At 37.8% G+C, this 576,716-nt stretch overlaps 1 protein-coding gene, 1 non-coding gene and 1 pseudogene across 4 annotated transcripts; 1 reads left to right on the top strand and 2 right to left on the bottom strand.

The window, feature by feature from the left end:
- Positions 1-98,111: 98,111 nt before the first annotated feature.
- LOC124093444 (U6 spliceosomal RNA) lies at positions 98,112-98,220 on the bottom strand. The gene has a single exon (XR_006851965.1). It is a non-coding gene; the product is annotated as a U6 spliceosomal RNA (small nuclear RNA).
- Positions 98,221-110,558: 12,338 nt separating this feature from the next.
- Kdm4c (lysine demethylase 4C) lies at positions 110,559-516,787 on the bottom strand. 3 transcript variants are annotated; one of them, XM_058579703.1, is made up of 21 exons: positions 516,227-516,787; positions 473,245-473,406; positions 460,824-460,999; positions 457,059-457,173; positions 438,466-438,659; positions 417,281-417,330; positions 406,406-406,509; positions 399,772-399,909; positions 297,004-297,197; positions 293,793-294,016; positions 291,340-291,546; positions 266,365-266,546; positions 264,584-264,797; positions 262,300-262,376; positions 245,506-245,561; positions 243,094-243,202; positions 186,307-186,492; positions 153,992-154,162; positions 119,579-119,698; positions 116,041-116,133; positions 110,559-111,818 (listed from the first exon to the last, which is right to left on the bottom strand). In XM_058579703.1, exons 2-21 carry the CDS (start codon positions 473,386-473,388, stop codon positions 111,642-111,644), a joined length of 2,931 nt encoding a protein of 976 aa, XP_058435686.1. In that variant the 5' UTR covers positions 473,389-473,406; positions 516,227-516,787; the 3' UTR covers positions 110,559-111,641. The 3 variants fall into 3 exon arrangements, with proteins under 3 accessions (XP_058435686.1, XP_058435685.1, XP_058435684.1); XM_058579702.1 differs by lacking the exons at positions 110,559-111,818; positions 116,041-116,133; positions 119,579-119,698; ... (11 more) ...; positions 406,406-406,509; positions 417,281-417,330 and adding an exon at positions 504,591-504,751 and having other exon boundaries at positions 432,030-438,659; XM_058579701.1 differs by lacking the exons at positions 110,559-111,818; positions 116,041-116,133; positions 119,579-119,698; ... (11 more) ...; positions 406,406-406,509; positions 417,281-417,330 and adding an exon at positions 490,410-490,475 and having other exon boundaries at positions 432,030-438,659.
- On the top strand, positions 151,290-151,868 carry LOC124093422 (NF-kappa-B inhibitor-interacting Ras-like protein 2; annotated as a pseudogene).
- Positions 516,788-576,716: the final 59,929 nt, after the last annotated feature.

Raw genomic sequence — 576,716 nt, 5'->3', positions numbered from 1 at the left:
GCTTATGTTAAGCTGTGTATTCAATTGTATATTAGACCCCTGCTGTCCACCTCGGCCAGCTACTTTGGAGTTCTCGCCGGGATTCCTCGAGAGTTCGCATTGGTTGGGGAAGTGCCAGAGGAGGGATATTTCCAGTTGGTGGTTCCTAGAAGGGTGGGTGGCATGTGGGGGGGGGGGTCAAATAATAAAGGAGTTCCTGTTTTGAACCTACCTATGTGTGCCTCGTGGCGGCTAGGTTATTTTGTGCCCAGCCAGACTGCGGCAACAAATGAGCAGAACAACCTGATATGCTCCGTGAACTATGAGTGTTTTTTTTTCTTTTTTCCTTTTATTTATATATGAAAGCAGAATGCATTACAATTCTTATTACACATATAAAGCACAATTTTTCGTATCTCTGGTTGTATACAGAGTATATTCACACCAATTCGTGTCTTCATACATGTACTTTAGATAATAATGATCTTCATATTCCACCATCATTTCTAACCCCATGACCCCTCCCTTCCTCTCCAACCCCTCTGCCCTATCTAGTGTGTTGTTTTGTTTTGTTTTGTTTAGCTGGAATATCTCTCTTCTAAGATAGGATTTGAGCTAAGAGCTGGCATCAAAGTAAACTAGACTAAAGAGTCCTAGGGTGCCATGCTAATGAGTTAGGACCTACTGGGAATCTACTGGGGAATTTTAATCTGGCTTTAAGATTAAGTAGCTGCTGAGGAGAGTGGAAGCCTGTGTCTGCAGCAAAAGGAATGCTGACTGCTCTCTACAGCAGGACAGAGCACTTCCGAGCTGTCTTTCTCTTTCGTTGTATCTGACATCTAAGACTCAGAAACAGTATCAAAAAAGTAAAATTGAGATATTCAACTGATTAGGTCGCCAAGTGCTGAAGGGATGGCTTTTAAAGTGCTACGTGTTCTGGAAACACAAAGATAAAGTCTCTTCCCAGCTGTTCCCTAATCCAGGAACTTCTCCTGGAAACTGACAAGAATTCAATGGAATCAATCAGAAGACCAACACAAAAGGCACTGCTGTGGAACTTGTATTGAGGACTCAGCCATCTCTTATATCTCTGAGGAAACTAGAGAGAATGGCAAGAGATTTTGAAGTTATCAGCTTCTTCTGTAAGAAAAGAGCAACGTGTAAAAACAGTTCTTAGCAATGAAGCATTTGCTCCTTTCAGGAGAATCTGTCACCAAAGCTCTCTAAAAAGGAAAGCTCTTTTAGAGTCCCAGCCCTCTTCTAGTTTCACAGCCAAAGTTCTAGTGCAAACACAGAGAGTGGGTACAAGCTCAGGCCAGGACTCAGTGTGACATTCTCTGCTAACTGATAGTAGGAATGGCAGGGAAATGGCTCATGTTAAGTGGAGCAGTGGAGCTTACTGCTTTGTAGCACATGGTGGCCTCTAGTAGAGGCTCCCTCCACCCAGTACAGTTCACATCCAAAGAGGAGAGCTAGGAAGGTTGATCAGGCTTAAGGACATTTATTAGAAGTTATATTGATAGGTATAATAGATGGGGTTCTTTATTTTGCCAATAAATTAGAAGACACTCATCGCACTCAAAGTAAGAGAGATAACCTATATTTCTTTCTATGCTTGTACAACAAGTATTAATTCTTTAGGCCACAAACTTTAGGCCACCTTTAACTTAGTAACAGAAGCTTCATCTTAGCTAATTTAGGACCAACTCAGGTAACTAGGTTTTTCTTCCTATGCCTTTGTCTACAAGTTTTGTTTTCTGATGAGGAGGTATCTCATCCTCAGTCACCATTACTGCTCCATAAAGGCATTTCCTGGGTCTATCTGCATCTACCCTGAAATGGCCAAGCTCCCTCTATGATCAGTGTCTCTGAGGCTGCTTTTGATCCATTTTTGTCTTTCAGATATGTGAGAGACCTTCTCTAATGCAGCGTAGAGGGTTGGGATGCTCTCCTTGTTACCCTAGGACTGAGGGCATGTCAGTGGGGTACCTGAGGTTCTCTTTGCTGACAGATATGCCATATGCCAAGCGGGATGGCACAAGAGACTGAAGCCCAGAACACCCACCTGGGCTTCACCTGAGAAGGCAGGTGGATCTACTAAGGACCCCACTGAGGTGTAAGGCTTCAGTCTTACCAAGCTCTCCCCGCAACCCTGACTTACTCTGGTCTCTACACATGCATAAAAGCCAGTTTGTTCCTTCCTGGCATGTTTGTAACACATATAGTGCCCAGATTCTTACAGCTCTAAAGATTTTCCCCACCTCCAACTCTCATGACTTGTGACTGCCAGTCACAAACTTCAAAAAGCCAAGTACTGTTTCTTTGTTCTTTGAAGTGCTCATCTATTACAGCCCTAAAGCAAGGTCAGCTGCTGATTGAATGGGGAAGGGCCAAAGGTTGCAAGAATTAAAGTAAAAACACAGCAACTGATTTATGCAATTTTTATCCTGCCACATTGGTTGATATCATAAAGCTGAAGAAATAGGATGGTCTGGAGCCTGTTCCCTCTCAGGAAAGGGCCTGGCACTGGCACTGTCATACATATGTGAGTATAAGTCTCTTTTAATGTGGGTCAGAGTCCCAGCCCTCTTCTGAGATGCACAACCACCACCTTTTATTCTTCTTGCCAAGCAGCCACGGTATGAGGGTGTGAACAACTGACCTAAAAATGCCGGGGGTAGAGGCTCGATTGGACCCATTCAGCTCTGGGTTCTAGAGTGGAAAAACAAAACCTCTCTCTAGAAAAGACAGATCTTTTCTAGGTCATTACAACTTTTCAGGTCAGTTAAGCCTCAAGAAGGTACTTCCTACCAAGATATCAGGGTATCCTTGGGCACGGAAGAACAGCTGATCCAAGTCTTAAGGGCTAGGAAGAATGGGACACAGGATTCCAGGGGGAGGAATCAGTAGAAATAAAGGCCAAGAATTAGGAAGACATACAAGGGGAAGTTAAAATAATCATTCTTATTCATCATTCATGTGTCTTCCTTGCAGCCTTAAAGAAAGCAATCAACATACTCTATAGTACTCAAAAAGGTACTTCAGAAAGTATCCTCAGCCAGCTCCCTAGCTTTACTCCATTAAACAGACTATTGCCAAAATTACAGATTGCTGTTTCTCTCAAACTGTTTTTTAAAAAGTTTCAGATAAGGGGGCTGGGGTTGTAGCTCAGTGGTAGAGCTCTTGCCTAGCATGTGAAGGCACTGGGTTTAGTCCTCAGCACCACATAAAAATAAATAAAATAAAGATGTTGTGTCCATCAACAACTAAAATTTAAAAAATAATAATAATAATGCTTAAAAAAACCTTTTCAGATTGGGGGGAAAAATCAATATATTTCTTCCCTATATATTTAAGCTCTAATTTGGGTAAAAATTAATATACCTTAAGTCATTATTATTAATGATGATTTAATCTTTAAAATACTATTTCTCAGGCTCCTTTGACTCATTTGCTATGTGCCTTGACAATAAGGTAGATTTTTGCTAATATGGAAAAAAAAGGGCAACTCTCCCTGTTGCAAATAAGTTCTAATAAATTATTTGAGTCTGGGTGGAAACATGGAAATGTCTAACTGCTAAAGCATTTACAGATTCCATTTTTTGATAGAGTCACAAGACATACAAGGAAAAAGCAAACAAAAATGCCTTTTCATTTAGTCTGAAACACATTACCCTCAGGTTCTTTAATCATACCAAGAAACTCCCCCTAGCCCAGCTGCCTGCATTTCAGCTCAGCAGGTTGCATAGAGCCAGGTTCCCTTCAGAAGCCGTGGCCTCCCACCTTCCCAGTGGTAGGATAAATACTCATCACCTGAGAGGCCTCACCTCATTTCTTACAGGAAGTTGCCCTTTCATCCTTCTGCTCCCGCCCCTCCATCGCACACACCATCAATCAAATCAAACCCCAGAGTACCAACTAGTGCATATTATGCACAACAGAGGAAGAATTTGGGTAAAGAGCCCAATGTTTCTGCATTTGGAATAGCTCTTCAAAATCCTAGGTGAAAGAAAGCTGAAAAAACTGTCTAGAAGCACAGTCCTGACTTAGCTTCCTTCTTTAAATATATCTTAAAATTTTTTAGTATCTTCAGGAAGTATGTTTTCAAAATCATGTATCCTTCCTATTAAAAAAAATTACCTGAAAAGAATTTTTAAATCTAATATTTAATTTTTCTGCAAGATATTTTTACTTTGCTCATTCTTCCTCCCCATTCTTCTTCCCCCAAGCCAGAAACATCACATGATTTTCATCCTCTTAAAAAACAGATGAATACAACTACTCTCTGGAAGTCTCCATAATCTTTTGGTTTGAACCAAACCTTTCAACTCCATTTGACAGAGAACTTTTTTCCTTGAATGCCCTAAAATCAATATTGTCCACTCCTATTCTGGAGTTAGTAAAGCTTTGAGTGCAACCCAAGTGTGTTAGTCAATTTTCAGCCTCTGTAACAAAATACCTGAGATAATCAACTTAAAAGGAGGAAAGATTTATTTTGGCTCACAGTTTCAGAGGTCTCAATTCATGGTCAGTTGGCTCTGTTGTTTCTGGGTCTATGGTGAGGCAGAACATCATGGCAGGGAGTGTGAAGTGGAAAAAGCGTCTTACCTCAGGGCGGTTGGCAAACAGAAGAAGAAACTTGGTTCCCAATATATCCTACAAGGGCATGTGTCTGGTGATCTAATTGCCTCCAATAAGGCCCCACCTCTTAAAGATTTCACCATCTTAAGCTGGCAACCAATTGAATGCTAACCTCTGGTCCCTGTACTATGAAAATGAAACCAAAGTTTTCTTGAGTTTCCTTTGGGTCAGGTATTATGATCCATGCATTAGACATATAGGTAGCATCATATTTTGAGGCTTCTATTGGTCATTCCTGATGATTCAGACATGTCTGGAAATGTTGGGCAGGTTATTGGGAGAGATGGCAGGGGTTGAAATATAAAATTCTAGTTGCCTACCCAAATGCATTCTGTTTTCCTAAGCAGAGAATGCCTATATTGTTGGACCCAACAATGTGTCCAGCTACAAGACTTTTTTCTTTTGCTAGCTTTTCTCTCAGCTAAGCATGCAAGAAAGTTCTGCCAATGAATATGAGACTCCTAACAAGCTTCCTTTACAAGATTCAATGTCTTTTTCTTCCTTCTTCCATGTATTGCCTGGAACTCAGTTTTGATGGCTGGGACAGTCATCCTAGATCCCCAAGGATGAGATCCCACCTACAGGCACAGTAGAGTTATAACCTAGAAGGAGCCTGATGCTTGATGACATCAGGAGTCACCAAACTGGACTTGCCCACCTCCAGACTTCTTTCAACTATAAGAGAAATTAAAGGTATTTATCTTCATCTTCTGTATTAAATTCAACAAACCTAGTCCCAGTTTAAAGAAAAAATAATAATAAAAATAAACTACACAATAAGGAATGCAATAGCAAAAGATCAAAAGGGCCCAAGTCTCTGGTACTATCACGAAATTGTCATGCCTGCCTGGTCTAAATTTACTTGAGAGAAAAATAAATCTTCTAAATTATCTAAGGCTCCATGGAGGAGATAGAGTGTGAGTTCAAGTTTCCATCAGTTTAGGGGAGTATTTCTCCCCTTGGGCTGCTCCTTGAGAGCTAGGAGTTTCATTTCTTTTTTTTTTAAGGGAAAACCCTTTTAACTCACTTTAATTTTTAAAGGAAGTTCACAAGATTCAATGTATTCAAATATTTTTAGAATTATTAATTAATTAATTTTAATTGGGTATATATGAGAGCAGAATGCATGTTGATGCATTGTACACAACTTCAGCACAACTTTTCATCTCTCTGCTTGTACACAATGTAGTGTTGCACCATATGTGCAGTCATACATGTAATATAGGATAATGATGTCCATCTCATTCCACCATCTTTCCCGCCCCCACCCTTCCCCATCATCCTTCCCCTTTGCCCAATCAAAGTTCCTCCATTTTTTCCACCCCTCCCCCCATTATGGATCAGCATCCACTTATCAGAACATTTAGCCTTTGGGTTTTTGGGACTGGCTTACTTTGCTTACTTTGCTTTACTTTGCTCCAACTCTATCCATTTACCTGCAAATGCCATAATTCTACTCTCTTTTAACAGTGAGTAATATTCCATGATGTGTATATACCACAGTTTCTTTATCCAGTCATCTATTGAAGGGCATCTAGGTTGGTTCCAGAGTTTAGCTATTGTGAATTGAGCTGCTATAAACATTGATGTGGCTGCGTCACATATTATGCTGATTTTCCCAAGCCTGTCTGTGACTCCAGGGCATTCCTGCTGCCACGTGTGGCCCAATTGCTTGAGCTGTTATCCATCACCTGGTTTCCTAAGAAACTTTCAAACATGCCTGCAACTCTCAAGCCCTAATCCAGTGTTTGATGCAGCAGTTTCTCCAAGTCCTCTCCATGAGAAAGGATGGGAAAGAACCCAGGGGAAAAGCAGACATCCCTACACTGAACCCGGTGATTTACTGTAACCAACCTGGAACTGTTAAAGTAAAACACAAACACAATTTAGGGCTCCATTCTCCCAACTTCTCCCGAGCTCTGGGCCTTTACAATGTTTACTGTGCAGCCATCTGTGAATATCTCTGTGAAACTAGTTAAAGCCTTTTATGAGACCCTAAACTTCTAGTTACACTAATTCCCCCTCCCCCACGTGAATTAGGACTTGAGTAAACAAAAGGCAGACTTGAGGATGGAGAGCGATTGTGCGATGTTAAATGGTGCATTTATAACAGGGGCTGCCTACAAATTTTTCCGTTCCCATCCCTGAGCATGCAGGCAGCGCTGGAGCCCGTATAATGGACTCTTTATGTGGTACTTGGTTAGAAAAACGTATTGACAAAGAATCACAGACAAATCATAGCCATGACCTTTAGTGCTCAAACAAGGTTTTCCTTGGGAGTGATTTAATTATCCATGCAGCTCACTGGCTGCACACATTAGCAGCCTCTCCGCCTTTCCAAAGGCCACAGCCAGGCCAGTCTGGTTTGCCTTTCCTGTGAATATTTGGCCAAGAGCTGCTCCCGGAATGAGGCCCTGTTGTGCCATCCAAGGATAAACAGCGCACGGCATCCAGCTGGACTCTGCCAGCTTGAACAATTGCTTCCCAAGCACCTGCTGCCCAAGCCGACCTTGCATCTAACAGTGCCCACGGACTCAGACTGATTGTTCAGATGAGTGATGCCCGTGCTAGTGCCAGGCCTGCAGCAACCCGGCTGGTCCTCCACTGCCCGGTGTGAGAGCAGGAGGCCTGGGGCTGGGCTGTGAGGTGAATGGTTTCTCCCTGCCCTTCTCAAGCCCTCAGGGCAACCTGCCTTTCTTTGGCCTGAGCTTACTTGGTCCCTTCAAGGCTCAGAAGTCAAGAACGACACAAAAGGCTACATATTGTGCATTCCATCTATATGAAACATCCAGAATAGGCAGATCCATAAAGACAGAGAGCAGATTGTTTGAGGCTGTGGACAGAGGGAATGGGGAGCGATTACTTAATGGGTAGAGGATATTCATTACCAGATACTGGTGAAGGTTGCACAGCATTGTGAATGTACTAAATGTCTCAAAATTGAATACTTTAAAATGGTTGGAATGACAAATTCAATGTTATTTGTATTTTATTACAATAAAAAATGGTAACTGAAAGATTATGTTGGGGTGGGTGGAGGAGTAGATGGGTGGAGGGGTGCATATACTTACTCCATCAGTACCAGAACACAGAACCAAGACCAATGAGAGAATTTACCGTAGGCAGTTCTCAGTGCATCACATAAACAAAGGGGAAAATACATTTAGAGCAGTCCTCCTGGATCCAGATGCCTTGAAACCCACAATATTGTGTCAGGAAGATTTTATTATCCTTAATTTTTTCCCCCCTTGGTACTGAGGATTGAACCCAGGGACGTTTTACCACTGAGTTGCCTCCCCAGGCTTATTTTATTTTATTTTAGGCAGTGTCTCACTAAGCTGCCCTGACTGGCCTCCAATTTGTGATCTAGCTGCCTCAGCTCACACACGTGGAATTACAGGTGTATGCCACTGTGCCCAGCTATCCTTATTCTATAGCTCAAAAAAAGATGATTCCTGAGCTAAAACTGTTTTCTGAGGATATAGAGCTAATGAGAGATGCAGCCAGATTTTGAACCCAGGTTTTTCTACCCCAGAAACTGTATGTTTTTTAATACACTGGTGCCTCTGCACATTTTCTGCTGAGTTACCCCTCAACGTCCCATAGGAAGAATGAAATTATACATCAAGATGAACCGGCAGAATCTAAAGGCGCTGCTTAGTGTAAGCCTCATGTTTTAGCTTTCAAATTCATGCTTGCTCTATTATCTTGTTTGTGGTTTTTTTTAATATTAAGATAAATGTTCATTAAAATCTTATAGTAAAAATATGTCATTCTGGGAAGATAATCCATATTTATCTTAGAACCTCTTATCTCCTTTTATATACCTTCAGGGTTCTATATACTCTAATTCGAGAAGTGGGCACTATACTGTCTTTTCCAATCAGGAAATAGGAAGGGCATGAGAGGGAAGAGTCAGGGAGTAAAGGAGAGAAGGAGACAGGGGTTCTCAGTACTGGAGTGTCCATGCTGTGGCTTCTGATACTATACAGATTCATACACAAGATGGGGTGAGGCTGGACCCCAATGACTTTAACTCCTTTTAGTTACAGATCCACTTTGAGAATCTACATTAACCCTTTTTAACCCAAAATTAATCAGCTTCCATGAAGTTCACATACTATTTTAGGTTGTTTATAAATCCCCTAAAGCATATACCCTAGATTAAACATCTCTAGATTACAAGGACATTAGACAGAAAATGAGATAAACTTGAAGACTCTTTAACCCCAAGAGTCTGTGATCTTAGCTTGGACTTCATTTCACTTAACCATCAGTCTTATAAAAATGTACTTAGTCTGTGGCCCATTTACATACCACTTTTAGAGACTCGTTTATCAGCTAATGTGAAAAACAAATTCAAGGAGCTGGGATTGTGGCTCAGAGGTAGAGCGCTTGCCTAGCACGGGCGGGACCGGGGTTCAATCCTCAGCACCACATAAAAATTTAAAAAAGCATTGTGTTGTGTCCATCTACACCTAAAAAAAATATTAATAAAAAGTTCCTGTGATAATGTAGCATTTGCCATGAGTGACTCCATTTAAAAAAAAAATTCAAGGTGGCATAATAATGAGTTGCTGTGTGTCCTTCCTCTGTTCCACTCAGATGACTGCTAGATTTTACATTAGGGATTTGGTAACTTCAGGTGCTTGTGAGATATGGAAAGCAAAAGAATCTTGTAATTTAGTCTCTAATTTAGTCGCCATTCACCTGGTCAGTGCATAAAGTCAGACCCAGTGTCCAGTGAAATGGCATTTCTGGTTGGAAGACTCATTCGTTAAAGGATTACACGAGAGTTAGTGCAAGAGTTAGATACAAGAAAGGTCATTGCCATTGCCTGCTTCTCTTGAACAATCAGCTTGAGATAACTTGGTGACAATGATCCAAATAAAGATTGAGGCTGGTAAGAAAAGAAAATTTCACAGGATTTAATAAAGTGGAAAGATTACTAAACTGAAATCAAAGAAAATTCTGCCTGTCTCAGTCCCTGAGTCAGCTGATTACTTAGATCAAGACAATCTTCCTTTTAAAGCTTTACTTCTCTATACTTATCTTCCTATCCCTATCTAGAATGCAATCTATAGAAGACAAGTATATTTAGTCAGGAACATTGGTAAGAAGTGTCAGAAATCAAACTCAGACAAACGTCAGTAAGAAATGACTTTTCAGGCTTTGTTAAGAACAATGAGATAGCTCATAGGATCAAAGTAGAAACCTGATTTTTGAAAGGAGTCTAGAACTTTTACCTGAGCGCTCCCTAAGCAATACCCTTCTTCTTACTAAATAGAAGATAAACCATGTGGTGACCAGGATCAGCCACAACAATGAAGGTAACGTAGGAGGACAGTACTTATGATGAAATTGTTGAGCCAGAACCTTGACCAGAGTAATTCAGAGCAAGGACAATCAGGAAAAACATCGTGCCAGGCTTTTTTTGGTTTTGTTTTTCAGGATAAGAAAATATATCTTAGTCACCAACATATAAAATTGAAGATGGATATGCTGATGAATAGCATTAGAAAGACAAAGAGGATGCAAAACACACCCAGAGGGTAATGATTTGAATCAATTTCATAGCAGCTGCAGAAAGACTAACTAAAAACAGCCACAATGTCACTTGGACTTTCCAGTTGCCATGTCTGGCCCATTCTACCAAAGATGACAAAAGAGGATTCCTTGGTGAAGAAGAGTTGTTAAAGGATAATTCAGGGAGATCCAATGGGAATCAGACTTCTGGATGTTTCCAGTTTTCACCAAAGTGTTATGGAGATACTTAAAATGGTTGCACAGTCTCTTCTTCTATCAAAGACAGAGTTTAACGTAGAGGAAGATTTGGGATAGAGAGGAATTTTAATTGTGATTTTTTTTTAAGTTATCTGGATTTTTCAGAATAATCAAATCAAGGATGGCAGACAGTATTAGTTGCCTCCAATTTCCTGGCTGGTAATCCTGCTACTGTTCAGGAGCTCACCCTTCCACGTGCACATGGAAGCAGGCTTTGGAAAGAGATTTTCCTGCTAACAAAGCGGATCACTGCTAGGGGATGGTCCCTTCATCTTCCAGACATTGGTTGTCTACCTGAGATGTTTGGAGCTGAGACAAACATCTTATAAGCAAAAGAATAGAGACATAAAATCCAAGTCAACATGCTGAGCATCTCCCACTGAAAGATGGCAAGAGCTCAGTCCTGAATGCTGTTTGTGAAACTGAAGAATCATTCTGGAATTGTGTGTTTAAAAAAAAATGATATCATTATTCTTATTAGTTTTGTTATAATTACAACCATCCTAATTAATACAAGAGCAGAATGCTGAACTGACTTCCTGGCTTTTACCCTTCCCTCCCTATAGTAGACAAAGTACTCATTTTAAATTCAAGTTGGATAATGCCATTTTCTTGTTTTTCAAAGCCTTCCTTCAGCTTCTAGTGTAAAGTCTCATCTCCTGCCTGAGGACTATCACCCTTACCTAGGCTCCAGCCTCCTCTTCCTCCATCCGCTTTCCCCTTCCTAATTGCCTCCTTCCCACATTTTATTTCCTTAACACCCTAAGCTTTTCCTCATGAGGGTTTTATTCTGGCTGTTCCTTCTTTTGGACTTCTTACCCTCCAGGTGTCCATGTGGTCAGTCCTTGTCCTTTAAGCTTCAGCTTACATATTACCTTCTCAAAGAAGCATTCCCTGACCTGGTCAGCTAAATTGTCTACTCTCCTCACAGCCCCCTCTATTTTATTTCCTTCACAGTGCTCATCACTATTTTCAGTTACAATGATTCTTTATTTTCTCACTAATTTATTGTCAAGTTCTCCTTCTTTGTACATAAGAACTAAGAACAGGACAATATCTGTCTTAACATAATTTTCCTCTGCCCCTATGAAATTATCTTAAATATCACAAGTCCTCAATAATAATGGAAGTAAAGAAGAAAGGAAAATGGGAGAATTGTATAAAACAGCCTCAGAGACTGAAATTAAGGTTCAACTACATCAAAATCATTTGTCTCACTCTTCTCAGCTTAGTACCTCTAAAGGTTGCAAGAAGGGTAGTAGCAGCAGTTCCAGCGTCATTTCCTTCCATCTTATCTTCTTCAATGAAAAGATACTCCTGCTGCAAATGTCTATATACCAATCCTAAAAATGAATCGGTGGGCCTTGCTTAGATCACAGACCTAACTATAGAATAACCATCATATCTAGAGAAATAGAATATTATGATTGTTAAATTAATATTATGATTAATTAATATTATGATTGTTAAAGTCTGAGTTACTCTCCATAACCAAAGTACATTGTGATTGACAGTTCCATGAGATCCACAGGGAATGGAAGATGGGGTGATACAGAGAGGGGAGTCGGGAGGAAGTGCAGGGGGGATGTAGATGGAAGAAAGGGGGAAGGGGAATTTTTAAAAAGAAAAAAAAAAGGACTGTTGGGCAGACAAAAATCCATGGATTATCTCTACACAGTACATTGCATCCTAGCCTTGCCAGGATGCTTTCCTAGTTCTCCAGATTTAAAACATACTGATCTCTAATAACACTACATCAACACAATCCTCATCTACAAAACCAGAGTAACAGAGAAGCAAATTGGAGTCTACATGTGCACAGCACATGTGTGTGTGCAGAATTACTTTAAGAATGCCCTGGCTTCACCATAGGGGAGGGGAACTGTAGAATTTAGCTGTCCATGTTGTTCTGAGGATATCTCGTGCTACTGAACCGATATTATGACTTCCTACTCCCCTTTGGTATGTTCACAATCTATTTAAAGTCTTTCCACCTAACCATCAGGAAAAGATGGCTGCTTCTAGCATGAAGGCAGCTCCTATATCCTTTATTCAGACAATGATTCAACTACAGGAGATGCCTTTGCAATCTCCACACAAACACCCACAATTGAACTACCGTCTCACTGGCAGTCCAGTGTGACAGCACAACAGAGGAAGACCCACTCAGTGAGGACAGGTCTGTCACCCATGATGACACACAAAAGGACAATAACTTCGAAGGAGAAAAACATGTTTTGGGCTCCAAATTCCTCCCGGGGAGAGCATTTTTACAGGATAATCATATTGGTGAGGTTCCTTTCCCATAAAACATTTGTTTATAAAAATATTGAGTATGCATTACACATCAACATAAATAATTCCCTCCTATCTTTGTCCTCCAAGTTTTGCAGTTAATTAAACTAATTTGTCTGTTTTTGTGGGGTGGAAACTCTTACTGTCATCCTTTCCAATCACTACTTATTTAAATTTCATCCTTGGCCAGTTTCATGATAATGTTTATCTGCTCCAGAGGATTTGAAATGAGAGTAACACACAGGGATGCCATTTAAATTCTTTCTTGAAGCTGAAAAAAGCCCAGAATCAACTGGCCAGTTAGATAACACAATTTCCCTTGTAGGATATTTGCTTAAGATGGCTGGGGGCTAATTTAATTCCAGAGTTTCTTATTTACGGGTTTCTGTGAGGGATTCCCTGCAGTTAGCATGAACCACGTACAGAGTTTCTAAAGAGGAGTTCTTTGAGACTGTTCTCAAAAGCAGGTTAAGTGTGTTATTTTTAAAGAAAATAAAAATCTGTTCAATTTGCTTTCAACATTCCACTCTGGCCAGTTCCCAAGTAGAAAGACATTCCAAGAGCACTTGGATTCATTGTTTGGCATTTTGCTAATTCATATGGAAAGAAATGACTTCTTAATCTTGGTTCCTTTCAAATGTTAGCCTCAGGCCTCAACCAGCTTTGTGTGTTTATCCTGCATAGTATCTCACAGCCCTGGATTGCCACAGGAAGCAAAGGGGAGCCACTTAGAAAATCTAAGAAAAGGAAGACAGGTTCTGTAAGTTTTTGTTCTATACTGTGAAATCCCTTGACATACCTCTATGGCATGATCCAGCCCCTGCCTACCTCACCTCTTTGGTTTCTATTGAGCTTCCCCTCTCAATGGCTCCCACCATCCAACTTGCACACCCGCCTCAGCCCTTACCCACCTACCCCATCCCTTTCCAGATATATTGGCACCTTTCAGTACCTCAAATATGTCTCCCCTCTTCTCCTCCCACTCTTCACCAAGCTAACTCCTGCTAGTCCTTCAGGTCTCTATCCAAAGCCACTTCTCTGGGATTCCCTTCCTTGACACCCAAGTTAATATCAAGTCCTCCATTATACGTGCTTAATGAGCTCCTCATTTCTCCTCCTTCCCACTCAGCCCTATTCCAGTAGTTATCTGTGGGATATTTTTCTTAAAGTCTCTTTCTCCCTATTAGGTTGTAAGCTCCACAAACATCAAGGACTGGGTCAATATTATTCACTGATTTATTCCAAAGCTTAGCACAGTGATAGGCATATAGAAAGTGTTTGATAAATACTTGCTGACTCAATAACAAAGAAAAAGGGTGGTCAAGTCCCTTAAATGCTATGATCCCTTTCACACCAAAGATCATATGAATTTAATTCTGTGTACCACATAGATGCTAGAACCATAACAACAAACATAATTGATATTTCAATTATGGGTAAAAGGAACGACTCTGATTGTACAGGAGGTAAGAACTAAAGGAGAGTAAGTAAATGGAGCCAGCATGAGGGCCTGCTATTACCAGGTACTGCATCAGGTACTTTGGGAGAGTTTATCTCACTCCATTGTCACAAGAATTCTTTGGTTTTGTTTTATCTCCCCATTACTCAGGTTAGAAAAAAGAGGCTACACACACAGAAAGTGGTAGCCAGCTCGACTCCAAACTTTGATTATTTGAAATATACTACAAGTTAAAACTGTGCTTTTAAGTTAAAAAAAAAAAGTAATAAGGGTATAGAGACTGAAAAGAACAAGTGGGAAGTGAGAAGTTTCCCAGTTTTTCCTTAATCTCTATGTTTAGCCTGTTCTCTCACACCATACCCATTCCCACACCCACTCTGCCTCTTAAACACCAGCGCCCCCATACACACACACTGAGCACTGCGGATCCCCCAGGGGAGAATAATTTCTTGAATTCTTGATGATGACCTCCACAGTGAATTAGGTAGGACTTTAATCAAAAACCCGAATCCTCCGTCAGCACCATTACTCCTTCTCCACTTTTATCTTGGGTTCCTTTTCAGCCGTGTATGACTCAACTCTCATTTATGTGCCCATTAAGCCATTATCCCCATCTCAGGTTCTGATCAGAATTGCACTCTTAATAAATGATAACAATAGGCTCCAGCTGACTTTAGAGGATAGGCCTCACTTTCTATTTCCCATGAAACCATCTCTGTTCCTAATAGCTGGACATAAGGGTCTATCCTCAGCAAAAACATTCTAAGCAAAATCAAGACATTACAGAGAATCAGACAGGATTCAGTGCTTCTTAAACAAGCTCGGTGCACCCTGGAGGGGTCAGGGATACAAAGGTAAATGGCCTCCTGGTGTAGACACCACCAACAAACATGGGGTCATTCCTTACTACCCCAGCCTTGCCAGCCTGTGGCTTTGAAGATCTCTTGCTGGAGGATAGTTTAACTTTTTTTTTTTCCCTTGAGTCTGAGAAGGCTTCACTTTTCTGTTTTTATTGTTGTTGTTTTTGCCTTTTTGTTTGTGAGGTTTATTGGACTTTATCTACTGTCCTAGAATTTTTCCCAGAGAGGAAAGGTAACTGTGCTAAGGTTTCCAATACTTGTTATCTGTGAGGGGTGCAAGGGCCCCGTGTGAACTCAGAGGCAGAGAAGCAGCAAGTTAAGCCCGGCTTCTCCTCAGTCTGGAAGCTGCTAGAAACCTGGGCTGAGAAGAACCTTAGGGCCTTCCTAAAGCCAGACTCCTGGTATATTTAGATATGAAAACATTCCTAAACAAGTTTACTAAAGTGGTGATAAATACTAAAGATTCTCATTAAACGGATGAACTCTCTGTGAATATAGTAGACATAATGATTTCATGAATTTAACATTTATATGCCAAGTTTCTCTTTTATTAAGGTAAAGGAGCTTCTATCAAACCAATGCACTCTCCAGTATGAGCCACCAAATCAGGTAGAAATGAGAGGAATGCTGATCCTTGCTTGCGTGAATTTTGGTCTTATGCAATCTTTTTCCAGAGAGAGGTCTTGGGAAGCACCACACGGGGTACTGAACTGGGAGCTACTGCAGCTTATGCAAAGTGAAGGGTGCAGTGACTTGAAGGTTGGAGATGGGCCAATGGCTGGGACTAGAATCATCCAAGCATTCGCTCATATGTCTGGCTCCTAACTAGAAGGACTCGAAAGCCAGGACTGCTGACTGGAACCCTGCACATGGCTTTCTACATTAACCTGGATTTCTGGCAGTGTTGTGGCCTCAGGGAAGCGGGGCTTCTTATATGCACATGTTGTTCCAACCATAAAACTTACACTTGCCAAGGTAGAAGCTGCACCTAACTTGAAAGTCAAACAGCATCCCTTCCCCTGCATTACATTGGTTACAAGTGAATCACTGGTTGCCCAAATCCAAGGGGAGCAAAATTAGGCTTCACCCTTGGTGGGTAAAATGTAATAAAGCTCAGAAGAGCTGGTGGGACTAGAGACATTACTATGACCATCTTTGAAATGCAATCTGTCAAAAAATCAGTGACCTAAGATTCTACCAGAAGAGGCTAAAAAAGAAACCTGAAATAAATCCATATTAAATAGACTGAAAAAAGTAATAAAGAGCAGAAGTAAATGAAAAGAAACACAGAGAAAAATTAAAATTAGAAAATAATAACAAAATCAATAAATAGCTCCACTGAGAAAAAGAAAGAAAGAACAGATTTCCGGCTTCAGGTTCTACACGGAAAGAGCTTTGGAGTCACTACTTCATCCTTTTAACAAGTCAAAAACAAAGCAGCTGGGTGCAGTGGCGCATGCATGTCTGTAATTCTACAACTCAGGGCACTGAGGCAGGAGAATTGCAAATTTGAGGCTAGCCTCAGCAACTTAGGAAGACCCTGTTTCAAAATAATAATTACAAAGGTCTTGGGATGTAGCCAGTGGTAGTGCTCTGGGTTCAATCACTAATACCAAAAACAAACAAAAATCAATAAACCAAAGCAGAGTGAAATAACAACTCCCCCTGGACCTGGAGAAGAGGGGAGAACACAGAGCAGACTACTGCCTTCAAGACTGGAGAGATGTCCAGACATGGTGGCACATATCAGTAACTCCAGATACTTATGGGGCAGAGGCAGGAGGATCCCAAGTCTGAAGCCAGCCTCACAACTTAGCAACACCCTGTCTCAAAATAAAAAGTAAAGGTCTGGAGATGTAGCTCAGTGTACAGCACCCCTGTGTTCAATCCCTAGTATGGCAAAACAAAACAAAACTGATTACAGAGAGAGAGAATCAGAGAGAGGGAGAGATGTGTGAACACAGAGTAAATAGAAACAGAGTTTAGTGGAGCAACAGAAAACACTGACAGAGGAGAACATCACTAGAAATCCCATCACATCTAAAGGATAATCCTCATATATTGTGAAAGGATGATATATGAATCTATGCCCACAAATTTGATAACTTAAATAAAATGAACCAATTCCTTGAAAGACATAAGCTGCCAAAACTCATGTAGGAACAAACAGACAATTTGAATAGGCCTGTATCTATTAAATAAATTGAATTAATAATTAATAAGCTTCAAAAAAGAAAGCACCCAGCCTTGATAGATTCACTAGTGAAGTCTACTAAACATTTAAAGAAGAAATTAGGAGAGGAAGATGGCGGTGAGGGGAGTGCATTGCCCCCGTGTGCTGCTTCACTGTGTGGTAGTATGACAAGTCAGGACGGCTAAAGGCTATCTTGTTAGGAATTTCCAGCAATAGTGGGGTGCTTCGGAACCTGGAGGAAGGATTTCCATCGCACAAGGATCGGCTACGGGGACTCAAACGCGAGAGGTTTGTCGCACGGAGGGTAACACTGCTTATTCAGCAAATCGCCCCGCGGCTAGAGTCTGCAGCGTGCGCTGGGAAACAAGGAGATAGCGACGCAGGGATACAGCGCTGCAGTTTCTGCCAGCCGTGCAAGCACCGTACTCAGGGCTGAATTCTGGGTTCGAGACGGGGGAAGGAAGCGGTCCATCTCGGTTCTCCACACCGGTCAGACCACAGAGGAGGCCAACAGCCACCATGTTGGAAAGCTGACGTCACCATCCCTGTTTTCGACTGACCGCAGCTCATTCAGCCATAGAACAGGTAATTTCAGGCTGCCATTCGCCTGCGGCTTGCAGACAGATTGCTAGGGTTCAGTGCCTGGGTGCTTCTTAGAACCTGATCTTATCGGAGTGAACACCGAGCGCGGGGCGGCCTAGTTCTGGCTCCCGGAACCGCCCTGGCCCAGGGCTGGGGAGCCTGCGGAGGCTGCTTCTTGGACCCTGCTCCTATCAGAGCATACACCAAGCACTAAGCGGCAGAGTACCGGCTCCCGGAACTGAGCCCGCGGGGACTGCTTCTTGGAGCCTTCTCTTATCGGAGCATACACCGAGCACGGAGCGGCCGAGTTCTGGCTCCCGGAACTGCCCTGGCCCAGGGCTAGGAGCCCGCGGAAACTGCTTCTTGGTCCGGGTCCTGCTGAGGGCCGGTCAGGACTCACCCATTGCTTTGGTTGCCCGGCAAGGGGAACGAAATGCTGCCATTCGCATAGGATACCAACATGGCAGAGATCTGATGTCATCAGAAAGTGGCGGAGGAGAGAACTTCATCAATACCAGTGGCGACAGAAACAATTGGTCTCCTGGTAGGGGGGGTGAGGCACAGACACCCGAGTCTCCTCGATTTTTCGTCGAGCCAGAGGGGGGAGCCGGGCCACTGCCAGCGCCTGGAGCAGGCCCAGCGGCTGGCCAGCGTGGTGACCGCGTGACCCCAATTGGAGAGGGGGCAGAGCGGAGCCGCCACCCACACCCGCAAGGTGGGCAGACCCGCGACCCAGTGGTACATGGGCGTGGTAGGAGGGGCAGGGCAGAGCCGCCGCCCGCGCTTGCAAGGTAAACAGACCTGTGACAGACTGGCGGATCAGGCCCAGGAGCCTGCCGGCGTGGTACACACACCACCCTAATTGGAGTAGGGGCAGAGCAGAGTCGCCGCCGTGCCAGGAACAGGCCCAGCGACCTGCAGGCGGGGTAGTCACAACACCCCAATTGGAGTAGGGGCAGAGCAGAGCCACCACCCATGCCCGAAAGGTGGGCAGATCTGCGACCGACCAGCGGGACAGGCCCAGTGGCCTGCCAGTATGACAGACACATCACCCCATTTGGAGTAGGGGCAGAGTAGAGACGCGCCTGGGCCTGCAGGGTAGGCAAACCTGCAACCGACCGGCGGATCAGGCCCAGTGGCCTGCCGGCGTGGTACACTCGTCACCCCAATTGGAGTAGGGGCAGAACAGAGCTGCCGCCAGCGCCCAGAACAGGCCCAGTGACCTGCCGGCGTGGTAGCCACGACACCCCAATTGGAATAAGGAGAGAGCAGAGCCGCCACCCGCACCTGCAGGAAAGATACGCAAGCAGTAGGAAAAGACAAGGAAAGAAAGGACCACAAGCAATGCAGGTCAACGCAACTTTAGAAGAGGTAACAGCGGCAGCAGATGGAATGTCAGATAAAGAATTCAGGATATACATGCTTCAGATGATCTGGAGTATCAAGGAAGACATTGGACAGCAAAATCAGACAATGAAAGATCACTTCAACAATGAATTACGCAAACAAATCCAGGAAGCAAAGGATCAACTATACAGGGAGATAGAGGTTATAAAAAACAAACAAACAGAAATCCTAGAAATGCAGGAAGCAATAAACCAACTTAAAAACTCAATGGAGAATACTACCAGCAGAGTAGAACACTTAGAAGATAGAACATCAGACAATGAAGACAAAGTATTTCAACTGGAAAAGAACATAGACAGCTCAGCAAGACTGTTAAGAAACCATGAGCAGAACATCCAAGAAATATGGGATAACATTAAGAGACCAAATTTAAGAGTCATTGGGATACAGGAAGGTACAGAGCTCCAAACCAAAGGAATGAGCAGTCTATTCAATGAAATAATACGAGAAAACTTCCCAGACTTGAAGAATGAGACAGAATCCCAAATCCTAGAAGCCTACAGGACGCCGAATGTGCAAAATCATAAGAGATCCACACCTAGACACATTATAATGAAGATGCCCAACATACAGAATAAGGAGAGAATTTTAAAAGCTACAAGAGAAAGGAAGCAGATCACATTTAGGGGTAAGCCAATCAGGATAACAGCTGATCTTTCAACACAGACTCTGAAAGCTAGAAGATCCTGGAATAACATATTTCAAACACTGAAAGAAAATGGGTTCCAACCAAGAATTGTGTATCCAGCGAAATTAAGCTTCAGGATGGAAGATGAAATTAAAACCTTCCACGATAAACAAAAGTTTAAAGAATTCGCAGCTAGAAAACCATCTCTTCAAAACATCCTCGCCAAAACATTACAGGAAGAGGAAATGGAAAATAACAATGAAAACCAACAGTGGGAGGTAGGACAGTAAAGGGGGGGAAAATAATCAAAGAGGAAAACAAACCATGTTTAGTAACATAAATAAACAAATATGGCTGGAACAACAACCCATATCTCAATAATAACCCTAAATGTTAATGGCTTAAACTCACCAATTAAGAGACACAGGCTAGTAGAATGGATCACAAAACAAGACCCAACAATATGCTGCCTACAGGAGATGCATTTGATAGGAAAAGACATACATAGGCTGAAGGTGAAAGGTTGGGAAAAATCATATCACTCATATGGACTTCGGAAACAAGCAGGCGTGTCCATACTCATATCAAATAAAATAGATTTCAAGCCAAAGTTAATCAAAAGGGATAAAGAGGGACACTACATACTGCTTAAGGGAACCATACACCAACAAGACATAACAATCATAAATATTTATGCCCCAAACAATGGTGCAGCTATGTTCATCAAACAAACTCTTCTCAAGTTCAAGAGTCTAATAGACCACCATACCATAATCATGGGAGACTTCAACACACCTCTCTCGCCACTGGACAGATCTTCCAAACAAAAGTTGAATAAGGAAACTATAGAACTCAATAACACAATTAATAACCTAGACTTAATTGACATATATAGAGTATACCACCCAACATCAAGCAGTTACACTTTTTTCTCAGCAGCACATGGATCCTTCTCAAAAATAGATCATATATTATGTCACAGGGCAACTCTTAGACAATATAAAGGAGTAGAGATAATACCATGCATCTTATCTGATCATAATGGAATGAAACTGAAAATCAATGATAAAAGAAGGAAGGAAAAAGCATACATCACTTGGAGAATGAACCATAGGTTACTGAATGATCAATGGGTTATAGAAGACATCAAGGAGGAAATTAAAAAATTCTTAGAGATAAATGAAAACACGGACACAACATATCGGAAACTATGGGACACATTGAAAGCAGTTCTAAGAGGAAAATTCATTGCTTGGAGTTCATTCCTTAAAAAAAGAAAAAACCAACAAATAAATGATCTCATACTTCATCTCAAAATCCTTGAAAAAGAAGAGCAAAACAACAGCAAAAGAAGTAGAAGGCAAGAAATAATTAAAATCAGAGCTGAAATTAATGAAATCGAAACAAAAGAAACAATTGAAAAAATTGACAAAACTAAAAGTTGGTTCTTTGAAAAAATAAACAAAATCGACAGACCCTTAGCCATGCTAGCGAAGAGAAGAAGAGAGAGAACTCAAATTACTAGCATACGGGATAAAAGAGGCAATATCACAACAGACACTTCAGAAATACAGAAGATAATCAAAAACTATTTTGAATCCTTATACTCCAATAAATTAGAAGATAGTGAAGGCATCGATAAATTTCTTAAGTCATATGATCTGCCCAGATTGAGTCAGGAGGATATAGACAACCTAAACAGACCAATATCAATTGAGGAAATAGAAGAAACCATAAAAAGACTACCAACTAAGAAAAGCCCAGGACCGGATGGGTATACAGCAGAATTTTACAAAACCTTTAAAGAAGAACTAATATCAATACTTTTCAAGCTACTTCAGGAAATAGAAAAAGAGGGAGAACTTCCAAATTCATTCTATGAGGCCAACATCACCCTGATACCTAAACCAGAGAAAGACACTTCAAAGAAAGAAAACTACAGACCAATATCTCTAATGAACCTAGATGCAAAAATCCTCAATAAAATTCTGGCGAATCGGATACAAAAACATATCAAAAAAATTGTGCACCATGATCAAGTAGGATTCATCCCTGGGATGCAAGGATGGTTCAATATACGGAAATCAATAAATGTTACTCACCACATCAATAGACTTAAAAATAAGAACCATATGATCATCTCGATAGATGCAGAAAAAGCATTCGACAAAGAACAGCATCCCTTTATGTTCAAAACTCTAGAAAAACTAGGGATAACAGGAACATACCCCAATATTGTAAAAGCAATCTATGCTAAGCCTCAGGCTAGCATCATTCTGAATGGAGAAAAACTGAAGGCATTCCCTCTAAAATCTGGAAAAAGACAGGGATGCCCTCTCTCTCCACTTCTCTTCAACATAGTTCTCGAAACACTGGCCAGAGCAAGTAGACAGACGAAAGAAATTAAAGGCATAAAAATAGGAAAAGAAGAACTTAAATTATCACTATTTGCAGATGACATGATTCTATACCTAGCAGACCCAAAAGGCTCTACAAAGAAACTATTAGAGCTAATAAATGAATTCAGCAAAGTGGCAGGATTTAAAATCAACACGCATAAATCAAAGGCATTCCTGTATATCAGCAACAAATCCTCTGAAATGGAAATGAGGACAACCACTCCATTCACAATATCTTCAAAAAAAATAAAATACTTGGGAATCAACCTAACAAAAGAGGTGAAAGACTTATACAATGAAAACTACAGAACCCTAAAGAGAGAAATAGAAGAAGATCTTAGAAGATGGAAAAATATACCCTGTTCATGGATAGGCAGAACTAACATCATCAAAATGGCGATATTACCAAAAGTTCTCTATAGGTTTAATGCAATGCCAATCAAAATCCCAATGGCATTTCTTGTAGAAATAGAGAAAGCAATCATGAAATTCATATGGAAAAATAAAAGACCCAGAATAGCAAAAACAATGCTAAGCAGGAAGTGTGAATCAGGCGGTATAGCGATACCAGACTTCAAACTATACTACAGAGCAATAGTAACAAAAACAGCATGGTACTGGTACCAAAACAGGCGGGTGGACCAATGGTACAGAATAGAGGACACAGAAACCAATCCACAAAACTACAACTATCTTATATTTGATAAAGGGGCTAAAAGCATGCAATGGAGGAAGGATAGCATCTTCAACAAATGGTGCTGGGAAAACTGGAAATCCATATGCAACAAAATGAAACTGAATCCCTTTCTCTCGCCATGCACAAAAGTTAATTCAAAATGGATCAAGGAGCTTGATATCAAATCAGAGACACGCCGTCTGATAGAAGAAAAAGTTGGCTACGATCTACATTCGGTGGGGTCGGGCTCCAAATTCCTCAATAGGACACCCATAGCACAAAAGTTAATAACTAGAATCAACAAATGGGACTTACTCAAACTAAAAAGTTTTTTCTCAGCAAAAGAAACAATAAGAGAGGTAAATAGGAGCCTACACCCTGGGAACAAATCTTTACTCCTCACACTTCAGATAGAGCCCTAATATCCAGAGTATACAAAGAACTCAAAAAATTAGACAATAAGAGAACAAACAACCCAATCAACAAATGGGCCAAGGACCTGAACAGACACTTCTCAGAGGAGGACATACAGTCAATCAACAAGTACATGAAAAAATGCTCACCATCTCTAGCTGTCAGACAAATGCAAATCAAAACCACCCTAAGATACCATCTCACTCCAGTAAGATTGGCAGCCATTATGAAGTCAAACAACAACAAGTGCTGGTGAGGATGTGGGGAAAAGGGTACACTTGTACATTGCTGGTGGGACTGAAGATTGGTGCAGCCAATTTGGAAAGCAGTATGGAGATTTCTTGGAAAGCTGGGAATGGAGCCACCATTTGACCCAGCTATTCCCCTTCTTGGTCTATTCCCTAAAGACCTTAAAAGAGCATGCTACAGGGACACTGCTACATCGATGTTCATAGCAGCACAATTCACAATAGCAAGACTGTGGAACCAACCTAGATGCCCTTCAATAGATGAATGGATAAAAAAAAATGTGGCATTTATACACAATGGAGTATTACTCTGCATTAAAAAATGACAAAATCATAGAATTTGCAGGGAAATGGATGGCTTTAGAGCAGATTATGCTAAGTGTAGCTAGCCAATCCCTAAAAAACAAATGCCAAATGTCTTCTTTGATATAAGGAGAGTAACTAAGATCAGAGTAGGGACGAAGAGCAGGAGAAGAAGATTAACATTTAACAGGGATGAGAGGTGGGAGGGAAAGGGAGAGAGAAGGGAAATTGCATGGAAATGGAAGGAGACCCTCAGGGTTATACAGTGGAGGTGGTAGAGAGAGAGGAGGGGAGGGGAGGGGATAGGTGGGGAGGGGGGAGGGGGGAGGATGGGAAAGGCAGTGGAGCACAACAGACACTAGTATGGCAATCTGTAAATCAATGGATGTGTAACTGATGTGATTCTGCAATCTGTGTATGGGGTGAAGGTGGGAGTTCATAACCCACTTGAATCAAAGTGTGGAATATGATATGTCAAGAAATTTGTAATGTTTTGAACAACCAACAATAAAAAGTTAAAAAAAAAAGATATAAGGAAGATCAGTGGAATACAAGAAGGGAATGAAAGGGAGGAAGGAAGGAGAAGGAAGACAAGCGGAATGAATTTAACAAAATCATATTATATTCACATATAAAGGTACCAAAGTGAATTCCACCTTTATGCATATGTAGAAGAAAGGAAGTTTAGTAGAGTAAAGGAGGGAGAATAGGGGAAGGGAGGAGGGGAGGAAAAGTAGAGGGAATGGGGCTTGAAATCGAATTCCTTGCATTTATGATTTTGTCAGAATTAACCCAATTACTATGTATGATTGTGATGTGCAAATAAAAATATATTTAAAATAAAAAAAATAATAAAAATAAAGAAGAAATTATACCGATACTTTACAACTTCTTTCAGAGGACAAAAGCAGGAGGAATCCTTCCTAACTAATTCTATGAAGTCAGCGTTACCCTCATATCAAAACGAAAACAGAAGAAAACCATAGCCTATAACTCTCAGAATCCAACAATGTATAAGAAGAATTATACACCATAACCACGTGGGATTTATCCAAGGAAAACAAGGCTGGTTCAGCATTCAAAAATCAACAAACTAAAAGAGAAATATTGCATGATCACATGGATGGAGAAAAGGCATTCAGCAAAATAAAACATTCATGACAAAACTCTCAGAAAACTAGGAATAGAGAACTTTCTCACATTCATGAAGAATGTCTACAACACTCTTACAGCTAACATCACACTTGATGAGGAACCAGAAGCTTTTCCACTAAGATCAGAAAAAGAAAAGGATGTCATCTCTTACCAGTGTTTTAGCATTGCAGTGAAAGTTGTAACTAATGCAATAAGACAACCAAATGAAATAAAAGGTATACAACTGGGAAAAACAAATGATGGCAGATGACATGAGCATGTATGTAGAAAATCTAAAAGAATCAACAAAAAAATGCTGGTACAAATAAGCAGTTATAGCAAGTTTTCACAATATAAACTTAAAATGCAAAGTCAATTGTCGTGTTTTTTGTTTTATTTTATTTTGGGTTTTGTTTTTGTTTTTTGTTGTGGTGTAGGGATTGAACCCAGGGCCCTGTATTTGTGCTCTACCACAGAGCTACACCCAGCCCTCAATTACTTGTCTAGATACCAGCAATGAGCAAGTAGAATTTAATTTATTTTTTTTATAGAGCCCTCTCTAATGACATTCTTTTTTTTTAATTGGTTGTTCAAAACATTACAAAGCACTTGACATATCATATTTCATACATTAGATTCAAGTTGGTTATGAATTCCCAATTTTACCCCAAATACAGATTGCAGAATCACATCGGTTACACATCCACCTTTTTACATAATTCCATATTAGTAACTGTTGTATTCTGCTACCTTTCCTATCCTCTACTATCCCCCCTCCCCTCCCCTCCCATCTTCTCTCTCTACCCCATCTACTGTAATTCATTTCTCTCCCCTCACAACCTCTTATATGTAATTTTGTATAACAATGAGGGTCTCCCTCCATTATCATGCAATTTCCCTTTTCTCTCCCTTTCCCTCCCACCTCATGTCTCTGTTTAATGTCAATCTTTTCTTCCTGCTCTTCCTCCCTGCTCTGTTCTTAGTTGCTCTCATTATATCAAAGAAGACATTTGGTATATGTTTTTTAGGGATTGGCTAGCTTCACTAAGCATAATCTGCTCTAGTGCCATCCATTTCCCTGAAAATTCCATGATTTTGTCATTTTTCAGTGCTGCGTAATACTCCATGGTGTATAAATGCCACATTATTTTTTATCCATTCATCTATTGAAGGGCATCTGGGTTGGTTCTACAGTCTAGCAATTGTGAATTGTGCTGCTATGAACATTGATGTGGCAGTATCCCTGTAGTACGCTCTTTTAAGGTCTTCAGGGAATAGTCCAAGAAGGGCAATAGCTGGGTCAAATGGTGGTTCCATTCTCAGCTTTCCCAGGAGTCTCCATACTGCTTTCCAAATTGGCCGCACAAGTTTGTAGTCCCACCAGCAATGTACCTGTGTACCCTTTTCCCCACATCCTCGCCAGCACTTGTTGTTGTTTGACTTCATAATGGCTGCCAATCTTACTGGAGTGAGATGGTATCTTAGGGTGGTTTTGATTTGCATTTCTCTGACAGCTAGAGATGGTGAGCATTTTTTCATGTACTTGTTGATTGATTGTATGTCCTCCTCTGAGAAGTGTCTGTTCAGGTCCTTGGCCCATTTGTTGATTGGGTTATTTGTTATCTTATTGTTTAATTTTTTGAGTTCTTTGTATACTCTGGATATTAGGGCTCTATCTGAAGTGTGAGGAGTAAAGATTTGTTCCCAGGATGTAGGCTCCCTATTTACCTCTCTAATTGTTTCTTTTGCGGAGAAAAAACTTTTTAGTTTGAGTAAGTCCCATTTGTTGATTCTAGTTATTAACTTTTGTGCTATGGGTGTCCTATTGAGGAATTTGGAGCCCGACCCCACCGAATGTAGATCGTAGCCAACTTTTTCTTCTATCAGACGGCGTGTCTCTGATTTGATATCAAGCTCCTTGATCCATTTTGAATTAACTTTTGTGCATGGCGAGAGAAAGGGATTCAGTTTCATTTTGTTGCATATGGATTTCCAGTTTTCCCAGCACCATTTGTTGAAGATGCTATCCTTCCTCCATTGCATGTTTTTAGCACCTTTATCAAATATAAGATAGTTGTAGTTTTGTGGATTGGTTTCTGTGTCCTCTATTCTGTACCATTGGTCCACCCGCCTGTTTTGGTACCAGTACCATGCTGTTTTTGTTACTATTGCTCTGTAGTATAGTTTGAAGTCTGGTATCGCTATACCGCCTGATTCACACTTCCTGCTTAGCATTGTTTTTGCTATTCTGGGTCTTTTATTTTTCCATATGAATTTCATGATTGCTTTCTCTATTTCTACAAGAAATGCCGTTGGGATTTTGATTGGCATTGCATTAAACCTATAGAGAACTTTTGGTAATATCGCCATTTTGATGTTAGTTCTGCCTATCCATGAACAGGGTATATTTTTCCATCTTCTAAGATCTTCTTCTGCTTCTCTTTTTAGGTTTCTGTAGTTTTCATTGTATAAATCTTTCACCTCTTTTGTTAGGTTGATTCCCAAGTATTTTTTTTTTTTTGAAGATATTGTGAATGGAGTGTTTTTCCTCATTTCCGTTTCAGAAGTTTTGTCACTGATATACAGAAATGCCTTTGATTTATACGTGTTGATTTTATATCTTTCCACTTTGCTGAATTCACATTTATTAGTTCTAGTAGTTTTTTTGTAGACCCTTTTGGGTCTTCTAGGTATAGAATCATGTCATCTGCAAATAGTGATAATTTAAGTTCTTCTTTTCCTATTTTTATGCCTTTAATTTCTTTCGTCTGTCTAATTGCTCTGGCCAGTGTTTCAAGAACAATATTGAATAGAAGTGGAGAGAGATGGCATCCCTGTCTTGTTCCAGATTTTAGAGGGAATGCCTTCAATTTTTCTCCATTCAGAATGATGCTAGCCTGAGGCTTAGCATAGATAGCTTTTACAATGTCAAGGTAAGTTCCTGTTATCCCTAATTTTTCTAATGTTTTGAACATAAAGGGATGCTGTACTTTGTCGAATGCTTTTTCTGCGTCTATAGAGATGATCATATTGTTCTTATCTTTAAGTCTATTGATGTGGTGAGTAACATTTATTGATTTCCGTATATTGAACCATCCTTGCATCCCAGGGATGAATCCTACTTGATCATGGTGCACAATTTTTTTGATGTGCCTTTGTATCCGATTCGCCAGAATTTTATTGAGGATTTTTGCATCTAGGTTCATCAGAGATATTGGTCTGTAGTTTTCTTTCATTGAGGTGTCTTTGTCTGGTTTTGGAATCAGGGTGATATTGGCCTCATAGAATGAATTTGGCAGAGCTCCCTCTTTTTCTATTTCCTGAAATAACTTTAAAAGTATTGGTATTAATTCTTCTTTAAAGGTTTTGTAAAACTCCGCTGTATACCCATCCGGTCCTGGGCTTTACTTGGTTGGTAGTCTTTTGATTGCTTCTTCTATTTCATCCATTGATATTGGTCTGTTTAAGTTGTGAGTATCCTCCTGACTCAGTCTGGGCAAATCATGTGACTTAAGAAATTTATCGATGTCTTCACTATCTTCTATTTTATTGGAATATAGGTTTTCAAAATAATTTCTAATTGTCTTCTGTATTTCTGTAGTGTCTGTTGTGATATTGCCTTTTTCATCCCATATGTTAGTAATTTGAGTTCTCTCTCTTCTTCTGTTCGTTAGCATGGCTAAGGGTCTATCGATCTTATTTATTTTTTCAAAGAACCAACTTTTAGTTTTGTTAATTTTTTCAATAGTTTCTTTTGTTTCAATTTCGTTGATTTCCGCTCTGATTTTAATTATTTCTTGCCTTCTGCTACATTTGCTGTTGTTTTGCTCTTCCTTTTCTAGGGCTTTGAGATGAAGTGTGAGCTCATTTATTTTTTGGTTTTTCCTTTTTTTGAGGAATGACCTCCAGGTGATGAATTTCCCTCTTAAAACTGCTTTCATTGTGTCCCATAGATTCCGATATGTTGTGTCTGTATTTTCATTTATCTCTAAGAATTTTTTGATTTCCTCCTTTATGTCTTCTGTAACCCATTGATCATTCAGTAACATATTGTTCATTTTCCATGTGATGTAGGATTTTTCCTTCATTCTTTTATAATTGATTTCCAGTTTCATTCCATTATGATCAGATAAAATGCATGGTATTATCTCCACCCCTTCATATTTACTGAGGGTTGCCCTATGGCATAATATATGGTCTATTTTTGAGAAGGATCCATGTGCTGCTGATAAAAAAGTATATCCACTTGATGATGGTTGATATATTCTATATATGTCAGTTAAGTCTAAGTTATTGATTTTGATATTGAGTTCTATAGTTTCTTTATTCAAGTTTTGTTTGGAGGATCTGTCCAATGGTGAGAGAGGTATGTTGAAGTCACCCATAATTATTGTGTTGTGGTCTATTTGATTCTTGAACTTGAGGAGAATTTGTTTTATGAACGTCGCAGCACCATTATTTGGTGCATAAATATTGATAATTGTTATGTCTTGTTGGTGAATGGTTCCTTTTAACAGTATATAATGTCCTTCCTTATCCCTTTTGATTAACTTAGTCTTGAAGTCTATTTTATTCGATATGAGGATGGCCACCCCTGCTTGCTTACGAGCACCGTGTGCGTGGTATATTTTTTCCAAACCTTTCACCTTCAGCCTGTGTATGTCTTTTCCAATCAGATGTGTCTCCTGGAGGCAGCATATTGTTGGATTTGTTTTTTTAATCCATGTTACCAGCCTATGTCGCTTTATTGGAGAGTTTAAGCCATTAACGTTTAGAGTTACTATTGATATATGGTTTGTACTTCCAGCCATGTTTGATTATTTATCTTCTTTTTTTTAATTTAGTTTGTTTCTCCATGATTAGCTTTCCCCCTGCCCTCTGTCTTTACAGAGGCACTTTCCACTGATGGTTTTGGTTATTGTTTTTCATTTCTTCCTCGTGTAGTGTTTTGCTCAAGATGCTTTGCAATGCTGGTTTTCTGGCTGCAAATTCTTTTAGCTTTTGTTTATCATGAAAGATTTTTATTTCGTTGTCGTACCTGAAGCTTAATTTTGCTGGATACAGAATTCTTGGTTGGCATCCATTGTCTTTCAGTTTTTGAAATACATTGTTCCAGGATCTTCTCGCTTTCAGCGTCTGTGATGAAAAATCCGTTGTTAACCTTATTGGTTTACCCCTGAATGTAATCTGCCTCCTTTCTCTTGTAGCTTTTAATATTTTCTCTTTGTTCTGTATATTGGATATCTTCATAACAATGTGTCTTGGCGTTGGTCTACTGTGATTTTGTGTGCTCGGTGTCCTGTATGCATCTACAATTTGTATATCCGTTTCCTTTTTTATTTCTGGAAAGTTTTCTGTAATTATTTCATTCAGCAGGTTACTCATTCCCTTGGTTTGAATCTCTGTACCTTCCTCTATCCCGATGACTCATAAGTTTGGTTTTTTTATGTTATCCCATATCTCTTGGATGTTTTTCTCGTGATTTTTTACCAGCCTTTCTGAGTTGGCTAGACTCTTTTCAAGATGATATATTTTGTCTTCATTATCTGACGTTCTGGCTTCTACTTGCTCCACTCTGTTAGTGATACTGTCAATTGAGTTTTTAATTTGGTTTATCATTTCCTTCATTTCTAGAATTATTGTTTGATTTTTTTAATAATCTCTATCTCCTGATAAAGATGCTTAACTTCTTCTTTTGTCTGTTTATGTAATTCATTTTCAATGTGTTCTTTCACTGTTTGGATTTGCTGTCTCGTATCCTCTTTAAGGTTCCATTCCATCTGTCTAAGGTATTCCTTGAGTTCTTTATATGATCATTTTTCTGCTGACTCTAGGTCCTCCTGAATATTTAGGCTGTCCTTCATTGTTTGTACTCCTTTTCTTCCTTGATTTTTTATTCTGCTCATGTTACTTCTTGTTCTGTTTGACTGCTGAGTTACTGTTTACTCTTATCAATTTATTTGATGCTTGGGAGGAAAGATATTAGAAGGGAAGGGAAGAAGTCACTAAAGAGAATGAGAGTAGGCAGGTAGAATTCAAGGAAGGGGGAATAAGAAAATTGAAAAGAAATGAAAAGACAAAAGAGAAAAAAATAGAAAATAAAGAAAGAAAAAAAAAATTTAAAATAATAATGATAATAAAAAAATGAAAATTAAAATTTTAAAAAATAATAAGAAAAATAATAAAATAAAAAAAATTTTTAAAAAATTAAAAACATTTAAAAAAGTTAAAGAACAACAAAAAAATGAAAATGAAAGAAAAAGAAAAAATAATAATAATAAATGCAGTCATAGAGTTCGATTAACTTCTCTTCCAGTAGGTGGAGCTGTGCCCACTGGGCCAAGCTTCTCCTCTCAATAGGTGGGAACCATTCACTGTGCAGCAGCTTTTCGTCCCAGACTGGGCGGGTCTCCAATCCTGAGTGCCTAGGGCCTTCTCTTGTGTTTCCTCAAGCCAGGCCCCGCTCACCTGTGACGCTCACCACAATACTGGCTACACGCCAGGTCTGCTGCTCTTGGGAGCCCTGTTTTCATGAACGCCTGGGCACACTCTCCCTGTTTGCCTCCCTCAGACCCTAAGTTTGTAGAGCTTGGGGCTGAGAACCCCCAGCGAATTTGCTTGCCCTCTGGTAGCCACGCCCCCGGTAGCTGGTGCAAGAGACCTCAGTTGTCAGCACTGGTGGGAGCGGTAGCCGGGAGTTCCGCGCCACGAGTCCTGCGCCACTCCTGATTCTCTCGGTCTGGCTATCGCGCTCACAGGAGAGCTGGGAGGGGCCCTTACGGGAGAGCTGGGAGGGGCCCTTAAGGTTTCCCCGCTGAGTGGAGAGAGATAGCTAGGGGATTACACACCTGTTGCACTGGTTTCAATGAAGTTATCTCCTCTGCCCGTGACGCCATTTCTCTGCCATGGTGGTATCCCATGCAAATGGTGACCGTTCGTTCCCTTTGCCGGGTGACCAATGCAATGGGTGGGTCCTGACTGTCTCTCCCAAGCCCCGTTTCAATCCTGTGGCCACTGCCTATGAAGGCTCGGTTGGCTTTTACCTCTGTAAGTTCATAAGGGCCGACCAGTTATTCCAGCGGGATCGTTAGTGCTGAGTCACGAGAAGCAGGCGAACCGGAGCTTGAATGCAGCCAATCCGGGCTCGGTGTGTGTGTTCTGAGGGGCTCAGACTGTTCACCCCAGATCAACGTCAGCTCAGCATTGCCTAGTGATCCTGAGCAAACAGCATTTAGACAATTTACGACTCCCTATGCCCGCGCAGCTGAAGAGGTCAGAGTCTTGATCTCTCCGCGCCCGCCGCCATGTTGGATCTCTAGAATTTAAATTTTAAAACACAATTCCATTTACATTGGCACCTCCAAAAAATTAAATACGTTGATATAAATTTTACAAAATGTGTACAAGTTCCATATAATGAAACTACGAAACTGATGAAAGAAATCAAAGAACTTAATAAATGAGACATGGACAGGAAGACTCTATTTTTTTTTCTTAAGATGTTGATGGACCTTTTATTTATTCAATTTTATTTATTTATTGCAGGGAAATGGATACCATTAGAGCAGATTATGCTAAGTGAAGTTAGCCAGTCGCTAAAAAACAAATGCCGAATGTCTTCTCTGATATAAGGGGGGTGACTCAAAATGGGGTAGGGAGGAAGAGCATGAGAAGAAGATTACCACTAAATAGGGAAGAGAGGTGGGAGGGAAAGGGAGGGAGAAGGGGAATTGCACGGAAGATAGAAGGAGACCCTCATCATTATACAGAATACATGTATGATAATGTGAGGGGGAAAAAAAAGGTGTATCACATTAGATTGGGTAGAGAGAAGTGATGGGAGGGAAGGGGAGGTGTGGTGAGCCGTGTTTATAGACCATTGCTGCCATTAGAAGATGGCCCCGGTCTCCGTTGTGGATCTTGGCAAACAACTCCTTATTAGGAAGAGTTGGCGCGCTGTCCCTCAGCACCCTATGAGAAAACCCTGCGTGGCAGCTTTGGATTGGACTTGAGTAAGCTTTATTAGGCTATGCTTGGGCGCTCGGCGGGGGGTCACTAGAAGATGATACATGAAACAAGGCCTGAATAAACTGCTGAAAGAAGAATCCTGTGTCGTGTTTTCCCTTGCCGGTGAGGGGTCGTGACAATTGGTGGCCCGGACGGGGAATTATATTCCTTGAACCCAGGATCCAGAACTTTCAGCAGTCAGGGTGGTGCACCGGTAAGTTCCCAGGTAAAGTGGGAATCCGCAAGCAAATAGCGGGGCGCTCTCTCTGTAAATAGAGAGAGAGCGGGAAAAAGGACGCTCCCCTGTAAAAGGAAGAGAGCGGGGAATTCATAGAACGGAACGCTCCCCTGTAAAAGGAAGAGAGCGGGGCTTTTGTACTTTCACTTTCTTTATAGCTCTAAAAACATTATGGGCGCTACCTCTTCAAGCCCAATTTTGTTGGCCCTAGATGGGTTGCTACGTTCAAAAGGACTTAAGGTGGCTCAGGGCTGCGGAGCCTGCGGAGGCTGCTTCTTGGACCCTGCTACTCTCAGAGCATACACCAAGCACTAAGCAGCCGAATTCCGGCTCCCGGAACTGAGCCCGCGGGGACTGCTTCTTGGAGCTTACACTTATAGGAGCTTACACCGAGCACGGAGCGGCCGAGTTCCGGCTCCCGGAACCGTCCCGGAACCGCCCTGTCTCAGGGCTGTGGAGCCTGCGGAGGCTGCTTCTTGGACCCTGCTACTATCAGAGCATACACCAAGCACTAAGCAGCCGAATTCCGGCTCCCGGAACTGAGCCCGCGGGGACTGCTTCTTGGAGCTAACACTTATAGGAGCTTACACCGAGCACGGAGCTGCCGAGTTCCGGCTCCCGGAACTTCCCTGGACCGGGGCTCCCCGCGGAAACTGCGTCTCGGTCCGGGTCCTGCTGAGGGACGGTCAGGACTCACCCGTTGCTTGGGTTGCCCGGCAAGGGGAACGAAATGCTGCCACTCGCATAGGATACCAACATGGCAGAGATCTGATGTCAGCAGAAAGCGGTGGAGGAGAGATCTTCATCAATACCAGCGGTGACATAAGCAGTTGGTCTCCTGGTAGGGGGGGGTGAGGCTCAGTCACCCGAGTCTCCTCAATTTGTCCTCGAGCCAGAGGGGAGGAGCCGGGCCGCCGCCAGCGCCCGGAGCAGGCCCAGCGGCTAGCCAGCGTGGTGACCGCGTGACCCCAATTGGAGAGGGGGCGAAGCGGAGCCGCCACCCACACCCGCCAGGTGGGCAGACCCGCGACCCAGTAGTACATGGGCGTGGTAGGAGGGGCAGGGCAGAGCCGCCCTTCGCGCTTGCAAGGTAAACAGACCTGTCACAGCCTGGCGGGTCAGGCCCAGTGGCCTGCCAGTGTGGTACACACGTCACCCCAAATGGAGTAGGGGCAGAGCAGATCCTTCTCCCACGCCCGGATCAGGCCCTGCCGGTGTGGTGGTCACGTGACCCCAATTGGAGTGGGGGCGGAGCGGAACCGCCACCCGTGCCCGCAGGGTGAACAGACCAGTGATCAACCTGCACATCAGGCCCAGGGGTCCGCAGGCGTGGTAGGAGGGGCAGGGAAGATCCGCCGCCTGCGCCTTCAAGGTAGGCAGACCTACAACAGACCGGCGGATCAGGCCCAGGAGCCTGCCGGCGTGGTACAAACACCACCCTAATTGGAGTAGTGACAGAGCAGAGTCGCCTACCGTGCCAGGAACAGGCCCAGCGTCCTGCAGGCGGGGTAGTCACGACACCCCAATTGGAGTAGGGGCAGAGCAGAGCCTCCACCCGTGCCCGAAAGGTGGGCAGATCTGCGACCGACCAGCGGGACAGGCCCAGTGGCCTGCCGGTATGACAGACACGTCACCCCATTTGGAGTAGGGGCAGAGTAGAGCTGCCGCCCGCGCCTGCAGGGTAGGCAAACCTGCAACCAACCGGCGGATCAGGCCAGGTGGCCTGCCGGCGTGGTACACTCGTCACCCCAATTGGAGTAGGGGCAGAACAGAGCCGCCGCCAGCTCCCAGAACAGGCCCAGTGACCTGCCGGCGTGGTAGCCACGACACCCCAATTGGAATAAGGAGAGAGCAGAGCCGCCGCCCGCACCTGCAGGAAAGATACGCAAGCAGTATGAAAAGACAAGGAAAGAAAGGACCACAAGCAATGCAGGTCAATGCAACTTTAGAAGAGGTAACAGCTGCAGCAGATGGAATGTCAGATAAAGAATTCAGGATATACATGCTTCAGATGATCTGGAGTATCAAGGAAGACATTAAAGAGCAAAATCAGACAATGAAAGATCACTTCGACAACGAATTACGCAAACAAATCCAGGAAGCAAAGGATCAACTATACAGGGAGATAGAGGTTATAAAAAACAAGCAATCAGAAATCCTAGAAATGCAGGAAGCAATAAACCAACTTAAAAACTCAATGGAGAATACTACCAGCAGAGTAGAACACTTAGAAGATAGAACATCAGACAATGAAGACAAAGTATTTCAACTGGAAAAGAACATAGACAGCTCAGCAAGACTGTTAAGAAACCATGAGCAGAACATCCAAGAAATATGGGATAACATTAAGAGACCAAATTTAAGAGTCATTGGGATACAGGAAGGTACAGAGCTCCAAACCAAAGGAATGAGCAGTCTATTCAATGAAATAATACGAGAAAACTTCCCAGACTTGAAGAATGAGACAGAATCCCAAATCCTAGAAGCCTACAGGACGCCGAATGTGCAAAATCATAAGAGATCCACACCTAGACACATTATAATGAAGATGCCCAACATACAGAATAAGGAGAGAATTTTAAAAGCTACAAGAGAAAGGAAGCAGATTACATTTAGGGGTAAGCCAATCAGGATAACAGCTGATCTTTCAACACAGACTCTGAGAGCTAGAAGATCCTGGAATAACATATTTCAAACACTGAAAGAAAATGGGTTCCAACCAAGAATTGTGTATCCAGCGAAATTAAGCTTCAGGATGGAAGATGAAATTAAAACCTTCCACAATAAACAAAAGTTTAAAGAATTCGCAGCTAGAAAACCATCTCTTCAAAACATCCTCGCCAAAACATTACAGGAAGAGGAAATGGAAAATAACAATGAAAACCAACAGTGGGAGGTAGGACAAAAGGGGGGGGGAAATAATCAAAGAGGAAAACAAACAATGTTTAGTAACAGAAATAAACAAATATGGCTGGAAGAACAACCCATATCTCAATAATAACCCTAAATGTTAATGGCTTAAACTCACAATTAAGAGACACAGGCTAGTAGAATGGATCACAAAACAAGACCCAACAATATGCTGCCTACAGGAGACGCATTTGATAGGAAAAGACATACATAGGCTGAAGGTGAAAGGTTGGGAAAAATCATATCACTCATATGGACTTCGGAAACAAGCAGGAGTGTCCATACTCATATCAAATAAAATAGATTTCAAGCCAAAGTTAATCAAAAGAGATAAAGAGGGACACTACATACTGCTTAAGGGAACCATACACCAACAAGACATAACAATCATAAATATTTATGCCCCAAACAATGGTGCAGCTATGTTCGTCAAACAAACTCTTCTCAAGTTCAAGAGTCTAATAGACCACCACACCATAATCATGGGAGACTTCAACACACCTCTCTCGCCACTGGACAGATCTTCCAAACAAAAGTTGAATAAGGAAACTATAGAACTCAATAACACTATTAACAACCTAGACCTAATTGACATATATAGAGTATACCACCCAACATCAAGCAGTTACACTTTTTTCTCAGCAGCACATGGATCCTTCTCAAAAATAGATCATATATTATGTCACAGGGCAACTCTTAGACAATATAAAGGAGTAGAGATAATACCATGCATCTTATCTGATCATAATGGAATGAAACTGAAAATCAACGATAAAAGAAGGAAAGAAAAAGCATACATCACTTGGAGAATGAACGATAGGTTACTGAATGATCAATGGGTTATAGAAGACATCAAGGAGGAAATTAAAAAATTCTTAGAGATAAATGAAAACACAGACACAACATATCGGAAACTATGGGACACATTGAAAGCAGTTCTAAGAGGAAAATTCATTGCTTGGAGTTCATTCCTTAAAAAAAGAAAAAACCAACAAATAAATGATCTCATACTTCATCTCAAAATCCTTGAAAAAGAAGAGCAAAACAACAGCAAAAGAAGTAGAAGGCAAGAAATAATTAAAATCAGAGCTGAAATTAATGAAATCGAAACAAAAGAAACAATTGAAAAAATTGACAAGACTAAAAGTTGGTTCTTTGAAAAAATAAACAAAATCGACAGACCCTTAGCCATGCTAGCGAAGAGAAGAAGAGAGAGAACTCAAATTACTAGCATACGGGATGAAAAAGGCAATATCACAACAGACACTTCAGAAATACAGAAGATAATCAAAAACTATTTTGAATCCTTATACTCCAATAAATTAGAAGATAGTGAAGGCATAGATAAATTTCTTAAGTCATATGATCTGCCCAGATTGAGTCAGGAGGATATAGACAACCTAAACAGACCAATATCAATTGAGGAAATAGAAGAAACCATAAAAAGACTACCAACTAAGAAAAGCCCAGGTCCGGATGGGTATACAGCAGAATTTTACAAAACCTTTAAAGAAGAACTAATACCAATACTTTTCAAGCTACTTCAGGAAATAGAAAAGGAGGGAGAACTTCCAAATTCATTCTATGAGGCCAACATCACCCTGATACCTAAACCAGACAAAGACACTTCAAAGAAAGAAAACTACAGACCAATATCTCTAATGAACCTAGATGCAAAAATCCTCAATAAAATTCTGGCGAATCGGATACAAAAACATATCAAAAAAATTGTACACCATGATCAAGTAGGATTCATCCCTGGGATGCAAGGATGGTTCAATATACGGAAATCAATAAATGTTATTCACCACATCAATAGACTTAAAAATAAGAACCATATGATCATCTCGATAGATGCGGAAAAAGCATTCAACAAAGTACAGCATCCCTTTATGTTCAAAACTCTAGAAAAACTAGGGATAACAGGAACATACCCCAATATTGTAAAAGCAATCTATGCTAAGCCTCAGGCTAGCATCATTCTGAATGGAGAAAAACTGAAGGCATTCCCTCTAAAATCTGGAAAAAGACAGGGATGCCCTCTCTCTCCACTTCTCTTCAACATAGTTCTCGAAACACTGGCCAGAGCAATTAGACAGACGAAAGAAATTAAAGGCATAAAAATAGGAAAAGAAGAACTTAAATTATCACTATTTGCAGATGATATGATTCTATACCTAGCAGACCCAAAAGGCTCTACAAAGAAACTATTAGAGCTAATAAATGAATTCAGCAAAGTGGCAGGATTTAAAATCAACACGCATAAATCAAAGGCATTCCTGTATATCAGCGACAAATCCTCTGAAATGGAAATGAGGACAACCACTCCATTCAAAATATCTTCAATAAAAATAAAATACTTGGGAATCAACCTAACAAAAGAGGTGAAAGACTTATACAATGAAAACTACAGAACCCTAAAGAGAGAAATAGAAGAAGATCTTAGAAGATGGAAAAATATACCCTGTTCATGGATAGGCAGAACTAACATCATCAAAATGGCGATATTACCAAAAGTTCTCTATAGGTTTAATGCAATGCCAATCAAAATCCCAACGGCATTTCTTGTAGAAATAGAGAAAGCAATCATGAAATTCATATGGAAAAATAAAAGACCCAGAATAGCAAAAACAATGCTAAGCAAGAAGTGTGAATCAGGCGGTATAGCGATACCAGACTTCAAACTATACTACAGAGCAATAGTAACAAAAACAGCATGGTACTGGTACCAAAACAGGCGGGTGGACCAATGGTACAGAATAGAGGACACAGAAACCAATCCACAAAACTACAACTATCTTATATTTGATAAAGGGGCTAAAAGCATGCAATGGAGGAAGGATAGCATCTTCAACAAATGGTGCTGGGAAAACTGGAAATCCATATGCAACAAAATGAAACTGAATCCCTTTCTCTCGCCATGCACAAAAGTTAATTCAAAATGGATCAAGGAGCTTGATATCAAATCAGAGACACGCCGTCTGATAGAAGAAAAAGTTGGCTACGATCTACATTCGGTGGGGTCGGGCTCCAAATTCCTCAATAGGACACCCATAGCACAAAAGTTAATAACTAGAATCAACAAATGGGACTTACTCAAACTAAAAAGTTTTTTCTCAGCAAAAGAAACAATAAGAGAGGTAAATAGGGAGCCTACACCCTGGGAACAAATCTTTACTCCTCACACTTCAGATAGAGCCCTAATATCCAGAGTATACAAAGAACTCAAAAAATTAGACAATAAGAGAACAAACAACCCAATCAACAAATGGGCCAAGGACCTGAACAGACACTTCTCAGAGGAGGACATACAGTCAATCAACAAGTACATGAAAAAATGCTCACCATCTCTAGCTGTCAGAGAAATGCAAATCAAAACCACCCTAAGATACCATCTCACTCCAGTAAGATTGGCAGCCATTAGGAAGTCAAACAACAACAAGTGCTGGCGAGGATGTGGGGAAAAGGGTACACAGGTACATTGCTGGTGGGACTGCAGATTGGTGCAGCCAATTTGGAAAGCAGTATGGAGATTTCTTGGAAAGCTGGGAATGGAGCCACCATTTGACCCAGCTATTCCCCTTCTTGGTCTATTCCCTAAAGACCTAAAAAGAGCATGCCACAGGGACACTGCTACATCGATGTTCATAGCAGCACAGTTCACAATAGCAAGACTGTGGAACCAACCTAGATGCCCTTCAATAGATGAATGGTTAAAAAAAATGTGGCATTTATACACAATGGAGTATTACTCTGCATTAAAAAATGACAAAATCATAGAATTTACAGGGAAATGGATGGCATTAGAGCAGATTATGCTAAGTGAAGCTAGCCAATCCCTAAAAAACAAATGCCAAATGTCTTCTTTGATATAAGGAGAGTAACTAAGAACAGAGTAGGGACGAAGAGCAGGAGAAGAAGATTAACATTTAACAGGGATGAGAGGTGGGAGGGAAAGGGAGAGAGAAGGGAAATTGCATGGTAATGGAAGGAGACCCTCAGGGTTATACAGTGGAGGGGGTAGAGAGAGAGGAGGGGAGGGGAGGGGAGAGGTGGGGAGGGGGGAGGGTGGAGGATGGGAAAGGCAGCGGAGCACAACAGACACTAGTATGGCAATTTGTAAATCAATGGATGTGTAACTGATGTGATTCTGCAATCTGTGTATGGGGTGAAGGTGGGAGTTCATAACCCACTTGAATCAAAGTGTGGAATATGATATGTCAAGAAATTTTGTAATGTTTTGAACAACCCACAATAAAAAATTAAAAAAAAAAAAAACAACAAAAACTAAAGGACTTAAGGTAAAGCAGAGCATTTTGCATAGGTTTTTGAGGGAAGCTGATATAGCGGCTCCTTGGTTTGCCTTTTCAGGGAGTCTTACGATTCCCAGCTGGGACAAATTAGGAAAGGATCTGGATTTCGCTCATGAGCAAGGTACCTTGCAGGGTGGCGGCGGCAGACAGCGCTCTGCACCGCAGTCCCAGCGCCCGCGAGCCGGAGCGCAAGCAGCCGCCGGCGTCGCTGCGGCCGCGGCTGAAGGACCTGCCTGCACTGCTGCGGAGCGGGCTCACGCTGTGGAGAAAGCGGAGCGCCGCCGGGGGCCGGGACCGGACGGAGCCGGTGTGGGTTCCAGAACGCCTGACAAGAAGAGTCCCGACAAATACATCTGAGTTAAATATAACCACTTTGGCATTTACTTCCCAGGTGTTAATTCCGTTGTCTCCTTCTAATGAGACTTCTAATGCCACTCATTTTAAGGCTTCTCCTTATTGCACCCCTGAGTATGGCTTCCCTCCTATATTTACACCTTGTCAAGATCACTCTTGGGAGAAACATCAGGTCGCTAAAGGTTTTTCCCTTTCCCCCTCTCTCAAAAGGTACTTGTATAATTCTTCCAACAATAATTCCTCTATAGGAGCGGGTTGGTCCTGGTTTCAATGGTTGATTTCCAATGAAAAGCGGGCCACAGCCGACATCTCCGCTTTGGCTCAATTACGAGGAGTCCAAAGTTGGCTGTTTTATGTTTCTGGCAGTACCCAAGACTCGGGGTGGGGTAGGAGACTCAAATCTATTTCACACAATGCACTATTAGGTAATGCAACGTTACCCTCTGCAGCAGTCTGTCTCCAATCTCCGTTTCTGTTCCTTTTGGCTAATGTTACATCACAGGGGATGCTTAATTGTTCTAATACTACCTGTTACTTGTCTGAGTGTTGGAATGGATCCTGGCCTATGGCAGTGGTTATGAAAATTCCAACTTTTGTCCCGATCCCGGTTACTGCGGATCCAGAGTCATTTCCTATTGTTGAACTGATTAGAGCCCGTAGAGATTTTGGAATTACAGCAGCTATAGTGACAGCTGTGGCAGTGTCTGCTGCTGCAGCAGTTACAGCTGGAGTGGCCATGGCTAGTCAAGTGCAGACTGCGGCCACGGTTAATCAGGTCATCCAACAAACTTCCAGCATTTTAGAGTCTCAAAGTAAAATCAATCAACATATTTTATCAGGAATTTTGGCCGTTAATCAAAGGGTGGATCTCCTCCAAGCTCAGATTGAGGAATTGTCAGACCTAGTACATTTGGGTTGTGTTGATCATCGTGCACATCTATGTATAACATCTCTCAGATTTAATGATTCCAGAAATACCTCTCAAATCATCAGACAGTACCTGGCCAGAAACTGGTCCATGGAAGCAGAGAAGTTGATCCAGACTCAACTGACACAAATTGCCATGTTGAACTACACTCGTGTGGACCCTGTGACATTGGGCCAATTTACGAATTGGCTGTCTTCTGCTTTTTCTTTCTTTAAGGAATGGGTGGGAGTAGGCATTTTTGGAGCAATGTGTTGTTTTGGGGTTGTCCTTTGTCTGTGGCTTTTCTGTCGCCTAAGAGCTCGTCATAGCCAAGAAAAGGCTATGATCGTCCAGGCTTTTGCAGCCCTAGAGAATGGTATCTCTCCACAAGTTTGGCTTGCACAACTTAAGCAATAATTTCCTGGGTTTTGGCCATTGCACCCCAAGTTATCTTTGACATTGCACTGGGATTGGCATGCCCTCCTCTTCCTGCTTCCCAGTTATGGAAGGCCCATGCACTCTGCAGGCCTTGTTGCCATTGCACGCAGGTGGGCTTCCATGCTGGCGCTGCACTTTATGCTTTGGACCCTTCGTTTTCTCAGGGGCTGAGAGATGGTGTTGCCACTTCCAACCTCATAGTCACTGACCGGCTACTTGTAAAATCCCCTTTCTTTTTCACCGTCAACACAATGCAGGATGCGAGGCAAGGCACTGCACTTGAGTGATCCAATCTCCGGACCTCAAGGGAAGCATGTCCTATTGCATACGGGTTTGGCGTCCACGCCCTGCCCCACGAAAAAAGGCGTCGGCTGATATGGTGTCAGATCTAGGGAAGGCGCCTCCTTAGGACCGAGCCATACATTGCAGCCATGTTTGCACAGTGGGATAGGACCTCTACTTTCGCCTGCATTGTTTTTTAGGAGATAAGGGGGAACTGTGGTGAGCCGTGTTTGTAGACCGTTGCCGCCATTAGAAGATGGCCCCGGTCTCCGTTGTGGATCTTGGTAAACAACTCCTTATTAGGAAGAGTTGGCGCGCTGTCCCTCAGCACCCTATGAGAAAACCCCGCGTGGCAGCTTTGGATTGGACTTGAGTAAGCTTTATTAGGCTATGCTTGGGCGCTCGGTGGGGGGTCACTAGAAGATGATACATGAAACAAGGCCTGAATAAACTGCTGAAAGAAGAATCCTGTGTCGTGTTTTCCCTTGCCGGCGAGGGGTCGCGACAGGGAGGGGAAGGGGGGAAGGGAAGGACAGCAGAATAAAATAGACATTATTATTGCTGTATGTATATACATGACTATATGACCAATGTGATTCTTCAACCTGTACACTCAGAAAAATGAGAAATTATATCCCATCTGATTCAAATGTATGATATGTCAAGATCATTGTACTGTCATATGTAACTAATTAAAACAAATTTTTAAAAAAATTTTTTAAAGATGTTGATGGACCATTTATTTATTTATTAATTTATGTATTTATTTATTTATTGTGGTGCTGAGAATGAAACCGGTGCCTCACACATGCTAGGCAAACACTGTACTACTGAGCAACAACCCCAGCCCCAGGAAGACTCTATTTTTAAGATGTCATTCCTTTTTAACTTGATCTGCAAACTAAATGCAATCCAAATAAAAATCCCAGCAAATTTCAACAAACTGATTCTAAAGTTTATATGAAGGAGAACCCTGAATACCCAACACAATACTAAAGAAAAATAACCAACTTTCTTTGTTGATTTTTTTAGATTTTCTACATAGATGACCATGTTATCTGCCATTGACACCACTTGAAGTCAAGACGTACTGTAAAGCTAGAGTAATTAACTCAGTGTGGTATAGGTGAAAGAATAGACAAATATCTCAATGAAACAGGGTAGAGACCAATGCAATGGAGCAAAGACAGTTGTAACAAATGGTCCTGGGACAATTGGACATTCACAAACACAAATCACCAGTATCAGAAATGAGGTGTAGGATGGCCATCTGACTGTGACATCTGTCACCCCCTTGATCACCAGGGTTGATTTGGCTGATCTGGGTGGCTAGGCAGGCTCTCCCTTCCTCCCTCGCTGCTCTATGTGCATCCCTCCCAAAGCTGTGGGCTTGGTGGAAGAGGATAACCTTTCTGGGTAGAGTATATTTGAGTAGCTGCACTCCCCTGCTAGAACCACCAAACAAGTTCTCAAGAATGAAGGTATAGCTGGGCACAATGGCACACACCTATCATCCTAGTTACTGACAAGGCTGAAGCAAGAGGATCACAAGTTGGAGGTTAGCCTCAACAATTTAGCAAAGACTTATCTCAAAATTTAAAAATAAATAAAAAGGGTTAGGGATGTATAGCACTTCTAGGTTCAGTCCCCAGTACTGAAAATAATGATAACAATAATAACAGTGTAGGAAGACATATCACCACTGATCCTATAACATTTAAAAGACAAAAAGGAAATTCTATGAACAACTTTGTGGGAAAAAATTTACAACTTAGATGCAAGTACAAATTCCTTAGAAAATAAAACTCACCAAAATGATGTAAAAGTAAATAAAGAAATGAATAATTTTGTATATATTAAAGAAATGAACAGCATCAAAAAAATGTTCCCACAAAGGAAACTTCAGACTAAGCCAATTTCACTGGTGTAAGATTCATAGAAGAACTAATGTGAGTATAAACACAAACTTCACAGAAAGTAGAAATGTTTCTTAGCTTATTTTATAAGGCTCCTGTAACCTTGTGATAAAGCTTTCCAGGAATTTAAAAAAAGAACACTATAGAATAATATCCTTCATGGACATTCAAAAAAAATCAGTGTAATAGTAAATCAAATATAGAAATATATAAAAAATGCTAATAATTATGATCAGTTTGAACTTACACCAGGGATAACAAAAGTGTCTTTCCCTGATCTTATGGAGAAAGGACAGATATTTTACCACTGAGTATTATGGAGTTTTTAAAGATGCTCTTTATCAGATTGAAGTAGTTCCCTTCTGTTTTTAATTTGCTGTGAGATTCTAGCATAATGGAAATTGCATTTTGTCAAATGCTTTTTTTGTGTCTATTGAAATGCTCAAATAGTTTTTCTCCCTTAATCTGTTAATATGATGAATTACATTGATTTTCACAATGTTAGGAAACAGAAAGGAAGTTCAGAAGGAAAAAAATAAAACTGTCTCTGTTCACAGGATTGTTGACTTAGACAGCCGTTTTATTCATAATGAATGGTTTTCCAAATCAGAAACATCCCAGGTGTCTATCAGCAAAAGAATAGCTTTAAAAAATGCATTATATTCATACAATGAAATACTGCTCGTCAACTGATAGTAATAGACCTACTAATACACTCAACAACGTTGGATACATCTCAAAGCTATTATGTGGAATGAAAGAAGTTTAACAAAAAAAAATGAATACTGTAACAATCCATTCATATAAAGCTTCAGAGCAAGCAAACCACATTGATAGTGGGGAAACTGTTCTAATGAACAGCAAATCACCTCCATGGGTTGTGGTAGTGACCATGGACTGGAAAGTAATATGGGTAAACTTTCTGGGTCATGATAACATTCTATGCATTGATGGGGTTTGGGCTACACAGTCATATGCATTTGTCAAAATCTATCATATGGCACACTTGAACTTTGTATATTTCACTGTTTGTGATTTTTTTTTGAGAGAGAGAGAATTTTTTAATATTTATTTTTTAGTTTTCGTGGACACAAAATCTTTATTTTATTTTTAGTAGTGCTAAGGATCGAACCCAGCGCCCCGTGCATGCCAGGCGAGTGCATTACCAGTTGAGCCACATCCCCAGCCCCTGTACGTGAATCTTACCTTAAAAAAGAAACACAAGTAAATACTGAACTCTAACAATATGCATGTTGTTGGCTAAGAGTGAAGCTGACTGACACCTTCAACCTACCTTGAAATGCATTTCAAAATGAAATCGATAAAAGGGCAAGTGACAGAGAAAATAGAGCAATCTGTTAAATTTAAAATCCAGGTTTGGGGCACCTAGATGTTCCATGTATCATTCTTACAATTTTTCTGAATGTTTGCGGTTTTGTACTATTTAAGAGAAAAGCAAATTTTTTAAATTAATTTTATTGGTGCTGGGGATTGAATCCAGGGCCTCATGCTTGCTGAGTGTACATTCTACTACTGAGACACCACCGCAGCCTCTAGAGTTATTATTTTTTAAATGTTAATTCACATTATATAGAAAACAGCGTGATATAGCAAGTCTGAGTTGCATGATAAATGACTATTTCTTGGTGTGCTAGTACTGAGTCAGCAGAACTTCATTCTTTAGGCACTTGGGGTGGGTTGTCTTTGTAATCTTCCCAGCAGTCATTCCCTCCACTATTTCATAAGGCAGTGTACTGCCAATTAGAGAAGGTACTCTCTCCTTGTGACACTTTACTGTTGTTCACGGGGAAATGGTCATTATAACCACACACATCTACAGTGGCCCAGGGCGAATCGTGCTCCGGGGACCAAGCTATGTACAGCTTACACAATAGCAACTGGAAGCCTGACAAGCGCCCTGTGAAATACAGTGACCATTCCTAGGTCTGCTATTTAGCTTGTCCCACAAATTTTGCTGTATCAGTTGCTTAAAATATTGAAATATTTATTGGTGGTAAACACTCAAAATTTGAGCCCCCACTGTGTCCTCAGTCACTTCAGTCACCCAGGTCCCTCCCTTAGGACCCTCTACATCCCCTCATCTTCGGCAGCCAAAGGCTTAGCTGAGAGTTCCCAGCTCTTTGCTCCAAGATTAGGGCCTATGTCTGCTGTGATTAGTCTAACTGGTTGGTGCCCATGAAGATGATTAAAGTTTAACTATACACCAGATTGTCCCCAACTTACTGATAAGAAAACTGAGGTACAAAAATAAGTAATGTATTGGTGCTCTCCAAGCTAATAAGCTACAGTAACTAGCTTACTAGTCCAACTTCTTCCTAAGATTTGAATAATCTATTCCAACTTCCTCCTTAGCCACTATACCTTACAGTATCAACATCAAAACTATCAATGAGAGGCTCATCCCAAATTGTCTTCCTGCCGTGGTCAGCCCTAGTGACCAGCCCCATGAGCTACTCTAAAGCAGACTGGCTTTCAGGTGACTCAAACTAAAGGGAAGGCCCATGAGGGATACTGAGAGTAAACAGTCTCCCTCCCCAGGGCACAAAGGCAAAAACGGAGGTGGGGGTGGGGTGGGTGATGATAACTACCATGGGTCTGCAGTTACTTGTGCCACACTCATAGCTCAGGCTGATCCAAAGGGTCAATTTCTGCTCTCCACCCAATTTGGCTGTGAAAGTCTGTATAACCTCTCTTGGGTTTAACTCAGGTTGAGTTGGGTTTCTGTCACTCAACTAGCTCTGATGACACAGTTGCATCATACTGCTGTATATATGCAGAATCAATCTGTGACTGGTGGAGAGGTAAAGGGATGAAACTAGATCTGGGCCTTGGAAAGTAAGAGAATTTAGCTAAATAAATGAAGAGCCAAGAGCAATCCACAGCAACTTGAGTAATGGCACCTTGACTGAAATATGAACATAAATTCAGCAGTTACTGTGAGGCCTGCTGAGCAAATTATTCTATTTATTAGAATAATTAACAAGTGGATGAATGAAGGAATGGGTATGGTATGGAAAGTTAAAGCACACATCTACCCAACTGCCAAGAAGAGGCACATGCACCCTACATCAGAAAGTTAATAGGAAATAAGTGACCTGAAAGACAGGACAGTAATTTATGCTGTTTATTTTGGAATAAATATTAAATATTAATCTTTATTTAAATAAACATGAAAATAATGCATAGGCATGCCATTTTACAGAGAAATTTAATACTCATATCTTAGTAGTTTATACCTTCACCCCCAAATTTTTACTGTTAGGCCTATTAATACATGGATAATTAGGGCTGGGGAATGTGGCTCAATGTAAGAATACTTACTTGCCTGGCATGTGTAAAGCCCTGGTTTGATCCCTGAGGTTGCAAAAAGTAAAAATAAATGGATAACTGCATATAAAGAGAGGAATTAGTTGAAGGGTTTTGAACAAGTAGAGAACAAAATGAAAAATATGGGGCTGGGTTTGTGGCTCAGTGGTAGAGTGCTCGCCAAACATGTGCAAGGCTCTGGGTTCAATCGTCAGCACCACATAAAAATAAAGAAATAAAATAAAGGTATTGTGTCCAACTACAACTAAAATATATATTTTTTAAATGAAAAATGTATTTGATGGAAAGCTGTCTGCTCTGCAGGATGAGTAGCTTAGGATGAGTAGATGAGTGGGAGGCTAGTTAGGGTTAGAGTAGTAATCCAGACTCATTAGCATTGTGACCAGAGAGGAGAGAAGGAAGGTAGAAGACATTTGAAAAAAAAAAAGTCACCAACATTATTAATTGGTCATGATGGATAAAGGAAAAGGAAGTAAAAAAAGATCTTGAGCCCTTAGAACTGAAAATTCCCACCTAACACATTACTATCTTGTCCCAGTTTCATCTTCTAGAAAAGAGAAATGGCAAATAACATTCTACTCTGAAATTCCCCACAAGTCAGCCACTCCGAACCCTGATGCTAAAACAACAGTCATTGTGAAGGACTTTCTGTGACCTTGTGTTCATAAAAGAGGAAGAAAAATGAGAATTACTGCTCACACCAACTTGGCGGTTACCCATAACCCAGCAGTAATTTATTGTGTGTGCCCAGCAGCCAGCCGCCTTGTTTGCTTTCCCTATAAACCTCCCATCTTCCACAGTGGACCAAACAGAGCCTTGAAAAACTCTCTTCTATAGGCAAAATATGTTCATGCTCAACTGACAGAATAAAAATCAAAACACCATGTTGCTACAGGAAAAATAACTCACCTCTTGAACAACTGCCCCCCCATCGACCTCTTGATGCTTTCTGTTCCCATCCAGGCCAGATGTTTGCCCATGGAACCCGCTGGTAAACTACCCAATCCCACCTTCCCCAATCCCTCTGTCCTTCCTTACTGACAGATGCCTGTTTTATTGGATTCCGCCATGGGCTAACTAAAAGATGACATTTCCCTGTCTTCCTTGAAGCTAACATACTTAAATTTGGCATATTAAATTATGCATATTGGCTACAGGGAGCTAATCCCTCTTTGGTGGGATGTGACCTTTTACTCCTCCCCTCTTCCTTTTTCCTCCCACTTTCCTTTCAGAGAAGAGGACTCGAGTTCCAGCAGTCATCCTAGACCATGAGATAACTGGAAATGGTAACCCCATGTTAGTAGGATGGAATATAACACTAGGGTGTGTAAGTCCCCAGGTGGCACTGCTATAACAACTTGGGGATGGATGCCTACCACATGTTTCAGCTTATTGCACCCACCCCTGTTAAGTGGGCCACTTTATGTGTTTTGAAACTGAATTGCAGAGAGCTTTACATGATTTGCTGAAAGTTTCTCAGCCTATTAGTAGTAACTTGAACCCAGAGCCCAACTCTCCAATATTTTTTCTATCAGAAGGACCTGACAGAAAGGTTCTAGATTTAGCTTTCAGCAACAGAACACCCTGGCTCAGTTTCAGTTTAGATTCCTTTCTCATCCTACCCCAAATTCCTCTAGAAGGGTCTTGCCACCACACCCAAGTGTTTCCTAGAAAATACCAAGTGTCTCTTCTACAATGTAAGAAAGAAACTTATAAGCCCTTCTCACTTATGATTTTCTTTCTCTTTGGAGAACTTCTTTTCATGTTTTTTTTTTAAAGTACGTCTGCTGGTTACAAATTATTTTAGTTTCCTTTCATCTGAGAAAGTTTTGATTTTCCCTTATTCCTGCAGGAATATTTTTGCCAGGTATAGAATTCTGATTTGACATTTCTTTTCTTTCAATACTTAAACAATATTGTGCCACTTCCACTGGCCTTCATGATTTTTTATAGGAAACAATCATTCAGATTGTTTTCCCTGTAAGTAAAGTTCTCACTACTTCCAAGAATTTTTTCTTTAGTTTTCAGAAGTGTGACTACACTATGTCTTGATATGGATTGCTTTGATTTACCCTACTTAGGGTTTGCTCATCTTGAATCTGTTAGTTCTATGTGTGTGTCAAATTTGGGAAATTTCTAGCCGTCATTTCTTTGAAGACTTTTCAGGCCACCCTCATTCTTCTCTCCTTCCAGGATTTTGATACATGAATGTTGGGTCTTTTGTTATACTTCCATAGATCATTTAGCACTGTTTTTTGTTTTCAGTCTCTTTTCTCTTTGTTCAGAATTTTTATCAGTGTATCTTCCAGTTCATTTATTCTTTCTTCCAGCCTTTAATTCTTCTGTTAGGTCTATATGTTGGGGATTTTTATTTATAATTCTATTTTTCAGTTCAAGAATTTTCATTTAAGTCTTCTTTAAGTCTTATAAAGATATAAACTATGGAGAATTCCCTCCAAACACTCATTCCTTTGCCACTCTCTTTTGAAACTACAGTAGTTTGCTTTCTGGTGCTCATTGCACTTTGGAAGTACACACTCACTGGCATGAATATTTACTTAATATTTGTCTATCCACAAAACTGTAAGATGATGAAAGCTAAGATACTTGCTATCTTTGTTCCACCTTGTCCCAGCTCCTAGTAATTGTCTCCCACATTTTAGGTGCTTAATAGATTGACAGGCTAGCTGGCAAAATACAAAGTGGTCACTTTGGTGTTAGCCTATAATATAATGCCAGAAAAGTTTAAAGCATGGATGCAAAATTTGCATCATCACATGGCAATGTCTGTATAATCCTGCTTTGCTTTGCTTTTTTTATTTTTTTTCAGTATACTCTCAGTCAAAGACAGTCTTTTTTAAGGTTATTTGGGAAACTTATTCATCTCTAATATGAGCAAATGATCACCTAATTAAACAATTTATATTGAATATGCTAATACAGAAGATCTTTTTTAAAAAAAAGAATAATTACAAAGGGACTTCAAGAGGATAATTACAAATGGGAAATGTTGAATCTGAATAAAATTCCTATTTTCTTTAATTACTGAAACCCTCTCCTAACAAGAGCTTGAAACCATTTATTGTATGTCATGAGAGTCCCTCCAGGCACTGGGGAAAAATATAATTAACTTATTGGTGAGGCATTGTCCCCAGTCCTTTTCCAGGCATGCAAATTCAGAGGTAACGGGCCTAACTGATTCATAAGACTTGGTCCTGAATTAGACAGACTTCTCTCATCACTGAAGCTAGTCCCTCAGGTGCTCTATATCTTGTATTTTTTCTTTCGTGTGTGTGTGTGTGTTAGCTGAGGAAATTCCTACAGACTTTTGGCTTTCTGAAGAATTGTCTTCACCCAATCCTGAGAGATCCACCAGAATGTGTACCAGAGGAAATTACCTGTCCACAATTCTGATTAGGTTCTATATGTCAGTATTTCTCAAGATTTCTCCAAGGGTTATCTGGAGTGCCTAAGACTTCCCCAATGGCTCAAAATACATAAAATGCAAGTCATTTGGATCCTCAAAAGGCTGCTTAGTTCCAGAGACTTTCAATATTTACATGACTGAAAGGACTCCTTAATAGTAACTCACTGAGTTACTAAGGGTAACTCAAGTTTGTATTCACTAATTTAAATTTGCAGATCTCTAGTATGTTAGTCAGCTTTTTGTTGCTGTGACCAAACAACTTGGAGGAGGAAAGGTTTATTTGGGCTCATGGTTGCCAAGGTTGTGGCCCTTGGTTGGCTGGCTCCAAGGCAGAAACCTCTTGAAGGAAGGGCAAGATAGTTCATTCAAATTATTAATCAATCAAATGATGAATTCACTGGTGAGGTTAGAGCCTTCATGATCAAATAGTTTACTAAAAGACCTATCGCTGAACATAGCTTGCTGAACAGACCAAGCCTTCAACACATGAGTTTTTGGGGCACATTCTAGACCTAAACCATAACTACTAGAGTTTATGAAATGTACTTAACAGCATTCTGAGAAGTCATGCAACGCTTAGAAAAATCACAAAGCTTCTACTGCTATATCTGTAAAGAGGATATTTTGTTATCTGGCATTTCCAATATTGTTTTGAGTTGTCAGCAGAATGTGTTGAGAGTGGGCTTTGGAATTAACCTCACCTGGATTTGGACTGTGTCTCCCTCCTATATTACACTTTAAGAAGTGACTTAATTGTGTGTCTTCATTTTTTTATGTTTATTTTTTATTTGTTTGCTTTTTTATGTGATGCTGAGAATTGAACCCAGTGCTTCACACATGCTAGGCAAGTGCTCTACCACTGAGCCACAGCCCCAGACCTGTGTTTTCATTTCTTATGTGTCAAGTGGAAATAATATTACCCACCTTGTGGCTTTGCTGAATTGACTAAAGGACATCTTCCATATGAAATTCTTAGCATAGTGAATAGTGTGTAAAAATCAATAAAATTATAAATCCATGGTTTTCCAGTTGCAGCTCTTCTTGTGTCAATCATTCTAGTAACATTACTAATCATTTCTCCTTTTGTTTCAGCTTTTTATTAGGATTGCTGCATTGCTATCATTTTGTTTTTAACTGATTGCTCCTATGCTTTTACATTGTGATCCTGCTTATTTGTTCTACCAAGTTCTCTTTCACTAGAAAAAGAGAAGCATGCAGTAGAGGGATTCTGGAGGTTGCTACTCCAAGGATTCTATCTCTTTCCTCTCTGTCCCAGACTGATAGGCAGCAGCAAACATCCTGTGGTACCCGGGTATGGCCCCAGAGGCCATCCTGGAAGGAAGAAGCAGGCTGAATACAGATTTGCCGGGCCAGCAAACACTCTCAGCAAGTCCATATGTGCTCTCTCCTTAGGACATGGAACGGGTGCTGACATGGTGCGGGGGAAGAGTGGGTGGGTGCCCAAGATAATTTTGTGATTTCCAAGAAGTTTGTGGTAGAGGCCAAAGGAACTACTGTGCCTTTGTGACATCTTCACAAAGATTCTGAAAAATTGCCCCTTTTCCTTTTAGTTCAGGAAGATTCTGTGACATAGCTGTTCTTTCATTTTTCTGTAATTCAAACCGCCAGCTTAAAACTTAGGCTCAGGAAAAAAAAAATGAAGACCCTATTGGTTTCCTTCCCTCTTTTGCTTCCTTCCAGTTCTTCTTCCCAGGTGGGCTTTTGTGCAAACTTATACATGATATGCTGGAGGCACCATAGTTTTAAAGTCTGAAGACCCTCCCTCTCTTCCATCTGGCTGTTATTAAGTTGTGTCCTTTAAAACAAACCAGTAAATGTAAGGGTTTTCCTGAGTTCTGTAAACTGCTCTAGAAAATTATTGAATTCAAAGAATCGCCAAATTATAGTCAGACATATGGGAAACTTGGACTTGGAATTGGCATTTGAAGTGGGGGCAGTCTTGTGGGACTGAGCCCTTTACCTATGAGGTCTGACTCTAACTCCAGGTAGACAGGATCACAAATGAATTCAATTGCTAGAAGGCAGTGAGTTGAAACACTATAAGATCCCGTAGAGCCTCATTCTGCTCAGTTACAAAGAGTCATACCACGGTCATGGGCTAAGGTAATGGGGCTGACAAATCACCTGGATGTATCAGGTCAGAGCTGCTTCATCCAGGTAATTTGTGTTTCTTCCCAAGAGTCCCTGGGGAGACTGTGCGCTGTCCTGTATTGCCATCCCTGCCACAGTCACTTTGAAACTCTCCTTATAGAGCATATACTTTGGAATACCTCCAGTGTGGTAAGTCTTTCTTATTTGGGGGTGAATAATACACTTTAAAAAACTTTTTATTTTGAGATAAGTGTAGATTCACATGCAGTTGTAAGAAACAATACTAAGAGATCCTGTCCACACTTTATCCAGTTTCCCTAATGGTTATGTCTTACAAATTATATTATCACAACCAGGATCTTTTTGATGTTTTTGAGGTGGGGGGGTCCCAAAACTGGAGATCTTCCTGCCTCAACCTCCCAAGTAGCTGGGATTACAGGCATGCACTACCACACCCAGCTCACATCCAGGAGCTTGGCAGTGATCCTATCAGCATACAGTCATATTTCCATCACCACAGATTGTCATGGTGTCCTTTACAGTCACACACACACCCTGCTTTAACTCTCCTGGCAGTCACTAATCTGTTCTCCATTTCTAAAGTTTTGTCATTTCAAGAATGTTTTGTACATGGAATCATACAGAATGTAACCTTTAAGATTGACTTTTCTCACTCAATGACTAAGTTCCTAAAGTTTCATGCAAGCCATTGTCTTAATCAATAGTTCATTTTTTAATTTATGAGTTATATATATTCCATAATATGGATGTATCAAGATTTGTTTAATCATTCCCCTATTGGGAGACATCTGGATTCCTTCTAGTTGGGAGCTATTATGATTAAAGCTGCTATTAACATTCAAGTACAGTTTTTTTGTATAAATGTAAGTTTTATTTCACTGTGATAAATGCACAAGAGGACATGAAATTGTTTGGTAATACAGTAGATGCATATTTAGTTGTATTTTTTAAAAGTTTTGAAAATGGCTACTAACCATAGAATGAATCGGACATAACTTTCCTATGTTCATAGTGAGATACAACCAGTTTAACTCCACACATCACGTACAACCAAAAAATGGGAAGTTATTTTCCATGTATATATGATATGTCAAAATACATTCTACTGTCATGTAAATACATTTTACATGTCATAACTAAAAAGAACAAATTTTTTAAAAAAGAAATGGCCATACCAGCTTACATTTCCCATTCCCCAATAAAGTATTTTTGACCAGTTTCCTCTTTATTCTCACCAGTTACTACTTTATGTTTCAGTCATTGTGATAAATGTATAGTGATATTTCATTGTGGTTTTAATTTGCATTTCCCTAATGGCTAATGATGCTGAATATCTTTTCATATGCTTATTGCCATCTGTATATCTTCTTCAGTGAAATGTCGGTTCATGGGTTTTACTTATTTTTTAATTAGATTGTTTTTCTACTGTATACGATTTTTTATTAAATAATTTGAGCTAAATGTTATGAATGCCTTGAATGGTTTCTCTGGGTAGTATCATTTTATACTCCGCCAAACACACCAATACACATACACACCTCCATTTGCATGCATACCCAAAAATAAAAACCTTTTTTTCTACTAATGTATCTGTCTATAATGAGCTTCTTTTACCTGTACAGCTCTAACATGGGCTCAGAGAAGTTGCCAAAACACAAATATTTAATCATAGATGTTTAATCACAATGTTTCTAATCATAATATTTTTAATCATAGATGTTTTTAATCATAATGTTTTAATCATAGATCTCTCTGTGAATCTGACTATTATGGACCCTCCCTCCACAAAAACATACATATATACAGAATTTTACCTTCAGTTTTACAGGATTCCCTTGGATATTGAAGCCAGCCACGAACCCTAGATTAAGAAAAACTAGTTAGCAGAATGGCCAAGTGATTGACTAGAAATGGCTTGAAGAAATCCACAATTTCACACCAACCTAAAGTTGGAAAAGGTTTAAAACTCCTAGAAGTGGACAGCAATATCAGTGAGCATCAAAGTCACAGAGACCTGGAATCACCTCTAGGTCTGACCCAGAAAGTCTGGGTTAGAGCACATGTGTTACATAACTCACAGCTAGGGCTGGGGACACCAGCTGGGTTACACAACCCTCAGCATCCACCCTCCTCCATTAATAGGCATTTTACTTTTTATTTAAAGGATTTTAGGAAAGGAGATCACATGATCTAGGGTAATTACCTTTGCATTGAAAAGCATATTTTCTGTCTTAACTCCACTGGGGTTATCCTTCATCTCCTCTTCTCAGGACAAATGCATCTCCAAAGTGCCACCAAGAAAATTTTCAAAACTTTCAGACCATGGTGGACATGCCTCTCTAGACTTCTATCCTAAACCAAATCCCTGCAGGATTCTCTCACCTTTGCCCATAATGCTTACTTTTCAAAGTGAGCATTATTGGTTTCTCTCTACTATCTCCTATCCTGTATAATCACATCCACCAGCTAGATCACCTACACGGATTGGCAGGTGTGCTGACTAATCAGCAGTGGGGGTGCTGGTTTACCTGCAAATACAGTTCATTAGGTTGCACTGGGTTAGCAACTGTAGTCAACTGTGAGCTTTAAAGGCAATCTAAACTGATCTTAAATCCTAGCTCTGCCCATCTAGCTGGGCATCTTTGGATGTTTCTTAACTTTTCATACAAAAGTTTCCTTTTGTGTGAAATGTGAACAACAAAATACCATTCTCACTTCCACGTTGAGAAGATTGTATGAGGTAATACATGCATGATTCCTAGCCTGAAAAGGAATCCAAGAAGCACTCATTTTAATTCCCTTCCTTCTTGTGGACAATGGCATGGTGGCATATTTCCACCCACAGCAAGATTGTCCTAAGCTCTGGCTTAGGTGAGCCTGTCCCTCTGTTCCTCTCTCCAGAGTATGTGCTTAATACACTTCTTTTTTCTCCCCTGGTGAATCAGGGAACTTGAATCGTGGGATGTGACACTGGGTCCTCCTCACCCTTGGAGGTAAGCTCATTGCCTCCGGCAGCATAGATCAAGGTGGGACTGGCCATTCAGCTTCACAGGTTTCTGTATGCTAATGTGTTGAGAGCCACAGCCAAGTCAGGATGGTGCCTGGCATTTTGCCAGAAGGAGTGGTTGAGAAGTAACGCCAGCGAGCCATTAAGATGATGATAATTAAGTTAAGCTGTGTATAATTATTAAGATAATGACTGATTGCTGTAACTGGATGATGCTAAATTGAAACAAGCTGTGTATTCAGTTGTGTATATAAACCTCTGCTGTCCGGCAATAAGGCAGCTCCTGCTACCTCGAGTGCCCGCTACTTTTGAGTTCTTGCAGAGTTCCCGTTGAGTTCCCGTTGGTTCTCTCAGAGTTTCCGTGGAGTTTTGGAGAGTTCCCGTTGGGTTCTGGCAATAAAGCAGTTCCTGTTTGAATCTACAAGTGGCTTGTGACCTCGGTTACTTGTGCCCAGCCAGACTGCGGCACTAATGAATTCCCCAGCAGGACAGAGGCCAGAGATTGGGTGGTGTATTTACAGGTCTATAAAAGCCACTGCTCCTTATTGGCAATACGGGCCACCCATTTGGCCCAAAGAAAGTTATTTCCTGTGATAGCCACCAGAGTAGAATCTTGAAAGAAGTGGATTAGACTATTATAGAAAGCAAAGACTACTCACACTTGAGAGTTCCCAGAGACCACAGAAAGCTCCACTGCAACCCTCCACACATCTGTCAAGCCTGCTGTAGCAATATTCTTCTTGTTGACCTAAATGCAGAACAACCGTTTCCTCTCCTTTACTCGTATGCATGGCTCTTCAGACAGATGCAAGGACTTTGCGTTCACCAGCATCCGTGACATCTCTCAGGAGGTAAGCTCCCGGAAGGTGACCTGTGGTACAGGTTTGGACTCCAGTACCAGACTTCCCTAGTCAAAACTTAGCTCTGCTTCTCTCTGTCTAGGTGGATTGGGTAAGTCTGGACCTCCCTGTGCCTCAGTTTCCTTGTCTAAAGAGGAATCCTAACAATGCCTGCCTCACAGGGCTACTATCTAGATGAAGCGGGTAACAATGGTGAAAGACTTAGACCAGTGTCCAGCGTCCAGGAATGCAGTACACTCCCAGCAGCTTTACCACCATTAAGGGATATGCCATAGGAACAGGACCCCTGTCAAAAAGGTCAATGATGACAATAACAGGAATTAGACCTGGCTCATCGCAGCCCCTACTGCTGCTCCCTGTCCTGCAGCTTCTGGTTCAATTCCATCTGCTTCCAGGCCAACCATTCTAAAGAGCTTGGAAAATTATCTTCTCTCCCCACCCACTAATCCAAATAATCTATCTTCAGAAAGCAGAGAGGAGAGCTTAGGGCAGAATCATTTTTGCAGAGCCAGCAAACCCTGATCTCCATCAGGCATCTGAGTCAAAGACCTAAAAGTAGTAGCAGTTCTCTTCATTCAGCTCCACTGCACTTTCTAGGTCTGCTTTAGCACTTGCCTCAAGCCCAGGACATGATTGTCCCCTGCCTGTTCGCAGTGGCTCGCCTTAGCACTCTTATTTCCTGTTCTCTGCCCTCCCCCTCTTTAGCCAAATAGCAGTGAAGAGGACAAGATCTGGAGTGAGGTTGCCAAGCTTCAAATACTGATAGTGTCTTCTCTATGCCTTGGTCTCCTCCTCTGCAAATGCATGTAAATTACAGTGCTTGCCACCTGGGGTTGTTAGGAAAACTGAATAAACTTCACATATAAACATTGTGGGGTACAGCAGGGCACCTGGCAAGTGAGCCTACTCAACAAGTGTGGGCTCTTTTTATTATTTCCTTTCTTCCATCTTTACTGAGAAACATCTACATTCTTTCAATATGCACATCTCCAGTAATTTTTACACTAACAAGAAACAAACGTACTAATATAAACACTCTGAAATCATTCCAGTGTGTGTGTGTGTGTGTGCGCGCACACACACACACACACACACACTGCCCAGGAGCACCTTCCCAGGCTGACTCCCTCCCTTGGAGACTTGCTGGAGGGATTGCTAAGGGAGCTCAGCAGTCCTCTGTCTTCCACTTGTGCTTGCTTGGAGCTAGTATTTCTGGGGCTATAGGGCTGGGGAGATGATCCCTCGCTGAATAAGAGAGTCTATATCTCACAGCCCCTTCACAGGAGTCCACAATGCACTGTGACTTAAATCAGCTGTTGTTTTCCAATTTCTTTACTGCCCACCTGCTGTCGAAACTAATTTAATAGCCTCCATAGCACTGGGGAGCCGGATGTTCAGATGTTCACAGGAGTGGGGAGGAGGCTGAGAGACAACCCAAGTGAGGAAAGTTAGCGCTGACACAGCCATACATCCAGGCATTAAATAAAATAAGCACATAGATTACAGATCCTGGAGACGCTTCCACTCAACATCCAATCAGGAAACACCCCCATCTCGGGGAAATCTGCCTTTCCATGCCTTCCTATAAAGTGTCTCTAACCTGAGGAAGGGAGTTTAGGTGCTCTCTGTGCTCTTGTGGCTGGAGCTCCGTGCAAGGGTTGCGGGGTGAGAGTGTGATTACCTGTACTGTACGTGTGTCTGCATTGTGCACATGTATATGTTGGTGAAGGACTGGTGATGGGATATAGGAATAAAAGATACATTAAAAATTATTAGTTCTCCTCTCTAAATCCTTTCTCATTCCTCAGCACTAGTACCCATTCTGCCACTGACCCCTGGAGCTATTTATCACTTGAGTATCCAGGAGTGTATATTTGGAGATGATATGGAGGAAATTTCAAATAACCAGTCTAGCCTGGAAAAAAATTGTCCTGCCTAATTTGCATGGGATTCGTGTTCCTTTCAAATTCTTCACTGGGGGAAATACACATCAGGCTTAGACTATTTTCTATTTGCCTGTGATTTGTCATTGAGCTTGGTTTTCCTGCTGGAGAACAGTGAGTCCCAGTGAGTGTCCTCGGCTTCACTCACCAGGGGAATCTTAAACCCAGCTCTTCCGCTCTGTGATTTCCTCCTCGCCGCATCCCACAGCAGCATCTCCCTCTCCTGATTATTTGATTCTTTCCTCTGGATGCGCCTCATCTCACCAATCCCACTGTGGGTTTCCAGGAGCAGACTGTCTTGACTCACTGTCACTCCTCTCACAGCACCAGCACAGGCCAGGACACTGAGTGGATGTCAATGAAAGCAAGGCAGCGACTATTTCTATTGCCCTGAATGCTATATATATATATATATATATATTTTTTTTTTGTACCAGGGATTAAACCCAGGGGTGCTTAACCACTAAGCCACATCCCCAGTCCTTGTTATTTTTATTTATTTATTTATTTATTTATTTATTTATTTATTTTTGAGACAGGGTCTCACTGAGTTGCTTAGGGCCTTGCTGAGACTGGCCTCAAACTTTTGATCCTCCTGCCTCAGCCTCTGGAGCCCCTGGGATTACAGGCATACACGCAACTTTGAATGCTTTTATTTCCAGGAAAGTCTAACAACTCTCTCCTTTAGTAACCTTAGGATACATCACTCTTGACTCAAGACCCTCCCACCCCACACGTTTCCTCAGTGTCCTAACTCATCCAACCAGTCCTCCCAATTAAAAATCAGCTACCATCCTGAGGCCTCCTGATTACTTAGAACAATCAGACTATGTTGTGATAAAAAATCAAAATGGCTCACCTGAAATGATTTTTCATTTACGTGTGTGTCCATTGTGGATCAGTGGAAGGCTGATAAGTACTTCACATATCACTTTTAACTCTAGCGTATGAGGCAGGATTACCTAACTGCTAGGAACTGGGAAACACAGAGACCTGAGGGAATTCTAAGTGACCAGCACTTGCTCAAAATGTGTGCTATATTTCTTTCTAACCCTAACAAATCTGTCACTAAGGCCTGTCTACTGTAACTTCCCCATTTCTATAAAATAAGCCCATTGCTCCCCATTCCCCAAGACATTGTTCAAGACCTCACCACTACTGCCTTCAGGATCAAACTCAAACCAAAGCTCCTCTACCCTCATCAGACAAAACAATCTTCTTAAAAACTCTTCCTCCCCTTACAACATTTTAACAGATCCCCATCACCTACAGGGTATTCTTTTAGCATGACCCACGAACCCCTCTCTCATCAGTTCAGCCTACTGACCAGTCTCTCTCCTCATACTACACAAAGGAACTCGTTCATGAGAAAGCTAAAATCCAACCCATCTCCACTTGCCAAGCCTGATTACAGTAATGGGCTACGTCTCCTGGAGGAAGGGGTGCCATTCCACCTTGGCACCTTTTTAAAATTCAGACAAATGTATGATTTGCTCACCAAGCTACATTCCCAGGAAGGGGCACATCTCTCTGTTCCATATGCAGGCTTTAGATTGGGTAGCAGTACAGACCACTAGCAGTTCTCTAAATTCTGCATCCCATTTCTCAATTCCAGACATGGACACATGTTGTACCTGTCTTGTAAATGCCCATCCCATTCACCCTACTAGTGTGGCAAATGCTTCCTAATCCAAGAGAACCCTCCTCACATTTGTCTACACACATTCCCATCAGAAGCAATCATTTCTTTCTTTCTTTTTTTTTTTTTTTTTGGCTTTTTTAAAACTTTATTTTCATTTTGTTCCTTGTGTAAAAATGCATTTTTATACTGATTTTTTTATTAGAGCTCTATAGTTATACACAGTAGTTGGTTGGGTTCATCCCAACAAACTCATATATGCACGGAAATCGATTTCAGTACATGATCCACCCTCCCTTTTTCCCCTCCCACTTCTCCTTCCTCTACTCTACTAGACTTAGGCTGGTCTATTTGTTTATATTTCAATGGTTCTTTTAATTTATGCACAAAGGTGAAGTTCCCTGTGGTGTATTTATATACAAACATAACATGATTTTTTTAAGAGAGAGAGAATTTTTTTAATATTTATTTTTTAGTTTTCGGCGGACACAACGTCTTTATTTTATTTGTATGTGGTGCTGAGGTTCAAACCCAGCACTGCGCGCATGCCAGTCGAGCGCGCTTCCGCTTGAGCCACATTCCCCAGCCCATAACATGATTTTTTAAGAATTCATTCTGCATTGACTCTCCTAACCCACCCCTCCACCCTGCCTCTCCATCTCCTTCTTCTACATTAATAAAAATTTCCTCTTGATCTTAATGTAAATTCCTCCAAAAGCAAGCCCTGAGACAGGCGTTGGGTGTAGGTGGTTTATTTGGGGGATCATCCTTAGAAAGCACAACTTTTTAAAAAAGGGTAAAAGAGAGTAAAATGAAGAAAGTCAGTAATGTCAATTAGGGGGGTACTACTATCACAACCATGATTCACGCCCACCAAATGAAGTCTTCTGGCAACCATGAAGCTCATGCTTACCAAGGACATGGAAACTGGTTGTCTCTCACTCCTGGTCCTCATTGTTTGAAGGTTGCCTTTAAGATTACTTAATATGCACTGCTTATTGTCTCTCCTGGATCATCCTAGAAAGCACCGTGTTGCTGGAAAAAGCCAGGATGTACATGCAGGTACGTTAGATCACTCTCGTGTCTGAACCTGGGCTCTGAGCTCCATACTCTCACCTTCCTTTTCCATCAGAAGTGGTTTGGGTCTACAGCTGAATAGCTTTCTCAGCCTACTTCCTGACTGTGGAAATTTAAAGACCCAGTTGACCTCTTTTCATCTTGCATCATCTCTGTGAATTTCAATTCAAGTAATTCAATTCTTTTTAAAAATGTTTTTTAAGTATATTCTAAGCTCTATACTATTTTGCTGGGCACATGCCACATCCATATTTCTTTCTGAGATAGTCCCCTTTCTATCTTCTGCCTGTGACCCACTGTTTTGAGACAAAGTGCCTTAGACTATCTGCTGTCCAATAAAAAATGTTTAAGGCACTCCACAAAGATTCTTAGAAGTACAATGGTTTACCTGGTATTCATAAAATGCACACCTAAATAATTCCAAGTTCTTAATATTGGGTTTACAATCACACCCTTTTATTTTTATCCTAACGCAATGTTTTAATGCCACAAATTTGATCTTTTCCCTAAGACTAGTTCTTCCCTTGAGATCCTGGTGAGGGGTTTTGCTGTTCCCTCTATATTTCTTCTAAATTGTGTTTGAGAACATAACAATCAGTTTCCTTTTAAACTCAGCTCTTTCTCTCTCTAAATTATCATATATTATTAAAAGAAAGCACTTTCAATTCTTCTGGAAATCTTACAAAAATCCACCTGTTTATTAGATACATTTTCTGTTTTTCACATTACTATAGAAAAGTGCTGCCAACCTTTTCACCACCACATACCATCAGTTGGTTGCCTTTTCTCCTATATCAACTCCCTGACTGTCCTTCAATCCCTCACAACTAGTCACCTTATGACCATCACACCTCTGCCAGTCCCAAATCCAATGCTATATAGGAATGATAAGGGATTTATTATATTGATTAATCCATATGCAACTTCAGGGAAATTAGTGAAGTAGAAATCCACAAGGGGAAAGCAGAATGATCTGGAGCAGCCGTTAACAGGCACCACAATGGAAGCTGGTAAAGAAGTTGGTGGAAGGCTGTTGGCTCTGTATCTGGCAATGGGCTTGGAATGGCTGTAGGTTACAGAATCAGAAGTCAGGGGAAAGGCTGGATATCATGTGGTGAGATAAAGAAAAACTTGGAATCCATAAGTAACAAGCATGAACCCACACCTGTCTCTCATCACCTCTACCTTAAAAACACAGGTTCCCTCACCCAAAATCATGTGTGCTTCTGGTTCAGGAGGCTGAAGGAAGAAGATTCTGCAGGATCTGAAAGATCTGCAGGCCCATCAGGTGAGCAGCAGATCCTTGGGGACACACATGAGCTGCAGCAGCAACCTGGTCCCCTGGCCTGACCTTTAGAGTGACTTGCTGCTACTTCCATGTTGCCTTGCCAATCCCGTGCAGATTTCTCTAGTAGTCAGTCCTAACCCCAAACCACACCAGGAAGGAATCTGGGAAACAGGTTCCAGCTTAGCTAAGTCAACAAAGTAGAACCCATCACAAAGGCTCTAAGCCCACAAATCCTGTCTGTAAGAAAAAGTTTAATAAATGTTCAATATTATTTGTATTCCTTCCACCCAGCCCAAAGCTCCACACAGAGCAGGTGCTCCAAATGATGTTTGTTCAACAGAAACTTAATTTTTATAACAAATTGATTGCTATGCTTTGCTCTCTAAAACATTTCCCACAACATAAATTATGTCTTTCCTTTTATAAAGAGATGAACCTTCTGCACCAACCTACTATTTGATTAATTTCCCTCCCCCTGGGACAGTTTAGTGCTGAGGACTACAGCACTCTAGATTCTACTCACCCCAGAAAATAGCATCATTAAAATCCATTTGAACTCAGCAGTAAGAAGAAAGATGAGCTCATGGTGTTACCATTTTCACTGGGGTCTGAGTGAGAGGGCAGGGTCCACGCTTGAACACTTTCTCCTCATTAGCACTTCAGTCCCTGCACTGGGCTCCCAGCCCCACCTGATGACCCGCTCAGACAAGGGGAACTGAGTGATGAGGTGATAATGAGGAGAAAATGTCCTGCCCTGTTCTGGGCCTGGCTGGTACAAAGCAGGACCACAGGAAGGAGACTGTTCCTTGGTGTTTAAAAGTATTTCTTCATTTGGGAAGCCGCATGATGAAAATTCATCACCAGGATGAGGAAGTGGAAAGAGAGGCTGCAGCATCAATGAACACAGGTACCAATGGAGATTGGAAATGTGCTGCCCTGGGCTCGCCTCGCAGGATGAACTCAGACCCTTCTAATGATCCTAGCCTCGATTTCTGCTCTGTAGCAATACTGACTCCATGACTATGAGAAGGAAGGAAGGAATAAGTGATGTGTCCCCCAAAAGCTCATGTGTGAGATAATAAAAGAATGTTCAGAGTTGGAATGATTGGGTTATGAGAGTCTTAACATAGCTCATTAATCCACTTGAATGGATTAATTGGGTGATAACTATAGACAGAGAGGGTGTGGCTGGGAGAAGTAGGTCACCGGAGTTGTGCCTTTAGGGTTTATATTTTGTTCTCTCCCCACCTCACCCTTCTTCCTGGCAGTTCTTCTCCACCGCACCCTTCTGCCTTGATGTTCTGCCTCACCTAAGATCCAGAGCTATGGAGTCTGGCCAAACATGGACTGAACCTCTAAAATCTGAGCCAAATAAACGATTCCTCCTCTAAGTTGTTCTTATCAGGTCTTTTGTCACAGTGACAAAAAGCTGACTACAGGAAGGAAGGAAGGAAGGAAGGAAGGAAGGAAGGAAGGAAGGAAGGAAGGAAGGAAGGAAAAAAAGGGTTAAAAGAAATCTATTCATTCCCAAGGCCAAAAAGAGACCTCAGTATCTTGCTATCCACCAAGCTCTGCTCCAAACTGTGATTTTTTTACAAGGGTTCACAATCACTCTTTCAACAGCAATTGTTCTGCCAAGATTTACAGAATGCCTACATCATGCAAGTGCTTCCCCCACCACCCCCGACCCCCCGAAACACAGAAAAGAAAGCACTTGGGCTTCCCAAGGTGGCTTTGCCTAACAATGTAGGATTTTGATAGTGAAGAAGAAGGGAGGATAGGAATTTGGCAAGTGAATTGTAGTCTCTGCTACAGCCCTGAGAAACATTTTGAGAATGGCTCCCAGATAGTCAGGCATGGTGCCGCACTCCTATAATTCCAGCGACTCAGGAGGCTGAGGCAGGAGGATTGCAAATTCGAGGACACCTCAGCAACTTAGACAGACCCTAGACAACCTAGTGAGAGCCTGTCTCTAAATAAAAATAAAAAAGGCTAGGAATGTGGCTCAGCAGTTAAGTAAGTGCCCCTGGCTTCTGTCCCCCATATCAAAAATATAAAATAAAATAAAAATTAAAAATAGCTTCCTGATATCTTTCAGGTGAAGGAGGGTTCCTCCACCCACAGTGCCTGTAGTCTAGTTTCTGGTTCCATTGTGCCATTTGTTATCCCACATTTCATTTTCTCTCTCCCTTTCCCTTTCTCTTTCACTCTCTCTTACACACACACACACACACACAACCTTTTGTCTTTCTTTTCCCCCACTAACCTCTATTCCTAATTTCCCCTCCTTCACTTCTAAGGTGTTCATAACTTCACTGGAGCTATCAGCAATCAATGAAACAAGAACATTATCATGGCCCAATTTATTGATTTATTTATTTTGGTACCAAGCATTGAACCCAGGACCCAGGGATGCTTTACCCTGGTCCTTTTTATTTTTTGAGAAAGGTTCTCACTAAGTTGCTTAGTGCCTCACTAAGTTACTCAAGTCTTGAATTTTCAATCCTCCTGCCTGAGATTATAGGCATGCATACCATACTCAGCTCATGGCCCTATTTTTAAACAAGGAAACAAAGGCCCGAGAGAAGATAAATGACTTATTCCAAAGTCACCCACATAGTGTGTGACAAAAATCAAGACTAGAAAAACCAGAACTTTGAACTCTTCTGACTTCTGTTCTTTCAACTTTTCTGAAGGTCCCCACACGCTACTCAGTCTACACGTGGAAGACTAGACACACCTCCTCTCTCCGCAAGTTACCACTAGACTTTGGCTCTTGCAGGATGTCTTACCCTAAGAATATAAATGTTCTGTCTCTAGATATACAAGTGTGCAGCTGAAGAGTTCATATCATTTGTGTGGATGGCTCTTTCAATCCAAACATACTCTAATCCTGAGGCACAATTGAAATTTCCAGATATCTATATTTAAAACAAAAAAACATTTTTTTTCTGTTTTGTATGTAGTAATCTATTGTGAGTAATTACTTACTAAGTTGGCATCTACTAGTCTTGGAGCCAAATGTCTATACAAGGCTCAATATTCAGTGATTCAAGAAGAAACACAATGAATGATAAGACATGGCCCTATCCTCCCAAAGTCCACAATGTTGTTGGAAAGATGTCTACATATACAAACATCCTTTTACAAGTCAGAACAAAATAGATATTCTCAATGGCAGAGATTTCAGAAGATGAAACAAATATTTCTGCAGAAGTCATTAGAAAAGGCTTTATTGAAGAAATGGAAACTGAATGATGGGTAAGATTTTGGACAGAGATGTAGTACAGAATCTTTTAAGTGGAGAAAATAACATGATCAATGGCCAGAGATATTCTTTAGTCAAATAGAAAAACAAACATTGCACTATGGTGGATATGTAAGAATTAGGAATACAGCTGAAAAGTACAGCCATGCTGTGGAAAGCTTTGATTTCTAGGGTTTGAGGTCTTAATTTTTACAATTGACAACAAGAAGGTATTAAGGGTTCTTGAGTGGGGTGATGAAGCTATCAAAGGCAGTATAAAAACCAAGAAGCTAGAAAGATGATTCCTACAAAAGTATGTCCTCTTTAAATCCTAACAACTGTGTAATGAAATTATAAATGAAAAATAAGTGGGAAGGACAGCAATACTGAGAATACCATCTGGAGAAAACCAGGTGATCACACAGACATGCCCTCAATGGCTTTGAAAAAATCTGCCACCTGGAAACTTTGGAAAATCCACCACTATCCAGGGCCTAATGATTTTTGCCCAACATGAGCATTTGAATCTCATCTGCGGCCCAAAGTATGCTAGAGTCAGGAAAAACAGAATGCCATTTTTTAATTCACAATAAGAAATAGAAAGAACAGAAATGTCCACCCACATGGGCCAACATTTTCATAATAGAACCTACTCCAGGTAGTTTAGGAAAAAAAAAAAAAAAGGAAGAAAAATCACAAAAGGTATTATGAAACTCAGCATTTCCAGACTCAGAACCAGTGAATCAGACTCAGAGACTCCTTAGCTAAGAAAACCCAAATGCTGGATCATTCACAGATCAGTTCTCCTGGCACTGCAGCACCACAGCTTACCCAATGGACACAAAGCCTGAGACAGGAATGTGGTGTGCTGTCAGGAGCTTAGCCATTGTTACCCCTGAAAGCTCAATCACTTTCTCCTGGAAGGATGGGTTCTGAATGTGACCTTCATCATGTGGCCCATTTCCCTAGTGGGGACCTGGTTCAATTATCTGGTGTTAGCATCAAAATTGAGTTTGAACGTATACATCTCAATAAGAAAAACCAGCAAAATGTACAGAACAGACAGGATGTCCATGATGGGGACAGAGGTCCACTGTACAGTGTGACTTGGAACAGGCTGACTCTGTCATGCCATCAGAAGATTCACATTCAACATGAAGACAGAGAAAGGGAAGCTATGTTCACGAGTTGAATTTTTCACAGCATGAGGCTCTAATACCCTGTTGAATTCAACGTCGCTATTCATTCAGTAAAGTACATTGGCATTCACTAGGTCCAAAAATCTGTGTTCTCTGATGGGTCAAGAGACAAAGATGAATCAATCCAGGTTAAACTAGGCTTCTGCCTGCAATGACTTCACAAAATAGCTGGTAAAATAAAATCAAAGCAGTTCAAAGCAGGGACAAGGTCTGGAAGGAGATCACCTGTGGAAATGGAAAGAGCAGAAAGGAGCGTCTCTGAAATTGGAGAACGTTAAGAAGGAAGAGGTTAGGAACTGGGTCAATCGGGTAGATAGTGAGGCACTAAGGACTGGTACTGAGAGAAGCCTAGACCAAGGGGCAGAACACGGGGGCTTGGAAAGCCGTGGGTAAAGCATGGGAGAGCAGGGTATGATAGGCAGCCAGCAGAGCTCTTAAGAAAAAGGGAGTGACTCAGTCAAGACAGCAGAACCAGAGTGTGAAAAAGAAAAAAAGAACCAAAATCTGGAAGCAGCAGAGCCCAGAGGAAGTGTGGACCCCAACCCAGGCCAAGGACAGCAGTCTTCCAGGTGAGAACAAGGGAAGCTGGACTGGATTGGAAAGAGGCACCTCATGTTCAGGTGAGATGAAGACTCATGGAAAGACTTATGCAAAGAGACAGATGCAAGGGGTTCACCCCACACAACACATGCTCCAAAGCACTGCATCGAGGGACACTATGCTTCCTTTGTCTGCCTTTTTCAGAGACATTACTTTCTCTTTTCTCTTTCTCTCCCAAATCTATCTCCCAGAACCATGCCTGTACTTTTAGTTTCCTTTTGCAATCCACGGAACTGGTATAATCTTTCAGAACTTGGCCTGAAGAGAAGAAAGAGCATTTTTCCTATTAGCATGTGTATCTCCGGGGCAAAGAACTCAAAATCACCTTCCACATGCCAGAGTGAGTCCAACTTTGACACCTGCTTTCCCAAAGCACCAGTAATAACCCCGACTCCCTGCAAAAGCTATAACTTTAATAAAGAACAGGTCACACATCAGACACCAGTATTGCCAGAACATGCAAACACACACGTACACTCTATCACCAAATAACTCATAAAAGAAAATGAAATCTTCAATAGTATCCTCCCACCAGTTTCTCTAAAAAATTCCCTGGAGAAAAAAAAGAAGGGCATGTCTAAATGTCTGCAATACTCCCAATGTAATGTGCAATGTTTTGTGGTTGTCATGGATAGAGTTCTGATCCACTGAGGTCAATGGCTTCATGCAATCCTTATCTCATTTCTAAAACTTACCTGGAGGATGGGTGATGTGGGTGGTGGTAAAATGGTGCACATTTGAAGTCAGGCCTGGCTCTTTCTTTTACTGGCTATATGACATCGAAGAGTTACCTCTTCTAGCTCAGTCTCAATATTCTCCTCTGTAAAATGGGCACAAGATTTCACCTCAGAGCTATTGTGAGACTTAGATTTAAAATTGCATGCAATGCACCTCAAGTCGTAGCAAACACATCATATAAGTATTACCAGCTCTGCTATTATTAAAATTATGATTATCAGCATCATCCTTATTATTGAACCAAAGGGACCACTTAGCTCAGAGTCGAAAACAGAAAGAGTTCCTCATGTTCATGCTGTGAGTTCATTTCTAATAGACGGCAAAGCCACCTTCTTGCCATTTGGATAATGGAAGCATTCAGATTCTGTTGAGCATAATGATCAGCCTGCAAGTAGCCAGCTGACAGCTCATAGAGGGAAAAGACCGAGCAGTCTCTTAGGAACCCTGTATGCAGCTTGCCCCCTTCTCACTCCTTATCATTCTTACTCTTTCCCACCCCTTTTCCTTATCCAGACGCTTTCTTCCTCATTATAGGCAGCTTGAAGGGTGGACCCTCCTCCTCTCTGCAGCAAACAATAACTGTACTGTGCATTGATCCCGTAGAAAGTGAAACTGCATGGCTTGGAGAATCCTATCATCCTTCTACCCTCTAATGATAGAGATTATTTGCAAATGGATGAAATTAAAGTGTGAGCTCTATTGAACTTCAACATCAGGTGCCATTTGGGCAATCCCAAATGAGGCCACTGAGTTGTCAAAAAGATTTAACTTTCTGATACCATGGCACCCAGTAATAACCTTCCATTATTTCTTCTGCCAGAGGCATCACCATTAGAGATCCACTCCACTAAATTCTTGACCGGAAATCCTTTTAAAAAGGGGACTTCTTTGGGAGTAGAAATAGAGAACTGGATCACGCTAGCATGCTGGTATAGAACCTAGGTCCCCATTGTGGCTGAGTTCCTTGGTCAAGTTTCCTCCACTGGAAAACAGAGGAATGCTGAGGTTTATAGTATCTCCTAAGGATCTGAGAAGACAAAGTGAGAACTTAAAGAGAAGGCACCTAGCCCAGGACATGGCACATGACGAGCGTCTCACAATCTACGCATCATTTAAGAAATCTTTATGAGCATTCTTTCTGACAAACGCTGGCTGGAAAAAAATACAGACCCCAACCTGGAAGGTCTCAGAGCAGCAGCCGTGAGCTAGGCCTGGGATATGCATGTTTTACAAACCCTCCAGGGAGTTAGCTGAGGTGGGTAAGACCATTATCCACAGAACTCACCTTTCTGCCCCTGTAGAGCCAATCCCTGTGTCCAACTGGTAAGGGTTCAATTTTTTCCCCCACAGGAAGGACTTGAGGTGGGAGAAGACTGCTGAACAGAAGGGGAGAGTGAATACCAAGAAAGGTCAGAAAAACAGCTGGGAGAAAAGTTCTGGGAGCTTTCCTCCAACAGGAGATGGCAGGAGAGCACTCGGGGTTACCTTGGGCGAGGCACTGAGAGAACAGATACCAGTCTTCACAGAAGAAAGTGCTTTCAAAAACAGCATTGTGCAAATCCCAGACACCAGCCATAGGCCCTGAAATTCTAGCTTTAAGCAATTCAGTGCCCATCCATTCAGCAGGCCGATGAATTGCAGACATTTGCACTTCTGTGGTACCTTTCAAGCCAGAGCCTCAAAGCCCTTTTCAAACACAAATCTGTTCAGCCTCATAACCTCCGTGAGATTCTGCCAAGGGATAGCTGGGATCAGTTCCCTGCCTACCTCAAGGGCAGCCTTTTGGGCGGTGGGAGCCAGGAAGTAGGAGGCAGAGGCTGTTTAACAGTCACTTAACCAGGCATCTTGACAGCTCAGAGGGAGAAGGAGCCACTTGGGATCAGACATTTCTGGGACACTTAGTCTGAGGCATGGCATTACAGAAATAACCTGGATATCCACCTCTGCCTTTTGGGCTTTAGCTTTTTCCTTGTTTAGCCTGAATGGTGTCTGCTGATTTGTCCAGCACTGAGAGTGGCCTACCCAATGTCTTCCTTACTTCTTCCTGGTAATAGGACATCGGTTTTTTTCTGGGGCACAACGGCCCCAAGGGGTAGAACACAATTTCATTAAGCCACGTCACAATCCTCTTCCATTTTTCCTAGCTGACCTTACAGTTCTGGGTGACTATATAACTTAAATTTGACCAATGAGACAGAAGGGAAAATCAGCTGGAGATGTATTTGTCAGAATTTGCTATGCTATGATAATAATTTGATATTTCAGGGGCATAACACAATAAACATTTCTTTTTCTTTCACATTGTAATTGTAATACATCGGTGGAGAAAATATTCTGTACTCATCTGGGAACCCAGGCTGGTGAAGACCCCATCCTCTTATGATGGAATCGTCTAGAAGCTGTGGTCTCCAAGGAAAAGCCAGAGAAGATATCCTTCTTCACTCCTTGAGGATGCTGTCCCTATAGGCTCCTGCCAGTCATCCCAATCACAAATAGTTCCTCCCTAATCTGAGTCTTAATTTGATATGTCAAGAGTGTGAAGAACAATTAACCACTTGCGTATTGCATAACTTCAAAAGTCTCTTGAGATGAAATGTATGCAAATGATAGTGTCTATTATTGGCCTGATAACAATTTTTTATGTTCTAACTTAAAAGAGGAGAGGTTTCTAGACATTGTGTTTCATTTGATCTAATGAAATATTCAAACTAACTTGATATCACTTGGGTGGTAATTTATCTTCTCTGCCTGGAGCAGAAAGAGGTTTCAGTGCAGTAATAATGGATTTGTGTCATTTGAGCATGGGCATTCAAAACCGTGCAGTCCTTTTTAGCACGCAGCTGCTCTGGGCGTGCAGCAGTTCAGAGGATCCTCGGAGATGAAGGTTGCCACCTGCCCCCTTGCTGCCAGGTCCAGGTTAGAAGCTATGGCTCACGAGAATGGAAGCCATTCCTTGATGTCAATTATAAGCAGTGAGAGAGGAGGAAAAAGATGGGAAACAAAGTAGGTGGAGTAACAGCCTAGAAGATGGGAGGCTACAGGAGGAAGGAGCAGAAAGGTGACATGTAGGCTTTCTGGAGATGCAGTGCTCCATCTAGGAGTTTTTATTCCTCCTCTCATTCCCCTCTCTATATTTTCCCAGATTTGCTTTTGGCCAGTCTGCCTCCCAGAGACTGAGACTCCGCCAAAAGCAGACAAAAAAAGGCAAAAGAGAGTCACGGACCTGGTGGGATAATGACTGTTTTATTCAGCTACGGAGGAAACTGTGTTAATAAACGCCTGTGACATTTAATGATGTGGCTTTCATTTTGAACACATCATTGCTTGATATTGAATCCATCCATTTTGATAATAAACACCAGGACCACAGAACTCTCGCTTTTCATCCATAAATAAATAAATAACAGGCACGCAGTGCGGGGACTTACTCTGCACGCTGGGAAAGAGGGAGGGTTGCGACTCCCCTGCATGCGTTTGCATCTTATGAACTCTATTCAGCCGCATGGCCTCCCATTCGTCTCTCTGGAAATCCAATTTCCCTCTTGCAGGTTCGTCTGCCAGTTTTCTAATTTTCACATCAAACTGCATATTATTCATTGTCAGTCTGGTTGTTCTGGAAGAGTCATTAGAGTCTTAAACCCTTTACCAATGCTTTCAGTTCAGCCACTGAGAGTTGCAAGGCTTCGTGTTTGCAAAAGATCACTGCCACTTTCCCCCACGACACCCCCCAAAAAAGCTCAAAATTTCAAACTGAGGTGCTCTTGGTCTAGATGAGGGCCAGTGAGAATTATACTTTCTGAAAGATACGTCCAAACTCTTTATTAATAGAACAAAATGGCCCTTCCAAGCTGAGAGGGGATTGTGAGATTCATTTTTCTATCCCCAGCACCTGGCACACAATCACTCTCAATAAATCACTGATGGAAAAAATGAATAACTGATTAAGTGAATGGCAGTTGTATAGATACACAATTACATGGACATATGTCACACATGCATGAACTCAAACTTTATTGCATCCAGTATAAATTTATTTAATCCATTTATGCTAACAAAAAGTATCTTTCTCTTTTAATTTTAAAAGGATCACTAATTGTGCTTTAAATAATCTCATGCATGTTTGGTCCTTATTAAGTCTCCAGGTTCTGATCCCTCCCAGATTTACAACTTCCAAATCTGTAGGGTTCTAGATTCCTTGTATATTCTCACATCTCCAGATTCTCAGAATAACAGGAGTCTAACATGTATTTTTTTCTGTGAATCTGGAGTTTATCATGAAAAGGGGTCTCTGACACTTGTTGCAGCCAGAGAATGGAATGTTTCCCCATGAAACCCAACTCCCTGGAGGCCGTTTGCATACTCACATGGTCTCCAAATGTGAGGCAATGCCTCCATGTTCAGAGAACCAAACTTGCTTCTATAGGAACCAGACTCTCTAGAAGTTGTGGGCTTGTATCTAGAAATTTTCCTGACTACTGGTATTCCCCAGACATAACATCTAAAGGACCGAAGAGAAGTTTTGACCTTTCCTTACAGTTTTCTGAGAGATTAGCTATAAAGGAGGTGCTTTATTCTTTAATAAACTTGAATCTCGAAAACCTAAAAAACTAAATGCGATTCCTATCCCTGAATCTTGAATGAGTAGGGACAAAATGTTACAAAGGGCATATACTGAAATTAGATGGTTGACTAGATAAAAATATTGTATCAATATTAACTTTACTAAAGTTGAAAACTGCTTCGTTATAAAAGAGAAAATCCCAAATCTTAGGAAGCCTATACAAATACAGGTTAGGTAATATGGGGATTTGATGTATGCAACTTAGCCTTAATGATTAAAAACATTATATATAATTAATTACACACACACACACACACACACACAGACATCTATATAGAAAGAATGAGTGCAAGGCTGGGGCTGGGGCTCAGTGGCAGAGCACTTGCCTCACATATGTGAGGCACTGGGTTTGATCCTCAGCACCACATAAAAATAAAAAAAATAAAGATATTGTGTCCATGTAAAACTAAAAAAAAAAATTTAAAAATGAATGCAAATTATAAAACAAAAGACATAAAATGTTAACAATAGGTGAATCTGACAAAGGGTGAATGACATTCTTTGTATCATCCTTATTCTCACAACTTTTGTATAAATTTGAAATTATTTCTATATGGAAATATTTTAAACTCACTAGCATTGATGAAATCAAGCTGGACCCTTTAAACATGACCACACTATGACCAGGGATGGGAGGGGAAAAAGGGAGAAATTAACATTCCATTAGAACAGAGCTACCGGATAGTGAATATCTTATGTTTTTCAGGTTTTGTGGACCATACATGATCTGTGACAACTACTTAACTCTGCCATTGTAGTGCTAAAGCAGCCAAGGAGAATGTGTAAATGAATAGGATGGCCATGTTCCTTTAAAACTTTATTTAGGCTGGGTGAGGTGGCGCAGGCCTATAATCCCAATGGCTCTGGAGGCTGAGGCAGGAAGATTGCAAGTTCAAAGCCAGCCTCAGCAATGGCGAGAAACTCTCTAAATAAAATACAAAACAGGATTTGGGATGTGGCTTAGTGGTTGAGTGTCCCTGAGTTCAACCCCCAGTAACACCCCCCCCCCCAAAAAAAAAAGCTTTGTTTATAAATACAAGTTCTCAGGCAATAGTTTGCAGACCCCTGGACTGGATGATGGGGCACATGAGATCTGGCTTACTCCCATTCACTTGGAGTCCATCAGAGGAAAGTTTTCTGCCTGGTTTCTGTGGCAGGTTGTCTTTAACCTCTGGCCACACTCTCCACACTGCCTGCTCACAGCCATTGATGACAGTGATATGGACTCCCTTCAGAAGAATTCAAACAGGGAGACCGTCCTTCCCCACAGGTTACCATGGGACACCTATGAACTTCACTGTTGAAAGCCACAGCTGAAGGGGCCCCAGCAAACTTCCAGCTGCCAGCAACTTCTAGCTGCCAACTGATTGGCTCCTCTGCGGTGATGCTCACTGGGCTGTTTCCCCGCCCTTTCAGACCACGGAGCTGCTCATTGGGGGACTTTTTGGCTCCGCCCACGCAATCCAGCCAATCGGCCTCAAGAGCAGGAGGAGTGGGGGAGGAGAGGCTTGTGGGAAGCTGGTGGTGGCAGTTGGGCTCTGAGGGTTTTCCTCAAGAGCTGTGTGGTTTGGCGTGTGTGGTTCTAAAAATAAAGTTCGTTTCTTTTGACAAGTGGCTCCTGAATTGTGCCCAGCCAGACTGTGGCACTTCACCTTTATGTGGGAGACAGAAAGGAATGGCATCACAGATACCCATCTGTGAATGAAGGAAGGGACAGGCCCCTTTATACACACACTGCTCCTCAGAAATGATAATCCAAAACTGTACAGTGAAATCTTACAGTAAAACAACAAGTTTCAACTTGGGTCTGTTGTCTTACCTGGAAACGAACACATAGAATGGGCACATCAGGACTCAGATATTAAAGAAACAATGAGAGAAGAGTAGGGATGGAGACAGAGAAGGGAAAGAACTCAGTCAACACAGTAGAAAGACCTGCTGCGGCTGCAACCCATCCATTGTCACTGGTTGTTCCTTTCCTTGTCCCTCTGCTAGTCCATAGTTCTCTCAATCATCTGGCTTCCACCCCAGCTTGTTATACTTCCTGGGCTGTTATAGGGTCCTGTGGAGAAAACAATGCACCTGCCCACCACAAACTGTCAGAAGCCTCCAGAGAGGGACGTACACTTGCAGGTACATCCCATGACTGACACAAAGCCCCCTCCCTGCCCTAGTTCTGTGCTAAGGATCTGCCCTGTTCCAGGGTGCATCTTCAAGCTAATGGTGCTGCCTAGGGCCCCAGGACTGCTGGCTTCTTCAGAGGTAATTTTATTTGGAAGGTAATGAATCCCTAGGAAATACAAAAGAGCAAAACAAACGAACAAAAATTGGAGCTTTAATGTGGCAGAATTTAGAGGTGAGTAGAAAAATGTAGAAGCAGGAAGGCAGAAATTTGACATTTGGCAGCTGTCTCTGACCATGACTCCTGGTCCTTTCTTCTTTGTTTTTGAATTCCACCACATAGAACTGATGAAGCACCTACTATGGGCTTGGAACAGACAGTGATGAACAGGATAGACACAGGCCTGGCCCCATGGAGCTAACCCTGATTTGGGATTCCAACAATAAACAGGAAATTACACTGGAGCAAGCGGTAGTTCCCAAACTAAATGAATATCAGACTCATCGATTTCTGGACCCCACCCAACAGCTTCCAGTGCAGACGGTGTGGGTGGAGCCCAAGAATATGCATTTCTAACAAATGTCAGGTGATTCTGATGCTGACCAAGAACCAGAATTTTTAAATGCTATGTTATAATGTGCTTAGCACTATGAATGTAAAAGTATGGGTCTAACACTCGGGTCAGGATTGGCTTCCCAGATAAAATGATGACTGAGTTTATACCTGAAAGAAACAAAAACCTAGACTGTAAGGATTGTTTCTCTTCTCTTCCTGAGAGTCCCTTTCCCTTAATAATGAACAGATTAGAGCCTTCTAACAAATAGAAAGTGGTAATGCTATGTGACTTTTGAGTTTAGATCATTGTGTTAATCCGTTTTTCAGTATTGCAAATGAAATACCAGAGGCTAGAAAACTTAAAAAAGAAAAGAGGTTTAGTTTGGCTCACAGTTCTGATCTAAGGTTTAGGGGCTGCATTTGGTGATGGCCTTCTTTGTGGTGGAGTCCTGAGTTGGCACAAGACATCACATGGCAAGAGACAAGGACCGTGTGTGTGTGTGTGTGTGTGTGCGCGCGCGCGCGTGTGGTCTCTCTCTCTCTCCTTGTAAAACCACCGGTGTTAAATCATGGGTTCTCTACTTTCATGATCTTATCTAATCATAATCAACTTTCAAAAGGCCCATTTCTTAACACCATAGTCAGATTTATGTTTCCATTATCTTAATACATCACTTTGGGGTCTAAATTTCAACACTTCAACACTTGAACTATTAGGGAACACACTCTATCTGTATTCAAATCCTAGCAATTATATAAAGGAGAGCTTCTTTCTGGTCTCGCTCCCTCTCTTGAATCCTTCTGGGGAGAGAGCTACTGTGTTGAGAGGACACCAGGCTCTGCCTGGCAAGATCCGGAGGCCTCCCACAACACCACGTGAATGGGCCACCTTGGACAAGGTGCCATGGCTCTCATCAAACCCTCAGTTGGTCACAGCTCTGACCAGCAGCTCGACTACATCTCAATGAGAGGGCCGAGTCAGAGCTGCCCGCCTAAGCTAGTCCAAAATTCCTGACCCATAGAAACTGTGAAGAGCAAAAATGCTCATTGCTGTTTTAAGTCAATAAGTTTTGGAATCATACATGGTAATCATTACTAGTGGTGAAAACATTCCCAGTCACATAAAAAAAATCAAAACTGTAGGAATAAATCTAAAAAAAAAAAGTTAAAGAACTCTACAGGAAGGATTATGAATCACTATTGAGAGCTGTTAGAGAAAACCTAAGTACGTGGAGAGTTTGTACCAAATTCATGAATAGGAAGATTTAATATTGTCAACTTGATCTATAGAATGAATACATTTCCAGTCAAAAGTCCAGCCAGGTTTTTCATGAGGTTCAATAAGCAGACTGCAATGTTTATATGAAAGAATAAGAGAGTGAAGTTAGGGGAATCAGAGCCTTCTTGAAGAAGAGCAGAGAAGATGTTCCACCAGATGTCGAGACTGAACAGGAACCCGACTTAAGTATAAGCTGAACATGTCTCAAATCTTTCACCAGGAATTCTGTGCTCTTTCTGCAAGATATGAATCTGGAAGGACACAGCCTTAGTAGCTGCTCACCACCATTTTACACCTTCAGAAGAGAAGCCAACTGAGGAAAACGTGAGTCCAAAGATGAGAAAAAAGAGACGTAATCAAGTTTCTGTATCCCGCTGCTCCTGAAGCCAGTCTACCCCTGGATTTTTCGGTTATATAAATGAGTTCCCCTTTGTCTTAGTCAATTTAGAAAAATCTTATAACTGCCACAGATTAAATTCTGACTGATATTTACCCCCTTGTCAAAGAGCCTGAATTTCTACCATTAGAAACTCATTACTTAGCATTTTCATCTCCTCGTATGTTCATCTATGTCAGGAGTCAGCAAACTACGTTCCTCAGGCCAACTATGGATCACTACCTGTTTTTATAAATAAAGTTTTATTGAAACACAACCATATTCATTCATTTACTTACTGTCTATGGCTACTTTGGAGTTAAAATGACATTGCTGAGCAGTTGTAACAATGCCTGTATGAACCACAATGTGTAAAATACTTATTATCTAGCCCTTCTAAGAAAGTGTTTGTAAAACTCTGATCTAAAGAGTCCACCTGACGTCCTCAACACAGTACTTTAGAATTACCCTGCCTATTTAAATTGAGCCTTTCTAGCCCACATTTGGAGCTGGAGGCCCTTTCGAGTTAGAGTTCTTGAGGCAAAAGTCTTTGAGGTGAGTCCCTAGTTCACCATTCAGCCTCTGCTGTCTTCCCACCCCCATCACTCTCTATTCCTAATTAGTAACCACTGCTCATTTCCCCAAGGCCCAATGACAGTGAGGCATAGAAGGTCACTAGGGTTGAGAAGGCAATTTATCAGCCTTACTATCTTTCCCACTGGGAATTACTGAGAACTGTGGAGAAGGCTACTCAGCACAATATCTGACTCAGAGTGACCAGACAGAGCTTCAAGAGCAAACTGCCACCCCGCCCCCATGGTTAGTGGATGCCTGACACAGACCAGCTCCAGGCCACCAGTTTCCTGGTGGGGTGAGCCTCTGTGGGGCAGCCTCAGTCCATGTCTGCAGTGTACAGAGGGTGAAAACCCCACAGCTGAAGACTCTGCTCTTTTCTCAAAGCAGAGGCACCTCTGGACATCGCCCCTCCCTCTCTAGCATTTAGCACAGGCTTTCCAATCTGACAGTATGAGGGAACTTCACATCTTCAAGAGCAGCTCTTAGGCACAGGAAAGGAGTTACTTTGATTTTTTTTTTTTTTTTTTTGCAGATCAGTAGGGCAGAGAGCACCTTTATTTATTTTTTCTGGGACTGCCTTGATCCACATTTTTCAAACACATTTAATGACCTGCCCACCTCCACCCTGTATCAGAACCATGCGGCAGAGGAGAAATTCATATGTTAACACAATGACACAATAGAGAAGACAAGTCAAGAAAGAACGCAAGAAAGAGAGTGAGAGAAAAGAGAGAGAAAGAAAGAATAGGTTAAGTATTTCACAAGTTAATAAGATGAAATTTAAGGCACCTAATTTATTACCTTCTAAAAAGTGACAGCAAAATATAACTTCTTGATAACCCAATAAATAAGTAAATAACCAAATATACAATTATCTTCCTTTATACTATAAAAATGATCATAGAATATGTAATTTTAGATCAAACACTCATAAAACAAATCATACTTTGCCATTAGTGAATTAAATAATGTGGAGATAACTTGTTTTCATTTTCATTTTTAACTGCAGTTTTTCTTTGCCTCAGAAGTGGTTAGTGACCTGAAAACGATGACCTTCTTTTTTTTTTTTTTATATTTTTAATTTTTTATTTTGGGTTGTTCAAAACATTACAAATTTCTTGACATATCATATTCCACACTTTGATTCAAGTGGGTTATGAACTCCCACCTTCACCCCATACACAGATTGCAGAATCACATCAGTTGCACATCCATTGATTTACATATTGCCATACTAGTGTCTGTTGTGCTCCGCTGCCTTTCCCATCCTCCACCCTCCACCCTCCCCACCTCTCCCCTCCCCTCCCCTCCTCTCTCTCTACCCCCTCCACTGTATAACCCTGAGGGTCTCCTTCCATTACCATGCAATTTCCCTTCTCTCTCCCTTTCCCTCCCACCTCTCATGCCTGTTAAATGTTAATCTTCTTCTCCTGCTCTTCGTCCCTACTCTGATCTTAGTTACTCTCCTTATATCAAAGAAGACATTTGGCATTTGTTTTTTAGGGATTGGCTAGCTTCACTTAGCATAATCTGCTCTAATGCCATCCATTTTTAAAACAAATATTCAACTTATTCAAGTTAATCGAAACTAATTCTTCCTTAAGCTTTTAAATTCAACTTATAAACTTCATTGTTTTATATATAAATTCTGGAAAATCTGACAAGGTCCCTTTTGGGGTCTTTGGTGGGACTTAGTCCCATTTACAAACATAGACATTTTGAATAGTATTTATAAATATAATATATTCCATTTTATTTTGTTAAATTGATTTGTATACTCGTTAAGGTAACATATGCATATATCATTGTCAATAGTATGAAAAGCCTTTGTCTTAGTCTCCTTTCTGTTGCTAATAACACAATACCACAGACTGGATTAAGTTATAAAGAAAAGATGTTTACTTTGGCTCCCAGTAAGGGTCCAAAGTGGAGGGACTGCATGTGGTAGTGGCTTTCTTGGTGACAGAGGGCTGAGATGGTGCAGGGAATCCTTGGCAAAAGATGAGAGTCTGAGAGAATGAGCCAAACTCAAGTTGTTAGCAGATCCACTCTAAAGATGACCCATGTGCTTACACATGAGTACACTAATCCATTCATGAAAGCAGAGCCCTAATCACCGCTTAAAGATCCTACCTGGTGCCGCCTCTTACTATCACATGATGAGGATTACCTTTCAACATGAGTTTCAGAAAGGACAAACCATATTCAAACCAGGTTTCATGCCCCACCTCTCAGACTACCTCTCTGCTTTTGCAAAAGCCCCTATTTTTGAGCCCTTCATTTCCTTCTTTTGAAATGTACACTTTCCCCTACTTCTACCTAATATGCACACACTGCTAACTTTGGGCAGCTCAATTAGAGTCATTGTCCCTGGTCAAAAACAATAGCAGATGAGGTTTAGCTCTCATTCCACCTTCCCTTTGCTTCTCCATCCCATTGCCTCACTAGAGTTGTATCAAGACCCTTGGTTAAAGCAATTCTCAGTGGTCATATTCTTTATCTATGTAAATATTTTTCTAAGCTAAGCATTATAGAGCACTATGGTTACATTTTGTTTCATTTATTTATTTTTGTTTTTCCTGAAGCAAATAACTATGTGCCTTTTTTCAGAATTTGATTTGGTTTGTTTGTTTGTCATTACATATTGCTAATTCTTCTCCAATTTCCACAAATCTCTCAGTGTTCTATTAATTTCCCACAGTATTCCATAAATTTTATCCTGTCAGGGTCTAATATGAAAAAAAAAAACTGACATTTTTTTTTTATTCCATTAGAGACCTTCTAAAGAGTCTCATTCTCCCTCTATGTAGCTGTTGAAGGTCAGCCAAACACCATCTACCTTGTGACTGCTCTTTGCTGGAATTTTCATGAGTAGGACTTCCTGCTTTCTGGATCACATGATTCCCCTGTTATTTTTGCTTTTTTTTTTAAAAAACTCCCCTATTTTGTTGAAGCACACTATCTGGTAACTTAGCTAGCTTAAAACAACAACAATAACAACAGAGTTTGTAAGTAAACATATAAAAAGATCAGTATGTCATCAGGGAAATGAAAATTAAAATGAGAATGAAACACCATGACACATTCAAATCCAGAACCCCAGCAACAACAAATGCTGGAGAAGATGTGAAGCAACAGGAACTCTCATTATTGGTGGGAATGCAAAACGATAGGGCTACTCTGAAAAACAGTTTTTAGTTTCTTACTAAAACTAAACATGCTCTTACCATGTGGCCTTGCAATCACACTCCTTGGAGTTGAGACTCCAAAGAGGTTGAAAATAATTCACACAAAAACTGCTCATAGATGTTTAGATGTTTGTGGCAGCTTCATTCATAATTGCCAAAATGTACAACCTACCAAGATGTTCTTTAGTAGATCAGTAGAGCAACAAACCGTGGTACATCCAGACAATATGCTACACTAAAAAGAAATATCAAGCCATGGAGTACTTTCATATATTGCCAAGTTAAATAAGCCAATCTGAAAAGGCTACATAGTGCATGTCTAACTCTACGGCATTCTGAAAAAGGCAAATCTATGGAGATCATGCAAAGATCAGTGGTTAGAGGGGAGGAAGGGATGAATTGGTGCTCTGAGCATTTATAGAGCAGTGATCCTACTTTGTATGATACAAAAATGATTGACATAAATCAATACATAGGCTGGGGATGTGGCTCAAGCGGTAGCACGCTCGCCTGGCATGCGTGCGGCCCGGGTTCGATCCTCAGCACCACATACAAACAAAGATGTTGTGTCCACCGAAAACTGAAAAATAAATATTAAAAATTCTCTCTCTCTCTTTCTCTCTCTCTCTCTCTCTCTCTCTCTCTCTCTCTTAAAAAAAAAAAAAACAAATCAATACATATTTGTCCAAACCCATAGAATTTGAGTGTCCCAAGTTCGAACTCTAACATGAGCTTTGGACTTTGGGTGATAATGATGTGTCAATGTAGGTTCATCAATTGTAACAAATGTACCACTCTGATGGGGAACCTTGATAATGAGGGAGGTTGTGCATCTGTAGGGGTGGGGGTTGTAAGGAAATCGGGGTCTTTGAATGAGGAATCCCTGTGCTGCTGTCTCTGGGTCTTTCATTTTCTCTAGGGATGGTCAGAGTCCCCAGAGGACAGCCTTCCACTCTGCCCAAGGGATAGAAGCTCGGCTCTGGGTGTTTGGGGCTCTGCACAGGGAAGAAAACCCCAGGCTGTGGCCTGGGAGTAGAGTGCCGTGGGCATGCTTGTGGCATTCTCACTTCCTCTCCTTCCTTCAGCCCCAAGCTTGCATTGCCATCTGTGGCTTAATGTCCCCTGTCCCCTATATTTTGTTTTGCCCAGAGAAGACATCTCCACATTTACTCTCCAGGGATAGGAGAGACACTCACCTGCAATCTTGCAGTGGGGGGTCAGCTATTTTTAACCAATCCTCCTTTTTAGGCCATTGCCCCACCTCCCTCCTCTGTTTGTGTTCTGAGTCTTTTGGGGGTTCTGTAGTTTAAATCAGGATATTCTAGGCTTCCTCCATTTCACACTGAAGATTCAGGTTTCTTATATCTGCTATAGTAAGTTAACAGCCACTCTGCTGTTCAGCTTCTGAATTCACTGTTTCCTCTCCTTTTTTCCCCATCCTATGGATTTCTGTCTTTTAAAAAATAATAATAACCACTTTGCTATAGTTTTAGTAGGGTTTCAAAAGGGAGGAAATTTATATAGATGCTAAATCCACCATTATTACCATTCTATATCCTTTTTAGGTATGTCGATTTTCTGATTTAACATATACAACTAAGTACTTTACCCTTGTAAGCTATCAATTAAATTCATAAGTTGAATCTTAAGTATTCTAATACTATTTATAAAGCAAGTTCAACTTAAAACCACAAATTAATAAATTACTGAAATATACATTTAAAATTGGAATTACCAGACAAGTCTTTATTCTAAAAGGCTAAATTATTTTAAGTTTTGCAAATGATAAAATACTAAATATGCTTAGATTTCTTAATGCAAAAATATTAATAATTTATATTTGGTTGTCTTTAAAAATTCTTTTAATGCTAAACCTGAGGTTGAAAGAGGCTAATTTATTTAATCCCACACAATTTAGGGATATCTTCTTAAGGATTTTTGTAGTTGCCACCCTTCTAGCTGTGGTTTTATTAACTACCAAAGGGCTCATTGTGGATCAGTGACTAAGTTTTTTCACAACAGTTGGGACACATGGATTCCCATGTGTCTCTTGCTGGTACCATGTCCCAATTCTTTTATCTCTTCAGACAAATTGACCCCAACTATCTATGCAAGCTGATAAATTAGTTGATTGAATTTTATAATTTTTTGGCTTTTAACAGATATAAAGTGTTTTCTGTGTATCCTTAAAAGCCTTTGAACTAAGGAGCACCTACAATCTTTTAATTTTCTCTCCATTAGCACAAAACATCTTCCAGGGAATAAAATGGCCTCCAATTACCCTCTCGATCTCCTTGGCTGCAACTTCTAGGGTTATTCTATGGACATAATTAAAAGAAGAAAAGAAAAAAGCAGAGGAGCTAAGGCTAAAACCAAGATGCAGTATACAGCAAAATGTCTGAGAAGATGTGATCTCTGTGGCCTCCTTTCACACATTATCCCTAGAGGCTCTATTACCAAATGTAAAATGTGCTGGGCCAGGCTGTGAGTTCACCCCAGAGGAATGTGGGAACACTCAAAGGCAGGAGAATATGCCTGTCTAATTGTGCAGACAGTGGCTCAAAACTATAGACTAAATATGTTCACGGAGCCAGGAGGGAAAATGGAAAGTACTTCTAACGTCATCTTCATGTGAGCCTCCAAGGAGCCGGATGGAAAATAGCTTTATGGATGGCCAAAGGTGGCTGGAGACCAGCAAGACTGCCAAGGCTGACCGTTGACACCAAGAATGTGCTGGTGATGTTTGCTGGGTGATTGAGGCCTGGGAGGGATGCTGACGCCGCCTCCTCTTTGTACTACAGGGGGGAGAAACTGGAAAAACCTAGCTTCAGTCTCTGTACTGAGCCACTTCATGGAGTTGCTCAAAGTCACGACTACTAAACTGTCAAACCCACAAATTGTTCCACGGGGGACAACTGATCCCTAGGAGTGATGTTTTTATCTATGTCCACCTCTCTTCCCACAGCCTAGCAACTGCCTCAACACCTTTCTCTTCTCTGTATCAAGCTTTAAACTTCTCTTAATTTTGCTTTATCCCAGTGTCAGCTGCTTAACGGTTAATGACACCTCTTAGCTTAGGAGAGGCTCAGCCTCAGATCTCTATTTCAAATTCCTGAGAGCAAAAATCTCCTATCTCTGCTCTTTCCTGTTGGAGCAGAGTTTCCTACACCACCCCTCTTCATGGTCAATATTTCAATTGACCTGGGGTCAGGTCCCCACTCCTACCTAGTTCGACTAGCTCTGGCTGGGGTGGGGACATTGCTGCTGGTTGAAACACAGTGCTGGGGAAGGGGGATTTCTTTCAGGAAAAGGTGTGGAGGTGATAGACACAATGACGGTCACTTTTTGTACCCTCTATTTGGAGGCCTGAGAAGGTTGTTGGTCTCCTGCCCTGTCTCCTTTTCCTTATAAAAAGAATCCAAAGGACTGAAGAGCAGGATCCCTGGAAGTGCCTATAGGTGAGCCAGGAACAAAGTCTTCTTTATCTGCCTTATTTATGTCTGGGGTTCAAGATTTGGGAAGAGGCATCTTTTGGTTTGAAGACACCTGGCTAATTAAAGACCTTTGGCCACTGACCATCTCTGTCATCCTTACTGCTGCTCTCAGAATTGAGTGCTTGGGACGTTTTCTGTTTCTAATGGTTCTGGAAGTCCTGTTGGAGTGAGTGTGGGCCAGAAGACAGGGAAGGGAGCAGCTGCCCGCTTAAGGCTCGTTCCAGTTTCAAAGGAGAGGGAGGAAGTGGGATCTTGAAAGAAATTACTATAGTCATGCTTCCCGTGGTGGGAAGGTGGCTGAATTCAGGCCAGAAGTGTTGCCAGGTTAACAACTGAGCCACAGGCAGCCACATTCCCTGGTCTGGAAAGCCAGCAGGTGAGCAGAAGAAGGGCATCGCTGTGATGGACGTGAACATGGCTTCTGACCACAGGGAACACTGCCACAAATCTCTGCCTGTCTATCCTCTGTGAGCCACAGGTGGCATGCTGAGATGGCCTGTTCCAGTGCCACCCAAGTCTCCAGCCCAGGTAAGGAGGGTCGCCTGGCTCTCGCTCTCGGCCCACCTGCACACTGGCTCTGCCTGGCTCCCTGCAGCTTTTCCTCCCCCAGCAGACCCCAGACACCCAGTTCTGTTTGCTCCCCGCTGCCTCAGCCATCCTTTTCCCTGGATTTCCTCTATTTCCAGGTACACAGAGAGAACACCATATCTCCCTCTTCCTGCCCATGCAGCCAATTGTTCTCCAGAATCTACAAAAAAAAAAAAAAAAAAAAGCATTTGGAAGTCTTAAAAGAGTTAAAATTAGCCAGCTACAGTGGGACACACCTGTAATCCCAGTGATCTGGGAGGCTGGGGCAAGAGGTCACAAGTTTGAAGCCAGCCTCAGCAACTTAGCAAGGCCCCAAGCAACTTACCAAGGCCCTGTCTTAAAATAAAAAATAAAAATGACTGGAGATGTGGCTCAGTGGTTAGGCACCCCAAGTTCAATGCTTGGTACAAAAAAAAATTTTTTTAAAGAGTTAACACTGAATTAGTGATGGATTTTCTCTGGGACATAAATGTCATGGGTCTGATTTTGGTTGGCCAAGTCACCTCATGGCATCATCTTGGGTGTGGGGAGGACAGGGAGGGCTAAACAGACACCAGGTTCTCCCTCAAGGTTCGGGGGCCTTTACTTACATCTCAGTGACCCTTGTGTACGTCATCATTTAGAGGGAAAATGGGGCACTGTGTGCTGAAAACTCATGCTCAAGCACATGCTGGGCTCAGCTTTGACACGTTTTATTTAACCTTCACAATAACCCAGTGAACCAGAGAGCATCTCCATTTTAAAGAGACCGAGATGGTAACAGGTGCACCCAAGGTTACCCAATAAGGAAAGAATAGAGCTGGAACTTAATTTCAGTTGTATCTGACTCAAAAATACATTCATCTTTGTAAAAATAATATATTCTTTTTTTTTAATAATATATTCTTAATATTAAAATATCCAAGCCCAGAGGAAAGGATAAAAAAAAGATAGTGAAAAAAATACGCATAATTCCTTTACTCAGATAATCACTACCATCAAAAGCTATATTTCATATATGTGTGGGGAGATGTGTGTATTTTTTGCAGTGCTGGGGAGTGTATTTCTTTTTAGATAGTTTTCCTCTATGCATCCACATGACACACACATACACCAAGCACGTATTCACTGATATATCAAATAATTTTTTGGACATAAACTATGTTTTAGGTAGTGTTCTACATGCTGGGGTATTTCAAGTCTCATCCTCAAAGAGTTTATATCTAGTGGAGGAGTCATAAAATAAACAAAATGCATGAATAAATTTGTTCTGTAATGAATATCAGGTCTGCTTATAAACAGGTATACAGGTTGTGCACTGAGGAACTCCAGGGGAATGAATCAATCATGCTGCAGTTAGTGTGACTGTCATCCCCAGGAGTTGGGCAATGCACAACCTATACCACACATGATGGGTAACAATAAGAGAAATAAATAAGCATAGGAAGACCATTATTTTATGAAGAGAAGGTCAGAAAATACCTCTTTGATTAAGAAATGTTTGGTAGTTATCTAAAGAGAGAGACAGTGAGTTCAGCAGGAAACTGAAAGAAGAAACTTTCAAGTAGGGACAATAGCAAATGAAACAATCCTAAAGCAGGAATGTTCTGGGCACGACTAAAGAACAGCATGACTAAAGGGGCTGGTGAGCAAGGGAAAAGGGTGGAAGACGAGGCCAGATGGATCACAGGGCTTTGAGGAAGTGGTAAGGACTCTGGATTTTATTTTGTGTGACGGATGTCATTGAAGGTTTGTAAGCAAGAATGAATATCTTATAACAAATCTGGCCGCAGTGTAGACAACACCTGGGAGGAGGCGGCAGGACTAGGCAGAGTGATGAGGAGAATAGTGAGCTTAGCCCAGGCTGAGAGCCATGCAGTGGTAAGTGGCAGTCAGATTCAGGAATCGGTTCAGGTTATTGATGGCACTTGGAGCAGAGCTCAGCTAGTACCAGCAGGATCTGCTGATGCATCTTTATGGAATGCGAGAGAAACAGAGGACTCCAAATGACCTGAGTAGATAGAGGGACCTGTAGAAGACATTGAGCACAGGAGGGGTGGTCCAGGGAAACTGAAAGTTCCATTTGGAGAACAAGTTGGAGATGCTGATTGAGCATCCAAGCACAGAGATATCATTCTGGAATTTGCAGCATATAGATGGTGTTATGGTTTGGATATGAGGTGTCCCCCCACAGTTCCTGTGCTAAGACAGAAATATTTAGAGGGCAAATGATTAGATTATGAGAGCTGTAACCTCAACAGTCCTTCCTAGTTTGAACAGACTAACTGGTGGCAACTGAAGGCAGGTGGACCGTGGCTGGAGTAGGGAGTCCCTGGGGCATGCCCTGGGAGGATTGTTCTTCCTGTGGCCCCTACTCTCCTTCCATCCCCCACCCCCATCCCACTTCTTACTGACTCCGCCAGGAACTGACCAGCTTTCCTCTTGTCGGGCCCTTCCTCCATGATGTTCTGCCTCACCTTGGGCCCAGAGCAGCGGAGTCGGCCATCTGTGGACTGAGACCTCTGAAACCTTGAGCCCCAGATAAACTTTCCCTCCTGTAAGTTGTTCCCGACAGGCATTTGGGTCACAGCGATGCAAAAGCTAACTAAAACAGATGGTGTTTAAAATCATGGGCCGGATAAAATTACTCAGAGAGAAAAGAGGTCTGAGGACTAAGCTCCGGAGCAAAGCAACATGAAAAAGTGGGAAAATGAGGAGAGTCCTGCAACGTTATTCACAAAGAGACAGCCAGAGAGGAAAGAGGAAAACCGGCAGCGTTGGATGTGCCAGAAGCTAAAGGAGGGAAAGATCAGCTATGACAAAGCCGCTGGAAGATGAAGTCCAAGGGGTGGAAATGGACCAGTTGACAGTGTCAAGCCAATTCTGGTCTTGATGACTTTGCAAGAGTAGTTTGGGTGGAGCAGTGGGAACAAGAACATGATTGATTGAAGTGGATGTAAGAAGAGAATTGGGGGAGAGGAGGAAGAGACAAAGATAAAGAACTGTTTCCAAAAAGGTTGCTGGTAAGGGAAGCAGAGGTGACATCGTAACTAGCAGGAGATAGAAGTCAAGGAAAGTTCTATATTTTATTTTAGCTTTTTTAATGAATCATATTATGGCATGTTTTTAAGGGGAGAGTAACAATCCAGAGGAGAAGGGGAAGCGGTGACGATGGAGGGAGGCAGAACTACTGGATCTATGCCCAGAGGAGGTGGAATGTATGGGATCCTGTGCACAGCTGAGTGATGGTCTTTGTTGGGATAATGGATATTTATGAATTGTAATAAAGGAAACACATAGATATTTGTAACGGGCTCAGATTATACGTAACTGCCTTAAAGGCTACTTGTTAGTTGACAATGTTAGTTCATAATAAATGAAAATTTATTAAATTTATTTTTAAATTGTTTCATAAGTAAACAGTAGTTTAAAGCATGTTTCCTGTGTGATTTATTCAATCAATCCCCTCTTACTGGACATTTCAGATGCCTCCAAGTTTTCATAGTTATGAAAAATGAAGAACCAGGTTCTTAAGCTCTGGTACCCTGACTGCGTGCTTCTTGTAGAAGACATCCTGAGTTGCTCAGTGTGGGGCTGCCCCTGTCCAGGCTTAATACCCTGCTGAGACTGAAATTGAGGTCCTCTGCTAATCACATCACCTCCTCCAATTTCAGCCTCTGGTAGCCAGAGGGATATGGTCTTTCTTTGCCATGCAGGGCACAGGAGAGTTGAAACAGATGTTGTTCCTGGAACTCCTAAGAGCTTTAAAAAAAAAAAAAAACAATTGGAGAGTGCCATAAGGACACAGCCTCTAGTTCCAGAATTTGAGAACCTTTTAGGTCTAATTATGCTAAAGGTTTTCCTCTAAGAAAATATTTTTAGAGATGCAAAACATAAAAACACAGAAAACCAAATAGTTTACTATAAATTTATTTTTATATATTTATTTATTCATTTATTTTATTTGTAGTTGAACACAATACTTTTATTTCATTTCTTTATTGCCTATCACATGTGATAGGCAAGCGCCCTACCACTGAGCCACAACCCCATCCCTACTATAAATTTCTTAACAAAATAAAAAGCTGGTAATTCTGCTCAGGTCTGCCCAAACTAAAATACCCTTCCCTCCTCTTACCTTTCCTTCGCAAGCCCTTCCCAAGCAGAACAGCCAAGCAACCTTCCTCCTGGGAACAGAGTCAGCCCTGAACAACCGCCCCCAAGGCTCCTTAGAGCCAGCCCAGGGCCTTTCCTTCTGTATCTCCAAATGCTTTCCTTCATAAGCTTCACGAAGCCACTCAGGCCACTTCCCAGTCCCTTAAGATTCCCTGAGATATCCTGTCTCCTTTCCTTTCCACACCCCCCGAGTCCAGATGCCTTTCCCTAGCTCCATGGGCTGGGGTCCTACCCATTCCTCAAGGCCTGGTTCAGAAGCCACCTCCTCCAGGAAGATTTGTCACTTGGTTTGCCTGCCCTGGAAGTCCTGTAGCACCACTGCTCCTGTCTTATGAGCCTTAACATTTACTGTCTTGCTCAGGGTCATCTGTGCATCTATCTTGGCTCTTCTCTCTTCATCCAACAAGACTAGAAACTCATGAGGGAAGGGATCCTAGCTAAACTGTCTAAGTATCTCCTCTAGCACCTGGCCCAATACCTAGCCCAGAGTTAGAAAGCAGGTCCTTGTTATAGGTTTAAAAACAGACAGATTGATTGTCTGACTCTCGAGACCTGGCTTAACAACTTTTTTGACGAATCTGTTTTATTCTGTTTAAACTGTGTAATCTTTCTAACTGACATGTTTATGTAGAGCTGTCTCAGGTTCTTTAAGATTCTCCAATCAATGTACCTCTTTCACTCCATTGCCACTAATTACACACAACTCCAACCTTCCTCTATTCTGTCCCCTTAACAATCTTACCCTAGGTTTCCCATAATTATCTCATGCAAATATTCCTGAGAAGTCAGGTAATAGTTATTTAAAATATAGTATTTGCTAGAATGATCTGCATCTTAATAGGATATTCCAAAGGCAAAAAGTATATAGGTTTCTACTAATAAAATTTTAGATACCATGATTGGAAGTGAAAGGAAAACTATCTAATTGTCTTCTCTCTGACTGTAAAATCTATTCCTGTGGTTGGGCTTCCTGAGGATTCCACATCATTGCCTCCCACCCCTACCCTGACCCAGGAACAGAGAGCAAAACATCTATCTCATGCTTAATATCTCCACCGAGAGATACCCTTGGCCATACCAGAAATCTCAGCAGGTATAAACTTAGTGGCAGAGGTCACAGCCTCCAAGATTCATCCTTTTCAGAAGTTAAAGATTATTAGCAAAGCTCTGCTCTAATTAGATGTCTAAAAGCCAAAAGCAGGGATAGGGGCTGTCTCATACACATAGTAAGTGGCACCTAGCCACCAATCTGTCCTTCTGGGCCTTCTCCTTAGGAGCAGGACATAAAAGGCACATGAGTGAGTTTCCTGAGCTTATGAGGATACAAATAATACAAGTTGGGACACAGGAGTTGCCACTACCCCTACAGCCGAGTCCCTGGCTGCCTCTAGGGCAGGAACCCCTCTACCGGAGCCAGGCTGATCTTCCTTACATCCTACTCTGGAGGTCAAGAGGAATCTTTTGAGCACCTGCTCTACACTGAGCCCTGGGTTCAGTGTGACTGTAATAGAGGCTGGTGCTTCAAGGAGGAAACCAAGGGCTGATGGGTAATAGAAAGGGCTGGGTCTTAAGCCCAGTTCCACCATTACTAGCTGGGTTGACTTGGAGCAAACTGCCCTTCACTTGGTATAAAATTAGAATATAATAGCACCCACCACAGTCTTGTCACATATATCACTTAATATGCCCTATAACAACCCCACACAATTTCAACTAATATTGTTAAGGAGATTCCAGTCTGGCTGCTCAGGGCATTAGAAGTGGTACCTGGATAGTGGACACAGGGAGAGAGGTTCGAGCACACGTTTATCATCACCACCACCTACTTCTGAATCTTTAGCCCTGGCATGGCCCACAAGAGCTGGCAGCAGCCCCCCAAATGCCGATGCTCTTCTGGCCTAGCATTCAGCCTCTGCCAGACCGTGTCCTGGTCTGGCTTTCAATCTTCATCTCTGTGCACTTCCTTCAAACAGCCGACGCTTCTGGCCACACCCAACCACTGCCCCTTCTGTTATCCTTCCGAGGCCCAAGGCCTCGTTGGTTGACTGTACTGCCACTGGTGTCAACCTCCTCCCATTCAAGGCTAAATCAACAAGCTGCCTCCTTCAGGAGTTTCTCCAGCCTCAAAATCAGAATAAAACTTATCTTCCATGGGTCTTTTAAGGTTAGTGAATCCAGAAGTCTCTCTGGTTTCTCACTTCCTTTGAAGTGCAAGCAAATCAAAGGCATAACGACTTTTCTGCCAAGTGGGAAAGCTCTGGATATAATAATAGGCTGAGAAGAGACACCGGGCACAATTAAGTCACCCTGCTGAGTCAGTAGACCCAGAAGCCTCAAGCTCCCAAGACACAGTGGCTATTTCCTAGGGACCTGTGGCTCTCCTTGTCCCTTCTCAGTCCTTGGGGAAGTAAGTTCTGTCGGAATCTTAGATCCTGTGCTGGCAGCCCTAAGACAGCCGGCTTGTTCTCACACCCACAGAATGCTCATCTCACTTTCCTGCTTTGCCTTCCTGGCTTTACAACCGCTCTCACTATCTGCTTCCTTTGGCTGTTCATACAAGTCCCCATGTGTCTTAGATTTTAAAAACACGTTCTCTATGTTTGATAATCTGTTAACCACATAGCCATAAGTCCTTGGGCCCTTCCCTGGTCATGCTCCACGTCCAAACACCCAGCTCTTACGTTCCCCCCTGCAAAGCTTTCTGGCTTGGGCTTCTGTCAAAAGAAGCAGAGGAAACATCCCCACTCACGCTGCAACAGTGACTGAGGGTCTTGTCCGCACATCACCTAATGTATCCTATGGCAGGCCCACATGAGATATTTCTTTGAAAATGTATTGCTAAGAAAAGCTCTTCCTCCTCCCCTGAGGAATGTTCTATAATTCTCTGTGATCATGACGATTATGTAACAGTTCATGCCCCAGTTTTGGTTTTTAACTGCAAGAGTTTGGCAGCAGATTTGCAGCCCCATAACAGAACTTAGCTCTCTGTGCAATTTCAGTGCTCCTTCCTCTAGGGTTATCCCTTGATGTTGAGAACAGCTCGGCCTGTTCTGCTTGTGTCCTTTGATTATTTCACTTCTGAGCTTCCCTGGGTGAGGTTCCACCCCACAGTCTTTAGCCTTCCTACCCTCCAGACAGCTTTTTCCTGGACCCTTTTGTCTTAGGTTCGATCTTCCTGAAAGGCAGCGTAGAAGTTTGCAAAGTTCTTAATGTATGAGGTAGAGTATTAGTAAATTAGTTGCTTTTTCTTATTAAGAAAAATGAGTTTTATTTTTTATCAAACATATGCTTGATAATAGTGTAGAGATAATAGTTGTGCATGCCTGGTTAAAAGCAAAATACCAGGTTTTCATTTCACAATTTTCCTAAAGAAAAATAGTTTTGGTTTACTTATATTATCTTCTTAAAGATTATTCCTGTTATTTATATGATATCCTACTATTTCCTTACTTTTAGTTTTACATATTGACTTCCCACAGAGAAAAATGAGGATGTAAATCTCTCTTACCACCACCATAATCACCAGCTCTCGCCAACTAACATCTCCCCTCTCACCTCCCGTTTCCAATGAGTTGGTTTAGGCCAGTATCCAGCGACATTATGAGACTATATCAGTGCTGTAGCTGAACCATGCAGTACACTACAATTTCTTTTCCAGCACAACTTTTTATCTTTCCTCAATTTAAAATTGTCATTGCTTTGTTTTTCATTTGATTACTTTTTATGTTCTTATGACTAAACCCCAAGTCGGCTCCCCCATTGTGTGTTTCGCCTCTCAGGACCTTTAAGAAGAGTAAGCATTCTGTGGTTTTCAGGTGAACTCTCTCCCAAAGCCTTATGTCCTGTTGGAATCAGGGCTGGTGGATCTCTAGTCCTGCTACTAGACAGCAGCAGTGAAAAGCCATAACCTTACAGAGAAGAGAGTGCTATCTGAATCCGGTAAGAGCCAGAGCTGTGGGCCAGAAGTCACCCAATGGAAGTCATGGTGTGAGGTAGAAACAGCCTCTGCCACACTGAGGCCCAGCAAGAAGGAAGGATGCAGATCTCCCATCAGTGTCTTTACTTCCAGATCCAACACTGAATTAGCCATCAAGGGAACCCAGTTAATGTTAAACATAGAGACCAGTCTCCTGGGTACAGGGAAGGATGGAGAATAGATCTGAATAGGCACATTTTAGAACAACTAGCAAAACATGGCTTTCTTTTTTAGCCTTGAACCTTTATTTCCATTGAGCATTTTCTCCAGCAACTTTCTGAGAAAGAGCACATGTGAAGTAAATTGCTTGTTTCTATATATCTGGAAAATATCTTCCTGTCTCAAACTAAATTCATAATTTAGTTGGACATAGAATTCAAGGTTAGAAATTATTTTTCCATTTACTTCTGTGCCTTCTAGATTCCATTAGTGCTCCTGGGAGGTTTCATGTCATTGTAATAGTTGATTCTTTGAATGAAACCTGAAAGCTCATAGGAGCTCTTAGTTCTTGGACCCATAATTCTGAAATTTCAAAATGATGACTCATAGCTCTCTTTTCATCACTGAATGTTGGAGACTCAAGGACTACTTATAATTTAATGTCTGTAAGTTTTGGGAAAATTTCTTGAATTGTTTCACTAGTGATTTCACCACCTGTTTTCTCTTTCTGGGACTCCAATTATTTGGATGTCTGATTTGTGTGGCTCATTTTGTTCTTTTTCATTCCTCTTTCCTTTTATCTTTATTATAGCTCTGTTTTTCAGAGATTTAGATAACTTTCTTATCTAGATTTTTTGAGTGTTCTTTTTAGTAGCATCTGGTCTGGTTTTATAGATAATATTTTCTCTTATTTCCTGAAGATACTAATTATAGGAGTTTTTGTTTTGTTTTGTTTTTTTAAATCTTTCTTTATTATTTTTTAGACATTGATGGACTTTTATTTTATTCATATATTTGTATGTGATGCTGAGAATTGAACCCAGTGCCTCACACATGCTAGGCAAGTGCTCTACCACTGAGCCACAACCCCAGCCCTTGTGTTTTAAATCTTTCTTGCTCTCCATTTGAATTTTCTGCATTTGGATTTTCTTGTTTGTTTTGTTTCTGTCACATTACATGCCCTCCTCAAATATCTGGTGGTCTGTCACTAAAAAAAAAAAAAAAAAAAAAAAAAAAAAAAAAAAGAAGAAGAAGAAGAGAAAAGTAAGAAAAAGAAAAAGCCATTTGGAAGCTCAATGACAAAGAAAAGGATTGGCAACTCTGAGCTGCCATGTCAGCTAAACTCTTTTGGGAAATTCTCCAGTGTTAGAAATGTCAGGGCTCGTCTCATGGGAGATCCACCCTCTTCTCTTTACAAGATAAACCTGGTTGCCAGCACTTAGAGAACAAAGTCAGAGTGAGGGCAGAGTCTCTGTCACTTTGTGAACCCTCATGTAACCCCCGTGTTTCCAATGTGGTGGATGGGCTCAGTTGTACCTGCCGGCCAAGTCCGGGTTTCTGTCCCATCCTTCCTAGCAGTCAGCTTCCAGTCTTCTCCTGAGGGAAAAGAGGCCACCTCCCCCAATGGAAGGAATTGGGAGTCTTCTGAAATAAACTTGGAACAATTCCCCTGCTTTCAGTTCTACCTTAATCTCTACTTCTAGACAAATATGAGACACGAATTCCTGAGTCTTTGAGGCAATTCTGGGTTTTCCATTGCACTGCTTCTTACTTTTTACTGGAACCGTCTTTCAACAGTTTGTCTATTGGGATCTCTACCCTCATCCTCACTTGTAGATGTACATGGGATTTTGACTCCCAAGACTTGGCTGGGGGAGAATCCCGTGTGGCTGGTTGCCTTCCCTCTTGGCTTTCCTCATTCCCAGCTCAGGACTCAATGTTCTCAAGTCTACCAAGCCTTTTGACCTCCCTCGGCTTTCTGGCTTCCATTAATCAAAATATTACCTCCCTTCCCATTTCTTTGTTTTTGTGTTTTTAATCCCATTAAAACCCGTTGTACTGTTATTTTACTTGGCTTTAGGGTGACAGAAGTCAATGCATGTGTTCATTTCCCCCATTTTTATCTGAGAGTTCAATGATTGCTTCTTGATGGTGGGATCAAAGAATTGTACAGTTTAAATAAACTTGTCTCCATTGTACCTGGGGCAGAATCCAAAGAGGCCGTCACACAGGACTTTCTGTTCTATTGGATTTGCTACAAATTCATCAACAGAACACCAATAGAATTACTCTCTGTTTTATTCACCTTTTCACTGCTGAGACAAAACATCTGACAAGAACAATGAGAGAAGGAAAAGTTTATTTTGGGGCTCATGGCTTCAGAGGTCTTAGTCCACATATGGCCACCTCCATTGCTCTGGGCCCTAGATAAAGCAGAACATCATGGCAGAGCATCATGGAGGAAAGCAGTTCGAGAATGGCCATCAAAAAGCAGAGGAAGACCTCTGCTCAAGAAGCACAGAATATATACCCCAAAGGCATGCCCCCAGGGACCTACCTCCTCCAGCCACACCCTCCCTGCCTAGAGTTACTCAATCAATCCCTACCAGGGGATTAATTCACTGATTGTGTTAAGGCTCTCCTAACCCGATCATTTCACCTCTAAACCTTCTATTGTCTCACACATGAGCTTTTGGGCGACACCAAATATCTAAATTGTAACCGTCTCAAGTGGGTTATGAACTCCCATTTTTACCCCGTATACAAATTGCAGAATCACATCAGTTACACATCCATTGATTTACATATTGAATCAAAGTGTGAAATATGATATATCAAGAACTATGTAATGTTTTGAACAACCAACAATAAAAAAATAAAAAATAAATAAATAAAATAAAATTTTAAAAATAAATAAATAAATTGTAACCGTCTCTATAGAGCTCTGTGTGTCATATCTTTGATTGCTATTTTTTAATTCTTTTAAAATTGTTCCTTATAGTTGTACATGACAGTAGAATCTATTTTGACACAATTATAAAAGCATGGAATATAACTTGTTCTAATTTGGTTTCTAGTACCTCTCCTTTCCCTTCCCTTTTTTAGCCTTGAAACTTTATTTCCATTGAGCATTTTCTCCAGCAATTTTCTGAGAAAGAGCACGTGTGAAGTAAATTGCTTGTTTTTTTATGTATCTGGAAAATATCTTCCTGTCTCTAACAAAATTCATAATTTAGTGGATGTAGAATTCAAGGTTAGAAATTGTTTTTCCATTTACTCCTGTGCCTTCTAGATTCTATTAGTGCTCCTGGGAGGTTTCATACCATTGTAATAGTTGATTCTTTGAATGAACCCCTCCCTACTCTCTTCCCTCTGTTGATCTTCATGCCATTTACCCATAGTTTTTATTTTTTAATTAATTTTTTGTAAATGTACATGATGGTGAGATTCACTAGTGATGTGTTCATATATGTACATAGGACAGTTATGCCAGATTCATCCCACTATCTTTTTTTTTTCCCATTCCAATTCCCTTCTCTTCATTCCCTTTTGTATACTCCACTGAACTTCTGTTCTTCCCCCCACCCCACCCATTATTGTAGGTTAGCTTCCACATATCAGAGAAAACATTCGCTCTTTGGTTTTTTTGGGATTGGCTTATTTCACCTTAGCAGGACAGTCTCCAGATCCATCCATTTACCAGCAAATGTCATAAAGTCATTCTTCTTCATGGTTGAGTAATACTGCATTGTCTATATACACCACCTTTTCTTTATCCATTCATCTGTTGAAGGGCACCTAGGATGGCTGCATAACTTAGCTATTATGAATTATGCTTTAAACATTGATGTGGCTGCATCACTGTAGTACGCCAATTTTATACTGAGGAGTGGGATTACTGGGTCAAATGGTACTTCCATTTCTAGTTTTTTTGTGGAATCTCCATACTGTTTTCCATAGTGGTTGTACCAATTTACAGTCCCACCCACAATGGAGTGTAACCTTTTCCCCACATCCTCACCAACATATTATTGTTACTTGTATTCCTGATAACTGCCATAGTAACTGGAGTGAGATGAAACCTCAGGGTAGTTTTAATTTGAATTTCTTTAATTGCTAGAGATGTTGAACATTTTTTCATGTATTTGTTGACTGTTCATATTTCTTCTTTTGAGAAGTGTCTGTTTAGTTCCTTTGCCCACTTATTAGTTGGGTTATTTATTTATTGGTGTTAAGTTTTTTGAGTTCTTTGTATATCCTGGATAATAATGCCCTACCCAAGGAGGAGGTAGCAAAGATTTTCTGCTATTCTGCAGGCTCTCTTTTCATGCTCTTGATTGTTTCCTTTGCTGTGAAGAAGCTTTTAAAAAAATATGGAATGCTTCATGAATTTACATGTCATCCTTGTGCAGAAGCCATGCTAATCTTCTCTGTATCATTCCCAATTTTTAGTATATTTGCTGCCAAAGTGAGCAGTGTTTTTCAATTTAAAAAAAAAGCACTTCGATGTATTTGTTCTCTTTGGTACTTGAATTGACTCTATAAACTAGAAAGGGTAAATGTCCCTATCCCATTTTACAGATAAAGAAAATGAGGCTCAAAGAGGTTGAATGATTTATTCAGAATAATCTGACTCAGTGGCAGAGATGAGACTCAAACTCAGGTCTTTGAATGTGAAAGTTGATGCTTTTTCTTTGACTCATGCCTTCTGCGTGTGGCAATGTTTTTGTCTTTGTAACTCAGAATGGCATTTAGCCCAAAGGAATTGGATTCATTTCCCTATAGTGTCCAGATTACCCAAGATAGCATTCAGACCTGTGGAAGATTAAAACATCATTAATTCCTAGGTCCCCAGCTCTAAGAGAGTCTAATTTATAAGGTCTGGAGTGAAGACCAAAGAGTTTTTATTTTTAAAATAACTCCTAAAGTCAATAACTGCTATGTAGCTTGATTGAGAACCACAGCCCTAAAAGGCCTGTAAGTGGGCTGGTGAGGTCCTTCTAGGCTGTACAACATGGATAATCAAATGAAAGTTATCGAAAATAGCCATCCAGACAGCAGCCATCTGATCTTGCCACAGTTGAAGCCAATGGCTTTATCTCCTGTGCTCCTCCATGACCCTCCTCAGACTTCACTTCTGCCCCCATTTACCTGGCCCTGCCCACTAACACAATGAAGAGTCTCTTGCCAGCTCCCTCCACTGCTCCATTTTAACTTGAGGGACCTCAGAGACTCAACTTCCTAAAAAAATTAAATTGAAAAACTTCCTGTCTGATAACTTAGGACCTCTGGTGGAACTTAGCTCTCTTAGGAGCCAGAAGGAAAGAATATTAAAGAGTTCTGCTCAATTTCTGATTGGTGGCCCTGGAAATGTTCTCCCCAGCTCTCAGGTGGCCTTCTAGCTTGGAAATAAAAAATCCAGATACCTTTAGGTCAGAGGAGGAGCAGCTTGGCATCCAAATGCAGCCGTGTGCCTGTGAATGCACAGTAGTACTCAGTGGAGGAGGCCTCTTTTCTGCAATCTGAGGTCCCTGAGCTTCAGGAAGAAGGTCAAAGAATGACAGGGAGAAAAAGAAGAGAGCTGCATAACAAAGAGTCTCAGCTTTTTATTTGCCACTGAGAGTTAGAGAAGACTGAGCCTATTTGGAGAATCAATGGGAGAGACTTCCATGGGTATCTGAACAAAGGAGACCAAGAACCCTCTGGGAAAGAATCTTCCTAAGGCAGGTATCAGTACATGCATTTCTCCCCGTATTTTGTTAACTGATAGTTGTATATAATGGTGAAATTTGTTGTTACATATTCATTTAGGCCCACAATATAAAAGGTACATGCGTTTTAAACAGTTGTTGGAAGAAAGGGATAGTTTTGAATATAGTGTGTTGTCTTTCAAGAGGTTCCTTATACATGAGTCATTTTGCTGGTCACAAGACCCCAGTGGCCTTCAGTGGGAAACTGACCCAAAGGAGAAGGTGAAGACACCTATAATAAGAGTTCTCAAATAGAGAAAAGGCCATTAAGTAAGCCAATCTGATTCCTCAATAAATTGATTTATTCTGAACTTATTTACTAAACATCAAGTATGAACAGACATTTTTAAACAGTCTTATTTAAGATATGCTTCAGTGTTGGGGATGTGGTTCAAAGGTAGAGTGCTCGCTTAGCGTGCGTAAGGTCCTGGGTTCAATCTCCAGTCCTGGGGAAAAAAAAGAAAGAAAGAAAACAACAACGTCAACAAAAGACATGCTTCTATGGCAGACTCTACTCCACATGCACTACAAATATTAATCCACTTAATTCTTACAAGAATCTTATAATTTAGTTGCTATTATTACCTCCATTTTGAAGGTAAAGAAAACTAAGTAACTTGCCCCCAAAAGTACTCATAAATTAATTAACTAAGTGGTACTGTAACTCTTTTAAATATTAGGCATAGGTCAATAAACAAAAAGAAAAACCCAGACTCACTTTCTACTGACGACTTTTGGGTTGGAAATTTGGAAATAAGTCTCTGGAGTGTTTGAAAGCAGAAGCTGAAAAAAATCAAAAAGTGAAGGCAGCAATAGAGACCTTACAAGGAAAGGTAGTTGCAGGTGATAGAAAATGTTGAAGGTCAGTGAGCTGAGGGCAAGGGCCCAACAGGATAAACAGGTCATGCAAAGAATCTTCCTGTTGTCAGCTATATTATTTCCATGAAGCCAAGATGCTTCCTAGAGCCCCATGAGATCCAGTTATGTGGCTGAGTTTTCCACCCTCTTTACACCACAAAGAAATTACCTTTACTCAAATAACTTGAGTAAATTTTTATCCTTCATATCTGTAAAAGCCTTCAATGTTCAGCCCTCTGGATCCCCAAACCTTCATGAAAACAAGGACTACAAGAAACAAAAACCCAAAAGGCAGCATGCGGAAGAGTCTCCTTGAGAGGTTAAGAAATGAAATTCTGCTACTTTGGATTAAGCACCACTATAGATAGAACAACAAAAGTGGGATGATAATTTTTCAGCCTCAGAGAAGTGCAGAGCTGGTACAGGGTAATATTGTGAGCATCATACTCAGTTTACACTAGTTCTAACAAGAACAGTAGTGGCAGTCCTGGCCCTACAATCCCCAACTTCATCCAGCAGAGGCCCAGAGCACATCATTGCATCTTAAACATCACAATAGTGGCAACATCCACTCTGGTTTCTTGGGGTTGGGTGGCCTCAGTATTATCAACAAGTCACAGAAGAAACTCCAGCTGCTCCCCAGTCCCGAGGGCAGTGATAGCTGCTATCACTCCTGAAGTTATGTTGGCAAAAAAGTCAGAACAAAATGGTGGTCACCTGGTAAAAACAAAGAAGATTTATTTATGAGCACATCAGAGATGCCCCTTAGAGACTCTCAGAAATAATTACTGAGCATTTGATAGGAGACTTGACATATTATAATAGCATTTTATAGTTAAAACAGGAAAAATATTGTTTGTTTTTTTCACTAAGAACTCATTTAAACCTTCAGGCTGGCATGACCAAGGGGAACATGAATAATTCTTTTCTTTGCTTTTCCAAAGAATCATCTTTGATTTTCCAAAATCACCTTTGTTGATTCTGTGCTACAGAAGGGAGGCTGTGTTTATTAAAGCTTAGCCAAATCTCATTGGACCTCATTCTCACCTCAGCTGAATATCCAGAAGCTACATTCCAGAGCACTGAGTCCACCCTGGTGCTGGTAGGAACACTCAGTAGGAAGCTTCTACCAGTTCTGCTACAAATCTGAAGGATTTCTTGGCAAAGGCTGTCTGGCTCACTGGAATGTGGTCCATTAGGCAGGAGAGTCAGCAATTGTCAGAATCACAAAGGCCTCAGAGCTGAAAAGGTCCACAGGGATCACCGGATTCCCTCACTGCGCAGAGGAAAGAACTGACAATTTTTTGGAGGGTCAGAAGGGAGTCCTCTGCAGAAATGTCATGGGACCATGCCTATCTGCCTCATCCAGCTTTACCAGTTCCTGTTTCTCCCCTTCAAGGAGAATGCCAACCTCCCAGCCACTGAAGCAAATTGCACCTCTCACCTCTTCCCTTTCCTCTAGTTGAGCATTTAGGACAATACTTGGGAAAGTTTATTGTTGACTAGAAACTCCAGCCTAATTTAGGTGGACTTGCAAGACTAAAGGTGACCATGATAATGATGACGAAGAACAGTAATAACAACAGCAGCAGCTCCCACTTTTGGACTTGGGCAATGTGCCTAATACTTCATAGACATTCTTTCACTGAATGTATGTCACTATTGTTAAGAAATAGATATGGGGCTGGGGTGGAACTCAGTGGTAAAGTGCTTACCTAGCATGCCCAAGGTTCTTGGTTTGATCCCTACCACGGTGGGGAAAAAGGGAGAAAGAGAAAGAAAGAAAATATATTATTATTCCCACTAACGAATGGAGACACTGAGGTTCAAAGTCAAGAGATAAATTCCAAGTCACAAAGTATTAAATGATAAAGAGAAGATCTGCACCCAGAGCTGCCTCTGAAGCCTTCCTTATTTTTTGTTAGCTGCTGTTCAGTAGCTACTTTCTCATCTCAGGTGTGCAAGAGGCTGGGTTCAAGGGACCAGAAGAGCACCTCTCCCTTAGTTCTAACTGTTCCCATTGATCAGTTCTATTTGCTCCTCACTTCCTTGGAGGTCCCATATGTTTTTTGTAGCCTGAAGGAATAAAACTGGCAAGCCAAGAAAAAACTTCTTAAATTTTAAAAAATATTAGTCATTTATGCAGTGGAGAAAGAAAAGCTAGGGCAGGAAGAGGCCGAGGGAGTCAGTCTTGAGGAAAATCAAGGCAACCACATTCACCATCCTATTCATTTTCTAACCCATTTAAATAGGATTCTAATTGCACAAAACAACTAATTTTGTTCATTAAGGTTCAATTAAATTCATCTGAAACTCAGCATAATGGCATTGTTGTTGAACAGCCATATTAAAGATGAAACATAATCTCTCTTGACTCCATTTCCTTTGACAAAATAAAGTTCAGCTACTAATGAGCTCACAATACGCAGCTTCTTTTATAAATGGCAACAAAGAGTTCAAATTTATGAACAGCAGTTTTTTATTATCAGTGTCAACAGCCATTTTCTTTGTTACCAAAATACCCAGACATGATTATGAAGCCCTTTTTCTCATTATGGCTTTGATTTTGGAGGGGAGTATGTGAAATAAATAATTTCATGATCATATCACAGTAAAGTCACAAACTGAGAGTCCACACGGGGTAGACTCAAAGCCTCAATGCCAGCCATTCTATAGACTGAACTGAATAGACATTTCACTTTCCATTCTTTCAGGTCTCAGACAATCCCTCTCCTAGCCTCCAAAACTCTGTTTCAGGGCAAATGAACACTGCTTCTTCCTGCCTAGGGGGCCCAATCCCCTGCTTGTTTGTAGTGTTGAGAAAGAACACACTTGCACCCTTGGGTTGAGGAATCAGGGAGCAAGCTATCTAGGGAGTGTGAGTCTGCCTTGCAGGTAAACCTCAGCCTCTGGCAACACTTGGTACTTTCTGTGAGCAGCTACCAGAATGGCACGATGCTGTTATTTCCCTCCTCAAGGTCCTGCTGTGTTCACAGTTAGCCTCAATTGGCACAGTCCCTGCCCCTGATCAACAATACTGATACTCAAGTCTTGTGAAGTCAATTTAGTGCTCAAAGCTAAGACCAATGTCGCTAACCCAGTATGTGAATTAAAGTTCTCCAGAGAAGAACCAGCAACATGGTTGGAAAGGAAGGAGGGAAGGAAGGGAGGGAGGGATAGAGGGAAGGAAGTTGGTTGGCTGGTTTACCAGGGAAATTGGTTCACATAATTTGAGGCTGAGAAGTCCCACTATATACCATTTGCAAGCTGGAGAACCAGGAAAATTAGAGAATGACTCAATTCAAGTTTGAAGGCCTAACAACGTGGAGGGCTACTAGTGTAAGTCCTGAAATCCAAGAGTCAGAGAACCTAGAGTTCTTATATCCAAGGAGAAGATGAGTGTCCAGAGAGACACATTATCTTTTTGTCTGTTTGGATCCTCAGCTGATTGAATGATGCCTGCCTACATTGGGAGAGAGCAAATCTTCCTTCTTCATTACACTGATCCAAATGCCAATCTCTGGCTAGGGGAGGAGCTCAGTGGCAGAGTGCTTGCCTAGCATGTGAGTGGCTCTGGGTTCAATCCCTGGTAATTTAAAAAAGAAAGCCAGTCTCTTATCTCTTCCAGAAATACCCTCACAGACCTATCCATAAATAATATATTATCAGCTATCTGGGTGACCCCTAATCCAGTCAAGTTGATGCCTAAATTTAACCATTGCACCCAATGAGAGCATAAGGCTTGTTGAGTGCCATTCAAACAAACAAGTGGCTGGCACTCAGTCAAGCTTATTGAGAGCATAATATATGTAGAGAATGATAGAGAACAAGGAGATGAATAAGGTCCTATGGAGCAGGGATGAATAGTGGGTGTAAAATAAGAATGCAAGTCCATAATCCCTTATCCAAAACTCCTGGGGCTAGATTTGTTTTGTTTGAATTCAAAATTTTTAGGATTTCAGAAAGTTAATTTCTTACCTAATATTATATATTGCTTAACACCTCACATGAATATTTTGTAGTAATGTTTGAATATTCATACTAAATGAATAAAGAATATAAACCGCTTCATGAAATTTCAGGTAGGTGAGTTTTTGCTTCTAAATGAGCTAAGAGTTATGAAAAATCTGAGAGCAAAAGAAGACCCACTCTAGAGGGAAAGGGAAGGGATTTCTGATTTGAAATATTATGGGTTACCGCATTAGTTCAACTTTGACCTCTGGGCTCACCTTGTACTCTAAAAGGGTCACCTTGTACAAGAGGCCCATTGCTGACTTTATTCAAACAGCTGCTGCAAGTGGGCTGAGCTCCAATGTTCCTGGGGGAAGCCAAGGACCAGGCTCCCCCAGTCTACCACGTTTGACTGTCAAGGGCAGCTCTGTGGTCAAGATGTGCCTTCTGCCTTGGTAATCAATCTATAATCCACTGAAATTATAATAATATAATAATATAATCCACCACAGCCACCACAATCACAAACCTGGCTGAATCAATAGAAGCCAAGTCTGTCTTTTGCCATCTATGTATTCTTCTCAAATAGATGAGTAGATTAAATAATATATTCAGAAGAGTTTTTCATATTTAAGAATATATTCTTATGAAAATATTCTCTTTATGCCTCCTAGTATCTAGGATCTGTAGCAGAAACATTTTAAATATTTTTAAAAGCTATAATATATGGAGAAAGAATGAAAACTAAGTAGTTAATTGTGGAGTTAGATACAGATGATCTATGCATGACACTGCAAATATAATGAAAAATACTGGGTTTCACATTTTAAAGGGTAGATTTTTTATATTCTATGGATTATCAATAAAAAACTAAATAGTTAAAAAGAAACAAATTCAGTGAAATGACTTTTAGTTTCTCTCCATTCCCATGACCACACTTTGAAACTTATCACCCTTCAAATTTTAAGTGTACAATCTTAAGCCTAAACTCCTCTCTCAGATCACTGCTCCTGATCTTGAAAGCCTTTCCACCTTTCTCCTGTTATATCTGCTCAGCAATCATCTTAGTTTTCTACTGATGCTATAAGGAATGAATTAGTGCAGATTTGGTAGCTTAAAATGACACACATGTAGTCTTTTACAGATCTAGAAGCCAGAGTTCTAAAATCCATTTCACTGGCTAAAGTGAAGGTGTCGCAGGGCCGGTTCCTTACAGACCTTTAGAGGAGAATCCATTTTCTTGCCTCTCCAGCTTTCAGAAGCCACCTGCTTTCCTTGGCTCTGGCCCCTTCTCCATCTTCAAAGCAGATTGCTTCCTTCAGTAGCCTTCTGTCTCTGGCCCTCCTGCCACCCACTCAGGAGGCCCCTTGTGATTATATCAAGCCCACTCAAATGATCCAGAATAACCTCATCATCTATCTCAAGATTTTTAATGTAGCAGCATCTACAGTCTCCTTTGGCATGTAAGGTGACATATTTACTAGTCCTGGGGAACAGGCTATGAACATCTTTGGAAGCCAATGTTTTAGTAAGTTTTTTTGCTCCTGTGACTAAAAGACCTGACAAGAACAATTTTTAGGGGAAGAAATATTTATTTATTTATTTTTATTTTTTAATTTTTTATTGTTGGCTGTTCAAAACATTACATAGTTCTTGATATACCATAGTTCACACTTTGATTCAAGTGGGTTATGAGCTCCCATTTTTACCCCATATACCGATTGCAGAATTACATCAGTTACACATCCATTGATTTACATATTGCCATACTAGTGTCTGTTGTGTTCTGCTGCCTTTCCTATCCTCTACTATCCCCCCTCCCCTCCCCTCCCCTCCCCTCCCCTCCCCTTTTCTCTCTCTGCCCCCTCTACTGACATTCATTTGTCCCCCTTGTATTATTTTCCCCTTTCCCCTCACTTCCTCTTGTATGTACTTTTGTATAACCCTGAGGGTCTCCTTCCATTTCCATGCAATTTCCCTTCTCTCTCCCTTTCCCTCCCACCTCTCATCCCTGTTTAATGTTAATCTTCTTCTCATGCTCTTCGACCCTACTCTGTTCTTAGTTACTCTCCTTATATCAAAGAAGACATTTGGCATTTGTTTTTTTAGGGACTCACTATTTCAGAGGTCTCAATCCATAGATGGCGGCTCCATTCCTTGGGGTTCAAGGTGAAGCTGAATATCATGACAGAAGAGTGTGGCAGAGGGAAGCAGTTCACAGGATGATCAGGAAGCAGAGAGACTCCACCTGCCAGATACAAAATATATACCCCAAAGGCACACCTTAATGACCCACCTCTCCTAACCACACTCTACCCACTTCAGTTTCAGGGGATTAATTCATTGATTGGGTTAAGGCTCTCAACCCAATCATTTAACCTCTAAATCTTCTTGCATTATCTTAGCCTTGAGCTTTTGGGGAACACCTCACATCCAAACCATAACAGCCATTACTTAGTCTTCCACAGCCATCTGCTTTCTAGAGATCCTTTTATATTCTCCCAGTCTCTTTGACATCAACTACCTTTAGTTTTAAACCCACAAAAATGGGTTGACAGAAACTATTCTCTAGCATTTTCAATTTTTTTTTTTTTTTACAATCTATTCCTTACTCCAAACCCACCTGGCAACCCTTTCCTGAAACAATTCTAAATAATCTGCCTTTGCTGCTCTTTAAATGAGGAGTTAAGTATTTATGGACAAAAAAAATCTCCTTTTTCCTGTGTAAGACCAACCACTTCACTTCTGCTCTTTAAAAAAATCTTTAACTGCCACATAATAATTATACATTTGTGGGGTACAGTGTGATATTTCAATACATATATACAATGCACACTGATCATAGCAGGGTAACTGTCATATCCATCAATCACCTCAACATTCTCCACTTCTGCTCTTCATGCCCTTTCCTCTCATCTGGATTCCTCCATCAATTATTCACTTTACATCTTCCATCTCTGACTTTCAATTAGACCCATGTCCTTTGCACTTAGTTATTTTTTCCCACCAAAAAGAAGTGAGGACTTATGTTCTGAATGAGATATGTTACAGTTTACTTTTGGAATATCTCTCCAAAGCTTGTATTGAAAGCTTGGTTCCCAGTGCACCTAGGTTCAGGGTGGGGGGCTCTTAGGCAATGATTGGGTCATGAGGATTCTGAATGGACTACTGGGAGGTGGGTCCTAGTTGGAGTAAGTAGGACACTGGGGCTATGCCCTGGAAGAATTTATCTACTCTCTGGCCTCTCTTCTTTCTCTCTGCTTTCCAGTTGCCATGAGCTGAACAGCTTTCCTCCACCATGGTATTTCTGCATTGAAAACAGCTGACCATGGACTGAACCTTCTGAAACCATAAGCCTAAATAAATCTTTCTTCCTCTAAGTCATTCTTATAAGATATTCTGGTCACAGAAGCAAAAATCTAACACAAGGTGGACTATTTCTCCTTAAGTTTAATTAAATATCCTGGGGGCAACAAGTGACCTGACCCAGAACAATGCTTTCCTCTCACTGTGTTGCTGGAGACCAAGTGGGAAACGTGGACTTTTAACCTCCTCTTCTTAATGTAATGGCTACTGGAGGTTCTAAGTAGCATTTCTCTCCCTGCCAGAATGGTATCAATGGAGTCTGAATGGGATTTCCCAGCAGAAGGCAGGGAGGACTCACTCCATCTATCAACTAAAGAATGGGAGAATGATCTTGGAGAGGGAGGAGCTAGAGGAAGTGACTCTGTAAACCTGCAGAGGAACTCCACACAAGCAGGTGACCTATATTAAAATTCATCAAAGGTTGGAGAAATGAACTAAAGAGTAGAACAGCATGCAAGTTTGCAGAGTGGCCTCCAGGTAGTGCACAATCAGATGAGAAGGGCACCATAAGGCTCTGAAGACTAACCTTGTCTCTCAGTAGTGACAATGTCTCCCACATCTATAACAGATGCTTTCATCTGAGCTTTACACACATCTATCCAATGTCTTTTATTTGGGTCAGATTGAGGATTCTTTTTTTCTTTTCTTCATGTGTTGAGAAGGATGAGTGATTCACGTTACATAACCTCTTTAAAGTCTTAGTTTCACTCCATAAAAGAGGGCAATCATACTTTGCTGATTTATTGGGGAGATTAAATATGATAAACACCACTAAGCAGCCTACGAGGCTAAGTATACACAACAGATGTTCTATATATCATTAATATCAGCTGGTTTTGATAAAGTTCCATTTCCTCATGAGGACCTGTACCTTCTGAAGACAAAGCACAGGATTTCTAAGTCATGAGCCCGCTTGCTAGCAAGTTCAGACCTCCTCAGAGGCCAGAAATCATTTTCCCCACTGGTCAATGCTATTATGTCCCTATAGCCTGCTGGGTGAGAGGATGTGTAACATTTTGGATGACTGCATGTCTGAATGCTCAAAGACTTTGTAGTCCATTGAATTTTGCAAGTAACCCATTACTTCATGTAATGAGAAAGCCTCAGGATCTCTGGTTAGCTTCAAGTTTAACAGGGCTGATTTATATCTGAAATGATTGTTTCATTTCAGATCCCTTTTACTTAAAGGCAAAAGTAAGGCACAATGTTATCTCCCAGCAGATACTACTCCTCTACTGATTATTCACAAGACCTCCAGGGCATTACAGTGACAAATGTATAAATGGCTTTGTTTCGCATTAGATGGGTACAGGGAGAAGGGGCAGAGCCATTCACTCCTACATAGGATCCTGAGTCTTCATATTTTCATTTACTATATTCCAGTAGCAATTTATAATATATTCTGAGAAGCCATGTGATACTTCAATGGATGTTTCTTTTCAATTTTTCTCTTGTTGAACTAAAAAAAAAGTCACTTAATAAAAGTAAACTGCCAAGGATCATATTTTCCTTATTTCAAACATAATAAAAGGATTAAAGTATTGTGAAATATGTCAACCAGCTTTTACTAATCCCTTAACCTCCAGAGAAAGGGCTTGCAATTAGTATTACATTAGAATTGTCAAAGCTAAAAAATTAAAAAAAAATACTGGAAGAACTTTAACTGATCATACACACTAAAAATGTAGTTAGTGTAACACTTGAAATTAAAATTACAATTGAGGTGTCATACATTAAAGTGAAAAAATTGTAATGGTCTATTTAGTCATAGTGCTAATAACCACTTTACGCAGAATATAGTGAAACAAAGGTGCCTTTCTCAATGGTCAGAGCGTATTTGTGGCCATGTCTATTTGGCTAAGGCCATATAGAGCTGTACTTGGCTATAGGAATGTTAGATAAGAGAGACCACAAAGAACAGCTGTATTTAAGTTCACATAGGGCTCTGCACATTTTCTCCCTGTGGCAGCCAATCAGAAATCTTGCTGACAGGCAAACTTGTACAGAATGAATGATCCTATTTAGATTAATTCCTCTTAATGCCTTAGACAGGCCTACTTTCACGGTCTATCGTGGAAAGAGCTCAGCTCCATTTAAAACCCAGAGATAGAAAATTCAAGCTTGATGACTTGATAAAATATATGACTCAACTACTAGAGAATGTGGGGTGTTCAGACCCTAGGAAAATAAGGCGAGTGGGCTCTACACCAGCTCTGAAGTCAGCCTGAGGCACTATGAAAAATGAGCACTCCACCAGGCATGGACTGAGGAAAATGTGGCTCTGTCATTGGTTTGGCACTTTACCCAGTAAAGGGATACCCTTTTGCCATGTAACGTGGAGATGCATTGCTAACCCCTGGCTTGGGGCTTTCACCCATGTTAACCAACACCCCACAATGAACTGGGCTGCTTACTTGGCTGGGTCTGCTTGCTCTCTCACCTCTACCATTGATATGAGAAGAACATACTGGGCTAGCCCATTGGGTCCACTAGGCTAATAAGAGGCACCCAGAGCACATGTGTGAGCTACCCAAGCCAAACTCAGCACAGCTGCCAGCTAGGCCTAAACTAGCTCTCCCATCTTGAAGACTTGTGAGCACAGTAAAGGCTTCTAACTGCAGGCTGTTAGGAACCTGCATATGTTTCTTACACAGCATAAGTGAATGAAACAGACTCCAAGGACTCTTGCCCTCAAGCCATCCCTTTTCCTGACTGTTCTCCACTTCTCATTTTGTATAATGAGGTGAAGGACTGGAGGGTCTCCATAGTCCCTTCTAAGGGTAACTGGAACCAGGAAACCTAGCTTGAAAAGCACTTCCAACTCAAGGGTCTCAGACCATCTAAAGCCCCAGAGGAGGAGGAAAAAAACCCTCAACTGCTCTTGTATAGGGAGGTGAGCCTCACTTTCCAGTGACTCAAATGTGCCCACAGCTATGTGAAAAGTCAGTGACAGAAAGAGCGCTACGAAAACCTGGTACATCTTGATAGCCAGGTCCCCAAGAAAACTAGTTTTTCTATTGGTTTAAACACAAACAAGTCAGAAGATGGACCGGATAGGAGAAAATGGAAATCTTTATTTTTAAACACGAGTACATTTTCAGGCTGTTTAAAAAGGAAAAATCATGTTACATTAGTTCAAAACTCTGCATCAAAGCATATTTATTTAAACTCTAATTTTATAAACACATAATGAAAGAAACATATACTTTATAAATATCTACTCAGAATAGGTATTATGAAAAAAAGTGTTTAAAAATAACAGCCCCAGATCTCCCTCTTTAAATATATAAAATTCCCACAGAATTCATAAGAATTCTTCCTCAAGAGCCAAATATTTCATTTCACAAAGGCCAACTCAGTTCTCATCAGACACAATCAAAAGTAATAGGAATATAAAAAAATGTAAAAGTTCTGTACAAGGGAATACAGATAGCACACGGGTAAATCTCATTACCATACATGCCATTTGTGTTTTAAAAATGTTTTATAAAAACTGCCATTTAAAACAAATAAGTGAGAGTCCTTCCCTGACTGTGGAAAATATATAAATTATCACCCTCCCACCTGGGGCATGCAGCTCCCACCTACTGGAGTTGGGGGACAGATGCCTCCATGTGTTTCCTGATGAAGGGTCTGGGACACATTTGGGGACCTGCCTCCTCTCTGGCAGTGGCTTTATCTAGCAGATCATTCACTATTATTTCCTTTCACTTAGAAAACATTCTTTGGGATCATAGAAAATAATTGCTCACAAGTGAAAGCAAGACCAGGGGATGACTTCTGATTGCTGAATTCAACTAATATGTGTATTCTGTATGCTTGGTGAGCAAATGCTGGAAGCCTGTTTTACCACTGTCAGAGACATAGCCAGTCACCTCCCCTAGCAAAACACATGGCACTGCCCCTAGGTGGTCCCTTCATCTTTTCTCTTCTGGTCCAAGCAGCTCTGTTGCCTGCAGCAGTGTATACTGACTACTGTCTCTTCTGACACTTCTTCTGGAAAGAGCTCTTCAAAAAAGTGCGATACACAGGATCATCCACATATTCGTTCTTAAACCGGGAGCTCAGCACTCTTTGTCGCTTCCTTTCCCCCTGGATTATGTCTGTTCCATAAAAGGTGTCTTCAAATCGCATATCAGACGCTGTGGACTAAAAGCAGCCAGTGTTACTCTGCAGAAGGGTAAAGCATTCAACCAGCACAGGACTGGATAAAAATCTGAAACCGTGTGGGCATGGAGGGGGTCTAGGGAAGAGCAGAAGACAACCACAAGTCTGCATTCCCATCTCTCCCCACCCAAGTCAGAGCAATGACTCTGTTAGCCTCACTTTCTCCAGGACCTCCAGCATATCCCCCCATCTCCACTCCCAGGGACTGTCCACAAATAAAACCAATATTAAACTCTTCTTGTTCTGAGTCTCCCTCACTCTCCATCTGTCATCTGGCTCCTGCCCAATCAGGTCTCTGGCAAATCTGTCAACAGCAATCTCTCATTCATTCTTATTCCTATTTATCTCTGGGTCTCTGCCCCCATCATTTCCCAAAAGAATTCTTGTTAAAATCCCAGATACAAATTCTTGACTATTTTGTCACCTAACTACTGCTTCAATCTTTCCTTTCTGCCCTTTTATGAGCTCTTGTCACTACCCTCCTCCTCCTCTGGTTACTCATTTCTGATGTCCCAGGGGTTCCCTTTCTTAAATATCTGCTCAATTCTGATGCTGCTGAGGTTCCGAATCTGGCCTTTTCCTCTTTAGACCTTCATGCCCACAGTTGTGGCTCCAAGATCTCCCATGCCCAGGCCTGCTAGTTTACCTGCCTACAGGTACCTCAGAGTCTATCTCAGAGGCACTTCAAATTAACCAGTGCTAAACTAAACTTAAAATCATCGTCTTCTGTTGCTGTCCTTTTTTTTTTTCTCCTGTAAATGGCACCCCCATTCTCATCTATCCAGTTACACTAGTCAGAAACCTAGATGCCTCTGTAGGCATTCTTTTATCTTCACCCTATACAGGATCCCTCCCTCTATACCCCCAAATCCTCCTGACCCCAAGGCACAGGCCTTCCCACTTCTTCTCCCAACCACCCTGACCAATGGTACAGCTCCATCTATTTCCCACATAACGACTGAAAGGAAGCTCTCTAGATACTCTCCGATTATATGACTAGCTATGACTCTATGTCACAACTTATGATTTTTCAGTAGCCCTACTGCTTCAAGATGACATGCACGCTTGGTTGGCTGAACTTATATAACCTGGTAAATCCCACCCTATTTTCTGGTAGACAGAACTGATCACATCCTTGGTCTACTTCACTGGCTCAGGGCCTCAAGCTTCTGTCTTGGACACACTGTTTCCCTTTGCTCTATCATGTCTACCACAGAGAAGCTCAAGATTCCTGTCACCTCCACATGTCAACACAGGAGAATGAGGGTGGTGGGACAGGTAAGCTTCTTCCCATCAAAGGTTTGCTGAAGGTAAAGTATATTAGGGACTGTGCACCAAATTTTGTATGTTCCCAATACCAAACACTGTGCCCAGCACTCAGTCACTGCTTGTTAAGTGCTGAGGGAAGGTGCTCAGGCTTTTTCTATGACACTTAGGCAAAGTCCAGAGACTACAGGAAAGCCCTATTTTTGCTTCCTAATTCCCTATTATTTTGCCACCTAAAATACATTCTCAACTGATTCTCAGTGAGGTGAATGACTTCTGATGACAACAACACACGGTGCACCTCACTAGGTCACTAAGACCATCTTCCTTGGTTGGTGACAAAATAGACTGGCTTTTCAGACTTGAAACATATGATCCATAGGGAAGAGAAAGACAAAGGGAATAGTACAAAGAAGGCTTAAAACTAAAATTGGTCCCAACTGTTGAGCTTTGCATGTTCTCTGCCAGTTCATGGAGCTGCTCATCCAGGACAACAGGCTACCTCCACGGGCTCCTCCACACTGCCTACTTTTACTCAGGAAGAAAACCACATGGCTCTAGGTTGGTTGGATACCCTCTGCCATTAGGAGAAAACATTTTGTTTCATTCATTCTTAGCAATGTACTTGCTCTGAGTAATTTTTCATTTTTATAAGTGCTAAAAAGTTATCAAAGGAGAAAATAAAATATCTCTGAAAGTGTTGCCACTGTGCAGAAATAGCAAAAGTCAGCCTCTCAAACACAATAATAAAGCCAATTTACCAGGGGCTCTAGTTAATTATGCACCGTTGCCATGGTTATTCTGCGAGACAATAAAAGGTAATGGGGCCATTTCTGAAGTAAGTAGAGAAGAACCCAGTACCATCACAAGGTGGACTGCTGATTCTTTTGAAAAATTTACCCCCTGCCAGTGTGAGTCTCAGTGAGCCTAAGTCATTAAAACACAAGGCCCCCCAATGAGGACTGCTAAGCTATCTCCTTAAAAAGCAAAAAAGATTCCTCTAACCATAAAATATCTTCCATCAATGAATTTTTCAATTAGATTTGTTTTATAAACTGGAAAAAAATAGCAAGCATGGGCGAACAACCTAAGAGTCAGAGGGTTATTCACCCACCTCAAGGAAAGGCACATCTGTCTTTGATCTAATAACCACAAAGGCTGGGTGGAGTGACCATGAGCCTTCTCCTAAAGGTATTTCCTGCTAGTCTCAGCTTTTTGGCATAATAGTCTGCTTTCCAGGTATATGTATGTGATCCACACATTTTTCACTGATTTTTTTTTTAAACTAAAAAAATCTGAGAAATAAAAACAACAGCAGCAGCAGCAAGTTGGGCTTGCTCAGAGAAATGGACTTTCAAAAATTCAGGATCTGTGTTCAGATAAAACCACCTGAGAAGGCATCCTGGTATCACAGCCAAATCTACTATGGAACAAAGAGATTGTGCTCAGAGTAGAAGGCAAAGAACTTTCTTCTAATGTGATTAAGAAATAGTACATGAAATCTACAAGAGTTGGCAGGCAAAGTACTTAGTCAGACATGGATTAGAAAACCAAAGGCTTTAGGATCTTCCATAGGGCTACCTACTCCAATACTGACCCTCTAAATCACTAGGGGCTAAGGAAAGAAAGGACAGACAGGGAGGACAGAGGACAGCCCACAGGAGGCAGGAAGAGAGTGAAGGCAGCTGTCTCTAACATTTTCGAAGTAAGAGATTTTAAGATCTTAGAACAATGATAAGGTATCTAGGTTTTTAAGGACTACATTAAGATTTAGCTGGTTTCTTTACAATAGGCTTAGTTTTTTCTCTCCTTCAGTTATTAATTTGGTGGTTAATCTGTTCACAGGTCCCCTGCATGCTGCATTTCTCATTGGAATGGGGGTAGCAGTCCAGTGGCTTTCACTCTTTTCCTGACTATTTCACTTTGAAGGACCTTTCTCCGGGGGATACAACTTGGAGGGAAAATCAGTTCACACCTGGTGCAGTTACCCTGTGGTCAGGATTCCAACTGACAGGAGAAGGAGTTGAATATACAAGTGAATATTAAGAATATCCTGGGTTTTTCCAAAATATCCAACAATAACACTACTGTTGCAAAAAAAGTATTCCAGAAGCATTACCGAAAAGTAAGACTGTCATTTACTCAGGAAAATACTTTTCACTTCAGTCAGGAAAAATACCATTCATTTACATTTCCCTGTTTAAGATTTATCACTTCAGAGATGCAATGGATATAATTTTAAATGAGCAGGATTTGACTTCATTTTAGGGTCCATTAAATATTTTATGGCACAATAATGTAAAACCTAAATTTTGGTTAATTATACTTTTTAACAATTTCAGTTTAGATTATTTATCCATATTTATTTATCTTTTAGTGGTTTGTAGTAGGCTTGAAACTAATGTTTTCTTTTTTAAAATTCCTTTAGCATTCCCACTATTAGTAAAGTGAGAGCTTCGTTTAATTATGAATGAACACAAACATTAGTGAACTTCAGATACAAAACTTAATCAATGCATGATAAGGCTACTGGAGAGCAGACATTTTTATGCTGAGTCTCCTTTAATCTACTACTGAATACTATCTTTTAATGTTGCTGTTGCTAACAAGATAGCAAATGCCTTGATGGTATCTACAATCCTGGCATTTCACATGGAGGACTTATTCAATGACTATTTTTGTGCATCAGTAAATGTCAATATGAAGAACTGTCATTTGACCTCATTAAAGAAAAATAAGCCGTGTGCACTAGTTTCCCTGTTTGTAGACAGATTTAAGCTTTCTATTTGGTAGGTTTTAATACGGGAAAAGTTTTTTGCATTGGCTTTCTTCAAAATTAATACAAAAGCCCAAGAATGTTTCCCGCTGGGCTTGGGAAGCAAGGGAGGGGATAAGGACTTCCCTGGTGGGTCTCCAAGTGTCATTTGCCAGCACTTACATAACGAGCCTTCACTCTCTTGGGTAATTCTTCATCTAAGGTATAGATGTCCTCTCTCTTCATTGCTATCTGGGATCCGTCTTCAAACTCAACCTAATGAAACATAAGACATTTTGATATATATTAAATTCAGACAAGCACTGATCATTTTTAAGATTTGTAATTAACTATCTGAAAAAGGGAAAAAAAGACTCAAGCAGAACAAACATGGAAACAGCCAACACCTAGGGAACTAAGAAGAGTTCTTTCTCTTATCATTTTAAAACAACCAAGATTATTGAACACGAATGTCATGGAATATGAGTTATCAAAATTGTATCCCCTAAAGCAAAAAAAAGAAAAGTAGGGGCTGATTAAATTTCTCAGAAAATGAGTCAGTGGAAAAATCAGCATTAAGACCACCTGGGCCTGTTATTGCTATGTGTCTTTAAGAGACTCTGCAACATAACAGGGAGAGCTGCTCCTCTTTGTAAAGTAAGATCACATATTTATTTTCATATCATAATCTTCCCAGATAAAACAACTGCTCAAGTTCCTATACAGTTTTAACTTTCAAAACTCTCTTTTGTCAAACTCAAATGGGTCAGAAAAATCCTAGTTTCTGACTTTACAGCATGCAAACCTCATCAATGTGTGAGAATACATCATCTAAAAGAAAAATGTTAAAAATTTGTTTCATGTTAACAAAGCAGCAGCAAATAATTTCATAATTTTCAGTACTCTGAAAGATTTTGACAGAGAAAGGTACATGACACTAGCCAAACAGAAACCTGGGATGTGGGCTCAGGTTTACTGCAGCATGAGCTCTACCCGGAGAAAACAAACCCATGGAAGTGGGAGGAACATCTGCTACATTCTAATCTAAACCACATAGGATATTTCAGAAATCCTTAACTTCTTTCTTTGTATGAATTCTTCACTTTTAAAAAATGAAGCTGGGTGTGCTGGTGCATACCTATAATCCCAGTTGCTCAGGAAGCTAAGGTAGGATGATAACAAATTCAAAGACAGCCTCAGCAACTTACTGAGGCCCTAAGCAAGTTAGCAAGACCCTGTTTCAAAATTAAAAAAAAAAAAAAAAAAAAATTAAAGACTGGGGATGTGGTTCAGTGGTTAAGCATCCCTGAGTTCAATCCCTGCTAACAAAACAAAACAAAGAAAGGAAAACATGCTGATACTGATAGTCAGATGCTGAGTTAAACAATGCAGCTGTGCTGTCAATAAAGAAAAACATCTGTTGGGAAAAAAACCAACTATAATGAAATAGAAAATTAAATATAATCCTTACTTAAACTTTTTTCTCTTTTCTAATTAAAATTCTTATTACCCACAAACTGCTAACATTTGACTAAGCTGGACAATAGGGTGGAATTAGGTCTCTGTCACAAGACAACTCTTGTTGTCATTTCCCATAAGCCTGAATAAAGGTGGGAAGGGTTTTCTTCCTGGATTTGTCTTAGCAGAAAGGTTTCTTTAATATTTAATTAGGCCAAGGTGTTGTCTCATTTATACTATTTGATAGCAGAACTAGAACAACCAGTGCGTACTTTCATTCATTATAGATCATTTGAAAATTCTAAGAGAAAAAGGCAATTACAAAACTGAAAGAGTATGGAATGCTAGCCTAAGGGGACCGGCCATTTAGTTTGCTTGGGACTTTAAAGTTTCGCAATGCAGGACTTGCAGTACTAAAATCAGGAAGGGTCTTTTACTCTAGCAGGAGAAAGCTGAGTGTAAATTCTGACCCTTCTCTTTACACACAGCTCTTGAACATACTATCAAAATTGTATTCTTTTTATTAAAAATAACTTAAAAATTTGTTCATGGCATCTTTTTTCTCTCATTTGTAAAACAATCAATAATATCTACTTCACAAAACTACTGTGAGGATAAAAAATGTACACACTTAGGATACTTAGCACTGTGAACAAGGTGTTTGAGTTATATCTATTTTTATAAATGTCTCTGCTTATTCAATGGTGAAGCTGAATAATTAGACACAGAACACAAAACGATCTCAAAAGGCCACTTGGTTTAATGAGAAATTTTAAACTACTTGTGCTTGAGAGACAATTTTAATATTAGTCTTAACTTTTTCATTAAGTCTATAAATATACCCATAGTTTTACGTTGACAGGCCATCATAAATTCAACTGAAGTTAACACACTGATTACTAATTAGCCTGAATTTCAACATGTCCTCATTATGTGATACTTTTCATGTAATTTGCTACATGGAAGAAGTTTCACTTTTGCACTTATTGTTTAATTAAATGTAATTCTTTTTCTTTTGAATGATGTAGTAACGCTTCTTTCCCAAGAATCTCCAATATTGTCAGCCCTTGTTACAGTTTTTGTTTAATTCTGAACAATTGATGCAAAGAAGCTATAGCACCTACCTTATCATATATAACCTGAATCTGCAACTTAACACTGTCACTGGTACTACATGCAAAGGGAGAGATGGTCTACACATACAAATGGAAAAACAGCCTGTACACATAACACAGGATGCAGGTTGTAAGTCCTGCCCTCACTACTCCATTTGGGATTTTCTAGACCACGAAAAATATTCTCTCCTAAATTTTTCATATTCCTTTGAACACCTTTAATTATACTACACTCCAGTTTCTGATGCTGTGTCTTAAAAAGTAATCTTCCATTTAAGCCCTTGCCCCTTTATCAGTCTTTGAACAATTTCTCTTCTGAACCTAGCAGTCTTATCATTCTTAAGCTGTTTTTCAACTTAGCAGGCCTGAACCTTCTTGCTTTTTCTCCTTTTACTTCAATCTCCCTATTTTCTCTCTACCACTTTACTTGGAATGTTGATTTTTGCCACAGAGTTACTGAAGATACTCCAAAGTGTTGGTTCTAATAAATGTGTCCCTTTTTGAAGCAACAGAAATACACATGTTGTTTGATCTTAACTCATCCTTATTTTTGGTAGGAACAAAATAATTTCATTTTTTAACTGCATATTCTTTAATACTATGCAGAGTTTATAATAGAGAATAGAAGAGCCACTAGATAGGTGCCCTTTTCCCTAAACACGCACTCCTTTATGTGCACAACCACCATCAGCTCCTTTGGACATTAACGGGCTGATCTGAGCCAATACACCACTGGTTTAGGTGTAGGTGATATGCTCACAGGGTTATGGGTCTCCAGCAAAAGTCATCATTTCAGGGGCAGCTAGCTGATGAACAGCCAACAATGTCCTGGCTCAAGGTGAGATGAACCAGCCAACTGGGCTCTCCTCATATAACAGGGACACGGAAAACAGCCTGTTTAGTTGTTTATCATTTTGGCTGAACCAAACCCTAACAAACTATTCATCACATGTTGTTGGAGTTTCCCAGTGTCCAGCCTTGTAACCAAACTCCAGAACTTCAACCTGGGTCAGCAGATATCGAATCTTTGTCTCCTTCATAAAGAGGTACCCCAAGTTCATATGACTTAGTGAGTCATAGCATACTCCAAATGCTCTCTCCCTCGGACACCTCATGTCCATCAGTGTCACAGATAGGGCAGCACCCACCTGGTACATATAGGCAACATTTGATCCAAGATATTTCGCCCCATAGAGTTTGCCATCGGGCCACTTGACTTGGACAACTTCTCCCTCTGCAGGAGGACCCAGCTTCAAGCAGTCTCGGCTCTGAGGAATAAACAGAGACAAGGCTTTTCAAGGAGAGTGCCTAAGTGACTCCATTTAGAACTGAGCAAATGATTGAACTCCTAGCAATTAAAAGGAGTTACTGCCTCTGTGTTTTATGGATTATGATCTTGCATGGGTGTTCAGAGGAAGAAAGATGAGCCAAAGGAGTACTTAAAGATTCAGCCTACATCATAAAGTTGCAAAGGAACCACCATAATCCAAGCAGGAAAAAAACAGCAGCATTTACATTTGCTATTTGACAAAGAATTGTTCAGGGGGTAACTAAAGTATGCATAGAAACTGCTTTAGCTGAGATATAGACCAGTAATGATTTAAACACCTGACATATATACAGCATTTTGTAGTTAACAAAATGCTTTAGCACACATCTCATTTGATCATTATAATCACTCTCTGAAGTAGACAGATTATTAATTATCCCCATTTTCCTGACAAGGAAGCTGAGCCTCCACGGATGTTCCCTTGAGGTGTCAGGATCTTTTGAGAAGTGAAATTGCATGTGAGAGAAGGAGCTGAAGACACCCAGGTGAGGTTAAGAGCTGTTTGACTTGCCAAGGTGGAAGGGGAAAGGCGAGAGGGGTACCTGTAGCACAGCTGCAGAAGTAGGAAGGTCAAGTCCTGCCTAGAATGCCTCTTAAGAACCCTGCTCCTTTCCAAAAAGGAATGCTTCTGCCAGCTTTGGCTTCTCCCATTAAGTAACCAATCCACTCCTTCCCACAGGAAATCATAGTGGCACTGTAATCAAGAGTCCAAAAACTTCTCATTTCAGTTCTTTAGGTTTATGGTGCTACTTCCTAAGGCAATTCAGAGAAAACTCCCCAGATGAGTGCTTTTTTAAGGGGAGGGGACAGAGGTAAAATATTTTCACAGTTTATAAACTCTCAAATTTGCATGTATAAGGACTGGGGATGTAGTTCAATGGCAGAGTGCTTAACTAGCATGTGTGAAACCCTGGGTTTGATCCCCAGCACCACCCTCCAAAATTGTATGTATTGAATAAGACATAATAAACTTTTAACACAAAGGAATTAAATACTTTGTAATTTTTTGCATACTTAGCTATTCATGATTTGCAAATACTGGCATTTTACTGATGAGGCCAATCTGACTGATTGAAATATACACTTGACCAATCAAGCTATAAATGCAGCCTGGGCATGATCTGAGGTTTAAATGAGAGGCACACAGAGGAAATATTTAGTTGTTTATGACTAGAAACCCCACCATGTGTTTCATTTTATTATTAATAGAAATTCTGCCTTACAAAAGAGTGGCCATTTTATTGTTGGATCAGGACTATACACAAAAGACCCAGCTATTCATTTTCCTAACTGCAGACCATGCTTTCCTTGAGAGCTACAGGCAAAACCAACCAACCAAACTGGTGTGCCCAGAGGCTCTACAGAACTGATAGTTTGCATTTAACTTAGTAAAATGAAAATAAGTCTATTCCCAGCCTTCATAATATTTGACCTCAGGGTGTGCAGAATTGAAAGAATAGACTGTAGAAACATACTCTACATATACCCAACATGGGTTTATCACCTCATCTCACACTTCCTTTTGAAAGAGTTATGTGGTACTAAGAACAATGGGGGCACAGCTTCTAAATACATAAAGAATGCATGTGTCCAATCTCCTAGGATAGGCGGTCACATCAGCTCTGGAATTACTCTGCAATGAAACCCAGATGCTTTGGTAATTATGTGGGGTGGGTAGGCTGAGTGCACATCTTCCCTCTGCTGAAGTTTTCTTGTACACGGAAGGAACTCCACTAGGGTAATGCTCCAGGAGGCTCTTCTTTGCTCCTCAGAACTGCTATTAAGAGGATGAGAAATGACTTACTTTTATTGTTGACTGTATTTCTCAAACTAGGTGTCATGGTATCCTGGGGGCACCATAGCAACTCACACTATCCATGTGGAATAGAGGGGAAACACAGTGATACTTGTGAGATTCCCAGCTTACTAGTACTATTAAATTGGTTGGACCAGACTTAACAAAACTGTCTGGTATTTCTTTTGACCTAAAGGCATTGTAAAAAATATTCTTGAGATATTAAGGATGTTGTAAAGCCAAGACAGTTTGGTGATCTCTGGTTTATCCCCTCCTTCTTTTGGAGCTACTCTGCAGTCAGTGAACATGTACTCTGCTCTGCTCCTTCAAAACAGAAAAGCCTGCGGTTTCCTGTACTACCTGTCATGAGGTAAGTCTAATTCCAAGGCCCAGGATTAGGAAACCTATGTGCCCACAACATGAGACATACTCCCCAGTATTTTGTTTTATTAATATTAAAGGTGATAGTTTTAATCCCCATATCTTGGCTCCTTCGTCTTTTTGTGTAACTTCCTCAAACAGGATGAAAAGTGTTATTTATTTTTGAATCCCAAAAGAAGGATGTCAAGGCCTCAGGAAATACAGGGGCCTATACTCCCCATGTATTTACTTAAAACAAACAAGCTCTAAAGTGAGAGTTAGGACGTTTCTTTAAAACTTAAATCTTTAATTTTATCCATGTGACCCTCAACAGAAAGTTTATTGAACTTTAAAATATAATGCCAAATAAATCCAGTCTCATAATTTAGGTATCATGTCACTAAGGTAAAGCAATAGAAATGTGAACTAGATAGACAAGTATAAAGTATATTTGAGCAATTAATTATAAAAATAACTTTATTAAAAATGTATGTAACTTTACTAATGACAAGAAATTCATTTTTAAAAGGGGTTTTCAAATACTAAATACAGTATATATACAATCTGATATCTTATTTACTAATTGTCAATCCTTTAACTCCCAACAAATCTTAACTTGACACTGAAAGTGCCTGACCCCGAATAACTCTGTATAGCACAGCTTCCATCTGTCGTTGCTCTCGATAAGCCACAAAGATCAAATTCATAAACCTTCATGTCAAACTCTAGGGGAGAATTTCAGTTTGCTTTCTCCATTTCCTTGATTTCAGAATTCTTTTTCTGTATTCATAATAAGTAAAAAATAATTAACCATCTCTAACAAGATCAATTGTTCTGCAACTCACCGCCCCCAACCAGAAGGCATTGCTCTTAGCCATGATGGCTACTTCTCACACTTTGCCAGGTTATTTAGCTGGAAGTGGACATATACAAAGTTAGTATGTATAATTCATTATATGCTCCCAAACTACTTTCCAAAAGATGTAAGGCAGTTCATAGCAAGACACAAAAGAACCTATTTCTGTAATATCCAGCTTCCACTGGAAAAAAACAGTACCAGTTCATCAGCTGTCTCCCATTTTGAGTTTGACAGAAACACTCAATTACTGCGTAGGATATAAAGCATTTAAATAGGAATCAAACTAGGAGTAAGTAGGATGATGAAAAGAAGTTGAAAGGCTTTGATATTAAGGTTTCCCTGATTCCTCATAAGCAGAAGCTGCTGGGTGTCCCCCAAATTGTCTCCATCACTAAATAAATACCAACTTTCTGACCACCTACTATGTGTGCAATACTAGGAGGCCATAATCCCCATCTGCCCACTCTAGAGACAGACAGAGGGCACGTTGCTCCCTCTTGGTGGCCTGTCACACTGAGCCCATAGCTTTGTAGCCCATGATCACAAAGCAGAACTTTATTTGATTTAGAAACTTGGTTTCTGGGTAAGATTTCATTGGAGGGTGGGGGAGAAGGAGAGGTATCTTTTAAAAGTAGAAGATCTCAAAAAATTAGAAAGGTCCAAAAGTGAAATAAATCCCTTCACAGTAATAGCTTGAAGGAACTGCCTTCTCAAAGAGCTGGCTCACACCTCCCTAGCTATGCACTGGGAACCAGGCACTAGGGTGCAGCTTCCAAAGTATGATCCTGCAATGAGGACACACATTAAAGAGTAAAGATTCCAGTATCTCCCAAAGCTCTCTGGGAGTCAATTGATTCTTTTTTAAGTATTCTAGAATTTAGGAGCAGTTATATAAAGAATATAGAATGTTAAAGAGATCTTTCCTAATACAATTCTTGGTGTGTTATTAGAGCAAATAAACACCTTTGCTGGAAAATTATATGCATTAAAATCTTGACAATGATATACCTTCTCAGCTGCTGTCCAAACTGCTGAAGCAGTTGCCTTCACCTGACATGAACAGCTGTTTACCACTTGTTGTGCTGCCTCCAGGGATGTGTGAATTCACCTAGAATCTACCAGAGCCTTGTTCACAGGGACATTAGTATCTGGAATTTCCAGTAAGCCTGTAGCTACAGTACTAAATGGATGTGAAAATTAAAGACAGAAATAATAATCCTAGTCATGAGTGGACTCTTGGTTATGATCAATTACTTAAAGAACTGATCTATCAATCCAGGCAAGAGAGCTTTCTCTTGTCATGTCACATTCTCACCAAAGTTAAAGAATGGGATTCTACTAAAGAGAAGAGCCCAAGGCAGTTTTGATCATTTGAATTCTGAAGTCACCATGTTCTTGGAACTCTTCCTGGGCCCTTTCAAAGGGACCCCAGAAGCTGCTGTCCTTGATTATTGCCTGTCTTAACCCTGTCCCACTCCCATCTCTACCACTGTTTCTAACACAAATCAACCAGAGGGCAGGCAGTCCCACCTATTAGCCCAGTTGCACCAGATGAAGACATGGCACATGAATCTCTGGTAGTTAATGGGCATATTAGTTTGGAACCTCTGACAGGCCCCCTTGGGGAAAATGCTTAAGTGACTTGGATCAAACTGATGCCAGCAGCTGCTAGCACACTGAAAAATAATCACAGCTCATTACTGGACTCTGGCAGGGATTAACAAGACTGACTGACAGCCATGCGATAATTGTTGTGGCTACCTGTCATGTGTTTGGCTGACCAGCATCTGAAGCCCCTTCTCCCCTTAGAGTCTCTTTCAGAGGGAGGCAGAGCTGGTCTGCTATGACAGATGCTGAGCAATGCCAGATACTCTTCCCTAGCTTCTCTGGCAGCAAAGATATCAACTGAGGCCCAGCCTAGGATTTAGAACCTGTGATAAGAGACACAGAAAAACAAGTAGAGGGCAGAAGGCTCTCAGAAGGCAGCAGTAGCAGAAGCATTGGGATGCCCGTGGCAGAGTTCAGGGCCAGTTTGATGACACCATCCTTACTGATCTGCCCACAGTCTTGGCTGAGTGGCCTTCCTTGGTTTTATGTTTCCTCGTCCTTGTTCTACATTATTGGAGAGCCTGAAACTCCCCAATAACCTTTCACTAAATTCCTGTAGAGCCTAAATCAGAAGCAGTTTCAGTTGTTTGTCAATAGTCCTGACAGGCAAATAACTGCTGTTTGGGTGATAGCAGGCCTCTTCTCTCACAAAGAGAAAAAGAAATCTTTTACTTAATGGTGGAATACAAAACTGGAGGCCTCCACACCACCCAATTCTAATTCAAAAAGCCCAGGAGTAGAATGATCCCCTGTAAAGGAAGTGAACATACTGAAAGAAATACTTTCCCTAAATTCCTGTAGAGCCTAAATCAGAGGTAGTTTCAGTTGTTTGCCAATAGTTCACAAGGTTTCAATAGGTTTGCCTACCTGTTCACAAGGCTTGGCCTAGATAACTTATATCATCTCCAAGTTTTCAACATGCACCATAATGTGAAGATGCACCAACTTTGAGGATCCCACAGAATGTATCCCAGACCATAAAGTCAGAAGCTTTTTGAACAATGGAAGGCTCTTAGGAATGGAAAGGGAGCTATACCACTTTGGACTGTTTGTTAAATATAAATCATAAGTATTCTTCATACAGAGATTAGTATGAAAAAAAGTGTTTTTCACTTTTCTATATTCATTAGGGAAGCTTGTAGAATTTTTCAAAAATGACTCATATCTTTATCACCTAGAAGTGATCACTGTCATCATTTGGATTTTTTTTTCCTCTATGTTTGTATGCATCTTTTAAGAGCTAGGACATCCTATACATATGTACACTTAACACATGGTTTATCCCCTCCCCCCCATAGATTGGACCTTTATTTTTCCAATAAGCTTTCACATAAAAGCTGAACTAGTTCTCAAGAAACAGACAGGTTGCTGCCTTTTGTCAAGTGCTCAGGATTGCAGCTCATACATGTTCCTTCATTTATTCAATAGCATTTGGGCATGAGGGTCTTTTCTTTTTTATTGAGGTAAAATATATATAACATAAAATTTATCATTTTAACCAAATTTAATTGTGCACTCCAAGGGTCCTAAGTACCTTCATAATGTACTGAAACTGTCACCATTGCTCCACCTGGAGAACTTTTACATTTTCCTAAATTGAAACTCTGTAGCTATTAAACAACTCTCCATTCCCCCTCCCTCCAGTCCCTGGTAGCCTCCATCCACTTTCTGTCTCTAGGAACTTGATTATTTTAAGAATTTCATTTTACATATATTTGTTGATTGACTATCATCTTCTGAGAAGTGTCTGTTCAGGTCCTTGGCCCATTTATTGATAGGGTTATTTGTTTGTTTGTTTTTTTGTGTGTGTGTGTTTAGCTTTTTGAGTTCTTTATGTATCCTAGAGATTAGTGCTCTATCTGATGTGTGAGGGGTAAAGATGTGCTCCCAAGATGTAGACTCTCCATTCACCTCACAGATTGTTTTGCTGAGAAGAAACTTTTTAGTTTGAATCCATTCCAGTTATTGATTCTTGTTTTCAATTCTTGCGCTATAGGAGTCTTATTAAAGAAGTTGGGACCCCATGCCACATGATGAAGATTAGGGCCTACTTTTTCTTCTATTAGACACAGAATCTCTGGTTTAATTCCTAGGTCCTTGTTCCACTTTGAGTTTTGTGCATGGTGAGAGATAGGGTTTAATTTCATTTTGTTGCATATGGGTTTCCAGCACCATTTGTTGAGGAGGCTATCTTTTCTCCAATGTATGTTTTGGGCACCTTTGTCTAATATAAGATAATTAAAATGTTCATCATCTCTAGCAATTAGAGAAATGCAAATCAAAACTACTCTAAGATTTCATCTCACTCCTGTCAGAATGGCAGCTATTATAAAGACAAATAACAATAAGTGTTGGTGAGGATGTGGGGAAAAAGATATACATTGCTGGTGGGATTCCAAATTGGTGCAGTCAATATGATAGCAAGCCGTATGGAGATTCCTTGGAAAACTGGGAATGGAACCACCATTTGATCCAGCTATCCCTCTCCTCAGTCTATACCCAAAGGACTTAAAAACAGCATACTACAGGGACACAGCCACATATTAATGTTTAAAGTAGCACAATTCACAAAAGCTAAACTGTGGAACCAAACTAGATGCCCTTTAGTAAATGAATGGATTAAAAAAAAGTCACATATATACATAAATGAATATTACTCAGCAATAAAAGAGAATAAAATCATGGCATTTGCAGGTAAATGGATGGCATTAGAGAAGATAATGCAATGTGAAGTTAGCCAATCCCCCCCCAAAACAAATGCTGAATGTTTTCTCTGATATAAGGTGACTGATTCATAGTGAGCTAGGGAGGGTGAGCATGGGAGAAATAGATGAACTCTAGATAGGGGAGAGGGGTGGAAGGAGAAGGGAGGGGGCAGGGTGTTGGCAATGATGGTGGAATGTGATGGACATCATTATCCAAAGTACATGTATGAAGACATAAATTGGGTGTGAATATACTTTATATACAACCAGAGGTATGAAAAATTGTGCTCCATATGTGTAATATGAATTGTAATGCATTCCATTGTCATTTATTTAAAAAATAATAACTAAAAAATGGGGAAAAAAGAATTTCATGTAAGTGGAATCATACAATTTTTCCCTTATGTACACTTACAATTTTATACCTTGCTATTGTCATTTAGGACTGCATCATGAGCCTTTTATTAGTTATTATCCTTTTAAAACTCCATTTTACTTTCTGAATATATGCAACATTATGGATATACCACAATTAATTTAGCCACTCTTCTAATGTTAGATATTTAGATCATGACAATTTTGTCCTATCAAGTATGATGCTATTGTGTATTTTTTCCATAAATTTGTCAAAATTACTAACTACATTCTTAGAAAATAGACTCTTATAATAGAAATTACTTGTAAAAAGGCACATAAACTATTTATAAAGCTAATTTCATCTGCTTTGAAAAATTCAACATCAGACTCATTTCTCTAGTGCAGTAAATCTAATCGTAACCACCACAGAAACTCCTCATTTGATTAGTCTGAGGTGGTTCCAAGCTGAATACCCTCCCAGGCAACCTGAGGCTCAGTTAGGCTAAGAATCACTGTTCTTGGAGGTTATTCCAGAGTGCACATTATTTCACAGCATAGACTATACGTTCCATGTACTTAAAAAGGATCAGTTTTATGCTCTTTCCTCTGACTGTATCTTCTTTACCATGAAAGCCTTCTAACATGCTTAAAAGAAAATCTGGAATTCTCTGATCCAGAACTATCTGTATCTACATATGCTTCAGGCTTAGGGTTAACAAATTCAAGTCATTCTGGGGAAACACTAAGTCTGATGTCCAGTTTTTCTTTTTTTTTTTAAAAAAAAAAAAAGAGAAAAAGTATCCCAAGATACTGTTTGGGTGTTCAGTTAAAGTGATACCCTCCTTGTTCCCTTAAGCAGCCAAATTATTTACCACCAGGCAATGCTCCAATACGTGATCATATTCATTTCCTAAAGGGTGTCATCTTCTCAAAGAGAACAGTACTAACACTTATTTGGTGAATTCCTGAAGGTCAATTGGTTGGCTGAAGCACACTCTACCTTCAGTCAGAAACCAGGAATGGATACAAAGGACCCAGAGAGATGGAGGTCATTTTATTACTCTGAAAATTATTACAGCATTAAGTCTCAGAAGGTGTATTTACTTTAAAAAGTACAATCTTTACAATATTAGAAATAGGTGAGATTCTGGCATGTAAAAGCTTTAAAAGGCATAAAAAGTTCAAAGTTAGGCAGTTTCTTCTGGGAATTACTTTCTGATTGCTTTGAAGTGAGGAAGCAGAAGGGAAGGAAGCCAAAAAGTAAAAACAGGAGTACACTGGGGAACCAATCTGCAAAGGGTCTGGGGCCTTTGGGAGGGAAAAGGCGTGGGACAAACATCAGGGTGTGTGTGGGCTGAAGGGGAGCCACTCTGAAGTGCTGGCAAGACATTTTCTGGATTTTTAGAACCGAAGTGTATGAAGGGAACTGAATGACTTGCTGGGAAAAAGACCTCCTCCCTCCTCTGGCAAAAAGCAAATGTGTTCTCTGGGCTTGGCGCTGAACTCAGCAATGGGAAAGCACAGACACCCAGCCCTTTCAGAGTCTTTTCTCTCCTAAAGGATTCAGATCCAGCTGGGACTCAGATATACACATGAGTATCTGCAATACAAACAAGGTGCTGTGTGTGGTTACAGGTAATAGACAGGGAAGCTGGAACTCTCAGTGTCCACAACTCACCCTTTGATGACATCATCTGTGTTAAAAACATTCTTCTCATGATTTACCAAAATTCTTTATGTCTGACATTCCACATAAACCCACCCTCTCTATTCAGGAAAAGTTGTGGTGAGAGTAATTATGGACACCTTAAAGGCAGATGTCACAGGTGAAACCAATTATCAGTCCCCACAGCACTGTGGGGAATCGGTGCCTGAGGTTCTGGCTTCATCAACTTGATTTGGTTCTCATAGTTGACCAGGTTACCCCACTGATGATGCTGATGCCATGAAAAAGGATAGAAATTAGCCCTGATCCCTTCGTCAGCCTCTCAAAAATGTTATAGAATGATCCCACCAATAATCCCAGGGCTGAGGCCCCATCACACCAAGAGCCCCAGTAGGAAATTCCCTAAGTGCCAGATATATGAACTATTAAGTGTCTAACTATTAAGAATTTACATGTTTACAGTTGTCTGGTACTTCCTCTTAGATTCCCCCTTTACTAACCTCTCCCATTTAGAAAGGTAGAGAAGATATAGACTTGAAAAGTATTGTTGGAAATCTCATCCTTAAAGAACCCTCTGGCCTTTGGAGAATATCATGCGATGAGAAGTAAGCCAATCCCAAAAAACCAAAGGCCGAATGTTCTCTCTGGTAAGTGAATTCTGATCCATAATGTGTGTGTGTGTGTGTGTGTGTGTGTGTGTGTGCGGGGGAAGAATGGAGGAACTTTGATTGGGCAAAGGTGGGGGAGGAAGGGGGCATGGGGGCAGGAACGATGGTGGAATGAGATGGACATCATTACCCTAGGTATATATGTGATTGCACATATGGTGCAACACTACATCATGTACAAGAAAAGAAATGAAAAAGTTGTGCTCCATTTGTGTACAATGAATCAAAGTGCATTCTGCTGTCATATATAGCTAATTAGAATAAATAATTTAATTTTAAAAAGAATCCAATAATGTTGCTAGCTTCTGTGTTGTTAAGATATTAATTAGATTAAATTTGCATTACTTTTTTTCTGATTACATGAAAACCCCTTGGATGTATATATTGTTTTTCCTTTGTTTCAAATAATTATTTTCTTTTATTAATAATGCTATTATTAAAACTTGGGGGGGGGGGGAAGAACCCTTTGGCCAAAAATTACTGGTGTCCACCACAAATAATCACCACTGCCAGAGCCACAAATAATACCTGCATATTCATTACATACTTGGTACCACTGCTTATACACTCTATTTTACAAATCCCAACAATAAGTCTACCATTTATATCTAATATTGGTACTTGTACTAATATACTAGTGTATTAGTAATAGTTATGTATTAATCTCACTTTGACTGAAGGAAATTGGAATTAAATCTCTTTCCCAGGGTCACATGGTTGCTCAATAGAGCAAAACTGTACAGCAGGTCTGTTGCCCTTACATGTGGCTCTTCCTACCTTGGACAGGAGACCCAAAACCAGTCCTAAAGTGTCATCCCAGGGGGCCTTGTATTCTCCTGGTATTTTTACTACAGATACTATTTCAAAAGCACCTCAGAACCAAAACTTCTCTAGCAATGTAAGGGAAAAATATTTCCACCTATACAGGATAGATGTCACCCCTTTTTTACAGTTGATGGCAGGGGCTAAAACGCATAAGGGGAATAAAATATTTTATTGTGTCGATAAAAATTTATGTTGTGAAACGGAGAAAGACAGGCTTGAGGTGACATTTCTCTATAGTGGTTTCTTAAAATAAATGTCAGTTCCAAAAGCTAAAAAAAGAATGATGAATGGAAACATAAGGATAAGCACTGAGGGGAGGGGAGGCTCTCTTTTCCATAATTTCAGGAGCACGTGGCCTGACTCACCTAGGACCATCACTTACCATTCTAGAGTCAGGCCACCTAGAATCAGTGAGGACCTGTTACCATGCACAGACTACTTGACCTCTTAAAGTCCTAGTATCCTCATCAATAAAATGGAGAAGCCAACACAACCATGAAGGGCTGATATAATTTAAAAGGAGAGGAAAGTAGACCAGAAAAGCAAGGCACATTGCTTGGCTGCTGGTGTATGCTGAGTGAGCTATGACTGTATTTAATCTCATCCACAGGGAACACCTGGTAGATGACAAAAGGGGATGACTCTCAGGACAACATGATCTGTGGGATTAAAAATAGGGAAGACTGAGAAGCCAAGAACCCAGATTATGAGAGGAGATATGCTAAAACTGAATTGAAACAGTACACAGGATTACTAGATGGTGCTCCATTTGAAACCTAAGACTGCCGAGTAGAGAAGGTGGGCATTTGCCAATATCCCTGGAACAGGCAAAAAGGAACAGTGACTTGCCTCAGGTCCATGGCTAATAATAGATAATTACTAGGCTAACAGGTAGATAACTTCTAGAAGACCTGAGTCACTGTGGCTCAGTTCAGGATTGCTGCACCAAATTATCTGAGCATTTTTTTGTGTTGTAGGAATAGTGGGATAAATGGTGAGGAAAAAAACAGTGCACTTTTTTTTTACTTCAACCCATTGGAGGGGCTGGGGATGTGGCTTGGGGCTGGGGATGTGGCTCAAGTGGTAGCGTGCTCGCCTGGCATGCATGCGGCCCGGGTTCGATCCTCAGCACCACATACAAACAAAGATGTTGTGTCCGCCGAAATCAACCCATTGGAGCAAAATGTAGGCAATAAATTTTTAAAAATAAATAAAGTATAAGACACCCACTTAGAGAACTGCAATGTATAGGAGAAGCACTTAACAGATTACTAGCATATCATATGGCTATTATATATCAGAGTTTCAAAATGCCTCAAGAGATGAAAGGTCTAAAATGAAAATTTGACAAAGCAAACTGAAAGTATCCAGATAAGAAAAATTGGGAGAAAATGTTAAGGATGCAAGGAGTTCTCAAAAGAGTTTGAATCTTTTTTGGGGGGGGGGGGGGAAGAAATCTTTTCCCCTGATTGTAAAAATAAAACATGCTCATATGGAAACTATAAGAAGGTGAAAAAGTTGAAAATCATAATCACCCATGATTATGCTTTCTAGAAATAATCAGTAACATTTTGATGTATTTCCTCAAAGGATTTTTCCTTTGCATATTTATATTTTTACACATAATTGAGATGATACTGTATATATAATTTTGAGCCCGATGTTTCCATTTATTACATTGTGTCATTACATACCCTTTGAAAACATAATTTTAATAGCTCCATAAATAATTCATTTAACCTTCTTCCTAGCTGCATTGGTAAGTGTTCAATGTCCAGATCAAAGAAACAAGGAACTGTCGTGCTTGCACAGCCAGATGGCATTGGAGTGCTGTGTTTTCACACTTGAGAGCAACATTTTGTGTGGGACATTGCCCAAGAAAATTTGGCCCTGAGAGTATACTGGAGGAAGAGCACTCTGAAATAATTTGTGTTCATTAAATGATTTATTCCTCAGGGCTGAGAAATGAAGACTATTTTATTTGGATTTCAGAAGACTTTGGAGGGACATGAAACCTCTCTACAAATATGTAAAGACTGAAAGTGGAAGGAAGAATAGGTTTATTCAGTTTTGCTCTAGAGGACAGGAAACAAGACTGGCGTTTCGGTGTTCTAAAGAGGAAGCCTTTAGATTCCACATAAAAAAGCCAGTGTTCCCTAATAATCACAGCAAAAGTTGACAGTGAGCTGCTTGTCACTTGCAGTGTTCCATAATGGATCTGAAAACCACTTGGCTGGGAGTATGACCTGGGAGATTTCCTGTAGTGGGTGGGAATGCAGAAGGCAGAGAGGAAGGTTGGGAGGAGGGAAGGAAGTAGTGTGAGGACTGTCTTACCTATGCAACAACCTTGAACTGAGCCACAGTGACTCAGGAGTTCTAGCTGAGATGCCTTGGCTGAGATTTTCTCATTCCTTGGCCTGTGCAAGCCTCACGGAAAGTATGGCCAGGGATGGGACTACGGCTGCTAAATTTCTCAAGTCCCAGCATAGGGTTCAACTTCACCAAGCATTGGGAACAGAGTATGCAAAAGAAGGGTAAGAAACATCAGACACAGAGACAGTTACCACTTCCCTTGTTAATCTAAATGGCTATCACTCTCTGGCTACACTCCTTTAGCTCTTTATAATGTCAGTTTCCTCTCTGGTAAAAGAAAGGGAATGTCCTTCTGGATCAACACCCCAAGGAGATCTGTTAATACAGTACCACCTTGCTCTCTAGGGACCCATGGAAGATCTGTTTGAACTTACTCCATTGGATGATGCACGAACAGGTGAAGCAAAAGGCATGAAAAATGTGTATAGGTCTCAGCCTACTGCTGTGGAAAAAGCTTTTACAAAGCTTTTGTGGTAAAATAAACAACTGCAACAAGACATCACAGTGTGTTACAATATGTCAAAGATTAATTACTCCTGGACTGAGACCTAAGAATAGCTTAGCTCCACTAGTTTCCAAATGATATTACAATATACAAATGACATGTCACATCTGGTAGTATGGGAGTATGTGCCCAAATAAACAGCCAACTTCCAATTCCCAGCTAACCCAAACTGACCCAATATATACCCCTCCTCACCCTGACCATATCAGTGTTACTTGGAATGTGTGTCCAAGTGAGTGAACAGTGGGGCTAGGCCATATTTCAATACTTATAGTCAAGACGACTATGCATTACTCATCTGTCAGGATGGGGAAAGGCTTGAGAGTTCCCCTAGGTCATTAAAAAAAAAAAAAAGAATTAACAATGAAGTGTCTTGAAGAGTAATAATTCACCAAGAACTGACTATAATATAATTCTGTATTTCACAGCGCACAGTGCAAGATTTTGAGCAAATGAATAACACCTGGAGAGGATTTCAAGTAAGGGATTAAAAAGAAAAGCTGGGAAGGAATGAAGATAAACAAAAAGATTTGTAAGAAAGTAATTTATCAGCTGGGCATGGTGGCACCCAACTGTAATTCCAATGACTTGGGAAAACAAGGCAGGAGATTTCCAAGTTTGAGGCTAGTTGCATCAACTTAATGAGACCCTGTTTTAAAATTAAAATTAAAAAAAAAGAAAAAAGAAAAAGGAACTGGGGACGTAGTTCAGCAATAAAGTGCCCCTTGGTTCAATCCCTCCCTAGTACAAAAAAAAAAAAGAAAGGAAGGAAGGAAGATGATTGGGCAAGAAAAGTCTACTTAAAACAATACAGAGGATCAATGCAACAAAGAGTTGGTTTATTCTGAGACAAGAGACTGATGAATATTTTATCAAATTAACCAAAAGAAAGAGATAGAAAACATAAATCAATAAAATTAGAGGTAAAAAAGAAGATATCATCACAGACATTGCTGAAATCCAGAGGATCATTAGGAACTATTTTGAACACTTATATTCCAATAAATTGGAAAATCTAGAAGTTACTGACAAGTTACACACATATAACCTACCCAAATTGAACAGGAAGACATGGAAAACCTAAATAGACCAACATCAACCAATGAGATTTAAGTAATTTAACTAAGAAACTTAGTTAGGTTTCTTCCCCAAAAAAGAAAAGCCCAGGAGCAGATGCATTCTCAACTAAGTTCTACCAGACCTTTAAAGAAGAAATAACACCAATTATTCTCAAATTACTTAGAAATAAGGATGGAACCCTCAAAAACTCATTCCATGAAACCAGTACAACCCTGATACAAACACACCAAAGAAAACTACAAACCAATAACCTTTATGAACACAGATGCAAAAATTCTTAATAAAATATTAGCAATTTGTGGGGCTGAGGTTGTGGCTCAGTGGTAGAGCATGCGCCTAGCACTTGCGAGGCCCTGGGTTAGATCCTCAGCAACACATAAAAATAAATAAACAAAATAAAGGTATTGCGTACAACGAAAAAAATAAATATTTTTAAAAATTAGCAATTTGTGTTAAAAATGTTATTAAGAAGATTGTACAACAAAATCAAGTTGGTTTCATATCAGGATCCAAATATAATCTACCATATGCAAATAAATAAATTTTATTCATCATATAAATAATGTTAAGAACAAAAATTATAGGATCATCTCAATAGATGCAGAAAAAGCTTTCAATAAAATCTAGTTCACGTTAAAAACACTGGATAAAGTAGGGATAAAAGGAACTTACCTCAACATCATAAAGGCAAAGTGACAACCCAAAGACAACATTATACTGAACAGAGAAACATTGAAAGCATTTTCTCTAAAATCAGATACAAGACAAGGATGCATATTTCTGTAATCCCAGTGACATGGGAGAATGAGGGAATCATCACTCCAATTGAATACAGTTCTTAAAACTCTAACCAGAGAATCGGGCAAGAGAAAAACATTAAAGGGATATAAATAGGAAAAGAAGAAGTCAAACTATCTCTGTCTGCTGGTGACATGATCCTATACTTTGAAGACACAAATAATTTTACCAAAAGACTTCTAGAGTTGATAAACAAATTAATTCAGCAATATAGCAAGCTATAAAACCAACATACAAAAATCAATATTATCCCTATACTCTAATAATGAATCTTGAGAAATAAATCAGGAAAATGATTCTATACATAAAAGCTTCAAGAACAAAACAAACAAACACTAAACCAACAACAACAAGAACAAAATTGGGAATAAACCTAACCAAGGAGGTAAAAGGCCTCTACACTGAAAATTATAGAATGCTATAGGAGGAAACTGAAGACCTTCAAAGATAGAAAGACACTGTTTTCCTGGATAGGCGAACTAATATTGTCAAAATGGCCATATTACCAAAAGCAATCTATAGATTCAATGAAATCCCCATCAGACTATCAATAACATTCTCACAAGAAATAGAAAAATAGTCCTAAAATTCAGAGGGAAGAATAAAAGACCCAGAATAGTCAAATAGCTAAACAAGAAGAGTAAGGCTGAAGACATCAAAATACCTGATCTCAAATTATACTACAGAGCTACAATAACAAAAATAGCATGGTATTGTCATAAAAACAAACATGAAGACCAATGGAATGGAAGACACAATGACAAGACCACATAGATAAAATCATTCTTTCCTTGACAAAAGTGCCAAAAACATACATTGGAGAAAAGATAGCCTTATTAACAAATTGTGCTGGGAAAACTGGATATCTGTATGTTGAACACTGAAACTAGATTCCTATCTCTTACCCTGCACAAAAATCAGCAAAGCGGATCTAAGACCTACAAATTAGACCAAAAGCACTACAAATTACAACTGTTAGAAGAAAACAGGGTCAACACTCCAACATATTGGCATAGGAAGCTACTTCTTAAATAAGTGGGATGGCATCAAATTAAAAAGGTTCTGCACAGCAAAGGAAACAATTAAGAGTATGATGAGAGAGCCTACAGAATGGGAGAAAATCTTTGCCAGTTACTCTTCTAACACAGGATTAACTTCAGAATGCATAAAGAAATACATATAATATATATAATATATATATATTCCAATTGATACATGGGAAAATGAAGCAAACAGGCATTTCACAGAAAAAGAAGTACAAATAGTCAACAAATAGATGAAAAAATATTCAACATCCTTAGCAATCAGGGAAATGAAAATCAAAACTACACTGAGATTTCATCTCATTCCAGTTTGAATGGCAATCATCAAGTATACAAATAATAATAATTGCTAGTGAGGATGTGGAGAAAAAGGTGGAATTCACACATTGTTGGTTGGACTGCATATTAGTACAACCACTTTGGAAAGTATTTATGGAAATTCCTCAAGGTTAGCAACAGAATATGATCTAGCTCTCATTCCAATTCTTGGTATTTACCCAAAAGAACGAAACTTAGTGTGCTGTAGTAATACACGCATAGCAATGCTTATAGCAGCACAACACACAATAGGCAAGTTATGGAACCAGCCCATGTGCCTATCAACAGATGAAAGGATGAAGAAAATGTGGCATATATACAATGGAGTTTTACTCAGCCATAAAGAAGAAAGAAATTATGTCATCTGCTGGTTGAATGGATGGAAATGGGAAACACCATGCTAAGCCAGACTCAGAAAGTCAAAGGCCAAATGTTTTCTCTCATTTGCGGAAGCTAGAGAGAAATAAGGAACAAAAAGTGGGTGGTGGCAGAGATATCATGAAAATACAAAGGAGAAGAGTAGAGTAGAGGAAGGGGATATTAAGGAGAAAGGAGAAGAAGTAGGTAAAGGGAGAAACTGCAGAATGAAATTGACCAACTTATGCAATATGCATTTGTGAATATATTACAATGAATTCTATATACGTGTATATATATATATATATATATATATACACACATATATATATAATATAACAATTAAAAAAACAACAAACAGAAGAATAAAAGTAGAGAAAGGGGATGGCTTAAGGAAGAAGGGGAGGAAAAAACAAAATACTAGGGATTGAGAATGAGTGAACTATGTTATATGCCTTTATGAGTGCGAGAATAAACCATTCTATATAACTATAATGCACTGATAAAAACATTAAAAAGTTAAAAAAGAAATGTCTGTTTATATTATATTAAATCCAGAAGCAGAGGAGTCCTGAGAATATATGTACACATAAGTAATCCAGGATTTCCTCAAAGTCACAGGTGCTCCTGATGTATAGAAAAAAAAAATAAGCAATTCATTCTACAAATACTTTCCATATAAGCTACTGCTACAATCTATTAGCTTAACTAAATGTCCCCTTTTCAGATTAAATGCAAATGCATAAATTTAACCAATCATGTTCATAATAGATTGTCTTAGGAAGACTAGGAAACTTGTAATTATTACTAGCATATTTCAACAGAGACTAGACTGCCACAAATGGCAGGCGATGGTTGAGGAGAGGATAATGAATCTATATACTCAACATTATTACCCTTAAAGAGAAGTCAGAAACTCCCCCAAATAATTCTTATACTGTCAAAAGACTGTCAAATCAAAATAATCTTAATGTGAAATTAAGGGGAAATTTTGCTGTTTACAGATTTCTAGACAATGAGAATGAAAATGATACGTAGATAACACTCACAGTCAGATTTATCTGAACAAGAGCTTTTAATCCACTACAGCTTAAAAACACATGAAAGAAGAGTGGTAAATTTAGCTTTACAGATGCACTCAGGCCTGGAATGCCTGCCTCAGAACTACACTGATGATTATGCCATGCCCTTTTTCTGACAGTTAGTGAACTTCTGAAGTAGAAACATCTCTGGTTTTTTTATTCTGAATATTAGTCTTTATTTGAAGCTTAATTCTTGCTAACATCTGACTTGCTTCATAAACACTGAGTAGTCAGTCAAGTAACAGTTCAATTATAATCTTATTGAATCTAGAAGAAAACTAACAAGGGTTTGTTAGCACCCTCAGTTAATTCTTTTGAAACAGACACTAGCAGTTCTAAACTTATGTAGATTATCATATACTGGCAACTAAAAACCAAAATATTCTAAAGGGAAGGGGACCCTCTGGTATTTGGGCATCTGAAAGTGGGGGTCAACTAAGAAGGCTTTTATAGGTTAAACTGAAAGGGGAGACAGGGAAACCAGGCTTTGCAAACCAAGGATCTTAGGACAGCCCAAAACAACAGTAATTGTGTTAGGTGGGAAAAGAAGAACAGAGGGGAAGCAATCCCAACACAGTCAAGTCAGAACTCACAATCTTGGCCTTGGAAACCTGGGCTTCCTCCAAAGTTCCTTACAATGGGTATTACCTTCCATTTCCTGCATAAGCCAGAATCCTGAGAGTAATATTTGATAATCTTTTTGTTCCTTAGCCCCCATTGTCAAACCATCACCAGGTCCTCCTGAATTTGCCTGCTGAATGTATTTCAGATCCCTCCGGTAAGCCAACTGAGTCCAAGCTACCATCATTTCTCCTCTGATCTATGGCAATGTTTCTATAACTGCCTTCCCAATATCCACTATGGTGCATACTCCAATTCTTCTTCTCAATATAGCCCAATAAAAATGTTTCATAACAAACCTCTCCATGTTGACTTCTGCTCAGGGTTGCAATTGGGGGCCCAACCCAAACACAGCCTCAGGGATCCCTTCCTATAGCCCTCTCCTTTTCATCCACTTTCTGCAACAGATGTGCTTGCCTAACTGGGACAGTTTCTCTCTGACCTAGGTTTAGCTAACCAGTCTTGCAGATCTCTACTCAAGTCTCCCTGATTACTTATCTAGATAAGGTGAGTTTTAGTTACATCCTGGTATAGAATCATATTCCTGTCACACCAGGACTACGTCAATTTTAAGCACATTTTTATTAGTGTGACTGTCACATGCATGAAAGAAAACACCATTTCAATATTGCGTCTAACCATTATATTACAAGCTCAGCACAATGCCTGGAATAAATTAGGCACTCATTTAAAAAAAATTTTTTTTATCACTTCAGTAAGACTATCACTTACTGAAGAGTAAGCTATCCCTTAACTAGGAAATCTATTCTTCACCATATATATGTGCTTTCTGAGATGTAGCTTATCAAAGGCCTGGCCTAGCAGGAATTCCCTATCTCCAAAAGGAAAGGCCTCCAGGGGAGCAGCATCCTTCCACATCTTTCTAAGCCCCTCTGCTCAAAGAAGGAAGAAAACCTGAGCAGCACACAGACTTTCTCAATCCTCAGAAGATTAAGATTTCTCCTGGAGAAAACCGACTCTGAGATGTTCATTAAATTTTTATCCTTTCAACTTCATGCAAACAAAGACAAAGGCAAAACACAATACAACATAAAACCTTACAGAAACTAACTAATGACACAGGACGGACGTCTACCATAAAAATATAAGAACAGGGTTTTATTAGTATTAAAATAAATTTTAAAACTAAGTAAAATAACTAAAATTTCACAGATAATACATATATATGATTCCATATATATTCCTTGACCAGGTAGGGAAGAAATACCTTGTAAAAAGTAACAGCAAAGTTGATGACCAAGTAGCCATCTGCAGCCTGGGATAAGGCTTGGTGTATGATGAGGATGGTCTCATTATATGATCTCAGTGTCAGTGGTGCTCTCAGTCACATTTGTTTAATAGATCCCTCATAACCCTATTTTAGCAGGGCTGTGGGTTACTTAGAATCCATAAACTAAAGCCTGACTTGCCTTGTGCCCCTCACTTTTTTTCATGATGCAAACCAGATAAACTGCTTCAGAAGATTCAATTTTATCTGATATTCCAAACGAAAAGGTGATATAAGTTGAGTGTGGTGGCACACCCTATTAATTCCAGCTATTCAGGAAGTGGAGGTGGGAGGATTGCCAAAATGGAAAAGTCCCAGTCTCAAAATAAATAAGAAAGGGTTCAACCCCCAGTACAATAACAAAAGAAAGAGGGAAGGAGAGAGAGGAAAGAAAGAGGAAAGAAAAAGAAAAAATGATCTAGGACCTTAAAGAAATCTGCACGTCAGATTATTGTTAATTAAAACTTAAAAGCAGCAAATGTTAGGCATGTTTTGGAAACAATAATCTATAAATATGATCTCATGTCTATACTACTGTAAATATGCATAATTTTAATCTCTCCCTCTGTTGCCACAAATCTAAAGGGCATCTTTTTTAGGCACAAATCACATTAGCTTTGATTATTAGTGAAAACCCATCCTTTGCCCTGAAAAAACCAAGTATATAACATTATTCAACATGCTGTTCTTTCTATTACATCACTTAGAAATTAAAACTATAAAATTATAAAGATGTTTTATAGTGATAAAACACTCAAAGCACAAAAGACTTCAGACACATCCTCTCTCTCTATAGTGTAGGGTGACCAATCTGCAGAAACAACGCTCACCAACCAAGAGTCTAGCAGGTTACAGCTTCCAAGCTTTGCACTCACTTCTTTGCATAGGACATACGCTCTAACTGTGAGAAAGATAAGAAATTAAAGGGAAAAACCCCATCACTCTGTTCTTTCTCCACATTTGTTTGTATCATTCTTCTTTTCCCTTCATCCATATACTCTGACTCCAAAATTGTTTTTATTATTATAATTTTCACAATTTACTTACAAAAGATGTGACTTAACAAATCATTTAAATTGTTATTATAATTAATATCATCATTAAAATTTAATATTTTTTATTATTATTTGTTCTTCTTTATTCATGAAAATCAGATAACTTCTTTCAAACACAGTACACAAAAGAAATAGTAAAATAAAGGCAGTATCATTCATCAATGAGTAGATGGTATTGACTTTCACTGGATATAACTATCAAATGATGACCTAAGCTTAGTCTGTTACCAAAATAATACACATGATCAAACAGAGGCATAAATTCTTCACTGATTTATGGGCCTCATGCCTTCTATGATGTGCCACCATTTATGTGTGATATTCTGGTGTGTTAGCACATGTGTTTAGATAGAGGTGAAAGTCAATGTAAAATGGCATGTAAACAGGCAGCTGCCTGCTTACTGTTCTCGCCCCAGGGAGCTCTGCTTTCAAACTATATGGAGAAAGTGGTGCTTACAAATGTGCAACAGAAAGGATCAGCTCTGGAAAATTTCAGGCATTTATGAAACATACGTATACAACCCTGACTATATCACACTCAAGGTCATATTATCCAGTTTTGAGATCTGAATCAAATTAGAAAGACTTAAAATTTTGAAAACTTGCATCATAGACAGCTAGGGTACCATTTTAGTCTATAGAAAAATGGAAGGGTCAGTAATGAATACACACACAGATATTATGTTACTATAAGGTACAGCAACAGTGACATCTGCCCATGTATTTATTAAGAGAAATAAGAAATTTTTCCTCATCTTTGTTCTATTAAATGGAAGTTGATTTGGCCCTACCCTAAGATTTAGAAATGATGTCACTGATATAAATAAATTAGTGTTAAACATTCATAGGGGATTACTGTTTAGATATGTCCCAACATCCCGCTCCTGGGCAGCCTCAGGAGCTAGTAGCTGTATCAACACTGTAGGTCCCTCAGCTCTACCAGGCAGATTTCTCACTCTCATGGCAATTCACTTCATCCAAACCAGTGGTTTTAAATCTCTTTAGGGATAGCAGCCCTTTTGTTGAAAAAAAAAAAAATTCTTGGACGCTCAAACACTGAAGGCTTGGGTTTTCCTGGTAACTACTTGGGGGAGGAGCTTAGCCCTACTTTAAAGAATATTCTTTAACCTGGAAAGGACATTAAACTTGGAATACAAAATTAAACACAATTTTAAACATGATTATTGATATTGATGATGAACTTTAAAAAAAACATGCTAATTGTCTAGAATAACCAATTTAATACCTGAATGTGGTGGTTATTAATTAGGCACTTAGTATAAATCAGGCCCTGTCCTGAAAACTAAGTATGTAGCAGTAACTCAAACAGACATAGCCCTTGTTTTGAGAAACGTGAGGTTTAATACATGTCACCTTCCAAACTAGGACATGTGCTATGAGGAAAGGTTTAAGTTAAAATGGAAATGGAAGTTTAATTCTTCTTTTCAGTAAGCACCTCTTCATTAAGTTCCACTACATAGCTAAAATATTTTTCTTTTCAATTTATTTCTCTCCCTTCTTTTCTGGGAAAAACCAAAATGTATCCCAGTTTGAAAAAATGATCTTGAAATTGATTTTGAAAAGTACTAAAATATGTCTACGTCTCATCCCATTTATAATATTTAAGGTCTCACTGCAGAGAGAACTACCGTTTCATCTGGTATTTTCTATACTTTTCTCTTTAAAAAAGTATAGAAATTACAACATCACAATCAAATTTTGAAGACCTATACAACAGACAGTGGGCTGTCCACAGGGGAATTCTAGAAGACTCCACCCCCACAATGCAATTTTGAGAAAGCTCAGAAGTCGAAAAGCAAAAAAGAATCACATCTTTTGAGCATCTGCTATGTAAAATGCTGCATTATGATGATACAGGTATTCATTTAACCCTTATAATAATTCAACATATGTGTTTTTCATTTTATAGAACTTAAGACTCTAACCTCACACCATACAAAAAAATTAACTCAAAACAGGTCACAGATCTAAGTGTTAAGCCATGAAACTATAAAATTTCTGGAAAAGAATATACAAGGAAATCTTTGTGATCTTAAGTTAGGCAGAGATTTCTTAAGATAGGACACTAAAGGTACTACTCATAAAGAACAAATCAATAAAATTGTGCTTCACCAAAATGTAAAACTTTTGCTAGTCAGACATTATTAAGAAAGGGAAAAGACAAGAAAAAAAGGGGGAGAAAATTTTTATAAATTGTATTTGATAAAGGATTCATAGGCAAACTAAAAAAAAAAAGTTTGTGACTCAATATAAGACAACTCAAAAATATCTTTAAAATTTTTTGAATAAGATTTTCAGGACTGGGGTTGTGGCTCAGCAATAGAGCGCTTGCCTAGCATGTGTGAGGGTCTGAGTTCAATCCTCAGCACCACATAAGAATAAATAAAATAAAGGTATTGTGTCCAACTACAACTAAAAAATAAATATTAAAAAAAATAAATATCAAAAATTAAATAATTAATTTGAAAGAGAATAAAATCATGGCATTTGCAGGTAAATGGATGGCATTGGAGAAGATAATGCTAAGTGTAGTTAGCCAATTCCAAAAAAAAAAAAAAAAATGCTGAATGTTTTCTCTGATATAAGGAGGCTGACTCATAGTGGGGTAGGGAGGTGGAGCATGGGAGGAATAGATGAATTCTAGATAGGGAAGAGGGGTGGGAGGGAAAGGAAGGGGGCAGGGGATTAGCAAGGATAGTGGAATATGATAGACATCATTATCTAAAGTATATGTATGAAGACATGAATTGGTGTGAACATACTTTATATACAAACAGAGGAATGAAAAATTGTTCTATATGTGAAATAAGAATTGTGATGCATTCCACTGTCATGTATTTAAAAAATAAAACCAATTTAAAAAAAGAAAAGTAAAATAAATTTCTTAGGTTTTATAAGTAAGCCAAAAAAAAAAAAAAAAAGATTTTCAGCAAAGAAGACATGAATGGCTAACAAGCACTTAAAAAGATATTTAATGGGCTGGGGATATGGCTCAAGCGGTAGCGCGCTCGCCTGGCATGCGTGTGGCCCGGGTTCGATCCTCAGCACCACATACAAACAAAGATGTTGTGTCTGCCGAAAACTAAAAATAAATATGAAAAAAAATTCTAAAAAAAAAAAAAAAAAAAGATATTTAATTAAAAAAAAAACCTGCAGCAGATAACAACATAGCATATAAAAATACACATATAAATATGTGATGCTAATGGTGTAAAAGTCAAAGAGATTCAAAAAGGAATTTAAATTAGACTATTCCTTAAAAAATATCAAAATCACTAGCAACTTAGGAAAATATAGATTTACTGAGATACCACTGCATACCCACTAGAAAGGATATTATCCACCAGACTAATAACACAGGTACTGACAAGAATGTGGAGAAACAATGCCTTCAAATGTTGCTGGTTGAAATGCAAAATGGTACAGCAACTTTGAAAATCACTTTGGTAGTTTTTTAATGAAGTTAAACATACACTTACTAAATAGTTCAGTAGTCTCTCTCCTAGGTACTTACTCAAGAGAAATAAAAACACAAATCTACCCTGAAGAATTGAAAGCAAATGTTCATAGCAGCATTATTTATAACAGCCCCAAACTGAAAATAATCCAGACATCAATCAACTGGTAAATATATAAACAAAATATATTATATTCATAAAATGGAAAAGTATTCAGTCTGGAAGAAAAAAACTGAAGACAAATGACAAAAGTCTTATACATGGAATGTATAAAGAATTATCAAAAGTCAGTAACTGAGCTCATATCTCACTTCCTAATTGTGATTTCCTTAAACATTTTGGTCCACGACAATTGCTTCTATATCAAATGTATTGTCAATAACCTTTACTGAGTATTTTTCTTGTAAAATCTTTAAGATCAGCTCCTGGTGAGGGTAAGGGAACTCATGGGGAATCAATATGGAATAGCATGATATAAATGGGACATGACTTCCTAAAGCTAAGTGGCTTCACTGATAAGAGGTGTCCTTTGGTCAATCTATTGTCTGCCACCATCATGTCTTCATGGCCTCTGTACTTAAAAAAATAGGGTATCTCAAAATCTAGTAGAAAATGGGAATCCAAATGCTTCCCCAGATTCCATGCATTTATTTTTGAAAACATATTTTTCTTAAGTCTTTCAACTCATTTGGTTATTTCATTTAGCTTCCAAAGTACCCAGATCATTTCTACACGCATGCCGACATATCTTTGAATCCCCCCCAGCAAACACAGAGTTTAAACAGAGTTTCAAAAGGAGGATAATGACAGGGTAGATATGCCTCCCAATGCCAGCCACTGTTGGATTTAAGCTTTGTACTAAGAAGAGATGATGAAGTCCAAGATTGCCCTCAAGTTCAAGGTAGTTATTTTCATTTTGTTAAGACTGAAGATAAGATGCTACACCTTTAGAAAAGAATAGGAAAGAAACACCAGAAACCTGTTTCCTAGGAATAAGTTTCCAGACCAATCATTTTAAGATAATTACCAAAAGAGAAATAAGAGAAATACTGTCAAGTGAGAAAGGCAAATATTTGAAGAAAAACGTAAATGATATTGTGCCTTCATTGCAACTAGTGAATCTTCTCCATGGGACATCAGGGCAATGAAATACTTCTCTTCAGAGAAGCACCAGTGCTAAGAAGAAACTGATAATATGACAGCTACAGATGCAGTCAGTGAAGATTCACAATTTATAAAAGAGAAAGAAAATGGAACTGTAAGTCAAATCATTAGTGTGGCCCAGGCTTGGAAAAAAAAAAAAAAAAACCAACCACACACACAAGAGTTATACAATAGGGAATAAATACCTAGCACCTGAAATGTACTAACTCCCACAAACTTAAGGGACAATTTAGGAAACTTGTGAGATTGTTCTGGGCTTCAGTGAAGGACAGAGAGTTTAGAATTGAAGAATCAGAAGAAATCCGACCTTAATTAGGATCCCCTGCTCAATAACTGTGGGTTTAGTCTTTAAAAGTATAACAAGATGCCGTTTCTAAATAGCATTCAGGTTCTCTAATTTTTCTCAGTCTAGCCAACATGGTAATATTGTTCCCTCTTAGATGGATAAAGTCTTTCTATTTACTTCCCATCACTCTTTTAAGTTGTGTTTATAATGGCACAGTAATGTGTTTTGTGAATAACACTACAAATGTGTTGGGAAATCACAAAAACAAATGTGTTATTTGTTTTTGATGATACTTGGAAGAATATGAACTACTTAACTACTGATTTATTAGTTATATGATATTTGTGAGAAATGTGTATATGAAATTTATAATTATTAAGATGTTAAAAGAAATTTGATCACTTAAATGTAAAATGGTTATGTTGGTCTATAAGATTCATGTATTATGTGAACATTAGGTAGAGAAAAATGAGTTCTTATTTTTATGCAAAATTAGATTTATAAATAAAGTTTTTCCAATAACTTTAAAGGCTTAAAAAAGTATATTTTAAATTGAATAGTGATAAAAATCAAAGTAATAATAGGTATTTTTCTATGAGTATAAAAGTCCTCCCAAGGAAGAAGAAAAATCATCTGGGATTTGGTGATGCTTTTTATCTCATGGGCTCCTAGCTCCACAGTAAGGATAGACAAAGATACTGCCCCAAGTAGTTAGGTGCCATGTGGGCCATGACCACAGAACCATAGCCCAAAACAAAAAACAAACAACAACAACAACAAAAAAAAACCTATTTAAAGCTTTTGCTACAATGTAGATGTTAAGAGTCCCACAAAGGTCCATATATGAAGGCTTGGTCCACAGTGTGGTGTTACTGGGATGTGTAAGAGGTGGGGTCTAGTTTCTCCTTTTCTCACTCTATTTAACCCAATTTTCTCTGGCAAAAATTCATGGATTCTAGAAGAATCACAATTGCCTAGGGGAGAGGGACATAAGCAGAGGGTGAAGGTAAAGAAGATCTATCTGGAGCAAACATAAAAGTAATTCAGGATGAGGCGGGACTTCCCAAGGCTGAGATGGCCTCGTTGATTACAGGAGTCTCTTGGTCAATCTAGTGTCTACCACTGTTATGTCTGCATGGCCAACTGACATGAAACTCCAGAGCACCTAAAAACCCAGAAGCCAATAAAAATCCAAAATGCTTCCCTGGATCCCACAGCACAGAATGCTTCTAGAAACAACTTTTCTCTTAGTTTCTCACACACACTTTTAATTATTTTCTTTGGCCTCTACAATAATCGGATCATATCTGCACCTATGATTGCAGGGGTGTTTGAGTGTGGAACACAGAGAAGCTTCCCACACCAAGTCCACTGAATGCTATACTTTACCTTTGAGGGACTCTCAAGGTCTTCCAACACAGATGCACAGAGTCATAAAGAGCAGACTTCATAAAATGGTGCTAAAAGGGGGGAGGACAAGCAATGGAATGCAGGGAGCTGATTTGTGATCCAGACCCAACCCCATACAGTCTATTCTGGGAAGCTTGGACAAACAAAAGGGTTTTTGTGTGTGTTTTTTTTAAGTGTGTGTGTGTGTGTGTGTGTGTGTCTTGATATCACACCTGTAAATTGAGCATTTATTTATTTTGGAGCAAGGTGTGTTATGAAAAGCTACTGAAATCACACTTTCAACTCTCAGAAAACTACAAGCATAAAGTAGGGAAGTAGACTTATAAAATCTAAAAGCTGCTAAGTCTTCTTTATAGCAGGTAGATAGTCTAAGCCCCTTTAACCTAACAAGTAGGAACAAAGTCCTGAGGGTATGTTTTCTAACTCTAAATTTCATCAAGACATAAACTAGATGAGGAAGAAAAAAAAGATTTTTTTAAAAATGTACAGAGGTAAATATACCCCCTCACCGCCAAAAAAACAAACAAACAAAAAAAAAAACTGACTTACCTTCTATGTATCTAGAAGGTCTTTAGTCCTTTCAATAATTTCTGAAGGTGAAGGTAGAAATTATTATTCTCTTTTTCAGTAGGGAAAAAAATGAGGCTGGAAAGTTTAACTAAATTACTATACCTGAGGAAAAAAAATTAATTCTAAGAACCTTTGCTCTTAGAAATTTTGGTAAGACTGAGAAATGCAGATGGCCCTCCCTCTTGTGTGCAGGTCACATTTGTTTCCATACTTGTTACAGAGGTAAACATAACATAGCTGGCTAAATTAATGTTTCTTCAAAGATTCTGAAAATTCAAAGGCTATGACTATTTATCCTCAGAATCTGAAAGAATAATCTCTTCATGTTTCTTTCACATTCCAACAAAGGCTCAAAAATTTAGCTAGTTCTCATGAAAATTTTAGTGATGGACTATTGCTGTCGAATTTCTAAATGGTCCTGTTTCTCTTCTCACCTCCAGTGGCGAATGTTACATGCTGGCCCTAGAACAATCTAGTGCCTATTGTAGCCCCTCCTCCCAAAATCAAAAGAAAGGAAACAGTCACCAATCCAGTGCCAACCAGGGCATGCTCAAGGATCTGGAGGCTAAGGGGGCCCTGGAATTTCTATGCTTGTTGAATTCTTCAGGTGAACAACTATCATTCCCATCAACATAGTAAAAGACAAAAAAATTCATGTCGCAATTGCATAGACTGACAGATGGAAGTGTGTAGCAATACATTTTATATTACTTCCTTTGACAGCTACAGATTGCATGCCGAGTTTACCTGGGCTGATACATACATTCTGCACGTGGAGTGCTGAGAGATAATTTCTTGGAAATATTTTTGGATATCACAGAAATAAAGTACCCAGGTAGAAAAAGAAACTTCCTTGTAGTCCAAAGAAAATTTCTTCCTACTGTTCCAAATATCCTCTATAGTCACATAATCCCAACATAAGCATTTTAATGACTGCCAAATTTACTCTCAAATATGGATAGATCAGCCTGCATTAAAAAGGGCTCTCATCTGTTGGGTTTATGAAATGATTTGTAATCACTGACTCTAAGGGAATGTTACTTTTTTTTTTTAACTAAAGCATGAGGCTTTATAAGGGACTATATTTATATCATACATAAATAAATAGCTTGGAATGATTAAACTTGATATCCTAAATTTGATTTTCATAGTTAAAAAACTGAAATTGCACTGTAGCCTTACAGCAGTCCTAGATAACAAGCACCAGAGGCATAGAGAAACTAGATCTTCAACAGCCAGAAACACTGTGTCCCACCACTGTGATGACTGTCTTCTCAGCAACATTCACACCTGATAAGCACATTGCATGGATTAGAATTTTCAGACAGAGGAAAATATTTTTTGCCACAAGTTTCTGATGCCATTGGTATATTTTCTAATGAAGAAAAGATTTCTTTGAGGAATGTGAAATATAGTTAGTGTTTCCAGGAAATAATTATTCTGCCTTGATCGTTAAGACACTGAGACAGAAGATAAACTGCATTACTAATGGTGGACTAGCACAATATGGCTGCTTTACAGAAAAGAAAACAACACTCTGCCACAGAGTCAGAGCTTATGGCAGAGTCATCTGAAATCTACAAATCCAGTGCTGTGGGACAATATATTTATGATTTATAATTTTACGTCAACTTGACTGTGACAGAAAGTACACAGATATTTGAGATATTATTTTGTAAACTTACCCAGAAACACCCAGAATAAAGTGTTTATCATTAAAAAGGTTAAGACTGAGAAAAGTAGACTGCCCTCCCTCTCATGTGCAGGTCACATTTGTTTCCATACTTGTTACAGAGGTAAAAGAATATAGCTGACCAAATTAGTGTTTCTTCAGCATCAGACATCAAAATCCTAGAAATATTTATGAGCAATCTCATAAGGTTATACTTAATTTACAACTGTAAACAATACATAATTATTATTATTAAAGAGTCATTAAGAAATGTCTCTCCAAGTACAAACAAAAAGCAAAGCATCTACAGAAACTCAGGAGAAGGCAGAAGTGACAAAAATATTACTTCAGATTGGCTCCCCAAGGAGAGGAGCTAACAGGATCACCTCCAGACTGACCACCTCTGATCTCTGCTATGGGAACTGATCTCTGTGTCAAAAGGCCCTCTGTGGAAAGTGCTTGTTTTGTGAAACACTACTGAAAAGCACGTCTGAAACAAAAGTGGTCATTAGCCCTGACATATTCACTAGTTCCTCTAAATGAGCCCAAGATGTTCTCTGAGGAGACAGAGGAAGGAGAAGACAGACAGATGGGAACACACACACACACACACACACACACACACACACTACAGACAAGGGCTACAGTTTAAAAAATCCAGAAAAGCCAGTCTTTTTTCTGTGTGGTGATTTTAGTTCCCAGTTGAAACATCCAAAAATCTAAATACATTGTCAAGTCAGATTAATAAATGCCATGTTTTCATACATTGCTGGTTGCAACCACTATGTAAAGCAGTATGGAGATTCCTCAGAAAACTTGGAATGGAATCACCATTTGACCCAGCTATCCCACTCCTTGGTTTATACCCAAAGGACTTAAAACCAGCATACTACAGTGACACAGCCACATCAATGTTTATAGCAGCTCCATTCACAATACCTAAGCTGTGGAGCTAAAGTATGTGCCCTTCAACAGATGGATGGATAAAGAAAATGTGGTATATATATATATATATATATATATATATATATAATTTTCAATGGAATATTATTCAGCTTTAAAGAAGAATGAAATTATGGCATTTGCTGGTAAATGGATGGAGTTGGAGAAAAATCGCACTAAGAGAAATAAGCCAATCCCAAAAAACCAAAGGCCGAATGTTTTCTATGATATGCGGATGCTAATTCACAATAAGATGGGTGAGGGCGGGGGCAATAATAGAGTTATCTTAGATTAGAGAGAGGGGAGTGAATGGAGGGGAGAGGAAGGGAAGGATATGGGGGTAGGAAGGATAGTAGAATGAAACAGATATTATTACCTTATGTACATAGATGACTGCAAGACCAATGTGATTCTACAACATGTACAATCAGAAAAATGAGAATTATATCCCACCTATGTATGATATACCAAAGTACATAAATGCATTCTACTATCATGTATAAGTTATTAAAATATGAAAAATAAATAAATAAATAAGCGGTGGAAGAGGGAAGTCTATGGCAGTGCAACTGCTCTGGTTTCTGCCCACTGGGAGGGGCCTGGTAAGGATTCTGTGGGAGCCCTGGGAGTTTGAAAGCTAAGCATGGGGAAGAGCTGCAAGGTGGAGAAGAGCTGCAAGGTGTCATGTGTGATCAGGTATCTGAGGGTAAAACTTCAATCCTAGAACAGCTCCTGTATGGGAATCATGTAGTGGGTTCTGAGATGACTGAAACCTACTGAGATAGACCGGGAAGTGCTGGAGCAGGTGCATTCCTATAATACCCAGGGGCTTCAAAATGGGGCCAAGCTGCCACAGCCCTGCTTCTCCTGCACTGATGGCCACATCCTGGTCTACAGCACAGATGGCTGAGAGTCCTTTCAACATGTGGAGCTAAGAAGGAGACTGACAAATCTAAGGATAAGATGGAGGTCACCACTATGGTCCTGGGCAACATGTGTGACTTACAGGAACAGCGGTGTGTAGACCCAGATATGGCTCAGCATTGAGCCAAGTCAGAATAGTTGGAGTTGTGGAAGGTAACAGTAGCTGACCACCACTCCCTTCTGGAGCCCTTTGTCTACCTGGCCAGCAAGATGACCCAGCTCCAGAGCAAGTATGCCTTCCCCCTCAGCTGCAAGAACAAAGGCAGTGGATCCTTGGATGGCTGAAGAGCTACCATTCCTTCTTCACTCTCCCAACTCTCTAGCTTCTGGAGCTCTAGAGGATGGGTTGAGGGCAAGGGGGGTACATAGGCAATCTGTCCTTGCTGGTCATCAGTTGGGAGCACACCACTAGGTCAGGCATCTGGGTTTTCTTAGGCCAATGCCACTTTTCTCTTTCAACTCTGAGAAATGCAGACAATTTTGATTAGTGCCCTCTTCCCATACTCTCCCTGCCTTACCTCCAAACTTACATCAAATTTTTTCCACTGTTGCCTAGATTTGTGGGTCAGCATCCCTTATATCTGCCCTGGACAGGAAGCAGAGCTATCATGCTGAAAGTGCCCAATTTAGGATTTGGGTTCTATTATAGGTGCCCCAACTTTCTGAGCTTCCTACCAGTCTCACACACTCACACACACACACTCTCTCTCTTTCTCTCTCTCTCTCTCTCTCTCTCTCTCTCTCTCTCTCTCTCTCTCTCGGCACTAGCCTGAACTTGAGAATGGGTATCCAGGTATTGTATGTGTGGCGCACATGTGCTCACTCGTGTTAGCATTAGGAGAAGACCCATCCCTCACTAGACCTTTTTCCTAGCCTATTCTTAGCTGGAAGGGGCTAGGCACCTAGGAGTATCATTTTCTATATGAACTCTTCCCCTGCTCCCAACTGTTTCACATCCTCTTCCCTAAGCAGATGGGTCTCGTTGGTTAGGGAATGGAGAGATGACTGGGCCAAGCAACAAGCTGACTGTGACCCAGCAAGGTCATTCCCCTTTAGGCATTGGTTTTCTCATCTCTAAGTTGACAGGAGCTGCTTAGATAATCTAGATCCTTTCCAATTGGATGACCTTCTAAAGCCAAGGGCTTGAGCCACCTGTGACTGGCCCCCTTGCTTCTCCCTTTTCAATGTGCTATACCTGCCAGCCTTGAGGCTAGACACATCTCTCCCTCCAACCACCAGAAGAAGGAAGTACACTTGCCACTCTGTCACTTGCCAGTGTGGCCACTCATGCCCAATCTACCCATGTGCCCTTCAGGGCTGGATTTTACTCCTTCCTCTGGATGTTTTCATCTAGTAGCTGGACTATTTGTATCACCTATATTTATATGCCTGCTGCCATAGTGAAGGCCGGACAAGGTGCTCCTCTAGCCCTTATTACCTGAGATGTCTGAACAGAATCAGGAACATCACTAAGCAGCTGATTAGGAGCCCCCAGGCCTTCCTTTGGGGCTCTGGAGCATGGTTAGTCATGCAGATGTGCTATCAAGTGAGCATAAAACCTCCAACCTTCCAGTGCACTCTTCGTGCTTCTGGTGTACACCCCTAACAGGTGAGACACTACGGCCAGGTGACCTCCAGTACGCCCTTTCTCCACAGAATGGGAGCAGTGAGCAGGGGCAGATGCCTAGGGCTGGGCAAGGAGCAGGCATCTAAAGGCTCAGGCTCAAAGTTCATTTATTGGTATGTTGGACACAATAAAACCACAACTGCTATTATCAAAAATAAATAAATAAATGCCATGTTCTCCAATTCAGCAATAAAGTAAAATATATCACAAAGGAATTCTGATGTGCAGACACTTTGTAACAGAATAGAGGTAGATTCAAATCTGCTATGGTTTGATTATGTCTCCAAAATTTAGGTGTCATCAATGTAAGAGTAGAGTATTAAAATAGAGGTGGGCCTTTCAGAAGTGACCAGGCCATGAGTGCTGCTCCCAGTTAATGAGATTAAGGCCCTTTAAAAGAGGCTCCACACAGCATAGCTAGTTTGTCCTCTGCCTTGAACTATGTAAGGACATAGCAAGGAGGTCAAAATGTCAGACCTTTAATCTAGGACTGTGATTGCCCAGACTTTAAAACAGTAAGAAATAAATTCCTGCTATTTACAAATTACCTGTCTCAGGTGTATTTTCTTGTAACAGCACAAACAGACTGAGGCATTTCCTGATCAAATACTACTTTTCAATTAAAAGAATTTGGGGAAATCAATCTAAATTCACCTGGCTCTATTTAGAACGATGAAAGCAACGACTATTAAGGGTATGTGCTACTCAAAAAGTCAAGGAAACTTCTCAAGGTTCAGCTTCTATGGGCTTACATGAGGTCCACTGGGAAGCAGACACCACAGAAGCCTACTCACCACGATGTCCTCAGGAAACGTGTCTCTGCTAAAGGAGCCATCATCAAACATGACCTCGTAGAAGGTTTGTGATGTTACAGCCATCACCCTGCAGCTATAATACCGTGTATTGCGGTGCTTCGTGATGACCGTCTGACCCACAGAGATGGCCTTCTCGCAAGCCTTGGACTTCTGAGAGATGGAAAGAAGGAAGAAAAGAAAGGACACAAATAAAAGAAACACTTATTAAGAAAACAATAACTGATTTGGCCAAGGTTTTTTAGATTTTTAAAATTTAGGATTAGAGAATCATTTCAAACTTAAAGCAAGATGCAATACTCTAAATAGTACAAACACCACTCACATTTGAACCTTTACCCAGACTCATCTAGTGTTGGTTATTTATTACTATCATTAATATCTTAACGTTTGATTTATTGCTTGTATATTCTTTCATGTGTTTGTGTGTGCGCACACGTATGTGCTTATTATATACAGGAAATAAGGGCCAGTTTTTTATGTATATGCCTAGCATGTTTCTCTTTTATCATTTGTAAGCTACCTATATTGTGGGACTTACCACCTAAACACTTGGTGTTTATTTTCTAAGAACAAGGATATTCTCTGACATAACCACAGCTCTAGTACAGTTATCAACTTCAGGAAATATGTATCTATCACCAGTGCTCCCATCAATCAACTGAGCCAATAATGACCCTTGTGGTATTCCTCTCCCTAACCCAAACTTCCAAATACAACATCTAGTCCAGTTACATATGGCATTAGTTGCCATATCTCTTCTTTGTGTGTGTCATGGGTGGGGTAGGGTACCACAGATTGAACCCAGGAATGCTTTACCACAGAGTTATATTTCTATCCCTTTTTGATTTTGAGACTTGGTCTTTTGAAACTGCTGAGGCTGGCCTCCAACTTGCAATTCTCTTGCCTCAGCCTCCCAAGTCTCAAAGATTATAGCATAATGAACCATTATGCAAAGCAATTACTACATTTCTTTAGCTCCATTTAACCTGGACTATTTTCATAGTCCTTTGTTTTTTTATACTAGTGATACTTTGGAAAGATATAATTCCTCCTTCCCCTGCTTATCAATTGAGTATTTGTCTGATGTTTCCCCATGATTAGACTCAGATTACAGATGGTGATATTTGTCTTTCTTGGGATATTTCATCTGGAAATCAAGTTCACAGGTCACTCAATGGTAATGTTAATTTTGATCCTGATCAAAGTGCAGTCAAACTTCTCTGCTTAATTACTATTTTTTTCCTCACACTAATAACAATCTGTGGAACACATTACCATGAAAATATCCTGTTCCTCATACATCTATGTACTTAGATGAGTCTCATTTACTTATTACTATGATGGTAGTGTGTGCTAACTGTTTTGCTGCAGCACTCCCTCCTCATTTACTAGTCTGGCATTTGTAAATGGAAGTCTCCCTCATCTACCCACATTCACCCACTCAGCATCCATCTATCCATCCAGTCAATCATAATCAGTAAGAGCTGATTAGTTCCTTCTCCCCAAATGCATAAAATTCCAACTGCATCTTATTAGTTTGGTGCTTGCTCAAATTGTCCCAGATGTAGACAATGAGAGTCCCTTCAAGCTGGTTCTTGTAACATATCTTTCTAAAGCAGTTCCTTCCTATCTGGCCTGAGAAGTTGTTCCAGAATCATCTTGCTGCATCCCTAAAATTAGCGATTCCAGGAGCATGGTTCATTTCAGAGGGGAATTCTGTGGTGCCCAGAATCACAGAGGGACTGGAGCTGCTCACTGCAATAGTCTGGGTAGGAGATGAAGGCCTGGAGTAAGAAAACCGAGGACAAAGATGCTCATGATTTGGATAAAAGGGCAGACTCCAAATTAAAAAAAAAAAAATGTTCCTAAGGGTCTCCTACTTGTAGAATTAGTTCAGCCATCTAGTTTCCCACAAGGACACTTTCTTCCTTGAAATCATTCCCCTATGACTGCTGGTCTAGTTGGGAAATTATTTTCTGCCATTAGGTGTGTGAACCCAGGGTTTCACACGTGCTAGGAAAGTGCTCTAACCACAAAGCTACAATCAATTCCATTTTATTATTTTTAGTTATTTATTTACTGCGGATTGAACTCAGAGCCTCATACACAGTAGGCAAGTGCTATACTATTGAGCTAAATCCCTAACCCTTTTTAACATTCTCTTTCTCTCTCTCTCTCTTTCTTGTAGTACTGGTGATTGAAGCTACCTCCCCAGCACTCCCCATTTTTTTATAGTTGTTGATGGACCTTTATTTATCTATCTATCTATCTATCTATCTATCTATCTATCTATCTATCTATCTATCTACTTATTTATTTATATATGGTGCTGAGAGTCAAACCCAGTGCTTCACATATGCTAGGCAAGCACTCTACCACTGAGCTACAACTCTGGCCCACCTCCCCAACCCTTTTTATTTTAAGACAAGGTTTGCTAAGTTTCCAAGAACTTATGATCCTCTTACCATAGCCTCCCAAGTAGCTGTGACCACAGATGTGTGCCACTGTACACAATTGAGGTGTATAATCATTTCGATGCAGCAAAAAATAGTAATTCAAATGCACTATACCTGAAGTAGAAATTTTTACTTAAATATTCAATGACAGTATAACATACATGCTAAAATAATTACCCAGTTTCCTACTTCATTTCCCTGCCCATTCCCTTTAAATGCATCTAACTTTTCAAGTAAGAGAATTACACAGATATAACAATTAATAAAAGTGGAGGCAAAGTCTACAGAGTTATATAACCCCCAAATTGGGTCCATGACAGCTGCTTAAGGTTGTACAGGTTATAACTAATTCTCGGAGGCCACATTTACAACCTGTGTGGCCACACACCCAGAAGCCCTCAGTGACTTGTATTAGGGCCAATCAGGGCTTCACCTTGGTAGAACATTTTTGCAGATGTTACCCTCTCTACCAAAGCTACAAAATTAAATGACTATATGTTACTATGATATTAGCTCTTCTGTGCATATTTTATTAAAACTGAAATGCTTAATCAAAACAAGATAATGTGGTTTGGATTTGAATTCTAAATTCTTAATTCTTACTAGTTGATGGATCTTAGGGATGTTACTTGACTATTGATACTTACATCAAAATTCTGCTTTAAAAAACAGGATAAACTACATAAAATACCTCAATTCAATGCAGAACATATCTGAAGTATTATTTTTAACCCTGGAGTAATAATCTACTCTTCCTACTGTACTGCAATAACTGGCATGTATGTGCTGCACCTTGACTTCACAATGACAAGGCTCCATCCAGCCCCAAGTCAATTCTGATGGAACAATCCCAGCCCCTGCTCTTTTTTTTTAAGTATTTATTTATTTTTTTAGGTGGACACAATATCTTTATTTCATTTCATGTGGTGCTGAGAATCTAACCCAGTGCCCCACGCATGCTAGGTGAGTGCACTAACATTTGAGCCGCATCCCCAGCCCCCCAGCCCCCTGGCTCTTTACCACATCTACTCCAAAAGCCTGTGGCTCTTGTCCAACTTGGGTACATGGCCATACTACCTAGAAAGGAAGCCTTTGTTGACAACTCTCCTAAGACCCTGGTCATAGTACCCTTCCATTTACTGTCCCTCTTACAACAAGATAAAATCCACAGGTGAGGATCAGACCTTGTCTTCTGACCAGCACATCCAGCACAGTGTCTATTATACTGCTGCTACCAGATGAACAATGGGTACATGAATGAGTGATGGAGGGAATGTATGAGTGAAATACATATCACGACAGAAGCATTTTCAAACTGGAAGAGAAAAGACTGCAGTTATTCACTTTCTAGAAAAGGCAAAGACAGAGAAGAGTTTTAGGAAAATATTCCTCTTTCTTGGCTTGAGCATGTATATAAATAGGGAAAGGGAGGAAAAAAGGTCTGTGATGAAATTCATAGAGTCTGAGAAGCGGAAGATGTCAGTCAAGGGAAAAGAAGGGTGAGACAAACTTTATAAGGAAAAGGCTAACTCCAGATCACAACCATTTTCTTCCTGTTTAGATCATGAAATTTATTCAGATTGGCTGGCTAGAAAGATGGCCAGCACACAAATTAAATATATAAACTTCACCTAAATAAAAATTCTCATAAGCTTCAAGCATGACCATTTCATGGAGTGTACTAAGGAAAATGGATTCTTTCTTAATGCTATTTTGATAGTATTTCTGATTTATTTTTGCAGGAAAATTTTATTGACAAGCATATCTCATAACTGATTATATACATCCTCAAAAATATTTCCTGTCAGAAAAGCCTAAAAGCTATTGATGTTAAGAATGTCATTTCTGATCAGAGAAGACAGACGCTATGCAAGGGGATCCATCAGATTAATGGAATGGCAGTGTTATATTGAGGATCACTGTGCAGGCTAAGGTTGTGAAAGTCAAATTTTCTTTAACATGGGATAAGCAGAAATGAACAAACAGTAGCTTGAGAAAAACATCAACAACAACAAAAAAACTTCACTTAAAAAATGCTAGAGCCAGTTAGGGATGCTAGGAATATGAAGAAAATGTTAAGAAAATGCTACAAAAATTCCATAAAGGCATAATGAGTTCCTGGGAAATGATACATCCAGAGTTTTCATATGTCATATATAATAGCTACTTAAATCCTTCTAGTAATGCTATGAAGTAGTTGCTATTTTGAATGGAAGATATAATGGGGCAATCAAGTGACTTTCCCAAGACCTGAGAGCCAGTGAGAGGCAGTTTGGGGTGTTGCTCTTCTGTGACATGAGAGCTGAGTATCATCAACCAGGAGAATGAATGTTGGAGGCTATCAAAGGAGAAATAAAGTCAACCATGAAGGAGGACTACTGGAATTTGCACAGTTGCCTAAAAAAGTTACATTTCCTTCTTCTTCCTTTTGTAACTTCCATTGACTAAATACCTCTTCTGTTCCTGATATCTGATGAGATACTTCACACATACAAAGTTATTTAACTTCCTCAATATATGCACAAGGTTGCATTATCAACTTGGATATGCAACATATCTGGTGATTAAAATGCAGAATGTATAATTATGTATGCTCTTAGTTTTCATATGTATACACACACACACACACACACACACACAGTGAAAACTTTACAAGTTTTCCCTCCTCCCTATTTCCACATCTTTGCAATGTGACTTTGCAGTTAGTTCCTCCCACCATGGGATGAAATCTATTTTCCATCTTTTGAACCTGTATTAGATTATGGCTTAGCTTGCTTTGGCCAAAAGAAAACTGCAGTAGGGTAGCAATTTAAACTAAACTCTTTGTTCAAGAGATTTTGTACATTTCTGCTTTCTCTCTACGAACAAACACAAATTATCTTGTAGGCAGGTGAGAAATTACATTGACCACAGCTATCTCTGGACACATGTGAGAACTCAGCCAAGATCAGGTAAGCCATTCTGCAGCTGACCATAGTCCATGAAGCAGCGCAGTATGGACAGAGAACCATACAGCAGAGCACAGCCCAAACTAATGACCTATAAATCATGAGTAAATAGTTATCATTGGTAAAAGCCACTTGTTTTGTAATGCTTTGTTAAACACACACAGAGACACACATACACACAGATACATAGAAAAAAGGAATCCTGAGGAGAAAATATACTATACATAGCAATCTTTCAACAACAGCTTGGTAAAAATAACAACATTGCTACCTATATAATGGTATTTGTATACTGAGTCAATAAAAGGGCACAATGGAACTTAATGAAGACACCTCATGAAGGGGTAAGTTATGGAGGCAAAAATGTGTAATTTTTAGTGACCATACCTGACATAGAAATCTTAATTTCAATATGAAGGGTGGACCATATATACACTACATTCTCAAACATTTCATCCTATTGGTTTTTGACAGAGAACAGAGAGAAGTTACCTCCAAAGCAAGATCTCAGAGGGAAAAAGCTCTGCAGTAGAATGAGGGAAGATTCCAGAATGGGCATTCTCTTATCAGACCTGGCAAGGCTAACTTAAGTTCACCTTGAAGGAGAGTAATCCAATATCTTAGGGGAGATGAGTACTGGGCAAAGAAATCCCTTTGGGAAAATCCCTCACTGGGTTCTGCATCTATATTACCGTCATAAAGGTATAAATCCAAATAGAGTAATATACAGAGACATTCATGGAGCCAGCAAATCTGAAAAGGTGAAGAAAACAAACTAAATCACTTATGACAATGAACAGGCTAAAAGAGCATGCTTCCACTTTATGTAATAGACCTTTCCCCTTCTCAACTTTGTTATTTATAATTTCTAAGAATTATTAACCTGTGAAGTATTATTATATTTTTTTCAAGGTATTATCTTGTCATATCTCCCACAAAGATTGAAATAAATAAATTAGTACAAACTACTCTTTCACCTAACTTATGCAGCTGAAGTCACTCATCTGAAATTTCCCTGTTATACTTAAAGCTTTTTTTGTAAAGTTAAGAGTTAGATAAAAATCCTCTACTCAGAAAAACCTAAGACCATAGGGCTTCATGAAGAAATAATTGCTCTTACTGCACAAATGCAGACTCATAAAAATGTCAGAAGTATTTAATTTTCTGTATGTATGTTTGTTCATATGTACTTTTATTTCTCATGAGTTTTTAACTACAAACATATAATATGATGGGAAATGGTGGTAAGTTTCCCAAAAGATTTAAGGTTTTATTCACTTTAATATCTGTAGAAGTATGATGTATTACATATTAAGGAGAAAAAACCCAAATATCTAAGTTCTTTTCCATCAGAATCATGAGCTCACCATGGAGGCGATAATCCTGCATGGTCAGTGAACAGGACTGGGAAGGGAGAACCATCTTCAGATGTAGCTGAATACTGATTCCACTGAAGTACTGCCAAACCCTGTCAACAGAAAGGCACTACTTGCTACCTATTCTGAATGGCAAGCAACTTACTTCACAAAGAGTGAAGATGGGAGTTCACATTAGATTGGTAGGGCTGGTAGGGACCCAGTGCTAAGCCAAAATCTGATGTGAGCTTCTCCCAGAGTCCTATCTGATTTCCTTAGATGCTAGAAAATATGTGAGCCTCAGGTACTAGCCTATGAAGGTCAGCCTGCAGAAACTCATGGGCTCTTTCCTTTCAGGAGTTCTTCAGGTTTCAAATTCTCTGCTAAAATTTGGGGATAATTATAGTTTTCACACAATTCCAATCATTTACAGAAAGATTTATGTGTATGTACATAGAAATTACCTAGCTCAATCTAACATTTATATGGAAATGCAAAGGACCTAATATACTAGGAGGAATTGAGGGGAGGGAAGAAGTTGGAGCATTTACAATTTGGAGGAAATAAAATGAGAAGTACTTATTCAACAATAAGATGATATAATTTAAATGACATCAGATGGGATATTTTCAACAGAGAAGCAAGGGACAGAGGAATCCTACATGTTCTCTTCCTGCCTATAAAATAATATCTACCACACAAATTACTGTGAGGAATATGTAATAATGTACTGTATATGAACATGCAGAGTACACTATAAAAGACAATATATACAAATGTTAGCTATTTCTATTACATTAAAAACCCTTATCTAGCTGGGCATGATGGCACATATCAATAATCCCAGGGGGGGTTGAGAGGCTAAAATAGTAGGGATCACAAGTTCAAAGCCAGTCTCAGCAACTTTGCAAGGCCCTGTCTCAAAATATTTAAAAAGCAGGGGTGGGGGTGTGGCTCAGTGGTAAAGGGTTCAATCCCTGTTGGCAAAACAAAACAAACTTATCTAAATTTATATACTGTACCCAACAAGGTCACTTGAGCAACAAAGTTGGGGGAAAAAGCAATTGTACTTCAAAGATACAATGCTTGACAGACACAGACACACATAAACTTCTAAGTTTTACTGGATTTCAGGAGAAACAGAGAAAGGAACAGGAAAAGGAAAAGTAGCTGAAAGCTTTCACTTCCACCAGAACTATCACAGGAGAAGCATGGATTTTGCCTATCTGTCATGTTAATCAAAAAAATCCAATCTTTAAAGACCATTATTAACCATGCAAACTCATATGCATCTGGCAGTCTGTCTCATGCTAAGTCAATCTATGTCTCCAGCACTGTGCTGACAGGTGTGTGGGGCATGAAAAAAAGGCAAAGAACTGACAGGTCTTACAGCAGTAAACTGGTCCTTCCCAGTCTCATGCCTGTGGACTCTATTGCACAGGGTTCATCTCTGTGGTCCTTATAACCTCAATTAAGCTATTTTTTCAGCACCCAATAAAAACACCACTCTGTTCCAAATAGGTAATAAAGGTGAAAATTGAGAGCAGACTTTAAGGTATAAATAAAACATTGTTGAATATATGGGTTTGAAAATTTTATACTTCTTTAAATTCCTGAGAAACATACAGAGTAAAAGGAGACATACTAAACCATAGACCTACCTGGGAATCAAGGAAGGACAAACAAAATGGGAAGTAACTCATGAGGGAAATAATTCATGAAGCAGAGGGTTTTACTTCTCTCTGCCTCCTGCCCCAAATAAAGGCTTCTGAGCATCAGATCAACCCTGCAATGGCTAAGAGAAAAATTAAATGATATTTTATTGAAAAAAGTTAGAGAAATTTCTGTTTCCTGCTGCTTTAAAACTTCACTGACCCTCTATACCCAGCATGGGACAAGATGAGAGGATACATGATACGTCACGATGGAAACAAGTAGACTTCAGATAAGGAATATCAGGAAACTGCCCATTTTACCTGGAAAGGGAGGAAGTACTGATTTCTATGTGAGAAATGTGCCACATTATTCACTGAGATGGTCCCAATATTCCAAGGAAGAGCAAGACAATAACATTGGGACTTCCCTAGGCTTCACTGTCTTCTGCACAAGAGGCTTCATGAGACACTTTGAATTAATCCAGAGATTTATGTATCATGCTGGATGACAGTACAGACTTAGAGAATACCCTTTTAATATAATTTTTTTGAAGTTATATTATTTAATTGCCTTTCCTATTGCTTGCAGTTAATAGTCTTAAAACTTATACTTTCATTATATTTTGTCAGTATCTATGGATTTAATTATAACTATATCATCTAATTACTGTTTCAACATGAAGGAACTGAAAACTCCACCTCTTGTGCTTTACAAATGTGGGAATGTTAAGTGCCCTTTTCTGTCATGTGTCTGCTCACACTACTGTATCCATGGTGCTAAACTCTAAAACCAAAGTTAAAATATGGGACTAGTGTCACTACTTAATTTTCTTAACAAGCTATCAGATGATACTGCATGCCTTAATTATTAAAAAAAATATAAGAGTACAAATTGCTGAGAAGATTTAAAATTTTCAAGGCTGAGACATATTAATTCTGTGAAAAACTAAGTGCTTTACATGAAAACATCCTTACCTATGCTAAAAGATGTACAAGATGAAGTGACTTTAAGTTGGCCCATGAAAGTGACTAAGTATCAAGTGCCCCATGTACACATTTCCTAATGCAGTTGGCCCTTACAGGAGAATTCTGTCTGCTGACTACTTCATGGTACAAATAACAGAACCAAGTACAGAAAGCAACACGGACAGTTTTCTCCTGATGATTCTGATGAGTCTATTTTGATGATTAAAAACCAAACCTGGGCCAAGAAGCTTTTTTTTTTTCCTTGAAATTCCCCACCCCTCCCAGCTTAGGTTAATATGGAATTTTAAAAGACCAGGAAAAAAAAAGTTCAGGCAAATATTCTGTCCTATTAAGCCATATTATTCCATAGAGAACTAAAATAACATTTTGAATGAGATGAAAACTTATAAAAGTTCTATTTTGTTACAAAAATAATCAAGTTAATGGTCTTCATTTTTTTCCCTTGGGGGGGGGGGTAGGGGGGTTACTGGGGATTGAACTCAGGAGCACTCAGCCACTAAGATACATCCCCAGCCCTATTTTATATTTTATTTAGAGACAGGGTCTCACTGAGTTGCTTAGCACCTTGCTTTTGCGGAGGCTAGCACTGAACTTGAGATCCTCGTGCCTCGGCCCCCAAGCCGCTGGGATTACAGGTGTGCATCACCGTGCCATGCAAGTTAATGGTTCTTAATTTTCTTTCTGAAATATAAAAGCACAACTATTTAACAAGTGTTTATTCTAGCGTATGAAAATTTTATTGATGAAAAATGCTTATACACTATGATTATCTTGAGGTTTTTGTTTCTGTTATTTCAATTAATTTTTAAAACTTTTATCAATTTTTACTAATTTCTCCATGTACCCTTATACATTTTCGAGCAGGTGAAAGTTTTTGAATATGATAAAACTCATGAATTTCCAGAATAAAGCAAAATAGTTCTGCTATAGGAAAATTTTCCAAGTTGTCTCCCAAACTAGATGTTTAGCACCATGAGCCAGACCATAAAAAAACGTTTCCTTCCAGAAATCTGAATTTAAAGAAAATTATGGCAGCAGACCCATCTTCTCTGAAACGTTTTTCACATTGAATAAAGTTGAATTCCTGTTGTTCATTCAATTTTAACCTGGAAAACCAGCACTTTCTAATAAGGTTCTGCATAGCAAGACACAACAGTGTGAGGAGAAAGCCTCCAGAATGGGAGAAAGTAGTCAGGTACTATTCTAACAAAAGATTAATATCCAGAATATACAAAGAACCTAAAAACCTCAACACAAAAAACAAACAATAACCCATCCAATAACTGGGCAAATGAACTAAACAGATACTTTTCAAAGTATAAATGGCCAACAAGTACATGAAAACAAAAATGTTCAACATCTTTAGCCATCAGAGAAAATGCAAATCAAAACTACATTGAGATTCCATCTAGCTCCAGTCAGAATGGCAATCATCAAGAATACAAAAAAATTCTGGCAATGATGAGGGGAGAAAAGGAACTCTTATACACTATCAGTGGGATAGATCAGTATGGAGGATCATCAAAAAACTAAAAGTAGAATCACCATACAACCGAGGTCAGCATACTTTAATGATACATGCATACTCATGTTCATTGCAGCACAATTCACAATAGCCAGGTAATAGAATCAGCCAAGGTATCCATCAAAAGAGGACTAGATAAAGAAAATTTGGAACATATACACAATGGAGTTTTATTCAGCTATAAAGAAAAATAAAATCATGTAATTTGCATGAAAATGGACCTGGAAAGTACTATGTTAAGTGAAATATGGCAGACACAGAAAGACAAACATTGAATGTTTTCTCTCATAAACCAGAATGAAGACCATTAGGATACAGGAAGGGGATTGGGAAGACATTGGGGAGTAAAACTGATCACATTATATGCACGTACAGATATGCCACAAGGAAACACATTATTTTGTACAATTATTATGCCCCAATAAAAAGATTTTTTAAAAAGTAATTTCATATATATCAACTGAACTCACATCAGTATAATATCAGAACTTGGAGGTCTGGATAATTCTCTCAATGAGGCCTCAGCATTGATTTACAGGGGTACACAATAAAAAGGTTGAGCAGGAATCTGAACACAAGAGTGCCTGAAGCCAAGATTATTCTGACCATACCCCTATCACAAAATGCTAACAAGTCTTGATCCTTTGTGGTGCAATGACAATTCAACTATCCAGAATTATCAGTAGTTATGGCCCTGTGAGTTGACTTCCCAGATTTCTGAGATTTAAATCTAATAAGACCTTATCAAATGTTTAACAAAATGATTATTTTTCATTTGTATAAAGAGTCTAGTGTTCAACCATTTTTATAGTGATCTTTCCAAAATCATTCTAAAATCTCGTTTCCCTTATTAGATTATGCTGGGGTATTTTGAACCTGAGTTCCCTCTTCAGGATTAGAAGATTCCTATTCCAGATTCTGAGTGTGCTATTTGGTGATGTCCTCAGCATCAGTCCTTTCTGGGAATTGTCCTTGGCTGAGAGAGAGATAACTCACAGAAGTTCATACCTTTTTCCAGGGGTAGCCTGTGTCCTCAATGTGTTGTTACAGACCCATAAATTCTACCTACCCTTCAAGGGCCATCTCAGCTTTACAGCTACTTCTGGGACCCCCTGAAGTATCTGTTGACATCTCACTGCACCTCAACTTCTCCCTTTGCCCAAGCTTACTTCCTTTGCCCTTCTTCTACTTTTCATTCCATACCTCAAGTGATGATCCCAAAGGTACTCCCTGATAAACTATCTGCCTTAGTTGCTGCTTCCCAGGAAATCTGCTACACCAAAACTACAAATAGGACCAACTGCTCTGCACCATTACAGTCCCTGATATGGTCCACTCTCTAAAGTGATTCAAGGTAGGGGTTGAGGACTTTCACTTCCCATCAAACTATTAATTGTTGATCTCAGTCAAGCTAACTTACATGCTATCCTTTACTTCTTGCTGATATGAAGCTCTAATCTCCCAGTTTTTAAAATTTCAAATATGCTAAATTAATTCACACATTTGAATCTCACCTACAAAAACATTAACAAGGCCCTGAGTTAAGACCTAGAAAGTACCTTTATGATAAAAGGCACATACCATCTTCCTTTGGTTCTTTACTGTTTAATTCTGGTTTATTAAGTTGTGTTTCTGATAGTGGAGGTTCATGAACAAGATATCTCCTAATAACTAAGGTTTTACCAAGGTTGCTTGTTAACACAATTAAAAATATTAAAAAACTGAAAAATAGTGTATGCCTCAGCCCCAAAGGCTTCAAGTTATCACAGGGGCTTCTCTGGGATTTTAGGCAAACAAGCATTGTCTATTTGCAAATCAAATAAGGTGTCTCAAATAACATGTATTAACAAGTTTTTTAAGTTCAGTTGGATGTTTTTGGGAAGTACACCTGAAGTTATGTTCTTTAATCTAACCAGATTAAAGGATAAGAAATCAGAGCCTGGGAAAAGGATGTACTCTAAAGAGACATTGTTCTCAGTGACCTAGGAAATGACCCCGATTTCTGCCCCCAAATAAGGAGGATGCGGGCTTGCTGATCCTAAAATGAAAAAGCCTTTTGTTAAGAGTAAAATCTTCTATTGAATGGAGATAGAAACTACCCATAAAGAGTAACTGGAGTAATACCAGCTGAGAAAGGAGGTCTGTGAATTCAAAGCCATCCTCAGCACAACAACACAAAACAGGGCTAGGAATGTGGCTCAGTGGTCAAGTGCCCCTGAGTTCAATCACTGGTACCCAAAACATGCCCCCCAAAAAGAGAAACTGGAGACTGTAATCCCAGTAGCTCAGGAGGCTGAAGCATGAGGATGACAAGTTCAAAGCCAGTCTCAGCAAAAGCAAGTTGCTAAACAACTCAGTGAGACCCTGTCTCTTAATAAAATACAAAAAAAAAAAAAAGGGCTGGGGATGTGACTCAGTGGTAGAGTGCCCCAAGTTCAATCCCCAGTATCCACACCACACCCCACCCCACACCTCACCCCCCCCCGGCCCCCTGCAAAAAAAAAAAAATAGTAACTGGAGGGCTGGGATTGTAGTTTAGCAGTGAAGCATGTGCCTACCATGCCCAAGGTCCTAGGTTCAACTGCCAGCAATGAAATTAAAAAAAAAAAGAAAAGCAACTGTATGGTACAAAATATGGTTTTCATTTGAATCAAAGTAATGATCAAACCAGTGTAGACTGTGTTGCAATGGATAGTTCTATGAAGGAATAGTGAGCAGAACAAAAGCCATATTGAGATATTCAGGGCTGGGGTTGTGGCTCAGTGGCAGAGCACTTGCCTAGCATGTGTGCAGCACTAGATTCAATTCTCAGCACCATGTATCAATAAATAAAATAAAGGTCCATTGACAACTATAAAGATTTTTTAAAAAAGATATTCAGCCTCTGCTCTATTCTGCACAGTCTCTCCATTCTGATTACCTTCTGTATCCTCAGCTGATTAGTATTAAAAACTGCAATGGAAACACCTACTGTCTCTTCCCACAAATTTAAAAATCTCTTGAAATACTTGATTTAGCTTCGAAAGTGGGACTGCAACCACTGCAACTGCTGCCAGAAGTGGGACTGGTACGAAGACCGTTACCAAATGATCAGATTTTGATAGAGATCTAGACATGGGGAGGTCAGAGGGTAGGCTAAGTGTGGCTCAACAGAGACAGAAGACCCTCTGGCTAGAGGCTGAGAGGTTGTTGTAAGGAGTGGGCTGGTGTCCATGAAACTTTCCCTCTACATCCCACACCAGGTCCTATGATTAATTGGCAGGCTCAGCAGAAGGTGGGTTAGCTTAAGGCTCTCCCTGCACTGGGATAAGAAAGAGAGAAAAAAATGGAATTACCAAGGGGAAATAAGCCCAGAACATGGGAATTTACTAAAGATCTCCTGAAGTACTGCTCTACTCACAGAAAGTATAGTGGAAAATGGCTTTATGTTCACCAACTTGGTCCTTCCCAAGTAAATTGCTAATGAAAATGCAGTAAGAAAGCAAATTGAGGGGTGCTGAAGACTTAAAAATTTGTAATGGGATATATTTAATACTGTTGGCAACATTTTAAAAAAATCTCTATTTTCGGAGATCCAACATGGCGGCGGGCAGAGAGGCAGCGTTTTCAATATCCCCCCAGTGATGGGGTCATAAAGACGCATAGATAACGCTTAGATTCTACCAACGGAGAATCTCCTAGCAAAATTCCACTGAAGAGAGACTGGCTGGGAGCTACTAGGATTTTTTGAAGCGACAGATTGCCTCACACGAGCGAATCCCTGCCAGGAGACGCAGAGGTCCAGATCCGCCAGCCACAGTCTGCGCTCCGCGGTGCAGCTGCCGGCCCGTCCGCCAGCAACAAACGTGACTGGGTCCCGCTAGCCTCCAAGAAGCAGCTTGGCAGGAAGAAGTCTTTAGCCAAGCCTTCATGAAATAGCGAGCTGGGAACTGAAGCCAACCGGGGACGGACCAGTCCCACCCCTCCCTTCGGATACTCCAGCAAGGAGCCTGGGGCCCGCCATAGCAGAGAGGTGACATCATGGGAGTTCGGCCAACGGAATTCCTTATTCCTTCCCAGCAGAATCCACTTTAACAGGTGTGTGACTCCTTTCCCATCCAGATACAAGCAGCCAGGAAACTTCATGGACCTCTCAGGGGCCGTGTCTGTAGGGAAGCAGAGGGGATCCCTGACCCCCAACCCCCCATATCACCAGCGGTGACTCCCAAGGTCTTAGCCACCAGTTTACCACAGCACTGGGGCTTAAATGGGACACGCGGTGGGGCTGCAAGTGTAACTAGATCTCTGGGGAACCGCTTCTGGTGAACAGGACTTGGCTGGCTGGCTGACAGGAGGAAGGGGGGTAAGGGCCGGAGAAGTGAAACGGCTCTGGACTGACAAGTCTGAGACTCTCCCAGGAGACGCCATACAGGGATTGCTATGGGCAGGTAGAGAGCAGAAGCTCCGCTTGGAGGGCACAGCTCCGCCTACTGGAATAGAAGAAAATGGATCTCTAAGACTTCAATATTTTTTTTCTTCTTCTCTCTCTGTTCCTTTCTCCCCTTTTCCTCTTTCTTTCTTTCCCATTTCAAGTTTTATTGTTCTTTTCATTCTCCTCTAATCTATCTCTCTCTCCTTCTTTCTTTTGAAGAGCAACTTCATTCCCCTACCCCCCAACTTTCATCCCAAGCATTACGTCTTCCATTACGTGTAATTGTCTAAATGCAAATAGGTGAATGTCTCGAGGCTGTCTATAGGGCTCCTAAATACCTAGCTACTACCAACACCATGATACAATTGCCTGTTAGTATCCACCTTCAGTAGAGCAATCTTCTAAAGTAGCCAAGACATACTAACCCTCGTACCATCATAGCACCTAACCTAAACATATAGTCCTAAGAACAAACAACAAATCACTATATGCATACAGAACCTGGAAGCCTTTTATGAACTGAATGAATCAGCTTTAAAGTACAATAAAGCCCAACATTTCTAGACATAATCTCCCACCACAAAGGAGAGACAACAGAGATATACAAAGCCAAAACAAATGTATAGGAGAAAGCAGTTACAAAGCAGTCAAACAGAGCTGGAAAGTAACGTGAACAACAGGAAAAAACAAGGGAAAAAAGGACTACAAACAATGCAGGACAACTTAAATCTACAGGAGGACCTAGAAGCATCAGAAACATGGACAGGGAAAGAAATCAAGGCATACCTAACTCAGATGGAACGGAATATTAGAGAAGACATGAGACAGCAAGTCCAAGCATTGAAAGTATATTTTGAAAACGAACTAAACAAACAAATTCAAACTGCAAAGAACGAGCTTTACCAGGAGATAGAGATTTAAAAAACAAACCAAAAAGTAATCCTAGAAATGCAAGAAACCATAAACCAGATTAAAAACTCTAACGAGAATATTACAAATAGACTAGATCAAGTAGAAGGCAGAACATCAGATAATGAAGACAAAGTTTATCAACTTGAAAAGAATATAGTCAACACAGAAAAGATGCTTAAATCTCACGAGCAATCTATCCAGGAGATATGGGATCTCATAAAAAAACAAAATTCTCAAATTTTTATGAGATGCCATATCTCTCAAGTCATTGGGATAGAAGAGGATCAAACCAAAGGAATGGACAACTTATTAAATGAAATAATCCTAGAAAACTTCCCAGAGATGAAAGATGGAATGTTTTGCCAAATCCTGGAAGCCTACAGGACCCCAAACATCCAAAACCATAATAGACCAACTCCAAGACATATAATAATGAAGATAGCTAACAAACAGAACAAGGAGAGATTATTAAAAGCTACGAGACAAAGGAGGCAGATTACATTCAGGGGTAAACCAATTAAGTTAACAACTGATTTTTCATCACAGACTTTAAAAGCAAGAAGATTCTGGAACAACGTATTTCAAATGCTGAAAAATAATGGATTCCAACCAAGAATACTGTATCCAGCAAAACTAAGCTTCAGATTTGACAATGAAATTAAAATCTTTCACGATAAACAAAAGCTAAAAGAACTCGCAGCCAGAAAACCAGCACTTCAAAGCATTTTGAGCAAAATACTACAAGAAGAGGAATTGAAAAATAGTGCCAAAAACTAACAGTGGGAGGTATCTCAGTAAAGGGGGAGAAAAATAACCAAAGAGGGAAAACTAGCCAAACTAAAATAAATAAATAAATAAACATGACTGGAAGTACAAACCATATTTCAATTGTAACCTTAAATGTTAATGGCTTAAATTCACCAATCAAGAGACATAGGCTGGTAACCTAGATTAAAAAACCAAATCCAACAATATGCTGCCTTCAGGAGACTCATATGACAGGAAAAGACATAAATAGGCTGAAGGTGAAAGGTTGGGAAAAATCATACCACTCACATGGCCCTCGGAAGCAAGCAGGAGTGGCCATACTCATATTGAATAAATCAACTTCAAACCTAAGTTAATCAAAAGGGATAAAGAAGGACACTATATACTATTAAAAGGAACCATCCACCATCAAGACATAACAATTATCAATTTGTATGCACGAAACAATGGTGCTGCAACGTTCATAAAACAAACTCTCCTCAAGTTCAAGAGTCAAATAGACCACAGAACAATAATTATGGGGGACTTCAACACACCGCTCTCACCATTGGACAGATCCTCTAGACAAAAGCTGAACAAAGAAACTATAAAACTCAATAACGCAATCAATAACCTAGACTTAACCGACATATATAGAAAATATCAAACATCATCAAGTGGATACACGTTCTTCTCAGCAGCACATGGATCCTACTCAAAGATAGACCATATATTATGCCATAGGGCGACTCTCAGTAAATATAAAGGTGTGGAGATAATACCATGCACCATATCTGATCATAATGGAATGAAACTGGAAATCAATGATAAAAGAAGGAAGGAAAAATCCTACATCACATGGAAAATGAACAATATGTTACTGAATGATCAATGGGTTACAGAAGACATAAAGGAGGAGATAAAAAAAATTCTTAGAGACAAATGACAATACAGACACAACATACTGGAATCTATGGGACACAATGAAAGCAGTTTTAAGAGGGAAATTCATTTCTTGGAGTTCTTTCCTCAAAAAAAGAAAAAAAACAACAAATAAATGAACTCACACTACACCTCAAAAAACCTAGAAAAGAGCAAAACAACAGCAAATGTAGTAGAAGACAAGAAATAATTAAAATTAGAGCAGAAATCAATGAAATTGAAACAAAAAAAAAAATTGAAAAAATTGAAAAAACTAAAAGTTGGTTCTTTGAAAAAATAAATAAGATCGACAGGCCCTTAGCCATGCTAATGAAGAGAAGAAGAGGGAGAACTCAAATTACTAACATACGGGATGAAAAAGGCAATATCACAACAGACACTACAGAAATACAGAAGATAATTAGAAAGTAATTTGAAACCCTATATTCCAATAAAATAGAAGATAATGAAGATATCGATAAATTTCTTAAGTCATACGATCTACCCAGATTGAGTCAGGAAGACACACACAATTTAAAAAGACCAATAACAAAAGAAAAAATAGAAGAAGCCATCAAAAGACTACCAACCAAAAAAACCCCTGGACCGGATGGGTATACAGCGGAGTTCTACAAAACCTTCAAAGAAGAATTAATACCAATACTTTTCAAGTTATTTCAAGAAACAGAAAAAGAAGGAGTTCTTCCAAATTCATTCTATGACGCCAACATCACCCTGATCCCGAAACCAGACAAAGACACTTCAAAGAAAGAAAACTACAGACCAATATCTCTAATGAAATTGGATGCAAAAATTCTCAATAAAATCCTGGCGAATTGAATACAAAAGCATATCAAAAAAAAATTGTGCATCATGATCAAGTAGGATTCATCCCTGGGATGCAAGGCTGGTTCAATATACGGAAATCAATAAATGTAATCCACCACATCAATAGACTTAAAGACAAAAACCACATGATCATCTCGATAGATGCAGAAAAAGCATTCGACAAAGTACAGCATCCCTTTATGTTCAAAACACTAGAAAAACTAGGGATAGCAGGAACTTACCTCAACATGGTAAAAGCTATATATGCTAAACCTTGGGCTGGCATCATCCTAAATGGAGAAAAACTGAAGGCATTCCCTCTAAAATCTGGAACAAGACAGGGATGCCCTCTATCACCACTTCTATTCAACTTAGTTCTTGAAATACTAGCCAGAGCAATTAGACAAAAGAAATTAAAGGCATAAAAATAGGAAGAGAAGAACTTAAATTATCGCTATTTGCGGATGACATGATAATATATTTAACAGACCCAAAAGGGTCTACAAAGAAACTGCTAGAGTTAATAAATGAATTCAGCAAAGTGGCAGGATATAAAATCAACACGCATAAAACAAAGGCATTCCTGTATATCAGCAACAAAACTTCTGAAATGGAAATGAGGAAAACCACTCCATTCACAATATCCTCAAAGAAAATAAGATACTTGGGAATCAACTTAACAAAAGAGGTGAAAGATTTATACAATGAAAACTACAGAACCCTAAAGAGAGAGATAGAAGAAGATCTTAGAAGATGGAAAAATGTACCCTGTTTATGGATACGCAGAAGTAACATCATCAAAATGGCGATATTACCAAAAGTTCTCTACAGGTTTAATGCGATGCCAATCAAAATCCCAACGGCATTTCTTGTAGAAATAGAGAAAGCAATCATGAAATTCATATGGAAAAACAAAAGACCCAGAATAGCAAAAGCAATTCTAAGCAGGAAGTGTGAATCTGGAGGTATAGCGATACCAGAGTTCAAACTGTACTACAAAGCAGTAGTAACAAAAACAGCGTGGTACTGGTACCAAAACAGGCAGGTAGACCAATGGTACAGAATAGAGGACACAGAAACCAATCCACAAAACTACAACTATCTTATATTTGATAAAGGGGCTAAAAGCATGCAATGGAGGAAGGATAGCATCTTCAACAAATGGTGCTGGGAAAACTGGAAATCCATATGCAACAAAATGAAACTGAATCCCTTTCTCTCGCCATGCACAAAAGTGAACTCAAAATGGATCAAGGAGCTTGATATCAAATCAGAGACACGCCGTCTGATAGAAGAAAAAGTTGGCTACGATCTACATACTGTGGGGTCGGGCTCCAAATTCCTCAATAGGACACCCATAGCCCAAGAATTAATAACAAGAATAAACAAATGGGACTTATTTAAACTAAAAAGTTTTTTCTCAGCAAGAGAAACAATAAGAGAGGTAAATAGAGAGCCTACATCCTGGGAACAAATTTTTACCCCTCACACTTCAGATAGAGCACTAAAATCCAGAATATACAAAGAACTCAAAAAATTAAACAATAAGATAACAAATAACCCAATCAACAAATGGGCCAAGGACCTGAACAGACACTTCTCAGAGGAGGACATACAATCAATCAACAAGTACATGAAAAAATGCTCACCATCTCTAGCAGTCAGGGAAATGCAAATCAAAACCACCCTAAGATACCATCTCACTCCAGTAAGATTGGCAGCCATTATGAAGTCAAACAACAATAAGTGTTGGCGAGGATGTGGGGAAAAGGGTACACTTGTACACTGCTGGTGGGACTGCAAATTGGTGAGGCCAATTTGGAAAGCAGTATGGAGATTCCTGGGAAATCTGGGAATGGATCCACCATTTGACCCAGCTATCGCCCTTCTCGGACTATACCCTGAGGATCTTAAAAGAGCGTACTATAGGGATACTGCCACATCAATGATCATAGCGGCACAATTCACAATAGCTAGACTGTGGAACCAACCTAGATGCCCTTCAATACATGAATGGATAAAAAAAATGTGGCATCTATATACAATGGAGTATTACGCAGCACTAAAAAATGACAAAATCGTAGAATTTGCAGGGAAATGGATGGCATTAGAACAGATTATGCTAAGTGAAGCTAGCCAATACTTAAAAAACAAATGCCAAATGTGTTCTTTGATATAAAGAGAGCAACTAATAACAGAACAGGGAGGAAGAGCATGAGGAAAAGATTAACATTAAACAGAGACGAGTGGGGGGAGAGAAAGGGAGAGAGAAGGGAAGGCATATGGAAATGGTGGGAGACCCTCAATGTTACACAAAATTACACATATAATCCGATTAGGAAGATGGCGGCGAGGGGAGTGCATTGCCCCCGTGTGCTGCTTCACTGTGTGGGAGTATGACAAGTCAGGACGGCTAAAGGTATCTTGTTAGGAATTTCCAGCAATAGTGGGGTGCTTTGGAACCTGGAGGAAGGATTTCCATCGCATGAGGATCGGCTACGGGGACTCAAATGCGAGAGGTTTGTCGCACGGAGGGTAACACTGCTTATTCAGCAAATCGCCCCGCGGCTAGAGTCTGCAGCGCGCGCTGGGAAACGAGGAGATAGCGACGCAGGAATACAGCGCTGCAGTTTCTGCCAGCCGTGCAAGCACCGTACTCAGGGCTGAATTCTGGGTTCGAGACGGGGGAAGGAAGCGGTCCATCTCGGTTCTCCACACCGGTCAGACCACAGAGGAGGCCAGCAGCCACCAGGTTGGAAAGCTGACGTCACCATCCCTATGTTCGACTAACCGCAGCTCATTCAGCCATAGAACAGGTAATTTCAGGCTGCCATTCACCTGCGGCTTGCAGACAGATTGCTCGGGCTCAGTGCCTAGGTGCTTCTTAGAACCTGCTCTTATCGGAGCGCGCACCGAGCGCGCGGCGGCCGAGTTCCGGCTCCCGGAACCGCCCTGGCTCAGGGCTGGGGAGCCTGCGGAGGCTGCTTCTTGGACCCTGCTCCTATCAGAGCATACACCAAGCACTAAGCGGCTGAGTTCCGGCTCCCGGAACAGCCCTGGCCGAGGGCTAGGAGCCCGCGGAAACTACTTCTCGGTCCGGGTCCTGCTGAGGGCCGGTCAGGACTCACCCGTTGCTTTGGTTACCCGGCAAGGGGAACGAAATGCTTCCATTCGCATAGGATACCAACATGGCAGAGATCTGATGTCATCAGAAAGCGGCGGAGGAGAGAACGTCATCAATACCACCGGCGACAGAAACAGTTGGTCTCCTAGTAGGGGGGGTGAGGCACAAACACCCGAGTCTTCTCGATTTGTCGTCCAGCCAGAGGGGAGGAGCCAGGCCGCCGCCAGCGCCCGGAGCAGGCCCAGCAGCTCGCCAGCGTGGTGACCGCGTGACCCCAATTGGAGAGAGGGCGGAGCGGAGCCGCCACCCGCGCCCGCAAGGTGGGCAGACCCGCCACCCAGTGGTACACGGGCGTGGTAGGAGGGGCAGGGCAGAGCCACCGCCCGCACTTGCAAGGTAAACAGACCTGTGACAGACTGGCGGGTCAGGCCCAGTGGCCTGCCAGTGTGGTACACACATCACCCCAACTGGAGTAGGGGCAGAGCAGATCCTTCGCCCAGCCCGGATCAGGCCCTGCCGGTGTGGTGGTCACGTGAACCCAATTGGAGTGGGGGCGGAGCGGAACCGCCACCCGTGCCCGCAGGGTGAGCAGACCTGTGACCAACCTGCAGATTAGACCCAGGGGTCCGCAGGCGTGGTAGGAGGGGCAGGGCAGATCCGCCGCCTGGGCCTGCAAGGTAGGCAGACCTGCGACAGACCGGCGGATCAGGCCCAGGAGCCTGCCGGCGTGGTACACACACCACCCTAATTGGAGTAGGGGCAGAGCAGAGTCGCCGCCTGTGCCAGGAGCAGGCCCAGCGACCTGCACGCGGGGTAGCCACAACACCCCAGTTGGAGTAGGGGCAGAGCAGAGCCACCACCCGTGCCCGAAAGGTGGGCAGATCTGCGACCGACCAGCGGGACAGGCCCAGTGGCCTGCCGGTACGACAGACACGTCACGTCACCCCATTTGGAGTAGGGGTAGAGTAGAGCCGCCACCTGCACCTGCAGGGTAGGCAAACCTGCAACTGACCGGCGGATCAGGCCCGGTGGCCTGCTGGCGTGGTACACTCGTAACCCCAATTGGAGTAGGGGCAGAACAGAGCCGCCGCCAGCGCCCAGAACAGGCCCAGTGACCTGCCGGCGTGGTAGTCACGACACCCCAATTGGAATAAGGAGAGAGCAGAGCCGCTGCCCGCGCCTGCAGGAAAGATACGCAAGCAGTATGAAAAGACAAGGAAAGAAAGGACCACAAGCAATGCAGGTCAACGCAACTTTAGAAGAGGTAACAGCTGCAGCAGATGGAATGTCAGATAAAGAATTCAGGATATACATGCTTCAGATGATCTGGAGTATCAAGGAAGACATTAGACAGCAAAATCAGACAATGAAAGATCACTTCGACAATGAATTATGCAAACAAATCCAGGAAGCAAAGGATCAACTATACAGGGAGATAGAGGTTATAAAAAACAAACAAACAGAAATCCTAGAAATGCAGGAAGCAATAAACCAACTTAAAAACTCAATGGAGAATACTACCAGCAGAGTAGAACACTTAGAAGATAGAACATCAGACAATGAAGACAAAGTATTTCAACTGGAAAAGAACATAGACAGCTCAGCAAGACTGTTAAGAAACCATGAGCAGAACATCCAAGAAATATGGGATACATTAAGAGAACAAACTTAAGAGTCATTGGGATACAGGAAGGTACAGAGCTCCAAACCAAAGGAATGAGCAGTCTATTCAATGAAATAATACGAGAAAACTTCCCAGACTTGAAGAATGAGACAGAATCCCAAATCCTAGAAGCCTACAGGACGCCGAATGTGCAAAATCATAAGAGATCCACACCTAGACACATTATAATGAAGATGCCCAACATACAGAATAAGGAGAGAATTTTAAAAGCTACAAGAGAAAGGAAGCAGATTACATTTAGGGGTAAGCCAATCAGGATAACAGCTGACCTTTCAACACAGACTCTGAAAGCTAGAAGATCCTGGAATAACATATTTCAAACACTGAAAGAAAATGGGTTCCAACCAAGAATTGTGTATCCAGCGAAATTAAGCTTCAGGATGGAAGATGAAATTAAAACCTTCCACGATAAACAAAAGTTAAAAGAATTCGCAGCTAGAAAACCATCTCTTCAAAACATCCTCGCCAAAGCATTACAGGAAGAGGAAATGGAAAATAACAATGAAAACCAACAGTGGGAGGTAGGACAGTAAAGGGGGGGGGAAATAATCAAAGAGGAAAACAAACCATGTTTAGTAACAGAAATAAACAAATATGGCTGGAAGAACAACCCATATCTCAATAATAACCCTAAATGTTAATGGCTTAAACTCACCAATTAAGAGACACAGGCTAGTAGAATGGATCACAAAACAAGACCCAACAATATGCTGCCTACAGGAGACGCATTTGATAGGAAAAGATATACATAGGCTGAAGGTGAAAGGTTGGGAAAAATCATATCACTCATATGGACTTCGGAAACAAGCAGGAGTGTCCATACTCATCAAATAAAATAGATTTTAAGCCAAAGTTAATCAAAAGGGATAAAGAGGGACACTACATACTGCTTAAGGGAACCATACACCAACAAGACATAACAATCATAAATATATATGCCCCAAACAATGGTGCAGCTATGTTCATCAAACAAACTCTTCTCAAGTTCAAGAGTCTAATAGACCACCATACCATAATCATGGGAGACTTCAACACACCTCTCTCGCCACTGGACAGATCTTCCAAACAAAAGTTGAATAAGGAAACTATAGAACTCAATAACACAATTAATAACCTAGACTTAATTGACATATATAGAGTATACCACCCAACATCAAGCAGTTACACTTTTTTCTCAGCAGCACATGGATCCTTCTCAAAAATAGATCATATATTATGTCACAGGGCAACTCTTAGACAATATAAAGGAGTAGAGATAATACCATGCATCTTATCTGATCATAATGGAATGAAACTGAAAATCAACGATAAAAGAAGGAAGGAAAAAGCATACATCACTTGGAGAATGCACGATAGGTTACTGAATGATCAATGGGTTATAGAAGACATCAAGGAGGAAATTAAAAAATTCTTAGAGATAAATGAAAACACAGACACAACATATCGGAATCTATGGGACACATTGAAAGCAGTTCTAAGAGGAAAATTCATTGCTTGGAGTTCATTCCTTAAAAAAAGAAAAAAACAACAAATAAATGATCTCATACTTCATCTCAAAATCCTTGAAAAAGAAGAGCAAAACAACAGCAAAAGAAGTAGAAGGCAAGAAATAATTAAAATCAGAGCTGAAATTAATGAAATCGAAAGAAAAGAAACAATTGAAAAAATTGACAAAACTATGAGGCCAACATCACCCTGATACCTAAACCAGACAAAGACACTTCAAAGAAAGAAAACTACAGACCAATATCTCTAATGAACCTAGATGCAAAAATCCTCAATAAAATTCTGGCGAATCGGATACAAAAACATATCAAAAAAATTGTGCACCATGATCAAGTAGGATTCATCCCTGGGATGCAAGGCTGGTTCAATATACAGAAATCAATAAATGTTATTCACCACATCAATAGACTTAAAAATAAGAACCATATGATCATCTCGATAGATGCGGAAAAAGCATTCGACAAAGTACAGCATCCCTTTATGTTCAAAACTCTAGAAAAACTAGGGATAACAGGAACATACCTCAATATTGTAAAAGCAGTCTATGCTAAGCCTCAGGCTAGCATCATTCTGAATGGAGAAAAACTGAAGGCATTCCCTCTAAATCTGGAACAAGACAGGGATGCCCTCTCTCACCACTTCTGTTCAACATAGTTCTCGAAACACTGGCCAGAGCAATTAGACAGACAAAAGAAATTAAAGGCATCAAAATAGGAAAAGAAGAACTTAAATTATCACTATTTGCAGATGATATGATTCTATACCTAGCAGACCCAAAAGACTCTACAAAGAAACTATTAGAGCTAATAAATGAATTCAGCAAAGTGGCAGGATATAAAATCAACACGCATAAATCAAAGGCATTCCTGTATATCAGCGACAAATCCTCTGAAATGGAAATGAGGACAACCACTCCATTCACAATATCTTCAAAAAAAATAAAATACTTGGGAATCAACCTAACAAAAGAGGTGAAAGACTTATACAATGAAAACTACAGAACCCTAAAGAGAGAAATAGAAGAAGATCTTAGAAGATGGAAAAATATACCCTGTTCATGGATAGGCAGAACTAACATCATCAAAATGGCGATATTACCAAAAGTTCTCTATAGGTTTAATGCAATGCCAATCAAAATCCCAACGGCATTTCTTGTAGAAATAGAGAAAGCAATCATGAAATTCATATGGAAAAATAAAAGACCCAGAATAGCAAAAACAATGCTAAGCAGGAAGTGGGAATCAGGCGGTATAGCGATACCAGACTTCAAACTATACTACAGAGCAATAGTAACAAAAACAGCATGGTACTGGTACCAAAACAGGCGGGTGGACCAATGGTACAGAATACAGGACACAGAAACCAATCCACAAAACTACAACTATCTTATATTTGATAAAGGGGCTAAAAGCATGCAATGGAGGAAGGATAGCATCTTCAACAAATGGTGCTGGGAAAACTGGAAATCCATATGCAACAAAATGAAACTGAATCCCTTTCTCTCGCCATGCACAAAAGTGAATTCAAAATGGATCAAGGAGCTTGATATCAAATCAGAGACACTGCGTCTAATAGAAGAAAAAATTGGCTACGATCTACAGTCGGTGGGGTCGGGCTCCAAATTCCTCAATAGGACACCCATAGCACAACAGTTAATAACTAGAATCAACAAATGGGACTTACTCAAACTAAAAAGTTTTTTCTCAGCAAAAGAAACAATAAGAGAGGTAAATAGGGAGCCTACACCCTGGGAACAAATCTTTACTCCTCACACTTCAGATAGAGCCCTAATATCCAGAGTATACAAAGAACTCAAAAAATTAGACAATAAGAGAACAAACAACCCAATCAACAAATGGGCCAAGGACCTGAACAGACACTTCTCAGAGGAGGACATACAGTCAATCAACAAGTACATGAAAAAATGCTCAACATCTCTAGCTGTCAGAGAAATGCAAATCAAAACCACCCTAAGATACCATCTCACTCCAGTAAGATTGGCAGCCATTAGGAAGTCAAACAACAACAAGTGCTGGTGAGGATGCGGGGAAAAGGGTACACAGGTACATTGCTGGTGGGACTGCAGATTGGTCCAGCCAATTTGGAAAGCAGTATGGAGATTTCTTGGAAAGCTGGGAATGGAGCCACCATTTGACCCAGCTATTCCCCTTCTTGGTCTATTCCCTAAAGACCTAAAAAGAGCATGCTACAGGGACACTGCTACATTGATGTTCATAGCAGCACAATTCACAATAGCAAGGCTGTGGAACCAACCTAGATCCCCTTCAATAGACGAATGGATAAAAAAAATGTGGCATTTATACACAATGGAGTATTACTCTGCATTAAAAAATGACAAAATCATAGAATTTGCAGGGAAATGGATGGCATTATTTCAGATTATGCTAAGTGAAGCTAGCCAATCCCTAAAAAACAAATGCCAAATGTCTTCTTTGATATAAGGAGAGTAACTAAGATCAGAGTAGGGACGAAGAGCAGGAGAAGAAGATTAACATTTAACAGGGATGAGAGGGGGGAGGGAAAGGGAGAGAGAAGGGAAATTGCATGGAAATGGAAGGAGACCCTCAGGGTTATACAGTGGAGCGGGTAGAGAGAGAGGAGTGGAGGGGAGGGGAGAGGTGGGGAGGGGGGATGGTGGAGGATGGGAAAGGCAGCGGAGCACAACAGACACTAGTATGGCAATATGTAAATCAATGGATGTGTAACTGATGTGATTCTGCAATCTGTGTATGGGGTGAAGGTGGGAGTTCATAATCCACTTGAATCAAAGTGTGGAATATGATATGTCAAGAAATTTGTAATGTTTTGAACAACCAACAATAAAAAATTAAAAAAAAATTACATATAAGAGGTTGTGAGGGGAAGGGGGGGAAACAAGGGAGAGAATTAAACAACAGCAGATGAGGTAGAGAGGGAAGATGAGAGGGGAGGGGAGGGGGGATAGTAGGGGATAGGAAAGGCAACAGAATACAACAGTCACTAATATGGCATTATGTAAAAATTGTGAATGTGTAACTGATGTGATTCTGCAATTTGTATTTGGGGTAAAAATGGGAGTTCATAACTCACTTGAATCAAATGTATGAAAGATGATATGTCATGAGCTTTGTAATGTTTTGAACAACCAATAAAAGAAAAGAAAAAGAAAAAAAAATCTCTATTTTCATTGGCTTTACCTGATAAGGTGAACAAGGAACAGTTTGGTTTCAAATGTAAATATACCAAAAGGTCTATGCTAAATATTTCTCCTCCCAGGAAAAGCTGACCTTAACTTTCTATAATCTGGGATAAATAAACTGAGATCTCAACAAAACACTTCTATTGATAGAAAGATGAGAGGCTTCTTTTTTAAAAATGTTTGCTAGGTTTAGAAATATTGATCAGATTCAAGTTTAAATCACCGTAGCTGTAACTTTTTTAAAAATCCTTTATGAATTGTATACTTCATGCCTTTGCTTTGGTAAGAATTCTCTGCTTATCTTTGAATAATATCAGTGCATACTTGGGAGGCCATTTGAAAACAAACACATGTAGAAAACACAAGCCATATTCAAATACCAGATAACTATATGCACAAGTCTGAGAAGAATGCCGTTGGTCATAACAAATGTTACTGAACAGATTATTAGTGAGAATATTAAAATTATTAAAGAAAGAATAACAATAAAAATTCTGTCATCAGTGAAACACAGACATCTAGATTTAAGACAGAGAGATGAGCGTTTATGGAAATGATACCAATCAGATTACTTTAGATGAGTATTAGCTGAATTTTGGTTCCCTTTATAAAAAGGATATAAGAAAAACTAAAGGAAGCAGAATTGACCTATGCAGTTGAGTTCTATACTTAAGTGAAGAAAAATAAAACAGGATGGATTCAACCTATAGTGTTTGATGTGTCAATGCTGTTGAAGCCACACTCACTGGCATTAGGTTTAACTAAAAGTAGGTAAACTCTCACTTGTAATTAATTCTCAATTAACTGAGTCTATCTCTAAACTGTCTCCAAAATCAAGATGCTTCTCTTCATTCCCAGGGCATGGTCACTGTGGAAGTCCAGTCCCCATCTCTTCAAATGTGTAATGGTGCTTCTTGCAACTACTAGGTCCCAAATGAGACCCTGCATTTGAGAAACAGCAGGTGCCATTCAAAAAAAATGTGTTTGATAAAAACATCAAGAAATATATACTAAAAGTTAGGTTATAATAACAAGGATTAGTTGTGCACTTTCTGTTATATACTCCTTTCCATCTTAAGAATTTTAAAGCCACCTATTTTTACAAATACTAACCTCTCTATAAAATATGTTTACTATCTGATGAAACAGTACATTGTAATAAATCAGAAAATTTTTATTAACATCATCTGCAAGATTTTATAATGAAAACGCAGTAACACTGAGTAAGTTGTCACATTCAAAATAATTTATGATACTAAAGGAATAGTAGAATTAGCGATGAAGTTGTCCTTTTTAGATGGATAAAGCAAATATAGGCAGAAACAGAAAAATAAAAGAATGATGACACTTACATGGGTAAAAATGAAAATACTTCATTTCCCCTAAACTGTGCAGGCATCCTTCATTCTGTAGATCAACAGGGCCAGACTAGCAAGTAAGCCTAAACTTTGTAGTTTTTACTGCTATGCTTCAGCAATTATCTATTACTCTCAAATAATCAAGGAATAGTTCACAACATAGACAAAGTGATTTGTATTCTAAGGAACATATCTCCCCTGGCATTCATCATTCACAAAAGGGAATATATTTTGGTGAATTCAAATTTTTTATGTTATAAATAAAGAACATTTAATGCAACAGGGGAAAACACAATGCTTTTAACCAAAGTTGCCAGATTCTATAAATCCTTCCTGTTAGTTCCCAGAAATTTGGGGGAAGGAATCCATACTTGAATGCTAACCAAAGAAGAATGGATAAGTATTTTCAGAAACCCAGTATTCATAATATTTCCCCCTAGAGAACAGGAAGGAAGGAAGGAAGGAAGGAAGGAAGGAAGGAAGGAAGGAAGGAAGGAAGGAAGGAACTACATGCAATGCTGTAAATTAAATAATGTTCTGACCACACTTTACAAAATATACCAAGCTTAAACTAGATTCGTAGCATACAGTAGTTTTAAAATCATCTATAAGTCAAATATTTTCTTTTTCATCATCTTTATAAAACTCATTAGTAACATAAACCTGACTGAACCACACATCAGAGTTAACAGGAATGAGGTCATGATTAAACAGCTGGATCTCTTTAATAGCAACTTCAATATAATCATCAGTAACCACAGAGCTTTGGAATATTAAAATGGGAGTGTATGATCCCAAATAAGGCTTTGGATGGATTCCCCCACCACTGTTCAAGTTTAGAGTTAGGAATTGAACTAATCTTAGAGTATGGGCTGAAGAGACATTTCCATTCCAGCACTCACTGATCATGAACTCCATCTATTTGGGCATGGAACTGAACCTCCCTGAACTTGGGCTTCTTATCCTTGAAACAGGAAAGTACTATTCATATAGGATTTGTATAAGACTGCAGCACGAACAAAAGGAAAAATTTTTAAAAAATAATGCAGTTTGTATAGGATTGCAGCACCAACAAAAGGAGAAATTAAAAAACAATAATGTAATTTTCATTTTTTGAGTATTGTGAACTGAAAATAATACAGTCAGAATCCCATTTTTTTTTTTTTTTAATAAATGAGGGAGCTGACGCTCAGAGACAAAAATTTGGACAAGGTTGTACAGCTTTTACTGGCAGGATCTAAGTGTGACTAGCAAACACTCTGCCTCTAGACCTTATTCACATAACAAAACACACTCACATGGATCAGCTAATGAGGTAATACTATTGACTACACTCTGTAAATGGCAAAGTGCCATACTAATATATTGTGCTGCTATCGTAATTTTTAAAAGATGTTAAAATGTATTTTCTGACAAACACAATACTACTCTTTGCAAGAGTACATCAACTCAAGATACTAAGGAATAGGCATGAATGTACATGTAACTTGTGACCTGAAACAATGGGAAATAACTTTAAAATATATATGACAGTTGGTGGCATCATTTTGTACTCTTGGGCACTCGAACACATCTGCACATAGTCCCAACCCACAAATGTCAAATATTTCTCAAGATGCCAAAGGAAATTGCTGGAATCATTACAAAGAACTGGGAGATTTGTTGTGGATGGGTCCTGGCTCCACAAGCCAATACTGACAACTTGGCAGCCTGTACACAAGAGGCTGAAACAAGACAAGCATATTAGTCTGCAAATAGCCTATGGCCAAGTCTCCCAGGGATAACAGAAAGAGGCAAGTTAGCAAAGCTTAGCATCTATATACAATGTTTTGCCTCATCTTTGGTAGCCAAAAACCATTACAGTGAATTGGAAAGCCAAAAAAGGGATATCAGCCATTTCTGTACTGTCATAATTTTTCTAGCTTTTGAAAAAGAGGAAGGGTTTCATCCACCAAGGACAGGTAAACTGAATAAAATTTAAATTTACATGTTACTTGGTTGCAAACACTATTTTCCACAATTAAATTCAGTCCTGAGTTAAATGGAAAAGGCAAAAACCAAACCAAAACAAAGGAGTACTTTACTCTCTTCTACTCCTTTATGAGAATGTCCTCACTCCTTCCAGGGACTTTATTCTTTCTCTAACTTCACCATTTCAGGCAGCAAGGCTCCACAGAGTTCCTGGCTATCCTCTTTTTCCCTTTAAAATGTTACTGCTTTTTGTTTCTTTTATGAGAAATGAAATAAAATATCAGGTCCACAGCATAAATTGCACAGATTATTTGCTGCATAATCTCAGGTGATGCTTTTCACATCACTGTCCTCCAGGAAATGATCTCCCTCATACCCTGGATATGTGTAGCGTATAACCTGTAATACAATGCTCAGCAATCCTGTAAATAGATTGGACATAAAGAATAGACATAAAGAGTTTTACCTATTCATCTACTTATTCACTCATTCAACTCAGTAAATATTATTGTGTCTACTGCACACTAGACCCTGGTGAATCTTGTACAAATATCTGCAAATAATTGTGTGTAATTTCAGCCCCCAATAAACAAAGTCTGGACATGTCAACAATGAGCAACACAGCAGAATAAAATATGCTACCTAGGTCTGGGTACAGGAGGGAATTCAGATGTTGTCTCAGCATTGAGAAGGGACAGTGACCTTACCACATTTGGATTGACCTTGTGTCGGAAGCACGTGATGTTCACCACATAAGGCCAATCGTCAGGCTCCATCAGTACCCCAGCAGCATGGGCACAAGTGACATGGAAGGAAGCTGGGCAGCGGCCGTAAGAACACTGGATGCAAGCTCCAGAGACCTTCTTAACACGGTGTCTGCAGAAGATGCATTTCTGGAGGGTTAAAACAGAGAAGAACATCACTTCACACTCTGTAACTCAGCCAATTTCCACACTTCAGAGAATAATAGCTATTAGAGGAGGAAAAAACTGATTACATCAACAAGTCCTGACCCTCCAGGGGCCCCAGTGGTGAAAGCATCTGTGGCAATATAGTCTGCTCACTTTAAAGGAAACACACTTCCACAGTCACACGCCACCAGACATATGCTTAAATGCTTCTTGTGGTTAGGAAAGTCAAATTATTTAGCACATGCTCCTCTTGGCTCAAAGCTCAGGAAAAGGCCCAAGGGTGCTCCTGTAAATCACCCATGGATGCTTTACCTCCTCGTGGCAGGACTTTCCATACAGCAAAAGACAAAGACTACAGGTTTTTAGGACAGGCACAGACACTTCTAAATCAAATGAGGTCTTCAAAAACACACAAACAGCATACAGATAGGCTAAGTTTTCCATTTACAAGGAAATGGAAAGTGTTAAATGGTCCAATGTGAAAACTAGGGGCTCAAGTGTTTAATAATCCAAATCTGAACCTTTCATGACTGACACAAGAATACGCCTCCCAAAGTGAGAAAATTGAAAATCACCCCAAAGGGCATAATTCTATTGAACATTTATAGCTGACAATGCCTGGGGAAGAGAAAATGAAAATAAAAACAGCAATAATGATTACCACAATCTGAAAATTAAATTGCATACAATTAGCCCAAGACATTACCAGTACATTTGCTGCAAGAGATGGGGAAGATCACACAGCTTCACTTAATGTAAGATCTGTGCACTAATATTTGAGGAGGAAGAAAAACTGGTTATAGAACAGCACAGGCTCAGGTTTAGAAAGCAGAGGAAGCAGAATGATCAAAAAGATCAACCTTCCATTCCTTCAGATAAAAATGGTCTACAATCTGTTCAAATGTTGGTACAACTGCTCTTCATTCATAGCTACATTTTCTTTCCCAAGCCAAAGAAGGTACTTAAAGTCAATATCTTTTGGGGACGGCAATATTTTATCACAGACCTGCAAGAATCAACGTGCACTTAACTCTTCTTTGCCCTCACACCTGATTAGGAACTCAGGCTCATAGATTCTGTTCCTTAGTCTTACTCTGATTGCTCCCTGTCCATCCAGAGCAACTGCCATTGCCTCTACCTATGATGGCCTATGAAGCAAAGAAATGGCTTCTTAATTGGTCTCACCATCTTTTATTTCATTTTACATTTCATCTGCCCCAGAACTGCCAGAGTGATCTCTTTACTATACAAATCACATGTCATCCTGCTTAATTTCCTTCAATGGCTTCTCCTCATCTACAAGTCATTTGGTATATGTGTGGGAAAAGATCTGCATGAAATGGAAGAGTAAAGCTTACAGAAGGGCCTTCATGGCCCACTAGAGCAATGTTGTTTCCTACTAGTCCCCGCAATAGCCACACACTCCAGGCACCTATCTGATTTCCCTATTCATCCAGATTCAATGTAAAATTAAGTATTTTTAAGTAGGGTGTGAAAATGTGGCCTATTGATTTAAAAATTTGTTTCTCTTTGTGGGGAGGGGGTAGACAAGCAAACTGTAGACAACAAGACCCATATTATCTGCATAAAGGCATTATTTAATAGTTCATCTTGGTATCTCTAGAAATTCTTGGAATCTTTTTTTGATAATTTTTTGTACTTTAGTATCTTTTTGTCAATATAATCATTTGAAATAGAAGGGCAGCTATAACACCAAAAAATCCAATTAGGAGCCTAAGGCATTAATTACTCAATTTTTTAAAAGTCTAACTATCAAACATAAAAGTCAGTTGTTTGAGTATTTTCTTAACTAATAGGGTATTTTAAGGGTAAGAAAGAGGCCAACCACTGAAGAACCTAGCAGCCACCAGGGCTTCTGTGCAACACGCTCCAGAGTTATATACTTTCCTATTAGTGGCAAATTTCCTGAGGCCCAGTGAGGTACTGGTAATCTAGTGTTAAACTACAAGTTCATAGGGTAGATACTCTGTGGCTAAGCCCCCACCCAGCTACAGACAAGACACCTTGCTCTACATATAACCTAACCCTGCTCAAACTTCAGCAACACAAAGAATAGGGGAGGAGGGAGGAAAAAAACAAAAAAACAAGCCAATGCCTAGGCCACAAGTAGGAATGGCTAGAAGGGGCCTCAGATCCCACTCATGAACATTATCTCAAATAGTAAAAGCAGCAAGAAATAACATAAAGACTGTAGACACCACTTCTGTGAGAAGCAACAACCTAGACTGTCCCACAACCTTTTAGAACATATGGAATTGTCAAATCTAGAAGAGCAATCATAAAGGGGGGGTAACCCCCCATATACCCAGTTATATACAGCATAACTGTGAGATATATAAACTCTCTTGTGAGACTGACAGAAAAAGAAAGATCCTCAAGTTTTGACGTAATACATACTATATGAAAGTGTTCTAATAATCACCAAAGAACGAGCCAGGAAACTATAATACGAACCATTTGGAAATATATTCAAAAACTTATAAGAATCTGATATCCTAGGACATTTCACCAAGAGAAGTCTGTGCCCTAAATAGGCCCTCAAATAAAAATAGAAGAGAGCCCTCACATAAAAGTAGAAGAGAACTCCATTCTAACACATGCACACAACTCAACACAGAGATACAAGATATATGAAAAAACAAGGTAACATGGTATCTCCCCTAAGGTTGATAATTCACAAGCAAATGACTCCCAAATTAACAAAGTAGATGAATTATGGGATAAAGAATTCATAAGAATGATTATGAAAAAACAAACACTGAATTTCAAAATACCACAAAAAAACAATTGAATGAATTGAGGAAGTCAGTACAGCATATGCATGAAAATTTCAATAAAGAGAAAGATGTGGGAAAAAAATGAAACAAAAATCTTAGAAGTGAAATACACAATAAATCAAGTAAAAATTTTGTTTAAAGTCTCTTATCAGAGTAGACCAGTAGAAGACAGAATCTCAAAACAAAGACAGAAAACAAAGAGGCCAGTCTTATATATTCAGTATTCCAACGGCTTAACCAAAGAAAGTAAATAGTAATAATGAGAATATACATTAAGAGACAAAATTTAAGAACCACTGAAATAAAAGAGGGATCTGAGACAGAGGTTAATGGAATGAACAACCTTTTCAGAAAAATTTAAAAAAGAAAAAAAAATTCCAAACCTTGGGAATGAGATGAACATCCACATACAAGAGGTTTTCAGAAATCCCACTAGACTAGAACAAAAAAGAACCTTTCTTCAACATATTCTAATTAAAGGGCCTAATATACAGAACAAGGATAGAATTTTAAAAACCTCAAGAGGAAAATATCAGGTTACAATTAGAAGAAAGTTAAGCAGAATTAAGAGGGCTTGGAAGACATCATTCCAAACCCCAAAAGAAAATTACTGCCAAACAAGATGGCTAGGTCTAGCAAAATTACTATTTAGAATTAAAAGAGAATAAAAAGTTTTCAGGATAAGCAGAAACCAAAAGAATTCCTGACTACTAAGCCAGAACTATAGAAAATACTTAACAAAATACTACACACAAAAGAAACCAAAAACAAATTCCAGAGATTACAAATGGCTGACTCTCATTAGAAGAGCGGAGAGCAAATTTAAAAAGAGGACCAAATTCAACATTAGAAATAAATCAAAATGGTGGGGATTAATAAACATCCCTCTATAACAATATTGACTCTAACTGGTCTCAAATCTCCAATTAAAAAATAGTCTGGCAGATGGATCCAAAAAATTGTAAAACTCAGAAGAATGGATAAGTTTCTAGACACATTTAGTATCAAACTTGTACCAAAAAGATACAGAAAACCTAACCAGACAATAACAAGCAATGAGATTAAAACAGTAATAAATAAATAAATAAATAAATAAAGTTTTCCAACAAAGAAAAACCCAGATCAGACAAACTCACCTGAATTCTAACAGTCTTTTAAAGAAAGACTTAAGGACAATCATCCTCAAATTATTCCATGAAACACAAAGAAAGTGGGTGTGACACTTCTAAATTTATTCCATGAAAGGAGTATCACACTGATACCAAAACTAGATACGGATAAGTCAAGAAAAGAAAACTACACAGGCCAATAGCCTTGATGAACTTAGATGCACAGATCATTAATAAAACATTAGCAAATTGTATTCAACAACACATTAAGAAAATCATACAACATGACCAAGTTGGTTTCATTCCAGGGATACAAAGATGGTTCAACATGCACAAATCAATCAATGTAATTCATAACATAAATAGAATTGAGGACAAAATCATATAATGATCAATAGGTGAAGAAAAGGCCTTTGACAAAATTTACCACCCATTTAACATGATAAAGGTTATATACAACAAACCCAAAGCAAACATCACAATAAATAAGGAAAATCTGAAAGTATTTCCTCTGAAAACAAGAACAAAAAAGGACATCCACTCTCACCACTGCTGTTTAGTTCTTGAAACTCTAACCAGAGCAATCAGGCAAGAGAAAGAAATAAAGGAAATATAAATAGGAAATAAAGAAGTCAAATCATCACTGATAATGATCCTATACTTAGAAGATTCATCATGTTCCACCCTAAAGACTTCTAAGGATAATAAACAAATTGAGCAAAGTTGGAGGATACAAAATCAACATTCAAAAGAAATCAGGGAAAATAAACTGAAAAAGAATTCAGGGAAACAATTCCATTCACAATATCTTCAAAGAAAAAAAGACAACAAAACAAAAACAACAACAGGGCTAGGGCTACAGCTCAGTGGCAGAGCGCTTCCCTAGCATGTGTGAGGCACTGGATTTGAACCTTAGCACCACATAAAAATACACAAATAAAATAAAGGCATTCTGTCCATCTACAACTACAAATTTAAAAAAAAAGAAGAAGAAGAAAAAGAACTCAAGATTACATCTAAGAAAGGAGATGGAAGACCTCTATTTTAAAATGTATATAACACTAAAAAAAAAAAAAAAGAAGAAGAAGAAGAAGAAGAAGAAGAAATGGAAGAAGACACAAGATAGAAAGTCCTCCTGGATTCATGGATTGGCAGAACTAATATTGTTAAGTGGCCATATTACAAAACAACCTACAGATTCCATGTAATTCCTATCAAAACACCACATTAGCCACAGGAATTCTAAGCAGAAAGAGCAATGCTGAAGTCATTATGTGATTTTAAACTTCAGAGCTTTAGTATCAAAAACAGAATGCTACTGGCATACAAACAGGTAAGGGAGAGCAAATGGAATAGAACAGAAAACAAACACACAAAAGATAAACACAGATACAATCATCTCATCTTTGACAAAACGATTAAAAACATACATTTGAGAAAAGGCAGTCTTTCTAACAAGTGAGGTTGGGGGGCAAATATATATATAACATGCGCGTGTGCGCACGCACACACACATATATACAATATATATTATATATACTATATATTACATAATATATAGTATATATATTATACATATGAAAGAAAATAGAGTCCTATTTCTGATTCTGTGCAAAGGAAAACTCAAAATGGATCCAAAATGTAAGAATTAGATCCGAAAACTTGTAACTGTTAAAAGTAAACATAAGATTTACATTCTAACATACAGGTAGAGCAATGACTTCTGCAATAGGACATCTAAAACTCAGGAAATGCTACCAAGAATACTGAAATGGAATGGCATCAATTTACAAAGTTTCTGTAAAGTAAAGGAAACAATGAAGAGCATGAAACGTGAGCCTATAGAATGGAAGAAAATCTTTGCCAGCTACTCTCTCACAGAGGATTAATGTCCAGAATATATAAAGAACTCAAAAAAAATTTAAAAAAAAATGGGCAAATGGAGTAAACAGATACTTCTCAAAGAAAAAAAAAAATATATATATATATATATATACTATATATATATATATATATATATATTTTTAAATGTTTAACACTCAGATAAATGGAAATCAAAACCACATTGAGATTTCATCTCACTCCATTTAGAATGACAATCTATCAAGAATATAAATAACAATAATTGCTGATAAAGATGCAGGGAAAAAGAAAAACTTATACACTGTTGATGGGATTGTAAATTAGTATAACCATTATGGAACTCAGTATGGAGGGTCCTCAAAAGACTAGCAATGAAACCACCATATGACCCAGTTACATCACTCCTTGGTATTCATCCTAAAAACTTATAGTCATCACGTGACAGTGATATGTGCATTTCCATCTTTATAGCAGCACAGTTCACAATAGCCAAGTTATGAAACAAGCCTAGATGACCATGAACAGATAAATGGGTAAAGAAAACATGGTGTATATACACAATGAATTTTTTTCAGTCATAAAAAAGAATGATATTATGTTATTTGCAGGAAAATAGAAGGATTGAAAAGAATTATGTTAAACGAAATAAACAAGACTCAGAGTTAAGGATTATATGTTTTCTTTCATATGTGGAAGCTGGAGAGTAAAAAGGGGGGGGGGAAGGGGTCTCATGAAATTATAAGGAAAAGCACCCTGGATTTAATCCCCAGTACTGAAATAAAACACCTAAGTTAAAGACATCTAAGACAAATAAGACATTTGTATGTTACAATGGAATAGGCACTATGAAAGAAGATGAGACAAAAATGCTATGTGGAACCAGAATGAATGATGCCATGAGTCATGCTTGGAACAAGAGAGGAAAGTAGGCTTTGAGTGAAGGTGAAGGCTGACTGGATCAAGATAGTAAAACCAGTACCTGCTAACCAACCATATGGGCCCAGACCCTACATAAACATAAACATATAGGGAAAGGAACAAAACCATAATAGCCTGACAAACTAGAACCAGATGGTTAATGGGTAGAGGGTTGCAGGTGAACTGGAGAAAAAACACTTAATGTTCTATAATACAGGATAACTATACTTGACAATAATTAATTGAACATTTCAAAATAACTAGGAGAAAGAATTTTTGGATATTCCCAACATAAAGAATAATATATGACTGAGATGACTGATAACACCAATTACTCTCATCTGATCATTACACAATACATACATGTACTGAAATGTCACACTGCATTCCATAAATATGTATGATTACTATACTAAATGAAGATAAAATGTATTAAAAAAAATTAAAAGAAGAAAGAGAGCAATGAGAGTACCAGAAAATGTTTAGAATTTTTATACTATGGGAAATAGATGGAACTAGATTCACAGAGAAGTAGATAAGCACTAATCCTAAATAAAAACTAGCAAAGGTTACTGGAGGAGTAAGAATAGTTCCCATCTCAAAAGCCTCAAGGCTACTCCAAAGCACACTTCCACAATTAAAAAGGAAGAAACTTGGGTCAACATGAAGTAATTATTGTAAAACAGTGCCACTCAGCACACTCTTCACATGCTGCTTCTGAAGATTCTCATGCATTTTAAGAATCTCTGAGCACTATGAACGTGGTTTTCTTTATACGGCCTGTGGAGGCACTGATGATTGTGCCTTAACAAAGCCCTGAGAATTACTAGGAAACAGAGTTGGGAATGTGCCAGGGCAGAGCTTCTACCTGCTATAAGAGCTGAGGCTGGAGACCAAAGTAGGAAAAAACACTGAATTAACGCCTACCTCCTCAAGATAAGTGTATTTCAGTTTAAAAATACATTGTGTGTGTGTGTGTGTACATACACATTTTTTTAAGTGTGTGTTTGGTGGGGACGTGAATGGGAGGAGATCAGAAGGCACTTGACAGACTTTGGGGAACTTACAGCCCAGCAAAAAACCATCAGTAGCTGTATTAGTTTTGTCTTCTGTTTATTTGTTTTGTGGCACTGGAGATTGAACCCCAGGTGCTTTACCCCTGTGCTACATTTCTGGCCCTGCTACATTTCTGGCCCTTTTATTTTTTATTTTGAGGTAAGGTCTCTCTAAATTGCTGAAGCTGGCCTTGCAATCCTCCTGCTTTAGCCTCCCAATTAGGATTAAGGGGTACACCACCACTCCTGGCTTAGCAGGTTTTCTTCACGGACTGTTCTGGCAAGGTTAACGCCAAAGATGAACATAGCACACTCTGTCCTCAAGTATAGGCAGTAAGTAGGGCCCCTAATCCTACCTGAATATAAATCTCCTAGGATCTGAACCAACATTCACCAATAAGAAAAGTAGATTCACATTTGAGCCAAGAAAGAGAAAGTGCACTCAAAACATTCAACTACACTACAAACAAATACTTTAAAAATCAAAAACACTTGAGGAAAGTCAACGCCATAAAACAGAGGGTGCTATAATTAATAAACAGAAAAGTAAAAGCTAAGGAGGTAGGTATACACAAACAAGATGAACCTAAAATAGGTACTGTACATATCATGATAAAACTTTCAAAATATATCCCATCAATTAAAAAAAAAAAAAAAGGTAACAACCACATAGTCAACTCTGCAATTGTCACACACACAAATACAATTCAAGGCTTGTTGACTACTGGAATGCATGCCTACAGATTGTATAGTACCCAGAAGAAAAAGTCAAAAGATGGAAAATGTAACACAAATTCTAAGGAGCACAGAATAGAGTCCAGATGTTCTGTTACTCTTCTAAATGGCATCCCAGAGAAACAGAAAAATAATAGAAATTATTTAGATCAACCAAAGTCCCAACAAGTAGAAATCATTATATTTAAAAAAAATACTTTAAGTATAGCCTTGTTGGAAGGAAGGAAGGAAGGAAGGAAGGAATTCTAAAACCTTCCAGAGAAGAAAAGTGAAATGTCAGGTAACTATCAGATTTCTAATCTGAAATAGTGCATTAAAAAAAAAACAGTGATATGATGATGTTTTCCAATCTCTGAAGGAAAATTAAATGTGGTCTGCAATCATGCATATAATCATTTAAGAGTGAGGATAACATAGTTTCTCCTTTTCTATTTCAAATTCAAGAATCAAAAATGTGTATGAAGAAATGAAGAGCAACCAAAATACTAAATATATAGATAAAACTAAATGAAAACTGACTTTATAAAATAATAATGGAAAATCTTCCAGATTGTTTATTTTTAATTTTTTTAATTTGTTCTTTCCAGATATACAAGACAGTAGGATATATTTGGACACATTATACATACATGAAATATAACTTCCCATTCTTGTGGTGGTACATGATGTGGAGTTAACTGGTTGTATATCCATATATGAACATAGGAAAGTCATGTCTGGTTTATCTTATTGTCCTTCTTATTCACATCCTCTCTTCCAGATTTCAAATAAAGTTTAAATAGATAACGACTGTTCCATATAAGGAGAAAGTGATATTTAAAATGTTCTAATGTTCTTGAATTGTTTGGTAAAAGAAGAAAAAGTATCAAATAAACTAATAGAGTGGGGGGGGGGCGAATGATGAAAAATAATGAATTCAAACAAAGACAAGAAAGAAAGGAAAAAGAATAGGAGGGAGCCAAAGGAAAATACATTGTAAATTGGTAGAATTAAACCCTGAGTTTATTTTCTTTACTATAAAAACTAACCTTTATCTTATAAGCCAGACTTTTTTAAAGGTGAGATTAAAAATAATTTAGACTAGTGAAACATGCATTCCTAGTTGAAATTATTCAACTCTGCAACTTTAGTACAAATGCATCCATAGGTAATATATAGGCATTGCTGTGTTGCAGTAAAACTTTATTCACAACAATGAGCACATGCCTTTGTTTGCTGACCCTTGCTACAGGCCACAGGCACATATCTGAAGTTGGTAAGCTATGAAATGATTGAACTAGTATTTAAGAAAGATCACTTTAGCTGCAAGGGAGATAAAGTATAGACTGATAGGGAAAGAAACTGGAAACCATGGAAACATTGAAGCAAAGAATGATGAAAAGTTGGGCTCAAGGGAAGTGGCTATTAGGAAGAAAGTAAAATTTGAGTGTTTTTAACTCAATGCCCTCTGTTGACGGAAGATTCTACTTCTTCCTCTAAATATAGTCACTCACTCAAGTTCTTGGTAGACAGATTGTCTTCTGTGGGAAAGAATGTCCCCTGCAGCTGCTCAAAGTCTTAAAATAGGATGGAGGCACCACTATGATCCAGAAGGATAAGCAGGGAGATAACAGACAATAAGATTACTGGGCATTTAAAAGCAGAAAAAGTTCAGAAAGAAAGGGCCATTCTCTGCAGTTCACTGTTTAAGATGTCAGTGACACTTAGGAAAGTGATAAGGTGCCAGTTTCTGGATGAAGATTCTGGAAGTCAAATGAGAGCCATCACCTTTGATGCCTTTAGAATAATGTCAAGGAGCTGCTGAGTCCCAGAGAAACCAACACAGCACAGCAGGAAAATGCTGGCACAAGTAACAAGATATTGTGACTTTAGGGGGTCACTCACTTTTACATTTTCCCAGGAAGGATACCGGGGACTGATCAGCCAATATTTGTTTAATTAAACTGAATCCTCTAAATTTCATGACCTGATTTCTGTTTCCTAAACAGGGACAAAATACCCCCTTGTAATATTTTTAGCATCAGGAACATTAGAGCAAGCATCAGAACTACCAGGAGGCATGGTTAAAATGCAGAATACAGGCCTTGCCCCAGAGTTTCAGGAACTCTGTGAGGGGGGCCATTGGACCTGCATTTCTAAACAATTTCTCAGTGATACTGATATTGTCAATCCATAGGTCCCACTTTGAGAATCACTGGCTTAGAGGGTTAAAAACTAAAGAGTTATCAATTATTCTGAGATACTTTAGTACAAGAAAATTGAGGAAGTACAATGTTCCTTTCACCTATTCCACAGTGTCAAGGGCTGAGAAAATCCTCAGGCGAATATGATTTATAGAGCACTGTACTTTCTTGGGGGACTGGATTTCCATACTTATTCCAGTGGCATAGGCCATTAAGGCTACTAATGGATTGAGGAAGTAATGAAGTATCAGGCAATGAGGTTTTGTGTATCATTAGATTTCCTTGAGCATATAGCTTGGCAAAGGGCATCAAGAAATGATGAGCTGTGAAGGAGTTGGAGGTTCAAAGCACATCTTCCCTTTTATTCTATTAATATGATTTATAATATGATTTTGTTTTTGTTTTGCCAGTTTCATGGTTCTTTTTTCTTCCATAAAAAGGCAGGTAATTCTGAAATAGGCACAAATGCGTTTTATTTTAATTACTGGTTCTCTATCAGACATGTAACAAGCTAATGATAATGATAAATTAACTAATTCCTTTTGCTTTTCAAAGATACTTTTTTCAAGCACAACACAGCAAGCTAATGCTCCCAACTGAAACAATGCATTATGCTGGATTCAGTGGATGTCACTATTGTTGCAGGTAAGTCAGAGGACTGATGATGAAACTTCCATCTTGCTCCAAATCCTTCCACATAAGTTTCACAGCAGAAACTCCAACTCCCAACACCACCTGTAAGATTTACGATCTGGGGCAGGCATGGTGGCACACACTGGTAATCCCAGCAACTTGGGAGACTGAGGCAGGAAGATAACAAGTTAAAACACACCCTCAGCAACTTAGTAAGGCCCTAAGCAACTTAGCAAGACCCTGTCTCAAAATAAAAATGGCTGGGGATGTGGCTCAGTGGTTAAGCACCCTGGAGGTTCAATCCCTAGTGAGCACCCCCACTCCCAAAAGCCTTATGTTCTGCTTATCAGTAGAGATTAAGTCATTCTCTCAAGTGAACAGCAAGGCTGACTGATGCTTTAGGAACAATGATATGATAAAGTTTGGATTCTAAAACAAGAACTTACAATTTAGTGGTAACAGATATATAGCAACTTGACCAGAATGCAACACCTGTCACATGAAAGTGAGATTTAAAAGGAGACAGAAAAGTAGACTCATGCAAAGAGAAACCAGTTCACCCAGAGAACTAAAGAGCAGCAGGGGTGGGCAGAAAAGGGAGGACATTGAACTCTGAGGTCCCTAGTAGATGGACTCTGCTGGGATAGACTACTTTTGTGACAGCAGTCTAACCAATGTTCTGATGTCAGCAGTCCAAGGATGTTACAGATCACACAGAAAACACAAAATGATGGGAAAGCATGATTCTGTACACTTGTGCAATTGCTCCTAATGTGGTAAGCCCTCTGTACCTCCTCACAAAAAGTTATTTCTACATTTCAGAGCACTGAAACAAATGGCTTATGATGCTGAGTATATTGAATTAAATCTTTATTTATGGTTGGTATCAGAGGCCATCTATCTCATCACTTTTTGTTTGGTGACAGTCACCATGCAAAAGGTGAGAAAGCTAAGAAAAAGTCAAAGTAGCAGACCAAGAGGGAAAGGGCAAAGTGATGAGCTCAGCCAGGCCAAGAGACAAGGATAGAAAAATGGACTGGGGTGGCAAAGCATCAGATATCAGGCTACATGTATTCAAAACAAGGCTAAAGAGCCATGGTTGGCTTTGAAAAAATGTTAAATGAGAATCACAAATGAATTTTAGAACTGCAAAGGCCACAGCAATTCAGACATAAACTGGCAAATTAATAAATGACTTCTGAAAATATTATGTCAACAGCACAGTTATATTTGTTTTATTTTGGATCAACAAATACACCACAAGGAAGATCACCAAATATGCGTCCTTTTGGAAGCACATTTAATCCAAGCACCAGAACACTGACTACATACTATAGTGCTCAAAAAAATATCCATTAACTAAACAAATGACTGGTTTCAATTATTATATGTATTACCTCATTATTTAAGCCACTTTAATACCTATTAAATATCTTCTATATAAAAAGCATTTTGAAAAAGGCAAAAGGATATATAAAAATGAAAAAGATATGACCCTTGAAATTTAAGAAGCTTAATTTGGCATTCAAAAATCACTTTGAATGTGGTAACAAAAGCTTTGCAGTGATAATCACAATAGGAAAGATAGAACTCTACTGGGTTTGGAAGGAGAGAGTGTGAGACTTGCTGGGTGAAGGTGAACATGGCCTCTGAGCCTTGTATTCTCTACCTATAGCAGCAATTGTACTTTTACTGAGCAGACCTACAAGAGAGACGAGAGGATGAGCTCCATAATGGGGTGAGGGGCAAAGTGTATGCACCAAATACTGGAAGGACAAGGAAGCTAGTATGATTCTGTTTTGATGGCACAAGTCACAGGGGAGTTAGTCATGTGGCAGGACATTGTAGACAAGTCCCCTGAACTGAGGGCCAGGGTCACATAGTCCAGACAGAACTGGATGAGTCACATCATGCAGGCTCACAATAACTCACAAAAAGTAAAATCAAGTTTTCCACAATTAATTTTTTAGATTTCAGATGTGGTGTAAGTGAATCTGCACAAGGTCAGAGGCTACACTGGAAAGTTTTGGGGGCACATGCTTCACACTGGTTGAGACTACAGCAGCAAGGATACAGGACCTGCCACACAGCTCAGAGAAGCTTCCTAACAGGGTTTTAGCAGACCAGGGAAACCAACACAAAGAGGCGGACTCCTCTGAGATCATCCTAGAGGACTAGCAGGCTTCAGTTACTGTACATGGAGTGGGATGAGGGGAAGGAAAGGCATTCTAGATGCAGGTAACTAAACTCTGAGGTGGAAAACATGAAGTAAAATTGAGTGAGAACACAGCCAGAGGAAGACAGGCCAAAACAGCAAGATCTTGAAAGGCCTTAACTATACAAACTCGGTCATGAATTTCACTTGCCCAGGTGAGAGACTGACAATTCATGCTATAACTTAGAGGTTTGTGCACTGAAGCCTCGTCCTCAATGTGGTGGTGTAAAGGTGTTAATCTATCAGATGGAGCCTAGTAGAAGGTCATTAGGTCATAGGGACTCCATCTTCACAAACAGACAGATGCTATCTCAAGGGGGTGGGTCAGGCATGGTGGGACTAGATTAGCTTTCACAAGAGGAGCTTGTTATAAAGGAGGTTATCCCACTCACTTGCCCCTTCTGCACATGGCTGTTTCCTTTCTCACTTTTCTACCAAGTTATGACACAGCTGGGGCCCTCATCAGGGTATCAGCATCACACTGTTTAGACCTTCCAGAATCATGAATCCCAAACTCTTTTCTTCATATATTACCTAACATCAAACATTCTATTGTAGCGACACAAAATGAAATGAGAGCTTAGCATTTGCAGCTAATTTTCTGATGGAAAATTATTACAATTTCCTAAGTGGTTCTGGGCTAAGCTTCAGGCAACTAAGCAATTCTACAGATCAGTCTACTCAGAAAATCAGCACCAACTTTAGCTACAAATACCTGTTGGCCACACACATCTCTTCAATTATCCATGTTTTGCTCCTCTAGAGTTGAACAAATTATATTTGTCTTTTCATCAAAGGCACTTGGCACAGTGTACAAACTAAATATCTGGGGAGAACCTAGACCAAACACGACACTCCTCCAAATCTCCTCTCCATGAGTAGTATTTCACATTAGCTAGCATGGACCAGGAAGTCAGATAGATCTTGTTTTGAAATCTAGGCTGGCACAGGGACAAAGGCAAGTCACACAAATAGCAAAACTAACACAGGTGCAACAAAACAGGAGTGAAGGGCAAGAAGATTGAAGGTAAAACACACTAGTCTTTGAACTCTCCCCTTCTCTCTTCTATGGTACTCTCTGCAGAAATAGAGCTTCCCTGCTACACTTACTACCTGTGCTGTGCAGGAAACCCAGATATAAGAGCAACATTTGCAAATAAATTAAATATTAAAGGCAACATCACAATCTCATGTTAAAAGAAGTCCTTCACGGGTAGTATATAGCAACATTTGCTGAATCACAAAATAGGTTGTTATCTATGTTGAGAAAAATCAATCACTTATCATTTTTTACTTCTCTCAACAGCCTATTTGGGTTCCATCCTTCATTTCAAGTGTATTTCAAATTTAAAGGGCAAATGGGGGCATATAATTACAGAATATAGACAGCTTTAGAATAAATCTTATTCTGAGTATTTATTAAGTGTCACTAAACATCTTTCAGGAAATGGGAGGGGAAAGAAAGCCTCTTAAACCACAAAATAAGTGTTCTCTAAATACCTTTGAATTTGCATTTTTATTTCCTTTTATGTTAATGTTAAAGAGCACACGTTTCCTAGAGGAAATTTCATTATTTGAAATTACTGTTTACCAGAGATCAAACAGAAATGCTTGCTCTCTCTGAATGAAGCATTTATTAGTTGAACTCAGAATTGCTGAATTATTTGCTTAACAAGAGAAAAGTCACACCGTCCTTTTTGGTACATCTGGCCCCTGGCAAGAGCTGCTATTGTGTCCACTTCTCATCCAATAAAAATGTCCCCCAATTTTAAACTTAGGAGAGTTTCTAAACTCTAACCAACTTACACAGTTTTATAATTCTCTGAATTAATGCTGGGAACCACAATATTTTAAACATTTAGTTCACAGCTAAATTTTATAAACACACTATTTTCCTACTGTGGTATAATTGAGCAAGGCCAGGTAATAAGCATTCTGTTCCAAGGACAAGGAAAAACAAAAAAAAATCATTATTTATTATGAATATCAGATATGATTTGCTATTGGTATTATTGAAGCAAGGCCTAAGACACATTTTCTATTTATTTCTGGCCTCAAGCATGAGGGCCTAAAGATACCTGACAAAAATAGAATAAATCAAAGATAAGGACTAATTATTCTTAGATAATATTTGTTCTCAGAGTGCAAATACCCAACAACAGTGAAGTCTGCACTGTTGATTTGCTGATTTTTTTCTAAGAAGTGTTTATGCTTTTCTAAAATTCCAGTTTTCTCTTTGATTATTGAAAATCCATACATATGTGAGTCTGGGATGAAACAGGAAATATGTCCCTCATTCACAGATCTGCAGTGAAAAAACTGTGCCCCACAAGTGACTTTCAAGCATCTCTCTCTTGTCTGACTTCCCCCAGGCATTTTTTTAAACAGCTTAAATGCACCTTCAGAGACACTCAGCTGCACATACTTCTCTTGATGAGTGATACTTATTATGAGCAGTTCAGATCAGAAAAGGAACAATATGAGAATTCATTATTTTTGATAACCACACAAGCCTCCATGATGGGGAGTTCTTACTGCTCTCAACACCAGAAGCTTTCCCAAGGCTTCTGAGTGCATATGACCCTTATTAGAAACTGTCATCCATGAATTGTTCTGTCTGTGACCTGGCCCAACCTCTTCGACTTCTGCCTTTCAACTGTGCTAGCAGCAGACCTCACTGAGAAAATTGATGCAAAAGCTGAAATACCCCAGCAGTATAACTCCAAACAAAGCTGAGAGAGCAGTGATGAAAATCTCTAAAGTCAGCGCAGGGAGGACATGTCCCAGGTGACCTTTCTGAAGAAGCACCTTTCACAGAAGAGACAACTACAACCCTGGGAAAATATGATTCAGGGATGGTCCCCTTGAGTGCACACTGCGGGCCCAGGTTAAGACCAGCCCCTTCTCCTGCAGCTCTGACCACCACCTCTTTGATTTGAGTGCCTGGGGGGATGGTTACTACATGAAAAAAGTTCCCCAAAAAATGTGTTTGGGGATTTGTCTTCATAAAAGATAAATTTGGAGGTTCCAATCACAAGTGGCCCTTAGGCCTCTCTGAAAATCCTTTAACCTTTCCCAAATTAAAGAATGAACAAAAGATGGCAAAACAGGCTCTGGTCAAAGGCTGAAAACTGCCACCACATGGTCTTACACTGCAGTACAAACCAGGCTATTGCTTCTGAATCACCATTGTGGGCTGCCTTTAAGGATTACTAGGGGGTCAATATTTTTTCAGGGATTGATTTATGATGAGAACAATGGGTAAATATACCAAGCTCAATTGCTTCCTTGGTCAAGTAAAGATGGTAACAACAAGCTCTCCTGTAAAGCTGCCCTCAGTTAAAGAAACAACAATATTAATAAGTTCAGCACAATACAGGAGATACAGGATGAGATAAGGAATGCTGCCCTATCCCTCCAAAATGTTACCTCTCTTCAGCACCAGCCCAAATCCTCACATTCTAAAGACAGGTGAGCCTCTTTCTTTTCCTAAGTCATAGGGCCACCAGGCATGGCATTCCCTGGTTTGTCTCCTCCACTGTCACATCACTGACAGTCTCGAAATACATATGCTCACAATTAGAAATCACACATTAACAGATCTTGCTACTTAACCAATTGATAGAAAAGTATATATATATATATATATGAAAAGTATATATATATATATATATTACTATATCACAAATTTGAAACATATTCTAATAATTATATACTTCAATTATTATTTCTTTTATATTCCTATATATTTTAAATATTTTTAAATATTTTGCTAAGAAATCCATAGGCTTTACCAAAAACTGCCAAAGGAGTTCATGACACAAAAGAAGAACCCCTAATGCAGAATAATTAAAACTGTCCACAACATAATACAAAAGTGAGAAATTTGGGATAAAATTATATAAACACAATGATAATAACCAAAAACACATCTGAGCAGAAATTTAGGAAATAAGCAAAAGGAAAAGCATTATGTTTAGATTAGTTGGACCATGAGTTTTTCTTTTAGCTTTTTTCTTTTACTAATTTATAATAAAAAAAATTTTAAAGATGGGACAAAAACATGAAATCTTTGGTTATTCTTTTTCTGATCTTGTTTCAGAATCATAACCTACAGCTTGGTGCCACAATGAACCAAAGACATCCAGTCCTATACTCTGTTTTCTTGTCTTTCCAGCTAGCCATGATCAGTTCTCCTAAAAAGAAGGTGTGGCTGCAACCCAGCAGTAAGGTAATTCCAAAGTGGATTTTGTTCATGAGAACAACATCACCTCATCTACATTATCTACAACATTTTGTCATGAAAAATTGGTTGGCTGTTTCCAAGTAGGTATTGAACCAGCCTAGTGTTAACTGTTTAGCCAAGTCTGAGAACATTAATTTCTGTTAAAAGTACATTTCAATTAAAGGTAAACAATTTTCACATGCTAGGCCACATCTTACTAATTCATGGCATGGTCTTCATAATGAGTTTTTCATTCCCCTTCTATTTCTTAATGGAATTTTTTCAATTTTTAAAAATTCCATTTCTGTGAGATTGTCTCAAACAGAAGGGTGAATTATCTAAGCAGATGTAGGAAAGGGTGTCTTCACCCTCTAAGAGATATTTACTGCTTATATAATGGCTTGCTGGAAATCACAAATCTGTGGGATTCTATCACTCAGCTTTCTTTGTTAAAAGGTGAAGAAAGTCCAGTTCATTCTGAAATCCATACACCTCCATTTCTCTGTGTGTACTCACACAACAATAGAAAGCCCATGCAAGGAGTAGTAAAATATAAACTTTAAGGCTGAAGTAGCAGTTTTCAATAGTAAATGATAAAGGAAAACATTACTGTTTGAAATCCTATTCAAATGGTACTGGCCAAATGAATGAAAATGAGGACACAGAAAAAAGAATTTGGGTCTCTGATTTTTTGTTAGATTGTTATTTTTGTTTCTAATAATAAATGTAAAATTTGGGGCTCATTATAGCTCCTGGAATATGAGAAGATTTTCAGGCTAATTCATATATCCTTCTCCCTACCCAGAAGAGACTCCTTTCAGAGGGTTTCATCTGCAGATGTATAGCAACAGGATCACTGAGGGGATTAATGGGATAAAGGATGCAGAAATGCTTTCTAAATATAAAAGGCATTACCAACATGATCATTGTTAGTGATTTCATTTAAAAATTAGAAGAATGGGATAATACACAAGTTCTTTTCAGGTTGATCCAAATGGGGAAAAAAATTGGATCATCCCAGTAATTGGGAAAGTTCCACAAAGGAGAAAGAGAGAAGAAGGACAGGGAGACACAGAAAGATACAGACAGAAGACACTGAACAAATAGCCCTTCACAAAAGAGTGTAGCTGCATTTGCCAAGCCTGTGGTCTGAGGCCTGGGTCAGGACAAGCAACAACTCTTCTCAACCTAATCTGTACAAAGTCCGTTGGTCAAGCCTTACTCAGTACCATTTGCTTTTTTCTGCCCACATCTTCCCAGCCACAGGCCCATAATTCACTTAAAAAAAACAAGAATTGTTTTAATGGTAGTCTGTACAGACTAAAGTGGGAACATTGGAGAATACCCAAGTCTTGTCAGAGGAATTAGAAAAGAGAAGATTGTGTGTAGGGAAAACCTCATTTCACTACAGGAAAATATCTTTGAGTACATCCACAATGATAGGAGTCTCATTTCACATATAGGTTCAGGTTTTAAGATGAGATGCTGGGAATGAAAGAAGCAAAATAAGCCAAGTGGTCAGGGCCACATTTTGAAGCAAAGCCCCAGTGTGAATTGACATGTTTTTTTTTTCCCTTTTAGAGTAATCCAGGAAGAGATGGACATAGGGTAATCAGCACAACTTAATGTTATTTTTACAGACTCAACTCTTGGTTACACATAGAGTTCACTTTCTTCTTCAAGTAGATCAGATTGTGGTTGTGGGAAATGGCACCATCTTGGAGAAAGGATCCTATAGTGACCTACTGGCCAAGAAAGGAGTGTTTGCTACCATAATTCACTCTTGAGCCTTCACTTTCCAGTTCCAAGGCAGGTGGAATGACCACATCTTAAATCAGTATGCTTAAATCTGCATGCTTCATTGATTGATTAATTGACTGATTTTATTTATTAGATGAGTGATTGAAAGATTTTATAAGGGAATTGAACCCAGGGCCTCACATGTACTAGGAAAGTGTTCTAATACTAAACTATGCCCCCCAGTTCTCAGATTTACTTTTATGGGGTAGGAGAGTGATTACCTTACTAGATTCAAGGTTTCCAGCCCAAACTTTGAAAATGTTTTATTTTTGCTGTTATAGTTATGTTTACTAAAAAAAAAAAAATTTTAACCAGGAACAATAAAATCATGTATCTACCAAACATTCAACAAAAGAGAAGACATTATATATCTAAGGCCCAAGTATCCTATATAAAATTAGGGAACATGTATTTTTGCACCTTTGCCTAGGATTAAAAACTATTTTTTCTTTAAATTATTTTAGTATAAAGTGTCTAACTAAAAAATTCTATAAATACAAAAGAGATAGAAGAATTATTATAGTCTATTATTAGATTTATGTGGAAGTTTGCCAAAATCTTACAAAGGTTTTTCATCTCTCTTTCAAGTTAATTCAGACCTTCACTATGGACTTGTATTGGGTTAAACAATTTCTATGAAAGAACAAGCTGAACATTTTCATTGAAAATTACCTGAGAGTCCACAGGAAGAAAGAATCACCTGTAGAGGTTTATTTCAAATATTCATGAACTAAGCAAAAGGAGAGATTAAAAATAGAGCTCCCAAGCAATGGAGGGTTTTAGTTTTTCCCGAAACTTTCAGCTTTATGATGATCTTTTCACAATTTGGCCCACCTGCTAATAAAATGCTTCTTTGACCTACTAGGATCAATATTTTCACTTGGAATGTTCAATTAATTCTTCTGCTTGCAGGAAAATTACAGTTATTAGTAGCCATACATGAAGAATTATGACAGTGAAGTGTATTCAGTTGTGTGCCTGTTTCTGAAAGTGACAGTTGGGCATACCAGACAAATCAAAGGAAATACATTGCTAAAACACGAGTCCAAGAAAAATATGCTAAGGAATTTATATCTATAGGGGAAAGGAGAATACAGCACACACCTAATGGTCATGCAGAAACGTTGCTACTGTTGGACTATTCCTCAGTTCAAAAGCTGCCATGAGAAGAACAATCATAGAAAATCTAGCCATTCCAAAAAAGTCATTCCTTCATTTAACCACAACATGCACTAATGCAAAGAAAGCTTAACCTTTCTGAAAACATTTTAAACCTGGTCAAATTAAAAGCAGCACCAGAGGGATTATTTTTCTTAGCAAGAACCCACAAGCAATTTACTTGACTAGAGGAAAAAATGCAAAGAAATCCTTTATCACAAAATAGCTTCTTAAATCTTTCCACCAAAAAAACTTCCTTCCACCCAAGAATGCTATCCTCCCTGTTGATAACATGCAGTGCAGATAAATATTTTATTTTTTCTATAAAACCCCAAATGATGTTTTCAAATAAAATAAAAATAAAACCACTACATGCCACTGTCAAAAATAGTCCTAGAAGAGGTAAATGTCACTTTAAAGGTTGTATGTTAAAATATTTAGGAGAAAGAATCTACTTGTCAAGCTCCTACAGAAAGCTCTGAAGAGGTTACAAGTGCATCTATCAAATTTTCATCTACCTTGGGGCTGACTTACCAGGAAAAGCATAGAAATCCTGGCCTGGTGTTATGAGGGAGTTGGAAGGGCAGGAGATTTAAAGATCTGGATAGCAACATGGACACAGTCAAGTAAAAACATGGAGCTTGAGAGGAGACTGCACAACAAGTCCCAATGGAGCACCTTGGCACTGGAGGTGAGCAGCTACATTTGCATTAAGCCACAGTTTAAGCCCAGGAACTGAACCTACCTGATACACCATCAAACCCCTTAAGAGAACTCTGACCTCTCACTCTAAACCTAGCAAAGACATTCCCACCAAATCCCACCAAAAAAAAAAAAAAAAAAAAAAAGGCCAAGCTAGCAAAACCTAAGGGGAAAAAAATTTAAGTCTAACTTAAGGGGCCTTCCATGGCCCTCCCCTTTGGGAATTATATTCAGTAATTTTTTTAACAAGGAAAATTTGGTTTTAAGGATCTTCTGGGAATATTTAACTTGGACTGAAAAGGTTATTTGCTCAGTGTTAGGCTAAAAGCCAAAATCCACTTTTAGCCAGAGATGACTTTAATATTATACCTCACAAGAGTATTGTGTCATGTGAGCAGGCGGCAATGATAAGCAGTGCAGTAGACTTATGGCTTCCCCCAAAGACCCATTAAAATGTATTATGAATTAGAAAAAAATTCAGAAAATCTGAAAGGAACTCATCTGTCCTATCTCAGAAACAGTAAAAATGCTTTCCAAGTTATCACTTTTTTTGCTCTGCCTCTTCTATGAACACCACTAAGTAAATACTGTAAAGAACTCGATCCTGCTGCAAAAGAGGAGGAAATGTCTCAAAGCTGTGTGCAGCTATGATGCTCTGTACAGAATTTTCCCTTTAAATGTGCTATGGCTGAATATGTGAAAACATCAAGTGACTGCATAAATAAAAATAAAGAAATGTGAAGTCCCATGACTTTATTTTGTTCTGTAAAATGATTTAACCTCTAAAATCTATTAAAATAGATAAAATTTAAAATTATTTAGAAAATAAATGGTAACTCTTTCCAGATTTATAATTCTAAATTTTAGTAGCTCCATTTGTTTTTTCTTACTTTCTGTTTTAGCTTTTAAGCTCATGTCAAAAAATTTTTCCTCATCAATTCTTGAAAAAGTTCCCCTACCTCATATATATATATATATATATATATATATATATATATATATATATATATATATATATATATATATATATATATCTTCATTTAAGTCAAGCAAATATGTTTCCAAAAAGCTGAACTAAATATCAACTTTCTTACCAAGACCTGCAAGAATGTGAAAGCACACTTGCAAAGGTGTTCCAAGCTGCTATGGAAAAAACATTCTCTTTTTTCAAAACAACAGCACTCCTGGCTGATGACTGCTGGCATGCAAGCTCCCAATCCAAGCACATTGACAGCTTGTGGAGTGGACAGATGAGACATGGAAAATATTTTAAATTAGATCATTTATCTTGTTGAGACATAGGAAATGGCAACAAATTTCTCACATTAAAAAAAAAAAAAAGATAATGTACCCCCAGGAATGTACAGAAAACTTAGGTCAGTAAGTCAAAACCTTCAGACTATTTACTTCTAACAATTGCCACATTTCATATCCTGAGAGAATTTTTTATGACCTTAAGATCCAAAAGGAAATCTAGAAATCAGTCCATCTGAATTTTTGGACTCAAATTCAAGAAGCCAAATAGTTTTGAAATCAATATTTTTGACTGATTCCAAGAAAATCTTGAGTCAGTATTAATAATAGACTAGAAATTTGTAATAGAGAAATGAAAGTTCTTAAAGGAGAGCTCAAACATGCCACATTTTGAGGTAAGCCAGCAAAAGGCAAAGTAAGAGGAGAATGTGAACTCCCCTAAATGTGAATGTACAAATCGGACTTTTTCTTAGGTCCTGTTCCATGGTTCATACAAACAAAGTATTCTGGCTTCATGGCTTCTTCCCACCCATGGTGATATGTCATTTCTCCTTTCATAGTTCCTTCCTAGAAGGACAAAGCAGAGCTCTAGATACAGGAGATACAAGAGAGACAAACACTGGTCCCAGAACTAGCTGTGCCAATATCACTGAGAAGCAGGGAACCATGTTAAAAATAGTGTCTCTTTCCTACACCCACTAGAAATTCTGGTTCAAAAGTCTAAAGGGGGGCCTAGAAATCTGAATTTTTGGTAAGCAGTAAAAAGCAATTCTTGTACAAAGCCAGATTTGGAAATCATGTTACCATCCCAAATTATCCCTCTTCTAAACTAGGAGCAAGGAACAGGCAAAATTTGGGGTGGGGGTGGGGGGGGAAAGACTAACAAAAACCCTGCATAATTGTAAATGATCATATAAAATTTCTCTTTGTAAGTTTAAATGATTATGGCAGCTTTACTTATTGTGTTAAATACTGACATTTAGAAATAAAGTGTGTACCTCTAAATAACATGGTGATTCGATGCTTCTATCAACTATTTAAAAGAAATAAAAGAATAAGATCTTCTTTAACAGATTTTATAACATCCCTTATTGTCTTTAAATTCATATTGTGTCTAGTCTAATCTTCTTACAGAATTTTATCTAAATGGAAGATGCTTTGATGTTTGAAATTCTCATGCTGACCATTCTATAATCATCCTCTGTAGCAAAAATATGCATATTGGGCTGGGTACATAGCTCAGTTGATAGTGTGCTTGCCTAGCAAGCACAAGGTCCTGGGTTCAATCACCAACACCACCAGAAAGAAAAAGAAAAAAAAAAAAACATATTAATTGAAGTTTCATTTCTTAAAAATTTCTTATGACAAGGCTTTAAGATTTAAAAAAATCTTCTCGTTTGACCATTTATTCTCAGTTTATAGCTGATCAAAGCTACATGTTATAATATTAGTAATTACTAAAAAAAAAAAAAAGTAAATTTTTGTTAGGAATGCCTCCCTTAATCAAATAGAAGGATATTTAACAAGTTATTTTATGGATATTTATAACCCATTCATAGATTTCTGTCATTTTAATTATCTTTTGCTTGAAGGAGTTTTGTAGTTTTGCTGCAATAATGTCTCTTAATTCTATGAATTCTTCCTAAATTATATACCTAAATGCACACTAGTCATTATCAGTCATCATCCATCAGATGATACCCTTTTTGAGTAGTCCCTCAGTTTTGACAAAAGTGAAGAAAAGAACTACCTGAATTGAGAAAAAGTCATGTTACCCAGCCATTCCACCCGTTTCTTTTTCCAGCTTTACCTGGACCAGTATTTTGCATCGGTCCTCTGTTTGACATGCCAGAGGGTCTTCCATCACAAACCAGGGCATGACAATAAGATCAGAGATGGGTAGGAATGCATCTAGAAATGCATTATCCTTGCAACTGTCCTAATGAGGGGTACACGAGTATATGTATATCAGCTACAAGATCTCTGCCCATGATCTTACATGTATATGTTCATGTTCTCAGGGGTCTTCTAGTAACCAAAGAAAACAAAATCAACACCAGGGAACGTGCTCACAGCAGCACAGAAGAGAGAAAAGAAACAGGGTGGTACCCAGCTCAGCACTTAACCTTCCAAAAGCAGAGTACTGAAACTAAGGATTAAGGGTAGACATCTGTCTTGGAACAAGCCCATGCCATTATAGACTCTTTTGTTTCCCCAGGGACTCGCTCTTCTACAAGGATTGTGCTAAACAAACAAAAGTGGATAATTATTTTCCTCTGTGACACATGGCATATCTCTTCAATAGTAATAACTACTCAGATGTTGGTTTTGCAGGAATCAGTGTAGGTAAGAACACACATTCAATATCCTACGTGGCCTAATTCAGAAATTCACAATTTAGGCTGATGAAGTTTAAAAATACAGAAATAACTACCAGTGTTTATATCATTTAAAGAAATTTGCTGTTTGCTCTCAGATTCAAGTGTATTAGAGAAGAATAACTTTTATAAAATGAAAAACAATGAAAGATTAAAAAAAAAAAAAAAACCTAAGTTCCTTGACTACATGCTCCATTCACTTCAGGATGGGATAATGCAGAAGCCCAGTGGGGAGCACTGTTTTCTATAAGTGCAAAAATTATCCTGCCAAGCAGTCTGAGAAGAAAAACACGATAGGAAAAAAAGAAAAAAGAAAACAAAACAAAAAAAAAATCCCACATTCCTATGAGCAGAGAACGGGTATGGGACCATAAACCTGATACCAGCTGTTATTTGTTTTTTTGGGTTGTTTGGGGTTTTTTTAAGGTGCAGATGGACACAACACAATGCCTTTATTTTTATGTGGTGCTGAGGATCGAATCTGGGTCCCGCCTGTGCTAGGTGAACGCTCTACCGCTGAGCCACAATCCCAGCCCCAAGATACCAGTTTTTGTCCAGTAGGAGCTTTCAATATAATGCTATCTACAAGCAAAATTAAATGTCATCTCGTGGATCCAGAACTGCTCCAGGGTCAGCCACAATGACCCCATATCTTAAAATGTAAAAGTAAGGTTAACCAGCAGACCAGAGTGAGTCTATTTTTCTGCTCCTTTTTATTGTTCTTCTTACTTCTTTCTAAACAATTAGAGTTCATTAGAAACAATTTTCTGCAAAGCCTCACTGGGTGCTTTGAAACAAGAAGAAAGAAAAGTCAAGAATAAGCCTAGAATGAGAATTTTGAAGCCAAAAGGATTCTTTGGTTTAGAGCTGAGAAAACTGAGGCTTGTTAACTGTCATACAACCATGACTAAGGACCAAGGATGTCCAAGGCAGGCCAGCGCTCTCTCCCCTCTGGGGTATTCCTCCCAGGACAACTTCCTGGTCCTCTTCTGCCCCTGTCCCACAGAGTCACTGGCCCCAAAGATCTCCTTTCAGTTCTCTAATGTTTAGATCCATCCCACCTCGAGGGTCTTGAATGTATCTGTATCTAAATAATTGCTTATCGACACCCTCTTCTTGTCTGCAACTACTCATCTTTTAGTTCTTAAAAGTCACATCTTCAGGGTCATCTTTTCCTGCTCCTCCAAATTAGGAGAGACTCCAAAATGGATAATTGATCATTTGTTCAAAGTATCTATCTTCCTAGACTAATGAGATCCAAAAACATTGGAACCCATATGTTCCTGATCATCACATATCTGTATGTGTGTGTGTGTATATATATCTGTAAAGGTAATAATTTGAATAACACTTTGCCACTGAAGAGCATGGACTAGCAGCTGAATCTTTCCTATAATTCTCCATAGATTTTTTTGGTCCTCTTTCTACTTAATCTTTTACTCACTCAACCATCTCTGGAAAAAAGACCCTTTTTGAGGAATTCAATCCAAATTCTCATAGAGTTAACAGTGGACAGAACCTCTCCCATCTCACCTTTGAGAAAAGAGATGATACGGAAGGAACTTCATCTGTTAAACAATTTTACTATTTAAATGATACTACCTTATCTCATAAAGAACTAAACTTCTATTTTGCCCAAGGCACTTAACATACAATAATTCATGATTCATTATATAACAAGTTAGATAAGATTACCTCAGTTTACAAGTGGCAGATAATATTAGATATCTAAAGATTAAATTCCTTTCCTAAAGTTCCTTTGAAGAAGCAGAACTAGAACAAGATCCCTCCCTGGTGTTTGCCCTTTGCACAGAAATGCTAATCTAGATTTCTGATGAAATTGAGCTAATATAAGACTGGCCATATTAAATATCACCAACCTTCATAACATATACATAAGTTTAAATACGCTAAATATGTGGTTGTGAGAGCTTTCTCCCCCCTCCCCCACCCTTCCCTAAATACATACACAGAAAACACTGACTCTGAAAGGGGGCCGGGGGCGGGGAGGGGGAAGCATGTTCCTGAACTGACAAGGATATGCACACACTAATGAACAGAGAGAACTCTACTTATGTGATAAATAATTTAATATGTTGGGTAGTTCTTCATGAAAATAGTCAATAAGTAAACTGCTTGAGTGAAACATACTAGGAGCATTAATATTAAATAAAGAAAAAAGACCTTAATATTTGGTGCTATATGTTTATCATTTCTCCTAAATCTGACAATTTCCTTTTATTGCATACAACTGGATCATTCATTCTACTGAACAGCAGACCTAAGTTCCTTTTGTCAGCTCTGTGTTTTGCTACTGCAAATGCTTGACAAAATTGCCTGTTTCATTCTTATTCCCTGAAGATCTTCCTGCCCTGGAGAAAGTGGCTCTACAGCAGTGTGAGATTCTGAACTGAGCATGACAGCCCACTAGTTTCAAGATGAAGTGTCAAATCAGCAGATAAATGCTAGCTGAGGGAGCAAAGCAGACTCTCAGGAAAAGAACTGCCCATAGCCCTCTGAGCGCACTCCGGGAATTGGGGACAAGAAGCAATTAGAGCTCCGCATCTGCAAATGGCTAAAGGAGAGTCCCATTCCCTTCCACCTACACCCTTAGAAAGGACATACAGTGAAAGGCTGTGGAAGATTCAGTGAGGGTCTCTGGATTCCCTTACTGGGGTAATAATTATAATGCCTGACTGGGTTCTCTTAATACCAACTCCTGAATTCACCGGCTAGAGATTCTAAAATAAAACTCAGTAAAATACATTATTCCTAAGATGACTTTTAGTCGAGTTCCTTTAAGTTATTCTGAGGTGTTAAATCAGAGAGAAACCTTTTAAGTTCATTCTAGGTTAATTCCTCATTTATACCTTTCCTGAGTATGGTCTCAGCCCACAAAGGGGAGGTTATAGAGACACAGATAAACAGGTCACAATCTCTGCCTGGAGGAAGGATCAACTCTCAAGAGAAGAAAACTTCACAAGCACTGATTTGATGATTATGTTCCCAGAGCCACCATGATGCCTTGCACAGGGTCAAAGACCAGGCCAAGCAAAAGGCACCTGGTCTCTAAACGTCATTCACCAAAACACCTTTCTAAAAATTGTCTGCTGGCAAGGAATTAGCTCTCATGGATCCCGCTCTCATGTAATTCCAAAGGCAATCTTTGTGATATTTGACCTGTCCTTTGAATTTCTCAGGTAGCATATGCTCTTCCTTGCTAGCACCTGGTCTATGATCTCCTGTTTGTTCTTCGGAACTCATTTCCAAAGCTATAGACACTTTTTTTGGAAGACAGTGAAAAACCCAAGGATTCCTTCCATTAACATAAATAGGTCTGTCTCCACATTTCCTCATGAATTTCAGCGATTCTCCTTGCCAGATTTCCTCATTATCCCCGTGGGCTCTAGTCTCATGGGGTGTTTCATGTTTTTCAACAGAAATGCCAGGTGTGATTCTGGCATTTAGGATTGCCAACATATTCAAAGTGGAAGAATGCCAAGAACACACTACTGGAGATACTTTAGTCAATGGGGTAGTACCACCTGTGAGATGAGATTCTTTACTGTGATTTTTTACCCATTTATATGGAAGACAAGAACATAAGCTTCCCTGTGTTTTTCATTTGCCCGAGTTTGGTATGCTATAAAGGGAACAGGTAGGAATGTTTCTCTAAAGTTATTTAAAACCCTGTACATATGAGCCTTGCCAAATCATAAAATTAGGAAATTGCATTCAGTCAGATTAAGTCTTTCCCTTAGCACTTTAGCCACCTAGTTATTGTTCAATTTCCTTCCTACAACAAACACCTGGCCCATGTCCCAAAGTTCATACAACATCTATGTGTCTCTTTGACACATAAAAGAGATTCAAGAAAGGAAAAAAAACAATAAAATTTTAGGGTTTACTGGCAGTATTTAGTGAAGTAATCCCCCTACCCATACACTTTTCTTACAGGAAGATCACTTCTTCAACCTTTCCATTCACCTACCTGATGAGAAACTACAAACATCTTAAGAGGATAATTTGGAAGACTTACAACAACAGAAGTTGTTCAAGCTGTAGCATTAGTCTCCGTCACACACCTGAGGTTTGCCCACACACTGAATTCATTTATACAAGTGAATAACCTGTTTATTAATCAGGTCAACTGAGACTCAGTTAAATAACTTGCTATTAGACCTGTTTTATATACCAGTGGTATGCCAATATTTTTGTTTACAATTCTCCAATAGTATTCTAAAAAACTACATCTCTCCTTACAAGTTAAAGTTGGAATTTATGGGGTTTTTCCTTAATTTTAAAATTAAACAGATGCAAACAATATTATCTTTCAGCACAGAATTCCAGAATATAATTATAGGTATGCTTTAAATTTACTTTTTTGTCAAACTTTAGGGCTGCAGATTTAGCCCAATTTATGTGAAATGTCTGCCCCATATATAATCCAAAAGACAAAGGTAGTCCTCATTATCAAACCAATCTGCCAAAACAGACTTATTTTCTATCAGAAAAAGTCTGAATTCATTTTTCAAATCAAATAAATGTATTAATATGCATTCCCATATCAAGCTATTCGCTTCTGAATTCCAAGAGAAATAATCAACAGTGTCCAGAGTATGCAATGGGCTTAAACAATAAAAATTCATTCCTTGCTCCCATAACAATGCTGGGCTAATTCAGAGAGATAAGTTTTCTCCAGTCATTTAGGGACCAGACCTAACCTGACCAATGGTGCACTTGGTCTCTGAAGTCTCTTGGTGGATAAATTCCACTCATTCCAAAACACAGTGTATAGGAGACCAACCTAACTGAGGCTTTACATTTGCCACCATACCTTTGGCTAAGCCCCTACATGCAAGGAGGCTGGTTAATGTGGACTGGCCTAGACCAAAGAACAGGGGAAGAATAGATTTTTGTGACTAACTAGTAGATAACATACACAGGTTTTACAACAAATGTATGGCCAAGATGAAGTAACATGGTGTTCTCCTCAGTACTTATTAACTCATCTATCTTGATTTTGCTCTCTGCAGACTTGCCCCTCAAAACCAGTCCTTTTATTTTTCTGCCTAATAGTAATACATTATTCTGTAAAGTAAAAGGAATACTGGAAAAGGGAAAGCATTAGCCTCTTCACCAAGAATCATTCTGGCACTGATTAACTATAGGAAATAGTACACTTAAAAGTTGAGGGTCTAAAAATTAGTTTAACCAGAACTATCAGTACATGGTATTTCTCAGAAAGTCTTCACATAACCCTGGGGTACATGAAACCAGATTGACACAATTGAATTATTAGAAGACATATACGATCCTATTCTAATGTGCAAAGTATAAGTGCACACTACAGAGGCAAAGATTAAGGTAAAGAGAAGCTTGTCTAATGTTACTCTTATAGAAATTAATGTACATAGTTGGGAAATTCTTTACTCTAACAAATTCATTTTGGCCTTTGGAATGAAAGAATTTACCTAACCTTTTATTGGATGTTGAATAGAAAAGAGTTAAAGAGAAGGCCTGAGACTACTACCCCTTGAAATTCTTGCTGACAAGGTCAGCCCTTGGCAGGCATATGAGAGCTGAAATTTCAGAAGAGTCCCACTATTTCCTGATTTTCATGATAAGAGCAGCTCACTGTGTCTAAACTGGTGGTACTAATAGTATGTTTTCCGTCTGGGAGTCTAAGATTCTGGTAGACACATAAGCCCAGGATGCCTATGTGATCAGTCCCCAATAAAACCCCAATAATGAGCTGGTCTGGTTGGCAACATTTCACATGTGTTGTTACAACTCATTCATAGAAGAATTAAGGAGTCCATACCAACCCATTAAGAGACTTCCAGAGTTTTGTGCCCAGCCTCCTCAGGACTCTACCCCAGGTGCCTTCCCCTTTGATGATTCTGCTTTATAGCGTTTAGCTATAATAAATTTCAAAAGTGACTACAACTATTTGCTGAGTCCTATGAATTCCCATATTGAATGAATCATTGAACCTGGAGAGATCTTGGGAGCCTTCAATACACATGTAACTTACATTTCACAGACAAATATAGACTAATTTCAGTCTATTAAGAACATAGTAAGTAATGACAGAAATTCTAGGGTATCTTGAACTTAAGTTATTTGTTTCTAGAAAATAGTAAAGAACTTTACAGTCAATGTAGTTAAACTACATAAGTTGTTACTGTTGCATATTTATCCTTGTGTACAATATAACAAAATAATTTGGCCAATGTCATTCCCCAATACTTCTTCTTCTCCTTATTCCCTGCCTCCCACCCCTTGATCCCTTTCCATAACTGATCTCCCTTTGTTTTTCATGAGACTCCACTTCCCAAATGTTGCTTACTTTTAAATTGACAGATAATAATGAAAATCATAGAAAACACAGATCTTAATCTTTACTAGCAAGTAAAACAAAGACTCCCTGAAAATTACTACTAAAGACAGCAGAAGGGAACATTCTATGTTAAGAGGAATTATTGAGGAGAACATGAATACAGAATTGTAAGCTTTAAAAAAAATTGCCCAGAAACAAAAGAAAGAAAAAGAAAAGACAACTTGGGGCTTTTGTGTTGAAGACAGAGAATGCTACCCATGTAACTGTCTCTCTGCTGTAAGCGATAGAGTAACTGCTAGAGTCACCAGACAAAAAGTCACCTTCCTACTAGAGTCACCAGACAAAAAGTCACATAAAAAGGAAAGATGTTTGGATAACATTTTCTCTGGTTTTACTGTTTACTTTTTTCCTTGTACTTTTAAAAGGAATACAAAGCTTCTCATAGAAAAACTATAAATTATACACGTATACAATTATTTTTTAAAATAGTCACCCAATATCTTGCTAACCACAGCATGGCATATTTCTTAAGTCTCCCTTCTATATTGCAAAATAGTTGTGGAGAACACACTGGATGTATAATTTCTCTTTTTATCTCATCAAAACATAGTTAATGAAGAATTATTAGTTAGATGAACTAGACTATTAACAAACTTTCCTTAACCATGCCAGAGATACATGTGCAGTCTCTGAGCCCAAAGCCTGAATATCTGTTGGTCAAGGCACTTAAGAAACTCAAGTTGAGGGAATGACCATGTGCTCTCTGCAATGATTCAGGTTTACATTTGACAGAGATACAAAAATGAAGTAAGTACAGGTGTATTTCTCTGTACAGTGACCAGTCTACAAGTTGAAAATGTGCAGCACAAGTGTTGCCTCTATAGGCTAAATTACATCATTATACCCAAGGCCACTTGAGGAGATATGCAAGGTTGACAATGCAGCCTCAAAAGTGCTCCTGGAGGGGCTGGGATTGTGGCTCAGCTGTAGAGAACTCACCTAGCATGTGTGAGGCCCTGGGTTCGATCCTCAGGACCACATAAAAATAAATAAATAAAGAAGGTATTATGTCCAACTACAACTAAAAAATAAATATTTTTTTTAGGGATAACAGGAACATACCCCAATATTGTAAGAGCTATCTATGCTAAGCCTCAGGCTAGCATCATTCTGAACAGAGTAAAATTGAAGGCATTCCCTCTAAAATCTGGAACAAGACAGGGATGCGCTCTCTCACCACTTCTGTTCAACATAGTTCTCGAAACACTGGCCAGAGCAATTAGACAGATGAAAGAAATTAAAGGCATCAAAATAGGAAAAGAAGAACTTAAATTATCACTATTTGCAGATGACATGATTCTATACCTAGCAGACCCAAAAGGCTCTACAAAGAAACTATTAGAGCTAATAAATGAATTCAGCAAAGTGGCAGGATATAAAATCAACACGCATAAATCAAAGGCATTCCTGTATATCAGCAACAAATCCTCTGAAATGGAAATGAGGACAACCACTCCATTCACAATATCTTCAAAAAAAATAAAATACTTGGGAATCAACCTAACAAAAGAGGTGAAAGACTTATACAATGAAAACTACAGAACCCTAAAGAGAGAAATAGAAGAAGATCTTAGAAGATGGAAAAATATACCCTGTTCATGGATAGGCAGAACTAACATCATCAAAATGGCGATATTACCAAAAGTTCTCTATAGGTTTAATGCAATGCCAATCAAAATCCCAACGGCATTTCTTGTAGAAATAGAGAAAGCAATCATGAAATTCATATGGAAAAATAAAAGACCCAGAATAGCAAAAACAATGCTAAGCAGGAAGTGGGAATCAGGCGGTATAGCGATACCAGACTTCAAACTATACTACAGAGCAATAGTAACAAAAACAGCATGGTACTGGTACCAAAACAGGCGGGTGGACCAATGGTACAGAATACAGGACACAGAAACCAATCCACAAAACTACAACTATCTTATATTTGATAAAGGGGCTAAAAGCATGCAATGGAGGAAGGATAGCATCTTCAACAAATGGTGCTGGGAAAACTGGAAATCCATATGCAACAAAATGAAACTGAATCCCTTTCTCTCGCCATGCACAAAAGTGAATTCAAAATGGATCAAGGAGCTTGATATCAAATCAGAGACACGCCGTCTGATAGAAGAAAAAGTTGGCTACGATCTACATTCGGTGGGGTCGGGCTCCAAATTCCTCAATAGGACACCCATAGCACAAAAGTTAATAACTAGAATCAACAAATGGGACTTACTCAAACTAAAACAGTTTTTTCTCAGCTAAAGAAACAATGAGAGGTAAATAGAGAGCCTACATCCTGGGAACAAATCTTTACTCCTCACACTTCAGATAGAGCCCTAATATCCAGAGTATACAAAGAACTCAAAAAATTAGACAATAAGAGAACAAACAACCCAATCAACAAATGGGCCAAGGACCTGAACAGACACTTCTCAGAGGAGGACATACAATCAATCAACAAGTACATGAAAAAATGCTCACCATCTCTAGCAGTCAGAGAAATGCAAATCAAAACCACCCTAAGATACCATCTCACTCCAGCAAGATTGGCAGCCATTAGGAAGTCAAACAACAACAAGTGCTGGCGAGGATGTGGGGAAAAGGGTACACTTGTACATTGCTGGTGGGACTGCAAATTGGTGCAGCCAATCTGGAAAGCAGTATGGAGATTTCTTGGAAAGCTGGGAATGGAGCCACCATTTGACCCAGCTATTCCCCTTCTTGGACTATTCCCTAAAGACCTAAAAAGAGCATGCTACAGGGACACTGCTACATCGATGTTCATAGCAGCTCAATTCACAATTGCAAGACTGTGGAACCAACCCAGATGCCCTTCAATAGACGAATGGATTAAAAAAATGTGGCATTTATACACAATGGAGTATTACTCTGCATTAAAAAATGACAAAATCATAGAATTTGCAGGGAAATGGATGGCACTAGAGCAGATTATGCTAAGTGAAGCTAGCCAATCCCTAAAAAACAAATGCCAAATGTCTTCTTTAATATAAGGAGAGTAACTAAGAACAGAGTAGGGACGAAGAGCATAAGAAGAAGATTAACATTAAACAGAGATGAGAGGTGGGAGGGAAAGGGAGAGAAAAGGGAAATTGCATGGAAATGGAAGGAGACCCTCAGGGTTATACAAAAGAACATACAAGAGGAAATGAGGGGAAAGGGGAAAATAATACAAGGGGGAGAAATGAAGGTCAGTAGAGGGGGTAGAGAGAGAAGAGGGGAGGGGAGGGGAGGGGAGGGGGGATAGTAGAGGATAGTAAAGGTAGCAGAACACGACAGTCACTAGTATGGCAATATGTAAATCAATGGATGTGTAATTGATGTGATTCTGCAATCTGTATATGGGGTAAAAATGGGAGTTCATAACCCACTTGAAGCAAAGTGTGAAAGATGATATATCAAGAACTATGTAATGTTTTGAACAACCAACAATAAAAAAAATAAAAAGTGTTCCTGGAAATCACAGAGCCTCCACCTCTTCACTTGCTCTCAATACTCAGGAGCCAGTGCAGTTGAAAAGGCAGTGAGAGTGAAGCAGTTCTACTGCTTTGTGGCTGCATATCCTCAAACTGTTAAACTCCTTAGCTTCATTTTTATTAAATTAAAATAGGAATAAAGTTGATAAACAATTACTTGACAAAGTCTAGCACAGTCTAAATGAAAAGGAATGTGACACAAAAATCTTGTGTACCTTACTAATTAATTACTATTGAACAGTATTTCACAATTTTTTAAATGGCAGGGAGTAGAGGGCCCAATAACTTTATTTCCAAAGCTCTGAAAATCAACCTATAAAAACTAAGCCAAGAGCCATATAAATGTCATCTTTAATCTACCATGCTGTAAGTATTTCATTCTGAATCTTGTCTTTCCACAGCATGTGTGATAACATGAGCTTCAACAACAGGTCCATTCTCAACATCTGCCAGCCCACTTTTCACATCTGTTTTCAAAAGCATATGTAACTCAGAACTTTGATGAATGAATGACAACTATACCTAAAACCAAATTTTTTTCATTGCTTTGATGTGCTACAAAAAGGCATGTTTCAGGCTGAGAGATACAAAGTAGATTTACCAGAAAATGAGCCTCTGGGTCTGTGATGTGCTGCAGAATTAACAATTCTACTTGTGAGATGCTCATTAAAATGTCTCCTTCTACAGGAAATGACCCCAGGACATACCAAAACCATTAACTTGATGCACCTTGGGAAGATTTTGATTCCAGTCATAATTTTTGAAGCTATAATAAAGCATACTGGACTCAATCACAAAGGAAAAGAACAACCTCAGGATAGAGAAAGTACATTAGTCAAAAGAAGCGGACTTACCCTCACGTAAGGCAACAAACTGAACATAAAATAACTGAACACAAAGTCCTAAGAATCCAGTAGAAAAAGGTGACATGTTGTACTAGGAAAACTCCATGATTTGATGAAGCAGAACTCAGGCTATCACATCCCTATTCTAGAGACAATGGTGGCTGTTCGCATCTAGGATGAGAAACAGCATCTTTAATAAGATAGCAAGGGAATGAATACCACTCCCCAATTCCTAGTGAGCTGGGGCTTTCATAATAAGCTTTCGTTGTTGTTGTTTCTATCTTTGCTATGTGTAAAACCTGAGTCTTCCCTGAAAAATAGAGGTGTATTGAGTTTCAAATGTCCAATATGCCATATATCAATGAATTACAAAGGAAATAGCAAGAACTTTAGCAGGGGACAGAACAATTTATCCCAGTTCGGCCACTTCCTCTATCTATACATTTAACGATAATGTTTGTTTCCTTAAAATCATCTCAGTTTCCGGTAAAAATGGTTTGAAATGATGCCAAACATAAAACATCATGAGAGAAAGAACTTTGGTTTTTTTCATTTGTTTCTTTTATTACTGTTTCATCACAGGAAACACCCAGAACAGAGCAGGGAAAGGGGTGCCTGGAATCCCCAATGCATAAGAACCACTAAAGATGACGAGGATGGTGGACTGCACCAGGTGCAGCACTCAGTTCACCAGGTCCTGAGCAGCAAACAAATCACATGTCATTTACTGCATGCAAAGAATTACTAAGCTCTGTGATCTGTTTAGGTGAGGGGAATACTGGCAGAACACACAGTTGCAGAACTGTTAGGCCAACAACATATCATGCCCATCACCATAGCAGAGATGCTCTCCTCCAGGGTTCACTTAGAAAATAAATAAGTGTTTTCCAGGAGTTAACTGAGTGGTAAATAAATTACCACAAACATGCAAAGATTTACTAAGCTCTGAGATCTGTTTTGGGGCAGGGGACACTGGCAAAACATACAACTACAGAAATGTTTAGGCAATGGCATATCATGCCCACCATCATAGCTGGTATGCTTTCCTCCAGGGTCCACTTGGGAAAAGAAATATTTCATATCCCTACTTTTGCTCAAAAAAGAGGGGATTGTGCTCATTGCCTCACAAATTCAAAGGAAGGAGACCATGGTTCTCATGGACAAAAATCACCAAATATGGTAGATTTTATCAGACATCCCTAACCTTTTTAAATTCACATACTTTTTTCATGTAAATTGTGTGTTCTGGTATGGCAAAACGACAAGTTGTGTCACAATGTCAGTGCTAGATAGTCAGCTAGGCTCATTCACTACCTTAATGATGTCTCACTCATACAGCAGACACAATGAGTGCAGCAAAACAACAGCAATCTGGTATTTTAGGGATATTCTCAAGTAAATAAAAATGCAAAGAGTGAATTGCTGAAGTTAACGGAATGCCTGGAATATTGCAAAAGTATCTTCATGTTTTCATGTAAACTGAGTAATGTGGACTTCATCAAGATTTGCTCCCAATCATAAGAATAAAGTGATCAAACCTTAAGTATATAAAACTCTCTAAAACAAATGTTTCATCCTAGTCAGTTCAAGAACATCGTGTGCATGTGTGCACGCGCACACACACACACACCTGTCTACTCACTTAAAAGATTCAGATGTTGAGAAATAAGCCCCCAAAATGACATCTTTCTCTCTAAACTAAGATGCACTACTACCTTTTTGTTTGAAGGCAAGATTAGTTTGCAGTTCTTCAGAGAGCAAATTCCTGTCTAAAACTGTCTTTTTAAGAACTGTCAATGTTAAAATGCTGTTTCTGGTTAACAAAACCTACGTACCCACATCACCATGAGTTACGGTTCTGAGACACCTGCCACTAGTGGGGTTTATTAGATGATAGATCTCTATGCACCTCTCTGAGGATTTTAGCTGTCTCTGACATACCGACTGTTTGTCAAAGCTTTCCAACACAAGTGACACGAGGCAAGAATGAACTAGACTTTGATGGGCCCTGCAGGCTAATGACACCATGTGATAATATTTTCAAACTTAATTTAAGAATGCCTCCCCATCCTCTTGCGAACTATATCTTCCCAGGACTAACCACACATATCATTTTATAGTACACACATATCATTTTATAGTACTGCACACATTTAAAATCTACTAAAGTAGAAAAGAAAGAAAAACAGGTAGTGTATCTAAAATGAGATGGTTATTTCCATGGAAAATACTAGAACCAATTAATTCTGCATCTCTGTGTCTATCATCAGTTTTCCGAAAGACCAGGAAGCTACCTAACTCAAAGGTCAGCATAGCCTACTGGAAAGAGCATTATGGTTGGTCTGGGAATCCAGTTTGATACTGTGCTCAATGATTAACTATGTAACATAACTGCTTTAAACATCTGGGTTCTCATTCACAAAAGAAGAGTAGTCATCATTACTTCATGACAGTTAATTATTGTAACTTAGTGCCAGTCACTGTGCTGATATCTCATTTAATCCTCAATGAGAAAAGGATTAGGATGATGCAGTAGAACTAAAACTAATATGTCAGTAATAATTTGGGCAGTATGACTTCATGGACATAGCTGTCCATGTGACATTAAGACATTCTGAATGGGGGAGAAGGGTCTGTGGCCAAAAGCATTCTGAGGAGAAGGTTCTACCAATCAAAGTTGAACATTTTTCAAAAGGAGATCAAACACTGAGTGTGAGGTGAAAAGTTGGATGCCATGGATTTTAGTGCTCACTTTCCAAAAGATTCTCCCTTTCTCTTACATTCTGCATTCTGTTCTCTCACTTCCTCACTTTTTCATTCTCCCTAAAGCTTTATGCCCCTGAGTTATCAATAGTATGGTCAATCATTTTCATAGTCAATCTAAAAAAATTAAAATTATTGATCTATAATTAACTGTTAAATTACAATATAATTAACAGTAGTAAAATTCTACCTTTAATGTGTACATTTATAGAAGTTTCAACAAAAGGATACAGTTGTTCAACATCCACAATCAAGATGTACAACAGTTTCATCAGCACAAAAATCCCCTTAAGACCTCTTCTAGTTAAGGAGACAAGCCCTTTATTGTTTTGTAAATATTTTCTCCCAGTCTGTGGCTTGTTTTTTCATTCTCTTCCCAGTGTCTTTGGAAGAGCAAAAGTTTTTATTTTCATGAAGTTCTACTGATCAATTTTGCTCATGGATCAAGATCTCTAAAAGATCTCTCTGTCTAATCACTGGTCAAATATTTTCTCTACACATTTTATAGCTTCTAGTTTGATTTTAGCCTGTGAGTCAATATCAGTTAATTTTTGTAAACAGTATAAGAATAGACCAATATTCAATTTTACAGAAATAATTTAGATTTCAAACTATTCATGTGTTGAAATAACAAACTGACTACAGTGGAACTTTTACAGAAATAAAATGACCTTATATGTGTGAGTTTATCTCTGGAATCTCTATTCTTTTTATTGTTTTACATATCTATCATTTCACCGCAATATCTTAATTATTGTAGCTTTATAGTAAGCATTGCAACAAGGGGAGAGTTTTATTGTTTTTTACAAAATTATTTTGGCTATTTCAGTTGTTTTCCCTTTCCCTGAACATTTAGAAACTGATCATAATTTTGTACAGTAAATCCTGCTGGAAACCTGATTGGGAACATACAGATTTATTTTGTGGAAAACTGACATTTTAAAAAAAATCACATGTTCCAATCAATTGTCTCTCTCTCTTTAGGTATTCTTTGATTGCATTCATTGCTGTTTTATAGGTCCCAACATACAGATGTTCATATCTGCTGCTAGAGTTATGTCTAAGTAACTTCATTATTTTGGTATTCATGGAAATCCTTTTTATTTTCTATACTAAAATTTTTCATTGCTATCAGATAGAATATAATGGATTTTTATTTTACTTTGTATCTTGAAAACTTGCTAAATTCATTCATTGGTTTATTAGCCTTCTTATAGATTTTTTTATAATTTTGCACAAACAAAGGTCTTCATTTATCTTGCTCAAAGCACAGCTAGGACATCTATTCAGTTATAAGGCTGGTCAGGAGTGATGGGAATGCAACTCCGGTCTTCTTTCCAATCTTGTGGGTGTGGACAGGGGAGATGAAACCCAAGGTATCAACATTAAGACTGAAGTTAGCAGTGGGTTTTATCTAATTGCCCTTTATCAAATTAAGGAACCTAGTTTACTATGAGTTTTTATTTTAAGTAGATGATAAATTTTGTCAGTTATTTTCTGTTTCTATACAGGTTTTATTGATCTGTTGATATGGAAAATTCCATTGATATGCATTTGGAAACTGAACCAGTCTCACATTCCCAGGACAATACCAACATAGTTTTTCTGAAGTATTGCTAATTCAGTTTTCAAACATTTTGTTGAACATTTTTAAAACCTATATTCATGATAGATATTAGTTTACAGTTTTCCTTTTCTGAAAATGCCTTTGTCTGGTCTGGGTATGAGGGTAATGTTAATTCCATACAATTTCCCTCTAGGTCAAATTTTTTGGAAGAGTTTAAATAGAATTGATATAAATTTTTCATTTAACATTTTGTACATATGTTAGTCAGTTTTTCATCTCATAAGAGAATATTACATCATTAGTTACCTGACAAGAACAACTTCGAAAAGGAAAAGTTTATTTTGGACTAACGATTTCAGAGTTTCAGTATGTGGTCAGAGGACACCATTGTTCTAAGCCTAAATTGAGTCAAAACATCATAGCAAAAAGGTGAGGCAGAGGAAGAAAGCTCATGGCAGCCAGGAAGCAGAGAGAGACCATGCAAGGAGCTAGAAACAAAGTACATAATCCTCAAGCCACATCCCCAGTGACCCTACATTCTCCAGCCATGGCCCACAAAGTAATCCTTTCAAATTATTAATTCATCAAATAGATTCAACCACAGATTACATTATAGTTCTCATAATATGATCATTTTACATCTTGCTCCAATACAGCTTTGGGGGGTTGCCTCATATCCAAACTGTGACATACGCCTATGATGCCTAAACTTTTATTTTGGAAATTTTTTTTCTCGCAAACTTAACTTCATTAATAATTAAAGAGCTATTCAGGTCATCTATCTCTTGTTGGGAGAACTTTATGATATTTTGTTTGTTACAAGGAATTTATAAAGGTCAACTAAGTTGTCTGTCTATAATTCCTTCATTATCCTTTCAGTTGCTCTAGGACTTATAGTATGTTCCCTTTTTCATGGCTGATATTGATAATTTATAGCACCTTCCTTTTTTTTCTTCTTCTTCTTTCTTTTCTTTTTCCTCAATGTGGCTAAAAATGAATCCACTTTACGGTCTTTTCAAAAGTTGGCTTTAGGTTTCACTGGGTCTCTACTGTTTTCTATGTCCTTCTCTGTCTTATATCCCTCCTATCATTTGCTTTGGTGTACAAATGTTCTTTTTGTTTTAGTAAGGCAGAAGATTACATCAATTATTTAAGATCATTTTTTTCTTATTTAAGAAGTTAATGCTATAAATTTTCTTCTGAACATTGCTTCACTTGTTTCCCACAAACTATGATGTACTGCATTTTCATTTTTAATTAATTCAAAACATTTTCCAATTTCCCATGTGAGTTCCTTTCTAATCATGGGCAATTTAGAAATGTGTTCTTTAATTTGTCAATATTTAAGGACTTTACAAACTTCTTTATTCCACTGACTTCTGGTTTCATACCATTGTTCATTCCAAAGAGAATTTGATTTGTATGATTTTAATTCTAATAAATTTGTTATGGTTTGTTCAATAGAACATAGTATATCTTCATGAACTTGAAGAATGTATTCTGCAATTTTTTGGGTAGGATGCTGGGTGAAATAAAGGGTAACTAGCCCAAACTGGTTGACAAGTGCTGTTCAGGTATTCAGACAGTGGGGTTCTATTTGTTCCACTGATGACTCACAGAAAAGCAATAAAGTCTCCAAGGTAAAACACAAATGTGTCTATTTCTCCTTTCCTCTCTGAGTTTTGGGGTTTTATGTTTTAAAGTTTTGTTGTTGGATGTTTGAATTATTTAGAATTTAGAAGTGTCATATGTTCTTGGTAAACTGACCATTTTTATCATTTATCATGTAAATCTACCATTTTATTCTGGTAATATTCCTTTTACACCACCTATGTTTATATTAGAAGGTTTCTCATAGACGGCCAGTATTTGGGGTTTGCTCTTCCAATCGAACCATCTCTGCTAACTTACTGCTACGATTATTCACATTTCATGTAACTAATATGTTAGATTTAAATCTATCACCTACTTGTCAATCTGTTTTTGTTTCTTTGTCTTCTTTTTCTGCCTGCTTTTGATTTAGCCAAGTATTTTTTTTTCCCATTTTATCTCCACTACTGGTTTAAAGTTATATCTCTCAATTTAAGTATTTATAGTTACCCTAGAGTTTATAATATTCCCTTTCATTAATCTTAATCTATTTTCAAATATTAGCACTTCAAATTTAGTGTAGAACCTTGTAACAGTATACACAGAATATACTCCCCAATTTCTGTATCTCAAATCTTATATTGTAACAGGTGCACGTTTCACTTTTAAATATGCTATGAACTACAATACATTGTTACTATTTTTATTTTCCTTTCCCTTTCAATTTCCAGAGTTATGTTACTTTCTGAGAATATTACAGCCACATTTCCATATGATAAAATGAGTAATTATTTATACATATTGTACCAATATTAGTTTCCTGGTTTTGACATTGTACTATAATTATGTAAGATGAAACTAATGGGGCTGGGGACATAGCTCAGTTGGTACAGTGCTTGCCTTGCATGCACAAGGCCCTGGGTTCAATCGCCAGCAACGCGCACACACACACACACACACACAAATGATGCAAACAATGGGGAAAATTGGGTGAGGAACTCAGAAGTCACAACTTCCTGTGGATCTGTACTTATATTAAAAAAAAAAAGAAGAAAAAGGAAGGAAGGGAGGAAGGGAGGGAGAGAAGAAGGGAAGGAGGGAGGCAGGGAGGGAGGGAAACCACAAGTTTTTTGATGAATTAAATAAATATTTGTATACTTTTCTGGCACTTAATTTTTCATAGTACTCTATGTTTGAGAAAATGTATTCCAAGTAATAAAACTAAGCAGGGGATGGGGGAGCTTCAATTGTAATCACAGCTATTCAAGAAGCTGAAGTCAGAAGAAGGCTAAAAGTTCAAAGTCAGCCTACACAAAACAGTGAAATCTATGTCTCTGCCCTCAACCCCCAAGACAAATACACAAAAGGGGGGATGAAATAAAAACCCCTTAATATCACTAACTTATACATTATGGATTACCTACACATATGGCTATTTTAATAGCATTTCACTATTAGAATGGTATTACTAATGTAATGTAATAACAATAAGAAGGAATATTTCGTGAGCATTTATTACAGCCAGGCAGTGAGTGAAGTGCTCTATGTGCCTTACCTTATTTGAAATTTGCAATAATGGTAAAAGGTATATGTGATTTTGATTTTATAAATGCTCCCTGAGAATGTAAAGAGGGAGAAGACTAATTCATGAACATTTAAGAGATAGAAGAGGAGGAACCTGCAAAGAAACCAAGAAGCCAAAGAGAGAAAAAGAACAACAGAAAGTTGTCAATTAAAATCAAGGATAGAATTTGGAGAAGGACAATACATTCTGAAATAACGGGTATGTGGTACGGTGAGATGTGAACTCAAGGTGTCTGACTCCAATGCTCCTACCCATTATTATTACATATAAATAAATGCTTTTATATATTACAGCAAATGGTACACCTGAGGAATGGTTATCACTGCCTTGAGTGCAATTCAGGTGATGAAATTCTACAAATAAAATGTAGCCTAACAAATGTTTATGTGAAAAGAAATAAGCAAGGTATACAAAATGTCATGGATACCTGCAGATTCATAGTAGGCCTAATAGAGAGGGAAAACACAAATACACTTTAAAAACTTGATATTTTTATGAAACATATTTACTTACATGCATCTGAGTATCACAGATGTATAATGTGCTATTTAAATACACTCCTGATTTTAACACAATATGGTAAAATGCTGTATCCTTCCCAGTTGTCTTTACCATAAAAAAAAAAGTAAAAAAATCACTACACCAATATATTAATAGTGATCACTTCTGGGGAGTAGGATGGAAATAATAACTTTCATTTTGGATTTTAGACTGAAGAAACAACTTACTGATAAGCACAAATCATTTACATAACTAAAACAGATCTTTGAAAATAAAATTTATAAATCAAGACAAAGACTCTTATATATAACTTAGATATTCAAATTCTAACCTCAAATAAGCAAATTGATGTTTAATAGTACAACTTTTCTCCTAAGGAGATGCCCTGCACCTTGTATGTTTCAGGCTGATAAAGTGAACTCTGAGCCTAGCCTGTCATTTTCTCAGAAAGTCTCTGGGAGAAATAAAACGTGATTAAGGATGAACACATCTTGCTTGCTTGTTTGCTTTCCCCAGTGTAGGTGGGCTGTCACCCTCTGCATGCACAGCAGGATGAAGTTAAAAGACTGTCATGCCTTATCTATGCAGAATGCACCTTGTGTTGTGTTAAGCACTACAGCTTTGGGGTGGGGGTGAAGCATCCCAAATCAGCCAGTGGCAAAGAGCACAGAAATAGTAATACTGTCACAGGAAAGGAGACTCAATAGTTCCAAGGCTATCACTAAGATAAATGGAGTTTTGAAATTAAATGGTGATTGCCCCTGTCAAATTGAGAAGCCTGAAAATGCACATATATTAACTGCTGGGCCTGCCAGGAAAAGGAATGATTTTCACATTGCTGGCTACTTCATTTTCTAATTATGAAAAGGGGGGGGGGGGAGGAATTCTTAGAGAAATGTTACCTGAGAGAAGTATTTAAGGATTTTTTGATTTGTTTTCCAAAAAACATTGGAGTGACTAATTCTCCTCTTAGTTATAAGTTGTCATATCAACTAACACATACTTGTTCACATTATTTTTTTAAAACATATTTAGAAATTTTTTGAGAAACATCAGAAAAGGATAATACCAAAGAATAATTACATCTGGATGGATTCCCCCCTAAAGAAATTTTAAAGCAAATATCTGCAGCAGTACTGAGTTTATGCCTTTTACTGTTTACTTACTATAAAAGAAGTAGCAATGACAACATAATCCTTCAAGTCTTTAAGGGACAAAAAAAAAAAAAAAAGAAAGAAAGGAAAGAAAAGCTCAACAACAAACTGTTTAAAACAGTACATCTAAGAAATAATGTTACAAGATTTATATTTCATTATAAGCTATAAATAATTTGGAATTTATATTAACAATATACCACTATTAAAATTAAAACTCAAATGTTTTTATAGGGTTTTATTAGCCATGTCTAAAATACCCCCAAATAATTTTATAATACCTAAAAAAATTAGACACTTCTAGATATTTGGAAGATTATCTTCTTTGGTAGAAATTATTCATACTGTATAATTTTCCTGATGTTAGGAAACAGATGTGTTAATTTCTCCATGTAAAGAAAAGCCTTCAAATAAGGCCTGGTTCATCTCTCCTTTTGTGTTTCCAAACCCACCAAAAGAACAAACAATATCTATGGTAGTTCTAAATCTAAATCTTTCTGGCATGTAAACCTGTGCATCTCATGCCCCTTGGAACTGAACATCAAATACTACAGTAAGTGGTTACTGAATAAAAGACTGATAGCTGAATAACAGAAAGACTCTTTAATACATAATTTCCCTCAAAACCATTACAAAGATGACAAGCTCGCCAGTGGCTAAGCAGGAGGATCACAAGTTCGAAATCAGCAACTTCATAAGCCCCTAAGCAACTTATGGAGACTCTGTCTCAAAATGAAAAATAAAAAAATGGCTAAGGATGTGGTTCAATGGTTAAGAGGCCCTGACTTCAATTCCCAGTAGTAAAAAGAAAAAAGGAAGAGATGACAAGCTAGAATCCCCAACTGATGAAAATTATCTTATTATATTTCAAATATAACTTTTGTGATAGAAATCATGTAGACAGATTCCCCAATAAGAAAAGTTGTTATCCCACCATTGGCCCCCAGTAACAGTGGTCAAGTAAAAAGTCATGATACCACAAAAGCCAGAAAAAGACAACTGAAAACATTTGTAGAACACTATTCAGATTTTGTTTTATTTGGTTTGAGGTGTGTGTGTGTGTGTTGTGAGGTTTTGGTTTTGGGTTTGATGTTTCCCCCCACCCAAAACTACAGTGGCTGACATAGTATATTTTATAGTACTTAGAATTTTTAGAATTAAAAATTTGGGTCAACAATCACTGAACACATCAACAAGTGACACTCATTAAAATAAATCATAGCAAACGGCCAGCATGTTATGAGCTGCTCTGACACTACCACTGCTTTCATAAATAAAAAATGAGAATTAAACTTTCATAGTAAAATATTTCACCAGACTAGATTGCAAATTTTGACACAGTCAATTCATCATTGTAAAAATCAGATGAGGCTCAGTCTGCTCTGGTCAGAAAGCTCATTAGTCTACTAAAATTACACCTTTGCCAGTATGTCATGATTCTTTTTTTGAAAAATGTCTGCTATTTAGTAAAAGTATTTCACAACAATTTTTTTGCTTTGTCCAAAGCAAATAAATGTTTAAAAATTGATGACTTTTTCAAAGGAATTGTGAGCAACACAATTTAAATTTTTTTTAAAATTTTAATTAACCTTAAGCAATTTCCTGAAATGAAACATGATCAATTTATTCACGTACTTTTTTTATTTATTTAAAGTAAAATATTTTAGTTTTTAAGAAAAAAAACAGGATATATTTTATATTTCCAATAGAAAAAAAATCCACATTTAAAATTTTATCCTAACGGAAAAAAAAAAAAAAAAAAAAAAAAAAAAAAAAAAAACAGTAGTTTTCTGAAAAAAAAAAAAGAGATTAAAATAAAACTGCCATTAAAACTAAGAAATTCTGGGGCTGGGGATGTGGCTCAAGCGGTAGCACGCTTGCCTGGCATGCGCAGGGCACTGGGTTCGATCCTCAGCACCACATAAAAATAAAATAAAAGATGTTGTATCCACTGAGAACTAAAAAAATATATATATTAAAAAAAATTCTCTCTCTCCCTCTCTCTCTCTTAAAAAAAATACTAAGAAATTCTGGAATAAATGCATTTTTCATGAATATGATAGTAATTGTATTTTTTAATATATATTTTAGTTGTAGATGGACACAATACCTTTATTTATTTATTTAGGTTATGATGTTCTTGATTGTAGGACACATTTATCTTTCACGAGAACTCTGAACTTCCCTTCTTGTCTATCTTTTTACAAATCATACTATGTACTTTCTAGAAGATTTTGGTATTTTTTTTTTTTGCAAATTCATTTCATTTCATTTGTTCTAAGAACATAAATGAAACTTCTAGAGCTGACATTGTCTTACTTGACTCCTACACTTCAGAAAGTATATGGAGCTAAAGATTTAATAAGATCACTAACCAAAATGGCATCCAGAGAAAGTAGTTGTTCACCACCCCCTACTCATAACAGAAACTGAACATCACATACCTCAACCCTGTCAACTGAGAGCACTCTGCTACACAGCTACAAATCTAGGAGTAGCAGAATTCTAGCACCCTAGCATATGCTTCTCGTGACCCATTCCCAGATGGGTCACAACCACCCCAGATGGTCTACAGTTCTCATGGGCCAGTCATTCCCACGCCTAAACCACTTAACACTCCCCACTGCATTTTGCAAGCTAATAGAAGCAAGACCACAGATCAGTGTTCAGCAGAACCATGTTGAACAAGATTACTTACCAACCACAATGATCATGCTCAAAATGAAACAATGGCTACATTGTTTCAGACTCCTGTTTTAGGGAACATCAACCTATTTATCTTATGGTTTATAGCAATAACTGCAGAGAAAGGTAACAGATTTCAGATATCTGTAGAAAAACCACTTTATGCCATGCTCCCAGGAAGATGACAGAACATTTCCATTTAATGGCACAATGTGGGAGACCAACCTCGCCCATGAATTGAGTTACTCCCCTGCTGGGCGATGTGGTGTTGGGCACCCATGTTGCTAGACTGCCCTGCTCTTCTAGGGTCTGAGGAATGACTATGTCTTCCTGCCTGAGCATGTCTTCCTTACAGCCCATGGGTGGAGCTACGCTCTCCTGTTCCTTTGTAATATAACTCCTTGCCCTGTTTAGGGTAGAATCTTCCATGGAAGTGTCTTGTGTGTCCCCTTCTCTTACTGTGCACCCTTGGGTGTGGCCTACCCAGATGTCAGTCAACCTGCTGACAGTGGACATCATGAAAATAGAGTCAGCCCCCTGAAACCTGACCCCTTGCCTCATTTGAATAGCTTCTCCTCAATAAAAGGGGTCAGCACGAGCTCTCTCTCTCCCTGTGGACCCTTAAGGTCCGGAGGAACTGTCATAGGAACCCCAAAGAAAAAGGTATTTGTGTCTCTTGTGTGGTTTTTTTGTGCAGACCAATTAGCCCAGTTCAACTAGAGTGACCCCTGAGCCTTTTAGTCGCAAGAACAGAAACCCAGAAGCACAATATCTATTCAAAAGAAAATTCCTATAGTTTGCAAACTACCCAAAGGTAGTTTAATGTAGTTAAATTCTTACCAAAATTAGAAAACTAAGGGGTAAAAAATCATGTAATCTGATAATAGTTAATACTGCTAACTCGCACTGAATGCAAACTATCAACCAGGTCTTTCCCTTATTCATTTCATCCTCTCAACCACCCCAGATGAGATTTAAGAAGGCAGATCTCCATGGCCAAGGTTGCCAAAGTGGAAGATACAGGACTCAAACGTTATTAACCACATCCCACACACTCAAACTCAACAGAGACTTCTAAAAATTGCATGATCTAACAGCCAATACAGATAAATGCAGAGAAAGTTTGATACTGAGATCAATAGAAGCAATCGGCAGCTGGTAAAACTGATGATACCTGTATGTAACCAGCTAATTTAGACAAGGACATCACTGAATTGTATGATCTTCCCTAAAATATACCACAGTCACTCACGTTAAATTAATTACAAAACCAGAAATTACTCAGCATTTAATAACATTTTTGTTGTTTTTTAAAGCCTTCTAGGGACAAACAACTTAATTTAGACTAAAATATTGAAAAAAGATTATAATCCTTGAGCCTCCTACTCCCAGCAAAACAAAAAATAATGAATCCACTAAACACTAATAATGATTGTACTTTTCCAAAACTATACTGTCTCTCCTTTCAATCATTGTTGACCAAGCAAAACTCAGTGGATTGTTAGTGCCATCTTAATAGTTGCCTCAGTTTGGCATGTTTGTTGGTATTGACCCAGTCAGTGTTGGAGTGAAAGGGGTCACCTCTGACTCTGCAACCCAGACCCCAGCTCACTAACTCAATTAACAGATCTGTCAGTAATCACTAGTCACACAGACAAGATGAGCAAAAATGGGACATTCTGCAATGCAAGCTAAAAAATACTACTCTCTCACAATATTCTTTAATCAGGAATTATTTGAATTATTCTACTTATCTATCTAATAATGTTTTTTTCAATTAGCCCTCAGGAAAAATTAGTTCAAAACTAAAAATTTAAAGGCTCCAATCAATTTCCTTTTGCCTTGCAGTTTTCCTCTCAAAGATAAAGGAAAATCCATACTAACAAGATAACATTTCATGAATTTACACATTTTCTCCTACAGACATCTACAGCCTTCAAAAAGTATATTATTTGTAGTCATGCCCATCTGACATTTTCCATTTTACTCAAAAGATTTTATGGTTTGGTATTACAGCAATATACAAATTTGACAGTTTGCAATAGGATCTAGTCCCTGTAGCAAATCATTCTGACAGTTAAGTACTATACAGTCACTAATATGCTTTTTAAAAAAATAACTACACATATTTAAAAACCTTACAATGTTGGAGACCTGTACATTGAAATCTTGAAGTAAATTACTTCAATAATATTGGAAAATTTTATACTAGACTTATTCGATAATAGAACCCCACAGCCCAAACCATCATCACATCATCTGTAATATCTTCTTCTTCTGAGTTTAAAACAACAAATTTGCTGATTATTGTCAATGTTTACTTTTTTATATAATTTTTTTGTCTTCATAACTGAACATGTGAACAAAACTGTACATCATTTCATGTGGATTATGATGACTTTTTTTCTTTTGCCTTTTATAATGCTACTATTTTTTTCTTTAAATGTGATGAAAGATAATCAATGTGTCTTTACATTTCCCAAAATGTATCAACGGAGGCCCTGTTAAATACAACACAGATTCCTTTAGAAAGACAGTGAAGTTGCCCACTAACACTGCTGGAGCATTAACTAAATAGAACTGCAAGTGATCATTCAGCAGGAGAGGCAAGCCCCATCCTTCCCTCAGTGGTTCTATTTTTAGTATTCACTATATCTGATAACATGAGTCAGTTCGCAATAGCACATGTGCCTTCCTCTAAGAAATAGGAAGGTTGATTGTATTTTTTTCCCCTTGATTCAACTCTTCAGATAGAATACCACAGTGAAACCACTCTATTTTCAGAATTGATGTACCTTTCAAAACTATAATCTTTGGCTTTCAGGTTCACTATTATTTGCCTTCAGGTACAAATTTTAAAGTGTATAGAGGCTTCTAAGCAGAATAGTATGGTCTCAGCCAGATACTGAACGGCTTGTAGCTCAGTCATCATTGCAGTGTAAATTCCTTTTCAAAATAATGTTCTTCACTCAGAGAACACTTGTGCCTGGCTGGGTTCACTTGTCAAATAGGAACTGGAGGTCGTCGAATGCCCAGGGGCAACTTCAACTATTCCAAAATTCATCCTTCTTCTCTATCTGACTGCAGAAATAGGATTCAAATGTAAAAGTCTTAGAAATATCTAAAGATAAAGAAACCAAAGACACTGTGTTATGCCACTAAGAGAATAGATATATTCCTGATCAATGAACAAAGCCAAGTTTTTAATGCGATTGGAATAATCAAAATAAATATCATCTGCACCTACGCATACAATTTAATATTTAAATATTCTTACAACATTCATATTTGAAAACTTTACTTCCAACTAGAAATAGTGCTTAAAACTAATATTTGCATTAAGGGTTCTCAACAGCTTTCCAAGATTTCTTACAAGCCACACACCTGCTTTGCTTTTTATTTACAAAATATTCACAGTTCTTATAATTAATCTGAAAAAGTGGTCAATGCATGGAATAAACATTCATGAATGGATATAACAAATACCAGAAATCCATGCTTTTTTAAACTATTTTACTAGTTTCCCTCAGATTGTATAGTGAACTCTAAATATTTTTATGATTATTTGCTTCCTGATCATGTTATCTCCTTTCTGTGTGATCATACTATAACAACATTATTTACCCTCTCTAAAATCAAGACCTTAATTATTCCATATCTTTTTCTTCCCCCCACTCCCGTGGTGCTGGGGATTGAACCCAGGGCCTTGTACATGCTAGGCAAGCACTCTACCAACTTACATATCCCCAGCTCCTTATCATTGTTGTAGGTATTTTTTCTACCATGAAGACAAGAACAAGTCACTCTAACTTAATGGGTATTTCATCTCTCTCTACCTTTCTTCCCTCAGTTTTCATTTCTGCACAATTTTGCTCCTTTTCCAAAGATTCAGTGATGGTTATGAAAAATCAATCACATAGTAGAGAAAACAGGGCAGAAGGCAAGAAGAACAGGAGATGAGTCTTTATAAATTCTAAAATTTACAGCATCTGAGGACCACTGTTTTCTTTTTGTCCTCAGGCACAATCACCTATGACTTCAAAATTTCCTAGACTAGACATCCTTAAGCCACACACACAAAGACACAGGTAATGTCCTCAGTGCTTTTCTCATCCTTGGTCCTGCAATATGCAATTGTTCTGCTCTTTCTGGTTAAGTAGAGGACAAGAGCAGGACACAGATAAGAGACTGCCAATGACAAAGCTTGCCAAAAGATAACTTTTCACATAAGGAAAAGTCATTCAGAAGCAAATGAATTCATCCTAAATGTGTAGGAAAGAAAAATAGTAAGTAATTCAAAATCTGCACTGAAAAACCATAAGAATGCTGAAGCTAACATAGAAAATGATTCTTCCTATTGGACTGGCTGCTCTGAACCCATTCAGGTAACACTCAGCTATTCCTCCCACAACAGAAAGATTCTCCTTTAGCCACTGGTGCTTTTGTTTAATCAGCAGCATGCTGAAATGGAGCAACAACTACTTTAAAAAGCTCTGAAATAATCACAAAAAAAGTGAAACATGGTCAAAGAAAAGGGAATTAGTCCAAACTCTGAAGACTTCTACAATAAAATATACTTTTGAAGTAAATTTTTTACTTCAAAAACACTGAATGAATTATAAAAGCATTTAAAATCAGCCCAGAAATAAAAGAATGTCTTGAAAATAAATCGAGGGTCATTGTCATTTCCATTTGATTATATGATAACAGGCAACACCCACAAAGTCTCATTTTTTTAAACTGGTCATTACACCTACAAGGGAAAAATCTGCTCAGTAAACAAATCCTTTCCCATATGCTCACAAAATTCTTTCCGTGCCAGTAATTTTACAGGAGTTGTTTTTTTTTTTTTTTAAGCTGTAGGTTAAACTTTTAAATAAATAAAAGGCCAACAACGGCATTAGTAAAACACATCTGCAAATATATGCAACAGTATGCAGTAGTCTATTAGCAAACTATTGCATAAATCCCAATAATCCATATTCTAAAAAGACACTGTTAATGAGTATTTTTAAAATAGTTCTAATAGTTCAGAAGACATTTTAAACTTGTTTGCCCACTCTTTAAGCCTCTTGCACACAGTTAGTAACTCTTAGTAACATTGCATCTTTTACAGAAAAACTCTTAATTTGCCCCAAGGGAAAGTTCTTTTTATATGGCTAAATGAAAACCTGAACTAAAATATTGCCATTTGGAATTCAGTACTTTGAATGTCCCAAGCAATACTTTCAATGCCCTGTTTGCTATCCCTTGACCTAGAGCACCACAGTGTGCAACACACAGACACACAGTGAAAGTGTGGGCAGGGCTCTGATGAGGCGCTAAAGAAAACAAGTGGTAGTTTAAGGGCAACATGCTTGAGTATACGGTGCAACAGCACCACCTAGTGGTTACTATGGAGAGATTCAGAGTTGCTTTGGGGGATACAGCAGTTGCTTCTGGGAAGACCACTGGTCCACTTCAATGTTCAATCCCCAATTTATCGCAGATTTCAAGATCAGAACTTTCAGCAACAAGGCATGTGAATTCCATTAAATTTAAAGTAGGAAAGGTGAGACAGCCAAAACCCTCCAGTCATAATCATTTTAAGTCAGAAGCACAATTAATAAACAATCATTTGCAACGTTATATTCATTTTTAAAATATCTACCCAGTGGCTACTATGTGTATGTATACTCACATCACAGAATTTTAATATTCAGTTAAAGTTCATTAGTATTCACCTGGTGGTCCAATTTCTATAAGAAAAATGCTAAAGTAGATTATATATAATTTTCAATTATAGGTAGTTAATATGCATGTTACCAAACTACTATTACTTTATTGATAAATAAGAAATTCAAACAATTCATCAAAAAATAGTATACATTTTTAAAAATTTAGGAATTTCTGTCCTCTCAATGTTCAATTTGAGTCTATCAACAAAGATGTTCTCCATTTATAAAATAACAAAAATGAAATTATTCTCTTCATGTGTAGGTGTTCCCTGTAGATCAGTGAATTCCCAAATGAGGGTCACCTGACATCCCAGGAGCTATTTAGCAGCAGCGGTGCCTATTTGGACAGGATGCTGGAATGCTATGCTACACATGACAGTGCCCACAACAAAAGATGCTAGAGAAATCATGTCTCAATTAAAAAACGTACATATTGTTTGGCACAACAAGTAATAACTGGTGAAATAAATTGATTCTGACATACAAATAATTCTTATCTATGCGAATAGAAATGTGAATGAACAGTTTAGAGTCCAGAAAAGGGATAATGCCTACATTTCCAGAAAAAAATGTTGAAACTAACCCTAGCAGACACATATATTAAATCAACAGGCATAGCAAAACAACTTGCCTGGACTCACTTTGGCCTGGATGAAAAACCACAAAAAACTACTTGTCTGGTTTCTTGTTGACCACATTCCTGTTAGATTACCACTTCAACTTCAAAAAAATGCTAATGTTAGGCAAGTGCACTTATAACACTATGCACAGGGCAGAGCATAGTGTTACTACTCAAACAAGTAACCATGTGTAAATTTATTTTTCAAAGTCTTGATAACCATGGGATGCTGGTAAGAACTGGGAAACAGACCCCGTCACCAAGATCCTCATTCTTAAGTATTCCTGATGAAACGATGTGCAGATTGCTGGTCACTGTACTCTCTCAAACTACTGCACAATTTCGGAGTGACTTTTTTTCAAAATGAAGTTTCTTTCCCCTTATACTATCTTACTAAAGATATCCACTGTGATAATTTTGATAAATACTATTACAAAAACATCTCCATGAATACAAAATTATATGAAACACAGAAAAAAATATCTTGTCAATAGTCTCTCATTTTTCGTGTAAATACATGCACCACAGACATCTACATAAGTCTGTGGACATAGCTCTATATTGTCAATAGACTAGAATTTAGAAAACCTTAAATCCAATCAAGACATATTCTTTTAGAGGTGTCAATCATTTAAAGATAGAAACATTCTTTTAAAAATAAGTAAAAGGAGACCAGGGAAGGAAGGAAGAAAAGGAAAGGAGGAAAGGGGGGAAATATTAGGGAGTAAAATTAATCAAATTTTATTAGATGCATGTACAAATATGCCACAATGAAACCCACTATTCTGTATAAGTAATATGCATCAATAAAAAGAAATCAGTGGTATGCACAACCGAGTTGAAGGACAACACTGTAAAGAAAACTATGAGCTTCATCATTTTCAGATGTAGTCATCAGATGTCTAGGTATAACAACTGAATGAGTTTAAAATAAGCCAGAATGTCCATCCCTGCTCTTCTCTCAAACACACTTTGGAACTGGTGTGAGTAACATTAAATCATGAAGGATCACTAAAGCAGCCCTTAAACAGCTGCCTCAAAGCCATGACACTTGTTGTCAGGGATATTACACCAGTAACAGAGAAAGCCTTCAGGATAAAGAATCAAAGGTGATTTAAAAAATGTAATATTTGAATTTTTACAAATAAATGTTGCTTTTATAATCAGAAGAAAACTAAAATACTAGACATTAACATTTGTCCACCTAAACATTAAATTTTTAACATGGTAATCCAATCTTCTTTTGAGTATCTTATTTTATAATTATAATTTTTTCAAATGTTTTATTTGTCTATTTTTTTGGAGGGATAGTGGAGTACTAGGGATTGAAGACAAGGGCTCTACCACTTAGGTACAATCTGAGCCCCACCTCATCTAGGGGACAGAGTCTCACTAGATTCTTTGGCCTTGCTAAATTTCTGAGGCTGGCCTCAAACTTGTGATCTCCTGCCTCAGTCTCCTAAATGTCTGGGATTACAGGATTATGCCACCACATCCAACTTATTGTTGACCAGGGGATAAGGTTTTTCTCACACATAGTCAAAGAGCCACTGAAGCAGTTCATGCATTTCTGTCTTAGTTTATAAAACCTCAGCTGCCACATCCTAACCATCCTGATCCCATCAATCATACTAGCTATCACAATTCCCCAGTTCTACGAAAGTGCAACACATTTTCTCTTAAAGTAAAAATCCTTAGTGGAATTATGATGGGAAATAATGTTCACTTACCCTTATCTGACTAAATCCCAAGAGAGAGGCCCAGAGACAGTATACTACCTGGCTCCCCTTGGGGGAAGAGAGTTGTAAGAAAATAAGTGACAGACAGGAAAAGAGTTTCACTGATATGGACTGAAATGTTCTCCAGTGGAAAGAGTTCAAATCAAAATAACAAAGATTCAAGAAATTCTAGAATGTTGAGATCATCCGTATGTTAAGTCATGCAGTTAAACTTTAGGAGAAAGTTCTCATTGAATACATAATATAAAGGCCAAACTAATGATCTGCTGACTTACAATCAAGCAAAACTAAAAAGTTACCTCAATGTTAAAGAAATCAAAGAACTATATTTTCAATTGGGGGTGGGAGGAATAAAGAAGAATCTCTTAACAAGGGAAGCCAGTGACAGATTTCCATAAAAGTTTCTGAATAGATCAGAAAATAACAAGCAAGTCTGGCTTATTAAGTGACTTGTAGATATTCATGATTGAGAAAATCCTTTAGTAATAATAAAGGCTTTTGTATTTCTCAGTAAATCTCTTCCTGATAAGGAGATGATGAAATTGGGTTATATATATTTTGCTAAGTCAAGAAAAACCAGAGAAAGGCAAAAGAAACACTAAACAATTTAAACAAAGCTGGACCATGCTCTCCATTCCTAACAATCTCACTAGATAGCCTCCATTTTGAAAGTTAACATTAATTCAGGAAATGTATTGATCCTTTCCCTTGCTTCAAACAGATTTTGAGGATATTTATGCAGACTTACAATATTACAGGAAAATAGTTTGTAAGGATAGATAAAGGAAATTTATGGTAGAATAAAATGAAGCTTAGGAGAAATATTATCTGGGGAATGTACATTATAAGAAAAATTTGAAATTAACACTAATTTATGAGGTAAAAAATAAGCTTTGCCACTCACCAATTTTAACCTCTGTAAAGGTATTCTGCCTACATCTATTTGTGTCCTTTCTGGGACATTAGTGAATCGAACTTCTGGGACCGCAACGGCGCACATGACATGGGCCCACCTACAGGAAAGGAGACATTAAACATAAACAAAAGTTCCCTAAACTCACATACCTTCATACGTCAACCTGGTGATGGCAGTCTCACAGATGGGAAACACACAGATGAGAAAGAAAGCCAAAAGCCTAAATCCATCCAAATTTTGCATGTTAAACCTTTAGATATGTTGAGTACAACACAGCACAACACTGTAATGTAAAGAACTAGCTAAAGGCCAAGGACTCAGCCCTGTTAATATACATACTTTCTACACTTGATATATAAAATACTAAAGTAGAAGTTTCCTGTTTCATTTGATGCTAAAATATGTGTGCTTAAGCTAACCAATAAGTGGCAAAAGAATGGTCAATATTATTCAATGTAACTTTTTCACAAAATACATGTCATGAAGCAAAATTCAAACTGTACAATTTTTCATCAAGAATTAATACTGATTCAGTCTTTAAATTATTTCTTATGACTACCCTACTATAACCAAAGGAACCTAGAGATTAGGAAAAACTTATTCCTTGGTCTCCTACTAAAAACCAAATATCTCCTTTCACAATCTGAATTAGTCCAGAGAAATTTCAACTTTCCTATTATATGTCTCACAAATGTTGTACCTCCAAATAAATATAAAGACTTTCGAGGTCTGAAGAAATCTTGAAAGCATTATCAAATCCATCAACCTATTTTTAAGCCAAAGCATATTCATTTCACTTAAACAACAGACTCCATCCTGTCTGTCAAAACCACAGGAAGAGAGGGCAGGTGTCATCCCCACTAGAGCATTCTTAAACATTTAAATAAAAGATAGCATTCTACAGTTTATCCCAAGGGTACGAACAGAACTTCTTATCACATTTGTCTTTACAGGAAACACTTAAGCCACCTCACAGTCTGCACAGCCTGTGGAACATCTAAAAACTAGTGAAGACGTTTTAGAATACAGCCAATCATATCAACTTGGATTATGAAAACTGATCCAAAATTAAGCGAAACTACAGTTTTTTAGACTAAAGTTCGTTAATATAGAAATGATAAATGCCTTTCCTCTCCCTTTTAAGCAATCAGAAACATGTGCACATGCACACAGTTATCTTAACTGCATCACTGCATTACACCAGGAGTCTCAACTCCAATGCCCATGGGGCCAGGCAGAAGGTAAGCATACAAACACACTTGGAAATCAAAGTGACCTGGGGACCACCTGCCACACTGAGGCCAAGTTCACAACTCAAGTCATTATTACCTTGTCATTTTTCAAGTTACTATTTTAAAAATCTGGATTTTTATGTAAAAGTCTCTCAATTTTTCAACCTTTCGATAAAAAGTGATAAAATTGTGTATGGTAAAATACACAATTCTATCTTGGGGTAGAATCTGGCCCTCAAGTGCCAAGCTTATAACTTCTGCTTAGACAATTTCTACATGATTCTATTCCAAAGGATCCTAAAATATGCCCCATTTTCAATATTAAAACCAGGTCATGAAAATAAAAATAAAATTCATTCAAAACAGCCATTAAAAACCAGATTACCTTCTTTTTATGTTCCCATGACTCTCTTTCAAGACTCTTCATGCTCTCCAACTCTCCCCTTACATCTTATTACAACATTTCTTGGTATCTTTTCCAAATTAATACATGTACATTTTTGTTAATTTGCCTATATTAAAAGTAAATGGCTTTGCCAGGTGCGGTGGTATACACCTGTAATCCCAGAAGCTTGGAAGGCTGAGACAGGAGGATTGCAAGTTCAAAGCCAGCCTCAGCGAAAGCAAGGTGCTAAGAAACTCAGTGAGACTCTGTCTCCAAATAAAAATATGAATAGGGCTGGGGACATGGCTCGGTGGTAGAGTGCCCCTGAGTCAATGATCGGTACAAAAAAAAAAGTAAATGGCTTTGTTTTAATGCCACAACTACAATTGACTTAATTTAGATAAGTTAAAGATTTTATCTTTAATAAAGATACCTGTTTCACCATTTTCAGGCATATTAGACCTTTCATATTAAACACAGGGATTACAATGGTACCTGGACAATGTGAGCCATCTTAATTTTAAAACTTCTATTAGTAAAACAGGAGATAATCTTCTTTGTTTCAAACACATACAGCAGAAGCAAACCTTTGAAAACTCTCACTCTACAGAGGCAAAAGTGCTGCCAGCAGCTGTCTAAAGCACAGAACCACAACCTGTGCAGAACTATACCCCAAAAGCTTTGGAACAATGTATACAACAAGAGGTAAGGCAAAGTGTCATTCAGAGATTCTAGAAAGGAGAAACAAATGATGAAACTTAACACAATTAATACATTACTTACTTATTATTCTTAGTTTGCTTAAGAGCGCCCCCTCTCAAATTGCAGAGACAGCATTCCTAAGGGTGAAATAAAATACCATAGTTATTAGACACATATAACAAGTCATTACCTTGCATCTATATAGTTCTAGAACCTATAATTTTTTTATTTTAAAATCAAAACCTTCAATAATTACAGAAAGGCAATTCAAGTTCAAAAAGGAAAAGGCATTAAAAATAGAGGGGGCAAGATAAGAGTACACCCCATAATGTTCTGGATATACATCTCTCAGAGAGAACCATCATGGTCCTGGTATCATTTTCAATTGCCACCTTACAGGAAAACTGTGTAAAAGAGAACTTGGGAGCCATGAGAGGCATAAACTAGAAATCTGGAGTGTAGAATATACATACTACTACAGTCCTTTTGCTCTGGGAATCCACCCATGGATACAGGATGGCTAAAAATTTTGCATTCCAGCAGGCTTCTTTATGATGTGGGATAAGTCAGAGACTACTATTAAAAGATGCCCCTTTCACTGAAGTACCATTTGTGTCTTCTGTTGACCTAGAATATTTTAATTAAATACCTAGGTTAACTTTGTGTTTTTAATTTCAAGCTTGTTCTCCCAAATTTCCACATTAGTAACTTTAAAAAAATAGGTTATTTGTGATTTTTCTTCCTTCAAACTGTATATGTTAAAATTTACTGTATCCTCCAAGTTGATATGTCTTAATTCTGACGTTTTGCCTAGCTTTACAAAGAATTCCTCTAATCTACTATCAATAAAACAAAACAAAAAAAAAAAACAGTTTAAAACAAAAACAACAACATTGTGGAATACAGTATGTGAAGGAATAAAATATAAGATAAAAGTTACAAATGAAATATATGGGTTAGAAGTAATGAAAATAGGACTGGGTTTGTGGTTCAGTGGCAGAGCGCTTGCCTAGCATGTGTGAGGCACTGGGTTTGATCCTCAGCACCACATATAAATAAATAAAAGTAAAGGTACATTAACAACTAAAAAATATTTTAAAAAAAAAGAATGAAAATATACTATTGTAATATTCTTACATAGCTCATGAACCTGAATATTTTGAATAGTAGACTGTGTTCATGTAAAAATGAAAACTATAATTCAACAGCTGCCTTTAACAAAGGTATCAAATATTCAAAAATATTAAGTCTCCAAGAATATTAACTCACAATAAAAACACAAAAAAGGTAACATAAGCATAAATTAGATGCCCAATCATATCAGACACAAAAGATAAAATAAATATGTCCATGTTTTATTGAAAATGCAAGTAGAAGACCATAAATTAATAACAAATCACATTTTCAAAAACAACACAAATAGATATTCTAAACAAAAAAAATTAAATTTGAATTTTAAGCATTATATTAAATAGCAGGCTATTCTTAGTTGAAGGGTAAATTATAAAACAGAAAGACCTGAATAAATAACTAACCAAACACTAATACAAAAAAAAAAGTCAATGAAAGGTATTTAGAAAGTCTGTATCCAATTGAATACAGTGTGTGTACATGTATATCTTTAACATATAAAAATAAACTCAAAATGACTTAAGCAAAACAGAACTGCAAAGCTATTAAAATAAAATACGGGAAAATTGTGGAGGGCAGGCTATGACCTGCTCTGAAATTACTCCATGATGTATAGAACAGTAATTCTCAGACAGTACCTAACTCTGAGTTACTCCATTTCTATAAGGCAATAGTAAGCCATGAGTTACCCCATTTTGAGTTTAGGGGCTGAGATGGAATGAATCTATACTTTGTTTGTACAAGTAAACAACCACCATCTGCCTAGCACAACTACAAGGCAGAAACTGATTTTTTTAAAAAATTAAATGTTCTAATAAAAATGACCACTTGTGAATTGACAGAATTAATCAGAAGCACATGGATGCATACACATATCAAACTCATATCAGAAAAACCAGGCCAATATGAGCTTATCAAACACACCAGACCACCAAATAAAGGAACTTTCTCATCTGAGTCCCATTAAATAAGCAGCCAAAGAATGGATAGGGGAACACACCAACCTTGTCACCTGGTCACTCATCATGAGCCCTGAGTAAGAAAAGTACCACAGAGATGAACCTCCAATTTCCTGTCCCATCAGGCAATTGGTACAATGCAGTTTCTCTTGCCCCTGGGGACCATGCATGGCCCACTCCAGACTCACATCTCAAGCTGACACTCCAAGGTGATGCTCTGAAACTGCTGTCTGTCTGAATATTGACCTAAAAGAAGTTCCCTATTTTTGGAACAGCCCTTCACTGGGTTGGTAACCATATCTGATGGCCTACTGTGACTCTTTGCTTTTAGTACCTACTTTTTGCCTTTGGTCTCAGTACAACCTTCAGAAACCCTATGGCCCCCTTAAACCTCTCTTAGCCTTTCTGTAACCTATATATACATAATTGTGTAAAGTGTGATTATGACTTGAGTATTATTTATATATATATATATATATATATATATATATGTCATTAAAATTGGAATAAAAAATCTGCAAAATAATAAAAAATCCCACAGGTATGTAGGAAACTACCACAGCTTAAAGAAGTGCAGCCTCTAAATACTTTGTTATTTAATAAATTCTGACATTACAGAAAGACATAAACATGTTATCTATGTTAGCTACAAGCTCACTTGCAACACAATATATTAATTTAAAATAAATATGATATTTTAATAAAACATTTAAGGTAAAATATCAAAATTTAAAATTCTAAGTATATAATACAAATCAACATACAATGTTAAGACAAGAAAATATTTCCAACATATATATCAGAGATTGTTTTCCAGAAAATATTTTTTTAAACTCACACATTTTTTAAAAATAGAGGATTCAAAGGATCTTCAGTGTCAGTAAGCACATAAGAAGTTACGCAACTTCAAGGAAATAAAGAAAAATAATGAGATCTAACTTTAGATTTTTAAAATCAGAACATATGGGGCCTGGGGCCATAAGCTCAGTTGTAGAGCGCTTGCCTGCAACATGTAAGGCACTGTGTTCGATACTTAACATCACATAAAAATACATAAATAAAATGAAGGTATTATGTCCATCTACAACTAAAAAAATAAAAATAAAAAAAGATCAGGACATACTAGTATTAAGGGAAAACACTAAGGTATTTAAATCTATTGACCATATTAGTCACCCCAAAGCAGCGAGCCATAACAGAAGGTTATGCATAGGTATGTGGGTTGTTATGATGGCTTTGGAGAGCAATTTGGCATTATCAATCAAAATTTTAAAGTGCACATAAATTACGATGCAGGAATTCACCTTCTTACAATCTGTCTTAAACATAAACCTCAATGGGAAAAGGAGGATTCTAAATCTACTATTGTTTCATTTCTGCTTTTGTGAATAGCTATGGGGAACTGCAATTATCATTAGTTTAAATCTTATTTGTAATGTCTGAATTTTAATAATGAGAATAGATTAAAGCTTGTAACTTAAAAATAGTAATGAAAAAATATGGCAAGTCCACAAACTCTAAGGTACAAAGACATATAAAATACAGTATTTAAGGGAAAACACTAAGGTATTTAAATCTATTGACCATTTTAGTCACCCCAAAGCAGCAAGCCATAACAGAAGGTTATGCATAGAAAACATATGAAAGGCTGAAGGACTAAGCACTATCAGTAATTTTCTGTAAAAACTGAGCTTTCAAAACTTGAGCATGATGGGAATTAGAGAACTTTGCTAACAGTATTAAGTAATTTCAAATTAATAAAAGAAAAACCACAGACAGATAGACACCCACATACACACACAGAGAGAGAATTAAATCTTTTTAAATTGAATATATGCAATTTAAAATTAAAAGACCTGGATGTTTACCCAACTTTGTACCCTTTTTTTTCTCCCTCAAAGAGAAATTTCTAAATGGTGGACTTATGACATCTTATAAATTCTTTCAGGAAACCGGAAATTCTTTCCAATCTAACCTATGTAGATACGAAAACTCTTCAGTCTTGCAGAACAAAATAAATAAATAACATTAAACAGTCTGTGCTTGTTACCAGCCTTGTTTTCTCGTATGTTTAATAAGCATGCATGCTTTTTCCAGGAACAATAACAGCCAGAATAGAATGACTCACTATTATAAAGATTTAGATATTGCTAGTCAACCAATATTACCTAAAAAAAAAAAAAAAATGCCTGTTACAACGTGATTACTCCATAAGGCAGCTGTTATTTCTGTGTCCCAAGAACAACATTAAAAAAAAAAAAAATCCATTCCATTGCATTTTCCCCCCTCAGGACAATTAAACTGGATGAGAAAATACAAAATCATATCATATCCTGAACATCGTACTTTTTTCTGCATAGGTCCCATTCCCTTTCCTAATACCAATGAGAAAATTCCTTTTTAACAATGCCAAATATTTTTGAAATTTGATTTCATAAAAAATTCACCACTGAGATGAACCACTCACAAGTATACCAATTTACAACATGAAATGATTTCTTTATGGCTGAGTTATTAAACCATGAAAAAGAGTGTTTATAATCAAAATGCTGACACAACATTAACAACAATGGTGGGAAATGCACTGTTGTGATATGGCTATTGCAGTTGTTCATTACTTGTAGTAGAGGGAAATCTCGTTCCAATGGCTCATCTATAAAACATCAATTAAAGAAATGCCAATACAAACATTCTCAAGCTGCCTCGTAAGAAGCTCTCATTTTAGCTAACATATCCATAAGTGCCACTAAAGCCAATTTTCAGAGCTATAGAAAAATTATGAGATTGAAGTACAACCCACCTACTCCCTGCACACACACACGAGCGCACAGGATCTCTCGCTCTCCCTCTCTCTCCTCTCTCTGTCTCTCTCTCATTTATCTGACATGTTCATAACAGAAATGCAAAACTGTAAAATTGGGCTGCCTAAGCAGGGAAAACAAAGAGTAATTATTGCATTAAAGCAAAACTTGTGCTGAACCACAAAACATGAAAGAATCATTTTGTCTTATGTGGCTCATTTGTCTGGGGTGGAGAAAGGACAGGATCTCACACAAGGACAGGGGTGGCATGAACTCTACCTGATTAGAAAACTGAATGACAATTTTTCTGCAGTATACTTGAACGGAAATCCCACAACCTACAATTAATTTAATATTAGCAAGTGAATTCTCCAACACTGATATTCACATCCATTTGTATTATAAGTAAAAACATTCATTCAATCAACTATTCATCATCATGATGTCTCTAGAGCTACAATAGTAAATGGCAATGGTTCTGTCTTCAGGGAACTTAATATGGGTTGGGGAGGAAGAGGCAGACAGACAAAAAGAGCAGATTATGTAGATGGTCAGAGGTCAAATGCTATGTGAATAGACCACAGAGTTCCTTAGGAAAGGGGAATATAGGTAGACCCCTGGCCTATTCTCCTATGAAAGGTACTCACAGAGATAAGAATATCTAATCAATCTTCAAATAAAAGTTCACATATGGAAAACCTTCATAGGTCACATCAACCAAGATGGGAAGCCACTATAAAATTTGAGCAAGAGCATAATCTGACTTACATTTTAAAAGGCTCACTGATGTGGACAGCAGACTATAAAGGTACCTGAGTAGAGGTAAGAAACAGAATGATACTGCCACAATGCAAAAAAAGAGGTAATGAGAGGCTTATACCTGAGTAGTATCAATAGAGGTGAAAAGAACTAGTCAGGAAGTCAGGACTCTTAGATTCATTTTGAATGTAAAGAACTCAGGATTTACTCAAACACAAGTAAAGTATGAAAAAAAGGAAACAGCCTTAAATCTAGCTCTAAAGCTTCTGACCTCATCAAGCGGGAGGTCAAAATTCCCAGTCACTGGAAATGAGGAAAGGTATAGGAAAAGTAGATCTAGAATTCAGCTTGGGGAGGGTAAGCCAGAGGTAATTACTGGACTTGCGAGCAGAAGTGCTTCACATGAGGTTGTTTATTTGGGTCTGCAGTTTAGAGAGCTTGAACTGCACTATAAATATACAAATCATCAATAAATAGATGGAATTCAAAACCATAAAAGCTGAGGTAGGATGATAACACAATGTGCACTAACATAGACTTTGAGGAGCCCAAGTTTTTGAGACCTGGGAATCTGCAACAGTACCTGGTTGGGATGATGAAAAAGAACTTGGCTAAGAAGCATGAAAGGCAGCAGCACATAAAGTAGGAGGAAAAGCAGGAGTCTACAAGATGCTGGAAACTAAGTGAGGACGGCAGTTCAAACAGTGATCAACAGATCCTGCTGGTGAAACACACACTATGGAAATGTGGAGCACACTCTATAACTACAATAGGGTAAGAGGGAAGTGGGGAAATTAGGGAGAAGTAAAGACAAGTCTTTAAGAGTTTTACTATACAAGGGTACAGAGAACTAAGGTGGTAGCCGGCATTGACAAGAGGTCTTTTCATTTGAAGATGATGGTTTGCATACAAATGTGCATCATCTAGAGATGATTTACTTTTTCCAGGAAGCGGTATTAACAGAGATTAATGCCAAGGGTGCCTTACTATTGAACTATATTCCCCTGACCAATTTATTTCCCATTTTGAGATGAGCTCTTGCTATGTTGCTTAGGGCATCACAAAATTGCTGAGGCTGGCCTTGAACTTGAGATTTTCTTGCCTCAACCTCCTGAGTTGCTGGGATTACACATGTACGCCACCAAACCCAGTTTAGAGAGAGGAATATTGGGGATCTGGGGGAAAGAAAGATGAGTTATTTGAATAGAGATTCCATGGATAAAGGAGAGAATGGCTTGAGACAGGAACATAGAAATTATAGTTATAATGCACGTAGAAATATGCAGGTCTATTCTGATGGTTTCCTATTGCTTGGTAAAATAGGAAATGAGCTCATCAGGTGATAAAAGCAGGAACAATCTGCCTACTGGGTGTTCTCTGCAGACATGTTCAGCTACAGGACTGCAGGTACAGGGCAGACAGATAGATAACCTGGGTGGTTGATGCTGAAGGAGAATAACAAAGTGAGAAAGCAGCAAGGGAGTCGATAGTATATGCAAAGGAATAAATATACTACCTAAAAAGAGAACAGAGACATGAAGAAACAGACTAGAAAAAGTTGAGAGAATCAGTGAATCACATTGCCACAGTGAGAATAAATGATTTTGCTCGTGTCCAGGAACAAGAGGGTATGGGCAAGAAAGACAGAGAAGGCTTCTCATAGTAACATGCCTGAAATTGAGAGACAACATTTAAAATGCAACAAATATTCAGCTTGGGGAGGGTGAGCCAGAGGTAATTACTGGACTTGCAAAAAGACAAGTTTCCACAAGTGAGAGAAAACATGGGATACTTGTCAGAAAAACAAATATCCCATGTTTTCTCTCATATGTGGAAACTTAAAATAATATGAACATATACAGTCAGGAGTATATCTTCACTAGTGGAATACCAGCATACACAGGCCTTAGGTTTGATCCCTACCCACGACAAAAAATTGCATTAAAATTAAATAAAATTAAATTAAATATAACTAGTGAAAAGATGAACAGTGAATAATGAAAACTAATGACCCTATCAAAATGCTTTCTATTGAAAAGAAGTAGAGTTGAGTTGAAATACTTAGCAGTTTTGAAAATCTTATCTCTTTTAACATTTACATGAAAAACTGACAAGGACTAACTTAACCCACAACCATCTCTAAATATTGTCAGAAACGAAAACTTTTGAGTGACTATGTTCCTAGAACATTACAGTATGTATGTCAATGGAATTTGCATTCTTTTCTAAATTATAGAGTGATAAGTTTTTTTCGTCCTCAAATTTACAACATTGACCAAATAAACTTAGATTTAACTATCTAAATTACCACCACTTGTGAAAAGGGAAAAAATGAATAGAAAATCATACTCTTCATTTATTTCAAAACACTTTCTTTAAACCTAGATTCATCATTCTAATGACATTGATTACATTAGTATGAAAATTAATTTGAGGTTTACAGAGCACCTGCCTGTTAGCTGTATAGCAAGCCATTTACAATGACAGGTAGTAGCAAGAGCAGTATCTGCATAATTTACGATTGATCATAGGTAAACCACATGGAGCTTACTACATTTACGATACTATTTCCAGGATCCTGTGCAAAACTTCAAGTTGAACATACATCCAACACAGATAAAATTATATAACATTTTGCTTTCAAATAAAGACTCCGCTGGTTTACTCTTTCTTCCCAGCATGACCATAGACAAAAAAACAGCAAAGTACATGATTTCTTCATCCTGTCACTGGATTAATTTTTACCATTCATGAGAAATGCCTGCACTGCAGTTTCTGTCCCCTCCATTCTTCCTCATTGCAAAGGAGATGCGCCTTACAGCCAAGTGATCTCCGGGCAGGCACAGCCTGATGTGTAGTACAGAATGTTAGGCTCCCCATAATGTCACTCATTATTCTTCCTGACTTTACTTGTGCTCTCTCTGGTTGAAGCACTAAGATTAATGAAGCATTTTGTTCTCAATCAAGAAGCTATTTATGAATACAGTTCCATTTACACTGAGCTATGTAGACTTCTCTTTCTATTACAAAAGAGGATGGGGGTGTTTATTAAGCAAAAGTGAGAGGAAAGAACAGAGAAAAATGATTTGTGACTTTTTGGCCTGTAAGCAGTTCCCTAATAGAAAGGCTGCACATCATAGTTATGCTGTCAGAACAATTGATATACTAAATGTGGTATTCTGTTTGGTTAAGATAAAATAATTATTACCACTCTGTCCTTTGTAAGCCAAGGTGTAAGTCTGCAACTGTTTGGAATAATTTGCCTCCTCAGGAGGGAAGAGGTAATTCTGAGACCAAATACACTGCCTCAGATGGGAGAGTAGGTTCTGGCTGGTGTTCCAGAGACACCTCTATAGAGAGAAGAAAGGCAGCAAAAGCAAGCACTTGGCTACAGACATTGCCCTGCCTTTGACACAAACAGGGCCTTTCTTTCCCCCTCGTTTTACTTTGTATGTAGATCAAAGTCAGCCTGGCAGGCTGACAGCCACTCTTCATCGGGTCTTGACAGTATCCCATGGAAGGAAAAGAAATACAGCATAAAACATATCAGAGAGAGCAGCAATGCCACCATGACCTCTCAAGGCCATAAGCCAATCTGATCTAAAAATCAATGGTTCTGATCTACAAAGCCACTTCAGAGTTCTTTACAAAAGAAAAATGTCAATGCTGTTGTCAGTTGGGAAATTGGATTCAGGAGATTATCCAGTTCTGGAAAAGTCCTCTGGCCAGAAAATAGAGTAAATTTAAAAGGGAAAAGAACCTGTTTTGTGCAACCACCTGTTAACACCAATTATTCTACATTAAGTAGATAACTCAGTACACTGCAAGTTAGTGCTGGCTCTCATTTCAATGTGAACAAAGACCACCTCAAAACATTTCTGATGTAGGCTAGTTCTTCAGACTTCTTCCCTCTCTAAAAGTAAGTAGCTGGGCAGAACGAATCTAAACCTGGGAATCTGTAGGACTAAGTAGCCAATTCCATGAGTCCTGTTTCTCTTACTACAGAGTAGGGAATCCTGGACAAAAGAATTACTCCTTAAACCTGCTGACTCATTATCTGTAATAGAGGAGATTTCTGAGACAGATGTAGATCTCTTTGGTCTTTATTAGCACTAAATTCTGTAAAAACTAAGAAAATTCTATCCATACAATTTACATTAGTTTTTATCTAAATCATTAGTTACCCTGAATTTATATTTTTGAAGTTAAGTGATGAAACTACTTTTTCTAAAACAAAAGATTCTGAGAGGGGCTGGGGATGTGGCTCAAGCGGTAGTGTGCTTGCCTGGCATGCATGTGGCCCAGGTTCGATCCTCAGCACCACATACAAACAAAGATGTTATGTCCGCCGGAAAAAAAAAATAAAAAAATAAATATTTTAAAAAAAAAGATTCTGAGAGCCAAATGACGGTAACAAAAAAAATTAAAATCTATAGAATTTCTAATAATTATTATGAGATTGATATTGAGGAATAAGGTTTTTTTTTTTTAATGGAATACTGGTAACATAATCCTCAACATAAAAACTTAGTTCAACTCTCATCATCCTTGCCCTAAGAGAGAACTTCTACATTAGACAAATAGGAGAGAAAGCACTACCTTCAGACTCAACAGAGTGGGAGTGGAGTTGCTTTCTATCAGAAGTACCTCCATCTATGGAAAATAGGTTCAATCAATGGGATTTACCCTCAAATTTATGGTGAAAGTTGAAAACTCAGTCAAAGAATCCAGCTTTCCCCATTTGCCAGTTCTTATGGAGACATATCTAGACAATTAAGGGGCTGAGGCTTGTTTTCAAAAATGTCAGGAGGGACCAGCTTTCCAAGACACAGATCTTCCTACTTGAGACATCAGGCTGGGAGTCAAAATAAGACCCACTCCAAAAATCAAGAAGTTTAATAGTTTTCACAAAAGTCAAAATTCTTCATATAGACGATTAACCCTCAAGGAGTATAAGAAATTAATTTTGAGATTCTGACAAAGGCAGAGAAAAGACTTCCCTTTCATTCATGAGTCAATTAAAATAGCCATGTGCACCACTGGAGGACATGGAATGGCAACAATTACTCCATCCATACATGATACTTACGTACAATCAAACAAAAAATATATATGCAAAAGCAGCAAAATGTTCATTTTGTTTTTACTGCATTTGCAAATTCAACTTGTTAGGGTGGATTAATTGTTTTTCATATTTAAAAACAAGGTCTCCCTGCACTGTCTAGGCTGTCCTTAAATTTGCAATCCTCCTGCCTCAGTCCCCCAGCTAGCAAGGATTACATATATCTGCCACCATGCCAAGCTGACATGTTCTACTTTTTGTAAGTTTGCTCACATATAATTATTACTCTATTTTCAAAAATGAAGTAAAATATAGTACAGTAAATAAGGCTGAACTGAAGACACATTCTATATTTGGGTTTTGATTTCTTAAAACCGTTTTTGGGGAAAAAGGAATAGAACTTTACATTAGTTATATGTGTACAATTTTATCATTCTGCAGAGTACAATAAATGCTCTTCTGTAGATGTATATTCTGTAGATGTATAAATGCTCTTTCTGTAAATGTATACAATTACCTAGTTTATACATTTCATTAGAGAATGAGAATCCTAAACGAAAAAATGGTTTTAAAAAATATTTTTTCATTACAAAGTCTACTTTTTCTAGCATGGCAATAGTCATAAAAATCATAATGGATACCTGCATTTTTATACTGTACTAATGTTAAAAAATTCAAATTATCCTGAATTAAGTATAAAGAGACATATTGAAATAAAAAGAAATTTAAAACATAATGTAAACTACCATGCATTCCCAAAACACAGCTAGATAAAATTATAATAAAGCCTTGGAATAATTTTTATTATACTTTATTTTTCATAGCAATTTTACATTAACAGAAAAACTGAGAAGAAATTAGAGATTCCCCATATACCCACTCACCATACATGCACATCCTCCCCATAATCAACTCCTCCATCAGAGTGGTATAATTTGTTACAATTGAACCTATACTGTCACATATCATTCAAAAATACACAGTTTACATTAAGATTATGTCTGGAAAATTTATAATGAAATGTATCCAAAATCAGTATCACACAGAGTATTTTCACTGATGAATTGTATAAAATGATGAAAACATATAATTACAAGTGAATTGTCATCTGGCCAATAATTACTAGTATTAGATGGTATTTCTTTATTTTAACTCATTGCATCTAACTAGGTTTTAAAAAAATAGATTTTTTTTGAAGGTCCCAAATGCTTAAAGAAAATTAATTAAAGCAAAAATGGAACTACAAAGAAACCAGAATCAAGGAATTTTAGGACTGCAACAGAACTTAAATACATCTCTTTTGAACTGTCTCATTACATTGCTTTTAAATTTAGATTCTGTTTAGAATATAGGCATATGAACTACTAAAACTTCCCAACTTCCCAACAATTATTGAAGATAATAAAAAAGTTCCTTGGTAAGATATACCATAAGGTATTATTTAGAATTTTTCAAAGTAATAATGAAATGACAGCATAGGCCTAATGCTGCCAGGGACAGAAAGAAGCCTGGCAACTCATGATTAGTCAAAATCATGAAACTGAGTGAGAAATGACTTTCTACAATGTTAAATTATCAGTCTTCACATGCAGCTTTCACTCCCACTTATGATACTCTAACAAAACCCACAGCTTCTATCACCTGAAAAGTTCCTAAGGAAACACCTTAATTTCCTGGACAGAAACGACTGCCAGCATTGTTACACTGTCCCTTCATTTTAAAAGAGAATCTTATATAAATTTCTTCTTCATTTCTTTAATCCACTTATATTTATTTACTCTTTAGAATTTCATATTATAAGTTCTTCAGAATATCTATGAAAATCTTATTACTATCTTTAATACTCTATATATAAAGCATTAAGGACTTAGCTTTTGTAATAAAAGAAAGTTTTTAGGTTGCCAGGCTACTCCAGATGTTAGTCTTCTTTCATGAATAAAAATTGTGGTCAGCCATAGAGTCATTTTGGGGCATTTACAGAAATACTTACATTCGAAAAAGTTTTAAAAGAATAAAATGGAAAGGGCAGGGGGCAGACTGAGAGAAAAAGGGAAGAGGAGAGGGGAAAGAATACAAATTCTCTTTATGGTGAGAATATTAGGTTTACATTTTCACTAAGGAGAAGCTTATAGTGGAAACTGATGCAGATAATAGTTACAAAATATAGAAACTTAGATCAAAAGTGATAAAATGTCCACGAAGAATCTAAATAACAAGAATCAGACACTAAAATCAGAATATTGCATTTACACACCTAGAAACAGTACTTGGAGTGACTCAGGAGGCTGAAGTAGGAGAATCACAAGTTCAAGGCCAGCCTGATCAAATTAACCAGATCCTATCTCAAAATTTTGAGCTGAGAATGTAGATCACTGGTAAAGCACCAGTAAATTCATTATCTAGTACCACACTAAAATAAACAAAAAGGAGTTGGCAATGTTTGAAATGCTCTTGAAAATGAAATTATAATGAAGGAGGAAAAACTGCTCCAAAAAAAGAATTATTAAAACACACAAAAAAGCACTCCGAACACAGCTGAAAATAAAATAATATAATCAGCTGAGTTACAGACTATGAATTCAAACAAAGCTTTAAAATTGTTGCATCTATCAATTTGATCAACATTAATGTAAGACAAAGTTGAGACTGAAGACAATGATATCAAACTATGAAGTAGACAACCGGAATATGAGGATAGTTATTTCTGGAGCTGTGGGGTTCTTTTATTTTCATCTCATGTGATTGGGGATTTAGAGGCTAGAAATCCAAATCTCAGAAACCAGGTTAGGGTATAATACAAAAATTGTAACTCATCTCTTCCTTAAACACATGCAGTTGAAGCTGTAGTCCAGCTCTCTGTTTCTTAATTGACATAATTGGATGATAAAATAAAGAAATGGTTAAAAACAAAAATCAGAGTTAGGTCTCAACATAATCTTTGGAAATGGTGAGAACACTAAATATCAAAAATAAAAATCTAGCTCAGATCCCAGTATCATCAACCCTACTTTAGGTTCATTACCTCACAATGATCTGACATTATAAAACCGTACTATAAGTATTACAGAGACAAATGAGACAGGAGTCAATTCTCCAGGGAAGAGAAAAAAAAAAAAAGAGAGAGAGAGAGAGAAATGTGTCACAGTAGATTGAGTAAAGAGAGGTGAGGGGAGGGGAGAGGAGGGGGGGATAGGAAGGGCAGCAGAATACAACAGACACTAGTATTGCTGTATGATCAATGTGACTGTATAACCAATGTGATCCTGCAATCTGTACACGTGGAAAAATAAGATTTCATACCCCATTTGAATCAAATGTATGACATGTCAAGATCATTGTATTGTCTTGAGCAACTAATAAAAAAAAAACTAACAGAGTATTTGAGTCCAGAGTGACATCTACTCTTTATAATTGGTAAATTAAAAAAACAGCATCTGTAAAGACTAATTCTAGCCTCAGAAACCTCTTTTATTATCTTTCCCAAACTGACTTTAAAAATTTCAACTTAGTTCAACACTCTACTATCTGATCTTATTAATTTATTTATTGTCTGAGAGTGGTGATATAATACCTAAGATGTCTTTGCTTCCAAAATACTATTGCTTCTTCACTGTATGATATAGAATCACCATGTATAATCACCATGTATAATTCTCGCATATGCCTCATGAAAATGAATAAAAGGTGTTCAAAAGCCACTTACCATAAAAGAAAATAGCTATAATAATTACATTTGTTGTATAATCATATGTCCCAAGCTAAATATCATACAAGACCATTTTGCATTCCTGATAAATTACACTTACTTTCACAAGATAGGTTAAAAAATAATTTGGGATGAAGCACAAGGAAGAAGTGATATATTCTCTGACCAAAGATATGCTCTTAGAATCCCATAAGCTTCTTCAGAAGCTCCATTTAAAAGAAGGTCTACAGCTCCTCTGGAATCTAAAACTGACAACCAGAGACTGCTTCCTAAAGAACTCAGGTCTAAGGATACTTTTAAAATGTAATCATTCCAGACACAAAATTCAAAGAAATCATACTTAAGTGTTTAGTAAAAATTAATATTGCAAAACTGCCACACAAAAGTCAATTATCAATATTATCAGTTACTTCTCTGCAATACTTAAAACTGCAATTATTTCTCAGGAGAATTGAAAATGGAACTTCATAGACAAAGTTCACTCAAAATGGATAACTTGAAAAAAGGAAAAAACTGACATCCACTGAGGATCTGAATCATTTCCAATTAAAAATTAGAAACTATGTGAATCTGAAAATCATTGTAAAGTTATACTCACGAGTTACCAGTTCTCTTGTCCACTGAAAAAGATTTAGATGGCTTCAACACTAAAAATACAAATGACCATATTTTTTGAGGAGACAATGAGTTAAGATTAATAGAAATCTGCTTTAAATCAATTCCAAAGAGTGATTAATCAGACTGCTTTCCTTTTAGAACATGCCATATTAAAAACAGCAAAATTGATCAGAAACAGCTTTAAAATCAGAATGGATAGACTAGTCCTGGTTCTGCCTCTACCATGCAAAGGACAATGGTACTTTGACAATAGGACTGCTCAGTGTTTGAGCACAGGAGCAAGGCAATAACTATGGATGGAACTCTTAACACCCTAGTGAAGTGATGAGATAGCCTCTATGCCTCTATGTCCTACATTTATTTCTAATTTGTCAAGGTGAATGAAAGAATATCACCAAACTGTCGCTACAAGATTTCACTTTGGCTCTACAATGGAATAGGAGCTACACAATAAAAAGAGCTGGATATATCAATAAGAATTGAATATATTTATCCAGTCTTGCCTGTAAGTAAGAACTGCTGGCTATTTGAAGATGCTCTATATTCACTTAAATTTCATTAACCTAATTGATCACATGAAAGAAGACACCAAAATGTTTTCTGGGCCTACTAATGTAGAAGTTTCTTAAAAGGGAGATACTGCCTCTGAAATTAAGTAAATCATATTATTTAGACTTTAAAGAGTGCCCATATTTTCTCTCTTACCCTACCCAAAGTGAAAGTCACCAATAATTCAGAAAGATATTGCCCTCAGATTCATTCCTTCAAACTACAGTCACCATGTGTGAACTTCCATACTGAGATCTAACTATACATAATCATAACATAAATTTTCATCATACAAGGCATGTTTCTTCACCTATCCTTCAGGTTTTTAACTGTGGTTGTAAGAAAATTAAATTCTTTATCATTTAGTGATCTGAAAACATCAAGCTCATCTCCTGCTCTAAGGTCATCAGGGAGGGAGATAGAGTGATCTGGCAGGTCATCATGTTTAAGAATGTTCATTTTGCTCTTGAAAAACAAGACACCTTTTAAGAAAATTTAGCATAGAACACAACTAAATGGCAAAATGTATGACACAATAGATTAGTGGAATGGAGATCAACACTGGATCTAAGTTTCAACAGGGTTTTTAGGAAAAACTATTAAGACCAAGAGGAAATGTGTCCCCAAATGGAGGATCCTTTGTTGTTAAACATTTTATTTAAAGTTCATGGCAATGCCTGGCGTAGAGCAGATCTTTAAAACTTGTTTAGTATGAATGTAAGGATGAGTAAGTGGGAGAAAGACCTCAGGCTACTGGAAAAGCTGGAAATGAGCATGGTTTCTTCAGGCATCAACTGAATATCTCCACCTTGACTATTACTTAGGATAATTATTCTTAATGATGCCAGTAATAATCCTGTACAGAAAAATTAAGTAAAATTTTAAATTTTTGAGGCCTTGAAAATGTCAATGTAGATTTGATAAACTGGCCGTTCCTACAGTTTGTGAAGCAGAAGAGGACTACATAGAAATTTACCTAATATTTCGACAATGGATACAATAGGACAATTCAGAGAAGGACGAACAAAAAAAACATTAAATTATGAAATTACACAGAAAAACTCATGCAGGGGCTGGGATTGTGGCTCAGTGGCAGAGAGCTTGCCTCACACGTATGAGGCACTGGGTTCAAATACAAATAAATAAATGAAATAAAGGTATTGTGTCCATCTAGAACTAAATATATATTAAGAAAAAATTCATGCAATCTTATATTTCTACTATAATTAAATGTATCCACATGAATGGAATAACTGAAGAGGTAAAGCAATAGTAAAACAAGATACTTACTGCTGTCCAGGCATTTCTTTTGCACCGGGCACAGAGCCATCCAGCACAGATCTCATGAGAAGGAACACCATAACAGCCTAGGAAATAATAGCATGGATCCATGCATTAGGTCTCATGCATCTTTACAATATTACATATCTCAATACTGACATAAATAAAATCATATCATTTGCCCACTATATACTGTTTTTTATTTGTGAGGCTTAAAACAAAATACAAGCAAGCCTGTGTGAAAGATATTTTTGGTTCTCCTGCTTCATGATTAACAAGACATGATTAACAAAAAAAAAAAAAAAAAAACATGGTGGTGTGGGTCTTAAGGTTAACTAATGCTCACAATATTTCACAAAGATAATTCTTGAGTAGACAATATTTTTAAGCTTCCAAGTCTGGCCTTTCACACATGTATAAACATTTCCAAGAAGAAGCAATCCATTAAGGAAAGTGTTTTGAAATGCTAAAATAAGTAAACAGCAAATTTTGATGTACTACTTTTTAAATTCATGTGATTTAAAATTATACTTTAAAAATTACACATTATTATCCTTCATTTCAGTGATAGGGCAAAGACTACACAATTTGATTAGTGATGAATTAATGTCCTTAATTCAACTTGTCTGATGGGTCAATGCCTGTCCCAAAATGAATATGAAGATGATTAAGGGTACAAATATATAACAATTATATGGCAGCAAGAAACATGTTGCCAAAAGGAGTGGCACATGCCTGTCATCCCAGCAACTAGGGAGGCTGAGGCAGGAGGATCGCAAGTTCAAGACCAGCCTCAACATCTTAGCGAGAATTGATCTCAAAATAAAAAATGAAAAGAAGTGAGGATGTAGCTCAGTATAAAAGCACCCTTGAATTCAATCCCCAGAATCAACAAACAAAATAAACAAACAAACAAAAAACCTAAGTTACTGAAAATAGAGGGATTTGAAAATTCTATGGGTAGTTTTTACAAATTTCAGTAACATTTGAGATAGGAACAGAAAGTAACAGAAATGTAACTATCCAAAGAAACACCTATAGCAGTTAACCAATTCTTTAAAATATGAAGTAAAAGTACACATTTATGAAATAACATAGCTAAACTATATAACTGCTACATTTACAATCAAGATTAAATGCCTATATTTTGTGTCCTGATGCTTTGCCTCTTAAATATACATACTAACATATGGTGAAACTGTGTTTGTATGCATGCATGTGTGTGTTATTAATTAATATCAATAGAAGAAGATTGCTATTATTATATTTCAAGCAGATGACATTCAAATCTCTTCAGGAAGTATATGGTATCTAATTTATAAATTTATCAGGAGGTAATTCCAACTCTAAAACTATTATTTCTTTGGGGTAAATATGAATGAAGATAACTCCATCATAAATCTTTTAAACTACACATTGAGAAAGACAGACTTACGGAAGTTGTTAATAGAATACAAGGTTGAGTAAAATTGGAAAAAATAGAATTATTTAAAATAGAGTTGTATATAATGAATCCCTTTTACGTATACTATAGGCTTTATACCAGTTGTATTATTGTTGTTATTTTAAATATATTCACCACTTCCCCCATTTGTGTAAAAAACAACAAATTACAGGCATGTGCTACTAAACCTGGTTATTTTTGCAATTTCTAAATTAAAATAAATAAGTTAAAATTGCAATTTCTAAATTAAAATAAAGACTAAAACTAAAAGAGAGACACAGACAGACAGACAGACACAGCCTAATCATCTCATTTGGGAGAAAAAACTATTATAATGATTATTCTCCCCTGGAAAACAGTAGAGATTTCCTTTTACTTATAAAAAATAACACTTTAACTCAATACAATAATAACTCTAAGAATCATGAAAGGAAGATTGATTTCTCCTTAAAAAGTCATAAAGAAAAATACTCATCAATCAACATCAGATGTTCACGTTAAGTTTTATTATAAGGTAAGTAAAACACAAGCATGTGAAAGAAAGGTGCCTCATGATGGTACCTCACTTGAACACCAAATAAACAACAACAATTAAAAAAAAAAAACAGGCCTACTCACCACTGGTATTGCATAAGGAAGACTGGGGGGGGGGGGAGGATAATTAATTATACACCCTCATACTTTCACTAAAAGAAATATGAGGGAAAAAATGATTCAACCATCAAGAATGTCAATAGTTCAATACAATAGATTTGACAGGTTCCAAATCGGTGAGCAATAAGAACTATGTGAAGCACAGAAAAGTGAGTGCAGAAAAGTGAGTGATTGATGGACTATAAATGTATTTACTTGCATGAACCCGTACGCAGCATTTAGCACAAGAAATCAGAAGGCTTGTTCCATCCTCTTCAAGGAAGGCGTTGGGTGGAGAATATTCTATATTTTCTTCGCTATAAATAAAACACATCTCGGGAATGAGGGGCTTAGTCTTTCCTCCTGATGCAACCACCTCATCTAATTTGGTCTCCCATCTAGAATCATTTTCTTCATTGCTGCTATCTGGCTGAAAAACACAACATTTCCATGTTGAGTGAAAAAGATGGAAAACAGTTCATAATTCATTCTTGTCACTCCAATCCACTAAACCCTCTTCTAGCCATTTGCTTTCACCTTTTGTTATTCCTGTTGTTTTCCTTATCCCAACGATTATTAGCTTTTTCTTTTTTTTCTTTTTTTCTTATTATTATTTGTTCAAAACATTACAAAGCTCTTGACATATCATATTTCATACATTTGATTCAAGCGGATTATGAACTCCCATTTTTACCCAGTGTATAGATTGCAAAATCATATCGGTTACACATCCACTTTTTTACATACTGCCATACTAGTGTATGTTGTATTCTGCTGCCCTTCCTATTAGCTTTTTAGTAATGGTCCTTCTCAGGCTCCCATCAAGAAATTAATCTATGCCTGCAATCCCAGCAGCTCGGGAGGCTGAGACAGGAGGATTGTGAGTTCAAAGCCAGCCTCAGAAAAAGTGAGGCGAGACCCTCTCTCTAAATAATATACAAAATAGAGCTAGGGATATGGCTCAGTGGTCGAGTGCCCCTGAGTTCAATCCCTGGGCCCTGCTTCCTACACACACACCAAAAAAAAAAAAGAAAGAAAGAAAGAAAGAAAGAAAGAAAGAAAGAAAGAAAGAAAGAAAGAAAGAAAGAAATTAATCTGAAAGAACAAGAAAATATTTTGAATGTCTGCTCATAAAAGAAACTGATGAGCTACTAAAACTGTGTTCTTCTAAAAAGAGTTCATGGAAAGCATGTATTCTTCTTATGAATTTTTTTACCTCTTCATTTCTAATAGGTAAACACATGTATTGATTTAATAAAAATATTACCTGGTTAGCATTTTAAGGAATATTTTCAAACACCAGGTTTAATTTGAGTAACAGAACTGGGGAGGGGTTCTAAAGCATCTGCCTTATGACAAGGCTTAAAGAGTAAGAGATGTTACTGGTACACATGGCCAAATAAGGCAGAATCATGACAAACAAAAAACTGTCATCTCTCCAAAATATATGAAAATTTTAAGTATTTGTTCCATTTATAATTTATGAATTGCTTTATTATCTCCAAAGATCTCATTTAAATAAACTTTCCCAAATTTTATCATTGTAACTGAAAATTTTTTTATTATTGGGAATTATATAGGTAGATTGAGATGTTAAAATTTTAAAAATTAATGAAAAAAAATTTGGGCTCAGAGCTGGCACATATTTTGAGAGCAACATTTTCAAACATAAAATAGTAACCAAGACTAAATTCTCTCTCTGCATGGTTCTGTTTTTAAGCTTTAAGTTTAGTTGTAAAAACAACAGAAACATTGAAATGACTTTCCCTGAAAAAAAACAAGATATTCAAAAAAGAAAAAGTACTATCAGAAAAATGGTTCCCAAGGGGCTTGTAGAAATCATTGTTGTCCTGCGAAGAACAATAGCTAAGAAGTATTGCCATCTTATTTCTGATGAATACTCACCTACAATGATTCACAAGTGACCTCTTGGGTGCATAGTCACAGAAAGTGGACCAATGTAAGGACAGGTTGACAGCCACACCACCCCAAATTACCTTGTAGTATGGCATGAGCAGAGTGCAGATGGCACAGTGTGGCTCCATTTTTGCTGCTGCTGCATTATATTCTTGTTCAGCCACAAAGTTAGGGGACTTTGTCTGCCAAAGGTGAATAAGAGGCTTCGCCCAAGACTCTGTTTCTTCTACTTCTTCCTCAACTGATGGAACTTCAGGCAACTCTTTTAGAAGACACAGCATAAAAATACAATGAGAAGCAACACAAGGGAAACCAATCACCCTAGTTATAAAAGAAGCACATGTTCCAAATTGTGACATCAATGCCAGACACCAAGCCTATGTTGTCTACTGATACATTCTGAGATATAAAACAGAATAAAAGGAGTTTGATTCTCATTCTCTTCATCCTTTAAAGCCAAAGTCAGACAACCAACCTCCCTTTTCCACAATCCCCATACTTGCCAGGAGTAAAATACCCTCTTTTTCCAATGTCACTACATTAGTATTTCTATTACTACCACAACACTGCCTATGATAAAATAAGTTTATGTTCATAAACATAACATTATCTTCCAGTTAGCAGGATACTCTAACACTGAGAATGCTTATTAATATGCTTACTTTCTTTACCTAACATAATATGTGGTTCAATAAAATTTTTATCAATTGGACTTCATGGAATTAACTTTGGAGTTCAAGAATCCATGACATTTACAGAGCACTTATAATATGTCAAGCAATATACTACCATTACATGGATATAAAAAATAATCCCTATGTCAAATCTTCTCATTTGTTCTGTATGATTCTCTAAGAGGGTTAAATCTATTAACATGCAAATCTGTTACTAGATAAAAGTAGAAAACACCTCCACAAAATATCACTTTAAAATCTTTCAGAGCATTGGAAAGATACTGCATATTAGAAAAATATTCCTTTTGCCCATAGCAGAGGACAGTATATCTCAGATGAAAAGGCATGTCTTGGGCTTAATATTCCTCACCAATAACTGTGACATGCTTATTAAAAAATATTCTGCACAGTGATGTCCTTAGTTATCCAAATCACTGGTGAACCACTGTGTTCCAGCCCTTGCCATGTTAACTTACCTACTCTAGAAAAAGTCAAAATAGATTTACATAGACAGAAAAAAATGAAATAGTGAATGAGGATAAAATTAAAGATGTCAAATTCCAATGGAAGAAAAAAGGAATGATCCTATTTCAATGATGGTGGTGGCAGGGGCGGCAGCAGCAGCAGCAGCAGCAGCAGCATTGTTATTATAATGGAGAAACACCTGGTATATAGCTAGGAGCACAGTGTTTGAAAACAAAAGGTGAGACCCTTTGCCTATACTTAAGATGAAGTAATCTGATGTTAAATATAAATTACTTCCACCTAAGTTGCCCTACATTTCACAACAGAAGAAATATTAGAGAAGAGTTGACAAATGAAAGTTAATTAGAAATTATGAATAGCAGTAAGTCCTTCTCATAGGTTAATATCTCTTATAGATACTAAATATGGCTACTACTGATTGGCTTAAAATTAGTTTACTGCATCACTTGCCTTTTTGAAAAACACTGAAACACATGAGACAAAGTTTTTATCCCTGGTCTCAAGTTATTATGAGGAATTCCCAAAATATTTCCAAGATCAGAGGAAATACTTTCTAATTCCTGAAGTCCAGAGACAGTGAAAAACAGGCAAAGACAGGGAAGAACAACAGAGCCAGGAAGTAAAATGGAGCCACAGAGTAGGTGAGTGTGGGCAGAGCTGTAATGGTCCATCTGATTAAAACTCATGGCAAGGTTTGGCCTAGGATGGCCTGATAGAATAAAAAAGACCTCCTCAAACTTTCTCAACACTTGACGTGTAGAGAGGATCCAGCTCTATATCTGTCCTAGACCAAAGCTGACACAGAATAAGGCCCCAAGAGCATTTCTCTCCACCATCATAATGTAATCCTATAATTCAAAATCATTACAGGAGCAACACTGTGCAGCACCAAGCACTGGGACCTGCCAGAGACCCAGCACCAAATACGAAAGTATATCAAGGTTTAGGAGAACTATGAAAACATTACCAAGCACAGAACTCCCTTAATTCCTAATTGTATTCTCAATAAGTCAGGAGAGGACCAACTATCATTACTTGAAAACATTCTTTTGAGCAAGTCTTCTTTTCCACATACTAAATGAGCCAATGCAGAATGAATAAGTTTTAGAATCTATGGAGAGGAGGTAGTTACAGAAATGGCTTGGTTTGGCAGGTCCGGCGGCGGGGGGGGGGGGGGGGGAAAAAGACAACAGCAGTTCTCAAAGAATGATCTATAGACTTCAGATGATGCAATACACCAGTTGTACCATCTATGTAGCCAAAACCAGTTTCACAATAACACAGACATGTTATTTGGTCTATGTCACACTATTGACATTTGTAATAGTGACATAAAAGCAGTGGGGGGTAAAATTATTGGTGCCTTAGCTTAAATCAAGGCAGCATCACCAAAGTATTATATTCTTGATTACCTCATATTTTCAGAGGACTGAAAAAAATGAAGAAAAAAAAAGGAAGTTTCACTTAATGTTCTTGATGAAAAAAGTATCAGATTTATTAAATCTGTGACAAAAAAGGGATATATGTATAAAGTATATCTGTACACACTGAAGTTCAGCAATTGTCTGAGTTAAAGCTCTTCTGACATTAACTTGAACTGCAAGGCAAAGAACCTGTCTTTTTCATGGAGAACCATTTTTACTTGAAAGAAAAAAATAAATCAAGATTCTTCAGTATCTAGCATGGAATTTCATGAAAATGAACCAAAAAAAAAGTCAGCCTTTTTACGAAAAATAACTGATCTACTTGAAACTTATACCTCACAATTAAAATGTTGGAAAAAGTGTGTCCATTATTGTGAATGTAACACTGTCCAATACTCAAATAAATTTCCAGTGGGACTAATGGTAATGATAACAAACGTAATTTTTAATTAAATATCATATGAGATTTACCAATATCTAAAAGATCTCTATAACTCAGATCTTGTTTAGAAATACACAATGCTAAAACAAATTACATATGGAGGTGAGTGTGGTGGTGTATGCCTATAATCCCAGCAACTTGGAAAGTTGACCCTGGAAGCTTCAAGTTTGGGCAAGCCCAAGCAATTTAGTCAGACCCTATCTCAGGATGGAAGAAAGGTTGGGAGGGAAGGAAGGAAGTAAAAGACAGGGTATTGTAGCTCAGGGGTAAAGTGCACCTGGATTCTGTTCACAATGATATTTTTTATATGAACGAATTAATCAATTATAAAACATTCTATTCCCATTGTACTTTTCATTCTTCTTCAGCGAGACTCACAGTTCATGGTGGTGATTCTGAAATTGTTACCAAACAGTGCCAAAACCCTGTAAATGGTACTATACAGTAAAGCAAAGAATGAGCCCCCAAATAAAGTGGTTCCTTATGTCTTCATAAGCACTTCTGAATTTGCACAAGCAGATTATAACACAGCTCCAGACTCTACATTATCAGGAATTTCATGGTGAATAAGGAAGCTTAAGCAAGGGCTTATGCACCATCCTGTGAAAGAGGGTCAGCCTCATAATTAATACTACTAGATGGCCACACTAGAAAACAAATACTATCTTTAATAAATATGCTGAAGGGACCACTTAAAAAATACTGCCACCATACCAGCAAAAATGTTCAATAGCTCTCTGAAATTACTAAATAACTACATTGCTAAAAAAGAATAACTTTATTTTATGAAAGACCATGCCAAAAGTTCAAACACCAAATTCCTTGGTAAGTCCTGCAAAACTCATCCAGAAAATTACTTTTAAAATGTATGCACTAAATACTAAGCTTTTCTAATAAAAATATAGACAATAATAGAACCAGAGCAGAAAGACAGCTAACACTGATGTATAAATATTTCCATGAAAAGGCTTTTTTATGCCTTCAAAGAAAGAAAAATGTCTTTATTTCTCCTCTTCACTCAAAAGCCACACACAATCAGCTGAAACTATTATTTCAAAGTACAATGAAAAATATTCTGCCCAGGCATGGTGGTGCACACCTATAATCCCAGTGGCTCAGGCAGTTGAGGCAGGGCGATCACAAGTTCAAAGCCAGCCTCAACAAATTAGTGAGACACTGTTTCTAAACATAAAATGTATTTTTAAAATATTTTTAGTTGAACATGGGCACACGATGCCTACATGTACACAATATCTCTATTTTACTTATTTATTTTTATGTGGTGCTGAGAATTCTTTATTTTTATGTGGTGCTGAGGATTGAACCTTCACACATGCTAGGCTAGTGCTCTACCATTATGCAATACCCCAGCCCCTAAAAAGTATTTTTAAAAGGGCTGAGGATGTGGTTCAGTAGTTAAGTGCTCCTGGGTTCAATCCCTGGTATCACAAAAAAATTTAAAAATTGTAAAAATAAATCCAGCACACAAATCTGTATATACAGGATGATGCCAATTCTATAAAACATACATTAAAAGGAACATAGGCGGGTTATAAGTTATTATGATTATAAAACTATCCAAGCTTCAAAATTATAGTCAAAATAATAACAAGGGGGAAATGAATTGGCAGCGGGTGAGGGGACCTTTCCTTAGGAACAGACTGAGGTCAATTCATTCACTCAGTATAGGCTTTTTGAATAAATTCTGCTGATTTTATATGGATTTTTCTAAAGAACACATTTGGGTTATTTGTGGAAGGACTACTGCCAGGACATGCTGATGGAATTCGGCAGATGGGAAAAGGCACTGAACTCCATTACAGGAATTTCCCTTTACCAGTCTCCATGATGACTGCACTGCTTGGGGATATGTTCCAATTATGTTTTTTGGCCGATACAGCACCATTCTCTGCTATGAAAAGCATGGCAACATCTGTTATGTTTCAGGTACTTGAGCAAAATCTGAATCCTGGGGGGCATTATATATGGTTTCAAACATCCTGGAGGAAATAGAGGGTGAGGAGGAGAATGAAGATGAAAGCAGTAATGAGTTACTCAAAAAAGCAAGGAAGATAGAAACTTTGGAATTTTAGTATTCTTATACTGTATGTGAAATATATTCAATGTTCATTTTAGTTGATGAATAAGAAAAGTTTATAAAGGTGTGTTCAGAAATACAAAAGATTAAAAAAAAATAACCGAGGTTCAGGTACAATCTTAAAGGCAAGTAGTGCCATTCAGAAAAAAAAAATTAAATTTTCCATTACAGTTCTGTAATGTGCTAGTTTAATAACGGTTAATAGAGAAACTGCTGTTTTCAGCCTAAGACACTTAAGAAATTAAAAAGGCAAACGTAGGCTTGTTTTAATCAGCAATTTCATTTCTGTGATTAAAAGACCTGACAAGAACAATTATAGATGAATAAAAGTTTATTTGAAGGCTCATGGTAGTAGAGGTCTTAATCCATAGAAGGCTGGCTCCATTCCTCCAGGCTCCAGGTGAGGCAGAACATCAAGATGGAAGAGTGAGACAGAGGTAAGCAACTTATATGGTGATCAGAAAGCAGAGAGGAACACTCTACTCTCCAGATACAAAGTATATACCCCATAGTCACACCGCAATTCACACCTTCTCTTGCTATACCCTACCACTTCAGTTGCCACTCAGTTAATCCTTATCAGGGGATTAAACACTGATTGGGTTAAAACTCTAACAACCAAATCATTTCTCCTCTGAACTTTCTTGACTGTCTCGCATGTGAGCTTTTGGGGAACACCTCACATCCAAACCATAACCCTGTCTGTTCTTGTTGTTTGCTTGGTTCTGCTGCCAGGGACTGAAGTCATGGCCTCCAATATGCAAATCAAGCACTCTATCACTAAGCATCACTCTCAACTCTGTTACAGTTTTACTCTTTATGTATTCTCCTCTCCATAATACAGATGTCAAAATACTTAAGGATACATTCCCAATGAGTCAATATATGCTTTAAAAAACAAACATCCCAAGGGACGCACCTTTAAATTCTTCTTACACAAAAATGCCTTGATAATCATGCTACATCTAAGGGACAAGTTTCACCAGGGAAACTTGGCATTACTGGTGTTGCCTGAATTTCCTGAACAATGATAGTTGTTGGTAGAGCACTCACCTAGCACATGTGAGACACTGGGTTCGATCAACAGCACCGAATAAAGATAGATAGATAGACAGACAGACAGACAGACAAAGGTGCTGGGTCCATCTACAATTTTTAAAAAATTTAATTAAAAAAAAAAGAATGTTAGTTCATATTTCAAATAGGTACACTCTTAAAATACACATGGGCAAAAACAAGGACTACTGGGAAATTAATCTACTCTATCAACAAAGATGTCTTGTTGTCATTAGATCTTCATATGTATTCTTTTCAGTACTCTCACTATTACTGGGAACTGCTAGTGTGGTAAAGCAGAAAGAGTGACAATCCTGGAATTGAACAGACAGCATTTAAAGTCTGTTATTTACCTCTTCAATTCTTGTGATCTTAGGCAAGTGAATTAGTGAGAATATACTTCAGGTTCCTTCTCAGTAAAACTCCTCTATCTTTAAGAATTGTAAGTAACATTTACTAATAGAGTATATAAAAAAGAAAAAAAGGACAGTTGATTATCATATCATGGTAGGGACAAGAAGAAAACTCTTGTAAGCAAACTGTCATATCATTGAAAACCAAACTAACCACATGACACCAAAAGGAACTTATTCTGACAATGAAATCAAAGATGGGTTAAAGGGTGAGCACACAAATCTCATAACATTCCAGGAAATATGACAGATGAAGAAACTTTAAACAATCAGTCCCTTGCTTTCAAATAGTTCAAAACATCCCACAGGAGAAATCTCAAGTTCTTAAGCTACTTCACTAGTAGCATCTCCAACATAAAATCAAAAAATGGCAAAATAAGATCTCCAAGCAGTGAACAATAAGCATGTTGCAAGTGACGGGGGGGGAGGGGGGCTTTCTGAGCTAAAAAGCTGACTTCTGGTCATCTCCATAAAGGGCAGTGTGATCCTTGGACCCTGTAGTCCAAGAACTACCAGAGGTAACACCTGGCAGATCACACTAAACAGCTGCTAAGAAGAGAAATTCAAGCAGAACAGTCATGATGCCAACTATGAGGGAAACTTAGAGAACATAAAGAAGCATGAAGAGAATGCTGGAAACCTGCATTCTTTCCTTGCACATCAAAATCCAAAATGTTGTCCTATCAAGTCTACTTCATGCCAAATTCATTCCCTCCTTTGAAATGTTCATACTCATTGTTCTTTTTTTTTTTTTTTTTTTTTTTAATTTTTTATTGTTGGCTGTTCAAAACATTACATAGTTCTTGATACATCATATTTCACAATTTGATTCAAGTGGGTTATGAGCTCCCATTTTTACCCCATATACAGATTGCAGAATCACATCAGTTACACATCCATTGATTTACATATTGCCATACTAGTGTCTGTTGTATTCTGCTGCCTTTCCTATCCTCTACTATCCCCCCTCCCCTCCCCTCCCCTCCCCTCCCCTCCCCTCTTCTCTCTCTGCTCCCTCTACTGACATTCGTTTGTCCCCCTTATATTATTTTTCCCCTTCCCCTCACTTCCTCTTGTATGTACTTTTGTATAACTCTGAGGGTCTCCTTCCATTTCCATGCATTTTCCCTTCTCTCTCCCTTTCCCTCCCACCTCTCATCCCTGTTTAATGTTAATCTTCTTCTCATGCTCTTCGACCCTACTCTGTTCTTAGTTACTCTCCTTATATCAAAGAAGACATTTGGCATTTGTTTTTTAGGGATTGGCTAGCTTCACTTAGCATAATCTGCTCTAATGCCATCCATTTCCCTGTAAATTCTATGATTTTGTCATTTTTTAATGCAGAGTAATACTCCATTGTGTATAAATGCCACATTTTTTTTATCCATTCATCCATTGAAGGGCATCTAGGTTGGTTCCACAGTCTAGCTATTGTGAATTGTGCTGCTATGAACATCGATGTAGCAGTGTCCCTGTAGCATGCTCTTTTTAGGTCTTTAGGGAATAGACCGAGAAGGGGAATAGCTGGGTCAAATGGTGGCTCCATTCCCAGCTTTCCAAGAAATCTCCATACTGCTTTCCAGATTGGCTGCACCAATCTGCAGTCCCACCAGCAATGTACAAGTGTACCCTTTTCCCCACATCCTCGCCAGCACTTGTTGTTGTTTGACTTCATAATGGCTGCCAATCTTGCTGGAGTGAGATGGTATCTTAGGGTGGTTTTGATTTGCATTTCTCTGACTGCTAGAGATGGTGAGCATTTTTTCATGTACTTGTTGATTGATTGTATGTCCTCCTCTGAGAAGTGTCTGTTCAGGTCCTTGGCCCATTTGTTGATTGGGTTGTTTGTTCTCTTATTGTCTAATTTTTTGAGTTCTTTGTATACTCTGGATATTAGGGCTCTATCTGAAGTGTGAGGAGTAAAGATTTGTTCCCAGGATGTAGGCTCTCTATTTACCTCTCTTATTGTATCTTTTGCTGAGAAAAAACTTTTTAGTTTGAGTAAGTCCCATTTGTTGATTCTAGTTATTAACTTTTGTGCTATGGGTGTCCTATTGAGGAATTTGGAGCCCGACCCCACAGTATGTAGATCGTAGCCAACTTTTTCTTCTATCAGACGGCGTGTCTCTGATTTGATATCAAGCTCCTTGATCCATTTTGAATTCACTTTTGTGCATGGCGAGAGAAAGGGATTCAGTTTCATTTTGTTGCATATGGATTTCCAGTTTTCCCAGCACCATTTGTTGAAGATGCTATCCTTCCTCCATTGCATGCTTTTAGCCCCTTTATCAAATATAAGGTAGTTGTAGTTTTGTGGATTGGTTTCTGTGTCCTCTATTCTGTACCATTGGTCCACCCGCCTGTTTTGGTACCAGTACCATGCTGTTTTTGTTACTATTGCTCTGTAGTATAGTTTGAAGTCTGGTATCGCTATACCGCCTGATTCACACTTCCTGCTTAGCATTGTTTTTGCTATTCTGGGTCTTTTGTTTTTCCATATGAATTTCATGATTGCTTTCTCTATTTCTACAAGAAATGCCGTTGGGATTTTGATTGGCATTGCATTAAACCTATAGAGAACTTTTGGTAATATCGCCATTTTGATGATGTTAGTTCTGCCTATCCATGAACAGGGTATATTTTTCCATCTTCTAAGATCTTCTTCTATTTCTCTCTTTAGGGTTCTGTAGTTTTCATTGTATAAGTCTTTCACCTCTTTTGTTAGGTTGATTCCCAAGTATTTTATTTTTTTTGAAGATATTGTGAATGGAGTGGTTGTCCTCATTTCCATTTCAGAGGATTTGTCGCTGATATACAGGAATGCCTTTGATTTATGCGTGTTGATTTTATATCCTGCCACTTTGCTGAATTCATTTATTAGCTCTAATAGTTTCTTTGTAGAGCCTTTTGGGTCTGCTAGGTATAGAATCATGTCATCCGCAAATAGTGATAATTTAAGTTCTTCTTTTCCTATTTTGATGCCTTTAATTTCTTTCGTCTGTCTAATTGCTCTGGCCAGTGTTTCGAGAACTATGTTGAAGAGAAGTGGTGAGAGAGGGCATCCCTGTCTTGTTCCAGATTTTAGAGGGAATGCCTTCAATTTTTCTCCATTCAGAATGATGCTAGCCTGAGGCTTAGCATAGATTGCTTTTACAATATTGAGGAATGTTCCTGTTATCCCTAGTTTTTCTAGAGTTTTGAACATAAAGGGATGCTGTACTTTGTCGAATGCTTTTTCCGCATCTATCGAGATGATCATATGATTCTTATTTTTAAGTCTATTGATGTGGTGAATAACATTTATTGATTTCCTTATATTGAACCAGCCTTGCATCCCAGGGATGAATCCTACTTGATCATGGTGCACAATTTTTTTGATAAGTTTTTGTATCCGAGTGGCCAGAATTTTATTGAGGATTTTTGCATCTAGGTTCATTAGAGATATTGGTCTGTAGTTTTCTTTCTTTGAAGTGTCTTTGTCTGGTTTAGGTATCAGGGTGATGTTGGCCTCGTAGAATGAATTTGGAAGTTCTCCCTCTTTTTCTATTTCCCGAAGTAGCTTGAAAAGTATTGGTATTAGTTCCTCTTTAAAGGTTTTGTAAAACTCTGCTGTATACCCATCCGGTCCTGGGCTTTTCTTAGTTGGTAGTCTTTTTATGGTTTCTTCTATTTCCTCAATTGATATTGGTCTGTTTAGGTTGTCTATATCCTCCTGACTCAATCTGGGCAGATCATATGACTTAAGAAATTTATCTATGCCTTCACTATCTTCTAATTTATTGGAGTATAAGGATTCAAAATAATTTTTGATTATCTTCTGTATTTCTGAAGTGTCTGTTGTGATATTGCCTTTTTCATCCCGTATGCTAGTAATTTGAGTTCTCTCTCTTCTTCTCTTCGCTAGCATCGCTAAGGGTCTGTCGATTTTGTTTATTTTTTCAAAGAACCAACTTTTAGTTTTGTCAATTTTTTCAATTGTTTCTTTTGTTTCGATTTCATTAATTTCAGCTCTGATTTTAATTATTTCTTGCCTTCTACTTCTTTTGCTGTTGTTTTGCTCTTCTTTTTCTAGGGTTTTGAGATGAAGTATGAGATCATTTATTTGTTGGTTTTTTCTTTTTTTAAGGAATGAACTCCAAGCAATGAATTTTCCTCTTAGAACTGCTTTCAATGTGTCCCATAGATTCCGATATGTTGTGTCTGTGTTTTCATTAATCTCTAAGAATTTTTTAATTTCTTCCTTGATGTCTTCTATAACCCATTGATCATTCAGTAACCTATTGTTCATTCTCCAAGTGATGTATTCTTTTCCCTTCCTTCTTTTATCATTGATTTTCAGTTCCATTCCATTATGATCAGATAGGATGCATGGTATTATCTCTACTCCTTTATATTGTCTAAGAATTGCCCTGTGACATAATATATGATCTATTTTTGAGAAGGATCCATGTGCTGCTGAGAAAAAAGTGTAACTGCTTGATGTTGGGTGGTATATTCTATATATGTCCATTAAGTCTAGGTTATTAATTGTGTTATTGAGTTCTATAGTTTCCTTATTCAACTTTTGTTTGGAAGATCTGTCCAGTGGTGATAGAGGTGTGTTGAAGTCTCCCATGATTATTGTATTGTGGTCTATTAGACTCTTGAACTTGAGAAGAGTTTGTTTGATGAACATAGCTGCACCATTGTTTGGTTCATATATATTTATGATTGTTATGTCTTGTTGGTGTATGGTTCCCTTAAGCAGTATGTAGTGTCCCTCTTTATCCCTTTTGATTAACTTTGGCTTGATATCTATTTTATTTGATATGAGTATGGACACTCCTGCTTGCTTCCAAAGTCCATATGAGTGATATGATTTTTCCCAACCTTTCACCTTCAGCCTATGTATGTCTTTTCCTATCAAATGTGTCTCCTGGAGGCAGCATATTGTTGGGTCTTGTTTTGTGATCCATTCTACTAGCCTGTGTCTCTGAATTGGTGAGTTTAAGCCATTAACATTTAGGGCTATTATTGAGATATGGGTTGTTCTTCCAGCCATATTTGTTTACTTATGTTACTAAACATTGTTTGTTTTCCTCTTTGATTATTTCCCCCCCTTTTCTGTCCTACCTCCCACTGTTGGTTTTCATTGTTATGTTCCTTTTCCTCTTCCTGTAATGTTTTGCCGAGGATGTTTTGAAGAGATGGTTTTCTAGCTGCAAATTCTTTTAACTTTTGTTTATCGTGGAAGGTTTTAATTTCATCTTCCATCCTTAAGCTTAGTTTCGGTGGATGCACAATTCTTGGTTGGAGCCCATTTTCTTTCAGTGTTTGAAATATGTTATTCCAGGATCTTGTAGCTTTCAGTCTGTGTTGAAAGATCAGCTGTTATCCTGATTGGCTTACCCCTAAATGTAATCTGCTTCCTTTCTGTTGTAGCTTTTAAAATTCTCTCCTTATTCTGTATGTTGGGCATCTTCATTATAATGTGTCTAGATATGGATCTCTTATGATTTTGCACATTCGGCATCCTGTAGGCTTCTAGGATTTGGGATTCTGTCTCATTCTTCAAGTCTGGGAAGTTTTCTTGTAATATTTCATTGACTAGATTGCTCATTCCTTTGGTTTGGAGCTCTATAACTTCCTGTATCCCAGTGACTCTTAAGTTTGGTCTCTTTATGTTATCCCATATTTCTTAGATGTTCTTCTCATGGTTTCTTAACAGTCTTGCTGAGCTGTCTATGTTCTTTTCAAGTTCAAATACTTTGTCTTCATTGTCTGATGTTCTGTCTTCTAAGTGTTCTACTCTGCTGGTAGTATTCTCAATTGAGAATTTAGGTTGGTTTATTGCTTCCTGCATTTCTAGGATTTCTGTTTGCTTGTTTTTTTATTACCTCTATCTCCCTGTATAGTTGATCTTTTGCTTCCTGGATTTGTTTGTGTAATTCATTGTCGAAGTGATCTTTCATTGTCTGTTTTTGCTGTCTAATGTCTTCCTTGATACTCCAGATCATCTGAAGCATGTATATCCTGAATTCTTTATCTGACATTCCATCTGCTGCAGCTGTTACCTCTTCTAAAGTTGAGTTGACCTGCATTGCTTGTGGTCCTTTCTTTCCTTGTCTTTTCATACTGTTCGCGTTCCTTTCTACTTGGTGAAACTGTTGTGCTATTGAATTTTCCCCTTATATATTTATATTGGTCTTGTATAGTTGCAAAGTCTCCCTCGCAGGCGCGGGCGGCGGCTCTGTCCCTCTGCGGGCCGCTAGGCTTGTTCTGTCGGTGGTCACAGTTCTGTCTACTCTGCAGGCGCAGGCAGCGGCACTGCCCCTCTGCAGGCCTCTGGGGCTGTACTGCCAATGCGTCGCAGGTGCGCCTACCTTGCAGGCGCGGGGGGGGGGGAGCGGCTCTACCCTTCCTCAGGCCACTGGGCCTGTTCTGTCTCTTGGTTGCAGGTCTGGCCTGCTCTGATGGTGGTCACAGTTCCGTCTACCTTGCAGGCGCTGGGGGGAGGGGGCGGCTCTGCCTCTCAGCAGGTCGCTGCTCCTCTTCTGCCGGTGGGTTGCAGGCCCGCCTACCTTGCAGGAGTGATTGGAAGCTCTGTCCCGCCGCGGGCCACTGGGCCTTTTCTGTCGGTGGTCACAGTTCCCCTACCTGGCAGACGCGGGGGGTGTGAGGCGGCTCTGCCCCTCAGCAGGCCGCTGGGCCTGCTCCGTGCATGGTCACAGTTCCCTCTACTTTGCCGGCGCAGGGGGAGGGGGCGGCTCAGCCTCTCAGCAGGCCGCTGCTCCTCTTCTGCCGGTGGGTCACAGGCCCGCCTACCTTGCAGGAGTGATTGGAAGCTCTGTCCCGCCGCGGGCCACTGGGCCTTTTCTGTCGGTGGTCACCGTTCCACCTACCTGGGAGGCGCGGGGGGTGGGGGGCGGCTCTGCCCCTCAGCAGGCCGCTGGGCCTGCTCTGTGCGTGGTCACAGTTCCCTCTACCTTGCCGGCGCAGGGGGAGGGGGCGGCTCAGCCTCTCAGCAGGCCGCTGCTCCTCTTCTGCCGGTGGGTCGCAGGCCCGCCTACCTTGCAGGAGTGATTGGAAGCTCTGTCCCACCGCGGGCCACTGGGCCTTTTCTCTCGGTGGTCACCGTTCCACCTACCTGGGAGGCGCGGGGGGTGGGGGGCGGCTCTGCCCCTCAGCAGGCCGCTGGGCCTGCTCTGTGCGTGGTCACAGTTCCCTCTACCTTCACTCATTGTTCTTTTCCAAGAAGATTCTTAACAAAGTCCTTGACTAACTCACTTGAAGTATTTACAAAGTTTACCTCTCACGAGATAATGTAAGCAATGCTATAGAAATATTTCTGTAATACTGAAACATGGCCAGATATCATAGTCAACTTTTCATCTTTATTTCTATTATTTTAAAGAACAAAAAAATCTCAGCAATTTTTGACCCTGAAAACATTTTTCTAAAATGAAGACAATATACACTATGTAATAGAAGAGAATATATGCAATGTATAATTTAGAGGTTCATTTCTCTAAACTTGGGAAACTAAGCTAAGAGAGTTCAGAATACATAGATTTAAAATGATAAACCATTCAGTGGCTGGGAGCACTGGCATGTTAAAAAAAAAAAAAAAGAACTTCCTAAATGTGGTAAATTCCTACTTAAAATACATGACCCTGGTGCCCATGCACCAGACTACAGGAAGTTGCCACCTAGGACTATGCAAAAAAAACCAAAGACCACAACATAATCATAAAAATAACATTTAAGTATACATGAACTTTCCTAACTTCATTCTCCATCTTCAGAGGTAGACTTGCAGGAAAACTAAAGGGGAGGGGTTGATTAAAACACAAAATAACATATTTCAAAATATGGGATAACTTAGTGGTTGGTACAGTTAAGACATTTATGTCTTTGGGGAAAGAGATTCAGGTACAAGTTTAAGGAAACAGAAAGTAATATATTTAAGTGAGTTAATGAAAAAAATTATCAAATACTGGCAGTTTCATGCATTTCAACCTAATGTAATCATTTATTTTTCTAAAGAATGAAATGGACAATGTAGTTGTAATATCAAAAAGTGTTCCTCAGATGTTTTTTCCAAGACTCTAAGAGTAGCAAGACATGCATAAAGTCAAACGAACCAAAGCCATAACTATTTTACATTCCCACTGCTTTTCGTACATTCAGACACCTTTTCATAAACAACATGCCAGTTCAGAAAAATTTCAAAACATGAAAAGCACAGAAAGCAACGATGTAGCATAAACTAAAAAGCTACCATTTCCGTCTCTTAATTAATCAAAACCTAAACAAACCACCAGCGTAATAAGAACAAGGTGTTTTTAATTTTTAATACCCAATACTATAGCTGAAGCCAGTGCCACTGGGGCTTCCAATGGAATTTAGTGATAGAAAATCAAGCTAAAGCAAGAATACCTGATATTATTACAAACCTGAGCACTACATAAAATATCCATTCAGTCTGACTGCCAACAAAATCTAAGGTTTAATATCCACATAATGCCGGAAAACACTGGCTGTGACCGATCAAAAAACATACCAAGCCAATCTATTTAGTAATCTGCTGAATTTGCTGTTTTATTGCTTAGAAACATAACCAGGCTGATAATGAAAGTATAATATTACCTCAAGCTAATAAAAACTGATGGAACAAAGACAAGATATCATTATGCAAAAATTAATAACATTTGGAGCATGACAGCAGCAGTCATCATGAAACAGTAATTGTTTTTCTAGCAGAGAAAATGACTTTTTACAGAGAGGAAATACTTATCTTGAGAGATGTACCTATACTTAATTTAATTATTTCCTTTTTTTTCTTTTTTTTTTGGGGGGGGGATGAGGGTAACCAGGGATTGAACTCAGGGTCATTCGACCACTGTGCCACATGCCCTCCCTTTTTTGTATTTTATTTAGAGACAGGGTCTCACTGAGTTGCTTATTAGAGTTTCGCTTTTGCTGAAGCTGGCTTTGAACTGTGGTCCTCCTATCTCAGTTCCCAAGCTGGTGGGATTACAGGCATGCGCCACTACACCTAGCACATTTATTTCTCTTTTCAATGAAAGTCAATAATAGAGCAAGGACAAAATAGTTTTCTTTCTTATTAGATTTTCATAAAATAAAATAATCTTAAAGAGTTTGAAAGAAACATTGGATCACTATTCCAAATCCTATTTCATCATACAGATAACAAAACATCTGAGATGATCCTTAGAGAGATTAAGAGAAACATACTCCAAGGCCAGACAGCCTTTATTGATTTGTTTGTTTGTTTTTTGTACTACAGACTGAATCCAGAAGTGCTTTACTGAGCTATATGACCAACCCTTTCTATTTTTTGTTTTTGAGTAAGGATCTTGCTAAATTGTTGAGGACGCCTAGGCAACTTACTAAAGCTAGTCTTCAACCTTCAATCCTCCTGTCTCATCCTCCCAAATCAATGGCATTACACTATCATAACAGACCCAAATAGCCTTTGAAGGCTAAGAAGAAACCACAGCCAAGTCTTAGTATGCCATCATAAAACAGTTTCACATTCCTATTATCACCTGGCAAAATGAATATATTAATACTTTAATATCTAAAATCTAATATCGGTATTTAATAATTTAAAATACTTTTATGCTTAAATCAAAACCACATCATTATCAGCCATGTGCAGTGATTCAACCTTTACATCCTAAGGACTCAGGAGATTGAAACAGGTTGATGTGAGGTTCAAGACCAGCCTCAGCAACCTAGTGTGGCCCTAAGGAACTTAGCCTTTTTAATGTCTAAAAGTTAAAAATAAAAAGGACTGGCAATGTAGTTCAGTATTAAAGCACCCTAGGTTCAAACTCCAGGGAAGGATGGAGGGAAGGGGAAGGAAGAGAAAAAAGGGCAAGGGGGGAGGGAGGATACCATTATCATATTTGGTGAATATATATACATAATCCTTGAAATAAAAGAAATAAAATTAAGACTGGCCAATCTGAGTCAAACTGGTCTGAAAAGAGAGAGTTAACAGCATTATACGATCAGGGGCACAAAATTTTCCCCAAACATGTATTTAATAAAGCGAAGCAGGGGCTGGGGCTAGGGCTCAGTGATACAGTGCTCACCTGGCATACATGAGGCATGGGCTTCGATCCTTAGCGCCACATAAAAATAAAATAAAGGTATTGTGTCCATCTACAACTAAATATGTGTGTGTGTGTGTGTGTGTGTGTGTGTGTGTGTGTTTAAATCAATAAATACATAAAGTGAAGCAGCCAATTCCTTACATTTGAATTCTGAATTCTACTTGTAAGCCCTGTCCTTTGTTTGAGGGACAGCTGCAAAGTGCTCAAGAGTCAGCTATTAGCCAGGCATGGGAGTACACACCTGTAATCCCAGCAACTCTGGAAGCTGAAGCAGGAGGATTGCAAGTTTGAGGCCAGCCTCAGCAATTTAGTGAGGCACTAAACAACTCAGTGAGACTCTGCCTCAAAATAAAAAATAAAAAGGGTTGGGGATATGGCTCAGTTTTAAAGCATCCCTGGGTTAAATCCCCAGTACCACAAAAAAAGATCAGCTACTATACTAACAGAACAGGTGATACAGTGAGAAATAACAGGTTGTGTATTCAGAAAATACCAAAGGAAATCTGAGAAGAAACAAAAGTTCTAATAAAGAGAAATCAGTGGGTAGTTCCTATTTTGGCAAAATATGCTAAGGATCAGATTAGGATTAAATTACACTATAAATACAATTTAAAAGAAAGAAATGACATGGTAACACATACCTGAAATCCCAGCTACTTGGGAAGCTAAGACAAAATCACAAATGCCAGGCCAGCCAGGCCAACATAGCAAGACCCTGACTCAAATGTTTAAAAAAAGGCGGGGGAGCTCGGGGTGTAGCTTAGTCCTACCCTAGCATGTGTGAGGCCCTCTGCACATTCTTCAGTAAGAGAGGGAAAGGGGAAGAAAAAGAGAAAGTCCAATATGATAGCATATTCCTATAATCTCAGTGATTGGGGAAGCTGAGGCAGAAGGATAGCAATTTAAGATGCTTCAGCAGCTCAGTGTCTTTCCATTTAGAGAAATAGAAAAGAAAAAAGATTGGGCGATGTATCATACTAGGAAAACACCCCTGGGTTACATCCCCAGTGCTGCCCATGCAAAAATAAAGGACAAAAAGAAACCATTTGGAGAGGAAAACAAATACTGTCAGACTGAAATTTCTAGGATTTAATTTACTTAAACATGCTTATTAAATGTATACATTTTATTCTTCAAAACAACTAAAAATATAGGTAAAGTTTGTTATGGTTCAGATATAAGGTATCCTCCCCCAAAAATCTCATTGTAAGACAATGCAAGAGTGTTTAGAGGTGAAATGAATGGGTTATAAGAATCTGAACCTAATCAGTGCATTAATCCCCTGATAGGAATCAATGAATGGTAACTGCAAGTAAGAAGGTGTGGTAAGAGGAGCTGGGCTGATGGGGGTGTGCCCTTAGGGTTAGTATTTTATAGGTAGTGAGATGAGCTCTGTTTGCTTCCTGGTAGGATGTACTGAGCCACTTTCCTCCACCAACACCCATCTAGCATGATGTTCTGCCTTATCTCCCTTGAGCCTTGAGGAATAAAATCAGCCATTTATGGGCTGAGACCAATGAAACTGTGAGCCCCAAATAAACTCTTCTCCTCTAAAATTGTTTTTGTAAAGTCTTTTAGTCTAAGTTATGAAGAGCTGACTAAAACAGTGTTAAATAATGGTCATAGACCAAAAAAATGATCTCTAATTAAAGAATCAATTTCCATCACTTACATCTCTATGTTTAAATATTTAATCCATTTCTAAATGAATTATAATATTAATATAGACAGACTTCCAAAAAATAAATTACTGTAACATTGCCGGAAGTATGCTCTTAATCTAACCCTCCAGGCATGCAGACATTACAGAGATAGGGATCAGGTCTAAGCTGTTCTCAATTTCAAAGAGATGCTTAACAGCTCATTATAGTACTGCACTTGCTGAAGGGAAGACTCAAAGTTATTCAGACAATTCAGATTAGAGGGATCAGAGTCATAAAAGGGATTTAATCTGAATCTTTCCAATATCCAAACTGTATATAGGGTCACCTCTGCACTTAGGTAAAACACAAATGATGGGTATCAGTGTCTTTCAATCTTTCTGTGTTAATTGTTTTGGAAATTACAAAATATTATTTGAAAAGTTATAAATGAAAACTTGGTTCAATAGCAGTCAGCACTTTTGAGAATCAGCCCTCAACATATCATTGCACGCTTTTCAGGATATTTACCCCAGTAAATGTTACAGCAGTATAGGAAACCTTATCACTTATGACCAAATCTCACATTATTTTTACAGGAGGAAATTGAGGCAAGAGAGAGGACATGCCAAAGTCAAAAAACCAATAAAGCAGAAAGCCAGGTCTCCACAGTCCATTGACCATTAGTCAACCAGATTCCTGTTCCATGTGGGTTCAAAAGATTTTGTGATTAATTCTAACAGATGCTCCAGAGGCTTTAACAACCAGAATACCCTTTCCTTTTAAATTTCTGTCTCGGAACAAAAGGAATAAAACATCTAAATCTAACCACAGTCCTAAGGTCAGGAATTTTCGTGATGAATTTCTCTACTACCTTACTGCCCTTCCCCAATCAAGGCTAAGGAACAAGCAGGAAAGTTCCCTTTTCCTCTGCTTGTGCCTGTGATCAATTTTGTTTTCTTGCTTTTCCCAAGGATGCCCTTAAGTAAGAGCATAAGCTGCTCTGATCCAGCTGTATGTAGCTGAGGGATCCTTGGGATATTGGTTCTGACTGCCCTGACTTCACTCTAGTCCCAGAAAGAGCCACAGTCCAGCGATCCTCTTCCTCTAGCCCCTTCTTATCATACAATAGCTGCAACAACAAACATCTATTTAACTGCCAAACACTGTTATAACACTGTTATGAATGCTTAGATTGATTTATTGATTGACTCTTTGCAGTGCTAGGGATCAAACTCAGGGCCTTGCACATGCTGAGAAGTGTTATGCCACTGAGCTACATCACCAGCCCTTCATTTTGAGACAGTGTCTTGCCAAACTGTTGAGGCTGGATTTGCACTTGAGATCCTACTGCCTCAGCATCCCAAGCAACTCCAGGACACACATTTAGTCTTTTAACCCTCACAACAACTCCATGGCAGGTGTTGCTACAATCCCCACTTTGAGCACAGGCAACAATGATGGAGGCGTCACACAAATAATGGAGTGATAAGGCTTGACTATAGGTGCAGACATGAAGAATACTGTCCTTGATGCTGTTTTGCCTCTAAATGCATACATGAAGGTGATTTGTTTTATTTTATCCATCATTTCTGGCTGCCTTGTAAATAGAGAGGTATTATCATCTAGTCCATCACACTGACACTACAAGTCTCTGTAAAACACTTCTTGAGCAATATGAAAGTTCATTATATATAATTTGAAGACTTGTTAACATAGAAAAGACAATTAAAATCATTTAATGACAATCTTATATATATTCTGAGCTAAATCTTTCAGTTAACAGCCTCCAAACAAACTTCACTCTAAGCACAATCTTGTCCACTGCAATCCCCATTAACAGTGAGAATCACTGAGCAGAGTATCACAGTGTCTGCTGCTGCCATGATGTACGATCTTCTGTATGTTAGCAGGACTTGCACTTGGGGTACAGCTGAATTGGAAACATCAAGAACCAAATAACTTAACCAAGGAGAGTGGGTGAACAAAAAGTATATGAAAGGAACAGTAGGAAAAGCTAAAAATGTTATATTGGAAATAAATGTAGTAATTTATTTTTAAATATTGGGAAAGAAATGCACATTTGTGTGCAGGATAAAAACTTCAAAAGCAATGAACAATGAGCAATGAGAAGAGGAAATGTAGAAGTGTTGAAAAATGCATACTAAAAGGTTGGTATCACGCAGGATGTCTATTAACCTCTTTTCAATTCAGGAGAAGTTCTGGAATCAGTATCAGCAAATTAAAGTGGTGCTGATGAAACACTAGTCAAAATATAATGGGTTCATTTTAAGTTTTTTAATTTTTAAAAAAGTCCAATCCATGACATTTCCTGCTGCTAACCCTGTTCTTAAGCTATTTTCTCCATCCCAGAACATACAAGCAACCAGCTAATGTTGAGAATAGAGGATAGAGCTAATACCAACCATCCTCAAAGCCCTGTCACCAAAAGTAATGCAACAAACTCAGAGAATTAGAATTGTGACATATATTTAGGCTGGCACAGTCTGCTCAATCTACATATACAGACTTCCTGGCTTTTGTTTCTATAAATTGTAACACTTCTGTAGAACAGGCAAAGACAGATTGTCTTTCCATTTGGGGCCAAATTGTGATCAAATACATTTTTCCTTTTTATATCATTTTCTCTTATTTCTGATATGGGGAAATGACTGATTATTATCAGTACATACCCACAAGTTTAGGTCTTTTAAAGGAGGTCATGTTAAAAAAAAAACATCTATAAATCAGTAAAGACACTAGGAATGAGATTAGCCAAATTATATTGTATGTCATATGCATGAACAGATATGTAACAAAGAATCCACATTATGCATAATTATAATGTATCAATAAAAAACATGGGAAAAACTACAACAAAAACAAAGCAAATTCAGATACCAAAGCTTTCAGGATATTCATTATGCACTTTCCAAGACCATCAAGAAAGAAGTGCTTGCCAGAAAATACTCCCAATCTAGAAAAACATATTAAACCATATTTTACCATTTAACTCTGTATCCGAAACATTACACCCGCAGTGTAACTATGACTTCTGGAATCATTCTCTACAGCTACAATGTATTTCATTCAGTTGCTTGACCATACTTCATCCAAACAATTTCACATTATTAGACATTTAAGTTGTTCAACTTCAGCTTTCAACTCTAAATTCCCTTTGCAGTCTTTCTGTTAGATGATCACAATCCATCTCACTCACCAATAAGGAACACTGATTGCTGTGTACAGATGTAACTTCTCAGAGACTCTAATACAGCTATACTCACACAGAGAAGAGTACAAAAGGAATTGAGAAATTAGAGCAGGAAATTCCCCCGAAGCAGCTGGATTTGGGAGTGTTGTTCTAAGTCCTCAGTTCATCCCTTTCTATCAATGACAATATTCATTCAACTCCAATTGCACAAGCAACTTTGACATAAGGAAACATTCAAATGCTCGATGATTTAAAAAATTTGTTCCAGGATACAAATCATACTTCATTATCAATTTAGGAGTGCATAAAATTCTCTAATTTTTCTGTTCAATTCTTAAAAATCCCCAGAGGATGCCCAGAGTCTTTAACATATTAGAATGGAAAGTGAGACCACTGCAGATCATAAATGTTTGAGCAAAATATTAATTTCAAATCCTTGATACAACTTTGTTAACCCAATCCATTTAAAAATTTCACAAGCTCTACAGATTAAAATCAGAAGTGTTCTTCATGGAGAAACTGTAGGCTAATTTATGATGGTTCACATCAAAATAAACTTAGTAGGGAACCATGCTCATTGGAGGAAGCAGCCTGCTTCCTGCCTTTAATGCACCCTGCTTCCTTCAAAGAAGCCATGCTGAAACAGGTGATGATGAAGGAGTACAGCATATTAATTACTTGATACAAATTTATCTTTAATTAAACTGACACTAAGAGAAAAACAGTATGTGACAAATAGAAGTAAGTACAAATGTGTTTCATTACTTCTATTACTGGAGCCATCTTTTTCCTAAGTAAACATGTGCTACAAAAGAAGACAAAGAAAAAAGGGAGAAAAAAATTATGCCAATGATATACACATTTTAAAGAGTCTATTTATTCGAAATAGAAGTTTAAACCAATATTGTTTCCTCACAAATAGGTGACCATAATTAACAATTTCCAAGAGCAAAGAAGAATATCTAAAGAAGGGTTCTTTACTCAAAAACTGTTTAATGGATTATTTTGAAATGGTAAAAATAAGGCCCATAGAATGCTAAGACAAGAAAGAAGAAAACGGGTGATTGGTCTGATTTTTAATTTGAGGCAACAAAAATAAATAAATAAATGTTATATCCAGTAGGAGTGATGACTTGTTATAAATAAAACTGCTTAACATCAAACCACATGCAATCCACTTAAGCAGAAAGTATGTTTCATGGCCCACAGGTGTAAGAGGGGGAAGTACTGCACACAGTTTCCTACTCAATGAAATTTACAGGAATTTGAAGGATTCCAGCTAAAAATGAAGACAATGAAAAGAAACCTATAGCGTGTTAACTCTATGATGTAACACCTTTTGAGAAGTGATTCTTAACTTCTGGAAAGTCTTTAGGGAATATCAGGAGTTACAAATGTTATGCAACAAAACACAAAGATTTTTACTAGCAACACCATGAGGTTATATGAAGCAAATCTGTATTCCTAAAATGCAAATTATTTTTGCCTGGAAGTGGTTTAAGGCTTAAGGTATGTATTTGCCACAGGGTCAAATCTTCTTTCCACTGAACAACTTTGTAGAACAGTTTGTTACAACAAACATCTGTACATAGGGGGGAAAAAACCTAAAAAAATATCATCAGCTCACCTTCATCGCTTGTTGCCTGTTGCTTCACAAGAGTCATTGGGGATCTGGCTGGAGGCTTACTAAGTGGATGGCGCCAACTCTTAGCAGTTTTGGTCTCTGCCTCCATTATCTGATAATTTAACAAATATGGGAAAAAAACAAATATAAATGAAAAACATGTTTAAAACAAAAATTGTAGTTCACAATAATTTACAAAAGGTTAATTATGAAAATACCTTCTGCCTATTTATATCTTAAGGAATTTGTTTAAAAAACTTAAAGTCAAAAGAAAGAGGAAACATTCTGTTAAATCATTTTAACAACAAATCAGTTAACTCTTGTGCAGAATCTTAAAATCCTAATTGGAGTGCAGGGTATATTTGGCAAGCTTCCAAAGATCTTTTTAAAAATTAGCCTAAGTTTAAAATTATAGACTCATAAAATAAGGGCCCTGATATTGCATAGCCTCTACATAGTTCCCATGTGAAAATTTGGCAGGTGAGTTTGCTTTCTACCCTCACAGAGAAGGAAATACTGCCAAGATGAGAATGTATACTTCCTTTAATTCAGAAATAAGCTACTCCTATCACATACATATAGGATGAGATGAGAAATCGAAGATATTATTTTTTAATGATACACAGCTGACATTTTGAAGCCATTTAAGCTCTATTCATTGAATGCAAACTTCTCTTAGCCACCTTTTCAAATAAATTTGATCATATTTTTATGTGTTTTTTAACAGATACTCATTTACAATTCAGTAGAATACATAATGCATAATTTGACCCAACAGAAGTCATCATATTGGACAAATTTATCATACTCATCATGCAAACTTATCATACTCCTCTACCGAATCACTGCCAGCTCAAGCAACTGAGGATGTCCTCACACATGCCTCTGAATTCCATGATCAGGGCAGATGGCCAAAAGAACTTCTGAATGCTGACAAAGACACTGTCTGAGCTCGCCCACTCAACACCCAATCTTATGATAATAGGGATTGCTTTTGCTGAAAGCATATAATATTAACATTAAACAAGGTTACCACAGACATAAGGAGGCACTCAAAAACATAACATGGGGGACTTGGTGATCCAGAGGCCTGTTAACTTTTCTGGGAGGCCAAAGTTCTGTTTTTTTCCCCAAAGTGGGCAGGATCAAAAACTTGCCCTGACATTAGGATTCAGACAGGAAGAAATAAGAGTTGGAGGAAAGAGGGATCAGGTATGCCCTAATGTTAAAATGGAACATATAGAAAGCTTAGTCCCAAAGGTAATAACTGTGAGCAGGAGGAGGGCAGAGTCCAAAAGGTGAATTCTTCCCAGCCTCGTTATTACTGCAGGTGACAGACCATTCTGTGCCATGACCATATCAATATCAATGTGGTTGTGATTCCACGACTGTTTTCCTAGAATAAAGTAATGGGGGAAACTGGGAAAGGAAACATAGATCTCTCTGTAATATTTCCTATATATGAATATGAATTTATAGTTATCTCCAAATAAAGAGGTGAATATCTAAAAATAGAAAACTAAATTGCAACATGTGGGCAAAGCTTCTGAGCAATAAATTATCACAATATGAGCCAGAGCTCATGGAATGCCTACCTCCTAGTCACTGAAGGAAAATGATTAAAACCCATAAATGTAAAATGTTATTTATTTCTGCCCTAAAGCAAGATTTCAAAGCACATCATGTTGTTTTCAGAAAGCATGCTCAACATACAATGAAAACAGTAAAAATGAATATTGCCACATACACTGGGAACTTTGAAGCCATTTCTCTCTTCACTGAGGACGGCGGGTATTTCCCCAGGTTCAAGGCCACTCCTGAGGCCTTCCATATCACTCTCTTCTCCCTCTGTAAACACACCATAACTCTCTGTCACTGAGGAAGTTGACTCAGGTGATTTTGGCCATGGAAGCTTAGGTGGATCTGACTCTTCAACCTCCTCATGCCCAGTATACAATGGTATAGAGTCATTAGCCTCTCTGGGCAAAGCAGGTATAATTGTGGCACCGGCCTTGGCACACTCAGTTTTTAGTTCCTCCATTACAGATGTACTTGAGCAGCTGCTTCCTGAAGAGTAAAACAAAAGCCTATTAATAAACCTTGCATCTTGCTTAGTTATTTATCTATTTATTGGGGGAGAGGAAGGTATTAGGGATTGAACCCAGGGGTGCTTAATTACTCAGCCACATCCCCAACACTTTTTTTTTTTAATTTTGAGACAGGTTCTTGGTAAGTTGCTTAGGCCTCACTAAATGGTTGAGAGTGGCCTTGAAATTGCAGTCCTCCTGCCTCAGCCACCTAAGCCACTGGTATTACAAGCATGGGCCACTGAGCCTGGCTTAAACTATATATCATATTACTAGTGAGTAGAAGTGTTAAATTATTTCCAACTGATTTTATGTTTTTGAACTTTCCCTTTCAACTTCCACGGACAGAATTGTGAAAGGTCACAAAATATCATGCTGATTTCACAGCTGTTAGGGTAAGAGCTTGGATTTTAGCCTAAGAAAATACCTACTAACAAAACAAGTGATTAAAATGAGGTTATACTAAAGGCTAATACCAAAAGCAAGGCAATTGTAATAATTATAAAAGCTATAGCAATTTGAAATCAGCCTAAAAATATGAATTACATATATGATGCTATGAGCCACTATTAATGAAATGTTCCAGTTGAAACAATGTATATAAATGACATACATAAGGCTATAAAATCCAATACAAATTATTTCCTACACTACACTTATATGGTACACTGAAAATATATAAGAAAAAAAATTACAAAATATTTCTCTTCTCTGACATATCAGCATGCATTCATTCTCTCTCTCTCTCTCTCTCTCTCTCTCTCTCTCTCTCTCACTCACACACACACACACACACAGCATGATTTCCTCCTATTACATACTTCCTCTAATGATGAACCCATCCAGTCTTCTACTTAAGTTCTCTTCCAGGTCTCAAAACCTGGAGGGCAAAATGCAATGAACCAGACAGAACTAATGAAATTAGATACCATCAGCTAAATCTTCCAGCAACTCACAAAGTTTTTAATTAAGTCCTGTATAGAGGAAAGCATGTTGAAGGATGATAAAGAAATATCTATATGCATTGTAAAACTGTCTTCTCTGCATTTGATGCAATTTCCTTCCCTACTTTTGTGACCTTGGTATCTTCTTCTTATTCACAATTCAATTCTGATATCACCTAAGCCAAGAAACTTGACCTGTCCATCTTGGTCTTTAAGTGGTAGATAAGCAGTTCCCCACGCCATCTCTATAAAGAGAGGTACTACACTGGATTGTAAATATATATTTGTCTAGTTCCCCTGATATATGAATTCATTAAAAAAAAAAGTCTATATGAACTTCATTTATAAAATATTTGAAGGGCAAAGGCAATGAGTCTGAAGCAGCAGCCAGGAAGGACTTTTTCTATTATAGTAAGTGGAATAATAATAAGGACAGATAAAACCTAAGCTAAATGATTGTTAAAGGGATCAATAACTGCTATATGGAGAAATAACAACAGAAGTGACAGGAATGGATACTGGTAAAACAGAAAGGAAGCACACTCTGCAAGAGAGAAAGCTAGAGATGAATCCACTTGAATGAGGAGGAAACAGGAAAAGAGATTCAGAAGAGTCCAACAACTTAAGTATTTATGGAATACAGGGTTTGAGAGGAAGTTAGGAATTACCAACTAGATTGATTATTAAAAGGACAAAAGCTCCAAATGATATTAACAAGGCAAAGCATTAATGAAGTTTCAGAGAGATATGCTGGGAGAAGGGGGAGTAAAGTAGCTAAGAGCTTTTAGTATACAGAAACAGTCCAGGGACTGTATGTACCAATTCATCACACTGACTCTTTATTTTTGTTATTCTTTTTAAAACATTAATCTTTATTTTCTTCTTTAAATTAAGTCAAAAGCTGAAAATATGCAAAGAATTATCTATAATTGGTTTTCTCTGCTTCGTGTGAATTCAAGAGAAGCTTTCCAAAATGTATTGTATATTGTAAATTGAGTTGCACTAAAAATAATTTTTGTTTTTTCATTTTGGAATCTTCTTTTTTATTAAATGAAAATAAACTGCTGGCTGTTTGTCTCACATTGCATTTTAAAAAGCAGTGTTGCATGTTACTTTTAATATAACAGTCTCTTGGCTTCCTGGTTAAATAACCCTATATAAGATAGTTATTGATGAGCAAGGTGGGTAATTAAGAAAACTATACTACTGAACATAGATTTAAGGCATTAGATCATCAAACACCTACTACTTATGGGTGAAATATAATCAAATATTTTCTCACCTGAAACATTGATATTATCTGAGAAGTGCTGATCCATTTGCACCCTGTCTTCTGAAGGTGCTTCTGTGTTACCTAGCTTTGCTGCTGCTTCTGGCTTTTCTCTGACCTTGAAGTCCTCCATGCCTACATCATGATTAGGGTCCTCTGCCTCATGGACATCTGCAGACACCTCCTCATCCTCCTCAGCCTTAGGCCTTTTAGAATGAGACCTAGTGCACTGGAAGCTATAACCAAGAGAAGTGGTTGTTAGAGAGGAAAGACAGTATATGATATGAAAAAAATACATGCTGATACAAACATTCCTATTCATTTGCTTACAAATGATCACTATGCAAAAAATCTTAACAGTTTTAATACTAGTTAACTAAAAACTTAAATTTTAAAAACTTTAAAAAATTGATTAAACATTTATGTAAAAAAGAATCACGTTAAAATATTATAGAATATTTGTACAGTAAACATAGACTGTGATGAAGTATCATCTATTTCAAAAACCTAGAAGAAAGTTTCCTTAATATATATATATATTCACCATGCAAAAATGTTTGAGGAGACAAATGTTTGCCCTGATTTGAACACAATGTACACATGTATGGATATATCACATACTATCCCATTAATATGTAAAACTTTTATGTTTTCATGTATCAGTCTAAAAAACTAAATACAAATTCTTTAAATAAATAAAAGTCTGAAAATAAAAAAGTAAAAAATTATAAGACCAGGAAAATGAAAATCAACACAAAATATTATTTAGATAGTGAAAAAAGGAAGAGAAAAAAATCAGTGATCTTATAAATATACTGTAAATTATTCATATTTCAAGATGAACTAGTGACCATTTTCCCAAGTTTTCTATATTTCTCAGGCAAGTGTAAAATCGTTCAGATTAAATTCCAAATGATCAATAGTTAAAGGTATTATGGCAGGAAAAATAAATGTATATATTTAATGTCTTTTATCAGCTTATTCAGATTAGACACTATTTTTGTTTATCTCCACATTAGTACTCTCCTATAAGGCACTTCAGAGTTTTATCATACATATATCTGGTATATGACATAATAACAATTACGAGCAATCACAAATCACCTCAAAGCAACTGTGCTCAAAACCTAAACATTCACACACGTGATGGCAGGTATTATACACACAGGAGAAAACACCACAAACTAAGAAATGTAGGAAGCCAAGGAGGGCAGAGATGTGAGTTAAAGGGAATATCTAGGGAAACCCCATATAAATTAGCTGTGGTTGCTGCTGATGGCAGTAACCATAGTGGTATCATCACTTTTATTGAGAATACATGCAATGGAAAATCTTCACAGTATGATAAATGTAATACATGTAAAATATGGTGGCTAATATCACTTTGATATTTCAAGAAATCAATTCATTTGTTGGACTTCCCTATATAGGGTTTTACTGAAGAGCAATCACTTTGCATCATAGGCTGAGCATATCCAATAAGCTACTAAACATTAGGTTTTCTACCTAGCTCCATTAATTATTTGAAATTACTGACAGATGTTTTCAATATCACAAAATCTATGTTCCATATCAACTCAAAAAACCCACTGTGGTTAACAACTAGGAAACTGGGTCATATACCTAAATGAAGTATTGCTTTCGGTCCAGTAAAACAGCACTACGCACTATGTTCCATGGGTGTGTCTACTGCCAAGATTGACTATTCCTACTTTTTTGATAATGTGGATTAACACATTTTTCAAAGCACTGAATCTCTAGTATTACTTAAACATTGTGTGAAGGCACCCATAATAAGTTAAACATAGTAAGTTACACACATTTTAAATAGCAACATAACACACATAAACACATGCTCACACGTGTTAATACTTACCATTACCACGAGAGGCACTATTGTACTCTTTATTCTAATTTACTTCCTATTTATAAAATATGGACCCTGACCACTAAACTAAATTGAAAAATAATACTGTGAAAACCACTGCTCTACACTAAAGGGTAAAATAGCAACACCTGAGTTTTAAATCAGCTATTGGCTAGTTCTCTGCCTCAGGTTTCTCTCTTATAAATTGTGAAAGTTTGACTCCATGTTGTTAAGGTTCTCCACTCACTACCACTCTAAAATAACAGAAAATAAATGTTAGGGGGAAGAAAAGAAAGAGTCAGAAAATAAGCATTAGAAGTGTGGGCAAAGATTATAAATTACAGTGTTATTTTGTTAATAGCAAGAATGTAGAAACAAGCTACAGGTCCAAATGCAGGGAGATTAGATACATGCAGGCATTAAAAAATATCTTGTAAAAAATCCATTTAATTACATGAAAAATACACTCACAGAACTGGTCATTGAATTGTTAATAAAGGATGGCCCCAATTTTGGAAAGGTATAAAATGAATATATATGTAAAGGATATATATAAAATGATAAGACTGGTTATCTCTGGGAAGTGAGGTTATGGGTGATTTGGGATTCCTTCATTATTCTTTTCCTTATTTTACAAATGTTCTCCAAAGCTCAAATATTACTTTTACAATCTGAAAGAAAAACAATGAGCAATATTGAAGAGAAAAATTTAAAATAAATCTGAAAAACATAAGAGCTAAAAGGTAGCCTAAGGATCTGAGCAACATAGCACACACCCTATTCAATGGGTTTTTAAATGGCTAGATGCCCATAGAAGACCTAAACTTTTGAAATGGCCCTAGCCACAAAAAGGGAATGGAAAATACAGCTCACAAGGACAATCAAGTTGCACAAACAGGACATGCTCTGCTTTATGTACTATACAGAATAAAACTACATATATAAAATGAAGTACAATATAAGCATCTAAATAAAAAATGTATATCAGATATTTGACAAATCCTGAAATGAAACTGGTAATAAATGAAAGTGTTAGAAATCAAGTTATTGAAATGATTAAAATATGGAAATGAATGCAGAGGACTTGACCAACACTGAAATAGATTAGTGTACAGAGTCTAAGAAGCTCTACACTGACTTCAGAAATATTCTCAAATACAATATATACATCTTCCTACATTTGTAATACATACCAAAAATTTAAAATCACCTTGCCTCAAATTTTCAGTAAGATATTAAGCAAACTTATAATAAATAAATAAGTTTTAAAAATTCCCTTGAAGATATCATGGTAATTGATCCATTTTAATTGAGTAAATACGACAAGCAAGATGAAGTAGCAGTGGTGGTCATTACCTCCGGGATGCTTTTCTTACTTTCCTCCTCCTCTGCAGCCATGCTTTCACCTCAGGGGTGGATTCTGGAGTGGGCTTTGTATGATCAATGGTGTATATATCCTTTCCTTGTTTCCAAAGCTGATATCTGTCTGGCTGAAATTTCCTCACAAAGATATCCATAGAAATTTTCACCATGTCTTTCCTGCAAGTGCACTAAAATACAAGCAAATGATTTCAATAAATTTGCAATGAAATAAAATCATATTTATATTTATATTTGCAATAAACATAAAATCACATGCAGCCAGCCCTTTAATGTACCATATATGAATATGTGAATATTTAGTCACTACATAGGTAGAATGCTTTACATTTTCAAACATTCAGTGAGTGATACACCCAATTTCTTCAGAACACAGGTGAGGACATATATATTGACATTTATGAACAGGAAAATAAGATGTGAAAATACTTTGTATAATTCATAGGGAACTTTATACCAGATAAAACTCAAAGTGCACACACTTGAAAGCTTGCCTACAGCAGAAGGATTAGCCTCCCATGAAAAGGATGCATCAATGAACTGAATGCTGGGAGTTCTGTAAGTCTGAAAACATGATGTTGTGGGTAGGCAGTGTTCTCAGAGTCCCCCAAGGGCCCATATGTTTAAGGGCTGGTCTCCAGGGTAGTACTGTGGCAGGTGACAAAATGTTCAGGAGATGGAGTTGAAAGGGAGTTCCTCAGGTCACTGAGAGAATGAGGTATTTCCTGTGTTAAGTTGATACTCATGAGTATATAATCACACCATATAAAACAAGTTCCCTTGTTATTTCTTTTGAAAGTCTTGTTAGAAAAAAAAAAAAAGCAGGCCCAGTCCTATGTACCATCTTTCTTTCTCCTCTTGTTGGAGGTGTGACTGTTTGCTCCTACTTGTGCTCCTGCCATCATATGTCACCAAAGGCCAAACAAATGGGGTCTGATTATCTTGAATTTTGAAATGCTACAACTTTTTGTAAGTTAGTTCTCTCTGATATTTCACTGTAGTACAATAAAAGTGACTAACAAACCAGGGCTGTCAGCAAACATATAAAGTTTGATTAGAATAATTTAAACAATTAAGATGAGATCAATTTTCTAAGATGGACTTTAATTATATTCCGATTTAAACAAATAAACTCTCATGCTGTAAACAAACTTAGGAACAAATAAAGTCTCTTGATATCACATAAAATATAATATCAACCAATGAAAAGCAGAGAGTTAGATGGAAGTTCAAAGAAAAGAAAATTTTGAATTCATTACAGCCTTGATATTCATGAGTACATAATCACACCATATAAAACAAGTTTCCTATAAAGACTTCACACAAGTTTTATTATACTGAGGCCAGCACTCTAAGCATTAGGGCTTAGAGTTATTTTTTGCCTTATCACTGAAATGGTAGTAAATAGTTTCCAAGATTTAACTGCTATACCTTGACAAATCTTCACACATCTGGTGACTAAATGCTAGCCTTGACAAGATTCTCCATATACTAGTGATAAAATTATCGCTTCTATGCAAACTAATTTTAAAACCTAATTAATTTCAAGCCTCAAATTTTCCTTCATGGAGTATAATATTAATGGACAAACTTTTTCTAAATATATAAAACATAGGAAACATAGATCCATCCAAGCACCTCAGCACAAACCAGAAACAGCAATGTGGCCAGCCAGGAAACATCTGTGCAGGATCTTTCTGTCTGTACATGAATTTCCAAGAAGATTGATAAGGGTCTAGATAATTGCATACTGGCAACATATCTAAAATTAACTTTGTCAACTGCAAACACATGTTTATTCTATCACTATCGATTTGTTGCTACCATGATTCTCCCCTATCCTACATTCATAGTAAACATCTATGAAACCATGACACTTCCACTCTCCTATATGCCTAGTCAACATTTGCTCATTCCTCCTTGCTCCGTCACCCACAAAAATTCACGTCACTTCCTCTGAAATGCCTACTGCATCAATTCCTACTGCCAGCATACTTCCAACTTCGCTGTCAGACCTTGAATCCTACAGTAAGCAAAACAAAGCTAACTTATTTCCCTGCCTGTAGATTCTTCTAGCATTAACCCATCTTTATAATGATTTCTTTAAGATCCCTCAAACAGACTGTGATCTTTCATTATTCAGTTTAATACAATACATTCACCCTTCTTTGCCTTTAGAATAAAGTCTAAACTTTTGAGTGTTGGATTCAATGCCTCCAAGATATGACTTTATCAGTGAGATCTTCAGGTTTCTCTCCCAGTGCAAGGCAACATGAATACTCCTCTCCAACTAAGGTCACTGGAGCCCAAAGGTACCCAATGCTTCCTTTCCTCAACTCTTCTTCTACCACAACAGTTTCCTGCTCACCAATCATCAGCCAAGAAAAATTTACCTTAACACTGAATACAAATTGTACCAATTGTTCAGAATCTAATACTATTCACCTACAACACTAATTTACATTATTAACTGTATATAGTGAGAGTTCTAGGGTATCATCCCTTTGGAATGTGGAAAATGAGGATCCTGAAAATTTTAAAGGTATTTTGGTTAAAGATGCAATCTTTCAACTAAAGGGGGAAAAATGAAAGCATGTCTCATCAACAGAATCTTTATTTCCTTACAATGTTACAAATTTTGCTTCAGGAGAAAACATAAAATACTGGAAAACAGTGATGCTCCCTCTTTTAATGAGCTAATTTAGGCCTAAGAATGACTACAGTGCTAGCATCCCGAGGGGAAGTGGGCCAGTAAAGTGCAGAACAATATTTCTGAGGAAAAGGGCTTAAGAAAAAATAAACAAAGCAAAACCTAGAGCTTGATGGTCATCTCATTTGATCGGATGGTACTATGAAACCTAATTTGTGTACATCTGGCTCCCAGACTTTGAATAAGCTTCAGAACTCTTTAGAAACCAATGGATTTCACATCCATGGATTGCCTACTACTAACAAGGATTTAGAGAACTGTATACCAACAGAAATGCTGCCATTCTGGAATCAAAGGCACTAAGTCAGCACAACAAAAAAGGAATCCAATGGTAGAGTAGCAAGTGCAGAGGACTGAGCCATATGACACCATCAGGCTGCTATGGCATAAGATCATTCCTTCAAAATTATGTTTATTATGATTATTGTGCATTGAAAGATAAGAAAAATAAGTCTTCATTTTGCTGAGGAACATAAGGCTCATGATATAACACAGTATGGTTCTTAAAAGATGGAGCTCAACCCACAGCTTTAACACTAAACAATGAATTTAAGAACTTTTAACCCCTTGTAAGTACCCCCATCAGAAAAAAAATTAGAATCCACTCTTATGGAGTTAACATAAAGACTAATTTTTTTGCAGTTTAAAAACATGACTACAAATTCTATTTAAGTGACTATTCCTAAAAAATAGAATATGCCGTACACAAATTGATTTATACTGCTATGAGCACAAAATCACAGAGGTGCCTAGAGTTATGTTTTGCCTTATTGAGAAAGTTGATGGAGATTAGAATCTGGCTGCCATATATAAACAATTGTTCTTGAGAGGCAAGGCATATAAAAAAAATCAAACACATATTCTGAACTTGTGTGGGAATGACATAAAACAAGAGAAAGAGTCATTGTGTTAAGGTGAGATAATTCTGGTGGTCTTCAAGTTCTGGTGGATAAAGTGCTTCAACTACACTAGACTCCTTGGCTTCCCATTTCAAATGAACAACTGAAAGACAGGACAAGGGAGGTATTAATGGAGGGGAAAGGAGCATAACTAAATATGTGTTATCCAGGCATCAAACGTAAGACCCTGTAATGTATAGTAAAGAAAGGAGCAAAGGCTTAACTCATGCTATTTCTTTAACCATTATTAAAAAAAAAAAAACTCATAATAGAAGAGATTAGTGTTACCTGGCTATTTGTATATAGATTCAGAAGACACGAGAAAATATCCACTTGAATTTCAAAACTGGAGAATAATTTGCAGTACATAAGGGTGGGAAGTGTCTCTTTTCTTGTTTAAAAACAAAATTTCAATGAATTTCAACAATGAATATATCAAAATAAAGAAAACATTATGCCTAAAATTTAAAATTCTGAAAAGTCAGGTTATTAACTTCCCATCAGTTATGAAAAGTGCCCAATCTATAGGATAGATTAGATTTATTGAAAACAACAACTGTAGAGAAGGGTCCTGGTTAGATATTGATGGCTAACTCTTCTTTTAAAGATTTTTAAATGTCAAAATAAAGAATATATTATTGTCTTCTGCTGATGGATGAATAGTTTCTATGTCCACGCCTACCCTTTCCTATCCTATCCTTTTAAACCTAGGACACTAACCTTTATAATAAACCACTTTAATTACTTAACCAAAAGGACTCATACTTTGAACCAAAGAAAATCAAGCAAAATATTTACTCTGTTTCCATATGAAACTCAAATCAATAATTCAAAAAGAAAAGGTTGGTTTGAAATATCCTATATTTTAAAATCAAATTCTAACCTCCTAACCCCTAAAATTATTGTTCTTGAAGGCCATCTACTAATTATCTTCAAATGCAATTGCTACATTAGATACATACTGTAGTAGGATAAAAATCTGTTCTCTTGTCTAACCAACACAGCAAGACTGCCTAACAGCACCCAATAAATAAGCTATGAAAATAGGGTACTGTGTAAAAAAATTGTAAAATACAACATATTCAATAAAATTGCCTTCATTGGCTTTGGGAACCACACAGTTTATTTAAGTTGCCCTCTGAAGAGTATTTCATATTTCTCATATTAAGAACGAATAGAAGGACTAGGATTGTAGCTCAGTGGCTGAGCGCTTGCCTAGCACATGTGAGGCACTGGGTTCGATCCTTAGTACCACATAAAACAAGCAAATAAAATAAAGGCATTCTGTTTGTCTATAATTTAAAAAATTTAAAAAATAACAAATAGAAAGGAGATATTTTCTATTTCCTAGATTTCTAAAAACTTTCTTTTGTTAAGATACAAACACTCAGAGCATATTGCCACAGGAGTAATTATTCACAATTCATAATAACCATTGATTATTTTAACATTAAATAATAAAAGAACATTGCTAAGTGTTAGGCATAGTAATCTCTTATTACCAGGAAGATGACTACCTGTGATAATTAATTAGAGCCAAATGAGTAACTAGGTTTAGTTATACATGATCATAGAATGTATTGACATATCATACATACACCCCTTTTCTTTTCTTTTTTTTTTTTTGTACCAGGGATTGAACTTACGAACTCTTCACAATCACATAGATAATTTAATACTAATCAACTTTGCAACCTTCAATATATACATATAGATATATAAAAATTTAGGCAATTTTATGGGTAAAGCATCAAGAATGTTGGGGAGGGGAAATACTATGGATCGAATGCAGGGATGGGGTACTCAACCATACTTCCAGCCCTATTTTGTATTTTATTTAGAGACAGAGTCTCACTGAGTTACTTAGCACTTCACCATTGCTGAGTCTGGCTTTGAACTCACAATCCTCCTGTCTCAGCCTCCTGAGCCGCTGGGATTACAGCATCAAGAAATTTTTTTCACTGTAGAATATGGGTATTAAATATTTAATATAAATCAGGAGTCTTTCTTAACTAGATCTCCTGACAAACTAATCTACAATCTACTCTTTATTCTCCTAGGTTTGCATCTCTTTGAATTTTTCAAATTCTTTAACTCTTTTATCAATTTTCAATTTCATTATGGTTAAACCATAAACACCCTGCTGACCCATTCTCTATATGTACAAAGATAACATTCTGGTGGTTCGTTAGAATTAAAACACATGGGGCTGGGGCTGTAGCTCAGTGGCTAAGCACTCGCCTCACATGCGTGAGGTACTGGGTTCAATCCTCAGCGCCAGATACAAAAATAAATAAATAAATACATACATACATACATACATACATACATAAATAAAACACATTACTATTAACACACTACTACTCCTGAATCTTCATCTATATCTCATATCGACAAAAACTCCCAACCCAATATAAACAGTAGATTTTTACTGCATTATATCAAACTCAAATGAGGAAAAAGATCCAGTTGTTCTGGAAATTGCCTCATTAAGTCATAAACTGAGAGGAATCCAGGAGACCCAAGGCTTTTTCTCCTATAAGTTCATTCTTATCCTAAATGTGAATGAGAAAAAAATTTCCCACTATACAATCAAATTGATCAATTTATCAAAGGGATCAATTAAATTATTAGAAGCATGTCTAAAAGGGTTACTAAGAAACACTGAATAGAAACAATTTTATATAATGGAAGCATTGTGCTAGTTAAAGCCTTTACATATGACAGAACATTATTCTATTATTTGTATTAGTACCCAAGCTAACAAGATGCCACAAAAATTATTGAAACAGTTTTGTTTCTGAAATGTTCACCAGACAATTAATGATGAATAAACTGATAAACTCCAAATGTGTAAAGTTAACACAACATGGATTTATTTCCTCTATGTACTATTTAATTTTTGTTCATTCACATATTTACCACCTACACAATATTGGAAGAAAATTTTACACTAATTCAAATTACATTTACAAGAACTATAATAGCATGGGAAACTGAATTTTCAAAGTACAGATCTAATTATGGTGAAAAATTTTTTATTTGCCCATGATCGCCTGGGATGCATTTCATGAATCATTTAAGAATAAATAACACATGAAAAATAAACAATAGTATTATATTTATACTGACTAAGCAGGAGGAAAAAAAAGAAATAAAATTTTAAGATCAATATTAATCAATAAACTCAGTGTAGAAAAACCACAAAGATGATTTCCTTTTGAGCATATATCTGTTAAGGAAACAAAGGATATAGGAGGCCTAAATTCTGTTTTCCCCTGCAAAATCAGTGGAGCTCACAAAACCCTCACAATGTCAAGGTTCACAATACACTTGAAAACACCGGAGTCTCCAACTAGATATCCAGAGCACTTTTCAGCAAGTCTAGGTTTCCCTCACAGAATTAAAGAATAATGTGTTTTAGAATTTTTCTAAAAGACAAAAATATATTTCCTATACTCATAGTAAAAAGGTACAATACCAGAACAAAATTTCATATTCTAGTTCTAATGAATCACTACTGTGAATTATTTCAGATACTCTGTAATATATGACCTTCCCTTACCACTGTTTTTTAAACCATCAAATTACATATGGTGTTTCTTATTGAGAATTGTATTATAAATATCTAAAGAAAAAGAGGCCCTTAAAAATATTTGTTTGTATATATAACCTTTCTAAAATATATGGGAGGGAATACAGGCTCAGATAATTTATATTGAATTACAAAATAACATACCCAATAAGTAATACCCTTTGCAGATTCAAATCTAGAACTCATAAACTCTTACCCAACCCAGTAGAAATTTCAAACATGTTCAATACATTTAAAATGCTCACTAATTTAAATATGGACCACACTTTTTCATATTAAACTTCCTTATCTATAATCCACAACCAAATTAAAATCAAGTTGATAACTAATGCCTGAGATTATTTTTTATTTTTATGCATACTATCATGGTTGTTGATAGAACTTACCAAGTCCAACTAACAATTTTCCAAAATAGCTTTTGTCCTCTCCTACTTCTAATACATTCGGATTAATTTCTTCCAAGTATTTTCAGTCTTCACATTGCCAGGATATGTCATTCTTACAAAATAATACAATTATAAAGCAATTTAAGGTATGGGACTAGAAATTCAATCTTTCTGACCCATGAGAACGCTTTCAAACAGCCAAAAACTATTTAAAAATGGGAAATGGATTCAAATAGTTGGCTCCAGAGGTTTCCAAAATATTTCATAGAAATTATTTTGAATTTCTGTTTCTCAATACTTAACTGAATATCTGATAGAGAGGCTGAGGAAAATCAGAGTTACCAATATTAAACAATCCATTCCTACTGTGCCATGTAAAACAGCATGAAACTGAACTCTTATTATTCAGGGGCAGATGAAGTTATTTTGTGCTACATTCATGCACTCTATCTCACAACTCATACCAATGATAAACTTAGGCAGGATCAATTAAAAATAGAGCTCTGCACTCTCTTAAGGACCTATAAAATAATTTTTTTTTCGTGAGGGTCTGTAATATCACATAAGAGAGAAGCAGGCATGAAATGGAAATAAACAACAATTACTTCTAACATTTTTTACCAAGATGCTCAGATATATTAACTTCCATGGTGGAGTTTTTGCTAATATTTCTTTCAATTCCTCTCTTTTAAAGTGCTGAGGACTGTACCCCAGGCCACTGACATGCTGGACAAGCACTCTGCCCCTGAGTACATTTCTAGTCCCAATGGACAAAATTAGAGGATCATCCCACACCCAGTCTGAACCTAACGAAGTAATTCACTTGAATCATCATACTTGATGGATGAGATACTGAGGCACAAAACTACTAAGTAACATTTGGTATAGCTTAAAGTTGGTAAATGGGAAAAAAATTTCAAGTAATGCAAGATTTGGTATATGACACACCAGCCTCTCAGATTTTCAATTTCCCATTCACTTAGAAAAGAGATTGAGTAATCAAAGAGCCAGAATACACAACTAGACAGATTTCACAATAGGAATGCTTGCTGCATTAAATACCATTGGACTGATGATGTTGGTGATGCTCAGCTTTTTCCACTAGTGCAAGAATGGGATGCAGACAGAATCCCTTACCCTCCTCCATCATTTTTCATAGCTCAAATTCTAGTATAAACACAGAAAAAAGTTAATAAAGAAAAACATTTTAAAAGGAAGAAGGGGGTATGGGTCACAGTAAACAAGGGTGGGGGGGAATTAATAAAAATTAATGCCACACAGCCATGAGGCATTTCCCAGAAGAGAAGTTCTAGATAGTATAAATTAAGGGTGCTCTTCTTCAGGAGGAAAAAATAGATTTTGAATAAATTCTAGGTTTCCTTAAAGGCAAAAAAATAGGAAAAGAAAAACTTAAATTATCACTATTTGCAGAAGACATGATTCTATACCTAGAAGACCCAAAAGGGTCTACAAAGAAACTACTAGAACTAATAAATGAATTCAGCAAAGTGACAGGATATAAAATCAACACGCATAAATCAAAGGCATTCCTGTATATCAGCGACAAAACTTCTGAAACGGAAATGAGGAAAAACACCCCATTCACAATAACCTCAAAAAAATAAAAAATAAAATACTTGGGAATCAACCTAACAAAAGAGGTGAAAGATTTATACAATGAAAACTACAGAACCCTAAAGAGAGAAATAGAAGAAGATCTTAGAAGATGGAAAAATATACCCTGTTCATGGACAGGCAGAACTAACATCATCAAAATGGCGATATTACCAAAAGTTCTCTGTAGGTTTAATGCAATGCCAATCAAAACCCCAATGGCATTTCTTGTAGAAATAGATAAAGCAATCATGAAATTCATATGGAAAAATAAAAGACCCAGAATAGCAGGAAGTGTGAATCAGGAGGTATAGCGATACCAGATTTCAAACTATACTACAGAGCAATAGTAACAAAAACAGCATGGTACTGGTACCAAAACAGGCGGGTGGACCAATGGTACAGAATAGAGGACACAGAGACTAATCCACGAAGTTACAACTATCTTATATTTGATAAAGAGGTTAAAAGCATGCAATGGAGGAAGGATAGCATCTTCAACAAATGGTGCGGGAAAACTGGAAATCCATATGCAACAAAATGAAATTGAATCCCCTTCTCTCGCCATGCACAAAAGTTAACTCAAAATGGATCAAGGAGCTTGATATCAAATCAGAGACTCTGGTCTGATAGAAGAAAAAGTTGGCTCCGATATACATATTGTGGGGTCGGGCTCCAAATTCCTTAATAGGACACTCATAGCACAAGAGTTAATAACAAGAATCAACAAATGGGACTTACTTAAACTAAAAAGTTTTTTCTCAGCAAGAGAAACAATAAGAGGGGTAAATAGGGAGCCTACATCCTGGGAACAAATTTTTACTCCTCACACTTCAGATAGAGCCCTAATATCCAGAGTATACAAAGAACTCAAAAAATTAAACAATAAGATAACAAATAACCCAATCAACAAATGGGCCAAGGACCTGAACAGACACTTCATTTCTCAGAGGAAGGCATACAATCAATCAACAAGTACATGAAAAAATGTTCACCATCTCTAGCAGTCAGAGAAATGCAAATCAAAACCACCCTAAGATACCATCTCACTCCAGTAAGATTGGCAGCCATTATGAAGTCAAACAACAACAAGTGCTGGTAAGGATGTGGGGAAAAGGGTACACTTGTACATTGCTGGTGGGACTGCAAATTGGTGCGGCCAATTTGGAAAGCAGTATGGAGATTCCTTGGAAAGCTGGGAATGGAACCACCATTTGACCCAGCTATTGCCCTTCTCGGACTATTCCCTGAAGACCTTAAAAGAGCGTACTATAGGGATACTGCTACAATGATGTTCATAGCAGCACAATTCACAATAGCTAGACTGTGGAACCAACCTAGATGCCCTTCAATACATGAATGGATAAAAAAAAATGTGGCACTTATACACAATGGAGGATTATTCTGCACTAAAAAATGACAAAATCATGGAATTTGCAGGGAAATGGATAGCACTAGAGCAGATTATGCTAAGTGAAGCTAGCCAATCCCTAAAAAACAAATGCCAAATGTCATCTTTGATATAAGGAGAGCAACTAAGAACAGAATAGGGAGGAAGAGCATGAGAAGAAGATCACCATTAAACAGGGTCGAGAGAGGGGAGGGAAAGAGAGAGCGAAGGGAAATTGCATGGTAAAGGAAGGAGACCCTCATTGTTATACAAAATTACATAAGAGGAAGTGAGGGGAAAGGGGAAAAAAAACAAGAGAGAAATGAATCACAGTAGATGGGGTAGAGAGAGAAGATGGGAGGGGAGGGGAGGGGGGATAGTAGAGGATAGGAAGGGCAGCAGAATACAATAGTATTCATATGGCAGTATGTAAAAAAGTGGATGTGTAACTGATGTGAATCTGCAATATGTATACGGGGTAAAAATGGGAGTTCATAATCTGCTTGAATCAAATGTATGAAATATGATATGTCAAGAGCTTTGTAATGTTTTGAACAACTAATAACAATAAAAAATTCTAGGTTTCCATATTTATAAATCCTATATGCCATACTGAATTTTTGAAAGTGAGTCTCAGGAAAAATTGAAACCTTGATTTATTTTAGCAGCCAATCATAAATACTATCTGCAATCCATGCATTTAGATCATGTCACATTCTCCCTGAAAACTCTCTGGAACTGCTTCAAACACCAGAAATGGCATAATATTTTGGCTAGACCAAAAAATTAATGATTTTAAGAAGAAGTACAATAGTCTTTTTACTGTTGACAATATGAAAACACTACATAAGAAACAATATGAAAATTTAACACAAAATAAGAAAAGATACACACCTTCTTGGAAATAAAAAAAAATTTAATTATGTTACAGCCATACTTTTCAGTTAAACTTCCTTAGAAAAATCAAGCAATCATAGTATAAGAAAATAATTCACCACCTCAGATTCACTTTATTTAGCAATCTCTGGTTTCCTACTCAACATGAGGCTATGTCTAACACTGCTACTATGTTTCTCTGTTATTTATTTCATGAAATTAAGTGCAGAAGTAGTAGATACATTCAACACAAATCAGAGGAATAACAAAGAGAAGCAAGAAAACACAAAAGATTTAATTGTTCCTATAATTTCTCTTTAGCAAAACTTAAAATAGCATCAATCAGAAAAAAAGCATGGGGAAATATTTCTTGAAAGAAGATTCATTATTATTCCAAAATATCAAGATGGAAAAAATAGAATTTAAATCAGTTTAAACTCAACAGGTAACCAACAAAAATAACTTCCATGATTATCACCATTATTTACTTGACTTCGGACTCACAAACAGCAAACTAAATATACACTGAACCAGTGTGGAACAAATTAAGAAAAAAAATCATGCCAACAATTTAGCAACACATATCAAAATGTTTAAAATACATAATAAAGTGGTTAAATGTAAGTAATCTATGACGATTAAGAGCAAATCATTTTTTTTCGGAGATAAATTTTAATTAATTAATACACCAACGTAACATTAAGAATATACTACTCAGCCTTTGTTTATCAAAGATCTGAAGTATACAAAAAAAATAATTTCTTGTCCTCCTTTAAGAAAGTCATGGTATAGCTACAAAAAAAATTTATTTTATGGAAGTATATTTTATGAGATGTTAATGTATTACCATAAGGTAGAGAAAACGGGTTATATAAATGTACATACATATGTGAGAGATTCATTCACTCATTTCCTTAGATTTAGTTTTTTAGGGAGATGGGGTTACACAAGAAAGGAAGGTTTATCCAAAGCTGAGAAGGGCAATAGGAAATAGTTCGGGGTAATAGACCAGACATGGAATGAAAATATGGCCCAAAATGGCTCCACACATAGATTCCCCTGCCTTAAGTGACACAAAGTTTCTCTCTCACTTTTGGTCTCTTAGCTCACAATAAAATTATCTTGGTTTATTCTTTTCCTTCAGATGACCTTTCATAATGTGTAATCATTTTGGGTGTATTTTTAGATTTCCAGCATTCGAAGCTATAGTCTTTAAGATAGGGTTCATGTCTGTTTTACCATGTCAAAACATATAAAATGTGATCCATAACTATTAGCTGAATGAAGGCTAAAACATTAGATTATTGCCAGGGTGTAAGAAATAGGACAAAAATAAAATCTAATGCTAACTCATCATATTTTCACTATTTAATGATATGCATCATTTCTATTTATATAAGTTACATTAAAAATTAAATAACCAGACCATTTTACAGAATCTTTCATTAGGAGACTTGTGTTTTATTAGCAAATATTGATATTCTGCTTTAAATAATATTCAGCATGTCATAAATATTAGGGAACTATTTTTGGCCAGCAAATAATATAAACTAAAATTCAGATTAGAAAATCTATATCCATTCTCTAATAAATTGGTTAATTCAAATGAAATCCAGAATGGTCACTGTTGTAATGAACCATTAACAAGTTCTGTCAAAAGAACTCCTTTACTCCCTGAAGGACTAAGACACCACAGATAAAATCCAGAAAGTGATTTGGTGAGATCACAATTATTTTTACTCTACATAAACTCATTAATCAATCCTAATGTAAAAAACGGGCTTCACACTGAAATACAATTTTAATGACCCATATTTCCTTTTATTCTCATGCATTTGTAATATATTTAAATGCTAACTGGAATAATTCCAAAAAAACAATAATGACTAGCTCGTATCAGCCCCATGTTCTGATAGACGGTAAAAAACACTTTAAAACAATTTACCCATATGAACTTCTAGTGTGCTCTCCACCAAAAAAAGAAAAGCTCATGTTTCTACAATTTATTCAATAATCACAGTAAAGATTATTCATCTAGAAGTATAATAAGAAAATCACTGCATGGCTATAGTTTCACTTATTTCTTTAGATGTGGCTATCTATTAAAATCCATCAATTGTCATCAAATTTAAAAAAACAAATGGAATGTGCTGCTTTAACCACTTAACAAATACAAGTTGCAGCAGCTATCCATTAAATGACAATATAGAAATCTTCCTCCTGAGATGGAAGAGGCTGGAATATAGAAGAGAGTAAGATAGAACACTCTGAATGACAGTTAGTGCAGCCATTTGCCAATTAGATTTTCGATCCTCAGCACCACATACAAAGAAAGATGTTGCTTCCGCCGAAAACTAAAAACATAAAACATAATCTGCATTAGAGCAGATTATGCTAAGTGAAGCTAGCCAATCCCTAAAAAACAAATGCCAAATGTCTTCTTTGATATAAGGAGAGTAACTAAGAACAGAGTAGGGTCGAAGAGCATGAGAAGAAGATTAACATTAAACAGGGATGAGAGGTGGGAGGGAAAGGGAGAGAGAAGGGAAAATGCATGGAAATGGAAGGAGACCCTCAGAGTTATACAAAAGTACATACAAGAGGAAGTGAGGGGAAGGGGAAAAATAATATAAGGGGGACAAACGAATGTCAGTAGAGGGAGCAGAGAGAGAAGAGGGGAGGGGAGGGGAGGGGAGGGGAGGGGGGATAGTAGAGGATAGGAAAGGCAGCAGAATACAACAGACACTAGTATGGCAATATGTAAATCAATGGATGTGTAACTGATGTGATTCTGCAATCTGTATATGGGGTAAAAATGGGAGCTCATAACCCACTTGAATCAAATTGTGAAATATGATATATCAAGAACTATGTAATGTTTTGAACAGCCAACAATAAAAAATTAAAAAAAAAAAAAAAAAAGATGTTGCTTCCGCCGAAAACTAAAAAATAAATTTAAAAGGTGGGGGGGGGCTTTCTTGCACATGTGAGACACTGGGTTCAATCCTAAGCACCACATAAAAATCAATTAATTAAATAAAATTATTGTGCCCATCTACAACTAAAAATATTTTTTTAAAAAATGGGTATTGGGATCATAATCAGAATAAGTTATACTCTATGAATGCATGTCAAAAATACACTCTACTGCCATATCTATTTTTTTAAAAAAGATGAAAATAACTTTAAAAACACACCAGAAATAGAAATGGGTGTTGTATTTTTCTGTATTTATTAAAATTAGTATATGGTATTTGTCCTTTATTCCATTAATATGTGGTATTAACCTGATAGTCTTAAACCAGACTTATTTATTATAGTTATTTTTATTCGTCAACATGACAGAAACTTAAGGTACCCAGACATTTGGTGAAACATTATTCTAAATGTGTCTGCAACAGTGTTTCTAAGTATGTGAATAATTCCAATAACACATGAATCAGTACAATAAATAATGCCTACTCACACTGGGGAGTTGAAGGTCTGAATAAAACAGAAATTCTAACTCTCCTTGAAGTAAACCCTCACATCTGCCTTCATAAGGCAGAACATCAGTTTATTCCTACCTTCAAACTCCAACTGAAACAGGTTCTTCTTGGATATGAAACATACCAACGTTCAGACTAAAAACATGCCCCATTGATTCTTTGGGATCTCCTGCTGCAGTAAAGCAGTTCTTATAACTTTTCCATTATGTCCATAATGGAGGTAGCCAATAAATCCTTAACAAAGATAGGTGGATGGACAAATTAAAAGGTGTATGCTCATTAACTGACAATGCCATTATATCCCAATAAGTCCATTGTTAAACTAATAATATTGTAAGTTGAAATGCTTTTAATGCACCTAACTTACTTGTGTTAATTCAGATTTGCATCACTGTGTCAAAATAGCTGACAAAAACAACTTAAAGGGGAAAAACATATTTTGGCTCACTTTTCACAGGTTTTGGGCTATATATGTTTGGCCCTATCACTTTGGGCCTGTAATCAAGTAAAATGTGGCTAGCAACATGTAGTGGAGCAAAGCGGAAAGAAAAAGAAAAAAGGAAAAAGAAAAGGAGGGGTCATGTTTCCCACATACACTTCAAAGGCATTTCCCCAATGATATAAATTCTTCCAACTAGGCCCTACCTCCTAAAGGTTCCTTTGCCTTCTAAGAGTGCCACGGCCTGAGGACCAACCCTACAACACATGGGCATAGAGGAAGCATTTAATATCTAAACCATAACACTACTGAACATCATAGCTTAGCCACATAGTACACTATAAAATATTGGATATTTACCCTTGTGATCACATGGCAGACTGGGAGCTATGAATCATCATAGCTGTCAAGCATCCTGAAAGAGTACCTTACTGCATATCACTAGGTCAAGAAAAGATCAAATTTTAAAATTCCAAGTATGTTTGTTACAGAATGCTTATTTTTGTATCATTGAAAAGTCAAAAGAATCTTAAATAGAACCACCTTAAGTAGGGGAACAAACACACAAACTCTTGGTTCTGTTTCTCTAGAGAAACCAAACTAACAAACTTGTTACTGAGAAAAAAAAGACTCATCACTGCAACTACCAACCCAAATGTTTAATAAACACTTATTCCATGAAATAGGATGAGAATAAGAAAATATACCATTACATATATTCTCATTACTTTTGACACTAAGGAAGCACTTTTCTACTACTTATTATTTTGTTAAAAAGGGACATGTATAGACTTACTAAGTGCTGAGCACTATCTTAGGCACATTATATTTAATAACTCAATCCTTGGAGGCTGGTATAATTATTATCCCCTTATAAAAAATGAGAAATGAAAACCACATAAAAAAGTTAATTAGCTTGCCCAAGAATCATGGTGGATTTAAAATTCAAAGCCAGGAAGCATACTTCCAACAATTCTTTATTGGCTTAAATTTTAAGTCACCTATATTTTTAAAAAGTCCATAAAAAGGTACTAAAGGTATTTTGTAAAATATTTAATGGTCTGAGATATCACATTTTAGCTAGGCAACTCTCACATATGTATAGTAAATTATAGAAAATAACAGAACTTGATTCTTGTTGTAGATTTCTTCTTTTATTAGAAATTGGATAATGACATGCTAAAAAGAAATAAATTTTTCACATTACTAATTGATTTTGTATGTTATAAACAAAATGCCCACAGGAATAGCTGAAGTAAGAACAAAAAAAAAAAAAACTAAGTAAATAACCAAAGTAATAGTTAAAACTGATGTCTTTTTTTCATTAATGTTAGGAAAAAAGAAATGTGCCTTATTTATGAAATCTATCACGTTGACTATAAAAGATTTACTATGTAAAAATGTAAACACCGAAAACATTTATAGTACTTCTTCTTCCTATAATAAAATCAAGCCAATTAAAAATATCATAGTTCATACTTTGTTTATAAAAGAAAAAAATAAAGTTTTGCATTCACATGGCCTCATATGATTATCTCAGAAGCCAAAAGTCTCATTTATCCTTAACTCATCTGAACATTAATGGATTACCTGCAAAAAGGTCAGTTTGCTTTTGTGAAGATCACAAAACAAAATGAGTTACCTACAAATCATATTCAAATACTTGAATGCTTACTAGTTATAGCAGTACTGAAGGGAGTTGATGCTATAATGTATGCCGTGAGCTGAAGCAAATTCAGCTTAAAGTACTAAGTAGAAGATCTATATAGACATATTAACATATGCCTAATCATATTGACTCCTCATGCTTCTTGCACTCAATCAATTAATTCAGCTTCAACAAAATCATACCCAATGGAGTCACTTGGTCTTCCTCATGTATCCCACCATGACTCCAAACATTCCTTGTACCTCTCACATTATACATGACAGAGTAAACATTACCAAACATACCCTACACAATAGCTGAATTACAAATGAAACCAGAAAGCCAGTAGGCATTCCTGTAGTCTTTGATTAATGCATACACACAATCCAGAGTACACAGAAACTAAACAGACACCATGCTCCTAACATCATGGGCTAGAAGGAAAACAGCTTTAAATGATGGCAATTTTTATTTTTATAAAGAGGAAGCAATAACATGGAAAAATAAGTATAGTGATGAACAAAGTTCAGAAAAATAACATAATCCAATACAATCAAAGAGGTTACCAGGGCCAGCCATGGTGACACATGCCTATTATTTCAGTTGTACAGGAGGCTAAGACAGGAGGATCGCAAGTTCAAAGTCAGCCTCAGCAACTTATTAAGACCCTAAGAAACTTGGTAAAACCTGTCCCCAAATAAAAAATAAAAAAGGCTGCGGATGTGGCTCAGTGGATAAACACCCCCTGGTACAAAAAGGAAAACAAAAAAACGTTACTGGGTTTTAACTTTGTTTTGTTTGAGATATGCAAGAACCTTAACTTGCACATCAAACTTACCTAACTGAATTTTGATAACAAGTATTACTATTACAAATAATTTCCAATTCAATTCCATCATACTTTTAAGACATCATAAGAAAAGACAATTCATGCCTTTCCAAGAAATTAAACTGTCTATATTCTCTAAAGAGAAATAATTACAATGGAATTTTCTATACAAACAAAAAATTTATGAGCTCCCTCCAATGGTTGATTAAAACACTACAATCTCTGACAGAAACTGGGTGGGTAATTTTCAGTAGCCTCCCCTAGCAAATCAGTCATGACAAGTCCAAAGTACTCCATGGGCAATCTCAAACAACCTGCATCATGAATCTACCTACAGGGTCTTCCATTCATCACCTCATGTTTAATGCTGCACATGCATAGTAACTGTAGCAGGACTGAACCATATAATTACCTCAAGGTAACTGTAAAAACTTCCCTTGCTATGTGATAACTAATAACCACTAGTAATATTTAACTTTCATAATAAAAAACAATAATAAGGAAATAAAAAATTTACATACTGCCTTTCATAAATGTTTAAATGTTTGAAAAACCACAATTCAGATATAAACAAACCTATTATACCTAGCAATTCAGAGACAAAAGTGAAAAAGTGTTTAAATGTCAGCAAAAAATATTTAAATGTTAGAGGAAAACAGTAGATTGGTGAATGCACTAGAATTCAATGAGATTCCTTTTTCCCTTCATTTGAATGTCTCAGATATGTGGAACAAGCAAATGAATTGGTGATAATCATCAGGGCTGCAGCAGTTCTGCCCTGAACACGGAGGAAAAGGGGGTTTGGATTCAATCCAGCTAACATGGGAAAGTTCTTAACCACTCAGGGACTAGATGACCTCTCAGATTACTGATTGGAAGATTTACTTTTTTTTTAATATCTAAGAACACTTACTGCATGTCATAACTTTTTATATGAATTACACAGGTTTTTCTACAGCAGAAGAAGCCCCCACAATATTTTATGCTACAGTCACAGTTGCTGTCAATTTTGTAGTAAGGATAGTGTAAGGTCAAGCTTTTATTTCACTTCAAAGGGCTTTAGATAAGAACATCTCTGATGATGAACTGGGTTGACAGGCATTTCCTTTTCATTACCACTGAAACATATATATCTATCAGGTTGTTTGGTGTAAGCAATGTATGAGTGCAATCATAATTCATGTGAGTAAAAGAAACTAGAAGTAAACAGAATTAGCATGCTGTGGCTATTACAATTCACATACACATCTTATCTCATGTACTGTAAAATGAATTCATAAATTGAAAGAAACCTAGGAAATAACTGTTCATACAAACATCATCAGTAAATGTGACCAGTGTGAAAACCCACTAAGAGGACTTTCCATTAGTTCAGAGTAAAGCTGTGACTGCTGGCTATCAGGGAGCACTATGCTGAGACAACCACAGGCAGGACCTGGTCAGTACATGTAAAAACTAAAAGGGAGGTAAACACAGAAGTTTTTCTAAACAGCCTCTAATAGGCACCATAGTCTAAAAATCAGAATAAAATCACATGGTTGCCAAGGAACACCAACACTGTAACAGACAAGGGGAAGCAACCTCTTATCCTCTGTCTATGGACAAACAAGGAGGAATAATTCAGAGTTGAAAAGTGGGACCATCTAAAGTAGTTTTAAAAATTTTTTAAACTATGAAGAAAACACTGGGCTCTTTAGCTCACTCCACTTTTTTTATTGTTTTGTTTTTAAACAGTGTTAAGGATAGAACTAAAATCAAACTAAGTCACTAGTTCACTGCATTGTTGATTATCTCTGAAAAAGGAATAGAAAGTATGGCAATAACTCTAAATGTTTTTTTTTTTTTTCTATGCTCTAAGCTTTAAAACAGAAGCACAAAGCAAGTCAAGATTTCCTTATAGGACCCTATAAAAACTTCTAATAACCTGATTATCTACTCTTTACTAATATAATCAAATTACAAGTGGAAGAAGGTACAATGCATTTTTAACTTTATAACTAAATTATTTAAAAAATAAATATTCCTTACTCAGAACTATGATACTCTTTGTCTTTGGGTGCTGTCATGGTAATTAAGTGACTTCTATCGAAAACATTCTATTGTGTTCTTATAATTACTAGTTATTTGACAAGATTATTAAGTTAAGTAAAATACAAAATTATATATCCAATAGCTAGTTAGAAAAGAAACTTTCTCTGCAATGAAAAGAAAATCAACAAGTAATACTGTGTGTGTGTGTGTGTGTGTGTAAAATAGCAAGGTAGCTATGTAACACCTTACTATAGCAAAGTCCAAATTGTAGTGACTAATGTTTAAATGTCTACAATAGATCTCATTATTTGATAGGGCAATATACTAAGAGTTCAAAAAATTTCATTGCCTAACATCTCTGTGTTACTTGAATGAGGATTCTGCAGAATTCTGATAATACTTTTTATTATTGCCGCCATAAATTCAAAACATACGTACTCTAATTTTGTGGATTTTGCTACTGAAGAATTTGAGATTCAAAAGGACAAGGAAGTTTGTACTAGGTCATCTAGCCAATAAGGAACAGAGGCAGTATTCCGACATAGTTGACTCCAAACCTGAATAAAAATCACCATAGCACCCCTCCTCACCGGCTGTCTGTCATGGCTCCATCAAAAATATGAATAACCAAAACCATTCCTGGCTCCACTTGCACAAAAACAGCTGTGTAACCAACAGATAACAACCATCATATTGTAGCATGAAAATCTGTGAGAATAAAAGCCAATTAAAGAGATAGACACTACTGAGAGTATCAATAGCCCAAGATAAGTTTCTACATGTAGAAAAATGGAATAGTGCAGCCCTCAGAGAAACAGCTGCCTCCAAATGTTTTTGATAGTATTAAAATCATGACTACAACTGTTCTGGCTACCACAACTATTGCAGCTATCATTAATGAAGAGAAAACAAACTTTCTCTAACATCTTGATAGTTTTGACCAGCTTTGTAAGTGGCCAAAATGCAAGCTTCTTTTACCTAAAAAGGAACAAGATCCCATTAGATAAGTTTCAAATGAAGAATGGGAGGCAAACAGATGAGGTGGCATTTGATCCCTTACATAAACAGTAAAGTTTCAGGAATGTCAAGACACAACTTTTAATCATACAGCTAGTCATCTTGTTTTAAAAAAATAAATAAATAAATGGCAGATTTGGGATACAATATTTACAAAAGAATAAAGATTTATGGGGCTGGGGATGTGGCTCAAGCGGTAGCGCGCTCGCCTGGCATGCATGCAGCCCAGGTTAGATCCTCAGCACCACATACAAACAAAAAGATGTTGTGTCCACCGAAAACTAAAAAATAAATATCAAAATTCTCTCTCTCTCTTAAAAAAAAAAAAAAAGATTTATGACAGAAGTAAATACCAAAAGTGGCAATCAGCAGCACATTGCAGAATATAATCTTCCTAAGCAGCTAAGTAACAGGGAGCATATTTGTACATGTGTAGGGCATTACAAATGAAAGAACTTAATCCAGGGGCATTATATTCTACCTCTAGATGATGCTATTGGAAAAATATCACATATAGGGGGTCATGCTTCACCCTTACCAGCCCCACTGTGAAATGGATCAGCAATGGGTATCTTGTTTTTCATAATCAATGTAAGAATGCAACATGTGTGGGCTATGAGGGACAGTGAAACCAAACCTGAGATGCCAGAAAAGTCGCAACACTAAAGACACTACGACCGACAATTACAGTGCTCTGGCAGAGTTCTCAGGTCAAATGAAGACATGACTTGGTAAAGGAAAGAAACATAACTCTCCTACCCACAAATGAGAAGTGGGCTATTGGTTCTTCTCCTAAGATGTGTAGAGAACAACTGAACACATGAGGTCCTGAGCCCTCGGAGAGGGAGATAGCAATCTTTCTTCAAAATTCCAGATAGGATATCATAGGCACTGCAGTCCATATGATCTCTGTCACAACTACTCAAATCAGCCATGTAGTACATCATTCAAAATGACACACAATTTTGTATTCCCATACAAAATTATATGTAAGTACAGGCAGGGAACATAGTTTGGCAACCCTAGACTTAGAAATATAGTTTCAAGAAGCAGATGATCCCTTATATAGACAGGAAAGGTTGAACAGATACGAGTCATCAGCACCAACAATAACATTTCTGAAAATAAGGGTGAGGCAGAAGTCGGCACCCAGATATACCTCTAACCCTAGCTATAGTAATCTGGCTATAATGTGCCCTTTTATTTACATTATAAAGACTGAGAATAATTTTATACTAAACAAACTGTCACTGTATTCCACCAGAGGTTAATGACTTACTCTGGAAATTAAAGTTAATATGTCAAATTATGAGCTACTTTGATACACAGAGTATTTTTCCAAAAAAAAAAAAAAAAAAAAGTTAATTGACATGCAGCCAAAAAGACAGATGTAGAAAGAAATCAAAAGATTACACAACTATTTTATAAAACAAGAAAGTAGGGACTGGGGTTGTGGCTCAGTGGTAGAGTGCTTGCCTAACATGCGCTAGGCACTGGGTTAGATCCTCAGAACCACATAAATATAAAATAAAGATATTGTGTCTACCTAAAACTTAAGAATAAATACTTTTAAAAAAATAAAAAGAAAGTAGAAAATTGGAGGGAAAAAAAATCAACTGCTTAACTTTAAAACCCATTAAGCCATTAAAAGAAGGCAGTCACATAATCCTGTCCAGGACACACACTTTATAAGGCTGTACTTCATAAGTAAATTTCATGCAAAAGTGCCAGAAAAATAACAAATGGTTATGTAAATCTGTTTCAATCACATCCCTACTGGGCTCCTGAAGAAGGATGAACCTCCACACCCAGCTCCGAGGGCCCAAGTCACAATCCTGAAACCCTGCAAGAAAAAGAAATGACAAACCATCTCCTCTTACAGATGAAAAACAAAATTCAATTGACACATATATTATGCATGGAGCCTTTCATCTTTCTGTGGTTTATCCGACCTAGATAACTAATCAATATTACTTTTGTATCATATCATACCCCCAAAATTTACACTCCTAAAACTCTCTGTCCACTCCTCAAGCCCACTGTAAAGAATTTTGGTTAAATACAGAGGTTTCCAGATACAATGTCTAGGACTGAAGTCCAGAGGCTTCTACTCTCCAGTTTCTGGCACCACAACCTTCAAACTCCCAGTGAATTCACCAGAATCCAGGAAACCCAGAAGTCAAAGAGATCTAGCACTAAGTACATCATTGTTCACCCTGGCAAACTCTTGCAGCAGTTTTCTGGTGTCTCTGTAGGTACCAGACTCTGAACCAAAAAAATTAGGACTGGAATTCGACCTTCAATTCCCAAGTTGCCATACTCTCTCCCTGACCAAATTAACACAAAACTGAACTGAACAAAAATTTTCCAAAATTGAAAAGTTTAAAAAAAAAAAAAAGCCTAAGAAATAGGCAGAGGGGTATAGAGTTTGACAACTCAGAGATTCTGATTTAAATACCTGAGACGAGATATTGCACTGGACCCCTTCAACTGGTTTATATACTTAAATTACTCAGAATGCTAAATAATGTAAGTGAGAAGATTTTAACTTTGTCAATTTTATGATCTGATGAAACTTATGAACCAAACCTTTAAAAAATACACATTATGAACAAATATAACATTAAAAACAAACACAATTTGAAGCCATTTATTGGAACAAGTACTAAATAGAGATTAGAATGATGCCCAGAGAAGAGAAGGAAAAAAAAGTCATATTACACAGGGAAGACAGCACACAGCTTCAACTAGACAACAGAAGATATTCAGGATCATAAACAGAAAATGAATGGAAGGCAGGAAGGACAAGACAGTCCACTGGGAAAGGTACTTCCTGGCCAGCTTGACAGGAATACAGAAGGAGATGAGATATTTAAGAATGTTGAGAAAGAAAAGAAAGCACAGACGACCAGTTGCTGCAGCAAGCAAAGTTTGCTGACTCCTCCCAGCAGCTCTCCTGAAACCGGATAGATGTTGAAAATAATAGGTTTGAGATAGGGACTTTAGTACAAAAAAACTACTACAAAAAATGGTTACATTGAATAGTGTCCTATTAGGAAAATAAGTAGGCATGCTATTGCTCATAACTAACTGTATGCTAGCACTATCAAAGGTCACATCTAGGAACACCAAGAAAACCTCAGCAGGAATGTGCGAAATGCTTCTATAACACAGTACATCAAGACTTTTATTAGAAACAAAATGTTACTCCCTTAAATACACATAATTTTAATAAAAGTGAGCCATCAAAATCAATTCTGCATTTCATACTCTAAATAAAACAAAGCTTTACAGTCTTGGCAGCTTAAAACTGTCTCTAGAGCAATTTGAGAAACAGAGATTGATAAGATTATTATTTGTAAGTATTAAATATTTCTCTTGAAAATGAATGCAAACAACCAAGTTAATTCACACCATAGGTCAAAGCTCAATAAATCATGCTTAAAATCTCTTTACTTTCATCTTCATAAATAAAGCAAGGAGAGCCTCCACTCCATCATAGATCCAAACTGCTGAATAAGCAGGTGATTAAATAAACAGACTATTATATGTCATCAGCTCAATTGAGTGAAAACAGTCTAGCTGTCTTTTTTTAGTGAAAGGACAATGTTTGATGCTTTTTATAATAAATATCCATTCATAACTTGTGCTGAAATGAGCAAAAAAGATCTGTTACCAATTCCAGCTATTTTACAGAGAAAACTTGGCAAGGAATTGTCTAACATCTACAATAGAAAAGTATCAATTAATCATAAAAATGGCTCAGATAATGTGTTACATTTAGTCATATTCATCCTGCTGCCTTAATCTATATTTAAAATGACATCCCATAAAAATCAAAGTACTAGTCATCTAAAGAAGCAAAATCTTTAAAACCATATATTGGACCACTCCTCCAATTGTAAAGTAATGTCTCTGTGAAGTAATGTCAAAAAGAACAAAGGGTGTCATGAAGAAAATAATCATTTCTTGGGAAAACCACAACATTTAACATGTTTTCCTATTTATCTTTCTAAGTGCACTTTGTTACTGGAACAAATAGTAACCATGAGGTTTCTGTTAAAATACACTATAAACAATTTCAATCATCCCCAAGTATTTGCCTAAAAACCTTGAAATGGTTTCATATATTCTCCTGTGGAATGATGCCATGATTTATTTATTTATGTAACTAATCAATAAATAATATTACAAGTTGGTGTTGCTGGGACTTTATACCTAATTCACATACAAAGTGAAAACTGCACAATATTTTATCTTATACTTGTAAATGAATTGACTGCCTTGCTGTGACACGTTTGGATGTATGCACTAGGTGAATGATGGTCAAATCTCCAATGGTTAAAAGTGTTTTCCAAAGTAATTTCTAAATTTGTGCCTATGGATTGCCATTCTCTTATGGTGAGCCTATAAATAACACAGAACTTAACACTCAGCTTAAATCGTCCACCATAAATAAGTCCTAAGTCTCCACCATAAATATACACTCTATCTAATGTGGTTCCCAAGTCTATCTTCTGTTTCTTAGAAAGCAGATTCCTGATGAGAAATGAAATGCAATCAGTAATGTCACTAATCTTAAAGGCAATATCAACATCCTCATGAGCATCCAAAGAAGAAATGTATATTGCATTTATGAGTCCAGAAGACATGGTTAATTATAGGGTTTTAATTTATAGCTCAAAAGAATATGGATGTCCAGGAAGTTTCAAATATGAATCCTGATGGGCCTGGTGGAGATCCCCTGTAATCCCAGTTAATCAAGAGGCTGAGACAGAAAGATCACCAAGTTCATGGCCAACTTGGAGAGATCCTATCTCAAAATAAGAAGCAAAAAGTGGAGGAGCAGACCTGGGTTCAATCCATAGTACCTGCCCTCAAAAGAGGAAGGGAGAAAATTTTTTTAAGAAAATGAATAAAACAAAGAAAGAAAATGAATACTTTCAGATAGAATAAGACAGACAAACCCAGAACCACCTGACAGAAAATGGAATATTCATGACAAACAACATTTTGAGAGAATTAAGCATCAAAGGCTTTCCCTGGTCCTTTGGCCAATTAATTTAGGGATTTAACATATATCTCAAAAATCCAGAAAGAACAGCAAGAATTTATCAGACTCTGCTCCTTTTTTTCTTTCCACCATTTAAAAAAAGAGAGAGAAAAGGGAAATGTCACATAACTACTACTACTTCCCTTTCTACAAGGTCTCTTTCATGTGTAAGCATACTTTGTGCCATGGTTATCACTCACATATATCAAATATCTACTCTAAGAAATGGCTATATCTATGCCAAGGGGTTAGCTAGAGCTAATGAAATATAACATAGAAATTTCATAGAGGCATTTACTATACCACTATTCATATTAACATTAAATGATTTTTGTAAGTCAGAAAACTTAAATGTTGCATAATGTAGTTTTTAGTAATTCATAAGATTAAAAATTCAAAACACTGGCATGATAATTAGTAACAGCTTGGTTTAACTTAAATTTAGATTTAAGTTTACAAATCTGAATACTGACTCAAGTTTATAACAGACACTATAGCATCTCTCCTAGAATAAATAGGAAATAAAGTAACATTTTGAAGAATAAAGATGAGTAAAAATATTGTTTAAATAAGGGCAAAATATATACAAACAAGCCAATAAAAAAGAAATGAAGACCCACACATAAAAGTAAATTCAATAGTACACCACTGGATTTCGGTTCAAAATATATATATCACAATCTCCTAGAAGTTTGGGGAAAAAAATCAAGAACAGTCCATATATCCAGAAATTCTGGCTTACACAAGATGGAGCTTTCACACTGACTAAAAACTCTTTAGTTGATTCTAATACACAGCCATATTAGAAAAATGGGTTAGAGATAAGTTGGTTTAAAATGTTATGAAACTATTTCAATTAACCAGTGAGAAAACAAAGTCATGGAAAATAATTAAGTTCAGTCTCTGCCTCATGCCATATAAGAAAGTCAGTACTAGATAGTGTAAAAAATTATAACATTAATAAATGAAAACTGAAATGACTGTTACTAAACAACGGTGGTATGGAAAGCCTTTCAAAGTATAAACCAAATACTGAACATATGTATGTGGTTAAAAACAAAAATAAACACTGGTGTGACTATCCTTAACTAAATGAGTAGCTCTTGTGTAGCAAGAAAGCCTTAACATTTCCATGAGAAAATTGAATAACAGGGAAAAGAGGAGACTTTTTTATTATATAAAAAGAAATATTAAATCTCTCATTAATAAAAGCATATTAGACCAATTTCCATTTTTCACCAATAAAATTACAAAGAAAAATAATATTCATATCTAAAGCTATTCACAATAAGATAAATATAGTAACTATAAGTTGAAATTCGTGAGAGAATGTTGTCATAAAATTGTGAATAAAAACACCTCCTAGAAATTGTGGCTTAGTGGTAGAGCACTTACCTTGCATATGTGAGGCCCTGGGTTCAGTCCTCAGCACCAAATAAATAAATAAATAAATAAATCCATCTACAACTAAAAATATATTTTAAAAAACTAATCGGGCTGGGATTGTGGCTCAGCGTAGCTCGCTCACTTAGCACGTGCGAGGAGCTGGGTTCAATCCTCAGCACCACATAAAAATAAACAAATAAAAAAAAATGGACTGGGGATGTGGCTCAAGTGGTAGCGTGCCCGCCTAGCATATGTGGGGCCCTGGGTTCGATTCTCAGCACCACATAAAAATAAAATGAAGATATTGTGTCCACAAAACCAAAAAATAAATATTTAAAAAAAAGAAATAAAATTCTTTAAAAAAAAAGGAAGACCTCCCAGAGACTACTGTGGAAAGAACACACAAATTACATTCACATGCTACATTTTAGTTTGTTGATTTAAAAGTACAAGATTTTCATTTGATTTTATGATGATCCCTGTAATCCCAGTAACTCAGGAGTCCGAAGCAACAGGACTGCAATTTTCAGGCCAATTGATCAAGACCCTGTCTCGAACTGAAAATAAAAAGGGCTTGAGATATAGATCACTAGGAGAATGACACTGGTTCAATCCTCAGCATCCCAAGGGAAAAAAATTTTAAATGAGAGGGAAAAAAAAGGACCAAGAATTATTTGACAATTCAACTGATGAGGGAAGAGTGACAGTGAGAAAGATAAGGTTTCTGACATCTGGACATGAAAAAAAAAAATCATCATCAAAGTACAATAAAATTTGAAAGGAACATGAGTAACAAGTTCATTAATGGGCATCATCATCAACTCAAAAAATTCAGTAACTATATTCAAACATTATCTACTGCATACACTATTCTACATTATTCCCTGTACACATACCTATAAAAATATACAGATACAAACACACTGAAAAGACTGAAAATATTACAACTCACATATGGAAGAAATCTAATAAAGGTTTAGTCCAAATCTGGACAATCTTAAAAATCTGCATCACATTTTCACATGCCAACCTGTGACAATAAAAGAATTGTTTTAAATCATAAACCCCCATTCAAAAAATATCTTGAAATAATGATACAGCAACAATTGAATCGTCTTCCATTTTTTTCCTTTAGAAATATGACAAAGTTGTTGTATTTTGAAGAGAAGATCAAAAATATACAGCAGAAGAAAGTGAACTGTTACAGTGAAGTGTCAAACACACCAATATGTAATTAATAAAAAATATAATTAAAAATAATACTGATTTTTTAACCAAAATTTCTTAAAATAACTTTATTTTATTTATTTATTTTTATGTGTTGCTGAGGATCAAATCGAATGTCTCACACATATTAAGCAAATGCTCTACCAACTACACTACAAGCCGAGCCCATTATTTATTATTTTTGAAGTAAAAAATCTTTCATTTAAATATAATGTGGAAAAACTCCTGCATCTATTTTTATAAATTAAAATAACTCATATTTGCCAACCAAAAGGAACCGTTAGCCCCCTGCATATGTGAGTAATATCATAGGAACATTTTTATCCAATGAAAATCCAGCTGGATATAACTCATTTGTATCAAAAAATTTGTTATTTTCACTTACTACAACTGAGTTCTCATTTGAATGACATAAACTTTTGTCATGTTTACTGATGAGAAAAGATACATTTGGACAAAAATCAAAACCTAATACAATTTTGCTATTTATGACTTATATGACAGTACATTCATTCACCATGGCCCAGAGCTCCAGAGGCAGAGCCTGCCCGCCCCGCACCACCACTGCCCAGAGTTTCCGGGCAGAGCCACACCAAAGCGCTGCTCCACAGCCCAACATCAGGAAACACACAGGATTGAGGCTACCACCACTGCCAGGAAACTGGGATATCGCTGCTTCTATCAAGAGACAACAATATGGACTTGGTAGGATGTCACCAAGGTCCCAGTGGCCTGGCTGCACCAGAGGTGTCTTTACTAGAAGGGTAACAGTTATCCTGTGGGTGACGTTAACAGGGAGAGCCTTGCAAGGGTTGCCTACCTCTTGTTTCTCCTACTAACAGCCAACTTCCTATGATTATCCTCTCACTAGTCACATAATCTAATATCTCCATATTTTCATATGCTACCTCATAAACATCTCAGCCAACCTCCCTGTCCCGCCTTCCACCATCATAAACTGTATACCATTACGCAAACCTATTGATTATATGCTTGAAGATAACCAAACTCGTTATTTCTGTTTATAGTGACAAAACTGTAAATGTAAAAATAGAAGCTAACTGATATATGGCTGCACGTTGGGTACACTGAGTGCTATGATATGGATCTCTCCCTTAAAAATGAGGTATTGGTAACCTGTAAATACACTATAAGTCAATAGGGCAGAAGCTGCAATACCTCAGATGGACACTGCAGGAGAGGGTGACACACAGACATCATGAAAAAACAAAGGAGGAAAGTGCCCCCAAACAAACCAAGACACTACAACAATAGAATCCATAGGTACTAAAGTGGGTGAACTGTCAGCGAAGAAGTTCAGGATATATATAACTAAAATGATTTGGGAATTAAAGAATAACCTAATTGAGCAGATACAGGCAAAAATCAACCACAACAAGAAAGAGATAAGAGAGCAAAAACAGGTTGCAAGAGATTACTTCAAGAAAGAGACAGAGATAATGAAAAATACAAATCCTCGATATGAAAGAAACAATAAGCCAATTAAAAACTCAATAGATATCATCACCAACAGACTAGACCACATGGAAGACAGAACCTTAGACAATGAAGACAAAATATATAATCTTGAAAATAAAGTTGACCTCACAGTGAATGATAAGAAACCACAAACACAACATCCAAGAACTATGGGATACCATCAAAAGACCAAATTTAAAATTTATTGGGATAGAGGAAGGTTCAGCAATTCAAACCAAAGAAATACACAATCTCTTCAATAAAATAATATCAGAAAATTTCCCAAGTATAAAGAATGGATTGGAAAATCAAATACAAGAGGCCTATAGGACATCAAATGTACAAAATTACAAGAGATTTACGCCAAGACACACTATAATGAAAATGCCTAGCATTCAGAATAAGGATAGAATTTAAAGGCCGCAAGAGAGAAAAATCAGATTACCTATAAGGGAATACCAATTAGGATCTCAGGAGATTTTGAAACATAGTCTCTCAAAGCCAGGAGATCCAAGAACAACATATACCAAGCTCTAAAATATACTAGATGACAACGAAGAATCTTATATCCAGCCAAATTAAGCTTCAAATTTGACAATAAAATAAAAACTTTCCATAATAAACAAAAGCTAAAAGAATTTACAGCAAGAAAGCCTACACTACAGAATATTCTGAGCAAAATATTCCACAAGAAGGAAAATAAAATCAACAATGAAAATCTGGCAAAGGGAAGAACTACAATAAAAGAAAAGCCAACCAAAGGAAAAAGCAAATCAAGCTAAACACCAAATATAAACAAAAATTAACGGTAATACAAATCATATCTCAATAATAATCCTAAACGTTAGTGGCTTAAACTCACCAATCAAAAGACATAGTCTGGTAGATTGGATTTTTAAAAAAGACCTGACGAAATGCTGACTTCAAGAGAGTTGTCTCATAGGAAAAGAAGCCAACAGACTGAAGATGAAAGGTTGGGATAAAATATACAATTCACATGGCCTATGTAAGCAAGAAGGGATTTCCATCCTCATATCAAAAAAAAGTAGACTTCAAGCCAAAATTAATCAAAAGGGATAAAGTTAGACATTTCATACTGCTTAACAGAACCATACATCAACAAGATATAACTGTTATGACTATATATGCCCCAAACACTGGAGCATCTATGTTCATCAATGAAACTCTTCTCAAGTTCAAGAGTCAAATAGATCACAACACAATAATTCTGGGTGACTATAACACATCGCTTTCACCAGTAGAAAAAATCTACCAAACAAAAGCTAAACAAAGAACTGTAGAACTCAAAAATACAATCAATAACTTAGACTTAACCGACATATATAGAGTATATTATCCATCAACAAGCAAATACACTTTCCTCTCAGCAGCACATGGATCCTTCTCTAAAACAGACTATATGTTATGCCACAAAGCAAACTGTAGTAACTACAGAAAAGTAGAGATACTCCCCTGCATTCTATCAGACCACAATGGAATGAAATTAGAAATCAATGATAAAATAAAAAATAAAAGCTACTCCAACACCTGGAGATTAAATATTACACTACTGAATGAACAATGGGTTGCAAACAATATCAAGGAGGAGATTTAAAAATTCTTAGAAGTAAATGAGAACACCGATACAACATATCAAAATCTCTGGGACACTATGAAGGTAGTGCTAAGAGGAAATTTCATAGCACAGAGTTCATTCCTTCAAAGACGAAAAAGTCAACAAATAAATGACCCAACATTACATCTCAAAGCCCTAGGAAGAGAAGAACAAATCAACCCCAAAAGCATTAGGAGACAGGAAATAATTATAATTAGAGCTGAAATCAATGAAATTAAAACAAAAGAAACAATTGAAAAAACAAAAAGGTGGTTTTTTGAAAAATAAATAAAATTGATAAACCCTTAGCCATGCTAAAGAAGACAAGGAGAGCAAAAACTCAAATTACTAATATCGTGATGAAAAAGGAAATATAACAAACGCTACAGAAATACAGAAGACAATTAGAAATTATTTTGAAAATTTGTACTCCAGTAAAATAGAAAATATCAAAGACATTTTCTAGAGGCATACCACATGGCTAAAGTAAATCAGCATGATATACATAATTTAAACAGATCAATTTCAAGCAAGAAAATAGAGGATACCATCAGATGTCTACCAACCAAAATAAAGCCCATGATTGGATGGATACACAACTGAGTTCTACAACACCTTTAAAGAGGAACTAACACCAATATTTCTCAAATTATTTCATGAAATAGAAAAAGAGGGAACACTTCCAAACACATTCTATGAGACCAATATCACCCTGAATCCAAAACCAGACAAAGACACATCAAGGAAAGAAAACTTATGATTACTATTTCTAATGAATATAGATGGAAAAATTCTCAATAAAATTCTGGAAAATTGAATACAAAAATATATTAAAAAGATAGAGCATCGCGATCAAGTAGGATTCATCCCAGGAATGCAAGGTTGGTTCAACAAATCAATAAATGTAATTCATCACATCAATAAAGATAAAAATCATATGATCATATCAACAGATGCTGGGAAAGCATTTGATAAAATACAGCATTCCTTCATATTCAAAATGCTTGAAAAACTAGGAATAACAAAAATATACCTCACCATTGTAAAGGCTATGTATGCTAAGCCCCAGGCCAATATCATTCTAACTGGAGAAAAACTGAAAGCATTCCCTCTAAAAAATGGAACAAGACAGAAATGCCCTTTGTCACCACTTCCATTTAACAGAGTTCTTGAAACTCTAGCTGGAGCAATAAGACAGATGAAAGATATTAAAGGGATAAAGATACGAAAAGAAGAACTCAATTATCACTATGTGCAGACAATATGATTCTATACCTAGAAGTCCCAAAACATTCCATCAGAAATTTTCTAGAACTAATAAATGAATTCAGCAAAGTAGCTGGATATAAAATCAACACCCATAAATCAAAGGCATTGCTGTACATCAGTGACAAATCCACTGAAAGTGAAACTAGGAAAACTACCCCATTTACAATAGCCTCAAAAAAATAAAATACTCGGTAATAAATTTAAAAAAGAGGTGAAAGACCTGTACAATGAAAACTACAACAAGCTAAACAAAGAAATTAAAGAAGACCTTAGAAGATGAAAAGATCTACTTTGTTCTTCGATAGGCAGAATTAATATTGTCAAAATAACCATACTACCAAAAGCAGTATTCGATGCAATTCCAATCAAAATCCCAATGGCATTCCTTATAGAAATAGAAAAGCAATCATGAAATTCATCTGGAAAAACAAGAGACCCAGAATACCCAAAGCAATCCTTAGCAAAAAGAATGAAGCTAGTGGCATCACTATAATAGACCTTAAACTATACTACAGAGCAATAGTAACTAAAACAGCATGGTACTGGCACCAAAATAGACAGACCTACAGATCAATGGTCTATAGGTCTATATTTTGTATACAGAATAGGGGACACAGAGTCTAACTCACATAACCACATTTATCATATATTAGACAAAGGAGCCAAAAACGTACACTGGAGAAATTTCATAGCACAGAGTTCATTGGAGAAAAGATAGCTTCTTCAACAAATGGTGCTGGGAAAACTGGAATCTACATGTAACAAAATGAAATTAAACCTCTATCTCTCACCATGCACAAAACTCAACTCAAAGTGGATCAAAGACCTAGAAATTAAACCTTGCACCTAATGGAAGAAAAGTAGGCCCAAAATTCCATCATGTTGGATTAGGCCCCAACTTTCTTAATAAAACTCCTGTGGGGCAAGAATTAAAGCCAAGAATCAATGAATAGGATGGATTCAAACTATAAAGGTGCTTCTCAGTAAAAGAAACAATCAGTGAGGTGAATAGAGAGCCTACAGAATGGGAACAAAGCTTTACCACAAGTACATCAGATAGAGCACTAATCTCTAGGATATATAAAGCATTCAAAATCCTTAAAACACACACACACACACACACACAAAATAACCCAATCAATAAATGGGCCAAGGAATTGAACAGACACTTCTCAGAAGAGGATACACAATCAATCAACAAATATATGAAAAAATGTTCAACATCTCTAACAATTAGAGAAAAGCAAATCAAAACTACTCTAAGAGTTCATCTCACTTCAGTCAGAATGGCAGCTATTAAGAATTCAAAACAAGAAACTAATTAAAAAAAAAGAATACAAACAACAATAAGTATTGGCGAGGATGTGAGGGAAAAGCCACTCTCATACATTGCTAATGGGACTGCAAATTGGTGCAGCCAATACGGAAAGCAGTATGGAGATTCCTTGGAAAACTGGGAATGGAACCACCATTTGTCCCAGCTAGCCCACTTCTTGATTTATACAAAGGAATTAAAAACAGCATACTACAGGGGCACAGCCATATCAATGTATGTAGCAGCATAATTCACAATAGCTAAATTATGGAACCAACCTAGATGCCTTTCAGTAGATGAATGGATAGGGAAACTTTGGTATATATACACAATAGAACATCACTCAGCATTAAAAGAGAATAAAATCATGGCATTTGCAGGTAAATGGATGAAGTTGGAGAATATAATACTAAGTGAAGCAAGCCAATCCCCCCCAAAAAAGAGGCTGAATGTTTTCTTTGATATGAGGATGCAGACACATAATGGCGATGAAGGGGTGGGTGTGGGGGGTGGGAGGAATAAAGGAACTTTAGATAGAGCTTAGGGGAGGGAGGGGAATGGAGAGGGCAAAGGGGTAGGAATGATGGTGGAATGAGTTAGACATCATTATTCTAAGTGCCTGTATGAGACAGAAATGGTAAGAAAATACTTTGTGTACAACCAGTGTCTTGAAAAACTGTGCTCTATATGTATGATATGAAATGAACTGCATTCTACCACTGTGTATAAAAATCACTATAAATTAAAAAAATAAAGAAAGAAAGTACATTCAGATAGCCCAGCCCCTTCCATGACCAGTAAAAGTTCCATACTAATGATCTTTAACATCTCTGACACCAAACCTAAGAACATTTTGCCTATGATTTCAAGACGATAACATGTTAAAATTGTTTCCATTATGTTCAATAGCCATTAATACATTAAGTACCAAACTGTGTCATTGTTTTCTGTTTATGATAAAATATTGTTGGTTTTAAGTCACATACAAAATTGAAAAGATAAACTTATATGTACATTATTTCTAATATCATATCAATTCTCAGACCATAAATAGCACACTCTTGATTTAATAAAGTAAATCCTATTTTAGAGGTGATGATCTTGTTAAAATTACGTCAGCTAGTCTAAACTTACAGCATTTTCTCCCCTAATTATGAATACAAGAGATAAACATTAGGGAAATGTGTGTCAATACAAAATGCATCAACTCTACTTTAAAATGCTTTATAATTTTCAAATCACTTCAAATTTATCAAAAATTTTATGTGTGTGTGTACATGTGTATGTATACATATACAAACATACATATACATTTTCATAGCTAGAGTATAAGGTAAAAATAATCTAGTTAATTATTTTAAAGGAAAAATAAAACATCACAGATAACAAAAAACAAGTAATTTATATTCATAATTTACTATTTACTAAATTCAACAGACTAAAAAGAAAAAAGAGAGGAAACTGCCACATGTATCTGAACAAGCCTGTCTGTGTGTGTGTGTGTGTGTTTGTGTGTGGTGTGTGTATGTGTGTGTGTGTGTGTGTATAACAAGGAGAGAAGAGAGATCACATAAAATTCGTCAGTGATCATGATGAAGCAAGACAAAAAACAAGTGTGTCAGTTAGCTTCCCATCACTGGAACAAAATACCTGAGATAATCAAATTTTATGGAGAAAAGATTTACTTTGGTTCGTAGTTTCCAATGATTTAGTCTATGACTGGTTGACTTTATTGCTTTGGGTATGTGGTGACAGCATTCATCCTAGAGGCAGTGCATGATGGAGGAAGTCAGTTCAAGTCATGATGGCCAAGAAGCAAAAGGAGAGAGGAAAAAAGAGAGTTGTGGTTCACAATATCCTCACAGGAGCACACCCCCAATCACCCAATTTCCACTGGGCTCCACCTCCTAAGGGTTCCACCATCTCTCAGTAGCACCACAGACTAGCAACCAAACATTTAGTATGCGGGATTTAGGGGGACATTACAGATGCAAACTATGGCAACAAGACCACTATAAAACCGTGCCCTAATGAAGACAAAAATATAAACTAACAGTAAATCAACATTCCTCATTATGGCTAATCTGAGTTAACTGCTACTTCTATACCTTTAGCTTGCTCCATTCCCCTTACCCTACAAATAAAATTACTACCATGTCAGATCATATGATCACTCCCATTTTCTGCCACCATCCAATAAAAAACAAAACCATTCTTCCTTTGCATTCACTTCAAAAAAGAAAATCTAAAGGACAAATCCAATAATAAGTACTTCCCACTCCCCATACTATGTTCTTTCCTTTGCAGCAAAGAGGCATACACACTTTAAAAAAAAAAAAAATACACACAACTTCATTTTACAACAAGTTATTTCCCAATGGATTGTTGTAACAGTGCACTTACAGAAAGAATACTCAACTTCATTTTATAATCCAAAAGTAACCAATGTGTTTTAACAAAATATTGTATAAAACTTTCACAATAAGTGCTAGAACACATTGGAGGCTTTGATATATTTGGTTATATTCTAATTTACATTTTAAAAAAACAAAAGATGTCAGTTAAACCCTAGAGTCACCCAAAGACAAGTTGCTTTTATCTTTTGAACAATGATTTTTAAGCTGTTAAATGACTGCCAATCCATAACTGATGTGCAAGAAGTTCTGCAAATGAACATCAACCGGGAAAACATAGTGAAGCACTCACACTTCTAGACACTGCAGGGCTTAACTATATCATTGCAATATTAACCAATTATTGGTACTACTCAAGTCCTCTGGATCTGGTAAAGAGTATGAATGTCACAAAGTTCAACCAATAAAGATAATAAATTCAGAATCCAATTCAACAGCACCCTCTACTTGTAGATAATTTAATTTCCTTTTAGGAGATTTCCTAAAATAATACATAACTCAACAAAATCAATCTTTTAAACTGTGCAGTTCATGTAACACATTTCAGATATACAAATGTAATCTAACCAGAAAGTATACTTAGGGCATTTTATACTTAAACCAGGCATAACTTCAAATTAACAAGGATGCTGGTACAAATCAAGTCTAAAAGTCAACACTGTTCTGCTGGCAACAGAGTTCAGAGAAGTGGACCTCAAACTTCAGCAAGCATAAGAAATTTCTTGAGAACTCATAACAAAAGTAGATTTTTTTCACATGTATCTCAAGATTCTAGTTCAATAACTCCTGAAATGGACTCCAGGATTCTGGACTTCCCCCCCTCACCCCAGGATCTGGATTTTTAACAAGCATTTCAGTTCTGATATAGAAAGTCCACACTTTTACACACTGCAAACAGCCATTTGGTAGCAAGCCAAAGTATTTTTACTAGGCCAGTTATTCCTGAATTTTTTAAAGTGGAGTTTCAGTCAAGGAGGAATGCAAAGATTCTAAATTTCTTTCACACAATGATGACTTAAAATGCATGTTACATGTTACACTATAACATTTTTAAAGAATATCAAAATTAACTACTCAATAACTCTGCTCTAAAAAGGTCTGCAACATTTTCTGACTAAAGAGAATCACTTTCAATTGTTTCCAACGTGGAGAGATAAGCACAAAAGAACAACTATCACCTGAAATAACAGAGGTAATCACTGTTTAGCATTTTCAAGTATATTTTCCCCATTATGCTTCTATATTAACTTGAGATTCATTATCTTCATTATACAAAACACCAGGGTAAAATTGCCAAATGAAAGAAAAAGATGGCCACTAGATGGAGGCCTCCATTAACAGAAGAAAAATACATAATCATATTAAGAATAGCACCAAAGTCCTAACGCCAATGAAAAGCCAGCTATTAATTCATGAAACCCAAAGCAGAATTACAACTGAGAGAAAGCAGATGTGAAACAGCCAACAGTATGACCCTATCAGGTACCAGAAGAGGAGTGACATAAGTGACATGATATGAAACTCAGGACACATGTCAATGAGCGAAGTCTTATGTAAAAGCAGCAGTCATAGACTACCTTACATGTGACCTAGATTACTAGTTGCTACTAGTTTGGGAAATAATTATAAAAAGAGAAGTAGAGGAAAAAAACAACAAAAATAATAAACAAACCTCTGAAGGCTGGAAAGTGAGAAGTAGATAAGGAAAACGAAACACAATAAATTAAAAAAGGAAACCAAACAAATTGTAAAACACTTAGTTTAAGAGTTACCCTATTAATTCCCCCATACACAATATGGTCAAATGCATTATAAAACTAATGAAGATATTTACACTCAGAATAACTCTTCTAATAATATGCATCCAATGTCCTTTAAAAGGGCCTACTGTTCCCCTGGACTTGGAGCTGTAAAGGAGTGAGGGTTCATGTCTGAGGAGTCAGGGTTTTACACTAGGTTCCATACCAGGTTCACTGAGGCAGATGATGACAGTGCAGGTCAGCATACAAAAGTCAGGATGGTAAAATACATATCCAGGACCCAGGTAAAGAGAACAAACTCCTGAGTGGACACAAGATCTCAGAAATTCTAAGGGAAAACAACCAGTATTCACAAATTCCCCTCATTAGTTAATTGTCTTGACATTTGGTAGGAGAATCTCCTAATCAATAAATATCATACAGAGAGGTATTCAATACAGATCTTTTTTAGTTTAATTCTACTACCATCACATGCCCTACATACAGACAACTAATTTTAAGTCTAATCTCCATTAAATAAATTAAAATAATATGATTGAAAAAATGTATTTACCCTTTAAGTAGATTGAAGAGCAAAGGCAGAAAATTAAAATAGCCACAAATCCATGCACACAAGATGGATAAATGCAGGGAGAATGTGGTGAAAAATAACTGGACAGGCACAGGAAAGGGAGGCTCAAAGTGCCTCCATTATGCTTCAACAGCATTATGGATAAGGTTAAGGTAACAACTTGAGAGAAACTCAGAAAGTTTGTCTGGTCTGAAGGAGCAAGCCTCTGCTTGGCTACTAAATGTTGCCTGTCAGGATGTCAGGGCAATATTTTCAAAGCATTAAAGTTTACAAGAGAACTAACAAATTAGGATGGTTTTCTGAAAACTCCTGATATTCAAACATGATAATTAATTAATATAATACAAGCATTCCTAAGCCCCTGTGAGTCACCACTTATTATGTGCACACACAAGCTGGCCGTGACCTACAGACTGCTAGGCACAGATTTCTAGGCTTCCAAGTGAAGTTGATGTGAATTCAGTTGAAAATAACTATGTACAGTCATCTCTAGCTCAGCTGCCACAAGACAAGTATGACGTCACTGGTGAACATCTGATGTTAAGCAGGTCTTTTCCAGTGGGCATGCTTTGTCCCTCCTTTCCTCTCTGCCCTGACCCATTCCACTAGGCTAGGAGCATGCCCTGCTCTCCTGACAATGCTCCAAGGAAAGGCAAAATAAGACTTTTGGCCCCTGAAATATAAAACTTTTCTTTAGTTTCTATGTCCCATTGTTTATAAATGTATTTCATTAATAATCTCTTAAGTAATTTGTTTTATTTAATGTACAACATTGTACAATTACTTCTAAAAACAGTCCAGGAAAACAATTCTTTAACTATAACATTAAATAAGAAGAAGTAGAGAAAAACTATTCTGGAAGTCAACAGGGAAGATATTTTTACAGACAAAAGCAGAGGGAACGTTAACTACCCCCTCCCCCAAATTTCAGATAGTAGAAATAAAAACAGAATAAACAGTATATACCAAGTATATTGTGTTAATCACATAGTGAACCAAAAGAGTAAAATTATATACATCTTTACACCTTTTTATTTTTTAAATAAAAAGAATAAGAAATTTCTTTAGGAATCTACCCATAAAATAGGAAATTATACCAAATCAATATTTCAAGATAGAAATATAGTAACTTAATTTGTCATCAATAACTAGTCTCTTCTAAAATAAGAATGCATTATCTTGGATGTCCATGACACTGTTGTCTATCAGAGAAAAAAGAATAAAATTTACAATTAAGTCTTTATTATATTATTTACTTTTCTCAAAATGTGTGAGTTAAAAATCATGTCCTGAGAAGCAAATATATACCAGACGGCGATCTAGTTTCTGTGGGGAGGTAACAAGGGCCATCTGTGGAAAGAAATCAGTAAGCCCATTATGGTGAACACATACATGAAGGAGTCCAGAGAGGAAGACTATCTGATGCTGAGTGTACAGAGGATATGACACCACAGAGGGCAAGAACAAGGACACTGGTAAGAGAAAGGCACATGAACCTGCTGGGTGAAAGTAGAAGCAAGACCGAAAATAAAGATGGGAGGCTCATTTAGGTAAGGAAGAGAGGCACCTTCCCCTGTGAGGCGGCGGGAATCAGTCTAGGATGAATATGTAAAAGTTTCAAAATTGGGTAAGAACAAATATTGTATTTATTGCACCTAATAAAGAGCAGCCAAAGAGAAACTAAAAGAATAATGAAACTATCTAGGGAAGGAAAGTGGCAGTTATACATTTTATGATGTGTGCATATGAATGTCTAAAAAAATGGAAGTTTAGTCCAAAAATAATATTAATGAAGCATAATGGAATTAATAATTTATGTATTTAAATAATTTGCCTTATTTTTTCCCATTATTTCATTAAATTTTAGAGCTAAAACAACTTTAAACAATACTTCTGTCATATAATGATTTGAAATCTTTCAAATTCAAGTAGTTCTTTTTCACTACTAATAACCCTTAGGACTTCAGGTCTTATTTCTGTGGCAGTTAATTGAAAATTGTCACAATTCCTACACACGCTTTTAAAATTTGTGTACATCCTATAATAAAATACAGTGACAATATTAGGCAGTACTTGTACACATCCGAACCTCTAATAAAGTATAGGTAGAGAATTGATATCTCTTGGTTTAGTACATCACACACACGCGCACACACACACACACACACACACACACACATAAAAACTGATGTCTACCTAAAGGATAAAGCCTAAATCTCTTAGTCAATTATTTCCTCTGTTCAAGAGATATTGTCTAACATAAATAAGCCAGGGGAGGCTGAGACTGTCTTGTTAACCATCACATGATAATCTCCAAATGCATACCTAGAAAAGTGATGAACTTTTAAAACATCAGGAAACGCTCTGAGCCAGGCACAGTGGTGAATACCTATAAGGCCAGCCATTAGGGAGGCTAAGGCAGGAAGATTCCAAGTTGAAGGCCAGGCTCAGCAATACAGCAAGACACTTCTCAAAGTAAAAAATTAAAAAGCCTGGGGATATATCTCAACCATAAAGCAACCTTATATTCAATACCATTACCTCAAAAATAAAAAGAGAACACTCTCATTAACTAGAAATACATTGACAGCACGTATCAATTTTTAAATATTGATTATAAAGTACCTACATGATAATGATAAGTAACTATACTTAATGTAATGTGATATAAATAACTTCAACACCCAATTCTATCTCCTAACATGATACTAAAAAACATTACTGAATTTGTCATAAAAACGAGACAAACTATTGGTAGATTAAATAAAATAAAAAAACAAAATTTTGCTCTAGCAGATTTATGCAATACCAATAAATGAAATGTGAGTTAGTTAACCTCAACAAGAGCTATAATTTTATTATTGATGCATTTGTAAAATAAACAATAAAAAAATTAACTATTTTCCTTCTCTTCTCAGACTATGCCTCTTCTCAAAATTCATAAACCTTTAAGTTCCACAGCAGAAGTAAAAATCCATTTGGTATCCCACAAGACAAGGCTATTGCACCTCTCAGACATACACACAATTCCTCAGACATACACACAATTCCTCAAAGGCTCAGCATCGCAGTGATGATTTCAAATCTTGTGCATTCCCAAGGGGAAGCAATAAAAATCAGGAAGAATGAAGAGACTGCCAGCTGAAAAATGAAACAGATGGTTTTTCTAACTAAAAAGCCAGCTGAGTTTTGGAAAATCTTTCTCATTTAGATCATCTTCCGAAAACAACTTCATTCACTTTGGTTTCTATTTGCCTTTTTTTTGTTTGCTTTTTTTTTGATACTGTTAAGCTATTTTTCCAGCTTTTTTACAGAAGGAACAAAAAAAAATATTAACTTTCTTTAGTAGAGAAGAAGACAATTTTTCATCATCCTGCACAATTCTAGACCTGAGTTCTAGTCACAAAGTAAAAATCATCACCTTCCTTCCAGATGGTGTACTCTTAAAATGGATGTAATTTAATGGGAAGTGAAGAAAATTCATAGAAATATGTTATATATTCGTTATATGCTTTAGATATAGGTATAGAATCTTTTCATGAAACATTGGCTCAAGGAAGGTAGTAAAGGATATCTGGGAACATCACATAATGTAATTAATATTAATTACTGGATTCTGTCCCATTACATGTAAAAGTGATGAAAGCAGTTATCAAAATGATAAATTTATAGCATATATTCTCTAGAAGAAAAATAGTGTCCTCAATAATAAGACAAAAACGTCTTGTTGTTTAACTAGTGTTGTGAGGAGGATGCCTTGTTTGAGAGGTACACAGTATGACTTAGTTTGCCTTTAAGATGAGTTAATACCCAATAATGCATAGAATTACAACCAAGATTGGTCTTAAAATACAAGAATAACCCTGCTAAGTTACAAGTAAGAACAAATATGTGTCATTTTGCTCAAAACAAACCTAACTAGTCCAGTATCATATACAACACACAGGAATATCTGGCACACACCATTGAACTACTTATTTTCTGAATAACCAATGGCTGACCATGTCTAAAATCTAATTAGCATTTTCCTTTTTACAGAATTTCAAACTTTAACTACATAATTTTGTGAGAGAAGCAATGAGAAGAAACGGAAAGGCTATCTATAAACTGCCAGTTCTAACTTCCTTAGAAATCTATACATCCTGATCTCATCCTTTTCCACTTTTAGAAAGTCCTTCCTTCATAAAAACCTCAGGGTCTTATAATCCTCCATACCAACAGTCTAAACCTGAATTCTCATATCACAATACACAACTGATGACAAATATTCAATTGAGGAATTTACAAGTTACAAAAAATTGATACATATCCTAGAAATGCTCCATTTTCACTGGCCCAAGTTAAAACACTATTCTGCACATGAAGGTTACAGTGTGAGCTACAAAGATAAATTTCTCTGAAATATATTTCCACTTTTGCAGAAGTAACTTTAATTTATATTGTTATTATACAATATTCCTTTTTAAAAACCTAGAAAGATATAAAGATATGGCACCATTAAGTCTTATGAACCCAAAGAAGCATTATCAACAAAATTTTAATTCTTACCTATAAATGATTTACTCTGATCTATAACTGAGACCAGATCAAAGACAACAGTTTTCTGAGAGTCCAGCATGTATTGAACCTAGCGCTTAACCAATAAGGAACATTTCCTAGCCCTTTTTTATACTTTATTTAGAGACAGGGTCTTGCTAAGTTGCTTAGGGCCTCTCCAAGTTGCTAAGAACTGGCTTTGAACTGGCAATTATCCTGCCTCAGCTTCACAAACTGCTGGGATTACAAGCATGCACCACCCAAGCCTGGCCAACAATAGACTTTTAATGAACATCTCCTCCATGCTAAATTCTAAGCACTGTGATTAAAACTTCTACATAAGGGAACACCTTTATCTTTCTCAATAATTTTGTGAAGTAGGTATTATCTCAGATAAGGAAACTAAAGCACTGGGGAGGTAAGTCACTTAAGGAAGTGCACAAAGCTATTAGGGTAGCAGAAATGGAAATCAACCTTAGGTCCCTATTAATTAACCACTACATTAGGAACTTTACAAATATTGTTCCCACATGTACCCTCTCTATAAACTGGCTCCCAGAAAACAGACATTTTCATTTTCTAAGTAGCCAAGGCAAGGTTCATTCTCACTATCAGAATACTAGAGTGTTCAAACTAAACCAGCAAAAGCAAAACTCAAAATGAGTTGAATGAATTGGGCTGGGAAACATTCATTTCATGTTAAAATGGTATTATCTTTTTTTGCCTTTCCTATCCTCTACTAACACAACAGACACTAGTATGGCAATATGTAAATCAATGGATGTGTAACTGATGTGATTCTGCAATCTGTATATGGGGTAAAAATGGGAGTTCATAACCCACTTGAATCAAAGTGTGAAATATGATATGTCAAGAACTATGTAATGTTTTGAACAACCAATAATAAAAAAATTTTTAAAAATGGTATTATCTTATTTACCAGACTATCACGACTTCATTAAAATAATAGGTGAAAATTACTCTACAGAAAAATGTATCATGCATTGATTTTTTTAGAAAATCAAGTACATCTAAAGTACTCCATATACTCACAAATCTCAAATTTTTTGACATAAATTTTAAAAACAGACATGGAGTTAGTTATGTGAAGCTACCTCCGTTATTAAGTCTGTCTTCTATTACAAACTTAAGTAAAATCAACAATTTATTGAGTAACGGTTTCAAAAGAAAACACAAACATCTGGATAATATGAAATCATAAGGTATCAGAATTTTGTTTTGTTGTTTTTGTTTTTTAACATTGTTACGTTTATGAGGTTGTTGCTCTTTTCTAAGAACTTGAATGAATTCCATGTGTTGAAATTACCTTCTGGCTCTTGGTAATTTTACTCTCCTGAGTTTGAAGCCAAAAAAAAAAAAAAATTAAACAAAATTGTTTCTTAAAAATCCAAAAAAAATTTTATGTGAAATATTAAACTTAAGTGCACTTTTCTTCCAATGCAATTTAATAGTTGTTATTAAACAGAAAGCTGGCCTTTTAAAATTATTCTTGTTTACTGTACTTTCATGGCTTCAAAAAACTTATGCTCTAAATATTAAAACTTAAATTTAAAGTTTCACATTGGCTGAAATCAGAAATTTTATTTTCTATCTAGAAATATTCCCTACAAGAACTTAATGCGATAAGAGAGGAAGATGGCGGCGAGGGGAGTGCATTGCCCCCGTGTGCTGCTCCACTGTGTGGGAGTATGACAAGTCAGGACGGCTAAAGGATATCTTGTTAGGAATTTCCAGCAATAGTGGGGTGCTCTGGAACCTGGAGGAAGGATTTCCATCGCACGAGGATCGGCTACGGGGACTCAAACGCGAGAGGTTTGTCGCACAGAGGGTAACACTGCTTATTCAGCAAATCGCCCCACGGCTAGAGTCTGCAGCTCGCGCTGGGATAGAGACGCAGGGTTACAGCGCTGCAGTTTCTGCCAGCCGCGCAAGCACCGTACTCAGGGCTGAATTCTGGGTTCGAGACGGGGGAAGGAAGCGGTCCATCTCGGTTCTCCACACCGGTCAGACCAAGGAGGACGCCAGCAGCCACCATGTTGGTAAACTGACGTCACCTTCCCTGTTTTCGACTGACCGCAGCTCATTCAGCCATAGAACAGGTAATTTCAGGCTGCAATTCGCCTGCGGCTTGCAGACAGATTGCTGGGGTTCAGCGCCTGGGTGCTTCTTAGAATCTGATCTTATCGGAGCGAACACCGAGTGCGGGGCGGCCGAGTTCCGGCTCCCGGAACCGTCCCGGAACCGCCCTGGCCCAGGGCTGCAGAGCCTGCAGAGGCTGCTTCTTGGACCCTGCTACTATCAGAGCATACACCAAGCACTAAGCAGCCGAATTCCGGCTCCCGGAACTGAGCCCGCAGGGACTGCTTCTTGGAGCTTACACTTATAGGAGCTTACACGGAGCACGGAGCGGCCGAGTTCCGGCTCCTGGAACTTCCCTGGACCGGGGCTAGGAGCCCGCGGAAACTGCGTCTCGGTCCGGGTCCTGCTGAGGGCCGGTCAGGACTCACCCGTTGCTTTGGTTGCCCGGCAAGGGGAACGAAATGCTGCCATTCGCATAGGATACCAACATGGCAGAGATCTGATGTCAGCAGAAAGCGGCGGAGGAGAGACCCTCATCAATACCAGCGGTGACATAAGCAGTTGGTCTCCTGGTAGGGGGGGTGAGGCACAGTCACCCGAGTCTCCTCAATTTGTCCTCGAGCCAGAGGGGAGGAGCCGGGCCGCCGCCAGCGCCCGGAGCAGGCCCAGTGGCTGACCAGCGTGGTGACCACGTGACCCCAATTGGAGAGGGGGCGGAGCGGAGCTGCCACCCACACCCGCAGGGTGGGCAGACCCGCGACCCAGTGGTACATGGGCGTGGTAGGAGGGGCAGGGCAGAGCCGCCCTTCGCGCTTGCAAGGTAAACAGACCTGTGACAGCCTGGCGGGTCAGGGAACCATACACCAACAAGACATAACAATCATAAATATTTATGCCCCAAACAATGGTGCAGCTATGTTCATCAAACAAACTCTTCTCAAGTTCAAGAGTCTAATAGACCACCATACCATAATCATGGGAGACTTCAACACACCTCTCTCGCCACTCGACAGATCTTCCAAACAAAAGTTGAATAAGGAAACTATAGAACTCAATAACACTATTAATAACCTAGACCTAATTGACATATATAGAGTATACCACCCAACATCAAGCAGTTACACTTTTTTCTCAGCAGCACATGGATCCTTCTCAAAAATAGATCATATATTATGTCACAGGGCAACTCTTAGACAATATAAAGGAGTAGAGATAATACCATGCATCTTATCTGATCATAATGGAATGAAACTAAAAATCAACGATAAAAGAAGGAAGGAAAAAGCATACATCACTTGGAGAATGAACGATAGGTTACTGAATGATCAATGGGTTATAGAAGACATCAAGGAGGAAATTAAAAAATTCTTAGAGATAAATGAAAACACAGACACAACATATCGGAATCTATGGGACACATTGAAAGCAGTTCTAAGAGGAAAATTCATTGCTTGGAGTTCATTCCTTAAAAAAAGAAAAAACCAACAAATAAATGATCTCATACTTCATCTCAAAATCCTTGAAAAAGAAGAGCAAAACAACGGCAAAAGAAGTAGAAGGCAAGAAATAATTGAAATCAGAGCTGAAATTAATGAAATCGAAACAAAAGAAACAATTGAAAAAATTGACAAAACTAAAAGTTGGTTCTTTGAAAAAATAAACAAAATCGACAGACCCTTAGCCATGCTAGCAAAGAGAAGAAGAGAGAGAACTCAAATTACTAGCATACGGGATGAAAAAGGCAATATCACAACAGACACTTCAGAAATACAGAAGATAATCAAAAACTATTTTGAATCCTTATACTCCAATAAATTAGAAGATAGTGAAGGCATAGATAAATTTCTTAAGTCATATGATCTGCCCAGATTGAGTCAGGAGGATATAGAAAACCTAAACAGACCAATATCAATTGAGGAAATAGAAGAAACCATAAAAAGACTACCAACTAAGAAAAGCCCAGGTCCGGATGGGTATACAGCAGAATTTTACAAAACCTTTAAAGGAGAACTAATACCAATACTTTTCAAGCTACTTCAGGAAATAGAAAAGGAGGGAGAACTTCCAAATTCATTCTATGAGGCCAACATCACCCTGATACCTAAACCAGACAAAGACACTTCAAAGAAAGAAAACTTCAGACCAATATCTCTAATGAACCTAGATGCAAAAATCCTCAATAAAATTCTGGCGAATCGGATACAAAAACATATCAAAAAAATTGTACACCATGATCAAGTAGGATTCATCCCTGGGATGCAAGGCTGGTTCAATATACGGAAATCAATAAATGTTATTCACCACATCAATAGACTTACAAATAAGAACCATATGATCATCTCGATAGATGCGGAAAAAGCATTCGACAAAGTACAGCATCCCTTTATGTTCAAAACTCTAGAAAAACTAGGGATAACAGGAACATACCTCAATATTGTAAAAGCAATCTATGCTAAGCCTCAGGCTAGCATCATTCTGAATGGAGAAAAACTGAAGGCATTCCCTCTAAAGTCTGGAACAAGACAGGGATGCCCTCTCTCTCCACTTCTGTTCAACATAGTTCTCGAAACACTGGCCAGAGCAATTAGACAGACGAAAGAAATTAAAGGCATCAAAATAGGAAAAGAAGAACTTAAATTATCACTATTTGCAGATGATATGATTCTATACCTAGCAGACCCAAAAGGCTCTACAAAGAAACTATTAGAGCTAATAAATGAATTCAGCAAAGTGGCAGGATATAAAATCAACACGCATAAATCAAAGGCATTCCTGTATATCAGCGACAAATCCTCTGAAATGGAAATGAGGACAACCACTCCATTCAAAATATCTTCAAAAAAAATAAAATATTTGGGAATCAACCTAACAAAAGAGGTGAAAGACTTATACAATGAAAACTACAGAACCCTAAAGAGAGAAATAGAAGAAGATCTTAGAGGATGGAAAAATATACCCTGTTCATGGATAGGCAGAACTAACATCATCAAAATGGCGATATTACCAAAAGTTCTCTATAGGTTTAATGCAATGCCAATCAAAATCCCAATGGCATTTCTTGTAGAAATAGAGAAAGCAATCATGAAATTCATATGGAAAAATAAAAGTCCCAGAATAGCAAAAACAATGCTAAGCAAGAAGTGTGAATCAGGCGGTATAGCGATACCAGACTTCAAACTATACTACAGAGCAATAGTAACAAAAACAGCATGGTACTGGTACCAAAACAGGCGTGTGGACCAATGGTACAGAATAGAGGACACAGAAACCAATCCACAAAACTACAACTATCTTATATTTGATAAAGGGGCTAAAAGCATGCAATGGAGGAAGGATAGCATCTTCAACAAATGGTGCTGGGAAAACTGGAAATCCATATGCAACAAAATGAAACTGAATCCCTTTCTCTCGCCATGCACAAAAGTGAATTCAAAATGGATCAAGGAACTTGATATCAAATCAGAGACGCGCCGTCTGATAGAAGAAAAAGTTGGCTACGATCTACAGTCGGTGGGGTCGGGCTCCAAATTCCTCAATAGGACACCCATAGCACAAAAGTTAATAACTAGAATCAACAAATGGGACTTACTCAAACTAAGAAGTTTTTTCTCAGCAAAAGAAACAATAAGAGAGGTAAATAGGGAGCCTACATCCTGGGAACAAATCTTTACTCCTCACACTTCAGATAGAGCCCTAATATCCAGAGTATACAAAGAACTCAAAAAATTAGACAATAAGAGAACAAACAACCCAATCAACAAATGGGCCAAGGACCTGAACAGACACTTCACAGAGGAGGACATACAGTCAATCAACAAGTACATGAAAAAATGCTCAACATCTCTAGCTGTCAGAGAAATGCAAATCAAAACCACCCTAAGATACCATCTCACTCCAGTAAGATTGGCAGCCATTAGGAAGTCAAACAACAACAAGTGCTGGCGAGGATGTGGGGAAAAGGGTACACTTGTACATTGCTGGTGGGACTGCAGATTGGTGCAGCCAATTTGGAAAGCAGTATGGAGATTTCTTGGAAAGCTGGGAATGGAGCCACCATTTGACCCAGCTATTCCCCTTCTTGGTCTATTCCCTAAAGACCTAAAAAGAGCATGCTACAGGGACACTGCTACATCGATGTTCATAGCAGCACAGTTCACAATAGCAAGACTGTGGAACCAACCTAGATGCCCTTCAATAGACGAATGGATAAAAAAAATGTGGCATTTATACACAATGGAGTATTACTCTGCATTAAAAAATGACAAAATCATAGAATTTACAGGGAAATGGATGGCATTAGAGCAGATTATGCTAAGTGAAGCTAGCCAATCCCTAAAAAACAAATGCCAAATGTCTTCTTTGATATAAGGAAAGTAACTAAGAACAGAGTAGGGACGAAGAACAGGAGAAGAAGATTAACATTTAACAGGGATGAGAGGTGGGAGGGAAAGGGAGAGAGAAGGTAAATTGCACGGTAATGGAAGGAGACCCTCAGGGTTATACAGTGGAGGGGGTAGAGAGAGAGGAGGGGAGGGGAGGGGAGAGGTGGGGAGGGGGGAGGGTGGATGATGGGAAAGGCAGCGGAGCACAACAGACACTAGTATGGCAATTTGTAAATTAATGGATGTGTAACTGATGTGAATCTGCAATCTGTGTATGGGGTGAAGGTGGGAGTTCATAACCCACTAGAATCAAAGTGTGGAATATGATATGTCAAGAAATTTGTAATGTTTTGAACAACCCACAATAAAAAATTAAAAAAAAAAAAAAAAAAAAAAATCAGAACAAGATATAAGCCAGTACTGAAATTAAATTTCATGTAATATTACCCACCTATGAATTTTAGAATGACTTTTACAATAGAAGTGCTACGAAAGCTTCAATGTTTTCATTTACTTTCATGGTTTCAAAGAAGCAGTAATTCCAATAATAAACATGCTCAAATCTTTGCTATCTTATTAATTCTGACTATAAATCCTCCATGTTCTTGACTAAAATGTTTATTTCTTTTGAGACTGATATATTGTCTTATATGTATATTAAAACTATGAACATGTATATATTCATCAAATATCCAGTATATTCAATTATACTGAAAGGACTTTTATTTGTCCTTTTAAAGTTTATTATTACCATAGCATTCTTTTTTAAATTTAAATTGTATGTAAAATTAAGCCTCAAAGGTTTTTGCATAGCCAGATTCCCAGGGATACTTCATTCATTCTTCATTATCTGAATCAATGATTGTGATCAAACTTAGAATTTACCAAAAGGAAAGTTGACTCTGAAGGTAGTCCAAACCATTCCTTTCATAAATATACTTCATTTAAACCATCTGTGGTTATTCCCCTCACCAAGCAGTACATGAACCAAATAAGCAGTCTGTGCCTCAGGCAACCATGTTGGCGCTTACCTTTTCCTTAAGCAAAGGGCACCTGCAGAATTCTAAAAACAAGGGATTTAGAACCAGTAGGCATAATTGCAAGTCAGAATCTCCTACAGGCTTTTTAAAGTTAAAATCCTAATATTTATGGTTCCCATAGGAAAATTCCAGAATATGCCTTAGAAAAACTAATTCAATTTATGCTAAGTCTATTTTAAATTTAAATTTATTAAGCATTTAAATATCACTCACTACATGTAATACATATTTCTCATAAAATTAAAATACTGTAAGGTGTATTTCACAATGAACTGACTACATTTCAAAAACTAGAAATAAGGTAAACTTTTTTTTTCTTAAAGTAGCTCTACAATAAAGGAAAAAACGTAACAGATTTATATGTAATGTGGGGATGTGGCTCAAGCGGTAGCACGCTTGCCTGGCATGCGTGCGGCCCGGGTTCAATCCTCAGCACCACATACAAAGATGTTGTGTCCGCCGAAAACTAAAAAATAAATAAAAAAATCTCTCTCTCTCTCAAATAAATAAATAAATAAATAAATAAAATAAGGTTAAAAAAAATGGATACTAGGGCTGGGGTTGTGGCTCAGCGGTACAGCGCTCGCCTAGCATGTGCGAGGCTCTGGGTTCTATCCTCAGAATCATATCAAACTAAATAAAATAAAGTTATTGTGTACAACTAAAAAATAAATATTAAAAAAATAAGAATGGATACTGAGTTTGTTGAAATACAGAGATCTTCAACCTCCACACAATTCACGTTTTTGGAATAAACAACTCTTTCTGCCAAGAACTGTTCTGTATATTGTATATTGCTTAACAGTACCCCTACCCTCTACCCATTAGATGTCAGTGGCATATCCCAGTCATTAAAAAAAAGAAGAAGAAGAAGAAGTGGTGCCTAGAAACTGCTGAATGACCTCTATGGGAATAAAAATCACCAAAGGGTTCAGAACCAGTGAGTTATGGAAATGACCACACACAAGTTATAGTTTGGCTCTGCTATTTTTGATGTGAAGACGTTTACCCTCTTTACCTCAGTTTCCTCCAATCTCAAATAAAAGTTGTTGGGTGCACAAAGGACTTAAAATCAGCATACTATACCGATGCAGACACATCAATGTTTATAGCAGCTCAATTCAAAATAGCTGAACTGTAGAACCAATCTAGATGCCCTTCAATAAATGAATGGATAAAGAAACTGTGGTATATATATATGGTGGAATATTACTCACCATTACAAGCATTTGCAGGTAAATGGATGGAGCTGGAGAGAATATCATGCTAAGCAAAGTAAGCCAACATCAAAAAAACCAAAGCCCAAATGTTCTCTCCGATATGTGGATGCTGATCCATAATGGGGGTGGGGGGATGCAGGACCTTTCATTATGCAAAGGGGAGAGGGGGAGGGTAGAAGGCATGGGAGTAGGAAAGAAGGTGGAATACAATGGACATACATTTCCCTATGTACATATATGATGGCACTTATGGTACAATGCTACATCATGTACATAAAAATGAAAAGTTGTGCTGCATTTTATGTACAATGAATCAAAATGCATTCTGACATCCTATATGCCTAATTAGAATAAATAATTTAATTTTTAAATTTTTTTTTAAAGTTGTTGGGTATAAATAGGAAAGGATTGCAAAGTGCCTACAGTGGTCCCCCATTAATCTGCAAGGGATGTTTTCAAAATGTTTCCCACTAACGTGGTACCAAAACGTCTAATTTAATGCCCTTCCTTGGAAACTAGGCACTTTTCATACACTGTGTCCCTAATGTACACTTCAATGGAAAAATAGCATGGATTTCCTTCTTCACAATTACTCAAATAAATTTGTTCTTACCATAGATCTTAGCCACTTCCATACAATTTTTTCTTTCCTTAGTAAATCAAGAACTTTCATCTTTTCAGTTAAAGGAAGCACTTTATAGTTTCCCTTTGCCATATCTGAATTGCCAACATCAATACTCTCATGTTTTCAGGTCATCAATAAGCAAAATAAGAGTTACTTAAACATAAACAGTAATAATGCAAGAGTCTCAGATAACCTACATGGCCACTGAGTCACTAATGGATGGGTAGCATAGACAGGATAGATAGACTAGAAAAAGTAATGACTCATATCCCAGGCAGAACAAAGGATAGCAAGAGATTTCATCATAGTGCTTAGAATGGTGTGCAATCTATAATTTTGAATTGCTTATTTCTTTAATTTGCTATTTAATATTTTAGCATTATAGCTGTTCACAATCAACTAAAACCCTGGGAAGTAAAACCACAAGCAAGAGAGAACTATTGTACTGCAACTGCTACAGTATCATTATTTAAACTATATATTTATATTATCTGTACTTCAGTCTCCCTATGATTCAAATGTATACATTTTCTTTTTTTTATAAAATCATATTCATGTTGTTCATTATATTTATGATAGTTTGCTTATTTGTGATCATTTCTTTTGCTTCATTTTTGTAAAAATTAGCCACTCTTTTGAGAGAGAGAGAGAGAGAGACTGATTTAATATTTACTTTTTAGTTTTCGGTGGACACAACATCTTTATTTTTTTATTTTTTTTTTTTTTAATGTGGTACTGAGGATCGAACCCAGCGCCCCGGGCATGCCAGGCGACCGTGCTACCGCTTGAGCCACATCCTCAGCCCTCAAATGTATACTTTTTCAATTAAAATTTTTTCAAAGGCCCAAAATCAAGGTAGAAAGGAGGATTACTTTAGGCTCATAGATTACTTTGCAACTCCTCCTAAAGGCCAGAATTAAAGGCCCTAAAATATGATCCTAAATCCTAGTTCTTACTCTTAGTCTCTTCACCAGAGAAACAGGATGCTCCACTTGCTCACTGGGAACATCCCATACATTCTCCTCTATCTTTACCCTGGTTCTAGCTCTTGCCTAATGGGGAACTAACACAATTGCTAAGATCCAGCATCAACTGCCAATTTCTCCTTCAGGAAGTATTCCCTAATGGCATCTGAATCTTCTCTTTACCTATCCAAACACCATGGTGAAACCTCTCTCATAGCACTTGTACTCAGCAAGGAAAGTGATTTACTTGATTATGCAAGCCAATCTGCAGTCACTTCCCTTCTAAACAAAAGGCACCTTTTTGGTCTTAACACATCTCTGTGTACCCTGCATTACACAGCCAGAGTGTTAGCTCTATTAATACTTTTTACTTTCAAAGAAATTTTTTTAATTTAAAACATTAAATTTCAAAAAATATTTAAAATATATTAATACTTTTAAAATTCTCAATTGGACATCTACATTTAAAGAATTATCTGCAATTTTCATACAGATTGACATAATTCTCATCTATAACTCCACAGTAAACCATTTTGGTTTATTATTAAATTATTAAACATGAATGTTTAGTTGAAGACCATTTACTGAGTATATAAAATGTCCCTGTTAACTAAGAATACAGTAATTACTACACTTTTAAAGAAAAAGCTTTTAACTCTAGCAAATTTACTTCTTATATATAACTAATTTTTAAAGAAATTATTAGTAAAATTATTTTCTTCAATATGTCATTTGGCCAATTAGTCAGGTGATGGTAGTTTAAAAGGTGGGGGGATTCCTGGATGGAAAAACAAGGAGACTATCCAGGAATGCTTATCGCTGTTACTGAGGAAAACAAGAGGTGGTAGGTTAAGTAAGAGAACAGAGAGTAATCCAAGTATCTGTGGAGGTAAGAGTTAGGCAACTCTGTAAATGTCAGGGAACTCCTGATGAAACCTGGCAAATGAAGACATTGAACACAAGTGAATAAGGGCAAGACTGCAACACTGTATCTCAGTGTGTACTCAGATGATCTTGGGTGTCAGAATACTCTGAGATACTTATTGTAAAATGTAGGTACAGAGAATTGGGACCCAGCTTCTGCATTTTTGCAAACTCTCCATGAATGCAACTACCACCCACTCATTCTGGGGACTGAACCTGGGGACATTTGAACATTGACCTACATACTCAGGCCTTCTTATTTTTTATTTTGAGAGGATCTCACTAAATTTCTGAGATTGGCCTCAAACTTGCAATTCTCCTGCCTCTTCCTCCTCAGTCACTGGGACTATAGTCATGTGACACTGTGCTCTGCTCTCCATGTATTTCTTATATATGTGACAGTGAAAGAACTACTGGATTGCAGGGTATCATCCTCTTCAATAGAGGAACACTGTTGAAACGGTATGAAACAACCTGGGGATGTACCTCAGTAGTGGAGTACTTGCATAACCTGTACAAGGCCCTGGGTTCAATGCCCAGTACAGTCAAGGGGGGACAAAAGGTATATAGGAATTATGCTATGTGGATCCTTTTCAAAAATACTTAAAGTAAATACCATTAAATTCGACACCTGCTTTGTTTTCTGGGCATTCTTTACAAAAGGTAGTCAATTTTTTTAAAATGAATTTCAAAAAAAATTCTAAAGGAATTTAAAGAAACACAACTCACATTGACGAAATGTAAAATATTGGCAGAATGAGTAAGAAGTTACTTCATGGATGAGGAAACTCCAAATGCAATCGCAATAAAACCTACCTGTGGCTACCCCGGAATATTTCCTGTCTGGCTGAATCTGACTTCTATGAGATTCTGAGAACTGCTGACTCTGAATTTCACTTTGTGCAGGGACTCTTGGGGGAAAGAGACACTTAGCATAGCACCAAAGAGAACGCCTTTATCCTCTGACGAACTAAAACAATTAAGTCAAATGTATCACGTTGATCCCATTATACCATGAAGAGTTAAAATGCAACTAATATTCAAAAGACCCTCAGGACTCATCAACAGTGAGTAACATCCTTCCAGGGCCCATAAAATTAATGACTTTTCAGTAATGAGACTCCTACGAACCATAAAAGAAAGAAGTAGCATAGGGTTGTAGATATCAAGTCTATTTTAATCCTCCAAAATTAAAGAAAATATTTGAAAGAAAGCTTGTACAGTTTTTGTAAAACGGTAAAGATAAACTTTTTCAATATTCCTTTTTGGGACACACAAAATATACTTCCTTCTTGCACATGCCAAGAGGCTGAAGTAAAATATACTTGGATTACCATGCTCAGATGCCCACTAAGTGACTTTAAGCAAGAAACTTGTAGACACCAGTCTCCTCAGTAAGACAGGGCTATTTAAAAAAAAAAAAAAAAAAACAGTTTACCAATAAGATGGAAAGGTCCTAGGGCCACATAGCACCTAACCAAAGAACTAGCCTCTATACCTCAATTTCCACCTGGTTTTATCATTTATACACTGTCTCCTTACTGAATGAATTGTTGACTGTCCCCCCCCCCCCAAAAAAAAGTCAGGACTTATAACATGTCACTGCTTTGTGAAAAGTAAAGCATTATACTCAAATATTAGCTGTTACTAACTTGGAAATGGAAGAACAAATACAATTAAAGGAGAACTGACACCTAGGACTAGCAAGTAAATAGTAAAAGGGCATTTAGTTTCTTTAAATGAGTTCCATTCTCTTTCATTCCTTCAATATTTATTGAGTTAAAGGTTAGGACTAAGCATTTGTCTTCAGTGACCTACAAGAGATATAAGCAAACACAAGAAAGGAAAGCCTAAGCCCTATAATTAAGTCAAAGATCACTGGAGATTTCACAGTAGAGAGAAATTACTTCTGGCTGCAGGTGAGGAGATAAATCTTCACAAAAGAGGAAGCAGTTGAAATGGCCTTGAAGTGCAGATTGTGGACAAAGAACTCCAGTGACAGCAATGGGCAAAGCAGGGAGGTAAGAAAGCACAGGTTATGGTAACTCATGTTTGCAAATGAACAGGCAGTGGGTACTGCTGGGACAACGGAGAGGAAAAACAGGTGTGACACAAGCTGCAGAGGGCCCTGAACAGGAGACTAAGGAAGCCAGGAACTGCTGGGCAGATGGGATTCCCATCTCAGAATCCTTCAGAAAAGAAACTTCCAAATAAATTCTCTATTGGCAGAATAATCTGACATTAAAAGAGGAAGACTAGAGGCAAAGAGTAGCCATGAACCTCTAAGGTAGTTAAGAAACAAAGGCTTGAGGGGCTGTGGCTATGGCTCAGTGGTCAAGCATCTGCCTAGCATGTGTGTGAATCACTGGATTCGATCCTCAGCAATATATAAATAAATAAAATAAAGGTAGTACGTACACCTACAACTAAAACAACATATTTTAAAAAAATAAAATTAAAATAAAGGCTTGAATAGAAACACCTGGGCACAATGCAGTAGGCAGAGACTGATCACAGGAGATATAATAATAATAATAACAGCAGCAGCAGCAGCAAAAAAAAAAAAAAAGACAGCTTTAACCTGCCACATATAGATAGTACCACTGTTGAGTGGGGCAGGGGGCAGCAGGGGATATGCCAAGTATGGTGGCACATGCCTCTAAACCCAATGATTTAAAAGTCTGATGCAAGAGAATTGAACCAGCCTGGGCAATTTAGTGAGACCTAGTCTCAAAATTCAAAATAAAAGGGCAGAGGTCATGGCTCAGTGGTAGAGCACCCCAGGTTCAATACCCAGGATCACAAAAAAAAAAAAAAAAGTAGGTGAGTGAGGTAATAAATTATATTCTAGGATAGTGATAACAAAACTACTATATCCAATCTTGGAGAAATCATAAGGAAACAAGACACACAGTTCCAAGTAACATGAGGAATGATGAAGAGTCTAACCAATCATGGGACTACAGCATAGGACAAACAAGACAAATTTTCAAATTTGTTGGCAATGGACTTATATTCCAGTGTAGAAAATATAGGCCACCACAGGAAAACTTAAAGACAGAAAATAGGGCTCCAGGCAGAGTTCTGAGGCTCACTAACCCTGGAAGGCCTGGTAAAGGAAGGTGGTGAAACAGCCAGAAAGCTTGAAGGAGACAGGTGAGTAACAGTGCAATTTGGAGAAAAGGAGAACATGTTGCAAGGATAGACAGCATGAGGAGCCAAGTAAAATGAACACTGGCTTTGACCCCAGAGATGACAAGGACAAAAGCTGTGCTATAACCCAGTGGAATGATTGAGAGGTGAAAGAATAGCAAACCTTAAGTGTGTAAAGGTATGGGTGCCAAGATAAGAATGTTCTCATGAAGTAAACAAAGAAACCATGCTATTGAAAGGTTAAATGAAATGATAGTAAAGGCTGATTTCTGGGTCTTGGTTACATACGAATCAATAATTAGAGAACTATCAGCTGGGGCAGCCAGAACAAAATAATGATTGAGGGTGTCTTGAGAAGATTTGGAAGTGAGGAGCAGGGAAATGGTAAGAAGTACCCCCTAACAGGTGTCCCACCATCTTCTGAGGCTAGTAAAGGGGGATTTTTCAAGGCATCTTGAGTAAAGGCATCTTTATTCACACAGAGTAAAGAAGTGGTGCAGTCTGATGTCTTACAAGAATAGAACTGACACAACTGCGTGTTCTCAAGAAGCCTCCACACAGTGACTAGATGACTCCATTAAAGGAAGAATTTTTGATTTAAGAACAGAAGTCCTACACATCTCACTTTCTGATTAATGTCACTTACTGTCAATTCCATTATCAATATGGTCAAAATGACCAGGAGATGGTTAGGTACAAAGCCTGAAGAGTTTATTTTTTTTCTGGTAAAAATGATGAAAAATATGCATTGGCTTTACCAAAAAACCTTCCTCCAATATATTTTCCATCGATATAATAATAATTAAGATAAATGAACACCTATATATTTAACTGCATCTACAAATAGTCTATATAAAAAACAATCAATAATCAAAGGGCAACACTACAATTAGAATAATCAGATCATCTGAATGGAATTCTTGTTGATAAACAACAAATTTAAAGTTCTCATAATATAGCCTCTAAGACAAATTAAAATACTAAGCATACTTCTGTTTAATATTTACTTATTTAGTTAGTTAGTTAGTTAGTTGTAGTTGGATACAATATCTTTAACTTATTTATTTTCTTTTATGTGGTACTAAGGATCAAACCCAGGGCCTCCTACATGCTCTACCGCTGAGCCACAACCCCAGCCCCCTCACCAAGCATTCTTTTCATAACAGACAAACTACATAAAACATTCCAATTGTTTTAGAATACTAAATAATTCTCTAGTCCATATCTTCAACCATATGGGAGCATTTGGTTTATTTTCCCAGTACTGAGCCTTGTTCATGCTAAATATAAATAGATATAAATAAGGGACTGAAGGTAAGACTGCAATGATTCTCATTGAAAAGCACATAATCACTTTTACGTTATAACTGTTACTGTAAGCCACTCATATTTTGTTTATGCAAAAATATTAATGTTTATAAAATATTATCAGACCAAAAAATATTGCTTTTTCTATTTCCTTCATTTTTATTATTTTTTTCCTTCTCCATTGATACTGGGAGTTGAACCCAGGGTACTTTACCACTGACCTATAACCAGACTTTATTTAGTTATTGAGCATCTGGCTAAGTTGCCCAGGCTGGCCTGGAATTTGTGATCCTCCTGTCTCAGCTTCCTGTGTTGCTGGGATTACAGGCATGTGCCTCCAAGCCTGGCTATTTTGATTTTTGATTTTTTTAATTGGAGGAGGGGGGCTAATTATCTTTCTACAAATGCTTCCCTACTTGTTTACATTTATGAACACCTTACATTGGCTTACTTAGTTCTTGTATGAACACATTTTACAGATGCTCTCAGATGACTAAAGAAAAAACTGAAGCTCAAAGACTGGGTGGCTACACAAAGTCACACAGAGCCCAGGGCCCCCAAACTCTAACAGGCAAAATTATTCCCACCACCACTAGAAATGCCTTTCAAAACTGAATCCTACAAACACAGGGAAGGTTTTCTAGGGGGAAAAAAAAAAAAAGCCTAATGCCCATATAACCACACACTGTATCATCTGCTCACAAAGAAGACACCTGGCCCAAGAAAGCGCCAAGGTCAGAATGGGCTTTCACCATCACCATTCACAGCTTTCTAAAATGTGCTCGCAGGATCATCTGTAGGAGCAAAATGAAGCTGTGTGAACCATATGGGATGTTTCTGACCTCACACTTTTATAGTCACTATGACTTTCCTAAGAACCTGCTCTCTAGCAAATTTGGAGAAAGGAACTTCAGGGAAGTAAAAGAAGCCCTCAGCTAAACTCCCCTAGAGTGATTGCTAATCCCAATACCCCAGACTAAACTGCAGCTCAAAAGTAAAACCAGAGGGCATTTTTTTAAATTTGCACTACCTTTTTATAAAATCGAAACTTTTCAAGAAGTCATACTGCATTATTTCAAAACTACCACAAAACCAAAACTGAAACATGATTTTGAACACTCGAATCACAAACCGAAAATTTGAGTGCCTCAAATACATTTAGAGAGAATATGAAAACAAAAGAAAAGGATACACTATGAAAATTCCCTTATAAAAATCTAAGTGCTTCTAATAATCTCTTTCTAAAAGGTCCTATGATAAATGACCATTCTACCACAGCAGGCCAGGACTGTTGCAGAGCTGAGCTTCTCCTGGGGAAAGCAAGCAAGCCACCTGAGCTCAGGAATGCTTGTGTCTTGATTATTTACACCGCATCCTATTTTTCAGTGGTAACCACCTCCTCCAATGCTGTGTTCATCATAGTGATCCCAACCAGAAGCTCCTCCACAACTCTCATGTGAGATGATCACCAACAGTGGCAGCCTGGGAATACTAACATGTGATCATGAGCCACACTGAAGCACAGTGTGGGCATCCATGAAAGTTTAAAGAAGAAACAAGGAAACTTAATATTCCAGACTCCATATTTTGCACAAGCTTCAAAATAAAATACTGAACCACGAAGGAAAGATTTACAAAGTTAAGATTTAAAAAGAATATATATTCCCTTGAATGTTCGTCAGAATACAACTGGTTCATTTCAGAATTTGCTAAATAGAAAGCAAAGATGCACTGACAAAAAAAAAAAAAAAAAAATCAACACTCTGACTTTGGTACCAAAATGTGCTTTTAAAAACATGTTAGAGGACTGTGGTCTTGGTTCAGTGGTACAGTGTTTGCCTGGCATGTGTAAGGAACTGGGAGAGAGGTTGCGGGGGAGGGGCGGGGGGTGGGAGAGGGAGAGGGGGAGAGAGAGAAAAGGAAGAGACAGAAAGAAGAAAAGAAGGAAGAAAGAAAGAAAAGGAAGAAAGGAGGAAAGAAGAAAGGAAGAAAGAAAGGAAGGAAGGAAGGAAGAAATAAAACAAAGGTATTGTGTCCACCTACAACTAAAAAAATGAAAAGAAATTTCTTTTAGAAAAAAAAATGCTAGTACTACTAGCAAAAATCATTACTAATAGACATGCACTCTGTTAACCAAAATGTTCTACCACTCCCAATTATAGACCTTATCTCCCTATTGATAGTAGGGGGGAATCTAGAAAAGAAAAGTAAGACAAAATATACAAGAGTTTCCCAGGTCAACACTGTCTGAGTCAGTTACCAAGAAGAAAACAGAAGAAACATTCAACATGGGAATGATGTGAAAAGATTTAACTAAGAGATTAAATACGGGTAGGTAGGGTATAGAGGAAACCAGAAGACAGAGCAGTACCCTAGGCCTGCTAATGCAGTATTCTAATTCTAGGACCAGAATCCAAGAAAGTCCTCAGGAGATGGTCTGAGGAGACCCTAAGAAAAACTACATACAGCACAAAGCCCTCACACTCCTTCCTCCAATCTGCTGCCTGTGCTCCCTCATCTGCATGCCCCAGCACAAGGGATTCTGATGCAATGGCCCATACAGATCAGGCATTCAGAAAGACAGAAAGTAGACAACTGTGTAAATGGGCCTGGAGACACAAACTGCAGCTTATCAGTGCAAACTTTATAGAATGTTACATCAGCCATACCTCTATCATGATGCATTAAACAATCAAAAGAAACGCAACCATCAACTATTTTCTACTGCCTTCACGTTCTAATTCTGTTAATGTATAAAACCACAGCTTACCATTTTCCAAAATACTAGAAACTCATCATCAGTTATTAGGAAGATGACTCAGAATTACTGGATCTAAGGTGGAGTAAATACTGTCTTGCCTAAGGTACTTGAGGAAGATGTGCTAAGTACTTTATGACTCCTAATAGTCCCTTCAGCAAATAAACTCAAGAATACAATTTTTGGATTCGTGGCAAATAAAGAGTGCATCCTTTTTTCTTGTAATCATTCATGCATTTGTTCATTCAAATAAACCCAAGAATACAATTCAGTAGCAGAATATATCCATACTAAATTCTTGGGCTTCAAAGATACTAACTGAACTTATATGATAACCACTCAAAAAATATAAGATATGAATGATGCAAAACCTCATGGGACAATGGGGAAAAAAATTTCAACATGAACCATGAGCATGAATCAAACCACTGGTGCAACTCTCATCAGAACAGAAAGGAAAGTCAGAGGAAATAACACCTGTTACAGTAGAATTCTTTTAAGAATAAAAAAAAAAATCTGCTGTATATATGATATATATGCATTCAAATGCTGTTATATATGTTAATAAATGTGCTATCATAAAACTAAAACCTTGGTCCTCAGGAAGAGGGAGGAGACAACACTTTATACACCCATGATAAGTAAGAACAGTAAATCAGATAGGCTTTACCAAATACCCATAAAGTAGACAGGTTTAAAGGGAATAACATTCACACATGAGGATAATCTAAAACACTTGAGAAAACATGAAATGAGATGATGGATTGACAGATCACCCCAAGACACTGCATTTTTAAGTTAATATAGAACATCACTTTGGAAATAAATCTATCATGCATCTGTTTCTGTAGCTAATGTACAGTTCACATGGCATGAGCAAGAGAGGAAAAGACAAGCATTCCATCTCTGATTTCTGAATGAGGTTCAATTATTATCCCAAGTGGAAAAAAAATATTAATGACTTTTATATTCTGTCTCTTCAAGAAAGGTTGGGAAGATTATTTGTTGAAGATATTAGTTGATTTATTCCAAGAATTCTACTTCTTCTTTTAATGCAAAGTGAAAGCTTTGCTTGTATAAATGTAGTCAGGCATATGTGGTAGGAAATCGTGAAAGAGCATCATGTTACCTCTGACAGTACAATCTACAAGGCCTGAATACTGACAAAGGGCACCCTTTAAAGGTGAAAAAAAATTATAAATGATTAGTGTTAGTTATAAAACAAAATGTACAGAAATTCATAGATACTTATTAGCTTCTGCTAAAATTAGGCTGTGGGAGATTAAAGTTTGTATCTTTCATTCTACCATTGTCATTATTTCAGTGAAGTAAGTACAGCTGTCCCTTGGAATTTGCAGAATTCCAGGACCCCCAGAAACCAAATTCTTCAATGCTCAAGTTACTTGTGTAAAATGACATAATATTTGCATATAAACAACATATATCCTCCAGTATCCTTTTAAATCATCTTTAGATTACTTATAATAGCTATATAATGCATTATGTACATAGCTCTTACACTGAATAAATTAGTGAAGGAAAAAAATCTGTACATGTTCAGTATACATCTATTTTTTTCCCAAATATTTTCAATCCACAGTTCGTTGAATACGCTATGTGGAACCTGCAGATACAGAAGGGCAACTGTATTTATGGAACATGTAACATGTACAAGTCACAGTGCTAAGAACTGGTGTTACAGAGACAAATAAGACAGGCAAAATTTGTGGAGAGGGTTCTAATTTAATCTGAAAAAAGGTCTTAGTAAGGTGACATGTGAATAATGCTTCAATGAAGGGAATAAGCCATGCATATTGGGTTGGGACCCAATGCACCATGGGCAAAAAATTGCCTCATGGTGTTGTCAGAGAGTGGGCAAGAGAGGCAGGAAGGAATATAAGAGGTAAGGGATGTTTGTATCTGAAGATGGTGGAATGGTTGGAAAGAGCTCACATAGTATTTTTCATCATTAATAAGTACACTGAGTTTTACTTATTTTGTTTTTAATTGACACATAATAATGGTACAAATTTATCAAGTACCAAGTAATGTTTCAATACATGTATATATTGTATAATGATCAAATTAGCATACCCATCACTTCAAACATTTATACATGAAATTTTAACAGGAGTAACATGGGAAACCATGAAAGGGAGATTCCAAGCACAGAAGTATTTTTAAGGTGCCTTTTCTTTTTTCAGGATGCAGAAAAAAAAAAGAATGGAGAAGCATAAAGACTTCTCAAGTGTTGGGATAGTTCAGGTACATGATAACAGTGTTTGGACTAGAGAAGTAGTGGGGACTGCAGTAAGAAGTGGGGATTCAAGACAAATCTGGTAGGTGTAGGCAACAGAATTGAACAGTCTGGGTTTTGATTAAACAGAAAGAGTCAACAATGAGAATTCTTGAAATTTTATGCATGAGAAAGTAGAGGAAGGGAATTGCTGAAAAATGAGATGAGGAAGCCTTTGAGAACAGTAAAATGCTTGTTAAGTTTGTGCAGCCTACTGCACACCCACATGAAGATGGAATTTGTATGTTCAGAGAACAAGTGCAAGCTGAAGAAATAAATTTAATAGTCATTAGTTGTCAGAATATGGATGTTAGTTTAAGTCGCAAGACTGGGACCCAAAACATAGTTCAGTGGTACAGCAACCTAAGCATATACCAGGCCCTGGATTCAATTTACAGCACCACAACAAGGTTAAAAAATAATGTTGCAGAACAGAATTCATTCACAAAGCAGTAAGTATGCTCAGAAAAGTGAAACCTAAGGACTAAATCATAGAGCTCACTGAGGTTATGATGTGAGAGAGAATAAAACAACCAACAAATACAATTTAAAAGGGATGATGGGGTAAGGTAAAAGGGAATCATTAATGTGTAGTGTTCCAGACCAGGGAAGAAGATGATTCAAGAGAACAAAGCTGTTAGGAAGCAGTTAGATATGAGCAGCAGATCAAGGGTTTAACAAAATATTTTGAGCTGAACAAATCTGTTAATCAACAGTCCTGCCTCAGTGGCACCCCAAGGTCTGACAAGATGGCTACTTCAGAACCTTTGCCTGATCTCAACTCTATAAACTACTCCTTTTACAAGAGGAGGAAAATAGACAAATTCTGGAGATAAGAACCAAGGTGCAAAGGTATGTTTTCTAAAAAGGGCCTAACTGCTAAATCATCTTAAGCAAGACCCTGTGCAAACAAGACAATCACAGATTCCCAGACCTAGGAAAGCAAAATAATTAAGACTAGAAAAATTCTGTAAAACTGGTTCCATTTATGACTTGTCAGCCAAGGCCAGGATAATTGAGCACTGCACGCACGCAAGTTATTAGCATAACATTACTTAGAACATCACTAAAATTTTAAGGTTTCCTTTTTTTTTTTTTGATAGATACCTATGGGTAAAAGCATGCATCAAGGTCTAGAAATCTGATAAAATTCAACTGTCAATCAAGAGCTAGAAGAGGTATTTGGATGAGATTCTCCAAACTCTTCCCCTCTTACACCAGTAATACTGAGGTCACAAAACGTCATCAATTTTCTGAGACAACCCACTTTCCCCTCCTCTTGACAGTTCTTTCCTCTTTCCTAATAAACTCTGCTGTTTTTACTACATTTCATGATTGCTTGAAATATCTTGTGAGAACACAAAAGCCAAGAAACATAATGCAATTCCCAGTAACAGAATGAATTAATAGTTAATATCATTTAGCAACATTTGGGTCAACAGTGATTTTGACAAATGCAGCTCTGAGAGCATGAAGCATATCACAAAGTAATATATGCAAAGAAAAAAATGAGGGTGAGAGGAGAAGGGGGTCAAAAACTGAAAAGAAATTCTATGCTTGTATGCAATAATCAGGATGAATCCAACTACTATGTACAACTATAAAACTAACAAAGATAAAGAAAAATAAAATTTTTAAATGAATATATAAATCTTTTTAAGTATTTCTAATCTAGGGATGGTGAGACATACTTGTAATCCCAGCTACTCAGGAGTCTGACCGTGAGGATCATAAGTTTAGACACACATACACACACACTGAGAAAAGTAGGTACTGAGAATGGAACAGAGGGGCATTCTACCACTGAACTACATCCCCAGCCCTTTTAATTTTTTATTTATTAAATTGCCGAGATGTCCTGAATCTTATGATCCTCCTTCCACAGTCTTCCTAGTTACTGGGATTGCAGGCATGTATGACTACATGCAGGATTTTGGGGGTTTTTTTTAAGTATTTTTAAAAGGAGGAGCAAATTAAAGAGATTCTTATTAGAGTAGCAAGAGTGAATAAGAAAGGGACTTTTTCAGATGGGAGAAATATAGTTTATTGGTAAAGAGACTTATCCAGTACAGGGGGAAAAAATGATAATAAAGGACAAGTAGAGTTGGAAAGGCAAAGTTCTTGATGTGCAAGAGGGGCTGGGGTAAAAAAAACAGGGGCCTCAAGTGAAAACAAAGAATTCATCCGGGATAAAGGAATGGGAGGCCACCTACATGGAAACCAGACTGGTAGGTGGATAAATGTACTGGTTGGAGTCTGTATACACTCTTTATTCTCAGCAAAATGAAAAGCAAGCGAATCAACAAAGAATGAAGATGGAGATTGGAGGAGGAGACAAGGAAAGCCAGCTTAACTATCAGGTATCATGGGTGAAGTCATCGAATTATGAAGAGGAAAAATAATGACTGTGACCTATCCCCGTCATGGTCAGCTTCCACTGGGCAAACCAAGGTCACTAGGGAAATAGCTGGTAAAACATGATGAAGTTTGCCAGGTAAGAATGACAAAGAGAGAGGGGGGCAAGGATGTATAACAAAGGAATCAATGGCAATAATGGATGATGCAACATGCGGAAGATGAAAGATAGTAAGAGCATGAGAACAATGAACCACCATGAAAAGTGAATCAATACTGGGGTCCAAATGGGATAAACTGGGGAAGTACATAGGATGAGCTGAAAAGAGAGTGGTGGATACCAGAGGATGTGATGTCTGAAACAGAATATAGAGACAGTGCACATACTAAAACCACAAGCCTGAATGAGGGAGGCAAACTGGGCACAAGATCACAGGAAGAGCAGAGATTAGGATAAGAGCAGTCCTTCACTGTTTTGCCCAGCCCTTTCCTACCTAATCTCCCACCTTTTCCAATTGACTCCTACCAATGAAAATAATTCATACCAATGTTAATAAAGTTAGTCTTCTTAACTCTGAAGTAACAACAATTAAAAAAAAAAAAAGCAATGACCTCAATAATCCTAGTGGGTAAATGGGTGGCTCCACCTATTGAGCATTATATCATTTCTACAAAATAAGAGAGAAAACCAAATGAAACTGGGATGCTTCTCCTATAATGTGCAATTACCTGAACATCAACCAAGCACAGGGAAACATGATGCTGTTGGTTTGGAAAGAGTCATGGCCAAAACAGAACATATTTAATCAAAATTTTTAAAAAGTATGGAGGGCTGGTTGTGGTTTCACACACCTATAATTCCAACAACTTTAGAGACTGAAATAGAAGCACTGCAAATTCAAGACCAGTCTCAATAACTTAGCAAGACCCTATCTCAAAATAGAACTAAGAGAAAAGACCAGGGATGTAGTTCAGTGGTAAAGTGCTCCTGGGTTCAATTCCCAATGGGGGAAAAAGAAAGTATGTAATATTCAATACTTGAAGTAGAAATAAAATTAAACATCCTACTAAAATTTCTTTGTGTGCAAAATTATTTCATTCATATTTTATTCTCTCATATAAATCATCTTGTATATAACTGGAACTTACCAGATATTTGTTGAATAAATGTAAGAGTTTATCTGATCAAGAAAATTAGCCAATAAAAAGAAATATCTCACAGTAAGCTTACAAACATATCTATTGTTGTATTTTCAACATTGTCTTCTGTAACAACTTTCTTTTTATTGAACTTCTTTTAACTGTTCAATGGTTGGCTGGGGATATAGCTAAGAGATAGGGTGCTTGTTTAGCATGTAGCTAACAGGTTCTAACCCCAACACCAAAAAAGAAAAAAAAAATGCCCAATGGCTCTTCATCACACCAAAAAAAAAAAAAAAAAAAGTTTAAATCCTAGGTATTCAAGGTATTTCATGAGCTAGTTCTATCACCATCCTCAGTGTTCAACATCTCAAACCACACACAGCCAATGATCAAAAAAATCCTATCATGCCCTACCTCTATGTGACATTCAGATCAATACTTTTTGTACGCTCTACCCAATGTGCAAATATCAGATTTCTTAGAAAATTTCTGATCCATGTGATGCTGGAATAAAATTACTAGGAATCTACATCTGGTAATACAGACTGCCTTCTACTATATTATAGCACCTATCAGTGAAAAAATCTAAGCCTGTTGCATGTTCTACTACTAGAAAACAGACTCTGTGAGCTTCAAGGCGTATACCATGGATTCAATAAATACTTGCCAAAATTAAAGTGCCAGTAAAGTCCAGAAAAAGTATTAAGTTGTTATACCTTTCAAGAGAAAAAAATCACAACAAGAATTCTCTTTATTCTTGAGACAAATTATTTTTTTCGCCCATTACCATGTTCTCCCTCTTAGGGGTCAAAAATAATCAAATCTTGCCAAAGAAATAGAATAAAAAGGGCCAATTAGGACAATGACTTCTTAATGATTAGACTATAAAAATCATTTTTCTCTTTTGAATTGAAAGGGAATTTAACCCCTCACCTCCAAGTGACAGGCATCTCCAAATGCTCATCACAGTGGTAGTTAGAGACAATACATTGAGTATGATTGCTTCAGAGCAAGGTCAACCGCTTTTTGTTTCCTACTCCTTTATCTGAAGCACCCTAACCACCTCCCAGGAAATGTGAAGCCCTTAAGACAAATGCTCTTTTGTAGATGCCTAAAAGGCATCCACAGATAATGTGATTCTTCAGTAGACTTATATCATAAAATAAAATCTTCATCAAAAATGAAGTATCTTTGAGGCAGTAAAGAAAGCTTATAATTTTTCTTAATGAAAAAGCACCTCACAAAGCATTCTATTACTCTCCAGGCAAAGTGCATGCCTGTAGTTCCAGCAAATCTGAAACCTGAGGCAGAAGGATTGCAATTTCAAGCCCAGCCTCAGCAACTCAGCCAGCAACCTAGCAAGGCCCTAAGCAACTTAGTGAGACTGTCTCAAAATAAAAAAATAAAAAGACTGGGGATGTAGCTCAGTGGTAACATGCTCCTGGGTTCAATCCCCAGTGTATATATATATATATATATACATATATATATATATATATACATACATATATATATATATATATATATATACTGGGGATTGAGTTTTAGATTCTAAAATAAACCTTTTGATAACAAAGTTAAATAACTCCAGGATTTCAAATTTGTGTACAGTTCCTATAATTTTTACCTGGCAACAATCCTTAAAACTAAGAAAGATAAAGATAGGTATATAAAAAAATCAAAAACAATCCGACTTAATTCATGCTATAACAAAATACCTCAGCATGGGTAATTTATAAACACAAACTTTGTGTTCAAAGTTCTGAGGACAAAGATGCCTAAAATCAAGGAAGAGTCAGTGTCTTGTGAGGACCCATCCTCTGCTCCAAAGATGGGGCCTTGTTGCAATGTTCTCACTGCAAGAGATGGAAGGAGTTAACAAGACAAATATGCTCAGTCTTTTGCAAGGGTACTATTAGAGAAACATTAAGGTGCCACAAGAAATCAAACATGTGCTCCGGGCTGGGGATATAGCTCAGTTGGTAGAATGATGCTTGCCTTGCATGCACAAGGCCCAGGGTTTAATACCCAACACCACAAAAAAAACAAACACACACACACATGCTTAGAAGTGGGCCATGCTTGGAAGTGGGTTGGCAAGATGAATCTTCCCTCTGCTAGAAGGATGAGCTACAGAATCTGGGTATGAGTACACTTGGGCAGATAGTCCATGTGTTTTTGTCCCTAATGCAGCACTGCGCCTTGCCCTTATAGGAGGAGCTCATGGTTATAATCTATGTGATGAGCTAATTTTTAAACTGGGGCAGGCAAAGAGAAGAGCTATAGTTAAAAAGGGCTACAATTGGATATTTACATCTCAATAAAGTCTAAATACTATATTCTGATAAAGGATCATCAGACTTTCTATTTCTCAGAGCACTAATAACATGCATGAAGGTAGAAAACTCATGATCTAATGATTTCCTAGAGGCTCCAACTCTTCATATTATTACAGGGGGATTAAGTGTCAACAGGAATTGTGGAGGGACAGAAACACTGAGACCATAGCAGACACATTAAAAAATATAAATAATGAAAATTACTTTAATGTGTAAGGGCATCTCTTAGGTCACCGAAAACCTCTGCACTCCTCATTATAAACATTAATTTTTGCCAAAAATGTTGCAAACCATAAGAATATATACAAGTAGGCAAAGAATGATGTACTCTTTTGACACTGACTTAGACAATCCTTTTTTTATGGGAAAATAAAAAATATTTTGTTATTAAAAAAAATAACCTCAAGAAATCAATTGAACTACAAATAAGGAAACAGAACAAAATTCAAATGAAAAAGCATAAAGTATGTCTGCTCCTAAAAGACCACATAGCACCCCAATACTTAATTTATTAACTGTAGTCAACTGTCATATTATCTTTTCCATCTATGTTAACAGTAATATGTTTCCACTGAAATTGCATAACTAATCAGAAACTCTAACATCAGTATGGCCAACAGGGTTGTCAAATACAGCTTTTATTTTTAAAACTCTCTGAATTTTCATTGGGAATTTTCAATTCTGCTTATATATATTATCACAATAAAGTGAAAGCTGTCCAATTTTCCCCATGTGTTAGCTTCCCTGATAGGAAAGAAGAGAAGAAAGAGCAGTTGGCAGGCACACTGTCTGTAAGGGCATCCTGCAGAGCTGAGAGCTCCCTGTGATGAGAAGTTACCACATCCCTAGCAGGGCAGAACCACAGACCCACCCTTAAGAGAAAGAGTATAAGATAACACTCAATTCCTGTCTCTCACTATCCCCACTGGAGAAGCACTCTGAATATAAAATATATTCTTTACCAACTGGCACAAGCCTGGACTAAAGAGTACATATGATAAAAATCCATCTTGCAAACTTGTCAGTATATTAGATTTTTCAAATGTTGCAAGATAATACAATAAATGGATCTGTTTCACTATATGCTTCAAAAATCCCTAATCTTCAAGGCATGGTGGCACATGCCAGTCATCCCAGTGGCTCAGGAGGCCGAGACAGGAGGATCACAAATTCAAAACCAGCCTCAGCAAAAGCAGGGCACAAGCAATTGAGTGAGACTTTGTCTCTAAATAAAATACAAAATAGGGTTGGGGATGTGACTCAGTGGTCAAATGCCCCGAGTTCAATCCCCAGCACCAAAAAAAAAAAAAAAACTTAAGCTATCTATCTGTGTGTGTGTGTGTGTGTGTACATGTTACATTTTAAAACAACCAATTTGCCTTTTAAACACTATGAAATAATCTTATGCAAAATTCTATTTTTCATTTTGCATCCTTGGAAACCTAACTTTAAAAAAAAATACAATCAACTTAGTATTGTCTGGGATAAAAATTTGAATATTTAGGCTGACTGTAGGGTTTTATATGTTTGGCTGAAAACAAAAGAACCCAAACTGTCAATTAGGGAACTAAGGTATGTGTTTTGTCTCATATATTTTGTCGTTTTTTCACTTGCCAATTTTTCCAGATAGAAGACTGATATGGCCAATATTTTTGTTCTCTTTATTTTTGTTGTGTTAAATTTCTCAGCATATGGAAATGCATGCTGGTTGCCAACATTATAGAAAAGGTACTGTTCTGGTTTATAATGTCCCCCCAGTGCTGATGTGTTGAAGGCTTCTTTCCCAATGCAGCAATGTTCAGAAGTGGGGCTCATGGGAAGTAACTGGAGCATGAGAGCCCTGACCTCATCAGTGGATTAATGCATTGATGGAGTCACAATTTCCTGGCATTAGTGGGAGATGTTGGGAATGAAAGGAGGAGGGGTCTGTTTAAAGGAAGTAAGTTACTAGAGGTGTGACCTGGAAGGGTCTTGTGTGTGTGTGTGTGTGTGTGTGTGTGCGCGCGCGCGCATATCTATCTCTCTCTCTCTCTCTCTCTCTCTCTCTCTCTCTCTCTCTCTCTCTCTCCTTCCAGCCATCATGAAGTGAACCATGAACTTCCTATCATGATGTTTAATCTCATAAGCCCACAGGAATAGGGCCAGTTGACCATGTACTGAAACTTCTGAAATTATCAGCCAAAATAATTGTTGACTCCCTTGTTTTTTCTGAGGTATTTTGTCAGTGAGACAGAAAGCTAACTAAAGCAGGCACCAAGAGAAGAAACTGCAAGAAGAGAATATCACAGTTCTTGAAACACCAACAATAGGAAGTCATTAAGAAAAATGTATTCTTTCCTTTTTATTTCTTTATCGAAATTAGTATGGTTCAAACAGAATACAAGCACACATTGTTTGAAAGCCACCATCAGTACACAAGACACAAATAAAAGCTACCCTGTTTAGAATACAGTTATTTGAGAAAAAAAACAAAACTCCTCATTTAGGCACCAATGCCTCTGGACTACAGCAATTTTCAAATGTTGCAAGAGAATACAATAAATGGATCTTGCCCCCTCCTTTAGGGGGAAAAAACAAAACAAAACAAAAAAAATCAGTTAACAAATAATTTTGGGAATATGTACTTTCTCTCTCTCATCATATGCTATTGAAAAACTTATGCCTATATATTTCACCCATCAGGTGAAATTATCACATGACTTCCTCCATTCACATTTATTAACATGTATTAGTTTTATCTGCATTATTTAGCCAAGGTATTTGTTCCTTCTACAATGAATGCCAGGACGGTGTGAGCTTCCTGCCTCAAAATAGTACTGTCACCCAGTCAAGGGTGTTGCCTTCAGAAGGGACTGAAATGCTGAACCTCAACACATAAGGTGCTGAAAAGTGATGGCTCAATAGGAGAGAGTTATCAAGAAGTGCAGGACAGTAGGAGAGGAAAGGTGAATGACAGTGGGGTAAGGGTTAAGAAAGAAATTTGGGGACACAAAAATAGAAAGGTAGGGTATGACTACATAGTCTTAACTAGTGAGGAGGGGATTCCTAAGGCAGTGCAGAGATTTCCCAGGCTTCTCCTGGCATGATAATGAGTAGGGATCAGATTCTAAGAAACCAGTGGAAGGACAAACAGAAGGTCAGGGGTGGGCTGGAACCTGGATCTCACCCCCTCCTTCAGGAAAAAAAAAAAATAGAAAAGTAGACTGAGTCTCCAAAGAGAAGTGCATAGGAGCTGCTGAAATGGAGGGGAAAAGGTGCTCCTTTGAAATAGAAAACAAGAATTCCTAAGCAACCCAGCCCATTACCTTAGCTTCTGCCTTTGACCTACACCTTTGCCTGTAAAAAATAACATGAGGGCAATGAGCAAGTACTAGAAAAAATGCAAGCAAATTGTGTAACTCCACATTGGCTCCATCTATAGTTCAGTCCCTAGAAACTGTCTCTCAATAATATTAAGACCCACATCCACATCTCCTTCTGGAGATGGCACACATTCTCCCTTGCTTTATCCCCAAAACCGCTAACTCTCAAGGTGACCAGCATTCTTCCATGAATGTGTATTTATTACTATACCCCCAAAACAGTAATAACCCACAACCTCCCTTGAATATATACCTGCTTTCCTAAATACATCTGTGTGTCTAATTGACACATGCTAAAATTCTATTCCATCACACATGCCAAGGACTGTATTTGTCCTGAGTTAAGGTTCCCCTCTTAGGGAATTCCTCAGAATTCCAGAGATAGTGTGGGAATAAGGCTGACAGGGGAGAACCATACAACCCCATCCCAGCTCTCTTTGTTCCTTTAGAAAACCTAGGATCACATGCCACTTCTCTACTCTATCCAACCTCTGGGAGAAACGTGAATACATAGTTTGAATGGAGTCTATTTTCAGGGTTTTTACCTCCCTCACAGACCTCAGATTCATGGAAACTGACCCAGAGCCCAGAGGAAAGCAAAGGCAAACCTGCACAAGAGCCCTAACTAAGAATTGGGAACCTAGATCCATAAATAGCAAGAAGTGTGCTTTCTTTCTCAGGAGATGGTGCCCAACCCCTGATACATCCCTCACTCAGTTCCTTTCACCATATCCTTCTGCAGCCAGTTATGTCACCAAGGTTCATAAATACCCCTTAACATTACCTTAGCAAAACTTCCATGACCAAAAAATTTTAATTACGATTTCAGATGTAATAAAATATTTACAGATCTAAGATCTAGTCAGATCCCTCATTTTGCTTAAAATACGAACATTTGTATACAAATGCTACGTTTAACAGACCTGGTTTGTTTATCTACCATAGGTAGGATGTGAAGTGTCCCAAGAGAAGGATAGGGATGAATCTCAACCATTTGAAATTATTAATAATAAAATTTCCTAGTATACTGACTTATTTTTTAATCAGGATATGCAATACATCAAAATCAGATATACACCAAGGGATTATGTACACTCAGGGAGTATTGAAATCTTTACCCTTATATGAACCTGAAAACAAACAAAAGTCTTGATGCTACTAGATAATGGAAATCTCGTTTTATCAGAGACTTTATCATAGATCTTCTTCTGTGTTCTGGGTTTTTTACATCCATTTTAAGTTTTTACCAACAGAGCTATACATAATATTAAGCAAATCCAATACTCTTAAAAGTAAATTCACAACTTAAATCTGTATGCAAAAATACAGCATGAAACAGTATTCTTAATGTAAGTCTATTAATTTTTCATTAAACATGAAGTAACTAGTTGCAGTACAATATTAAAGATTAGAAGATATAAATCCTGCAAAAAATATGATAAAACTTAATAAACACCTTTTTCTAATTTATAATACATACATATTTTTAAACATAAAAGGGAACTTTCCTATTTTGAAATCTGTCACCATACTTGACAATATAGTACAAACATCTTTCTATATCAATAGGTACAACTCCATATCATTTTTAATGCTGATTAGCACATCATGGGTGGATGTTCCATAATTTACTCAACCAACTGCTAGTGTCAGACACTGACTTGGTCCCAGACTTTTCACTATCATCATCAATGATGCAATGATTATACAAATAAAGGCATCCTGGTGCATCTATCAAATTATATCCACATAAAAATTCCTGGATGTGAGATGGCGGCGAGGGGAGTGCATTGCCCACGTGTGCTGCTTCACTGTGTGGGAGTATGACAAGTCAGGACGGCTAAAGGATATCTTGTTAGGAATTTCCAGCAACAGTGGGGTGCTCCGGAACCTGGAGGAAGGATTTCCATCGCACGAGGATCGGCTACGGGGACTCAAACGCAAGAGGTTTGTCGCACGGAGGGTCACACTGCTTATTCAGCAAATCGCCCCGCGGCTAGAGTCTGCAGCACGCGCTGGGAAACCAGGAGATAGCGACGCAGGGATACAGCGCTGCAGTTTCTGCCAGCCGTGCAAGCACCGTACTCAGGGCTGAATTCTGGGTTCGAGACGGGGGAAGGAAGCGGTCCATCTCGGTTCTCCACACCGGTCAGACCACAGAGGAGGCCAGCAGCCACCAGGTTGGAAAGCTGACGTCACCATCCCTGCTTTCGACTGACCGCAGCTCATTCAGCCATAGAACAGGTAATTTCAGGCTGCCATTCGACTGCGGCTTGCAGACAGATTGCTGGGGTTCAGTGCCTGGGGGTCTTAGAACCTGATCTTATCGGAGCGAACACCGAGCGCGGGGCGGCCGAGTTCCGGCTCCCGAACCGTCCCGGAACCGCCCTGGCCCAGGGCTGCAGAGCCTGGGGAGGCTGCTTCTTGGACCCTGCTACTATCAGAGCATACACCAAGCACTAAGCAGCCGAATTCCAGCTCCCGGAACTGAGCCCGCGGGGACTGCTTCTTGGAGCTTACACTTATAGGAGCTTACACCGAGCACGGAGCGGCCGAGTTCCGGCTCCCGGAACTTCCCTGGACCGGGGCTAGGAGCCCGCGGAAACTGCGTCTCGGTCTGGGTCCTGCTGAGGGCCGGTCAGGACTCACCCGTTGCTTTGGTTGCCCGGCAAGGGGAACGAAATGCTGCCATTCGCATAGGATACCAACATGGCAGAGATCTGATGTCATCAGAAAGCGGCGGAGGAGAGAACTTCATCAATACCAGCGGCGACAGAAACAGTTGGTCTCCTGGTAGGGGGGGGTGAGGCACAGACACCCGAGTCTCCTCAATTTGTCGTCGAGCCAGAGGGGAGGAGCCGAGCCGCCGCCAGCGCCCAGAGCAGGCCCAGCGGCTCACCAGCGTGGTGACCGCGTGACCCCAATTGGAGAGGGGGCGAAGCGGAGCCGCCACCCGCACCCGCAAGGTGGGCAGACCCGCGACCCAGTGGTACATGGGCGTGGTAGGAGGGGCAGGGCAGAGCCACCGCCCGCACTTGCAAGGTAAACAGACCTGTGACAGACTGGCGGGTCAGGCCCAGTGGCCTGCCAGTGTGGTACACACGTCACCCCAACTGGAGTACGGGCAGAGCAGATCCTTCTCCCACGCCCGGATCAGGCCCTGCCGGTGTGGTGGCCACGTGACCCCAATTGGAGTGGGGGTGGAGCGGAACCGCCACCCGTGCCCACAGGGTGAGCAGACCTGTGACCAATCTGCAGATCAGGCCCAGGGGTCCGCAGGCGTGGTAGGAGGGGCAGGGCAGATCCGCCGCCCGCGCCTCCAAGGTAGGCAGACCTGGGACAGACCAGCGGATCAGGCCCAGGAGCCTGCCGGCGTGGTACACACACCACCCTAATTGGAGTAGGGGCAGAGCAGAGTCGCCACCCGTGCCAGGAACAGGCCCAGCGACCTGCAGGCGGGGTAGTCACGACACCCCAATTGGAGTAGGGGCAGAGCAGAGCCGCCGCCAGCTCCCAGAACAGGCCCAGTGACCTGCCGGAGTGGTAGTCACGACACCCCAATTGGAATAAGGAGAGAGCAGAGCCGCCGCCCGCGCCTGCAGGAAAGATACGCAAGCAGTATGAAAAGACAAGGAAAGAAAGGACCACAAGCAATGCAGGTCAACGCAACTTTAGAAGAGGTAACAGCTGCAGCAGATGGAATGTCAGATAAAGAATTCAGGATATACATGCTTCAGATGATCTGGAGTATCAAGGAAGACATTAGACAGCAAAATCAGACAATGAAAGATCACTTCGACAACGAATTACGCAAACAAATCCAGGAAGCAAAGGATCGACTATACAGGGAGATAGAGGTTATAAAAAGCAAGCAATCAGAAATCCTAGAAATGCAGGAAGCAATAAACCAACTTAAAAACTCAATGGAGAATAATACCAGCAGAGTAGAACACTTAGAAGATAGAACATCAGACAATGAAGACAAAGTATTTCAACTGGAAAAGAACATAGACAGCTCAGCAAGACTGTTAAGAAACCATGAGCAGAACATCCAAGAAACATGGGATAACATTAAGAGACCAAACTTAAGAGTCATTGGGATACAGGAAGGTACAGAGCTCCAAACCAAAGGAATGAGCAGTCTATTCAATGAAATAATACGAGAAAACTTCCCAGACTTGAAGAACGAGACAGAATCCCAAATCCTAGAAGCCTACAGGACGCCGAATGTGCAAAATCATAAGAGATCCACACCTAGACACATTATAATGAAGATGCCCAACATACAGAATAAGGAGAGAATTTTAAAAGCTACAAGAGAAAGGAAGCAGATTACATTTAGGGGTAAGCCAATCAGGATAACAGCTGACCTTTCAACACAGACTCTGAAAGCTAGAAGATCCTGGAATAACATATTTCAAACACTGAAAGAAAATGGGTTCCAACCAAGAATTGTGTATCCAGCGAAATTAAGCTTCAGGATGGAAGATGAAATTAAAACCTTCCACGATAAACAAAAGTTTAAAGAATTCGAAGCTAGAAAACCATCTCTTCAAAACATCCTCGCCAAAACATTACAGGAAGAGGAAATGGAAAATAACAATGAAAACCAACAGTGGGAGGTAGGACAGTAAAGGGGGGGAAAATAATCAAAGAGGAAAACAAACCATGTTTAGTAACAGAAACAAATATGGCTGGAAGAACAACCCATATCTCAATAATAACCCTAAATGTTAATGGCTTAAACTCACCAATCAATAGACACAGGCTAGTAGAATGGATCACAAAACAAGACCCAACAATATGCTGCCTACAGGAGACGCATTTGATAGGAAAAGACATACATAGGCTGAAGGTGAAAGGTTGGGAAAAATCATATCACTCATATGGACTTCGGAAACAAGCAGGAGTGTCCATACTCATATCAAATAAAATAGATTTCAAGCCAAAGTTAATCAAAAGGGATAAAGAGGGACACTACATACTGCTCAAGGGAACCATACACCAACAAGACATAACAATCATAAATATCTATGCCCCAAACAATGGTGCAGCTATGTTCGTCAAACAAACTCTTCTCAAGTTCAAGAGTCTAATAGACCACCACACCATAATCATGGGAGACTTCAACACACCTCTCTCGCCACTGGACAGATCTTCCAAACAAAAGTTGAATAAGGAAACTATAGAACTCAATAACACAATTAACAACCTAGACTTAATTGACATATATAGAGTATACCGCCCAACATCAAGCAGTTATACTTTTTTCTCAGCAGCACATGGATCCTTCTCAAAAATAGATCATATATTATGTCACAGGGCAACTCTTAGACAATATAAAGGAGTAGAGATAATACCATGCATCTTATCTGATCATAATGGAATTAAACTGAAAATCAACGATAAAAGAAGGAAGGAAAAAGCATACATCACTTGGAGAATGAACAATAGGTTACTGAATGATCAATGGGTTATAGAAGACATCAAGGAGGAAATTAAAAAATTCTTAGAGATAAATGAAAACACAGACACAACATATAGGAATCTGTGGGACACATTGAAAGCAGTTCTAAGAGGAAAATTCATTGCTTGGAGTTCATTCCTTAAAAAAAGAAAAAACCAACAAATAAATGATCTCATACTTCATCTCAAAATCCTTGAAAAAGAAGAGCAAAACAACAGCAAAAGAAGTAGAAGGCAAGAAATAATTAAAATCACAGCTGAAATTAATGAAATCAAAACAAAAGAAACAATTGAAAAAATTGACAAAACTAAAAGTTGGTTCTTTGAAAAAATAAACAAAATCGACAGACCCTTAGCGATGCTAGCGAAGAGAAGAAGAGAGAGAACTCAAATTACTAGCATACGGGATGAAAAAGGCAATATCACAACAGACACTTCAGAAATACAGAAGATAATCAAAAACTATTTTGAATCCTTATACTCCAATAAATTAGAAGATAGTGAAGGCATCGATAAATTTCTTAAGTCATATGATCTGCCCAGATTGAGTCAGGAGGATATAGAAAACCTAAACAGACCAATATCAATTGAGGAAATAGAAGAAACCATAAAAAGACTACCAACTAAGAAAAGCCCAGGATCGGATGGGTATACAGCAGAATTTTACAAAACCTTTAAAGAAGAACTAATACCAATACTTTTCAAGCTACTTCAGGAAATAGAAAAAGAGGGAGAACTTCCAAATTCATTCTATGAGGCCAACATCACCCTGATACCTAAACCAGACAAAGACACTTCAAAGAAAGAAAACTACAGACCAATATCTCTAATGAACCTAGATGCAAACATCCTCAATAAAATTCTGGCGAATCGGATACAAAAACATATCAAAAAAATTGTGCACCATGATCAAGTAGGATTCATCCCTGGGATGCAAGGCTGCTTCAATATACGGAAATCAATAAATGTTATTCACCACATCAATAGACTTACAAATAAGAACCATATGATCATCTCGATAGATGCGGAAAAAGCATTCGACAAAGTACAGCATCCCTTTATGTTCAAAACTCTGGAAAAACTAGGAATAACAGGAACATACCTCAATATTGTAAAAGCAATCTATGCTAAGCCTCAGGCTAGCATCATTCTGAATGGAGAAAAACTGAAGGCATTCCCTCTAAAATCTGGAACAAGACAGGGATGCCCTCTCTCTCCACTTCTGTTCAACATAGTTCTCGAAACACTGGCCAGAGCAATTAGACGAAAGAAATTAAAGGCATCAAAATAGGAAAAGAAGAACTTAAATTATCACTATTTGCAGATGATATGATTCTATACCTAGCAGACCCAAAAGGCTCTACAAAGAAACTATTAGAGCTAATAAATGAATTCAGCAAAGTGGCAGGATATAAAATCAACACGCATAAATCAAAGGCATTCCTGTATATCAGCGACAAATCCTCTGAAATGGAAATGAGGACAACCACTCCATTCACAATATCTTCAAAAAAAATAAAATACTTGGGAATCAACCTAACAAAAGAGGTGAAAGACTTATACAATGAAAACTACAGAACCCTAAAGAGAGAAATAGAAGAAGATCTTAGAAGATGGAAAAATATACCCTGTTCATGGATAGGCAGAACTAACATCATCAAAATGGCGATATTACCAAAAGTTCTCTATAGGTTTAATGCAATGCCAATCAAAATCCCAACGGCATTTCTTGTAGAAATAGAGAAAGCAATCATGAAATTCATATGGAAAAATAAAAGTCCCAGAATAGCAAAAACAATGCTAAGCAGGAAGGGTGAATCAGGTGGTATAACGATACCAGACTTCAAACTATACTACAGAGCAATAGTAACAAAAACAGCATGGTACTGGTACCAAAACAGGCGGGTGGACCAATGGTACAGAATAGAGGACACAGAAACCAATCCACAAAACTACAACTATCTTATATTTGATAAAGGGGCTAAAAGCATGCAATGGAGGAAGGATAGCATCTTCAACAAATGGTGCTGGGAAAACTGGAAATCCATAGGCAACAAAATGAAACTGAATCCCTTTCTCTCGCCATGCACAAAAGTGAATTCAAAATGGATCAAGGAGCTTGATATCAAATCAGAGACACGCCGTCTGATAGAAGAAAAAGTTGGCTACGATCTACAGTCAGTGGGGTCGGGCTCCAAATTCCTCAATAGGACACCCATAGCACAAGAGTTAATAACTAGAATCAACAAATGGGACTTACTCAAACTAAAAAGTTTTTTCTCAGCAAAAGAAACAATAAGAGAGGTAAATAGGGAGCCTACACCCTGGGAACAAATCTTTACTCCTCACACTTCAGATAGAGCCCTAATATCCAGAGTATACAAAGAACTCAAAAAATTAGACAATAAGAGAACAAACAACCCAATCAACAAATGGGCCAAGGACCTGAACAGACACTTCTCAGAGGAGGACATACAGTCAATCAACAAGTACATGAAAAAATGCTCAACATCTCTAGCTGTCAGAGAAATGCAAATCAAAACCACCCTAAGATACCATCTCACTCCAGCAAGATTGGCAGCCATTATGAAGTCAAACAACAACAAGTGCTGGCGAGGATGTGGGGAAAAGGGTACACTTGTACATTGCTGGTGGGACTGCAGATTGGTGCAGCCAATTTGGAAAGCAGTATGGAGATTTCTTGGAAAGCTGGGAATGGAGCCACCATTTGACCCAGCTATTCCCCTTCTTGGTCTATTCCCTAAAGACCTAAAAAGAGCATGCTACAGGGACACTGCTACATCGATGTTCATAGCAGCACAGTTCACAATAGCAAGACTGTGGAACCAACCTAGATGCCCTTCAATAGACGAATGGATAAAAAAAATGTGGCATTTATACACAATGGAGTATTACTCTGCATTAAAAAATGACAAAATCATAGAATTTGCAGGGAAATGGATGGCATTAGAGCAGATTATGCTAAGTGAAGCTAGCCAATCCCTAAAAAACAAATGCCAAATGTCTTCTTTGATATAAGGAGAGTAACTAAGATCAGAGTAGGGACGAAGAGCAGGAGAAGAAGATTAACATTAAACAGGGATGAGAGGTGGGAGGGAAAGGGAGAGAGAAGGGAAATTGCATGGAAATGGAAGGAGACCTTCAGGGTTATACAGTGGAGGGGGTAGAGAGAGAGGAGGGGAGGGGAGGGGAGAGGTGGGGAGGGGGGAGGGTGGAGGATGGGAAAGGCAGCGGAGCACAAAAGACACTAGTATGGCAATATGTAAATCAATGGATGTGTAACTGATGTGATTCTGCAATCTGTGTATGGGGTGAAGGTGGGAGTTCATAACCCACTTGAATCAAATTGTGGAATATGATATGTCAAGAAATTTGTAATGTTTTGAACAACCAACAATAAAAAATTTAAAAAAAAAAAATTCCTGGATGTAAAGGTCCCAAGGGCATACATTTCTAAAGCTAGTGGACTGAGTATCCTGAATTCTACTAACATGCATAGGCCTTCACTATGCTAGGTTTCATCTGTTCTCTTTGATAATATGAGATGTAAAATATGGATTCTCTTTCCATTTCTATAGCTACTAATGAGATTAAAATGATACCATGTATATATCATCTGACTATATTTATTCTTTAGTTAAAGTTGCCAGTTTTTCATTTTCATATGAAGTGATACACAATTGTGCCTCTCTGTATGTTTCTCCTACATAAGATGGAGTATGTAATAACACATTTATTTCATAGGGCAGTGATAAAAATCGAACAACTTAATGTAAGTTTATGTCTGTCACAAAATAAGGACTCAAGGAATTTTAGTAGTAATAATGAGAAATTCTTTATAACTCAATGCTTGCCCAATAAGTTCCCCTAATAACAAGAAAAAGCACCAAATGGCACCTGAGACATTATAAATTTTATATCCTGCCCCAAAATATACCAATATTTTACTAAATAAATTTTCACTAAATTGCTATGAAGTAACATTTAGGGGTTAGTTGGAAGAGACACCTAATTAAGGAAATTAATTCACTATCAAACATGTAGTACAAGTAATGTACTTTTTTATTTCATTTGCAATTTCTTTTTAATTTAGTTCCAATCTGACTGTCCTCCTTGTATCATTTAGACTTTTTGCACATAAGAGTGAGATAAATATTCCCCCCAATATTTTCTAATATATTTAGCATTAAATATTTCAGCGATATTGAATTTTGTTTTGATTTGAGGTGTAAATATAGACTTATTTTCCCTCATTTGACATCCATCCTCAACCTCTTTGGTGCTGTCAAATTTGCCCTAAAATACACAGGTGTTAAAACAAAAAGTAGTTATTGAGTTGTTTCATAAGACTACCATATTAAAACACAAATGGGAACTTCCTTTTCTTTAAATACAACACACACACACACACAGACACACACACACTGAAGGGTATTCCATCATTTTGGACATACCATTCAATCTCTGAAACATCAGACAATAGCAAAATCCATCTACTCCTCTGGCAATTTTTCATAGCCACTGCTGAATGGCGTGAGTTTATAAAATTAAATTTCCATTCCCAGCAGACATTAATGCCACTTTATGTACTAGATCAGATGGTCACAACACATCCACATAAATGATCTATAAGCATTTAGAAAAAAAGTATTACACTTGCAAGCTTTTCTGTTCACATAAAGAGGAACAAGTGCTGTACCTTGTAGCTTTGTCCTCTGCCTCCAACCTGAATAACTACTGCTTTCTTAATCACAGCCCCAGACAAAGGACAACCTTCCATGAACAGAACTAAAGATGGACAAAAAACAAACCCTGCTCCTTTGCCTGTATATATTTAACTTATTTAAAAATTACATTCTGTATTTATTAATACTGTCAAGTAGGTTTTAACATTTTCAACATTTTCATGTTTTTTGTTTTATTTTTGTAGTGCAAGGGATTGAATCCAGGCCTTTAACATATTCTACCACTGAGCTGGATCCAAGGAATTTTTTATTAGACAAATGGTCTCACTAAGTTGCTAAGGCTGGCCTCAAACTTGCAATCCTCATGCAGTGGTCTCCAGACTCATTAGGGTTTATAGACACCACACCTACCTCATTTATTTACTTATTGAAGGAGTCATTTGGGCATCATGGTGCATGCCTACAGGCACCCTAGTGACCTGGGAGGCTGAGCAGGAAGATTCAAGTTTGAGGCCATCCTGGGCAACTTGGTGAAACCCTGTCTCAAAATAAAAAATAAAAAGGGGGCTGGGAATATAATAATAGCTCACTGTTAGAATACCCCTGAGTTCAATTCAATCGCCAGTACTGTTAAAAAAAGAAAACAAAAAAATTCTAAAGGAATAAAATTTTTTAAAAACTTATAGAACAGATCTATAATAAGGATTTGAATTCTTCTCTTTTTGTCTGGACATGTAAAATTGATAACTAAAACCAGGATTAAAAACTTGCCATTTCTGCCTCCATTCTGTCTCCTTTGGTCTGAGTCATTGGAACAATAGGTCAGATCAATAAACATCTTGTAATGAGCAGAAACTATCCCTTAGACAACAGTAACTTATGTATCACTAATAAGGCCTACCTGCCCAATCCTGAAATAATGATGGACCAGACCACGGCCTGATCAAGATCATCATTTTTGGCCACTATGCAAACTTTCCACCTATGGAAACCCCCAAACCCTGCCCTCATTCACCTCTCTATAAAACCTCAAAATGATCGTCAGCCGATGGAAGACAGGGTTAAGGACACAGATCCCCTTCTCTTTCCAATGTAGCAACAGTGATTAAAGTTCCTTTCCGGCTCTTCCCCATTACTTTGGGACACCCCGACCATCCCATGCCAACCCCAGTCAGGTCTCTGTCCTAGGACATGGTAAAAGGTTTGGTTAATCAAAACTGTAGGAATGCACCAAAATCACTGCCACCATGCAATTTGAGACAAAGAAGATTCCAAATATTTATTAAATGACAATACCCCATAGAAAAGAAGACAAGTGTTAATTACATGTCATGTGTCAGTCACTTTTTCAGGTATTTATATTAATTGCCTCCTGGTTTTATCATTACCACTACCCTATTATTATTATTCCAATTTAGTAATATTATCCAGATTTGTAGATGATTTGCCCAAAATAATACTACCTGTAAAGGACAATGTCAGGATTCAAACCCAGGCAATTTAAGTGAAGTGTCTTCTTCTCACTACTAAAGTCAACTTATGCCCCCCAACTACTGATCCAGAAGCATGGCGAAGAGATGCCTCTGTAGGTCTAGGTTAGCCCCACCAAAACAACATGCCCACCTCAGAAGCTCATAACCTCCCTAGTCACATTAATGTGTTCTGGTCCAAATATCCATAGGCAAGTGGAACAACATGGCACCAAGTTAGGTCTTTCCACTGAAGCCCCTTTCCAGCTCTGCCCCACTCAAGTTTCATTCTCTCCATAGGAGAATAGGAGCTGCGAGATCCACACACATTGCTACTTCTTAGCTCGTACTTTATCCCCCAGTAAATTCTATTTTAATTTTTTATTATGTTGATCTGCCTGTGCCTCCTTCACACAACACTAAACAGCATACAGGGATGAAAACCCTGAACAGATTGCAATAGATTTGGAAGCAAATTAGAATTGCGTTTAGCAAAAGAAAGCACTTGAATTTGATGACATTTCAGGTTAAATGTGCATACAAATCCTAGCAGAAAATGAATATTTCATTTAAGAAACTATTAATCTACAGGAACTATAAACAATAGTATTAATATACCAACATAACTTATAACGTATCTCTTAAGTTACATCCAATTTTATCTTCATTTCTTCAGTAAAAAACATACCAATTACAGGGCTAGAGTTGTGGCTCAGTGGTAGAACACTTGCTTAGCATATGTGAGGCATTAGGTTCAATACGCAACACAAATAAAATAAAAATAAAGGTCCACTGCAAACTAAAAAAATTAATTTAAAACATACCAATTACAAATGTATAATCAATAATCTTCCATAGATAGATGGTATGAGGGAAACCCAACCCCTCCAAGACTTTGCTAACAAAAATTTATGAAAAGACATTGCCCTCTGCTGGTGAATGATCCACAGTGTTCATGAATTGAGAAGAAAAGTAATGAAATGCTTTAATATTTAAGTACCATAGATCATAATACAATTTACAGAATCTGAGTTTTGATTATAGGGGACTGATAAACTTATTGTGTACTATTGTGTACCTCATATCAGAAGGCAATATGCAATTTCAGGCTTTGTTTATTTGTTTGTTTGTTTGTTTTTAAAACAACATATCGGAAAACAGTTGCAAAGCAAAATTCTACTTTAATTCTTTCAATAATATTTGTCATGATTTATATGTATTAATGCTATTATGTCCAGTTCTGAATCAATGAGTAATGACCCTTAATTATATATATTAATTATTTTAGGATACAGTTTGAAATTCTTAAACAGTATTATATCTAGACACATATATATACCACCCTCCTCCCCTTTTGATTACAAGTTAAGTATCCTGAAGTGGGTAAATTTCAAAATATTTCTACTGTGTATCTATAAGACACATTTAAATTTTGGCTCAGACCTCTTTACATAGATACTAATGAAAACGTCAAAAATAATTTCATTAAATTTTTTAAAAACACCACTAATAAATGAAAAGTCTCATTAAAAAGAACTCCGTGTATTCTTTATAATCCAAACTACTCTAGAGGCTGAGGCAGGAGAATCACAAGTTCGAAGTCAGCCTCAACAACCTATCAAAGCCCTGCCTAAAAATAAAAAATGAAAAAGAGCTGGAGGTATGTGTAGCTAGATTATAGACTACCCGTGAACAAAAAAGACACCCCAACAGCACAGAAGTAGACTATAGAATGCATAAAAAAGTAAAGCCTTCCCTTTTATATTCCTCAAATTTATCCCACTAGCCAAAGGACATGACACAGTCACGATAATCAGTCCATTTCCTTCTCCATTAATGTGCAGATTTTAGAATTTTTAAATTGTTTTTAAAAATCAGTAACATATATAAGGCATTCATTAGCTACTCTTATGGTGTTTTACAGAATATATTCTGGAGGTCTTCTCACAACACACACAAACTTACCCTGCTGTTTTTAACAGCTGCATAGTAGAAATGTTCTGAAAATGCACTTAGTCAATCATCTATGGCTTAAAACCATATTTTCAAAGAGTAAAATGAGAGGGAGAAGGGTTATAAATATCCTCATTTAAAATTGGCAACAAGAATAATTTCTATCCAAATATGGTGATTCACACCTGTAATCCCAGCTACTCCAGGGACAGAGGCAGGAGGATTATAAATTGAAGGCCAGTCTGAGCAATTTAGCAAGACCCTGTCTGAAATTTTTTTTTAATTATATGCTATTAAAGGACTAGGAATGCAACTCAGTGGTGAAGTGCTTGTCTGGAATGTTCAAGACCCTGGGATCAATTCCCAGTATTGTAAAAAAATATATATTCTAGAACCCTGAATCCATATAATAAATCTTGAGAGTTTTTCCATGAAATAAAATATATATGTATGTTACTTATATAAGTAAACAAGTACAGTGCAGCACAGTTTTCATATTTACCATACTAATATTAAGCAGTAATTTCATTTTCAATCAACTGAGTCTATAACTATATAAAAATATATAATAACAAACATGTTTATGAACTCACAAGAGAAATTTAAAAAAAAACAGAAGTTGTATCTATTTAGAAGAAAAATGCATCATAAATTTGTGAAAAAAAATTATCTAAGTATTAATTTTATGACAATTTAAAAATATTCCCCTTGGGGGCTGGGGTTGTGGCTCAGTGGTAGCACGCTTGCCTATTAAAAAATAATCAAAAGCTCATAAAAATATTCTATAGCCCTACAAATGATAGTCTTACAACCACAAAGTATCTCATTATTCATTTCATGGCACAGTCAAATTCCAACCTGAAAACATACACAACTCTATAAATAGAATATTTCCAAGAAATTCAACCATGCTCATCTCTGTCTAAAAAGTATAGCTCTAGCAATTAATTCTGCTGAGGGCTTAAGCCATAATACACAAATGACATAAAAAGAGGCTAGCTTTGTCCTCCCTTTCTCTAAGTTATAAACTTAATCTGAGGCTCTGTTAATGAACAGTACAGCCACCAACACTCAAGCTGTCATCCCATAACCTTCTGTTAAATTTTCTAAAGCACATATTATATAGAGCCTGAACATCACCATGCACATGGATTGTACAACATGGATCTATAGATTAGAAATATCTTCAGTAAGTTTTCCCCTTGCAAGTTGCTCAGTCACAAAGGTCTATCATTCTCTATTTAATGTAGAATATATTGCAAAACTGAACATTAAATCTATATTAGAGCCATTTGCGCAATTACTGTAGTTATTTTAAAAAATGAAAACAAAAGTAATACTATATTTTTTATTGAAAATTAACTTTAATATAATCTGTCTTGGGTTTTTAAAAAAAAAACATTTTTCATGTTACTTATGTAAGAACAAATCCTGGAAACTATTTGACAACATGTATACAAATACTATTTGATTCAACAACTGCTCCTCTAAAATCTATTCCTTAGAAAAAAGACAATTAGGCAACTCATAAAGCACTTACTTCAGTGTAATTTGTAACACCAAAACTTCTTTAATGACTAAGTTAAACTTCTTTAATGATCAGTGAAACTGAGGTGCATCCATATGATGAAAATATGCAGTTGTTTTAATAAGTATTATTGAGGACTTTGAGGTGACATGAGAAAATATTTTTTAAATAATAATAAAAAAAGTAAAACACCCCTTTGGGTACTGGGGATTAAACTCAAGGATATTCAACCACTGAGTCATATCCCCAGCCCCATTTTGTATTTTATTTAGAGACAGGATCTCACTGAGTTGCTAAGTACTCTCAGCCTCCTGAGCCACTGGGATTACAGATGTGCACCACCGCACCTGACCCAAGGTTATAATTTTTAGCATGATTTCAAACAAGTATTCTTACACAGTATGATAAAAAACCTGGTTTAGGAAAGGGTGTCCAGCACCTCATCAAGTTGACTTTCTGTTGTCCCACAGTATTTGAACTGGTATGAACACAAGACTGGTGGTGTCCTCCCAAAACCTTATCTAGGTCATTATATAGTAAGTCATTACTAGATAATAAATTCAACTAAAAGAGACAGTTTAAGTCTCTGATTAAAGGTTCCAGTTTCTTTGAAAACACAATGAATTTTATCTTCCAATTTTCTTGGTAAATAACTACATTAATTCCTTGGTTACTGAGTATGAACTTTAGATTTCACACTGCACAACTCGAAGTAGCGCACACTTGCAAATCAAAAATATGAATCAGAAGGACAACTCATTTTAATTTTCACATAGGCCACTCATACTGGCAAGATCATCAACATAAAGCAATAATGGGAGCTGAACAGAAGACACTGCTCAGCACCAGCCCCGTTCACTCTCTTAGCTAAATAAATTGGGCTGGTTTGTCTCTATCACAGATACTTTCACTCTTGACAGCACCAGTAAATGCCTTTCAATGGTTAGTGGGCCAAAACCACCACAATTTGATTTTAAGGAGCCTACACTCTAGTATGCCTTTTACAAGATGCTGCTGTAGTATAAACCTACCTACAAGTCTGAGAACAACAGTTTTTCTAAGAGGTCTGGGTGATGCTTTCTAAAACTAACAATTTTAGAACTAGGATTCTGCATTAATTTAGAAAGCCAAGTGTGCTAACAATTTTCTGAAGAACCACTTTAACATTCATATAATCAAATGTGAAATACTAAATCATGAAATCACATTTTCTAAAAATCACACCTATATGATACCTAAATATGCGGTATAGTAAGAGACAAAATCTAGATATTAGAATATCCAACACTGAGTTGATCACTAGTACCTCTTTGGAGTTGCTAACAAGCAGGGCTTATGATACTTTTTATTCATAATCTTTTCCCACCCAATCCTTCAGTCCCCTGCCAATGTATATATCACTGGTAGCACACTGAAGCGACACAGTTCTTCCTCAACTCTACAACATCTAAAATAGAAAAGCATGTGTCTACCATAGATAGATAGTATATACTCTTTGGTTGCTAGTTTTTAAGAATGATACCAAATCAAAGGATATTTTAAGCACCATCTGCTCTTTCACAACAATGGGCAATAATACCCTGATTGTAGATATTTTAAATCTATATTGCTACTTTGTTGCATTGGTATTTTATTTTAATGTAGCTCTCCTTGCCTTTCTTTATCTATATACTTAGAAACCAGGCTGGGTTGTTATTTTTTTTCTTTCCTTTTATCATTCCTATTTGAATTCCACATTATCATAAAACTATTAGCTACAGTCATTAGTTACTTTTTCCTGACATGTCTCCCGAGTTTACTGGAATATTCTTTTAAGTTACCAGAAAAATGTTTTTCTAAAATAACTTATTAAAATTTATTTGTACAACACAATCCTTCAAATATGCAGACATAGTTACAAACAGTCACTCAGTAAAACAAAACCCACAAGGGCATTATAATTCTCTTCTAGTATTCACTGTGGTAGAATAACTAAGAGGGCAGTGGGAGAAGAGCCCATCAACACAGACAGGGCTGGACAAGTGTGAGCACCAGGTTCACCTACCATCTGCTCCACACAGAGGGAATGCAAACACAGCCATGAACTAAGACATTCATTTTCAAAGTTCCAATTTGTTAACAAGATCTGTGCAATGAACTCTGAAGCACTATTGTAGTTCTGTGATGTCCCTGAGAAAAAAATTTACTGCAAACTACCTGTCATACTCTATTGAGATTAGTTAGAAGTTTTGGGGAAGGGGGTGTTTGTTTGCTTTTTGGTACTAGGAAGTGAATCCAGGAGCACTCAACCACTGAGCTACATCCCCAGTCTTTTTTCACTAAGTGGTCCTGCCTCAGCCTCTCAAAAAACTAGGACTACAGGCATGCCTCACCCTGTTAGCACAAGATTTTTAATAATTATCTATACCCTAAAAATGTTTTAGTTGCCATAAATAAAGGATAGAATTAAGCAAAAAGATAATATTAAAAGGAAAGATTATAAAATAATATGTGCTATTTTATATAGATTTTTTAAAAGATACAGATATACGCTGATATTTTCAAGGGATATAAAAAGAACTGCTAAGAATTTTGTACCTTTAATGGCATAAAAAGGGTGTCATTAAATCTTTTTATCTTTACAATGGATACTTGGGAGGTAATATTAAGAGCCACCATGATTTCCTTTCTGTAAAATGTAAAGGGCTGTAGTATTATGGGTACCCCACAGTTTAGGCATGATTCCCATACTACTTGAATTTTAGTTACAATTTGATTTTTGCTGATAAGCTTAGCACTAAAACAATCTTCTTCTGTCTGTACTGCTGATTGCTTCCTAGGAGTATAAGAAGTGGGTGAAAGAGCAGGGAGATGACAGCAGAATGAATGCACACAGGCTTCCTACTTTTCAGAAAGTTCACACCAATCACATTCTTATGAACAGAAGAGGAGAGTGCTCTCACTCTACCACCTACATTGTCTTGATCAATGAGAATTTTACTTTTATCATATCACTAATGATATGAAAAAGAAACCCTTCTTTGTAATGTGGAGTATTACATTAGTTTGAATTTTTTTTCAATTTTATTTACCTATAAAAAACAGGGTTTTATGCTATTTCAATAATCATCAGAAGGGTTCAAAGTTTTTTTTTTTAATTAACACAATTAAAGGACAACTCTGAAAAATACATTTCTGAAAACTAGAGATATTCTGCCAAGAATGACTGAAAATTATCACGACCTTATAAAAATATAAAAATTTAGAAAGGTATCTACTGTTTTGTTTTGTTTTGTATTAAATCAATTTTTAAAAAAATCTAGAGGGCTGAGGTTGTGGCTCAGTGGTAGAGCACTTGCCTAGCATGTGTGAGGAACTGGGTTCTATTCTCAGCACCACCTATAAATTAATAAAAACAATTTTTTAAAAAATCTAGAATATGTGAAATTCATGTGTGACCTATAATCAAAGCTTAGCAATACTCCTTAATGTCCTTGATGGGTTTTTCTACAATGGTTTACAAAACACAGCCTTTCAAATTCAACACAAAGCATGAGAAATATAATGTGTTTTTCAAGATATGAGCAACAACTCTTTCATGCTTCTTCTCCCCATTCTCTGGCACACAGAACCCCAAATGCTATTATTTATTACCACTTCTTTTCATATTGCCCTCATTTTTGTGGAGAGTAAAACCAAAAAGGTGTGTAAAATCAGCACTAATGTATAAAGCAATCCACCTGCCCACCTACTACTGACACTTGTCCTGCACAACTACCCCCACAGCTACCACTTCTCAACCACAGACTAAACCCAAACAGTCTTCCCAAATTCAGGTCAGGGAGTTTCTGGCCTTAGAAATGTCCCAGGGTGAATCACTTCTTAAAATGGGATCAGTGAGAAAGGTGTGGGACACAGTGAGACATCTTATCCACTAGTCCTCACCACAGCCTTGTAAAGCAGGTGTTAAAAGTAGGAAAACTGAGGCTACAGACAAAGGACATTTGTCCAAGATACACAACTTGATCCAGAGTTCCAAAACAGGTCTGTGTGGCGGTAGGGGAAGAGGGTTGTTAACTCTCATAAAACAAACATCAAGACTCATTATGGAAGGAAGTATTGTGGTAATGCAACAAAGAACATCTGTATATTTGACAATGTTATGAAAAATAAAATACTGGTTGTCTTCCTCCAGGCTTTGATTTTATTTTTTTTTAAAAGAGAGAGTGAGAGAGAAGGGGGGACAGAGAGGGGGGGGGGGGAGGGAGAATTTTAATATTTATTTTTTAGTTATTGGCAGACACAACATCTTTGTTTTGTATGTGGTGCTGAGGATCGAACCCGGGCCGCACACATGCCAGGTGAGCGCGCTACAGCTTGAGCCACATCCCCAGCCCCTGCCTTTGATTTTAAAAAGAACCTTTTCATCTTTCATCTCTGGTGTCCAAAGTATGATCTCTAACTAGGTGTTCCCATTGAACTGTAGATTGCCAACCTCAGTGCTTCCCTTTCCTTATCAAGAAAGAAAGACAAGCTTCCGTGATCTTTTAGAGCAATATGATATTTGTCTCTGTCCCCACTACCTCTTCCTCCTTTCCAATGGGCCAAGACTGACTCATAAGCTGGCCCATAATTATTATTAATAGGATTTCCTTTTCCCTATGCTGGTTAGTCCCACTTCTGAGACAAGGTCAATTCCCCAAACTAAAATTCTGGAAGACAAAATGGAACCACAGTTGAAAACTGCCATATACCTAGCAAGTCTACAACACAAAGATGCAAGCTGTTAATGATTATTATGCTTCTCTTACATTTAGTTTCATTTATCTTTTCATAACAACTACAAAGAAGTGACAATGTCCATTTTACAAATGGAAAAAAAGAAGATTTAGAGAAGTTTGTGAAATATTCACTCAATAACACAGTGGTGGTTCATAGCAAGTGCAGCACATTTAGTACAGTCTTTTCCTGCTTCCTCCAACTGGGGCCCGATCAATACCTAGACAGTTCAAGGAGATGTGTACTATGACAGTCCCTGATAAACTGCAAAAAAACTCACCATATCCAGGCCCAGGCCCATTTGACCCCATACCCATGTTGTCCACTACAATTAATGTGGCTTATGGTAGGGACCTACCCACCCTCCTCAGGTGAGCTCCAGTTCTCACGCCTACAGACAGTATGTACAACAGGCTGCACACTACCCTACTTTAAGTCTCTCAAATTTCCCAAACACCACAGCTCAATACCTATCAGTATAAATAAAACAGGGACATAATATGAATATGACCTATAAAACTCTAAATACTTGTACCTGATAAATAAATACTAACTCCCAAGTCAGAATACAAGCTCCTTATTGGCAGGTTTTTATACACTTTTTTCTCCACAAGGTTTGGTTCCTAGCATGATGTTCCTTTTAATCTCTATGAAAAAAGCATGGAGGATATTTAGGGTAGTGAAACTACTATGTGTATTACTACAATGATGGATAGGTCATTACGCATTTGTTTAAACCCATAGAATGCACAACAATAAGAGTAAGACCTATTTACAGAAGAGGAAGGAGATTAGGGGAGAGAAAGTAATAGCAGGGTGGATATGACCTAAGCATATTATATGCATGTACCAATGTAACCACAAAATCCATTGTTCTTGCACTAATACAAGAGTGAGCCCTAGTGTATACTATGAATTGTGATAGTGATATGTAAATGTAGGTTCATTGATTACAGCAAACATACCTCGCTATTGTACGAATGTTGATAATGCAGTAGGTTAAGCATCTAAGGGAACATGAGACACAATTCAAATATCTGTACAGTTTTACTAGAAACCTAAAACTCCTTTAAGGAGTAAAGTTTAAGCCCAGCATGGTGATGCATGTCTGTAAGTGGCTCAAGATCTCAGGGGACTGCAGGCTCAGGGGATAGCAGGCTCAAAACCAGCCTCAGCAATTTAGTGAGGCTGTAACCAACCTAGAGAGACCCTGTCTCAAAATAAAAAATAAAGAGGGCTGAGGATATGGCTCAGTAGCTAAGTGCTCCTTGGTTCAGTCCCTGGTACAAAAAAAAAAAAAAAAAAAAACACCACAGCAAAGCCCCTTATCAACAGTTATGCTATCCCATTTGAATCTAGTAATTAGAAACATGGCAGAAAGTGAAGGTAAAAAGAAAAACCACAAAATATAAAGTATCTATAATAGAAAAACATGCCTATACTAGTACTTTGTGATGGAAATCATATTAAAATATAAGCTAGAAACCTGCTATAAAAAATTGTTACTATTTGCTATAATAAAGATTGCCCATGTTTGAGGGATTTTCTTCATTTATTTTGTTTTGTTTTGTTTTTGGAAGAACACTTCCTGACTTAGGAAAAATTAAATTTAATTTCAAAACATTAAAATATAAAATACATAGCATAGCACTTATGTGGTAGACAATCTAATAGTTGAAATTACTTTCAGATTAAACGGAAATCAATTTCAAATTTTTCTATCATCCATTTCTAAACTATCCCAACTTTTGAGGATTCAAATGTCAGAATGCCTTAAATTTAGTGAAATAGTATCCTGGAATCCATAAGAACATTCCCAGCTTTGTGGTCCATTTTTTAAACTATCTGACATCATGTTAATCTGACATTACTTAAGATAAAAATTAATGTAAAATAAAAGATATTTTTGGTGTCACCATTACATTTTTTCCAGAAGACACATTATTTAACCTGCTGTATTAAGTCTCTCACACTGTACACACTGTAATAAATAGGCTGCTTCTGATGGTGTAGGCAAGATATGACTGTCCCCAAGACAATGATTTTTTTTTCCTCAACAAAATTCAGTACAGTAAATAACTTTTCTTCCCTTCGAGACAATCACAGTGCTTGAGGCTGCTGCAACACAAAAACAAAATATCTTCACAAATGTCTCCAAACAGTCAAGCTGAAAATCTAAGCCAAAGTTTCATTTAACAGCCTGTCAGTTTTTTGATGTGAAGTTAATGAATGCAGTGGCAAACAAATCCATCAAACCCAACATCAAAACAACTGCACTTCATTCCACCCAACGGAAAAATGAAATACAACCTGCAGGCCAGCTCTTTGATCCAGCCCAGCCAGGATGCAAACCTGTGAGTTCCACTACGGCAGCTGTACAGAAGTAATCATGGAGCCCATTTCCCACTGAAGGAAGAATGCTCCAGAAGGGGGAAACAATCATCTCGAATATGCACCGACAACATCTAACTTCGCTAAACTGTTACATATTTTCAAATCTTGACTGGTGCGGGGGCTGAGGCGAAGCACTGTACTCTAGCTTACTTTTATGTTCAAAGAGGTAAAGATTCCTAAAATAAATAAGTAGGTGGTACTTCCCACTATTACTACAGCTCTGCATGTGTTCTATCAAAAGACTTTACGACCTTTATGAAGGGTCCCTGAAGAGAAAGAAAATGCATCACCGCCATCACCACCACCCCACCCCACCCCCGTACAAACATGCAACACAGTGCCTGTTGCAGAGCAGGTACTCTGAACATTACCCATGCCTACATCAGTAGGCAGAAGCATGAGGCTTCTTTGAACATTGTTTTCTATATTTTTCAGTGAGAATCTTATTCAGATTAGTAAATTACTGAAAACTACATAAATGCCTTCTTAGGTAGGCAATACAAGTCTTGCTGTGGATTTAGCTATAATATTTTGCAGGTCAAGGCAAAAGACAGCTGAATCATCATCAGTGAGGAGAAAAGAAAGAATAATGGCAAAGGCCTAAGGCGTTAGTTGACATTTTTAAAACAGAGATAGTCAGCAGGGGCACCCTAGCAAATGCCTGTAATCCTAGGTGCTCAGGAGGATGAGACAGGAGAATCATGAGTTCAAAGACAGCCTCAACAAAGACAAGCCACTAAGCAACTCAATGAGACCCAGTCTCTAAATAAAATGCGAAATAGTGCTGGGAATGTAGCTCAGTGGTGGAGTGCCCCTGAGTTGAATCCCTGGTACCAAAAAAAAAACAGAGATGGTCAAACTAAGTTGCTATCAAATGTCCCCTCTGCCAATTTTCCCCGTTTCTTCTACATAACACACATACACACAGAGCCTGTGTGAAAGATGAGGCAGTTGGAATGGATAGTGTGAAAAAAGACTATCTGGATGGAAGAACTAAAATAAAGGCACTTAAATATCCGTAAAATACAATGATTTCATTAAGAATATCAAACCACCAATAAGATACAGAAATTTGGAAGTAGTATTTGGGCTTGGTACAAATAACAGAATGGGATTTCTGATAATCCCAGCAAGATCTTAATAGCAGGGGAGGTATTTATATAAATACTACATAAATAGGTATCAAATGAAACCCAAAGAAGCCTCCTCTCTGGGCCTACCACAACGATGCCATCAAAAGTCATCTACTACCACCACCAAAAGTCAAACAGCCAAGGTCAAGGGAATCAGTCCTTGAACCCTTGTCAATAAACACTCTACTCTTACCTCTGTTCTCATGACTCAGGTTATCCCCTGGTGATGAGTTAACAGAAACAAATATAGTGCCTGACATTTAACAGATAATCTCAGTAAACTTAGCTTTGTCCCCATCTACTAGCCACTTGGAAAGGTAAGACTAGTTCTCTACTTCTAAACCCTGTTGGTTTATGTTGAAAGAGAAAATGAGGCTATCTTTTCCAAACACTGTCTTATGTTTAATTAAAAATAGCCTTTTATCAGAATTAAAATTGTCAAAATGGCCATACTACCAGAATTGTTTTACAGATTTAATGCAATTCCTATTAAAATCCCAATGAAATTCTTCATAGAACCAGAAAAAGCAATCATGTAATTCATTTGGAAAAATAAGAGACCCAGAATAGCCAAAGCAATCCTTAGCAAGAAGAGTGAAGCAGGAGGCATCACAATACCAGACCTTAAACTATTCTACAAAGCAACAGTAACAAAAACAGCATGGCACTGACATGCAGACCAATGGTACAGAACAGAAGACATGGAGACAAACTCACATAAACATGGTTAGATCATACTAGACAAAGGTGCCATGAACATATTTTGGAGAAAAAACAGTCTATTCAACAAACTGTGCTGGAAAAACTGGAAATCTACATACAACAAAATGAAATTAAAACCCTATCTCTCACCTACACAAAAATCAACTCAAAGTATATTAAAAACTTAGGCAGTAGAACAGAAACCCTGTGCCTAATACAAGAAAAAATAGGACCATATCTCTACCATATTATCTTTGGAACTGACTTCCTTAATCAGAATCCTAAAGGGCAAGAAGTAAAATCAAATATCAATAAATGGGATGGACTCAAATTAAAAAGCTTCTTCTCAGCAAATGAAACAATCAGTGGGAAGAGAGGGCCAACAGAAAGGGAAAAAAATCTTCACTAAACACACATACCTCAGAGCATTTATTTCTAGGATATATAAAGAAAAAAGCAAATAAATAAACCAATCAGCAAATGGGCTAAGGAACTGAACAGACACTTCACAGAAGAAGAAATACAACTGATCAACAAATATATGAAAAAATGTTCAAATGTTCATTGAGAAATGCAAATCAAAACTACACTGAGATTTCATCTCACTCCATACAGAATAGCAATTATTAAAAATATAAGCAACAATAAATGTTGACAAGGATGTGGGGGAGGCTGGGGATATAGCTCAGTTTGTAGAGTGCTTGCTTAGCATTCATAAGACCCTGGGTTCAATCCCCAGCACCACAAAAAAAAAAAAAAAAAAAATAGGATGTGGGGGAAAGGTACATTCAGACATTGCTGGTGGGACTGCAAATTGGTGCAACGACTATGGAAAGGAGTACAGAGATTCCTCAGAAAACTTGGAATGGAACTACCATTTGACACAGCTATCCCACTCCCCAGTCTATACCCAAAGGACTTAAAATCAACATACTATAGTGACATGGCCATATCAATGTTTACAGCAGCATGATTCACAATAGCTAAACTGTGGAATCAACCTAGGTATCCTTCAACATATTAATGAATAAAGAAATTGTGGTATATGTAAAAAGTGAAATTTTACTTAGCCTTAAAGAATGAAATTATGGCATGTACAGGCAAAGAATATCATGCTAAGTAAAATAAATCAACCCCCCAAAAAAACAAAGTCCAAATATTTTTTCTGATAAGCAAACGCTATTCTGTGGGGCATGGGGGTGGGGGGTTATAAATACAGGAACTTTGGATTGTGCAGAGGGGAGGAGGGGAGGCATGGGGATGCAAAGAACAGTGGAATGAGCCAGACATTATTACCCTATATACATGTATGATTACAAAACCAGCTTAATTCTGCACCATGTTTAAACAGAGGAAAGAGAAGCTATGCTCCATTTATGTACACTGTGTCAAAATGTATTCTACTGTCATGTATAACTAATTAGAACAAATTAAAAAATAAAAATTTAAAAAATAGACTTTTATAATAGTTCTTTTCTGAGTCACCAAATTAAACTTTTAGTTTACAATATATAAAATTATAGTTCATATTATATACATGAATGAAGTACACGTATAATGTATACAGACCCCATTAATGTATCACGATAATCAATTACTATTACATCACAAATGGACACTTCATCACGTGCTTTTATACAAATGAATCCCATGTGGCAAGTAAAGGAGGTGGCATTCTCTCCCGACCCATAACTCAACTATAAAAAAGTGCTAATATTTGTACAATACTCATAAAAACCTTAACCCATCATCACAAATAATAAGCTTTTTATATTTACCATTTAGAATTGGGGAGGGGCCAGGCCCTGTGGAGCAAGCCTGTAATCCCAGTGGCTGAGGGTGGCTGAGGCAGAAGAAGTGCAAAGCCAACCTCATCAAAAGCAAGGCACTAAGCAACTCAGTGAGACCCAGTCTCTAAATAAAAAACAAAATAGGGCTGGGGGTGTGGCTCACTGGTCAAGTGCCTGTAATCCTAGGGACTCAGGAGGCTAAGGCAGGAAAAGTTCAAAGCCAGCCTCAGCAAAAGCAAGGCACTAAGCAACTCAGTGAGACCCAGTCTCTAAATAAAATACAAAATAGGGCTGGGGGTGTGGCTCAGTGGTGGAGTACCCCTGAGTTCAATCCCCAGTACCCATAAAAAATTTTATAGAATAAATTGTAGAAAGCCAACAATTAAGACAAACTAACAAACATGGGCATTCTCCACATTAAAGATCTGTTTAGCATAACTCATAATGAATTCACACATTTAATCAGTTTTGGTTACATACATTTGTGATGAATGTACAATTTTTTCCATGATTAAAAACTACACAGTCACACAATACAGTAAATTCATAAGATTACCTAAAGATTCCAACTTAGAAGTCAAATGTGCCGAATAATAAAAACTACCAAAATCTGGAAGAAAATTAACTAAGAACAACCAAGATAACACATTCAGAGTATAATTTAATAGAGCATAGGATATTTTAATGAGACACTCAATTACATGTTACAAGTTCAGGTTTTTGGTTTTATGCAGATAACTAATATTGATTACATTATTCAAAGTAGACTTTTAGCATATCTCCATATCATTTATTAATTGGTACTCTAGGTGGTAGGCGATCAGCTCCTCAAAGATGTCCTTCCTCATCCTAACACCTGAGATGTGAGGACATATTACCTTGCATATATTAAATTTAAAAAAGGGGGAGGGGGCAGGCACGGGGTGTTTCCTAAGCTGTTTACCGTGAAATGTACAGGACAAAATGCAAGAATTTGAGGAAGGCCTTCAGGAGCAAAGTCTTGGCTGATAGGACCCTACTTCTACAACTGTAAGAAAGTAAATTCAGCCAACAGCCCAAATGAGCAAGCAAAGAGATTCTTCCCAACATCTCCAGCAAAAAATGTAGCCCTCTAAACACCTTGCTTTTGGACTGGTGTGAGGCTTATAACCTACAAAACAAAAAATGAGGTAAATGGATATTATTTTAAACTACTAAACTTAACTGTGGCCTTAAGAGAGAAAACATGCACTACAAATGGTAAATTGCTACAGCAGCAACAGAAAAGTAGTAATATACTCTCAAAACAGCAACATCTCGTCAAAAGGAAGGGAGGGGTAGAGACAACACCAAAGGAAAAAAATATCACAAACACATGCAATTAGAACCATTTAAAATTAGCTGGCCAAAACTGCACTGTACTTTTAAATATTACATTCCTAGAAAATAAAATTCAAAAAAAAAAAAAAAAACAGGCTTCACTAATTTGAGTGGACACTGACATTCCCAAGATTTTCCCCTCACACCAAATCTTTAAGGTACAAAGGTACTTTTATTTTATATATAATAAATGTACACTTATTACATTTATAATAAATATAAGTGACTTCTCTTATGTTATAAAGCTAAACATAGGAGGATGTTGGGCTTGAGATCCCTGCCACTTCCTCCACGGTGTACCTCTTCTTAACATCACAGTTGTGATAGGTTCTGTCCTTCGACTTTCGAAGAGGACCACTATTCATCCTCTCCCCGTAAGATGCACTCCACTCTGCCTCTCCTTCCACATAGACACACAGAAACACAATCCCAATGCCCCTGGCTTCTCCCTGATGCTGTAATATGCTATTTCAGCCAATACCACAACCTATTTCTTTTGTTGTTGTTGCTGTTTTATATTTTTTTGTGGTGCTAAGGATTGAATAAAGAGCCTTGTGCGTGCAAGGCAAGCACTTTACCAACTGAGCTATATCCCCAGCCCACAATAACCAAGGTCTGAAATCTGTAGTAAACAACCACCAAGCAATTTTTCTGGTGACTGAATAGCCTACTTATTATGTCAATGATTAAAGATGAAAACCAGAAAATAACATCTTTTTATAACCTCGTGACTAGGACATTGTTTCAATGCAGATGCAAGAATTACATTTCTACAAAATCACTGCAGTAGCTGGCCAAGATACATACACTGAGTCTTATTATTAGTCTTATTATAATACATAGGATGTATAATGGAAAGAAGTAATTCAATTCTGTTCCTTTCTAAATCATCCCTAATAAATAGAAATTACTCAGAAGAGAAAAAAAGTCTACTAATAGCAGGAGCTTCCTTTATTCCAAGAATTCATTCAAATGCTTCCTGGGGAGCCAAAGGGCTATAATTTTATTTATATTTTAATATATTATGCCATTTTCTAAATACACATATAAATTGAAACTACAGTTATCTTCCCTGAATATAAGGGAATAAGTTCACCCAATGGTGAACTTATTTTATCAATGTAGAATTAATAATATTCAGCTGTACGATATAGTAGTAAAGATAAGGCCACATAAGCTTTATTTATTATTTTTCACTGAATCTGTGTCAACTTTATATACACTGTAAAACAAGGTTTCATTTAGAAGCCGCTCTCTACCAGCTGCACATTTGCCTTCAAAGCCACAGGAAAGGATGCAAACCTAATAGTAACAGTTACCAGTTTGACAATGTCCTGTATTTAATGCGGCAGGGGATAGTAATTAAATTTAATAGAAATTGTTACTTGTGAATAAAAATATATAGTATGTGAACTAAATTAAATATGCTGAAAAAAGATACAAAATTATATCCTAAATATAACACGAAAATATATTTTTAAGTTATGTTCTATATCATTACTTTCAACAAATCCATTTCTGCAATAGGGCAGTTTTATTCATTTCTCCTTACTATCCTCACTCAGCCTCTTGTTATTGCAACTTTATCAGTCACTTCCTTCTGTACATTGTTTTCTAAGCCATGAAGTGAGCTCTAGCAAGGAGAGATTCAAGTCTACCTAACATGAGCCACTAGAAAATCTTGCAAAAAACCAGCTGGTGGCCTTATAAGTGAAACCAAACATCCATTGCATAAAATCACCTGCCAGGGTAAATTGCTCCATATTAATCTCAAAGCAGAAAAACATAGCTACAAGTAATAATTCAGTCCATGTAAAATAAGCTATCTAGTCTGAAATAAATGAATGCAGGGAGAACCACACAGGGTGAATAATGAAAAAGAAATAAAAGCTATACACTATCCTAAGTTTCTCACTACTATAACAAGAATACACAGTTAATTTATGCTTTATTTTGAGGAATAACTCACCAATTTAGCAACTTTTCCATAGTCAATCCATCTGACAGTAGCAAAATTTGTAGACTCTGCACAGTTGAAACCATGATTGAAACCAGCATGGTAGCCATACGGGAAAGTGATCATAAACTCCCCAGCCTCCTGAGTGATCTGCAGGGTAGAAAATATGCAATATTCTCCAGTAATAAGCCTTTACAAATTGTGCATACAATTAAAATATATTTCCTATACAAAAATAGAAGATTGTCATATCAAAGTTATAACATAAAAGAAGTTTAGTCAGATTCTTTATTTAATCCTTTAATAGTGCTTTTACAGAAAACTTTGAGAAGAATTTTCTAAAAAGTGTGATTTCTTATACATTATTTCAATCATTCAAGCTGTATTTAAAGACAAATAAATTTCATTTGAAAATGTTTTAAGTTATTCAAACTAATTTATTCACATTAGCTTTATACATATGTAAGTACGTGTGTGTGCACACACATACATTTTTGATACTTTAATGCAACTTGCATCACTGGATTTATACATAAGAGATATTACAATTAGGCTGAGGCTGTAGCTCAGTGGTAGAGCATCCACTTCACACATGTGAGGCACTGGGTTTGATCCTCAGCACCACATAAAAATAAACAAAGATATTGTGTCCAACTACAACTAAAAATATATATATTTTTTAAAAAAAGAGATATCACAATTGGCATGTTGAAGAGTTAAAAACACATTAATAAAGCATTGGATATTGGACAGAAAATACTATGAATTCTTTTTGGCAAAACTGATAGTATTCGCCCACTTATTCTTTCTAAAACTTACATAACATTCAATTAACTGTATTCCTTTTAATAGTGAAATTTCTATCCAAGGACTCATTCAAACCTATGTAAGCATATGTGAATGCATTTTTAACTATAATTAACTTACATTAATGTTAGGAGCCTAAAATTTATTATGCTTCCATATTTTATTTAGAAGCATTTGCTTTTCATATACAATCATCAAAGATTTTTATATATATATATATATATATATATATATATATATATATACACACACACACACACACACACACACACACACACACACATAATTGGTTAAAGCAAAAATCTTTAGTGTTACCTCTTTTTGAGAATAAATTATTAAATTATGACTCACTCCTTCATATGGAGTATTATAATCTTAGTTTTCCATTTTCTGACCTTAAAAATGTTTCTTCTATCCTAGCACCAAAAAGATACTTTATACTTCTGAATCTTTAAACAGGTATAAAATAATATAAACAATACTGATGGATTTGGACAAAATGAAGCAAAGTTCCTCTTTGACAAATATTTCTAAAGAATTTAAAAAGTGTTATTTTTTTCTCATTCAGAAACTCTATTATCAATTAGCTCTTATAACAAAATTGTTAAAAAAAATTAATGCCACACTTTCAATTATCCTACCAACTCAAATCAAAAGTACATTTTATTGTAGATGTAATCTGCACACAGTGCAATATTCAAGATAATATGCAGTTTGATCTGTTTTGACAAATGTACACAATCATATACCACAACCCCATCAGTTTACCACCAAAGAAGCTCTCTCATACTTCACCCCAGACAATCCCTAGTCTGTCATAAAATCCTACCTTAGTAACAACCACTGTTCTGATCCCTTTCAACAGTAGTTAACTTTACCTGTCCTAGGACTTCCTACAAAAGAAATCATACAATGTATTTTCTAATACTTATTTTTTTAGTTTTAGGTGGACTCAATATCTTTATTTTATTTTTATACAGTGCTGGTAAGTACCTCGCGCATGTTAATCAAGCACTCTACAACTAAGCCACAACCCCAGCCCCCATACAATGTATGTTTGCTCCCAGAATTTTCAAGACACAACCATTCCATTGCATGTAAACAACTAGCTCATTCCTAAATGATGATATTACAGCCTACAAACATATCATGTGTCTATCCAATCACCTACTGATGAACATCTGTGAAGCTACGTACTTGCTTTACAAAATTAAAACTGCACTTGATCCAATAAACCTCTGGTACATGACTAAAATCGTAACAAGTACAGTTTGCAGAAGGAACATATGTATATACGTGTGTGTGCGCACACTCACATTTTTGATACTTTAATGCAACTCACATCACTGGATTTATACATAAGAGATATCACAATTGGGCTGGGGCTGTAGCTCAGTGGTAGAGCACCCACTTCACATGTGTGAGGCACTGGGTTCAATCCTCAGCACCACATAAAAATAGACAAAGATATTGTGTCCAACTACAACTAAAAAAATATTTTTAAAAAAAAGAGATATCACAATTGGCATGTTGAAAGGAAGAGTTAAAAACACATTAATAATGCACTGGACATTGAAGAATTAATTAAAACATTCCCTAAGAACTGTCACCTAACCCAGGAATCAGACATCTCTCTCCTCCTACCATAACGATGGGTTTCTTCAGGAGGAAATATAAATTTTTATATATTATTACCATCTATATTCTTTGTTTCTCTATTAGCTCCTCCAACACTTCTTCCTGATTGTAACTGCCTTGAAATAAAAGATTCTATTTTAAATTTCCCTTCATAGGTACTCCATATATTCTTGTGGCCTGATTGTAAGTGATGTTAAGAATGTATTCATAAATAACTACTTGAAAACTTCACCATCAGGGGATGGGGTTGTGGCTCAGTAATAGAGCACTCACCTAGCATGTGTGAGGGAGGCCCTGGTTCGATCCTCAGCAACACAAAAAGAAAATAAAAGTATTGTGTCCATCTACCACTAAAAAATACTTTTTTAAAATTTTCCACCATCAGAATAGACATAAAATATTTGCAGGGATTGCACTGCATACCAAAATGGGGCAAGAAAAAAATACAAAGAAACAACATAAATAATATTCAGAATGTATGAGTCAAAACGAGAATAGATACCAGCTGTTCTACATTTTATTTATGGATCAAGAGAAAATGGAGTAATAATTCATTGTAATATAAATAAAAATAAAATTCAGAGAAGATTCCATCATTCAACTCTCAATATCAGAAGATTTTCCTAATACTACCCTAAAGTAAAGCCAAAGTAATACCTTCTCAAAAGTACTGAAAAGAATAAATGATTCTCATGGCATTTCAGCACTTAAATGTTGAGAAATGAACATGTAGATGTGGATTTGTGTTGAAACATACAGGAGGAATACAGAATAAATAAGGTGCACACACTACAATCCAATTAACACTTTAGGGATGCTAAAATGGTATATGAAGAGGAAGCAGTTTCTTTCCCAACAATTCTCAGTTCTTTCTTGTAACCCACGCTTCCCCACCCAAATGAAACACCAGAAGGTATTGTACTGCATTAAGTGGCAGCTTAGCTATCACCTGGCAGGCAGGGACAGCTTTCCAGTGCTCAACTTGGTTCTGGCTCCAATTTCACAGCTCAGAGCATTATAAGAAGTTACCCAATCCTCTTCTTTCCTGTTGTCACTCATTGTCATTGGTCTATGTTATAAAACGCACCTTGTTCAACTGTTTGTACCTGTGGAAAGGCATAGGGAATGGCAGGACAAGGATAGGACTCCACTAGAATAAAGAAGCCACCTTGGCTGGGGTTGTGGCTCAGCGATAGAGCTCTCACCTAGCATGTGTGAGGCCCTAGGTTCGATCCTCAGCACCACATAAAATAAAATAAAGATATTGTGTCTATCTACAACTAAAAAATAAATTTAAAAAATTAAAAAATAAAAAGAAGCCACCTTTACTGCTCCAATGTATCCTACCTCCATCAATTTCTATCTACTGACAAAATCCTGCTCTTGCCATGTTGAAAAGACAAATCTGTTCCCACTGAATTGGACTCTAAATTTTAAGCCTCTGTCATTTCTATAAACAGGTGAGTCCCAGTTAGCCAAAATACAAGGCTAATTTATTGTCTCTGTGGTGATAAAATGATTAGGAAGTCCAGGACAGAATAGAACAAGTCCTGTTTTAATAAAGACTAGAGAAATCATCACATCCTCATAACAACAAAAATTTGGAGAAGACAGTGCACATAATCTAACAGCAGAAATTACCTGTTACACACATTTTTTCATATATATACATACACGTGTGTGTGTGTGTGTGTATGAGAGAGAGAGAGAGAGAGAGAGAGAGGCAAATACATTGAAAGAAAGAAAACATTAAATCCAACTGAGAAACCATTACCTAACAGTAAAGGGAGAGTTGAAGAAAGAGTGTGTTATAATACAGCAATACATGCAAAGCGCTTTATACATATTGTTTCTTTTCATTCTTATAAAAACTCTATTGGGTTCATTCTTTTTTTTTAACTTTTATTTCATTTATTTATTTATTTTTATGTGGTGCTGAGGATCGAACCCAGGGCCCCGCACGTGCTAGGCGAGTGCTCTACCATTGAGCCATAACCCTAGCCCCGGATTCATTCTTATATAACTCTATTATAAGAATGAAAAGAATTAAGTAATTACTATCATTAATCCCAATTGGCAGATGAAGAAACAAAGGCTCACAAAAACTGTGTTACAGAGCTGGGAATGTGGCTCTCTGGTAAAGTACTTGCCTAGCATGCATGAGGCCCTGGTTTTAATCCCCAGTACAGAGAAGAGGAGAGGGAGGGAAGGTGGGAAGGAGGAGGAAGGAGGAAGGAGGAGGGAAATGGAAGTAAAAGAAGGAGAAGGAGGAGAAAGAAAGAAAGAAGTAAGAGAAAGAAGGATGTTGAAGGAAGAACAAAAAGAAAGAAGAAGGAGTAAGAGCAGAAAGAAGAAGGAAGAGAGGAAGGAGGAGGAGGAAGAAGAAGAGAAGGAACTGCAGCAGAAGAAGGAAGAGAAGGGGGAATGAACTTGGGAAGTGTACTTCCAGTCTATGATGCCACTTACTACTTTGCTGCATGTTATATCACCATCACCAAAAGAAGCAGCTCCTGAAGAAGCACTGTGTCATCACATGCCCAACATTGAGATGGTGATCAAATTTCATATGAACAAGTGTCATTGCCAATTGTCCCTCTAAATCACTGGTGTTTCATCATCTCAGTATTAAAAACTCATCCTGCCACTTGCACAGAAGCCACAAAATGTCCCATCCACAAAGGCCCAGATGAGAGCCTGACACATCTAATATAATCTACCACAGAACAGCTAGGGAACTACAGCCCAGAAAGGTAAGCAGGACAGAACCTACCTCCTTCTCTCCCCAATATTGGGAAGAAACTATAAGATCCATAGGCCTCCATCCTGAGAAAAGACCCAACTCCATAGTTCTGTTCCTTCACCAAACCAAAGACCAGCCCTAAAATTGTCCATACTTTAACCAGGCCTAACCTACAAAGAGGATTTTCTGTCCTAGGGGATACTAGTTCATTCCTTAAGGCAGGCAAAGATGGGCTTTCTCTAAGTTGCCTTTTAATATCCCAGCTTCAGTAGAAGTATCAATGAAGCTCATGCCAACCACTTGAAGAAATATTTGGTAATGATGTGTCCAAGACTCACAAAAGCCTGATATCGCAGGTAAGACAAAGTCCCACCACAGCAGTCCCTCTGTAGGCAGAGCCTCTGCCCTCTGCAACTGACAGCACAGCAGCCCATCATCACCTCCTCTCCACACCATGCCCTCCACCACTATGCATGGCTTTAAGGCTGAACTTTTTCAAGTATGTAACTGTGTGATTAAAACACACTCATCACACAGAGAGTGAGTTCCCTACATGACTACTCTGTGAGGGTGAGAGAGCTGCCTCAAGATGAACAAAGATTCTCGCACTTGGAAAAATCCCGTTTTGAACAGAGTCCTCCTGCCAAAACAAGGCTACTTGAAGGACCTAAGATAAAGAAGATGTAATGATTCAGTCACAAGTGAAAAGCTTCTAAAGTGGAAAAAAGCAAGAATTCTGGGAATAAAATAAAAGTTAAGAAAGAAGAGCAGTTTTTTAATGTTTCTATAAGTAGCTAAGCACTTAATCCTCCAAACACTGAGGAGCGCTTTTATTTATATGATCAGGCCTTGTATCATTTCAGCTATTTCACGTAAAAATGCTCAAGCTCCGTGATAAATTTGACCCAGTAACCACTATGAATGCAAAAAAGACAGGGTACAGTATTAATGAGCTTTACAAAACTTAATTTTCAGAAATATTTTACAGAAGCAATATCTGATTATTATGTTAATAATTTTATCCATAATGAAGTATCAATTGTATTATTTCCAAATGTGTTTAGGAGCAACTGATTCTAACCAACCACTAAAAATAATTTCTCCCGATTTTTTAAAAATATATCACAAAAGTTATATTACTCATATAAAAGACTTTTAATATAGAAGCATAAACTCAACTTGTAGAATGTGTTATATTTTATTTACATTGTTATTAGGATGAAATATAACAACATGAAATCTCTAGTAAATATATGATGAAACAAAATTAATTTTAAATTAGGATTTAGAAAAACTAATGATATATTGATATATTATAAAACATGCATTGAATTTACCCACATCCTATCATCTTTTTTAAACAACTTCTTAAAGAAACATTAACATGTTAAACTCATCATAAATGTAAGTCATGTAAACAAGAATGTATGAAAAATGTATGAAAGAGTAATAGTAATATACCTTGTCAAAGGGAATACCGTATTTCTTCAAAACTGATGGAGATATCAGTGTCATCTTGTGGCGAAGAAATGCATCACATCCTTGGGAACTGCTTGGGAAAAAACCTAAATAAAAACAGTAAATATAAGCATCATTGGGTCAATTAAGATGAAATTTCAAAATTTTATATAAATTCTAGTGTTCTTAGAGAAAGACAATTTATTATCAAGTATAGGGAAACTCTTAACACCAAAACCCTCTTACTATATAAATCAGTGAGAATTCTTAAAATTTAAGGAATACATATTCATGTCACCAAAGGTAATCATCTTTACAAAAAGATTCACAAAGAATTGCTTTTGTAACATATAAAATTACTAAATTTCAGGAATCAATTTCAATTTGAAACATGTTTAAATTCAACCTGCCCAATATGTGCTAAATTGACAAAACATTAAAGCAGCTATGACAGTAATTATGCTTTTTTTTTTGGAGGGGTACGGGGGGGGGGCAGGAGGGGGGACTAGAGATTGAACTCAGTGGTGCTTAACTACTGAGCCACACCCCCAGGCATATTGTTTTTTTTTAATTTTAAGACAGGGTCTCAATTACTTGCTTGGGACATCACGAAATTGCTAAGACTGGCTTTGAACTTGCAATGCTCCTGACTCAGCTTCCTCAGTCTCTGGATTATAGGTGGATGCCACAATGACAGGCAAGTATGCATTTTAATAGAGGAACCTCTCATCTGAAATTCTTTTTTTTAATATTTATTTTTTAGTTATAGGTGGACACAATGTCTTTATTTTAGTTTATGTGGTGCTGAGGATCAAACCCAGTATACCTCATGCATGCTAGGCAAGTGCTCTACCTCTGAGTCACAACCCAGACCCTCATCTAAAATTCTTAAGTTATCATTCCAGAAGCACTCATCCCAATGTCTGACATACAGTACTGAACAGTTTTAGGGCTGCCTTTGTTTTTCACTAATTATTTTTAAACTAACTCCCTACTAACTTCTAATATTCTATAGTACAATTGGATAATTTGGTTGACAACAACTGAGTATTTCAAAACAGAGGATTTTAAATGTTCTGTACCTCCTCCAAAGCCAAAATAGGGATCGGGGATAGAACTGCTGGAAACCTGCCATATCTAACTACATGGCTCACTATACCCAACTAACTCAAGAATGTCACCAACTGATGAAAGGATCATCGGAACTGTAACTTATCACGAACCAGCTCTTGTAGAATAGAAGCATTTGCCAGGAATCTGTTCCCCACCTAACCCCAGTACCAAAGACTGAAGTCAGGGATGTTTTGCCAGTGGGTTACCTCCCTACTCCTTTTTAATTTTTTCTTTTGAGACAGTATCTTACCAAATTGCTAAGCATCTCACTAAGTAACTGAGACTGGTCTCAAACATATGATCTTCTTTGGGATTACAGCTATGCACCTATGCTCAACTTGCCAGGATTATTTTTAAGTATCTAGCCTTTATTGATGCCACACATGGGTATATAAGGCCAAAACATGTCAAAAATTAATTAATTAAAGAATCAAACAGCCAGGAAAAAGAAACTGAGGTATAAGAAACCACCCACAAAAAAACATTACATTCTGTTTAAGCATCTGCACCTAGTTTTGTTTTTTGGTGTTTTTGTTTTTGTTTTTCTTTTTAAGAGGGGGAAATACACAAAAAAGTGTGGCTACAGAAATATCAAAATGTCTACAATTTCCATGGACTAAAAGCATAGTTTTTGCACCCTGTGGTCATCTGATGCATTCCTCTGCTTACAGTTAATATTCATTATTCATAAATAAGAAATGAAACATTAGTGAATGGAGGGAAAGTACCACACGAATCTAATGGGCCTTTCTACACAATAAGATATCCTAAGTCTTTCACACATCACACAGAAAGTAAGACATCCCTGTGGCAGTCCCCAAATGTACAACCCATGGGTGTATATTAATACATTTCAAATAGATCTATCAAATTTTTCAAATCTGTAACTTTGTGCAGCACTATATGAATTAAGCTGTAAATTAAAATCGATGAAGAAAGAAAAGTGTATTTAATTTGCTTCTGCTCTGGATTTGTAATCAGGACCTGTTCGGTGTGGTGACTGGTCATAAGTTAATTTAAATTGGAAAACCACTGAAGGAAAGTAATTTGCAGTATATTAAGAACTACAGATTGGTTCAGAAATTATATTTACAACATATTATTAGAATTACATTTTATGTCATCTTGGGCAACATCTCATAACAAGCACAAATTACATATAAAGAATATGCCTTAAAATGAGTTTCACCTCAAAATACCTGCAAGGCTACATGGCTTATACTTATATAAGTACTTATACTTCATACTCTATAAAAAAGTATTTTATGCAATATAGAAGTACACTATTATAACTAGAATAATGTGACACAAAAATGATAATATTTTGAGGGGCTGGGGATGTGGCTCAAGTGGTAGCGCGCTCGCCTGGCATGCGTGCGGCCCGGGTTCAATCCTCAGCACCACATACAAACAAAGATGTTGTGTCCGCTGAAAACTAAAAAATAAATATTAAAAATTCTCTCTCTCTAAAAAAAAAAAATGATAATATTTTTAGAGACTCAGAACTCTCCCAGCAACAGAAAGGTTAATATCTTTCATCATAAACAAAAACATAACTTTGGAGTAACATGTATGAAAAACAACAAAATCAGATCTCACAGAAAAGAAAACATTTAACTAAAAATCCCACTTAAGACTACCAGAATTTTGGGCTGGGGATGTGGCTCAAGCGGTAGTGCGCTCGCCTGGCATGCGTGCAGCCCAGGTTCGATCCTCAGTACCACATACAAACAAAGATGTTGTGTCCACCGAAAACTAAAAATATAAATATTAAAAAAAAAAATTTTCTCTCTCTCTCAAAAAAAAAAAAAAAAGACTACCAGAATTTTTTATGTCACAACTGCAAAGACATCTTAGTACCAGTCAAAATTTTTTTACAATAAGTTCTTTTAAACGTGTCTTTCTGAATCCATTTTGCATATTTCCTTTCCTGGGTTTGTTTTTTGTTAATTTAACTTATTTAGAGGAAATCTTCTCTCAAAGCCATCATAATTCGCTTTAATCCACAAAGACATCATAATTTAGTGTAGTATTGTAAAGTTCCACAATATGTGCCATTTTACCAGGTTACATACACCAATGGGATAATCCATTCCTTCATGGTCCTCAGGAACAAGAAGTTCCAATCAACAAAGTTCTTTGGTATCCCCTGACATAGGTAGTACTAAGTATAATTGAGATACCTCATACCCCACAGGCTGACCAGATAATATGTAAGGTACAAATCATCCAAAATAAGGCTTTCACATCTTTCTATGGCATATACTTTGTCCTGATGAATCACTTGCTTTGTTCTTACATAAAAACAGACATACTAGAGGAGCATAATATAACATCTGCATGAGTGATAGGGATTCACTCCCTTTTACTGTGTGATGTTTGGGAGGAAGTATTTGAGAGGCAACCCACTTTGAGGTGCAAATTGCTGTGGGACTTTGTATAAAAAATCTTAGCCAATCCCCTCTTAAAGGTGCTTAAGAAAAATCCTTGCCTAAGCACCAACTCCTTTTCTTCCTATCCTCTCAACACACATGTTTTAGTATTAGTAAGTAATGGAGAAAAGTGTCTTTCATTACTTGAAGCCAGATTTGCCTTGACCAGTTGTTAAGAACTTGAAGTGCATGTTGCAGACACAGACTCCAAATACAACTTGAACACTCATGGCTGTGACTTACAGAATCTCACACTGCTTCAATTACCCCTATTATTCCATTCCTTGCTGCATTCTTGTGGGTACAAAACCTTATTCAATGGATGAAAACAACCTTAATTATCATGCATAAATATATATTATTTATATAAATTTATATAAAACAATCCATTAATAAATAAATAAGGAGCTGGGGTTGTGGCTCAGTGATGAAGCGCTTTCTTCACATGTGTGGTGAGGCCATGGGCTCAATCCTCAGCACCAGGTTTAAAAAATAAATGAATGAATGAATGAATGATGAAGGTGTTGTGTCCATTTACAACAAAAAAATATAAATATAAAAATAAATAAATAAAATGCAGTACAAACTCCTACGATGGAATACCACTCAGTCATAAAAATAATGAAGTGCTGCTACATGTTACAACACGGAAAATGTGAAAGGAGCCAGATGCAAAAAGTCATGAAATATCCAGAATAGGTAGAAACAGAAGTAGACTAATATCTAATTGCCAAATGCAGGCAGTACTGTTAGGGAATAGGGAATGACATGATTGATTCGTACAGAGTTTTCCTTGTGTGGTGATGAGAATATATGGGAACTAGATAGGTCCACAGATATGATAGAAAAGATGGAAGCACAGGGACAGAAAATAGATTAGTGGTTGCCAGCAACTGGGGGTAAGGATGAAGCAACATGAGAAAACTTTGAGAGTATTGGAACATGTTCTGTATTTTGTTAATGGTGATGGCTACTCCACTGAACACATTTCTCTGAACTCGTTGAACTATATTCTTAAAGAAGTGGATTTGGGGGCTGGGGTTTGGCTCAGTGGTAAAGTGCTCGCCTCACACGTGAGAGACCCTGGGTTCGATCCTCAGCACCACATAAAAATAAATAAACAAAATAAAGATATTGTGTCCATGTATAACTAAAAAAAATTTTTTTTAAAAAGAAGTGGACTTTACTATAAATAAATTTTACTTTGATACATCTGACCCAAAAAATTAATTAATACTTGGGAAATTGTTTTAGAAATGGATGGATAACAGATGTGTTTTTTCCTTCAAATGAAAAGTTTTCCACATTGTCAACTAATTTAATATTTTATAATATATTAGCTATAACAAACTAAGAAATTATTTATAAATCCTAATCTCATAAAACTCAAATTACAAATACATGCTGTTGCTTTGAACTACCAAAAGTTTCAGCCTTGGGAAAAGATTTAAAAATCAGTCGAGTGACCTTTAGTTTGAGTACAGAAACACTTATCTGTAAAGACTGACCAATAGTTACAAACTACTGAGAAAGAGAGAGAGAGGTATAGAAAAGAGAAATGAAGGAAGAAAACATCAAATAGGTTGACCTACTTCCACACCAGCAAAAGACTTTGATTAAGATAATTTCATTCCTGGAGAACAGTGTATAAATACACCACAAAATGAATCCTACTTTTATATAATATTATAATGCACTAATTAAAATGATAATGATGATGATGATAATGTTAGAAAGACGATCAATAGAGTAGAGCAAGTGGATCAAAGAATTGGAAGGAAAGTACAAGAAGGTACCCAAATATGAGATTAATTAGATTATTTACTTAACAGAGGATTAGTATCCAGAACATAACTCAGATAACAAGGTGGGGTGGGAGAGAAAGACTACAAAAATGCGCAAATGACCTCAATAAACATTTCTCAAAAGTAGGAATGAAAATGGCCAACTGGCCTAATCATCAGGGAAATGCAAATCAAAGTCACATTGAGATATTATTCCAATTAGAATGGTAACTACCAAAAAGACAAAAAAATAACAAATGCTGGGGCAAGGATGAGAAAGGGGAATCCTTAAACAGTGTTGGTGGGAATATAACTTAGTACAGAGATAATGAGAAAAAAGTATAAAGGTTCCTCAAAATATTAGAAACAGCACTACCATAAGATACAGCAATCCCAGTATTAGGCAAATAGTCAAAGGAAATTAATCCATTATATCAAGGAAATACTTGCACTCCCAAGTTTATGTTAGTACAGTAACTGATACATGGAATCAACTAAGATGTCCATCAATGGATGAATAAATAATACATAAATTCATCAGTAATTGAATATACAGTATATACACACAACAAAATATCATTTTGGTCATTAAAAAGAATGAAATTCTGTCATTTACATGGATGGAACTGGAAGACATCATGGTAAGTGAAATAAGCCAGGCACAGAAAGACAAATACTGAGTGTTCTCACTCACTTGTGGAAGCTAAAAACATTGATCTCACAGGAGAATAGAGAAGAATAGTGGTCAGTCGACACTAGGAAGGGAAGGGATGAGGGGGAAAAGGGAGAGGATAACAGTACCAAAATACAGTTAGATAGTCAGAATTCGGCTTTTATAGCACAACAGAAAACTACAGTTTCTAAAACTATAGTCTTCAAAAAAACTAAGCATTCAAATTTTCCAACACATAGAAATGATAAATTTTGAAGATGAAAATAGTAATCACATTCATCCACATTACACATAGATACATATATCAAATTATCACACTGTAACCCATAAGTATGTAAAACTATTGTGTCAATTAATTAAAAGTGGAAAAAATATATCATACAATGAATGCTAAGGTAAAAAAAAGAGGATATAGAAATACCACTTCTATGAGAAACATTTTCAACAATAGATGTATTTGATGTACACATGAAATTTCCTGGCAAGCTGATTTATGAACCACTAAATTATGTGGAAATAAACCTGGTAACTTTTACCCACATCCCTAATTGAGAGGCTGATATTAGAGTTTTGTGCTACAGTTAGCCTCTCTGCTTCCTACAGTAAGAGGAGTAGTTGATTATCCAAGACTATATAGAATATTGTGTATCAAGATTGCCCAGGCTTCACTCTGCTCCAAGTGTTCCATGATTCATCCACATCTCTACTGGTAGTTTTTTCTAGGAGCAGCAAAAGGAAAAGTTCACACTGATCTTGGGATCAAAAAGGATGGAGCATGTTTAAGAAACTGCCTTGTTTTTAATCTCCTGAACGTGGTGCCTTACATAATGGAACAGTTATATCTATTTCAAGCTGATAGGCAAAAACTCTTGAGTTAAAACTCTGAGTTAAATTTTCCATCAAATTTAATACACTGATTACTACTCATATGGTTTTTGACTGCATTCCTGATAGCACTTTGTTTTGTTTTATTCTTCTTCCCCTTTTGACATGTCTGTCACATGAACAACATACACATATATAACCCACAGTCTGCAGGCCAAGCACACAGACAAATAGTTCAGAGTCAAGTTAACCAAGAATTGTCCTGGCTCAACCTCTGCTCTAAACCTACCCCTCAAATCCCACAGATCTTCATTTCCCTCCATAATTTCTCCCTGATACCTAGCATTCCCTTCCTCAATTCTTCCACCCAATTCTGTGCTGCTACTTCTTGGAACTACTAAAATATACTGGATATTTTATATCCAAATACACTATATTTATGTAAATAAATACAGTGATATCGCTGATGTCAAATTATGAAGAAAATAACTTTAAGAATTGTTTCACTCTCTTAATGTTACAACACGGATTATTAGATGCAAATAATCAACCCCGATACAACATTCATTAACCTCCATGCTTAAGAGGCATGAATCAGGCATAAAAGCTGAGGATGTACCAATGGTCATCTTCATTTTTTATGGCTTACAGGACCCTTTAAAATTAATTATTTATAATCAGGGGTATTTTATTTATAAGCCTTTCAAAACCAGGCATTTTAATGTAGTATTTTCAATCCATCAGCTAAAAGTACCAATACCCTTCTATTATACTGTTATCTGAAACAGATTTCTGCTAATCATTTCTGCTAATCGGCTAAATGAATGCTTAAGGGAATAATATTTACCATTTTGAGAACTAATAAAAGTACATTTTCCTAATTCCAAGAGCAAGGTATGAAAACAAATCAATTTAGACTCTGTTCACAAAATTAAAATGACTTGTTATTTATTGCTACCCTTCTATTCTCTTAATAGCAGTTATTCATAATCTCTTCATACCAAACCCTCTCGAGGTATTTGATAATGGTTTCCCAGAAATTTGCAAATATGTCCAATTTTCAGTATTACTTCAGGGAATCAACAGAGTGACTGACTACATCTGACCCACAGATTTTTGTCTATTCCCTGGCACAGGGATCTCTGCAAATTAGGCTGATACTCTCTACTCCACAGGATTACACTCATGTTACTCACCATTTAAAAGAAAAATACCACACACAGACACAAATACATACACAAGAATGGACTAAATTAATCCTTCAACATTTACTCTTCTGTTCCCTTTTACTGAACACAGACTTTTAAAATAAATAAATAGGTATGAACCTACAGTCCCAGGTACTAGGGAGACTGAAGCAGGTCTGCTAGAGTCCAAGAGTTCAAAGCCACCCTGTGTAGCACAGTAAGACTCCAGTCCCAAAAATAAAATTTAATTAATTAATTTAATCAATTAATTATTTTGGCAATAAAATCCAAAGCTAACAAATTTTTAAATATAAATAAGAGATGAAACTAAAATAATGGGTTTCAAGTAAATATAAGGATCTTAAAAGTACCAATGCCCTTCTATTATACTGTTATCTGAAACAGATTTCTGCTAAACATTCATACTTCCAAAATCAGTTGTACAATGTCCTAATTTACATATTTTCCTCCAGTAACCAATGTTTTCACAAAAGTAAATTGTTTCCATTTTTTTTAATAATGATTCACAATAAAAGACAAGTGGAATATAGTCTTTCACAGAAATTTTTAGCTGTTCCCAATTTTATCTATATTTTGCTCAACTTAATGTAACACCAAAGATATTGTCTTATTTCTAAAACAGATGAGATTCAGACATTTTAAAAACTAAAAATCTTCCAAACTGTCATTCATGATTTAACATTATACCTCTATTCTCTTCTGTATTTGCAATTCAATTGTATCAAACCAAAAATTAGAAAGAATACAATGGCATTATAGGCAAATGTAACAAGTATAAAAATTGCAACAATTCACTTGAGATTTTTTTTATTACATTAATGTCTACATAATATTGAAAAAATACCTGTATAAATGAGAAAGCAGCTGAAGGGCAAAATCAAACTCCTGGCTTTATTAGATGCAGGCCTAATATCTTTCAGATAAAATATTTGTAGGTGCCACAGTCAATCAAGATTTCAACAGAAACCAAAGATGAAAGCATTCATGCATAAAAGGCAAGTGTGATAATTATGATGTGCAGGCAAGATAATGGGAAATATCTGAGCCTGCTTTTCATTTTATGTATCAAGTGTTGCCTTGACCTAGACATTCCATAATGCTCTATCACATTTACTGCATTATTTTATCATTTTAATTATTTAGCTGAATTCAATTAATTTGGCTGGCATCTGGTCAGTGGATACAAATCGTCCACAATCTTTCCCTGCTTCATTTCTCAAAATAATGCTACAAAACAGTTTTAAAGTTCTCACTCATTTTTCAAGTTTATTAACCTCTTACTGATTAAACAATTGGTACCCATTTTCCTGAAATGTCATTTCAGACAGTTTACGTCAAAGCATGAAAAAGCAATTTATATCACAAATTATAGTGTATGACTCAACACTGCAAAGTTTACATTGGCTTCAGTTTAAAAGTTCTCTAGTAGGGAGAAAATGGTGGAATAATTATTATAAGAGAAGAGAAGAGGATAATTCAGCACATAGTTTTACCATGAAGTTCATTGCCTGTGTATTTAAGGATTATGGTAATCACCTTCTAAGCTCTGCTCTAATCTATTATCCAGGACCAGGACTCATCCACCTTAATATTCATGAAAATAGTCCCTAACAAAGTTTAAGATTACAATTACATTGCTATTATTACTATAACGTATTACGTTTTTAAAAAAAAACACTAGGGCTTTATAGTTATTAACCTGCCAAAATTATAATAATGTCTCTTACAAATGTGATATTGTAACTGGTTCCTTCTAATACTCTCCTCTAATTTTGGGGAAAGTAACTTTTAGATATCATTAAGAATTTTTGTTCAGAACTGTCAAGTCAAAGAATGAGGATTCTCAGTGACCCCATTTCATTATTAAATGAGAGCATGTCTAATGTGGGAACAAAATTCCTTTCCTCACAGAAGGTAAACCTAACATACCAATGAATCTTAGACCAGTGTCTAACTAAAAGGACACTACTCAGGATTCAATCCTGGATACATACAGAATATCTTGATCAAATGGAATTCGACTTTCCGCTGCAAGTAAGTCACAACCGGACTACCTCTTCTGTGGAGAGGGAACATATATCTTCAGATATAGGTGGTGGGGTATGAGTCTGTTTCTTCTCTGCACATGCAATCAAATGAGGACAAGGCTACCTGATGCATCTTTAATAGACAGGAAGAAGCAGGGTGGTGGCTGCTTTGGCTGGCCTTTTCCACATGCATGAGCAGGCACAAGGTGAAACCAGCAATGGAGCTACCACAAGAATTCCTCATTTTGGCCTTTATGACAAGGAAGAAAGTTATAAAAAAATTTAAAAATTCAAGTTGCAGAAAGTTAATTATGCCAGTCCAAGAAGACATATTCTTAGATGTATCCTCAGGATATTCGCTTTCATCCACAAGGACAGTCCCCAGCCTAATGAACTACATAAGAATGGAGAGTCAGAGGTTACAGAACGCTTTGGGGAAATGACATGGTAACATAAAAAATTATCAAACACATGTACATGAGACACAGCAATATAGTCTTTGAAAGAAAATACTTAGAAGGAAAAATATTATGATGTTAAATACATTATATAAAAGAGAAAACAATTTGGAAACAGCCAAAACAGATTAAGTGCAATTCTTATTGAAATAATAAACAGCCAGCTCAAATAACCAGGAAGATTATAAAACATGAAAAATATTCAGAAATCAATGTAAAAAATTATAGTTATTCAATTAGGGAAATATTTAAAAGCAATTAACTTAGAACAAATAAAATCAACAGAATATCATTCTACACTATAAAAATACCCTAAAACAAGAACTTATTAAGGTAAGAAATGGAAAGCAAGTTTTACCTTGAGCTAGTCTCTCAAGTCGTTTTCCATGCTCTGGGGGTATAGCATACCTAAAATATTAAAACATAAACAGAAATTTTAAATTTATAATATTTCAACTAGTATCCTAAGGATAATTATTCCTAAATAATGTAATAAAAAAATGTCTTTTTAAAATCTGAAAATTACAATGTTCTTTGGGAGAAAATATAAATGTTGGTATAATACTTTTTTTAAATTAAATTCATTAAAATTCCATTTTAATGAACCAGAGATTAGAAAATCAATCACAAGCTATATCCCTTAGACTCTGAATGCAAGAAAAATAAGCTTATAAATTACCTATTTAAATGTTGCATCCCAGTATCTCAAATACATTTTAAAGATTAAGGGGAAAAGACCCAGGTCCAGTGAAATACTTAAGTCAAGGGGAATTCCTTGCCAAATTCTGTGCCCTGTCTCACAACACTCCAACTCCCTATCCTTAACCTATTTTTAGGTAGTTTTTTTGCTGTGAGGTTATTTAGTTTTGACTTTAATTTTCAAGAGATTATGGGTACTATCTTTTTAACTTTTAAGATATTTCTATTGACAACAAGACCAAAAAAATTATTATACCGACATTTTTTATTTCCCCCCAAAGAACATTGTAATTTTCAAATTTTAAAACAAAAAGTTACCAGCCTTAGTAATGTAACTTATATTTATGAATTTGTGACTTTTTAAAAATCTTGATCATAGCAATAATTTTTCAGCCCTGAAGAAATACTCATTTCTAATTCCTGATGTTTTCAAAAGTAAGGTCCTTGAAATTATTTATTATGGAGTTACTAACAAGTTTTTAAAATAGTAATCTCATAATATCCTATAAAAATCTAAATTTTAAAAAGCTAATTTAATGAGGAAATTTATAGATATTGAGAATAAGTTTAAAATCATTTAATGTTTTAAATAAAAGATATATTTTTTGAAGTCCTACCTTTCTCGTGTTTACTATCTTAATATCCATAAAGTACAAGTTATATTTTTACTGACATAACTTATCTAAATGTATTTAATACCACACTTGGTTGCATTAATGCCACTGATAACATATGCAAAATATCCAATATAACTAGGCAATTCAGTAAGAGAAAACTCAACCATATATCCTGTTCCTTAAGGCACAGCTAATGAAATTATTCCAACTGAACTGAAGAGATAAAATTTTAGCATAGCTAAATGACAATAACCCAATGTTATACTTAAGTCTTCTTTTTCCCAGTTTTTAATCCCTGGTTTACATTTTGAATATACCCAGAAAAGGAAAAATAGAATATATGCATATATACATGTGAGCTCATAGTCAAGATGATAATTTCCATCACACACATACACATGCACACGCGCATCCCACTGATATACATCAGGTATGTCCATAGAGAGCTGGATGTAAATGGAGATGTTATATATTCAGACTCATTTTTCTAAAAAATATGCAAAGTTAAGGTTTCTCAATCTTAAATTTAACTACTGTTTAGAGAAAAAATAAATATATTCATCTGACAAAGGACAAGGGAAACAGTAAGGCAAGATGGTTCTATCCTAACTCTGATCTTTGGTTTACTCCTTCTAGGATATGAATCATACGTATTCACTCTTCTTTTACCTATACACTCAGGCATTCCTTCGCAATCTAGTCATATAAATCCTTTTCTACCAGTGTACTATTTCCCAGTTACTATAGGCTAAATGATTTCAATTGGTTCTACTTTTCTTCTTAAGATTTAGGACAGTATCTTAGTCTACTTCCAAATTCTATAAAGGATCCAGTTTGTGTTAAGATCATAAATTAAATGAATGCCAGGCTCAGTGGTGGATGCCTATAATCTCAGCAGCTTAAAAGGCTGAGGCAATAGGATCCCAAGTCAGAGGCCACTCTGGGCAAGTTAGTGAGACCCAAGCAACTTAATGAGACCCTATTTCAAAAAATAAAAAGGACTATGAATGTAGCTCAGGAGTGAAGCATCCCTGCATCCAATCCTCAGTACCAAAACAAGAAACAAAAACAAAAACAAAATATCCTTATGGCTAACCAACCCTTGCTATAATAGCTTTGGAAATCATAGAAGGATGAAGACTTCCTTCCAATCACTGCCTCCACACAGGAAGATACATTTCCCAAGTAGAACCACACCCTCACCCAGAAAGCCACACTGTAGTGATATCCACTAAAGCACAAAAGCATGAAAACAAATAGGACACTCCCTGCCCTGTTATAGACATTATCTTGCTCAAACCCATTCATCTCCATGTTTATGCCTATGAAATACTTTGCATGGTTCTGAATGTATTACCAATCTATGCTTTGTTGGATAATATTTAAATAATAGCCACGTGGCTGCATAATGTTTCATACAAAAATAATTTACAATGTTCCCTAAATAAGCCCAAGGTCTTGCCCTAGAGTCTGAAAAGAACAGTCAAACCTGAAAATAAGTAATAATTGCAGTAACATGCAAAGTAATTATCAGATGGTACTACTCTTCTGTGCATAAGCAGATGCAACATGATAAAAGAACTGGCAAAGTATAGTTTACATTTTTAGGGATTCACCCAAGAGTCAAATCAATTAGTTTCTCATGGTAAACAATAAATTCAGACAGCTACTCCACTCAGTAGTCACAAAGCAATATTCACACACATATAAAACCTTGTTCACACCTTATGACAACTACTTTAAGTAATTATCTCACTCTGCCAATAAAGCCCAAGGGAGTAGAAAAACAATTTGTTGTCTGCATACAAGTCACAGGGCTAGAAGGGTCCTTAAAGATAATCTAGTTCACTGCTTCTAAACATTTGTTGTTTGGTTTTTGTTGTTTGTTTTTCTTTTGATTATTTCTGTTCAAGTCATTACCAGGACAGAATCTAACACCTCCTAATACCAGCAATAAAGGGCAACTGGGAGAATGAAGAACAACATAGACTCATATCCTTTGGGGATGGGGAACCTAGCATACTCTGAAAACAAGCACCCTAGGTGATTCTGACAGGGCAACAGATGGGGAAGACAGAATAAATCTTCTAATTACCTCATCCAAGGACCTAGGGAATGACTTCCCCACAATCTCCCTGATGCCTCAACCTGCTGATCAATCCCCTCACCTCTTCTGGAGGAAGGATCTGTAATATGCCACAGGTATTATTTAAAGATTTTTCTTAAGATTTTCTTTCATTAATACCACAAGGAATAACTTAAGTCAGAATGCTAAACAAAAAAATTCATATAGCACTTTCAAACTAGAAAGCAACATGGCTTCAACAGTTGCAGATTTGTGTAGTCCTTGCCTACAGGTACCTGACTTTCATTTCAGAGCTCCCCAAAGGACTCCCAGTCTTCTCTGAAACAGCAGTCCTGAAAATCCAACCGCGGCACTACCTTCATGGGTAACCACAACAATCTGAAACCAAACCATTACAATCTGCTTCAATCCACACCACAAGAACGAACAGAAGGAAAGATGAGGCAAGAAAACAGCAAGATGCAGACATCTGCATGTGTTTTCCAAGCACCATCCTCTCCAGAGTGGAATGTTCATTTCACAAGAACTGAGAAAACCATCTGAGATCTTACACAAGACACTTAACCACTGACAGATCTCATCTATCTCACAGAACAACACTAAAAGGATAAAATTCTATGTTTAGCAGCTCATTATTTAATGACAGGTACAAGGCAATGAATGAGGTGATCCTGACTGGCTGACCCCATATATCCAGGAAACCTGAGAATACATTCAAGAAAAACTGGTTCAAACAATCACATCACCAGAGCTAGACAGGCACATTAAAGGATGATTATAATTTGAAGATTCCAGTAGGGTAGCCCACCTAATCAATACCCAAGTTATATTTGTCAACCTTTTACTTGTTCTTGAGAGTTCTCATGCATTTGCCTGCATCTCCCTGTCCCCACTCCCACCACCCTGCATTTGCCTGCAACATCCTGCTCCCTATCAAACGGATTACCATTGCAGCCTCCTAACCAGTCACTCTGCCTCTAGCCTTGCCTCCTCTATCCAGGAACCCTGACCAGAGTACTTATACTTTAGTTCTTCTTTCCACCCCCATTTCCAGTCCTGCTGAAAATCTATCTAGCAGGAAGACCTGGTGACTAAGTAGAGGCACACTGGAGGTATATATGCAGATGGAATAAACAATCTCAGTCAGAGGATCTCAAGTTCTATGCCCCTGACATCACCTAATATTTCTATGAAAGTTTCCCATTACCTCAGAAGTCTCAACATACACAAGATTATATTCATGATCTCCCCTTTTAAGCTGGATCACTCTCCTAGCATTTCTACTTTGGTTCACACCTCCTTATTTCTCATCCTCTCTGCAAAACTGCCAGTAACAAAACCTATTCATTCTACCTCTTCAAAATCTCATATTCAACTCTCCCTGCAGCGCTGCCCCAGCTTCAAAATTTCTCAGCCTGGACTATAGACTATTGTCATAACTGAACTCCCTACTGTATCTCTCTCTGGGTGGCTGCAGTTCTCATATTAGTATCACAGCATTAAAACCTTTATTCCTCACTTTCTGGCATTCAAGATTCCCCAACTTTCCAAACATGCACACTCTCTCCCAGTAGGCTAGACTACAAATTCTTCTGTCACTGAATGATTCTACCTTACCTCTCACCTCAAAGAGGCCCCTCTGCTTCAGGTTCCACATCCTTGGAGTTTTCTTTGACCATTATAAGTCTCAGCAACCTCACCCATTTTTTCCCTCCTGGAGTTCTTCAATTCAATTTTTGATATAGCATTTATTATCTACTACTTTCCAAAGTTAGCCTCTGTTGAATGTGCATGAATCATTTTTGTCTTGACAGGTACTGTATTCTGTGGGGAAGAGAAGACCTACCATCTCCCAGAAAGGTTCCCATAAATTATCCTTTGTAGCATACCTTGTATAGTGAACATCTGGTCCACAGTCAGGCACTTAATTACTTGCCACAGTCACTCTATTATGTGGCTTAACCTAAATTCTTTCAGGACATGGATATATCTCCTGCTTTTCTGTACCTCTTGAAAACCATCAAATAAAATGCCTACCATTATATATCCTCAACTACATAACCAATTTATTAAAGAAATTAATAATTGTTCATTTAACTTTTTTGAAAGTGTTTTGCTTCAGATACAATGAATAATGCCAACAGTTCTGCTAACATGAAAACCTATGAATCACTAATGAACTATGAATACACTAATTAGATATGCATGGGTAATGTTTAATGTAAAGTCAAAGTCTTATGTCCTTTTAAAATATATATTCATTTTGAAGATCAAAGAAAACAGATCCCTCTAAGCATATCTTTGTGCAGTTTACCAAAAAAAAAAATGGACCAAAAATGATATTAGTCTAGTGACTGCAATACAAATTCTAACATCTGAATGAAAATAGGCTGATACTACAAACTGTCAGTAAGTAATGCTATGCTTTTCAAAGCACTACTAGATCCATTTCCCTGATTCAGATTTTCTCCTTTCAAGATTACTATTCAAGGGCTGGGAATGTGGCTCAATGGTACAAAGTTTCCATAGCACACATGAGGCCCTGAGTTTCATCAGTCCACTTACTTGTGTAGTAGTATTATTCAAAGAATATCTCCTATTTCTAAGATTATTCCCCAAAACCACCCTGGGACTATCAATAATGTTCTCTCCTACCCAGACCTCTCACATTGCTCAGTCAAAAGCAGCCACCACAGACCCTTCTGATGCTCACACCAACAGATGTGCTGGCACCTCCCACTGGTCCAGGTCCTATGACATCCATGACCACAGAGGGGATTGCCCATTCCAGGTCTAATCACATTTAGGCAGGTCAATCCTGAAACAAGGCTGCTCCAAAGGCTGTATGAAGAGGCCCTTTCCTCCTTTGTTTACATTTCTCCCTTTTTGTTGTTGTTGTTCTTATTGGTTGGTTGAGGTTTTTTGTTTGTTTTTGTTTTTTAGTACTGGGGATTGAACCCAGGGGCGCTCTACCAACACTTTTTATTTTATTCTTGAGACAGGGTCTGGCCTCAAACTTGTGATTCTGCCTCCCAGTCGCTGGATCACAGGAGTGCACCACTGCACCCAGCTATAATTCTTCGTGTTGCTGTTTTTATCACAGCTATCCCCTGTGAAGAATCAAGCTCACAACCTCAAGGACAATTTTTAACAGATAATAGCTAAGATGACTCCTCCCTCTCTTACTGGCATAAGCTTGTGTGCCTGACTTATCTTATACAGTTACTGAAGGGTTAAGCAGAGTTCCCTTGGATCTCTTCCCTGGACCTCCCCCATTTAGACACAGAGTCTGAAGAGAGGAGGGCAGAACTGAGGGGGGGTGAGTCCCCAGGAGAGGGCTGGGCCCAGGAACCCTACTTGAGCAAAAGAGAGGATGCAAACATCTGCAAGGCAGCCCCCAACCCTGGCAGACAGGAGCCCAGGCAAGCTCCCAGAAGATCCCACCCCCTCACATGAAACAGGCAGGCAGCAGAAGATGCTGGGAATCATGAAGCCTGGCTGGCTGATTAGCTGGCTGGCCAACAGGCCACCTGACAGAAAGAATCACCAGAATATATATTACTAACTCCCCATTCTCTCCTAAGGAAGCTTGTCTCCTGACAGGGTCCTTACCACCATGGAAGGTCTATAGAAATTGCAGCCTCAAAATATGCCTCCATGGTGAATGGTGTGTACTGATCTTCCCAGGTCTTCAGAAAGGGCAATTTGCTCTGCCTCCCTCTACATGCAGCAAGCCCCAACCATTTTGATTTCTGGGTGCAGGGAAGGGAAGCCTACTTCACCCCTGAGGCAGGCAAATGGTTCCCACCATTCATCACGGAGTTGGGGGCACCCCAATGCTACCCACAGAACAAACGCCCAGGCCATCTCTATGTTCCACTGCTTCTTGCCCACCACAAAGTACCCCATATATCTCTTTACTGACGTCCGTAGGTTTGGGTGTGGGGAGTACTGGGGATTTAACCCAGGTCAGCCTTGGCGAGCCCCCATTTCAAAGTTTAAAAAATAAATAGGGCTCCTCCATTTGGAGGAGCTCCACATGGCTCCTCCATGGTTAAGCTCAGCACCCTGGGTTCAATCTCCTGTTTAAAAGCAGGGAGGGGGGAGTTCAGTGAAACGGTAATGATGATCAATAAATGATTACAGCTCATCACAGCTACCATTTATTGAGCACACACAACCACCAGAGCTTATGCTAAGATATTATAATACAAGTTCTACTGCTGCCTCCATGTTACTAAGAAAGAAAACAAAGCTTGTAGGGATCACTTCATTTCAGCACAATGAATGATAAAGCTGGTCTGAACCCCAGATCTTTCTGACACCAGTGCCTAGAATAGCCCATATACTATTCCTGTATCCCCTACAATTACCACAAAGATATCAACAAGAATGAACTGACGGGGTTAGAGGAGCACATCTCTCCTCCAAAGACACAAGCATCCTCTATAATGATCAAGCACAAGACGGCAGCATTTTAAATGAATTGTAAACTGAAGGTACCAAGAACAAAGCCATAAATTACTATCTAAAAGTTTAAAAGGGGGGGTGCTGTTTTGTTTTATTTCATTTTATTTGGTTTTGATATTGTTACAAAAATGCTTCATAAATCAAATGTATTATAACTGTATTATATTTAATTAAAAATCAAAAATTTCTGAAATATTTGTATATTTCCAATTAACTGTGTGAAAAAGAAGACTAAACAATGTGTGTTCCAATGCTACATTTTCATATTAATTATGGTGGTAAGTTTTAAAACTTGGGCACTAATTTATTAAAGTTTAAGCACTAATATTTTAAATTAGAAAGTTTCAGTTCAATGGAAAATAGAACATTTCCTACTTAATTTTCTGTTATTAAAAATAAATGAATGTGAAAACAAAGTTATAACCCTAGAGATGCTGGGGCCACTTGCAGACGGGCCCTTCTGACAAGGCCTCTATTGCCTTCACAAAGGAAGCTCCCCACACATTTAGTACTAAAAGGATTTTACAAGTACTAGATGATCTAGGCAACTAACTTCCTTCCAAACTGCACTGCACACATCCTCCCCTATCCACCTCCAGGGATCCCAGGGTTTCCTGCAGGTGCCTTGGATGCAGTTGGTAAGGGAAAGCCTCCAGCCACACACAGTGGTCAGTCAGCTCTCCCTTTATTTTCTGTTTATATATTGAGTTTCTATAGAAATTTGCATTTATAGAATGTTTTAAAATCTCTGCAACAGGTCAATGTTTTCCTAAGCAGGGATCCACCACAGAAAACGTTTTCTGTTTATATATGTGTGTTCTGTGGTAAGATTAGATAGCACCAAAACTTTGCCAAGAACAAGAATTCTGTTACTGCTATAAAATACAGGGGTGATAAAAGCTGTATGTCTAAACTGCAAGTTTCATAAAGACCATTCTGTCTTGTTTACTATGGTGTCACTGATACCTACCCCAGTTCCTGACACAGGTGTGGGCTCAATAAGAATTTAATGACTAAAAATGAACAAAACTATAAATAACCAAACAGATGCAACAAGATGCTGATGTCAAACCAAAACCTTATGCAGACTAGGCAAGTGTTCTTTCACTAAGCCACATTCCCAGCCCTGGATCAAGCATTGATAAAACAAAATAAATGCCATTTGGAGGAGATTTTTAAAATACAATAACTTTAAAAGTTGGTAACAAATTAAAAATATGCCCAATTGAAGGTGTATGTCCATATCAAATTTTTCCCAAGCCGGGCACGGTGGCACATACCTGTAATCCCAGAGGCTCTGGAGGCTAAGACCAAAGGATCTGTAATTCAAAGCCAGTCTGAGCAATAGGGAGATGCTAAGCAACTCAATGAGTTGCTAAATCAAATAGGACTGGGGATGTGACTCAGTGGTTGAGTGCCCCCAAGTTCAATTCCTGCTACAAAACAAAAAAAGTTTCCCAAAGTAAATTTTTCCCAGAAAAAAAACTTTTGAGCTTACATAGAAATCTGAAGACAGTATCTTTTCCAAGTGACTATTATTCAAGTTATAATTATACTATCCATGAATAAGATAAAGAGGCTTAAAGGATTCCACTACAATTGTCTTACAAAGTACCACCACTATTAACTCCTGGCATTGAAGCATTTTCAAGATTTCCTGTGAATGAAGTTTAATCTTCAAGAGAAAACTACCTATACAGCTTTTTTAGAGTTGGAAATCTGTGAAAATTCAGGTTTTCAAAAGTGCACATCTTTCAAAGCAACCCAAACTACTAAAAAGAAGAAACTCACAGATTATATAAATAAAGGATACAGGATCATAGCTTTAACCATTAAAATAAAATAAAAACAGTAAATGGACTAATCTTTCTTGTGACCCCTGACATGTTCTAAATAATGTCCATTTAAGTCTTTTGTGATAGATAATATCTGCACAAAGAAAATACACTTTTTTAAACCCCCACAAAAACTCTATTAAATTAACCTTTTTTTTTCTTTTGGGGGCGAGGGTAATCTGGTCAGAAATATTATTAGAGATCATGCAACTGAATGTTACGTCCTCTCTGAAATACATATCATAAATAACACTCCACAAACATTATGCGTAAATCCTTGAAAGAAAACCACTGTGGTACCCACACAAGTGAGGAAAGAATGAATTCACAAAAATTGGACATATTTAATTTGAGATGCAATCTGTAAAGACTTCTGTGTCACATATGGATTGACAATCAAAATATAAAAGTAGCTAAAAATTTCTAACAATTTTGTACAACTTCTAAATTTTCCTATATTATTAAGACAGTTCTAATCAAAGCATCATACAGGATACACAATTATATTTTTCTATAGAATAATTTGGTGGCATATCCATAAAAAGCTAAACTGTAAGAATATTAATAAAGATTGAAATAAGCATGAAAGTGTGTGTGTGTGTGTCTGTCTGTGTGTTTGTGTGTGTGTTTACAAGTTGTGACACCTAGTCTCTCAGGATACCTGTGGCAGTGTTCTGAAAAAGCTGGAAATTTCATTGGGGTACAAGATCGAAACATATGATTCTATAACTAAAGAACTCTGAGAGGACAGGACATAACAAGGTAGTAAAATTGACGATTGGTTCTATATAGATTACAAGAAAAAAGAGCAATGTTGTTTAAGCAGTTAGAAAAAAAAATAAACAATAGATTCTTGAGTTAAATCAATGCAGAGATTTACTTCATCCTACTGTCTGCAAGCAACAGTTATCACTTGCTATATGCTTTCAAGAAAACTCAAGTAAATATGCATTTTAATAACTTTGATATCCTAAAATACACAGACACACATACACATACACACACACACACACACACCATCTGAAGCAAATATACCCACAGGAGAGTTTTCAAATCTTAAAAAATGAATTAAGAGTCAAAGTAAGTTAATCAGTCTTCCTAAGATTTTAAGTAAATATTCAAACATTTATTTGGGACTTTTCTTTATCTTCTAGATCTGTAGGAGTAAGGTGAGTTTTTTTTTCCTTATTTTTCTTTTTTGTTTTGTTTTAAGTTTTAGCTATAGACAGACACAATACCTTTATTTATTTATTTATTTATTTATTTATTTATTTATTTATTTTTATATGATGTTGAGGATCAAACCCAGTTCTTCACACATGCTAGGCAATAACCACTGAGCAATAACTCCAACCCAACATTACCCTTCTTAAGAGTAAGGGCCTACCATAAACACAAACATGCAATGCTAATTGGGGCTTCATGTCCGGCTACAAGAGAAGCAGGCCTGTGACCCCTATCCCTTCCTCAATGAATTCAAGAGAAGGATTCAAGCCAGATCAAGGTGGAGACCTTCCCATGAGATGCTCTCTGATGATAAAACTGGGAAAAGAGGAGTTAGGGTGAAGTATAAAGGCAACACTCTCAGAGAAGCAAAACCCAAGATCCAGCACAGCCTTATAATTTCCAATGGCTCTTGTGTTTCTGACCTTGCACAGCCATGAAACCCAATAAATTTTTGTTTTTGGCTAAACTGCCTCATATTGAGTTTCTATCTCAAGAACCAAGATAATCCCAACAAAATCTTCTCCATCTAGAGAAATACAATGCACACATTATTTTTAAATGAATAGATTCCAAATAACACAGAGAAAGGTATGATAAATAATTTTGAAATAAAAATTAGTTGCCCTGCACTTCTGAAGACTGAAGAGAACTGTTAAGACTTCAAAAGCTGGGCTTATACTCTGCCCTCTTCCCAATTTCAGATTCTTATCTAACAGGTTTGACAGACAAAGTACCCTTAACTCCTGATGGACTAAATGGTTTCTGAAGGGTACATCACTGGAGGGGACAAAATCTAAAATCTAACCAAAGAATCACCCACCACCTATTCCCTAGAATGAGACAAAACTCATTCTTTTCAAAAATGCAGGGTTTTACTTCTGACTTAAAGAACATTTCCAAGTAAAATAGCTAAAGAACAAATCTGAAGTACCAAAGAAATGAAATTGGGCCAGGTGTTTATCTCACCTGCATCTTCATAACCCGATCCCCATAACCTATCAATTATTACAAGATTTGAATCTAGCTACATATTTTCCAGGAAAAAAAAATCTTCTTCTGCCATAGTTTTGTCCAGGAAGAGAAAGAGAGAGACTCAGATAAAGAGAGGGGAAAGGGGCATACACACGTTTGTGGGGTTTTTTGTTTGGTTTTGGTTTGTTTGTTTGGTTGGTTGGTTTTTGTTTTTTTAGTTATACATAAAATCTCATTAAAATGAAGCTGACAAGATAGAAAACAAACAAAAGCAGGCTTTCTTCTTTCTATTTCTTCTTTACTCTTCGGTTTTTCCTTTAAATCCACATGAAAGGTCAAACAAGACTGAGTGCCAGCTAGATAAAATACTAAATGTCTTAAGTCTCAGAGTCTTCGTTTTGTGAATGGAGAGAAAACTGACCAACCTAAGACATCTGCAGTCAGGGATTCCTGAAATGATTTCTTACTATGATTGACACACTTCCAGGTACCAATAAAAGAATGGCACTAAATTAAACGGAGTCACCAAAGACAAATGATTTACTTAACCCTACTCAACCATTCTTCAAAAGTAAGCTTCTAAAAACCGAACACATTGGGGTCATAAAGGTAACTTGTATAAATCTATTTATAATCCTAGCTACAGAAGTACAATCATGAAGAAAGCCACTTTCATACACACTAAAGTCAAAGAATAAATTTTTATAAAACAACTATTAGATAGTATACTGCTGAGAGCCCCTGCAGAGTCTGTATGGCCCCTGGCATTTTGCCAACAGTATTGATTGACAGGCGAGGCATTACTATCAGCCTCTGCAGTTACTTTTGAGTTCTCGCACTATTTTGGAGTTCTCATGGGGATTTCCGGGGATTCCCGAGAGTTCCCATTGGTTAGGGTGTTGAGAGCCACAGCCAAAGGGGCCCCAGCAAACTTCCAGCTGCCAGCAAACTTCCAGCTGCTGGCTGATGATTGGCTCACAGCGGCCCCAGCAACATCTAGCTGATTGGCTCCTCGGCCCCAGCAACATCTAGCTGATTGGCTCCTCTGCGGTGATGCTCATTGGACTGTTTCCCTGCCCTTTCAGACCACGGAGCTGCTCATTGGGGGACTTTTTTGGCTCCGCCCACGTGACCCAGCCAATCGGCCTCAAGAGCAGGAGGATTGTGAGAGGTGGGGAGAAGCTTGTGTGGGAGAGAGAGGCTTGGGGAAAGCCGGTGGTGGCAGTTGAGGCTCTGAGGGTTTTTCCTGAGAGACTATTTTGTTTGTGGTGTGTGGTTCTAAAATAAAGTTAGTTTCTTTTGACAAGTGGCTCCTGATTGTGCCCAGCCAGACTGCGGCATTAGGGAAGTGCAGGAGGAGGGATTTCTGGGGGAGAGATTTCCGGCTGGGGGTTCCTGGACGAGCAGCGTGCTGTTTGGGAGGATTCCCCGGGAGCTGTGTGAAGTGTATTCCTGCAGTTCAAAAATAAAGTTTGTTCCTGCTTCAGTGGCTCGTGATTTGTGCCCAGCCAGACTGCGGCAGTATACATACAGTATACATTTTCTGAAAACTGCTATTTAGATTAAACAGTCTAAAAAAGAAGAAAATATAGAAACATTGATAAGCCAAGAAAAATAATCTGTGAACTACCACATCTTCCATGGTAATTCACATGGCTAACAGCACTAATGCTTGTTTTCTATGAAATATACATTTATAAACTTGCATTAACCTGATTTTTTTCCCCTGAGAGTTACAAATTTGATTTGGCAATTTGTTTTCATTTGAATGTGTCTGTGGTTCTTTGTAAGTGCTGATGGTTTGAAATAAAAGAAAAGGAGGATATCACAGGCATCCTTTGTTATCACAGGTAATTTACATACCCTGAGATACTTATCAGGAGTATCAAGAATTATTTAATTAACACATTAGCTTATGTTCCTCTATAAAAACCCACATATATCTCATCACTTAAAAGAGTGGGACTTACTTCCGAAATAAAAAATGTCAAAACCTCCCAGATGCCTCCTTTAAGATATTTGTGCTGAGCAATCTACAGGGATCCTCGGTACTGCAGCATGTGAATGTAAGCTGGTAGGCATGTATCTACTTTCAAGGCAGGCTCAGGATTAAGTAAAATGTGATCTATCTGATCAATAAATGTTTTTGCTTCTGATTATGAGTGTACTCTCATCCTCCTACAAATATAGCTAATAGCTATTTATAAATGTCATGCTTTGGGGGCATAATTTCCATATTTTTTTATTTCATTAACAATATTATCTTTAAAATATACAAAAATAGGGCTGGGGATATAGCTGAGTTGGCAAAGTGCTTGCCTCACATGCACATGGCCTTGAGTTCAATCCCCAGCACCAAAAAGATAAAAAAGATATATACATAAATAGTTGAAAAGTGGTAAGAATTAGTTATATAATTTACGCAATTAATACTTCAACTTAAAAGTACCTCTATAGGGGCTGGGATTTTGGCTCAGCAGTAGAGCACTCGCCTAGCATGTGTTAGGCCCTGGGTTCAACCCTCAGCACCACATAAAAATAAATAAAATAAAAATATTGTGTCCAACTACAGCTAAAAAATAAATATTCCAAAAAAAAAGTACTTCTAAACTTTAGTCTGATTCTTATATAGAACACAAATTTCTACAGGAAAAATAATTAAAACAAATCACTGTTAATTCCAAGAGTATTTTTTTCTACATAAAGCCTCAAAAGAGGGCTGGCGATGTGGCTCAAACGGTAGTGCGCTTGCCTGGCATGTGTGCAGCGCTGGGTTCGATCCTCAGCATCACATACAAATAAGGATGTTGTGTCCACCGAACACTAAAAAATAAATAAATATTAAAAATTCTCAAAAATAAAAAAACCTCAAAAGAATATAGCTTTTACCATTATCCAACTAAACTTAATATCTGCAATTAGAATACATTACTGTGTCTCAAGTTAACGGGGACTAGAGTAGAATGTAGGGAAGTTAATAAGTAAGGGCTAGTTAGTGCCCCTATTAACCTAATGTGTGTTGCCAATTCAATGCATCATTAAATATTATTAAGCTACTCATTCCTAAGTAATGCTCTGGTTTACATTTAAAAAAAAAAAAAAAAAAAAAAAAAAACCTCAATGAATTCTGTAAGTAAGAGGATTTATTTAATGAATATTTGTTAAATATTTATGTGTCCCAGGTTCCTGTCAGGTGCTATGCCAGGCACTAGAGACATGTTAGTGAATGAAACCTACAGGGCTCCTGCTCCAGGAATTCACATTTTAGATGATGAATATTAAACATACAGGTCAATTTGGTGCCAAATAACTTTATTCATTCTTTTGAAAAGAAAGATTTGAAAATTCTACTTAACAATAAAATATTTAGTTGTACGTAAACAGCTTCTCTAGGAGAAAGAGCGGGGGAGGGAGGGGAGGAGAGGGGAGAAAGTGGAAGTTATCGCAGCTAACAGAGTGGATACAGCCATGCTTCTAAGTTGTCCCAGCTGCATACAGTGGCAAATAAACTTTATGCTTAAGTTGAGTTTCTGTCATTTAGAACTAGCAAGCCTTACTTATATAAGATCTACAAGTTTCATGTTCAAACACTTCACACAATAAATATATTTCTTAAATTAATGCAACAAATGTTAGCACCTATTGAGCACTTACGATTCATGAGGAGCTGTGATATGTGTTTTGTACCCAGTTACCTTATCAGTTGGGTACCAGAACCATTTGAGTGTTTTAGGAAAGGAAATTGAGGCATGGATTATTTAACAATTGCCCAAGGTCACACACTCAGTAAAAAGTAACACATGACTCAAGACTTGAGAGTTTGGTACAAAACCTGTGTGTCCTTAAATGTTATACAACACTAAACAAATGATCAAATAAAAACTAGCTGAACCGCATCTGTATCCAAAAACCTAAGACAGTCAACTAACAAAATCTTAGGGGTTTTTAACAAAACTTAACAATGTCCAAAATGATGCACCTCATACTTAATTTTTCTAAAGCCATCCACAAAAATCTTCTTTCATGATTCTAGACCTTTCTTTAGCTTAAGGTATGTCCTCTTCTGATTCATGTCTTTATTCCTCAATAGAGCAAATCTCAAAGTTTCTTCCTCACTGTATTTGTACCCAGACTGAAAAAGAAAGATTCAAGGTACTATCTGAATTCTGTATCTCAAGGCAATTAACGCTATCACACATGACACAAGAAACTATCATATATAACTTGGGTTTGGAGTGTAGGATAGTGGTAGAGCACTTGCCCAGCAACACCTGCGCCATGCAAAAATAAAGAAATCCAATATTTTATTTATCTTAAAACTCTCGCTCTACTAGATATAGAGACATTTGGGGTAGTTCAGACATCAAGAAACTTTTATGACCCCCCCAAAAGATCATTCATTTTCATAAAGTTATTAAAATAATAATAGGGATTATGAATATTGGTATAGTACCTACCAGTTTTCCAAGCGCTTTTATACTCCGCATATCCCTAGAAATACTGTAAATTGACAGAGAATAAATCATGCCTCCACTTGGCAGCTGAAGAAACTCATGATGAAAGAAGTATAGTGATTTGCCCTAAGTCATCCAGCTGGTAAGTGACAGATTGTGATTTTAAAACGGGTCTTCTGGCTCCAAAGTCAATATTCATTCCAAGAAAATAAATACTTTACCAGTGGCTGCCAAAGCAGTTTTCTATCTGCTTACTCTAAGGATTCTTTTTCCTTTAAGTCTTTATGCCAGAAATGTTTAAATACATCATCAGCTCCTAGAGTCTCTTCCATACAAACCTGTGTTCATGAACACCTTTTAAGCAAATCTACCATATGTAGTGGCTACAGAATACATGTTGCAGGGATTCCCCCTGGATCTGTACTTGTATGCAGTGATAAAAATCTCAGGAAACTTGGTATTCACAATAGTTGCAATTCAGACAAGAGTCTTTATAAAATGTTCTGTTTCTGTGCCTGCTCTTAAACAGACTGATATAAAATAATTTAATACCTTCCTGACTCTATATAAGAATTATTACAGGGCAATCACTCCTATAGCCAGGCCCTGTGGGTCACATATCAACTCAAAGGAGTGGAAAAACATGAACCTCAACTTCTAGGCACCTGCAGGCAGGTAGCAGAGTGGTGGTAGTGAAAGAAAAGAGAGGAGAAGATGATTACCACTACTAAGATAAAAAAAAAAAAAAAACATGTGTAAGTGAGGGGCAACACATAGTACACATAGTTGAGAGCCTTCTCGCACAATCTAAGGTATACCCAGACAGAAAGAGCAGCATTATCCAATTCAGGAGGAAATCACAAGTTGTCACATCCAGAACTTGTTGTCTAATGGTCAAAATGAAGAAAAGGAAGAAACAGAGGTTAAATGCCAGCTTCTAAGGCAAGAGAGAAGATAACACACTGAGGGGACAGGTATGTGAAACACAAGACAGGTCACCCACAGGGGAAAAGTAAAGGTTAACTAACCAGATGGATTCTCATCCAAGTTCTATAAAACATTAAAAAAAGAATTAACACCAATACTCCTCAAAGTACTACATGAAATAGAAAAGGAGGAAACCCTTCCAAACTCATTTTACGAGGCTAGTATCACCCTGATACCAAAACCAGACAAAGACACATCAAGGAAAGAAAACTCAGACCAAAATTCCTGATGAACATAGATGTAAAAATTCTGGATAAAATTCTGGCAAATCGCATACAAAAACATATTTAAAAGATAGTGCACCACAATCAAGTGGGCATCATCCCAGGGATGAAGGATTGGTTTAACATATGGAAATCAATAAATGTAATTCATCATATTAATAGACTTAAAAACAAGAATCAAATGATCATCTCAATAGATGCAGAAAAAGCATTTGACAAAATAGTGCACACCTTCGTGTTCAAAACAGTAGAAAAACAAGGGATAGTAGGAACATACCTCAATATTGTAAAAATTATACATTCTAAACCCAAGGCCAGCATCATTCTAAATGGAGAAAAATTGAAAGCATTCCCATTAAAAACTGGAACAACACAAGGATATCCTCTTTCACCACTTCTATTCAACATCATCCTTGAAACTCTGGACAGAGCAATTACACAAAAGGAAGAAATTAAAGGGATACAAATAGGTAAAGTAGAACTCAAAACTATTCCTTTTTGCTGATGACATAATTCTATATCTAGATGATTCAAAAAATTCCACCAGAAAACTTCTAGACAATGAATTCAGCAAAGTAGCAGGATATAAAATCAACACCCATAAATCAAACACATCCCTATACATCAGTGATGAATCCACTGAAAAGAGAAATTAGGAAAACTACTCCATTCACAATCGCCTCAAAAAACAAAATAAAATAAAATACATGGGAATCAATCCAGCAAAGGAGGTGAAAGACCTCTACAATGAAAACTACAGAACACTAAAACTAAAGAAAACCTCAGAAGATGAAAAGATCTCCTATGCTCCCAGATAGGCAGAATTAAAATTGTCAAAATGGCCATACTACCAAAAGTGTTATACAGATTTAATGCAATTCCTATTAAAATCCCAATGAAATAGAAAAGGCAATCATGAAATTCATTGGGAGGGGGGTGGGGGTTAAGCCCTGGAATAGCTAAAGCAATCCTTAGCAAGAAAAGTGAAGCAGGAGGCATCACAATACCAGACCTTAAACCATACTACAGAGCTATAGTAACAAAAACAGCATGGTATTGTCACTGAAATAGACTTGTAGACCAATGGTACAGAATAGAGGACACAGAGACAAACCCACATAAATATGGTTATCTCTTACTAGACATGGGTGCCAAACACATGCACTACAGACAAGATAGTCTATTTAACAAACGATGCTGGCAAAACTGGAAGTCCATGTGTAGCAATATGAAATTAAACCTCAATCTCTCACCATGCAAAAAAATCAACTCAAAGTGAATCAAAGACTTAGGCACTAGAACAAAGACCGTGTGCCTAATAGAAGAAAAAATAGGCCCAAATCTTCACCATGTTGGCCTAGAATCTGACTTCCTTAACAAGACTCCTAAAGCACAAGAAGTAAAATCAAGAATCAATAAATAGGATGGATTCAAATTAAAAAGCTTCTTCTCAGCAAAGGAAACAATTGATAACGTGAGGAGAAAGCTTATAGATTGGGAGAAAAAACTTTACCACATGCACCTACAATAAAGCATTAATCTCTAGGATATATAAAGAACTCAAAAAACTTAACTCCAAAAAAACAAATAACACAATCAATAAATGGGCTAAGGAACTGAACGAACACTTCACAGAAGAAGAAATACAACTGATCAACAAATATATTAAAAAGTGTTCAATATCTCTAGCAATTAGAAATACAAATCAAAACTACTCTTAAGATTTCATCTCACTCCTGTCAGAATGGCAATCATCAAGAATACAGGCAATAGGGCTGGGGATGTGGCTCAAGCGATAGCGCGCTCGCCTGGCATGCATGCGGCCCAGGTTCGATCCTCAGCACCACATACAAACAAAGATGTTGTGTCCGCTGAAAACTAAAAAATAAATAAATATTTTAAAAATTCTCTCTCTCTCTCTCTCCTCTCTCTCTTTAAAAAAAAAAAGAATACAGGCAATAATAACTGTTGACGAGGATGTGGTGAAAAGGGTACACTCATATATTGCTGGTGGGAATGAAATTGGTAGACCCATTGTGGAAAGCAGTATGGAGATTCCTCAGAAAATTGGGAATGGAACCACCATTTGACCCAACTATCCCACTCCTTGGACTTAAAATCAGCATATTATAGTGACACAGCCACAACAATGTTTGTAGCAGCTCAATTCACAATAGCTAGACTATGGAACTAACCTAGGTGTCCCTCAATAGATGAATGGATAAAGAAAATATGGTATATTTACTCAGTGGAATATTGCGCAGTTTTAAAGAAGAGTGGAATTATGACATTTTCCAGCAAAGGGTTGGAATTGAAGAATATCAGGCTAAGTGAAATAAGCTAATCTCACAAAATCAAAGGCCAAATATTTTCTCTAACATGAGGTTGTTAATTAACAATAAGACGGGGGACACTAGGGAAGAATAGCATTACCTTAGATTAGGTAGAGGGAAGTGATGGGAGGGGAGGGGATATGAGGATAGGAAAGATAGTAGAATGAAACAGACATTATTACTCTGCGTGTGTGTGTGTGTGTGTGTGTGTGTGTGATTACATGACCAATAATTTTGCAACATGTACACTCAGAAAAATGAGAAACTATATTCAATCTATGTATGATATTTCAAAGTGCATAAATGCATTCTACTGTCATGTATAACTAATTAAAACAAAAAAAATTTTAAAGTGTAAAGGTAGAAAAGAAAGTGCACACTTAGGCAGACATACATACAGAACCTTGCATCATCACCTCATCACCCTCTCATTCGGTTAAGCAAATGAAAATATTCATATGGGTCTGATCACAAACCACAAAGAGTACTGGAAGCCATTCTGCCTAAGCTTGTGATAACGTAGGTGAGGAAATGGTTCCCAGAAGTACAGTTGTTTGTCCAAAGCCACAAATGTTGGTGGCAGAATAAATATTAGAGACCTGGTTGGTGGTCTCTCAAGTCTAGGCTCTGCTACATCTACTGCCTGCTTTCCAGTATTTATATGATTTTATATTACTCCTACCACCTTTCAAAGCTCACTTCAAATATAAAGTTTTGTAAAATGAATTTTAATGATAATAAAGTTTACCTCCAAATTATTTATTCTACATTAATATAATCTTTCAAAGATCTACTGGGAAATACCCTCAGAGACATTTATACCACTCTTTTCCTAGAGTAGTTATCCTAGAAAATAGAATGTAGATGAGTTGTCATAAGTCACTGCTGTTTATTGTTTTATCATTATACATAATGGTCAAAGTTAAAGATAATAGTGATAATATAAATCTACCCCTAAGGCATATAATGGAGTCTATATGCTTAATAGCTAATACTGAAAATATATATATATTAACTACTGAAAACAATTATTCTTACTTATGAGCAGTGATAACTCTTTCCCAAAGACAATAGTCTCTACAATCAGTCTTATCTTTGACTACAATATTCTTTCATAAGTGATCAAGAGTCAACATCAGTCTATTCCCAAGAACAGAAAAAACAATCATCATTCTAAATAAGAAAGCAGAGACTTCATCCAAACTCCCAATGTTAAAAATTCAAATTAATGTCCTCTTTAATTCTGACAAATCTCCAGAAAAGTTCTGCTACTAACTTTTCAGATTCCTTAAGCAAATTACAGAATACAGGAGCTCACATACTAGATTTTACAACAAACCCTTCAACAAATGCTCAAATAAGTACAAATTCCTAACAAATCATTTCAGACTAAAAATACCTATCAATCCATGGACCTCAAAATGGTCTGCAGTCAACTTTATATATACAAGTCACCATTGAATTTAAAGTTTCTCAACAAAACCTGGGCAGAAAGGAATACAATCATTATAGCCAAAAACTTCCTTAAGCCTCATATAAATCTGAATCCACCAAATGAAAGAAGGAAAGCTCTTCAATATGTGCATAATGTGCAAATTTGAAAACTCATAAGCAAATGAATATTAAACAAGGAACTTGCCAAGACTTGGGCTCTCCAAAGTGGAGATAATTAATGCTGTAGAGGTCCATGTCCTCGGTGTGCCACGCAAATGTGGTTTTCCACATTCCAAAATAAAGATAAGGGGTATTTACACCCTCAATAGAAATACCGCACTCTTCTTCAACCACATCCAAGACTGTATTTAGACGAGCTATGTTCCATTCATCCACACCCTGGAGAAGGAAGCAAAAGAAAGAGAAATCAAATGTTAATAAACTAAGAAAGATAACATTTACTATTCAAAACTACCACCAGCCAATCATTATACTATATATTTTAATTCATAGAAAAAAATGAAATATATTATTATTCAAGAGCCACATATGTATATTCATTACTGCTAATCCAAAATTACTATCAACATCGTGAACTTCTACATAACTACTTTTATAAAATGATAACAAGTAACTTCTTGATTCAAAATGGAAATGAAACTTGAGACCCGACTTCCCACTTGCTTCTAATAAAAAATTATTTCAAAGCAGGTGACCCAGTGTGTGATTTCTGTCTTTGGCATACCATTTTGTTTTGAGAGGCTAAATTTTCTTGTTTGTTTCTTTTCTATACATTAGTTTCAAGGTCACATTCAATACCAAACATCATCTCAAGAAACCAGTAATAGAAGTTATCTTCTGTCATCCCTCATCCATGTAGCAAGTGATATCATTTCCTAAAAACTACATGCTATTTTTTTTAATTGCAGTATTCAAAACCAAACATTAATGTACTTATAGTGATCCTTCAATTAAACAGTAACCTTAGAGTTGAAGAGAAAAAAATATAAAAGGGGCTCTAGATGTGGTTCAGTGGTTAATACTCCCCCACCCCAGTTGAATCCCCAGTAGGAAAAAATTAAAAATAAACCAATGGATACACAACCTCTGGAAAATAAAAACATAAATTCTTAAAACTGAGGTAATAAATACTCTACTATTTTCTAGTAAATCTTGCCAGAAAGCTTCCCAAAAGCCACTATCAAACATGTGAGAAATGATTTAAAAAAAAAAAAAAAAGCTTTGAAGTTCAGTGCTGATGTTTTCCCCAATGATGGGCAAATAACCCACCTGCTGCAGCAGTTTCTTCTGGGCAAGGCAAGGTTGCCATAATTCTGAAACATAATTTATTTTGCTAAAATAAACAATCTTAAAATTTCAATTACAGAGTTATGCAAATATTAAGAAGAGTCAATATTGACAAAGAGAAAGAAATCTTATTGCTTCAAATTTTCTTCTCCAGCATAATCATGAACCACAATCAATTTTCTATGCATGTATGAGTCTGTCAGGATGAACCCAACTACTAAAAATAACCATAAAGCTCTAAAAATTTAAAAAAATAAAAATTAAATAAAATTTTGTCTCCAATTTTTTTTTTAATTTTTTATTGTTGGTTGTTCAAAACATTACATAGTTCTTGATATATTATGTTTCACACTTTGATTCAAGTGGGTTATGAACTCCCATTTTTTACCCCGTATACAGATTCCAATCTTTGTTCTCCACTATTAACTAACTTGGGTAACTGCCCCCAAAGACCAAGTCCACAAAGGTTCTTCTAAAGAGACCCAGGTCCCCTTCACATGTGAAAACGAGGAGTAAAGCTGGTTTAACACTTACCTGAACTGTGCACCTCTTTACAAAACACATATTCAAAACAATCCTGTAAAACAGGTAATATTCTCAAATGAAGAAATTAATATTCCCAGGCTAGTATAAGTTTAACAACTCTATGCTTCCAGCTCTGATACTTACACTTCACCGCGTCAGTTGTCAAAAAGAAGTGAGGAGCTAAAATTTAGGGGTGGCAAACACATAGAAGCTGTGACATTCTTGCCACTCAGGGGTACACACAAACACTTCAAAGCCTATAATGCAAACTTCACTTGAGGAGTAGTAGTAGACTGGGTTTGGTTAAAAGGAGTCTCCAGAAAGTCTCCAACTACAAACAAGCCCCCACAATAGTCAAAATAGGTCAAAGGGTTCACTTTCCACAGAGTTTGAATACCAGTCCAAGCCCTCAAACAAATGCCTCTTCCCACATTCCATCCCTACCCAACAAAGCTCTTCCACAAGATGTTCAGCAGGTGTGGGGGCCAGCATTTACAACTCTCTTGACCTCCAGGGGATGTCTCTCCCCGTGCCCAACACCCTTCACCCTAATCACCAAGTCACCATGCCAGGCCTGTCCTGCATCTGTTATCTGAAATCACTCACCACTGGACCATGATTAGTAACTGAAAACTTTCCATCACTGTAACCTCCTCCTATCAGGAATCACATGGCAGTTCAAAAGAAGTAAATCTTAAAAAACCAAAACAAAGGCGGCAGCAGCTAAGAAGCAGGCCACACTGGACTCCCTGTATAGTGACTGCCTCTATAGTGTCACCAGAAGACTGAAGTACACATTGCAGCATTATGACAGGATAGAAACCTCAACAAACAATAAGCCATTTCTAACAAACAAGGAGGAACAGTGCAAACATCATACAGGCCCAATGTTCCCCAAAATATTTCCAATGAAACCAGATGCTGTGATCAAACATTTTTGGCCCCATTTTATCCTCCTATTAGATAGTCACAGTGTTGGGCTGCGGATGTGGCTCAAGCGGTAGCGCGCTCGCCTGGCATGCGTGCGGCCCGGGTTCAATCCTCAGGACCACATACAAACAAAGATGTTGTGTCCGCCGAAAACTAAAAAATAAATATTAAAAAATATATACATATTCTCTCTCTCTTTTAAAAAAAAATACATATGTATAAAAAATACAGATAGTCACAATGCTAACAGGAAACCAAAAGACGCCCTACTGTTTAGGCCTTAAAGGTTCTGGACTCTTATTTAACTATCTTAACTCCATACTTCTCAAATATTATCTGACAATAGATGCTTGTCCATTTATAATGGACACTTGTCAAATTATAATGCATTTACATTCTGTTAAAAACAGTATTGTGCAGAACAAAACATTAGAAGAAATGTTATAGTAGATAGTTCTCTACTACATGCCTCAGCCCAAACGTAAGACAAAAGTAATTCTGAACCACATCAGAGAATGCATTTCAGAACCCAGAATGTGTAAGAGGGTAGATAAATTATGTTCACATCTATTATCATATTTCACACATATAATTTGATTGCGTAAATTAAAAACACATTGAGATTCACTCTGCACAAAACTCAAAATGAAATAATCAAAGACTTAGGAATTAGACCAGAAACCTTACAATTGCAAGAAGAAAGCACAGGGTCAACACTCCATCACATAGGTACTGACACAGACTTCCTTAACTAGACCCCCAAAGCACAAGAAATAAAACCAACAATCAATAAGTGGGATGCCATTAAACTAAACAGCTTCGGCACAGCTAGGACACAATTCAAAGTGTGAAGAGTAAAACTACAGAATGGAAAAAAACCTTGGCCAAGTACTCCTCCGATAGGGGAGTACTCTCCAGAATAAATAAATAAATAAAATAACCCAATCAATAAATGGGCAGAAGAAATAAACAGAAACTTCTCAATGGAAAAAACACAAAGGCCAACAAATAAATGAAAAAATGTTCAACATCTCTAGCCATCAGGAAATGCAAATCAAAACTACATTAATATTCCATCTCACTCTAGTCAGAATGTCAAGGATCAAGAATACAAACAACAAGAAATGCTGACAAGGTTGTGGGGAGAAAGGAACACTTACTTATACATTTTGGGAATGCGCACTATTATAACGACTCTGGAAATCAGTTTGAACAGTCCACAAAAACTAGGGGTGGAATTTCCATATGACTCAGCTATTCCACTCTTGGGTATTTTCCAAAAATATCTAAAAATCCACATACCACAGCAACACAGCCACTTCAATGTTTATAGCAGCACAATTCACAATAGCTAAATTATGGAATCAACTCAGATTAAGAAATCTTGGGGGAAGCATGGAAAAATTGGAAGAACTTTAATCCGGCAAAGGGAAGGGAGGGGAAGAGAGGGGAGGAGGTATGAGGCAGGAAAGATGGTGGAATGAGATGGACATTATTACCCTAGGTATCTATGACTGCACATATGGTGTGGCACTACATCGTGTACAATCAGAAAAATAAAAAGCCGTGCTGAAATTGTGTACATTGAGTCAAAATACATTCTGCTGTCATATATACCCAATTAAAATATATAAATTTTTAAAAAGTAATAAATACAAAGATCTCAATTTTTAAAATGGGGGGGAAAGAAATTGTGCGATACACACACAAAAAAAAAAGTGAATGAAATTATGTCATTTGCCAGTAAATTAATGGAAATGGAGAATATCATGCTAAATGAAATAAGACAAACTTAGAAACTCAAATGTTGAATGTTTTCTCTCATATGTGGATGCTAATATAATGGAGAGGCGGAAGGAAGGATATGATAAGTTAAAAGGGAAGATCAATAACGCAGAAGAGATCAAGAGGTAGAGTGGAGAGATGTGTAAGGGAAGGCAATACTGAATGAATTTTTTAAAAATCATGTTGTGTGCATGCATAAATATATGATAGGGAACTTCACCTTTGTGTCTAGGTAGAAAGAACCAATCAAGGAGTTGGGGTTGTGGCTCAGTGGTAGAGTGCTTGCCTGGCATGTGTGGGGCACTGGGTTCAATTCTCAGCACCACTTATAAATAAATAAAGGTCCATCAACAACTAATAAAATATTTCTTAAAAAAAAAGAACAAATCAAATATAAACTACAAGATGAGTGAAGTAAGAAGAAAAATAGAAAAAGGAAAGAAGGACAGGAGGGATAAGGGGGAATCGTGAATTGAAATCAAATTCCATGCATGTATGAGTTTTGGGGGATAAACCCAACTACTATGCATAACTAAAAAAGCTCTTTTAAAAAAAATAGAGATAGTGTAAACCAAAACATTAAAAAAAGGTACTCATAAGTCAGACACGTTGGCACATGCCTATAATCCCAGCAACTCAGGAGGCTGAGACAGAAGGATCACAAGTTTGAGGCCAGACTTAGCAACTTAGCAAGGTCCTAAGCAATTTAGAACTTGTCTCAAAATAAAATAAAATAAATGGCTGGGGATGTAGATTAGAGGTAAATTATCCCTGGATTCAATCCCACTATCCAAACACACACACACACACACACACACACACACACACACACAAATGAAGAGAGGAAACCAGCTAAAATAAGAAAAGATATGAACAAATTTTTTTAATATTTATTTTTTAGTTTTTTGATGGACACAATATCTTTATTTTATTTTTATGTGGTGCTGAGAATTGAACCCAGTGCCTCAAGCATGCCAGGTGAGCGTGCTACCACTTGAGCCACATCCCAAGCCCAACAAATTTCTTAAAACTACTAAAGGTACTAATAAATACAAAATGGGTTTCTAAGAAATAAAGACATAAAAATGATGATACAGGGCTGAGGTTGTGGCTCAGTGGTGGAGCACTTACCTAGCAAATACGAGGCACTGGATTCAATCATCACCACCAAATAAAAATAAATAAAATAAAGATATTATGTCCATCTAGAACAAAAAAAATTCTTACCAAAAAAAAAAAGAGATTATATATCTATCAAAGACTACAAAAAGACTTCTTTTTTAAAAAAAAGAGAGAGAATTTTTTTAAATATTTATTTTTAGTTTTCGGTGGGCACAACATCTTTATTTTTATTTTTATGTAGTGCTGATGATCGAACCCAGCTCCCCGCACATGCCAGGCGAGCGCACTACCGCTTGAGCCTCATCCCCAGCCCCTTCTTTTAATATAAAAGCTAGAGAATTAAACATACAAATCAGGTTTAACAGACATATTCTTTCTGTCCTCACTCAGCAAATACTAAAATGGAATGAGGAATTTGATTATAAAACAATAACAAGACACCAGAAGAGCAACATGGTATATTTGAGGTGAGGTGAAAGTTCTCTGACCAAGTGCTGGCTCCACCACTTACCAGTTATAGAATCTGAGATTTTTCTCAATGATTCAACTTTGCAGAGCTGTTACCAGGGTTCCAGTCAGTCAAACAAGCCAAGACAGACCTTATAAGGCCCAATGTAAAGGCCTAATTCTCACTGGATCTACTTTCAAGGCAACATGTTCTATGCAGCAGAAGTGGGGTCTTAAGGTCTCTTAATAATACATAAACTCAGACTTGCCTTTCTCAGAGAAGAGTTGCAAAGACAGAATTTCCAAGTACAAGTAAAAATGTTTTGAGTCGGGTGCAGTGGCACACACCTGTAATCCCAGTGGCTTGGGAGGCTGAGACTGGAGGATATTAAGTTCAAAGCCAGCCTCAGCAATGGTGAGGCACTAAGCCAACTCAGTGAGTCCCTGTCTCTAAATGAAATACAGAATAGGGCTGGAGATGTGGCTCAGTGGTTGAGAGCCCCTAAGTTCAATCCTTGGTACAAAAAAAAAAAAAAATTGAAAATTTGTCTAAATTTTTATTTCAAAAAAGGACCAAAGCAGTGAATCTAACCTAACTTTCCTATTTACATATGTGATTATACCACAATGAATCTCACCATCATGCACATCCACAAGACACTAATTTTAAAAATAATTATGAGTAAATAACAGAAAGATCAGTACAGTAGAAGAAAGGGAATGAAGGAAGAGGGGAGGAAAAGAGGAAGTACTGGGGACTTAGAACAAATTACATTCCATGCTAATTATGTCAAATGAATTCTAATGTTTCGTATAACTAAAAAATTTAGAATTAAAAAAAAAAAACACAGCTTCTTTGAATAATCAATCTCCCCTGGAGTTCACAGCCCACACACCTCGATTTGGTGTTTCCAAACATTATGTTCCAACAACATCATGTTCCAAAGAGCACATCCAGAAGTGAAGAGCTAAACAATAAAACAAGTTGTAAACTGACATGCCCACAGAGCCATGCAAGTAACATCACAAGGGGAACCAGCAAGGAGGTGTCAATAAAGGTGGTAGAGGAATATCTGGAGACCATCTACTATCCTGCCTAAAGGGGACAGTTAATACTCAGTTCCTATGTACTACAGTCACTCAGACTCTGCCAGATCTTCCAAATTTTTAAGTTAAGCCCAAAATTCAAATATTAGGTGATACTGACTAATTTTTAAAACTATGTTTATCAAACAAAATACATCTGTGGCCACATATGCAAAAAAGTAGTAGGCATTAAAGTATTCACATCTGTTAACAATAATTTAAAAGGAATAAAGGAAGCAGGAGTTTAAGACAAGTTCTAAATACACAGAATTGAGCTTGGGGCAGAGAAACTACTTTAAAACTAATCACATATTTGCCCAACACTAAACAGCTATGTCAGGTACTCCATAAATGTGTTCAGTAAGTGATCTAAGATTACACAAGAAGCATAAATCTCACAGGAATTCACTCTGTATATATAATTTATCCCCCTGTGCCATCACTTTGTACAAAGAGTTTGCAACTTATTTTATTGTTTAGCTCTTCATTTCCTGATGTTCTCTTTGGAAGGAGCCAATGAGAGCCAAAGAAAAAAAGATGGAAAACTACTAAGACTTAGTAAATGTGAAAACTGAATAGCCAACTTCAGAATAAGCAGGATCCCGTTCTGCCCGGAACAAAACTGTGTAAGAGGAGCCTCTTCGAGGCAGCAGAGTGCAGAGGAGCCAGTGATGGAATTTAGCCACTTGTCAAGTACATCTGCCAAATCCACAGATGATAATTCTTTGAGCCACCAAGGGGAACCTGACAGCACCCTCTGCTTTCTCCAAGAGCTAAAATATTTGCCCCTAAGAATGAGAAGCTGCTACAGAATCAACACTGAGAATACAAAAGGGGTCCTAGATGCCCACTGAAACACATCAACTGAAGACATAGAATAGTCAAGATTTTCTCCATTCTATTTGACTTATTTCAGGAGATGTATTCTCATTTTCTTTACACAAAAGCCTGGGAAGTCATAGGAAAATAATTGAAAACTGACACACACAATTCATACCAACCATATTTTTACAGTACCTTCCATGTAGTAGAAGACTAAGAGCCTAAATGTCCCTTGGTCCCCCAAAATTAATTCTAACCCCTAGCCTGTCATTGTCATTCTCATTCATGGCTTTCCACCCTTCACTGCCATCACTCTCTATATATTACATCCTTGGCAACATCAACATCTAACCCACATTTCATTTCCTCCCCAATTCCCAGCCTTCATCCTCAACTCCTTTGATTGGCTGATTTCCAAACAAAACCATAAGCCCCATGTATCTCCTGAATTTCAGTGCCACATACCATAATAAAAAGAAAACTCTTTCATTAACTAAAATAAAAGCAATGGTCCAGGCTTTGATTAAACTAAGAGATTTCCTCAAGATCTTTATATATAAAAGAATAAAATAAATCTATATGGAATTCACTTTTCTTTTACGTCAATTACAATGTTTGACAGAATAGCTCTTCTTGCTTCTTCCTTTCCATAAAAATGTCTTACATTCTCTAAACTCTTTACTTTTAAGACAGACCTATTTTGCATTTTATTTACCAAATACCTATAATTTTATAGTAGGGCTTTCTTTATTTCCAGTATTCTTAACATTAAGCAACATAGAGCAAATTTTGAAAGAATCAAGTTGTGCCCCTTCCTCAAAAAAAGGCCATTTAAAAAAACAAACTGTTACCTTAAAGGTAAATGTGAGTATGGGGGTAAAAAAGATGCAGGAAGGACAGAATAAAAGGGAAGACCACTGAGGGTTTGAGATTAATGTAGTCCCTGATCTCAGGCAGAAGCAATTCCAATCCTCTTAGAAGAAAAAATATTCAGCATTTGATTCTGGAAATTTTCCACAAATTAAGATTAAGCTAAGCATACAAGGAAAGATCACCGTGCATACAGGGAGGCAAGCCAACAATGGAGAAAGCTAGCAGAAACAACTAACAAATCATTTAGTCCACCCTTTTCCAGAAGGACTGCTAATACTGAACTGTCAGAGAGAAACTAAAGAATATAAAAATGTTTAAAGAAATAAAAATTGGAATCACAAAGACAAGCAAGTAAAAAAAAAAAATAAATTTGGAGTGACTAGTCTATTTGGAAAAAGGGACTGACTTTGAGAAAAGAAACAAACATTATTAAACAAAAACCCAACAAAAGGATTAAGCAAGAGAAGTAGTAAATCAGAAGATAAAATTAAGGTACTGACACAGAAAGACAATAAGATAGAAAGCTGAAAGGTAAATTAAGCTACACTAAGGATAGCACATTTAAAATTCGAAGACATAATCTATTCAGAGCCCTAGGAGGGATAGGAGTTATGAAAATTAAAAAATAAATCAATGAGAAAAGATTAGTAAAATCACTTACATTCAAACCAAAAGCTCTTTTCATTAAAAGAATAAATGAGACAAAAAAAAAAAAAAACAGAACAGTCCTAACTAGAGCAAATAATTCAACAAATAATATAACTAGCACAGTTTGGGTACCCATAATACCAAAAAAAAAAAAAAAAAAGATCCAAATAAGAAGAAAAAGTCAAAGAATCTTAATAGGAAAAAGATCACTTCATAAAGGCAGAAACCCAGGTAATCAATAAAGACATGAAAAGACGCTCTATAAATAATCTGTAATCAGAGAAATGCAAATTCACCCAAGGTATTTGATAGGCATAAGACTGACAAGCAATAAGGTGAATATTAAGTACAGAAGAGAATGATATAGATAAGGATGAGGAAGCTCTTAGAGCTATAGAAATTCTCTGAACCTGGACTGTCAATGCACAAAAATAATTGAATTATATACTCAAGATTAGTAAATTCTGTATTATGCAAATCATATTTTAATAAAGGTGTCTTTAAAATGCATATATACTAGGTGCTCAGTAGCAGAGCACTTGCCTAGCATGTGTGAAGTCCTGGGTTAAATCCCCAGCAATTGGGGGGGGGGTGGCTCTAGGGGAGGTAGGGCGGGGCACGCACTACAATCGGAGTGGACACTATTTGGAAAACAATCCAATATTATCTGATAACAGAGAGAAAGTAAAGACTATGAAAATGTTTAAAGAAATAAAAAGACAGTGTTTCCATTCCTAAGTAAATGCCTTAGAAAAACTTTTCTATAGGTATACCAGGAATGTGTTCATAGCAAATACATTCATGGTTCTAACAGAGCTTCCAGAACTGATAGAACATTCAGAATGCAACATCAGTTAGCACTACCTTCATCTTCCCTGGCATAATTCAGAGTCATGTAGGCTAACATTTCACTCACTACAAAGCAGCCATAATATATATACTAGCAGATAAGGCATACTTCACATAATCTGAAAGTTACAATTCCACAGGCCAATAGAGTTCCCTCTGCACCAAAACTTATCTAGGATGATAATATATTTGCCTTGCACATGAAATTTACAGAGTTAGTGTTCTGCCTTCAAGTTTTTTATTTCAGGATAAATGGTATCATGACATGATAAATATATAAAATTAAAAAAACTCTCCTGATGACTGAAACAATTTAAACTGTTTCACATTATGTAGAAACTCACAGCCTTAGATTAATTTCTTGTCCAAGAGCACCATCTGGTGGATGAAGGCATTTAAGTTCTCCCATTATAGAAAGAGGAAAAAAATTGTCATCCACAGGCTAGATGTCATTAAAACCAAAATCTTCATATAAAAAGATAACCAAACGTCAGGCAACGTAATTATTGTAAAGGGGCTCTTTACAAAATTATAATACAAAGAAATATGGAACTTACAAAAATTCACTATCAAAGTTGAGTTCACCTTAAAGAAATGTTGCCTAGTACAAAACAAACATTTTTAAGCTGGGAGGAACCTCAGAGAGTAGCTAATTCAACCTCTTCCCTTTACAGAGGAAGACTCTGATGCCAAAGACAGCATTGTTCTGATGGAAATAAGTGGGTCAAATAAGAGGTCAGTCAGTATCTATGGCCAGCTGCTATTCTGTCAGGTTAGTAGTGATCTGGTCACCCCACTATGTATGAAGTATTCCAGGCCCCATGCTTTTGGACATAAACAAGGAACTATCAAACCCTTCCTGCCTCCACCTCCCACCTGAATTCCTTTTCATGGTTTATGTTTCTGCTTTCCTCCACCAGCGAAAACCATCCTGACATCAATAAAAACAAAGCAAGATCAACTTTCAATCATCACATTGAAGAATGGTTATTATCAAGAAAAGGTATTCACAATGTATTCAAATGAGAGCAAAAGAAAAAAAGAAAACAAAACCTACCCTCATCTGTTTTGAAAAATCCAATTAATTACATGCTAAACTGGCCAAATTATATTGTTTAATTGTGTGCATGTACTAGTATGTAACAACAAATCCCATCCTTATGTACAACTATAATGCACCAACTAAAAATGTAGGAAAAAACTTTAAAACAAAAATACAATTACTGTGAGGCACAGTCCCACATGCCTGTAATCCCAGACACTCAGGAGTCTGAGTCAGGAGAATTGCCAAATTCAAGGCAAGTTCAAAGTAAGTACCTCACTCATGAGGTCCTCAGCAAATTAGTGAAACCCTGTCTCAAAATAAAAAGTAAAAGGGGCTAGAGATGTAGTTCACTGGCAAAACATCCTTCAGTTCAATGACTAGTATACAAAAAAAAATTTTTTCTTAATTTTTCTTAAATTCAATCATAGATTTTTGTTCACAAAAAATAACCACTGGGAAGAAATTTGCAATCGATTCTGACAGTTGTCTCTGAATGCCTCCATGAATTATTTTAGTTTCATCTCTAATATAATACTTTCCAATTTTTAAATACTATTTACATTAAGAAAAATGTAATTTTTCCTTTAAAAATGGAGATATAGACTGAAAAAAAAATGGGAGATAAAAGACTCTCACCCACCATTCAACCAGCTTAGAAATAGCAAAAAAGAAAAAAAAAATTTCCCCCAAACTCTCAATGAAAAATACATAGTATAAGGCAATTAAGTTTTCATCTTAAGATCTGACACTATCATTTTAACTTTAACTTATCCATTAATAAAATTAACTCAAAATGATAAAAGTAATACATAGGCTAGCAAATCATTATTAAAGAAAAATAATTTAAAATATTGAAGTACAGAGACATGAGTTCATATTTAAACATATTCTGCTTATAAAATTTTGCCTGATATATCTGACAGAATACATGACAGGATGCCCCACCAAAGAAGTCCATGACTTCCAATTTGAGAACTGCTGTCTCCAAATGAGACTAGTTTCTAGGTAAGATAACAGGAAGCGCAGTTAACTGAAGGTCAAAAGATGCTAGAACACCATTCTTACCTCACACTCTGTGCATTATCTATGTACAGTGACTTCAGAGAAATCTTCTTTTGCTAACTCTCTTACGGCAGCAATTTTCAAGGTTATCTGGATACCATGTGCACAACATGAAAATCCTATCAGACAATCTATGACATCAGAGTGTGAGGGGCATTTCCAGAGGCTACATAATATGTGACATCACAAGAGATTAAAAGCAAAATAGACTGAGCATGATGGCACCCACCAGCAATCTCAGCTATTCCATAGACTAACGGGGGAGGATCTCAAATTCAAGGCTTCTGAGCAATTTAGTGAGACCCTGTCTCAAAATAAAATTTCAAAAGGACTGGGATGTAGTTCAGAGTTAGAGCATTTGGCCTAACAATGAAGAATATGAAGAATGGGGAGGGGGAGGGGGAGGGGGAAGAGGAGGAGGAGGAAGGACAAAAAAGAGAGAAGCACATGTAAGAATCCAGCAGTCTCCAGGCAGTGAAGCACACCTATAATCCCAGGGGCTCAGGAGGCTGAGGCAGGAAGATCATAAGTTCTAAGGCAGGAGGATCATGAGTTCTAAGCCAGTCTCAGCAACTTAGTGAGGTCCTAGGCAACTCAGTAAGACCCTGTCTGTAAATAAAATATAAAAAGGGGTGGGGTTGTGACACAGCCCTTCTGGGTTCAATCCCCAGTACCAAAAAAAAAAAATTTTTTTAAAGAATCCAGCAGTCTACTAAACTAGACATAAGAGATTTATTTTTCAACATAAGAGATTTTTAAAAATATAAAATAATGGCTCTTCTTAATTATTCTACCTTAGAATATATAGTCATCTTTTATAAAAACATTTGTGATACTACATAATGGATTTTTAATAAATCAAAATTTTAAAATAGTTTTAATTTTTATTTCTAATATAATAAATAAGAACAATCTACTTAAGCCAGGCACAGTGATGCATGCCTATACTCCCAGCATCTCAGGAGGCAGAGACAGGAGGATCGCAAGTTAAAAGCCAGCCTCAACAACTGAGCAAGGCCCTAAGCAACTCAGTGAGATGCAGTCTGTAGATAAACTACAATAAAAGGGCTGAGGAAATGGCTCAGTGGTTAAGCGTCTGTGAGTTTAATACATAGTTCCTACCCCCAGCCCCACCAAAAAAATGATCTACTTAAACTAAAAAAAAATGATCTACTTAAACTAAAGCTCTTTGAGATTCACAACATTTACTAAGTACATAATGAGATCCTGAAACAAAGTTTGAGAACCTCTGTCTCAGGGCACTAGTGCTTTTAAAAAAAAAAAAAAAAAAAAAAAACTCTCAAGGGAGAGGATTACTTTAACCCTTTCCTCATCCTCCTGACCCAAAACTCCTTTCCAAAGTCTTCTGCTGCACGCAGTCCATCTAAAAGTCCTGTATCAGATCACATTTGCCAAAATGACTCCAATTCTATCATTTCCTAACTGCAATGATTTCAAAAAAGTTCTTTTAAGACTCATACAAACACCAAAAACATTCAGGAAACTCCACAAAATGATACTAAGCTAACTTTTCTATTGCTATGCATTCATCAATTCTATAATTATTTAGGTACATTTTTGGTACACATACTATGTTAGGGCCTGGGACTAGAGAGTTTATGAGAAATGTTTCCTGTCATCACTGGACTCAAGAGTCTACTAGAGAAGAAATAGTCACACAGGTAAGTACAGGTATCCTTCATTATCTATCTTCATTTCACAAATACTTTCTGTAATAATTTTTTATCCAAAATTCACTGTCCAATCAAAAATTCTCTTTGATAATGGTCACCAACAGAATCATTTCAGTTGAATATATCTCTAAGTAATAGAATTAGATCTGTATCTCAGATCTATTTTCCCAAAAGGATTATGTCCCCTGCCCTTATTAGATGTATTGGGCATTAATGCTATTTTCTTCCCATCATTATTGGTGAAAATGTTTCCTAAGAAAGCGAAAAGGCCGTAGGGGAACATGAGTGTTAGAGGCCAGAAAGAGTAGGAAGTAATGTCTCAAACTGAGGGAAGAAAGCTCACAGGAAGCAGGATCTTGACACATTCTGTCTTTTCAACAGAGCAGAACTGATCTGGAAGACTTCACTGCATTACTTGAGTCAATACAACATTTGGAAAAACTAGAGAAATGCCTAGTGCAGAGGACTCATAGCCATTCTCAGTAGGGGAGACCACTGCATACAAGGCTGGCACTGGAGAGAAAGGTAGACACCCTTTGAGATCTAGAGTAGCAACAATGGAGGGAAACCATAATTCACTGAAGGAGTCAAGTTTCAAAACAAGGGCAAAATGATCTGGCAAAGCCAACAACAGTGAAAGATGACACAAACGAAGATCATGGGTGAGGCAGCTGCCCTACAGAGTTTTTTCTTCCAGTGAACTGGAAAACACTTTTATCAGCAAAAAACTGATAAAAGATGGTTACCTTCAAAGGAATTCTCAATCTTGATGAAAATGTCATCTCATAGTTTTATTTCCCTTTAAAGAAAAGAAAAAAAAAATCTGGACAATTAGCACCCAAAGAGGGCTTAGGTTGCTCTGTGGGGATTGTAACAATGGGGATAAGCTAAACTCATGGTATAAAATATTGGCTCAAAGGGGCCAATGAAGACTATGCTACCTGTTAGGATATGAGACATTTGAATCAGAAGACCTAAGTGACAGAAGAGGGTGATAAGGATTAGGGAAGCAGCTATCTGGCAACACTCAGCAAAAGGAAAATCTTGCAAAGGAAATTCTCTGAACACACTTTAAGACCCTTCTAGCTTTATCAATTATGAAGATGAGAGGCTACTTCAGCAAAGCATGTGGAACTTCCATTTTAATGGAATTTAATGAAGCATTATTTTCAATAAGAAGATCACCATTATACTATGAGCTACTGTTAGAAATGCAGGACAAACTAGCAGAGAAAACAAGCCTGAACAACTTACTCTGTCACTGCAGTAACACAAGTAATGCTGATGTCTATTCTTAGCTCTCACAGAACAAAGCAGACTCTGCTGATGGAGGTGTATATGGCTACTGGACATCTCAGAAATCTTTTCTACAGAATCTGCTGACTATTGTGGCCTTAAACCAAATCTTATCCCAGTTTCTGGACTTTTTTTTCTCTGTATCCTTCCTTTTACTCTGGATCTTTATATGTTTGCTTTGTTTCATAGAGAAGCTCCCATGTGTCTAGGGATAACTTCTTACATATATAGACAATCAGCAGAAGCTAATTAAATTCTGTATCTGTATACCTTAGCGAAACACACACACACACACATACACACACACACACATACAAACAAAATTGAGATCTTAAGTTTGTTATGCTTAGGGTACTATTTCCAAAGAATCATCTAGAGGCCCCCAGGACCACAAGCAGCTCTAAGAACTTTCTCAACTACATAAATTTCCTAAAATCCCCCAAACACTACAAATTTCATTGTAACTAATCAATGTATTCAATTTATATTAATCTTATTCCCCTAAAAACATTCACAATTTTAATTATAACCCATCTGTTTCAAAAAAGGGTTTGCATATTCTTCACCAGTAACAAATATTTGTGTCTCTAAAAGCTAGAAACTTTCTGCAAAGGTCCAGAGAGTAGATATTTGGGCTTTGAAGACCATAGAATTTCTGTTATAATTACTCAAAAAAATAGCCAAATATAATATGCAAGTGAGTAAGCAAAGTTGTGCTCCAGTAAAACTTTATTACAAAAACCCTGCTCTGCATCAGATACCCAAGGCCTAGGTTTTGTCACCTATGTCGTTGATAGTCTTGGTTTTTCAATTTAAAAAATAACAACTGGCTTAAATTGTTTTATTTTACCATACACAAGCTATTCACTAAGTTTTTTTTAGTAGAACCAAAGGAAATCAAGATATAAATCAGCAGAGGTGACAAGCCTCAAGCCCTGGGATTTCTAGGCCTTTCTCTCCTTCCTATCAGGGGTGTTTATTCTGAACTAGTGCTTCATGAACGCTCTCACCCCTAATTCCTGTGTGTACCCAAGGCTGGTACCTTTTGTGCCCCTTAAAAGATATGCCTGGTACTACAAAACTAACAGCAGCCTTGGAACAAAGCAGGAAGGGCCACTATGGTACCAAGGGTCAGACTCACAATCCAGCCCACGACCCTGTAGGCTTCAAGCAGTCTCTTTCTTCCTTATTCCCAACCACTGTATCAGGTCTGTCTCAATTTCCTCAACCCCCCACTTGGCCAACAACCTCTAACTTCAGCAAAAAAATACTAAAACTTTCAGGTGTGGTCTTGCCCTCAAATTTACCTAGGTCCTATTCTCAACCTCCCTCTGTTTTCAATCATCTAAGCCAAGCTAAGATGTCCTTCCCCCTCCAGAATGTCCTGCATGCTTCTCCTCCAGGTTCCATAGAACCCCATAGTGGCCTCTACTGTACGGGGGTTCGATCCTGAGCACCACATAAAAATAAAGATATTAAAAATATATATATCGAATGTTTTCTCTGATATAAGGAGGTTGACTCACAGTGGGATAGGGAGGGAGAACATGGGAGGAATAGATGAAGTCTAGATAGGACAGAGGGGAAGGAAAAAGGAGGAGGCAGGGGATTAGAAAGGATGGTGGAATGTGATGGACATCATTATCCAAAGTACATGTATGAAGACACTAATTGGGTGTCAACATACTTTATACATAAACAGAGATATGAAAAATTGTGGTATATATGTGTATTAAGAATTGTAATGCAAAAACAAAAAAGTATGTGTATTATCACCCTTCCTGGGCATAACCTCAGTGATGTACTTTCTCCAACTAGGCCCCACCTGCTACAGTTTCTACCAACGCTCAATAGTACATTCATACACAAATCTATCAATGAATTTAGATCTATTGATGCAGTCACAGCCCTCATGATCCAATCAATTCCCAAAAGCCCCACCTCTGAACATGGCTAATTCAGGGACCAAGCCTTCAACATGTAAGCCTCTGGGGGACATTCCAGATTCAAATAGCAATGTTTTACGTGCTTTCTAACTTACGGTTTTTTAGGGGAAGAGGTTTTAAAATAGCAGTATGTAGTGGCACACATTATAATCCAAGACTTGGGAGGCTGAGGCAAGAGGATTATAAGTTCGAACTCAGCCTGGGCAACTCAGCAAGACTGTCTCAAAATAAAAAAACTAGGGAAAGATGGGGAGTGGTGACCAGGGATGTACCTCAGTAGTAGGGTACCTCTGGGTTCCATTCTTGGTACCAGAAAAGAAAATAATACAATTAATAATGGAGGTAAGCCAAATTATTAAGAGATGCTAAATTTACCAGATGCAAGAAAGTCTGTTAGGACACCAAAGTGTCACTCATACATTACTTATTAATTGCAAAGTACAATCATTGACTACATCCATTATATTGGGAGAGAAACATTTACAAATAACATTATTGGGGAAATTAGGGACATATGAATATATTTTTATATAAGGTGATATATATATATGTCAGGTTGTCTTATAATTAAAGACACGTACTGATCAACTTAAGGCATTGCTGTTATAATGCCTGCAACTCACTTTCAAATGCTATAGCAAAAAGAAAAACATAAAGAAACTGAGATAAAGAAAAGGACAGAGAAACATAAAGCAAAAGTAGCAAAATACCAACACCTGGTGAATCTAGGTAAAGAGTATGCAGCTTTGTGTTACATTATTTCCACCTTTTGGTAGATAATAAAATAAAACAAAGAGAGAGAGATCGGGGGAGGTCCAAAATAAAATAATAATTCACATTTTAAAAATAATCAGGAGGAGGCAATAAGGCAATAAGGATTGGATCCTGTAGAATGGATTATGTCCTTGTAAAAATGGCTAAAGACTGTAATACATGTACTTTAAAAAAAAAAAGAAGAAAAAAAACTTACAATTTATTTTTGATAAAAAAGATTACAAGCCTATTCAAATGTAACTTTTAGATGATTAGAATTCTACAAGAAAACATCTAAAATTCTATTTTTGCTTTAAGTGACAGTTAAGATAATATTTCCTTGTGCTCAGATTTTTTAATGTATAGATCAGCCAAATATGTTATTTTCAATAATCTCAGGTGTTTGTACAATAAGCTGGCTTCAATTTGAAAATTACCAGCTGCAAAAATCATACTAATGAGTAAGTATTTCATCATATACTTCGAGGAATTATGGATCACCCAAAATTTCAACAAATGACTATTTCTTAGCTATCTAAAATGTTAATAAAAACAGTATCACCAAATGATCCTTTACAAAACCTACTACAAACAAATATATATATACCTCATCATATATGCTCCCATTAATATCTGCGCCATAGATAGGTGCCACAAAAGTTAAGTTCTTCCAGTACTTGCGCTCCAAATCTTCATAATCCAAATACCTTGGAGTACAATATCTGTAAACGTGGGGGGAAAAAAATTATCAACCAGTAAGAAAATTTTAAGGGTTTTCCTACCCATATAAACAGAAACAAACACTTCTGAAACAAAACCCTATCAAAACAGACACCCATATTGTCAAATCTAATATATAATGTATGTCACAGATACTTGAATACTCTCAGTATTCCTAAACAACTCTATATGATCTCTTTAATAGTAAGAATACTTTCACTAAAGTATAAATAATAGAAACAATATATTACTATAAATCATATTTTAGTTTTTAAGATATTTAACCAATTATACAAAAAAAAGTTTGAAAAATTATGCAAAAGACATAATGCCTATGGGAAAATTAACAAAGGACAATCTCACTAACAATCCAAGAAAGTTTAAAAACTAGAATAAGCCCAGATGCCATGGCGCACACCTATAATCCCAGCAGCTTGGGAGACTGAGGCAGGAGGATCACAAGTTCAAAGCCAGGCTCAGCAACTTAGCGAGGCCTTAAGCAACTTAGTGAGGACATATCTCTACATAAAATACAAAAAGTGGGGCGGGGGGCTGGAGTTGTGGGTCAGTGGCTAAGCACCCCTGGTTTCAATACCCAGTCCAAAAAAAAAAAAAAACTTCAAATATTAGATTGTCAATGCTTAAAATATTATGGTAGGGAAAAAATGAGACCTCTTAACAAACCTGGAGTGGGAGAATATACTGGCATGACCTTTCCAAAATATAATTTTTCAGCATAATATCAAAAATCAAAAAATATATACCCTTTACCTTAAAATCCAACACTAGAAATTCATAGTAACACAGAGATACATGTACCACAAGAGATGATCCAGGATGTGTGCTTCAACATTAACTGAAAACACTAGCTAAATTCTAGCAACTAATAATCAGTTTTTAAAAATATTAAACATAAAATAAAGTACATTTCTATGTATTGAAATTAAAATCTGCGCTTACAGAATAAAGCAGGTTATAGAATAATATGTATACTATAATCCTATTGGTGTAAAAAAAAAGCACTAATTGTACATTAAATAGTCAAATAAAAGTACACCAAATTATTAATATTAACGGTTCTCTCACATAGGAACTAAAGGAAATAACTTAGTTCTCTGAATTTTTAGCAACAATCTTTGTGTTTTTTTTTAAGAGACAGAGAATTTTTAATATTTATTATTTTAGTTTTCGGCAAACACAACATCTTTATTTGTATGTGGTGCTGCACGCATGCCAGGCAAGCACGCTACCGCTTGAGCCACATCCCCAGCCCAGCAACAATCTTATCCAAGAAAAAAAAATTCCTCATTAAGAAAATCAAAAAAAACAAATTGAGAAAACAATGAAAGAAGGTGAAATAGATGCTTAGCAATATAAAGAATAAGAAATATTTTATATTGACTAGATCAATCAACATCTACATTCACTAGAGTAGAAAACCCAAACTGATTAGCTATATAATAGCACACTACTTAATAACTGTTTTGAAATACAGAACTGACTAATTTTCCCAGTATACTAGAATCTCACTGCACAGCCAAAAATAAAAAGGATGGGCATGAAAGCAACTTTACTTTCACATTATTCCACCATATTTATTTGTAGGTTCCAGAAGTACCAGGAATTCCAGACAAGCTAAACAAGCTAACCAGAGGCCAGAATAAGATGATAAAAATAGATGCACATCCCTATTCCCCAGACCACAGATCACAGGACAGAAGAAAGGAGAGAAAGGCAGCAGAAATGTCATTTATTAGGACTTCTAGAGTAACTTCTTAGATTTTGAAAAATGAAGTCCTAAATTGCTTTACACTATTTAAGCAGACTTACAGAATCTATCACTGTATACCCAATCGGGATCACTATGTTCAAACTCATAATTAGAAAAGAGCTTGATATTGGCCACTAAGATCAAATTTTAATGCCTTTAAATATTTGTAATAAATGCTGATTCTAAACTAGAAAAGTGACCAATTCACTTGCCTGATACCTGATTCTAATGAATCCTGGATACAAATTCCATGCCTAATACACTTCCAAATAACCACAGGTATTCTACAAATTCTGTGTCATTTTGCTCAAAACTGATTCGTTCAGACCTTCCACCCAGAACATTTTACTCTCCATAGCAGACTCTTAAGAAGTGAGCCCCAGAACCAGACTACCTGATCTGAATCTAGATTTGGCTATTAAACCCTATATAAGCAATCAGGTATGGACACATGCTTGTAATCCCAGTGATTTGGGAGGCTGAGACAGAAAGATTGCAAGTTTGAAGCCAGCGTGGGTTAACTTAGCAAGACCCTGTTTCAAAATAAAATTTTTACAAAGGCTGGAAATGTAGTTCAGTGCTCAATGTAAGAGTGCTTGCCTAACAGGTGTGAAGCCCTGGGTTCATTTCCCAGTACTGCAATCAATCAATCAATCAATCAAGCTACATAAACCTGGACAGAGAATCAGGAAGCTCCATTTATTTGGAACTCAGTTATTCCTCTGTAAAATAGGGATAAAACATAGATGAGCTGTTGAGGGAATCATCAGATAATTGTATAAAGCACTTCTGTGCCAAGAAGGAAGTACAGATCAACAGCTTGGACATATTAACATTGTTATATAAGGCCTTAACTATCTATATCAGAATTATTATTCTGTAATGATTTTTAAATATATCCACAAATCCTTCAAAAGTCCTCTCTTCAAGAAGTAGAACTCCATTTGCCTCCCCTTAGCAACTAGCTTGGAACAAAAAAAAAATACAGCAGAAGTGACGGTGTGTTGCTTCTGGGACAAGTCATGAGAAGATAGTGTGGTTTTCATCTTGCTAACTCTCTCTTGGATCACTTGCTCTGCTACAACATGAGGAGCAGTCCATTTCACAAACAACTGAGGACTTCAGCCAATAGCCTCAAAAGGGGAGAACTTCTAAAAGAGGCTCTTCCAGGAAACATTCAGATGACAAATAGACCCAGCCAACATCTTGGCTGCAACTTCATGAAAGACCCTAAGCCAGAACCACCAAGCTAGGCCACTCTCAGATTCCTGACCTCCATAAAATTATAAATTGGTTTAAACAGCTAAAATTTGGAATAATCTGTTATCCAGAAATAGATAACTAATACAATAATGGTGGTCTTCAAATACATTCAAGAATTTTTTTAAGGTGTGAACATACTTTATAAACACCCAGAGATATGAAAAACTGTGCTGTATATATGCAATAAGAATTGTAATGCATTCTGCTGTAATTTATTTTTTTAATTCAATTTAAAAATTTTTTAAAATCTTTTAAAATTACTAATCTCTCTTTCTCTACCTACACACACACACAGACACACACACACACACACACACACACACATCTGTGTGTGATTTTAGTGCTGTCACACAAAGAAAATTTTGCCTAACAAAGATAAATCAAAAACTCATGGCAGAGTTGAGGATGTAGCTCAGCATTAGAGCTCTTGGCTAGCTTTTACAAATAATAAAATGTAAAGTAATTTCCATAACACTAAGCTAAATTTTAGTAAATAAAAGGCTAAAATGTTTACATGAGTCTCCTTCTTTTCATTATAATCTCCGCTGTCTGCTTGGTTTCTTATTATGTTCATTTCTTTTTTAAAAGAAATAGAAATAGCAAACTGAATCTACTCACTTGCCACTGTTGGCCAACTGCCTGAACTCCTTCACGGTCATAGCTTTTTTCTGGATGTTGTATTGAGTAAACAGTCCCGACTGCCCTGTGACCATCTGCTGAATTGGTGATGGAATAAGCAAATTATCAATGTCATCATAGCATTGTCTTGGCTTCCACTCCTTAGGGGGAATCACCTAAAAATAAAATAATAATAAATTATTATCTTAAAAATATTCCAAGTAATTATTTAGCTTTTATATCCCACCATCTACAATGGAAGAATTTCTCAGAATCTCTATGACAAATCTGTAATATAGAGAAAAAAATGAAAATTTGCAATAAAAAATATGATACTTTTAATAGTAAAATTTACTGAGTACTCCCTATTTCCAATACAGGTATGTTTTAACTCACTTTTAAGTTGGTACTATTAACAGCTTGATTTTAACAATAAAATCAAAAGATATGCAAAAGAAAATACTGTAATGAAATTCAAATGGCTAAAGACAGGTTGAGCTAAAATTCAAACTGCAACAGTTATAACACAATTGACACTGAGCCTTTATATGACCCTGCCTCATAAAGGACGGTGAAATTGTGCCCATAAATCATTTCTTCCTCAAAGAAGATTGCCTTTATTGAATTTTATCTAAATGTGCTACTTTCACTAATGAGAAAAATAAATAACTATTTAGTTAACTGTTATTTTCTTTGTAGATCTCTTATGCAATGTAGCAAATAGGATAGTGGTGTACTAGTAAATGTTTAAAAACCAGCTTTCTGAAAAGATGGGTAAACTTTGATTTGTAGCATTTCCTATTTCCATTTCTACTCTTATCAGAGCCAACTAAACCTACCAATCACTAAACGTGGAGCTGGGAAATGAACTATCAGCTCTCACATGCTAGAATGAGGTAGCTTAGCACACCACTGTTTTCCCATAATGTAGAAACACTTAATTACTAACAGAGAAAAGATCCAGAAACATTAGAATCGAAAATACATATTCAGAGGCTATATATGTAGCTCAATTGGTAGAACTTGCCTAACAGGGACAAAGACCTGAGTTCACCCCAGCACAATTCAGATGACTTAAAATGAGAAGGGACAAAGTCATGAAGTCACAATTTATGATTGCAATTTTTCCACATTAGAAGAAGCTGTTATATTTTTTAGGAAAAAACTATATTCTAAATAACTATTTTAAAATATAGCAGCCATATGTGAAATGTAAATGACAAATAAAAATATGTAGCTCTGCAAGTTATTAGAAAGCAAATATCCAGGTGTAAAAAGCCAAATACTGCTAGTACCCCAGCAGCTCTCCAAGTACCCTTTTCCATACATTTCCCATCTGGAACAAAAAGCAACTAGATCATAGCATTCAGGGTAAGCAATTTGTTACCGGGCTTTAATTTTATGCATGAGTAAGCATTCCTAAATACAAGTTTTTAAATGTATAAAAATGTAAGCATGGTATATGCTATTCAAGGTTTATCTTCTATATTTCACACAACATTGTGAGAATTAAATATGATGACCCATGCAGAATAGTACATAAATTTTCACTCCCACTAATTCCCTTACATAAATATTTATTTGTACACTGGTGACCATTGTAATGGTATAATTTTTTTTTTTAAATGTACAAATTTGGGGCTGGGGATGTGGCTCAAGTGGTAGCACGCTCGCCTGGCATGCGTGTGGCCCGGGTTCGATCCTCAGCACCACATACAAACAAAGATGTTGTGTCTGCCAATACTTGAAAAATAAATATCAAAAAAAAAAAAATTTTAAAAAAAAATAAATGTACAAATTTTTCAATGAGCCAATGGTCATGTGGCTTATTCTAATTAATGACTATTGGAAATAATACTATTAATATTCTTATATCTTCTGGTACATATGCACACAGGGATCTCTAAGATATACATAAATACAGAGACACCCCTAGCAATGAAATTACTGGGACAAACCAGGTGCGGTGGAGCACACCTGTGATCCCAGCAACTCCAGTGGCTGAAGCAGGAGGATCACAAGTTCAAGGCCAGCCTCAGAAACTTAGCAAGGCCCTGGGCAACCCCATCTCAAAAAACAAAAAGGGAATGAGGGCATGGTTCAGTGATTAAGCATCACTAGGTTAAATCCCCAGTACCAAGTATCAAAGAAATGGAAGACTCAAAAATCTTTCTAGGTTATAACGAAAAATACAAAGCTTTAGAAAACAGATAAACCTGTTTTGGAATAAGATATTATTTGAAAAAAAAAAAATTGGGGGGGGGGGGGTACTGGGGATTGACCCAGGTGCACTTCCCCAGCCCTTTTTTAAATTTAGTTAGAGACAAGGTCTCACTAAGTTGGTTAGGGCCTCACTAAATGGCTGAGGCTGGCTCTGAACTTGCAATTCTCCTGCCTCAGCCTTCCAAACCATTGGGATTACAGGCGTGTGTCACCAGCCCAGGTGCCTGCCCAGTTCCTGAAACAAGATTCGTAAGCTAAAGTGTTCATCTGTGTTACACTGATAATGATAAGCACAAGGTCTTAAAAACAAGTGAATATTTATTCTAACAGGATAAAGAACACAATTTGCCATTATGGTTTTGGATGGGGGAAAAAAATCAAGTCTAATGTTGAAAACTTTTTTCAATGTTTTTCACTTTATTTTTGCTCCCTTTAGAATCTGAACCTAACTATTTGGCCTTACAGTACTTACAATAAAATGACTTACTTTGGAAATTCAATAATTTTAAAGCACAAGAAAGAGAATTTACTGTTTGCTTAAAGTCTTTCAATGTTATCAGAAATCCTCCATCATAAACTGCTAGAAGAAAACATAGGGTTAACACTCTATCATACTGGTGCAGCACCAATTTCCTTAACAATAACAAGACCCCTAAAGCTCAAGAAATAAAACCAAGAATCATTATGTGGGATGATATCAAAATTAAAAACTTCCAAAAGCAAATGAAGCAATTGAGAGCATAAAGAGAGACTACAGAATGGGAGAAAACCTTTGCCAGCTGCTCCTCTAGTATGGGGATTAATATCCAGAATACATAAAGAACTCAAAACGCTTAATATCAAAAAATAACAATAACACAGTCAATAAATGGACAAAGAACTAAACAGACATTTCTCAAAAGAAGAAACACAAGACAAAACATAAGATAAAACTTCAACATAGCTAGACATCAGGGGAATTCGAATCAAAACTACACTAAGATTTCATTTCACTCTAGTCAGAATAGCAATTATCAAGAATGTAAACAATAATAAGACCAGGCATGGCAGTTCATGCCTATAATCCCAGCGACTCAGGAGGCTAAGGTAGGAAGATCACAGGTTCAAAGCCAGCCTCAGCAATTTAGCACGATCCAACTTAGTGAGACCTTGTCTCAAAATAAAAACAAAAGGGGCTGGGATGTGGCTCTGTGGTTAAGCGCCCTTGGGTTCAATCACTGGTACCAAAAAAAAAAAGCATATAAAAATAACTGCTGGCAAGGATATGGGGGAAAAAGATACACTCATATATTTTTGATGGGACTATAAATTAGTACAACCACTATAGGAGCACTCTGGAGATTCCTTAAAAAACTAGGAACAAAACCACCATAGGACACAGCTATCTCACTCCTTAGTATTTATCCCAAAGAATTAATATCAGCATACTATATTGAAACAGCCACATCAATGGTATGGCAGCACAATTAACAATAGCCAAGTTATGGAACCAGCCCAGATGCCTGTCAATAAATGAATGGATTAAGAAAACATGCCATGTACACATGGCAGAGTTTTACTCAGTCATGAAGAATGAAATCATGGCATTTGCCAGTAAATGAATGGAACTAGAGAATACCTAGCCAAGAGATATAAGCCAGACTCAGAAAACCAAGGATCGAACATTTCTCTCATATGCAGAAACTGGAGCAAAGTACAGGAAAAAAATAGGAGGGGTCTGGAGTGGATATCCTAGATACAGGGAATGTCAGAGATGAAGAATGAGATCAAGGTGGGGAGGAAAGATAGGAAAGGGGAGGAAATGGGAAGTAAATTTGACCAAATTCCACAATGTACATGTATAAATATACCACAGCAAATTTACCTTTATGTATTTCTATAAAGCTGGACATGGTGGCTCATAATCTGTAATCTCAGGGGCTCAGGAGGCTGAGCAGGAGGATCTCAAGTTCAAAGCCAGCCTCAGTAACTTGTCAAGACTCTACGCAACTTAGTGAGACCCTGTCTCTAAATAAAATATAAAAAGGGCTGGGGATGTGACTCAGATATGCACCCTTGGGTTCAATCTCTGGTTAAAAAAGCAACAATTAAGGGGAAAACAGGGTTCAGGGGCTGAGAAGGACAAGGAAAGGAGTGGCAGCCACCAGTGTCTGAAATGGAGTAAATTAAATTCCATCCATGTATGATTTGGTCTAAATGAACCCAACTATTAAAGAAATCCTACAGCATAGAACTATCTGGTACCCTTAAAGTTTCAGAGTGGGCTGATCTGAAATTTCAATGTCAATTAATTTAAAAAAAAAAAATAGTCAAATGGAAAGGCCTACTGCAACAGTTTCTTAAAGTTGCAGACAAGATCCCAGTCTGACAGAATTAGCACAGCTCCTCAAGAGTAAGCAACTTGCCCCATTCTCCTTAGCACACTAAATTTTCATCCTAGACAATATTATTATCTAACCTGGTGCTTAACATACAAAGTAGTATGAATACCCCTTTTTTAAAAGATCAAATGTCTCACTACAGAATAATAAGTATATCCTCATTGAGACATTACATTCTGGAACTGGCCAACTGAATAAAATTTTTTTAAAACTCTGTGACAGGGCTGGGGATGTGGCTCAAGCAGTAGAGGGCTCACCTGGCATGTGTGCAGCACTGGGTTCGATCCTCAGCACCACATACAAATAAAGATGTTGTGTCCACCGAAAACTAGAAAATGAATATTTAAAAAAATTCTCTCTCTCTCTCTCTCTCTCTCTCTAAAAAAAAAAATCTGTGACAGCAGAGAATCAACACCATAAAAAACAGTGCAACAAAATTAGACATTACTATGCTGAAGCCTTTTTTCTAGCTTTATCTCAAAAATAAAAATCATGATTCTACTATGATATTGACTTTAAAACACAGAAGTGAAAAACATTATTTTTCAAAAGTATTTTATATATCAACATGGAATGATTTTAGTTCTCCTTTACTAAAAAGAAAACTTCTACAGTATATCTAAAAAGAACAAATAAATTTTTTTTAAATTACAAAAAAAAAAAAAGAAAACATTTTAAAAACTACTATTACCATGCTAATATAACAATTTTAGCCAGTAGTGGTTTCACTAGGCCCCTAGTTAGTCTTTGAATTCCTCTCTTTTCTGTGGGAACTTCTGATTTTGCAAAATTCTGCTTAGGTGTGTGCTGCTTAGGATGTACTTCATAAAAGAGGTCTGCAGTCAAGTAACCCCCATTGTCCAGCTGGAGCTTTCTAATGATATTCAATTGGAGTTATCTTTCCACAATTTGTAGTTAAGGGTTCTTGCAGCCAAAAGAAAGCATCCATTCTTTCACACTGCATGTGTACACCAGCCACTGAATAAATAAAAACTATGGACTCTAAATAGTCTACTTCATGGGAAAGTTTACACAGAAAGAAATGGTAACATGCTGAATCTTTGGAAATCCTCTTTGACTAAATCTTTTAGTTCTGCTTTTGTTATGTAGTAGACAAAAACAATAATCCTGTTTTTATATGTATCTCAATTACACATATTTGAGCTGTTATTCCCTTTTTCAAAACCTGAAGTTTCTCAAGAAATAAGAAATGTACAGGTATGGTTGCATATGCCTGCAATCCCAGCAACTTGGAAGGCTGAGGCATGAGAACTGTAAATTCAAAGCCAATCTCAACAATTTAGCAAGACTTTCCCTCATAAAAGACAAAAAAGCTGTGGATGTAATTCAGATTATGATATCTTTGTTTTGCCACTCTTGCATTATTTAGGTGAGATTTAGAATGAATAGATATCATTGCATGGTCTCCATATCACTGTCTTGTTCATCAAAAAACATTATATGCAGCAAAAAGAGCAACTCTGAAAAAGGAATATGGATGTGGCCACATTAAAATATTTAGAAGGGGCTGGGGTTGTGGCTCAGCGGTAGAACTCTCGCCTAGCATGTGCGAGGCCCTGGGTTCCATCCTCAGCACCACATAAAAATAAACAAATAAAATAAAGGTATTGTGTCCAACTACAACTAAAAAATTAAAATATTAAAAAAAATATTTGGAAGAGTAAAGGAAGATATATATATGGATATTAAGAATATTTGCTATTGCAGTCTTCACCTGTCCCATTGACTTCAGCTGAGGAAGAATTATGACTGATTTAAAATAAATGTTGTAGGAGCTGATGGAGGTATAAATACTAAGCATCAGGCACTACTAGGAGTAGCATTTCTTATTTCATCCTCTCTTTCTCTCTCTTTAAGTACTGGGGATTGAATCTAGGGGCAATTTACCACTGAACTACATTCCCAGCCAATTTTTTTTTTTTTAAAGACAGGGTCTTAGCAAGTTACTTAGGGCCTCACTAAATTGCTGAGGATGGCCTGAAACTTATGATCCTCCTGCCTCAGCCTCCCTCCCTAAATTTTTGACAAACTTTAGTTCATAGCTTTAATATAATCACATTTTTTCATTTCTTCCTTTATAGGTACTGCTATAATGTTCAGTTAACAAAAACTCCTACACTAGCACATGAAGACAGTCTACTTTATATTCAAGGAGGGTTAAAGTTTTGTTTTACATTTAGATCTATAATATACAACTGTGAAAGCTCTGTGTTAAGCTTCACAGGATAAAGAAACTTGGGGTTGGGGTGAGTAACATATTCAATGTTATATAAGTAATAAATAAAAGACTTGTTAACTCATAACAAACTGAAAATGAGCTGTTAATTTTAAAATTAATTTTCATCTGCAATATTTCCTCCAAGGCATATCATTTAAAAATGAGAATATACAGACCTATATATTATTGAATATGTAGACTTAATAATTTTGAAAAGCATGAATAATCATACTATATGAATTTTAATAAGATATATTACCATGAGAACACACTGAAAGGGACGAAGGGAGTGGAGTTGTGGCTCAGTGGCAGAGCACCTGCCTAGCATGTGTGAGGCTCTGGGTTCAATTCTCAGCACCACATAAATAAATGAATGAAAAATAAAGGTTCAGGCTGGGAGTGTGCCTCAGCGGTAGAGCACTCACCTAGCACATGCGAGGCCCTGGGTTTGATCCTCAGCACCACATGAAAATAAAGAAAAAAATAAAGATATTGTGACCAACTATAAGTAAAAAAATAAATTTTTTTTAAAAAAAAAAGGTCCATCAATATCTAAAAAAACTTTTTTAATTAAAAACATAAAAGTATTATAAACACAAACTTATTCTATACCAGAAATTATTTTTTAAACAATTCAAAAAACATGGGGATTTATTCAAGTCATTATTTAATATTAATTAATCAATCAAAAATTAATATTAGGTATAGAGTCAAATATATGCCTCTGTCTTACCAAAAAAAAAAAAAAAAACCAGGCAAGCTGAGAGTAGTTGCATAAGCCTATAATCTCAGTGGCTCGAGAGGCTGAGGAGTAGGATCACAAGTTCAAAGCCAGCCTCAGCAACCTATCAAGGCTCTAAGCAACTCAGGGAGAGACCGTGTTTCTACATAAAATACAAAATATAGGCCTGGAGATGTGGCTCAGTGATTGAGTTCCCCAGGGTTCCATCCGTGGTACCAAAAAAAAAAAAAGTTCTGAAATAATTGGATGAGGAAAGCATACAAATACAATAAATTTACAGAAACTAGAAATGTTACCTTGTGTATTTATTTTCTTTTGATTAAAGAATTCAGAAAGAACATTAAAATATTTTTAATGTTTAAAATGTAAAATAAAACTTTAACTCCACTGCCTTCAAGTCATAAATTAAAACCAATTCATTAAATGCTATCAAAAGTGTATTAACAAAGAACTTCACAGGTGGCTCTGTTCCCCAGGGCTAGCCCCAAAACAAACCAGCTACATCAATGCAGTCTTGATTTTTACCATTTGATTTGATTCAGTACAGTTCTGTACAGTTATTATTGCTGCAGTTTCTAGAACAAGAGGGGAACCCAATAAAACTGAGTTCAAGTGACTTGACATAAAAGGTAGCAAAAATGATTAGAAACAAATAGTTCACCATATTCCTAAAATAAGTTATAGAAAATTATCACAGGATTAAATAAATTAATGTCTCCAACTCTGCCAACGATCTTACTTTAAGGAAGGGAGAGAAGCTGTTCTGGACTCAGGTGTGTCTTTTAATTGTAGTTCTCATTAACTTTATTCTGTTTCATAATAACCAGGAACAGCACAGGTGTACTCCATGTGCCTGCAGCTCCCTTGTGAGGGTAGCTGCTGCTTCCTCTTCTAAAGTTACTGAACATGCCTCCTTACCACAAGCTATTCTACTAAATCTCAGTGGAACACAGTATATGCTTTCAAGAAACTAAAGGGAGAGAAAACAAGAAACTAAAGGGAGACAGGATAAGGGCTGCATTCAGAGCCCAAGGCAGAGAGACAGACCTGCTCAATCCCCTCCCCCAACTCCTTGCTAACCCATTACAAGTTCATGATCAAAATTTTATGTCAAGTATTTCTGAAATAATACACTCATTCTCTTCAATTAAAGAATTATTTCTCCCTCAAAGATAATCTGGAGGGTCTGAGGTGTTAAAACTGAGTGGGTTTTTTAAATAGTTAACCAAATAAAGAAGCTAAACTAGAGAAGGGCGTGGTAGCGATGGCGCAGGCCTGTAATTCCAGCGAAGTGGAAGTGGAAGCAGAAGCGTAGGTAGAGATCGGAGGATCATGAGTTCAAAGCCAGCCCTAGCAGCTTAGGGAGGCACTTGCAACTCTGTGAGACCCTGTCTCTAAATAAAATCTAAAAAAGGCTGGGATGTGGCTAGTGGTTAAGCATCCCTCAGTTCAACCCTGGGTACAAAAAAAAAAAAAAAAAAGAAGCTAAAATAAAGATAGCTCATCTGAGAAATTCATTATAAACTTTCTCTTTGTTTCAACTTTCACCCATTCCTAGTTAATATTTAACTTAATATCCCCAATTTTTTAAACTTTTCTTGGAGGAACTTTGATCCTTAACGATACATAACAAAATGACAGACCTCCAGGGTCAGATGTCAGAAACAGTAAAAACTCGGTTGCAGGTAGCATCAGGTCCCCAGATGAGGACCTGAACAACAAATTCTGCTGTTCAGGAAATTCTTTCTATCAGCCCTCCACACTATTTGACCTTCACAGCACTGAAAAAGAGCTCTTTATGTTGGTGCAGTTGAGTGGATCCATCTAGCAGTGGGCTCTGCCAGGGCTCAGGGATTTATGTACAAACAGTGACAAGTCTACAGAAACCCAGATTACGAACTTAAAATATAGCACAATAATAAAACATGCACAAAAAAATAATTCTTCCTAGGGAAAGATTTAAATTACAACAGATTTCCTGACAGGCATGATGGCATATGCCTATAATCCTGGAGACTGAGGCAGGAGGATCTCGAGTTCAAACCCAGCCTCCACAACTTATCGAGGTCCTAAGCATTTGGTAAGACCCTGATACATAGATATCCAATATAGAAAGGACACATAGGGGCTGGGGATGTAGCTCAGTCGGCTGAGTGCTTGCTTCGCATGCACAAGGTCCTTGGTTCAATCCCCAACACCACAAAAAAAAAAAGAAAAAAGCACCACAAAAAAAAAGAAAAAGAAAGGACACATAAATCATCTTAGGTTGCAGGTCAGAGGATGAATGACATAACACAGTTTTTCTTTCAAAGCTCTAACTCAGGGGAAGGGGGAAATGCTGGGGACTGAATCAGAGCAAATTATATTCCATGCTTTTGTGATTATGTCAAAATGTATCCTAATGTTATATATAAGTAAAAATAATCAATAAAAATTTAAATTAAATAAAATTTTTAAAAACCTTATTGAAAAAATTTTTAAAAGTTCTAACTATGGATCTATGGGTTCAAATAGGCAATATAGTACTCAGTACCTTAGAACACCCCTATGGCCCCAAGCATTCATTTATACCTCCAGTTCTTAAATCACAATCTCTTTTTTGGGGTACTGGGGACTGAACTCAGGGGCACTAGGCCACTGAGCCACATCCCCAGCTCTATTTTGTATTTTATTTAAAGACAGGTTCTCACTGAGTTGCTTAGCACCTCACCACTGGAAAGGCTGGCTTTGAACTTGCGATTCCCCTGTCTAGGCCTCCTGAGCCTCTGGGACTACAGGCGTGCACCACCACACCCAGCTACCACCATGATCTTTTCAGGATGTTATTTGGCATCTGTAAGAATAAGAAAAAAATGAGGTTTTTGTTTTTGGTACTAAGGATTAAACCCAGGGGCACTTAACCACAATGTGATCCACATTCTCAGCCCTTTTTTACATTTTATTTAAAGACAAGTTTTCTCTGAGTTGCTGAGGCTGGCTCTGAATGCTCAATCCTCCTGCCTCAGCCTCCTGAGCTGCTGGGATTACCCAAGTACACCAAAGCACCTAGCCAAAGATGAGTATTTTCAAACACAACTAAACCAAAGACCACGTCTGCCTTTCTTCAATGGTCTAGGCCACCATAAGCTCCTCACTAGATAAAGACAACCTACATGTACTCTTGTCTCCCATGACCCACACTTCTAAATTCATTCTTCTCATGGAAGTTAGTGTGATCATTTCAAAATAATGTCAAAAAACAGCAGAAGAAATAAATAAGCAATCACCATACCTTCCTCTCCCACTTAAAGTGTGGCAATGCTTCTGACTGCTCTTAAAATAAAACTTCTTATGCATTTGTGAAGCTGGACAAGCCCAATACCATCTGGCCTCTTTGTACCATACTTATTATGTCCCTCTTCCCCATGAGTGCCAATTCCACTGACTGCCTTCCTAATCCTTTCATGCATGAAGTTCAGGCCAGCCTCCTGGCCTCTGGACTTAGTATTCTTTCTGTCACTGTATCTTGAGAAGGCTGGTTTCTTTATTTCCTTTGGGTCTTGGCTTAAATATCCCTATCTCATCACCCTAAAAATCCTACCATCAGATAATAAGCTCCATGAAGGTGGGGTCTTGATCAGTTCTGGCCCCTCATGGCCCCGACACACACACACACACACACACAAACACACACACACCACCTGCCACAGTGCCACGTACATATTGACACTCTTCACATCTGATAAATACTAAAAAGAAAAAAGAATAGAAAAATCCATAGAGACAAAGTAGATTGTGGTTGCCTCATGCTGGGTGGTTAGAAGGAAATAGGAAATGACTGTTCAATGGGTACAGTTTCTTTTTGGGATGATGAAAATCTTCTGGGATTCAATAGTGGTGATAGCTATGTAACTATGGAAATACTAGAAACCACTGAAACACAAATTTAAGTGGGTAAATTATCTAGCATATAAATTATATCTCAATAAATCTGCTATATCAAAAAAATAAAATGAGGTTGGGCACAATGGGACACACATGTAACCCCAGCTACTCCAGAGACTGGGGCAGAAGGATCAAGTTTAAAGCCAGCCTGGCAACTTAAGTGAGACCCTATCTCAAAATAATATTTTCTTAAAAAGGATTGGGGATGCAGCTCAGTGGTAGAGCACTTGCCCAGAATATGAAAGGCCCTGGGTTCAATCCCAAGTACCATAAAAACTAATTAATTAATTTAATTAAAAACAAAGAAAAAATGGAAGGAACAAAGCAAGAATGGGAGAGGGGATGGAGAGTATTGATGAAGTTTCAGGTTAATCATTGTTCTTGGTCTGACATGGTGGTGCACACCTATAACCCCAGCAGCTTGGGAAGCTGAGGTAGGAGGATAGTGAGTTCAAAGCCAGCCTTGGCAACTTAGCAAGAATCTAAGCAACTCAGCAAAAACCTGTCTCTAAATAAAAAATATTTTAAAAGGCTGGGGATGTGGTTCAGTGGTTAAGTACCCCCTGGGTTAAATTCCGAGTATCAAAAAAAAAAAAAAAAAAATGTATTCTATGAGAAACTGATGAAAACCATGAACATTGTCACTCCTCTGAAAACCTGTACGGGATATCTGGTTTCTATAGGCCACCCTGATTTTAAAAGAAAAAAGAAGAAGCTTTAGAACATAGTATAAATAGTTGAAAAAAAAATAAGTTAATTATTTATCTTTCAAGTGCTCCACATGGATTAACAAAAACGAAGATATTACAAATACCTTCCTTAGGAAGAAACAACGGCCCACATCGTGAAGATTAAGAACACAATTTAAAGGCCAAGTGATCCTTTCTCGTGCCAGGATCTGAGCATAATCACCTTTGCAAGACCTGCTCGGTGGGCTCCTTTAGACTCCATGTATGCAAGATATTTGTTGAACTCCCGGAACTCCTCCATGGAGGGTCTGAAGGTCATTATTTTACAGCTGGGATTCAGAGGACTGTCTGCCTCCACCACCTCCATGATGGCTTAGGGCAGTCTCTGCAGAGAGAAGGACACAGTCATTGGCACTGTATTATGTGTGTTAAGGTCAGTGGTATTTTTCTCCCAAATAAAATGTAGGCACCCTCAGCAGGAACTTTGCTCTTTTAGATATTTCCACTCTATTCCACCCTCTTATAGGGACTCATACATTTCTCCCTGGGCCCTGGGAAAAAGAAAAGATAAAAAAAAAAAAAAAAAAGTTTCTAGTCTCCTCTTGCCAAGTTCCTATTCTTGGCACTGAATCACTGAACTGTACTGCTGGCCTCTCAAAATCCTTCCAAGTAAAAATGAATTTTCTAACCCTGTAGGTTCACATAAGGTGTTGTTCTGAAAGACTCCCTCATACTCATATGTACACATGTATAAAAGTTTCATCTAGGTTGAGTGGAGGATATTCACCATCCCTAGCACAACTTGACTCACATGTCCTTCCAGCTTGTCATAACAAGCTTTTCTATAATAATGTACACATCAATCGTTCAACAAAACCACCAGGCCACATGCTTAAGTACTAGAAAGAGAGAAATGGGTAAACTCTTTACCTTCCAAGTTCACCGTCCAGAAACTGAACAAAAAAAAATTTTTTTAAGTATACAAGAAGAAGCAATTAAGTTCACCTAGACTAATCAGAAATCACTTCCTCAGAAAGGAGCAGAGTTAAGACTTATAAGCAGATACAGCAGCTGATCAGATGACAGAATGAGCACTCCAGGTAGCAGAGAATCTAGAAATACTGCAGAATGGAGAGGAGTCTAGTGTGTCTGGAGCTTAGAAGCAAAAATTACAGAAGGGAGGTTTTTCTACAAAAACACCAACCTCATCTTGCTGCAGATAAATGAGATGATCCCTTCAACAATGTTCACTCAGTACGTAACATGTGCCAAGCATGGGGAATGCAAGTACATAAAAAGTACTGGTAATACTGGGATTGTAGCTCAGTGGTAAATAACTTGCCTTGCATGCGTGAGGCACTGGGTTTGAATCTCAGCACCACATAAAAATAAAGAAAGATACTGTGTCTATGTACAACTAAAAAAAAAAAAATTTAAACTAAAAACATAAAAAGCACTGGAGTGACTGTCTCAGTAAGGAATTCCACCCCAATCCACATGTAGGTTCAGTGATAGGATCTGGCATCTGACAGCACAAATCAAATCTTCTTGAAACAAGCTTTCTTTCCCCCGCCCCCGCTTTTTTTTTTCTTAATAAATTTAACTTCCTTGATAGATAGATTAAGAGGTGAAGGATGGGGCAGATAAAAGAGGAGGACATGTTCTGGGATAATAAGAGATGTAAAAAAGTAGTGAAGTGGTAACTATTTACTTAAAGAAAATTTAAGTGCACATGGCTGGGGATGTAGCTTGGTGATAGAACACTTGTATATGCCACATGCTGGGTTTAATCCCTAGCAGAAAGGAAGGAAGGGAGTTTAAATGAGCCATCTATCTCACAATATTTGTAGTGAGGAGATACAGGAAACATAAAAATTAAACCCTGCCACCCTTTAGGAATTTACAATATAAAGGAGAAAAAATCTGCATGGAGATATATTAATAAATAGCAGAAAATATTTTGGATTCTCCTTCCCTCAAAAAGGAAACACACAAAAGAAAAAAATTGAGGTCCTCCCTACCCAATCTCCCTTTATATAAACATAGGCACACATATGCAAATCCATGACCTGTAGAATGAAACTCTCACTCTACACAGTAAGCATGTAATTATTTACAAGCAGCTGAATCTGGCCCTTGCGTAACTTTGCCTTGTCCACCGTCAGTGCCTACATCATAGTTGTCCCTCTGGATCCATAAGGGATTGGTTCTAGGACCTCTCCCCTATGATTTAAAAAAAAGAGAGAGAGAGAGACATTAATTTGCTTCACTAGTAAAGAATATTAGAATAGAAATTCTGGTATACCAGAATCCTAGGATGCTCAAGTCCTTTATATAAAATGGCTTAGTATTTGCATATAACTCACACACAACCTCCTGTATACTTTAAGTCTTCAGATTACTTATAATACCTGATATAACACAAATGCTAAGTTAATAGTTTTTATACTGTACTGTTTAGGGAATAGTAAGAAGACATGTTCAATACAAAATTTTTTTCAAATATTTCTGATCTGCACTTGGTTGAATTCACTGAAGCACAGAGCACTCAGATACAAAGAGGCAACTATATTTTACACTCCAACAATACTCACTGACTTGTGCTTCTCTAACAAGTTAAAGCTCTCTGTGCCTCTGCCCATTTTCCCTCTCCTTGGAGTACCCTTTGCCTACTTCCTCACCTGGCAAACTCCCACCCACCCTTGAAATTCCCAACACTCAGGAACTACCTGGATGAAACACTCATGGTCCAACCTCCCTCCTCTGCATCCTTCATTATGGCACTTGCCTCTCCCAACTGTTGGCAATTCCAACCACCCACTGAACTATCAGCTTTCAAGGGAAAGGCAGGTTCACCATCTCTTTGAACCCTGGCATATAGCCTGGCACCCAGCCTGGCTCACAAGGTCTGCTGCAATAATTATTTGCCAGCTGAATGATGGAAGAGGCACCTAAATGCTAAAGTATTTATATAAAATGATACCAAATTCAAAGAAAGGAAAGCATTAATCCCAAACACAGAAATGTTATTTAAAAAAAAAAAAAAAGAGATTCATTTGCTTGACTGGTAAAAATTATTAGAATAGAAAAATCTGAGCAGTAAGAAAAAGGAAGAAGCCCACAGAAACATTTGGTCCATGAAAAGTAGGGTTCCTTTCCCCCTGGCCAAAGTACATGAGTGGCCTGAGTATTCCTCAAGGCAGAAGAAGCTACTGACAAAGAAATTGGAAATTCATCCAGTCATTTGCCAAATAATTACTGAATGCCTAAATGCTGGGCAGTCAGTCAGTAAGTCCTCATTCTAATGGAGTGAAACAGACAATAAGTAAGTAGTAAATTCTGCGAAGAAATACAAAGGGGAGGGTTACTGTTTCACACAGAGGAGGCCAAAGACAGCATTTTAGAGAAAGTGAAATTCAGGAAAGGCCTGAAGAAGGGAATTAGTCATTCAAATATCTGGAAGAAGAGCATTTTCAACAGAGGCAACAGCAAGGAAGGAGAATTTGGGTGCTGTAAGAAATAGCAAGGATGTGGGAGAGCGCTCGCCTAGCACGGGTGGGACCCAGGTTCAATCCTCAGCACCACATAAAAATAAAGGTCTTGTGTTGTGTCCATCTACACCTAAAAAACAAATAAATAAATAAATAGCAAGGATGTGATATATACTGGGAACTCGGTAATCAAGAGTAAAAACAATGAGAGGAAAAAACGGGAGAGGAGTTTGGCAAGCTACCTTCAGTGGGATAAGAACCTTGGGCTTCTTCCCCTTTTATCTATCCAGTTCATGGAAATCAAACATGCATTTTTCTTTCAAGGAAATGACTGTTTTCTAAGGTAACTTCTAGAGGACCTGGAGCAGAAAAGTTTACTGGCTCACACTTAGTATTATTGTGACTGTTGTATAAAGAAGGACAATGACAGAAGCAGAGAGAGGAGCAAGTAGGTGATTTACACTAAACCAGACAATATAAAAAGGCAGCTTCAACCAGGGGTGGGCAATAAGAAGGGATCAGATTGCAGAATATGATATACTGTGAACAAAATTTCCTAACAGAAGTGAAAAGAACAGGAGTCAAGATTTCTGGTTTATGCAACAAATCAGTGGCTCTGACAAGAAAATGAAGCAGAGACTATTAAGACATTAAAAAATTGGTCTGGGGATGTGGCTCAAGCAGTAGCGCGCTCACCTGGCATGAATGCGGCCCGGGTTCGATCCTCAGCACCACATACAAACAAAGATGTTGTGTCCACCAAAAACTAAACAATAAATATTTAAAAATTCTCTCTCTTTAAAAAAAAAAAAGACATTTAAAAAATTAAATCTCAGCCCTTGACACAGTTTGCTAACTGGAATAGAAAATATACTTTCTTTCTTCCTAGCATAACTACTCAACTACACAAAAATAGTTATGCCTACAAATCAGATAATCAGATTGATATGGTTTAGATGTGCGGGAGGTTGGGGGTTTTGTGGGGGAAGGGTAGCAGGGATTGAACACCATCCCAGCCCCCCTTTTATGTCTCATTTTAAGACAAATCTCACTTGTTGCTTATGGCCTCAATAAGTTGCTGAGGCTGGCTTTGAACTTGCAATCCTCCTGCCTCAGCCTCTCAAATCAGTGGGATTATAGGCATGCACCAACACACCACATTAGTTTTGGTCTTTGACCTTTGATTTGACCTTAGGTTTTTAAATTTTCCAATCTATAAAGTCAATATATGTTTATCATAAAATTTAAAACACATAAAGTTAAGTAAAATTTTAACCCCACTACCTAAAAAAAGTTTGATATTAAATTTGATGTTTTTGATTATTGGTAGCATTGATGATTTTTGGACACAAAACCATTTTCATTTCTTTTTTTTGGGTTGACTATTTATGTTCATTACGAGAGAGAGAGGAGAGAGAATTGTTTTTTAGTATTTTATTTTTCAGTTTTTGGTGGACACAACATCTTTACTTTTATGTGGTGCTGAGGATCGAACCCAGGGCCCCGCACATGCCAGGCGAGCGCCTTACGGCTTGAGCCACATCCCCAGCCCTATGTTCATTACTTTAACAGGCAGTTTATAGGGGGCTGGGGTTGTGGCTCAGTGGTAGAGCACTTGCCTGGCATGTGTGAGGCCCTGGGTTCGATCCTCAGCACTGCATATAAATAAATAAAAAATCCATTTACAACTAAAAAAAAAAAAAAAAAGTAGTTTAAAGGGCTGGGGTTGTAGCTCAGTGGTAGAATTCTTGCCTAGCATGTTTGAGACACTGGGTTTGATCCTCAGAGCCACATAAAAATTAATAAATAAATAAAGGTGTTGTGTCCATCTGCAACTAAAAAAAGAAAAATTTTTAAAAGCAGTTATGGGGCTGGGATTGTGGCTCAGCAATAGAGCACTCGCCTAGCACAGGAGGGACCTGGGTTCGATCCTCAGCACCACATAAAAATAAAGGCATTGTGTTATGTCCATCTACACCTAAAAAATAAATATTTTTTTAAAAGCAGTTTTACTTTTTCCTAATCCACATTTATCATTAAACTTAATCATGTTATTACAATTAAATCCCCAACCCCTCTTCTTTGTCCTTTACCTTTATTTCTCTGATCCAAGAGGGAATAATTTTAAAAGGTTCTTGCAGTAATGTTTTGTGGTTGAAAAAAGATTGTTATATTTCACAAGAATCACCACAATTTCAGCTGATGATGATGATGCAATTTTTTTTTAATAATGCTACACCTTTTTAGAGACTGAGTCCCCAAAGTGACTGACAACAATAACTCTGATGTAATGTTGTAATTCTGCCTCTACAGACTTAGCCTTCAATGTTTTTGAGACCCGCTAAACTAAATGGCCATATATAAAGCAAGTACACTAAGAATGTTCTACATGGTTGTATTTTTTTATTTGTTTTAGGAGACGACATCTTATTGTATTGCCAGGGCTGACTTTAAGCTCTTGGCTTCAAGTCATCCTACTACCTCAGCCACCTAAGTAGCTGGAACTATAAGCAAACACTACTTTGCCCAGTCCCTAAGAATTTAATAAGCTAAAGAGCTTTTCCAACAAGTGAAGAAAAAAGCCCACCACTAATCCACCCCCGACCTTCTTTTCTGAATTTTTTTTTACCTTACTAGAAGGGAAAACATTTACTTTCCTTATTCTAATAACAATACATATTTTACTTAATAATAAAAAAGAAACAAGCTAATCCTTTCCTGCCAAATGTAATGTCATATTCTACATTGCTGTCCTTGTGCATACTTGATATTTCTAACCAGCACTCTCTTAAACAACTTCTAGCTGGGTACAGTGGCACATCCGTTATCCCAGCAACGCAGGAGGATCGCAAATTCAAAGCCAGCCTCAGCAACTTAGCAAGGCCCTACGCAACTCAGCAAGGTCTAATCTCAAAATAGGCTGGGGATATGGCTCAGTGGTAAAGTACCTCTGGGTTCAATCCCTGGCTTTAAAAAAAAAAAAAAATTACTCTGAGGAAAAAATAAAAACTGATGTCTCACATCATGTATTAGTTTCTTCCACAAGGCCTGCCATAGATCTGCACTATCTATGAAGAGAACACTTCAGAATCTACTATAAAGTACATCCCCTGGGAAATTAAGCAAATATCAGTTTAGTAGATAAGCATTAGGTTAGGCAATGAAAGAACAACCAAGGCACAATCCCCAGCTGTGCTACTTTAGAAGAGATGCTATTTTAGCCTCCACCAGGAGGAAGAATACTTCACAAAGACCTGCCAAATTCTGGAGGTCCAAACCCTCCAGTCCTGTCACTACTACTTTCTTATAGTGAGAGTCTTAAAAAAAAAAAAAACTGAATAAAGAAAGTTACTCCTTAGTACCACCCTGCTGTCTCCAGTTCCCAATTCTAAGGGAGATGAAGTCTGGTCTTTCATTTCAACACTGCAGCTCACTGGTTTGGTCTCACAGTGAGCAACAAGCTTCTGTTCATTCTGCAGACTGCCTTAGTCAACATGGCTCTGAGGTGATTCATGCACCATCCCCCCCAAGACATGTTGAAACCTAACACCCAAAACCCATGAGTGTGATCTTATCTGAAAATAGGGTTTTTGCAGATGTAATTGGGTTAAGATGAGGTCAATCCGGCCGGGCATGGTGGCGCACGTCTGTGATCTCAGTGGCTCAGGAGGCTGAGGCAGGAGAATAGAGAGTTCAAAGCAATCATCAGCAACTTAGTGAGGCCTTGAGCAACTTAGCAAGACCCTGTCTCAAAATAAAATATAAAAAATGGACTGGAGGGCTGAGCACAATGCCTATAATCCCAGAGGCTCAGGAGGTTGAGGCGGAAGGATCACAAGTTCAAAGCCAGCCTCAGCAAAGTCAAGGTCCTATCCCTAAACAAAACACAAATGGGCTGGGGATGTGGATCAGTGGTCAAGTACCCCTGAATTCAATCCCCAGTAAACCCCCCCCCAAAAAAAAATAAAAAGATCAAGTCAATCAGGGCAGGCATTAGTTCAATATAACTGATGTTCTTTGGGTAGGAGGGACAAACCACTGAGCAGCATCCCAGGTACTTTTTATTTTTTGATTTTGAGAAAGTTCTCACTAAATTGCTGAGTCTGGCCTCAAAACTTTCAATCCTCCTGCCTCAGCCTCCCAAAAGTCACTAGGATTACAGGCATGGGTACCTACCTAACTGAAATCCTTTTAAGAAGAGAAAGAGACTGAGGAAAGATCCCCTTGTGAAGATGGAAGTAAAGACTGAGGCAGAGACTGGAATCATTCAGCTGTAAGCCACAGAAGACCAAGGATTGCTGGCAAACACAAGAAACCAACAGAAAGGCAGGGAACTGATCTTTCCCTCAACTCTTTTTCAAAAAGAGTATGGCTCTGCTGAAATCTTGATTTTGACTTCAAGTCTCTAGAACTAAGAGAGAACATATTTCTCTTGTTTTACACCATTCAAGTTTGTGATGATTTGTTACAGCAGCCCTAGCAAACTAACAAAGGCATCTAGAGCAAGACAGAAAGGAAAGAAAATCACATTCTCCAATCTTGCTCCTAATACTCTGACCTTCCATCTCCAACTTTCTCAAATGGTTGGCCACTCAAATGGCTGGGAGGAAAAGGGAAGTAGCAGGCCACCTCAAAAGCTCTACATAACACATTAGCACACCTATCTAGGCACTGAACCACGAAGCACTCTAAAAACTGCCTTATTCTACCATCCCAGGCAGGACCCCACAGACATGGTCCCTATGCTAGAAAGCACACACCAAAAAAAGCTCTTCACCTAAACAAGGCCTCAATCCTTTCCCCAGATCCAGTTAATTTTTCACTAATCTTTTTGGTCCCATTGAGATCACACCTATATCCTGTTCCACTGGCCTGCAGAGAGTAGGCTAGGAACGGGAAAGTGGACTTGGGGAAGTGGTCCTGGAACAGAAGAGTCAAGACAACAAATGACTCTATGCAAAACTTTCTGTCTAAAAGGAAAAAAAACAAAGCCAAGCAGTACATACCAGTAAACCCAGCTACTCAGGAGAATCACAGGTCAAGGCCACCTTGGGCAACATAAAGAGCCTCTTTCTCAAAAAAACAGTTAGCTGGGCACGTTGGTACACACTTATAATCCCAGCAACCCAGGAGGCTGAGACAGGAGTATCACAAGTTCAAGGCCAACCTCAGCAACTTAGCGAGGTCTAAGCAACTAAGGGAAACCTGTCTCAAAATAAAAAATAAAAAAGGGCTAGGGATGTAGCTCACTGGTTAAGTATCCATGGGTTCAATCCCCAGTACAAAAAAAAAAAAAAAAAAAAAACTTAGAAAGTTCCTTTGGCTTCAGATGAGAGATTCTAGGCTGGGTCCCAAAAGAAGGTTCCTAAGAAGAAATGTAAATTATCCTAATCTGTCTGTACTGGCCAGCTCACAATCCTGATCAAACCACTCTTATACTCTCCATGGATGAAAACAAGAATTTGCCTTATTGGGCAAATTGGAAAGGTTTCCCCTTCTCTTGTTCACCAAAGATCTGGCATGATTAACAGATCCATAGTATTCAGGCTGTCATTTCTTTATAGTAACAAAAACAGTCCAGTCCAAGTGTGGAAAGCAGAGTGCTGGAGCCAGCAAAATACTACTTATACTTGGCTCCACCTGCTATGACAACTACCTTCCTGAGTCAGGCTATATTCTGGCTAGACTTCATTATTCTTACATGAAATTCTCACAAGGTAACTGATTCTAGGTGTAAACTTGCAACTTCCTCCAAAAGTTATTCACTTCAGTCTTGCAATAATTTTTCAAACACATTGAGTCAAATTTTAATTACAACTGTCATTTCCCCTCTCTAACACTATGTCTATTGTCCATCAATAAGGAAATAGGTAAATCAATGTCATACTTCCCACAACACAGTACGGCCAACCTAAAAACAATGAGAAAGGTCTGAGCTCAGATATGGATTGATTTTTCAAATTATTTTATTAATTAAAATAAGTAAAGGACAAGATAAGATTTATAATATTTTTTCTGTATAGAAAAAAAGGTTATTTATATGGAAAAGTAGAGGCATAATAGGATACAAAACGGTCAATGTAATGGGGCATGGTGGCACACACCTGTAATCCCAGCAGTTCAGGAGGCTGAGTCAGGAGGATCAAGAGTTCAAATCCCATCTCAGCAATGGTGAGGCGCTAAGTAATTCTGTGATACCCTGTCTCTAATAAAATACAAAAATTGGTAGGGATGTGGCTCAGTGGTTCAGTGCCCCTGAGTTCAATCCCTAGTACCCAAAAATAAAACTGTCAATGTAGCTCAATGTACACTTTTAACTATGGAATCAACAATTTATAATGTAAAAATTCAACTAAATAAAAACAAGTCCTAAAAATTCAAAAACAAATTAACTTAATAGTGGCACAAGCAAATAAGGAAGACAAAATGACATCTTATACAAAATTACCACCTTGACAGGAGTTGAACTAAATCATTTCATAAATTTCTTTCAAATTATGATTGCTTTACTAAAGGCAGTGAGTAAAAAAGATAAGAATAGACCTTGGGGCCACATAAACTGTTTTTTTTTTTCAGTAATATATATTTTTTAATATTTTTAGTATATTTAATACCTTTATTTTGTTTATTCAGTTTTTTTATGTGGTGCTGGGTATCGAACCCAGTGCCTCACACATGCTAGGCAAGTGCTCTACCACTAAACCATAACAACAGACAACATTTTTTTTTTCCCATAGCTTTATTGAGGTAAAATTGAAGTACAATAAAATGCACATATTTGAAATATGTAATTTGATCAGTTTTGACATGTATGTAACCAATACAATCAATATAAAAAGCATTTCCATTACTTTTTTAATTTGAAATCATGCAGACTGTGCTTCCTGCATGATTTATTACATAAGAAATCAATCACCTTTAGCTCACTTGGTAGAATGCTTGCCTCAATTGCACAAGGCCCTGGGTTCAATCATCAGCACCAAAAAAAAAAGAAAAAAATGTTCATCATCGCTAACAATTAGAGAAATGCAAATCAAAACTACTCTAAGATTTCATCTCACTCCAGTCAGAAAGGCAGCTATTATGAATACAAACAACAAAAAGTGTTGGTGAGGATGTGGGGAAAAATGCACACTCATACATTGCTGGTGGGACTGCAAATTGGTGCAGCCAATATGGAAAGCAGTATGGACATTCCTTGGAAAACTGGGAATGGAACCACCATTTGACCCAGCTATCCCTCTCCTCGGTCTATATCCAAAGGACTTAAAAACAGCATACTACAGGGACACAGCCACATCAATGTTTACAGCAGTACACAATTCACAATAGCTGTGGAACCAACCTAGATGCCCTTCAGTAAATAAATGATAAATAAAATGTGATATATATACACAATGGAATATTACTCAGCAATAAAAGAGAATAAAATCATGGCATTTGCAGGTAAATGGATGGAGTCAGAGAAGATAATACTAAGTGAAGTTAGCCAATCTAAAAAAAAAAAAAAAAAAAAGCCTAATGTTTTCTCTGATATAAGGAGGCTGATTCATAGTGGGATAGCGAGGGGGAGCATGGGAGGAATAGATGAACTCTAGATAGGGCAGAGGAGTAGGAGGGGAAGGGAGGGGGAATGGGGTTACAAATAATGGTGGAATGTGATGGATATCATTATCCAAAGTACATGTATGAAGACATAAATTGGTGTGGACATACTTTGTGTACAACCAGAGATATGAAAAAGTTGTGCTCTATATGTGTAATATGAATTGTAATGCATTTCACTGTTATATATTAAAAATTAATAATAAAAAATAAAGCTAGAAATGTAAAAAAAAGGGGGGGGAGTATATAGAACCCCACCCCCCCACATGTCAACTATTTTAAAATTAAGTGGCATACTTATAATATCTCAGTGGTCAAAAAAGAAAGCACAAGAAAAGTAAATAAAAAGTGATTTGAACTGAGTGATAATAAAAGCTTAATATCAGGATATCTGGGATGAAACAGCACTCAGATGAACATTTATAACTTAAAGTACTTGTATCAGAAAAAAGCTAGAATAACAATCAAATTATTTTCAAATTACGTAGTAGAAAGGAATAAATAAGAGTAGGAGTCGAAATATATAAAATATAGAAGAAATAATACTGCTAAAACTTGATAAAAATCAAGCAAGTCTAATCAAGAAAAAAGCAATAATATGAAAATATCAATGGAAGGAAAAGTATGAAAATAAACCTACAGATGCTAAAAATATATTAAGGTAATATTACAATTGTATGCCAACATATGTGACAGCTTACATAATATGGTCTATATTAAGAGAAGATGAAAAACACCTTCTATGATAAACAAAAGTTAAAAGAATTTACAACTAGAAAGCCTGCGCTGTAGAACATTTCTCAACAAAATATTCCACAAAGATAAAATGAAGGGGAAACCAGCAAAGGGAGGAGCTATACTAAAGAAATAGTCAATCAAAGGAGAAACTAATTCAAGTTAAAAACTAGAAATAGAGGGGCTGGGGATGAGGCTCAGTGGTAGAGCACTTGCCTCACAGTTCGATCCTCACACCACATAAAAATAAACATAAATTGGATACGGTGGCACCTGCCTGTAATCCCAGTGGCTCAGAAAGCTGAGGCAGGAGGATCTCAAGTTCAAACTAGCCTCAGGAAAGGCAAGATGCTAAGCAACCTAGTGAGATCCTGTCTCTAAATAAAGTACAAAATAGGTCTGGGGATGTGGCTCAGTGGTTGTGCACCCCTGAGTTCAATCCCTGTACCAAAAAAAAAAGAGAGACTTTAGCAGATTGGATTAAAAAACAAGAACCAACAATATGCTATCTCCAAAAGGGTCACCTCATAGGCAAAGATAGCCACAGACTGAAGGTGAAAGGATGAGAAAAAACATATCACTCACATAGATCATGTAAACAAACAGTTTCTCATATCAGTGAAAACTGGTTTGGATCCCTACGTGGGTCTTCACTTATTAGGAGTGTGACCTCCATAAAGTTAACATCAATAAAATAGGGTAACACTACCTACCCAAACACATTATGATAGAAAGTCAATATGCTGCTAAAGCCAAGAATTTAGCAAATTGCCAGGCTACAGTAACATCTGCATGCTGGCTTTTAAAAAAAAAAAAAAAGGCCTAGTGGCACATACCTATAATCCCAAGGGCTCAAGGGCTCAACAAGCTAAAGCAGGAGAATAGCAAATTCAAGGACAGAGAAGGAGTCAAGAAACTGCATACCCCAAAAAGAAAGACTGAGAGAAGGTAGTGGTGGTAGGAGAAACCAAGCCTGAATCATCATAGGCTTACTGCAATTTATATGGTAGATCCTTGAGAAGCTCATCTTCAAGAAACTGCAGGGCCTAGAGAGCCAAAATTTACCCTGCAACAGGCATTCCAAATATGATTCAAGCTACTCAAACCTGAAAAGACCTGAATTCAGAACTGGACCAAAGTGGTAAGAAAGGTGAACACCCACATAAGGCATTCTGACAGAAACAGATTTGACAGTTTGGCTCTGAAGTAACAGTTCTAACACTTTGGGTCACAACTAAATAATGTATACATGGAACAAACAGATACAGAAGCAACTTCCTGTTCCCCAGATCTCAACCAAGGTGCGATGAGCCTGGACCCTGATTCTTCACCTTTCTATTTGTAACAGACAGCACCCCTGACATCAATAGTTTTCTGGGAGGTACCCCGTGGGATCCTGCTTCTGCAGCCCTCAACCAACTTCTAACACCTCTCTGCACAAGTTAACCAGAGCAGAGTCTTTATCTGAACTTAAATCATAACTAATTATCAAATAGAAATTGAAAATAATGGCAAGAGGGAAAGAAACCTAGTATACCATATCAGATGTGAATCAAATGATGGTATTAGTGTCATACTTCCTCAAATCAGTTCCTTGGTATAATCTTTTTTGTTTTTTTTGCAGTACTGAGGAATGAACACAGAGGTGCTCTATACCAAGCCATGTACCATTTGGGGAAGGAGGGGAGATTTACAGTCTTGCTAAATTGAGAAGCTGGCCTCCAATTTTTAATCCCCCTGCCATAGCCTCCTGAGTCACTGGAATTATAGGCACAAGCCACCACACCCAGCTTCCTGGTATAATCATAATGAAATTAACTTGAATGATTCAAAATTCATTTTGTAGTACTGAGTACAATCATTAAATGAGCCATTTAATAAAACTAGCCAACCATTTATTTACAGCAACTTATTTCTACTGAACTACTACTATAGAACCTCTCAATCACCCTCTGCTTAACCAAATAAGAGACCCTATGCATTCTTTCTGAAAAAGACCAATGATGCCCACACATAAGAATAGGGGTTATGATAGAGCATTTGCCTAGCATGTGTTAGGCACTGGGTTCGATCCTCAGTACCACATAAAAATGTATTATGTCCATTTACAACCCAAAAGAAAAAAAAAATAGGGACTATTCTAAGTATCAGCTGAGTTGCATGCTTAGCAAGTCAACAGTACTTATTTCCAACCCAGTTTATGCTAATTGAGTCATCAAAAGATATAATTTAAGTATTGTATAAATACATTAATCATTTATACAATATTATTTCTGCAAAACTGAAGTTAAATCCTTCGGAAAGTCTCAGTAAAGATGATTAAAAAAAATAACAATAAAGAAAGAGAGAGACAGCCCAGCATGGTGCTACATGGCTGTAACCCCAGAGACTCAGGAGGCTGAGACAGGAAGATCACAGTTTGAGGCAAGCCTCAGAAATTTATCTTGATAAATAAAAAATAAAAAGAACAGGGATGTAGATCAGTGGTAAAGCACCCCTGAATTATCAGTATAAAAGCATACATACATATGTACATAAAATAAAGAGGACTGGGTTGTAGCTCACTGGTAGGGCACCCCTGGATTCAATCCCCAGAACAAAAAAAAAAGAAAAGAAAAAAGAAAAAGATATCATGAGGTGTGAGAATTACAACAGTAAAAGTTTAGGTAATAGAGGGATTTGTAAAAATACAGATTTTGTCATGTGTTATAGCTCAAGTGTCTTAATTCTCACTTAAAAATAAAATAGGGACTGGGGATGCGGCTCGAGCGGTAGCACGCTCACCTGGCATGCGTGTGGACCGGGTTCGATCCTCAGCACCACATACAAACAAAGATGTTGTGTCCGCCGAAAACTAAAGAATAAATATTAAAATTCTCTCTCTCTCTCTCCCCCTCTCTCTTTAAAAAAAAAAAAACAGAAACTGCAAGTTTATCCAAGAGGGACAATGTAGGGCTCCAACCTGTGAAACTACTCAATGAAAATGCTTTTGCAGGACTGGGGTTGTGGCTCAGCAGTAGAACGCTCGCCTAGCACATGCAAGAACCTGGGTTTGATCCTCAGCACCACATAAAAATAAATAAAATAAAGGTATTATGTCCAACTACAATGAAAAAATAAATATTTTTTAAAAATATTTGTGACCTCTTTAAAAAAAAAAAAGAAAGAAACGCTTTGCTATACAACAGGCAAACCAATGCACACTTACAAGTTCCAAGTAGAACTTGTACATCTACAACCAAAATTAAAAGTACAATAACTTCTCAAAAAACTACTCTGCTTATAGGTATTAAAAATAAAGAAAGGGGCTGGGGTTGTGGCTCAGTGGTAGAATGCTTGCCTATCATGTGTGAGGCACTGGGTTTGATTCTCAGCACCACTTATAAATAAATGAAATAAAGGTCCATAAACAATTAAAAATTATTTTAAAAGAAGAAAGGTCAAAAATTGTGACCAAACATAGTCAAGCCTCCCATCTCTGTTTTAGAAGAAAGTCAAATCAATAACAATTTAACTTGTGTTAAAGAAAAACTAAGTGAATAGCTAACATCACAAAGCTGCATTAGGGTTTATTCTTATATTTGTTGTTATTATAAAAAGTATTTTAACTTTTTCTTTAGAAATAACTTCAAACTTGAAGGAAAAAAAATCAGGACTAATAAGAAAGAAAAAAACTATATACACAATACCCAGATTCAGCTATAAACATTTTACCCTATCTTTCACTCTCCCTCCCCATACATAGTTATCTTTTTGAACCATCTTCAGAGGTAGTAAATACCATGGCCTTTACCCCTAAAAATTGTAGTGCACGTTTCTTAACAATAGACATATTCTCTTACATGGCCATAGGATAATTTTCAACTCCTGAAAATTTAACATAGATACTATATTTACATCTGATTCCTGATTTGGTCAAGTGACCCAATAATATATATTACAGCATTTTACCTCTCCCGTGTAAGATTCAGTCTAGGAGTAGGTATTGCACACAACGGTCACATCTCTTTAGTATTCTTTAATTTTCATGGTCTTTATCTTTAATGATGTTATCATTTTTTAAGAACAGTCACTTTGTGTTAAGTAGAAGTTTCCTATTTAAGTATTTTCCCTCTCATTCCTGGTATATAAAAATGTACTTTCAGGGCTGGGGTTGTGGTTCAGTGGTGGAGTGCTTGCTTGCCTAGCATGTGTGAGGCACTGGGTTCGATTCTCAGCACCACATGTAAATAAATGAATAAAATAAAAGTCCATCAACATCTTTTTTTTTTTAAGGTGTAGATGGACACAACACAATGCCTTTATTTTTACGTGGTACTGAGGATCGAACCCGGGTCCCGCCCATGCTAGGCGAGCGCTCTACCACTGAGCCACAATCCCAGCCCGCATCAACATCTTAAAAAATTTTTTTTGTTTTAATGTACTTTCAGCTGGGCATGGTAGCACACACCTATAACCCCAGAGACTGAGGAGGCCGAAGCAGGAGTATGGCAAAGTTTAAGGTCGGCCTGAGCAACTTAACAAGGCCCTGTCTCAAAATTAAAAAGCCTTAAGATGTAGCTCAGTGGTAAAGCACACCTGGGTTCATTGCCAGAACCAAAAAAAAACCCACAAAACAAAACCTTCCAGTTCTGGGAACTGAACACAAAGCCTTGTATATGCTTATTACACACTCTACCACTGAGCTGCTCAGTGGCAGAGTGTGTAATATTTAATATTTAACTGATTTCATATAAATCAGCAAGCTATCTTATTAATAATTCCCTTTTCTGGGCTGGGGTTGGGGCTCAGTGGCAGAGCACTTGCCTAGCATGTGTGAGGCACTGAGTTCGATTCTCAGCACCACATATAAATAAATAAAAGTCCATCGACAACTAAAAAATATTAAAAATAAAAATACAAAAAAATAATTCCTTTTTCTAATAATCTGTCTATAGATCATTTTTTTAACTCAATAATCATATAAAAATTATCTAAGAATATTGATTTTTCTGTTGTTGTTTCCTTCATAAGACTTATTTCTTTTGTCTTTCTTATCTTGCTTACGTGGCAAGGACATTCTAGAACCAAAGAAAAGTAGTGAAGAAATAGTGACAGTGGACTGTCTTATTATAAAGAAAGTGCTTTCAATCTTCACTCTTCAGAGTAACACAGGTGTGTATGTACCCCCCAACAGGTTAGGAAAGTTCTGCTCTATATCTTTGTCGGGGAAGTTTTTGGTTGTTTGGTTTGTTGTGTTGTCTTTTGTTTTGTAGTGCTGGGAATCAAACTCAGGGCCTTCCACATGCACTCTACCACTGAGCCACTGTCTCAGTCCTTTTTTTATCTTGGAAACAAGGTCTTATGAACTGGAGAGGCTGGCTTCAAACTTCTGATCATCCTGCCTCAGCCTGAGTAGATGGGATTACAAGCAATGTGACACCACACTCTGCTTGGTTTGTTTCTAAATCACAAATGAGCTTAACCTATATCCATCATGATGGGTTTTCCCCTTTATTTGTTGTGATTAAATATATTTATTGGGGCTGGGATGTGGCTCAAGCAGTAGCGTGCTTGCCTGGCATTCGTGCGGCCCAGGTTCGATCCTCAGCACCACATACAAAGATGTTGTGTCCGCCGATAACTAAAAAATAAATATAAAAAAAAACAACAGTAATTTAAAAAATAAATAAATAAATAAATTTATTTATTTATTTATTCATTCATTCATTTATTTGTTTGTTTATTTCTAATGTTTGACCAACCTGCATTATTAAAATCACCCAACTGGTACATGTGATGTGCTATCAAAATTACACACAGTAGAACTCTCTGCATTAATGTTACATTTAAGATTTCATATGCTACCTTCATAAGTGAGGCTAGTTTGTCATTTTCCTTGTTCACACTGTCCTTCTCTGGTAGTGGTAATAAATGAGGTTTACTAGACAGAAAAAATGAGTTGGGGAGTATTCTTGAAAGGGGAAAACACTGAATTTGTGAGGACGAAAATTAAGTACTATTTGAATATTTTGTAGAACTAGCCTGCAAATCTATCTAAGCTTGGGATGTTCTTTGTGGCTTAAAAAAAAAAAAAAAGTAATTATGTAATTAAAGAATCAATTCCCTTAAATGGTATATGTATTTCCACTTTTTCATTTTGGCGGGAGGAGGGGAGTATAAATGGGATTGAGCCCAGGGAGAGGCACTTTACCAGTGAGCCACATCCCCAATTCTTTTTTATTGCTTTTGATTTTGAGACAAGATCTCCCAAGTTACTGAAGTTGGCCTCAAACTTGGGATCCTCTTGCCTCAGGCGTGGGAAACCACACCACTCAACTTCTTCTACTTTTTGAATCTAAAAATTATAAATTTTTAGAATTTATAATTTTCTGGAACTGTCTATTCAAATATATCATCATGCCAGGCATGGTGGCACAACCCTATAATCCCAGCGGCTCGGGAGGCTGAGGCAGAAGGATTACAAATTCAAAGCCAGCTTCAGCAATTTAGTGGGCCCTTATGCAACTCCGTGAGACCCTGTTTCTAAATAAAATACAAAAAGGGCTGGGAATGTGGCTCAGTGGTTGAACACCCCTAGGTTCAATCCCTGCTACAAAAACAAAACAAGACATAAAATATATTATCATAAATTCTTATGGTCTCATATCTAGTTCAGTAGCCTTTTCATTTCTAATGTTGTTTTGTCTAGATGCACATTTTTCTAAGTGAAGATCTACAGCTCACCACACTCTCAAAAATACATCATTCATAGCCAAGTTTGAGGCCAGCCTCAGCAACTCAGTGTAACCCTATTTCAAAATTTTAAAAATTCAAAAAATTTAAAAGCAGGGTAGAAAGTATCTGGGGCTAGCTCAGTGGTAAAGCACCCCTGAGTTAAATCACCAGTACCATTAAAAAAAAAAAAAACATGCATAACCCACTAAACTAGGTCACTGCCACAGATCTGGGCTGATATATGACTCCAACAACATCTCAAGGTGTAACTTTACCTAAAGCACTTCATTCTTCTTAAATTTTACTAATCCTTAAAAAGGGAATTAAATAAATTTAATGTCAGACCAGCACAATGGTAGATGCCTATAATCCCAGCTACTCAGGAGGCTGAGGCAGGAAGACCACAATTTTGAAGGCTGCCCAGGCAACTAAACAAGACTGTCTCAAAATAAAACTAAAAAGAGACTGGGAGTGTAGCTCAGTGGCTGAATGCTAGCCTAGCATTCACACAGCCCTGAGTTCAAGCATTCTTATTTTTTGTACCAGGGATTGAATCCAGGGCACCTAACCACTGAACAATATCCCCAGCCGTTTTTAATTTTTTATTTTTGAGATAGGCTCTCACCAAATTGCTGAGGCCAGCTTTGAACTCCTGCCTCAACCTCCTCAGCCACTGAGATCATAGGTGTGCGCCACTGCATCCAAGTGGTTCTACAAGTCAACAGAAAATTATAATAAAAAAGCTCTGGTTTTTCATAGTTTCAGCTTTGATCCTCAAAGAATACCCTTTCTACTTTGCTGATATTTTTGGATAGAAAATTAGTTTAAAAAGTTTTATTCTGGAAAAATTAAAAGTTGGAAAACTTATGTCAGTCCAACTTAGGTTTTCAAGCTTAAGAAACATGAACTAAATGATTTCTAGATCCTTCATGGCCCCAACATTAAAAGAAAGAAAGAGAAAAGATCAATACAATTAACTGATTGTTTACATTCACAAAAATCAAGGTTAAGCCTTTATTTTATCAATACTCATCCGTTTTCTCTGCTTTTAAAAAAACTACAAGACCCCCAACCTCCATCTATATAGATCAAGCTTCCAAATGTAACATTATTTTTCTTTTTGGTATCAGGAATTGAACCCAGGGGTGACTAACCACTGAGCAACATCCCCAGCCCTTTATTATTTTTCATTTTGAGACAGGGCTTCTCTAAACTGCTTAGGGCCTCACTAAATTGCTGAAGCTAGCTTTGAACTTGCAGTCAACCTGCCTTAGCCTACCAAGCCAAAAGAATTACGGACCTGTACTACCATGCCTGGCGCAGATACAACATTCTTAATAAACCATTCTTTGTGTATAAAATGGCTTCCATTGCAAAGCACTTCTAACTTCAAATTCTGCAGTTTGCCATTCAAAATGACTGGTCACAACATTTTCTTTCAGTGCATATAGGAGGCAATAGAGGAAAGAAAAAACAACCTTCTTATCTTAGATGGGTAAAGATAAAGGAGCGATCTCAAAAATGTAATACACAGGCACTGACTACTGAAAAGAACTTACACCCACTATAGACAAGATGAAGCAAGGTAGACCAGAAGCCATCATAAGAATCCACTCATCAATCCCTATCAATTCATTCATCTAAGACATAAAGAATCTTGGCATTACTGAGACCTAAGGAAGTTAATATTTAAGCACTTAATATGAACTTCAAGAGGTTAACAAGTCAGGCACATGACACATCTAATCCTAGTAATTCTGGAGGCCGAGGCAGGAGAATTTAAGTTTCAAGTCAACCTCAGCAACTTAGCAAGACTCTTGTCTCAAAACAAAATAAATAAATAGGGACCCTGCTCAGTGGTAAAGACTGGCATTCATACAGCCCTGAGTTCAAACGTTCTTATTTTTTGTATCAGGGATTGAATCCAGGGCACCTAATCACTGAGCTAACCACCTGGGTTCAATTCCCAGTACGGGGGGGAAAAACAAAAGTGGGGGGGGGGGGTTACCACTAAGGTAGAACACTAACATGTATGAGACCATGGGTTCTATCCCCAGTAACATCAACAAAAAGAAGAAAAGTTAACAACTCATGGTAACAAAGCTTTGAAAACATAAAATCTAGGAGTTACCAGGGTTTTGCTCTATTGAAAGGACAAGAAGGTTTAAAAAAAGGAGGCTTAGGTGCTTGAAGTCGCTTCTATACTTTCTGCAGTGTAAAAGCCAAAGAATTCCTCTTAGTATAGCTGCTGGGATTGACCAAAATCAGAAAAAAGTCAAGTCCCCTAGGGTACCCAGGCAATGCCTACAGACATTTTTGTTTGTCACAACTATATGGATGTTAGGGGCACTGATGGTAAGGCACATGACTAAATATCCTATAATGCATAGGAAAGTACCCACAATAAAGAATTATTAAGACTCAAAATGTAAACAGTGCTGCAGTTCAAAAACTCTTCTTGTGGGATCTAAGAAATGCTACTATATATTCAATTTCAGTCATGTAAGATAATGATCATGGTAGCATTTATAACAGCTAAAAACTGGAAAAAAACATCAAACATAAAGAGAACAACAAATAAATCACAACATATTTCCCTAATAGACTTATACAACAATGAAAATTAACAATTAAAAATTACTTCCACATATATGGATGAATCTCAGAAAGCTGAGTTTTGAACTATACAAAGCATATATCCATTTTCACAAATTTAAATATTAAAATTTAATCCATTTTTTTTAAAAAAAATATTATATATATATATATATATCTTTAGCTGTAGATGAACACAATATCTTTATTTATTTTTATATGGTAATGAGGATTGAACCTAGTGCCTCACATGTGCTAAGCAAGCACTCTACCATTGAGCCACAACCCAAGCCCAAATCTAACCCATTCTTTAAGAATAAATGCATTCAAAATAAATCCATTTTTTAAACAAGGAAGCAGCCATGAACAGTGGCACATGTCTGTAATCTCAACTCAGGAGGCTGACACAGCAGGACCACAAATTCAAGGCCCGCCTCAGCAAGTTAGAGAGGCACTAAGAAACTAATACCAAAAAAATAATAAAGAAATATAGAACACAAAAATCAAGACAACAGGGTTGCCAAGAGGCAAAATGGATGGCATAAAACACACAATGATATCTGTTGAATTCAGAGGACTATACCATGTCCACTGCAAGAAAAAAAGGATAAGTATTACATAAAGCCTTTTTTTTAAGATGAAACAGCTGGGACAGTGGCATATACCTGCAATACCAGCAACTCAGGAGGCTGAGACAGGGAACAGAAGTTCAAGGCTAGCCTGGGCAACTCAGTGAGACCCTATCTAAAAATAAAAAATAAAAAGGACTAGTGATGTAGCTCAGTGATAGAACACCCCTGGGTTCAAATCTCCAATGCCAAAAAAATAAATAGATAGATAAATAAATAAATAATGTTCCTGAAGATGACTGAAAAATTAAAATATACTCTAACCAAGATAGTTTCTTCTAATTATATGTTGAAACCTTATTCTCGTTTTGGTTTTTTATTAAAACATCTAGGGTTGGGCTGGGGATGTGGCTCAAGCAGTAGCGCGCACACCTGGCATGCGTGCGGCCTGGGTTCGATCCTCAGCACCACATACAAACAAAGATGTTGTGTCTGCCGAAAACTAAAAAATAAATATTAAAATTCATTCTCTCTCTCTCAAAAAAAAAAAAAATCTAGGGTTGGATTACACATTCATGTTCAAGACCTTAAAGTAGAAATAACTTGCTTAGGTTTCTTCCCCTTAGTCTTACTCTAATACACAACCAATAACACAACTACAAATACCTCTATAGATATTTTACAGATTAAATGAAGAACCAAGTTTATGGCTTACCCATAATCCCAGCAATTAAGGAGGTTAAGGCAGGAGGACAGAAAGATGGAGGCCATTGTGGGAAACTCAGTAAGACCCAATCTCAAAATAAAAAATAAATAGGACTAAAAATGTAGCTCATTGGTAGAGTGTCCCTGGTTCAATCCCCAGTATAGAGGTGGGTATGGGGGGATCACGTATGACCCCTTCAATAAAATACTTTTTAAATAATCCTAAACTATAACCTCAATGATGGCATTAGCATTAAAAGGTAATTTGTGGTGGAAGAAATCATTTATACACTGGGATTAAAAAAAAGTATTTTCTGAAATCTATTTGAACTATACACCATACCATACTTTTTTCTTAATTGTAGATGGACACAATACCCTTTGTTTTATTTATTTATTTTTATATGATGCTGAAGATCGAATCCAGTGCCTCACACGAGCTAGGCAAGCACTCTACCCCTGAGCTACAACCCCAGCTAGATACCATACCTTTCGACCCATAGAAAATATAAATATGAAATGTTTGTCTAGGTAGTGGTTTGAAGTGTTTGATGAAAACAATTTTTCATACTGCAGTGCAGAAAAACCTCACGTCAGATAGAGATGTCATACCTAAATATGAAAAAGGTACCAAGTAGACAATTGAAGAAAATGAAAAAAAAAAAAAAACCTTCTACAAGTAAAAATACAGGCAGAGTAATAAGAGTAATGGAAGAAAGTAGACAGCAAAAATTCAACAAATTCTCAAGTAAAATGGATAATGTATTTAATAGAAACAGATCATTGTGACAATAATCACAAAGCAAAGAAAATCATAACATTAATTTTTAACAGAAACTATACATAAAGACAACCAATATTTTCTTTAAGACTGCTGAATCCTTCAAACCTATGGATTTAACTTTGGAGACCAAAGCAATCTGTAAACCAGATGCAGTGGCACTTGCCTGTAATCCCAGGGGCTGGGGAAATTGAGGTAGAAGGATAAGAGAGTTCAAAGCCAGCCTCTGCAACTTATCCACACTAAGCAACTGGACACACTAAGCAACTCCACAGGACCCTGTCTATAAACAAAATATAAAAAAGGGTTGGGGATGAAGCTTAATGGTTAAGTTCTCCTGGGTTCCATCCCCAGTACAAAAAACAAAGTAATCTGTGATCCAACATCAATAAAACTGTTAATCTTGCAACAAAAATGCTTTTAAAAGTAATGAATGAATTTAAAACAGGCAAACTTAAACACTGTATCTGATGAGAGATTCCTGATCCTTACAAAAGGGGTTAAAATGAGAAATTCTGGGTTTTCAGTAAATAAGGGGTATTAATTGTTTTTCATTAAATTATAATTTTTAGGAAAACTACACAACTACACCATAATTTGGGTCCAAACAAAACCAAAAAAAAAAATAACCAATGTCAACAAACATTCCCACGAGAATAGAAAAAGTAATTGTTCTCCTGCATCTGTGAAGTCAGGAACAGAATTCAGTTTCCAAGTTCCTATTTTTAAGCAATTAGATTGATAAAGACACAGAAAACATCCACACACACAAAGTGATTTCAACAGTTTTCAAAACTTGCATTTCACACGATTGTTGGGTATACACTACTTGCCTGCTGGGCTTCCATTGCCCGGGCCTAGAAACGGTAGAACCACTTCCCAGCACCCACCCGCCAAGAGCTACCTGAGTCTCCCAGGTCGTGCCAAGGGCTCCTGGCACCTGTTGAGACTTCCCTGGAAACCACCTCTGTGTGATGTCCACAGCGCTGGGACAGCTCGCCAGGTTAGCCAGTGCTCAAGCCCGGCAGCAAGTCCTCGCCGACTTCCGGGCTGCGCAACCTGCGCACCCGCACGCCCGCGAGGCACCAAGCCGGCTCACGCCCTATGTGGAAACCGCATCCCACTTGCTGCCTTAGGCTCTGCAGTGAAACCTGTTTTGCTTTTTTTCTTTTTTTAAATATTTATTTATTTTTTATTTTTCGGCAGACACAACATCTTTGTTTTTATGTGGTGCTGAGGATCGAACCCGGGCGGCACGCATGCCAGGCAAGCGTGCTACCGCTTGAGCCACATCCCCAGCCCCTGTTTTGCTTTTAAATCCGAAATTACCCTATTTAGGCCTAGCAGAAGAACCCAAAGCAGTCCATTTAAACTACTAATTCTTAGTTTCAAATATAAAAGCAATAACTAAAATTTTAAATACTTTGCAAACACATTTAAAGAATTTAATGTGCTCAACGCCAGCCTCAGCTGGGGATGTGGCTCAGAGTTTAAGCAGCCCTAGGTTTAAACACCGCTACAAAAAAATAAATAAATAAAAAGAACTTAATATGCAAACAATGAAATTATTGCTAAAGATTCACTCTTATATAAACTATACGCTCTATCAGCTATACCGAGAAACAGGAAGAAAAACGATTTTTGTTTGTTTGTTTTTGTTTTTGTAACCAGGGATTAAAACCAGAGGCACCCAATCACAGAGCCACATCCTCAGCCTATATATATATTTAGAGACAAGGTCTCAGTGAGTTGCTTAAGGCCTCCCTGAATTGCTGAGGCTGACCTGGAACTTGTGATCCTCCTGCCTCAGCCTCCAGAGTCTCTGGGATTACATGCATACACCACCGCGCCCAGCAGACACAATAATCTGACCACCCATGCTTTCTACATTATTCATAAATGGGAGAAACATTGTTTTGGAGAATTATGTCAATCTACACATTTTTGGTAACTACCTATCCAAAAGACCACAAGAGGGAAATGGATATGGCTGGGTTTTTTTCAGAGTGTTTTGTTGTTGTTGGGGGGTGGGGGGGTACTTTTTGTTGTCTGTTGTTTTTTTGTAGGGTATTTCGTTTTGTTTTGTTTACTTGGTTGAGACAAGGTCTGGCTAAATTGCTAAGACTGGCCTTGAACTTTCAATTCTGCTTCAGTTTCCTGAGTAAGTAGGATTACAAGTGTGTAACATTGGGCAGGTCTGGCAAATTTTCATCCTATATGCAATGCTTGGCACAGCACCTTTGCACAAGTATTTGTTGGTCATTTATTTCCTTAACTCTGACACCAATACACAGCTTCCTTGACATAACAAACACATCTAAAAATATTTTTTGGGCCTAGACAAATGCCATTTTTCTCAAAATCTCAAATATTTAATCAACTTATAATAAACACAAATACAGTCACGATGCAAACACAATGCAAAATCATATTCTATTACCACTTTTCCTTGATAATAATGTAGTTAATAAATACATAATAATGTAGTTAATAATATAAGACCAAATCTTCACTAATTATAATTAATATTCACAAAAATACACTCTATCTGGCCGGTCGCAGTGGCACATGCCTGTAATCCCAGTGGCTCCAGAGGCTGAGGCAGGAGGATCACTAGTTCATAGTCAGCCTCAGCAATGGCAAGGCACTAAGCAACTTGGTGAGACCCTGTCTCTAAATAAAATACAAACTAGGACTGGGGGTGTGTAGCTCAGTGGCTGAATGCCCCTGAGTTCAATCCAAAATGCTAAATAAATAAATAAATAAATAAGCAAGCTCTATCTAGATCACATTGTTTGATTCATGAATTTTTTTGTCATTAGTAATAAATTCTCCTCTTGGCTGGGTATGGTGGTACATGCCTGTAATCCCAGGGGCTGGGGAAGCCGAGGCAGGAGGATTGAGTCCAAAACCAGCCTCAGCAATTTAATAAGGCCCTATACAATTCAGCAGGACCCTGTCTCTAAATAAAATGCAAAAAAAGGGCTGGTGGTTAAGTGCCTCTGGAGTCAATCCTTAATATAATAAATAAATAAATATCTCTTCTTGCCTTTTTTTTTCCCCCATTTGTCTAGGAGTAGAGAGAGGACTGTCCAATCAGTACAAACCCGTTCAACAGAATGATACTGAAAGGTGAAAGTTGGCACACCTGCAACCCCAGCAGCTCAGGAGACTGAGTGGAGGATCGTGAGTTCAAAGCCAGCCTCAGCACCTTAGTGAGGCATTAAGCAACTCAGTGACACTCTGTCTCTAAATAAAATACAAAATAGAGCTGGGGATGTGGCTCAGTGGTTAAGTGTCCCTGAGTTCAATTCCCAGTACCAAAAAGAAAAAAGAAGAATTCGGAGAGCTATCCTCACTGAAAGCTCTTTGAACCTTTAGACCAGCAGCAGTGTGCATGTCTATAATCCCACTATTTAGGAGGATAAAGGAGGAGGATTTCAAGTTTGAGGCCAGCATCAGCAATTTAATGAAGCTGTCTCAAAAAAGGAAAAGGGATGGGAACAGTACTACAAAAGAAAAAAAAGGAAGGAAGGAACCTTTAAAAAAAAAAAAAAAGGGGCTGGGGATGTGGCTCAAGCGGTAGCGTGCTCGCCTGGCATGCATGCGGCCTGGGTTTGATCCGCAGCACCACATACAAACAAAGATGTTGTGTCCGCCGAAAATAAATATTAAAAAATTCTTAAAAAAAAAAAACCTTGCTTGGTTCTTACTGTGCTTTAACATACAACTTCATTTTCATTCTTAAAAGTTTTCTGTAGGGTCAGCAGACTGTGGCTATTCCCATTTGAGAGATGAAACTAAGGATGATATGAAAATCACTTTCCAGAAGTTGGACAGCAAGTATGCAATGAATTGATAGACAGGCAGTATCCCTCAGATATAAGTCCCAACATAACTGACTTCTTTACTAGGCTCTCCAGCAGGGCGAGGAGGAATAGGAAGAAGGAGAAAGAAGGGGAAGAGGAAGAAGAGGAAGGGGAAGGGGAAAGGAAGGGAGAGAGGGAGAAGGAAAACCAAATTGCAGCACCAAGCCCAAATTCTTTCACAAGGAAATTCTCCTGAATTTTGAAGAAACCAAACTCAGTAGTATAGTGTTATTTAAACTGTCCCAGATACAGAAAGGAAAAGTAAGTTTAAAAATCCATTCTTAAATCAGGCTCAGTGGTAATGGCTGTAATCCCAGCAACCAAAGAGGCTGAAAAGGGAGGATCAAATTCAAGGCCAGCCTCAGCAATTTACCAAGACCCTCAGCAATTTTAGTGAGACTCTGCCTCAAAATAAAAAAGACTGAGGACATAGCTCAGTAGTAAAAACACCCCCCTGCGCTCAATCCTCAGCACCAAAAAGAAAAAAATTCTTTCTTAAAAAGCAAGCCTACAAAGAGTAACAAAACTTTCTTTTTACTTGACCCAATAAAACTGCTATTAATTTCATTTAAGAGTACTGGTTGGGCTGAGGCTGTGGCTCAGTGGTAGCGCATTCGCCTGGCTTGTGTGAAGCACTGTGTTTGATTCTCAGCACCACGTATAAATAAATAAAATAAAGGTCTATCAACAGCTAAAAAATATTTAAAAAAAAAAAAGAGTACTGGTCAAATTTCCTTTTAAAATAAACAATCGAAATCCAAAAGCAGGGCTGGGGTTGTGGCTCAGCAGTAGAGCCCTCACCTAACACGCTTGAGGTCCTGGGTTTGATCCTCAGCACCACATATAAATAAATAAAATAAACGTATTGTGTCCAACTACAACTAAAAAATAAATTTTAAAAAAACCCAAAAGCACATGAAAATAATAAATTATGACAAGGGATTAAGGGATTTTTCCAGGAATAAATAATGGTTTTACATTAGTATATTTGTTTTATCCTTCTTTGTGTGTACATGTGTGTAAGGATAAGTAAATAAACACAGACACATACATAAATGTACATATGAATATATACACAGTCTGTATCTCTGACAGAACCTAGGAGCAACACTCCAATTACAATAAGCACTTAAAGCTTAGCTTCAAAATAACTGGGGTAGACAAAATTCAAAATGAGCTTAGATAGTTCAGTGCTCCAGAAATAAAAGGAGTGTTTACAAAAATCATGGAACATGTAAAACAGGCAATCCAACTTGACAGTTTCCAACTTGATAACAATGTGAGTGTCAATACAAATAATAATATTAACAGATAATAACTCAATGAATTTTAATAAACCATAAATCCAAACTGATTAAATAAATTGAAAGCTTAAAAAGGCAGAAGATATTTACATACTTCTTTAAAAGAAAGAGCAGAGAAGCATAGAAGATTATCTTAAGCAATTAAAGGAAACATTTCCAGTAAAAGAACAAAATGAAGGGCTGGGGTTGTGGCTCAGTGGTAGAGTGCTTGCCTAGCACACGTGAAGCAATGGGTTTGATCGTCAGAACCACATAAAAAATGAATAAATAAAAAATGAAGTTATGAAGTCCATCTACAAGTAAAAAAAAAAATAAACAAGAACAAAATGAAAATGTGTGCTACCTGGAAAGATGCAGTGAAAAGAATAGAAAATGACTTCTGTGATATTCCTGCCAACAATGCCTCAAGAATCTGGTACAGAGGAAAACAGCAGACAAGCCAAAATTAAGGGAGACTCTAACTGGCCTATAATCTTTAAAAAAGTGTCAAGATGAGGATAATCAAGATCAACAAAAATCACCTCAAATCAATATTTGAAGCCAGGCACGATTGCAGTGGACTATGATCCCAGCAAGGGAGGCTAAAGCAGGAGGATCACAAGTTCAAGGCCAGTCAGGGCAACTTAATGAGATCCTGTCTCAAAATAAAAAATAATAAGGGCTGGGAATACAGCTCTGGAATAGAGCACCCCTGAGTTCAATTCCCAGTACCTCAACAAAAAAAAAATAATAATAATTATATATATATATATATATATATATATATATATATATATAAAATCAGTATTTGAGATTGAGGGATGCCTAAAAAGATCCAAAAACAGGAAAATGCAATGCATCATTCTGGATTAGATACTTTTGCTGAATAGTTTATAAAAATATTAATTACTAAAACAAATGGTAAAAAATGAAGGGTCTACAAATTAGATGACAGTAATCTATCAATGTTAATTCCTGAATTTTTTTGGTTTTGGTTTTTTTTGTTGTTGTTGTTGTTAGTTTTTTGTTTTGTTTTGTTTTTAGGGTTTTTTTTGGTACCAGGAATAGAACCACATCCCCATCTCTTTTTCTTTTTTGAGACAAGGTCTCATTAAGTTGCTTAGGGCCTCAGTAAGTTGCTGAGGCTGGCTTTGAGCTCACAATCCTCTTGCCTCAACCTCCCAATCCACTGAAATAACAGGTGCCATTGAGCCCAGCTATTTCCTGATCTTCATGAATACACACTGGTTATTCAGAAAAATGTAGTAAATGTGTACTGAGTTATTGTGGATGGATGGGGCATGAAGGCAACTCACTTAATTTTTCAAAGAAATAAAAGTTCTTTGTACCATAATTGGAATTTTTCTAAAAATTGACATTATCCCAAAGGAAAAAATTAAAATATGAAGGAAAAAATTTAAGAAATCTTTAAGACCAGAATAAAGATAACTTTAAAATGTCTGTAATAAGGGCTTAAAAAGAAGATGTAAATGGAAAGATATACTGTATTTTCAGCCAAGAAAACTTAGCATCTTCAAGATAGCTTTATAGGTAAGTCCACAAATTAAATATATTGTCAATAAAAGCAAGTAATAGTTTTTGGAACTAGACAGTTGATTCCAAAGTCAAATATAATGAAGAAAAATAAATAAGAATAGTCCGTAAATTTCTAAAAACATATAATAAAGCTAAAGCTAAGGCAATTACAACACTGACATAATGATTCATGAACAGATCATTACACAGAAATAAAATCAACCTAGGGGCTGGGGATATAGCTCACTTGGTACAGTGCTTGCTTCGAATGCAGACAACCCTAGGATGAATCTGCAGCACCAAAAAAAAAAAAAAAAAAAAATCCAACCTAAATGACTTTCAGCCTTGCATTAGTTAAACACCTTATTGTGGTATGGACCTTAAATGTCCTCCAAAAGCTCCTAGGTTGATGGCTTAGTTCCCAGATAATAGAACTATTGGCAAGTGGTAAAAACTTTAGGAGGTGAAGCCAAGATTAAGGAAGGTGAAGGGTATAGTGAGATCACTGGGCTTGTTCTCTCTTTTTTCTTCCCAGACTCCCTGAAGGGAGCAATTTCCTTCATCATGCCCTCCTATCATGATGTGCTGTCTTGCCAAAGGCAACAAGGCCAAGTGACAATGGACTGAAACCATGTGCCAGACCAAACCTTTCCTTCTTTTAAACTGATGATTGCAGGTATTCTGTCACAATAATCAAAAGCTGACTGGGATACCTTATGGTATGTGTATATAATGAAAAACTGTGCAAACACATATAGGGAGCTCTATATATACTAATATTAAAAAAAAACTACCTTCATGTTAAACTGTTAGTAAAGAAAAGAGAGAGAGAGAGAGATTAAAAAAATAAGTATAGATGACTGGGCACAGTGGTGCACATGTGTAATCCCAGACTTGAAAGGCTGAGGAAGGAGGGTTGCAAGTTTGATGCTGGCCTCAGCAATTTAGCAAGGCCCTAAGCAATTTAGTGAGACCCTGTCTCAAAATAAAACATCAAAAGGTCTGGAGATATAACTCAGTGGAGATAAAACACCTTGGGTTCAATCCCCAGTAACAACAAAGAAAAAGTACACATAATACCATTTGTGTAAAAAATGTACACATATGCTTATATAGAGTATCTCTAGAAAGCCCTAAAGGAAACTGCTTAACAAAGGTTGACCAAAGGGAAGTAATGAGATACCTAAAGGCCAAAGTTAAGAAAATACATTTTCTGTCCCTTTATATCTCTTATACCTCTATCTTATTTTATACTTTGTTGTTTACCTTGTATTACCTATTCAAAAATTAAAAGTAGTGACGAAAGCTGTAATCCAGCTGGGCCTATAATCCCAGCTGCTCAGGAGACTGAGGCAGAAGAATCAAAGCTAACCTTCCCCAAGTTAGTGAGGGCCTAACCAACTCAACAAGATCCTCTCTCTCAAAGAAAATACTAAAAAAGGGCTGGGGATGTGGCTAAGTGGTTGAGCACTGCTGAGTACAATCCCTGGTACACCCCCCCCCCAATTAAAAATTGAAGAAATATTGTTATATAAATAAAATATTTTTAAAGATAAAAATCATCAAAGCTAGCAAGTAGCTCAGTGGATAGAATGCATGCTAAGTGTGTGTGAGACTGGATTCAATTCCCAGCACCACCAAAAAGAAAATAAATAATCAAAAAACAAAGAAAAATGAATTTACCTATTTAGCTCATGGCCATATTCTTCCTATTAATGAAAAATGCCTGATTGTGGGGCTGGGGATGTGGCTCAAGCGGTAGCGCGCTCGCCTGGCATGCGTGCGGCCCGGGTTCGATCCTCAGCACCACATACAAATGAAGATGACGTTGTGTCCGCCGAAAACTAAAAAATAAATATTAAAAAAAAAAATTCGCTCTCTCTCTTTCTCTCTCTTTTTTTTTTTAATTTTTTATTGTTGGTTGTTCAAAACATTACATAGTTCTTGATATCATATTTCACACTTTGATTCAAGTGGGTTATGAACTCCCATTTTTACCCCGTATACAAATTCCAGAATCACATCAGTTACACATCCATTGATTTACATATTGCCATACTAGTGTCTGTTGTATTCTGCTGCCTTTCCTATCCTCTACTATCCCCCCTCCCCTCCCCTCCCCTCTTCTCTCTCTACCCCCTCTACTGTCATTCATTTCTCCCCCTTGTATTATTTTCCCCTTTCCCCTCACTTCCTCTTGTATGAAATTTTGTATAACCCTGAGGGTCTCCTTCCATTTCCATGCAATTTCCCTTCTCTCTCCCTTTCCCTCCCACCTCTCATCCCTGTTTAATGTTAATCTTCTTCTCATGCTCTTAGTCCCTACTCTGTTCTTAGTTACTCTCCTTATATCAAAGAAGACATTTGGCATTTGTTTTTTAGGGATTGGCTAGCTTCACTTAGCATAATCTGCTCTAATGCCATCCATTTCCCTGCAAATTCTATGATTTTGTCATTTTTTAATGCAGAGTAATACTCCATTGTGTATAAATGCCACATTTTTTTTATCCATTCATCTATTGAAGGGCATCTAGGTTGGTTCCACAGTCTTGCTATTGTGAATTGTGCTGCTATGAACATCGATGTAGCAGTGTCCCTGTAGCATGCTCTTTTTAGGTCTTTAGGGAATAGACCTAGAAGGGGAATAGCTGAGTCAAATGGTGGTTCCATTCCCAGCTTTCCAAGAAATCTCCATACTGCTTTCCAAATTGGCTGCACCAATTTGCAGTCCCACCAGCAATGTACAAGTGTACCCTCTTCCCCACATCCTCGCCAGCACTTGTTGTTTGACTTCATAATGGCTGCCAATCTTACTGGAGTGAGATGGTATCTTAGGGTGGTTTTGATTTGCATTTCTCTGACTGCTAGAGATGGTAAGCATTTTTTCATGTACTTGTTGATTGATTGTATGTCCCCCTCTGAGAAGTGTCTGTTCAGGTCCTTGGCCCATTTGTTGATTGGGTTATTTGTTATCTTATTGTCTAATTTTTTGAAGATGTTGTTGTGTCCACCGAAAACTAAAAAATAAATATTAAAAAAAAAAATCGCTCTCTCTCTTTCTCTCTCTCTTTAAAAAAAAAAAAAAAGATTATAAAAAAAAAATGCCTGATTGTGTACCCCATCAATAAACTGTTTCCAAATTTCAGGCAAGGCTTCCTTTTGAAAGTTGAATAGATAAAAACAAAATGAATGAGATAAGCTACCTGTCAAACAAACAAAAAAGGCATATATATCAGCCATCCACTCAAAGGGATGCCTGTGACCATGCTGAGTGCTTGCTTAGCATGCAGGAGGCCCTGAGTTCAATCCCCAGCACCACAAGAAAAAAGAAAAACTTTATTGGCAAGGAAGTTTTTTTTATAGTGTTGTGTTGTGTTTTTTTTGTTTGTTTGTTTGTTTTGCAGTACTGGGAATTGAACCTAGGGGCGCTCTACCATTGAGCTGCATTCTCAAGCCTATTTATTTTGTTGATTTGAGACACTCTCTCTAAATTACCCAGGCTGGCCTTGAACCTATGATCCTCCTGGCTCAGCCTCCTGAATGGCTGGGATTATAGGCATGAGCCACCAGACCAGCTGCAGGAAAGAATGAGCAAAGCTGTATGCTCCATGGTTCAGGGAAATCCCACAGGTAAATATCATCCAACTCAACCTCCCCATCTCCATCTGCTGGAAACTGATAATGTATGACCGCTTGTATGCTTTTCCAGGGGATCAAGACTCTCCACAAAGTCCTAAAGAGCAGACACATATGCTTACAATCCATGTTCTGGTTCTTATGGGTTTAATTAGAAAATGACACCAAGAACATTAGTCCTCCAATGCCCAATACTCTGCATAGATCAGGAAAGTTCAGGTTTCTGAACTTAAAATGCTGAAAATGAGAACAGTACTAGGAAGCCTCTAAAATTGCCCACACACATACCCATCTATGCAGCCAACAGTCCTATCTTTGGCATTTCTCTTTAATTTCAAGTTTTCTCTTGCCTTCATGAAAATCAATACTTAGAAGGATAGCTTTTTGTACAATTATCAAATATATTTTCAAACATTTGATTTGACATAAGGCTTGTGTTGTTGGAAACCTAAAATTACAAACATAAATTTAGAAAAACTTACTGATGATTATACATTTAAACTATCACTATTTCCTTCAATTTATAAGTCCTATTACCTAGCTATACATTTCCCAAATTCAACAGAAAGGTTTTATCCTAATTAACCCAAAATCCTATCTCTACCTTCAAGTCATGCTCAACAATGGGTTTTATTAAAGAACATTAAGACTTTCCAAATCATAGGCTTTGGTCAACCATAAGTGAAGATCCATTATCAACATTTTTGAGCTGAACAGAGGGAAAATGGAATCCTATTTCAGCAAAAAAGATGAAAAACAGGCTGTTTAGGCTTCAATAGCTTAGAAAAGCTACGAGCAGAACATAGGTCACTATGCAGTACAAGATTACATGGTCAGCCAGAAACAATGGTGCACACCTATAATCCCAGCAGCTGGGGAGGAGAATTGTGAGTTCCAAGCCAGCCTCAGCAATGGCAAGGCTTTAAGCAACTCAGTGACATCCTGTCTCTAAATAAAATACAAAATAGGGCTGGGAATGTGGCTCAGTGGTTGAGTGCCCCTGAGTTCAATCCCCAGTACCCAAAAAAAAAAAAAAAAAAAAAACAATTACATGGTCGAACATAGTTACACCCACAGGTGTCCCCAAAATGCAGCCACTAAAAAACCTGGGTTATATCCAACATAATAAAGGTGTTATTTTTTTCCTGTTTGAACATACTCGATAATATAAAGTTTGGCTTTTTAACTGAGTGTTTCATTATAAACAGAAATATACTTTCTCAAAATGACAATCCCATCACCAAAATCAATAAATAATCTGAATAATAAAATAATCTGATGTATTTTTTCTAAACATACACACATTTGGAACTATGTTTAAACACAATTTGAATCATACAATGTATTTAATTTTGTATAGTGATTTATTTTTCCCCCTTCTGGGGGCTGAATACAGGGATTTTCTCCCTCTGAGCTACATGCCCAGCCCTTTTTATTTATTTTGAAACAGATTCCTGCTGAGTTACCCAGTCTGGCCTTGAACTTGCAATCCTCCTGCCTCAGCCTCTGGAGCTGCTGAGATTACAGGTAAGCACCACAACATTTTGTTTTGTAATAAATTGGTAAGCAAAATTGATGAAAAGCCAGCCCTAAAATGTGGTGACTTCCTGAGGATATAGCTCAGTGGTAGAGTACTTGCCTCACATGCATGAGGCCCTGGATTTGATCCCAAGCAATGAAAGAAGAAAAAAAAAATTCTATGACTGGCCAGACACCATACTTGAGCTCAGTCAAGTATGGTGGATGAGTACTGACTATCATTGGACCAGAGAAATCTGCAAGATAAGACCTACTAGAAGGGGCTAGGGGTGGGGAGAGTAGCTCAGGGGAAGAGCACTTGCCTAACAGGTACAAGGCCCTGGGTTTGACTCCCACTACCACAAAAATGATAATTAATTAATTAATTAGGCCTAAAGTAGAGGCAGGTAGATTTGTATTTTTCTCAATATGAACTATTTGAGACCAGACCAGAATTTCTCTGTAGAACTGCCTTCATTTTTTTTTCTTTCGTTATACCCCTGAGGCACTCGAACACTGAGCCACATCCCCAGCCCTATTTTGTATTTTACTTACAGACAGGGTCTCACTGAATTACTTAAAGCTTCACTAAATTGCTGAGGCTGGCTTTGAACTCGAGATCCTCCTGCCTAGGCCTCTGGAGCTACCACTCCCAGCTCTGCTTTCATTTCTTTAAAGAGACAACAAAGATGTGTTATTTAAAGCTATACTTGTATTTCCCATCCAAGGAGACTCAAAAAATTAGCAATTAAGTTTCAAGGAAGGGGGTTGATGGTAGCCATGCATGATAGCACAGATCCATAATCTCAGCAACTGGGGAGGCTGAGACAAGAGGAACACAAGTTCAAGGCTAGCCTTTGCAACTTAGCAAGACCCTTAGCAACTTACACCCTGTCTTAAAAATAAATAAATAAATAAATGGAACTGTGAATACAGATCAATGGTACAGCACCTCCATTCAATACTCAGCATAAAAGAGAGAGGCTAATGGAAATGAAGAGTTTTCCTTATACTGCCTTAGAGCTATGCTGTTCAAAAGGCTGTCCTACCCAAATTAATGGGGTATATCAATATTTTTTTAATATGTAGCTAGGCACCATAGCACATGCCTATATTCCCGCACCTCAGCAGGTTGTAGCAGAAGGATCACAATTATGAGACAAGGAGATAGCTCAATAGTAAAGAGCCCCTGGGTTCAATCCACAGTGTATGTGTATGTGTGTGTGTATATATTTATTTTTTAAATAGTTTTAGTTGTAGATGAACACAATATCTTTATTCATTTTTGTGGGGGCTGAGAATCAAAACCAGTGCCTCACACATGCTAGGCAAGCACTTTACCACTGAGCTACAAACCCAGCCCCATGTGTGTATTTATACATATTTTACATACATTATATGGCATAGCACAAAAGATAAAATATCAGAATGTAGCTCAAGCAGTTGAAGTATTTTTCTGTGAAATTTCAGTTTCACTAAGTATGTGTGTATACGCTGGGTCACAAAAAGGAAAATGTATTTCCTTTGTCCTAGCTTCATAGTTCAACTTTTTCATTAATTCATTAAACAAATGTTTATTGAGCACCTATTCTGTGGTGCTGGAGAAGTAAAAGTGTGCTGATATGAAATAAGAAGACAAATATACTTGATCACTGCCCTTGTAGAATTCTCACATTTAGGAGGAAAAATCAAATAATCACTATGCAACTGTAAGCTAACATAGGGACTGGGATAGTAGGTCAGTGATACAGCACTTGCCTGGCATGTGTGAGACACTGGGTTCGATCCTGGGTTGTAGCTCAGTGGTAGAGCACTTTGTGAGGCATTGGGTGTGAACTTCAGCACCACATAAAAATAAAAATAAATGAAGGTACTGTGTCCATCTGTAACTAAAAATATTTTTTTAGAGTAGACTAACAGATTATAATTAAGAAAGCTGGTTTAGACTGGTAAATTACATATTTTGAGGAAGAATATACATTCAAGTATATATCTGAAAGATGTATGGAAAGGAAGAAAATGAAAAGTCAGCCTGGCGAAAAAAAAAAAAAAAATAGCATTTTTGAGAAGGGCATATACAGTTTCAAGAAAGAGAAAGCAGATGGGCAGAGATGAAAAGTAGATATAGATAAGGCCTGGGTGGGGGAGGGAAATCTAAGATAAATGAATAATACTACAGGAATTTTAAACGCCAGAGGACAATGAGAATGATCAATTTGCATTTTTAAACATCTTCAGGTAAAGAAGAAACTGGAGGGAGGCTGGAATGCATATTGGGAAGATGAACTGGAAGTGGAGTCAAACTGACTAATTACATATATATTTCTGGGATAATTTGTGGACTTGCTAGTAAATAATAAAATGAGATTCGTGAGAAATCCCAAAACAAAGCTGAAAGGGAAGATCAAAGCTGTTTGCCATACTGAACAAATAGAGCCGCTAAATTAATACCCAGAATTAGTATATAAAGTTATTTTTAATAAGAAAAAAAGATTACCAAAAAGATTTTTTATTATTATTTAATAAAAGGTCTCGCTAAATTGCCCAAGCTAAGTCAAACTCACAATCCTCCTGCCTCAGCCTTCCTCTGGAGTCCCTGAGATTACAGGTGTGCATCATCCACCAACAGGGCATTGATGACACATTACTCTGCTCCATAGTAATATAAGAAACACAAACCCAAAAGAATCTAGAATGAATTTTAGAGACTCTATGCAGTAGCAGTTCATAAATACAATAGCTAAAGCCACTATGTCTGAAAATTTAGTACACAGTGTAACTAAATATTCACTCTTAAAATAATTCTTTCATGAACTCTTAGAGAATCACTTGTATTGAGTTCACTACATTTTCAACATCTAACAGTGTAAGGAACATAATATTAATAGATTGTAGAAATGTATCCACTACTTGTAGAATAAAGCACCAAGCAAAACTAAAACAATGCAAATAATAAGCAATTATTCAAGGAAAAATCTCTGTATTATGAAACATACAAATCAGGACATTTCTCAGGGAAATGAGATTCTTAGCATATTTGGTTCTCATACCCTAAGAGCCTAAGATGCTAATTCTATTCTCTAATAATCTGCTTCATTTCAGTACCAGAAACTCCATCAAGGCAACCAATGATAAGTATCCTTACCATTCCCTAGAAAACTGAGAGATACGAGGGAAAAAAATCAAAATAAAAGTTTCATGTCAGCAGAGTAGAAATGCTTGCCTGCAATCCCAGGCAGAAGGATCACAAGTTCCAGGCCATCCTCAACAATTTAGCAAGGCTCCATCTCAAAGATGGGGGTGGGTGTTGCCCAGGGATATAACTTACTGGTAAAGTGCCTAGGGTTCAATCTCTAGTACCATCACCTGGTCCCCCAAAAAAGCTAGATGAAGTTATAGTAAAATTTCATCTAGGTAATTAAAACAAAATGAAAACTGTTAGAAGAAATTTTACCAAAATAAAAATGACAATACTGATAACTTTTCTTTTTCCTTCCATCTGCTCCAGTTTTCCAAATTTCTAATAAACATGGATTTTTAATTAACTATCCTCCACAGGAGAAAATTAGAAAATACACTTAAACACTAAGGAAACAAATTATCCACAATTCCATCATTCAGAAATAACTAATTACTGTTAATATTTTTGTGTGGCCCTTTCTCTTTGCATTCATGAAGGTGGAGAAGGAAGAAAAGGACAAGTAATGGCATGGTTGTTTAAGAGTGTGAAGGACATTACAGAATGCTACTAAGGCAAGTGTGCAGGATTGAGGGAGACTAACTTGAAGAAGAGACAATTGGACTGTTTTCTGAAAGGGATGGAACCAACCAGACAGGGCAGTGCAGGTCAAGGTAACAGTGTAGGCAGAGGGAACAGGAGTGTGAGCTGGGTACCAGGCCTAGAGAAATAAGAAGTCAGAGGAGTCCAATGGGAAGAAGGCCATTGGCTAATCAAAATCTCATAAGTAGATCTGAGAATTATGACTGGTTCCTCAGTGAAAGAGGACTTGAAGGAAGAACATAATCCTTAAAAGGATCATACTGACTGCTTGAGAGAGGAAGGGATTAGGCCTAGCAAGGATGGATTTAGAAAGGCACATCTTTTTTAAATCCTTTTTTTTTTAAGAGAGAGAGAGAGAGAATTTTTTTTTTAATATTTATTTTTTAGTTATAGGCGGACACAACATCTCCGTTTTGTATGTGGTGCTGAGGATCGAACCCGGGCCGCACGCATGCCAGGTGAGCGCGCTACCGCTTGAGCCACATCCCCAGCCCAGAAAGGGACATCTTTAATGGGCAGGGAGAACAGGGTGTAAGGAATCCTTGGGAATTAAGAGTTGGAAAAAAAAAAAAAAAAGCTAATATTTCAAATTTGTATCATATGCTCCAAATAACTTTCTTTCTAGACCAGTAGGAATAAAAAGACACACTGCATGTGCAAGGCCCTGGGTTCAATCCCCAGCAGTGAGGGGGAAAAAAAAAAAAAGCTACATGTCATACCTCCCAAGAATTTCATATCAGAAATAGGATAACAGGAGAAGCACTAAATATTAACATTTAAATAAAAAGGAAGAGAAAAAATTAAAATAAGAGGAACAACAAATTTTTAAAGCTTGAGAGACCTGCATTACACAGAGCTTAATTGCTGTATGGAATGTACCTGTTTTATCATTATATCACTAATAAATACATAACAAATAAATGAATATAAGGGACTAGCCATGAGCAGTATGAAAACTATGCTATAGAAAGGAATGGTCTTAATAATATTCATAGAAGGAATAGCACAAACTACAGGACAAAACCTCTAGAGAGTTCTAGGCCTATAAATAGAGAAGTACACTTGGTAGTGGAGCAAGGAAGTCAATGGGCCCCTCTAATGTCTCCAAAGAATATCCCTTAAGACTAACTATTGTTCCTTGTTCATCTGTTCATTCAAAAGATGATTAATGCAGTAATCCCACCACTGTGTATAAGAGTGAATAAAACATAAGTCCACACAAAACACTAGTTCACAGGGCTGGGGTTGTGGCTCTCAATGGTAAAGTGCTTGCCTAGCATGTGTGAGGCACTGGGTTCGTTTCTCAGCACCACATATAAATAAGTAAATAAAATAAGGGTCCATCAACAACTAATAAAAATATTTTTTTAAAAAACTAGTTCGGGGATGCTGAGGTTGTGGCTCAGCTGTAGAGCACTCTCCTAGCGCGTGGGAGGACCTGGTTTCCAACCTCCGCACCACATAAAAATAAATAAAACAAACATACTGTGTCCACCTACAACTAAAAAATAAATAAATTTTAAAAAAAAAAACTAGTTCACAAATGTTCATAGCAGCAACATTATTCATAAAAGAACAAAAGTAAAAACAATCCGAAAGTCCATCACCTGAAAGTCCATCAACTGATGAATGAAATGTCATATTTCCATACAATGGAATATTATTGCGCCATTAAAACGAATACTGTGCTGATTCAGGCTGCAGCAAGGATGAACCTTGAAAATATGCAAATTAAGCCAGTCACAAAACATCAACTAGGGTACAGTTCATTTATATGAAATGTCCAGAACAAACAAATCTATTAAGACAGAAAGCCGATTCCAAAGCTGGAGGGGGAGGAAGTTGGAGGAAAATGGGCAATGGCTGTAATGAAAACAAGGTTTATTTTGGAAGGTGACATGAGTATTCTACAGAGAAGGGCGTAGTCCCACACACCTATAATCCCTGCAGCTCAGGAAACTGAGGCAGGAAGATCTCAAAGTTGAAAGCCATGCTGGAGCGCAGTGATGCATGCCTGTCATCCCAGTGGCTAGGGAGACTGAGGCAGAAAGAGGATCAAGTTCAAAGCCTGCCTGAGGCGCTAAGCAACTCAATGAGACCTTGTCTCTAAATAAAACAAAAAATAGGACTGGGGATGTGGCTCAGTGGTTGAGTGCCCCTGAGTTCAATCCCGGTACCCAGAAAAAAAAAAAAAAAAAAAAATTCAAAGCCAGTCTCAGCAACTTAGGCCCTAAGCAACTTAACAGGACCCTGTCTAAATAAAAATTAAAAGGGCTGGGGATGGGGCTCAGTGGTTTCGTGCCTCTGGCTTCAATCCCTGGTACCAAAAAATAAAAACAAAAATATTCTAAAATTGTTCTGTGCACATACTAAAAACTATTGAGTTGTACATTTTAGATAGGTAAATTTGTTTCTCAATAAAGGAATATTTTAAGCACCTCAGGCTTAATTACTAAAAGAAAAGAGGGAGGGGGAAAAAAAACTGATCTCAAGGCTTTAACAGTCTGGTGGGGGAGAAAAGTGAGGCAAAGTATTTACAAAACAATGAGAAAAGGAAAGAGGCACCTAACCTACCTATGGAAGGTGTTCAGAAAATAACTCAGTTTACCCGATCTTCATCCCTAAATTGAAATTTAAATCGAAGAAACTTCTGAAAAGATGAAGTACCTGTTAAACTCCTAAAAATCTTCATTCTTACAGAATAATTGGTGGACTTTTTTTTTTTAAGGGTTTGTGCGCTGCGATACCTCAAATGTTTTTATTTTCTTGGAGCTAGGGATTGAACCCAGGGTCTCACGCATGCCAAGCAAGCGCTCTACCACTGATTTACACTCCTAATGCCATAAAACGTTTATTTTAAACTTTAAAAAAGCAAGGGATTAAAGTGCACTGACAAAACAAAACAAGCACCTGATCAGTGTAAGGCACTGGGTTTGATATTTGGCACCATATTAAAAATAAATAAATAAATAAGGGCATTGTGCTCATCTACAACTACAAATTATTTTTAATTTTTTTGTTTTATTACCAAGGTTGTGAGGTGCTGTAAAGATTAGGTGCAATCTTTTCATAACACTAAAATTGGTCTAAACCAAAAAATGTGTTATACATTCCAAAACAAAGCTGGGGAGAGGGACTGCGAGGGAACTAGCAAAGTAGGCAAATTTGAGTGGTTGGTCTCAAAGAACTGAGTGCTACATAGTAAAACTGAACCTTTAAAAATTAAAGTCACTCATTTTCAACCACAACACTTCGAAATTAGAATCTTAACCGTTGCCATAGAAACGGTGAAGCCAAGTTTAAAAAAACTCTAATGGGTGAAATAGGGCGAAGTTTGGGGCGAACCTACGGGTACTGAACCTATCAAATGCTTTCACCCGGACAAGGGTGAGCCCACTGCGACTCTAACCTTATACCTCCGAAGCAATGCTACATAAATGACCTCGCATTGGTAATTTACCAAGTGCAAAAAAAAGTTTGCTCTGTTTTCTCCGGAAGGGAGAACCTGACAAAACCCCCTAGTTGTTGCCCACAACCAAAGCCAGCCAGTGCAATCTTAACAGGACACAGCTAAGGGGGGAGCCTGGCTCCGAGTACACGAGGAAAGAAAGCATCGGAGTGGAGCCCTGCTGGTTTCAATGGCTGAGGGAGCATGAAGAAACACCCCAAGTTCCAGCCTGGAGACCCAGCCTGCCTGCCTTCTGGCTGTACATCCTAGCCCCACAACACGTCCTGTACCTGGAAGTCCACGAGCCCCGATCCAACTCGCATTGATTAAGCACCCACTGTCTACCCCACATCGTGGCTCTTACAGGCACTGCAGGAAGAAATGGCCCCGTGCCGAAGAATAAAAACCAAAAGGACAGCTGCGGTGACTGAGAACGAACCCGAATGAGGAACTGGCTGCCTGCGACGGGTGGTCTAGACAAGAGCCCCCACTCTCATTCCGCGGGGTCGTGACAGTCTCCGGGAAGGGAGGGCCCAGAGGAGCGCACCAGGCCGGGCCTTCCTGGAGTCCGCCGCAGACCCGGCTGGGAAGGTAAAGGACTCGGTACCCCCAGAACACCGCGCGTTCCTCTGTCCTAAAGAGCACGACCCCGACTCCAGCTCCCGGGAGAATGGCGAGCACGGGGACCGAACCCTGTAAGGGCCGGATCGGACTGTCACTGGCCCCCGCCTCCCTCCCCTGCGACCATGGCCGTCCGCTCCCTCCCCAGCATGACAGTCGCCGCGGTCGCAGACTGAGCGTCTCTGCCCCGGTGCCTCAGCTCCTCTGGACGCCCACACCCCTCGCTGCCCCGCGTGGAGAGGGGCAGTGCCGGGAAGATCGCCCGGGCCCCTCCCCCCGCCGACCCCATCTCCCTGACTCCGGAAAAGCGGTTACCTGGCGCGCGGGTGGGGCGAGGACACCACCTGAAGAAAAAGGATGAGAAGGAAGACTGTGGCCTCCCGCCCGGGGAGATTTGGGAAATTTGGAAGACTTGTTCCGCACTGGGTGACAGCTGTTCGCTGCGCACGCGCACAGGGCCTCAGAAGCCTGATCACTCCGCCGCTCCTCACCCTCCCGTCGAGGGGGTGGGTGGGAGACAGCGGCGACGGCGCGCGCACAGCGCAGACCGGCTCTCCCTGCGTGTGAGCGCGCGCGCCGTCACGTGACTGCTGGGGGGTCCGGCACTTAGTCACGTGAACTTCCAAACAGCTTAAAGGTGCCCGGCACCTTCTAGCTTTGGGCTGTCTTTTGCACTATGTTCTACGAGGTTCTCTGTGGCCCATCTTCTTGTTCTCTGGAGACAGGCATGCCTCCTTCTTCCCAGAGGGGTAAGATACTTGAACCGAAGGAGGGGAACAGGTGCACAGAACCTTGCCCGGAAGCGCGTACCGTGTTCCCACAGGACTAATGTGGGACCTGATGTAGTCCACGCGCCACACGTCCTCCTGGGCTCCGACACTGGCCTATGACGGCCTCCGGCGCGCGGACGTCAGAGTGGCGTTGCCATGGGTGGGGCCTAGGAATGCCCAGCCTAGCCTGGCAAGGAAGTCTGGGCGTGCGATGACAGCGTTTTGAATCCGTTCTCCCTTCACGAATTTTGAGGGCCTTTCACCTTTCTTACTACAGTGGGAGATATCTAATACAACAACAGTTCCCACGTGTCCCAACCCCTTAACAAGCAACTCTCAAGTAAAACCTAGTTAACCTCCGGATGCAAAATTGTTCCGTATTCAAGTCACGTATGCATAGCAAGTCCCGCCCCAAGCAGGTGTGCGATTACAGTGGGGAGACCTGAAAGTGGCTGCCATAGAAATCATGGACTGGGAGTAGGCGGGGCGGGGGGGGGGGTCCCTCGGGAACTTGAGACCTCAATTGGAGTATCTGGAAGCGCAGGTGCCTATGGGCCCTTGAGAACTTAGATCTAAGTTTACTTGCTACTAAGGTTTATTGATTCTGCTGTGTAACTCCGCCCTCTAAGGTGTAGGAAAGAACACACAGACCTTAAGCCCTCGTACTGCCAAAGACAGATGGCTGAGCACCAGATGTTTTGCAAAGCTGTACCAATTTTTTTTTTAAACTTCCCTGCAGAGTCCCCAGCTGAGCCCGGTGGCATTTCCCCTAATGTCTTCTAAGCAAAGAAGGACTGAGCAGATCTTTACACCAGTAAGCAAACCTGGGCTATCTAAGAGGCTGAGCTTTCTGTTAGAATACACTAATTTCCTCATATATATATATATATATATATATCTTTACAGATACATTTGCCACAACCTTGTGAAAATATATGGAATATAATATAAGCTAAAACTAATGCGATTATTGAGCCACAATATTCCTGTAATTGTTGAATTAAAAACACTTTAGATCCGCTAACCCACACACTTCTAAACTTGCCTAACATATAAACCCAATTGGTAATTTTCCAACTGTTTATGTTGTGAAGATTCCCAACCCTCCTTACAAGCCAATAGGATATGCCAGAACCATAAATATGTAACTGAATATTTATTTGGGGGCATACTGTGAGATAGACACTTAAGAATTTCACATATATTCATCAAATACTTAAAATAATACAATGAATGGGTAATATTATCTCTTTTTGTTTTGTTTTGGTATTGGGAATTGAACCCAGGGATGCTCTACCACTGAGCTGTAGTTCCAGTTCTTTTTATTTTAAGATAGGATCTCTCTAAGTTACTGAGACTGGCCTCAAACTTGCAATCCTCCTGTTTCAGACTCCCAAGTCTTGGGAATTACAGGCATACCCCACCATGCCTGGTGAGTATAGTTTTTGTTTTTTAACATGAAGGACTAGGATGATATACAAGCATTGCTGGCTTCACTGAGCATTACTGATAATCAGAGAAGGTAATATAAAATGTCAAAATCTTAAAAGTTATAAAGCACTGTGTGAGTTTTTTAAGGTTCAGACTCTTGACAATTGAAATGAGCCTATTAGAAAATTAATTGGATACATGGCACAGAGGATAATGTTTTGTAACTAAATAATTTCATATTGAGAATTACAATGAAAAGTTAACCTTTTAGGGGCTGGGATGTGGCTCAAGCTGTATCTCGCTCGCCTGGCGTGCATGCGGCCCGGGTTCGATCCTCAGCACCACATACAAACAAAGATGTTGTGTCTGCCGAAAACTAATAAGTATTAAAAAATTAAAAAAAAAAAAGTTAACCTTTTAGCCACATCCATTTTTTGCTGGGGCAGTGGGAGGATTGGATGCGAGGACTGAACCCAGGGGCACTCATCACTGAGCCACATCCCCAGCCCTATTTTGTATTTTATTTAGAGACAGGTTCTTACTGAGTTGCTAAGTGCCTTGATTTTGCTGAGGCTGGCTTTGAATTCATGACCCTCCTCCTACCTCAGCTTTCTGAACTGCTGAGGATTACAGGTGTGTGCCACCACAGCAAGCTGCCATATCCAATTTTCTAAAACCCAATTTCAATAAGGCAAAGACTGTACCATGGGATATGCAGATTCCCCTTCAGTATATAATGTGGACTATTGTCCAGATCACCTTAAGGACAATACTTGTAAGTTTCTTAAAATGTGAACAGTGCAGCAAATTGATACATTACTATGCAAAAATAGTCTAATTTGAATATGTTGAAGTCCATTACATTTTTACAAATACAAAGAATTAAAGGACTAGGGATGGCCAGGCATGGTGGCGCACACCTATAATCCTAGGGACTCAGGATCCTGAGCCAGGAGGATTGCAAATTCAAGACCAGCCTCAGCAAATTGGCAAAACCCTAAGGACTTAGCAGACCTTGTCTCAAAATAAAAACATTAAAAAAAAAAGCGAGGGGGGGGGGGGCCTGCAGATGTGGCTCAGTGGTTAAGAGACCCTGGGTTCAATTCCTACCCCCATAAGTAAATAAATAACTGACTAGGAATATAGCTTGTTGGTAAAGCATTTATCTAGTGTTATAAGGCCTTGGATTTTATCTCTAATACCTCAAAAAAAAAATTAAATAATAGTGATAATCACTAACTTTTTTGGGGGTGCTAAGAATCCAATCCAGATCCTCACACTAGATAAGCATTTTTTAACAATTATTTTTTAGTTATAGGTTGGCACAATATCTTTATTTTATCCTTACATGGTGCTGAGGATCAAACCCAGTGCCTCACACATGCCTGATGAGCACACTACCTCTGAGCCACAACCCCAGCCCTAGATAAGCATTTTTGTCGCTAAGCTATACCCCTACCCAATATTTTTCTTTATTTTATTGAATATGTATATTGTTTATGCAGGTATAAAACAGACCAATAACTACATGCTTAGATGATTTTAAAAGATCGCAAGTGGGTAGTATGGTAAGTGCCTAACAAAATTAGAAATCTTTGTTCTGGGCTGGGGTATGGCTCAGTAGCAGAGCACTTGCCTAGCATACATAAGGCACTGGGTTTGATTCTCAGCACCACATATAAGTAAAAGGCTTTTTGACAACTAAAAAAAAAAAGAAAGAAATCTTTGTTTCTATTCTTCTCTGTGTCCTGTATTCTGAAGTTTAGATCAATTTTTCACTCACTTGGATTATAATAGTCTCCTAATACAAGGCACAGTAGCACATGCCTATAATCCCAGCAATTTAGAAGGCTTAAACCCGGGGATCACAAGGTTGAGGCCACCCTTAGCAATTTACCCAGGACCTAAGCAACTTAGTGAAACCCTGTCTCAAAATAAAATGTAAACCAGGTGCAATGCCAAATGCCTATAATCCCAGTAAATCAGGAGCTTGAGGCAGGAGGATCATGAGTTCAAAGCCAGCCTCAGCAACAGTGAGGTGCTAAGCAACTCAGTGAGAACCTGTGTCTAAATAAAATATGAAAAGGTCTGGCAATGTGACTCAGTGGCTGAGTGCCCTTGAGTTCATTCCCCGGTACCCAAAAAAAGTAAAGTAAAATAAAAGGTAAAAAGGGCTGAGGATATAGAACTGTGGTAAAGCACTCCCGGTTCTATCCCCAGTACAAAAAAAAAGTCTCCAAATGATTCCCCTACCTCGGATGCATTCTCCACCCACGCCCTCCAACTCATCTTTACTGCAAGCCAAAATCAACCTCCTAAAGTGAATATCAGATCATGACACCACTCAATTAAAACAGTTTATTAATTATGAAAACTTTTCCATCTTATCCACCAAAGGAGTCATAAAGGTCAAAAATACTATGATAGCCAAGGATAGGATAGACTTTGAAGGGATGCAAAATTTTTGTGTAATCTAAAAAATTTAATCAGTTTGAGTAGCATTATACATTTATTTGTTTTAAAATAAGAATACCTGAAATTACCTACTAATTAAATTATTCAACTTTCCCACTAAAATATTTGAATAAAATTAAAGCTTTTAGGAAGATATGTCATGTTTTCCCTAGGGATTCTGGTTCTTCCTGGGCCATTGCCCTAACCTCATATATGTTCTGGAAGAGTGCCAGGGGAACAGGTGAGCTGTTTTATGTTCACATCAAAGAAAATATTGGAAGGGATTTATGACATCTGAATCATAATAAGAAAACAAAGTATTCATGTATATTAACAAATAAAAATAAAACCACATACCAAAGTCTGAGGTTGCAGTCTCTGAGTATTTATAGCTGTCTGTTTCAATCAATTCTCCTTTTTAGTATTATAGGTTATTTATCATTATTATTTACTATTATTATTTGGATTTTTTGTTTTGTTTTATTTTATTGTACTAGGAATTGAATCCAGGAACACTTTACCACTGAGCCACATCCCCAGCCCACCCCAACCCTTTTTATAGGTTTTTGGGGTTTTTTTTTGTTTTGGTACCAGGAATTGAACCCAGGAGTGCTTAACCACTGTACCACATCTGCAGCCATTTTTCTTATATTTTATTTAGAGACAGGGTCTCACTGAGTTGCTTAGGGCCTTGCTAAGCTGCTGAAATTGGCTTTGAACTTTCCATCCTCCTATCTCAGGGTCCCACACCTAGCCCCCCCCCCTTTTTTTTTTTTGGTACCAGGGATTAAACAGGCATTCAACCACTGAGCCACATCCCTAGCCCTATTTAGAGTTGCTTAGTGCCTCACTTTTGCTGAGGCTGGCTTTGAACTCAGGATCTCCACTGGGATTACAGGTGCACACCACCTTGCCTGGCTCCCCAGCAACCCTTTTGTGTGTGTGTGTGTGTGTATGTGTGTGTGTGTTGCTGAGGATTGAACCCAGGGTCTCATGCATGCCAGGCAGGTACTCTACCAACTGAGCTATATCCCCAGCCCCTCAGCCCTTTTTATGTTTTGTTTTGAAACAGGTTTTGCAAAATTGCTTAGGGCCTTGCTAAATTGTTGAGGCTAACCTCAAATTTGTTATCCTTCTGTCTCAGCCTCCCCAGGCCCTGGGATTACAGGTGTACATGGCCCAGTTATTACTGTTTAGTTTTGTTTTGTTTTGTTTTTGTTACTAGGGAGTGAAACTAGGAGGTACATCTTCAGCCTTTTTTATATTTTATTTTTAGAAAGGGTCTTACTAAGTTGCTTAGGGCCTCAAAAATTTTCTGAGGCTGGCCTCAAACTTGCAATCCTTTTACCTCAGCCTTCTGAGTTGCTGGGATTACAGGTATGCACCATCACACCGGGATATATGTGTATGTGTGCGTGTGTGTGTATATATACATTTTTGTTTGTTTTTGTTGTTCTTGTTATTTTTGCTACAGGGGAATGAACTCACAGGCACTCCACCACAGAGCCACATCCCCAGTCCTATTTTGTATTTTATTAGAGACAGGGTCTCACTGAGTTACATAGCACCTCACCATTGCTGAGGCTGGCTTTGAACTCACGATCCTCCTGCCTCAGCCTCCTGAGCCAGTGGGTGTATATATATTTTTAATTTTATTTATTTATTTTTAAATTTTTTAGTTGTAGATGGACACAATACCTTTATTTTATTTATTTATGTTTATGTGGTGCTGAGGATTGAACCCAGTGCCTCACACCTGCTAGGCAAATTTTCTACCACTGAGCGACATTAATTGGACTCCTTACCCACTTTTTGACAAATGGACCATGTAGATAATTTAACTTGGTAAATTGAAGGTAAAACCTATGAAGTGAAACTTCCCTTTCTTTTCCATAAAATTTTTAATTATTTTAGAAAAGGGAAAAGTTGAAGGCAAAACAAGTGGAAAGGAAGCTGAGCACTTTTTTTTCTGTTTGGTCCTACTGATTCTCAAAAATTTCAGCGACTAGTTGGGTACTGTGGTTACTACCAGTTTCTTGTGTTTTCTTCAAGAATTGTAATTAATATACAGATACATATGAATATACAAATATATGTGAAATATGTAATGGTTACTATAGATAAAAAGTAGAGGTCAGTATTCACAGATTTAATAAACACAGAATAATTTCACTATTTCAGATAGATGTTCTATATCTTTTTTTTTAATATTTATTTTTTAGTTTTCGGCGGACACAACATCTTTGTTTGTATGTGGTGCTGAGGATCGAACCCAGGCCACACGCATGCCAGGCGAGCGTGCTACCACTTGAGCCACATCCCCAGCCCTAGATGTTCTATATCTTAGAACTGAGATTTGAGACTTCCAGGAATAAGAGATAAAATGTTTAGGACCATAATGTCCATGGGGTTGGCAAGGTGCCACAAACTGACAGGAGATAGTTGTTTATTTCTAGGTGAGCTTGTGATGGGCATACCTGAGAAGAATTGGGATTTGTACCAGAGTCAACCCAGTCATCCATGGGAGTAGAAGAGGAGGAATTTCTTGGGATAGTGATTATTAATGTAGCTACATCAGGGCTCAGATCAAAAGCAACTGCTTTTTCTGATGCCTTAATTGGTACCCTGGAATCAGGTAAAGACAGGGGTTGAGTCTAAACACAACTCTTCCATCAATGGTTATAGAGCACCTATAATTTCACAGGACATCCTTCAACACTTAGGGGGTACATGAACTTAGGCATGAACTTAAAAGATCTCTTCATTGAGGGACTCAGATATTTTATGCCTTTTTTTTTTTTTTTTTCATTGTTGGGGACAAAACTCAGAGCTTCCTGCATGCTCTACCACTGAGCTACATCCCCAGCACTATTGTTATAAAACTCTTTTTTTTTTTTTTTTTGGTTTTGGGAACTAATACCAGGGGTGTTTTACTATTGAGCTATATTCCCAGCCTTTTTATTTATTCATTTACTTTTTGTGTGTGTGTGTGTGTGGTGCTGGGGATTGAACCCAGGGCTTTGTGTGTGAGAGGCAAGCACTCTACCATCTGAGCTACATCTCCAGCCTCTCTTTTTTTTTTTAATATTTATTTTTTAGTTTTAGATGGACATAATATCTTTATTTTACATTTATGTGGTACTGAGAATAAAAACCCAGTGTCTCGTGAATGCTAGGCAAGCACTCTACCACTGAGACACAACCCCAACCCATGCCCCTCTTTTTTTATTTTTTGTTTTGAGGCAAGATTTTGCTAAGTTGCTTAGTGCCTCAATAAATTGCTAACGCTAGTCTCAAACTGGCAATCCTTCTGCCTCAGCCTCCCAAGCCATTGGGATTACAGGTGTGGGCCATCTGCACAGCAGGAAGTAAAACTATTGACATCATGGAAATGAAATTTATATAGAAGGGCACACCTGTAATCCCAGTGACTCCAGAGGCTAATGCAAGTTGGAGGACAACATCAGCAATTTAGTGAGAGCTTCAGCATCTTAGTGAGACCCTGCCTCAAAATAAAAAATACAAAGGGGATGTAGCTCAGTGTTAGTAAACCCCTGAGTTCAATCCCTAGTACCAATAAATAAATAAATAAAAAGAGCTGGTAAGGTAGCTCAGTGGTAGCATGCCTGAGTTCAGTCCTCAGTACCACAAAAATTAATTAATCAAAATAAAGCCCTTATCATATTCATTTCCTGTTGTGATAAATTGCAGAATATAACCACAAATCCTCCAGTGATCCTTTACAATGTGACTCTGCTCTTTCTCCTATCCAGAGATTATCTATTTCTCTACATTTAGCTGAATCTGGGCCAATCTTGCCACTTGCTTTGACCAACAGAATGTAGCATAAGTGATGTTATTTGACTTCCAAATCTAAACCTTAAGAGACTTTTCAGCTTCTGAGGCTGTCCTGAGAAGTGTCATGCAGGAAGCCAGTCAAGCCAACAAGAGAATGAAGAGTCACACAGAATAGAATTTAGTCACCCAGTAGACTGCCAGCGTCAGTTGCCAGACAACATGAGTGAGGCCACCTTGACCTTCCAGCCAGCCCAACCACCTCCTTTTGAATGCAGCCACAGAGGAAGCCCAGGCAAAAGCAGCAAACCCCAGAGAATCATGAAAAAAATTCTACCACTGCCGCTTTAAGTCACTTAGTTTTGCAGTTATCTATTAACTGTATAATAGTTATAAGTTATATTAAATATTATACAATTAATAGATGACTGCTAAAATAATTTTTTTAAAAAAAGACAGGGGCTGGGGATGTGGCTCAAGCGGTAGCGCGCTCTCCTGGCATGCGTGCGGCCCGGGTTCGATCCTCAGCACCACATACAGAACAAAGATGTTGTGTCCGCCGAAAACTAAAAAATAAATATTAAAAAATAAAAATAAAATTAAAAAAATAAATAAATAAATAAAGACAATGAGGGACCTGGGGCTGGGGCTCAGTGGTAGACTCTTGCCTGGCATGTGAGAGGCACTGGGTTCGATTTTCAGCACCACATAAATAAGGTATTGTGTCCATCTACGACTAAAAAATATTTTAAAAAGAAAAAGAGAGCTGAGTGCAGGGTGGTGCACACCTGTAATCCCCCAGCTACTCCAGAGGCTGGGCCATATCCCCAGCCCTATTTTGTATTTTATTTAGAAAAACAGGGACTCACTGAGTTGCTCAGCGCCTTGCCTTTGCTGAGGTTGGCTTTGATCCTCCTGTCTCAGCCTCTGGAGTCACTGGGATTATAGGTGTTTGCCACCATGCCCGGCTATTTATTTATTTTTTAATCCATTTTATAGTCAAAAGAATCTTTCCCCTCATTATGGAGACTTTCTGATATACTTTCATTTGTTCTAAGCTTGGTGTTTTGCTCATTCAGACTTCCTCATCTGATAAGGTGACGGCAGCTTCCCTTAAATTTCTCTTCATGTGTTTTTTTTTTGTCATTAAGAGCTTTCTTTAGGTTTCCTGAATTCCTGAATGAGTCCACCTGACCTGAGTGAGGTCATTATTTTTCTATAAACTGAAAACTTTTCTATCAATTTCTTTCTTTTCTTTTTTTTTTTTTTATGTTCTAGACATTGAACCCAGGGGCGCTTTTAATGCTGAGCTACATCCCCAGCCCCTTTTATTTTGAAACAGGGTCTTGCTAAATTGCTGAGGCTGGCCTCAGACTTCCAGTCCTTCTGCTTCACCCTCCTGAGTTGCTCAGATTGTAGCAGTGGTATACTTTATGTTTTGAATGTAACCCTTGCTGCTTTGCCACTCAATTTATTTTTAAAATGAACATGTTTCTTTCTCTCTCCTTCTTCTCCCTAATCTCTCCCCTCCCTAATCTCAGGGGAAACAGGATTACTTTTTTTCCTCAACCTCGGCAGAGTTATCTGTACTTGAATACACACCCATCATAGGAATCTGGACTTTGCAGATGGTACTTGTAAATGACTATCTCCCAAATAAACAAGTGAATTACAACTCTAGACTGAGAACCTGTGGAATGTAGTCTTTGAGTTGCCTCTTTAAAAGCCCCCTATTCTTGTTGAGGGGCAGAATCACAGCTTTTGGGACCCAAGTTCCCTGTGTTTCTTCTTTGCTAGCAAAGCAAAAAACCCTTCTTTTTCCTTTTTTTTTTTTTTCTCAAAACCATGTTATTGGGTTGGCATCGAGGGCACATCCCATTAACTCTGCTGTCTGAGAGGCCACTGTTCAATGATGTTAGATGGCAGTGATTTTTTTTTCAAAGTTTGTTGTAGAAATTTGTAAGGTTAAAACTATTTAACTATTTTCATACAATACTAAGAACATAAATATATATTTTTTGTTTGTACTGGGATTGAACCAGAGCACTTTACCACTGATCTACATCCCCAGCCCTTTTTGCTTTTAGTTTGAGACAGGTTCTCACTAAATTGCCCAGGCTGGCCTGAAATTTGTCATCCTCCTGCCTCAGCCTCCCAAATTGCTGGGATTACAGGCTTGCAACACCACATGTGGCTGTTGTGTTTGTGCTGTCATTCATTCCCAAACATATCAACATATCTATGAAGGTTTCCAGAGGCTAAATAAGGAGTGATTTCACCATTTCCCTAAAGATTAGTGCAATGTGTACTTCTGTATTCTTTTAAATTTTCCTCAGTTTTACAATATGGAAAATATTGCCAGATAAACTCTTAAATGCCATTTTCAAATGTATTAAAGAGATCCTGAGACAAAAAAAATATATTGAGAACTAGTTTTATTTATTTATTTTTACTAGGGAATGAACCCAGAGGTACTTTAGCACTGAGCTACATCCCAGTTTTTTTTATTTTTTATTTTAAGGCAGGGTCTCACTAAGTTAGAGTCTCTCTAAACTGCTGAGGCTGGCCTGGAATTTAAGATCCTCCTGCTTCAGCCTCCCAAGCCGCTGGGATTACAGGTGTGTGCCACTGCAACCAGTCAGAAATGTAGTTTGAAAGAGCGTATCAGGATAAAAATTAAAATTTTTCCTAACTTTCGATTTTTTTTATGTACTTTCCATTATAAATTCCTCTTTGAGCCAGTCTGTAACCCCACCGTCTGAGGCAAATTCAAGGCCAGACTCAAAATTACCCCAGCAAATTAGTGATGCCCTAAGCAATTTAGCTAGTCTCAAAAAACAAAACATTAGAAGGGCCGGAGATGTTGCTCTGTGTTAAAGTGCCCCTGCTCAATCCACTGTACTAAATAAATAAATAAAATAAAATAAAGAATCCTCCCTCTTTAAGGTGTTTTTTTTCCTGCCTTGGGCCTTTAGACTCAGTGAGAGGTCCGGAATTGCTACCCCAGGGCATCCCAGACCCTGGCTGCAGGATCCGGGCAGACCCGGGGAGTAAAAGGCTAACAAAGGGATGAGGGGTAGGACCAGGAACTGAGCAGAACAGCTGTATCCCACCGTCCCCTTCCCCCACCTCACCCTCCATCCAACTCCCTGCAGGTCTCACTCCGGATATTACCCCACCTGGCTCTCTGAATGCCTCAGGCTCCCTACCCCTCCCAGAGTCTCAAGAACGCTCCAGCTTCCCTTCACCCCTCCCCTGCTCAGAATTGGTACCCCGAAACCTTCCTTGCGGACAATGGAGACACATTTTCCATGGAGAGGGGAGGAGACAACCTTATTTTCAGAACTATGAAATTGCTTTCTACTATGGGCATTTCTGTAGTAACTCCCTAGCAAAATCAAATTGCGTGTAATTACAGATTTATAGGGCAAACAGATTTGGATAGAACTCTTAAAACCCAGGCTTGCAGCTAGCATCCTGAGTAGAACTCTCATTGCCATAGAGTTGTCTCCTCGTCAGACAGGTAGATTTTGGAGTCATTGTTCCTATTAGAAGCTAATTCTTGGGGCTGGGGATGTGGCTCAAGCGGTAGCACACTCGCCTGGCATGCGTGCGGCCCGGGTTCGATCCTCAGCACCACATACAAACAAAGATGTTGTGTCCTCCAAAAACTAAAAAATAAATATTAAAATTCTCTCCCTCTCACTCTTTAAAGAATATGTTCTTTAGAAGCTAATTTCTCTTGAAGGGGAAAGAAAAAGTCGGTCTTGGGAACACAAGCTGTCTACTGACAGCGACTTCTGACCATGAGGCAGGAGGAATTGCAAATTAGCAACACCTTGTCTCAAAAAAATAAACAGGCTGGGAATGTGGCTAGGTGGTTAAGCATTCCTGGGTTCACTTCTGATACCAAACAGAACAAATACCGGGGAGTGTTTGGTTTGGTGGTTTCTTCTCCTTTTGCCATTCTGGGTATTGAATCCAGTGGCATTCTACCATTGATCCATACCCCAGCTGTATTATTTATTTATTCATATTTTACATATATTTTTTGAGACAGTGTCTCACTAAATTACTGAGGGCCCTGCTAAACTGTTGAGACTGGTGTCAAATTTGGGATCCTCTGCCTTAGCCTCCTATATTGCTGGGATTAGAGGCATGTGCCACCACACCTGTCTTGGCCTGGTGCTTTCCATTCTCCTTCCTCAGCCTCCCAAGTAGCTGGCATTACCAGCATGTGCCACTACTCTAGACTTGTTGTCACATTTTATTTTACTTTAGTATGCATGTATGCATTCTTGTGGAACTGGGGATTAAACCCAGGGACCCTCTACCCCTGATCTACATCATCAGCCCTTTTTATTTTGAGACAGGGTCTCCCTAAATTGCTGAAGCTGGCCTCAATTTTACTATTTTCCTGCCTCCTCCTCCAGCGTAGCTGTGATTACAAGGTGTGTCACTGCACATGACTTAGTTATCAAATTCTAATGACACCTGAAAATGCTTTTAGATTTTTTCATTTACACACACAGTTTCCTAAAAAGTTGAATATTGTGAGACTGTGAGTCAAGTTATTGTAACTACTTACCCAGTCATGTATTTTGCAAAAGGAGAAATTTCTGCAGGGATTTCAGCTTTTCCTTGAGGTATTTCTGCATTATCAGTTTATTTGGGTTTTTGTTATTGCTGTTGTTGCTTTTTTGTTTTTGTTTTTCTTAAATTGTATGCATACTATTATGCACAGGAATATCCTGGGGAAATCATCAATATTTCCACTGTTATGCTGGCATACACTTATTTTTTTTTTCTTCTTGGTACTGGGGACTGAACTCCGGGGTACTCAACCACTGAGCCACATACGCAGACCTATTTTGTATTTTATTTAAAGTACAACTCAGGGTCTCACTGAGTTGCTTAGTGCCTTGCAATTGCTGAAGCCGGCTTTTAACTCTCGATTCTCCTTTCTCAGCCTTCCAAACCACTGGAATTACAGGAGTAGGCCACTGCACCAGGCGTGGCATACACTATTTATCATTGGCCTATGAGCTAATTTTTGCTAAAGAAACACACAGTTATAGCAGAAGAGACTATATATCCATTGACATCTTACTTTATTTCAGTTTTCCTGTGTCCCTCTTCATGCTTGCCAGACATTTTGCCGTGGGTATCTATTTGGCAGAAGTTAAGCTGTCACCAGTTTTTCAAGGAGGTCACATATGAATAGATCCTGTGTTCTATGTTTGGAAATAAGTTTTTCTGAAGATTATTGCTATTGAGACTTAAGAAATCCACCAACTTCTTTCTAATCCCACCCCCTGTAAATGACATAATGTCATCTGCATCAAGCTAAATTGTTATAGTTAGACTTGGAGAGGATTTCCCATTCATGAGTCACTTAGCTGTTAGGTCTACCCCCACAGGTCAAGTGAACTTGAAGGTCTGCAGATTCATATGGAAAACAAAGGCTTGTGTTATCCTTTATTCTAGTTTCCCATTTATTATTATTATTATTATTATTAATCTATGGGGGAGTACAGGGGATTGAATTTGGGGCACCCAAATTCAATATCCACAGCCCTATTTTTATTTTATTGAGAGACAGGGTCTCACTGAGTTGCTTAGTGCCTCACCACTGGTGAGGCTGGCTTTGAACTCAAAATCCTATCTCAGCCTCTCCAGCCACTGGGATTACAGGCGTGTACCACCACACCTGGTTTAGTTTCCAGTTGTTTAACAACAGCAAATAACAACATAAGATATCAATGAGACTTTAGTCTCATGCATGCTCTGGGTAGTACTTGATGCTCATTAATTTAGTACATGGATATGTATTCAATGCTTGCCTCGAGTCCTGCATTGTAAGGGCTGCTTGTGATGGCCGTAGTTGGTAAATGTGGCCACAGAGCACCTCAGTAATGCCGCTGGAAAGGCTGGATCCTCCATCATTGACAAACCATTCATTTCTATCGACCCAATTTCATTAGCTGTAGGTAAGGTAAGAGGATTAATTATCTAGCAATTGCATTGTTTAATCTGCTTGATCCCTTGTTATTTTCATATTGGGTAATCCTTTATCAACACCATTTTGCCTACAAGAATGTCTCTTGAAAACTACATCTATGTTTTCTGCTATTTCAGTTTCATTTTTCCTTTTATGGATCTATATATAGCATTTAAACTATCACACAACAAAATTAAGGGACGTTCTGAAATACCACTGGTCTATATTCTGCAAAAATGCTAATGCTATGAGAAAGACAAAGACTGGAGAAATGTCACAAAACACATGAAGATTAAGAAACATGACAGCTACACATTATCATAAGAAAAAGCTATGAGATCTTATCCTGCCATGGAACAAGTGATTCTGCTTTAATAAATAAATAAATATGTGCTTTAAAGAATGATATTAGGACAATTAAAGAAATTTGAATATAAATTGTAGACAAAGATTACAATGTAAACTATAAAGTATTGTGTCAATGTTGCATTTCCTAAATTTGATAAATGTCCTATAGCACTCTAAGAGAATTTTTTTTTTCTTAGAAAATACACAATAAAGTTTTCAGGGGGAAAAGAATATGATGTTTGCAACCTACTCTCAAGTTGTTCAAGAAACATACACATACCTTATGTGAGTGTTTGAGTATATGTGGACAGAAAGAGAAAAAAATGATAAAAGCAAATATGGCAAACAAAATGGTGAAGGGTATGTGGAAATCCTATGTTCTAGTTTTGCAGCTTTTCTTTAAGTTTAAAATTATTTCAAACTGGGCACAGTGGTGCACACCATTAATCCCAGTGGCTCCGGAGGTTGAGACAGGAGGATCACAGGTTCAAGGCTAGCCTCAGCAATTTAGCAAGATCCTGTTTCAAAATAAAAAGTACAAAGGGCTGGGAATGTAGCTCAATGGTAAAGCATCCCTGGGTTCAGTCTCCAATACCAAGAAAAAAAAGAAAAGAAAACCTGCTGTAATATAGAATATACATTGTCATACAAAATACTGACCAGAATTAGGGATGTGTAGTTCAGTGGTAGATGGGTTGCCTAGCATATTGTGAAGCCTTGGGTTCATTCCCAATACTGGACAAAAATTTAAAAAAACAAAAAAGGAAAAGAAAAGAAAACACTGGCTAATCTATTGCTATGTGAAAGAAGAAGCAACAAATAATATTCTCAGTATGTTTCCACCCATTTAAAATGTGTACAGGGCTGGGTGCAGTAGCACATGCCTGTAGTCCCAACAGTTTGGAAGGCTGAGGTGGGAGGATCATGAGTTCAAAGCCAGACTCAGCAACAGCAGGGCACTAATCAACTCAGTAAGACCCTATTTCTAAATAAAATACAAAATAGGGAGCTGGGATATAGCTCAGTTGGTAGAGTGTTTGCCTCTCATGCACAAGGCTCTGAGTTTAATCCCCAGCACTGCAAAAAATAAAATACAAAATAGGGCTGGAGATGTGGCTCAGTGGTTGAATGCCCATGAGTTCAATCCCTGGTATCCAAATAAGAAAATAAAATAAAAGATGTACATATTTAGAAAGATTCAAATGTTAGAAATATTTGTCCACTTTAAAATTTTTTTTTTTTTTTTTTTGCAGTCTGGGAAATTGACCCAGAGTCTTACACATGCTAGGCAAGTGCTTCACCACTGAGCTACACTCCAGATCGATCTATCTATCTATCTATCTATCTATCTATTTATTTATTTATAGTGTAGTTGGACACAATACCTTTATTTTACTTATTTTTATGTGGTGCTGAGGATCACACCCAGTGCCTTGCACATGTTAGGTGAGTGCTCTACCTCTGAGCAACCCCAGCCCAAAAGTCTCCATATTTTCTAAACTTGATCACGACTTTTGTCACATGCTATCCACTAGAAACAAGTCTCTAGGTTTGGCCCACACTCAAGGGGAGATAATTGTATAAGGGCTTTAATAATAGGAAGTGAGGATATTTGGGAATGTATTAGAAATTGCCTACACAGAGGGACATTACATAATGACCAAAGGGCAAATTCATCAAGAAGACATAACCTCCCATGTGGGTGTCCTTAACAGCAGGACTTCAAAACACCTGAAGTAAAAACTCACAGAACTGAAGGGAGAAATAGGAGAACCCATAATTATAGACACTTCAACACTTTTTTTTAATTTGTGATTCTCCTGCTCCCCAGAACACCCAGCTCAACATTCCTTTTTTTGGGAGGGAGGTTCCAGGGGGTGAACTCAGGGGCACTTGTCCACTGAGCCCATTCCTAGCCCTTTTAGGTATTTTATTTAGAAACAGGGTCTCACTGAGTTGCTTACTGCCTTGTTGTTGCTGAGGCTGGCTTCAGCCTCCGCAGCCACCAGGCTTCAACCTTCCTCATACTGAACAAAGGAGTAGGCAAAATTTAGCAAGGAGGCTGGGTGTGATGGTCCACACCTGTAATACCATCAACTCCAGAAACTGAGGCTGGAAGATAAGAACTTTGAAACTAGTCTCAGCAATTTAGGGAGGCCCTAAGCAACTTCCTGTCTCAAAATTGAAAATAAAAAGGACTGGGGATGTTACTTGATGGTAAAGCACTTCTGGGTTCAATCCTCAGTATTAAAAAAAAAATAACAGTAATTCAGCAAAGCTATTGGAGAATTGAACAACACCATTAAGCAATAGGATGTAATTGACTTTTATGGTATATTCTATGCAACAACATCAAAATGCACATTCTTTTCAAATGTACATGGAACATTCATCAAGAAAAACATACTTTGCCTAGCTGGGTATGGTGGCACATACCTATAATCCCAAGGACTAGGGAAGCCGAAGCAGGAGGATTGCGAATTCAAGACTAGCCTGAGCAACTTAAAGAGACCCTGGTTTAAAATTTAAAAAATTAAAAAAGGGCTGAGGATTTAACTCAGTGGTAGAGTGCCCCTGGGTTCAATCAATCTCAAGTAGCAAAAAAAAAAAAAAAGATATGCCCTGCCCAATAAATCTTATGAAATTAAAAAAAAATCATAATACAACCCATGTTCTCTGATCAAAATAGAATTAATCTAGAAATTAATAACAGAAAGATAAGAAAAATTTCCAAATATTTGAGACAGGATCTCACTAAGTTGGGTTTGGGTTTTAAACAGTATATTTCTCCATGTTTCATGAATCAAAGGGACATCTTAATGGAAATTGAAGAATATTTTATTTTTTACATTTATTTATTTTTAGTTATAGGTGGACACAGTATCTTTATTTTGCTTCTATGTGGTGCTGAGGATCGAACCCAGAGCCTCTTGCATGCTACGCGAGCGTTCCACCTCTGAGCTGCAACCCCAGCCCTGAAGAATATTTTAAACTGAGTAAAAATTGAAAATACAGTTAAAGGAGATTTTGTAGAATGAAATGCCTATGTTACTAAACAAGAAAGCTCCCTGGGTGTGGTGGCACAAGCTTGGAATTCCAGTGGCTGGGGAGGTTCAGGCAGGAGGATCATGAATTCAAAGCCAGCCTCAGCATTAGCTAGGTCCTAAGCAACTTAACAACTTTTTTTCTTTTTTTTTCAAAACAAAAAATAAAAAAGCCTGGGGATTTGGGATGTGCCTTAGTAGTTAAGCACCTCTGGGTTCCATTTGTGGTACCAAAAAGAAATGAGAGAATGAGAATATCACTATTCAGTGGAGATTTGTACACTGTTATGATTTCCAAACCTTTAAGAGGCAGCAGGTATAACAGGAGTTCGCTTGATGCTTTGACTATATCCTTTGTGACTTTGAAACTTACATGTTTTTTTCCTTTTCCCAACCTTTCTCTCCCTGATCTTCTTTTCTCTTATCTTCTCCTTCCTAATGTTCTCCTTCCTGATCTTTCCTCCCTAATCTCATTTTCTCTGAATCACCTCTTTAAAAGCCCCCTGTGTGTGCTGATGGGCAGAATCACAGCCTTTGGGACAAGAGCCCCCTGTGTTTCTCCTTTGCTAGCAAAGCAATAAACCGTCTTTTTCATTTTTCTCAAAACAGTGTCCTTGTTATTGGATTGGCATCAGGGACAAGGACAGAGCTTTCAGCAACACAGGTGGTAGAAGAAGGAGCATGAGCTTTGGAACTGACAGGCTTGGGTACAAATCCTAATTCTTCTATTAACTAGCTGTGATATAAAGCAAATTGCTTTACCTCTTAGGTTTCAGTGTCCTTATCTGTAAAATGTGATTGTGATATTTTAACTCAAGGACTAAAAGATCAAATAAAATTCTGGTTGGTAAATCTACTGAATAGTGATAGTCTCATGGCACAAAGAATATACTCAACAAATCTTAACAAATGATGCTTTTCTTTTTTCTTTTTTGTGGTACTGGGAATTGAACCCACTGATGCTTTACCATTGAGCAAGGATGTCCCCAGTCCTTTGTTTTTGTTTTTGTTTTTGAACAATATCAATAAATTGCCCACATTGGCCTCAAAATCATCCTGCCTAGCCTAGGTGGCTTGAATTAAAGGCGTATGCCACCATGCCTGGCCAAATGATGCTTTTCTACTCACCCCCTCCGACTAGGAATAACATTTAACAATAATAAAGTAAACCAAGGAAATTTGTTTCTTTGATTTTCTTGCAGTTATGAAATCGTTTTTACTATGCTTTTCAAAATTTTTCAATATTACCTTATCATGTCAAGCAAAAGATTTTACTAACCAGGCATGGTAGAACACAACTATAATCCCAGCAACTCAGGAGTCTGAGGCTAGGGGATCACAAGTTTGAGGTCTGCCCAAGCAACTTAGATTTTTGGAAACTTAGCACAACCCTGTCTCAAAATAAAAAGGACTCAGGGTGTAACTCAGTAGTAGAATGCCCTTGGGTTCAACCCCCCAGTACCACAAGGAAAAAAAGAAGAAAAATCTTTTACTATTTTGCATACTAACATATAAATATCTATCTCTTATTTAAACTATAATTAAAAATAAATGGGAGGGGCTGGGGATGTGGCTCAAGCGGTAGCGCTGCTTGCCTGGCATGCGTGTGGCCTGGGTTCGATCCTCAGCACCACATGCAAACAAAGATGTTGTGTCTGCCGAAAACTAAAAAATAAATATTAAAAAATTCTCTCTCTCTCTTTAAAAAATAAAAATAAATAAAAAATAAATGAGAAAAGAGATGGGCGCCTTGGCAAATGCATGTAATCACAGGAGTTCGGGAGGCTGATGCAGGAGGATTGCAAATTCAAAGCCAGCCTCAGCAACTTAACAAGGCCCTAAGTAATTTAGCAAGATCTGTCTCAAAATGAAATATAAAAAGGGCTGGGATGTGGCTCAGAGGTTAAGTTTCCCTGGGTTCAATCCCCAGTATAAAAAAACCTAAATAGGAAAACCAATGTTGTGCTACTTTCACTTGACAATTTTGTTTAAAATCAGACATTGCAAAGCTGGTGTCTAGGAGGGAAGCCATAGTGGTAACCACAGGATTGTGTCCAGTTAGGTGTAATTTTACAAGGCCCACACTAGATGGCATATTTCAAACAGAATTTTCCTGGTTGCAAATTAATTAGGATTTTTTCTGCAATCCTGTAGCCTAGCCAGTGGATACAGAAGGTGAAAATTTCCTCCAGACTTCCTTTTGTAGTTAAAGGTTTGGGAATCTAGTCGCCAGGGAGCCAAACCTCAAGAGGCCAGCACCTATGTGGGGTTCTGGGAAGAGAAAAGGTAAGACCAAATACCAGCCACTAAAACCCAAACAGCCAGATCCTTTTCTGCAGTATATTTTACTTTCTTAAGAAATAAACAAACTACATGCTATATTATATCACTGAAATTTGGAAGAGAGAAACATTTGTAAATATTAGCTGGCAATTTTGATATTAATAAACTTTTGGGCTGGATTTGTGGCTCAGCAGTAGAGCGCTCGCTTGGTACATGCGAGGCCCTGGGTTCGATCCTCATCTCCACATACAAATGAATAAAATAAAGGTATTGTGACTAACTACAACTAAAAAATAAATATTAAAAAAAAACTTTTTAATGCAACAGAATTTAAAATTTTTATCTTTTTTTTTTCCTGGAGATTGAACTCAAGGACGCTTTAAACACTGAACTACATTCCCAGTAATTTTTATTTTTTAATCTGGTTTTGCTAAATTGCCCAAGCTGGCCTAGAATTTGTGCTCCCCCTGCCTCAGCCTCCTGAGTTGCTGGGATTACAGGCATGTACTACCATGCCATCTAAATCATAAGATCCTTCTTTTAGCATACTCTTTTCTTCTTCTTCTTCTTCTTCTTCTTCTTCTTCTTCTTCTTCTTCTTCTTCTCCTTCTCCTTCTCCTTCTTCTTCTTCGTTTTGTTTTTCTTTCTTTAACTTTCTTTTTCTCCCATAGTTTTTATTGGTGCATTATAGTTGTACATAATGATGGAATTTGTTGTGACATATTTGCACATGCACACAATATAACAATATAATTTGGCCAATATCATTCCCCAGTAATTTCCTTTTCCTTCACCTCTTTCCTCCCCCTAGTCCCTTTCCTCTACTCTACTGATGTCCCTTCAGTTTTCATGAGATTCCCCCACATGCGTCTTTTACTTTTTTAGCTTCCACATACACTTTTTTAGCTTCCACATATGCGAGAAAACATATGACTCTTGACATGGGCTTGGCTTATTTCACTTAACATAATGTCCTCAAGTTCCATCTGTTTTCCTGAAAATGACATAATTTCATTCTTTATGACTGAATAAAACTCCATTATATATAATACATAATTATATATATATATATATATATATATATATATATATGTATATATATCAATCACATGGAAAAGATAATTTTAAAAAGATCCTTTAAAAGACACTTAAGATTTTAAGAAGGATATTTATTTGAGAAATATAAAACATGACAGAACATTTCATAGACCATTTTACATAATAGTCAATAATAAGATATTTTTGAGGCATAAACACTCAGGTATACTAACAATAGGCACACAGGTACAACAGCTATGAACAGATAAACCGAATCAGGAAGAAATAGGCCAAAAAACTAAATGCTGTTAATTTTTTTTGTACTGAGGATATAACCCGGGGATGCTTTATCATAGAGGTACATCCCCAGTCCTTTTTGTTTACTTATTTATTTGGAGGTAAGTTCTCATTAAGTTGCTGAGGCTGGCCTCAAACTTTCAATCCTCCTGCCTCAGTCTCCTAAGTGGCTGAAATTACAGGAGCACACCACTGCATCTGGCTCATTTGCATTCATTTTTTTTAAATTGGTTGCTAAAAACATTACAATGCTCTTGACATATCGTATTTCATACATTTTTTTTAGTTGTATATGGACACAATACCTTTATTTTGTTTACTTAATTTGTTTATGTGGTTCTGGGGATCGAACTCAATGCCTCACGCATGCCAGGTAAGTGCTCTACCATTGTGGCACAACCCTAGCCCTTGCATTCATTTTTTATGTATCTCTTCTCTTTTTTTTTAACAATTTTTTAATGTTTATTTTTTTTATTTTTTAGGTGTATACAATATCTTTATTTTATTTTTATGTGGTGCTGAGAATCGAACCCAGTGCCTCACGCACGGTAGGCGAGTGCACTACAACTTGAACCACATTCCCAGCCCTATCTCTTCTCTTTTTGAAATTCTTCTATATACTTTTTTTTTTTATTAACTGACATGAGAATTCCCTATTTCGTTTTCCAATATTCCACATCATGCTTCTATGTTGGTTTGAGTAGGTGGAAATACGTTCCATGTACACTCATACATAGACCACAGATTTGGTGGAATCAATACTGGTGACTGAACAGTAACACCTTTTTGTGTCTTCTTATTGTACCATGCACATACTTATTTTCAAAGCGGACATTAAATTCAAAGGCTTCTTCAGGCATATGCAGCTTAAACTCATGCTCCTGCAATTTTATGAACTGGAAAGGGTGTTGATGCAGACAAATGTTGCATTTCAAATTGAAGTTTTGCATCATAGCCATATCCCATTGCCAATCTTTCCCCAGTATTTGTCTCTTGACCTCTGTTTCAAAGCCTTTTACCCTCATGGGAATTGTAGTTTGGGGAATTTTAGCATTCAGAATGATAACATTCAGGACTATAATACTTTGGGATTGTGATTTTCCAGATTTTAGAATTTAGGGATTTCAGTCTTTTAGTATTATAGCACTCAAGATTGTGTCTTTTAGGATTATGATCAGCTCTGGGAGAATATGGGTCATGTACTCTCAACTTAAGGACTCCATTGTCTCAGAGGAGAAACAAGGCAGCTACAGAATACTGCAGTACAGCTAGAATGTGAGGCACTTCACACCTATGAAGAGATGTTTAACAAATACAAAGGAGAGAATTATCTCATTCTGGGGTGAGCACTGAAAAGGGAAAAAGTTACTTTTATCAGGGGCAGATGAACTATGTCAGGTATTGAGTGAGCTAGATTATTTGCATGCATGGTTTAACTTAATGTCACCTTTACCTTGTATTTATCATGATGCCTTTTTTTCAGAAGTGATAGAACCTGGGGCTGGATGCAATAGCACACACCTGTAATCCTAGTGGCTGGGGAGGCTGAGGCAGGAAGATTGCAAGTTCAAAGCCAGCCTCAGCAACTTAGTGAGGGCCTAAGCAACTTAGCAAGACCCAGTCCTAAAATTAAAAATAAAAAGGGCTGGGGGATGTGGCTCACTGTTTAAACACCTTTGGGTTCAATTTCTAGTACCAAAAGAGAAGTGGTAGAATTTGGAAAATTTCTGGATAGCAAGCAGAAAATCTGGGATTGAATTTTGGCCTGTCTACCTCTTAAGATCATACATGGGAGAGGTAGGTAGCGTATCTTACTCATATATATATTTAGATGTTGACAGACCTTTGTTTTATTTATACCCAGTGCTGAGAATCAAACCCAGTGTCTCACACATGCCAGGCAAATGTGCCACCGCTGAGCCACAGCCCCGATCCCTCTTACTGTTTTAATATTGAAAATAATTTATTATGTTTTAAAAAATACAAACTTTGTATGTTCATTATAGGATAGAAGAATTGTAATGGATTGGGTAGGATGAAACAGACATTCAGGCAGAGCATGAACATAGGAAGGCTGGAGGGGGAGAAATAATGGGCACTCAGAATGCTTGAAATAGTGGTTCTTGAAGATTGATTCTGAGTTCTATAAATGTATTTTAAAGACTATAAATGTCTTTAAAATTGGGGGCTGGGGATCGTTGAAATCTTCAATGATCCTCACTTGCATCAGTACATCTGAAGGAGATTATTCCTAGTTTTCCCATTTGACCTTGGTGTCCTGCTTCTGCTGAATCTCTGTTCTGGGTTTCTATGAGGCCTCTACATTATGATACATCCATTGAACTCACAGAGGTGAACATGCCAGGCCCTCAGAAAGCTGGTACTAATGCATATCATTTCTCCCAGCACAGTTATGGCCCCTACCACAAGCCACACCCTGGATCATAAGTGCTAGCATTAATCAGATAGAGACTCTGTCTCGTTTTTATGTCTTATATGACTCTACTTTGAATTCCCTGCTAACTTCTGAGCTCCTTTGGGATTCCCTTGTAATTTCTTGTAGCATAGAAGAATGTTGAAGAGAGTAGACTTGATGTCAGGTAGACCTACACTTAAGACTCAATTTTATTTTTTGTGAATTACAAAAACTTGATCATACAGCATTTCTATGAGCTTTAGTTTTCTTTTCTGTAAAATGGGAGATAATAATAACAGCAGCTTCCTATGATTTAATGAGACAAAGCAAACTGAGTGCTTATCACAGTACCTGTTATCTAGAAAGAGCTCAATAAATGGCAACCAGAAACTAGAGGGTGAAAAACTGGAGCAGAGGGAAGAGTGAAAACTTTAGACTTGTCCTTGTAATCTCAAAACAAAACAAAAGAAGCTTTATAGATGGAGAACAACTTTGGACTAATTATAGTCCCCATGAGTTTTTGAAAGTCTCAATAAATGTAAGAGCCGTAACCTGAGGCTGCCAACTCTTCATATCACCAGAATGACCCAATGCATGTCTAGGATGGGTTTGGTGCTCTCTACAGCATGACCTCTAGCAAGTGCCCAATCCCAAAGATCTCAAACTTCTATAGCCCTCATGGTTTTCTTCCATGTTGAGTATTAATGTACCAGGTGTGGTAGCATATGCCCGTAATCCCAGTGAGTACAGAGGCTGAGGCAGGAGGATTACAAGTTCAAAACCAGCCTCAGCAATTTAGTGAGGCCCTAAGCAACTTAGCAAGACCCTGTCTCAAAATAAAAAATAAAAAGGGCTGGGGACTTAGGTCAATGGTAAAATGACCCTGGGTTCAATCCTCAATACAAAAAAAAAAAAAGAAGAAGGAAGAGGAGGAGGAAAAGGAAGAAGAAGTGTTAATGTTAAAAGGAGGCATATATATTATGAATGCAGAAGTTGGAAGGAAGTAATTTGTGATAAAACTCTTTCATTAGCTGGATTCTACAGGAAATAAAATAAATCAAGTTACACTGCAGTGTATAATTAACTGCAAATGGAAATTATGACCTACAGTGTAGAGGCTCCTGATCCTTGCTTTGGGGTGAGAAGCTAATACCTCTGGGGATTCAGGCAGAGGGAGAGTCTTCAGGGTAAGAGGACTGTTTAGCCTAGGAAAATGCTTCAGAGGAGTTGCTTCTTACCCTGAGGCCACAAGCTAGGGACCACTCCACTCACTACCTTCCTTCCTCACCTGCCATTCTGCCCTTCATTTACTCTGCCCTAACCTTCAAGATACGATATTCTTGAGTTTACAATTTAAGGCAATCAAAGTTTTATCTCAGCACCAAATAGCAAAGTATTCAGTAAAAACCCATGTTCAAGCCAGGTGCAATGGCATACACCTGTTATCCCAGGGACTTGGGAGGCTGAGGCAGAGGCTTCCAAGTTTGAGGCCAGCCTTGAAAATTTATCAAGACCCTCAGCAACTTAGCAAGACCCTGTTTCAAAATAAAAAAATAAAAAGGGCTGGAGAGGTGGCTCATTGGTGGCTCAATACCAAAAAAGAAAAAAAAAAGAACCCCCCCAAAAAACAAAACTCATGTTCACTATATGTGTCCCCCAAAAGCACATATTTGAAATGTAACCCCCAATGTTCCAGTGTTGGGAGGTGGGGCCTAATGGGAGGTGTTTGGATCATGAGGGTTCTACCCTCATGGATGGATTAATGCTGATTATAAAAGAGAGTACTAGTTCACCCTGTTGGTCTCCTTTTGTCCTTCCATCATGGGATAATTCAGCAACAAGGCCCTTGCCTGGTGTAGCTGTCAATCTTGGACTTTCAGCCTCCAGAAGCATGAGTCAATATATTTCTGGAGCCAGGTGCAATGGTGCATGCTTGTAATCCTGGCAATTTGGGAGGCTGAGGCAAGAGGAGCTCAAGTTTGAGGCCAGTCTCAGCAATTTAGTGAGCCTCTAGCAACACAATGAGAACCTGTCTCAAAATGAAAAATAAAGCCCACCATGGTGGTGCACGCCTATAATCCCAGTGGCTCTGGAGGCTGAGGCAGGAGGATCTCAAGTTTAAAGTCAGCCTCAGCAACTTATCAAGGCTCTAATCAACTCAGTGAGATCCTGTCTCTAAATAAAATACAAAATAGGGCTGGGGATGTGGCTCCGTGGTAGAACACCCCTGGGTTCAATTCCCAGTACCTGAAAAGAAAAGGAAAAAAAAATCATAGTCACATGTTCGTTGCTTTCTAGAAAATGGAGACAATCAAGTTTCCCCAATTTTTACTAGTTTCATCAAACACTGGATCTAATCATGGGTAGAAAGTAAAAGCAACTTAAAAAAAAAAAGATACATATTTGTTTTGGTACCAGGGATTGAACGAAGGGATGCTTTACTTCTGAGCCATACCCCCAGTCCTTTTTGTTTTTCATTTTGAGACAGGTTCTTGCTAAGTTGCCCTGGGTCCCATTAAGTTGCTGAGGCTGGCCTTGAACTTGTGATCTTCCTACCTCAGCCCCCCAATTCTCTGGGATTACAGGTGTACAGCACTGCACCTGGCAGGGGTATATGTTATTAAGTGAGACACTTACAATAGTCACCTGATAGGAAACATGATTTCTAAAATTGGTCTAGAAAGTAAAATGATAATCATTCTGTTTTCCTCCCCTCCAAGGCTGTTCACCAATGAATTTAAGAATAAGGCAAAAAAGGGCTGGTGATGTGGCTCAAGCGGTAGCGCGCTCGCCTGGCATGCGTGCAGCCCGGGTTCGATCCTCAGCACCACATACAAACAAAGATGTTGTGTCCGCCGATAACTAAAAAATAAATATTAAAATTCTCTCTCTCTCTCTCTCTCTCTCTCTCTCTTTCTCTCTCTCTCTCTCTCTCCCCCTCTCCCTGTCTCTTAAAAAAAAAAAACTGTGAGCCAAAATAAACTTTAAAAAAAAAATAAGGCAAAAACAACAATGAAAACCCCATACATACTGAAAAAGTAAAAGAAAACACTACAGTATCCCAGGTTACTCTCCAGAAGAACCAAGGAGGAACTTCAACAATTCAAGCTTAGAATCAGTCTGTTACATGTCATCCTGAGCATACCTTAAATGACAACAATAACAAAAAGAACTAGTCTTAATGACTTATCTGATAAAATTACTCAAATTTTACTTGCATTTTAATTGAGGGGGGAGGGGGCCATACTTATAGGCTCTGAGCCTTGTCACGCCCAAATATAAATGTGTGGGTGCCCCGAATTTGCCATTGTTGTCAAACAAGGATAAGAGATTCAGCTGGTAAAGAAACAACGATCCCTTTTAATATTCAGCAGTTCAATTGTTACATCAATAGCAAAAACAAGACTAGCAGAGGTACCAGCTTCCTGTATCCCAAAACACCAGACACCACCAAAACAGGAAAAGTAGGTGACATTGCAACATGGGTGATGGGGAGCCAATTCCTACTAAGCAGTTTGAGCATTCCAGGCTAAACAGTTTTATAGCACGCAACTGTACCCTAAAGTCTGTGGGGAAGGGGTATTTCAAGGCAGAAACTCTTAGACTTCACCAGAACCCAGGAGGCCATGAGAAATTGTATCATGACAGCCTCCAAGGAAGACAGGGAGGTGGGTGAGGAATGGCCTTGTAGCACTTCCTCACAATCTTCCCATTCTCTAAGTTCTGGGAGGATTGTGGAACATTTGGAACATTTGACTGGGACTTAGGTCAACTAAGGGTAAGCCTTGCCTATTTGGCTTATAGGCAACATATGCAAGGTCATCCAGACATTTCACCATACAGTCCTTCTACTCTACCCCTGACCTTTCTTTCTTTCTTTTTTTTTAAATTATTATTTTAGTTGTAGATGGACACAAATATCTTTATTTTATATGTGGTGCTGAGGATCAAACTCAGTACCTTCCACATGCGAGGCGAGCACTCTACCACTAAGCTACAACCCCAGTCCTACCCCTGACCTTTCCCATAGCCAGTGAGGGACTCTTTTGAAATATAGGCCACCCCATCAGCCATCCAAATTAATTAAAGAAATCCTTCATTATTTGTCCTAGGCAACATAGAGCCAACAATTAAATTTAGAGCAGTTGCTATACATAGTCTGTGACTTGGGTGAGGCTAAAGGAAATCAGATCTGGGTCCAGAAAGTTGATCCTGTTCCGTTGTCTCCAGAGGATCCTGTAACTCCTGCAGTCAGCAGCTGCTAGGAGGGGTTTGAGAAATCTTAGATGAAGGTTCTCCATTGACCAACAGTCAAACTTAGTAAGGTGGTAGCAGTCTGTATTAAATTAGCCAGATGCCCTGCAGACAAGAGCTAAGAGATTAATGGTCTCTCCCCAGAAGTCAAGGTTGTTGCTGTTCTGTCTCAGCCATGTTCTTGGTATGAACATTCCCACAGCAGTCATGTTACTCCTTGTCTTACAGTCCTCCCCATGTCTTACACCAAATTCCCAGACTTGTCCCTAGAGGCTCAGTAGTTACTTCTCTGGATATCTTATACCACCCTAGAACATTTCCCATCCCCTGCCAAGGTGGGCAACACTAGGAACACTTGAGTGTTGTCATTCCCATATCCATGATCATTATCATCATTATTTACTACTGCCCCAATTCAGTAAAGGAAGCACCAAGTTAGAGTCTCCCAGCCCCTGGCTCTTTTTACTACTTGAAAATTTTAGTAGCTTAGTTTCCCAGGGGATAGTCATAGATGGGAGAGAGAGAGAGAGAGGGAGAGGGGTTAATTACATAGACGATTTGCCAAGACAAGCCAGGTCCAGTGCCCTGGACTATGAGTCCCTGAGTTCTCTTTGCTGCTCTACTGTGTAGTTAGTAGTTCCAGCACCTGCTTCACACTTCCTTGGCCTCATGCATTGGAATTGCTAGATCTAATTTTGGGGCCCAGTTCAGACATGTAGATGGATTTCCATGCTTGGTGAAATAGTGTATCCAAGTGTCTGTGGTCCTTACTTAGGAAGCTTAAGCAAATCAGCTCATTGATTTTATTAATGCTCATTCCCAAAGCATGTTTTTCCATAGGCACCCACGTGGGCCATGAACAGCAGGCATAGATCTTGTGCGGTCCAATAAAGCTCATTCCACAAAACCTAAGACTTGATTATCCAATATTCCTGATGCCAGGCACAAAACTAACTGCCAGTCCTCTGGCTAATGTCACTAGTCAATGAAAATATAACAAGGTGCAGACTGGTGCTGTGGTACATGCTTGCAACCCCAGCTCCTCAGGAGGCTAAGACAGAAGAATGCAAGTTTTAGGCAAGCATGAAAAATTTAGCAAGATCCTGTCTCAAAATAAAAATAAAAAGGACCCATGTAGCTCAGTGGTAGAGTGCCCCTGGGTTCAATCCCCAATACCAGAAAAGAAAAAATAAAATATAACAAGATACATTTTCAGATGCATTTTTAGAGCAAGAACCACAACTCACAACTCTGCTCAATGGAGCAGAGCTTCCTTTTCTACAAGTTTTAGCAGTTTTCTTTGAAGCTGCACAGCTGCCCCAGTCTAATGTTCTCCTATGTAGAAAGCCCCAGACCATCCCCAAGTATGATGATTCACTAGAACTGACAATACTCAACGTATAGTCATGCTCACAGTTAACAGTTATGGCAGTGACTGGGCACAAAGTAAATGAAGGGAAAAGACATGTGGCATAAAGTCTGGAAGATACCAGGCACAAGATTTCAAGAAACCTCTTCCAGTGAAGTCACATAAGACATGTTTAATTCTCCCATTAGCAAGTTATAACGTGTGAAGTGTAGTCTGCTAATGTTGTCTACTAAACAGTCATCAGGAAGGTTCAGCACCCAGGGTGGGTTTTTCTGAGGTCTGGTTAAGTAGGTACCTTCTACCTATGTACCAAAATTCCAGACTCCCATAAGGAAAGTAAGATTTCAGTTTAAACTATGTTAATTGTACAGACATTTGAAGCATAATGAGCCAGGCTTATCATTTCCAGGAAAGGTGGGGAATCCACCCCAATTTCAATTCCCTGATATCAGCCAATGGCCAATCTTATAAGCAGGAATTTTCTAAGGATAAGCAGGTTCAGACCTGCTATCTTGATTCTTTTCAATGTAGTCCATCCCTTGGCCTTTGGCCAAGGCAACTTTGCAGCAAAGGTATTATCAGTAGGACACCAAACTTTGCAGCAAAGGTATTATCAGTAGGACACCAAAATATAACAAGGTGCAGACTGGTGTTGTGGTACATGCTTGCAACCCCAGCTCCTCAGGAGGCTAAGACAGAAGAATGCAAGTTTTAGGCAAGCATGAAAAATTTAGCAAGATCCTGTCTCAAAGTTAAAATAAAAAGGACCCATGTAGCTCAGTGGTAGAGTGCCCCTGGGTTCAATCCCCAATACCAGAAAAGAAAAAAGAGCAAGCTGCAGTCTTCTATATCAGTTATGCCTTTTAGTAATCCTTTTCTTAGTCAGTTAAAACAATCATATTAATCATACAGATATATCTGAGAAACTAGGTGGCTTCACTTTTAAGTCTTCATATTAACCTCTTTTTTTTTTTTTTTTGGTACTGGGGATTGAACTCAGGGCCACTCGGCCACTAAACCACATCCCCAGCCCTATTTTGTAATTTATTTAGAGACAGGGTCTCACTGAGCTGCTAAGCACCTCTCTGTTGCTGAGGCTGGCTTTGAACTTGCTATTCTGATTCTCCTGTCCCAGCCTCCTAAGCAGAGCATGAGTACTCTTAAGTAACCTGTGATATCATGCTTGGCACACCATTGGCTTTTTTAGCAGGGAAGACATTGAGTGGGTCTTCTGCCCGGAGGAATCCAAGCTACCCTAAATAGCCACCCTAAATCTTTTTTTTTTAATTTTATTTTTTTATTTTAATTTTTTTTAGTCATACATGACAGCAGAATGTATTTTGACATATAATACATACATGGAATGTACATACATCAATCATATTGTCTATTCTATTCTGCTGCCCTTCCTATCCTCCCCACTCCTCCCCTCCTCTCCCATCCTTTCTCTCTATCCAATCTAATGTGACACACTTTTTTTTCCCTTTTCTCATTACAACATCATATATGTAATCTGTATAACAATGAGGTTCTCCTTCCATCTTCCGTGCAACTCCCCTTCTCCCTTTTTTTCCCTCCCACCTCTCTTCCCTATTTAGTGGTAGTCTTCTTTTCATGCTCTTCCTCTCTATCCCATTTTGAGTCACCCCGCTTATATCAGAGAAGACATTCGGCATTTGTTTTTTAGGGATTGGCTAACTTCACTTAGCATAATCTGCTCTAATGCCATCCATTTGCCTGCAAATGCCATGATCTTGTTATTTTTTAGTGCTGAGTAATATTCCATTGTGTATAAATGCCACATTTTAAAAATCCATTCATCTATTGAAGGGCATCTAGGTTGGTTCCACATTCTAGCTATTGTGAATTGTGCTGCTATAAACATTGATGTGGCTGTGTCCCTGTAGTATGCTCTTTTTAGGTCTTTTGGGTATAGTCCGAGAAGGGGGATAGCTGGGTCAAATGGTGGTTCCATTCCCAGCTTTCCAAGGAATCTCCATACTGCTTTCCAAATTGGCTGCACCAATTTGCAGTCCCCCCAGCAATGTATGAGTGTACCTCCCCGCCCCCCCCATCCTCGCCAACACGTATTATTGTTTGACTTCATAATGGCTGCCATTCTTATTGGAGTGAGATGGTATCTTAGAATAGTTTTAATTTGCATTTCTCTGATTGCTAGAGATGGTGAGCATTTTTTCATGTATTTGTTGATTGATTGTATATCCTCTTCTGAGAAGTTTCTGTTCAAGTCCCACCCTAAATCTTAATATCTCAAATAATTAAGCCACCCTAAATCTTTTTTTTTAATATTTAATTTTTAGTTGTAGTTGAACACAATAGCTTTATTTTATTTATTTTTATGTAGTGCTGAGGATCAAACCCAGGACCTCGAACATGCTAGGCGAGGGCTCTACCATTGAGCCACAGCCCTGGCCCCTCCACCCTAAATCTTAATATCTCAAATAACTAACAAATAATAGAACACAAACACTCAGAAATATATTTACAAAAGCAAAGACCCTGATAGACCTTGTCCACATGGGTTTTGGAACTAGACAAAGACAAAATGTGCTCCAGTGGTTTATTTAAGGGGGTACATCAAAGGTGCAGTAAGGTTTCAAGGGTGGAGTCTTGTTTTGTGATGTCTTGCAGTCAGGTTGATTGACATCTTGGCAGGTCACACCCATCTCAGGTGCTGTGTGGGATCTTAGGAAGAGCTTGATGGGGAGTAAAGTTCACCTGCATCAGTTGGTTAATCACTGTGGGGAGTGCCCCAGGGAGTTCCAGTGCCAGACTTATCCCCTCAGGAGGCTACTATGTGCAACAGTTCACACACAGCCCATAATCTGCTCATGACAGGCTTTGTTTCAATTTAATGTGTAAACAGACTGGGAATTTTCATTGCACAGATTGCTCACCTGTTGAATAAAAGCATGTAGTATCTCCTTATAATCCCTTGTATTTTCTTCAGGCTGCCCAAATCTCCAGTCAACCTGCCTGGGATAGAACCATTGCAGAACACACATCATGTTCAAAACTGGTCAGGACAAAAATCTAGAATCATTAAGCATTTATTTTATTTGTACCGGGAACTGAACCCAGGGATGCTTAACCACAGAGCCATAGCCCTTTTTATTTTTATTTATTTATTTATTTTTATTATTAGTTGTTCAAAACATTACACCTTTTTATTTTTTGAGACAGGGTCTCTTTAGGTTGCATATAGCCTTGCTAATTTGCTGAGGCTGGCTTCAAACCTGTGATCCTCTTGCCTCAGCCTCCCGAGCTGCTGGGATTTCGGGCATTTCTCACTGAGTGCTCCACCGTGCTGGGCTAAAATTATTAAATATTTAAGAAATTAATTTACAACTGGCTACAGTAGCACATGCCTATAATCCCAGCCACTCAGGAAGCTGAGGCAGGGAGATTTCAAGTTTGAGGTTTGAGGCTAGCCTTGGCAATTTAGTGAGATCCTAGCTTAAAAAAAAAAAAAAGCTGGGGGTATAGCTCAATGGTAGAGCATTTCTGAGTTCCAAATAAAAGAAATACATAACTTTCCACTTTTTTTTTTCCTGTGAATTCAGGGAACAACTTGGAAAGATAAATCCCTTTCTGGGGATAGCTGCATTTCATAATTTAACAGTCTTACTAAGTTGTATGTACCCAAGAGAAAGGTGACAGAAGTAGAATCAGAGTATCTGTCTAGTGGCACAAATTGCAATACAGAAAGCTAAACATAACAAACCAATAGTAGTGAACAGGCTCTGAGATGGAGTCCATAATCCCATCTGTCAGTAGTGGATAGATGAGTCACACTTCCTGTTATATGCCTTCCACCACCTTACAGCTTTTGCAGGAATCATATTTTAGGAAGGTAAACAATCTCTGTGTCAGAAACATGGAGTCAATGGGCAACTCCATCTCAGATGGTTTCATTAGAAATAAGCTTTTCTGAGGGCATTTGTTTGTAATCCAGGTGGTCCTGCGAACATCTGTGATGTTTCACAATTTAAGCCCACAGAAGGGTTTCCTAAATCTGTAATTCTTTCTTGCTGGCTTGTTCTCTCTCTCTCTCTCTCTCTCTCTCTCTCTCTCTCTCTCTCTCTCTCTCTCTCTCTCTCTCTCCCTCTCTCTCTCTCTCTCAAGCAAAGCAACTTTGTCAGATTTGGTATGACACAACTACTATTCAGGCTGAAAAGTCCCCTACAAGAAAGTATCAGTATTCAGTACAGAGTAAGGTCCAAGTATTAAGGATCAGGAGTCAAAAAAAAAAAAAGCCAGTGGCTTTTCCTTACAGCAGCAAGGCTAAGCTGCTGCAAGGTCAGATGGCCATGTTCCAAGTCAAACTAACAAGCAAATCTTTATTAAGCTCTGTTAAATCTTGTCACTTTTAAAGCCCAAATTGACCCTCTGAAAAATTTGAACATCTGTTTGGAAAATCATCAGTCTTTATCAGTCAGGCATCTAATTTATAATAGCTCATTAGCAATTAAAATCTGTTTTGTAAAGTTCCAAAAGTGTATTTCCATCTGGAAAGTGAATCCCTTTTCATGTTTCCTTTTTTTTCAGAGGCTCCAATAGGAAAAAAATGGAGCAAAAAAAAAAATCACCAATTGTGGAGATTTACTTGTTTGTAAGTTTCAAAGAACTAAAATTTCAAGCCACTACCAGTGGAAAAATGCAATTATTTATGAGTCCCACTAACACTTTTTTTTTTTTAGCTTTCCCCATTTGGGAATGATCCTCTAGTATTTACAAAATTGCAAGCCCCTGAGATTTAAGATCCATTTTTTATACTATATTCAGATGCAGTAGCCATAAAACACAAGGCTATTTTTAAAAATTGGCTCTTTTTAAATTTATGTAACTATGTAATAGTAAATTTAATATATACAGGGTTAACATTACAACTCCTGAGGAAGAATCCCAGCTAGATACAGGCAGGTGGGGCAGGGCTGCTATAGCAGTGGCAGCAGCTGTACTGCAGAATGATCACTGAAGAAGAAGGAATTGTTCCTTGTTCCTCTTTTCCCCCTCTGGTTTGCATTCTTTCCTTCCACTTGGAGGAAATAGAAATACAAACTTTATATGAAATATAAAGTTTTTTTGGGGGGCCCATCTAATCCCATTTTGAAGAATTTTGGGCCCACAATGAGAGAACAAAAACCAAGATGCATCATTAGTTTGCACAAGTCATCACAGACCAAAACAATCAGGAGATTTAGCAAGCCGACACTCTGGAGTTAGGTATATCGTTTTCAAATTCCATGGTAACTTTTACCTCTCACAAAAGATGGCTGCCACAAACCATGGATCACTCATAGCCAGCCAAACACTAAAGGTTTTTCATTCTCCATGTCATCATCCTTAATTTTCCCCAACAATATTTCTGTATTTTAATGAGTAAGTGTTGTGCTATCAAATCTCACTTCTGACACTATATGAATTAGGGGTCCCTAAGACCCCTAACCCTGTTTTGTTTGGTAATTTACCAGAGGACTAACAATATTCAGAATACAGTTGTACTTTTAGCTATGTTTTATTGCAATGAAAGAATTCAAGTTAATATGCAACAAAATGAAACTGAATCCCTTTTTCTCGCCATGCACAAAAGTTAACTCAAAATGGATCAAGGAGCTAGATATCAAATCAGAGACACTGCGTCTGATAGAAGAAAAAGTTGGCTACGATCTACATACTGTGGGGTCGGGCTCCAAATTCCTTAATAGGACGCCCATAGCCCAAGAGTTAATAACAAGAATAAATAAATGGGACTTACTTAAACTAAAAAGTTTTTTCTCAGCAAGAGAAACAATAAGAGAGGTAAATAGAGAGCCTACATCCTGGGAACAAATTTTTACCCACTCACACTTCAGATAGAGCCCTAATATCCAGAATATACAAAGAACTCAAAAAATTAAACAATAAGATAACAAATAACCCAATCAACAAATGGGCCAAGGACCTGAACAGACACTTCACAGAGGAGGACATACAATCAATCAATAAGTACATGAAAAAATGCTCACCATCTCTAGCAGTCAGAGAAATGCAAATCAAAACCACCCTAAGTACCATCTCACTCCAGTAAGATTGGCAGCCATTATGAAGTCAAACAACAATAAGTGTTGGCTAGGATGTGGGGAAAAGTGTACACTTGTACACTGCTGGTGGGACTGCAAATTGGTAAGGCCAATTTGGAAAGCAGTATGGAGATACCTGGGAAAGCTGGGAATGGATCCACCATTTGACCCAGCTATCGCCCTCCTCGGACTATTCCCTGAGGATCTTAAAAGAGCGTACTATAGGGATACTGCCACATCAATGATCATAGCGGCACAATTCACAATAGCTAGACTGTGGAACCAACCTAGATACCCTTCAATAGATGAATGAATAAAAAAAATGTGGCATCTATACACAATGGAGTACTACACAGCAACAAAAAATGACAAAATCATAGAATTTGCAGGGAAATGGATGGCATTAGAGCAGATTATGCTAAGTGAAGCTAGCCAATCCTTAAAAAACAAATGCCAAATGTCTTCTTTGATATAAAGAGAGCAACTAAGAACAGAACAGGGAGGAAGAGCATGAGGAAAAGATTAACATTAAACAAAGATGAGTAGGGGGAGAGAAAGGGAGAGAGAAGGGAAAGCATATGGAAATGGTAGGAGACCCTCAATGTTACACAAAATTACATAGAAGAGGATGTGAGGGGAAAGGGGGGGGAAACAAGGGAGAGAATTGAACAACAGCAGATGAGGTAGAGAGGGATGATGGGAGGGGAGGGGAGGGGGGATAGTAGGGGAAAGGAAAGGTAGCAGAATACAACAGTCACTAATATGCCATTATGTAAAAATGTGAGTGTGTAACCGATGTGATTCTGCAATTTGTATTTGGGGTAAAAATGGGAGTTCATAACCCAATTGAGTCAAATGTATGAAAGATGATATATCATGAGCTTTGTAATGTTTTGAACAACCAATAAAAAATATTAAAAAAAAAAGGTCTTGGGGTATGGCTCAGTGGTTGGGTGCCTCTGGGTTCAATCCCTGATAACCAAAATAATAAAATAGAATAAAGTGGAAAAAAAAAAAAAGAATTCAAGTTAAACAGCACAGGGGAAAGGCCAATGGCACAAAACCTGGAGGAAACCAGGTACAAATCCTCTTCCAGTGGAGCCACCTAGGAATGTTTAATTCCTTCAACAATGTCTACCAGGCATTATGGACTCAGTGCTCAAGATTTTTTTACTGGGGATAATTTCTACCTAACACATACCAAAATTTTAAACTCCCAGAAGGAAAGCAGGTGTTCAGCATAGACCTTAAAGATTAGATTAACATTTTAGACACAATGAGCTACTTTTATCAGTTCTGCGAATGATGAGAAACCCTCCCTAATCCCAGTTGCCAGACATGAGCCAATGACTGACTTTATAAGCAGGCCTTTCTAAGGATAAGCAGGCTCATACCTGCTATCTTAATTCTTTTCTATATAGCTGATGCCTCAGTGAACCAGATCCAGGTATCCTCAGGAAATTCATGCACCCAGGCTTCCAAGCAGTCAAAGACATGGCATGGACCTGCATCCGAGGTAGCCATATCCCTGTGGTGACTATGTACCCATGAGATTCCATTAATGTCTAGTGTGGTAGGTTGAATAATAGCCAACCAAGATTTCTGAATCCTAATCCTTGGAATCTGTGAATGTTACTTTATATGACAAAAGGAATTCTGTAGATGTAATTTAACTAAGGGTCTTGAGATGGAGAGATTATCTTGGATATAATCATAACTGTCTTTATAAGAGAGAGAGAGAGAGAGATTGATTTAACTACAGAAGAGGAAGGAGGAGATGTGATGGTGGAAGCAGGATTGGGATGATGTGTGGAAGGCATCATAATCCAAAGAATGAGGAGAGTCTCCATAAATTGGAAAAATCTAGGAAATGGATCTAGAGGGAGCACAGTTTTGCCAGCATCTTGAGTTCCATCTAATAAACCTATTCGGACTTCTGGATTTCAGGATTGTAAGACAATAAATTTGCATTATTTTAAGCCACTAAGTTTGTGGTAATTTATTACAGTGGCGGCACTCCACCACTGAGCCACAACCCCAGCCCTAACATATTATTTATACCGTGGAAACTTTGACATCAAAGGAATTATCTCTAACATTTAGTTTACTTCTTTCTTGGATATAGCATTTCTGTTTAATGATGCATGCTTGCTCGACATTATTTAGCTTATTTTGCTTTCATTTTGATCCATCTGAGAAGAGGTGTGTCAGAATATAACACCACCTGTTGTTGTTGAATTCACTTTTCAGTGTCCACCAGCACTACATAACAAGCCAATAAATGCTCTTCAGAATGGAGTATAACAGATAGCAGTGTCAGACAAATGCTACGTCCATGCCTAGTGCCACAGACAACAGTCCGCATAAAGGTCAGTCACTGACACTTGTAAGTCAAAAATACTCATTAGAAGTGGCTAGACAAGGGCTTGGGATATAACTCAGTGGGTAGAGTGCTTGCCTTGCATGCATAAGGTCCTGGGTTCAATTCCCAGCACCAAAAAAGAAAAAGAAGAAGAAAAAAAAAAAAGAACTGGCTAGACAAATGAGAGGACATTATAGCTCACTGGGTAGTTTCTTTAAGCACTCCTCTTTCTTCTAGCTCCTTAATCAGTACAGTGATCTTATCCTATACCTCCCCTGGCATCCTATATGACTTTAATAGTATCCAGGTGGTTCATTTCCCTGTCATTTTTTTTTCTTTTTCTCCATGTGCCCCTTCTGTCACTGTTTTAATTGTGGCCTTTCTCTCTTGGGAATATTCTTTACAAATAAGAGTAGTATTACCATATTTAACACATCTGTTCCCACAATGCACTCAGCAATATCAGTTACAACCACTTGGGTGTGTGAACTGTTCACCAAATGAAACATAATACAGATAAGTTCCAAGGGACATAATGACATGACCTCTATTACCATAGATAAGCAAGTCAGTTTGGGGTAGGAGTTACAAGTCTGGTAGCTCATGGTAGCTTCCCAAGAAACATTTAGTTCCTTCATAACAGTCATCAGGTTTTTGCTGGAGGGCTTCAGTGTGGTAATTCCACACACATTGTCCCTAGACTTTGTCAAAAATTCTCTGTATTTGTCACCCCCTGCTGACAAGCATCTGACAACATCACAATAGTCCATCAAGACTCAAACTTTTCATTGACCAACATACTATTTTTTAATTTTTTTTTTTAGTTATAGCTGACACGATACTTTTGTTTTATTTATTTATTTTTATGTGACACCTCACACGTGCTAGGCGAGTACTACACCACTGAGCCACAACCCCAGCACTAACATATTATTTATACCGTGGAAACTTTGACATCAGAGGAATTATGTCTAACGTTTAGTAAGTATTCATAATGCAAGAAAGCAAGAGATCATTTAAATTCTACATTTTCATTATGGTACATTGAATTGGTTCGGACTCTTCACTCATTAGCTTTTTTCTGCTTACAGTAGGTTTGGTCCAGACTGTCCTCAGTTGAATTCAGACACTTTTTGAAGAAGCATCGACCAAATTGTTGAACACAAGCACTTCAGGGGTTACAGCAGCTGTCCAGAGACCAAGTCCTCTCTTCAGGGAGTACAAGGCAGGGCAGAGGAGGCCAGCAGGAGGGTCAGTGAAGCAGAGTAGATGTTTCTTTCCTTAAAGCAGCAGAGATCAGCATAGGACAAAAAGGGATGGGAATTGGGGAGCAGTGGCTTTAATCCTATCTCTCTAAATCTCCAAATATTCCCGCAGGTAGCATGCACACCGATCTTAGGAAATCTTCTCACAGTACTTCACTCAGTCCACACCACCTAGGTTTGGAAGAAGATTTGTTCCTCCCTTCCGTTTACCACTTAGGCAAGAATGCACTACCAGATCCTAAGGAATCCTACCAGATCCTTTAACCTGGCCTAGGTGCTCTGATTTTCTTCGCACATTTCTGTGAGTATAGAGAACACAAAATAGCCAATAGCTTTCAGGTCACAGATTGTCATTTATCAGCAGTCTGTAGGTTGAGGGACTTGTGTTTGTCCTTGGCAAGTTTCCCAATACTAATCACAATTCTGAGATTAAACAGATTCCTGAGACAGACAAGCCTTCTTCAGACCACAGCAAATCATCTTAGGTATCCACTTTTCATTTCACATTTTCAAACGAGAACATAACACCACTAAAAAATACATTAGAAATACAGCTGTTTGTGGATAGCTAGAGGGTCATTCTAGCATCATCTTCTTCCCTGTATACCTATCCAAGGGTATGGTTTTCATCAACCATTACTATGACTGCAAATAGTTGTCAAAAACCAGTGGTACATATTCAATTCAGACATTCCTTGTTGTAGAGGATATCAAGCCATATTTTACCAACAGCACCATCATTCAATATCACAATTATATGCATTGATGAAATATATTTAAATTCACTTTAAATATTCCAAATTTGGTGGGGCATAATGGCACATGACTATAGTTCCAGCAACTCCAGAGGCTGAGGCAAGAGGATCTCAAGTTTGGGGCCAGACTCAGCTACTTACTGAGGTTCTAAGCAACTTAGTGAGACCCTGTCTCAAAATTAAAAATAAAAACCACTGGGAGATAGCTCAGTGGTAAAGTACCCCTGGGTTCAATCCCCAGTACAAAAAAAAAAAAAAAAAAAAGAAAGAAAGAAAAAGAAAAAGAAAGAAAGAGAAAAAGAAAAAATATTCCCAATTTGATTTTGAACTCAATTTTTCCATTAGGCTACAAGGACCTAAGTACTTTTACCATCCGGAAGGAAATATAATAAAGAGTTGAGGCTCTCAGAGTTTAGCTCTCATGGATATGGAAGTGGTTCAAAGTGACCAGCCAATGGTGGTGCCAGAACTGCAAAAACAAAGTGTTGGACAGTGAGAAGGTTAAAGGTCAACCAGCAGTTCACTCCATCAGACTGACCATAGCAACAGGAAAGGGGTACAAAGGCAACAATTGTCCCCTATTGTCCCCTGCTTGCCCTAGCTGCCAGGACTTGCAGAATGTAGAAGGTGAAGTGTTTAGAAACTGTCTTGAGGTCCTTCCCTAGGCCTCCTCCTGACCGACCCTACCCCAATAGTGATTTCCTGGGCACACAGGTTGGGACCATGGCTAAAAAAAGGTGAGGTGGACACCAGTAGTGTGCAGCCATTAATAGGGTCAACTGCCAGGTACCAACAGCTTCAGAAACAGTCCTTTGGGAGCTAGCAAGTCTCTGTGTATCACACACACTCTCTTCTGGGATGTGAAAAGGACATACCACATGGGCGTCAACCACTGTGGTGAGCGGTAGGACTCAAAGCTACGTGAACTCCACGGCCTGGAAGGTACTAGTGACATCCCTCCCTCCAGCCCCATCCTCTGCCCTCCACCAAAGCAAGCGCCATGCCACTTTCTGGCAGCTTTTAGCCCCTTGAGGCCTGGGAAGTCTTTTACCCATCCCCAAGGTGAGGGAAGGCCTGTGCTCCTGGAGGAGACTTGTACTCAGCCTGAGCTGCCTGAGTCTCACAGTAGAGATGACAGAGGCACACTGGGCGGGCCGAGGCATCTGCGCCCAGGGCTCAGCCCTTTTGCAGCATCCTATTTCCTTTACCCTCATTCTTAAATGGAAAGAACTAGATTTTGTCGCCCATGATCCTAAACTTTGCAGCAAGGGCTGCATTTGTTTGTGAAACTGCCCTGATTTTGTAGTACCTGTGCAGGACAGTGGAGAACCCTGTGCAGATGGAGTTTTTTTTTTTTTTTTTTTCTTTCAGGGTCTTGCTAATTGCCCAGGCTGCAATCCTCCTGCCTCAGCTTCCCACATCACTGGGATTCTAGACATACACCACCATGCCTGGTGGTTACAGCCTTTAGATGGGGGAGAATTGGGACTGGATGGGAAAAAGGGGATTGAAGTTTGTCAGGAACATGGTGATTGGATGCTCTTTGGCCTAAATTGACTATAAACAGAACCAGGAGTGCCTCCTAGTCCTTGGTGGTTTGCCAAAGCCTGAAGACTGCATCCTTTTTCAGTTGAACATTGAACTCTGCCTTTCTAAACTGCACAGAAATTTTCATGCTGGCAGTAAGGGATATCTGAGTTCAACAGGACCCAAACACTTCTTTTAAACAATTTGCAGCTTGGGGGTGCACATACCTATAATCCTACTGACTAGGGAGGCTAAGGTAGGAGGATGGCAAGTTCAAGGACAGCCTCAGTAATTTAGTGAGGCCCTAAACAACTTTCTGAGATTCTGTCTCAAAATAAAAACATTAAAAGGGCTGGGATGTGGCTCCGTGGTTAATCTCCCCTGGTTTCAATCCCCAGTACCAAAAATAAAAAAATAAAAATAAAAATAAAAAATTTGCAGTGTTGCAGTGGGTCTCCCTGATATTTTGACCTAACATCTGTACTAAGAACATTAGGTTACATCATATACCAATGGATGGATTTGGGCTGAGACTAATTGTTTTGTTTAGTTTTGTTGTTATTTTCATGTTATGCTTTGATTAGTCCCAGTGCCTTTTAAAAAAATGCTCCAGTGCTCTTTCAGCTTCTTTAATAGTTTAATACCCACATGGTCTCCAATCCTAAGCAAGTGTTGTTAGCACAATTTTGACAACTGTACTTGGTTGGAAGGACATTGTGGGCATATAATTAAGAAACAATAGTAGAAATATTTGGAGTCAACCAGATGGTTTGCTCTCTGCTCTCCCCATATCCATAAAATTTCTGAAATGGGCCATACATGTGTGCTTAATTGGGTGTTTTACAATTAATAAGAAGTACAATAGAAGGTTTCCATCTTGTTAAAGTTAAAGTGATGCGGTAGAATTGCTAACATTTATCCAGGGCTTATTTTTTGTAACCTCTATTTTAAGTGTGATGCAGGTATTAACACCTATTATCCTCAATGAAGTTATCACTCAGTGAAATAGTTGCTATTATTTCCATTTTAGAGATGAACTGTCCCATGATGAGATTAAGTAGTTTGATCAAAGTCCACACAGAACCGTGGTCTGCTCTTTGAATGAGTATTCAATACTCTTAGGGGAACTGGACTAGATGTTAGGAGGCCTGTGTTTCAGAGCCATCTCCTCTATTTACTAGTGGTATAATGTTTACAAGATACAATTACTCACCAAAGGACAGTCCAGTCTCAAGTTTCTTCTCCTGAAAAATGAGGACTCCACACAGTGCTGTTACCCTCCCTCAATTGTCTTGCACATAAAAAACAATGGTTTTTTAAAAGTGGGAGCCCTTTCAAAGCCTCGTGTGAAACAGATGTTATATTCTAATTGTTTCACAGGCTTGGCTAAGAAAGTAGGCCAATTACAAAATTGACTAAATTATGACCCAGACGACTATATTATATCCCTAAAGTAGAATTACCTTTAAATGTGAATTGTAATTAAAATTAACTAGTTTTTGCCAGATGGAGTAATTCATTTAGTTCTGATAATGACCCACAGTTGCAGAATAGCTGTGATCCTTTTGAAATCAATTATGTAGATGAATTACCTTTGAAATCACCTCAGGGACACTACTTGCAAAAAAAATGAGTTTTTAAATTGCTCATAATAATAATATAGCAAAATGTAGAGCAAATTTGATGTTTTGAGTTCTATTGCATCCAGAAAATATTGACAGTCATTAATTTTTTTTAAGAAAACTATTCTTTATTGACAATAATTTTGCATTTATGAGTCAGTAAATTCTCTTTTTGCTTAAGACAGTTTGCATTCAATTACATCAGAGGAGCTGTAACAGTTATACTGAATATGCTGTGACCACAGAGTCTGCTCCTGCCTAGACTGGTAGTTATAAATGCTAACCCCAGCTCATAGAATAGGCTCTGTGACTCGTAAGTGCTCATTAAATGAGTTGTTTGCCAATTCTGAAGTATCTTCTTAGTCTGTATATGTGTAAATTTTACAGACAACTAATAGAATCTAATATTTTGCCTCCCATTGATATATTTTGAATGCTTGAATATTTGAATTCAAGAATTTGAATACTTGAATACTTTGAATATTTGACTACTAAGAAATGACCTTGTGTAATTTCTCTTTTGCTACTGCTGCTGTTCCTTCTCCTTCTCCTCCTCCTCCTCCTTTTTATACTGGGGAGTAAACCCAGGGACACTTAATACTGAGCTACATCCTTAGTCATTTTTATTTTTTCATTTTGAGACGGGGTCTTCCTAAGTTGCTGAGACTGGACTCAAACCTTCAATCCTTCTGCCTCACTCTCCCAAATAACTGAGATTACAGGCATGTGCCATCACTCCTGGATCTTTTCTTTTTTAAGAGGCATAGTAGGTTGGGCACGGTGGTGCATGCCTGTAATCCCAGCAGCTTGGGAGGCTGAGGCAGAAGCATTTCAAGTTCAAAGCCAGCAATTTAGGAAGACCCAAAGCAACTCAATGAGACCCTGTGTCTAAATAAAATATACCCCCCCAAAAAAAGTGGGGGGGGGGTGGGGATGCTGGGGATGTGGCTCAGTAGTTAAGTTAAGCACCTCTAGGTTCAATCCCCAGTGCAAAAAAGAAAAAAAGTAGACTATTTTGTTTCTTAGCATACAGCCCTGAATCTCTTGTGGTCTTCTAATGAATTTTGAGTAAGTGTTACCATGGTAGGTTACATTGATTTTGACTAACTCACTATCTGTGTGATACTGCATTTTTCATATTTTGCAAAAAAAAAATGGTGGTGCAAATGAATGATGGGACATATGATATACAAAACATCAGACTTAGCTGGGCACAGTGGTGCATGCCTGTAATCCCAGTAGCTCAGGAGGCTGAGGCAGGATGATCGCCAGCCTCAGCAATTTTGGGAGGCCCTAGGCAACTTAGCGAGACCCTGTCTCTAAATAAAAAATAAAAAAGGGTTGGGGATGTAGCGTCAGTGGTTAAATGCCCCTGGGTTGAATCTCTAGTACAAAAAAACCAAAACCAAAACAACAACAACAATAAAAAATATCTTCCCTTGTATTTTGATTTTAATTTTCCCTGTATCTTCCTTTTATGATCAAGAGCAGAATGGATTTTCCCCGCTGCTTTTTATAGGGATGTTGGTGGTGATTAAAGAACTAAGATAGATTTTGAGAAAATTTGCTTTTGATGTGAAGAGAATCCCTCTGTACACTGCACAATATTGTTTACATAATCCTCTGTAAACTGCACAATATTATATACATAATTATGTTAAAGAACAAGTTCATTTAACTTCTAAATGCTTTTAAGCACTGTTGCAATTCAACACATCATAATACTTTTAGATGTTTCTCTTTCTGATTTATCCTCCAGGAAAATAGAACTTCTTGACATTCTTTAATTGGTTTGGTAAAAATCTCTGCTTGTGAAGAATTTTCTTTTAGCCCCATTTACCATTAGCTTCTATATTCTTGGAATATGGTTCATTGAGGTTAATATTAGAATATTTTCATTGTCATTAAGGTAAGACTGTTTAATCACCTACCTGGGAAAACTCTGTGACGTTTAGTTGCAGGGTCTTTATGGTGTTTTCCAACTTTGCTCCTAAGCCTTCATTTATTTTCATTTTATTTTTGCCAGGTAGTCTTCAGTAATCATACTGTATGCAAAACATGTTTTGTTCATCCCTGTAAGTTTCCAGGGGTAACTGCACAGAAACAACTACTACAGTATAAATATTTGGAGTATTTTGTATTAACCAAACCTTCATGGTCTGGGGGTGTGGCTCAATGATAGAACACTTACCTAGCATGCAAGAGGACCTGAGTTCAATCCCCAGTAACCCCCTTAAAGAAACTTCATAATCAGTGTTAAACCATGATGCAAATAAAAGACCACGAACTCCAATTTTAAATCAAATTAAAGCAAGCTTATGATTCTGACTGGCTGTAGTTTTATAGCACAAAATGTTGCAAAGAGGGGTGTCTTGAGAACTTACAGATAACAGGATTTTGACAAGCATAATGCAAAGGCAAGTAGTATGTTAATGGTCTAAATGATTCAACACTTAGGGAGTAAATTTAGATCCCAACATCAGAATTTATGAGGCGCCACTAAGATTTCTGAGAGAGTTGTTATCTGGTCACAGAAAGCCAGGCATGGATGAGTTCAAGGCACGGGCAGGCATTCCAAGCAAGTTTAAAACATCAGATATGGCCAGGCCAAATAGGAATCCTAATATTTTACAGAAAACAGAAATGAATCTTTTATAACTTTTTTTAATATTTATTTTTTAGTTTTTGGTGAACACAACATCTATTTTATTTGTATGTGCTGAAGATCTAACTCAGTGTCCCTCGCATGCCAGGCGTGCTACCTCTTGAGCCACATCCCCAGCCCCTTTTATAACTTTTGACAAGATGGCTCTTGATCTTAAGAGGGAATTAGGCTGGGTTTATCAATCAGATCAAGTGATAAGAATAATAGCTAAAATAAATATATTTATTTAGGCCAGTGGAAGCGCTAGAAAGCTCAAACTGATTTGGTTTGTTTCATGTTCATTCATATAGCTAGTTTATTTCTCAGGTGAACATGACTATAGACTGAGACCTCTGAAACTGTGAGCCCCAAAATAAACTTTTCCTCCTTAACATTGTTCTTTTCAGGTCTTTTTGTCACAGAAGCAAAAAAGCTGACTGAAACAGGAAATGGTACTGAGAAGTGGTGTTGTTGCTGCGACTAACCTGATCATCTGGTTCAGAAGCTTTTGGAGCTTTTTGGAATTTGTGGGAGGAATTTTGAAAAATTCAGAGGTGCAAGCTGGAAAAGCTTTAGAATATTTTAAGTGGAACTTAGTGGGTGATTCTGGTGGGAATTCAGAAAACCAGAATGCCAATAAGACATTTACTGCAGTCTGTAAAAACAGGGCTCATGAAGTTTCAGAGGAAAAGGGGGGCTCTATTAGAAATTAAAGTAGAGGCAATTCATATTATACTGTGGCTAAGGAATTATCTAAATTTTTTCCATGTCCTGAGACTGTCTGTGAGATTGAATTTAGAGGCGGTGGATTTCTTTCTTTCTTTCTTTCTTTCTCTTTCTTTCTTTCCTCCTCTTCTCTCTTCTCTTCTTTCTTCTCTTCTCTTCTTCTCTTCTCTTCTTTCTTCTCCTTCTCTTCTTCTTCTTCTTTCCCCTAAATGCACTTTTTATTAAAATTGATGATCTCTAACAAGAAGTTACTGCCTTGTGTAATAACTTAAAGTTACCTGGATAAATTTTGGAATGAAAGTAGGATTACATTACCTCTATCTGATTTGGCAAGGAACCTTTTAAAACTTTCTACTGTATAAGTTTCAAACACTTTAGCCTCTTAAAAAAAGGACACATAGAACCAGACTGATTATTCTTTCTTTGGGGGTAAATTTCCTATCCTACTAGCTATGCGTTTAGACCCAGGATATTTATAACCATCAGTTAAATTTTTTTTATTTGTTCTTTTTAGTTATACATGACGAATGTATTTGGACACAGTATATATACGTGGAGTATAACTTCCCATTTTGTGGTTGTCCATCATGTGGAGTTACACTGGTCATGTATTCGTATATGAACATAAGAAAGTCATGTTGGATTCATTCTACTGTCTTTCCCATTCCAATCTCCTCTTCCTTCTTCCCATTCCACCCTGTAAAATCTGGTGAATCTCCCCTTCTCCCCTCTCTATCTTAAAGGTGAAGGATTTCTTAATCCAGACTTAACCACTGAGCCACATTCTACTCTGCTTAAGTCTGGCTTTGAAATCATGATCCTCTTGTCTCATCCTCCCGAGCCTCTACTACCAGGCCTGTTAAATAAATTAGCTCTTCCCCCTCCTCCCAATGCCGTACTGGGGATTGAACTCAGGTCCTTGGGCCTACTCGGCAAGCACTCTATCTCTAAGCTACACCCCCAGCCCTAATGTAAGTAGTCTTTAGGGCCAAAGTGATGATTTTTTTAAAAAATATTTATTTATTTAGTTAGTTAGTTCTGGGCGGACACAACGTCTTTGTTTGTATGTGGTGCTGAGGATCGAACCCGGGCCGCACGCATGCCAGGCGAGTGTGCTACCGCTTGAGCCACATCCCCAGCCCTGGGATGATATATATATATATATTTTTTTTTGGTGGTGCTGGGATTAAACCCAGGGCCTTGTGCATGTGAGGCAAGCACTCTACTAACTGAGCTATATCACCAGCCCCAGTCATCCTTCATTTTTACAGGTGGGAGTCATATACTATCTAGCCTGTTAGAGGTAAAAAAATCAAGTCCAGATCCACGACTGAGGAAAAGTCTTAAAGGACTAGTTTGGTGATAAAGATTATCCTGGGGCTAAAATATTTTGGCTGTATATAGCTATTGAAAGTATTCATCCCAGGAAGGAAAAATGGAAAATCTGGCCACAGAGTCTGGGGGAATTAACTTTCCTAACAGCAATAATCCTAGCAGCTTGGGAGGCTGAGGCAGGGGGATTGTGAGTTCAAAACCAGCCTAAAGCAAACTAGCAAGACCCTGTCTCTAAGTAAAATATTAAAAAAAGGCTGAGGATGTGGCTTAGTGGTTAAGCACCCATGGTTCAATCCTCAGTATGCATTCCCCCCCCCCTCCAAAAAAAAAAAAAAGTACTTCTACAAAGACATCTGGTTGAACTATTTGTTCAACCTTGGACTGACACCACTCTTATAAATCATTGTGGTCAAGAATTACTGATTCATTAGGCTGGGGATGTGGCTCAAGCGGTAGCGAGCTCGCCTGGCATGCGTGCGGCCCGGGTTCGATCCTCAGCACCACATATAAACAAAGATGTTGTGCCCTCCGAAAACTTAAAAAAAAATATATATATATATAAAGAATTACTGATTCAAAACGTCTGATGTACTCCTCATCATTTTTGCCTTTAGAATTTCTTCTTGCCTCCATATCTTTGCATATGACCACCATTCACTATGCACACATGCTTTTCTTGCAATACTCAGCCAGCCCTCAGGTAGGCCTGGATCAGAGAAAAACTACTGTGTGGTGAGCTGCCCTCAGATTTCTCCAGGCCTCTTCAGCCTTTCTGAACTGGGAAGTTTCTGGGTGGGCTTAGGTGTCCTTGTGTGGACCCCTTACAAGGGTGGGCACTTAAACAATAACCATGTTATAAGCTTCTAGAAGCACAAGTTCCATATGTTGGAGGCGCCTGTGTGGAGCAAATTCTGTCCTGGCAAATATGAATCTTTAGACAGAAATTTCTGAGGATCACTTGGACCAGGCCATTTAGTCTGCAGCTGAGAAAGTTAGCAGTGCAGGTGCACCCAGCTCAATTCGGTGTATCAAAGTCAGGCTGTTCCAACCTTTGTTTCAGCACCATGTAACCGTTAGCTCTTCAAGGTGTCGAATTTAGGTCTTTTGTGCTGCCAGAGGCAGCTGGCCAAATGTGCCAAACATTCAGCTGAAGTAAAATGAGTTTTCTTAACTGCCTGAAGTATGGGATTGGGCAAAGTCTAATTGCTAGGGTTCCTATTTCAAGATATATTGAACACTATAGAACTCTAATTTCAGCTTCTTTGAAAGATTTTGTGCTCTATAGTTTGAGATGTTTTCTTGGTTTTGAGGGACACAGTGAGGATAAAGGAAATGTGATATTTGTGGTAGGAAGGCAAAAATGTTTTTTTCACACATGCACAGAATTTTTGAATTTGCCTTACATTGACACACAATTAGGTATAGTCCTAATAAAATGTATAATATCAGGCTTTCAATTTTAGTTAGGAGAAAAGGCAATGAGTAATAAATGAAATGGTGGCTAAATTGTCTATAATTATTGCCTCAGTGACTTTCCTCCCATTCTACCTCAAAGCTACTTCAGTCAGATTTTTCCACCTTCTTCTCTCTGGTATGCCTTCTTGACTTTCAGAACACTCATTCTCTTTTTTTTTTCCTCCCTTCCTTCGGTGCTCCTTTTCCATCATTTTTGTTAATTTTCTCTAGATTCGGTGGGTTTACAGGCATGTGCCACCATGCCCACCTGTCCAATAAGCCTCTAAAAATAGTATTTCAGTGCTGAACTAGTGATCTTCCTCCCCAGCCTGCTCAATCATTGCCTCCCTTATCATAAATAATAGCAATTCCATTCTTATAGTTGTTTAGGCCAAAACCTATTTCTTTCTTTCTACCTGAACAGTATGTCCCAAACATGACATTTTCTCAACCACCTCCACAGCTAACACCTTAGTCAGCTGGATTATTATTATTTCAGGAACCTCCTGTTAGTTGTCTCTGCTTCTCTACCTCCACATCCCACACACTCCATCTCAGCACAGCAGCCAGAGAGATTGCTTTAAAAGCTGTTGGAATGGAAGTTTAACCCAGGAAACAGATTTGGGATCCTGGCAGATAGAATAAGATGCAAGATCCAGTTGGAATAATAATCATTTTTTTTTTTTTTTTTGACGAGGGTTGAAGGGGAGGTGGTTACCAGGAATTGGACACAGGGGTTCTCCACCACTGAACCACATCCCCAGCCCTGTTTTGTATTTTATTTAGAGATAGGGGCTCACTGCCTATTAGGCCCTGCTTAGGGCTTCACTTTGCTGAGGCTGGCTTTGAACTCATGATCCTCCTGCTTCAGGCTCCTGAGCCCGAGGATTACAGGCGTGGTGGCGCACTGCCAACAGGTTATATCAGTGGGTGCGTGCTCACAAGCAAATACTTATGACCTCGAGTTCTGAGGAGTGTTTAGGACCTTGACTACACGCTGAAAACAAGTCTCAGTGAAGAAGTCTAACTGTAGTTTTCTTACAAAAGTTAATTTCAATCACATGACTCTAATGGTTTCTAGATTCCTTCAGGGTAAAAGTCAAAATCTTTGTTGTTGTTGCTTGTTTGTGGTACTGGGGATTATTTGCAAGAGTAATAAAATTAAGGCACATAATTTGTACAATATTTTAAATTTCCTAATTCTAATTTTTCTGCCCTCATTTGGCATGATTACTAGTTATGTTGTTGTAATTAAGATTTTAATGTTATTTGGTTTTATTGACAGTAATGACCTAAAGTAGAGATCAGCAAACTACAGCCAGGGACAAAAAATGATCTGCCCACTATTTTGGTAAATAAAATGTTGTTGGAACACAGCTAGGTCCACCTGTTTGTTTTGATTATGACTGTCTTTGAGGTACAACAAAGTACTTATGCTTATGACTAGTCCACAAAGTTTAAAATATTTGCTATATTTGGCTGAAAGTGTAGCCCAGTGGTAGAGTGAGTATTAGCATGCACAAGGCCTGGGTTCAATACCTAGCACCAATAAAAATTTCAAAAAGAAAGAAAAAAATATTTGTTGTTGGGACCTTTATTTTTTTAAAGAGAGAAAGAGAAAAAGAATTTTTTAATATTTATCTTTCAGTTTTCGGCGGACACAACATCTTTGTTTGTATGTGGTGCTGAGGATCGAACCTGGGCTGCACGCATGCCAGGCGAGCGCGCTACCGCTTGAGCCACATCCCCAGCCCTGTTGTTGGGCCCTTTATAGAAAATGTTTGCTAACTCCTGACCTAAACAACTAAAAACTATAAAATGTAATTGTGTGCATGTATATGTATACACTCAGACAATATATTAAATAAGTATATATATATATATATATATATATATATATATACACAACCGACATCACTTTTGAAAATATGTATGTATATAGCTGAAACTGTATTTTGATTGATTAGCAAACAATTATTCTTGAGACTTTAAATAAACAAATACACATATATGCTGATATATGTATACTTATTTAAAATATATGATATGTAATAAGTATATCTATGTATACATCCTCACATATATACTTATTTAGTATATTTGCTTTTTAAAGTATATATACATATATGTCATATACTTATTAATATATATTATATATATATAATATATGTATACATACATATGTCCTTACATATATATATATATACATATATATATATATATATATATACACACACACACATATATATATATATATATACAATATTTTAAATTTATTTTAAAGGTCTCAGTAATAATTGTCTGTTTGCTAATCAATTAAAATACAATTTCAGATATATATATATATATATATATATATATATATATATATACATATTTTCGAATATGATCTCAGCCGGGCATTGTGGCACAAGCTTGTAATCCTAGTGACTCAGGAGGCTGAGGCAGGAGGATTGTAAACTCAAGGACAGTCTCAGCAACTTAGCAAGATCCTGTCTCAAAATTAAAAATAAAAGCGTCGGGGATGTAGCTTAGTGGTAAAATACCTCTGGACTTCATCCTTAGTATTTAAAAAAAATGTGATCTGAATTCAAACATCTCAATTCATAAATTAATATAAAATATGAAGTCTTTGTTCCAGAGTACTTGGCCAGAATTTATTTGTGGAGTATTATGAGGTGATAGCTTGACAATATAAATGACCGGATCTGATGGAGAAAAATCTATGAATTAGATTTATTTTGAAATCAACTTTACAAAAGTAGCTTCTCAGAATAAAAAGAGAAATCTAGTAATATATGTGGTTCACACCTGTAATCCCAACTGCTTTTGAGGCTGACACAGGAGGATCAGAAATTTTATGTCAGCTTCAGCAACTTAGCCAGACCCAGTTTCAAAAAAAAAAAAAAATCCTGGAGGTGTAACTCAGTGGTAGAACATGTGCCTAGCCAGTGCAAACTTCTGGGTTCAATCCCAAACACTTATTTTATTTTATTTTTTTAAAGAAGGAAATCTAACTGGCTTGATTAAAAGAATAAGTCACAGATAAGAAATGGGTAGGAAGTTTGGACCTAAAGTTAGGATCCCAAAGTGGGGAAAAATGAAATTTAAAGATTTTACCAGCATCAAAAGTAGGGGAGACCCTTCAGCAGCAGATGGAGCCTAGTTGTATGAATGAGTATGTGGAGTAGGGCCCCTGCCAACCCACATTAGACTGTGACATGAAAAAACAAGTAAACCTTTATTGTACTAAGTCATTTAAACTTTGGGGTTATTTGCAACAATGTTTTGCCTGAATACCAAACAGTTATTACAGACTTGATAGATGTGTTGTCAAGATTAAAGGAAAATAATCTTGCCTAATAACAGAAGCTCAGGTTCTGTAAAAATGGATGTCAAACCAATGGTCTTTTTTCTCTGAGAAATAATTCACTAATACATTCTAATGAATCTCTAAAATATTTATTCCAAACTAGGGAATTTTGTATAAATTACTTGTCAAATTTCAAAGGTGATTAATTTTATAATTAATTGTGGAAACCCACTCAGAACCCCACATGTCAGAGTTAACATAAAGATTATTTCCAGCTGAAGTTATGTGAGGTTCAACAGATGCAGAAAGAAGCCTTCTCAGACCTCCTTATCTAAGATCAGGAACTTCAGAGGTCTGGGGCTGTAGCTCAGTGGTAAAGTGCTTGCCTTGCATGTGTGGGGCACTGGGTTTGGTCCTTAGCAGCACATAAAAATAAATAAAGATACTATGTGTTCATCTACAACTAAAATAAATAAATAAATAAATAAATAGGAACTTCAGAGAAAGGAGAACTGCCTTAAATTTCCTCTTTGGTATGGTTTCTACTTGGGGGGAAGGGGAGATCAAGAGTAAATTTAGGGCTGGGGTCAGTGGTAAAGAACTTGCATAGCATGTATGAAGCACTGGGTTTAATTCTTAGCACTGCATATAAGTGAATAAATTAAAGGTCCATTGACAACTAAAAAGCATATTTAAAAAAAGAGTAAATCTATTACAGACTCCCTTTCTGGGGGAGTTTTTTGATCCTGAAAAAACCCACTACGTCTACATAAGCAAATATTATTACAGACTTTTTTTTTTTCTTTTTGAAGATGTCATTTGTTCTCCTTAAAACACATTTGTCTTTTCTTAAGAAATCTGTTTGCCCTTCCTATAAAAGTCTTTTCTTGGGCTGGGGTTGTAGCTCAGTGGTAGAGTGCTTGCCTAGCATGCTTGAGATACTGAGTTCAATCCTCAGCACCACATAAATATAAAATAAAGATATTGTGTCCACTTAAAACTAAAAAATAGGGGCTGGGGATGTGGCTCAAGTGGTATATATATATTTTTTTAAAGTCTTTCTCCCCACTCTTACTATTAAGTAGCAAGCTAAAAAAAAATTTTTTTTTTGTACTGGGGATTAAACTCAGGGGCACTCAACCACTGAGCCACATCCCCAGCCCTATTTTGTATTTTATTTAGAGACAGGGTCTCACTGACTTTCTTAGGGCCTCATTGTTGCTGAGGCTGCCTTTGAACTTGTGATCTTTCTGCCTCAGCCTCCTGAGACACTGGGATTACAGGCGTGCACCCCTGAGCCTGGCACAAGCTGAAAATTCTAACCAACTCTTTGAATTACTCATTATCGAGATTTCTTGTGTATATGCATGTTGGACACATAAATAAAACTTTTTCTATTAATCTGTGTTTTGGAAGTTTAATTTTAATTTGCAGGATCCTAATTAAGTATCCTAAGAGGGTAAGAGAAAATATTTTTCCTCCCTTACATAATAAACCTAGGAAATTTAATTTCTTTCTTTCTTTCTTTTTTTAATAGTTGTGTGATTATTATTCTCTATTGTGAGGAATACAGTTTGTGCAGAAGGCAAAATTGGGAACTGGAGTCACAGTGTACTTGATTCCATGCATGACTTTGTATTCTTGAAGAAAAATGAAATAGCTCAAACTTTAAGTAAATGTAACGTAAACATGGGATTTGAGTTGGAATGCTTTACAATCGAGGTATGTGGTAACTAAAGACTCTCACATTTTATGCATTCATTCTAGTATAACTTGAGAGTAAAACTACCCAGATTAACTTAGAAATTGAATGCTCTGGTTCATCTTTCAAGAATGTAGTTTCTTTTAAGGAATGGTTCTGTGTACAACTATGGGGCTTTGGAGGTTCTCTTTGTTTTTTTTTTTTAAGAGAGAGAGAGAATTTTAATATTTATTTTTTAGTTTTCGGCGGACACAACATCTTTGTTTGTATGTGGTGCTGAGGATCGAACCCAGGCCGCACGCATGCCAGGCGAGCGCGCTACCGCTTGAGCCACATCCCCAGCCCTGGAGGTTCTCTTTAGTGTCAAGGTTTCTAAATAAAGTTGTTTAGGCCTTCTAATAGTTTATGAAAACTGTAAAGGGAGTTTGCTAGTTACCTCCAGAATTTCAGAGTTTATTAAGCATTGTAGTGTAAATATAAATGCTTGTACTAAGTGTGGTTAATGTGGATTCTTTAGCTTTACTTGCTCTCTGACATAAAGATCAGTCAATTTACTTCAATTTCTCATCTGAAAGATGATATTAGAAAAACTCCATTCTCTATAAATATGTACAATTACTATGTGTCAATTAAAAATAAAATACATTAAAAAATAAGTACTCAACTCTCAATTTGAGTGTTCATTAACAATTGAACGGATAAAGAAAATGTAATACACACACACAAATGCTATACAGCCTAAAAAAGGTGGGGGAATTTTGTCATTGCAACAACACAGGTGAATCTGTAGGACATTATATTAAGTGAAATAAGCAGGCCCAAATACCACATCATCTCATTTATATGTGGAATCTGAAACAATTGAATTCACAGAATGGTGGTTACCAGAAGGGGCAGGGAAGAAGGAATAGGGACTCATTGATCAAAGAATACAAAGTTTCAGATATGCAGAAGGAATAGGCTTTGAGATCTATTGCACAGCAGGGTAACTGTAATCAATAATGATGTATTCTATGTTTCAAGATAACAAAGAAAGTAAATTTCAAGGGTCTTACCATAAAAAAAATGACAATATTCAAGGTGATATATTAATTAGCATATTTTAATCATTTTATATTGTATACATGTATTAAAACATCACATTTTACCCCATAAATGTATATAATTATTATTTGTCAATAAAAAAATAACAATTTTGAAATGGGGATTGGGTACAGTGGTACAGTGCTTTCCTAGCATGCATGAGGCATTAGGTTCAATCCCCAGCACTGCAAGAAGAAAAAAAAAAAAAAAAAAACAGAAAGAAAGAAAAAATACTTAATTCAATGAATTGAAGTCAATGACTTGAAGTAAGGTTTAACTTAGATCATGTTTATAGAATCCAATACGTTAAAGTCATTCAATAAATAATTATTCTTTCCTTGCTTCTCTCTCCAATAAAACTTCAGGTAACATTTATCAACAATAAGGATAGGCAGATTTTTTAAAAAAATATTGTTATTATCTGTTTAGTACGGAATCATTTCTTTCAGAAATATTGACTGAAGTCCTATTTTGGCAATATTATATGTCCATGATTAACACAAAGTGAACAACATGATTATTTTCTAAAACTGTGTTCTTTTTGGTAATGTAATTGTCTTAAAATGAATAACAATAACATAAACAATAAAACATCAATTTTTTTAAGTCTTTGAAATAGGAAATTTTAAGATTTGTCAGAATCTATTCTCAGAAATGGACACCAGGTGGCAGCTTTTAAAGGAGATTTTCTGAGTTACTGACCCAATTTTCCCTCCTGACAAAATCCAAGCCCAGTGTTTTCTGAATTTGGAAACTTTCTTCCTTAGGAGTCCTATTTCTGAGGGATCCTCCCACTGGCCCAAGTCAGGGTAACAGTTGAGATATTAAAATTACCAGAGACGGGCATGGTGGTGCATGCCTGAGATCACAGGGACTCAAGAATCTCAGTTCCAGGCCAGCCTCAATGACACAGTGAGACCCTGTCTCAAAATAAAAATTAGAAGGATGGGGAATGTGGCTCTATTGTAGAGTGACCCTAGGTTTAACCCCCAGTGTGATGAGAAATGTGGGGGAGACCAGTCTGAAAAGGCCACATTCTGTGTGATTCCACTATTTAACATTCCAGAAAAGGCAAAACTACAGTGAGTAAAAGGATCTGTGGTCTACAGAGAGTAAAAGGATCTGAGTGTAGAGAAGGGGAGCAGGGAAGAACAGGCAGAGCACAGGAAACTTTTAAGGGATTGAAATTATTGTAAAACTATGGTAATGGTAGATATGTGTGTCATTATTCTATATACACGTCAAAATCTATAGATGGGGCTGGGGATGTGGCTCAAGTGGTAACACACTCGCCTGGCATGTGGGGGTGCTGGGTTCGATCCTCAGTGCTACATAAAAATAAAAATAAAAAATAAAATGAAGATGTGTTGTCCACCAAAAACTGAAAAATAAATATTAAAAAAATTCTAAAAAAATAAAAATCTATAGATGGCTGTGCATGGATGTACACACCTGTAATTTCAGCAGCTTGGGAGGCTGAGGCAGGACGATTGTAAGTTTGAGGCCAGTCTCAGCAATTTAGCAAGACTCTAAGGAACTTAGCAAGACCCTGTGGCAAAATAAAAAATAAAAAGAGCTGGGGATGTGGTTCAGTGGTAAATTGTCCCTGGATTCAATTCCCAGTTCAAAAAAAAAAAAAGTATGTACAACATGAAAAGTGAACAGTAGTATAGATGATGGACTTTAGTTAATGTAAAAATATTGGTTCATCAATTGTAATGAATGTGCCTCACACTCACATGTTAATAGAAACAATAGGGGGAAATGAAGGAACATATAGGAACTCTGTACTTTCTTCACACCTCTTTACAAACCTAAACCTACTAAAAAAAAAAATACTGTTTGTTAATTTAGGGGAAAAAAGTTGCAACTTCATTCTGATAGTAGAGGAAATTATCAGAAAGTTTTTAAGCCAGGGAGAGACATCATATTTTTGTTTTTATGATATAGTATTACTCCAGCCACAAATGGAGGACCGGTGTGGGCCCAAGGATAAATGAAAATTCCACTTAGGAGGGGCTGGGGAATGTGGCTCAAGCGGTAGCGCACTCGCCCGCCTGGCATGCGCCCGGGTTCGATCCTCGGCACCACATACAAACAAAGATGTGTCCGCCGAAAACTAAAAAATAAATATTAAAAATTCTCTCTCTCTCTCTCTCTCTCTCTCTCTCTCTCTCTCTCTCTCTCTCTCTTTCTCTCTCTCTCTCTTTGAAAAAAAAAAATCCACTTAGGAGGCGAAGGTAGGAGTCCACCAAAAGTCCAAGGTGTTTTGAACTACAGTGATGACCACGATGCTCTAGAGAAGCATACAGAGCCGGGCACAGAAGCGCATTCCTGAAATCCTAGCCACTGGGGAAGCCAGGGCAAGAAGATTGCAAGTTCAAGGCCAGCTTGGGCAACTTGGCAAGACCCTATCTTAAAATAAAGCACCTCTGGATTCAATCCTTAGTACCAGATGTTAGGCAGTGTGAGACAATTACAGACCACCACGCTTATTGAGCCAGACTGAAAGGGAATAAAGGTCCTTTAATGAGTATGTCAGGCAAGCGGTGGGGAGCGGGCTAGCGCCCCAAAGAACTCCCAGCACTTGAATTTTGAAAATACAGAGTTTTATAAAATCCATAAAAATCCACAAGGGCAGTTGAGTCAGATGTAGGTCAAAAAATACCCTGTTGAGACAGATATGTTGATTACATGAGAGAATTGTTTTGATTATACATTTCAGAGTCATTTTTGTTATATATCAGGGCCTCAGTCAGGGACGTAGGAAGGTCCTACTGTACTGTCAACATAGATACAGCTGTCAGAAGGCTGAAAATAAAACTTTTTTTTTTTTGGAACTGGGGATTGAACTGAGGGGCATTCGACCACTGAGCCATATCCCCAGCCCAATTTTGCATTTTCTTTAGAGACAGGATCTCACTGAATTGCTTAGTGCCTTGCTCTTGCTGAGGCAGGCTTTGAACTCATGATCGTCCTCTCTCAGCCTCCTGAGCCCCTGGGATTACAGGCTGCGCGACCACACCCAGTTGAAAAGAAAACATTTTAAGTAAGCATAAAATGGAGTCAGGTGAGAACAAAATGGTGTAACTTTGGTTATTTTACATTTCACCAAAGAAAAAAATAAAAAAGAAGGATGTAGATTCATTTGACAGGTAGGATACCTGGGGTGTGGGGATGGATTTGATGTGAGATGATTAAGACCACTGCTTAGGGCCTGGCAGGTGTAGCTCAGTGGTAGAGCATGTACGAGGTTCTGGGTTTGATCCCCAACACTTAAGGGGAAAAGAGAGAGAGAGAGAGAGAGAGAGAGAGAGAGAGAGAGAGAGAGACTTGTCAAATTTTCAAGGTTTTCTGGAAGATTCCTCTAACTTCTGCCAGGAAAACATTTATTTTTCTCTCTCTTGAATAAGGCTTTCCTATTCAGGATGTGGAAACTAAGCATTAAAAGTTTCATCAAGCTGGGCATGCTGGAACACACCTGTAATCTCAGTAAGGAGAGGCTGAGGCAGGAGGATCACAATTTCAAAACCTGCCTCAGCAACTTAGTGAGGCCCTAAGCAACTTAGTGACTCCCTTTCTCAAAATAAAAAAATTAAAAAGGACTGGGAATGTGGCTCAGTGATTCAATCCATGTCCCCACCCCTGATAAATAAATTTAATAAATAAATAAACAAATAAATTTAATGAAGCCCAGCTCAATGGTGCACATCTATAATTCCAGAGATTCAGGAGATTGAAGCAGGAGGATCACAAGCTCAAGGCCAGTCTCAGCAATTTAGTGAGACCCTGTCTCAATATAGCATGAAAGATTGGTGACATAGTTCAGTGGTAGAGCGCCCCTGGGTTTAATCCTCAGTACCACAAAAACAAACAAATTAATTGATCAAAGTGAAACTTAATAGAGGCAAACAAAGGATCACATGGGATGGGAAAGGGAAATGCCTATAAAAGCAGTTAAGTAAAAGCTGTACTGCTTTTGGAGCTTTTTTGGGAATCAGAGCAGTGAGAGGAGTCTCAGTTAAGGATCTGTTTTCTGGACTCAGCCCCCAGCAGTGCTCTCATGGCCCCTCCCAGGCCTCCTGTGTCCTCCTGACTTCTGGGACCTGGCCTCCTATAGCCTGACCTTCACCATGGTCACCAATGTTCTCTTTGTGATCCAAACGTTCTTCTCCCTTTGGAGTGAGCCCTGTCTAGTTGAAGCCACTGAGGCCAGAACACAGAGCCTCCCCTACCCTAATTAGATAAAGACTGGTGACTGTTAATAGCTACTAGTTGTTGAGCATCCAGTCTGTACCATCCACTTTACCCTGCTGAGACGTTATCTTACCTTGTTTAACCCTCTAACAACTTTGAGGAAGCAGCATCAGTGATGACTGATCACATTCTAAAGATAGGAAAATGAGAGATGAGGGCCAAGGAGTTTAAGCCCAAGTTCACAATCCTGTAATTGGCAAGTCAGAGGCTCACATGCTGGCCCACAACCCAACTTCATGGGGTGCCACCAAGTCTGCATTAGTCTCTTTCACTTCTGAATGTGATGACAGTGACGGTTCCTTGCCTCTTCCTCCATTTGCAGGCCTGTCTGAAGCCACTACTGAAGCATTTGGTTTGCCGCTCTTGTATGACACCCTCCTAACTTTGCCATCCTGGTATATAGAGAAAGGGCCAGAGCCCCACCTCTGAGAAAATTACTTCTGTCCATGTTAGTTGGAACACCTAGGATAAGCGGATTAATTTTTGGACAGTTTAGTGTACTTGATCATCTGTTACATTCCTGAAGTTTCTGGCCATATCCATTGCTATTTTTTTTCTCCTTCTCCTTCTTTTTTCGATACTGGGGATTGAACCCAGGGCCTTGCACATGCTCTACCATTGAGCTATGAGCTGTTTCACCAGCCCCAGCCCTTATTTTACATTTTATTTGGAAACAGGGTCTCACTAAATTGCTTAGGGCCTTGCTAAATTGCTGAGGCTGGCCTCGAACTTGTGATCCTCTTATCTCAGCCTTCTGAGTTGCTGGGATTACAGACATGAACCACTGTTCCTGGCTCTTCAAGAATCATTTTTTTTCTTTTTTTCTTTTTTTTTTTTTTATAATTTGTTATGTATGACAGCACAATGCATTACAATTCATATTACACCTATAGAGCACAAATTTTCGTATCTCTGGTTATACACAAAGTAGAGTTATACCATTCATGTCTCCATAGATGTACTTAGAGTAATGATTTCCATCTCATTCCACTGTCTTTCCTACAGCCCTGCCGCCTCCACTCCCTCCCCTTTGCTCTATCTAGAGTTCCTCTTATCCACCCATGCTCCTCCCTGCCAGCCCCATTATGAATCAACATTCTCATATCAAAGAAAACATTCACCATTTGGTTTTTTGGGATTGGCTAACTTCACATAGCTTTATATTCTCCAACTCCA

This window comes from Marmota monax, unplaced genomic scaffold (assembly GCF_021218885.2).
Source record: "Marmota monax isolate L192 unplaced genomic scaffold, Marmota_monax_Labrador192_F-V1.1 WCK01_AAM20220418_F8-fsc00124, whole genome shotgun sequence".
NCBI lineage: Eukaryota > Metazoa > Chordata > Mammalia > Rodentia > Sciuridae > Marmota > Marmota monax.
Note: the sequence above shows the minus strand (reverse complement) of the source record. Positions and strands in the feature narration are given on the sequence as shown.

Bases quoted from the DNA above. Each gene is read 5' to 3' on its own strand.
- Kdm4c (XM_058579703.1), bottom strand. From the start codon at position 473,388: ATGGAGGTGGTGGAGGCAGACAGTCCTCTGAATCCCAGCTGTAAAATA. The intron at 438,660-457,058 runs GTATATATATAT...TTCCTTCTCCAG, and splicing joins ATGGGAGCATATATGATGAG to GGTGTGGATGAATGGAACAT. The intron at 399,910-406,405 runs GTATATTACTAT...TCTACCCTGCAG, and splicing joins ACGGTATTCCCTTTGACAAG to ATCACTCAGGAGGCTGGGGA.